This window comes from Thunnus maccoyii, chromosome 5, assembly GCF_910596095.1.
Source record: "Thunnus maccoyii chromosome 5, fThuMac1.1, whole genome shotgun sequence".
In the NCBI taxonomy this organism is placed as follows: domain Eukaryota; kingdom Metazoa; phylum Chordata; class Actinopteri; order Scombriformes; family Scombridae; genus Thunnus; species Thunnus maccoyii.
Genome location: NC_056537.1, coordinates 25,674,230 through 26,250,945, shown reverse-complemented (window position 1 = coordinate 26,250,945; position 576,716 = coordinate 25,674,230). Strand labels below are relative to the sequence as shown.

General features: G+C 40.0%; 25 protein-coding genes and 2 long non-coding RNA genes across 51 annotated transcripts; 16 read left to right on the top strand and 11 right to left on the bottom strand.

Annotated features, from left to right (window-relative positions):
- Window positions 1-7,957: 7,957 nt before the first annotated feature.
- Window positions 7,958-19,487, bottom strand: mlycd (malonyl-CoA decarboxylase). The gene is made up of 5 exons (XM_042412666.1): window positions 18,831-19,487; window positions 13,958-14,070; window positions 13,678-13,834; window positions 13,156-13,308; window positions 7,958-8,938 (listed from the first exon to the last, which is right to left on the bottom strand). Exons 1-5 carry the CDS (start codon window positions 19,374-19,376, stop codon window positions 8,393-8,395), a joined length of 1,515 nt encoding a protein of 504 aa, XP_042268600.1. The 5' UTR covers window positions 19,377-19,487; the 3' UTR covers window positions 7,958-8,392.
- Window positions 19,488-23,093: 3,606 nt separating this feature from the next.
- Window positions 23,094-50,195, top strand: zgc:173742 (DNA topoisomerase I, mitochondrial). 2 transcript variants are annotated; one of them, XM_042412823.1, is made up of 20 exons: window positions 23,094-23,228; window positions 23,507-23,640; window positions 24,884-24,938; window positions 27,154-27,200; window positions 30,296-30,400; window positions 30,514-30,601; window positions 30,748-30,875; window positions 31,061-31,176; window positions 32,218-32,339; window positions 35,748-35,870; window positions 36,023-36,210; window positions 36,910-37,054; window positions 38,390-38,533; window positions 39,077-39,262; window positions 42,556-42,624; window positions 47,103-47,217; window positions 47,924-48,051; window positions 48,160-48,260; window positions 48,752-48,901; window positions 49,830-50,195. In XM_042412823.1, the coding sequence occupies exons 2-20, from the start codon at window positions 23,525-23,527 to the stop codon at window positions 49,930-49,932; spliced, it is 2,229 nt and encodes a 742-aa protein (XP_042268757.1). In that variant the 5' UTR covers window positions 23,094-23,228; window positions 23,507-23,524; the 3' UTR covers window positions 49,933-50,195. The 2 variants fall into 2 exon arrangements, with proteins under 2 accessions (XP_042268757.1, XP_042268756.1); XM_042412822.1 differs by having other exon boundaries at window positions 23,484-23,640.
- Window positions 50,196-50,507: 312 nt separating this feature from the next.
- On the bottom strand, window positions 50,508-53,300 carry hsbp1b (heat shock factor binding protein 1b). The gene is made up of 4 exons (XM_042412828.1): window positions 53,101-53,300; window positions 51,778-51,844; window positions 51,416-51,542; window positions 50,508-51,090 (listed from the first exon to the last, which is right to left on the bottom strand). The coding sequence occupies exons 1-3, from the start codon at window positions 53,143-53,145 to the stop codon at window positions 51,418-51,420; spliced, it is 237 nt and encodes a 78-aa protein (XP_042268762.1). The 5' UTR covers window positions 53,146-53,300; the 3' UTR covers window positions 50,508-51,090; window positions 51,416-51,417.
- Window positions 53,301-53,547: 247 nt separating this feature from the next.
- On the top strand, window positions 53,548-109,343 carry si:dkey-246g23.2 (solute carrier family 66 member 2). 3 transcript variants are annotated; one of them, XM_042412824.1, is made up of 5 exons: window positions 53,548-53,725; window positions 58,181-58,436; window positions 59,041-59,174; window positions 85,067-85,283; window positions 105,376-109,343. In XM_042412824.1, exons 2-5 carry the CDS (start codon window positions 58,228-58,230, stop codon window positions 105,548-105,550), a joined length of 735 nt encoding a protein of 244 aa, XP_042268758.1. In that variant the 5' UTR covers window positions 53,548-53,725; window positions 58,181-58,227; the 3' UTR covers window positions 105,551-109,343. The 3 variants fall into 3 exon arrangements, with proteins under 3 accessions (XP_042268758.1, XP_042268761.1, XP_042268759.1); XM_042412827.1 differs by lacking the exon at window positions 105,376-109,343 and adding an exon at window positions 104,226-104,492; XM_042412825.1 differs by lacking the exon at window positions 105,376-109,343 and adding an exon at window positions 92,935-93,111.
- Window positions 109,344-111,609: 2,266 nt separating this feature from the next.
- On the top strand, window positions 111,610-114,468 carry LOC121897739. Its single transcript, XR_006096279.1, has 3 exons — window positions 111,610-111,898; window positions 112,007-112,624; window positions 114,384-114,468. It is a non-coding gene; the product is annotated as an uncharacterized LOC121897739 (long non-coding RNA).
- Window positions 114,469-141,110: 26,642 nt separating this feature from the next.
- Window positions 141,111-167,380, top strand: kcng4a (potassium voltage-gated channel, subfamily G, member 4a). 2 transcript variants are annotated; one of them, XM_042411288.1, is made up of 4 exons: window positions 141,111-141,445; window positions 145,146-145,866; window positions 146,018-146,659; window positions 165,579-167,380. In XM_042411288.1, the coding sequence occupies exons 2-4, from the start codon at window positions 145,759-145,761 to the stop codon at window positions 166,470-166,472; spliced, it is 1,644 nt and encodes a 547-aa protein (XP_042267222.1). In that variant the 5' UTR covers window positions 141,111-141,445; window positions 145,146-145,758; the 3' UTR covers window positions 166,473-167,380. The 2 variants fall into 2 exon arrangements, with proteins under 2 accessions (XP_042267222.1, XP_042267223.1); XM_042411289.1 differs by lacking the exon at window positions 141,111-141,445 and adding an exon at window positions 143,673-143,767.
- A 10,311-nt stretch (window positions 167,381-177,691) lies between these two features.
- si:dkey-246g23.4 (uncharacterized protein LOC559426 homolog) lies at window positions 177,692-198,202 on the top strand. 4 transcript variants are annotated; one of them, XM_042411295.1, is made up of 7 exons: window positions 177,706-177,767; window positions 186,070-186,256; window positions 187,667-187,936; window positions 188,624-188,767; window positions 188,858-189,594; window positions 190,381-190,621; window positions 193,059-198,202. In XM_042411295.1, exons 3-7 carry the CDS (start codon window positions 187,702-187,704, stop codon window positions 193,229-193,231), a joined length of 1,530 nt encoding a protein of 509 aa, XP_042267229.1. In that variant the 5' UTR covers window positions 177,706-177,767; window positions 186,070-186,256; window positions 187,667-187,701; the 3' UTR covers window positions 193,232-198,202. The 4 variants fall into 4 exon arrangements, with proteins under 4 accessions (XP_042267227.1, XP_042267229.1, XP_042267226.1 ...); XM_042411293.1 differs by having other exon boundaries at window positions 177,692-177,767; window positions 186,108-186,256; window positions 188,624-189,594; XM_042411292.1 differs by having other exon boundaries at window positions 188,624-189,594.
- Window positions 198,203-202,883: 4,681 nt separating this feature from the next.
- wfdc1 (WAP four-disulfide core domain 1) lies at window positions 202,884-218,439 on the top strand. Its single transcript, XM_042411296.1, has 7 exons — window positions 202,884-203,397; window positions 215,188-215,383; window positions 215,482-215,565; window positions 216,110-216,250; window positions 216,680-216,730; window positions 216,819-216,878; window positions 216,963-218,439. Exons 1-6 carry the CDS (start codon window positions 203,305-203,307, stop codon window positions 216,875-216,877), a joined length of 624 nt encoding a protein of 207 aa, XP_042267230.1. The 5' UTR covers window positions 202,884-203,304; the 3' UTR covers window position 216,878; window positions 216,963-218,439.
- Window positions 218,440-221,662: 3,223 nt separating this feature from the next.
- On the top strand, window positions 221,663-246,752 carry dyrk4 (dual-specificity tyrosine-(Y)-phosphorylation regulated kinase 4). 2 transcript variants are annotated; one of them, XM_042412024.1, is made up of 15 exons: window positions 221,663-221,904; window positions 222,458-222,527; window positions 237,064-237,147; window positions 238,886-239,038; window positions 239,325-239,475; window positions 239,725-239,888; window positions 241,189-241,325; window positions 242,120-242,260; window positions 243,558-243,696; window positions 243,944-244,025; window positions 244,149-244,321; window positions 244,503-244,563; window positions 244,803-244,932; window positions 245,138-245,319; window positions 245,567-246,752. In XM_042412024.1, exons 1-15 carry the CDS (start codon window positions 221,873-221,875, stop codon window positions 245,842-245,844), a joined length of 1,977 nt encoding a protein of 658 aa, XP_042267958.1. In that variant the 5' UTR covers window positions 221,663-221,872; the 3' UTR covers window positions 245,845-246,752. The 2 variants fall into 2 exon arrangements, with proteins under 2 accessions (XP_042267958.1, XP_042267959.1); XM_042412025.1 differs by lacking the exons at window positions 221,663-221,904; window positions 222,458-222,527 and adding an exon at window positions 233,877-234,385.
- A 2,392-nt stretch (window positions 246,753-249,144) lies between these two features.
- Window positions 249,145-256,453, top strand: ndufa9a (NADH:ubiquinone oxidoreductase subunit A9a). 2 transcript variants are annotated; one of them, XM_042410586.1, is made up of 11 exons: window positions 249,145-249,251; window positions 251,460-251,636; window positions 252,525-252,622; window positions 252,725-252,816; window positions 253,234-253,375; window positions 253,557-253,659; window positions 254,199-254,269; window positions 254,895-254,971; window positions 255,308-255,403; window positions 255,983-256,049; window positions 256,193-256,453. In XM_042410586.1, exons 1-11 carry the CDS (start codon window positions 249,197-249,199, stop codon window positions 256,361-256,363), a joined length of 1,149 nt encoding a protein of 382 aa, XP_042266520.1. In that variant the 5' UTR covers window positions 249,145-249,196; the 3' UTR covers window positions 256,364-256,453. The 2 variants fall into 2 exon arrangements, with proteins under 2 accessions (XP_042266520.1, XP_042266521.1); XM_042410587.1 differs by having other exon boundaries at window positions 249,154-249,251; window positions 251,463-251,636.
- A 1,889-nt stretch (window positions 256,454-258,342) lies between these two features.
- On the top strand, window positions 258,343-259,259 carry LOC121898073. Its single transcript, XR_006096344.1, has 2 exons — window positions 258,343-258,686; window positions 259,063-259,259. It is a non-coding gene; the product is annotated as an uncharacterized LOC121898073 (long non-coding RNA).
- A 6,823-nt stretch (window positions 259,260-266,082) lies between these two features.
- Window positions 266,083-275,634, top strand: LOC121898072 (probable polypeptide N-acetylgalactosaminyltransferase 8). The gene is made up of 11 exons (XM_042412973.1): window positions 266,083-266,442; window positions 268,668-268,989; window positions 269,121-269,287; window positions 270,352-270,538; window positions 270,999-271,196; window positions 271,324-271,438; window positions 272,681-272,866; window positions 273,067-273,204; window positions 273,364-273,456; window positions 273,562-273,732; window positions 273,961-275,634. The coding sequence occupies exons 1-11, from the start codon at window positions 266,265-266,267 to the stop codon at window positions 274,078-274,080; spliced, it is 1,875 nt and encodes a 624-aa protein (XP_042268907.1). The 5' UTR covers window positions 266,083-266,264; the 3' UTR covers window positions 274,081-275,634.
- Window positions 275,635-276,802: 1,168 nt separating this feature from the next.
- On the top strand, window positions 276,803-278,994 carry ribc2 (RIB43A domain with coiled-coils 2). The gene is made up of 7 exons (XM_042412729.1): window positions 276,803-277,027; window positions 277,148-277,229; window positions 277,505-277,825; window positions 277,918-278,036; window positions 278,280-278,498; window positions 278,593-278,759; window positions 278,857-278,994. The coding sequence occupies exons 1-7, from the start codon at window positions 276,911-276,913 to the stop codon at window positions 278,924-278,926; spliced, it is 1,095 nt and encodes a 364-aa protein (XP_042268663.1). The 5' UTR covers window positions 276,803-276,910; the 3' UTR covers window positions 278,927-278,994.
- ada2a (adenosine deaminase 2a) lies at window positions 278,991-285,591 on the bottom strand. Its single transcript, XM_042412728.1, has 10 exons — window positions 284,660-285,591; window positions 283,328-283,651; window positions 282,889-283,108; window positions 281,631-281,844; window positions 281,414-281,541; window positions 281,225-281,315; window positions 280,919-281,027; window positions 280,189-280,346; window positions 279,824-280,026; window positions 278,991-279,718 (listed from the first exon to the last, which is right to left on the bottom strand). The coding sequence occupies exons 2-10, from the start codon at window positions 283,629-283,631 to the stop codon at window positions 279,628-279,630; spliced, it is 1,518 nt and encodes a 505-aa protein (XP_042268662.1). The 5' UTR covers window positions 283,632-283,651; window positions 284,660-285,591; the 3' UTR covers window positions 278,991-279,627.
- Window positions 285,592-286,478: 887 nt separating this feature from the next.
- Window positions 286,479-327,179, bottom strand: LOC121897564 (cat eye syndrome critical region protein 2). Its single transcript, XM_042412129.1, has 19 exons — window positions 326,905-327,179; window positions 307,203-307,297; window positions 304,198-304,381; window positions 303,135-303,262; window positions 302,798-302,881; window positions 302,272-302,330; window positions 301,941-302,101; window positions 298,142-298,234; window positions 297,729-297,879; window positions 296,649-296,778; window positions 296,522-296,559; window positions 296,322-296,413; window positions 296,023-296,149; window positions 294,850-295,226; window positions 294,526-294,666; window positions 293,397-294,201; window positions 290,706-292,797; window positions 289,802-289,869; window positions 286,479-289,610 (listed from the first exon to the last, which is right to left on the bottom strand). The coding sequence occupies exons 1-18, from the start codon at window positions 327,022-327,024 to the stop codon at window positions 289,818-289,820; spliced, it is 4,929 nt and encodes a 1,642-aa protein (XP_042268063.1). The 5' UTR covers window positions 327,025-327,179; the 3' UTR covers window positions 286,479-289,610; window positions 289,802-289,817.
- An 897-nt stretch (window positions 327,180-328,076) lies between these two features.
- slc25a18 (solute carrier family 25 member 18) lies at window positions 328,077-341,922 on the top strand. The gene is made up of 10 exons (XM_042411104.1): window positions 328,077-330,634; window positions 331,774-332,143; window positions 332,379-332,501; window positions 336,783-336,838; window positions 337,084-337,174; window positions 337,692-337,807; window positions 338,232-338,418; window positions 339,066-339,229; window positions 340,158-340,233; window positions 340,341-341,922. The coding sequence occupies exons 2-10, from the start codon at window positions 332,124-332,126 to the stop codon at window positions 340,480-340,482; spliced, it is 975 nt and encodes a 324-aa protein (XP_042267038.1). The 5' UTR covers window positions 328,077-330,634; window positions 331,774-332,123; the 3' UTR covers window positions 340,483-341,922.
- On the bottom strand, window positions 341,815-345,414 carry atp6v1e1a (ATPase H+ transporting V1 subunit E1a). Its single transcript, XM_042411105.1, has 9 exons — window positions 345,208-345,414; window positions 344,895-344,960; window positions 344,689-344,798; window positions 343,876-343,942; window positions 343,619-343,708; window positions 343,473-343,541; window positions 343,240-343,334; window positions 342,981-343,068; window positions 341,815-342,310 (listed from the first exon to the last, which is right to left on the bottom strand). Exons 1-9 carry the CDS (start codon window positions 345,238-345,240, stop codon window positions 342,248-342,250), a joined length of 681 nt encoding a protein of 226 aa, XP_042267039.1. The 5' UTR covers window positions 345,241-345,414; the 3' UTR covers window positions 341,815-342,247.
- Window positions 345,415-345,886: 472 nt separating this feature from the next.
- Window positions 345,887-362,832, top strand: bcl2l13 (BCL2 like 13). Of its 4 annotated transcripts, none has more exons than XM_042411094.1 (7): window positions 345,887-346,216; window positions 347,298-347,502; window positions 351,077-351,166; window positions 352,070-352,226; window positions 353,672-353,744; window positions 353,961-354,089; window positions 361,013-362,832. In XM_042411094.1, exons 2-7 carry the CDS (start codon window positions 347,361-347,363, stop codon window positions 362,063-362,065), a joined length of 1,644 nt encoding a protein of 547 aa, XP_042267028.1. In that variant the 5' UTR covers window positions 345,887-346,216; window positions 347,298-347,360; the 3' UTR covers window positions 362,066-362,832. The 4 variants fall into 4 exon arrangements, with proteins under 4 accessions (XP_042267028.1, XP_042267029.1, XP_042267030.1 ...); XM_042411095.1 differs by lacking the exon at window positions 345,887-346,216 and adding an exon at window positions 346,656-346,753; XM_042411096.1 differs by lacking the exon at window positions 345,887-346,216 and adding an exon at window positions 346,665-346,720.
- A 4,715-nt stretch (window positions 362,833-367,547) lies between these two features.
- On the bottom strand, window positions 367,548-372,431 carry wee2 (WEE2 oocyte meiosis inhibiting kinase). 3 transcript variants are annotated; one of them, XM_042411099.1, is made up of 12 exons: window positions 372,345-372,431; window positions 371,592-371,855; window positions 371,273-371,466; window positions 370,899-370,956; window positions 370,359-370,528; window positions 370,102-370,223; window positions 369,862-370,008; window positions 369,659-369,763; window positions 369,496-369,581; window positions 369,215-369,385; window positions 368,945-369,093; window positions 367,548-368,003 (listed from the first exon to the last, which is right to left on the bottom strand). In XM_042411099.1, exons 2-12 carry the CDS (start codon window positions 371,844-371,846, stop codon window positions 367,838-367,840), a joined length of 1,623 nt encoding a protein of 540 aa, XP_042267033.1. In that variant the 5' UTR covers window positions 371,847-371,855; window positions 372,345-372,431; the 3' UTR covers window positions 367,548-367,837. The 3 variants fall into 3 exon arrangements, with proteins under 3 accessions (XP_042267033.1, XP_042267034.1, XP_042267035.1); XM_042411100.1 differs by having other exon boundaries at window positions 371,592-371,926; window positions 372,345-372,425; XM_042411101.1 differs by having other exon boundaries at window positions 371,592-371,907; window positions 372,345-372,399.
- A 107-nt stretch (window positions 372,432-372,538) lies between these two features.
- dennd11 (DENN domain containing 11) lies at window positions 372,539-380,120 on the top strand. The gene is made up of 9 exons (XM_042411102.1): window positions 372,539-373,409; window positions 374,101-374,200; window positions 374,333-374,491; window positions 375,722-375,875; window positions 375,975-376,113; window positions 376,353-376,484; window positions 376,580-376,730; window positions 377,113-377,181; window positions 377,286-380,120. The coding sequence occupies exons 1-9, from the start codon at window positions 372,974-372,976 to the stop codon at window positions 377,479-377,481; spliced, it is 1,536 nt and encodes a 511-aa protein (XP_042267036.1). The 5' UTR covers window positions 372,539-372,973; the 3' UTR covers window positions 377,482-380,120.
- A 1,323-nt stretch (window positions 380,121-381,443) lies between these two features.
- On the bottom strand, window positions 381,444-385,962 carry agk (acylglycerol kinase). Its single transcript, XM_042411103.1, has 14 exons — window positions 385,689-385,962; window positions 385,558-385,597; window positions 385,357-385,436; window positions 385,196-385,271; window positions 384,964-385,089; window positions 384,719-384,813; window positions 384,159-384,228; window positions 383,882-383,961; window positions 383,737-383,794; window positions 383,059-383,206; window positions 382,865-382,962; window positions 382,696-382,766; window positions 382,488-382,572; window positions 381,444-381,947 (listed from the first exon to the last, which is right to left on the bottom strand). Exons 1-14 carry the CDS (start codon window positions 385,796-385,798, stop codon window positions 381,813-381,815), a joined length of 1,272 nt encoding a protein of 423 aa, XP_042267037.1. The 5' UTR covers window positions 385,799-385,962; the 3' UTR covers window positions 381,444-381,812.
- Window positions 385,963-386,212: 250 nt separating this feature from the next.
- nup205 (nucleoporin 205) lies at window positions 386,213-404,680 on the top strand. The gene is made up of 42 exons (XM_042411093.1): window positions 386,213-386,417; window positions 387,636-387,778; window positions 387,926-388,097; window positions 388,321-388,465; window positions 388,614-388,773; window positions 389,329-389,557; window positions 389,650-389,814; window positions 389,942-390,117; window positions 390,274-390,390; window positions 390,687-390,824; window positions 390,950-391,100; window positions 391,466-391,671; window positions 391,824-392,006; window positions 392,255-392,305; window positions 392,762-392,971; window positions 393,097-393,334; window positions 393,436-393,625; window positions 393,847-393,967; window positions 394,188-394,269; window positions 394,360-394,524; window positions 394,666-394,790; window positions 394,948-395,062; window positions 395,424-395,573; window positions 395,925-395,999; window positions 396,135-396,292; window positions 396,420-396,500; window positions 396,666-396,857; window positions 397,118-397,319; window positions 397,698-397,796; window positions 398,019-398,167; window positions 398,396-398,587; window positions 398,728-398,849; window positions 399,092-399,224; window positions 401,621-401,747; window positions 401,882-401,955; window positions 402,111-402,239; window positions 402,508-402,634; window positions 402,893-403,065; window positions 403,301-403,430; window positions 403,612-403,740; window positions 403,916-403,992; window positions 404,129-404,680. The coding sequence occupies exons 1-42, from the start codon at window positions 386,390-386,392 to the stop codon at window positions 404,279-404,281; spliced, it is 5,982 nt and encodes a 1,993-aa protein (XP_042267027.1). The 5' UTR covers window positions 386,213-386,389; the 3' UTR covers window positions 404,282-404,680.
- A 169-nt stretch (window positions 404,681-404,849) lies between these two features.
- On the bottom strand, window positions 404,850-458,121 carry fgd4a (FYVE, RhoGEF and PH domain containing 4a). Its single transcript, XM_042412838.1, has 19 exons — window positions 457,725-458,121; window positions 429,169-429,252; window positions 418,068-418,220; window positions 417,288-417,389; window positions 417,158-417,245; window positions 414,108-414,537; window positions 411,160-411,249; window positions 410,779-410,924; window positions 410,509-410,665; window positions 410,277-410,415; window positions 410,109-410,167; window positions 409,856-410,002; window positions 409,356-409,528; window positions 408,953-408,983; window positions 408,756-408,836; window positions 408,501-408,626; window positions 407,826-407,966; window positions 407,579-407,719; window positions 404,850-407,480 (listed from the first exon to the last, which is right to left on the bottom strand). Exons 1-19 carry the CDS (start codon window positions 457,825-457,827, stop codon window positions 407,217-407,219), a joined length of 2,655 nt encoding a protein of 884 aa, XP_042268772.1. The 5' UTR covers window positions 457,828-458,121; the 3' UTR covers window positions 404,850-407,216.
- Window positions 458,122-459,346: 1,225 nt separating this feature from the next.
- Window positions 459,347-496,864, bottom strand: bicd1a (bicaudal D homolog 1a). 9 transcript variants are annotated; one of them, XM_042412871.1, is made up of 11 exons: window positions 496,043-496,864; window positions 475,301-475,513; window positions 471,148-471,300; window positions 469,859-470,356; window positions 467,527-467,913; window positions 466,598-467,359; window positions 466,353-466,504; window positions 466,011-466,221; window positions 463,932-464,011; window positions 462,844-462,870; window positions 461,553-461,620 (listed from the first exon to the last, which is right to left on the bottom strand). In XM_042412871.1, the coding sequence occupies exons 1-10, from the start codon at window positions 496,256-496,258 to the stop codon at window positions 462,858-462,860; spliced, it is 2,685 nt and encodes an 894-aa protein (XP_042268805.1). In that variant the 5' UTR covers window positions 496,259-496,864; the 3' UTR covers window positions 461,553-461,620; window positions 462,844-462,857. The 9 variants fall into 9 exon arrangements, 8 of the variants coding, with proteins under 8 accessions (XP_042268803.1, XP_042268804.1, XP_042268806.1 ...); XR_006096333.1 differs by having other exon boundaries at window positions 461,583-461,620; window positions 463,932-464,001; XM_042412869.1 differs by lacking the exon at window positions 462,844-462,870 and having other exon boundaries at window positions 459,347-461,620.
- A 2,411-nt stretch (window positions 496,865-499,275) lies between these two features.
- On the bottom strand, window positions 499,276-502,501 carry LOC121898077 (homeobox protein aristaless-like 4). The gene is made up of 5 exons (XM_042412980.1): window positions 501,838-502,501; window positions 500,932-500,988; window positions 500,637-500,785; window positions 499,879-499,992; window positions 499,276-499,635 (listed from the first exon to the last, which is right to left on the bottom strand). The coding sequence occupies exons 1-5, from the start codon at window positions 502,070-502,072 to the stop codon at window positions 499,588-499,590; spliced, it is 603 nt and encodes a 200-aa protein (XP_042268914.1). The 5' UTR covers window positions 502,073-502,501; the 3' UTR covers window positions 499,276-499,587.
- Window positions 502,502-504,712: 2,211 nt separating this feature from the next.
- On the top strand, window positions 504,713-516,562 carry zgc:110789 (Xan_ur_permease domain-containing protein). 3 transcript variants are annotated; one of them, XM_042412977.1, is made up of 13 exons: window positions 504,713-504,801; window positions 506,362-506,441; window positions 507,422-507,562; window positions 508,156-508,313; window positions 509,907-510,066; window positions 513,013-513,194; window positions 513,624-513,744; window positions 513,856-514,012; window positions 514,112-514,365; window positions 514,515-514,679; window positions 514,773-514,881; window positions 515,001-515,096; window positions 515,919-516,562. In XM_042412977.1, the coding sequence occupies exons 2-13, from the start codon at window positions 506,394-506,396 to the stop codon at window positions 516,185-516,187; spliced, it is 1,860 nt and encodes a 619-aa protein (XP_042268911.1). In that variant the 5' UTR covers window positions 504,713-504,801; window positions 506,362-506,393; the 3' UTR covers window positions 516,188-516,562. The 3 variants fall into 3 exon arrangements, with proteins under 3 accessions (XP_042268911.1, XP_042268910.1, XP_042268913.1); XM_042412976.1 differs by lacking the exon at window positions 504,713-504,801 and having other exon boundaries at window positions 505,501-506,441; XM_042412979.1 differs by lacking the exons at window positions 504,713-504,801; window positions 506,362-506,441; window positions 507,422-507,562; window positions 508,156-508,313 and adding an exon at window positions 509,125-509,205.
- A 235-nt stretch (window positions 516,563-516,797) lies between these two features.
- Window positions 516,798-520,628, bottom strand: LOC121898040 (protein FAM180A-like). Its single transcript, XM_042412923.1, has 3 exons — window positions 520,550-520,628; window positions 517,487-517,584; window positions 516,798-517,357 (listed from the first exon to the last, which is right to left on the bottom strand). The coding sequence occupies exons 1-3, from the start codon at window positions 520,626-520,628 to the stop codon at window positions 517,028-517,030; spliced, it is 507 nt and encodes a 168-aa protein (XP_042268857.1). The 3' UTR covers window positions 516,798-517,027.
- Between the last annotated feature and the right edge of the window lie 56,088 nt (window positions 520,629-576,716).

The window sequence follows — 576,716 nt, the reverse complement described above, 5'->3', positions numbered from 1 at the left end:
GGGGGGCGGAAAATGCCATCAGCAAGCCAAATGAGTTTTAATTACAGCCTATAACCAGATATAGCAGATCTGTCAATCTCCAACTCTCTCCGCAACTGGGACAGAGAGGGTGGGTGGGGTGGGCTGAGAAGAATAACAGCACAGACCCCGAAGGGAGAGGAAAGAGACAAAGGGAGGTGTGCAAGGAGGGGACGTGAGGAAGAAGAGACAGAGAGATTACGGTGAATTAGAAAAGCGAGAGAAAGATTGTGTTTGGCCAGCCAACACATCAGTGAAGCATTGTTCAAACTCCAAGCACTGTGTGTGACAATTTACTGAATGAAACACTGCTGCCCTCTAAAGGTTAAAACGCAAATAATTTGGGTGCAGTCGAATGGAAGTGTGTAAGCCTGTGAGCGTGTGTGGCTATGCACGTATGAAACGTGTGTGTATGTGTGTGTCATGATTGCTCCTAAACCGTGAAGCCCTTTGAAGACAGACCAAGGGATTGGATGGGCTGTGGGTGCAGGGTAGGGGGTGGAGAAGGAGGAGAATGGTGATGATGTGAGGTGAGAAGCATGAAGGAGGGCCAGCTACAGCAACCAGGAAGAATGGATTAGCACACTTGGATGAATCCTCCGCTCACACACACACACACACACACACACATACACACACACATACACACACGAAACTCAGTGGCCTGCAGGTACAAGCCAGTGTTTGGGCAGACTTTTTTTCTCTCTCTCTCAGTATCAACTGAAAATCCCACTTTCCTCACATCATCACTTACCTGCAAATACTGCTATGAATAGCCACAGTGACATTTAGAACATGTGTGCAAAAGTCCTCATCATAAAAAACGACTCAAGCCCCAAAAAGCGAGTACATTGATTTCCTCAAATGTCAGGAGTAAGTGTTATAATAAAATGCCACACCCTATAAAATTCCAGTGGACACAATTCAAACTGAGCAGATGCCCTAAAAACACATCAGAAACTTAACTGACTTTTTTTTTTTAAAAGCAAGCATGCACTTCACTGACAAGATTAGAAGGTACAGTAGCATAAAGGCCCTAAAAGTGTCTTACCAAGAGCAAAAAGTTTCCTGCCAATGGTGAAACAGTTTTGATAATTTTACAGAAGAGTAATCTGCCTGTGCTGCTTTATCTTTGCTCTTCTTACCGGTTTGAAGTGGTTTTGTATTAGTTTTAAAATAGGAGTGGTGACACCTATTTTACCTCTTGTGCAGCAAGATCAATCAGAATTTGGCGATAATTGACCAAAAAAAAAGGGGGAAAAAACTTACTTATTTAACTTACTTAAAAACTTAAAAAATAAAATCTAAAGTTTTTTCCCCCAAACTTTAACTTTGATTGTTGCTTCAGTCATGAATATTTGATGTTACAGCCAAATACATAAGAGTTAAAACCAAGTTTTCAGGGGCTTTAAGCTTGGCTGAGGTTTAGCTGATTTTGTGGTGCAAAAAGTGACAATTAAGATTTTTCTGTACTGTATTGTAAGAGTTGTCCCATCAATTTTACATTTCTTCCCCATAAAGTAATTTTTTTCTGGTGTGTTTCCCTTTGAGGATGCCACTGGTGGATTGAATCTGACTCGGCTGGTTTGTTACTCTACATGTTTTCAACAGTAGTGTAGTGTTTAGAGGAAATATTGGACTGAGCTGAGTTCAAATGTTTGTTTGTGTCCTGTGCCAATGTTTGTACCCCATACCATTTAATGTGATCGAGAACTTCAGTAAAATGAAAGGAAATTGAAGCCTTTCGTTTTGGAAAAACACAACGAAGTGTTCAGATAATTTTTTTGGAGCTCTTTGATCAATAACCAAATGTGATATTATGAATGTATTGAAACCATTTCCAATCAAAAATCATGCTAGTATACAGCATTCCCATTCTCAAGTAGTTATGGAATGTCCCCATGTGCATTGGTATCATTTTAATATATACTACGGTCCGGCACTTATTTCCATTGTTGTCCCTTTAAACTCTCTGTACAAAAGGCTTTTACATCTCAGACCTTATCAGAATGAATTAGAACATGAAAATGCCATGGCCACCACTCCACCATCACTCCCTGACTTTTCTGGTCACTGGGATCTGTAAAAAATGGATTAGCTTAATTTGTAAAGCAATTCCCTCAGAACAAGGGACAAGAAATGAAATAAACCCCCTCCACCTCCCACCCCCGCTGCACACACACCACCACCATACTTGAAAATAAAAATTAAAAAGATTGTCTGAATTACTGAATTATTTTTAGATGAGGCATGAATTTCCACAGCAGACAGTTTCTAATCAATTGTAATTAGGTCTTGTGCTGCTTTTTTTGGAAAGTATTGGCACTAAGATGTGTCAGACAACGGAGCAGTACAATATTGAGCTTGGCTGTGAATCCATTATCAACGTGCTGGGCTGGAAATGTGACAAAACGGCAATCTGATTTGATACAAATGAAGACTGGTCTAAGTACACACTGCGCCACGGTGTAGATTGTCAGTGATCAGAATACTTGCTGCTAAATTTGCACTATGACAGCCAATGTCTACAAAAGGTTCTAATATAGCAATCCAATTCTACTGCCATTTGATCAAGGATGTTTAATATTATCAAACACTTCCTTTGTTAAATTGATATTCTAAGTAATTATCAATCAATCAAGGTTATTTGTCACATATAATCATATAAGGTACAATCACAGTGAAATGTAATCCCGCCAGCTCCTTCAATTTGTGCATTAAAAAGAGTTTAATTAGAATAGGAACAGTATATATATATATATATATATATATATGTATGCTTGGAGGGGAGGACAGTCTTTGGCAGTGACTCACTGAGGATAGAGGCTCTTGCTGATGTATCCAATACCTTCTCACAGCAGGGAGAAGACGCCATTATCCAGTTGGTTGGGATGTTTAATGATTCTCGTGGCTTTATTCTTGCTGTGCCTGGTGTAAATATCCTTTAGGCAGGGTAGAGTACCGCCTATTGTATGTTCAGCCAAACAAACCATTCTTTGTAGGGCCTTGTTGTCCTGGTCAGTGCTGTTTCTGTACCAGGCCGTAATGTTCCCTGTCAGGATGCTCTCGATGGTGCAGGAGTAGAAATTTGTCAGTATTTGAGGGGATACCCCTAATTTCTTCAAGCGTCTGAGGTAAAACAGTCTCTGTCTTGACTTTCTCACCATTGAGTCAGTAAGCAACGCTGAAGTCAGGCCCTCAGTGATGTGGACACCAAGGTACTTGAAGCTGTACCTCCTCTCCACTGAGGAGTTGATATTAAGGAGGGCGTAATTCCTTCCCTCCTTCTTTCCAAAGTCCACTATCAACTCCTTAGTATTTCTGATGTTCAGGAGTAGGTTGTTGTCCTGACACCAGCCTCTACTTTCAGGTCCTCTACTTCCTTCAGGTAGGCCTTTTCATTGTTATCTGTGATCAGGCCCACCACAGCTGTGTCGTCAGCAAACTTGATGATGGTGTTGAAGTTGCAAGTGGCTTGACAGTGTATAAAGCAGGGTGTTCAAAATGCAGCCCTCGGGTGCTCCAGTGTTAAGGATGAGGGTAGAAGTGGTGTGTCCACCTACGCTCACCACCTGGTGTCTGTCCATCAGGAAGTCAAGGATTCATATTATTGAGAAATGCTGATCAATGGTCAACTCATCAGTGAAGAAAGTGTCCAGGAGCCTTTGATTTCTTAGGCTGAGAATATTTATTGAACACTTGGCCAAGCGGAGAAAAGAAACTTTATCAATCACAATTGAATGTGCATGATGCCGTCTTTAGGTCTTTTGGTCTTTAAACCCCTACAGATCATGCCACAAATACTATATGCCCAGAAATGGTCAAACCGAATGCATCTTCAATATGAAAAATGAATCTATTGGTTCATTAGTTTCTAAACACCAAGATATTTTTACCTGTGTTAGTGCAGTCATGTTGCATGGAGTTTGGAGCCGCTGTTGTCTGCTTATGCCAATGGAATCTGTGCAATCACCTATCAGTGGTGTCTGGGGAGTCTCAGGGCCATCTCCCTGACCTTGGTTACCGTGACAACACCGGTTCACTCTTTATCAGAAAGGCTTCCGCTTCCCAGACATCACAGACAGCTGCTCTGAGTCTCAAGGAGAGGAGACAGTGCCTCCTTCAGCTTAAGATTTAGTGTTGCTTACTCTGTGACCCAAGGTCCATGCTTGATCCAGTATAACCCAATTTGTAGCCCCTTAAGTTAGAATTTTCCATAACAATCCACATGCACACTGAGGTGTTTAAACCCAGATCCTTGAGCTTTGTGATGAGCCTGGAGGGAATTATGTTGTTAAACGCTGAACTGTAGTCAATAAATGGTAATCTTACATAGCTCCGTTTCTTGTCCAGGAGAGATAGGGTGGTGTGGAGGAGGATGTGTGCTATGGCGTCTTCCATTGATTGGTTGGTTACATGTTCAGATTCAATTCATTTGAACAGCCATTTTCAAACTAACTCCATTCAACACATTAAAAGTGGACTTGATTAGCACTGTACTGTCAGTAATTTCAAAGCTTTCCCATCAGATAGGTGCAGCATGAATTGACTCGTCCTCTGAAAAGCCTCCACTGAGGAGGTTTGTATCAATTTATTTTGAGTGACCCAATGTGTCCATAAATCAGATTTCAGAGCTGTAACTGCTCACCATGTGAGCATTTTGTCCTCTTAGTCCTATGGTAAATACCTGACTGACTACTTTTAAAAAGTCATTACTTTCACTGTATGGCGTAATATGCTTTTTAGTTAAGAGTTAATAAAAACTGCTGGACTTTTAACCCAAACTGCTCTGTGGTCGTTGACATTGGACCTACACGGGAAAAGGTGACTCAAAACCCATAGACTGTAAAAAATAATGGACATAGCCACTGTGACGTCACCCACTGGTTTGTGGACTCCTGTTTTGAAGCCTCAAGTTTGCATTTTGACCATCGCCATCTTGGATTTTTGGAGCCAGAAGTGACCATAGCTGCGTCTCAATTCAGGGGCCGCATCCTTCAAAGGACGCAATCTACAAAGGCTAGTCCGTCGCTGACCGCAAAGGCCGGAACTGAGCGTTGTTAAATGAGACGGTCTGGTCTGCGTAAGATTTCCAGCTGTGTCGCTAGTTGTACCTGCCCTTATCCTTGTGTCACGAAGTGCCGCTCCTGTCACCTAGCAACCTTGACAGCTGCAGTTGACAATCGGGACACAGCTAGTAGAAATGGAGCCATCACTTTTAATTTTATTATTGTGGCACCCCATCCAGGTCCAGCAACACACCCCAGGAACTCCCTGCTCAGCTGACCCAAGTATACATAAACACATTTTCTGAGGTCTGATATTTCTAAAATTGAACTTTTAAGGACCCACATATACCTTGTTATTCCACTTCTTATGTATTTTATTTATGTAAATAGTATAGTAAATAGTTTTATTTTTCAATCAATCTCTCGAGTAGAGAGAAGAGCCTGTCCATTCTCTGTCTGCAGCAGCGTATTTGCTGACAGCAGCAGCTCAGCTTCAACACACCTACCTGACTGGACTGTGACAAAATGTTAATTATGTTATTCAGTCTGTAATGTAGCTATAATAAAAATTATAAAAAAGCTATAAAAAAATAAAATGAATTTAATATAGACTGATCTGTTCATTTGAATCATTTATATTTATTGAAATGTGGTGATATCTGTACATATAGAGCCCCAGAGGTGATGCTGTTATTCTGTCCAATAAAAACATGAAGCTTCACTTTACATTCAGACAAACTAACGTAGCAGCTACAATTGTTAGATTTCATCTGTGAGACCACTTGTCTTCCTAAAGGAATTATATCATATATCAAAGCGCTGCAGAGACATTAGAGCCAGCGGTAAATTAACCAAAGAGCTGCACAGATCAGTTCACTGGATCATGTTCTCACCGGGATGAGAACATGTTGACCAGCCAATCATCTCAGGAGTCGGGCTGCTAACAGCTGAGCGGCTGGTTTCACCCGGTCAGCGGCTCCTCACATCTCCAAAAAGGCACAAGCAGATTTACAAACAAGCGTTATTTGGATAAACTGAACACATATTGGGAATTGAAATGCTTACTTTCTTGCCTGAAGAAATATTAAAACTTAATAAAGTGACATTTTAACAGTCCTACAGCTCAGTCTGGCTCAAAATCTCACGGACTTCCGGATGGTGCGAAATGCATTCTGAGATAGGTTGGGCCGTGAAGGATCCTTCTGTTGGATCCTCCAAATTTGGGAAAAGAAGGCTGCATTTCTCAGCTGCATTTGAAGGAGCCTTCGAAATGAGACAGCCTTGGTCAAACTGCTGTGACACATTCAGTCTTCAAACGCAGCCTTCAAAAGATGCAGCTCGTGAATTGAGACACAGTTCATATTTGGATGAGAGGGTGGAGTTGACCCTAATGCTAGCTTCTAGCTGGGTTAGCATGGTGCATTTACAGTCTGTGGTTAACTGTGATAATGCTAATTCTAATTTTCGCTAGCAAAAAATACACTTAAAACCATTAAAATAAAATGTACTTAATGGAAAAAAACAGAACATCCGACTCCTTAGAGGGTCTTTTAGTACAACCAAACGCTGAACAAGACTTTTTTAGGTGACCAAAATGTTACAGTTAACTTTAATGATCTGAAAACACACAAATAGCAATGGCTATGGCTATACTCTGTGAATCTGGGTTTACGTCATGGTTATGTCACCTAACCAACATTGTCACCATGGTAGCGACTTGTCTGTGATGGCACCCACCTGTCAGTCAATACGGCCATGCCCTTAATTATGCATAACTTTAAACCTTAATAAAATTTAAATTGGTGAATTATATAAAAATTTACAGTTGTCATGAATGGGGAAATTACCTATAAAGACCAAAACCTTTTTTGTACCAGGCTGTAAACATTTTTCTTTCTGCTGTAAAGTTGGGCATTTTAACATGGGGGTCTATAGGAATTGACTCGCTTTTGGAGCCAGCCTCAAGTGGCCATTCGAGGAACTACAGGTATTGGCACTTTCACATTGGCTTCTTCTTTCAGCCCTGTAGGTTGCCGCTTGCTCAAAACAAGCCGTATCTGCCAGCAGCAGGTGAGGAATATGTCATTGTTGTTTCCATGGCAACCCATACCACAGTGTGCATCTTTCTCCATCGTGTGACTGCATGACGGTATTGCTCTTTTTCCATGTCCCCACGCACATCTGTGCACGGAGACGTATGGGTCTCTTATTTTTGCCAATATCTCCGGAGACACTCAGACCGTCTCTCAAGGGCATCCTTTAAACAACTGTCCTTTTTATGCTTCTTTATTCTCCTCCCCCCTTCTTCACAACTGAACACCATCAATCTAGCCATTTACCTTAACTTTATTTCTCACTCCATTAGTTTCTAGGACACAGAGCGGCACAGGGAGAGAAAAGGGAGAGGGACAGACAGAGAGAGAGACAGGGAGTGTGACAAAAATGAAAAGAAAGTTTGGCTCCTTGGAGAGATAAAATGTAATTTCACAGTCAACTTGCTGTGATATATTATTTCACAACAATGGGGTGTGGGCTGATATGAGCCCTGCTTGGCACCTGTACAGAGCAGTTAGAACATCAGCGATGGCTCTCTGGAGAGGTTGGTGGTGTGTGTGCATGTCTGTGTGTGTGTGCAGGCAAAATTATTTGAAAATCACCTGAATGGAGGTACCAGAAGGGTCCGGCCCACTGGGTGTGAATGAGCACAGTCGACTGTAAAATGTAGTCATGATACATGGCAAAAAAATGTTTAGTTTAGAGTTATTTAATATGAAATAATATTTCCAGTCTGTGATTTCATGCCTTTGTGTATTGAGCTTTAGTGGGAATAGGCGTTGTAACAGCAGGTGTGTATAAACCTGACCCAAGAAAAAAAAAAGACAAAATCCAATACTCTCCCAACATCTTTGCAGTGAGACAATTCAGCCAAATGAAAGAATCTAAACACCATTTATTCCAGTAGCTGCACTCACTCATAGCTCCTGCTTCACCATTACACACACTGTTATCCAGGAACATGGTAAGGCATTGATAGATGCCTCGTGCTTCATTAGCTACAGTCTCTCCACCTGTGAAGCCATAACACAATATGAAACAGCTTCAGCCAGAAACCCAATGCGGCAAAAAAACCCTAAGCTATGCATTAAATACAGCAGACGGGATGAATTCAAAAACAAGATCAACTGACGTCCATTCAGTGGTGCTTACGAAGCCGTCACTTTTTTTTTTATATTAGATGAATTGTCAAATATTTAAGACAAATCAAAAAAACAAAAGTTTGCCAGTCATTAGTATCATTGAAGTGCATTCAAACTTTCAGACCAATAGATCAAAGGTGTATATATGGGTGTATCCTCATCTGTATCTCACAATTTGCTGTTCTTTTGAAACTGGGACACCAGCCCCAGCACTTGCTCTGATGCCGTGATGACCTTATTCTGCAGGTAAAGTGCGCTGTTTGTAGACGTCTCATTCAGGAAGTAACGATAGTTCACCATGATGCCGCAGGAGTTCGCAACGCCCCTGGGACTGGTGTCAGCGTGCCAGTTGAGCCGCCACATGATGGCGCCGTTCTGCAGATGGAAGTTGGCCACCGGGTTGAGAGCGTAGCCTCGCCTCTTTTCCCCGTAGAGGTACCAGGCACAGAGCCGCATCAAGACGGGCTCCAGAACGCGGGTCAGACGCTCGGAGCGCATCCACTCACTGGTGCTGATCAGCTTGCGGAGGGCATCTATGGCCGGGGTCCCCGGGGCTGAGTCAGTGGCCTGCTCCACCTCCCCCCACTCCTGCTCAGAGAGGAGGTCGGAGCCGCGGCCTTCCTTCCTGTACTGGCTGAGGAGGCCTTGGAGCCAAGAGGAGAAGCCTGGGATGGGTGACAGGCTGGAGAACTGGGCCATGTGAGGGAACTCGCTCTGGAGGGATGAAAAATAAAGAAAAAAGTTTTTATATTTAAATCCACTTTAGAGAAACACTATAAAAAAGATGCAGAGTCATTTGCATACATAGAGAGACAGTTCAGCACAGAATTGCCTGCCTTAACCAGCTTTAAGAGAAGAAAAGGAAAAACAAAAGAAAGAAAACTAGGAAAGGGATAGGGATGAGAAAACAAGGTAAGAGTATAAGGAAAACAGATGAGAGGAAGCAGAGATTTGATCCCCACTAGAATGCAAAGAGCTCCATTGTTGCAACAGTGGAAGTAAGGGAGATGAACACTCATCCTCAGTATCAAAACACAAAACAGAATTTTCTTGTGTGTGCTCAGGCCATTAGCTCCTCAGACAGGGACGGCATTACAAATCAACTCCATTGCTTTACGATCCTGCCCTGCTGATGGAGATGGATGATCCCCTCTCTCTCTCCTTCCCTCCCTCCCTCTTTATTCTATCCTCCTCCTCATCACTCCCTTGCACCCCACCTTTAATACCCGTCCTCTTCTCTCACTCTTCTCTCCTCCGAGTCTCTGTCTTGTCTAGACCACCCACACGCACACACACCCCCTACCCACCCACCCAGCCACCGACCCATCTTATAAGTTTACTTCCAACCCACTACACCCTGTCCTTTCGCCCAAAATACTCCCCCTTCTTCTCCGCCCATCTTCACGCTCCAGCATCTGGGTTGATAAGTGAAGGAGCGATGTGCTAGGCAGAGGAGTGAAAGGCTGCAGATGAAAGTAGAAGTGTCAGACAACCCCTGGAGGGACACACTGCTGTCTGTCTGCCTCTCTCGGCAACATTGTTTTCCTTTCTTCCTCCCTGCCCTTGTGTTTGTTCTCACTCTACTGTATCACCATCTCACCTTCTTCACTCCAACCTCTTCTTTTAACTACTGGGTGCCCCCATGTCGAGAATGGGCAGGGATGACAAAGAAAGAGAGTGGTGGAAATATGGATAAGGCCGGTAGGGAAGGTGAAAAAGGAACAGGAAGGAAAGGATATGGAGGAAGTGCCAGAGCTGTGCCCCAGGGTCCAATCGACAAAGACAAGCAAGACCTCCTCCCTTCATCTTAAATCATGACTGTGACCTGTTCTTTTCCACTCTATCATCTATCCATCATCATTGTGCTTCCTCTGTAGCTATGCTGCTCCTCTCTTCACCTTTACCTAAGGTAAAGCTCTATCAAAAAGCCAGGGCCTCTTCAGAATACAAGCGTGTGTTATGGTTTTGTGTAGCCCCGAGGGTAGAGCCTGGCACTTACACTGTCAGGGTCAGAGGTTCGATTCCCACTAGGGGCATAATAAATGGATACACTTGTGGAGTGTCCAGAAAAGGAATAAATGTCACATAAAAGTCACTTTACACTGCCCTACAAAGCCAAAATGCAGTGTATGTGCATTGATCAAAGCTGAATTAAGAATCTGAATTTTTGGCATCTGTTCTACCATACTAAAATCATTATGGATACAACATGTAAAATTTGGTTTTGGCTTGGTAATCTGCTCTAGAGGCCACAGTTGCACTTAACTGCACTGTATACCACAAGGAGTCAACCAACTATACATCTAAAGCAAGAGAGCTATATCAATTGAAAGCTAGCTGGTGAGGAAGACACAGGCTAGCCTTTGTTAAAGCTAAAACTAAATTTACTTGATTTTTTCCATAGCTGTTAACTGTAATTATAATAAAATATAATAATATATAATTTTTGATCACCCAACATTTGGTTATTCATTTTGTTATTCAAAATAACTATATGAGGCAGTAGCTGAACTCAAAAAGACAGCTAAACACCTGCTACAGCTAACTAGCTTAGCAGAGTATCAGAAAGTGCATTTCCATCATTGGTTTTTATTTTCAATGTGGGCATAAAAAAGGTTTTTATGTTTGGTTAAATGTGGACAAGTTAAGAAAATGAAAAAAAGTACAACAGCAACAAAGAATCGTGATGTACGTACAGGAAGCATGTGACTTAAATATCACTCAAGCTTCTGCTCTACTGAAGATTCGGAAAATGGTGGGAGATAAAAACACAGATAAATACAATTTTAATTTTTTTGCACATTTTCCATGTGGTTTTCCATCGTTTGAGGTTTGACTAGTTCTTAATTACCACATTAATGCCTTAATAAAAGGCATTGCAACCTTTCTATCCGTTTCTATCTTTCTATCTCAGCTTCACTGCTTTATAGTTACTGCTCTCCACTTTTGTAGGGCAGTGTAGGGAAGCTAAAAAGTAGTACACCTCTTTTTTTAGATGACTATTTTTTTCTTTAGAAAGACAACAAACATGAGAGGAGAAGATGTTGACATGCAAAGCTAGTAGACCTCTTGGTGAAAACAACAATCACCGTCTGTAACCGTCTTTACAACACAGTATGATATAACCTACTTTCCAACCTCCGACATAAGCAGCCCTAATGCCAAAGCAAAAACAAAAAACAATATCTGCTGAGCTCACTGAACCCTATGTTGCCATTAAGTAAAAAGCTTGCAGCAATCCTGTTGTATGAATAACTAAAGTGGAAGCAGCTTAAAGCTCTGAAACCTGATTTTATGAGGATATACTATAAAGAGCTATTTCCCAGCTGTTGGGTAGAGTGGTTTTTGATGTTCCATTCAATGTTCCAATCATTTAACAAGTGCTAGCTGGAGTGGCTCGACATGAAGGGCTCTTCTGCGCTTATTGAGCGGGATGGATGAGATTTCATTACTGCCTGTTTAGTGACAGAGCAGATTTCATTACTGCTCTGTTTATGTGTGTACATTAATGTGTGTATAAGCAACTGCTAAAACAAGTGGGCAATTAATGCTTTAGCGCTGAGACTGAAAGAAAAACTTAAACTTTTGAAAAGCAATCAAATCAATCAAAAATCTTGCCTGTCACAAATGTATTTCTTGCCAGAACACCGCCCTGCCAGCTGGGATGCACCTGAAGGCTACCATAGCTTTTTGATTGAACTTAGTATGCAAGTCATACAGAATGAAATATGTTGTTCCCAGGGTAGAGACAAAATGCTTTTTGATACTACCCCATAGAGGAGGAGCTGAGGAGCTCTGCTGAAGTTAACAGCTGTGTCTCTGCATGTGTCGCGTGTGCTGTCGAGATAAAGTGTTATTATCCAGCTATTATGGAGAAAGACAATTTAAATGCTTAGATAACTGATGTTCACATAACCTTGCCTCTTCTCAACTCAAAATGCTGAACTCCTCATTTTGGCATTAAAATCTCACATAATATAGCAAATATAGTTTAGTATCACAGAAAACTTTATCAGAGCATCATATCATTGTATATTATTATCATTGAATTTAAATTGTTGTTGTTCATATAAAATTTTGATTTCCTAAATTTTGTGTAATTAGCAAAACAATGTGAAATGTATGCAGAGGTCAGTATTTGAAATGATGTAGTGCAAGAATGACTTCAGTTTTATTTATTGAATATGCTGTATTACTGTAAATAAGTAGATAATGAAGTTTAGAGTTTGACTTTGACATACAGTAAATCCTACATTCATACAAGGCAAAATTATGTTTCCGATTTTACTTTACTGCTTCAGTTTACTTTTTCTTTTCTGTAGCAACCACAAAGTTTAGATATTTCTGTAAATTACATAAAAATATAACATTAAACCACAACTTACATAACTGTAACACTAAATACATTGCAAATGTAATCAAAAGGAAACAAATTACATTTCCTTTTCCAAATTAATTAGCAATTATGTTGCAATGCTGCTCACCAAAGTAATGATGCTAAAATAAGGAGAAATGCTTGCAAACATTCATTCAGTGGTCTGTATGGTCAGTTATAAACATTAAAACTTGTGCTAATTTGAAGTGGCTGTAGTCTGAGCATTTGATTTCGTGTTTTGCAATTTGTACAGAAGCACAGGATTTTGTGTTTCAGGAGAAGATTTTAGTAGTCAGTCAGTGTTTTGTACCTTAGACTTCTGTTGTGAAAACTGAGCAGAAGTGCTGTAATTGTAATTCTTTAGAATGTGTGTATCTGATGATCTCTCCAGCTCCTGCAATGAATATTAAAAAAGTAAACTAAAGGCAAACTGTCTTCAACTGTGATTAGCTTGTTTCTGGGATGCCACATCTATTTCTAGTTCCACAGTCAACCATAGACCACATTCTTGCTGACAAACATCCTAAACTATATCGTGCATCCCTCCTGCACCCACCTGCAGTTCCCGCACCACCCTCTTGATAAGGTAGTTGCCCAGCTCCACCCCTTGTAGACCAGCCTGGGTGGAGGAGATGGAGTAGAAGATGGCTGCATTGATCTTATTCACATCCTCCTCAACATCGAGGGTTCCAAACTCACGGACGATACTCTAAGAGAAAAACACATTTTTGTTGAGTCATCATCCAGACACAAACTTGCTGTTACTAGCTGAATAGCTCCAGTCAAGGCAGCAGTCTCAATACAATAAGCATTCAAACTATCTGAGAAATATATAATATATTTGAAATATCACAACCACCTTTTACTCAATGTAAAGAAAAGGAAGTCTGCACTGTGGAGGTCGCTCCCAGAGGAAGATGCACTTTAAAAGGTCTCATGCATTGTTTTTTACAGAGCAATAACTCATTTGTCAGCTGAGAGGAGGAACAAAATAGTAAATCCCAGATGTTTAACTACCCTCGAAGGTGCGTTAAAGTCAGACAAACCATTACAGCAGCCTGTGGCTATAGCTTCTAACCTGAATGTTATCAGAGATGTCTTCAGTGAGGGCCACGTGCAGCACTACCAGGGGCTCTCCTGGCATGGCAGCATGGGTGAAGGCATAGCAACGACGGTATGGCCCCACTCTGCGCTTCAGGTCAGTCCAGTTCCTCACAGGGTGGACAGCTTCATACCTGGCAGAAGGTTTTTAGTTAGTGTTTCAGTGTTCATACTGTACTGTTTAATTGACATGTAAGAAAAGAGATTATGATGCAACAAAAGAGGAGGATATCATAAGGGAGCGTGGATGCCCTTACTGGCTGATCTTCTGCAGGATCTCACAGGGGGACTGCCAGGTGATTCGCTCCAGACGGAGAAGACCTACAGAGAACCACTCAGACAGCAAGCTCTTCAGTGTGCCATTCAGGTCCTTGGAGAGAAAAAAGGTGAGAATTTAGAATCAACGTCCATACTAACTTAATAACCTAAAAATCACCACATTCTTTCACTTGTTGAGAACCACTCAACGGCCAATCTGTTGGAAAAATGGAAGCAGAATCTTGACTTTGTATTTGATAAAACACTGGTGTGCAGGTAAACCTCAGAAGTACATGATCAATGAGAGAAAGAATGTCATTGTATCCACTATACCATTGAGCAATCTAAGTTCACTGTATCTATGGAGGAATTTATCTTATAAAGAAGAAACACTATAAAAGTATTCTGATGAAATTGCTGCTTTTATATGACCATTAAAATAACTAGAAAAACACACATTCTTTACAACCTCATGACCTCTTTTATTGAAAGAACTCACAAACTCTGTCCTATTGACTGACAGCAGAGTAGCTAAAGTTTGTCTGTAGGCTATGAACAATTCCATACCCTATATCTTACACACTGTGCGGGGTGTACGGTCCCCTGGCTGTCTGTATGCCGTTTGAATGTTTTCACATTATGAGTAATGATTTGTTTGAGCTTGCAATGGGTGTAGAGGAGGCACTTCAATAAACAACTTGCCATTTCAAAGCAGGCCTGTCCTCCTGCAAAGGTCAGACTTCATTTAAAGCAAATCTCTTGCAAACACACAAACAAAGTGCACACGGTACATGCACGCAGACACACATAAATACAGCCTTATATTGGCTGTTCCATAGGATGACTTCACTGTGGGCCTATTTTAATGCCGTCTTGTCAGTCATAATAATAGCTAATACAAACAAGCTCAAGTACTGTCATGGTATAAAGGCCACTGGCTGAAATTCTGTATGAGCAACTATCAGAACCAAAACATACAAAATTTAAAATTCTTCCCCACATATACAGCAGACCCTGCATTATTCAACTCTATGGTTCAGAGGTTTCACGCTGGAAAAATCAGTTGAGTGAGGAGCAAATCAAAAGTAACCTTCAAAAAAAAAAAAAAAAAAAAGAAAAAAGTTCAGCACAACTTCCATCATTACTTCCCAATTTCTGCGATGTGTGTTTGTGTTGATGTGCATTTGTGCTCTTCAAACTTCACAAACTGCCTGGAGCAAAATAATCTATGATGGCCGATAATCCTGGCCCAGCATTTCTGTGGAAAATGCAGCACATCAACAACCCGTGAAAGCGCAGGCACTGCCTTAGGTAGCCAATTCTCACCCACACAATAGGAAGGCCAAACTGTAATGTGTACTCCATTGACCTAGCAGAAGATGAAGTCTTTTGAAATGGAAGGGTTATAGCACTCGAAGCCTCGGGTTAGGAGAAAGACGGCGGAAAAATAGGGAAGGGGGGAGAAGAAAATCCTGCACTCCATTAGAAAGAAAATGAAGCAACGCTTTTTGACACTGGAGCTGTATCAAAGCATTGAGGTGCTGATGCTTTGAGCTGATACAGCCTCTGCTACAAGGACCCTCTCTACCCTGAGCTGCAGTTATATTGTGATTATACAGAGCGATGAGGACTGCAGTGCCTGGAAGGAGCAGTCCGTCTATCCGAGGCCAAATGACCACTGTGTGCCAGTACCTTTACTCCAGTAGGCTGTATGCCACATGTCGCCTGACTCTCTGTCTATGGGGGTCAAAAATAGTCTCACTGATACTTTATGTAATCCTCTAGGAGGAAAACGACGTCTCAAACTTGTCTTTATGTCTTTCATCAGAGCAGGTGGAGAAGAATAAAAAGGCCTGGAGGTGGAAGGAGTGAGGAGGAACATGAAAAATCAATTACTGCACAAAGAGAGATTAATCTAGCGTCAAATTGAAAGAGCCACTCTTGCAAGAAACACAGTAGCAGCAACCTTGCAAATTCCAAACTTTCATAACATTTGCAATTTTAGAAATTTTATTATTTTTTCCTTCTATGATTCATCTTTTCTTTTGATTGCCACTTTTCTCTCCCCCTGGTATACACTATCAATACAGCGACTAAAAGCTTCATATTTACCATGACCTTTTCTCGTTTCAGCTCAATCAATTCTGGCAATAACAACACGCAGAGATTGCTGTGCACCACCAAGACCAAGGTGGTCAGCACCGAGTACAAGTGTGGACCCTGTAGGTAGCTTAGACCTTTTTAAACTACAAAAGGGTCCCAGTGGGTCTGGGTTATTGAGATTAAATGCATCTGTACCACCTCTCAGCAGGAATAAAATAGATATTGAGCAGGACAGGAGAGGCTACAAGTACATAAACTGATCATAAAGGTAACAGAAAACCTCTTTCACTGTATCATCAATCGGTGTCCAAAGAAAGCACATACTGTACCATTAAAAGGAAGTTTTCTTTAAATGGGTCCTTATGTTCTCAAGCGGGGCAGTTTTAGCTTTTGATGGCACACACATCCACATTTTGATTAATGCATCTCTCAGAGACAAGTTTACAAATCTGCAGTTTGCGTTTCATCTAGTTTGTTTGAGAAAAGTGGACACAACTTGGCAACTATGGTATTTGGTTTAGATTAGGCCATCATATCACAAAACACTGTGTAAAGCATATTTCCTGATGTTATGTTATGAAGCTTGTATTTGGTTTGGATTACCTCAACATCTACACACTATGGGGGTTTTCTGCTTATAGTTTCAATAAAACAACTGCTGGTGACCTCTGACACATAAACAGCAATTCTCCAGCACACAAGCTTATACAAAGCCGCAACAAAGCAACAGTATCATGCCAACTCAGTATGAATCTCGCTTAGAGATTCAGCCAACGTAGAGAATATGAACCAGATCGATGGTAAACCTGCATTTATGCCTTTATTCTGCCTAGCTAGTCAGGGGTCAAATGGCCAAGGACTGTATACACATTGTTATTGACAGTGAAATTAGCATTATATTTAGAGCTGCAACAATTAGCCAGTTAATTGATTGACAGAAAATTAATCACCAACTATTTTGATAATCGATTAATCATCTTGAGTCATTTTTAAGAATAAAATGCCAAAATTCTCTGGTTCCAGCTTCTTAAGCTTGAATATCTTCTTGTTTATTTAGTCCTCTATGATAGTAAACTGAATCTTTGGGTTGTGGACTGTTGGTCGGGACAAAACAAGACATTTGACATTTTATATCTAATCAATTAATTGAGAAAATATTTGATTAATTGATGATTAAAATAGTCGTTAGTTGCAGCCCTAGTAATATTGTGCATCAGATAACTTCACTTATTAAATCTACCCACATGCATCTACTACTCCATTATGTTTTAAAGAAATTATTTGCAAATACATTGTCTTGTGTTTATGAGAGGTGCAGATAATACACAAGCATCAATAGTTCTGTAATCTTGTAACTGTCATGATAAATACTTGATATATATATATACATACACACACATATGGTATATACTGTATATGGACAACTAAGTACTGCAGTTTCTATCTTGCTTGCCCTCACTGACAAGCATCTGGTGGTAAGCTCTAATTCCACTGCATAACAAGCGAAGTGAAGTGTCTGAATCACACGTATAAGTTGCTCTTCTGTAGCTTGTAAGTGTTGCAAACAGTAATAAGTGCACCGCTTTAGCTATGGTTAAAAAAGGGACTAGTAGAACATTCATCTTCACATTGCTTTAGTTTAGGTGCCAAGAAAGTACTTGAATGTGCAACCTTTGATGCCCTCTAATTATAAGCCCCTCTCTTTGGCATGTTATTAAAAGAGTTATCCTGTCAAATTACTCGATCTTTGCACTGAATAAGTGAGTATGTATTAATATCAAAACATCTATGGTACATTTTTATACTTTTTATATGTTTGAAAAAAGTCACCAGGCCATAGAAACTTGGTTGAGAAAGGTGCAGTGAGGGTCTAAATTAAATGCGCAGCCCACAGTGTTCATTTGTATTCCTGAACAAACTAGGTGCATGGATTAACATGACATCAAGCTTGCCATCTGAAAAATATTCCACTCTTATCCCACAGTGTGCATGAAAACTGCTGCACTCCAGTGCTGAACTGAATTGAAAATTGTAAATACAGTTGACTGGATATGAATGACTGAACAGTGAAGTGGAAAGGGTGGCATTTCTGAAAAATAATTTTGCCCAAAATGTGCCATTAAGGGGACAAAGAGCAAGGGAGCTCTGTGTGATGGAAAATGTGTATTTTTTCCACTGCCTTTTTCTTTCAATTGTGTTTTTTTTTTCATTCAAAATATTCATTGCATGCTTGATTTATATTCTGCTCTCTCACTTTGTTGCTGCTTGCCTCTTCATATATAGAATGGATCATAGAACAACAAGAGATTTCCAACACTATTGTTGTACTTTAAGTTGATCTGCCTGAGCAAGGCAAAAGGGAAATGTGAAGGATGCAGCTCTGAAATTAAGCTTAATAATGTCTTGTGCCAAACAAGCTCTGACTAACTTATTGGAAAAAATATCATAAACAATGAGGAAATTAAAATAGATATACAAGTTATTTCTTCAGTAGGGGTGAGGGAGGATAACTGGGGTAAAGTTCATTACCACTCAAGCTGTGATGAAATGTGAGCCATGTGATGACGGCAAAGCTGCGGGTGTATTTAGTTCCTCTGTGGGGGGGTTAGTTGTTGAAGCAGCTACACTCTTTATATTTTTATACTTATATAATATTGTATACACTGTCTCCGAATTACAATACTCAGGCAACTGTGCTAAACGTCTAAACGCGAACGGCACTACTTGACACATCAGAGCACCCGTAGAAAATGTAAACATACGCATTACCCTGATGTGTGGGCTCTCGATAGCTTTAGATGAGATAATTTCGAGCACATCGGCTCTGAGATCCACCAGAAACTTCACTCCCCCCTCGACCCTGCTTATATGGTTGAGCAACTGTCTGTAACGGGGGGTCAAGTTGTAGCGCAGTCTGTCTTCAACTTGCAAAATGGTCGCCAAGTCCCTTAGCTGGGTGTCCAGTAGCTTTCCGGCGAGCTCCGTCACACTTTTGTGATCCACCCCGAAATCTTGCGACAGCTTCGCCAGGAAACCGAGTTTGTCTTCCTTCTCTAGACCTCTGTAGAAGTGCATGAACTCCACGCTGCTGGATTCAGGAGGAGGGGGGGATTTGTCTCTCGTCTCGTATGTGGGTAAAGGTGCAACGACCCTCGCTAGTATCTCCTCCATGCCCGTCACACCGCCACGAACTGGGGTAGAGTAGCAGCGCCGGACGCTGAAGTCCGAGGCCTTCAGAGCGGCTTTAAGGACAGCCCGGTGTCGCCAGCACCTCACACTGTTACGAAGAACATAGATTACAGGGTGGGATATCATCGCCGGGAGGGAGGTCAGCTGTCTGTTTGAACCGCGACCAGTAAGCACATAGCAGGGAACCGTTTCCGGGTATCTTAAAGAGACAGTACAGCTGTCATGGCAACAAGGTCAGGGGTTCATGACAGTATTTAAAGGCCCCTCCACTCAAAAATATGTTTTTCTTCTTGTTCCTATAGTTGAATATTTGAGCTTCACTGTGCAGAATAATATGTGTGCAGAGTTTGACGCTAGAAGGTTGTTTTCACATTCATCTGCTGTAAGTAGAGTTTCACTGGGAAACCTTGAAATGTTTTCCAGTGACACACTCATCAACATCATAAAAACTACCTTGCAGTGACTCATCGAATGGACAAATCAGCAGATTTGACCTTTGTGACCAAAGGTGTAACAATATGATGATAAGAAATACCATGACAGTGTATAATAGCCAACACACAGCGCTATCTACTGGCAGCAGTCAACAGAATTTCATTTGTTAGATTTTAAAAACATGTTGCAAAAGCCCTCTCTCATTCTTTATAGCCAACAAAGTAAAAGAGGTTCACTTAAAATATTGCATAACTTTGATCCATGTAATAAATCCATGAGTAAATATACAGATATTTCTCCTCTATGCTAATTTTGTACATTTGAAATAGAATCAATGTTACACCTGTATTTAGCATGCTACACCAAAAATTTGGTCAGATGTGTTAATAATCAGTTGCTTTAGTTTATATTTTCTGAACACATGATTTCATGTTATCTGGTGATACTCAGAACTGTAAAACACATCTTTGTCTGCAAGGGAAATATCATATTCATAAATTAAGATCAACAAACAATGTACCACATTTCAGACGTTTTCAACTGATGTGGAAAAATATTATGCATCCCTAAACAATCTCTGTAACAGAAAAATACAAAAACTCTTCTGGAAAACATTGTGAGGCACATTTGATGTTTTGTCAATTATTTAATCAATTTTCTTTTTTACACTGTCCCTGTCTCATGTTGTAGTTCTACAGCTGCAATGTATATGCAGACTTATGACTGACATTTTCATGTTCTGCATATTTCATTTCAGCAAAAAAGTCTATTCTTAACAGAACTGAACTTTATATCATTTTCTTATTTTATTGCACTCATGTATTCATTCTTGTGTTTTATTACTTGATCGGTAATCTCAAAACAGTTTAGTCATTGTGCTCTTATTTGAGGCATTTCTGGAAACCTTAGTCTAGGAAGTCTGTAGTCAGCATATGTGTAAATAAAAATGTTTCCAGTGACTGTTTAATTGATTATTTAAAGTATGTACAAGAAGACAATCAATAGAGGGTTGTTTGTTTGTTTTAAAAATGTGAATCAGCTTTAAAGAAAGGAGATTATATAAAACTGACCTTATTGAACAAATTTTATGAATACATAATGTCATGTAAGAACAATAAATGCTCACTTTTGTTTTTTACTTATTTCTGCTATAAAGTTGACAAATTAGAGGGCTAGATCTTATGACCGCATATTCCATAGTTTATCGGTTAGACATATCAAAAAAGTGACGTCCACAACAATATGCATGTCTGTGTATATTCTTCTCATTAACTGTCTCCACCCTTTTCTCTGCAATAGAAGCCAAGCCTTCAACCTACAATCTATCGCATGTTACCGGCTATTAAACATGTTGGTTTATCTGTAATTGTAGCATTTTGTGGGAGCTATCAGGTCATGTCAAAGCTGCCCAGCATGAAAGAAGAAAAAGGTCAAGCAGCACAGTATAAGGGTCATTTTACAGAATCAGAGGCATTCTGCAGTGCAAACACTATTCCCACTTACAGATTTCTATCTTCATCCCTGAAAGAACTGTATGATCCTAGAAAGGATTGCCCTAGTCCTTGCTATTCATTCTCTATTTTTTAACTGCCATATTTTATGTATTCCTTTTGTTGGTATATACTTATAGATTTGGCCACCCAGCAGTTCCCAGATGCTAACAATTTGACATTAATATTGTTTTTTTGATTTCACAGATAGGCAGCATGTTCCTATCAACATTCTGAGACGATCACTCATCCATTTCTATGGCAGCTGTCAGAACAGAGAGGCAGTATACAAATGGCAGTACTTGTATTGCGATATGTTTCATAGAACATTAGTTTAAGTATTAACCGACAAAGGTGATTTGTCTGTCAGGCCTCTCAACATTGCTGTCAGTGGTGAGCACTTTCCTTCACTTCTGGAGTGGCATGAAATATATTACACATTCTAGAAAGATACATCATCAATATAGCCCATTTATTGTGTACGTGAGTTGAACCTGTACTTTAAATGGGACTCATTAGTATGCGTATCCTAATGAATAATAATGCAAAGACAGGTAATGATGTATGTCCACATCCAGTCACCACCATCGCCATCATTATATTTTTATGTCATCACTGTATAACATGAATTCGTTTGGCCTGTATCTGATTGTGAAGAGCTGTAGGGGGGCAGACTTACAGTACAGTTACACACACCACAGAGAATCATATCACAATCATAATAAACTGACTGGGCATAGATGATCCCAGTCTATAATTATGTGTTTTTTTAGTTTGTTTTTTTACATTTTTGTTTATTCATCATCAGACACCCTGCTGGCAGCTATAGTTTATTTTGGCCGAAGGTTTTGGAGTACACATTTGTTTACCCTCATGATCTATAGCCGCCATCTAATTCTTTCTGGAGCCTGTTTAATCATTTTCATTGGCTCTTTGATGGGTTAATTTCTGCCTGTGAGAGTACAGTATAAGCTCTATTGAGAAACCTGCACTGACAACCCTCTGAAGTCCACCGTATTAGGCACATATCATGCTCCTTATTGCTCCTGTCCACAGTACTTTTCCATTAAATCAAAGCCTCCTCTTCTATTGAAATTCGTCATCCAAGGTAAATACATCAAGCATGACCATCGGCCCTTCTCAAGGACAAACACATTGGTAATGGAAGTGTGGATGGTGGTGTGTAACAATATGAGCTGTCTCCCTTGAGTTAGACTGATAAATCGATTTGCAGGCACACTGGAAGTATATCAACTATCAGAGACATCCACTGCAAATGATGGTGGTGACTGGTGCTACACAACAGTCTGTAAAAGGTGCAATGGCTTTTTACATTATTTTTATATCACAGTTTTTGTCAACTGAACTATTTGTTATAGTTTCCCCATAGATAAGGTCGTAAGCCTATCCCCAGTCCCTCCACTTTGATAACAATACAAATATGACTCAAATATTTAAATGTAGTTATTCTCTCTTAACATTTGACCCCCCCAGACTTACATTTTCTTACTTAACCTACATCTACTCTATTTCATATGAGTGCATCATGCTTCCATTGCAAAACAATGAGATAGTAAGTAAGTCCTAATTACGAGATAAGGCCTCAATTATTTTCTTAATACATCGTGCTTCCGTACCACGATGTAGGTTGTGCTAGTCAATATCATGGATGTATAATAAGAGTAAGTTCTTATAATACATCCATGGTCAATATCAAGATGCCTCAAAGTTATCTTAAAACTGATGACAGAAGTTTTGTCAAAATGATTGATATCAACTCTTTGGGATACCCCAACCAGCCATCTCTGCAACGTCAACAGCACAGGCCTGTCCTGCCATGACAGGTCACACAATTGCACGGGTCACAGATTATTTCGTGACACCACCCAACTTCAACCAATCAGAATCCACATGGGATTTACGACCGATTTGCGCTGCTGTCGTTACGCTAGCAAGAAGTTTAGAGAGAGAATATCGCGCTGACCATCAAGGGAATTAAACCACCTGAAAAGTTTGAATTTCATAGTAAAAAAAAAAACAGTATTTGCAAGTGGTGAGTAAGTCTAGCTTTTCACTTACTATAGTCGTGTAATTTGATTATTTTGCGCTTAATATACCAACGCGGAATACAATTGAACAGTTATTTGCAGTTAGCTAGCTAACTAGCGTTTAAAGTGTTTTTTTGTGCCAACTGGTGTCAAAGTTAGCTAGCATGCGTTAATTGGATAAAGCCATCCAGGGCGGTAATTATTTGAATATTATGAACACTGACGTTTGTCAACCTGTTCATTTATTTGCTGTTAACCAGTCAAAGTTGCCTGCCCTACAAAGGTAATTTATAAGTGAGAGATGGGAAGAGAGAAGGACGCCAAAGGAGAAGAAAAGGCCAAGGCCAAAGCAACGAAACTGAAGAGGCTGAGTGATAATGAAAGCGCAGGTGCCGGGGGGGATACGATCATGAACAGGTGAGTAGAGTGTGTGTGAGAAAAAAGAAAAGAGAGAAAAAAAACTGCTGACAGTCACAGTGTAGCTAACATTTAACCATTCTTCCATCAAGAAGTCAATTGCCATTATCAGATAAGTCGCCTGTGTTACTCCTGTCATATTTCATATTTAAGTTAGAGCAGCTTACTAATAATATATGCAAGTGACCTAAACTGCAGCACGTCCAACATCTGTTCAGCATCAACACAAGCCACACATCAAAGCTTCACATAGAGCCAGCAAGTAGCATTGCCTTTCATGTTATTGAAATGTGGGGATAAATTAATTTGGATTTTTTTAAAAAACAAAAAAAACTGAATTCTAGCTATGATGATAAACCAGAGGAGAGTGAGAGCCATATGGTGGCACCTGTGTGCTACTAAAGGACAGGCTCCAAAAAGTGCTACTGAGAGAAAGCTACGCTGGCTGAGCTGTTGAGCGGGCTGGTGGCACTGATTGTATGCATTCATTTCACTGAGTACAGTGGGTACTCCATCTTCATACGAATAAATTAATTTACCTTGATATCTGATGCATTTATTACCATGCATATGTGAGCAGACAAATGAATGCAGAGTGATCTGTCATTGGCCTGTGTAATTGATGGGAGCAGGGAGATGAATAGACACCTGTAAGCGCTACTGGCAGTAGAGCAGGCAGCTTTCTGTGACAGCTAGCCTCATGTTATTTCATGGCACACTGACTGAATTACTGATTAAGGATCAACTTATATTCCTCAGCTACAAGACTCATGGAACTAATTTTCCTGAGCATGAAAGTGCCTACTGCTTTAGTCGTCTGACATTCAAAATTGGGATGTTCGTGGAAAGATTTCTTAATAAAATAAAAAGTAAAAAAAGACGCATAATTGCAGCTCAAAGTCATGATACATTCAGCCCTGAAGGGTGGAAAGGTCATACTGAAAAGAAACATGTTGGAGTGGTAAGCGGTTCCTCTGGGACAATGCTTGTCTGACTAGAACAAAGACATGAATCTAACATCAGCCTTGTGTGCTTTCATTTTAATTCTACACCTGATTAAAAGTTCAACTGTCTCTAAGGGGGCCATTCAGTCATGTCACACAGAAAGTTAAAGCAGATTTTCCCCTACAGTTCTACTGTTTTTCCCCTAACTGCTCATGTCCTACAAATACTGCATCATTAACAAGGCTTTTCCCTCCATCTCATTTTCACCCCTGTCCCATCTCGACTTTCTGAGGTGCAGTGCAAAGTCAACTAAATCTGCAGTGAAAACTGATAATGGAAAGGCCCAAAAGAAGGTAAATCGCTCATTTTCCTCTCTTCTGTGTATATTGTGCAGGGCTAGATGTGGCTGAATAGTAAAGTAGAAAATAGAAAGTAGAAAATCAGTCCTAACTAGCAAAAGCTTTTTCAGAGTGACACAGTTTTGCTCCTACTTTTAGCACGAGCTCCAGAGGTGTCCCAACCTGTTAGGAGTTGCAGGAGACGGCGTTCGGGCAGAGATTAAGCACACATTCTGTGGGAGGATCACTGTGAGCTTATTGCATGATACAGTTTCTGTAAAAATTAAAACAGTTTTGACCTCGGGCCTCGGACAGGATGCAAAAGAGAGCACATGCTCTTGTCATAAGCTCACAGTGACGGGGAAAACGCAGCGTTGAAACTGTAATGATTTGGCTGCAACCGATAATTTCTGCAGTAATAAATCAAACTTTTGCGTCATCATTCATTCAGTCATTTGTATAACATTTCTGATAGCTGACCTATATTTAATAAATATGATAATAATTTTATGTGTATATATATATATATATATATATATATATATATATATATATATATATATATATATATATATATATATATATATATGAAAGTGACCAGTGACATCACAATAATCTAATCACATTCATGTGTCAAGACATCATAAGATAAATAAAATCATGAGTCACAAAAATACAATGAAGTAGAATAGATATATCAACATCAAATGAATTTCATATAAGTAATAGTAGAAGGACGAGTGTCGCAAATAAAGTGAAGGGAGCTCTGATTCAGTGTGTGGGTGAGATGCGCCCACAGCCCTGATATGCAGTAACACACTATGCAACATAATGTCTAGGTTAAGTCACGCAACTGAATCAAATCATCTACTATTTGAAATGATATACATTTATTGTTTAAGCCATGCAAGTATCTTGCCAGTGTTAACAGCCTATTGTGAATGGCTTATTGGTAAATATTATAATGACATTCAAGCTATTTATTAATTTTGGTGTCATAAAAGAGTGTTGGTAGATAGTGTAGTCACCTAATAATATTTACACAATTTGCCTACACATAAAATATACTATTTTCTGTATTCCAATTTTTTCATTGTTTAATATTTCAAACCGCAACTGTCAGAAAACTACATCATGTCATTATAATCTCTACTTTGTGGCTGGAAGTGCTGTAAAACAGGGCCACCACACTCTCATTAGAGAAGTCCTTCTCCTTACTGAAAGTAAATGTAGGCAGCTTCATAAATCACTCTGAAGTCCGGCTCTGCGTCAGGTGCATTTTGTAGTCCTGGGTTCACTTTCAGTGTGATTCCTAAGAGTGAATCTGAGAAGCTTGATTAAAAATACAGGCCCAGATGTCCCATTTAGGATGACCCCAATTTCAATGGAAATTCTGTGTCATCACTACCAGGGTAGAGATTGTGATGGTCATGTGAGCCCACCCATAATTCTTGCCCTGTCTGGAATTACCATGTCAAATACCAGGTTAGCCGCTGACCCCAGCTCAGGCTGTCATTGCTGTAGTATGTGTAACAGCTTGTCCTAATAGGTAACCTCCATGCTATTCGATCCCCAAAACATTGGCAGAGTATATTTACATGCATACCAACATCCTGACTACTGGAAGTAGGACAGTATTCTGATTACAATGTTTAAATGACACAAGTTAATTTAATAATCATTGTGCCGACTGCCACTCCACAGTACTGTGTAATGTTAGTTAGGGCCATAACTAATTATTATTTTTAAGATTGATTAGTTTATTAGTTTTCTAATAATAATTCATTAATTGAAAAATGCCCACAGTGATATCTTTAGGTTGCTTCTTTTGTCTGACCAACAGTTCAGAACCCAAAGATATTTGATTTACAGTGATATAAAACCTCATATCAGAGAAGCTGGAAACTGTGAATGTTTGGCATTTTTACTTGAAATATTTGATCATGTAAATTTTTGTTTGATTTAATTTTCTGTTGATCAACTAATGGCTATATGTCACTGGTGCTCTCACCTTTTAATCAAGAGCCTCACAAGAAGGACTTCTGCAGGACATGTTTACATGTTTCAGAGTAAAATCACGCAAGAAATGTGCATAAATGTACGTACAAGGAGTTTTAGATATGTCACAACCTCCTCACGTGTTTTAAGACTTGCATAGTATCAACAATGTGTGTATGTCTATAAAGAGGAGTTTGTCTATGCTGAGCTTTAATATATGTCTTCCTCTCAGGTCAAGACACCCAAGACAGAGCCAGTGGAGTCAGCCAACAGTGCCAGGTAGGGAGGAAGTCTTAACGCCAGTCAACTGTGTCTTCTTAAAGGCAGAGATAATAAGCTGACAAGCTACTATGGAATGATTGTGCCAGAAATCTTATTTTTATCTCTCTCCTCTTCTTCCCTCTTCCCTCCCGAGGTGATGGAAATTAATTATTGTGTTTTGATGTCAGGGGACCTGTCCTGGACAGAAGCCATTCCCGTTTTATACAACGTGTTAACCTGTCTCACAGAAAATTAATTTTACTCGGCACTGAAGACAAATATCTGTGGCTTGTCAGGAAAGTAATAAATGAGAATGCATAGTTTGAGTAGATGGATGCTCAGCAAGGTGTTGCTGGGATGGCAGACTTTGGCCGAAGGCCTGCTGCGTCAAATCTGTCTCACAGCAGTGTTTCTATAGAGTTATAAATGGGTTGTTTCCCCAGATGTGGACTTAGCCCAGTCCAATGTGGGGAGTGACATTTCAAAGGAGATGTCAGTTGGAAAAACTATTTTGCTAATTTGTGGCTTTTAATATTTCCCTTCAGGGTTTTTTCCTCCAGAAAGGCTCAGTTGGTAGCTGTTCAAGTTGAGTGGGTTTCACGCAGGGAGGAAAGTTAAGGCTAGGGAAGGAACATAAGGGTTTTAGAACCACCGACCGTAAATGTCAGTGGGCGCAATGACCCACCCTCCTTTTGTATAGCTTTTTATGGATTTTTCCCAGTGGTGCAGTTTGCCACAAAACATTACCATCTCTACTCAATGAGTAGTTGAAATTGAATAGCTTAGCCACAGCACAAGCCCAGTTTTGCGAAGTAAACTAAAAGAGAACAGGGAGGAAGTTTGACAAAGGTTACTCCTATATGTGTAATTTGTAGTGAATATAAAAAGAGCCTTGGCTCACAATTATTTTTCCTACTGTAGAGGTTATGAACATTGATGTGTCAGTAATTTTCTTTGCAAAGGATGTGACACATTGTGACACCTGCAGACGAGCAGTAGGAGCCGCATTTACTTGTCACATTAAAAATCCCTTTTCTCCCTGATGGGAGCTGACGCGCCAAGCCTTATGCAAAGGGAACCTGTTGGAACTAATTTAGTCAATGTGGCTTTGTTTGGCCCTTATTCGCCTGCGCATAGTCTAGTTGGAAAAGAAAAACAATGATATAGATGAGTAGTTTTATAGGCAAAACTGGTCTCTGGTTTTGTAAAATGAGAGAGAGGAAAACTGCACCACTTGTGAGCAGTGCAGTTTCTCCTGAAAGCAGAAAAGTAAACATAGCAAAAGCGGTTAGGGGTACATATGTATGTTCTGCTAACCTATGTACAAATGAAGGATTACACTGCAAAGCATGACTGTGTCCTTATGCTGAAAATGGTGCAGGGCAGCAGGTTCTACATTATATCAAAATGCTGACAATGTGCCTCGTTCACAGCAGATATTTTGACTTGTCATCATAGGAAAAGCAGAGGTGTTAGTAATAACACTAACAACAATGGCCTTTTTATTTGAGTGTCTGAATTCTGAGTGTGAACATTTATCCACTAGTATATTTTGTCCTCAAAAATTCCACAGTGGAACAAAAAAGGGTCCATAGCATGGACAATGCAATACACCACATTTTATAGATGCACATCATTGGACAACTCAGCTGTCAGTGATTATGCAAAATTATGATGATTAGTAAGTCTCCAAAATCTTTTACTCTTTCACTATTGTCTATTTTATAAGAAGTATTGAATGAGTGAGTGAGGGAGTTACTTTGGACCCTGAAACTGAAGCTGCTAAATGAAATTCCTTGTCATTATGTCATGGTAAAAAGAAAAAAAAAAAAAAAAAAAACTTTACTCTGAAACAGTTTTTAATTTGTCTCTGTAGCTTGTTTTACAGGAAGTTTGTTTCTTCTTTTTTAAAATATTGGAATCCAAAACATGATTTCTTGAGAGGTAGCCTAAAACAAATGTCCTATACTCAATCATCTTTGTTTTATATGTGAACTTGAACATGTGCAGAAAACATCAGATGAAGTCAGACCAGAGAACCTGAGAAAAGGCTCATTGCCCTCAATCAGAAGCTATTAGGAGCCTTACTGTAGAAGTGCAGGAAGAGTGCTTTAGGCTCATACACTGTGTACCAGGTCTTAGTGGCTAGTAACTGGGATTTAGTAAGCCAGTCTGACAATTATGTGCTACAGTGCAGTAAACTGTTTCACATTTTCCCCACTCCCCCCCAACTAAACGTTATGTGAAGGTAACAAGAACACTATTATTTATTAGCAGCAGTTACTGTAATTTGTGGATTTCTTAATTTGGGCTATTTCCCTATACACCAATTCTACACTCTGCGGGGACATCCAAGCTTGCATTTGTGTAATTATTTTTATTCGTAATTGCCATAATTATGTCATTACCATTCATTCATGTTTCCATAATGTTGCTTAATTACTGTAATTAGGTTTGATTTCTTGTGGTCGGTCAGTCATCATTGTAGAGTCCGACCAATACTGGATTTCTGGGGCATATACTGATATTATTACATGTACATGAATTAAGAAAACAGATCAAATAGACATAAAATACTGCCTATATAACTTGCCTATATTAAAAAAAAATCATAAATCAGCGTATATTGGACAACATACACACCGATACCAATATATACCAAAATATCTGGGATAGGCTGATATTGGCCGACCGATATATCAGTCATCACATCATTATGTGCTCAAGATTTTTTTTTTCTATTCTGCACAGAAGGGTTATTTAGTCCTAACTCTGTAGCCAGCAGTGAAAAAGAGCCATTAAACTTTTACTCTGCCTTTTTATTAGCTTGTTAAGTAGGAAGTAATTCAAAATCAACAGCTCAAGTCAGATTTTCTAAGACAAAATGCAAAAACCGAACAATTAATAAAGTTTTAAAACTTAAATTGAAATATTGCTTAAATTTTATAAACAGGAGAGCAGGGTTGGTTATTTTTCTCTCAACTAATGAGAACTGCACAAGTCTACAAAGCAGACAGACTTCTGATTGATGGGGGGACAAAAACAGCCAGCATGAATATGAAAAGTACACTGGACATTACTTAACGGATGATTGTCCTCGTTTTGTGGTTTAGGGAGTCAGAGGAAGATGACTTTACTACAAAGAAGAAAGGTTTGAAAAGGAAACGAATTAAGGATGAACCCATGGAAGGCCCTTCACACTCCAGTGCTACACAAACGTAAGCCAGTGTCGGGTTTCTGGATGACAGTTTGTGTGTTTTCCCAACCGTAATTTAGTTTTTCATACATTGTGTAAGCTATTAGTATTTGTTACGTCTCTGGATACCCGCAGCTTAAAGAAAAAGAATAAGCAACACGGGCAGGAAGAAGAAAGTGACGGAGAAGCTCAGAAAAAGAAGGCGAAGAAGAGATCGGAACAGGTAAAAATCTGTGTACTCCCGAGATAATCTGTCTCCATCAGTAACACTGCTGCTGTATGAAGTTTGTAAGAAATGCGGTTCAAAGTGGGAGTGTTTGAATTCACATCTTAGCTGTTTTTTTTTTTTTTTTTTTTCTCTCGGCACAGATGGTAAAGAAAGAGGAAGGAGAGTATCCGGTCTCCAAAAAACCTAAGAGGACAAAGGAGGAGATTGAAGAGGCAAGACAGCTGAAGATCAAAAAGAAGGAGGAGGAGGAGCAGAATCGCTGGCGATGGTTGGGAAATGCTGCTCCTTTCATCCTGCATTGACCTGGCCCCACCTCTCCACTACACACACACACACACACACACACACACACACACACACACACACAGTCCAACACAAACACAAACACTGCATGGGGAAACCGGAGAGGAGCATTTTCACTTTTTCAGATACATCCTCTTTGCTTTCTGTCAGGTGGGAGGAAGAGAAGTATGAAGATGGGGTAAAATGGAAGTCCCTGGAACATAAAGGACCCTACTTCCCTCCTGAGTACCAACCTCTACCAGACGACGTTCACTTCTACTATAATGGTCAGTGCAACACGGATGGTGAATGTGTTAGAAAGTGTGATTGAAACCGGATTGACACAAGTTGTTTTTGACACACTCCACATGTATTCTGTCATGACAGCAATGGAAAAATAATCTCACTTTCTCACAGGTACTGTTGAGACCACTCCAAGTAAATTCAACTGTTCTGCACACTGCACTTGTCAACTTTTTGATATTTTTTCCAGGATTCTCAGTGTTTTTACTTCAAAGTTTTCAAATGCTTTATGAAATTAGCAGAAAAGTTGCAATAAGGAAAATGGTAGGAAAACAGATGCAGAAATAGTGATACCAAAAATAAAATAATTTTAAAAAGCCAAATAACAGACAACAGTAGCTTGTGTCAGTATAATACATGTTTTTACATACATGTCAATTCATAAAACATAAGTAAAAGCGAGTAAACAAGTAAGACAAAGTGCTACACATAATAATATATAATTATACAAAAGCATTTTGATTTAAAGAGACTTTAAAAGTGAATTAAAAGAATAAACTGATTTCTTTATGTTGGAGTTCTTGGAAGTTGGTCTCTAGATGTCAGTGTAAAGGTGGTCCCGTTTGATTGCTCACACACACACACACACACACACACACACACACACACACACAAGACACGCACAATCGGATACTTAGGACACCAAAGGTGTATTGGGTCAAACACTGATTGATGACTGTAATTGTTTTTGCTTTGTTAAGCAGTCGGCCCACAGCGGTGTCCTACAGGGAGCCGGTTTGATCCGTTCATTCCTGTGCGTGCATGTTCTTGTTTGTAGCTCAGTCTCAGCAGTGGGGTTGAATGTAGATCTTTGTCCTTGCCTCAGAGCCCTCTATAAATTCATGCATTAGCCTGACAGGACTCTAGAGAAGCCGAGGTGGGTGTTACTGTATAGCATATTTGACTTTGATCAGACTCTGAGCTTCTAAAGCTATCAAGCCATAAAGCATTTGCAAACCCAAAGTTGTTTTGTGCTGTTTAAAAAAAAAAATATCACAGTGTAGTGGTGTTTTGTATGTGTACAGGTAAGGAGGTGAAGCTGAGCCTGGCGGCTGAGGAGGTGGCGTTGTTCTTTGCTCAGATGCTGGACCATGAATACACAACCAAAAAGGTGTTCCGGGAGAACTTCTTTAAAGATTGGAGGAAGGTAACAAAAAAAAACCCCACTCCTAACAGCCCTTTGAGCCAGTACCTGCAGGGTGTACAACACAGGCCTCAGAGGGCCCTAAAACTTCTAATAAAACATATTGCCATGCTTTACAACAGTTCAGATTCTATTAAGTTATTGTTAAGGTTATTGAATGTGAACCATTGTGATTTTCCTCCAGCAACATTTCCTTGTTGCTGCTATGATGATGACAGCTGGCAGCTTTGTCATCTGTGGATAATATTCTGCGTAGATGAAACGTCGTCTTAGTCAAAACTTCAACTGTTACCTCTGCTGAATAATGCTTACGTTAGTAGAAAAAGTCAAACAGCGTCCACATTTCAAAATGTCAGCTACAAAAACTTTCAATAATATTAATAGCAAAAATATCATATCATGATTTTTTTTTTCAGGTAGGATCATGAATCTGAACAGGATTCAAGATTCAAAAAATGTATTTGTCTGTCACATAATGATAGAACTTTGTCTTGGTTTATGGGCTCACAAATAACAAAAAAAACATACACCCATGGAAGACTCACATAAAATGACTTTAAAACACAAACAATTCCATAAATAAATAAGAGCAGGTGTGCAAAGCTGCATTAAGAAGTAGTTACAGTCTATTTGGCACCAACACAGTACACCAGAGCTGACATCACGCTAGCTTGCGGCATAACAGAAGTTAGTGCTACCAGTTAGGAGGTGAGCTAACTGCTAATTGGTGGCTTTTACCTGCAGCCCAGCTGTCAGTTTAACATGATGTGCAACAGGTGACCTTCCTAGCAGGACATTAAAACCGCTGTAAACATGCTACCAAGTATCAAATCTGTGAGCTAACTGGTGAGCCGGCTACGTGACGATGCTCAGACAGGTGGCAGGCTAATGGTGAGGCCCGACACAAGCGCCGCTGCTTGCTGTTTTTATAGCATTTACCATTAAAAACAAACACTTTGGGCTGCTGATGTAAACAGTGCAGATAGTTTGCTCTGCTGTGAGCGCTCTGTCATGAAGCTGAACTGATACAATGTGCACTGTAGCACGATACTAACGATCTCTCTGTAAAGGCAGACTGTGGAGACGTTTTAATCGTTCACAATCTAATATCGTCATATAGCACACCCCTAAATTCAAGTATAGTATCTGTCTGTTTTCTGGCTTTGTGTTAGAATATGTGCATGTCGTAAATAGTAGAATTATATGTGTGTAAAGTATGGTTTGTGTGTGTAACAGTGACTGGTACATGCATGCTGGTGTCTGTCAGGGTGTCCTCTGTACAGGGAAAACACCATGCCAAGCCCCAAGGCATATCATGCAGATTTAATTTTGCGCTGCTTAGTGCTCAATGCACTTGAAAATACGATTTGTGTGAAGGCATTGATATGCTAATCCATACAAGTAGCTCCCCTGCATATGAACAAATCCAATTAAACTGTTTTATTATAGCCGGAAAAAACTCTCCTCGCTCCACTGCCCTCAGTGCCCGCCCACTGTCGGGTGTCAGTCATGCTTAGACACGCAGACTGACTGTGTGTCCATACTGTCAGTGTTTCTAGAGAGAGAGAGGTGTGTGCTGATCTAGAGGTCTGTTTTTGCATCTCAACTCTTATATCCTTAGACGACAATACTGGACACTTTTCTTCAGCCTTAATGGATATGTTCAGTTTTCCTGTCATTTTGTTTGTCAAGTACTTTTAAGTATATTTAAGTCTTTATGTTTTTATATGATAACCATTAGGGTTACTGCCCCATTTGTGATGAGCACTGCTGTAATGATGAGTGATGACAATGAGATCCAACTCATTAAAAACCCTGTTCAGTGTTACAGTTGTACTGTTATGTTTTGCTGCTCAGTGCCAATATAACCTTAAAAATAGAAATCCAAAAATTGATTTTTGCTCTATGTGGGCAGAAAGTCCCTGAAATGTTGGCCTGTGGTTCTTACAGCAATCGCTTTCTTGCCTGACAGCAGGAGGCCATATTAAAAGCCACTCGTGTTGTTGTGGCATTTTAGCAAAGAAACTTCTGAGATGAACCATAAAGCCTCCACTGAGTTGATCTGTATTGCTGTTCTGTTAGTGACCTCTTTGATGGGGTAACCCCTTGTGCAATAACTTTAGAAAGTTGACAATTATAGTTGAAACTGAGCTACTCTGCTGCCGCTGCCTTCAGCGTACTGTTGTGTCAAGTCTGTGTAACTTGCTAGGCAGTGGCCTTCTCAGGAGGAAATGGTCTATACCGTGGCCTTTCATAACGACTCTTTTTTTTTCTTTCTCTGTCCTCTCCGCCTCCATAAAGATGAGTAATTAAATGAAAGGTCACTGATCTGTTTTGATTATGCTCGTCTCATTTGGCTTTTATGATGCATCATTGTTTGCTGTGTTATTTGAAGTAGGGATGCAACGATTATAGATTTTGATGGTATGATTATAGGAAAAATCACAGTTTCATGATTATTATGCATTCATTCATTTCACAATACAATGGATGGATAAAATCACATGAGCATGTTTTGTTTTTTGGTTGTTGTTTTTTTTTTTTTTTGAAGAGGGAGTAAAAGACACTCACTAAGAATACTGCAACAGAGGGTTGAACTGCAGAGTTATTATTATTATCATTATAAGATTAAGATGAACTTAATTGATAGGGGAAAGTGTTTTTATCATCAACTGTCATCCATGCCTATTTTTTAAATTCATTTTCAATCATCTATTTTGATTAATCTAATTTTAAATGTGGCCTGAGAAAATGCAGGTGTTACTAATCACTGAAAGGCAATTAATTAGATCCCATGGTATAGAGCTGGAAGTCTACAACATCCTAATGTTAAGTTAGTTCTTTTACAGCTGGCATATTTACCAACCATACCAGCATTTACTCAACACAGATAGGAGGAAGCAACAGGATGTAAATAGTCACACTGAAGCTCTTGAGGGGTTTACAAGCTGTTTGGTGAGCGTTAATTCATAAATTGTGCGATGCTCCTTTTCCTGCTTTGTGCTGTAGGTTTATGATGCACTGAAAGCCCAACTCTTAACTCACTGCTACTTCATGTTCTGCTTCATGTTTGGTCCCTCAGCCATTGCCACAACACTTCTCGTCTCCTTTAGCTAATATAGTCCCCCTCAAACATAAATAAGGGGAGTCACTCTCGTGACAGCATGTGTAACTTTGCGTATCTGAACTTGTTGCAGCACGGCATTTTAAAGGACCAGTGTGTAGGATTTAGTGGCATCTAGTGGTGAGGTTGCAGATTGCAACCAACTGATTGCACTGATTGCCTTCTAAAGTGCGGTCAACAGTGAAATCGGTTAATCGCTGCAAATTTTATGTTAATTAAACTTCAAAAAGAATTCCAGACTCAAGATGAAGTCAAACTTAAGTGTAACACGCTTTGTACCTGTTTAGGAAATGACCCATGAGGAGAGGTCATTGATTCAAAATCTTGACAAATGTGACTTTGGAGAGATTCATGCCATGCACAAAGCCAAGGTGGAGGCCAGGAAAAACATGAGCAAGGAGGAGAAACTGGTAATGTTCATGCTTTTTTTTTTCCTTCTGTGCATGTTTATGCTGCTGTTTTCATATGTTATAGTACTCTTCTTCCTGTTGGTGTCTTAAGGAGGTCAATGTAGATAATTTATGATCTGGAAAACTGATGATTTATTTTATTTCTGTTGTAGGCTGTGAAAGAGGCCAATCAGAAGATAGTGGATGAGTATGGTTTCTGTCTGCTGGACCACCACAAAGAACGTATCGGCAACTTTAAGATTGAGCCTCCAGGACTGTTCAGGGGTAGAGGCGAGCATCCCAAACAGGGCATGCTGAAGAAAAGGATCCAACCAGAGGATGTCATCATCAACTGCAGCAAGTGAGAGCGAGGCAAAGTGCATACAGAGATGTGTGACATTGTTGTGATGCATAAGTAAAAGGCTGGCTTGACAAAAAAAGCATGATTTACTCAAACTCTGTCATCCTAGCTGCTAAAAACTGAAAAGTTGCTAAAAAGTTGTCACACCTCCTGCTGTTACCTTCTGGCTGAGTACACAGCAAAGAATTACTAATTTCCAGAAAATAAAGCAAAACCTTATTGCAAGTGTTTTAAAACTTGGAAACTTGGTGTAATAACTCACTCTTTCCAAAAAGGACCTTCACCAAGTATGCAACAAAGCGTGTCCATATTGACAGCTTCACAGGCATCAGTAATACAGTGCTGCAGATGGTACAGTGTTTGGATTAACAGAAGGAAGAATACACGTTTTCTTAAGGTAATCTCAGAAATATGGCACGTTAAAGCAGCACATCACCAAAGGCTTATAGTTACACATTGTTTATTATTTACTCTCAGTAGCCTGACAGAAAAGTTTCCTCTTGTATTTTTCCACTCAAACATAATTTAAACTACATTTGTTGTAGCCCCTTCTGGTATGCTGAAGTTGAAAAGGTACAGTATGTCATACATTTATGTTTAGGAGGTTTGAGCCTCTGTAGTATGCTGTAAAATGCTCTAAATGCTGATTACACACATGAAGATGCTTTTTTTTTTCCTTGCTCTGTCTTTCTCCAACAGAGACTTACCTTTCCCTGTGCCACCAGCTGGTCACCACTGGAAGGAGATTCGACATGACAACACTGTGACATGGTTGGCCAGTTGGACTGAGAACATCCAGGGCTCCATTAAATACATCATGCTCAACGCCAACTCCAAACTCAAGGTTACCTATCAATCCCAAAAAAAATGCTCTACAGACACATACGTCATAACCAGTTTAGATTCAGCGCTGTAGGTTTTCAGAATAGGTTTTCAGGTTATAAATACATTTATCCAATCTTCCAAGAAGCACCTCAATGCACCACTAAGCAAGTGTTCAAGTTTTATTGTCTTACGCATTAGAAGCAGTGCTTTCCAGTGCAATGAAAACTTGTGCTCTGCCTGCCTCCCTACTATGCACAAAACGTGCATTTAAAAATCTATGTAGGAACATATAAACACATATATGCATACAGAGCAACATTAGCATTAATTCAGTCATATTTCTGGTCACCTGAGTCTTTAGCTCGCTCAATGTTTGACATTCTTAAGCAGCTATTAGCTAACTCTGTGTGTCTGCTCATTGGCACAGGACATGAAGTGTACAGTGGGTTTATTGGAGTTTGACAATTTCCTCAAGTAAACTTAAATTAACACCTAAAACATGTATTTCAAATCAGACCATTGCTTGCTTGTCACAGCTAATTTGTCGGGTTTTACTCGCTTATGAAGTCAGAAAGTGTCACGTTGAAAGCTTGTAGTGTATAGTTGATTGCTGACACTAGTGTGTTTAGACTAGAGCTATGGGTCTGATGTTATACTTGCCTCCTTGTCATAGTCAGTAACTCCATAACTCTAATACAGTTTGTGTAGGAGATGAGCATTTAAGTATTCTAATGTTTCTGTTTCTAAAGAACAACAGAAAAAAATTCCACGACGGTTTTGTTCAAAAAGAGCGTAAATGACGTCCGTGAGTTATGTGCACAATGTGTTATTTTTTTCCCCCCCTCTCTCATATCTCTTCTGTTCTCCAGTTGCTTACTCTCTCTGTTTTGCTTCCTTTTCCGTCCTTCCATCTCACATGTAAAGGTTAAGTTATTCCACCGTTAGTCTTCATAATAATATGTGTGTGTGAGTTTGTTTGTTCACCGATGGACACACACACATAACCAGCAGCAAACAGCAGGCGAAGAGCATTTTGTAATTATAGTTGTGTAGCCAGGTTCTTTTGTGTGATATAACTGCCTGTATTTGTGTCGTGATTACCATAATGACAAATGTTTAGATCCGAGGCTTTTGAAGGAAAATTGTTTGAATTTGTCATTTTAGTTCTTTTGTTCATTTTTTGCTTTTCTCTTCATCTCTCTCTCATTCTTCTCTCTGCTGTTCTGTCCTATCTGCATCTCTCCTTCTCACTGTCTCCCTTTCATTCACTTTTTTCGCTCTTTTGCTCACTTTTACTCTCTTTATCTACACTCTCCTTCATCCCTTTTTCCTTCTTTTCATCCTGTGAGTGCAGGGGGAGAAGGACTGGGAGAAATACGAGGTTGCTCGGAAACTGAAGTCATGTGTGGACGACATCCGTACCCAGTACCTCCAGGATCTCAAATCAAAGCAGATGGGCACTCGCCAGAGAGCCGTAGCCCTCTACTTCATAGACAAGGTCTGAGATGTCCGTCGTCACAGTCAATTATACGTGTTTACACACCAGCGCTAGAAATAAACTGCCTTCAGTTTTCACAGATTCTCCTTCAGTTTTCATACCAAGACGCATGTGAACATATTGGAAATCAATGCAATGTGTCTTGATTCCCTTTTCTGTTTTTTCACATAGCTAGATGGAAGATCTTTTACAAGCAGAAAAATGGATTATATGTAGCCATGTTCTTTCAGTAAACCCGAGCTAATTATCTCAGTCTGCATTGAGTAAAATGATAGATTGAGCCTGTGAATGCCTTTTGGCTCACGCTTAAGACTATTTCATTTCTGATTTGGCTTTGTCGTGTTTACTATGCAGTTCTTCAGCTCTTTATTTCCAGTTAATGTTGTGTGTCTGTGTGTGTATATATGCATTTAATATTCATTTGACTGACACATGCTCGCTCTGGATGGGAGGGTTGATGATGACAGTGACTGGTCTGTATGTGTGGATCTGTTGTGTATTTATCTCTATCTTCTGATCCAAAAAAAAAAAAAAAAAAAAAAGCTGGCGCTGAGAGCTGGTAATGAGAAGGAGGAGGGAGAGACGGCAGACACAGTGGGCTGCTGCTCGCTTCGTGTCGAGCACATTACACTCCACGAGCTGCTGGATGGTAACGAGTATGTGGTGGAATTCGATTTCCTGGGTAAAGACTCCATTCGCTACTACAACAAGGTTCCTGTCATCAAGAAGGTAAAAGAACAAAGTGTGTGCAAACTGATTCACACTTCCACACGTAATAATTTTTTCAATATTTTTCAATTCTCGTCACTTCACATGGTTAATACAAGGCAAATCTGTCCATTAGTAGTAGGAGAAGACATTAACAAAGAAAGTAACATATATTGTATCACTGTTCATGGTGATACAAAACCAATATATTTCATTATAGTAATCTAGGTTTTGGCCTTTGCGTTTTGGCAGAAGTCCCCCTGCAGAGAAGGTCACTTGCATGTGTATCGATATGCACAGAGTCCAAAGCAGAGACAGAAGTGAGAAGTGCCCTCGGGGCACAGTTTTAGATTGGATTCCTGAAGCTGTGGTCTTTTAATTTGTCAGTCTGTTGGAGCTGTTGAACTGTCCGTCTGTCTCAGTCCACCCCTCTTGGATTATGTTTTCATGAAGCAGAATTCTCAACCCATTTACTGAGGTGCCCTGGAGTTGGTCAGTCCAGCAAAGTAATGCGGTTGGAATAACTTGGTCAAGTTTCTACTTCATGAGCAGTACATAGTAATGCAATAGAAATCATTATTTAATGTAAGTCAATGGTCAGTATGATACAGATTTACTGGAGACAGTTTGTCAAATCTTAAGACAATAAAATCCTTTACTTGTATCATATATCCTTGATGTGTAGTTTTGCTCAGTTTTGGGGGTTTTTTGGTCAGACAAAGTCAGCAATGTTAAGTGGAGCTGCAACAATTAGTTCATTAATCAGTTGACAGAAAATAAATCGCCAAACCATTTGGATAATTGATCATTTTGAGTCATTTTTAAAGTAATTCTTTTCTAAATTCTTTGGTTCTCAAACTTTCTCATATTTTCTGGTTTCTGATATGTAGTAGAGATTGTCGTATGTAGTCTAATAGTAAACTGAATATCTTTGGGTTGTGGACTGTTGGTTTGAACAAAAGACATTTGAGGATCTTAGTCTTTCTGGAACAGTAATCAACATTTTTCACTTCATTTTTTGACATTTAATAGACGAAGCGACTAATGGATTAATCACAAAAATAAGTGACAAATTAATTGTGTATATAATTAAAAATAATTGTTGGTTGCAGCCATAATTTTCAATCTGTTAAGAAGTCAAACCCAAGCTGATAGCCCTGTAGACATCGTATGACATCATCAGGTTTAGTACTCTTCATGACAACTAAACTCCACGCACATGAAGTTTAGTTTTCTCCTTCTTGAAGGGAAGTGTTGTCACCATTCAAGAGGCTGTTTTCACAGTGTAAAAACTGTGATAACAGGAATTTTCAGGGTTTTTTCAGCTGCAGTACAGCTTGAGCTTGTTGCTGAGGTTCATGGTTTTAAACTCTCTATGTTTATATTTAGCCTCTCAGGTCTCAGCAGTGTGTACTGGCAAATAAAGAATAGTTGCATGTGAGAAACTGTAGAAAGTGTACCGCAGCAAAATCACTATAGTTAAATAAATAAAATGCTGCATAATTTGTGTTGTCATATTTACAAGCTTGTTACCCACTAAACCGACATGTGTAGGCAGCAAATTCTCTTCAAATGTCTACATATTCATTGATCAATCAGCTTAAGTCAGTTTAAGTAGGGCGCTCAATCGGTGTTGCTGTACAATTGTCTACAGATTACAGTAACACCAATGGGACAGACTGCCATCAGGGTGTTCTAAAAGAACAGAGGGATTAAGCAATGCAACAGCTCTTGTGAGTTGTTAGGGTATTTGATACAGTAAATGTTGCATAAAGTAATGAGCGAGTTGGCCAACGCCACAATACAAGAAACAATAAAAATGTGGCAGGGACCTTTTTTTAAGATCTTGTTGAGTTGTCTGCAATTTGTTTGCAATCTGTCAAACAGCTGTCACATTTGTGTGCGTATTTGCGCATGCATGTGTAAATTTCTACACCCACGTCTGGTGGCAGCCCATGCTATCTTCTGTTCCAGAGATAGAAAAAGAAATGTTAGCACCTGACAACCAAAGTGTTTTGTTTCTTCGGGAGAACATATAATTATTCAAATGAGTGCATTCAAAAGCAACACATTAGCTAGAATTAATTATTCCCTTGCATATTTTAGCATCATCAATTCCCCGGAAAATCTGTGAGATTACTGCTAAATGTCACTTGGATTAAAATGGAACAAGGATGGAAGTGAGGAATTTCCATTTTTAACCTCTGGGGGGGATTATATATTTTTCTTATTTATATTTATATATATATATATATATAGTCTATGGAATTTCTGCTGTTTGTGCAAAATGTTAGCATGCAGAGAACATACAGTTGGATGATATAGGGAATTGATACACAAATGGCAATGCCTCCTCCAGCCATGAATGCTTAACAAATGGCTGGTCCTCACCCAAGTGTATCTGTATGTTTAAAAACAGTTACCCATTATCCATTTGAACACCAGTTAGCACGCTGAATGGCTTCATCAAATAACCCCAGAGTGTGTAGATGCATAAACGTATTGTGTTGGGTAAGCTCAGCCTGCTGAGCATTTATTTATTTATTAATTGTCTCCATCCTCAACACACACACACACACACACACACCCCCACACCCAAACACATCACTAAACCAATTAGGCAAACTCACTTTGGTGTCTCTGCTTCTCTGAGACTTTTGGACAGATACTGATTTACATTTCCATCCCAAAAGCACTTTCACTTTATTTTTATTAGTTTATTCGCAGAAGTGTAAATTTTGCAACACAAATCAGCAAGTAAATATGTCACTGTGTTTTTATAAAGCAACACATCTGTTGCTATTAATTGGTGTCTTGCATATTTGGCTAGTTTATTTGGGGAACGGTGCATCTGTGGAACCCACAGAGTTGCTGGAAATGTCAGACGTACAGGTAATTGTGCCAATTCTTCTCCTCTGGCTCTGCTCTGATATGGACAAAAAAAAGTCAGGCTCTAGGCACACTTGCTAAAACATTAAGGTGTTTTATAATGTCTATGTATGTGTGTTTTAATATATATGTAAAATGTTTTAGATCTGCCCTGCAAGCCAGCCTTCAAGGAATTGGTGTCACTTACTGCCTTTCATGTTAAATTTATTAATATATTGAATGCAATTTCACCTTTGATGTTTTGCACCCAAAATAATGAATTTTCCACAACCAGGCCTGACCCCGATTTCAATCCTGGTTAGTGATTAAAGAAGGTAACCACAGGTTGAGTTGAGATATACTAACAACAAGCTTTCAACAAAAAACATTTCTTTTTTTAATTTCTACCTGTGAAAGTACAAGTTGCTGTCTGTATATCTTCTCAGGTTTTTAGGAATGTGAAACTATTCTTGGACAACAAGGAACCTGGAGACGAACTCTTTGACCGCCTTAATGTGAGTGTCTCACTGTCTGCCTCCACATTTCATTTCCTTGAGTATTTTTTTTACACATTTACAATGATTCTAGTCACCAGATGTTTAGTTTAGAAGAACCTTGTGTAAAACACTACCAGCTGCTGCACTACGTGTTTGAAGCAGAGAATTGGTAAAAGATGGCTGAAAACTGCTCACAAGTGCCTTGATTAATTGCAAAGTCTGTGTGAAATAATTTTTCGTGAGCGTTATGTAAAAAGTATGAGAAACACCCCCGAGGTGTGTAATATTTGAAGAAAGGGCAGAAAAAGATTGTGAGAGCAAAATAGAATTTTCTTTTTTTTTAATGTTTTCCGGGGACAGAAGACTGCAGTAAAGGAAAAGCAGGGACTAAATTGTAAGGTGTAAGAGATGAGATTGAATGAGGGTGAGCCATTGGTGTGAAGAGATGAAAGGGCTAAAGTGAGGAAACGGGGAGGTGAGGAGTAGGGAAGAATATTGGAAGCGGGGAGACTGAAAGCAGAGAGGACTTTCAAAAGAGAGAAGGGATGGACTCTGGCAGATAAAAATGAAACTGCGTGAGTGGAAATGGAGAGTGAACATGCTGGGCGGATGAATTTCCACACATAAAAAAAATCTGGCTGTCCTCTCAGCCTCTTCCTCTATCTTCAGGTGTCAAGGCCACACAGAATGCAACAGTTGTACACATGGTTAGTCCGCTGCAGGGATACTTTGGGTTTCTCAGACCAGGGAAACACTGCTTACCTGTACCCGAGCAGCGCGTGCGTTGCTGAACCGCTGCGGCTCACCAGCGTGCAGCGTCCACACAGACGGTGTCGCTGCTGCGGCGCTGCTACTAACAGCCACCAGTAATAGAAACTTTCATATCATTTCATTAGAAATTTCATTTATGTTTAGTCTAGACAGAGAAAAGGTTAAGAAGTGTGAGCTCAATTGTGAAAAATGAATAATACGTGAGGTGAAAGCTGCTTTTTTTTCTGTCAGGCATGGTGCGGTCTGGTTGAGCCACATATACTCCTCACACCGGATGGGTTTTTTTTTTTTTATTGATTATATTGATTGTTCTGCCAGTTAAGCTCCCACTGTCACCGCTCCAAGTGAAGAAAATCCCTCCACGAAGTTCCCCCAAACGAGCCAAACACACTCCAACAAACAAACCACCAACCTTAACTGTTAGGAGAGAAACTGATGACAAAAAAGGAAAATAACTACACCAAATCTCCGTCTGGAAGCAAGTTAAATAACAGACAAGAGTCCCGGTTTGAACTAATATCACAGAAAGCGAGCAGGAGTTGAGAAAAGCTCAGGATGTCACCGAATCTCTGCACTGGAGTTCCCCGCCAGAGGGGCTGCCTGCCCTGGCTGACCTGCAGTGGTGACACCTTATATTTTTTTCACGTCTGTGACATATGCTACAGATACAGATACAGAAATTGATAGTGAAGGTGTAATGTTGCTGGTATGATGTTAATATGACTATCAACAGTATTATTTGTGTATTTGAAACCGTAACACAGGCTAACAGATCCTTATCAAGGACGCATTCAGAGTCATTCAGTATACAGGTTTCTAGTCGTGGAAACCAGGGTACTGCTTGTTCTGTCTGCTCACAACCTGCTGACCTTGGGTTAAGTGCTGTCATTGCAGAGAAGTACCTTACCATACACCCAAGAGAGACAGGGTTGTAGGTGGGAACGTAACGCAACAGATGAATGGTCACGTTGGAGGAGAAGGCTTTAATCAAACATCGAGGGAGAAAGAAATGCAGATATGAAAGCACTAAGAAGGTCTGAGAGTCAGCTACCTGCTGGCGTATAAAGATTGACAAGTAGGAAGAGAAAGATGCAAGACAGGACAGGAGTGAAGGGGTGAAATGCAAAGATGGAGCGATTGAAAGAGGGAGTGCGCTGCCTCTGCTCTCTGCCCTCCAGTGTGTCAGGAAATGTCAGGGTGTGTTGGAGGTGGAATGGTAATGGCTGCTGTGGGCAGGCCTGATTGACACCTGGAAAGGCCAGGCCACCGAGAGAGCAAAGGGAGGGGTGGTGGTGGGGGGGGGGGGGGGGGGGGTTCGTGGAGGAGTAGACTGAGTGGCAGGAAAGAAGTGACAGCTGGTCCAGGTGAGAGGAGGTTAGGAAGGAGAAGGCGGACGATGGCTGGAAAAATGTAGGAGGTGGAACAGAGGGAGGAAAGATGGAGGGTTGGAGAAGGCTAGGGGCATAAGTGACAGCCAGGCAGCTGCGGTGAGGCCAAGATGAGGAGGAGGAGGAGGTGGAAGAAAGCTAGAAGATGTAAAGAGTGCTGCTATCCTCAGCTGGGCATACGGAGAGAGAACACATTGTTGAAGGGTGAAAGTGGAAAACTGGGAAAACAAAATGTGAAAGAGTTAAGTGACTCCTAGCCATATCCCATTAACAGCCTCAGTGACGTTTTGCGCCAAAATAGTTTGCCTGTTGGGGTTGGTGTTAATTGTTTCAGTGCTATTCACGTGTGAACATGCGGTAACAGGATATGAATTTGTGTGTATGTTAACAGGTCTCCTGAACAAAATGCTATAATTAGAAAACCACTGCATTGTTCAATATTGTCAAAAGAAGTTCCTGCAGGCTCAGAAGTCTCATGAAGTATAGCACTCATGTGTAACAGAGGGTTCAAATCCAGCACAAGAACTTTGAGGCGTTTCATTCCTTTCTGTCCCGGTCTTACAATCTCTGCTTACCTGCACAAAAATGCCAAACTGAAACGCAGTTATATTGATTTTGCAGAAATAACGTACGTCACAGTGCACAAAACATTTTTGAATGTTGTGGCCCGAGCTTTCAATATCTGTAAGCGTTCAGTGTTGCAAACATTTCATTGTACTGAATGACATTTCAGACGGAGGGAGAGATGGTGCTCCTCAATATTTAATTGCACAAGCCACAGCCAGACAGGTCATGTTTTTGTTTTTTTTTTCTCCGAGTATGCACACACACATCATATGAAGGTCTGAGTGTCTGATGTGAGCTGAAAACGCAGGCTTTGTCAGGTTTATCTGGAAGGCTCCTCTCCAGAGTCCACATCATTATAGCTACAGTATACACTCTGTCTGCAGTTTCAGGTTAACTGTAACCTCAGTGGGATTTCCTGAACTACATCTAAGTCAAATTACTACTAAATTAAATTACTACCTGCGGTGCAGTGTTGTCCCTATGAGCTGCTTTATTTTGACACATTTCATTATTTTTTCCCTATTGTATCCCTTCTGCCATCTACTAGTAGGCAGGTTTTATCAGGGAGCCGATGCAGAGAAAACACACAAATTGGACCCAGTGAAAAGTGAAAAACAGATCATCATAGCTCGTTTAGAATGGCAACAGTCAATATTTCTCCCTGGCATTAGTCACCAACACCACAAATTGGCTTTGCAGTATGTTAATGAGAAAGTCCAGTACATAAACCCCTGTGTTATAAATAGGAAATTAGAACTGCAGTAATGACAACTTGTGGTAATGCCTTACATGACATAGATGACATGCACAAACACAGACACGTTTGTGCACACAACACATCACAGCAAGGGAGTTTGGGGGGGTATGAGAGCGCTGTCAATACTCGCCCCTCAGACTTGCAGACACCTTCATTAGCATTGCATGGGCAGAGCTAGGTAGCTCATTAACAAGGCAGGCACGACACCAACTGTGTGTGTGTGTGCATAGATGTGTGTACCTGTGTGCTCATGCATGCATGTATACTTATATATATATATGTAAACCCTCCCTCATCCCGTTTTGTAATTGGCTCCCGCAGTGAGACACACACACTCATACGAGTCAGTGGCCCCAGACAGCCAGGTCCTGACCCTGCTCTGATTAAACCAACCGCATCATTATTGTAATCTTCATCACAATCATTTCATCTTTTGCCAGAGTGGTAAGCTCCCCCGGCTCTTCTTTCCCACATCTGTGTGTTTTCATCTATGCTTAGAAACACATGCGATACCTGTCTCTCAAGTCTACGTGTTCGCACCTCATATCAGTGCCGCATGTGTTTGTTTTGCTTTCACACCAGTTTGTGTGCCCTTACACTGTTAACTCTGTTTCATCTCTCTGCTGTTCTGTTGAAGCTGCAGCCATCCGACAGGAGCGAATGGCTGTCTAACCACCGGCTATGACGGCTCTCGATTGTTATAATACCTGCAGAAATGTCAGAGGGGGAATAGTTGTGTGCTCTCTTTTTTTTTAATCTCCCCACTCTTAATGGATGATGATGATAATGAAGGCAGAGATGGTGTTTTATGTGTTTTATTTGTTATGGTATATCACAGATGCTTTGAACACTGCTGTCATACAATGCCATAGTGCCACCTAGTGGTTAGAGAGCATGCTTTCATTCAGCTGGCTGAATGGTTTAGTGCAGACGCTGTATTTGTCCTAGACCACATTCATGTGTATATATGTTGCTCTTTGTCCTCCTCTTTTCTATTTTCCCACCTGTGTCAGACGACCATGATGAACAAACATCTGAGTTCCCTAATGCCGGGTCTGACTGCGAAGGTCTTCAGGACATACAACGCCTCCATCACCCTACAGCAGCAGCTCAAAGAACTCACAAACAGTAATCACATACACACACTCACTATACTGTAAAACAGCTTAATCTTACAGACATTGCTGTATACCATACTCAGGCTTTTTAAGGCTCTGGCTCATATTCTGGATGGGTACCTGCAGTTTTAATACTGCAGCCTTTTATCACTCTGGCTCTTATCGTCGTCTCATTACCTGGCTGCTTGTGTCATGGAGTCCCATCAAAAAAAATGCCACACTTTTGATATTTTGACATTTTTTATTTTTAGTTTGCTTGATTCAAGATACCCTGGCGTCAGTCAGCTTTTCCATCCATGGCAGCAGTACATTATCACTGTACCCAGTGCTGTGCGTCTCTGCCTCCCTCTTATCAGGGTCCCATTGGCTGCCTCTGCCACAGTTTCTCATTCAGAGATAGAAGTGTCACACTCTCTTCTCATTTCTGGATAGCCACTGAGAGCCAGTCTGTGGGCTGACACATGGTTGTGGTGGGTGTCGTGTGGACCCCAGAAAGAATAGATAAAGCTAATGGGGATCAGAATAATGAAATGAAATTGTAGCAACCTGTAATTGTGTGTGATTTGTGGTGCAGATGGTGGGTTGGCAATAATAACACAAGGGACACCAGCATGATTTTATCTTTTTAAATTTCTGTGCAGGATTCTGGTTAGATATGTGTTCTCAGTGGAATTTTCCTATTTAAATACAAATTACTATTCTGTCACCCTCCAAAGACTCTGACAATGTGGCAGAGAAGCTGCTCTCCTACAACAGAGCTAACAGAGCAGTTGCAATTCTCTGTAACCACCAGCGGGCGCCGCCAAAGACCTTTGAGCAGTCCATGGCTAACCTACAGGCCAAGGTAAGAACAGCCATATTGGTGAATAATCTTGACTTAGGTTATTAGACACTGTTTTCCAGCGCATTCAATGAAATCTTGAATGTCTATGTCCTAATGTGCTCCACCAAGATTGATGCCAGAAAGGAGCAGCTGGCTCTTGCCAAGACAGAGCTGAAACAGGCCAAGAAGGACGCCAAGACCAAAGGCAGCTCAGACCCCAAACTGCAGACGTAAGTGTCACAACGGTGCAGAAAAAAAGAGCAACCTACAGATATTAAAACAATGAGAAATGATTAACATGCTTAAAATGCAAGCATCTCTTCAGTGCAGACTTAATCACAAGCAACACGCACAAGTACCCATCGAAAAGTACCCTACAGGTTTAAATGCCTCCAATCAACGGACATAACTGCTTCAGTGTGAATAATGAGCTGTGTGGAAAAGTAAAAGCTTGAAGTTGCAATTATGTACAGTACCAGTCAAAAGCATGGACACACTTTCTCGTTCCAGGGATGTGGAAGGTACTAGTGTCGCTTCCCTGTTGTTCATTTTGACTTCATGAACTTTAAAAGCCATGGTGGCCTTGATAAGACCATTCATGAAAACAGTGGGTACAGCTCTTGCGCTGAGTAAGTCAGCCCTACACCTGATAACAGAGAGGAATGCTATCACTAAAGGCATTTTGAGTGCTGCACTTGCTTTTGTGTATATTTTCTGTCAGGCTGGTGGAGCGGAAGAAGGCAGCTGTGAAACGCTGTGAGGAGCAGCTGCTGAAGATGGAAGTCCAGGCAACTGACAGAGAGGAAAACAAACAGATTGCTCTGGGTACCTCAAAGCTCAACTACTTGGATCCACGCATTAGTGTGGCTTGGTGGGTGAATACAAAAAAAACTTGATACCTAGCTGAAAACACACTTATGCACATAACTGCCCAAACTGATGCACCTGTAGGCCGACATAAAAGCACACAGTCAGCCAGCTAATTTTAGTGTTAACTTGCATTATCATGATATAAGGTATTACCATGGTAACCTGCACTGCATGACTAACCTGTTGAGACAGGTTCATGTCAGTGGACTGGATCAAAATGTGTAAACAATCCAACCACTGACTCACCACTAAGTAAAAAACTGAGTCACTGTTTCTACAAGAAGCTGCAATGGACAGAAGTACTGCATTTGCAAAATAATGAGACAATGCAATGTGTTTACAGATCATTGACTGACATCGCATTTTATGATGATTTTATTAGAGATATAAGAAATGTTTGTAGTACAACCATTTGTCCTGTCAGGCTTTAAAACAGATTTTTACAGCAGCAAGCTAGGTGACAATAGTTGTCGGTAATGTAGAACACAAAGAAAATCTTATCTGTAGATTCAGTGACATAATGATGATTGCATATAAAACCTCTGTTGCACCATGTTATTGGAGAAATATCTCCTTACTGAAACTATAGTTTAGTTTCAACTGAACTATAATATATAGAATTTGAAAATTCTTCAAACCTTCAAGTTTCTGCAATTAAACTATCTGTAGTTTTACTGTTGCTTCAGTAGCAAAAACCCTGTTACTATTAACTTTGATGTTCTGTATTGTTCATAATTCAATACAACAGTATATCTGTTATCAGTAAGAGCCAAAATGTTAGTAATAGTGTTACATAATTTTCACACTTACTTACAGCCAGCTAAGCCAGAAGTAACTGGATATTAAGATTTTGATACTAGAAGATTTAATGTTGGGTTAAACTGAATATTTATTTTGCAGAGTATGTTTAAGTCTCTTTTTTCTTCTAGGTGTAAGAACGTGGAGGTACCTGTAGAAAAAATCTACAATAAGAGCCAAAGGGACAAGTTTGCCTGGGCCATCGACATGACAGAGGCAGACTTTGAGTTCTAGTCTGAAACATCCAAAACTCTTCAGTCTTTATATTACATACAGTACTGTAATGTTGCATCTGTAAAATGTTCATAGGCTACTGATGTTGTACGTAATGAGATTATGTGATATGATCAAGCTCCGCCCCTGTGACACGTTGTTTTGTTTACTGCTGTTCATTTCTGTTTGATGCTTTTGGCACTTTAAAGGACTGTTGGTTTGTATTTTGTTTGTAAATTTTATGTTTCCATTAATTTGAATAAAAGTTCCTACTATGCAGTGAAGTGACAAGAGTGGTTACAATTTGTCTAAATACTACTTTTAAGTAGACATTGATGCAAATGCCTCCAATTCCATATATATACAGGATTTCAATTTAACATCTAATTGACCATAATGACAGATGCCTAATTTCTCAGCTTTAGTTGACCTGAATATGTGATACAAAATTGTCGCTCAAATGCATTTAACAATGTAAACCAAAAAAATAAAATCCATGCAACACTGAGATGTTCCAGGTAATTTGCATTAGAAAATACTACTCTGGTTTGGAAAAAATAAATACAGAAGAACACTATGAGCACCTCAGTTAATGATATTTTTAAAAATTCACTCAGCACCTGGCCAAATATTTATTATGCAATACATGACAAACCGCATTGTATTAAATAGCTTTAATAGAAGAAAATCTGTTAGAATTGGAATGCATCCCACACCTCTAATATCCGCTTTTTGTAAAACACTGCAGGCTTCAGATGTTCACTGTGCCCATTTCCCATGTTGGTAGGGATGGAGATTTTACTGGCCCTTTTGCCTGCAAGGTGTACTCAGCACAGGCTAGCGCAAAAAAATGTCTCCATCAGCCATCCCCTCATGGGACTGAATTAATTATGACATACGATGGAAGCAAAATAACCTCCAGGTCGGTGCACAAAATCCATAAATTGCATTCCTGCACAAGAGCATTTAAAGCTCTGAAGGGCATAACGCACTATTCTAGCTTACAAATAACGTTCCAATTTTCAAGTCATTACATAACTGTAACCGTTTATCACAATATTCAATATATAAAAAAGCATATCACACAACGACACACCAAATCAATATAAGTCATTTTCAGAATTTAAGTCTGCTGCTCCTGAACATAGGACCCGACTTCACGCCTTGCTTCTTAGGAACCTGTGAGACAAACAGAAAAAAAGGTTCACGTTCAGTAAGCCGGTAAAGAGACTTGATGTGAATGCATTTATACATGTGATCATGCGTTTTGCTACTTAAACACCTGTTAAGCAGATGATATAAAACTGAATGATGGTGGAATTATTTCATAGATGTTTAACATTTAGATAAATGCTGTAAGTGTCAAAAGACAGTCAATCTTCTGATATCTATATATTCGCAAGATTAGGAATACAGACACAACTCTAGACCTCAGTGCAAAATGCAGAGTGTGAAGAGAAACTCTTAAGATACAGAGATGATGGATTTGCTGCTTCAGTCTCACCTTCATGATGAGCCTTGACCCTCTTTAGCCTTTTCCGGTGTTGCCTCGATCTCTTCAACACCAGCCTGGGTCATCAGGTCAGCAATATTCTTCTCCAAGTCATCAATACGCGTGCTCATCTCATCGAGTGGAGAAGCAGTTAAGGCACATACTTAAAATGAGGAATCTCACAAATGAGGTAAACTATGTCTGGGTCAGTCAGTCACTACTGGAGGGAAAATGCTGAGTGAATGCAAGAAATCCCTACTGAAACATCAATCTATTATTGCAAGAGATTTAAACTATTACAATTCTTCCAGATCTTAATGCATTTAAATCAATGAACAATTGATTGCTGTCATTTTAAATGATTGTTTGGATATTCCTCCCGATGATCTGGTCTGACATGGTCTGGAACTTGTCCTGCATCTGTTGCAGCAGTGTCTGGACCTGTGAAATAAACAACAGAGGCACTGTAAGTGAAAAAGAGAATTTAAGTGATACCACTATAATATTGTGGCTTGTCCACTATTAACAATACCTGTGCCACTGAAAAAAACCGCACTGTGACCCTAATGCACCGTGCCTGTGGTCTATGGATGATTTTTAAAAAGGCAGAAGGACGATGGTAACAGAAATATCGGTTTCCTTGACAACAATGTAAAAGCTCAGTAACCACGGGAGACGATTCTTTAATTCACTGTGACCAGAATATCCTGCAGAACAATAAAAGCACCATAAATACACATTGCTATGTATTTGAGCATTCTCTGTCTGCCATCACAAAACGTGGCTTCACAGTCTAACAGTTGGGTCCAAAGTGGTTCCCATGTAACCATGTTAATGGTTTATCATTTCCCCTTAAAACACACACTGATTTAACTGTTTTATGACTCTACGAAAGGGGAAAAACCTGAACTGACTACAACTGGTTTATGCTGCTAAGGAGTCTCAAAGTAGTAGTATTATAATGTCAAGAGACTATTTACACTTACTACTACAAAAATACATCATTAAAATACATATTTGTGCGTCCCACGCTTGAAAAGGTTTTCTAAACTTAATTCGACAATTTCTATAAATGCACAGTGTATAGAAAAATATCAGGATGTATGTATAAGAATAGAAAGTCCATGAAAATCATTTAGACAACAAAATAAACTATCACAGGTAAATTGTTAAAAGTCTGGAAGCTTAACGCTTCATCAAATGCTCATCTCCATGGCAACTGTCAGAAACATTACCTCACCTACCTGCCGTAACGTTACAATAGAATAAATAGAAAGCCATGTAAGCTTTTATCAGTGAACCTGTACACCATTATTCAATATTATGGAGAGAATTAATTAGCAATAGAAAACGTAGTGTTAGTGCAAGCGTCTCTGCTCAAACATCACTGCCCTGCAATAAGTTGTTTATGTAATGCTATGCGGTCCCATCGGTTGTGATTTTGTGATGTCATTTGGTAACAAGAGCAACTGACCATTGCATGAGGTTACGCAGCTATACTACTTACTCATACTTATATATATACTTACTCATTTTATTGTATACCCAAATAAGTATTAAACGTTACAGAAGCACTATACTCGAGGAAACATTAACGTTAGCTTGCTAGATAGCTTGCCTTCGTTAGCACTCTTATTGCACACTGCTAGCTAAGCTAATGTAGCTAACGCTAGCTTGCCGTCGCGATCACGACTCACCACATTTGTAAGGTCCTGCACCGACTTGGGATCCGTCTCAGCCATGGTGTGAATGATTATCAGTGCCTAAGCAGTATTAAAGTTAAGCTCGCAGTCTACCGATTATTACACTATCTGCTTTGTAACTGTTAGAAATAGATAGCAGTCTCTCGGCTCGCACCACCCACCACACAGTCAGCTGTTCCTCTAGTCTCGCGAGAGTTGTATCAAGGTGCAAAGAAATGTGGGACATTGAGTTTTCAACGGGGGGTCGGCTTGTACAGTAGTTTGTAGTTTAGTTTACCCCTCATGGCCTCAGGAAGACCCTACACGGTATTCATTCATAGCATTTATTCCCCAGAGTTAGGCTACATCCTTGCACGCCTCAACGACCTACATGTTTAATTTACGACTGTGCAACAAAAAGTACTGAACAAGGGTGTGCGTGTGTGTGTGTGTGTGTGTGTGTGTGTGTGCGTGCGTGCGTGCGTGCCTGCGCGTGCATGTGCCTCCTCCTCTCTTGTGAACGAGTTGGGATTTGAAAAGTTGGAGCTGCCAGGGAGCTCTGTTTGTGTTTCTGACGCTGCAACAAGTCGTGTGAATGTACGGGTCTGTGTTTTGATAAGGTGAAGGAACGTGAATGAAGGTAAGGAAAGCTGGAAGTTGTCTATGGTTTTTACCTGTAAGATATAAAGTTACTAACACAGAATCAGACTGTTGGGGTTTGTGCGTGCTTTAAACGCGGTTTTTGAAAGTCTTTTAGAACAAGACGCAAACTTTGTCAGAGGATATTTGCTTTTGGTTTTTATTTACCTCAGAGTTGTGGATGCGACATTACCCACGTTACCAACGTTAAACCTAGTATGATATTAATTTATAACAACGTATGTCCTCTGTAATAGCTGTTTCTTCGTGTGCTGTGCTGCTATAGCCCAAAATTGATGTCTGTAAGTTCGGGCATTTTGGCCCAACCCCATTAAGCTATGCTTTGCTTACATAACACAGTGTACTAGAGGTGTCCTAAAGCTTGTAGGCTAGTGGTGTGATGGTTTACTCTTCACAGCAGGCAGTAAGAAGTGGCTGCAGGAGACGTCTTGGACTGTTAAATTCTGAATAATGTTTAACTTTAGGAAACTTGTAAAACACAAAAGGACCCTACTCTGCAGGCATTCACTTTGTATTGTTAATGATCTCTATAGAATTGACAGAGAGACATATCAGAATCAGATTTATTTGCAATTATTAGCAAGTACAAGGAATTCAGTGTGGTCCAGTTGTCAACAGAAAAAGCAATAAACATTAAACAATAAACATAAACACAAACATAACAGTGTAAGAAAGAGAGGGGTGGTAACAAAGATTCTGTGTAGTGGGGGTGGACTATGTGCTTGCATCTGTGTGTGCAAAAAAGCAGAGTATAAATAGAAGTATAAATACCATTGTTGATATAAATGTAATTTGAGTCTATATAAACTATGTGTGTGTATTAATAGGATATATGTATATGTACAGTTAACCATTGACAAAATCTATTTACATCCACACAGTATGTTTACACTTTGAGTGTTGCTACAGAGGAATGAATAACTTTAGAGTCAGCTTTCCGTCCACCAGTTCCATCTGCACTGCTCTGTCCTCCCCAGCAGTGAGGTCTTGGCTTTAGTATTGTCGTGTGTCCTTACACCCTTACAGCTGACTTATGTGAAATAACAGATGTCTAATGGATAATTAGACCCTATTCCCGTTCCGGATGACTCTCCCACTGTGACTACCACTGACGTTTCAGCTCAGTGCATCAAGTGCAGCTGCATTTACTGCAGCGTTGAAATATTATCAGCAGTCACACCATGAGAGTGATAAATCGTCAGCCCCTGAGAACCTGTTGCTGAGGTCTATGATGCTGTCATTGCTGTGGTACTTTTTAGTGTTCAACCAGTGTTGACTCTAAGCTATAATGTATGACTTGTCAGCTGACACTGGCTGCCAAATAGGTATGGGAACAAAGGCGTTTAGAAGATATACAGAGGCCGTGTGGTTGACACTATGATTATTACACAGCTACAAGATGAATTGTACAGTCACACGAGAATCACGCCTCACCACTTTATTTAATCTGTAGATTGCTCGATAGAAGGAGGGAAATATTAAGCTTGTCCCTGTGGTAACTGATGTTATTATTTCCTAAGAATGCTTGTAACACTAGGCATTAAAACACCCCGATTTTAGGGATTAGGGAGTGCTTAAATACCCGAGCTAGTTGTTAAGCAGACAGGACAGCCTGGTAATAATATGTGTTTACTGTGTGAACTCTCAGAGTGAAGAAGCTGCACTGAAATCATTGTCAAGAGAAAAGTCAGTTAGTAGGAGGAGACACTGACTCGAATGTTGACTTGTTATCTCTGCACTGTGGCAGCTAATACTGACACCTCCCACCCAGGTCACTCCTGCAGTGCTCCCAGTACCTGCCTACCACCCTCCCTCTGTAGGATATTTCTGTTTCTTTGTCACCTGTCATCTCAGTCCTTCTATGTGGCTGTTAATACATACACTTATTTGAAATGTGAAAGCTTATATTATTGCTTGTGTCTCTACAATTGTAAGTATATACTTATTAGAATATTATTAATCAATCCATATATGTTAAAAATAACTAGAGAGGATCTTTTTGTTTGTTTACAGCACTGCAATTTGTTTGGCTCTAATAAAGATGTCAACATCAGTAGGGCTGCAACCAGCATTTAATTTCATTATCATTTAATCTGCTGAATATTTTTTTTGATTAATCAATTTGTTGTTTTGTTTATAAAATGTCAAAAAATTATGAAAATGTTTTTACCATCACAGAAGACAAAGAAAACCATAAAATCGTCACATTTGAGAAGTTGGACCCAGCAAATGTTTGGAATTTTTACTTAAAAAATGACTGAAGTAGTTAATTGATTATCAAAGTAGTTGCCGATTACTTTTGCATTGATTGACTAATCGATCATTCGACTAATTCTAGCAGCTCTAAACATCAGAGAGGTGTGCTCTACCTGTGTGATCCACTGATGGTGGCAGACAGGAAGGCAGAGTGCAGTATTTGTGTATAATATTAGTGGTCGTGGTCAATAATTCAGTGGTAATACAACCACTATTCAGGTGTCAGCACATCTGCCAGCAGCACACCATAGAATAGAGATACAGACAAAATGACAACACATATTGAAAGATGAAGTATATGAGAATAATTTCCACTATAATTTTGATTTTGTTCGTAAATACTTTTTTGGCTTCATTCCAAAGAAGACATGTTGTAAGTTTAGCTTTTTCTGCGTTGACAACACAGCTAAATGGCTGGTCACGCCTATTTCAAATGCCATTTACAGGCTTAAGATTCTTCTTCTTAAGATTTTTTAATATATATATTTATTTATCAAAAAATCATGAAGTGGGCTTATTTGAAACACCCATGGGCATAAAGGGTATGTTAGGTACCCATTAAGCCCATGCCAGACTCTTGACATATTTTGACAAATTAAACAAAAAAAACATTAGAAGTTGGTATAAATGAATTATTGACACTTCAAATGAGAGATTGGACTTTCATTTTAATGAAAATGTTCTCACTTCAATTGGAGCATTATATATTAAAAATGTCTGAGAAGCGGATTTGGTGAGCTTAATAGGGACGTTTACCCTATAACACGTCTGAGTGTTTGTGCATATGCAGCACTTGTGTGCATTTGGGTTACAACTAGGAATTGTTTTCACTTTTTTATTATAATTACTTCATTTTTATTGTATGTGCTTGTTAAAAAAAGGCTTTCAGAATCAGAAACAGGTTTATTGCCAAGTAGGTTTGCACTAGAGCCCAACTGATACTGGATTTTTGGGGCCGATGCCAATATTGATATTAGGGAGTAAAAAAAATTCCAACATCAATCTATCGGCCAATAATCCTATATATACAGAATATATACATAAATGCACATTTTTTTGCAATGATCCCTTAAATGTGGTTATCAAACACAAAACTATGTAATGGATGATATTTTACAGTTTAACATTAACCTTTATCGTATAAAATGGCATCAGTGCACTGAAACAGTAAACTTCACTGGGAATTGTTATAATAACTATAAATTACTATGAGTATAAAAACAAATAAAAAAAACATACGTATGTATATATTAAACTTGAATTAAGAAAAAGGATCAAATATGCATAAAATGCTGCCTATATAACTTTAAAAAAAATAAAAACAAATATCGGTGCATTTTACACAACATATACGCCGATACCGATATATCTGTGATAGGCCAATATCAGCTGACTGATATATCGGTCGGGCTCTAGTTTGCACATTCAAGGAGTTTGCCTCGGTGTTATGGTGCATAACAATCAAAATATACACAAAAATCAAGTAGTTTGAAGCTTTGATTGCTAAATGTTTGGCATTTTACTAAACAATAATGATTAAAATGTTTATGTCTGTCTTGACATATTTATCAATCAGTAGGCCTGTTTCTGTCTTCTGATTTATTTCCAAGGGGTGGTATCTTAAACAAAAAGTTAAAGGGAAAAACATTAACACATGTTGACTACTATGTAAATCTGCACTTACATATTAGTTAAACATTGTTTATATGCACAGCAGGCAGAGTAACACATGGTACATGACTGAAATGTGTATGTTGGTCATGCCGCTGTGCATATTATAGACTATTGTGTAGTGTGGACCTTCTTAACATCAAAAATGAACCCAAGAGTCATTTCTGCTACCTTTAAGAGACTAGTATAATATTTGATATAGGGTACATTTTATTTTCCTCAAAATGTATAAAAGTCTGCATAAGTTTGGCTTCTCCAGCCATTGTGCTTTAATTAGATTTTGTTGTGGTGAGAGAGAGCATTGTTTAGTCAGGAGGACCAGTGATTTAAAACAGCAGGAAACAAACTGGCCCATACATAACCGAGTTAAATACTTATTTACATGTAATCACCTTAGTATGTGGTACTTGGGGAATGTTAATTTCAGACCCTGGTAGTGACGTCTGGTTACCTCAGAGCAGCCATCAGAGACACTTCAGATAAATCCCATCATCTTTCTGCTTCTCAGGTGCAACCCCTACATCACCTGGACACCCCTGATCTTCGCTTGGTGTGATGGATGCAGAGGTGGTTCTGCAGGAGGAGGACATGGGGGGCTCGTGGACGCTGCTGTCCTGGCTGGCGTCCTGCCTCATGGTGTTCGGGGGAGCCCTGCCCTACGTGCCCCAGTACCAGGAGATCCAGAGGAGCAGCAACACTGAAGGCTTCTCCACCAGAGTCTGTCTGGTGCTGCTCATAGCCAACATCCTTCGCATCTTCTTCTGGTAAGGATGCAGGAGAGAGGAAAGTGTTAAAAATACAAGGGTGTTCTTGTGGCATTGTGGCCTGTGTTGTCATATTACTTGCGTTATTGCCTGTCTTTCTTATCTATTTTTCTGTCTACGTTCTTGCTTTTTTTTCTTTTTGCCTTTTGGAAGTCACAGGCAATTTATAAAGTCATCCCTCAGATCAGTCTTTGTGTCAGAGGTTAATGGAAGAGGAATAAAATCACAGACTAAAATGAGATTGATGATATAATCAGAGCCATATGCTGTTCAGTTTGAAGCTTCTTTTAAAATGGTTTTACACATCAGGGAGCACAGGTCATTGTTCTGGTCGGAAGGACGGGAGAGGAAGTGTAATAATTTCTTTATAGCGTCTGGTTAGAACATTGTATTATTTATAAGGTCTTTCTGCCCTGTATGACATGTCCTGTAATGAAACTCGTGTAATGGATTAGAATCTTGTGTGCTAACTGTGGTGTTTACATGCCTTGTTTATTTGTTCTTGATTTCATTGCTGATGCAATATTCATTTGTCATTTATACTGTATTTATCTGTTATGTACACTCTGCAATGTAATTGGTATTTTTGGCTGTGTCTTTGCAGGATAGGGAAGCAGTTTGAGCTCACCTTGCTGCTCCAGAGTGTGGTGATGATCCTCACCATGTTCGCAATGCTCCACCTCTGCTGCACAGTCCAAAACACCAACCGAGTGAGCACCAAGCAACACCGACTTTCAGGTAACCAGCTCTGTACCACAATCATCTGGACTGACGACAGTCATAACTAATCACACAACGATACCTGACAACAGCAACACTATTGCTGTGTATTTACGGTAATTACAAATCCTGTCAGGGTATCAAATGACATATCCAGCATACACCTTCTGTGTGTCAGCAGTTTACATGCTGAGTGCTTCAGCTCCCGCTTCTTGCCAAAAGAGGGGGCCATTGGAAAAGTTTAAATGGCAAGGCTGCTGTTTTCAATATGCCTTACCTCTTACCTCACTTATTCTCCTCTTATCAGATTTTCGTTTCAGTAATTCTAGATTGAATAGTACATTTTGGCTGCATGTCTAGACATTAAAATGGATGCTGCTGCACGCTAGTAATGGTAAAGCCGGAGGGGAAATGAAAATAATGGTTTCTTAGATATTAAGATATGTAAGAAAGTGCAAGGCAAAGCAGAAATGTCCTATGGATATATGAGTCGCAGTACGGTCACACATGAGATTAGTCTATTCTAAGCACGACTGTGTGTCTGTGTGTGTGTGTGGTATAAAGGGAGGAAATGGATGAGGCATTGGTGCAGAGTAAGGGAGGATTGGAGAGGGGATGAAGAGGGCTAAGATTAAGAAGACCAATATCAGCATCCACTGTGCATTGTGGGACTCATGTCAACAAGTGCACAGTAAGCGAGCCTGTCCAAGATTATTTTCAGGGTCACTCTATAGGGTGCTGACTTTTATTGGTAATTGTGTTTTTTTTTACAGACACTCGAGTTGATTGCTTTTGCAAATGGGCTGACGGAAATTCAATCTAAGTACAGTTTTTATTAGATAACAGCCAACGGAGTGAAATTGATTGATGGATCGCAGAGTAGAATGCATTATTAAAGACGTAAATTATGATAACTGTTTACATAAACTGATTTGTGGGGAGAGAAATGTTTCTTTACAATGAAAAACAGAATATGTGTGTGTTTTGCTGTCAGTGGCAATTCCTTTAAAGTAAGGTTTGATTTTGTTGACATGAGACTGATGATCATCTTTATATTAGGCATCTGTGCTTCTATTGTCTCAGAAAAGAGATGGTGTATTACTCATCATCAGCCCTCTTTTTTTTTTTATCATGAATGCCCACGCTTAAACTTTTTCATGGCAAATGAAATAATTCATGACAACTTGTGGTGGTGGATTGTCTGTTTTCTCCGAGGGCAGATGATATTCATAAGCTCTATATCTATCTGTGCTCACTATTTGTACACATGTTGCAAATACAGCGGACAGAAAGTCTGCCTGCAGGCCATGTGTTCTCTATGTTAAACAGAAAACAGAGCCCAGAAGCCCAGGGGTCAAATCTACATATACGAGTTTGTCCGCTATGACTCAGGTTACTAAAACACAGCGTGACCACCCTCTCACAGTAAGCCCCCCACACAGAAGGGTGGGCCTGAGGTCCGGTTTCACAGAGTGCAAGTACGATGGGGGATGGTGGGGTCAGGACGAGAATAGATCAAAACAGCCTTTGGTCCCAACTGTCCACTCCTCCCTCCATCCCTCCCTCCATCCATCCATCGCTAAGTCTTTCCAGCAGATCAGGGTCGTCTCTATGCAAAGCAGTTAGTTTCCTCTCCCCAAGACACGTGTCGCCATGATTTCCAAATATGTAACTATTCCTGAGCGTATTTCACGTTGCGCTGTTTCCTGTCATGTCTCGGCTACCCGCCTAGCATGCCTCCCCGTTCTTTATTTTTCTTTTCCCCTCTCGTTTCCCACTTTCCTCCACTGCTCCTCCTCTCTCTCTCTTCCTGTCCTTCTGTTCTTGTTTCATCTGCTTCCCCTCCTCTTCCTTCCCCGTCTCCGTCTCCTTTCAGAAGGAACATCTGAGGTTGCCAAAGTACATGTGTGGCGTAACAGGGTCATCTACAATCCTGCTGCTCGCCTGCCAACACCTGTCTCCTACTTACTGACCTCTTTTTCCACTTCCTAAAGACAAGAAACACAAACTGAAAGTAAAGGTGTAACTGTTGTCTGTGCGACTACTAGTTACGCTGCTGACTGAATACCTGTTAGTCTGTGGTTTCTGGCCTGTTCTGGTTTTCTTTTTTTTCATTATATGCATTTCATGTATCATTGATATACAGTATGTTTACTGGGTCCAGTTCTGTTCAACCACTCAGTGATTTCTATGTGCTCAGATTCTGGCATGCTGCTTTGATTTATTTGCTGTTCACTCTCAAGCACAGAGCTTTTTCTGCCAAATACAACTGAATATGCATCGTTGCAGCCATTCTGAATGCTTTGACGGTTAATATATTTAAAAGAATCATATTTAGGCCTTTTTTCACACTGGGCCTGTTGGTTTGCATCCAAACCTGACGTGGATCGTCCCCTTTCCTTCAACCCAGTTGGTCTGCTTACATACTCGTTAACTGCTGTTTCCTTCCTCGTTTTATTTGTGTACCGATCTCCTCAACAAAATGTAGGTGTTTACAGTCGTTGCTAGGAAACAATGCCTTTCTGATGCATGTTGGGAAAATGAAGAACAATGTGAAGGCAGAACCATATTAGCATGTATGAAAGAAGTGAACTATTCCACTGCCTTCTTAGGACAAAAATGTTTCGTGTAGCTTGACTTAAATGTTATTACACGCTCATGTATCAGTGAGGTATTTTATCTGTCCTGTCTTGTTAACAATGCAAGAATTCAAGTAATGATGTTATCATGACCTGTGCACGTCCCACTTGTAAGAGTGTGTTTTGCATTCTGGCTTATACATGAACTGTACCTCAGCGTGACTTGAACCCTGTTGACTTTTGGCTGTTTTGGCTGAGAGAGAATCAACATGATTAGAATGGAATTGAGTTTTCTAGCCAGGTCACCTTCATTATCTTTAATGAGTTTGTATGCACTTGGTGAATTAAGTGTTTTTTCTTTATGAGTTAGTGTATGTGTGTGCATTTGCGTGCTCTACACGAGCTCTACTTTATCCTGCCTTAATACAGAAATGGTGCTATAATTACACGATGAAAAGTCAGCAAAAACAGAGGCTGTTTTTTTTTTATTTTATCTGTGTCAGTTTCCGTGCAGCATTGTTAAACAGCCAATTTGAATTTTATTCCTCAGCTACTACTTAAAAACTCCTGGCTTTGTGGTCTTTTGGATCATGGCCAAAGGGTTAGGGTTAGGTAATACAATTGGAGCACGTGTGCCACTGCCACAAAGTCTTTGTTATGGTTTCTACACTGAGCTGACTCAGAGTTATGACTTTGCAGTGACTTCCAGTGGCTGCCACAGGGTGCCATATTAACAGTCCTGACCTCACGATACAGGGATTTGGAGGCTGATAAGGGAGAGAGAAGAGAGAATATGTTCAAAGGCAAATGTGACCTCAAGCTAAGTGTCAGGCATGGTGCAATGAAAGTGGGGGGACTTTGGACAAGTGAAAAGGTGTTTATGTTTTTTTTTACCTCTAGAATGATGTTAATAGGAATTAAGTAAGTTTGAGCATAATATGATGAACTGCATTATATCCAGTAAACAGTGGAACAACATCCTCCTCTACTGGTTGGAACTGGTATAGCTAAACCTGACCGTTAAAACACATTTTATCTCAACTGCTAAGATATTTTTTATTCGTAACCTGTGCATACAGTTTATATGCTTTACATTGTTGTTGTTGTTTTTTTTTCACATTTAACCAGCCAACACTCTCAGCTCTCGCCTACAACACCACTTCATGAGTCACCGAGTGAAGAGCCACAATTGCTATTTAACATCCTGTCCGTGGGAGCCAGCGAGAGCTTACCAGACCATAACCAGAGGAAGAGATGGGACTCTTGATAGCTGGTGTTGACCCTGCGGTCATCCTTAAAACCAATAGCACTCAAGTGGTGAAAGCCATTTCAATTTGTTCTAGATAACCTCTTCAGGAGAGGTTGCACAGAGCAGACACTGGAAGCGTGACAGGAATTGTTTAAAGATTGTGTGCTCAGTTAGTGCCTAATTCATTGTCTGTAATGTTGCAAAATGAACTTTTATTCTGCTTTTATTTATCCAGGCAAGAATAACAACGTAGCCGTCCTTTACAGCCACAGTTCTCTGCTGTTCAACACCGAGCAGCGGTAACTAACTTGAATTGTTCAGGCTGTCTGACAGCTGAAAATTAATTCTAAGTATCCTTTAAATAAATTCGCAATTGATCAGTCAACACATTACTTCTGCTTGGGGCTTAGTGATTTTTTCCTCAAGGATAACAACTTGACAGTAGTTCTTGAAGGAAAGCAGAATATTTTACTTTTCTGCTTCCACTTGACATATTGGACCACATTTACATCTATTCCCATCCATTCCTGAGGCTGCTTCTTGGGCTAAGTACGCTACTGCCCACATTACATCATTGGATCAATATCAGTTGTGTTGTGACCCTGAGTCATTGTATCATTTTGAAAGATATTCGCACTTCCCTAGGTTTATGTGTTTTAATAACATTTGAAGACAACAATTTTTTTTGTTTAGTTTTACTTTTCTCTGTGTATGAGTTTCCTCTCCTAGGCCAGAATGGTGAGAGTACTTATAAGTATGTATATATATATATGTGCATATGTGTGTTGCATTTGTTTCTGACTTTGACCCAATATAGTGTCACAGTAACGAAATCACTGAGTGGTGCAGTGCAGTATATGATGACTCTGCCACTCACTCTTATCTGCAACACTCAGGCAGCACTGCAAATCAGAATGAATCACAAGCAACAAACACAAGCACACACACACACACACACACACACACACACACACACACACACACACACACATACACGTGGACACAAAGACAGACACTATGCAACCCAACCAAATTGCATTTACATGTCCTACAACACAAAGAAAAGTGTTCTGCTTACTTTCAACTTGAAGTGTGTTTAATTAAACCCCTGATAACAGAAGAGTTTAATTAACAAGTCAAATGAAGTCAGGTAGGTGAAAGGTGGTTTATTAACAGTTGAGCTTATTGGATTACTTGAGCAGAATATTTAAAGAATGGAAGTATATAACATGCCTTTGCTTTGAGGGAGTATTTGTGGAGATAATTTTTTTCTTGTAAGTTGTTTTTTTTTCTAGCAAAATGTGAAAGCATTTTCTTCAACAAAAGATAAGTTTTGTAATTACCTTCAGAAGTATAGCTCCTTTTACACAGCCTGTTCAAGGCGGGAATGTTGCACTGTTATTCCGCTTCACCATTCTGTATAAAATGTATGAACACGGAATTGGGGGCCATTGTTGTTACACCATTAAGCTGGCAGTGGAGGTAGTCGCATTGCCGGATTGACGTCTGTGTAAAAGGGACAGCCAGCATGGCAGGACCAGTCACACTAGATGCCCACGCTGTCGTGTTACACGTCACACCTCTGATTCCGCAATTCTGGCATGCTATCTAAAATCACATGCGGGGGCGGCATTATGCTGGCTTTGTTTGCTTCATTGTAAAAAAGCAAAGCCAGTCTAAGGACGGGTCGTCTTCTTGGCAGTATTGCAGGATCTCTGTATAAAAGGGGGTATTGTTTTTTCTGGTTTGTCTCTGAAATGTAAGAGTTGTTAGGAGTGGTGGCATGTTGGTTAAAAGAAGAAGATGGAGGAGTGACTCCCTTTTTCTGATGGCTAAAGCAACATGTCGCTCTCATGTCCTGACATGAATTATTCATACATGAGTAAAGCAGATATTCTCCAGACTAGGTGTTCATTGCCCAAATATACTTTTCTTGTTTTAGGACACAATTTAATGAAGAAACCTCTTGTGAAACATTTCACAATCAAGTGTGAATCTGAATGTTCGCTTAATTGACCCACCTGGTCCAGAAAAGGTCACATCAGAATGGAACAGAATGGAAACTCGGTTCTCTGATGGAAAACTTAATATTGAGCAAATTTCTCAGTCCCTCTCTGAGGGTCTGCCCCGATACCTTGTAGTTATTTATGGATATGGGTTAGTAATTCATGAACTTGTCTTTGACCCCGCTGAACTGGTTGTGTCAGTGAGGACAGTGTGTCGCCTCATTAGACCAACACTTGAGAGAAGACCTGACAAACAGACATCATCTATCACCATCCATCTCCGCCAGATAACCTGACAGGTGTGTGTGAATGTGTGTGTGTTTGAAGAGACAGGGTGTCAGGATATGTGTACCCATCTGTTATGTGTGTGTACTATAACTGAGTATGTGTGAGTGTGTGTGAGAGTCTCAGGACATGTTGCACATCTGTTTTAGTGGTTAAGTAGATTGTGTGTGTGTGTGTGTGTGTGTGTGTGTGTGTGTGTGTGTGTGTGTGTGTGTGTGTGTGTGTGTGTGTGTGTGCGTGTGTGTGTGTGTGTGTGTGTGTGTGTGTCTAACATGTCGATAAAGACTATCAGGCCAGCCAAATGCCTGCTAACTGAACATGAAGTCAATACCTTCAGAGCACCCATTAAGTCGACGAAAGACCAGGCTCATCTTGTGGTAAATATTTGGTTATATCAATATCAACCCACAGTATACTGTTCAACCTATATGGTTGATGTTGATATATATCACTACATGTTTAAATAATGCAGCTATAGCATTTTAAAAGTACCCTGAATATGACTAAAGCCTCAAAAACTAGAAGGCTCAGTATCATTTCAACATGGAAGCATGTAATCGGGAATCAATATCAAATATCAGGGAGGTAGCACGTGCTGGGATGCACCACATTATGTCATTATGGGCAGCCGAGTGGGAAAAACTGTTCACATCAGCCTCTGAGTTGTTATTCCAAGATATCAGGGATTTCTGACAGCTATATCTCCCATCTGGCAGGAAGAACTACAGATATTTCAGTAAACCTCTGGAAACATGGCTGCAAAGCTAACATCATGAGCAGTTACAACTAAATAAATTCCAGTGTTGACACTAATAGAATCAATTCAGCGAATTAAAACAGGAGCCATATCCGCTGTCACTTGTTAACTAACAGCTACAAATACCTCACACAGCAAACATAGCTAATTTAGACTATTTATCCGGAGTGACTACAAGGCTAGCAGTTGGGGGTAAAGGGTGAACAAAGTCAGAATAACAGCAGATTTCTCAGTTTTTCCCATTGAGTGCACAATTATTCCAGATTCCTTTAAAACATTTCATCAAAGCAGACACTTTGACTTGTCATACAGAGCCAGTCAAAAGTTTCGACACACTTTTTCATTCAAGGGAAGGTGTGTCCAATCTTTTGATTGGTACTGTAGTAGGAAAAGCACATGTGTTATTAATAATGTTAACGATGGCTCTGTTCTAGTCAAGTGTCATGGTAAGCTGTGACGGTGAGACATCATACACAATACCAGGCCACTGAAACAGAAGCAGCTAAATGGAATTCAGCCATTGTTATTTTGATCATTTTAATCTGTGCTTTTTTTACCGTTACTTGCCAGCTGCTTTCCTTGGCTCCTGGACCCTGCGCTGTCTAGGACTTTCGGAGCTTCTTCTTCAAAGAATAAACAGATTTTCTGCTCCAACTGGAATCATAAGCTGCAAGTCTTGGCTTTAAACCGTTTCCAATGTAAACCAATGTTTGACATCACATCTCACTACATTTATTTTTATATATGGTTTTTGGTTACATGTCATAATGTCTTCTGTAAAAAAAAAGAGTATTGTTTCTCATAAGGGGTAACAGATCACACATATGAGGTGATGATTGATTGTTTTGGTTGAGCTCCAGTATAACTATTGTCAAAGTAATATTAATTAATTCATTAAAGCACATCGGACTTTGTTTGTCTAAATGACACACACATAATGACACATATGAGCCTGTACTTTTATATGCTCTATGTGTTCGCTGGGATGGCACCTTTGTAAGCGATGGAAGAAATTAGTTTCCTGCCCTGGTTTACCCTGCCTGAAAGCATAATTAGCAGCACATATTTTTCTAAGCCTTTGTACTTTTGCATAACCACACCACCTCCATATCATTAACATTGTTTGACCTTCTTTGTCAGCACTTTTCACACAAGTAGGGAGGGTAAATTGAATTCCCTGTAGCTTCGTTGTCTTTGTATCTTCTAAGTCAGTGGCTGTTTTGTTTTTGCAAGCTGCTGGTACACTGTGCAACTGCAGCCTGCATGACTGGTTTGATTATTATAACCACACACCAAAAATTGTATTAAATACAAATTGTATAAAATACAAATTCACTGTGTTACCCCTATGGAGAAAATTAAGATTGTATTGTTTTTTCCATGTCAGGGCAGTGGTAGTGGCTTGTGGCAGCCTGCAGAAGGTCAACAATGATCTTTTCTGCCACCATATGAATAGTGGCAGAAAAGATCATGGACGCACACAAGGGTCTTATTCTCATTGAGTGCCTTTAGATATACATGTTAGACAGCGCTCTCTACTGCCATCATCAAAACACCAAATGAGGGAATTTCCTTTTTTAAGAATGGCGTTCATCCCTCCAGTAGAATTCACAGACTTGTAGAATCAGTGCCAGGGTACACTGTTCTGGTGGCCCAACACCTTACTAAGACACTTTATGTTGGTTCTTCCTTTAATTTGTCACCCATCTGCATAAATGAAATGTCTTTTTCTCTTCCTCTCATTACCCCATTTTACCTCCAGTGAGGAAAGTAACCAGACATCTGTTAGTTTTAGAGGTTTGCAGCTTTTCTGTCAGGCCAGCTGTTCAAACTGAAGAGAATCATACCACAAAGACAAATGATGATTCCAATGCATTAAGTACTGTAGTTTACAACAAAAGTGCTGAGTATGGACAAGCTGTACCTCTTCTAGATTGTAGACATTCTCCTTTTTAGATGTTTGCAAAGCTTCAGTGTAAGTTGCAACATACTGTATGCTATCACAGATGAATTACTGTAAAATTCTCCTACATTGCTACAGAGATGCATAAAGGGTGAGCTGAATAGTCCAGTGCCTCATATGATCCTTGGTGGGCTAATGCACATTAGTCCTTGACTCCACAATGTCAAGGAGGCGGCGTGATAAACACTGATCCCTGTGAGGTTTAAGCTAATTATTCCCCCATTGAGTTGAACTGAAATGAGCTCGGCCTCAGCCATTTCCCCTTCACTCTCTCACAGCTTTGTTGCTCAGCGTGTTGTGCTCTGATCACACCCCATTAGAGGGAATGTAGAGTCAAACTTTAAAACCCTCTGGCTCACTCATTAAAAGAGAACTCTTTATGTCTCACACTCTGTCTCTTCCACACAGACATAAGGACACACATACCCTCCCTCAAAGGAAATAGCCACACTGAAGTGATTTATCACTTTTTTTAATGTTATTTTTTTATTTCAGTAAATAACTGGCTACATATACATGCCGTTACATAAGGCACTTCTTTATCTAGACCTGAATCCACAGTTTATTTCTCATAGTTCCTCCCTATGTCATGTCTTGTAAATTTATTCCACCATCCAGCCTGTCAGGGATTATAGTAGCATGATGAAGTCTACTTGTGTCAGGCAAGCCTCCTGGCAAGTTAATGACCCACCCACAAGTTTGAGAGACAACTCAAACTAGCTGCGAAATAAAAACATTTTGTCACACAGAAAGTTTTTTAACCATAAACTAAAAAATCTGGGATGATTAATTTTGTAGGAGTGCAGGAACTGAACTTGCAGCTGTGTGTACAGTAGAGTATGTAGCAGGATGCCTGCTTTTCCAGTGTCCTAATTGGAGAGGTGATGCTATGCCCCGGGCACTGCATCATCCATGAGACACTAAACTTGTGCAGACTCCTCTGACTTGTCTCCAACATGTCACACTGTGCTTGCTGAGAACAGCAGTGCCTGCAGGACTGCCCTCAAACCCAAACACACACACACACACACACACACACACACACACAAACCACACATCTCTATAGTCAAACAATCGCAAAGTTTTAAAACTGGCTACATAACTGATTGACCAGAATATCAGAAAAGAGTAAGAGTGTACTAGAGTGTGTCTCTCTTGCAGGCGGTCTAGAGTTAGTCATGTTGTAACTTTCCCTCTGGTGCTCCCACTGTTTCTGTAGATCAAATAGATCCACCAAAGCAAGGCATCCAACAAGCAGCTCGGTTAATTATCAGAATAACAATTAGGGCAAGAGATGTAAACAACATTTGCTGCATGATAACACATAATCAATACATCCAATGTTGTATCGCCACAACAAAGTTTGCAGCAACTAGAAGTTGTGTAAGTAGCATATGTAGGCTGTGACCAACAGGGTCAAACTGAAGTGGACTATGAGCAAGTTTTAATCATCACTGCTGTTAGATTGATTCTGACTGAGTCAATTTCACATGAGTCATTTAAGACAGGGTGCCATATTTTTCTGGACACCCCACAGTGCTTCCATCATTATTTGTTCATATTGGAAGCAAAAGAAATGAAAGTTTGCAAACCCTGCTGTTATTCTACAGGGTTAAATCACAGAGAAATAATTCAGTTGGACGTAATGATTTTATTTAAGTTTAGAGTAATGTATTGAGCCCTTAAACAAACTGCAAACTAATAGTCCACTCTGAAAGCCAAGGTTTACCACTGCTTTCTACTAGGTCAGATCTAGTGATATTTCCGTAACAATTCCAACACAGCACACGTCTGAATTGAATACCATCAGATTAACAAAGGCTGCAGCAGCACAAGGTGTACAGAAAGTCAATTAAATGCACATCCTGTTCCCCTCAATAAGATTAATGTAAAAACATTCTGATGTAAGTATCATCTATGTGGAGTTCAACTTGAATCAGTCTCATCAACTCTTACAGGAAACATTTCTCTGCCTCTTACTGTAAGATATTCCTCAGAGAAGCAGTTATCACAGCATCCGACCCTTTCTCCTTCTACTCCTCCCTCCCTTATTCTGTTTGTCATTCTTAAACTTGATTCATCTTCTCCTGCTACTCTGTCTCTTCTTCTTTTACACAGTTAAACCCCTCCACCTCCTCCCCCAACTCTATAAATCTTTCTCTATATCTCATTTCTTCTCTCTATACTGTAACAAGAAATGGACACTGATGCAACCACACAGCAACAACATAGCACACTCACTGATACTCAGATCCTATTCCCATCTCAATCATCATGGTATAAAGACGAGGACTGAAAGCCAGAGCTTCGTCAAGTTGAAAAAGGAACAGGTACATCATTTGTGAGAAGATGTGTCCAGACAGGTCTGGGACAAGTGGTGAGGTCCTGATGATCCATCAGATTCTGAAGTGACTCATAAAGGTGTTTATGAATAGGCTCTGTGCCTGTTATCTGTTTGTGTGTGTAAGAGACAGATTTTATTATGGGGTGTATCTTTATTGTCATATCTTGGGCTAAAATAATATTGTTTAGATTTTCAACTAATTTATAAAATTATACATAAAGCTGGGTCCTTCTGTGGTTCTCTGTCAGAGCTAGATTAAAGTCTATGTTGCTCCTCAGTAGATAAAAGTACCAAACAGTGTACACATATACCTTTATTCCAACTTTTGGATGATGTAGAGCATTATTATCGTTGTTGTTTTGGTTTTTAAGTTGGAAAAATGGACACTTATTTTCTTTTCATAGTCGGGCAACAAACAAAAAAATGAATAATTGCCTTGGACTAAACTTCTAACACTGAAAATCAGAGAAACAAATTGTACTTTAATCTTTGATTTACTGTGTGTTGTTTGAACTTAAAAGAGGCAGAATGTGGGATCTACATGAAAGTCTATAGCCAGAACAAGCAAATAAAGCAGCAGCAGAATATACAGTACGCGTTCAACAGATTGACAGGCAGTTGCTTCTACTTACTGCTGGTCAAAGTTAACAACACACAAATTTGCCTTCATTTCACAGATTCAAATTGACAGCTAAATGTATTGAAAATAAACCCAGTCTGATCTAATCAGCATTTTGATTTGGCAGCCATTATGTTTGGCAGTCATTGTTTCTATTTCTCTCTACTGTTTAGACATGGTAAAATAAAAATAAAAAATGTAACATTGCAATGCTGAATGACACAAAGAAACACTGGTGGTACCCACTCAGTGACTCATATTTCTCAAAACCAACACATGCCATAGGGAACAAATAGCAATATTTTCATTTTTCTAGTTAGATTTTTTATTTATTTTTATTTATTTCTGTTACTCATTCTTTGTAGTTTGCCACAAATGGTAAAATACTGTATTTATACATGTTAGCCCCTGTCTAGCATGTCTACTACCCTGTATTATAGTTGAATAAAAAGCTACAGGTGGAGGCAGTCCCAATAAACTGCAATGGACATTATCTTTGGGTGGTAAACACTCACACGTACGTACATCCTGGGAGAAGGGAACAAAGGAAAGTAGCCAATTACATGCTGAGGAAGGTCAATGGGCATTCCATCTAAATAATGACTTTTAATGAGGCACTGCCTTGCTAATTACTGTGGCCTCGGACTGGGTGATGAGATAATTGTACCCTGAGGAAGAAGAGTAGAAGTGTTTGTGGCTGTATATGCCACTTGTGTTTGTGTGTGTGAAATCTGTCTTGCATAAAAATAATAAATTCTTAAGATTCTTGTGATCACATTTTCAGTTATTGCATCACCTTCTGTATTTTCTATGCATTTCTCAAGCAGAAAACTAAGCTGATGTTGCTTTGTGCATGTAAAGTGGCAGTGATGTGTAAGTTATGAAAATATTGGTGGTTTTGTACTGTGTACAGTTTCCCAGTCCCAGTGAAATGGAAATTAGAGTGTCCTTAGCTTCTGTACTGTGACATATTTCCAAGTGAAACAGAATATTTGAGCAGTATGCAGTTACAAGGGGAATTTAAATCAAATCCTTTGCATTTGATTGGACTACTAAAAAGTGGGCAGGGCTTAGTTAAGTGCCGTACAGAGCTACATATGACTGTTGGCTCCACACACCTCCCTCACCTGCTGTTAGATCAGGGGGAGGACGAGGGAGAGATGAATGAATCAGACCTCAGCCACATTGTTCTGGAAATGAAAATAAAGTTTTTGCCAACTGATATCCGAACACGCATCTCTTCCTATCTCTCTCCATATCGCTCTGTTAGATACGGATATCTGGCATAAGATCACACTATAATTAAAAGCTGCTTCTGACTATTCCCTTATATCCCACAACATGCTGTGAGGGAAATAGCAGCTCTAATCTTGCGTGTAAGAATTTATCGCATGTTTTTACCAGTTATATATTCTGTCTAAGAGCTCAGTTGGAGCACTATGACTAAGCAGGAGATGCAGAGGATTGTACAAAGATTTACAACATATACTGCACTTAACCAAGTTCTTAAATTTGCAAGCAAGTGGGTTCCCTTAAGTTTATACATATGTAATTTATACAAATTCAAATGTGACCAAACGAAACGTTGTCCTTGTTGTTTTTCTGCTGTCATCTGCAGCTGTTTAATCTCATATTGTCTCATGTATTTCACTCTACTTTCCATGAAAGTGTGGTGCTTTCTCATCTCAACTGTCAGAATATATCTATGAACACACTAGCATAGAGCATAGAGCCTGCATGGTACATGTTAGGGGGATGAGTGGGGAGCATCTGAGGGATGTGATTGAAGGGAGCAATATGGTTTATGAACACTGCCCATTATGTACGCTAGCATGTGTTCCTTTCTATCCATAACATTAGTAAATGTCAACATGTGCCCTAATGTGCCCATTAATTACATAATGTTATTTACACAAGCTCGGGGCTATCATTACTTTATACTGTGTCTAATAAACTGCAATCATTCATTGAATTTCATGTATTCAGGCTATACTCAGTTGTATGGCTGGGTTGAAAGTTCAATAGAATTGTTAGTGTACAAACCCCACACAACAGATTTATGTTAAATGTGAACCCCTCTTTCAGCAAAAGCCTAGACTTCACACACAGACATGCCAAATCACAAACAATCATCTCTGCCATGAAAGTCATGTTGTTTGATCGGGAAGGCTTTATCGGCACACACTGTTGTTGTGCAGCTAATAATAGTCCTGCATCTAACACTGCTCCCCCCTGATTTTGTTTTCCAGTCACATTATCTTTGATTTACACCTGCTTATCTCTATAGGAAGAAAGCCTCTCATTGATAATGTGTCTGCCCCACTAGACCCTAATAAATAGTTTGGACCCGTCTAGTCCACCGAGCTGTTGGATGCTTATCTGGACCTCCTGACTCTTCCATCTGGTCAACAGCTGATTATTATCAGACCATCACCTTCACACAGCCAGGATTAACTTTGACTGTGAGTGTGTGGGTTTGTCTAAAACATAAAGGAAGCAGGGAGAAAAAGAGAAGAGTCCATCTACACACCCTTGTGTATATGTACATCATTATATACATCATATATAATGAAGCATAAACCAAACAGCATCCAGTTAATCCATGGAATCTGCAGTACCAAAAATCATCCTTTATTCATCCTTTACTCGCCTTAATTTATACCCACATCACTGACATGTGAGAGAGAGAGAGAATATATGAGAGAGATAGAACAGGTCAAGACAGAATGAGAGAGAGACTAAGGGTAGTTAATTTGATCTCCTTGTCTTCTGTCTCCGTCATGCTCTCCCAGCGTGTGTTAAGAAGGGTGGAGCGCTCCAGTGACGCTTCAGCTCTTCAGTTCCACCCTCTCCTTTCATCAACTCCTTCATCCTCAGGACCAAGGTCACTGCAGCACAGCGCTTTTGGCTTCACCAGTTATCACACTTAAGACACACAGCTCCATGGTCCACTACACCAGCACTTTCCGACAATTCAGCCCTTCAGAACCCTTTAATGTCTGCTATAATCAGAGCGGCAAAAAACGTGTTTTTACTTTATGAGAATGACAGTTGGCAGCCAGGCTGTGTTTAACAAGCTCATAACTGACTAGCATCACTCCTCTGTGTATACATGGATGTACATGTACATGATGGCTCATTTAATGCAAAATGCTGCCACACATGAGCAGTGCTTGAACATTTGGAATATGAGACAAAGCAGGTGTGGCTGAACATTTAGATCTATACATATGTATGTTGTAAGTACCAGGACATGACAGCTGAGCACTTCATTGTCTTGCTGCATTGTCCTAAAAATGGGGGATTATCTATAAAAATGTTAAACCAGTATGCACATGAACACTCTTAAAACTGGATGCCAGATCTTCAATCTCATAGTTCTTGTTTTATCTGTAATCCAACGTGCTGGAGTAGAGTGAGAACAATACATAATGTGTTATTGTTCATATAGGGCTGCATTGTGCTTAGTTACAAATATGGGCGTAAGCGCAGCCTGAAAAGACGGACTTTCCTTCTCACTGTCAGCTCAGTGTCAGTGCAGCGGCTGTAATGTTCTGCTATCAAGCAGGCATTCACAACCCGAGCTCAGTGTAGTCTGACAGCATGAGCTGCCAAAGCTGGTTGAAAGTGCTTGTTCACAAAGAGAGAGAGAAAATAAAAGTGAGGCCAGGGATGTTTTGCCTCATCTGAATCTCCTGCCGGTACTGCAGCCATTACCCCACTGCTGCTGAAAATGAGTCATGACGGGGGTGAGGCTACTAACAACTGACAGTCAAATCAGCTCTCAGACTCTTTACATTTTCTCACATCAAAATGTATGAAGAAAAATTGGTTAAAACTTTTTTTTGTGATCTACTATGATTATGTGTCTGTTATGCCATTGATGCAGGAAATAGAAATAGACCAGTGTTTGGGATTTGTAGATAACAGCACCCATAATAAGAACACATATCTGCTTACGCATCACGCCAGATAACCTTTGAAAATCACATGAAACAGAAGAACAGCTCTTTCTTCTTCAAACTTTTATTTTGCTGTCGACAGCAAATCCTAAACAAGCAACAAACCTCAAAGAGAATGCTGAAGTTTTTTAAGGCCAAAACCACCTGCAGACACACCCGATCCTGTGTGATCTCAGAAAGATTTAGGACATTTACGGATTTAGTTGGCATGCAAGGCAAGATATACAGACTTATACAGCTGCTATCAGGACAAGTGAAGGACGATGCCAGTGAAGGGCTTTTTTTAAATCTCTGATTCTCTCTGCTAAATGGAAGTTGCAGTGCTGGATAGATGCAGGAGAAGACAAGCACAGGGAGAGGGGGGAGGTGCTGTGACTGAGAGGTAGAGCGGAAAGAGAGTTGTAAGGAGGTTAGAAAGAGGGAATGCAGTGAAAAAAGCGGGAGAGAGTCGAGGTCCTCACAGAGCCCCTCGATTTTTAGTAACTGGGACCAGGCCCCGAGTTGGGTCCAAATTATATTCATTCCAATCGGGTTTAGGAGGGTCCTGTTGTATTGCTGCAAGTCCTGGGTCTTGTGTATATGTCTGATACCTAAGCTTATCCAAACCTATGCAGAGCAGCACCTTGAGCTACATGCTAACATCAACATGCTAACATGCTCAGTGTGACAATGCTAACATGTTGATATTTAGCAGATTTAATTTTTACCATGTTCACCATTATAGTTTAACATGTTAGCATTGTAACGTTTGCTAATTACCACTAAACTAAACTACAGTGATGCTGATGGGAATGTCCTTAGTTTTGCAAGTATTCATTTATAAACCAAAGTATCAGACAAATAGAAGTTTTTACCTGATCATCAAAGTGATAATCAATCCTCATTGGGGCATGAATGTGTGTCCAAAATTTCAAGGCAACCCACCCAATAGTTGTTTAGACACTTCACTCAAAACTACAAATGCGAACCTCACGTTGGTGCTAGAGGAAAAGTTAGTGGATCAGTAAAAGTCGGAGTAAGATTTATCTTCTGGGAACCATGAATATCTACCAAATTTTGTGCCGATCCATACAGTAGATGTTGAGATATTTCACAGGATGAGAGAAAACTTTGGCTTGCTGCTGGTGGTAGAGGAAAAGCAAGGGGATAAGTAAAGTCAGTAGGATTCATCCTCTGGGGACATTTCATGGCAATCCGTCCAATAGCTGTGTCTTTACCATTGTTTTGGACTGACCAACAGTTTGACAGACCACCACTGTCATTCATAGATGGCAAAAAATCTATTGTGATGACATTTAAGTAAGCCTAAAAATGGGTAATATGGTTGAAATCACCATGATATTAATGTAAGAATGTTTTTTTTCTAATAGCATTATACTGTATATATCATGCTTTAGCAAATGTTTGCACACATAAAATTATATATATATGTATATAAAATAATAACATCTAAGACAATGAGCTGTCATCCCCTGTTATTAATCACATCAGACAGAACTTTTCACACACAGCCAAAACCCTTAACAACTTATTTAGTGATTTTTTAAATTATAATTAGCAGAATAACAAGAGAATAACATGAAATGATCCAATAATCACAATGTGATTCTACTGAGTTTATAACCCACCCTTACATGAGCCCATGAAACGACACCCACTCAAATTTCAACACAAACGCAAACACTTATGTACATACATACAGCCTGGTCATGACAGAAAGCTGGTCAGTGTACCTGGCTGAATGGGAGTCTTTTTTGGGGCTGTGGAGTACATGAGGCAGACTAACTCACTCTCATTTATCTCAGAGCTGCAGGCGGCAGCCAATGACTTTTAGGGACAGAAGCACTAGAGCGGGAATGAATGTTAAAAGGTAGATTGGGTAGTGGTGGTGGTGGTGGGGGTGGATGTGGGGGTTAGACAGTATGTCTGTCAATGGATGTGAAGCTGGAAAAATGTTGTTAGGTGCAGAGATGTCATGTGCTGACTATACTGACTGACATATGGTATTCTGTTAGTATATACACAAAACCAGCACAGGAGTAGGCCATCAATCTTCGTCTCCACCATCAAACGTTTGTACCTCGCTCTCTCTCCTCTCTTTTTCTCTGTCTGTCTCTATCTATCCATTAACAAAAGTACAGCACAGAAGTGTCTCCTTTCACATTATATAATGTGTAGGTTGTTCAGTCCCTGTCAGTGAAGGAGTGTATACTCTGACTTTGATATTGAGCGCTTTAGTGTCCTGGGGTTATTCCTTTATGAAACGGGTATGGAATCCATTAGTACATAACAGAGGTCAAGCGGTCACCGAATTGTTGTTTCGGGTTGTTAATGCCAAAAGAGCTCATTAGTTAAGCCTTGTCAGGGTCAAGAGGCTCAAGAGAACACACACATACACTCAGTGAGGAAGCAATCAGTGGTGAAAAAACACAGTCATGGTTCACTAGCAAGGTCAAAGCAGCCTGCTTTCAGAAGTGCTATTGCAGCAGAAACTAGGAGGAAAAAGTGATGAAAGATTATTTGCTGCGAGCCAATCACACCATTGATAAAATATTTTTTTTATGATTTCATCTTTCTCTCTTCCTTCATTGTTTTTCTAATTAGCTGTCAAAACATGCAGTAAACAAGAGGTAAAGGAATTATCAAGTAATCATATGAGTAAATTATCATATGAGTGAAAAACAATATACTGTGTACATTAAATACCAGCACTTAGTTCATACATGGTAATTACTTTATTGGTAATGACTTTAAGACGGACTCTTGGGAGATTAGCCTTGAGCTAAAAGAGATACAAATAAACAAATAAACAAAAATATATATACATGAAGCAATAAATTGTGAAATTATTGAAGAACTTGTTAAATGTTATCAATAAATCTACATATATATCATATATTAAAAATATGATGAAATGTGATTGTAATGATCCTTATTTTCACAGCAGCAGTAGTAATTCAAACCTACTATACCCCCAGTCTCTTAGGTCTTTTAATAAACTCCAAACTGAATGGAATAATTGGTGCACAAGCAAGTGCAAGTGCAAGTTCAGCAAGTGAAAAATCTAAGCTCACCATGGCCCATGCACCCATGGCCAAGATGTTGCAAACAGTTTGTATATAATAATGCTATATAATTAGGCTTGTGGAAAAAATGGGGTTAGAGCACTGTAAGAGGTGGATCACCCTGTTTTTGTGAGGAACTTCTGTTTTTTTGTTGTTGTTTTATTGGGACATCACATCATATTAGCATCTGAAAGGACCAACAGGTCCAGATTTATATGTGTTCAAGCAGAGACACAGACATACATACAGTTGAACAAAGGAAACAGGAATATAATAAAAATAAAAACCACCCACCCTCACACCCCCCAGTTGGTACGCTTTTAACAGATGAATTTGTGTTTTGTAGCACATGTAGCTAGCAAACATAATTAAACATGTTCAGCATCTGAAAGAATTCAAGTACATGACGCCACTACAGAAACACAGCTGGGTACAAAGTGATGAGAAAGTGCATTTCTAAGCAATGGCAACTGTAGATACTTTATCAAAATATGAGAGGGTAGGTTGCCATGTAATGTAAAATTTCTTAGTCAATCCTCTAAGAGAGAGTTTGATTTTTTTTCCAGTTTAAGGAAGGACATTATATCACACATTCCCCACTCAGGAACTGCGCAGCGAGGAATTGTGGCGACTACTTACTTAGCCAATGTGACATGAATAGCCTATTAGCTGCTAATGCGGAGTGTGGGAGATCTGTTTGTGATGTGGAGGGCGAGGAAGAGCGGGGTCTCACTCGCTGCCTTCCTCTTTTATTAATTTTAACAGCAGGAGTGAAAACTGGATTTATCAAAATGCTGAAACCTTCTGGAAACAACCTGCTGAAACAGGTAGCCACATCATTTGCCTCCAATAGATAGACCACACATAATTTATAATAAGGTTATGCTGTTTATTCTGGCATAATACTGGCTAAAATGTTGGTGACGTTCTTTGTAGACAAACACATAGGTAAACACAATGGGCAATATCGAGGTCAGCAAAAATGATCAAGGTCATGTCCATATATCGTACGATAAGTCGATATATGGACATGATAATGTTGATAATCATGTTATCATGTAAGTTGATACATAATTATTGTGACATGCCTACTCTTAACCCTGTGTAAATTGAATAATTGTGCTAAGGCAAACGTGCTAATGTCACTATTTATTGTACCTTCTAGCTCATAGCACATTCTTGATAGTGCGTGTGAGGAAACCTCTATTTAAAGGACAACAACACCTCACCATTAGACATTCAAACAAGCAACTGTAAACTATTGACTTGTGAATGTATTACTTGGATGTTTCCGCATGAATGACTTTTGTAATACCCAAACTATTATGCAAATGAATAGATATGCATTAAAGATGCAGGCAGACTTTTTTTGTGTTTGTTTTTGTGGATGTGACCAAACAGAGCTTAAGAGAGACCACTGCAGCGCTGTCAGAAACTATAGAACAATGTGGCCCTCTGTTACAGCTTCATTTATATTGTTAAGTCACTGCACATAAAAATAAAGAAAGTACTTGTGACAAATTGGGCAGTGAAGCAACAAATCCAAAACGGGATTAAATATGTAAACTAAAAAGATAATGCAATAGAAACAAATCAAAACTCAGATACATAAGGCAGTGTGCAGCCCATTACAATATGCCCCATTCCCCCGTGGTGCAAGACACACGCAGAGCTACTGGAAATGAAAAGATAATTGAAGTGGACATTGTGATTCCCATGTGTGCACATTTGTGAGTGAGTGTATATGAAGGCATTTTTGTCCAATAGTGTGTGTACGCTGGCAAGATGAGATGAAAAATTTAATTTGTCAGGAAACTGCACAAAAAGGATCACCCTGAACAAATGTAAAGTGACTGACCTGCTTTCCTCAGTGAAAATGACTAAACTAAACTGCATTGTAACAACTCGCACATTTCCGGTGATTTTATTGTTAGCTTTTGGGGCAAATTAAGCCATTAATTAGCTTGTTAAGGCTTTTCTTTGTTAGTTTGACTCCGCTAAATTATGTTTACTTGGAGCTTTTTTTTTTGGTAGCTGAAGAGGCCAAGTAAGTCTTGAGATGTTCGCTTTTTCGTGTGATTGAAGACATACAGCAGCCGTGGACTGAGCTCAGCCAGTGAACATGACTCAAAAGCATACAGCCAAGCAGGTGGGAATTCAGGTAGAAATAACAGTCCTTGTTAACACAAATAACCCCTGTAACGCATGGCTGGACCTGAGCCGAACTGTTCTCCACACAGTGCCGTTGTTGGTTCGGTCTGACTTCGTGCAACATCCACCTCTAAACATTCCGCTCCACCTGGAAGCAGCTAAACAGTATTAGCAGGAGGGAGGCAGAGTGAAATGGAGCAGATGATGTAGAGGGGTAGGGGGATATAAAAAATTCTGTGGCATGTATGAAATCATGAGGAGATTGTTGGTCTTGTCATCACTTTCTTTTTTCAGGTTTGTCTTGACTTGTCAATGTGTGGATTGTTCAGTTTTCTGCTCATAGCTAAGTTTCATAAATTACTAAAATAGAGTATTCTGTAGATTTTGTGATTAGTAGTCTTTGCAAAGTTTGTGAAAAATTGTGGGAAAGTTTTGGAAATTCTCAGTCAGTATTGCTCATATCTGCCTTAATAAATTAACTGAATGTTTTACCAGGGAAGGCAGTTTTGTAATTAAGTTCCTCCACTCCCAAGATAAATATGAAGTGGTATAACGGAGTAAATCCACTGGGAAGGCAAGTCAATTGTGTGTGTTACTGTGTGTGTTACACAAACTTAATGAATGGACATTATTTTAGAAGCTTTTGTATTATCGAGCGAGCTGACAGAGAATGAAGGAAACACAGAGTGCAGCGGACCCTTTCTCGTCTGTCTTTACCTGTTCTGCCGGTGAACCAAGTTAAGTTTCTACTGCCTCCCACAGCACAGAAAGAAGCCCCCTGTCAGAGAGAGAGAGTTCAGAACGGTTCAGTGACTTCCTGTCTGTCCAAATTATTTCATAGCGCCTGTGGTGTCCCTATTAAAACTTGACAAGAGGGTATTAGAGAGTTTTTCTGGTGTGTCTGTCCTGTCGATCCTCTATGGAGCTGTGTTCATGAACTGAAAAAGCTGAAAATGCTCAGCTGGTAGATTCTGCAGGAGGGCTCTTGACCAGAGCTTCTGGATCAGATTAAGATATGGATGAAGTTAGTCCTTTACGTTGTCAGCCACATTCATGGACAAAATGGGCTTTTGCCTGTTTGACATAGCCATAGCAACATGATCTGACAAGTTTGTGTCATATAAGAAGCCGCACGTATCGGCACGTTAGACCAGTCAGTGAGCGGAGCACTGGATAGACAGCCTGTAAGAGATGTCAAACAGCAACTTTCACACATCTTAAAATACACTGAGCAGGCTGAGAGCCAGGACTGACAGTGCTGAGTCAACATATCTCGGAGCTCTCTAGCTGTCAGGTCCTATCCTTGTCTCTGTCTCGGAGTCTCTACTCTCAGCCCCGTACTGCGGTCTCTGCTCGGCCTGATGGGAAATGCCTTGAGTTTAGCCTCCATATATCTACTCGACTGACTCAAGGCTACTCTCCTTCTTCTTCTGACTCACTCACGTGCTCCCTCCATCCTTCCCTCCACCTCTAATCCTCCACTCCCTCCTCTTAGTGGCATGTATGGAACTGTTGTTCAAGTCTAACAGCACTGAAACAGAGAATGCTGCACCTGGTACAAGACCTACTGAGACTCCCACCTGAGCAGATACACACATACACAAATCGATTGACTTACCTTCGCAGAGCAACTTCATACACATATATTGACATCCTCGGGGCCGCTTCCTCAGCCGTTTTAGTAATTGAATTGTTTGATCTTGAATGGGCTTTGTGTAAACAAAGAGTCTGTGTGAAGAAAGAGCGCCTTGCCTCCTCCTGGCACTCCGGAGTCTGCGGGATCTTTGAAGTGTGGCTCTGACCTTGATACACACCAGACAGGGTGCTGTTTGGAAAGGGTTGGCCACCTGGCTGAGGTGACAGGATAGCAGCCACAAAGCAGGTGTGTGTGTGTATGTGTGTGTGTGTGTGTGGTGGGTCAAGGAAAGGAAGCTGGGGATGATGCATTATATGAGAGGAAGACAAAAGAAAAGAGATGACTCCATAAATGATGCATAGCTTTCTCCAACCATGATACTCTTCCGGGCAATTTGATTATGCAGGTAAACATACCAGGCAGTATATGTGAGAGATGAATGAGCAGGGAGAAGAGGAGGGGAAGTAAGTGTGTTGCTGTATATATATGAAAATGGACTGGATTGCTTGGTAAGAGGCCAAGAGAAGAATGTTTTTGGTGTCTGAGAGAGAGGAGAGGGAGAGGTGAGCTGAGTTATGAATCGAGAGATGAAGATGTGAGTAGCTCAGCTGGAGGCTTCATTCACTGAAAAGTTTACAGTAGTCTGAAATAGCATTACTCTCATTCAAAAGGAAATGAAAGAGCTTTTATGTTGCTGATAAAAGGCAGCCTCTAAGCCACTCCCGGCTCTCCAGTTTTCCTCTGCCAGCCGCTAGTAGCTGCAATGACTCAGGTTTGAAGTTGTGTTGGAGCTAAAGTATGCCAGGCTCTCCGTCTGCAGCTCTTCGCCCTCTGTCAGTGTCACAGTTTGTGAGGACAGACATAAGTGACGCCCCGAGAGTCAGTATTTGTCAAGTAGTATGTGTGTGAGAGGGCTGAGAAGCATGCGTGTGGGTTCTGTTATATCTCTCCTCTCCCACCTCGCATGTCTGTTATCAGCTGTGGGCGATGTGTCTTTTGTGGCTCTCGGTAATAAAGCCATTAATCATGTTCGCTGTTTGCCACAAACATGCCATACTGCACCCGCTGCAAGATGTCTCACTCAGTCTGTCCCAGGATGCAACAGCAGATGCAGCTCACTGGAGTGTAATGAGAAACTCCACAGCTTGGTTGTGTGTGTGTTTGAATTTGAAAAGATGCTTATTTAATATTTTGTGTGCCCATGTGTGTACAGTATGTGAGATGATTTAAATAGATAAATCTCCTTTTAGATAGAGAAGCACTTAAAACACTCCTCTTTCAGTGCTGAGAGGAGTTGTGACTGACCACAATGAAAAAGTGGGCTTGAATACTGCTGGTTTAAGTGAGCCTGGTCAGGTTAGACTAACCGATTGTTGCTAACTTCGGGGCTAACCCCCTTCACATTTGCAGCGGTTGTGGAAACAACAGACAAGACTTTTCTTGGTCTTGAGAAGCTACAACATTAATTAACTGACACACTGTAGCCTGTACTGTACATCATCCACTGTCACTTTTCTGCTGCTTGCTCTTCTTGCTCAACCACACATATTACGCACTGCGCTAGAGTTACACTACTCTTATAACAGTACCTTTCACATAGATGTCCTTTGAAGAATGAGGGGAGGGAGGATTCTAGGATTCTGCACTAGTTGATGACTCAAACTCACAATTCCACAATTACGTAGGGTTTTATCATGTGTGAGTGAACATCATTAGTAGCCCATTGATATTAATGATCGTGTGAAATTTTAGCAGCAGCGCTCATAATTCTGCAGCGGTGCACCATTGATATGGAGGAAACCATGACGTACCTGAGCATGAAAGTTAATTCTTGACATTGGCGACATCAAAATCTTAACTGAAGGTCTACACAACAACTTACTGAGATATTTGGACTTTTTGTTGGTAATTTTGCCCCAGAGACCATTACCATATGGGATGCAGCATTTTGTGACATTTTATTGATGAAACTGGTAATCTGACTAAATAATTGACAGGTTAATCAATGAAAAAAATTGCTGCAGCCTTAAAACTGCCACATTCAAGATGATTTTCTTATCATCATTTTTCTTATCTCAATGTGCTGTCTCATTTGCCTCCTATCTATATAGAAATTCAAGGACATCCCCAGACATGCAAATGTACATATTTTTGCACAGCCTGTATAGTCTGAAGTGTGAAAGGTAACAGCAGCACATAGAGAAGCCAGGAGCTTCGCTGTATGCAGTGTCACACTTGAGTCCCCACGCTAACTAATGTGCTCTTATTTAGCCATCAATCCCCCTTAGCTGATGTCAGCTGGTTTTCCACAACTCCATGGTCATACATAAGCAATGAGAGATCGTTGATCATCTCACATTATGGTCCATTGAGTAGATGGTTGATGGTGACAGGAATGTAGATGTAGTAGGTTTAATGTTTCCTTTCATAAGCTTTTCTTGGCAGCTCCTGAACCAGCGTCCCAAGCTGTGAACTCCCTTTATAGCCAATGGAAGAAGCTTTATATCTTTTTTGTAGCTACACTGCTGTGATTATTTAAAGGTTGAAAATTTCAAAAAATTCAAAATCACACTCTGACTGTTTTTCTCAGTCACTGGTGCTGGCCAACTCCTCCATTCAAGATGAGTAGATGTTTTCGAGAATAAACAACAGCTTTGGACAGTGGTGATCTTTGCATTAATCAGTGAGTTTTGGAAGCCACACATGATAAATAGGGTTTTGCTAGTGGAAAGATAGCTTTAAGCCAAAGGTAATAAACTGTCTAAATGTATAGTCTGGCCTCACCAAAGGCCAGGTTATTCCAAAGTAATAGAAATGTAAAAGCTTTCGAGTATCTCATTTATCTTTGTTCCATTCACTTATGCATGTGCACAGTATTGATTTAGGAGTGCTGTCTTTGCAGAATTTCTATGCATCCTTTAATGAAACACTCTCATTCCTGCTCTGTCTTCCTCCCTCCTTTCCCGCAATATCGCTCTTGCCGCTTTCAATCTCTGCCTGTCACTATTGCTCCTCTGTTGCCATCTGCACATACTGTAACCACGTTCTCACACCTCACACACTACACACACACACACTTCCTCATTCTTATTCTGCTCCTTTGTTTGATCATCTCCTCAGGCTCTTATGTCAGTTTTCTTTCCTTTTAATCCTCCCACACTTCTTCCCAAACTTCACGTTCCTTCCTCTCTCCTCATATAACTTAGTCTGACTAAAAACAATACCGATGACAAGTTAGAGTACAAGTTAAATTGTTTCTCTGTTTGTGCTTTATTCTTCTCTCCCCTCGACTAGACTTGGACTTTCGCTACTTCTGGAAGTGGAGTGCATTCGAGGACTACCTGCTCTTCTGTTTTGGCTTCACTGTGCTGTGTGCGGTAGTTACCCTGCTGCTGCTGGACTCTGCTGTCTTTGTGGAGACGCTGGGCTCCCTGGCCGTGATGTTTGAGGCCATGCTGGGCCTCCCGCAGCTACTGCAAAACTTCCACAACCGCTCCACCAAAGGCATGAGGTACAGCACATTCTGAGGTCAAACAAAGTTTTGCAGAAAACTCACCACTTGCACTGTCATCCAGAAACACACTCCCTCAAGATTTAAATATTGCTCACCATCCCACGGTGTGCTCTCATTAACCTTAGTGTCCAGGGAGTGCAAGTAATTTATATTCCCAAGAAATAAATATGCTAATAAGGTAATTTATAATCATTAGAGGCTACACAAAAAATCAGTGAATCAACATTTGGATAAACCAAGAAACCGAGGGCCAGATTTACTAAGACAATGACGTTGTGCAAATTTGCACTGTGGTTTTTATCTACGTCTGTTCAGCACCTGAAGACAGCGTGCACACACAGTCCCACAGTCACACAGTCAGCTTTCAGTCAGCAATCACTAAGCTCTTAAAATAAATTAAAATGTACCGATCTTGATTATAAAACCTTTACTTTGGATGCAGTTCAACACCACCTAAGAAAAACTGTCAGGCCATTACTGAAAATATTACTCATAAAATGATGAGTTTATAATCTTCAGCATGTACGTACATATGAATACATTTCGTGGCAATAAACACTTTCATGTGAAACAAGAAGGATAGGAAGTGATAAAAGACACACATAATATACACAAAACAACACAACAGGTGGAGAGAGAGAGAGAGAAGTTTAGTTGCATCTGTCTGTAGCAATACAGTTTGATGCACACAAACCAATCCATTAATAATTTGTGTTACAGTAATCAGACTGTGTTCATTATTAATAGCCTTTTTTCTTCAATTTTCTTTCTAATGATCAGTTTTTAGTTATATATAAGCCTATATTTAATTTATGTTTCTTTTCCCCACTCCAACCTTCCCTGTGGCTTTTCTAAATCTCATCTGCGCTGTGTTTACACTTGGTCTCCAGAGGTGGGGAATTTTCCCTGCAAAACTAAATTTCCTCAAATTCAGTAGAACATGTGATCAAATTCTGTCAACATAACTCCCTCTATTCTTTGAGTGGTCCTCCATTAAATGCATATGCAGTGAGGAGAGAGGCACACCTTGCAAACACTTGAACAAATGACGTGCAAATTGCGATTCCAGCCTGGTGCAACTGTTTCATAAATGCAGTATGTGTTTGGTGCAGAATGTGTCAGATCTACGTCTGGCAAAAGCCTGATGCTGGGATCAGACTACACAAATTCAGCCCGATGTTGTCTTCGCTGACAAATTTCAAAAATGTTAAAATGAATGTTGGAAAACGACCAAAAGGCCTTGTAGTGTGACAGAATTGAAGAACAGTCGTGTGGCATCAGGGACGTCCCATGACCCCCCGACAAAAAGTCTAGCATGTCAGAATTTTCTCTGGCACACATATGTAAACACCATCACAGAAAGTCAAAGCTGTCCAGCTGCTGTCCGGCCAAGCTGAGCCGCATTTATTGTCACAGACAGTGGAGAGAGCAGCGGCTCATCTCTGTGTCCAAAACCCAATGATTTTTCCCTCCATGAGACCTCCTGTTTACATACAGCAAACCTGGTAGCTAGCGACATTTATGTAATGTTCTTGACATGTTAACACATTGTTACCTCAAGTTGCCTTTGAGGGATGGACAGCCCTTACTGTCCTTTTCGTGACACCCAAGAGTGGGTCCACAATTGTTTTTTCTTTCTTTTCTTTTTCTTTTCGGAACACAAGACTGCCAGTGTCACACATAGCACTTCTGTAGCCATGATTGACAACCTATGATCCCCTGCAAGGTCATGAATGATGATTGGTCGGGATCATACTTGTAGTGTTGCCAGTCTCCTGACCAAGACACGGCAAGGATTTATGGCACTGTGATTGCCTAATCTGACATGGTGATCATTGTAAAAGACAAAAATATTGTGTAGTCTGATCCCGGCATTAGTGAATCAGGCCCTGAGTCTGAACCCAGAGCCCTGAACAGTCATCTAATAGTTATCTATCTGTACACTCACAAGTCAGTCTCTAAACACTTAGCTCATAGAGACTGAGGACAGTCTCCCAGGTTTCATTGTTAAAACTGAGTGGAAACAATTAGAGAGTTTAAAAAAACCTGCATTGCAGAACCAATTCAAAGTCTTTAGGGTGGCCCTTCATATTGGGTCGGTGAATGCGTAGGGGGCATAGGTTTGTTAGCGGCCGTTCTCACCGCTGTTCAAGCAACTACCATACAACTACGGTTATAAATCCCCAGACTTCAGTGGGTGGAGATCTCCACCCACTGAATTGCAATGAATAATGATGAACAGTGTCACATTGAATTAGCTTTCATGTTTAGACTGAACCTATAGCAGAGAACTTGGGCCATAAAAAGTAGAAAAAGATGCAGATAATACAATAAAATAACCCATCTGCCCTCTTCTTTCAAATAATAATAATCTAAAATCAGCTGAAGGAATCAACAGATCCCTTCCAGGAAACATTCTTAATAGTAGTTTTACATGCCAAATTTGAATGTTTAGGCAGTATTCACATTAAATTCAAGGTCACCTTGAATGGAGAGAGTTGGAAAAGGGTGAAGAGGGGGTGGGGCAGACAAAAGCCTTTGCTCGCATTCTGAATGTTTTTTCTGTTAAGAGTATGTCAGAGTGTGCAAAGGTCAATGTGTATACTGATTAGCCTCTCAGATAGAGGACTTAAAGATCAATTACGCCCCTAATGGCACAGAACCTCATACTAATTATGATCATTATTTCCTCATTATGTCTCTTGTCTGTCATCAGTGCAAAAACCATGCATACAGTGTGTGTGTGTGTGTGTGTGTGTGTGTGTGTGTGTGTGTGTGTGTGTGTGCGTGCGTAGTTACATGCTCTGCTGATCACCCATCTCTGAAAAAAGCCTGTAGAGACAAAACAAAATATTTACTTTTTCTCTCTAGGACACAACCACCATCATTGGTGATCATTAGATATTCAGGTATAAGTAAGTAAGTATAGAAGTCTGATGCAAGTTAACGTGCATATCAGGGGAATATGATGAGATGGAAGTCTAAAACAAGAATCTTGTATACTTTTCCTTGAGTTGGCAGTGGTTTTGTTAATCATATTTTGAGTAGTCTCGAAATGTCTTCTTACACAAATACACAATGACAGATGTATATATTATTTGTGCTGTAACCAAGCCATGAGGAATGGCACCAGGCTGTGAAGCCAATTTGACATAATGGCCAAAAAGTGTAATTACAACTTCTGGGTCCATCACGTGATGCACACTGGCCCAAAAAGCATTTTTCCCATACATAATAATTGGAAAAAGAGCGGCTGTAAAACAATCAATACATTGTCACAACCCCTGCAAAATGACTCATTTTATTATCAGAATTTCATCCATTCGGCCCAGTAACATTTGGAAAGTCTAAAAGAGCAGCATTGTCAAATTATTTCATTCCCATTCAAGTTAACAAGGAGCCAACTGGAAGTCAGCCTGTTCAGCCAGCGGAAGTCTCGGATGTGCCGGAGAAGGATTCTAGTGCGCATGCTCTATGGGCCCAAAAACACGGAAGCATGGCGAAAGCACGGCTGACTTTTATGGCTTCATGCAGCACTGAGCAACTTTCATAGGAATGAATGTGCACCATCTTTGAACTTGGTATCTAGTTCTCCTCAATACATCCATGGCTGCAACTAAATATTAATTTTATTATTGATTAATATGTTGATTATTTTCTTAGTTAATGAGGAAATAGTAGAAAATGTCCATCACAATGTCCTAAAGCTCAAGGAGATGTCATTAAATTGCTGATTTTGTCCGACTAACAGTCAAAAATCTAAAAATATTAAGTTTACTTTCACACATGACAAGTTTCTACTTTAACAAAAATAAGAGTAAACAGCCATGTTAGCAGATTTGTGAGGTTCTACTTTGGCAGTGCTCAGCGGTGCTTTGAGTTAAATGCTGATGTCAACATCCCAACATGCTCACAGTGACAATGCTAATGTTTAGCAGGTATAATGTTTACCAAGTACAGCTGAGGGAATGTCATTTGTTTTGCAAGTATGTGGTCATAAACCAAAGTTTTGGCCATAAAAAAGGTTTTGAGCTGATGATGGCACTAGATGAAAAGTCATTATAATTCAACTTGAGAGGGATTAATCAATTATTAAAATACAGGTTATTTTTCTGCCAATGAACTAATAGATTAATGTACTAATCATATCAACTCCAATGTTTTTACCTTTGAAATGAGAAGTCATCCATGCTGTAATAGACACTCTGGCTGTGTTGCATAGACTGAGACTTTTCTGTCAGTGATTTTCTGCCCCTGTTCACTGCATATTTGTTTTTTGCCAATTCCCCAAAGCAAACGCATACCATAGAAATAGCGTACACTTGATGACATAAATAAAAAGAGAAGGTGCAAAGGGCCTTGATTCATGATGCAGGCTTTTCCCTTGAGAGACAGTCTTTTTCACTGCAGACAAGTGACAGAGATGTCATCTACTGTATATATTCTCCACGTACTGTCTGCAGTTCTGCTTCAAGTTCCCTTCCGTCTCTCTACCCCTCCATTTTTCTTTGGATTAACCGTAACAGTATATTTTACACTGAAACACACACAGAGGGAAAAAAATCATGTCAAGTCTGCACATACTTTACCTCATTTCAAACATTTATCCATAATTACATGTTTACCTTTAGTTTTGAAGTTTTCATGTAAAGCAGTTGTGTAATGAAAGATGCTGCACTGTAGGTGATTTGCTGTTTGAATGGCAAAAGCTTCTATCTGGAGAGTACGCCCCATTTCACATGAAGTGTCCTCAGGGTGTACATCTGGGCTTGCACTTCCTGTAAGCACCCTTCCAGCTCAGAGTGAATATCACGCCAGAGATTAAATACGCAATAATGCTACATTAAGTCCCAGAGATGACTGATGAATAAGTTAGGAGTATCAATTTGCACAACTCAGATCTATGGAAAAGTCCTTGCAGACTCAATAATATGATATCAGCTCCCAAAAACTTTGAAAGCCTCTTACTCATTAATTATCTGGGGAAAATATTAACAGATGACTGAAAACATAGTGTTTGGTTAGTGAGATAACTAATAACTAATAACTAAATGTTTTCTTATAACAAAAAATAATTGTTCCCTCCTAAGCATTTTGTTTATCTTGGCCTTGCATTAGAGTGATAGACGCATTATAATCATAAGATCAAAAGTCAAAACAGATCTATTTCAACTCTTCTTTATGATTTCTGTGAATACAACAAAACAAAGTTATTATAGAATACTTTACAATGCTAAATGACTTGTTCCAGAAAATACTGTAATTTCAACTTGAAAATATTACATTGTTACTATCAATCTGAACGGTCTAATTTCACAAATGACCCTGCTAGCTTGAAACAGCCCACTCAGCAGTTCTGTCCTTTCGTGTATAATAGGTTCTACATCCTTTGACCCTCATCATGTGTACTTAAAGATTCTCCCATTTGCTCAGTTAAGCTTGAGCAAACTGTTCTCCAGATATGATGATGCAGCACATGGTCTGCACTTCCTCTCATGTTATCCCATGTGAAACAGTTACTTGTTGTTGTGCAGTCAGATTCCCATGAGTCCTATTACTGAGGCATGATGGTGACTGTATGGATGTGTTACACTAAGGATGGCTCACCTTTTCCAGGTCACCCAAATGATGCATGTTGTGGAAAAGCAAAGAGTTACAGAGGGAGTCTCACATACATGCACACACGCACACAGGCCCGTTCAGTCGCTTATTATGCTGCCTGGTCACTATCGACGCTTTGTATTCGTGCATGTGTGCGCACACTTTCACACACATACCACTGCTCCTGGGAAATCGAGGAAAGCACAGAGTGGTAATGGAAAGATACAATTGTAGAAACAGAGAGAGGGAGACAGGAAAGGAAAGACAAGGCAAAACTGGATGAGGCGTAGAAATAAACGTGTGTATGAGGGAATGTACAGTAGATTTGAGAGATGAGAGGATATATATCAAAGAGGGAGAACCCTTTATTTTCAATCCCTTTTCATTACTGGTGCTCTCTGGTGTTGTCACACCTAAGCTGTTTGGTGCAGTCTAGCTGGTTTGCCCATTTGGTTTGGTTCCTTTAGGCTGGTGTAAAAGCTATCATTTAGGGCATAGTTTGTTTGCTGTGGTCTGAATTAGTGAATGAGTTGGTGCACTTCATGTTGTTTCGATTTCTTTTCACACAGAAAAAATTCATCGGAACCAAAATGCATCACTAAATGCCTCGTGAGAACTTTACTCGACTCATTGGTTAATTGCGTCTAGGGTGGGAGAAGGAGCGTAAACAGGAAGAATTCCTGAAGAAGGTCCTCTGGCCAAATGCAGCGTACTTTGTTGTGCTAGTCCAGGTCGATTCACTCCCTGGTTAGCTGCTAGCAACTGTTGTTTCGCTCATCTGCATGCAAAGTGCACTTGTCTACAGGAGCTATTTAGCTCAAACATGCAGAGTACGTCTAGGGACCAGACCCAGACCACTTCCTCAGAGGGACTCAGTGTGTTTTGGTCTACACCTGAGTATGATTACTGTGTTCAGATCTGCCCAAACAAATTACACCAAGGGGGAAAACAAACTAGAGTCCAATTCAACCAGACTAAACAAGGAAAGTTTGAAAAGGCCCTTAAACTCTTTTAAACTACCTTACTTTAAAATGTACTCAATCCATGTTCTGATCATGGAAACTGTCAAGGAAATAATCCCCTAAACAATGTAGTATGCAAAATAGTTATGCAAATATTTATGTGATTGTGCAAAATAATTTGATAACTATGATGACACATATGCACATTGATATATCCATTGAAAACAGAGGTGTGCTGAACTTGTGTCCTCCATGTATTTTGGCAGTTCCCCGATGAAAAGCAAGCAGCTATCCCCCTGATATTACTATACAAGTACACCTCTTTTTTTCTTTTTTCTACCTCCCCAGTATTATTTATTGCATATGAAGCCCTGTTGCAGTCTCAACTATGAGACTGCAACTGTAACTCTTAACTATGCTCATTGCAAGTTAATCAATTTACCAATCATCTGTTATTTCTAAGTGAACTCTTTGTGACACCAGAACAAGCTTGGATTTTTTTTTTCCTGTAGGATCCATGTTGCACTGATGATGCAGGATGGCAGTCACCAGAGCTGTCCAAAGAATGAGTTCAGTCCATGTGACTTCATGTTTACACCTCTTTGTTTGTTCAAAGTCAGTGTGAACACAAAACCTACCAGAGCTTCTTTTGTGTGAACCAAACTGCAAGTGTGAAAACTTAATTACTGCGTGAATTTACTATTTTGCACATTCAGCCCTCCAGGTTATTTTCATGACCTCATATAACTTTATTAACTATGAAAATGAGTATTGCTGCCGGTTCAATCAGAGCGTTAAGCTGTTAAGTCATTCATTAAACACTGGCTTTATGGAGATGCCAGGTTTTGATTTGACAGTGTTTGGTCGCTGAGTGATGCTGTCATCTGCTTGGCATTTAAAAACACTCATTACTCAGGTGGAAGCTATAATTGACTGGTAAAGTTGTGATTTGTTTATATAAACAACAATGTGTTGGTGTGTGTGTGTGAGTGATTGCTCTGCACTCTCTGCTCGGCTGCCTGTGGAGGCCGCCTGTTTTTCTCTTCCCTCTCATTAAACTTTATCTATTTTGCCTCCTCTCCCAGCCCTGCACCAAAGCTGCCAACCTTCACAATGTCACTCAGTGACACTGGAGGGGACATGGACGGGGGCAGTTTTTCTGTCACACTGACATAGAAGTATGCAGACATATACAGTAGTGCTTCCCTTCTCAAGAGACACTTACCTCTTTCCTCTAGTTCTCTTTCTTAACAAAATTCCTCTGCTTTTAATTTTCTCTGCTTCTCTCAATTCACTTTACTGCTCTTTATTGTCAAGAATGTAACAAGAGCAGCCAAACTACCTACATACAACTGAGTCCCGCAAAAAGAATAAAATACATATATAAATCACCTGCCCCATATTTGTGTGTGTGTATTCAGCTACCTCTCTTTATCACTCTCTTTCTCGCACACCTTCACAGCTAGCATCTTGTTTCTCGCTCACAGTTCTGGGTAACACCCTCCAAATGTTAATAGTGGTCCGATTACGATGTCCCTTCAATGCCATCCTAATGGTGCTTTCACGTTTCGCTTGAGGCGCCCATTAGCTTGAGGCCATTTCAGACAAAGGGTCAGTACCTTTACAGTCTGGCCCTGGAGGATGTGATGCAGACATTGTGCTGACCTCTAAGCACTTTGTGACCTATGATCCAGAGTTGTGTCCCAAAAGGGCCCACATGTGGATGGTGAGTGTGAGGACAGTGGCTATGTCAAAGTACCTTTGAAAAGTTATGTGCTCTCCTACCTTCAACAAACTGAGCATTCACAGTTTGAAAACACCCATAAAAGTTGATGGTTTGAACCATCATCGGAGGAGTCCCAGATTCAAACCTCAGGTTTTCAGGTTGAATCATTGGTCTTTTTTATTTATGTTTTGGTAAAACAACCAGTGAACCAAAAGCTGGCTTACTTCCTCTTGGCTGACAGTGCTGTTAAGGGCAATATAGGAAAGATGCTCTGTGGTGCAACAGAACTACTTCTGAGCTAAAAAATGTGTTGTTGCTATTTTTTCACATTTTATAGATTTAATAGAAAAATATAAATCAAATTAATAGATTTGTATTAGTTTTAGCTGTACTTTCAACATATAAACCGTGATATTTATATGTGGCAGCTCATGAACGTAAACCTTGAATATGCTGAGTGTTTTTGACATATTCCTGTGCAAGTAAATGCAGTCAAGTCTTCACAGCAGCTGAGAAGTGTGATATACAGATTTACAGGTTTAGTCATTTTAATACAGTCTGGTAATATCACTGGATTTTCTCTATAAACCTGTTTATTTATTTCTCACATTCATTTTCTTCTCCTAGGCTCACAGCCTGAAGCAGCCAGTGAACATTCAGGCATTAGTCCTTTATGTGTAATATGTGTACACGTATGCATGCATGATAGTGTGCAATAATTTCATGCTTAGATAGTATGGTGTGTAAGCAAAGCACGTATAATAATATATATATATATAAACTATAGGGTATAGTGAACGCAATCAAAGCCATTCAGTTCTGACTGTCCCAGGGGCAAAACAAGACTGGAGATTTTCTTGTGAGACCGTCCATTTTCTTTTATTTATACATGGCAGGGATTTGGAGAAGTGCCATTTTGGGTGTTTTTGCCGTGTGAATTTATTATTCCTATTTCCCAAGTGAACATAAAAAGTATGAAATAGCATCATGAAACTTATTCATGCATTTGGAACCATGTTTGTACAAATAATCCAGTCTGTGCTCTGCTGTTTAATTCTGACAAGTTTTCTTTAATGTAAATGAGATTGAATAAGTTAAAACTCACTTGAGATTTGTGCAGATTTGACTTAGTTTTAGGAACAGATCTCCAAATGAAAGAGTGAAGAAGCCACTGATCATCCACAGTAGAAAGATATATGCTACATACTACATAAAAGACACAATATAATGACATTAGTTTTACCTCAAGCTGGTTGTCCTAAAAAATTTCACAGTGGTGTCTAACAAGTCTTAAAACTGCCTCAATTGGCAACAAATTAAAGGTGCTCTGTGGAGTTTTCTGTTTACACTCGCCATGTTTCTCGCCAGAATCTGTTGTGTGTATCCCTGACGTCTAACAAACATGTTTAGTGAACTTCCTTCCTCATATAACATTTGCAAAGCCAGCCAATATTTTAAATCCCACATTGTTTACACCCATGTTACATATTGGCAGTCTTCTTTTTGGCTGCCTTTGTTGGCGTTTTGCTACATTTCTTAGCCCACTTAAAAAAACATGGCTCCATAGCTTTTCTAGTGGCCAACACTCCTCAGGGTACCTTTTAAGTAATGCATGCACTCCACTGTAACTAGCTAGAAAGTTTTATTTCAAATATACTCATGCTTTCATTGTAGAATCCTCACCAGCATACATTTATTGTTGACTTTGTTTGCATTATATTCAGTTAAATTTCAAGGCCATGTTGTACTTAGAGCTTGGGACAGAGTTACATAAAGCCTAGATCCCACTGGGAGCATAAGACGCATGCCAAGTAGCCACCCTCATTATCTTCTTTGTAAACTACCACAATGATGGAACAGCGAAAAGCAAGATTTTTCCAGACTCGTCCTGGCTCCTTTGCTGTGACCTCTTCCCTTGAGGTGATAGCGTGTCCACTTTTGTGGTCTTGTACAATGGGGAAGAAAAAACAAATTGCGTACCTCTGCAACCCACAGTCCAGGCATTTTAGAGATAATATCAAAAAATACATATCCCAGTGAACTATAGCTGGAGAGACTAGCTCTTCAGGAGATGAATCAAGTGAAAGAACACATCAAAACACACCAGCACTGCAGATTCACTGAATATTATTCTTGTGTTGTGGCAGGTTTAGCTTTGGCCTTAAGGCTGCAGAAAAACAAGAGAGAGAAAAATATAAGAGTACTAACTTTTTTCAGAGTGTTGATATATTTGTTTAGGAAAGAATCAGATGATGCATTTGCTCCTGCAGACTGAGGATGTTTTTTAATGGATTTTCCAACATTGCATACACATCCACATTTCTAAACGTTTTATATTATGTGAAGTAATAGCGTTGTAAAAAGTGCATGTTCAACCCGAGGTAGTCTTCAACTGTTAAATGCACAGACACTAAATCTGTACAACATGAACCTTTGACTGAGCCCTTCCTCAGCATGCACAGATATCTGCACCAGTGTGTAGACGTCAGCATATTATCGCTTGTAATTGGATCAATATAATTATTAAACACCTATAAATTAAGAGAGAGCATGATGTTAAAGTTACTATAAGGAACTTTTAACTTGTTTTGAAACAGTCTCATGATGCCTCTTTATGACCCACATAAGCAAATGAGACCATCAGTGAGAAGATTGGCTATTTCTAAAGTTATTCGAAATGCTTGCCACCAGGTCGGATTCCCCGCAAAATCAGACAAAACGATTCACAGCATGCAGACCGGAAGAGCCTATGTTTACATTACATGTAGCGTTGTAGCATGAGGGAGTACAAAGACATTACTAGGACGAGGGGAGGACATTTCTCTTTGTTTGATAAAGTTAAAAGTAAAGTGCGACTTGTTGTCAGCTTCCTGACTCATTTTAAAAACGATGAGAGAAAAAGAGAGAGAGCGAGCTGAGAGCATGAACGAGAGCAAGAGAGAGAGCAGCTGTGGTCGAGGGAGCTAGAGAGTGAATGAAGAGAGCGAGCAAATCTGAGAAATAAAACGTTATTTTCTGATTGTTTCACAGCGGTTATGTTCTAAAGCATAAATAAACACACCCACATCTCTGCACAACCCTGCGGGAAGATGCTGCATTGCCAGATTTGGTGTGAATGCAGCCTTACACGTAAGCTAGATGTATGAACAGTACTGAAATAAAGTTTAACTTGTTTCATCATCATCATAATAAAATTTTTAATCTTACATAACCACAAACAGATACATTAACTCATCGCTATGCATCCTACAAACGGATAAAAGAAAAGTAGTATTAAAAATAAATTGCATGTTTCTTTAAATCGCTTCCAAAACAAATGCACGCGCTAGCCAAGATTTTACAACACAAGGTGGTGGTGCTCCTGGGAAATGCAATCTTCTGGGAAAACACTACACTGATCACAGGGTCGCTTAAATCAACACAAAATGAAAGTTCCTTGTAGTAACTTTGAAGTCCTCTTAGTCACCATTTAACATGTAATTATGAGATGTTACACTTTTATTTTCTAACTTGCTTTTATTTAGTCTGAAAGAAAAGAGGGATTCCTTGTGTGGTCACATATTTTATGGGGGATTTTTCTCTCGTTTTTGATTCCTTATGTTCGCTGTCACATTTAGTGAGACTCAATGTGTCTGTGTTATATGTCTGTTACATACAATGGGAATGTTTTGTCATTCTGTTGATCCAAATCACCTATACAGTATAGTTTCAGAGATCACCAGGCTGAAGACAGACTCTTCAGCTTAAATCACTGAGTAACTCTGCACACTGAGGAAGGGCTCTGCTTAAAATGTTCCTGTCATAATTTAGTATTAAGTATTAAAAGTGAGTGGAATACATTTCCTATTGGCTCCTCTTATTAGAAACACTTGGAGAGGGTTGTGCAGCCTTGTGCTTTTATAAACATTCACAACTGTCTTTTTTTTTTAAGTAACAAAGCAATGACAAATAGAGCATTTTTTTCAATTACATAATATTACTGATGTAATAAATATTCTGAAATAGCCATCACCAATAAGCCATCTCATCTATTCTGGCTTGTTTATATTTTCCAAAAAAGTATCTAAAATATCCTTGGGCAGACTTTGTATGATACTCCTTCTTCTGCTCACCTTCCCTCCGCTTCATTTTGTGAAGTAGAATCCATCTTTTTCTGGCAGGTTGGGAACTTTTCGGGTGTTTGCCTGTGTGCGATCGATCATCATGCATAATTCATAGTTAGTGGGTTAAGAGCAGCTCGGCTTCTCTAGTGCTGGGCTCTTTGATTTTCATCTCTCTATCTGGCCCCCTCAGGGAGAGCTATAGCCCTGCTGTTAAATCACCTCACACGCACCCTCATGTGTAGGCGCACACATATGCTCACACAGACAGATGCACAAAGAGACATTGCGTGGACACACACATCATGCCAATGCACACATGCATGGTTGTTTCTAAAAAGACTAGACTGAAGCTCTTTGAAACTTTAAACATCAGCCCCTGCTGCTTGAGTGTGCCTCTCTCCATGAGCTTTGTATTAGTATTATCAAGCAATTACGAGGACTGTCTAACCCCCCTCTGGAGACTCTTTAAGTCTCACACACAAAGTGTGATTCTCCACTTAAAGCTCAAAGCCTCCACTGGGTTTAACTTGCGATCAGCTGCCTGGTTACCACCACAACACAGCTGGACAGTGGACAACTTTTTGGTCACAGTAAGGTTTTCGGCCATGGGAAAACACCAGATGATGATAAATATACCTTACCCAAAAGCCAGTAATTACAGACTCAGTGGTCATGTTCAGGCAACAAACCAGTGTGGCAAGTGTGTCTCAAATTGACTTGTGGTTCATTTCTGTGATTTTAGTGTTGTAAAACTGTAAAACCCACATTATTTGGTCTGGTGGTCCCCCCCCCCCCTCCAAAAAAAAGTTAAAACAAATTTTCTGCAATCCTACACCACTCTACCACTTGGATTAAGTCAAGAAACAGCCACCTTCACTTGTCTAGATTAGTTAGATTGAGGGTGCTATGAAAACAAAGAATGCATCAAGAACGTTGGGTGGATCAGGACAGGAAATGATTATTAGAAGAATAACTATTTCCTATTTGAAATTATATTTATGGAAGAGGAGAGGAAGAGATGCTGCGCTGCTGCCAGAAGAGCCACTGACTGAGATTACTCTGAGCAGCATGCATAGGAATACATTACAATATAATAGATTTATGTATATTTCTCACTTTCTCCCTGATAGTCTGAATAACTTGCTGCTGCATGATGCTGCTGTTGTACTGTGATTCTCTGTTTTGTCTGTCTGTGCGCTGTCAGTGTCCTCTTTTTGTTCCACCACATTATCAGCTATGAATTTGTTTTTCACTGTGCAAGAAATTGGACATGTGGCATGAGAGCATGTGAAGTGTCAATTACATGAGAGTTGACAGCCCTGATACAAACTGTAGGATCTTGAATAGATTACAGAAGGAAGCTCTTATCAACAAAAATTACACTCAGATTTTTGTTTGACCCACTAATAACGGAAGTCTCGAAATTGCAATACAATTAAGTGAACAAAATATATCTAATTTGTAGCCAGTTAGTGTGGTATTTTTGATATGATAAATTATTTGACTGGGTAATTGATTATCAAAATTGTCTGTCTGATTAGTAGTTCTTTAATCGATATTGCTGATTTACCAATCCAGCTGACACAGAGCAACACTTCATGTTCAATCTTAGTCCAATATTTACTCTCCTTGTAGCTCTGGTTTGGTCTTCACCATGTCCTGAGGGAGTTAGCTCTTCAGCTGCTAACCGCTCCACTATGTTCACCGCTTAGTTTGCTAACTTGGTCTGTCTACCATTTGGTGCGAGACAGGTATCGTACAGTGAGTTCATCAAAGCTTTTTAGATAAAAACAGCTGATGAGGGCGGTAAGAGTGAACCAAAACTGTAAAGTTGCAGGACATAAAACCAAAACAATGAGCTGAAAGATGCTAAAACACTGTACAGTCAGGTGATAATTCTCTGTGAGATCATCACCATCAGCAACCCATTTTACATTACAGTCATTTTTTGCATTGTCAATATTGAAATATTGATTACAGCAGCTACACAGCCACAATCTCTTCCTAACATTCACTAAATATCTTAACCATACTGTAGCTGTCATGTCGATATTAGAAGAATATATCATTAAAAAAAATATTGATCAATCAAACACATCTTCATTGAATGTAATCTGGGATTTTGATAAGATAATATAACGGATGATTGGGGAATCGTCCAATAACAACATTCTGTCTGTTGAAAGCTTTGGGCCTTAACAAGTCGATTGCTGCTTCACAAAGTGACATTTAAAGATGCACCAGGCAACTTCGCAACATTTGGAACGTGAAATCAGTAAATTGTATACACCACACTTACGTCCATTTAATTCTCTCTCTCTCTCCCTGTGTCTCTGTGTCTCTTTCTAAATGTCACTCAGCCCTCTTTCCTGTAGTAGTGTTCCACTTGTCCACTCCAGCCGCTTAGAGGAGCTAATAGCTGGCCTGACAGCACTCGCTCAATACACAGCACAATTACTGCCTGGCCCACATACGGCACAGGCATCACACCGTGCAATCAGACCCCCTTCTCATTCTCTCCATTGCTCTCTCCTGTCCTGTCACTCTCTGACTATCAGGGTGGCTTCATTTCTCACCCTTCTCTTGATTTATTTTCCCCTGCCCGGCTACATTGTCATCCATCTCTCGTCATTTTCCCCTTTACCTCCATTCTACCTCATCCATCTCCCAGCTCCCGTCTTTTACTTTCCATCCCTGAAGAGCACAGTTCACCATTTCACCCTATCCTCTCTCATCTCTTGCCACTTAGCTCAGATGAAGGTATCAGGTCAGTAGTAATCAATGAGCGACTTGTCCATGCTGAACTGAACTGAGTCAGCGTGAGTGCATGTGTGTGCGTCAGTGTGTTTGTTTGTGTGTGTGTGTGTGTGTGTGTGTGTGTGTGTGTGTGTGTGTGTGTGTGTGTGTTCTTTGGTTAGAGTGCACCACCAATATGCAATTTCATGGTTTACCTTCTTCATCTATCTGCATCACTGTTTTTGTGCAAATTAAAGCAAACCAGTACACATGCTGGTTAGTATGTGCTTGCATGTTGCGTGTGAGACAGTGGTAGTCAGTCAGTCAGTATTCTCAATCAATACCATAATCACTCCTTGTCCCTGTGGACGCACAAATCCTCACTCAGGACCAAGTCTAATTGTTTGTTCTGTGTGTCTTTCATCACCTGTCAACTGAGCCACAAGTCCCGCGATTAATGGTATCTCTGCCAATCCAGTTGGAGCTACATGAGACTAGCATGACAAACAGTAAAATGTGGAAAATACTGTATGTGTGTGTGTGTGTCTACGTGTGTGCCTGCCAGAGACGAACGACCTCAAACTGGTGTTCTGTCTCCATTCCGCTGCACTGCTATAGAGACTGCTTTTGTACAGATGACCCGCCCTCCTTAATTACATTGTTAATGACTCATCCTCGTTAATGATGTTTGCCATCTCTTGAGCAAAGAAATTAGCCAAAGGGGGGAGAGGAGAATTTGGGAGGGTGAAGGAAGGAGAGGGAGTGTTAGGCAGAGGCAGAGAGGATTATAAAGAATAAATGAAGGTTGGAGGGCTGCAGAGAAGGACAGAGGAGACATTGTTTAAAGATAAATCAAGTAAAGCATGAATTTAAAGGTGCAGTGGGTGAGGATTTATATGGTAGAAAAAAGGAGAAATTGTCTGCTCTGAATTTATAATCTACCTTAATACTTGTAGCTGCAACATTTTGACCAGCAAAATCTCTTGTGGGTCTAGACTTTTTTTTTATCTTCTTTGTTTTCTTCTTCACCATTATTCACTGATCAGTCCTGCACTTATACCCAATTTTGGATGCAGGCACACACTAATCTACTCTTTTACTACAGAGATTTATATGTTTACATAGCAGAAATTGACCATTAATATGAAAATATGATCAAATTTAGTTTACAGACGCAGCTTCTCAACTATCATTTATCAAACACATTTACACTACAGGGGGTGAAACTTAGTTTATGAATATAGAGCAAACAGACATCAGAGAGGAAAAACAGGCTGCTCATACAGATGGGAAGATGGGAAAGTATCTGGTATATGTCAGTCAGGAGGGCTGCATCATGCCAGAAGAGCAGATATCAGATGTGAGGGAGCTGAAACGCTGTGACAATGTGCATTTCCATCTACTGTACCTGTTTCTTATTTGCATTTTCAATTTGTGCATAAAAAAACCTGAGTGGAAATGTAGAAGATTTAAAAAAAAATCTTGAAATATCACCAAAAAGTTTTTATGCTTGGCTGAGGTAGAAAAGTTTGCATTTCAATAAAACCAAAAATGTGACAAAGTGCAATGGAAAGAGATCAAGCATTATGATGTTGATGATGTTTTGATGTTTTGAATTTTACATTACATATTGTTCCTGTAAAGTGTCTGCTGTGAATAGAGGTGAATGATGCACACTGACAGTGAGAAACCAGTGAATATAGACATTTTGGTGAAACTGGCATCTGTTTTGAGTTTTGATGGATACCACCATCCATCCTTGACTTCACTAGTAGATTACTGTTTGTATGTCTAAAGTAAGAAAACAAATATAGAGACTGAATGTTAGTGGACAGCATTGACACAAACAGTGATAAGGGACATGTCAACATAAAATTATGTGATGTGGTTTGGTATTTGAAGTGAAACAGATCATTACAGATCAAATATTTAATTTGCTCCCATGTTTGAATGGTAGCTCAAATTTCAAATTAAAAAGTGACAGCCCTAACCGAAATTATTTTTATTCAGTTATTTTAAATGTATAATTACTTCCTCACTGGATCTCAGTTCCAACTAGCTGTAGATCACCGTGCTGTAAAATGCAACTTTATTATTTTACTTTATCATGGTTCACAGTAGAGGCTGATAAAAGTCACTAACTCCATTCCCTTTTATAGAGAAGAGGGGAGCAGATTAAAGGCAATGACAGAGGTAATAAAGATGACAGTTGAGCGGGACATTGGAAAAAAGAAATAAGTGGCGCAGTGAAAGGAAAAGATGAGAGATGAAACAAGAAATCTGACGTTCAACAAAGGTACTCTCCGAGGAGAAAAAAAACTAAAGTGGAACAAAAAGCAAGTATTTCCCCTGAGGAAAACTGGCAGCTTAGAGAGAGAGGAGTAAAAGCCTGACGATTTTAAATTCTTTAGCACACTTATTTTTGGATCAGTTCAATCAAACCCTGGAGTGTTTACCCCGAAAGTCTAAATTGTTAGGGGAGCATCAGTGAGACTCAGATGTGCTCTAAACAAGCGCTCCTTGGTCAGCCCTGGGAGAGGTGGAAACAGCCTCATTCTTACTAAAGCCTGAGGTGGTTAAATTGGAAGTGTGCTCACACATTCAGGTTAGACTTGTTCTAGCTTTTGACTGAAATACTATACTAAATCAGTTCAAAGCAAGACTAACTTTTGGTGAACAAAGGCCACTGTAGCCACAAGTCACAATTAGGGCTGTCAAAATTGGCCAAAAATGATGTTCGATTATTCCTTCTAAAATAAACACATGGTTCAAACCATTCGAATATCTATTTTTGCATGTTACAATTTATTATTGACCCGCATTTCATTTCATCAGTGAAAATGACGTTATGTGACTCCTGTCTGTCATGCAGTGCATTCAGTGCAGCAGCCCATGCCCACGCGAGAACTCACAAGGCAGACAGCTGCGGTACTGCGGCTTTTTTTTTCCAGCAAACTTTCACAATCTCACAATTTCACAAACAAAGCTTACAGTGGCAGACATTAGCAACCAACAGCTAACATTTGCTGCCATAAGCTACCAGTCATGTCAGACCAGGTTGGGTGTAGCAGTAAAACCTTAATGTGTACTGAGCAAGGGTGCTTTTTATTATTTATGAATTCAACTTTTCATTTGTCACAAAAATTACACAGTGTTGCTTTAAAGTCGAACTGAAATCTGAATTATCATCACTTGTTGTGTAAGGAAATATAAACTATAATGTTATTGTAGCTATTGGACACAATTTTGTCATAAAAGGATAAAATTGTAGTATAAACAACATCTACGCTTCAAGCCACTGGATGAGAGTCATTCCATGGCGGCAGTAGACTGACACCAGACAGCACTCAACTCAGAAAGTGCAGGTACTTAGCCTAGCTTAATCAAATTAGGAAAATAAATCAAACTTCAATTTCTTCTTTTTGATGATTTCAGCTTTGACCAAATTAAGTGAGTAAAAAACAACAGAATGTACTGATTTCTTAACAAAAATGTATTTAAATTTCAGTCTGACTTTCAGAAACTGACAGTCAGTTCATCAGAGAGTTAATGACTCAATTTATGAGTGCGTCAGCGCTGATATGATTGAGTATGAAAGTGTCCAGATGTGTAGCCCATCTGAACAGCTGTGAGTTCAGTTTCAATCATTACGCATCCTGTAGCTCTCAAGCACAGCTGCTGTTTGCAGCCTGCATCAGTCTGGTGTTGTTAATCACATTTTCATACCACTTCCAGTGTCTAGATTTGGTACATTCCTAGATATGTTGAATAACAATGTCCTCATTTCTTTGTCATTTCGATGCCACGGCAGGAATGTTTGCTTGTTTGCTGCCAATGTTTCGGTTCCTCATCGGGGCCTGAAGGGAGCCCAGGGGAGAGCTGGGAATTTGAGGTGACTCTGCAAGGAGAGCTCAAGGATAGCACAGGACAGCTGTCCCTATAGTCATTAAGCTGCCTCCACCCCCATACACACTCATCATCCATATCTATCTCACAGAGGTCCTCCTCTTTCTCTCTGGTGGTTTAGCCCTGTCTCTCTTTCTGCATGCTAGATAAATGCTGTCCTCTGTAGGCTCTCTCTCTGTCTCTCTCTCCCCTTTCCTATCTCCCTCACCCCTACCCCACCCTTACAGTATGTCTCACTGATGACTGATGGTCCTGCTCCGTCCCCAGGCCCAGTCAGCTCTAATAAAAAGTATAAACTCATATAACATTCATACCTATGGGATTTCTCTGTTCAGAGTGCATAACAGAGAACAGAGGAGGGAGCAGAGAGTAGGTGGAGTAGGAGTGAGGTAAGAGCGTAGACTGTGAAAGGTAAGAGTTAAAGAAAACTGACAGTAAATGAGTCGGGACAGCAACAGAAAGGAGGAAAGAAGGAGTAGCACAAAATAGGAGAAAAGGTAAATTGAAGAATGATTATGACAAGATAGAAAGTGACAAGTGGAGAAGCATGAGAAGCAGTGATACAAGCTGAAGTGTCTCCTTTCTACTCTGTCTGATGCCGTTTATAAGTTTCAGCTTCCCTCAGGGTATTGTTGGCATCAGTCCGCCGGCATGGTAGATGACTGCTGTCTTCTGCAAGGTTTTTCTTCTCAGTCTCTGTTTCCCTTAGACAAGCAATCTATGCGTCTTCGTCTTTCCTTTACTTTTTCTAACTTGGTGTGATCAATCAGCAGTTTAGGGCTAACTTCACCCTGTTTATCAAATTTTCACTGCCTGCCTGCTGTTTCTTGTATAGCAGGAACTAAATCAAGACCAAAAAAACTTTCTAAAAATCAATAAAATGTTTGCAGATGAATGTGGAAAAGGAGCAGCTACTTATTTTGGCTGCTGTTATTTTGACCTTTGCTGCACTTTTTGTACTTTAGGATTTCCCTGGAGAACGTCATCAACAGGAAAATTGTACTCCTTAATCCTCTCTTTCCTTACACCTTCCTCTTGTGTCTCCTTAACTCCAGTGTGAAGATGGTGCTGCTGTGGACGGCCGGTGACGTCTTCAAGACCACCTACTTTCTGATGAACGAAAGCCCGACTCAGTTCTGGGTGTGCGGTTTAGTCCAGATCCTGATTGACGTGGCCATCCTGCTCCAGGTCCTGTTCTATAGCCAGGACGCACACACCAAGCTAGGCTGAACTTGGCTGTTGCCATGGGCAACATAAAAATACAGGGCTCGTGTGAAAATTTCAACAAGTCTGATAACACGAAGCTTTATAATCAATCAGGAATCAGGAATTATCATGGATCAAGACGTGTAGTACCAGAAAATTGAGAAAACCAAAGTCAATAGAGATTTTTTGTCATTTTTTTACTGTTATGCCTCAATTTGAAGAAATTGTCATATCGGTGTCATATACACCCAAACAATTGACCTTCTGGTGCCCTTAAGTCACAGATTGAACAAACCAAATAGCATCTTCAATCAAGCTTTAAAAACAAAACACCTTTGCCTTAAGTTTTATAAGATAAGACAATATGTAGTTGTGTTTTTAGTATTTTATACTATTTATTTGGTCTTTATGGAACATTACTTGGATGCTGAAGCGTATTGGATATGGAAACATGGAAAGAGGGACACATTATTCACGTTGGCAGCTCACTAACAGCAGATCTGCGCTGCTGTAATGGCAGCTGTAACAACCAGACCTGCATCGGTAGCCCTGCACTGGACTCTACTGCCTGACTGATGAGTCTCCCACTTTCACGCTCTACACCTCAGTGGACTGTTCCCATGAAGCATAATATGTGTGTGTGTATGTGTGTGTGTGTGGTGTTTGTACAGTATGTGTGTGCTTGTGAGAGTGAGTGTGTTGGCATGTTTGTTGGTCTGCGCAGCCAAAATCGATTTTTGCCCTTGGCATCCAGTGCCAAGCCAAGGCCTCAGAGCGTGCAGAAAGTAATGGTAATTACACAGGCCATCAATCTGTGTGTTACGACTCTGCTTTGTGCTTTGATTGACAAGCAGTGCAGCTCGTACACACAGTATGCAAAGAACAATGACAAAAATATTGCTTTGCACTGTACCTCAGTCACAGTATCCTTTGTGGACACCAAAAAACACGTCAGACTTCAGGTCAAAATAACTTCTTAATGAAACGGTATTCACTTTACTGTTGCATCATCATTTCTATCACATTTGTTGTTCCATTACTTTAAAGTATCCAATCATCTGCTGATACTGTGGTCTCTTGCTCACACAAGCTGTGTGAGACAATAACAGACCAGCAGAAACTTCCTGGATAAGTGATGTTTTAATCAGCGCTCTCAGCAGGAATATTATTTCACTTTGATCTTTTATTGAACACATGGAGTGTTAACACCCATCACTCAAGTGTTGGATTAGTGCCAAACAAAATTTACTTTGAGATTAGAACATTTAGTTTCTTTTCACAGCATTAAGCAGTAAGTAATCCCTAGAGGGGGATTCTAGTAGGGGGAAAGTAGTAATCAAACTTTGAAATGCCTTCATCCAGCCAGAAAGGCGTCATTAATGAAAGGACAGTTTATGTAATGTATGGACACTATGCTAATGTTTTATGCTTGGTTCCCTCATGCTTCTATGTGTAAAAGCTTTGGTGAGCTGCTTTAGAGGCAGTAGCAGCTTAGTTGTGGAGAGAACAAGGTTATAAACTGTGGTGATGACTCGAGCAAGGTCATTTGCTCAGATCATCTTATTAGCCTACCTCTCACTTCATTTTGTTATCTGCCATGAGTTGCACGTAGTTCACTTTTACTCATCCTCATGCAGATGGACACTCTCTCCGTGTAATAGGCTCGGGAGAAACATTAGAGCCGTTACAGAAACACTAAAACCTTATTCATCCATTCCACCTTCCCAAAATGCACAAATATTTAATTCAGAAGCTCAGTTTAGAGTCGAAACAGTAATTTAACAACATAGCCTCGAGGAGAGTTGTGGTTCTCTCATCTGTTTCTGAATAGTCTCCTTTTACAGAAACACTGCAGGATAAAATAAAACAGCACCAGCAGCTGATCAGTACTCAGCACAGGTTTCATTTTACTCTCCCCTCAGCATGATTTAATTAAACAATAAAGCGACCTTCTTATTAAGTCGTTCAGTCACCGTTTTACGTCAGCAGCCAGTTTGTGTCCATCTGTTAATCTATAGCTGTCTGTTTTCAGCTTCAGTACACATCATGTCTAAATTACAAACTGCAGTGGTTGTGGCTTGCATCATGCTGAACAAATTGCCTGCAGATATCAGTACGCCTCAGCCATTGATAACTTTACATCTTGATGTATTTCAATACCATTCTCAGGTTCAGCATGCAATATATACTGTATATGAAAACAATCTGAATTGAGTTCTGATAATCTGGAAAATTTTGTAGAATTTAAAGAGTGTACAATACAGAAGATCCTGCTAAATGTAACATTGACTATTTTGTCCTGTTTTGCATTTGCTATGATACTGCATCAAGTTTTGAGGTTACTGGTCCTGCAAGAAATAGTCTGACACATGACACCTCATGAAATCACAACATGTCATTGTTACACTTTTCCTTTTTCACACATTAAACAAATGACATGGCAGATTTTGTTACCATTGAACAGAGCCAGGGTTGATGTTTGCCCTTGTTTCCAGCCTTTATGCTAACCTAAGCTATTCATTTCCTGGTTTTAGCTTCATATTTACCACATATACATGAGTGTGTTATAGACTTTCTTATATAACTCTCAGCAATAAGGCTAATAAGTCAAATTGTTGAACTTTTCCTTTAAGGTCAATGATTTTGTTTAATTTTTTATGACTGTTAGGTCACCAGCATAATGAGAATGTAAGCACTCCGTTCTATTTTTAAATGTTAATGTATGTCATCTATTTGAACACAGCAAACCTTACTGACAGGGGATGTATGAATGTCATGGTATCATATGTTTGATGGATTTGAACCTCACTGTGCCACATTATATGTGAGTCAATATATCAATACAGTAAATGCTTCTCTGCTAGTGCTGTACATGTCAAACAATCATGTTTATAGAGGTGTCAAGGTTGCTGATAGACGTTTCTGATGGTCGGGTAATACTGCAAGCTGTCAGCTTTGTTGTTCCATTGTGTGAGACACTTTATGGGAGTGTGAGTGTGTATGTGCTAAGGCTCTGTGTATGCATGCAGTCCTCATCTATCTTGTATTACATCTGGTAGCCGTATTGTACAGTAAGCTCTATGTGTCTTATCTCCTCTGCCCGGCATACCACAGCTATATTGCAATTTCTTTATTTCTGTATTCTATACGCTCTTATCACCAGATGTGTATCTTTATATTGTTTTTCCATCAGCAGAGACTCAGGATAGCACCCTCATTGGATTTAGTTTAACATTTAGGATCTCTGTGGCCTTTTCTTCTCAAGGGCAGTAGGATAGATTAGCACATACACCGCCTGGTGATAAACCCTCAACCAAGTTCACATTGTGGTGAACATACTTGTTGCCTTATCACACAAATAAGAAATAGGTGCCTTGTTATTTCTAAGAATGGAGATGGTCGGACTGTTACTTCTACCAGATGCAACTCTTTCATGTGTATTTATTTATTATTAGTTATTACCAGAAAGCAGCAACAAGAGTAAAATCACTGGGTTTTTTATGTTCAATCATGTGTCTTCAGTTAATGTATTTAAAATGATCTGTGAAACCAAAAGTAACTGATGCTTTCAGGGTGTTTTAAAGTTTACCAAAACATTGAAAAGCTGTTCATTTAAAAGTTACTTAACACTATGATGCTCATCATAACATGTAAAGATATGTGACAGTAAACACTAATGATATCTCATATGCCAAAATTACTCCAAAAAGTTACAAATTGTTTATTTTTTTAATTGCCTTTACTATCTCATGGAGATTGTATGTATGTGAAATATATATCATGTTATTTTCCTCAAATATAAAGTATTTATATTCCAGCATGTGGCCTTGTGTTGTTATTGGCAGTGTGATTTGAAATGTCTTGGAGCGTGTTAAGAAGAAAAAGTTTGATATTGACTTTGAAAAGGAAAAACAAAAAAATCTAAGAGTGATCTGATCTGAGCTCGGCAGGCTGCCACTGTCACTTAAAGCTGAAGTAAAGAAGGATTTCTACACAAAATCCGTTCTGAAACCTCATGTGAACCCTTCGAGGTTGACTTGGTCACAAGAGTATAAAAATGAGCTTTTTTTTACACCTGTATAGAAATTCTTTTTATACAGCAATTCCCACTGCTGCTGTCATACAGAACAGTGATATAGCATGTGTGTGTTTGTGTGTGTTTGCGAGACTGTTGTCGGTGTCCTAGGAATACCTTGAATTCCTCTATTTGAAAGGATTTAGAGAGTCGTGCACCAACTAATGAAAAAAGCTGAGGCTGAGCTCGGAGTGGACATGAGAGGAAATTGATGAGTGGGGGTTAATTAAGACGTGTATGCCTTCAAGGTTTTAATCCCCTCTAGCTAATGCATCATCATACACACACGACTGCACACACCATCACTGGACAGTCAGCGCTGCAGAGAGGTGCACTGCGGTGTGGATAGTGAAATATTAAACTGGATACAGTAGATAATGGGAGGCACTTTATGGTTTATAGATGAGTGGGACAAGGACAGACTGTGTGCTGCACCTGTTGGCTTTACCGTACTCATCTTGACCTGGCCGGTACATCCATTAATAATAAGTTGACTGCAAGTCAGGCTGCAGCCTCTCTGTGTGCCTGATGGTCATATGTTGTACCTGTATCATACAATCTTCCTGATTGTTATCACTCATCTGTGCATTCAATTAAGATACATCATTTAGACTATGATATATTTAAGGTATTTCATTGTAAATCTTTTTCATAATGGTCCCTTATAGCTGCCTTCCTGTCTTTCTGTCCAGCCATCCATCAGTTGATCATCCAACATGTCTGTCCATACAGCAGCTTGTTTTAATGATAGATGAGGTGGGCTAAAATAGTTCACCTGCACTCCACGCCTGTTATGGGCTGCACTGCCCTGCTCCATTCATTAATGATAGTGTGTGGTAATGCTGTGAAAGACAGGGATGTGCACTTATCGCGGCCATTGAGCGTGCCAAACATTCACACTCCAGGAATATTCTGTACAGATCAGAAACACGTGTCTTAAAAAAAAGTTATCTTCAAACTCCCTATTGTAAGTCTGTTCTGAGGAAATACCCTAAAGTGCAATTCTACCGACGGCCACTAGATGCTGGCTCCAAAAAATCTCCAACTCTCCAACTCCAAGGCTCCAACTCCCATTCAAAAAGCAGCAACTTCTCTCAAGAAGTACGAAGTCAAACATTTTTTTCAACGAGTCATTGAGTCCTCTAATAAGTGTGCTGGTGGTCATTTTGGAAATTATTGCTCTGTTAATAAGATTTGAAGACTTATAATAGCTTTGATGATGCTGTGTGGGCGTCGATTGTTAGCTGTGATTGGATTGATTGTTGGCTCACCTGCTGCTCTCCCTGCCTCTGGGACTTGCACTGAGTCGGGCAGCTGTCACAATATTTCAGTAAGTTTAATGTTACTTGATAACGATACCTTCCCTGTTGGCACAATTTAGCTATACGTAGCTATACATGATGTAGCTAACATATGTGCGCTGGTCGGTGTTTCCGGTAAGTTAGCGTTTGCTCTGGTCTGAAGTAGCGAGGCGTGTTCACAGAGTGAAAGGCAACACCCCGCACTCCTTATTTGCAACTGTGGCCTTCAAACCAGCTCCAATGCAAACCAATGGGTGACATCACACCTCTCTACATCCATCTTTATATATACAGCAAAAACAAAGTGGTGAGTCCCACACTTTCATAAATATTTAATGTTATAGAAATACTTCAGAGGTTTTCAGGGGCTTCAAGTTCTACATAAAAAACTCAAAACTCTGCTTCTACTGTATGTTTTTAGCTCATATTAAAATATTAAGAATCTACAGTTTCTACAGTCTGCCCAAGACTAATTTTGGATTTCCAAATCATAACTCATTTGTGTGATAGCTTGTAAAACTTGATCTATAAATATAGTCAATAACTTGATGTAATATAAATAGGAATGGCTTCCAAACTGCCATAAACAGCTCTAGTTAATGAATTCTTTCCAAAGCAAATCAATCCCTTGTTTATGTAACGTATAATCAACAAGCAACCACTTGTATGTTTTGTAATCTGTCTTTTATCAATGCGACCTTGTAAGGGCAACTGGGAAAATGGACATCATCCATTTCTCACTGCATGCAGTCTAGGTTTTGCCAATAGCCACAGTTACTTCTTAGGAACTGCTGTCTTCCTACTTCTTGTTTTGCCAGCACATCAGTTATCAGAGTAGACATACGGCTGTCCATTTTTCTCCTTTAATGAAGGCAGAATTGTCACTAATAAAAGGTGAACTGAGAAGGGGAGAGAGACGGAAAGAGACATCAAACTCTTTATTTTTAGGGAATCCAGTTTCAAAGCAAGCAGATGATCTTACATTCCTGGGCACAGGTAAGCAGCAGAGTCGGTCTAAAAGCTCTTCAGCTGGAGAATGTGAGAAAAATTGGTCTCTTATCCTGTCATCAAGACTGATAAAAACATTTTACTGCTCATTCCTAGAAGGTACCGCTTCTCAAATTGACCCTCTCTGGTCAAAAAGTGGATAATGGAGGAAGGAGAGTAGACATCAGAAAGAGGTGGGCAGACCTCATCCAGTCAGGTTCCGATGACAGATGGGAGTACAAACAGAGAGGAAGAAAATATCTTTCTAAGTTTCATAAGCCGCAAATGCATTAGACAGAGCACTAAACTGGAGAGAGCAGGGAACAGGGGAGGAGACAGGGAGGCACTAATGTGGAAAACAAGGTACAGAAGTATACAGTTTACATTGTTACAGTACAAGAGAGGAGATGAGAGGGTTAACACTGAAAGCGCAAGACAAAAAGTACAGAATGTAAGGCACCATTGGGAAAGACAAAGTGCAACTCAAACTGTATGCTTTTGGGAAATGTAGCGTAGCCAGATGGCTCTGGGCTCAGAGCAGTCTCACGGTCCCACAGTCCAGGGACAGTAAGCCCCCCCAGGCATGCAATGACAGGCCGGGCACAGAGGGGACAGGATCAAACTCTCAAGATGAATGAGTTTTTTTCCTAGGTCACACACAGCGGAGAACAGAAAGGCACAGACACGAAGAAAAGGACAAACTACCCAAAGGGAGAAAGTGTAAAACAGACTCAGGTAACTTTAAAAATGTAGGAATTTTGGGGCCTTAAATTTTTAAAAGCTTGTTAGTTAAATCAGAAGTGTACATTATATCACTTTAGTGATGTTTATGTTCCTGAAGCTGTCCTTGATGTAAAAACCTTGTGCAGCCATCATGTGTAGGGACTGTATAGAGACTTTCTTGCTATATGGAACAAGAGCATTAGCTTTTGAAAATAATACAGAGAATCCATCAAAGAGAGATTTATTCTGCACACCTCTGCAGGATAATCTTATTTTCTATACCATACACCTTATTGTTAAAGGTTCATAACTTTCCCTGAGCCTCACAAAGCCGAGGCAGTGATGTGTGTGATGTGTGAACATCAGTGTTGTTTCTAGTTTCAGTTTATTTCAATTCCACTTTGTAATTCAGATTGTAGTTTTCAGCAAGTTCTAGTATCTTTAAGATTTGTAGCTTTGGTTTAAGTTTTAGGATTTAACATATCATACAGTAGATTAAAACAAAAACTAGGGTTATAAAGTACTTCACAGTTATAATAACATAGTAATAAAACAATAAAAATAAATTAAAATTAGAATCAAACACAAACAAGAATGGTTGAAGAATGAGAAAAAAATCAGCCAAGGAAGTGTCGGTAAGCTGTCTTTGAGAATGAATAGGTCTTGAAATAAGGTTTAAACATTTAACAGAGTTGGTATTCTGACCCTCGGTGGGAGACTGTTCAATAATCTAAGAGCCAGGGGCCTGTTTCAAGTAAGGGATTTGTAAGCACTGCTTATTATAAGTGGTGCCAGCGCCCCTTTTCACAAATGATTGTCACTCGCAAATTACAGACACATATCCAAGTCCTACATTCCCCTTACATACTCATTCATGGGTTGTAAGTATGTTGTTGCAGTTTGCATGTTGCAAATTTGGTGAAATGGACCCCAGGAGAGAAAAAACTTGGTCAGAACACTGAGTGAGGCACAACCAGGAGCCCTAAGAGGCCTTGTGGACCTGTATGGAATCAGCAATTCACTGATATATGGTGGAGCCAAATTCAACCAAAAGTAATTCCATTTTGAACTCAGTCTTAAATGTGACAGGAAGCCAGTGTAGCGAAGCAGCAGGGTGATATGGGAACACAATGGAGTCTTAGTGATCAAGCTGCTTCTTGGTTTAAATAAGAATATGCATTATGATAGTCGAGACTAGAGGAGATAAAACAACATATAAGTTGCTCTAGCTGTTGGAAAGATTACAGGAGGCGTAGCTCGGCAATGTTGAACATAACAAGGCTTGATAACAGACTTAATATGTTTCTCAAAGTCCAGTTGGAAATCTAAAATGACCCCCAGGTGTCTAGAAACGAACTTAGCTAGGGAACATAAGTGACGGTGTTGAATTGAAAACTTTGATTTGGGTCAAAAACAACGACTTCAGTTTTGTTGTGATGTAACTACAGAAATCTATGAGTCATCTAGGGGAAGTGATGGCCTGTGCAGAACAGTACATTATTTATTATTATTTTAATTACATCTAGTAGCTAGTAGTGGTCAATCTGTTAGAAAGTTTATCACCTCCTAAAGCCCAATTATATTTCAATAACAGTCTTTAGTGCTGTGCAGGTTGCATTAAGTTGAATTTTTGAAATTTATTTATGAAAACAGAATTTATAGTTTTACTTTATTTTCAGTTTTTGTCTTTTTATTAGTTAAATATTCAACAAAAAAACACACAGACATCTCTGATTTCCTTTTTCTTTATCCGTTTATTTATTTTCACCAGAGGGGAAAGCAAAATGTTCCTCTTTAAGCAGTGCTCGGTCACTGTGGAGGGAGGAAACCAAGCCTGCAGCAGGCAGATGGTGAAGAGGCCCAGTGCAGCTTAACATGGCATGAAGAGGAGGGAATGACCCAGCAGGATGAGGATCAAACCCCTCTGATGGATGATCTCATCTGTGACTCCAACCGGGGAGTCAGAACCGCAACGGAGATCAGAGCAGAGCATCACAGGTCATACTGTATATCGCACCACAGAGAAAATGTACAGGACGCGCCTAACAGCTGAGACAATCTATGAATGAAGCAATATGCACTGACCTCTGTGAGTTATTCTACAGATGGGACACTGCTGCATGTTTCATAATAGAAAGGGTTTGTTTGAGGCCCCCGTAGTCCCCGTAACTGAAGTGACAGCAACATTTTCAAAGTCTCCTTGAGGATAAACAAGCTTATCACCAACTGCTCCCCTGTGGAGTGCATGTTTTCCTTTGCTTTCACTAACATTTCTCCATCTGAAGATCCACAGATGGCAAAATATCTCTTTTTTTTCATCAACTTGTTCTTGCTCAGATTAAGTTTGTATTCATCTGTCCAATGAAGGGGACAGGTTCTTCTATCTGTGAAGTTTTGACAGTTTCTCTTCCTCATAGGGTGTTCGGAGCTTGTGTGACTGCGAGCCAGGCTCTGTGTGTGCTTATGTCAGTGGTTGCACATGCCGACTGACAGAGAACGCTGCATAATGTTCAAAGTGTCATGTTACGTGGAATAAGGACATTAGTTGCTGTTGTTACAGAGGAGCCAGACGACATGAAAGCCGACCGGTAAACAAATAAGCAATGACAAAGACTCAACTCCAGGAAAAGGACGATGATAAAAGTAGTGTTCAGTTTTCTCAAAATATCAGCTGGGTAGAGTTTACTGCATGAGGACAATGTGGATAATGTCAAGAAGAAAGGTGTGCTGTCACAGGAAAAAGTCAACAACATTGACTTTAAAATACTTTCCTCTGAGTGTTGTTTCATTTAATGGCTCTGGAAATCTCACATCCCACAAAACAGCGATTCAGGCACCTAAACAGAGCTGCAATAACATACAAATCTGGGAGTCAAATAAAGGGAAGGGAAAACATTTTCAGGTGAAAGTGATCCAGATGTTTACTGTTGCTTTTTCAAACTCTTATTGACACTGAGTGCTTTACTATTTTGTACGATCCAGAGCTCATTGTCTGACATAAGATAGTAAAGATAATAAATAACTGTTAAATAACTTAGCTGTAGTTACAAACAACTTGATTCATCAGGCATCTAAAAGTCAGTCAAAGAGTGGCACAAGGGTTTCCTTCGTTATCATGGCTACTATAATTACCACTTGGTTAAAGGAAGGGAACGATCGTGGTCATGGTTATAGGAAATCAACCTACTGTCAGTAGTGAGCGGGAAGTGAACAGCAGTCTGCTAGGTCAAAGTCTGGTTTGTTGACCCATCCATTCACCCTGACCTCCTCGACTGATGCTGTGTGAAAACACAAAGTCATTAAACATAATCCAGGGTTTTACAGAATCGTCTAATAATCAGATTCTTTTCTGGTGATTGAAAATTCAGACTGTGTCAAGAATAATGCTGAAACAGTCAACAACAACAGTCAATGAATATCAATTAACTGCCCACAATTTTGATAATCAGTGATTTGAATCAGTCGTTTATCAAGCAAAAATACTGAACATTTGCTGCTTTCTTCTGTTTCATATCAGTGTAAAGTCAATATCTTTGCAATTTGGACTGTTGGTCTGACAAAAGCATTTTGAAGGTATTGTCTGTGATGGGCACTTTTCACTTTTTATTTCATGCCATTTTATAGAGCAAGTGATTTGTCACTTGATTATAATAATTTAAATATTAATCAATAATGAAAATAATTGTTAGCTGTAGCTTTAGTTGCAAATGGCGAATGATTCATCAGGCATCTAAGTCAAAGAGCAGCACTTCAGACACTCACTGTGACAGCTTTTCACTTTCTCTTGCTCTTTTACCCTCCCTCTCTTTCTCTCCGGCCTCTTCAGCGACGTAATATGACTCCATAAGTTAGTTTAATAGGGGGGAGTGCAGACTGAGAGTGAAATACCCACCTTGTTTTGGTGCCACAGCTGGCCCCCAATTTGAAACTGAATAGCCAGCATTTTGTGTTGTTTGCCCATATGTTCTGTGGCTCAGAGAGGTGGACGAGGTGTGTGTGTGTGTGTGTGTGTGTGTGTGTGTGTGTGATTGTGTTTGCAGTTCGTGGCCCCTTTTGCCTCATGATTGCTTCAGCAGCACTCTGTCACTTTCTCTCCTCTATTCACTAGTTGGCATGTAAGGTCATGCATGCAGCACACTCATATAAACACATCCACTCATCCACCCACACACACACACACACACACACGCGCGCGCGCACACACACACTCGCACACACACGTCAGCTGTTTTCTTTGCAATAAGACAAACTGCCGCAGCAAAAGCAGAAGAGAAGCTTCACTGAAAACCTCAGCAGCATATTTAACATAAACTCCTCTGCCCTTGTACACCCATTCGCTGGTTAGGGTTAGATTAAGATTAAGACTGCCAGGCTTTTTCTCAATCCTTTCACACAATTCCTCCATTCCCCAAGCAATTAGCTCAGGATTAAACTGAGGTCAATACCCTCAACTCAATTGCTTTCCCGTTTTGTGCAACATTTTAATCAATTCCAATTCCTTTCCCTCCAAAATAAGTTTCCTTTTCACCTTCCTGCCTCTTTTTTTTAAGCTTCAATTTAGATTCAAATTAAAGCACTTCTAATCTGGCAGTTAAACTGAACACTGGGACTCTATTGTAGCTTCTCGGGCTATTAATCTTCTACTGGAAGCTATTTTCTGCTCTCAGGTGAGGTAATTATAATGTCATTTTATATGGAAAGGAGTTTATGACACAAAGGGGCTGCATGTACCATTGAACACCATCACCAGCCTGCAGACTATCTATCGGACAGGTGACGTAAGGAGGAGGGGCTGATAATGATGATGAGGAGGCATGACAGTGATGAAGATGATGATATGGGTCATAACCCTCATTAGCGCCAAACTGATTTCCTCCCACAATTATCTGGGGAGTAGGAGGCAAAGAGTCCATCCACAATGTTTCACAGTCCATAGGGTTTACGCACCATTACTGACTGCCATTGACGGGTATTGAACCCCAGCTCATTTGCATGTTATGGTACTGCATTAGATTGATGAACTCAAGCTTTACAGCACATCTCAGAGCATGTGGCTGACGGGGATTTAACCAGAGGTCATCAGTGTGATTTGTATGCCAAGATAACATCAACTTCTACAGCTCTCTCCGTCATTAAGTCTCTGATCAGCGTTATTCACAAGCTGGACATGAAAGTATTTGTACAACAAGCTCTTTACACTGATCTTGGAATTATAAGTTTTTCTCTGGATAATGAGGGTAGCTGCAGCTGGAAAATGTTACTGCAAAGCTCATAAAGTGTTGAAAGCAATATATCAAATCCCTGGACAAGTTAGTCTGAGAAGAGGCAACAAAGAGCCTTTTAATCCTGTCAAGTCAATCTGATTTGGTTCTATAATGTTCTAGTTTTGCTGGTGGCAGCCATTTGAAAGGGTAATTAAAGTAACTAATTCAGTGTAAGCTGCTCATGTTGTTTGGTACTAATCATTGTTTTTGGTGACATATTTATTCATTATATGATGGGCTAACTCAGTGCATCACAACAGCTTTAGTAAATATTCTAAGAAGTTAGCTAAAATTACATCCACACAATAACATAATATTGTGAAATAACCAGTTTTCAGGTTTGGCTAGCTTACTATTACTTATTGCAAGGCAATATTAGCAAAGAAGCATTGCCTGTTACCTTACCTAGCTGCCAGGGTCCTATTAAGTTGTATTGTTCAATATGCAAGTACTGTAACTCTATACTAGTTGAGTTTAACATGCTAGCTCATCAAAGTGGCTGAATTTATTCGACCTTCAAATGAGTTGCTGAATGTTATTGCAGTACTTTCCATAGTTAACTTTTATGTATCATAAAACTGCAACAGCATCATAAAACAACAGTTTACATAGTTAGATAATGTAGGATATTTGATCAGACTATAGCCAAATGTGGAAAGGAGGAAATCCAGGAAATTAGACCTAAAGTGAGCTAAGGAAAAGTTGACTGATGGTTGCTAAAATGACACTATTACAACAGCTTCAATGATATTCGTTCTAAATGTGTTGTATGTCTTCCCTTTCTTGAGTATCTGGTTAACAGTAGAAATCACAAAATTAAAAATTGGGATTATGATTAACCCATAACTTTTTCGAAACCATTTGCAATGTGAGAGATTTAGCCAAGGTCAGTGCAATTAGCAAGCATATACTGCGTAGCTTAACACTAAAAAAAAAACATCAATGTTTTATATGTGGCTACATAAATAAGTTAGACAAAACTACAACAGACATCACTGAGACAAGGTAAGGCAGTAAAAACTAGTAACACACTAGTAGCCTTCCTATCAATTTTGTGTTTCTTACCTTAACCTTAGCACTAACGGCTAACCACAAGATAATGTTAACCTAAATTAAGCTTTAACCCCAAACATGAAGGGCAACATTACATTAAACACTATTTGAGGGAGAAACAGACCTCAACCCAAAACTAACTAAATATAATGTTTCCTTGCAATTCTCAAGAACGCAACATAACTGAACGTTGACGGTAAAATACAACCCCTTCCCTTTTATATAAAAATGTTAGAATGAGTAAAAAATCCATAACTGGACTTGTTAATGGTGAATTGCTGAAATAAGTGAATCTTCATTGGTAATGTTTTGCAGTGCAGTGGATTTGCTATGTGTGGGTCACCTTCCTCAGTGGGAAAGTAAAAATCTGGGCACAGATGTTGGCAGTGCTCTTGAACTCCAAGGGAAGCAGTGTCCTCCCCTGCCTCACTCTGAAGGATATAACTGATGGCTGGAGGGTAAGAGGACATAGGAAGGGATGAGAAGGGAGGATGAGGATGAGTCAAGCGAGAGATGAGGAGGAGAGGATGGGTGAATACCACTGTGAGGAAGAAGGAAAGACTTTCAAGGAGAGGCTACATGACAGGGATGGGAGGACTATAAGATGGAAAAGATGATGAAAAGGAAGGGAGTTTAAGGCTATGAACAGGAGTGTAAGGATATTTAGTATGCATGCTTCAGCTCTCTCCTCCACGTACATTTCTATCTCCTCATTATTCACCAGAGTGTGCTGAGATGTAAAAAAAAGGTGATTAAAGTCTGTTAGTGATAAAAGCCTTTCCATCACAGTAAATGGGAAATCAAATCCCTTTCCTGAAAACAGGTAAGTGATCAAATTATTCTTTTTCAGTAAATTCCTAGTAGGAAAACTTTTCAAAATACCTTGCCATATAACAATATATATATATATATATATATATATATATATATATATATATATATATATATATATATATATAATATACACATTTGTAACCTTACATATAAACAGATCACAATCCACCTAAATGACACCCAGTGTATAAATACAGGAAGTGGTTGGGTGCCTCCTTATGTCTCTGGAAAGCATGGTGGGTGTGGTAAGTTACAAAAATGGAAATGATTAACTTATAGAATGCAGACCTGAATCATTCAACTATTAAACTTAATACTTGTCTGTTTTTTTAACCTTAACCAGAAATGTTGATGGTATGTGAACTGTAACAAACATTATGCAAAACATAAACAAGCCCAGGATAGTGTGTGTCTGCAAGTTACAGATAAATGATGGAATTATAGCTAAAACAAACAATTAACAGGGTGTAAATAGGGACAAATGACATGTTCTCACCCACTTTGTCCCAATGACATTTGTTTTAAAACATGCAATAATTGATTTTTTTGGCCACTTGGGGGCAGCGGAAACAAATTTGTTTGCAAATTGTTGCTTGTTTACACACCCAGCAGTTATGGAGCAATATTATCATTCATTTGGTCATGTGATGAATGTAAGGCTAATATTCTCACTCTTTTAGCTCTGCTTTTGGTCTCGACAAACTTCTGAGGGAAATATCTCTGTAGCTGCTAAATCTTCACCAGCTAGTTGCTAACTGTGTCTGTCGTTTGGCGCTGAGCATGTAATGTACAGTGAATTTTTTCGGTTGTGCTGTACAATCTCAGAAGCAAGTGACGGTCGCAAAATCTGTTTTTCTTAGTGTATGGAATTAAGCTGCCAGTATACTGCATTAAACTGCTTGTCGTATGGCCTCATCCTTTGTCAGAATTGGTGGACTGTGTTTGAGGTGAGACAGGAGCTACAGTAGGGTATGATCTTTGAACTTTTTTTTTTGTATAACCTAACCTTTAGTTCTGCTTCAAAGAGATGAATATTAACCTTTTAGGCTAACACTGGCTCATTAACTAACTCATAAATAAGTCGAGACAATTTGTCAGGTTATATCAAGAAGTTGTATTACAAGTTTTAGAATTACAAATGCACAACACACATGCATTATGCATCTTTGTGTCAGCAGGATGCCTCTTACTACCTCACTGTTATTTGAGTGGGGCTGCCTAAATGGATTTAATCTTCACAAAATCTAATAGTACTTTTCCGCCCCATTAGATACCTTCTCTGAGACATGACAATGAATGGAAAGGTAAGCTGAGAACGCTTCTATTACAAGAGAGCTCTCTATAACATGAGAGCTGGAACAGAGACAAAGAAGCTGAAGGAAAAGTAAGGGAGAGAAGATAATATATTGAAGGAATACAATAAAGGAAAATGGGCAGTTAAGGCCAGGGATAGAAAGAAAGAGGGACTAGGAAGAAAAAGATATGGAAGACAAAGATAAACAATACTAGGGGGAGGTTCTAATTGTTTTAAAAGTAACAGCATTTACTTACAACAGTTTTTAGTGCATGAGGCAACAGGAGAGGATGAAAAAAAAACATTTTTCTTTAGCTTTTTGGCTGAAAACCTATGAATGCCCTGCAGTTAATCACTGGACTTGTTTGAAACCATACAACACCTACTATTAAGAAAAACAAGATGAGGCAGTATTTGAGACCCAAGGTAGAATGGCCAGAGAGGGTAGCATTTATGTCAAACATGCAAGATATTTACCAAAGAGGTAAACAAAACTAAATGGAAGAGAAAGATGTGAAATTGGAAATAATGGGGCATTTATTAAAGAGTTTGACTCACTGCAACATACAGTCTCAATGAGAGCAGCAACTGGCGGCATGAAGCTAAAATATGACTAAATTGAAAAGCTATCAGCAGGGTGTTGTTCTTCATTGACTATACCATTACCTTGATATACTTGGTGAGCACAAAGTGGCCTGTCGCTGATGCTAATCAAGATGCTCTCAGTGAGTTAGAACAGTAGGAGTCAAAGAAGAATCTCTTCAGGGAGAAAGTATGTCATTATTGTCAGTGGCTTTGCAGAGAAAGTGTATAGTCATGAGTATGGTATGGTATATAAATAGCAGTAATATAAACAGCCACACTGAATTACAGCTGTTTCAATATATGGATCATTATAAACACAGCTAATAGGCATGTATATGTACAATTGTTTATGTTTGTGTACTTTAAGACTTTTGTAGTTTTTAAACCAATTTTCACTGAAAAATATTTTTTTATATGGATCACATTAATTGGAAAAAAAAACATACTTTCACTTGTAAGATAAGATTTAATTTTTTCAATAAGACTTATCCTCGAGGGGAAATTTGTCTCGGGTTCAAGTGTTGCATACAGCTGCTTTCAGAGGAATACAAGGTACAATATAGGTACATAATCTCCATATGTTCATAACACTGAACAGACACATAGACAAACTATTGTTCCCCCTAGAGTATACACTATTCCTAAAATGATAAAACACAATGACCACAATGTCTATTTATGTATTATGTTTCCACCCTCTGTTGAATAAATGCAATGACTACCATCATTTATAGTATATAGGGTCTGGTAATAGAAAGTGAATGAGACAAAATGAGAGAAAATGCACATGAGCTCCTGATTATGCACCTGAGTCTCTATAAGTAAATAGAAACAAGAAATAATTCAATGTAATGTTTCAGATTAAAATGGATTTTTACCTGGATTTTTTGTTACATAGTATTTTATATTCTAATATTAAAAATGTACAGTTTTTCACTGATACATACATTGTTTTTTTTAATCAAAAACTTACTCATGATCCCTAATCATACAGTTTGTATAATTGTTCATTCAGGTGTTGGAATCAAGCACACCTTGAGTTGATGTAAAAAAAAAAAAAATACAGAGAATACAAAGTACAAAATACAAACATATACACACGCATAGACACATACATACAGTATATGAACTTATATTCATACTATAGTTATATATGAGGACAACAATATGATACAAGTATATAAGCACACTTAGTCACCAAGTACAACACACACACACACACACACACACACACACACACACACACAGGCAGACACACCATCACACAGGGGAAGCCCACTGCGACTTATCTCTGCTGGTAAACAACCACTCAACCTTTTTCCACTCTCACATCCTCTGTGTGACTTTATCTGCCCACATGGAGAGCTTACATGGTTGTATCAGGTGTGTGCACACATATACACACAAACACACTCTGTACTCTTTCTTCTCCCTCACTCACAGTCTCTGTTGCTTTCAGATACATGGCACAGAGAAAGAGAAGGTGAGTGAGCTAGAGAGAGTAGACTTTTCTCTTTTCCTCCCCCACACACCTAGCTTTCTAAAACCGGCTCTTCTTCTCTCCTCTCCTCTTCTCTGCTGTATCATTGCAAGCCTTTATGGACCTCTTGTTCCCAGTGTGAATTATTAACCATCACTCTACAAGCCTAGACAGGCGAGTGAAGAGGAGAGCATCTCTCATTCAGCTTAAAAAAAGAGAACTTCACTTTTGTTTTTAGGTCTCACTTTCCAGCTAGCCACACAAACACTTGAGGAAAGTCTGTTGGGTGTGTCAGTGAGGTGAGGGAGTCCTTCTGCTCCAGTACTGCCTGCTCATAAACTACAGATGGGCTGTGGACTGATTTACAGTGTGATGTGACACATTTGTGTGTTGACGTTAATTCCATTTTTGCTACTTTTTTCTGGCTTCAACTCAAATTTCTCCAAATAAATTGTCACATTAGTCAAAGCATTTACAGTGGAAACTCAAGGAGACCTCAAGTGAATCTTTAAGGGAAAAAATTTACATGTGCAGGATAATTCCTTGTGCATTTTTCTCTGCTTTTGATGTCAATAATGAATGTTATGCAAGGAGAAAGCTAATTCCAGCTGATAGAGGAGACTGAAATCTATGAGAATTATACCAGGTGTGTGTGTGTTCTCTTGCATGTGTGCGTTTGTGTGTGTGTGTGTGTGTGCGTGTGTGAGTGCAGTTGTGGGGATCATCCTGTTACTGTTACACTGCTTTAAAGCATCAGTCTCTGATTTCATTAAGCTTCTCCAGCCACAGAGCCTCAGCATGCAGGGGGAATAGGTTGAATGGGTTTGTGATCTCCTTCTACCGCTCTGTGTCATGCTCTCTGTCATGCTGTCTTAGCTCAGACCACCCGGTGCTCGATAGCAGAAACCCAGCTCAGTGCCGACTGTGACCAGCAAATGGTGTGTACCCCAAAGTGTCTTCAACGTCACCGACAGGCCAGTTTGAGGCAAAGGGAAAACATGTCACTTACTGGGTAAAACTAACAGAAACACTGATGAGGTTATTCTCGTCTTATACATACATGTTACATATAACATCACATAAGCTATTGTAGTTTAAATGAATTCCTTTAATGCATCACTGAGTCTATCAAGGGAGCTGCGGAGCCATAGCACGCAAAGAAGTGACTGTATGAAGAGATGAGCTTTAACACACACGCATCCCAAGTCACCACCGAGGCTACAAAGTGCAAACGTTGCATTTACTGTATGTTACGGCGAGCCTCTGATTCAGAGAGCGGAAATCATTTGATCATCTGATTATTATGGATCCCCAGTTCCTTTCAACGGATCATTTCAAGCGTGTGATATGTGACTCTTCGACTGTTCACTGATAGCCTGGAATAACCGTAGAGGGTGGCTGGATAAAAACATTACTCACAGACAGGAATGGGTAAGCTGGCTGACATATCACTCAAATGCAATGGAGGTGAAATAAATACGAACAAGAATGAGCACTCATTCACAAATCACACAACATCAACAGGTGCCTGAACCACTCAATTAAAAACTGGATACATTTCAAATGAATCAGACTCTTTTCATGCAAGTCCAGACAGCTCACTGTAACTCAACAGCTTCAGTGTACAGACAAACTACCTACAGCACATTATATGATCTGTACTGCATTCATGTTGAGGAGATAAATTCACACATCAGCCACAACATCCCGCTGCATTTGTGGCTGTTGGTCATCTTGTTTGTTTGTTAACAGAACTTTGTTGCTGCTGGTTAACCAGTTTGGTATAATTAGCAGCAATGACAAACAAGCTAACTCTCCCGGTTGTTTCATTTAAATTATGTTAACTTTTTATTGTTGATGAGAGGAGTTCACTTCGGAGAAGCAGCATGTCGGGCCATCACACACCATCGTAGTTTCACTGTGGGTCCAGCATGGACAGCTGACATCCATTCTTGCCGTTAGCTTAACAACAGTCCTTAACAGTCCCTCAGAGCTTCTACAACAAGTTAACACAAGTAGCTATCTGCTGCTCAGTAAAAAAAAGGAAAAACTTATGAAAAGGAAATTAGGAAATTTTGACTCTGTTGAAAAGGCCTAAATAAAATATAACTTTTTTAGTGACGTGTTTAACAGTAGTTCACAATTTTCACATTATAATTTCTTTTCTAATATGCTACTGTATGAATCTATCTATTGCTTTATTGCATACAGTGGTAGAGAACTGTGTTGTATTCTGGTTGTTGATTGGTTAGGGAGGACGTCCTCCCTTGCAGCATCATTTTACGTGTTTTGGCCAATCATAGATTAACATGAATAAAAAAGTACTCTCACCGCGTCACACATACTGTACTTTCCCCTCTTGCCTGCCCTGCAGGTGTCGCTGTTGAAGCATTTTAATCAGAATTTCAATGATGGATTTGAATCCAATAATGGATATAAATGATACTGAGATTTGATAATGGTTTATTTCAACCAATTACTCTTTTTTATATTTTGATCTCCCTCTTGCCTCTCAAAAATAGAAGAGGAGCAACCTCCTCTGCCTCTATGGACGAGCCTCCCCTGGTGACAACACCTGTTTAAAAATTTAGCCAACACATAGCTTTGCTTTCTATTATTATTATTTTTTACACGTTTGTTTCCCAGTGTTTGTGGTTTATTTCCTCTGTTGTTCCAGTAGGATGCTGGTTGCCTCTGCCTCAGGCTAGACGCTTACATCAAGGTAGACAGCTCATCATGATGAGTGACAAACGCTGGGGCGGAAAACTTGACCATCTGAGGGGGAGGAGGGCAGGTCTAAATATATATCCTTCCTCAAAGTGAAAAGTTGCGAATTGCACATTGGAGGGAACTCCACTGGAGCTCAAACATGGCCCGTAGCCAGCTTGTTTATCATCTGTATAATATCCTTAAAAATAACAACTGACAAAAATGAAAAGAGATTTAACTAGAGCAACACTACACATGAATTTGCATTTGTTTTTTAAGTCCGGCTCTACTGTATACTACTATATTCCAGAGGGTTGCAAGATGTAAACCAGAAAGTTCCAAATGAGCCACTTACTGTGGTCTGCAAGTTTTACCCTCAGATATTGTTTATTTCATGTGTTTTGAAGACTAAAAATAGCTAATTTGTTGTTTAACTCTGTTTTGTGAATAAGAATAAAAAGACTAGAAATTATGGAAAGTGGATGAAAAATAGGCTGGTGAGAGATGACTCATTAAAACTTCCTTTTTCTCTCCTTTCTTTCTTTCTTTCTTTCTTTCTTTCTTTATTGTGTTACAGTATGTCCTCCACTTCTCTCGTGAACCATCTAGCTCGCCTGCAGCATTGTGTTCCTTTGTTTAGAGTCTTGCGTGACAATTAGAGAGAACAGTTGGCCTTTTCTGCCTCCCAGAACAGCTCTGACCATCCATATGTTGATGCTCCGCACAGCATCTCTGTACCATGCAACGGTGAACCCTTTTGCGGCATATGCACACTATAATTTGAGTAAATGAGAATAAGACAGGGGTGAGCAGAGGTGGTGAGAAGAGGAGAGCATGAGGCTAAGAGGGGAGGAAAACCTAGAAAGCAAGAGTGAAAAGAAGTGTGCGATAGTACTGAAAGAGTGATGAAAGGATTGGACAAGTGGTCTCTCACTCTATATATTTTTCTGTAGGCTTTCCTCTGGCCGCCTGAGGACTTCAAGTGAATTCTAGTTGTGTTTCATCATTCCCTCTCTCTCTCTCTCTCTCTCTCTCTCTCTCTCTCTCTCTCACATACACGCACATGAATACACTCACTTTTTTTCTGTCAAACAGCTCTGACTAGCTTTGAACATTGTTTCCTCTACGGCTTCCAGTGCCTGGGGTCAAAAGAGCACACTTCAAACGGAAAAAATTATCTTCCCCTCTCCGCTTACACAAGCCACAGTGATGCATATAAACACACGAGCACAGGGATACACAATGTCAAAATCCCTTAAAGGTAGGTGTTTCAGATGAGCTTTGCATTCACTTCACTCTCCCGCAGAATGAACGCACACATCGTCATTACAAATCACCGCAGAGCTTTTTAATCTCCATCCAAATTGATGTTTCTGCGTAATAGGCGAGAGAGGATTGCGTGTTGTGGCTTTGCATTTTGATCAGACAAATCTAAATCCAAACTTCTGAACGTGAAACCCAGACAGGATTTTACAGCTTCACACAGAAACATACAAGTAGGGAGCAGTGAAGCATACATGTGCGGTACAGTAGCTGAAGAACATATACGAAGAATAACCTGCTTGCTCAGGCAGATTCTGTATATAGGCATCAGTGGGATCAAATGTTTCCGCTCTCCAGTTTCTTCCCAGGGTTTTTTGATTGCTCCATTAATCCGAATCAATTGAGGACAGGGCTATATATGCAAGGTATGATATATTATTGATGGCCAGTTCAAGAGGGACCTCATCATGTACAGTTCACCATAACAGGAGCATCTCTGTGCTGGATGAGCAGAATCAATTCGCTGTGAATGGTTAACTGTCATCCACGGTGACGTCGTTGCTGCAGCTTATCAAATTGATGACAAAGTTTATGAAAGGGCCACGAAGAAAGCGCAAAAAGTGACGTAGGGAAAGCCAGCCGCATGTTTTTTTTTTTTCTCCCCACTTTTTTTTTCTGCTCCTTTCTTCTCCCTTCTCTCATTATTCTGCTTGCGGCTGACACAGCTCCCCTCGCTCACTCCACTCCACTCCTTATGTCATGTTCTGGGTTGGGAATTAATTAGTGCTGCGGTTTGAGCTTGGGCTGGGAGCGAGGATGGAGAGGGAGCTGGGGACATAGAGAGGGATTTGATGAGAATGTATGGATGTGGGTGCATGTGTGTACGTGTGTACCAAAGTAGACTGGAGGCGTGTGCGTGACATAAAATCTGAGCTCTACTCTGGGTCAAACACTCACTGACATGATGGCATACACCTTTTAATAAATTCAAAATAGTGTCTCTTTTAATCTTCTCTCTTCCTTCTTCAACTTTCCTTTAATATGAAGCCCAGCTCCAAATATTCATTCATTCAGTGTGGCAGCAAAGGCAGCAGCCAGACATAAGTTGTCACAGTTTTATGACATTTTCCCCACTCACTGAGTTCTCTGAAGGTATTTTGTATTCACTGCTTCACTGCTTTCTGCCACTTTGTATACACTTTAGCCGGCTGGCTTGCCGGACCACGTCCTTTGAGGGCAGCTACAGTCTGATAATTACACTGTGCACTAAACCACTGTGACACTCCGTGAGGTTCAATCTACACACTTTGTGCAGTTGAGTTGTTGAGTTTTTACTGTATATCTGTGGTTCAGAGGAAGTTGTACGTTGAGAGTTTCTTTGCCTTTCATTTTTTTCACCAACCCCCCTTCCCTTTGACTTTTTGTCACCCTGCTGAGGCTCCAGTTGTTTCTGTTGTCACCCAAGCACCTGTGCCTCAGACTAACAAGCAGCAAGCAATCCCAGTTGAGTCCAAATGATGAATGAGCATACACTGCCAAGACTGCAAAATATGGGGGGAATAGGTTCCAAATTGCTTCTGTGGAAATATTTCTCTCCCCTATTTCGTTTTAAAGTAATTTCACACTACACTTCTAAAATTCACAGGAAAGGTAAGTATGACAGTAGTGACTGTAATTGAGCACCATTACCTTCCTCGTGATGATGCTGATGGCGTTGGTGTTTCCAATGACTCACTCATTTATTTTAACTTTGTTGCGTCCTCAGATGATGTAGGTGTTTAACATTATTAAATCAAAATACGCAAGAAGTGTTAGAGACAGGTTGTTTGTTAACACACAAAAAAAGGTTTCATTTTAATGTGTTTGTGTTTGAGCAAATGAAAGAGAAATTGGCAGCAATAGAGGGACAGGCAGATAAAGCTAACAGAAATAATTATAGACATTGTTGTCACAGACAGCCAGACTGCATGCCAGCTAATCCATTTCAGTCATGACTGAAGCATCAAATGAGAGAGAACTAATAGGCAAGGCGTGTGTGATCAGTCTCATACTAACCAGCCGCGGGCATATGCTCTGCTGCAGGCCACTGTGTAGTAATGGAGGGATTCAATAAGCCCAAACTGTCTCTGTCCACACCTCCTGTTAGCACATTCTCCCCTCACTCCTTCTTCTCTGTTTTTCCCTCTTCCATAGAGACTGATTGGCTGTGTGCCTCTGGCAGTGAGAGCATGTCTACATTCCCTCACCCCCCCAAAAAACCCAGGGGCAGTTAGGGTAAAAAATGACCACTCAACCCGCGTTATAACATGCTGACATGTTTAGAGGGGACGCTCTGATTAACAATGAGGGCAGCTGGCTCTCACACACCAAGCAGCCCAGATTAAACAGAGAAAAGTGCAAACACACCACTGGAAAGATGCAGCGGCACACACTGCAGCCACTGGCCAACATGCTCATGTTAGCATAATACGACGTGCAGACAGAGGGATGTTTATGCATAAAGAGTAAAAAAACTTAAAACTAATTAGTAATAAAGACTAGGGGTGTAAAGATGAACCGATATGTATTTGAAAACCAATAAAAGAGTCAGGGATTTGGCTATGTCAATACACAACCACCGATCCGACCCAAAGTCTGCATAAAATTCATAAAAATTGATAAGCTGTCAAGAATTGACAGTCTTCTTGTCACTCCTGTGACTGTGTGTGTGTGTGTGTGTGTGTGTACTAGTCAGTCCCTCCAGGATTTTGCTGAGTTTTTTTTTGTGAGTATTGCGATCAAAAATGCTTGATTTTGCAGTGGCTTTTCTCAAAAATTGTGATGCAATTTGTAAAGTTTTATGTGATTTCTTTTGTGGTAAAATAGTGGAAATTGGCAAAAAATTGCAAGTTGAGGAAAAAAATTGTGATTTTTGATGACGTGTCACATTGGTTGTTTTCATTAGACTGGTGTAGAGAAGTGCGACGATCGGTACCCTAATTCTCATGATAAGACCACATTTCCCATAAACTCCAATACTTCCTGTTTTGCTGTTTTTTCTGGTCAACCGGCATGGGGTTTGTTTTGATGATGAGAGGAGAGGTTGAATAGCCTTGCTAACTGTAAATGAGTTATTTGCGTTGATAAAGCAAGTTTTGTTTGGAAAGGCTTACTTTGTCCCTGCAAATATTGCGTACATTGGTTGAATATGCATTAATTGTTGTGATCACAAGATCGTGATTTCCTGGAGGGACTGACTAGTTACATTCTCCAATCACATACTCGCTTCTAGTAGTAAAACCTGTTATCGAGCAGCTGGTTGTCTTAATCAAAGTAGTCTCACAGATGTGTAATGTCTGCCTGCAAAGGTAAAATGTTTGCCCGGGTCAAATAGACCACGCTGGTCCCCAGTGGACTACATTCTAGATTCTGTGGCAATAATGAATTTAAAAGCTGGTTTCACCCGGGGCAAACCAGCTGCTGGAAAACAGGTTTTCCATTTTTATTTTTCCCCAAAGGTTTAGGTAGGGAACATAACATGAATTGCTGGGGTCACAAATGTAACTAACTTGCTTCCATTCACTGAAAGAAGTATCGGGACTACTGTGTACAATACTATCTTCAAGACATAATAAAATATGCCAGTGGCACCACGAACCTCGCTGTTCATGTGCGCTGACATTAAAGTTACCAAGAGGAACAATCACAAGACATGTAATGTTAGCATTAGCAGTGAATGCTACTTTCAACTGGCCCCAAATCTTCCTGAGGCCATGGCTGTTTATTTGTAAGGTCATACACTCATACAACGTTATTGAAAATACTAAATTCAGAGGGATGACACTGATCTGGGAACTGATGTAAACTGTAACTAGATATCCACTGTATCACTGCTCACTACTCATGTTTACTGTTGTTTGTGTGGCAGAAGATGTCATTTTCTGGGGGTTTTCAGAGTGAGTATTTGAAATGAAAATCAAGGAAATTATATTGTAATCAAATTGTAATCAAAATGCGACAAATCAACGTGGAATCATAGGGTATTGTATTGTTACAAGTTCATTGGTATCATCTAGATAAGTATCGAATCATTTGAGAGGGAGAGATACACACTTTTAATAAATTCTAATAAAAACATTACACACATATACCTAAACACACACTCTGTGCAGGTCCCTCCCTGAAGAGAATCAATACCAATTCAATTAACGTAATGCTGTTGAATAGGTGGCCACAGTTGATCACCTGGCTAGATTAGGTTCTTCTTCTTCTCGCCAGCGATATTATCACTCTATCAAGAGTTCTATTTTGATCCCATGGTGTGTATTCTGTTACCTGTAATGAGATGGAGAAGGAGAGGAGCATAGCTGAGTGAGAACTTGAGAGTGTAATGAGAGTGTGCGAGGATCATATTTCCGACTGTCCGGCTACTATTTCCTTTGTCTCCTTATAGAGAAGAAACTTTGAGGATCAAATCAGGGCAGTGGGGAGGAAAAACACTGCTGGTAACCTTTGACCAAACCTCTGATGAAGTACACTTCATATTTGGGGGCTTCAACAGACAGTCCCATCCAAAGGTGCCTGCACTGTTGGTGGTAAGACTTCATTACTACTCTTAAACCCTTCAGTTTTCTTAGATATTTTGGGTTTGGGTGCTGCTGTGCAAGACTCTTTCATGATGAAAATAAAAAGGCCTTTTCACCTCCTTTCATCTAATTTGTTATGATCTAAGCAGCCTGGAATTTAACAGTAATACTGATCCAAAATTTGATGAACAGGTCAAGAGTATTTTGTCAGCTTTGCCTTCTTTAGCTGAAAAGTCTCTCCAGAATGAGATCATGTATCTCACTTGGCGAAGTACAGCAACTTCTCTGCATTTTCAAATCTCCTCTTTAAGGGTGATGACAGCTCCGTTTATTCCTGCCTCAGCAAAGAGCTCCTCACATTTTTGGGCTCGTACAAAATGCAGCAGCAAAGCTTTCAGCCAAAAGCTAAGACACAAATTGAGTCTTGAGTGTTTTTCCAGTGGTTGCCTGATTGTTTTGGAACAGTATTCTCAAAGATACCTGGCGTGGCCTCTGAGAGGGAAAGAGAGAGGAGTAGAGGCTTTTTATGGGTTGCTTATTTTTTATCCATTTATGTCTATAAGTGGATTGAAATAGGCCAGTCAGTGCTACTGTGCAGTTGAGTTTCAGCTGAAGTTTGAATCTGACATCTTTCAGAAAGCAAATGATTTTAATTTATTCAAGTAAATAAGTGCATGACATGAGCCATATCCAGAGGAAGTCGGACATAAGGATGTAAAACTTGAATTTGAAATGGATGGCATCAGACTAGCATGAAGACAAGAAATTAAAATAAATGAGAGATGGATACATTGAGAGGCTGAGACAGCAGCTGGTGATGCCCACCTGGTAGCCTGCTGTATAGGAATCCCTTTTATGCTGAAAGGGATTTTGAAGTCAGTAGGGAGCCTTGTTGATAAGCTGCAAACCTGCTTTGAATGTTAATTATTTCACCCCGAGCACTATGAAGCTGGCTCATTTGGACTGATTTAGCCCATTGAAGGGTGTGCAGTTCTGAATATTTTTACATTAACTGTACCCATTTGGATTCTGTAAATCAGCCATCACTCATCATTAGACTGGGGTAATCATTATTTATGTGAATGCTGCCATTGTGGCTCCAATACCTAGTCCAGTTTTATCCAGTCTAAACCAACCTTCAAACATCAATATTGGGTGATACCAATATTCTTCTAACCCAGGATTTACTCAATTGACAGCATTTTTTAAAGTTGTTATTCCAGTACTACCCATGTACGACGCTGTCAGGAACAAGTGAAAGCACAGCTCGGTAGAGAGGTTATATTCTAGCCAGGTGACAAAATAAGAACAATATTGAAACAATATTTGACAAAATTTTGTTTATAGCTCCAAACTCAACTGTTGTACCTAACTTCTAATGTTAGCATGTGTCGGCTAATTCTTTATGGATAAATTAAGAGCTGGCTGGTGAAATACAACATTATTCAACACTAAACAGTACAAAGTCAATAATTAATTAGACAAGCATGAAAGTATTAACAGAAATATTGAGATGTAATTATTGGTGTTGACAAAATGTCTAATGCCAGCAGATGTGTGTACGTTGGTAACATTGGTGACGTCACCAATGTTACCAACACGGTTTGGATCATATCACAGATTCAGATCAACAACAAAAAAAAGAAAAAAGAAAAGAAAAAGGGAGACAAATATGACTTTGCTTTCCATTTATTCTGTAAACCACTTAAAGCAAGGAACTTTTGCCCATGGTCTTAAATTAAGACAACATTCAAGATGTCCAATGTTTAAACAAAATCTCAAAATACATAAAACATTCAATACTCAATTGTTAAATTAAAGTGCAGTATGAGGCATGATACCTTCTTCCTTTAAACACAGTAGTAAATGAAACAATAACCTGTGTCCACATCATTGAAACTTGATGACAACTTACAAACATGAACACACATCTTGTCCTGCAACTTAGCTTGTTGAATGAGCCACCATACAACAAAAAACAACTAACAACAACAAAAACAAAAGTGCACCGCTGACGTCAGTTAGCAGCTAGATAGTGAATTAGCTGCTCAGCTGCAGCACATTAAACAGCATGTCAACATACCTGAAAATATCACTTTGGACCCGTTGGTTGTTGCTCTTCAAAATTCCTGTTAGTGACACACTGTTTGACCATAACTTGTACTAACAGCAGTTTGTTTACTTTGTCACCAATGAGGCATTAAATTTTGCAGTTAATCTGTGGTTCACATGCATGCCGAACTGTGGGGACCGATCCGTATGGATCACATATCAACTACGTTCTGTCACACCACTAGATTTTATTGTGAACGTTTGATATAATTGTTTGATTAGGTGCAGTAGTGCAGTAACTGCTGGCCAACAAAGCCATTACAAAAATTTCCAACATGAACTTTTAAAACCTTGAAAAAGTGTGGTGTGAGTGCGAGTGGTCCACTGCTTGAGTCAGCAGGTTTCCTCAATCAAATCTGGGTTAAGCTTGTGTTGTATTCCAGTTCAGCTTTGAAGGGAATTTGTCAGTTGTTGTATTATGACATTTATACGTGGAGGAAAACATTGACATTTTGACCCAGGTTTATGATTGGATTTTGGAAGGTTGTTAGAAAAGTAGTTAGTGCAATATGATATACAAAGTTTAATAAAATACAGTTGAATAAAAGTTTAGTTAATTCTGTGACAGTATTTTTGTCAGTGCTTTCTCCTTCCAGAGGTAAGCGAGGCTAAACTGGATTTATCTGCAGGACACACAGAAATGTAACTGATGTCTATCTCAACACCTGTGGAATGTCACTTCTTTATTACAATTAAGATAGCAGTAATAGAGTAGTAGTAACACTACTGTCTGTAAGAAATTACAACTTTTGATCCCTGATGTTTCAAAACCCTTACTGTGTAAGGAAATTAGTACTTATAGGCATTTGAATTAGATATGACAGTATAAACTCCAAAGAGTATAAGAACCACAAAAGACACAAGACCTATCAGACAGCAAGACAAAATTATACATCTTCTTCTCCATATCTTCATCATTATCACTTGGTTTTCTAAGACCTTCACCTTCTCTTCCAGATAAACAATTCTAGCAGCCATGGTGTGGTTCTTCCACAGCCTGATGCCCAAAAGGATGCAGAGGTACCCTAGACACACTACTGTCTCAACACTGTGGCCATTCATGATTAGTCCAAAACAGGCAAAAGCCACTCCCACTTTCAGCAGCCAGCCGAGCCACCTCAGAAAGAGGGTGACTAATCGAAAGACAACATAGATCACCCCGTAGCCAATGAGCAGGAGAAGAACCCACTGGGCAACAAAGATGACCCCTTCTGGTGTCACGGTGTAAACAGGAAGACCAACTGTGGAGACATGGAAGAGAGAATATTATGCAGAATGTTATGAAGGAGAAAAATCTAAAGAAGGTATATAATAAGATTAATGGGGCCAAATAGCTAGAATGTAAAAGGGGTTAACCCACTGTGCCCTGTTGGCAATCCAGCCTTGCTCTTGGGACCAAATGTACCTTTTGATAGATCATACTGATATAAAGTAGCCCCTGATAGCTTAGTGTGCAAATGTAGTCCAATTTAGCCTGAACATAAGGTGAATTTAAAGTTATTCAAGTCAGTTAAGTCAATGAAGCACACTGTATGAGGTGTATATGTGTATAAGTGTACAGTATATAAGTATTAGTATATACAGATGGTTGGCAAATTAAAGGAAAAATCGATACAGGTCTGAATGCTTGACCTTTACAGTGAGGGGATCTGGTGGCTCTGTTATGGTTTGGGGGGCATTTTGCTGGCATGATTTGGGTCCACTTGTCCAATTAGATTGTCCCCTCACTGTAGGGATCAAGCATTCAGACCTGTACCAGTTTTTTCCTTAATTTGTCACCCATCTGTATATATTCCATAATTATAATGTATATTAATAATACATATTATATTTTCAATATTTGTGTTACAGGCACATTTTTATGGAGTTACTTTTGTGTATTTATTATGCAATCAGGCACAATAGGTTTGCAATCAAAAAATAGATTTGAGAATAAAACTATGGACACTGCAATCAAAAAATGTTTTATTGCAAGTAAAATAAATTTGTGATTAAAATGCAAATCAAAAACTTTTGTTTGCGAGTCCAATAGTTTTGTTTGCAAATCCAAAAGTTTTGCTTGCTGTTGAGCTGAATTTCATGGGCGAGACCGATGCTGAAAGATAAGACACACTTCTATTGGCCAGTCTCAAACAGAGTGACAGCTTGGCAACATCCATGTTAGTAAATGAGAGAGTTTTGAAGTCCATGGAGAAGACAGAGCAGGAGCAGAGACAGAAAATCAATGCACAGGGATATGTTTTCATATAACTTCTGTCTTAGGTTCAAACATAACATTCTTGCTATTACTAACATGAAGTTATGTGTAAACATACCTGCACATTAAATATCTGTCTTCTCCGCTCCCACTCTGTCTTCTCCATGGACTTCAAAACTCCCTCTCTCATTTACTAAATGTGGATGTTGTCAAGCTGTCACTCCACTTGAGACTGGCCGATAGAGATGTGTCTTACATCTTTCAGCGTAGGTCCCGCCCATGAAATTCAGCTCAGCAGCAAACAAAACTTTTGGATCTGCAAGCAAAAGCTTTTGATTCGCATTTTAATCACAAATTTATTTTACTTGCAATAAAACATTCTTTGATTGCAGTGTCCATAGTTTTGTTCTCACAAAACCATTCTGCCTGCACCATAAAGACACAAAAGTAACTCCATACATTTTGGTCACTTGGACTTATTGTCATTTTGGTACAAAAAGTACAAACTCTTACTTTATGACAGAAAATGTCACACTGACTTTTTATTAGACTAATTTCTAATGAATGACATAAAAAATAATCTTTACCTTGGATTCCAGCAGCCTGCAGGAAGTGTGTGACATACTGTGAGGGCACATTCAGACCTCTGGCCAAACTTCCTGCTACAACATCCAGACACTGAAAGAAAGCCTGTAGGAGGGTGTGAGGGGGGTGCACAGATGTGAAAACCTGATTTAGGGAAGTTAGGACATTGATACAAGGCTGGGATCACCTTGCTCTACCTTTAGGATTATTAGATTATCATGAACCTGAAATATGTTGAACCAGGATGTAAGTCATTATCCCTCACCTTTCACTTTCGATTTAAACATCGACATAACGACAAAGGCTTTCTCCAGACACATGTATATAAAGTATGTATGTATGTAGCCACATAGGGACACAGACTGACACATATTTCAATATTCTACATACCAAATCAGTACAATACTGTATCAATATTGTATATATTTATCTTTTTTTATGGTTTGCATATATTTTGATCCGACATTGAACTGTTAGAATATCCATAAACAACAAGTCATATTTTGTGTATTTCCATCTCTCACCTGTTGCATGGAGAGCACCATCTCCTTCCTTCTCTCCTCTGCAGCAGTCTTGTCCACAAACATTTCAAGCAGTGAAGAAATCATTAAGAGACCCATCCAGAGCATATCAAAGTCTGGTTGTCTAGTACGTACGACCGAGTTAGAAGCCATTCTAATAATATTTTTTGATATATTTGATAAGTACGAAGTTAAATGAGCCCACAGGCTGAATGAAAAAAATGTTGGTGTGTCAATAAAAGTGTGCACCACCTGTCTTACTTCACATGACTCAATGAATCATGATGAGATTAGGGCCCGACCGATATATCTGCAGGCCAATATTATCAGCCCATATTGGCTTATCATAGATATATCAGTGTATATGTTAGCAGATATATTAATAGATCCAGTATTTTTATGCATTTTTGTTTAAATTAATTTTCAGTTTCAATCATTTCATTTCTACTGAACTTTACTATTAAAACACTGTTATGTTACATTTATTGTTACTGTTTGAGAATACAGGTTATAAACAAAATATAATGCCTCATTACATAACTTTGTCACACTGTCTCTTTCTTAATCAAAGTTAATAGATAACTGCAACAAGGAAAGCTTTATCAGATATTTTTAACTGTCAAATATCGGTATCACCTCCAGTGTCATATGGGTTGGGCTCTAAATTAAGAGTGGTTGAAGTGGGCAGGTTCATACTTGCATACCTCTCTGTGTACATGAACTTTGCCTTCGGATTTGTCACACTACAGGCACCTCAGACCATAGAGGGCTATAAAACATCTATCAAACGTCAATTAAGGAAATACAGAAATAACTAAGACCAAAAAATCAGTGCAGTAATGTGTTGAGCATCGGAGGAAAACTGTTAGCTGACACAACAAAGTGAAACAAAAAGTGGTTCTGTATATCACTACACTGGGCTAAACGTCAGATAGGTTAAACATACTGCATGAGCAAAGAAACTAGTAAATGACAATATCATCTTTTATTTTTGTTAGCTGTGCTAGCAGCATGGCTCTAGAGATGGCGAGTAGGATAGTAGAGTAGGTCAGTGAGTCAGTCCACCAATATGCAACTATTTGATAAATTGACATGAAATTTTGGTCATGGTTCCCAGAGGATGAATTCTACTGACTTTGGTGATCCTCGACTTTTCCTCTTGCACCACAAACAAGTCAAAGGTTTCACTTATCCACTGACATATCCTCATATTGGGACAGAATTTGGTGGAGATATCCATGTTGCCCAGAGGATGTATCCTACAAACTTTGAAGATCCCCTGACTTTCCTTCTACCACCACAAAGAGTGTAATATTTTACTAAAAGATCTTAACAAAGATGGGATTGGTTGCTGTGAAATTTGGTACACACATTTATATACACTAGAGGATGAATTGTAATTGCTTTTAACCCCAGACCTTTCATCTACATAGCACCAGCATGCTGATATTAGCTTTTAGCTCAAGTACACATAGCCGCTACCATTGCTGTAGATTCTATGTGTTGTTTTTTTAGCAATCCTGCTCCATCCATCTTCAGTGAGATGATTTTAAGAGTGGCAATCAGCAAATCACCTTGGTAATCTGTCTGTTAGACCAGCCATTTATACTGTGTGAACTATTTCTCAAGGTCATCAGGGTGAAACTGGGTTAAAAGGTGCATGTGTCTGTTGCTGTGAGTCCTCATCTGTCCAGCCACAAATATGTGTGTATGTGTTTGATTTGTGATTTTGCCTGCCAGTGTACAAGGTGAATCTTGTGTAAACATAAAGAATTTGTTGTTGTCTTCAAGTTTTGGTCTAAAGTGACAGTTTCAGACAAAACACGACAGACTAGACAACATTTAGATATGAAAAGTAATGAACAACATTATGTGAGGATCATATGAACCTTGTAGTCAGAGACAGTAATTGAAGCAGACCTGATGTAGACGCTGTCTTCCTCCATCAGCCCAGTGTTTCATCAACCTGTCCTCTCCTTTTAATTCCACCCCTTTGTTCCCACTTGTCTCTTCACCATCTCTTTTCCTGCCATCTAAAAGATGTTTTCCTCTTGTCAACCTTTTCCCTCTCTCTTCCCCTTCAAATGTCCTCCCTCATCTCCTTTACCTTCTCCTTTCCATTTTCCTCAATCTGTCCCTTTTCCGCTCTCACTAGCTCTCCCTTTTCTCTCCCTTTTCTCTCCACCCTACACTCGCTCTTCATTCTATCCTGGGTGCTGAGTGTTAATCTGTCTATTCACACCGTCTGCTGCAATTAACCTGATCAAAACTTGCTAGCGCTGAGATCAAACAAATTCCAGCAGGGGAGCATGGTAAGAGAATCTCAGAGAGAAGAGAAACAGGGAAATCAGAGGAGAGGCAGAGAAGATTTTCTAGCTAAAAGAAGGAAAAGTTGGAAAGGAGTATCAAGGCAGGACCTTCAGGTGGCCATCAGCATGAAAGTGTGCTCAAATGGTTTTTAAATATGAGTGACTCATTGCTCCTCTCCTGCACACATCTCACACCACTGCTCATCAGACCCCAGCATGCTGGCTGCTGCAATCTCTCATCTCAGTCTCTCTTGCCTGTGAGGGATTAAACTCTTAATCCGCCAGACTGAGGCTTGCTATTAGTAATGACAGGGCTGCGGCTATCTTTGTGTTTTTCTGCTGTGTTGTATTGTGGTGTGTGTGTGAGATAGATGTTGGGCAGTTGCAGGTATACAGTATGGCTGTGTGTGAGATTAATAAAAAACAATGAGGCAGGCAAACAGAGAGGGTACTCCGGGTGGTGCACACATAAACAAGTTACCATGGTTTAATGTTGCAGGACTCGGGTACCACCTGTGCCAAATCCACACTATTTGTGGGTGTATGAGTGTTTCGTTCTGTTTGTATGTGTGTGATAAAGCCTTTAAAATGAGATAGAATTAAAAAGGTATATTGCATTACTGTCACAGTGAGGCAGATTGCAGGGCACCTAATCCATTCAGCTGTCACTGAAACATCATCCCCTTTGTGAAAAAAAAAAAAACTGACTGAGAATTAATAGCCCAGCGTGTGTGATCAGTCTCATGTTGCATACACTAACCAGCCCTGGGCATATGCTGCACTGTAGGTTAATGAATAGTGATGGAGGGATTCAATAAGGTGAATGTCTCTGTTCTCCACACACACACACACATACACACACACCCATCTCCCCACCTCTTCGGTTTCCATCTCTACTTGCACTAATGTGTTGTCTGCTCCGTTAGTAGCCATAAGGACCTGGACAAGTGTTTGCTTGTTTTAGCTGTTCCCTCAGGCTCATGCAACCTAATGAGCTGCCTCTCAAGGACAAAGTGGGTATGTGTGAGGGTAACGACATAGACAAATCTGCAAGCATAATGATTTTTTCCCCCCTGAACTTTCACCCTGTGCAAACCGGTTCCAGTGTTGCAGAGGTTGGCATGAAACTGTGTGTGTTGGTCTACAAGAGTCAGGCTTTTCAAAGTCAGTCCTGAAGTCTATTTATTTATTACACAGACACAAGTGTGGTTAGCTGTTCAGTGGAGAATTGACATGTCACTGCTCTCTCTACTTCTGTGGGATAAAGACCTTCTAACATGTCGGTGGTATTCAATAATGAGTTACATGATTTTATCCAACTTTAATCTTTTTCTGTTTTTCCTCTTTTGGTAATGTTGGTCATCTCAACATTGGTTTCAGTGTGAAATGAAAACATGACATTGCTATAATTTCTGTCCAATTATATGACTCCAAATGGTGATCCACTGCAGATTTAGAATCAATCTTTATTGAAGGTAATTTGAGAGGGAACCGCGCCCCCTGTTGCGCGTAAAGCGAGCAGTGTGGGAAACATGGATGAGAGCATCTCCTCCGTGTCCTTGAATTGCATAGTATCTAAAGAGGAAAGGGAGAGATGTCGAGTGGAGACACACTACTCCTACAGTTCTGTAAAACCCCTCCTTTCTGTTGCGGGGAGCTCACATACTCCTGGTCACTATTGCGCCTTTTGTCACCTTTACGCAAACTTGAACTTGGGTACCCGGAGTCTGCTCTGTTGCGCACCATTGCCCTGACTCCCCCCTCCCCTCCTCCTCCTCCTGCAGCACCACTCACTGAGCTGTAACGGGACACTTCCAGCTCAGACGGCGCACCAAACCTTTACCCGCGTCCATCTGTGGTATGTCCAGACTGTTAGTGCGCCTTCCACCGGTGTGAACGATGCGGATGCCGGACAGGTATGCCTGTTATTTTAACATGTGACGGTGAAGAAGGGTCATTGACACCCTGATTTGGTTTTGAATGATCGGAGGGACTGCGAGGCGACAGAAATTTCACACCGAGCTGGTTTGGCCGTCTGGAGATGAGTGCGGGGCAAAGGATGGTAAGCTGCTCTTCATAAGTTATACTGATGTCTGCAGGGTTTGTGCTCGTAGCCTCATATTTGTCTGAAGTTGTAATGTGTGTTGACACAGTACATAAAATGAGGAATGCTGGTGTCTTTTCACCTCATCAACATTGCAACATGACAAATTGTTACACTGAGCATTTTATTTTAAATAGGTCTATTAGATATTTAAAGGCAAAATAAATGCCTGTTTTAAATCAATTGCAACATAAGAAAGAGGTGTAAAATGCCCTCAAAACAACAATTGAATTTGACTTTTTGTTTTCCTTCCCGCAAATTATTAATTTTGTAAACACGATTTGGTTATGAGATCTTAATTAATCATATAATTTAACAAAGCTCAATCAAAGGTCTAGGCTTGATGAGGGCGCACAATTGCTCCGTGGTACCCGGTGTGTGTGTGTGTATGTGTGTGTGTGTGTGTGTGTATGCTTTTGTAAGTTGGAGGAAGAGAGAGAGAGAGAGAGAGAGAGAGAGAGAGGAGTTTTCCTATACATTAAAGCAACCCGATCCATATGAGATGCCCATGAATATAATATAAGCTCACTGACTGAATGCTAAATACAATATGACCTCAAGTCATAGAGAAAACAACCGACAACATGAACAAAAATAAATGAGTATATGATGTATTGATCTGTCCACATTTTCATATAGCCCAACTTTAATATTAGTTTGTTTTAGTTTGACAGTACTTTTTTTTTATTAAATTAAGATGAATTAGTAACAATTTAAACCATTAAATGTAATTAAACAAGTTGATCCCACCCCTCCCCCCTTCTCCTTCCTCTACTGTCTGTCATATGTATCCAGCAAGAGCCAGAAGGTCAAGCAAAGCTGATAATACCAGTGTGCTGCTAAAAACACCTCCTTCAATTAACTTCCCGTAGGAAAAACCAGCCACATCTACAGGGAATACAAATCGATTAATAAATACTTTATCATGCTCTCCTCCTTCTGTGAGGTGGAAATGAAACACCACTATCGTGACAGAAGTGATTTATTGGTTCCTCCAATTCAGGATGGTGCGGTCCGATGCTTCAAACTGTCTGCTCTGTCCACTCACGCATTCAATAAGCCTGTGGTTACTGTAGTTGGCTACTGAGCAGAAGAATCTGCTGATAATATTCTTATTTTAGTGAGCAGTATACTGTATTTGGTGTTAGTGTAACTTTGACAAACCCAGAAGTCTGTAAGACTGAAGGTCTATATTCGTCTTTCAGGACACCACGCTGTGCTCACCGTCAGGATTGTGAGTCAGGGCTAGTCACGGTGACAAGATGAATGTTGTTCACTGTGTGTGCAGAGAAGCTTGTATCTACGTGTGTGCATAGAAATGTGTAGAAAAGTATGGAATTGCCCCTAGAGATTCTGCTTTGGTAAATTGCTTGGCATGTGTGCAGAATCTATTATAGCTTTACAGTTAATTCTCAACAATTCTCAAAAGCTGGCAGCGGAAAAGTGCAAGGCAGCTGCCCAAATATACACTCAGCAGCCACTTTATTAGGCCTGTGCATTCTAATGCAATCCAATACAATACAGCTCTGCCATAAATTCCACTTTTATGAAGCCTATACATTTTCAGTTTTTCTTGACATTGTCAGAAAGGTGATAGTTCTACTTAATGCTTCTTATTGAGGTGATAGTGCGTGGTGGTGGTGGTGTATTAAAGTGCATTATATTGAAAAGTGTTCCTAATATTTTGTCTACTCCATTACCATACATGAGGGGGGCAAAATATTAGGAACACCGTTGCACGGGTGTACCTAATGACGTGACCGGTGAGTGTAAGTCAGCTGTGTTGTTTGCAAGTGGATACAACAAGCTACAGAACAATGAGTCTTGATAGATATTTCCAGCTATTTCAACTTGGACTGTATTCTTTCGTCATTCCCCACCTTACCTTGCAGATTGGCTTTCATCTCTGAAGGTTGTGGAGCTGGTGGAATGTATTCCTATTGGTGTCTGGTAAATCATTTAAAATATATATCAAAACCCACCTTCAAAAATGTAAAATTGTGTTACAGTATTATTAATAAGATATGTAGTATAGGTAAATAGTTGTATTAGAACTTTTCACTGCAGACACTTAGCAGGAAAAGAACAGATGTACTTAATTGCCTTAACGATGACTAACTGGAATGCAGCCTTTATTAAGTTTATTAGTAACACCTGTGCATTTCCTGCAATGACAGGTCAAAATATCAGCTGTGTTTTCTTCTTCTGCTTCCAGTCTTTTCAATGTCCACCTTGACTTTTTGTTAGCTGCCAGTCTTAATGTGTAAAACACTGACATAGGTGAGTGACTCTGTAGTGGGAAAATAGACACAATTTTAGTCAGTAGCAATACTGTAAAATAGGGCCCAGTTTGAAATCGACCAAAACTGTTTAAAGCTTTGTTACACAGTGAAACATTCTGGGCAACTGTAATGACTAACGGTGCCAATAAGTTTCAGGGCGACCATGTTGCCAAGAACAACATTTTGGACCCCATGTTTCAGTGTCTGTTGCTAGGATTGCTGCCCATCTACAGGAGCCAATATTCACTCGGAGTGTGAATAACATCACAGAACCTGAATGTTCTTTTCTAATGTTTTTAACACCCGTAGTAAGTAAACCAGCTAGCCCTTAATGGATTTTGATTTGAGTGTAAATTCTTTTGCTATTTCTTAAAGTCGAATTTCACTGCTGTAAAAATGATTATTTCTTAAAACTTGGTGAATTATGTGGTAGAAATGTTGAATAATTTTCAAAATGGGTGCCCTATGACTAGAAAAAACTGTGAAAAAGGCTGTAGATTGCCTTATCACTCTAAAAGGGTAAATCTTACAACAACCAGAATGCATTGTGCGCGGTTCTGTCTCCTTTCTTTCTCACGATCGTCTTCCACACTCTGTTGTGTCTGTTTCCACAGCACAATGTTTGGTAACGATGGCGCCACTAGTTTTTTTTCCAAATGCATTTTAGATTCAGCTTTTCTGTCCACCCGAGGCTCAAGATTCAAAGTTTATCCAAAAGAAACTCAGCAGCAGCCTCCATACTCTGTTGTCTCTGATTCCACAGCACAATATTTGGCCTTGTAACAGCAGCGCCACATCTCTGATCCCAACATTATATCATGAAACTAGTTTTCTTCCAAATATAGTGATATTTTAGTGTCTGCTCTTCCCTATCGCTAGCGAGAAAACAACATGGCCCAAGGGAATGTTTTGGAAGACCCCCCCTTGACAGTTCTTGAAGGCATGACCACAAAATATGAGGAAAAGCAGTTTGTAGTCCAGGCAGATCTCCAAAGATTTGCAGCTGGAAGTAGAGGGATATTTTATATGTTTATATATGTCATTCATAGATACTTCCCATATTAGAACCATAGGAATCAACTTGAAAATTGGTGAAGTTGCCCTTTAAAGTCCTGTGCTGACCACAGTGTTTGGCCATTAAAGGCAGCAGAGCTGATGTGTCTGTCTGTATTGTTTCTCACTAAAAGCAAGTGAAAGAGGGGGGAGGAGCATAAAGCACTGCAGTCTCGTCTCATTGAGGTGCGCTCTCCCACACCATCTGTCTTTGCAATTCTTTGCCTATTCTTGCTCTATATTGTGACACCCCCCTAATCTCAGTCCATCCATGCTCCATTCTGACATTTATCTCTCTTTCTCTTTGTCTCTCTCTCTGTCAGCGCCTGCATGATGCCACCGTGTGTCTAGGCCCTCCCTAATCCTGCTGCAGTGACACAGAGGATCCCCCTCAGTCCCTGGACACCTCAGTGCTACACATTTGGCTCCTTGACTCATCCAGCTCATCCCCTGCAGCTATCAGCCACTGATCAATCCTACCCCACTCCTCTCTATTCAGGCTTTCCTTTTTCAGACTATTGCTTCAGACTGGGATTACACACTGATCTGCTGCTGAATCCTGATATGTCAGCTGAGTCTGTTGTGGACCTCTGACGGCAACGCCAAAACTTTTTTTTTTTTTTTTTTTTTTTTGCTCTTTTGATTGGAAGCCGAAGCCATAGCTTGTCTGTCAGTGATGAAAGACTCTTTGTTATGAGACCAAAAAGACTGAAAGTCATTTCTATTCCCAGCTTGTCTTCAGTAGACCCTGGTTGTGGCAAAAAAGCTTTTCTCAAGAGCAAGTTTTAACGTAAGCCATTGGAAGCTGCAATACGAAAAGGATTGCTGTGTCCTGAGACTGAAAAGTTAAGCCAGGCATAGTCTTTAAACATTTTCTATCTTCATTACCTGATCTGAGCTGCCTAGTCCAGAGCAGCGTTTTTTCCAGATGCTGCCATGCCCATCATCAGCAACGCCAACCATGACTTCAGCAATCTGTCCGTCAGTGATGACAGCAGTTTTGACCGCATCTTCACTGAGATCCCTGAGACTGAGACCATCAAGGTATGAATAAAATTGTCTCTAATGATAAAAAAAAAACACTAAAGTAAAAAAAAAGGAAAGGAAAAAAGAAATAAATCAGCAGCAAAGTTTTTGAAAAGTAATTGTGGTACAGCTGCTCATGCATTGAAGCTTTTCATTTTTCTCTCTACAGGGTGTGTATTACAAGAGGGCCCAGTTCATCCGTCGGCCGGAAGACCTTGTGTCCATCGATCACGGCTCGCTGGCAGTGATCAACGTTGGGGGAAACCGTTACACCTTCCCCTGGAGCACCCTGGAGCAATTCCCCCTTACCCGACTTGGCCGCCTTTGTGGTTGCCGGTCACCTGAGGACATCGCCAGCGTCTGCGACGACTATGACGAAGCTCGAAAGGAGTTCTTCTTCGATCGCTCGCCCTCGGCCTTCAGGGTCATCCTCAACTTCTTGGCTGCTGGGAAACTCCGGCTGCTGCGGGAGATGTGTGTCCTCTCCCTGCATGACGAGCTTACCTACTGGGGCGTGGAGATGGCCTACATGGAGCGCTGCTGTAAAAGGAAGATGTACACGCGCATCGAGGAGGTACATGAGCAGGAGCGGCGAGAGGAGGAGTGCAGGCAGAGAAACGCCATGCAGCGTGTGACGGTGGAGGAGACCAGGTACCGAAAAGTCATGAACTGGCTGAGAGATATGGTGGAGAATCCACAGTCTGGCTTACCAGGGAAGATCTTCGCCTGCATGTCAGTGATCATGGTGGCGGTGACTGTGGTCAGCTTGTGTATCAGCACCATGCCAGACCTCAGAGAGGAAGAGAACAGGGTGAGTGTGCCATAGTGTGTTGTCCAAGTCTGCCTAATACTAAATAATCAATTATAATTCTTAAACTTGAACATGGGCCATAAATTCAAGATTTGTGACACCTACAGCGACCCTGTCTGTCGGTGAGATTTATCACGAGTGGTGTGAGTGATTACAGTTGTCTCTTCCTGCAGTTCTTTCCCGCTCAAAGACACGGTGATCATGACATTTCATGATCAGAGGAATAGAGCTTCTCATAACTTAACATGACAAACTAGGGCCTGTTTTAATTTTTTCCAGATTCCGTTTTATTTTTTGCTGAATTTCTGAATACAATTTCAACAATTCAATAAGGAAGTCTTCAGAATGTAATCATACATTGAATGAAATGAATGTATATCAATGAGATTGTAATGATGCAACACAACATTTCACTATTTTTTAATCAAAGACAGTGTTTCAATACACTGTACACTCAGACATTAGCATGAGGAAGTGAAACAGATACAGTATGTAAGCGCTATGGCCTGAAGTACTCCTTCACATTATATACATTAAATATATAAAATAATCACAAAAAAACATTGGTAAAATGAGGCTAATAGTGTAGTAAAGTATATAGTATAGTATATTCTTAATTCTTTTTCATTACTGAAGAATTGATAATAATTTTGAATTATTATTTTAAAAAAAGAACAAAAATAAATTCAGAGCAGGATTAGAATTGATTTGTATTTTAAATATAACTAAATATTGTTTCTTGAGCAGCAACAGTAAAGTTTACAACAGCAAAGTCACTATATACACTCAATAATAGCTCACTGGAAACAAATCTAAAATGTCAACAAAATAAATAATATTCCTGACATCAAAATACTGAGTCAAGTCTGGAAAGAATGAACCCCGCCCTCAGTGAAACTCCAACACAGACAGCAGAGGACAGAAGCAACACACCTGTAAATGACACCAAAACACAACAGAGACTCTCAGCATAGATTTTTTCTGTTCATTTAGCTTAGGCAAAAAATGCTAAGGCACTGTGCCTAAGTCTTATAATGGTTGGGAAAACCCTGATTTTTATAAATTGCATCCACATTTTGGCAAATTGCACAATATTCCACATTATACAATTGATTCCATTTTTATTATCAAATTCCACTATTCAGTCCGTGTTTCCCACAGAAATCGTAGTGCCCTACAAACTGGATGCTCATTTAGGCGTTATCTCCAACACTATGAATGCTGAAAAGTTTCTACTGTGCATCAGTGTATATGACAGAAGAATCAAGTGTTGTTTTATTCATTTCAGGTCTGGGCAGACATTTTAAATAGTTGGGCTTCAAAATTCAGTAAAATAATAACTCTTTGTCGTCACACCCTCTTAAAAATCCCTGCGGGGCAGCGCTGAGTGTGTGTGTGTTGGCCGTGCATGTCCTGTGATCTGTGTCTCCCCATAGCAGCGTGGGATAATGAAGCCCGAGCTGCTCACTGAGGCCTGTCCAGTATCTGTCAGTAAACACTGGGGACTAATGAAATGGGCATACTCTCACGAAAGACACACGCACGCATACAAAATGAGCGCATGAGTAGACACACAACCGGTCACACAAATTTACACAAAGTAAAAACACACAGCCACATGCACATACAAAAGTAATGAACTCATCCACTGTAACCGATACGGCTGTCTCTGAATTTTGTACACATTTGCTCTCGAGTCTTCTGTTCCCTTCAAACTAAAATGTGACCGCAGCGTTTCCGCTTGCAGGTTTTTATTGGTTTCCTGCTACTTAATTGACATTATATATACATTTTCACCTGCAGGCTGAAGATTTTCCATGTTTTCATTCAGTTGCCCCCATCTACAGAGACACATCTTTGATCAGAAAAAGGTTGCCCATACAGTACTTTAAATAAGAAACAGTATGGATAGTATATATAGGTCCTACTGTATGCGTGTGCTGAGAATGATTGCCTGCAGGAAAACTCTGTGCACCTGTTCAACGGCAGCTCTGAGAAGTCAGTGCCCCCATATTGATTTTGAAATGAGCAGTCAAAGGATCGAGTGCATGAGGGTGTGATATGGGAGAATTTAGGAAGGCGGAGGAGAGTGCCGGCCGCAGAGGGCTTGATTAGTTGTAAAGGCTGAAGAGAGGATTTTGAGCACCCTGCCAGGAGGAGTCCAGTCATTGGTAACAGTCACAGGACACAGATGGAAGAGCTTGCGTACAGGATTAGACAGAATCCATGTATGTGATTCAGTGGATGCTGTAAACCTGTAGGACTGGGTGATGCCTTTGATATGGACCTTTTACAGCATATGATAGGACAAATCTGTATGAATTAGCCTTGAGGAGAAAAGCCTTGCAGAGTCAGATGCTCTGGTAGATTTATTATCTGTACAATGACAGGAGCCTCAGCAAAAGATGCAGGTGTACAGCAGAATTCACAGGCAAGCAGACTTTCAGGCAGCAGGTACAAACACAGTACTATTGTTGCTGAATGCAAAGAGATTGTATATCCCAGTGTATATAATCAAGATTGCATTTCGGATGTAAACAGGAAATTGGGTTTTACTGTTTGTGATTCTCTCGGGTAAACACAGTAGCAGTGACGGAGACAGTGGAGCTCCATGGGAGGAATCAAACTGCCCTTAGGGGCCAGCACACTCTTGCCTTGTGAGGACATTGTGGGTTTTAGGGACATATTTGGCGTGTGAGGCCGTTCAAGCATCTCTTTGCATATCTATACTCATTCTTGGAAAGATGATGGCACCTCCCTCCAAAAGTAAACAAATCCATCTGCTGCTTTCGTGTTTTTTCTCTCTTCACACTCCTGAGTTTCAAACTATTCTCCTGCATTCAGCTACCAAACACAGTCCGAAGTGTCCGGCTAGCCTGCCCAGGCAGGAGCAGTAAGATTCCTGTCATCTTTAATTCACATAGCTCTGCTGTTTGTCTCTGCTCTGCATTGTGCTGGAGCGGGCCAAAATTCCCTCATCCACTCATCATTCATCCTGCTTCTCTGCCTGCCTCTGTTTGGGTAAGGAGTGTGAAAGGAGAGATAAAGTAAGTGGAAGATGGAGGAGGAAGAGAAGAAATAGAGGATATGTCCGAAAGAGGGAGAGAATGAGACACGGAGAGATAGAATATGCTTCGGAGAGAGAATTAAAAAGGGAGAACGGATGAGAGTGAGATTCTGGTGGAATGAAAGCAAGAGATAAACACTGTTTCATTTTTCCTCTCTTTCCCTCCTCTGCCTTTCTCCATGTAATGTGTTTCTGCATGTCCTCAGCTGATCCCTTCTATCAAACAGCATATCACTATGAGCTAAATGCTTTGGGAGGGGCCTTTATCTTACGGCTCAGTTTCAAGCCCACTGATAATAACCACTCTGTCATTCCTTCATCTCCTGCTGTGGGTGTGTATCTCTCCACTGTATAAGCACTCTGCTCTTTATGTAAAAACTCTACATCATTCAGGAGCCACTATTATTCCTCCAGACTCTGTACAGTTATGACATTTTGACTAGAAGCCCAGTCCTTTCTTGATGTGTTTTGTAAATGCAAACAGATGTATGAAATATTGATATGAAAGTCAGAAGGTTAAAACGGTGTTTGATTTGTGGACCAAACAGATAGGGAGGTTAAACTGCAAGTGGAGTTTGGAGGTCTGTAACGTCTGAAGTTAAAATGCAGTCTTGGACATCATTGACTTAACATTTTGGACTTAAAAGGATCTGACAGCATGGGTAACTCAAAGTAAGAAACAGGACTAGACTAAGACTTGAGTGTCTGGGAATGTACAAAATGTTCTAATTTGTTACAAAAATATACTAAAATGTCAGCGGTCATAGCAATGACTTTTCTCTCTAAATTGCAGATAATATAATCTAGATAAAATAACATTGGCTTGAATTATCAAACATTGCATTCCCCCAACACAGATCAAAATACTACAGTATCTCAATGTTCACTTGTTTGTAATTGGCTAAAGGCTACATTTATAAAGTTTAGAAGTTTGGCTAAAGTAGCATTAATTGATTTTTTTCACTTGGGGGCACCAGTACAAGCTGTAAACACAACATTGACGTATTATCACCTTAAAAAGTTATTAATGCAGATTTGTTAGCCAACACTATTCACACATCCAACAAATACAGGGCAACATTATTAGCATTTATTTGGAGTTGTGTTTCAAGCACACTTTTAGCTCTGTTCTTGTGTCCTCTAACTCCTGAGAGAAATATCTGGCTCTTTAGCTGCTTAATGCATTATGTTCATGAGTTAGCCGCTAACTTTGTCTGTCGTCTGTTTGGTGCTGGTAGCCGACAGTGACTTTAAGCTTTTAGCTTAAAACAGCTGCTAACAATAAACTGAAAGATGCTTAAGGGGAACTGCAGTCTGGTGATAATTTTCTGTGGGTTTGTCACTAAGAGCGACCATTCTAACATTACACATAGTCATTTGATCCATTTTTACCATAAAAAGACTTTATATAGCAGCTTTAAGGTTAGGCTAAGCTTTTGGTCATTATTTAAAAGAAAAAAACTCTGTAGAAAATGTAGCATGCATCGGTAACCAAGGTGACTAAAGATATGTGCTCCTGCCATGACCACAATTACCTTGCTTTCACTATTTTAACAAAATTGGCTAAATTATTCTTTTTCATCTCATAGTTCCTAATGTAAGGATTATTAGGAGAACCTCACTCTAGAGCCTGCTGTTCATTAGATACATTTCTACTGTGATTTCTGTCCTAACCCAGCACTGACCCCACTAATCTCCCTGAGTCAAATCTCTGGCAGGACAGAAACAGTGTTTAGATTGGAAAGAACAGAGCGTATGCAGTTTTACTCTCCCTGGAAAGCAGCGGGTCTCAGCAAACATTGATAACCTGCTTGAGTTTACGTCTTGCTGCTGTTCAAATGTCAAACATCCACCGAAGACACAGACTTCCTTTTGCATGTGTTTCTGATTCCAACTTTTCAGCAAAGCAGCAACTTTCCCTGCATTCATTTTACCACATATTCATCAAAGTGTTTCACTCTCATCAAGTGTCACTCCGATTCATGTCTTTAATATTCTCACCGGGTAATGGAGTATTTTCAGACAGCCTCATCAAATTTGCTCTCTTTTTCCTAATTCAGTCATAGTCTGGCCTGGGGAGTAATTGAAGTGGCCGTTTTATGTCTTAATGCCATAAATTGGAGTGGGATTTGCTGTTCAATAATTACGTCCCATGGCATCAATCACCAGTATCTGGAGAGAGAGGGACAGAGACAGTGATGGAGAGAAAGAGAGCAGCAGAGTAGCTGACTGCATGACTTAAGTTTCACACTGTGAGATTTGTCACATTTTCTGATTGACTATCCACTTGTTCTCAAGCAGAGACTTGTCAATAATCTATTTGAACCATAGATCCTGTCTGGGCAAGTGATTATAGAGAGAGCAGACAGTTATGTGATTTCTTATTCTATTCAGAGACAAAAAAATGAGAGACATAGCGAGACAGAGATAATGTGTCTTGTGACGTCTGAAGGGAAGATAAGGTCTTTAGGTATTGAATGGGAGGGAGGAAATAGAGGAGTCTGAGGAGGAGGAGTGAAAGATAAAAGGAGAAGAGAGAAAGAGGGAAGGATGTAAACACTACACCAGGCATGAAGCCTCCGTTTTCCCCTTCCTCTCCTTCGTCTTTCCTCCTAGAGGAGATGTTCAAAGTTTAAAGAGTGTCTCAGACACAGACTATATTACCTGGGCACATAAGGAAGAGCATACACACACACTCCTGAGACATGCTCGCATGCTCTCACCATACAAGTACAAATGATAAATTAATGATTGTGGAATTATGGCTCTTAAAGGAATAGTTTGACATTATAGTTATAGTTTGATGCTTGTGAAGACTGATACCACTATCCTGTTAATAACAATTACAATAAATTAATTTTCGCAATGTTACAGAAGGCCAGAGAGAGATTTTATTTTTTAGTTCTTCACTCACAATAACAAGCAAAATATTTTCTGATCTCCTGATGAACTCATTTTCTTGCTCCCTCTTGATCATGAGAACATAAGTTAGTCTTATTCCATGATCTTGACAAGCTGCAAAAACTGTAACAACAACTTTTGTTGTGATCGCAACATCATCTTTTCATGATCACTGAAAGATAGGGTTTGATATGTCAGGATCAGACAAAGCAAGAGAGATCATTACATGCATGTCCTCTGCAGCTGACTCAACTACATGAACATTAGAAGAGTTAAAAGTGATTTGTGACAGAGATTGTACATTTGCTGCAGAGGCTAGAGATGATCTTTAGAGATGAACTGCTGATAGCATAGCATACTACATTTGAAACAACACATGTTAATGTCATTAAGGTAAAAGTGTACATAGTGTCAGTTTATGTAATAGCGTGTTACCACATTAAGTCTGTTTTAACAGAGCTACAGTGATGAAATATGAATGTTGTAGCCTGGAGTGATAACCTAGAAACATCCATTGTCAAGAATCCTTTTCTGAGTGTAATTAAAATTACTACTACTAAAATAAATTATTAATATGATCACCTGCTTTCCTTTTCAAATTTTCAATTACCAGTGTGACTGGTAAGGAAAATATGTGTCAGCTTGTAGCCATAACAAGTACCATGGTGATCTATCCCTGTGAACCCAGTACTAGCTCACTTGCACTCTCATATCTTTATTAGACAGGCTGTTTAACAGTTAGGCTAATTTACATGACATCCCTGACCACAGAGCTGCTTCTCAGATATTCATGGTAAGGCCTGTAATACAAGTATACTGATTAAGTACAATACAAATGAAATGGTGAACAAACCCTTGCCATGATAGGGTTCCTTGTCATATCTCCTACAGCCTGAAACTGAGAGTAAAGTTTGCTCTCTTATCTGTCCTTCTACACCAATGTCCACATCCATTGAGAATCATTTGGAATAGATCAAAGTGATGAAATCTCAGAAGATTTTCTGGCTAACTGTGCAGAATTGTATTATGTGAATCCACAAAGCCATGTTTCCAAAACTATTTTCTCTGAGGGGGAGTTGTGATTTGGGATCCAACATTTTTGACTGTCTGGACTTGAAAGCATGAATGAATTTCCCCTGCAGCCCCAAGCAAGACAGTCAACAATAATCTTCACAAAAAACAGAAACTATTATGAGTTTTGTTGTAGCGTAATACAATCCAAGTCCTTCCCAGCATATAATCATATTGAAGGTAATTCAGTTCCACACCTGAGATGTGAAACACATACTGGAACAGCAGATGCAAAGTACTAACAGAAGGGCTTTAAATGTCTCAGTTTGTGTGTGTGTGTTCATGTGTGTGTGTACTCTGTCTTTCCGCATTGCATAGACAGCTTGCTACATCTGCTGAGCTGTGAAGACAAAGCACCGCCGTCGTCATGAGCCTCGTTTGTGTGTTTAACAACAGGGGTGCAAAATTAGGAATGCATTCTTCATGTGCTGCATTTTTTTATCATCCCCTCCTCATAATTTAAGCCTCCATTAAATGAACTTGAGCATAAATAGATGTCTGTGTCTGTAAACTCTGTTGGCTCAGTAGGGCTAGACTCAGGCTGGCAGTCAGAGTGACTATAAGTCAAGGAAAGTAAATAAGACTTCAGGAAGGCTGATAGCTGGAGAGGATGGAGGGAGGAGATGCGGAGAAGAAGAGAGGGGTGGTAACTAGATGTCACTAACAACACACACACACTTACAGACACATTGTAAGGTCAGAGGGACCTGACCTTACAGTAGCTGCAGATTATAGCGGTTATTATAAGAACTGAGATAATGTGAAATAGATGATTCAAGGTGATTTAGAACAAGGAAAAAAGTGTGTGTGTGTGTGTGTGTGACCCAATTCTTGCTATAACAGGTTTGCAGTCATGGCTGTATAGCCAAGTAAACATCTTTTTCAATCTTACACACCCTCAAACCGCATAAGGATTTGTAAATATTTGTATAATTGCACTGTATCTTAATTACCAGACTCCATTAGAGCATTTATATTACATGTGTGTGAATACACACGCACAAATAATTAGCATGCATTTTCTATGTGTTTATGTCTGCGGGCATGTATTCTGTTTGACTGTATCAGTGTAGAGCAGATTCCATGCCTGTTACAGCCTATCTGGTTATGGGCTGTGCTCCTTCTGTCTCATGTGCAGCATGGCTGCCAAGTGGGATTATGGGAGAGAACAGCAAAGTATGAGGTGTTTATCCTGTCCATGCCAGGATGGGATTGTACAGTATAACAGACGAGTGAAACACAATGCAGTGGAGCTTCTTAGATCTGAATATGTTTGTTATGGTGGCTGTTGAGGACAGTTCACGTTCCTGAATCTACAATTAAGGACTATTGTTAGACTTCTGGTTGTTTCTTTTTAAATTTTTGATATATTATGATCTTCACGATATTAGGTTGTGACTTTTTAATCATAATTGTCATATTCTGACATTCATAAGTAGCGCCTCCTTCCCAAATAAGAATCACCAGACCCTAACTAATGATGTGTTTGTCAAGAAAAGTCATACATTTCAAGGTTCACCTCTATGATTTTGCTATCAAACAGCCAACAAAGTGGTAAAAACTAGTGGGAAATTTGGTGGGAAAGTTAGATAATACCATGTTATTAACCTGGTTTCCTGATTTACCAGATGATAACAAACACCTGAATACACCATGAAACAGATGACTGATGTGCAATGAACTGTGGGAAATTTGTGCTAAAGAAGGCTACATTTCTTGGCCTCATTTGGAGGACCCTCTGGATCGAAAAATGTCTCAATGACCTATCATAATATATTTCAGGTACCACTGCCAAATACAACACCCTTCATAAGGGGTCTCTAAGTGTCACTGCACACTTACTACTGGTTAAATGTTTTGTTGTTAGGTCTGGGGAGTTTAATTACAAATGAGCCTTATGGCTGTACCAGCTGCCAACAGGCCACAATATACACAAAATGTCTTCAGTTGCCAACCAACAAGAAAAGGATGCAGAGCTTACCTGAAACCCCAGTGAACTCGACTAGATTTCTGCCCTAGCTCCACTCATTTCCCGTCGCTCATTCAACTGTACAGTGGACCAGCCAGCTCCAGTCCTCTTCTCATCTCAACAGTCGATTGAGCTTGGCATTAGTGTCAGTACATTTCAGTTAAAAAATAGACACAGACAGAAACTAATCCAAAACACTTCAAGGATGACGGTTATCATTCATTGTCCATCACGGTCTCAATGAAAAGTTGCTCTTGCATTCATCTGCAGCACACCACTCTCCATCCATATAGCCACTCTCCTTCACACTCGCCTTCTTGAACCTTAGCAACCAATCAAAAATGACAAATGACAACCGATGACTGTGACAGTAAGCTGTAATTAAAGGCTTTATTGATTGGTAAGAAGTCATTTACTAATGCTTTATAGATCAGTTATAAGCCTTTAAGGCAGACATGTCTGGGAGTGGGCTCAACTGGGGATATCTCGAAAGAACCACCAACAACCAAATGAGGTGAAGGACACTGGTCAGGGGCCTACAATCTCTAGAGGAGCAAAGGGCTTACGTCAAGTAAGTCATTAGCCTTTCAGTAGAACGTAGAACAACTTGTGGGTTGTAGGAAATCCTCCTCTAGCATGACACTTCCTTTGTCTCTTAATTCATCAGGCAGTTTTCTCAAATTGATGTTTGTGGTTGATGTTAAGTAATAAATAAGTTGTTAATTGCACGATTAAATGATTTATCTCCATTCAGGTTAGCAGAGAGCTAACTGGAAGTTAGCTGGCTCAGAAAACAAGGAGTTAATTTATGTTAGTTAATTTATTATATAAATTTATAAAATTAGTCCACCTTCATAATGTTCTTTAGTTTTTTTTGATATTTCAAATTGTAGTTGATTTAATAAAACCTAAAAAATAATATATATATATATAGCAGCTCTATTCCCTGAAGTTATATACTTAGCAGCTGGTGTCCACCCCTGCAGTGTTATGGTCACTGCAGCACATCAGAATCACATTCTGCCTGCGGCTACCACAAAATCAAACACCCTCTTCACACTGCTGCTCCACCCTGTCATAACTGAAGTCAACACACTCTTTCCACTGTGCCTTTGCATTCCTCCACACAGCATACAGAGCCAGTAGCAAACCTGCATGGAGCGGATGTGTATGCCATTTTCTTTTCAATCTTATTTTCTGATATGTTTACTGATGCAACAAATTGATGAGACATTTCCAACATGTTGTAATAGATGTATATATTTAGCTTATTGCTTGCACAGCGTTGTGACAATAAAAGTGGGTCCTTTGCTGTGTGTGTTTGAGTACATTGCTCATGCTCCTATAACATCTTGAATTTGATGAAACATTAACCATTTTACTGTACTGGAGACAAACTGCTGGCTTCATTTGAATTTTAATGTGTGTGTGTGTGTGTGTGTGTGTAGTTTGTGTGAGCGTACGTGACCGTATTTAATCTATTTTTCAATACTACTTTTTCAACAATGCACAACCATTTTCGTCCTACAATATGTTCAATGAAACAATCCTGGAAGACCTTAACAAACAAACTGGAAATTGAAAAATCTATTTGCTTCAGTCTTCTCTGTCTTTCTGTGTGTGTGTGTGTGTGTGTGTGTGTGTGTGTGTGTGTGTGTGTGTGTGTGTGTGTGTGTATGCACGCGTGTTCAGTATATGACAGGTGGAGAACAGAGACTTATGGGGTGTGAAGGGAACCCTATGCTTCAGATGTCACCTCATCTTTTCCTCATCAACTGATCTTGTAATCCTCCTCTCCTCTATCCCTCTACACTGCTTAGCCACCTCCTCTCATCTTTTCTCTTCTTTCCTCTGCTCCATCTATCTATTCGCCTCACATTTCACTCTTTCATTTTTCTCCATTAGGGTGTTTGTGCGCAAACAAGCTGTTGCTCTTTGTCAGTGATGGGACAGTCTGCAGCCTCTATTGCCACCTCATATGGAGATAAAACTGTTCAATTCTGCTTTCACACTCATGTCAGTGTTCTGGCGCTCAGTGTATGGAGGCAAGTGTCATTATAGTCGGCGGACAGTGTGTCTTAGGGGGCTGAGTGGCTGCTTGTAGCTCCTCTATCATAATACGTATCAAGGATTCTTGCAAATTAATGAGTGCAAGCAGCACAACTGCATGCCTTACCCGGTATGCGTACATGCAGCTATCAGATTGCAGGGGGAACAGCCTGATGATGGATGGAAGTGTCACACGATACAAGCCCTTTAATAACCCATGACTAGTGAACACAGTGCTTGATGTGCTGTATTTTAGGTGAAGGCCAGTGGTGTGGTGTTCAACCACACCCCCTATTCCTCCTTCATGTCATTCTGTCTCTCTTGTCGCCATCTGTTCTTTCTCTCCTCCTTTCTCTTCTTCTTCGTCTTCAGAGAAGCTTTAAAAATAAGCACAAGGTCAGTATAGCGGCATAGAGAAGCAGTGTTCAGTAGTGCGAAGTACTGTATGTTCAAGGTCTGCTGCAAGGTAAAGCTGATTGATGGGCTGAATCTTGTCTTTTCTTTTGTTCCCCTTTCTACCCAAACTTTTTTGGTCCAGTTGGATTACTCGATCGTCATGGGGGGGCTTTTCGTCTGATTGGAAGACGGAGCCCAACAGAGAGAGAGAGATAAAAGAGAGCCATGAACGTAAGGGACATACTGTGAAAGAGGTAGAGAATTAAATTTAAAGTTAGAGCAAAACACCAGGGAGTACTTCTTAGAGTGATAACCAAATTTTAAACACAGTGCACTTCAGTTTATGTCTCTATATCATTAATGGGATAGTACAGCAGTTGCATCTAGTAAGAGTCATCCTATTTGCCAACTGAAGACAATGAAATGTGGAGCTTCATCTGATTCACAAGTTGAAAAAAACACATTAATAATTCAGAACAATAGAAGCTTTCTCTTGTCCAACAAGAAAAAGACGCATTTACACTTCAAACCCATGGACCCTGCCATCAAGGCATCCAGCGGCTGTCTCACTGCGCAGTGATGGGTCACTAGCAGAGAGTAAAATGGGAGGCTGTCAACAAGAATGTAAAACTCAGTCGATACTGGGAAAACAAGAAGATGCGGCAAGCAGTAGTCATCATATGCTTGAATAGTAATGATTTTTACACAAACTGTAGGCTTACCTTCACCCCAAATTAGAGAATTGGGGTTTTTCTACCTTCATTAAGAGGAAGGAGTGTGTGCGTGTGTAGGTGCAGACTCACTAGCTGAAAGTGAAAACCTGCACCACACATTGTACTTGAGATCAATCCTTTTTGCTATTGAATCTCTTCCTGTATCACAATTAATTGTGTGTGTGTGTGTGTGTGTGTGTGAGAGAGAGAGAGAGAGAGAGAGAGAGAGAGAAAGAGAGAGAGAGAGGAATATACTATGATTCATCAATTCTAGCTCTCTGACTGTCTGCCCAGCCATTACTGCAAACGCTGACATCAAAGTAACGCACTGAAAATGATCATAATTATGCAATAAATGCCAGATGTTTAATCAGGGAGATGACTGAAAACCATCCAATTACACTGCAAAGTCACAGACAAACATTGGCTTTTCAATATAAAAATCATTCAGTATAGACTGCAATATGGCAAGCTGTATTTATATTCTTAGATATCGGATACAGCATTTTGCTCCAAAACAAGAGACAATATTTTCTCTCCCTCACATTGCACAGCATCTCATCTCTTTTTTTCTCCTCCCAAGAATACAAATTACAAGGAACATAAGGATCTGGAATGAATTTAACAATATTTTGGATGTTAGCCATTCTCATTTTCAGCTCACATTGCCTCAAACCCACTATTTCCCTGAAATATGGTGGATTTTTAGTGAAGTTCAATTTAGACGTCAAAAACCTACATCGAGAATGTTTTTACCTGATTTCAGTAAATCATATAAAAGAGACCTCACCATTTCAGATGATTTTATTCACAATTTTCAGATGTATTTTGTGAATAAATGAGACAGAATCTCACAAATAGTCATGTTATCCATCTCTCACCTATTGCAAGGACATTTTAAATCAGTCAAACCCGCATACTGCACAATGTAATAGGCTGGTTTCTGTAGACTTTTTAACTTTATTTTCTATTTCATTTTTGACATTTGATCATAATGGAGTGCAAATCTCCCACATAAAAACCTCCCATGTTAATGGATAAAGGAGATTTTCCTTATGAAGTTTAAGAAAAGAAGATGCACAATGAAAATGAGTTTGTATAAATGTAGTAGGATATACATAAAAAACACTCCTCTTCATGCAGGTATTCAAGGCTATTGGCCAACCATTCTCAAAAGGAGACAAAGGTAGGAGTGAGGTCAAATGTTATTTCTTTTGTGTGTCTGTTATCTCCAGTTTTAGACTGACCACCTTCCTGTCTGTGTGATTCTGTAGCGTTAACATTTGGAAACATTTGGAAACATTTGGGGAAAAAAGGCTGTAATAACGATACAGCAGTTTCCCATGTGGTTACTACAAATGTCCCTGCCCCTAAAATGCCTTCTACAATGATTTGTACCCTTGCTGCGGTCTTTGTCTTAATTTGACATTGAGATGTGTTAATACGGATAGTGTGAAATCCTGTGTGAGGCAGCTGGTAGCATGAACAGTGTCTGTGCTGAAATGAGCTGTCAGTGACATTAGTTCCAAAGAGTCATACAGACAAGATAAGGTCAGGGAGATAGTGGGTATTGTGAGAAGAAAGAAAGAGAGACAGAAGTAAAAAGCTTCTAGCTGTAACAAATGGCCTTTCATGCAGAAGGTGAGAACAGCACTACGAAGCCCTGATGGCCCTAATGTCAGCACGAGAAAGTGAAAGAGCAGAGAGGAGGGGAATAAATGAGAGGTAGAGAGTGCACACGAGAGACATAACATGTAAGCCGAAGGGGAGAAAGTGTCTGAAAGATTGATACAGGACAGGCAGCTGGAAATCCCAGAGTGCAGCAGGAGAATAAACGTGAGGAATGCAGGCAAGATCAAGGAAGAGGACAGGTGTAAAGGTTAATATTTAGTAAAAGATTTATTGAAGTGGTAATTCTCAACATGGGAATGTGTCTTTTCCTTTTGTAAATGTCCTCTGTTTGAGGGACAAATATCCCCCAGCCAGCCCTTCGGACCTCTGAGGAAATCATGGCCTGTTCAGATGGAGGCATTGTGGTTCCACTTTTCACTGTGTGTGCTGCTGCAGTGACAACTGCTACACGGCTTCTCTGGACCAGTTTAATATCCCTTAACAAACAAGGAGTGAATGATGAATTTAACAAAATGGATATTTATCATTTTATTTATATGCAGAAATGAATGGGTCATATTAAGAAACTTATTTGTTTCTTAATATATTTTTTTAAGCTTCATCAATCAATATTTGTTACATTAACAATGGATCAAATGACTGTGTTATATTATTACACAGTCATATTACTTGACTCCGCAGTTTCCCCTAGCTCTACGGAGCCTTTTGGCCTTTTTTGCTCATTGTTTTGGTTTTTGGGTCAGCAAACTTCACTTGTACCAACCTCACTTTCAGCAAAAAAACAGTGTGACTAGCAATTAGTGACTAGCTGGTGAACATAGTGAAGCATTTAACAGCTAAAGAGCTTGATATTCACCTCAGGAGTCGGTGGAGACCAAAACAGAGCTAAAAAGGAGAATGAATACTGAACTTACATTTGTTAGGTGACCAGAAATGCTGCTTCAATTCAATAAGGAGAAATCACTTTAGGTGTATAAGAATATTTATTTAGCAAATGAGAAAGATTTTGGTGATTAGACTCCAATGTGAAGCATTTTCATCAAGTGTAGGCCCAAACTTTGAGTTCTACAGAGCATTTTAGCCTCTTTTAGCTCATTGTTTTGGTTTTACAGCCTGCAGCTGTTTTCAGCAACACATTCTGAGGAACCCATTTTATGCTACATGCTGCATAAAATAAACAGCTGTTTGCTAACAAGTTATCAATATGAGCTTTATAAGGTGATAGTACTGTGTGTCAATTGTGTTTGCAACTTGTTTTTCCTGCCCCCAAGAGTGGCCAAAAAAATCTATGGATACAGTTTTAAGGGGAAACTGTTAATGGGCTAAAATGATACTAAAGCGACCATTGCAGTTCAAATAAAGGATAGATGCAGAATATACAATAACAGATACAGTATGTGATAAAAGATTTCTACTATTATTACTACGACCAGCATCATGAATGGATGAAGGGGACACGTTCCAAAGTCAAACTGTCATTTCCAATTCAACAGTATCACTGCCTGTCAAAGGGAGCAAACAACACTACAAATTATCCAGATACACGTAACTCTGCGGGAATGAAGTAAAAGGCTAAGAGTCACAGTGGGATGAGAATCAGCGAGAGAGACAGAGAGGTGTGATAAATGAGATCGAGAAGAATGGGACACGCACGTGAAGGTACATCATGCATAGAGAAACAGTGGAGGGAGTTGTGTTACACTTAGAGGAACACTGAACAAATGAAGGATTTAAAGGAGAAAGAGAGCTGTGTGAGGGGACAAACAGAGAATGAAGGATGAGAGGGAGGGAGTCTGGAGAGGGTGATGGAGGAGGAAACAGAATGAGTAATGAGAAGGTGGAGACAGAGGCAGGAGGAGAAGAAGAGGGTGGCAGGGAGAGAAAAGAAGAATGAGAGGGAAGGGAAATAGATGAGACACACAGTATGAGCTGAAGAGATGAATGTAGAGAGTGAACAATGAGAAAAGTGGAGAAAATGGTGAGAAGCTAATGAAAGAAGAGGCTGAGAGGACACACAAATAATGTCCCCCATTATAATAATGGTCTTATACTCTGATAAAATGTTATTTTGCTCATAAAAAGTAAGGAATTCTGGCAGAAAATTGAATATCACCCACAAAAAATACTTGAGAAACATGTATACTATCTAAAAAAAATATGGATGAAGTATCTGTTTCACGCCAATCAATTGCAGAAGGGACGTTTTGAAGTTTCGAAGGAATCTGTTTACAACTCACCACTTTCTTTATCAGTTACTGCATCCAAAAGATCCAAAGATCGACAACAGGGTGTAGCGCGATTGTCTCTGAGATGAGACAAAGAAGTAGCCACCATCATTGCTAAGTGTGATAGGCTAAAGAGATAAAGAGATAAGCTTATCTGTCACTTTTTGTGTGTACAAATGTGTGCAACACCATGAATGCCTTTGTGGAGAGACAGTCCAAAAGTGTTCACCGTTATCCCCATAGATAGAATTTCTCGCATCTCGACCCCCTCTCCACACCGGCAAGCTTTTTGACCCGCCTTCAAGTGTGGTAATTTGGAATACCCAAACTCTGCACTTTTTTCCTTTCTTTTTTTTTCCTTTTCAGTGCAAATTGCCCTGCATATAAACAGTACAAGTGACCCGCCCTCCAAGTTTGTTTTGGTGCAAGAATTGTGTAATTGTTCTCGCGGGATTTTTGGGGTAGTCAGCTGCCAAAACTCCAGCCATCACTGAGTAAACGTTCAGTGTGTTATCTCTGTGATTACTCAGTCACGGGGTTTAGGTTCCATCCTGACTACCAGTTGGTGGAAACAATCTTTATATGTGGTCTATCCAGTCTTTGTAGGTTTCAGCTCGTCTCGTCAGGTTTGTCTCCAACTTTAGGCAAAAAATCCCTTAAATATGTTTCCACTTCTTTTAACCCTAAGTATTCCTTTAATGGAACAATAACTTTCAATATGCTAAGGAGACACACATTAGAAGCATTAAAATTAACTATTGAGACTCTAAACTCATTGTTGAAAGTAACTTATAGGTGCAGAGGATGGGTATTTCCCCTCTGAATTCAACACACTGCATTTTTTTAAGCCAGCAACAACTATGAGAGGACATGTACACTTTGTATTGGCTTCTGTGGTGCTTGCTGCTTAATTAGAAACAAACTTTTTTCCCATGTATGAAAAAAGATGACATTAAGTGATCGTGAATATTTTCTGCAGTGGGGTTTGGAAGTGTGAGGAGGCAGAATAAAGATTAATTTGAAGAAAAAGGGAAAGTGACATTATGGGTGTAGATTTGTGTATGGATAGGAGGGATATGTCCCTACCAATATCAAGATGTTGCTGGATTGTCCCTATCAATATTTTTACAGATTTTACAGATCTCAAACAATCTAGCCGCTTTAACTCCACATAATGTGAATGGTAGGATCTTTGCAGAGTTGCCAGGTTTGTGTGATTTCTGCAAAAAAGTGTGCTATTATAATAAAGAGTGAAAGAGTAGGATATGGAGATACTCGACCTGATTATCTGGCAACCCTTAACTTCAGGCTGAACGCATTATTGACTAGCAGCAGCCCGGCAGCAGCAGCAGTAGTGGAGTCGGTGAGGTGGAGAATCTGAAGCGATTAGTATTTATAGTGTAAATGTTCCAGACATCACAGAATTGAAAACGACTTCACTGGACAAAACTAAGATCATTCGATATTTAATTTCAGGCGTTAGGTGTTGTTTGCTAATTTGTGATTGTTGCTCAGACATGCTGTCTAATGAAACAACTTTATTACTGTTGGTGAAAATTTCTCCCAAAAGCAAATGAAGACATCTGGTCCTTTTTAAAGAACCAAAGTGTCAGTAGCAGTTGAGGTTAGTTAATAAGAATGATCTGTTATCAATATAAACATTTATCTTTGAAATTAGTGGGAGAAATATTTACTAAATATTTAATGCCATCTCTCCCCTTTTCCATGAGTGGATCAAGAGCAGTTATTATTACATATTAAGACATGAACGTTATTTATTAGCTAAATTAGCCACAGCTTGTCCAACTGATTTGTTTGTGACTGTCAGGCATCATTTCATTATGTAAATCCCGTCAGCAGCAGCCTGAGCAGCACAGAGACACACAGACAGGTGAGCTACAGCCTCTCAGGTGAACTCTGATGTCATAGTGAAAGGTTTTGCCATAGGTCTAGGAGTTGAATGAAAAATAATACAAATAGAAGTTATCGAGATGATTTAAAGATAGGTTTGAGCATCACTGTGGTGTTGTCATGAATCTCTTCAGCTGTGTCGCCCAAATCCACAAACTGGAAGGACAGAATCTCAGGTGAGGTTTGAAAACCCTCCAGCAGCGAGTTACAAAGCAGCACATTACCTACAGGTTTCTGTATATTTACTTTATTGTAACATTTATTATGACAATCTATGATATATTATTTTTAAATATGAATTTTGGTCTCAGGTTTATAGTTGTCTATCAAAAAAATAAAATGTAAAAAATCAGTGAAAAAATATATTCAGTAAAGTAAACATTTTGCAGAGTCAGGCTCTTTATGTGTGCATGTGTGTGCGCACATGTGCCTATGAACGAGACAAAGAGTGATAGAGAGCAGGTACACATGCACAATTATTTTGGCTGTCCAACAAAAAAATGTCCCTACCAAAGTTAAAGCCAAACCTACGCCCCTGAGTGACAGAGATAGCTGTGTGATGTGACAAAGCTTTGAAGAAGAGGGTCAGTTAACAGCAGGTTCTGTGTGCCAAAATCTCTGTTTTTTTATTGCATTGCTCTTCCTTGGCACTGTAGTTGGACAGCGTACAGGCCTGATTGCTTTCTGTCACCACTTCCACTGTTATATTAATCTTTGAAACCTGCCCTAATTAAATAATTGATTGATTGTGTCACTGTATTATCTATCAGTGCGGCTGCAGTAGCTTTAGCATACTGAGTGACTGCAGCTCATGATTTATTAATGATTACCAACGGTGATTATCTGACCTCAGGATTTTTGCCTTCTCTCTATCTCCCCATGCCATCATCCCCATCTATCTTGCTCTATGTCAAACCCCCGCTCCTCTTCCTCTCAATCTCTCTGTCTCTCACTCCCATTCTCCCCAAACCTCTCTCTACCTCAGGGTGAGTGTTCCTCCAAGTGTTACAACATGTTCATCATAGAGACAGTCTGTGTGGCCTGGTTCTCCCTGGAGTTCATCCTGCGGTTCATTCAGGCACGCAGCAAGCTGGACTTCCTCCGCGGGCCACTCAACATCATAGACGCCATGGCCATCCTGCCCTACTATGTGTCCCTGGTGGTGATAGAGGAGGACCCGGCCATGGAGCACGAGAGGCCAGGAGGAGGTAAGGGCTACTTGGACAAGCTGGGTCTGGTGCTGAGGATCCTGCGGGCGCTAAGGATTCTCTATGTGATGCGGCTTGCTCGCCACTCCCTTGGCCTGCAGACGCTCGGGCTGACTGTCAGGCGCAGCACCCGTGAGTTTGGCCTCCTCTTGCTTTTCCTCTGCGTGGCCGTCACCCTCTTCTCCCCACTGGTCCATTTGGCTGAAAGCGAGCTCACGGGCACTCATGACTTCAGCAGCATCCCCGCCTCCTACTGGTGGGCAATTATCTCCATGACGACTGTAGGCTACGGCGACATGGTGCCAAGGTCCATCCCAGGACAGGTTGTAGCGCTGAGCAGCATCCTCAGTGGGATCCTCATCATGGCCTTCCCCGCTACCTCCATTTTTCACATGTTCTCCCGCTCCTACCAAGAGCTAAAGATGGAGCATGACCGATTGTTCAAAGAGGAGTGCGCAGCCGCGGCGGCTGCTGCTGCTGCCAGTGGGGAGCTGCCAGAAGCGGGAGTTGATGGAGGAGGTGAAGGAGGGCTTGAGGACTCAGCTCCGCCTGGACTGGGATTACGTCTGGAAAAGGATAGTATGCACTCACTAGAGTCTCTGGCTCTGTTAGGGAAAGGCGGTGATCCTGCAGGAAATAATAACCATGGCCTGCCAGCAGCAGCTTTCTGAATGAGCACCACAGTACTCGCACTGGCTGACTCAATCCAACAAGAAGATACTGTACGAGTCCCCTTAACTCTGTGTTGCATACAGTAAAAGTACTCCAAAGTGACCATCTCCTCAAAGGCATCACTTCCCATGTGGTTGTGAACATGTCTATATTGCATTGGCTAAAAGGAGATTAAATAAACAACATTTCTTTTGCTCTTTGGTCTACTGATATGGAGCACAAGTGTGCATCTGATCTAAGTGCACACTGTAGACTGCACAGAAACTGAAAGACTTCCTGAAGCCCTTTAAATTGGATGGTCCAGTTTGTCTGAACAGAAAGCCTCTGCACCGCAGCAATATTAGTAACTGTCTGCTTCCATAAACATGCAATATTCAATCCAAAGTTGCTTTTCCTTCCACTGTGAAAGTACTTCTAAGCCCAATCGCAACTTTTAGTTATATTCTTATTACTTTTTAATATGTTGCCTGCAGTATGAACTGAAAATGCGTCTCATACTGTATACTTTTCTGCCATGAAATCAGATAAGTGCTCCTCTTACTGTAGTTTATTTTTGAGAAGCTTGAAGCCATGATCTGAGAAAAAATATAAACAAACTGATTTTTTGAGTTTTGGCCTATATAAGATGTAAATCTGTCTCTCATGTATGTTTGTATGCTTGGACTCAAAATGATGATGGTTTCTCCTTTCTCTATTATGGACTCCAAGTAAACTGTGTGAAGGAATTGCAGAAGTTATGATCCAAATTGTTTTTTAATCAGAAAGGACATGAAAGGATGGGGAGAAAGAAAGTATTTGCATTAGAAAGAGAAGGTGAGTGAGCGAGAGAGAATGAGCGCTAACAACCATGAAATGTACTTTGCAATGCTCCAAATAAAAGCTCTCCTAGTAATCTGAGAGAAATCCATTTTCTGGGCTGTAGTTTTTTGGTGTGTTCTGGGTATGAAGGTCTAATCTCCTTGGATAACCCGGGATGCTCAATCAGAGTTGAACATTTCTGAGAGAAGAAGAAACAGAAACAGCTGTCCCAGCGAGACACACAGATAAGTATTCTGTGAACAACAATTCTGTGACAATCCCCTTCTTACATCACCTCCTTGTTTTCATGTGTACAATTACACCACTCGTGGAAGGGTGCCATGTCTTATTACAAATCTGCAGTTTGTAGATGAGGGGATCTCTGTAATGCAGCACAACTAATGAAGCTCTGCTTAACCTCACATCTTCAGGTCTGAGATAAACCAATCCTCTCATCCTCTGTCAAATCCTGAGGTGGCCTCCAAAACGGGTGGGGTCATGCTCCTTATTCTGAGAAGAGTGGTCAGCCACACTATGGGGTCCAAGAGGGATGTGGAGGCACGCAGAAACATGCCAGATGTGGATGTAATCTAGATTAATGTTGGGATTAAAAGCCCCACAGGCAAACGAGCCTGAAACTCAACCTCATCCAGTTGCTTTAAATTTGATTTTGCTTTTTCTTGTCCCCAGAATCCCAGTGAATCCAGTGCAATCACTTTTGGTGTATTTTGGTGTCTTTTGGCCATATGGCATCTCATTTCACCAGCTATAGCACTAGTGAGATTTATAGAAACAATTGAATTTGTAATTGGAGCTCCTGCTGTAACATATGGCCCAAAGTATATCAATCTAAATGAGGCAATCCAACTTTACATGATGAGATATAATGGATTACACAGACTAAGGCTATTATCCATCTGCATACGCAAGAAACACATAAGTGTATGCATACACTGAAATTGCAAAGAATAACATCTTACATGTTACTGTTATAACTCCTTCAGGGACATTTGCTTTCAAATGGCAAAATTTAGAATTCCTAAAGGAACAATTTTACATTAAAGGAAATGCGATACTTCTCTTTATATCTAAAGAGGTTGAGTGCAAACATGAATACCACTCTTGTGTTTGTTTATTAAAGGTTCAGTGTGTAGAATTTAGTGGCATCTAGCAGAACAGACTTGGCATACAATATTCATAGATATGTTTTAATTAGTGTATAATCCCATGAAAATAGGAACTATGTTTTTGTTACCTTAGAATGAGCCCTTTATATATACATAGGGAGCGGGTCCTCTTCCACAGAGGCCGCCATGTTGCACCGCCATGTTACTACAGCAGCCCAGAATGGACAATCCAAACACTGGCCCTTTCACAGAGGAGGGGGAGGGGGAGGGGTATTCCATTGGTTGCAGATGCTGCTAGATGCCACTAAATCCTACACACTTCACCTTAATTATGAAGCCAGATCCTGTAAGCAACTATATTACCTTAATTTAGCATGAAGCCCTGAAAGCAAGAACACACCTGGCTCTGTTAAAAAAAAAATCTGCCTGCCTGCATGTCGAAAGCGTACTAATTAACATGTTTCCCCCCTTTTTTTTTACACAAAGACAAATGTGAAAATGAGAAGCTGTTACAAAGAGTTATAGCAAACAGCAGCAGGGCACAAGTGTTTCTTCCTGCTTCCAGTCTTTATACTAAGCTAAGCACCTCTTGGCTCTATCTCCTAATACATAACAGACAGACATGAGAGTTGTATCAACCTTCTCATCTAATTCTCTGTGAGAACATGAATAAGCACATAACCGCAGGAAGTTAGGTGCAGCACCCCTACCTCCAGGAGGAGGCCCATGGTGTTGCAATAATTTATTTTTTTCTGTCATGTGTGAGCCAGTCCGGCAAAAATAGACTCTGCACATAAAGATAGTGGAGTGGGGAAAAGAACCGGGCACGCTCAACAGAGCCGGAACGCAACACAGCTGCTTACTGTGGACATTATACTCCACCTCTGCCAGTCCCTGTAGGCTATATTGCTTTTTAAATTATGTCGAGCAGCATGAGACTTCCAGGTGATTTCTTTATTCTGTGTTGCATTGATGTATGAGTTTTTTTCTTAAACTTTAAAGATTAGAGAGACTGCTTTCAGTAATTGTAAACGTTTCCATGCACGCAGTAATGTGTCACTGCAGCAAATATCGTGGTATATTTAAGCAGCAAAACTAAAGACTGTAGTTATAAACTTGACAGAACAGAGGAAACTCTGCAGGGAAGGATTTATCAGGAGGACGGCGGCTGCTTTACTCCAAATAGTTTCACTGTATGAACCTGGACTGTGTGTGTTTAACAGCTGACCTTTTGGATGTGTAGAAGAACACACAACACTCTCAACTGCAATCATGTTCCTGTGACTATGAATAAGCATACTTCCTGAAATCTTAAACTATTGCTTTAAGAGTGATATTGAAACATATCATGCTTTTTGGGATTTTCTGTTATTTCCACACTGTTACAATGTCAGTTGTCTATGTTAAACATGGTCAAAGGTCCAGGACAGACAGATTCCGAGCTGAGGGACCAGTATACGATAAAGTTTTTTGAACTGTAAATCCTACAAAGATATTTCAGTAGAGCCCCAGAATATAAATATAGACCTGAAAATGTGCATGATATCTCCCCTTTAATGATTTTTCAAGCTAATGCTGGTGATAAACTATATCATAAAGTTAGAAGTCAAAATAGCCAGAAATGCAGGGCTCATTTTCTGAGAGCTTTTGGGGTATCAGTTATGTTTGCTCCATTCTCCTCTCTTAACATTATTATTCTGCTGAAATGGTCATAAGAACCTGCATGCTTCCTTTAGGAAAAAATACAGAATACATCAATACAACTTTCTATACTCAAGTAGACAATAAATACAGTAAAGGCAGCAGAAAAAAACACTGAGGTTTTAGTACTACAGAGCGCCATGATGAGTCATATTGGTGATAATGCCGTGAAACAGCCTCCCATTCTTTTACCCAGCATCATGCTTCAAAAGTTGTCAGTGGCTTTTCAGTCACAGACCTCTTTCCTAATTTAAAAGACAATTTACTCATCACAATGTAAGTCACAGGGTGGATGATAACTGTAATGATTTAATTATTTCTACACAAATCTCTCATTATGTTTACGCTTGATAAATGACTCACATCACTTCTGTTTAATTGACTATCCTCGACCTGAAGCCACTGGAAATAAACTGAGATGAGTGTTTGGAAGGCACTTGTTCAGTCTGAGAGCTCTCTGAGAATGAATGGGGGTGATATATCGTGAGGTTATTAAGCCACACGCTGGATTTAATTGGCAAAAAGATTACAAGTACAAAATTACAAAAGCACTTAAAGACAACCAAAAAGTGCTGGTAAATGTTTTGCACTTTCCAATGAAACAAAAAGAATTCATGTTTTAAGTGAAAATGTATGACCATATATAAACAATAGATTAAGCTTTTACACACATATACCGTCTCATTATTTTTCTATGGTACATTTTTGTGCAAACGAACAAACACACACACACACACACACACACACAAAGGCATGAAAAGCAGAGGTTGTTTCTTGGGATCTCATTGGGATGGATCTGCTGTCTACTCCCTCTTTCAGCCCTCTCTTAGGATCTTGTCTGCAGGCTCATCACATACATTGTTGCTGCAAAAGACAACTACACTCCCCTGCTGAACACAAATTGCACAGCTCTCACAGTTTCACTCTATAGCCAGAATATCCTTATGGTATCAGCACAGTTTCTCTTATTTTACTTTCTTTCTGTCTTTTTATCATTGTCAGATTTTTTTTCCTTCCCTGCTTCTCTTTGTGTCTTCTCTCTCAAATCAACTCCTTAACTTGCATGACTGTATATCTGAAACAGTATTACCAAAGTATTATTCTGAAAGTCATACACCACCACACAAAAGCACGACACATAATCGATGAGCTTAAATGTATTCCAAAAGTTAAAACATGTAAACAAATCCATCAAAAGTTTGTAATGGCATGTCTGGCATCTCTCCCCCTCACACATATACACAGATAAATGCTCTCTCACAAACACCTACTCACATTTGAGACTGAGGTTTTAGTGGGAGTTTTTCTTGCTCATTGAGAGTCTAAAGGTTGAAAGGGTTACCGCATGCATTCATTGTTCCCATAATGTGGGCATTGAAAAGCCCTTTGAGACAAGTAACTGTGATTAACAAGGCTGTATAAATAAACTTAACTTACAAATGAGCGTCTGTTGCTGCTTTCTGCTGCTGCTGGTAAAGTAAGGATGGAGGTTCAGTGGGTTCAGAGTGGTAGAGTGCGAGGCGTTGTGATGGAGTAAGGTGATGATGGAGACAGAGCAGACACACCAGATGGATCGTCTGTCATGTGTGTCATCTGCTTCCCTCTTAGCACTGTGAAGTAAAAAAAATATATATTGGCAAATGTTTATTACAGTTTATTAAAAAAGAAATAAAAAAAAAACAGGAAAGAAACTTTCAAGTTTGATGATATTGTCAAAATTTTCATTCTCTCTTGTGCTGCCACGACGTTCTGAATCCACTCTTCAACTGTACAGTAAATTATCCAGCTTGGGGGAAAGTTTTTAAGAGTGACTCAGAGACTAATTTAGAGGTGTCATTTTTTTAAAAATAATTTCATCATTAGTGACAAAGCCAACTTTTAGTATTCCAGGGGTGACAGAAAGAGCAAGAAATACTGTGAAACTAAGACATTCTATACAAAGTCAATGTAAAGCTGTGATATTTTTCAAGCCTATTTAAAATTCATCGCCAGCTTTACTTTCATCCTATATTTATATACTGATGACGGATCAGCAGCTACAGTTAAGTGCCGCGGGGTCGTCTGAGCTGAGTGTTTTGCAAGAAGTGCTGTAATTTTCGAAGTGAAGCCAGCACTTGACTTTCAGCGTTATTCCAACACGAACTGATGAAGGTTTAATGAAGGAGAAAAACAGTATATGCGTGTGTGTGTGTGTGTGTGTGTGTGTGTGTGTGTGTGTGTTATGGAGAATGGAAGAGGGACTCTTGTATTTGACCTTAGAAATGTCAGTTATTTTTGAAAAATCTACAGTAGCAGTGACGTTCATCTCTGTTGCTTCCACACTCGAAACTCTTAGTTAGTCTTGTCACCTTATTCTAGTCTAACTGTAAGGACAGCTGCTGGAGAAAAAAAAGTCTTCCCCCACCATCCTTGATAAAAAAATAAGTTGTTCATGGTCTCTAAAATGTTGCCTTTGTGTAGCTCAGTTCCGCAGTGTTGCTTTGTTTGCTTGTGTTTTCTGCTTTTGCAGCGTATCTCTAAATGCAACTTGTGTTTTGTCAAATTTATGAATACTGTAGCATCCCTCGGTAAGAAGACAACGAGACATTACCTGTTTTCAGTGGCGATTTATGAGCCACAACAGTGCACACGTTACTGTGGGCAGTAGCCAGCTGTGCTGTTAGTTCTGAACTAGCCTCTTAGATCTCTAAAGAAAGACTAACTCCCACTCTCAAAACTAGCAGGAAAAAACATCAGATATCCCCTCTAACTCTCCACCAATCAGGTACACTATCTCACACAAATCATTGTCATACAGTATGTAGCTCAAATGAGTGACAGGCTTTACAGCATCTAAACTGACAACATGTTCACTGGCATCCTGGAAATTGCAGTCCAGTTTTTTTATTATCTTTAGCTCTCTAGGTGAGCTGACATCTCAACACAGAGACGCATAACTAATTCTAAAAGGATAGATTTGCAATTTTTCAAGTATGGCTTAAAACAATAGTCAGGTGCCCAAAAAGAGGTTTATCTGGTGCTTATATGAGGCTTCAATAGTCTGCGTTAGTCATATCAAGTGGATATCTGCCACATTTGCAGTCTTTTTAGCATCAAATTCCCTCTCTGTGTTTCCTCAGCTGTGGTGGAAGTATAGTAACAAGAAGAGGGACTTTGGCACTAAAAAAACTGTAACGTTGAAAAATATCTACTTGCTTTGACTAATCTAGGCGGCTAAAGCTTCATATTAGCTTCTGATAAATTTTTAAATATATTTGCACAGAAGGAGGACTGCGGATTTTGGCCCCATCACTTACACTGTAAGTCCATTATGAAGGGATCTTCCAATCACTGGCGGCCCCAGAAATTTTTGGCGAGATGGAGCCACTGAAAAAACCAAAAGCCATAACTGAATTTCAGGAATTGTATTATGCTCTTATAGTATATAAACTAGTTGAAAACTATGTGAGAATTAAGGAATCACATACTGATATATTTTGGTTTCTTTGTTTTACAGTTAATGTGCTAATTATCTGATGTGCATAGACTAATACTGGTACAGTTAAAATTTTGAGTTGCACTGCAATCCTGTTTTAATGTTTTATGTGTCTCTACATACATGTGTTAGGCAATTCATTGTTCTTCAGATAGGCTAGTTGTCCTTTTCCTTAAAAAGACAAACATGAAGCTTTAATTTGAAGAAGTACATTGATTGTAAGGAACAAAATATTTATTGAGAACAAGCTTACTCAACTTTAAAAACACTAGCTTCTGATGACACCCCCAGAGACACAAGACTGAGCTCAGCTGCTGCTGTCCATGAGGCAGACTGTCATCTGGCAGTGCATTGTGCAGCAGCAGGCCGGGGGAGGGGTCGCAGTGTGATGCAGTGACGGATGGGCTAGCTATGGATTTGTCATTTTCTTTCACATGAATTATTATGAAAAATATGTACGACTGATTCAAATGAATAGTACATAATGTAAAAAATCAGATAGAAGTGTATTATGTGTATGCGACTCACAAGGGGGGGCCAGCAATTGTATCAGGGTGGCCGTGGCCCCCCCTGGACCTCTTGACCACCCCTTGGAGGTGACATTGTTTCTAATGGCCCGTATGAGCAGGAGGAATTATTACGGCAAGAAAACCCTATTTCAGTGTTATTTGGGCACCTGACTATTGTTTTAAGACAGACTTCAAAAATTGTGAGCCTGTCCTTTAACATCTCACCGAATCCATCGCAGTATGTTTTGACCAATGTTTGTGTGTTGGTCTCTCTCATCTCCTGTTTGTGCAATTTAGTGACACTATCACTAAGCTATTAGGCTTAACAGAAGCTACATGGTCTTGTATGTGCTGCATAAATCATCTGGACATAGTATTCACGTCACATTCAAAATGATACAGATTTTGTCAGGAGACAACAGTGTACTGATTCTGTTTGTTATAATGCATAACGCGTTAATCTGTTGAAATATAACAGATTAGTGAAATAAATGTGGGTTTAAAAAAGAAATGACAGATTACAGACAGTATGTGCACACACATATGTGGCTGAAAGGTTTACATAACCAATCACATAACATAAAAATTATACCAAAAAACAACATCGAGCTCTTATATTTCAAAGACCTGTATAGCTGAATCTTCTTACTTTCTGGTCCAAGATCATGTATTTTTTGGAGATATTTGTCACCATTAAAATAAAAGCTCCATTATAATTTAAAAAAAACAAACCTCTCTCCAAAATACACAAATATGCCTACAATTGATGAAAAGTTGTCATAGCACAGAGCAAGCGATAGCTGAGGATAAACAAGTCCATATTCAACTTTGCACTGACTAACATGTGAAGCATCATTTCAAGAACAGAGAGGCAACATTGGAGTAACATCTGTTTACTGCCATTGTAAAACAGAGTGTTTCTTATGTTGTAATGGCATTATCATCACAAGCAAGACGAAGTTGCAGTGGATGTCATGCAATGGATTTCACCCGGACATGAGATTATACTCTTTCTATCTCGTCATATTGTCTTGTGTGGAAGGACGTACTGGCAAATGCATCACAGAGCAATTTTTCTCCTCAGTTGTAGCTCTTATGTTTTTTTTTTTAATTCCTTCTTTGTCATGAGATATGATGAGTCTGTGTTTGTGCTCTGCTGTTTGCATCATGGTGGATGCACACCACAAGATTTCTGATAAGACATAGATCCAATTAAATCACCCATACATAGAATATCAGGATGAAAACCCCTATAGAGGCCATATCCCACCATCTAAATGGAGCGAGCCCGGCTTAGACTGCAAATGTAGAATTTAATCAACTGAACGGGTCTTCAAGGAGTCCTGGGGTGTCTTCTCCCTCTAATTTAATGGAATGAAATGGAAAAGTGTAGAAACTCTGTACTAGAATATGCCAGCACTGCCTCACTGTAGGACCACACTAGAACCAATTTATTCAACAACATAAAGCATGTATTTCAATGAAAAAGGAACAAGAAGTTGTTTTGCAGGATTTCTTCCCTGCTTTTCAAAGTGAAAATGTTAAAGTTGGTTTAGCAGGGGGGAAATCGGGAGAGGTGTGGAGGTTTGATACAAATTTAAAACTACTGCAAAACAGACCACTTTTTTGGGTGACAGAAATGAGGAGAGACAGAGAGACAGTAAGGGGTATTATCAAAGAGAGAAAGGGGGAGGAAAGAGAGAAGGAGTCTGCTTTATCTGCCATCTTATCTGAAGCCAATTACATTATTTAGCTTCGTAATGAGCTGAACTATGTGCTTGGACTCAGAATAAGCCCTTTATGCGGTGTTACCTCTGATGATCCACCTCTCTTTGAAAAAACCTTTAAAAACTAAAACACACACTTGCACAAAGATAGTAAACACCATACGAAATGGACTCACACAAAGAGAAAGTACCTGGGAAAGCTCAGCAGGACAGCTATGAAGCCTGTAATGAAAACAAAGGGCTGTCCTACAGGAGGCTCTTCATATTGAACCTATTCCAGAGCTCCACAACATTCACTTCAGTTATGAATGAGTGTCTCAGTAGGACAAACAACACAGTCAGAAACAAACTAGATGCATATGACAGTTCACTGAGTCAAAGACAGTGGCAAGATGAAGGTAGATTACAAGCCCTCGTTTGTGCCTTTGTAATCACCACTTCTGTATTTGACAATGGGGATGTGCACACATAGTGGCCACAGTGGCTCAAATGTTGAAATGTTGAAAACTCACGGCAATAATTCACATTAAAATAGCATATTTTTGCATATAGTTGCATTGCTGGCAGATATACATTATTGTCTTGTATAAAAATTACACATAGCCTCATGTTTATCACGAAATCATCAATTATATGGGACAACACAGTGAGCGTTGGGGGTACCCTGCCCCTCGGAATATAATGCATGTCCATATTTGAGAATTTCCCTTATTACTTCCCAATGACAGAAAAAAAGACACTTTTTCCTTTCGACCCAAACAAAGACGGCAGCTAAATCATCAAGCAGCTACTGTATTTGGAGATGGACATGAGGTTTTGGTGTTGGTCCAGGAGAATATAGTATTATGGTCTTCTCTATGGACTCATGACTTTGCAATGACATTGCACAACTCTGAAGAAGATGCAGTGATACCAATTTCTACACAGATTGTAGAGTCTCAAAAATTGCTCTCTCACAGTAACTGTCTTTGTTCTCACTTTCGCTTGTCTCTCACCTTTATGAGTGCAAAAATGATGCCTTTTGGGGAGTTGTTGAAAGGTGCTGTGAGATAGTAGTTCAGTTAGTAGAAGTAAAGTGCAGCACTTGAATAAGAAATCCAGAAATGCTCTGAACCTCACAATTGAACAATGGGCTGATTTTTTTTTCATCTTTGACCATAAGAGAAAAACTACAAGGCTTTATCATCTGAAGACAAATTATATTCAGTATTCAGTAATCAGGACTTTATATGTTAAAATGCTTTTGTTATCTGCTTTAAAAGCAGACATCAATTACAATTAGTACTTGTAAAGAATAAATGAATGAGCATGTATGTTTTCCAATTTATCTGATGGTTCAAGCAACAAAAAAGATGAAATTATAGTTTCACATGTTATTTGATTAAATGTACTTTAGTTAATACACAAAAAATCTGAAAACGCCCAAACACCTTAAAAGTCTAAATTTGCCATGTAAATACCTTTTCTAAACATCGTCAATGACAACAGTTATGGTTTCTGTATCTTGTAGATTTTCCTCCCTCTCTTATTGTCGTTCCTTCCTGTCTGTCCTTTTCCCTGTCTCTCATGTTTTTCCATCCCTGATTGAAAAACCCTTAACAGTCGAATACATCACTACAATACAGACCACATGGCATACTTGAGGTAAAACCCATCAAATGCAGCACACCCTGCTGTTGATAAAATTAAAAGCTTCATCATCAATTTACTCCAGATAATCTTTCCATGGTTCTTTGTTTAACTGTTCAGGAAGAGGGGATGCTAACAAACTCAGGGGAGCTATTCCCCTGTGACATATTTATTTTCAAAGAACACTCCAAGAAACAGCTGATCTCACTCATTAAGGCCCAGCTCCTCCTCCCGCTTGTATCCACCTGTAAACACCTTTGCACTTCCTGGAAACAACCTCCTGACTCAATGCACCTTTCACCTGGAGACTGGAGCTCGACATGAACAGGTAAGATAAACCATTAACATAAATGCAGTTTGAACTGTTTTTTCTCTGCACAGGGAAATGTCCAAGACTGTGTGGTCTTAGGCGAGAGAGGCTGGGATAGTTTTATTAGTGCTGCTCTTCTTTACTGTGGTGTAATGGAGACTGAAAGACCAAACTGGAGTGTCTCTCAGTTTTGGCAGCCATTGAACTGGAACCAATATTGTGTCTGTCTATGTGTAACAAGACCATCAGACATCCAGCAATATCAGCAACTGTAAATTCTGTAGATGATTGAGAGAAAGAGATCTCTAGTGGTTAGACAAAAATAGTAAATGAATAGTTCAACAGTTTAGTAGTTTTGCCTTCATAATGAGGATGCCAGGAAACTACCACAGACTCCAGAAGGTCACTCCAACCAGCCAAGAAATAGTTCAGCATATAACTCCTTCAAACTGTTGTTTCTGCACTTTGTTTTTTGTGCCAGTTTTTTTAAAGATATGTTAATTAGTGAGATTTAGATTTTTTTTTTATCTCTGTATAATCCTGTTTCCAGTCTTTATGCTAAGCTAAGCTAACCATTTACTGGCTCTAGCTTCATATTTAGTGTATACTAATGACCAGTGTACACAAAGAGAAATTACTGCTTGTGGTTTTACAGGGAGTTGCTTTTCTAAGGGCAGCTGAGAGCAGCTTTCCATCTGCTTCCAGTCTTTGTGCTAAGCTAAGCTAATTACCACCTGACTCTAGCTTCATATCTACCGTACAGAGTGTTATCAACTTTCTCATCTAACTCTCAGCAAGAAAGTGGAAGGTTTCTTTGCAAAATTGTCTAACTCTGTCTCTGTTCTTTTAAATACTTAAATGCACACATAAGACTAATTATTTGGCAATTATTTTGTTCATACAATGATTATTCTCAGATACACTGTGGTTTCTCACCTACACCAGGGAACATTTGTTTACCGGCCCCCATGTTTGTAAGATGCTACTGATTAAAGTTCTAGCTAGCGTTAGAAAAGGTTTTCCATGGCCGGTGGATGACCCATGTGCAATCAGCTAGTTGGCTGCCTCCACTCAGCATTAATTGCTCCACCATCTGGGTAGGCCCACACACACCTGTGCTTTCTGGGAGTGTGCCACAGAGGCAAGCAAAGGCTGAAACACTGAAGCTGAGGTGGAGGGCGGGAACCTGGGCGCAAGGCTGGTAGGAAAAGGTCATGCAAGGAGAGCCTGATGTGCTTCAGTTTATCTTGTTTAAAAGCAAAAAATCACTAAATCAACCAGCAGCTCGGAAACCATTTAAGAGGTGAATCAGAGAGATAAAAATACTCACTAAAAATAGTGATTAAATTGCAGAGAAATACTGTAAAATATGTGAATAAATATTAAATTACTATTTTTATAAGTGAGTTAGTATTAGAAATGACACGCTGCAGCTCTCCAACATGGACCTGACCTTGGGACCCCTCTACACAGGACCCATGTTATCCCCAAGTACTTCCTCCACACTTGGACTGAACATTTAATTCCAGTGGATGAGCAGATTAAACACAAGAAAGAGAATGTTTATTACAAGAGACACTGACATGTTTTCTTCGTATCATTCTTACAAAAGTAGCTTAGGGAAAAGAGGAAGAGGGGTCAGCAACGCACCTGTTCCTGCATCTCTTGGGAACCGTACAACCTGATCCATGGATTAATGGTTATCCACATCAAAAGGTCAAATCTATTTCCCCCCTGGCTTGGCTGAGTTTGTGTTTATCTGCAGAATTTCTGACAGGGCTGTCAGCCGCCTTCCGCAGGAACCCTGATCCACTCCCCTCTGTTCCACTCTCCTCTTCATTCACCAGAATAATTCACACTCAGCTGAAAACAAAACCAACCGCCAAAAATTCTTGGGGGCTGAGAAATGTGTGTGGAGATGGATGAAAGGAAATCTGCAAGCTACAGGGGTGTGCTGATGTGGAATGTGTGTGCTGCAGCACAGGAGCAGCAGTGTGTGTGAGTGAGTGTGTGTACATGATTTGAGTTTTAAGCAGGGTTGAATCCTAAATGATCATTGACTAAGCCGTTTTTGGAGAAGACAGAGTGAAGGTGCCGAGGGCCAGTTTTACATAACCTGACTGGCCTAAGAATTAGCTCTCAAAAACATCTTAAAAACTTTCCTCAACCCAGAAACCAAGGGTACAGAATTTACAACCTCACAGCTTTAACCTAATTAAATCATCAGAGACCAATCAAGCTCTGTCAGGATGCATAAATGAATACATATTTAGGCTTCAGAAACACATTTCTCGCTGTTTCTGGCTAGCTACAAGGACTTGGTCATTGTAAATACATTTGCATCTACTTAACCTGATGAGAAGAACAAAAGCACCAAAATCACTGATTCTCACATTCTTGATGAGGTTTGCATGTATGTGTGCGTGTGTGGCAAGCTTCCAGCAGGATCTGAAATAAGACTTGATTTTTATCATGGACATGGGTTGTGATAAACAGTGATTTGACTTTTGGCTCCACCACACATCAGAGGGAAGGAGCGGAGTGCAGAGTGTGAGCCGACCAGTCGATGCCAGCGGACTCTCTCCTCCTTGTATGATTACCACCTCATTGTTCTTTTGCAATGACCTTTGCTCACAACACAATCAAGTGTCTGATTGCATCACATATACACTCGACTGGCTTGTTAGCTTTTATGGCAATTATTCTAGTGCATGTGTGAGTGGCAGCTGGACACATCTGGGTGCATCAGTATTCAGAGAAGTTCCAGCTCTGTCTGCTGCTGCTTTGTTCTCAGTACATCCACAAATCTGTCCTGCTGCAAATACAAATCGCAACACCCCACTTGCTCATGTCAAGTGGCCAGTATTTCTTCAACTGGGCAGTTATATGTTGGGAATGAAGCCATGTCGCAATTTAATTTACTTTCAGTAGACATTAGGGCTGTATCCCCCATTTTGAAGAAGAGTGACGCACTTGCAGCATAATCAGCAACTGATAAACAAGACTCTATAGCCATGCTAGCAGCACTGTGAGGCTGAACTTAGAGAGTGTGTTGCTTTGAGCTAAACGTCAACGTCAACCTGCTAAAATGCTAACAATGGTAACACTAACTAATGAGCTAAGATTTAGCAGGTATAACTTAAGCATGTCACATACTATAGTTTAGCATGTTAGCACATTAACATTTACTAATTAGCAATAACTCAAAGTACAGCTAAAGGTTAAAGGATAGGTTCACATTTTTTCAAGTCTATCTTAAAATAATACTAGCATGTCCATATGTACATTGAAACAGTATTTGGTAATCATTCCTTACTGGCTCCAAAAAGACCCATTCCCAAAACAATTTAGGGATGGGGGGCAAAATCCACAGCCCTGTTTTTGTGTAAAAAATGAATTCCAAATTTAGCTTAAGTTAAGATTAGACACATCAAGTGGCATCATTGTGTTTCATGCATGAATGTCTGTACTAAATTTCATGACAATCCATTGAATTGCTATCAAGACATCTCATTGAAAACCACAAGTGTCAACCTCATGGTGACGCAAGAGCAAAAGTCAAGAGGTCACCTACATCACTAGGATTCATTATCTTGAAACCATGAATGTCTACACTTTGTGCCAATCAATCAATTAGGTGTTCAAATATTTCACTGGATGTGTGAAAACTTAGAGACTTAGAAAAGTCAGGGGATTGTCAAAGTTATCCCATGAATGTCTGTACAAACTTCAACACTAATCCATCCAATAACTGTTGAGATTTCAGTCTGGACCAAAGTGGTGAGCTGACCGACTGACATTGGCACCCTTAAAAAACAAGCAGATAACACAGAAGCAACTAAAAGACTGGTTCCTTCTTTCCCTCCAAACACAGAAAGGAAGCTAGGTGTCAACCAATTCATTTTCCTTCAAAGACAACAAGTAAAAACTACATTTCACCGTTATTGCATCAACAACTCATTGAAGTTTTTGAAATTCAAAAAATCTGAAATAAACAACAACAAAGGTTTAGTTAGCAGTTTTTGCCAAAATCAGTATGCTGAAATTCTCAAAAGTTATTCAGATTTAATTGTATAAATCTTTGAAAAAATACTCTAAAAATACATTAAATGAAAGCTACGCTGCCTATTTGAGTGAACTCTGATGAAAATTTAATGTTCATGGATGAGACTAGAAGTATGTTGCTTTTTCACATGCTGCGGGGCTAGTACAGTATGGATAGCTGTGTGTAAAAGACGGATAGTGTAACATTATTATTTCCTCAGGACTTGTTTGGTGATATTTAGGGGCAGCATGTGCAGACAAACAAGTCCCTGCTTCAGCAATAACTCAGACATGATGCCAGATACAGTGAAATCTGAGGAGCTGTCAGCGAATAAGACAAACAAAAAGACATCAGAGAAGTCTACCCTCCTCTGGAAACCCAGCTAATGACACTTCCCTCTGTGCCCACTGTGTCAGGCCTCACCAGCACATATTCATTATTCAGAAGGTGTTCCTCTCCATCTTTGCCACTGCAGTCATCCCCACCATAGATTTATAATTTATCACTCAGGCCTATAAATCTTTAATTGTTTTTAGAACACCCGTTGGGGATGTATAATTCAATGTTCTGCACCAAAAGCAAGCTTTTTCCATGAAAGTAAAATTACAAAAGACGTTCTGAAAAAGGGCGGGCGCTGCACTTTAGATACAAGTCTCCTTATATATATTATGTATATTATTATTATATTATTATTAGGATAGTACGTAACAGAAACTATCCTGGAGATTGATCCCCATCTAAATTATTATCTGGGTGTTGGCAGATGCAGAGAAAGAAGACTGATTCTTTTATTTCACGCCCCTCTGTCTGTCTGCCTTTCTGTCTAAGTTCTAATACCGGAGCAGAGCTGCAACACAGTGACCTTCACCAGAAGACAGAGCCAAACTAAAGTTTGAAATCAAACAAAAAATGTGAGTGATCCTACAATAACATTTGCAAGTAGAAGATATAGAAATGCAAATGCACCAAATAAAGCACGATGTTGGATGACTGTAAAAGCAGGCCAATGAGTCATCCCGACTGTCATTTAAGTGGTTTAGTGTTGTGCTGACGGTACCAAACGATCTAATGGGATCAATATACCATAAATGATAATGTGTTGTCCTATTAAGGCAACACTATAAATATTCTTTGTGACTGTCTGCTGACTCAGGAGTCTGCAGAAACTTGGACCAAACAAAGTACACATTTGTAAAGCTGCTCGTCCCCAGTGACAATCTGGCACATTACAAACTTTGATAAGGTGCCTCTTTAGTGAACTGTAAAACTCATAAAAGAGGGAGATCACAAGCTGAATTAATAATTTGCAAAAGTTTATTGGCAGGCAGAACCACTGAGATGCAGTTAAAGGTAATTTATGAGGCATTTGTCCGAGCTGTTTGTGGGATATAAAGCCATCCAACTGTAAGAAGTCTTGTCATGTTTCAGATAACAATCATCTTTTTCTGTTTGTTAATGAGAAAGTCAATGTGACCCAGTGATAAAGCAGACAAGCATGACATTTCACAGCCATTCCTGATTAACAGCTTGTCCTTATTTAATTATTATTTTGTAAACTGGGAATTATAAGGATCTATCCATCCTTCAGATTAAAGAGAGAGATATTTACATATTCACAATCTTTCACAATTGTTGTGTCAATATTGTTTTTAAACCTTTTGTGATTGAAAATATTTTAAAGCCACATTTTTGATGCTCAATATCCCAAAACAAGAATTTCACAATTTCTTACATGCAATCTTGACAATTGTCTCTTGATTAAAAAAGTTTGTGTAGTTTTTGAAGGATTTTTTTTTATGACCATTGGACAGCATCATGTCTAAGCTTCATCCATTGTAAACAAATTTTCCTAAGAGGAAGTGTAAAATCTGAACACCTTGTTGGTTTTGCTTTGGTTTGTGACACATTCTGACACATTGATCATCAGAGGATTCATGTTAGCTGTCAGTGAGGCAGCAGGAGAGATGTCAGCATGGGGACACTTATCACTTATGAAAGGACTCTCTGAGCTCCCCACTGTGTTGACTTGTCCCATGCAGAACATTGTCTCGGTTGTCTGAGCCTTCAGCTTGATCTCCCCATGTGGGTGTTTATTATGCGCCAATTAATATCATCTGACTTTACTTTTTATTTTTATAAAAATATGGCAGCAGTTTATGGTAGGACATTGAAGATGTAATAATAGCAGCAATTCCCATTTTTAGATCCACATATGCCACAATGCTGCACTGCTGCATAAGGAATTATTTGGAAAACCCTACATTTCTGGAATACAGAAGAGACTCATTGTGTGAACTGAGAATAGCATAAGTGGCATTCATGGGGTTGTTGTAAGAGAGCTACTGTAAGGAATTTGGATGGTTCTGTCTTTTCTTAAAACCTTTTTTTAGCCGTTAGCAAAAGTGTAAGGAAAGAATTAAATACTGTTAATCTGCTCTAAAGTAAACTGCAAATGTTTGCATGTGCCGCTAACTGGAGCCATAAAGTACCTTTAAGGGTGACAGGGTTGTCATTTCAAACAAGACAAATTGTTACATTTTCATCTTACATACATTTTCAACCAACTCATGAAGCTAAAGTTAGCTTAATTTGGTAGCTATCTACAGTACAGCTGATAAAATCGACATTTCAGCCATCAAACATTACGCTAAAAATGAGAAGCCAGGTTTTCGTCTACCTCTGTCTGAAATCGAGAACCCAATTGTTCCAAAAATTACTAAGAATTTCGTGTATTAAATCAGCCACCATTTTAATTGTAAACTACAAATGACTTGTGCAAAAGAGAAAAGTTTAACAGGTTTTGAAACTAAGGGAGACAATAACCAGAAATTCTCTTTTTCAGAATGATGGTTTCATACCTAAACACAACATTGTCTTGAATTTCATATATTTGATTTCACATGAAAGATTCCTGGGTTTGTATTTTTGTCCTTGTTCCTGTCACTGGTTCCAAGTGGGCATGATACACAGCATTTGACATGTATTTGTTATATTTAAATGTCAGTATTTCTGGACCCAAGAGTAGAGCTCAGACACGGAGACATTGTAAAAGTTCAGAAAAAGGTAGTTTATTGTAAAGTTGTAGATGTAGCAGAATCTGATGTGCGAAACGGGGCAAGCGGTGGCAAGAGTTGCTAAGCCAGGGCAGGTTGTGGAATACTGTAGGCAGTGAACAGAGTCTTTGGCAGACACAGGAGACAAACAAGGCATGGGTAAAAAGAGGATTAGCCAGGGTAGCACTACACAAGAGAATAACCTCTTGACTGGGAAAGTTGGCCGATGCATCTATGCTACATAGTACACCGAACTATCTGGCAAAGAGTGGAGCTCAGGACCGGGGTTTAAATACTGCAGGCTCCTGATTAGTGAATGAGCAGCAGGTGTGTAGTTGAGTTGGATCGCCACACCCCAGACTGAGACACACACCAACAGAAACAGAGACCAACAGGGGACAAACAAGAAACACAAGGGAGGGGAAAACTGTAGAAGACAATAGGAATGAGGGACAGACCCTGCGTAACCATGACAGTATTTCCATGCACCAATGAATTTAGCAGCATTAGAATCAAATTGTGAGTTTTTGAGTCTTAGACTTTTAATAAATATAAACTGAGAATGATTTTTTCTCCCCCATACTTTGATTATTGTCTATTTAGTCATAATATTCATTTTTATTTATTATGTTAAAAAGAAATACTTACTTTGAAAATAATTTTTAGGGCTTTAAATTATTGATTTTTTTTTTTTTAATCAAATGCCTAATACTGTTGTTGTTCATCTTGCCATCTTTCATTATTTGTTTACCCTTTAATTGGTATTATCCTTGGTAGATATTCATTTCTTCACTGTCATTATCAGTTTCTAAATATACAGAGGAAGGAAACTGATGATGTCAAAGATAAGATTAAATTTCCATTCAAAGCTGCTTTTTATCTCCTGCTCTTGACTCTGAATCACCTGTACACACACGCTTACAAAACACTTGATGAAACTTTGCCCTGCATGTGTCTTTAGTTACAGCATGCTGAGGAATTCAGAGTATACGCGTTACAAAGGTCTCTCCTGGTTAACTGCTCATGTGCACGTGTCACATGTAAATTCACCCTGGGATTAGACATGAGGCACATCACCATAAACCTTTAACTCAACATGCTTTTTAACCATGTGTCTCATCTCTTTACGTTCTGACACTTTGTCTAGCTCATGCTTTCCCTGTCACTTATTGTCTATGTTTGACCCTTGTACCCTTTAACCTGGAATGTGCTTTCTCTGAAGAGTGCCTGTCTAACATGTTGTACCTTTTGCTGCGTAAGTAACACCACCACCACCACCACTACCACCACCATCACCACCACCGCTGCATGTGACATGAAAGAGTGCCAAAGCCATTGCTATCAGGCTATAAAACCAACTTGGAAAGCTCACCAGGAAGAGCATGATGGCTTCAGTTTGACCACGAGAGGTATAGTAGAAATGATTTTAAATATAATATCATGTGTGTAAAATTTGTGAATCATATTAAAATTTTGTTGTGGCTCACCTCGACTTGTATTCAGAGCTTTTGAGGTCATTGTCCAGATTTGGGTCGAGACCTCTTTCAGTCCAATCACACATGAGGTGGGTAATCCTTTGTAAATGGGTTCTTATGCAGGCTATGGAGCTCCATTATTATAATGTGTATTATGTATTTTTCATCAACTGAAAAAGGAATTGAGCTAAATCCCATCATGCATGGTAAATCTAATCTGCTTGTGCTGACTGTTGTACAAAGATGACAAATAGATTGCCATGGCAAATTTTTAGTTTTTATTTCCTTCTCTAGATTGGCGTAAACACTGTCATATCATCCAAGATTGGCTTTCTGTCATAAATGATCTATTCTGCTTAAATAGAGTGCTTGTTAAATCCAAATAAATCAAATCCAATGGTGAAAAATGTCATGTAGGCCAATACCTAAAACATTTGAATATCTGGATACTCAAAAAATCTTAGAAGATAGATGTTTTATGGTAGATGTAAACATGAGTAGCCTGCTTCAGGAGTCAGGGAGAGTAATATAAAAGCTCAATGAATGATGAATGCTTTGTCATTATTCTTATGAATGAAGTTACATCACCAGCAGCATATTTCTGTTCACGAAACAAAAACAAGCCGTGGTTCTACTACTAGCAGTGTAATGATTATGTATGGTTTGTCACAGTAATTCCAGTTATGGATGAATTGTGAACCTGGAAATTCATGTTATGGTTGACTTAAGATAAGCTCTTATAGTGTTAGGAGAAAAAACAAGACAGGAGTTGTAATAGATAATGATATGAGATGATAAAGGTGATGATTCTTACTCTAAATGGTCAAAAGAATATTGACATGTAAACATACCTTATGTAATTGTTGAATATCTCATTCCTAGGCTAATATTTTTATAACAGGCTCCACTCTTCAGGGAAGGTTTTCCACCAGATTCACCAGGTCAGGCAATAAGGCCTGTCTCACAGTTTGCACTCCAGTTCATCCTGAGGGTGTTGGATGGGGTTGAGGTCAGGGCTCTGTGCAGGCCAGTTCTTCCATACTAAACTGGGAAAACCATTTCTATATGGACCTTGCTTTATGCACAGGGGTACTGTCATGTTGAAACAGTAAAGGGACTTTCCAACAAATACAGGAGGCACACTGTAAATAAAATATTATATGGTGTAGTATTAAGATCTTCTTTAACTCAAACTAAGGGTCCGATCCTAAACCACAATAAGCAGGACCAAAAGCACAGACAAGAATGTGGACAAGTTTGTCCACATACATTTGGCCAGTCATTAGAAATTCATGTTCTTTGTTGGTTTTGTTAAAAAAATAACTTCCTTGTGTCCCTCCCTAGACATCTGAGTACTGCAAAAACCAGTGCAGATCAACATGGACTCTCCAGTGAAGGCTCAGAGGGCGAGGGTAGCCGTGACACCGGCAGCAGCTCCTGAAGGTTGCTACGCCTGGTTCATCCTGCTCTCCTGCTTCATGGTCTTTGGTTTAACCTTTGGGGTCATCAAGGCCTTTGGTGTATTCTATGTTGAGATACACCAATACTTTGAAACCACAGCAACAGGGACATCCTGGATCACCTCTATTGCTGTGGCTATCATTCATGTTGTGGGTGATTATCACTTTTTTTTTCTTTTACAAGGATGTAAGTCTTTTAAACCTCTTTGTTAATATACCAAGTGATTTCAAAAACAGGAAATATAAACTGGTAGGAAGACATCAGTACATATTTGATAGCCATCAATTAGTACAATGTTCCTACACTTCATATTCATATCTTTCAAAATCCCCTCACCCATTTTGACCTTCATGTCAAACCTTCCAGTCTTCTTGCGGTTATGGCCACCAGGTGGCTCTCTCTCTCACATCTTAAAAACTGCTAAATGCTAGATGACAGATGAAATTTCCTCTGTTGAATGAATTGTAACAACTTAATCTTACACAAAGCTATTAGGAGAAGTACAATAAGATTGTTTTTTGATCTCCAGCATTCTAAGCCCATGTGTAAATTAAATTATTATGTACTGCAAATACTCTAGACACTAAGAGGCACTGGGATTAATTTAAAAACTCTTAAACCCCTGAAGTCTCATGTGGTTTAACTTAATGTCTTTATTTACTGAGAACATTAATCAAACTGTTTTATTTTTCAGTATTTTCGCATTTCACTAATAAATGGAACCTCTTCCCTGCTGCAAAGTACATAGATGGTCACTATACTGCAATTTTGTTTCCCTGAATAGAATTACTGTATGTGTACTTAGGATTATATGTGCATGTCCTGTATGTCCCTCTGCAGCTCCGGTAGCATCTGCTCTGAGTGCGCGCTACAGCCATCGCTCTGTAGTGATAACGGGTGGACTGCTTTGCAGCTTAGGAGTGGTGATTGGGGCTTTTGCTCGTAACCTGATTGAACTCTACTTAACAGTGGGATTCCTAAATGGTGAGCAGTTTGATGCAAACACACAAATAAAACACAAACACAAAAACACACACACACAAATATATCATTCACTGGTCTCCTTCGCTGCAGGTGTTGGCTATGCACTGACGTGGACCCCCACAGTGACCATGGTTGGCTTGTATTTTGAGAGGAGGCGTCCGGTGGCAAACGCCTTGGCCAGTGCAGGAGAGTGCATCTTTACCTTTATCCTCACGCCCCTGTTCCAACTGTTGATTGACTGCTACTCCTGGAGGGGTGCTATGATGATCCTGGGGGGTCTGCAGCTTAACCTGTGTGTGTGCGGAATGCTGCTGAGACCCCTAAAAGCCACCAGAGACCATTTAAGTGAGGTCAAAGCAGAGGATGAAGGCTTGTCCCTGGAATTGCTCGCAAAAGAGGACTTGGGTCAGGACAAACCAAGCTATCTTGGGTCAGAGGAGCTAAGAAAATCTGAAGGGGCTGATCACAAGACAATAAGTGCATGTTGTGAAGGTGGTGAAATTGATCAGGCCCCTGAAGTGATACCTAATTTGACTATGGCGGTACAAGACTCAAACAGCAGAGCTAAGAGGGCTAAACTCAGAACCAAAATCCGTCATTATGTAGATTACACCCTCATCACCAATGCACGATTCATGGTCTACTCAATGTTTGGGGTGTTTGCTGCGCTCGGTTTCTTTGCCCCAGCTCTATTCCTGGTGCCATATGCTCGCAGTAAGGGGATTGAGGAGTACCAGGCAGCTGCACTCATGTCCATCTCTGCAGTGCTGGACCTGTTTGGGAGGGTGTTCTTTGGCTGGGTGGCAAACTTGAGACTGGTGGAGATGGTATGTTCAGTTGAATAGTTAACTAGGGCAATGTTTTTTTGAAAATAACATATCTGAAGCCAAATGCCCTGTATGACAGAGTTTCAGTGTCTGCACCGTGTAGTACAGTATATGTGATTAAGAAGTTTTCAGCATTTTTCAATTTCTTGCCAAAGGTTAAATGAGAAGATTGATACCACTTTTACATTAGTAGCTATTGTAAATATTAAGCTACCGTCAGCAGCCGGCTAGCTTAGCTTAGCATAAAGACTGGAGGCAGGAGGAGACAGCTAACCTAGCTCTGTCCAGAGGTAAGAAGAAAAAAGCCAACCAGCTGCTTTATTAACACATTATTTTCTTGTTTGTTAAATTGTACAAAAGATTTTGAAATTACAATTTATAGTTTTACATTAGGTCATGTGCTGGATTTTTCTTTTCTTGGCCGGGCACAATGACTCTGTGGAGTTTCCTCTTGTCGCTTGGCAACCTCATGGTGACAACACCAGGATTTTTTTTTATATGAATGAGCCAGGCTAGGTGTTTCTCCCTGCTTCCAATTTTTATGCTAAGCTAAGCTAATTGGCTGCTGGCTATAAATGTCTGCATTTAGCATACAGACATGAGAGTGGTATCGATTGTCTCATTAAACTCTCGGCAAGAAAACAAACAAGCGTATTTCTCAAAATGTCAAACTTGCTACATTACTTTAAACAAGCGATGTAATGCCTATTTACATGAAAGGTGTGTCTGGGTGTGGAGGCTGCTGTAGGTGAAACAATCTGTTTCCTTCATCTCTACTCCCACCAGGTGCAGCAGCTGACAGCTACAGTGATTCTGTTGGGTATTGTATTACTCCTTTGCCCACTGGCCTCCACGTTCTTGGAGCTGGCTGCTTTCAGTGCAGCTTACGGCTTGGTGTACGGTGCCACGGTCGCCATCCATATCACTGTGCTGGTTGAGGTTGTGGGTGTCCACAGGCTCGGAAGCGCACTTGGGTTTTTCATGCTCATACGCAGCAGTGGAGGCCTGCTTGGACCGCCCATTGCTGGTGAGTGAGAAAGATGCTTTGATAATCAACTGCAAGTACACAGTGTACCTACTGTGCATATCAAAAAGAAATGGATTTCAGCTTTGAATTGTTGCTGTAAAATTCCCTCTGATCCTTCCCACCATGCCAACTGGCTGCAAGCAAGAAAATTTACTGGATATTAACATTTTATTAACAGAGCTTTAGGAAAAACCCCAAATCATTCACTCAAGGTTACAATGTGTGTCATTCTCCTGTTTCTATTCTTCCAACACATTAACTCTCACACAATAGATGTGCTTATACACCGTTCTGCATTATAACAGTCCGGTGAGCTTATTCAACCACAATGACATTTTCATACCTCCCTGACATGCAGCATCACCTTTCAGTTAATCATGGATTTCGATGCTTTATGGTTGTGTTAATTTCATGGACTATCGCTTTCCATAGATTTTTTTTTTCCTGTTAAATTGAGTTTCTTCCCCACTGACCCTCCATTCTGTTACTTGAGACATTTTTCTAAATTTATATAATGTGTCTTACAAAACATGAGAAAAACTGTGGTAACATAATGGCGTAACAGTTATATTAAAAAAAAAGCCAAAACATCTTGTAATTGCCAAATAGGACTTGTTTAAACCTACAATAACTGTTGGGCAGCAGAAACAAGCTGTAAAAAGCTGTGTTTGTGTCTGATAAATGTAAGTCATATTTTCTTTTCACTCTGTTTTGGTCTCTTTGTCGCTTTGAAATACTTAACTAAAACAGTAAAGCTGTGGCCAGAAAACCAAAACAATGTGCTTAAAGACACTAAAACCCTACATAGAGCTTAAGGAATCTGCAAAGTCGGGTGATAATCTTCTGTGAGTTTGTCACTATACAAGGGACCAATTTCACATTATACATGGTAATTTGATTATTTAATATAAGAATATTGATTATAGCACTTTTATTTATGTGAAGATACATAAAAATTCCAGCAAACATACAAAATATAGAATTCCTAATATGGTGTTTTGCATAATCCACATCTTACCTCTTTCAGTATAAAAATCCAACTTGTCAATTTTTTGAATTCCCCTCCCCTCCAGAATGTATTTAAACAAAGTGTTCACAAGAGCTGGAAAGCGTGTCAAATTTGTCAGCTACTTTGGCAATCTGTTGTGCAAGTAACTTCATCAATTCATTATACTGTAAAACATACTTAAGCAGCTATGAGTTTAAAATGTCAGTTCCTGGCACTCACAGCCAGCAGAATAAAATGTTTTCCTGTCCTCTCCTGCACAAACCAATACGCACTGCAGCCCCACCACCCACGGCGCTGTCCTACAAACCAGCGAGCATTTGAACTTGATTACTGAGGTTATGACCCATTTTCACACACAACTCTAAACAATAGCCGTAAATATAGCCTGAAAAACACCCCAGCTTGACTTTGGCACTCAGGCACAGTAACCCCTGCCAGAAAGTGTCCTGCCTGTGAGCACAGCCGGCAGTAAATCAGCTGGGGAAAACTCTCCAACAGAGTGGGGAAAAAAAACACATTCACCTAATTGTACTTCGGGTTGTTCATTTGATGGTTTTTATGGATTTCCAAGAAGGCTGTTAGTGTAGCAAAAAAACAGGGCATGAGAGCAATTTGAGTTATTGAAGTGTGACTGCTGTTCTCCTTCTCTTCAGAATGTACTGTATGTGTCGAAAAACTATCCCATTGGCAAAGTATGTATTTTTTATATTATAAATTAAGTTGACTCCATTGTGAGTGATCTGATGTATGAGGAAAAGCCTGAGAAACATAAACAAATACTTTTTCATTTCCCTCCTCAGTCTTTTGAAGCTCGATTCTTCTGTTTCCTTTTAATATCTCCCTTCGCCTCCTCCTAAAAACCTCTTAATTTGGATTCAAGCAATACCACTGCATGCAAATGTTAAATTTGAGATCATGCTAAAGGCTGAAACTGACCTCAAACAAAGTGAAGTGCTAATGAAAGAGAAGCAGATACAAATATAGCCGGTGGTGTCCTATTTATAACTCAACACGGTCCCTCTGACACACAGGCTATTTCTAACTTATTTACTGTACTGTTTGGTACTTTGAGCACTTCTGCTACTTTGAAGACCAGAGAGATGATGGATGTTGAGTATGCTTCAAAGCGTTCTAATTATGTTTCCGTCACGGGAGGAAGGCACTTGCATTACCGCCTCAGGATAAAATTAATCTTCGTGCAATCCTCTCGTCCTTATCTCCGCCTCAGTCTTTTGCCTCGTTCATATCTATCTGTCATTAAATGAAGCCAACATTCTAACATAATTGCGATATTGCTGTGGCTATCATGGGCACATTCCAGTCAGCAATGAAGTTCTTCTCTAAATGTTGTCATTAGACTAAAATATTACAAATGTGGCTGTGGCAAAGCTGCAAGTCACTCACACATGTGCTTTTCCTTCCTTTTAGGATTCTTCATTGACAAGATGAGTGATTACGGGACGGGTTTCCTCATGGCGGGCGTAGCTCTCATCGTCTCCGCTCTGTTCCTGCTGCTCCTCCATCAGATGAACCGCAGGGGTCAGGAATCAACCACCAAGAGCAGTAATATGTATACAGACAAAATGGAACAAAGCAGCTGAGGAAAGAGCTAAAGCAAAATAGCAAGAAATGACACAAATGAAGGAAAAACTCTTTCTGTGGCTTATAGATCAAATGGTCAAAATGAGATCTTGATCTCAAGTACACAGTCATAAAGGGAAGATGATGGTAAAGAATCTTCCACCGGAGGAGCCTTTTGGAGTCGACTGTTTTCTGTCTGCAGGTGAAACATGTGGATGGTTTTGAGTCCTCTCTGTCTGTCACATAAACCAGAGTAATGATCTGGCAGGAAATGATAAAATGTATTAATCATTGAAAGCCAGTGACTTATTAGCCTTATTCTATGCAGCTGATTTGTACCGTAAAGAGGAAAAACATGTTGTTTAACAAAGGCAGAACCAAGTGAAGTCATTCTTCAACTGTTCAAAGAATTGAACAACTGAACTCAATTTCTGGAATCATCGAAACTTCACTCAGATGAATGCTCACTAATCTTTCTACAAAATACACACTGAAAGCACAAAACCTCATGATTCTATCTAAGTCAGCCTTTTTAAATTCCTAATATCACTGCAGCAAGAGTTGCTGAACAGGAGTGTATACAAGTCAGAACAGTAATGTACAAAAAAAATGTTATATTTTTACTGTTTGTGCCTCTACAGTATCACTTAGACTAAGTTTTTGACAGTAAACTTGTTATTCAATTATTAACTTATTAAGAATTATTGTTCAAAGAGATCAGGATCATGATTGTTATATCTAATCATTTTATTTTGTTGAAAAGTTGTGCAATACTGTAATACACCTAAGAAGAAAACTGCAGACACTGTTTATTTATGTCACCAATAACTTAATTCAATCACAGGCAACAGGCAGGTTAACTTAAAAAGTAAAACATGTTTTTCAAATGTTGTCTTAAAGTCATTCATTTTATCCTCTATTGCAGTTGTGTCATGCATGGATGATGCTGGGTTGCAAAGTGAAAATATGGCTATGGCTCCCTCCAGTGAGAAGCTACTGATATTGCATTTGGAACCTGCACAGCTGCAGCACTGAGCTGAAAAGTGCAGATATAAGCAAAGATAATACCACACAGAGCATTATGAATATAAACCAAATAACCAAATTGCAGCGAGATGCATCAGTTTTTTTTCCGGTTTGGTTTAGTACTCAAATTGCGATATCCTTTGCTGCTGTAAGTTTTAAAACTTCAGCGAACCTAAACTTCAGCAGATTTGAAAAACAATCTGAAGTGTTGAATCACATTGCAGAAATAACAAAATAAGTCCTATGGTTCAGCGAATTTCCCTCCAAGTTCTGTCCCTATGCAGCCTGAAACCCAATGACAAAAGCCTTTCTTCATTTTTTTCCCCCTCTGCTGCAGAATGTTTGGTATGTGCAACCATCAAGAAAACTAGCTTTCATAACCCTGAATCAACAAGAGGCACCAGATAAACATCTTCAGCCTGGTATAATGCAAATATAACAATGTAAATAAACATGGCACTCTCCATAAATCTGCAATAACAAACTTCAGACTGAGGTTTACAAACAGTGGAATCCCCCCCCCCCTTGCGCTAACATACAAGCTACATGCACACACACACACACGGAGAACTTGCCACAACAAGAGAGCTGGTCACAAAATACCACATGCCTTTGATCTGACAGACAGGAACAAAGACATAATCCATGTTTCATAGAAACTCTACATGAAAACCAAACACACTCACACTCACACACAGTATGCAACGCTTGACTGCCAACAGAGAGAAGAGGCCACCTATTATCAGAGATAGGAAGACTGCCGGTTCAAAACTATCAGAGCATTTCCAATCCAGTGAACCTAAAATCTACTGTTACTCAATACATGAGGAAATCTGATCTTTCAATTGCAGCCTGCCTGAAATCTCTAAAGCCGTTTACTGTCTGAACTGCACAATAAAAGAATATGTCTTACTAAGCAATAAACAAACAGTGCTTTTTCTTCAAGATAAAACCTCTTTTATTTATTGAGGAGATTCATGAAAAATATAAATACTGACAACAATTTGGTCAGTGAAGCTTTACTTTTTTTAGGAGATCTCTGTGTGACAAGATAATCTAACTCAAAGGTTCACTTACTAGCTTTTTGAATGAGATGGGGACCATGAAATGCAGTTAAAAGTTCCTAAAAAGGTAGTTAGCGGACCTTTGAGTTGAGAGGTAGGAATAGAGAACTGGTGAGAAGAGCCCATGTGCTTTAACTTAACTTCTAGCAATTAAGTGGGACAAATTCAGTTTTCACCTGGCCAGCAACCCACTGCGCCTGCGTGTGTGTGTGTGTGTGTGTGTGTGTGATTGTGTGTAAAGAGAGAGAGAGAGAGGAGCAGCAGGAATATGGAGCTGTCTACGTTTGACCCTTTCAACATCAACTCCAATAAAGCAGAGAACACAGGAAGAGCTTTGAAGTCCGGCAAGACTTATTGAAGCACCTCCCGGTAACTTTGACCCCACAGTGGAACCCCTGGGCTCTCAGGGTCGCTATAGAAACAGCTGAAATACTTTTCGAAAGTTTTTTTCTTTTCATTTTTTTTTTTCTAGCCGACCTTGCTCCCGGGGGTCATGTTGTGGAATGCTGCACAGCTACCTGAGTTCAAAGTGTTCAGTAGCAGGAAGAGAGAGAGGAGGATTGAGAAGAAGAGGAGGAGGAGGAGGAGGAGGAGGGAGAGAAGAAGGAAGAAGTAGATATGGGGGAGAGGAGAGGGGAGAAAAAAGGGATGATAGCTGCATGTGAAAGAGGCAAAACCAGCAGGGAGAGAAGTTGAGAGAAAAAAAGAGAAACTAAAAACTGAGGAGGAGCACAAGAGGGGACTGGAACAGTAGGCGAGCTTCGAGAAAAAAATGGCAAGGGAAAATGAAAAGAGCCAAGGAATGTGAAGAAAGAGAAGGAGAATGACAGAAAAGAAGCAATTATATTGGGGGAACCCTCAGAGCTAGAGCTGAGTACAATCATGCTCAGACTTTGTACTGGTTAGGGCCATTAGAGGATAAAAGATAATGATACAGGAATGAAAAAGTCATGAAGGGGAAGCAGTTGAGTTCGGACATGGCTCTAACGTCCTCACTGATTAGAGGAGAATAGACAGACATGGTGGTAATGAGAAATGATTAGTCCAGCTACAGGGGGTTTAGCTTAATGAGTGTAAGTAGTGACCAGACCCACACACCACCTCCGCCGCAGGCAGAAATGCACCCTGAAATACACATTGACAGTTTTCATACCACAAAGGGACTATACATTCTGAAAAATGTTTGTGTGATTATGAGTGAGTCTCCGACTTCAGTTTCCCAAAAGACTGTCAATGGAGGACATCCAGGAGGTGAATCTTGTGCTCAGTGTGTCCATATTCAACTAATTATTTCAGTTTGCATGATTTTGGCAACATATGCATTAGTTCCGTGATTAAACATACTGTTTTTTATCTAAAAATGTGAAAGAGAGAAAGAGATTAAGGAGATACGGGAGTCAGACAGATGTTTGGTCTTCGTGAACTCCTCTTTGTCTGTTGTCATTCCTCACAGCCTTCTTTCTGTCTTTATCAACACATCAGCGTATCTTCTGTCCTCCAGCATCTTGTTTTGTTCTTTTTTCTCCTCCTTGATCTTCCTCAGTATCTATTTTTCCATCAGCCAGTGCCAGCCAGCAACTTTAAACATCTGTCCTTGGAACTCATCAAGGCCATTGTGATGCTATAATTCTCACGTGCACATAAAATAGCATGCATTCAAAAGGCACACAAAAGCAACAATACATCATATTTCAGACATCAGTAATATGTCTGTATAGACAGTATAGACATAGAGGTACATTATTAAATTGTATTAGCAGTGTAGAAAGTTTTCCATTCCTGTGTTGATGTATTATGTTGATAGTCTGTTAAAAGTTAAATGGCGCCAGTCCTACTCTCCTTGTGTCTTTATAGTCAAATAAATCGTATAAAAGCCAAAACACAATCTTGTTTATTACATGCTTGCACATTTGTGTGTGTGTGCGTTTTCTGTTTCATCACATCGTTCAAACTCAAATTGTACAAACAGGACAAACACATTTTCTAACACTGACTCAAAACAGCCATAAAGTCAGAGATTTATCTGCCCTCTTCAGCTGCTCATGGTTTATATTCTATCGGACACACATTAAAACCAAATGCTGAGGCGTAGCTAATGCTCACTGAACTTTTTAACTATGAGACAATAAAATCGACCAAAGCAGACTTTTATTGCTGTTGATGTACAGCACATCAATGAACAAAAATTAGTTTTAAATGAACTGCGTGAGCCAAAGTGTATACTTGTCCTTGGCTGAAGCAAAACAATGACGATGTTTCTCGTTCACCACTTGGCACAAACAGCACAGGATGAACTCATGCTGAATGTAAAGTAATAAAGTAGTTCAAATGTATCATAAACTGCATTCTGTGTGCTGTATTATTATTCTGTGTACATGCTGAAAGGTGACAGCCTATAAGTGCAACTTTCACTCCCATCCAAATCCAGCAGCCTTGTTCATGCCAACCAATCACACCTGACCTCTGACCTTTCAGGCTGACCTCTGACACCAGCTGACAGCACTGATTTGGAATGAATGGCTTTGACAAGCTTCTGCTTTCCAGCACACTGACACAAGAGCAGCCCACCAGAACAGTGTGCTAATAAACATTGAAATGACAACAAAATGATAAATGACCAAATCACCTGGTCTGCTTTGTAGCACTGACTTTTTTTTAAAATTTGGAAATATCGCAACAATTATAACATTATTAGTTTTGAATTCTTATATTTAAAAAACGTCAAGTTTAGTTCCTAGAAAACAGTAAATTTTTGAGTTGCTACCTTCTGAATAAAAATCCTGTTTCCTTTGGTTAAATAATTGTATCTACTTTCCCAGTGGATAAAAATGATTCATTTGGAAAATCCCAACAGCTCAAGATTTTTCACAAAGCATTCTTGACCGCCTCCTCCCTGATTATGTCCTGCATAAATTTCCCACGTCATTCTCCAAGTCTCCCTCCACTTATTTCCGGTCATTTCTCTACTGTCATTGTCCAATAAAGGTATACAATGCCCAAAATGATTCAAAAATAAATCAATAAAGGAATATGGTGGATTACAGCAGCAACCATCATCAATCACAGATGTCACTCAAACATAAATTCCATCTGTACGCATTCATGTCCCGTTAATGAATGTTACTAACTTGGCTTCTTCCCCAGAGTTTTTGTGCTTTCTCGTGTCACAGGTTTCTATGGATCGTAGTCACGGACCACCTGGTTGTGGATTGCAGGCTTCCATGGATCATGGTTGCAGACCGCCTGTTTCTGTGGTCCTGCTTGAGGTGAGGTGAGGTGAGCCCAAATGGCAGAGGACTACTGTAAAACAGTAGTCCTCACCTAAGGGCAAGGACCCTATTGTTTTTCATGTGTTTCTTTCTTTCTTTGTTATTATGGGACATCACACCTAAATTTGACCCCCTAAACATGCTCAAAAACTCACCAAATTTGGCACACACATCAGGTCTGGTGAAAAATTTGATAAAATGTAAAAATTAACCCCTAAAGTGCCAAAATGTGCTCTCTAGCCCCACCTATGTAACTAAAACGGCCGCCACGGCCCATAGGAATGTCGTAGAGAGATCAAACCAAAACTCAATTATTCGTCTCATCAAGACCCACAAATCATACGCTGACACCCCTGACCTAATTCAACAGGAAGTCTGCAATTAGCCTTTCAAAATAAGACTTCGCCCCAATTTTGGCCCCCGAACAAACGCTATCTCCTCCGAGGGCGTTAATGGTATCGGCTTCAAACTTTAATAGGTGTAAAGTTCAAATGAAGTTTGTATCTAAAACTATGTGGAAGCAGTAAATGTTCAAAAAGGTGTGGGTTCGCTCACACTCTCTATTCAAATCAAACTTTGACCAGGTCATGTGGGTTAAAAGTCTTTCCTTTTCTAAAAATAGACTTGATGAAAATTAGGAAAATAATTTGTTTTACACACAAACTCATCAAGAGTTTCCAATTTACTAATTGAAATTCAAGTGAATGGGCCCAAAACTTGCATAATTTTGATGACACAGGTGTGAGCAAGACAGACATGTCTCACCCTGCAGAAAATTCTCATCCTGTCAATCAAACTTTCAAAATAAAAGCACACCACACTTTTAAGAAATATCCCTCATTTTTAAAAAGCAAAATGATCTGATCCCGACGGACCAGAGTGCGAGGTCCCGACCAACGCTGCTTGCAGCTTTAATTATTGTTATTATTGTTGTTGCTGTGCATCTCTCTGTCTCTCTCGTCTCTCTTTCTCCCTCTTTCCTTCTTTCTCTCTCAACCCAAACGGTCAAGGCAGATGGCCGCCCACCTAGAGACCAGTTCTGTTTGAGGTGTCTTCCCGTTAAAAGGGAGTTTTTCCTTGCAGCTGTTGCCAAGTGTTTGCTCATGGGAGAATGTTGGGTCTCTGTAAATTAAAGAGTGTGATCTTGACCTGTTCTATATGGAAAGTGTCATGAGATAACTTTTGTTGTGATTTGGCCCTATATAAATAAAATTAACTTGACATAAATGTTTTAGGTACACACATACAGCACCAGTCAAAAGTTCAGACACACCCTCCCATTCCCTGAGAAAGTCTGTCCAAACTTTTGACTGGTACTGTAGATACCATACACCGCCGACATAAACAAATAGCTGTGCATAAACCTCTGTTTCTCCTCAAAGCGCACATATTCTGTCCAGATGCACAGGCTGCACTTCATTATGAAATATATGACACACATATTCCCATTTGGCTCGTATAAAAATCATATAATCACATGGGGATGCCCTAACTGCTGAGCCAGATCCATCTCTGGACAGTTACCAACTATTACACCATGAATCCGACTGGAATTCATCTTGACCATCAGAGAGTAGAAGCATGTGATATGAAACCCCCTGAGACTCGCAGACACTCCACCCTGCAGAAACAGCTACAATGCATGTCCGCCTCCAGTGAACGCCTCTCATATGAAAAAAGAATTTGTCTCTAAACAGCCTGATAATCCATCATCAGACTTTATCTCTCTTCTCTTATCTTATATCTTATATACTTAATATACTTATATAGCTTTCAGGATATGTCCTGTCAAGTTATGTGTATGGAGTTACAGTATATGTATGTGTGCATGCACTTAATGTTCTTGTATCTGTGGACTAGAATTAATGTTTCACACTGTATCCTGTTCATGAATACAGTTGTTTACTTTATTTAATATTCATGTATACATTCCAGATTTAGAAAGGAGGCAGGATATGGGTGATGTATGTGAGAACACTTCTGAGAATATTATAACACTGTCTACTGCAGGAAACTGGGCAGCTGCAGTTTTCCCCATTAATTGTGGAAGAACTGAAGATAGCGCAGGGTGTGGTACAGTTTTTTTTAAAAATCATTACAAGATAAAACACCCAGAACTAAATATTATTCTAGTTAATAACATCCCATTTCACCATACTTTTTTGCATCTGTAGCAAATGTTCATAGTCCTCCAAAAGGTTTAAATTGATAAGAAATTCTATGTTTGTTCTCTACAGTCGCATCATATCTTCTGTAGAATCAGGTCATTTCTAGATATCAAAAGTATGTTGATCATCAAAGACCTTCCTGGCTTGGTGTTTTAAATAATAAGATAAAAAAAATATTCTGCTGCAAGACTGCTGAGAGATTTCTATGCAGTGGCAATATAGTATCTAAGTATATAGTATGATAGCATTGAGCAGCCTACAGTTTGTTATATTTACAGCAATAAGAAATTCAAATGAGACTTTTGCCAAATAGGAGCAATGTGAGGTACATCACAATTTTCGCACAGCTTTAAAGGACCAGTATGCAGAATTTAGTGGCATCTAGCGGAACAGACTTGGCAGAAATAGAATATAATATTCATAAGTATGTTTTAATTAGTGTATAATCACTGAAAATAAGAATCGTTGTTTTGTTATCTTAGAATGAGTCCTTTATCTACATAGGGAGCAGATCGTCTTCCACGGAACCGCCATGTTTCTACAGTAGCCCAGAACGGACAAACCAAACACTGGCTCTAGAGAGGACCTTTCGCGTTTTTCATGAGTTTTGCAGCCACTGTAGGTTCTCTGAAAGAGGAGGGGGAGGGCTATTCAATTGGTTGGAATCTGCAACCTCACCGCTAGATGCCTGCACACTGCACCTTTAAATGAATAGTTAAACATTTTGGGAAATGCAATCACTTTCTTTATGAGAGTTAGATGAGAAAATTGGTAGCATTTTCACATTTTTACAGTAAATATGAAGCTTCAGTCAAGACGCCAGTTAGCTTAGCTTAGCATAATGACTGGAAGCAGGGGGAAGCAACTAGCCTGACTCAGTCCAAAAGTAACACAATCCACTTACTGCCTCTAAAATTTAGCTTACTAATAAACACTAATAAACTCTTGCTTGTTCTATCAAAATTGTTAGCTTGAGACAGAGCCGGGCTAGCTCTTTCCCCCATTTTGCTAAGCTAAGCTAACTGTCTACTGGCTGTAGCTTAGCATACAGACATGAGAGTAGTATCGATATTCTCATCTAAAAGAAGAAACCATTTTCCCAAATGTCAAATTATTCCTTTAGGGTAGATATATTTTAACTTTCTGCCACATAACCCTCAATTCCAAAATACTGTATCATAAATGCACCATAATAATGTTGTTAGCAAACAGGCTCATCTCTCAGTCTTTCTCACACTTTCATTTATATAGTCTCTCCTACACTAGCTCGAAATCTCCCCCTTTCTGCTTTTCTCTCACTCTTTCTCTTTACTCTGTCTTTTGTGTAAGTGAAGCCTGGGCCTCTCCGTGACATGAGCTCCGCTCCTGTAAAACTAATAATGACTGAGATTTGTGCGGGCTTAGCATTCTTTCTCCCTTTCAGCACAAGTCACTGAGAATGGAGTGAGGGGAGGGGACGGGAAAGGGGAGAAAGGTCCAAGTGGTAAAGGTGGTGGTGGTGGTGGGGGGTGATATGAAGAGAAGCAGAAAGTGAGACCAGTGAAGCACATAAGATGGAGAGGGAGACAGAGAGGCCCCTTTCCCTGCAACACACCACATGCTTCATTCTTTATGGGTCAATGCTACAGAAACCGCACTGCATCTTCTTCAAGCATATAGCCTACAGACACAGGAGTGCACATGGACAGACGAACATTCATCAACATTCATCAACATTCAGGTGCATGCAAGTGCTCCCAGCAGCATTGTCATATAAATCAACCATATCCATCCTTAAGATAAATCAGGAATGTAAACACAGATGTTAGACATGTTAATAGTTATACCATATTGAACTCTAGGCTAGAAATCAGCAAGTATTTACAAACCCTATACTTAGCAAAGCCATTTATTTTCCCTCCTACAATACCACACACAAGCAAAATGTGAAGAAAGCCACAGAACATGAAATATGGCCCAACCGCAGAGTGACACAACTCTGTCAAATTCACATAAAGATCCCAAGATGTGCTGCGAGATGCAACAAGAGGGCAAGGGGGAGGTCTCACACACACTACTGCCCTCTCTAACGCCCTCCCCTCCCTCCTATCACCCCCTCCCCTCCTCTTCCCTCCTCTCTCCCAGAGACATGTGCGCACACTGTGCCAGCAGACAGTTTCAACTCTCAGCAACTGATGCAGAGACAGCTGCTGTTTCTCCCTTCCCCTCCTTTTGCTCCCCTAACTATTCTCTTTCGTTTCACCCCTACACTGCCTCCATTCATCCCCTCTCTACTTTCCCCTTCCTTCCCTCTACTCTGTCATTCTGCCCTGCACTTTTCCTCGGGCGGATATAAAGGCAGGTCCTGTTGGAGGGAGAGGGCTTGTGTAATCTCTGGCTGCACATGAGCACCAGAGAGTCATTGCTTCAGCTGGAAAGTCAACGCAATAGAGGACCTACAAACGCCTAGAGGACAAACTTTTGGAATAAGGAGAGGAAGAAGGAATACCTCTCAGACAGGAAGGGAGGAGAAGGAGGGAGACGCAGAAAGAGATTGGAGTTGGGGTGCAGGAGCTCTACACAGACCATGCCGGGCTCTCTGGTGCTGCTGCTCTCCCTGTTGGTGCTGTCCACAGGAAGTGATGCCAGAAGGATCAGGAAAAGAGGACTCAACCATAAGGTGGGGCTGCTAACCTCACCTTAAACTTTTGTATATGTGCACATATGAAGGTGTGAATTCCTTCTTACTGTATGTCTGTTTTCAGATAATCCTTTAAAGTGAAAGTAGGTGAAAGCTCACATCGATACAGTACAATACCAGCTCTGTTACAGAGAGCTGGTTTCACACTGTGAGAGCAGATTTGAGGCTGAGGTGAGAGGTGGTCAAGTTGACCTGGAGACCTGGAGCTGACTTAAATCCGTAATGAAAAAAAAATACAGCAGTTTAAATTAACTAAGCACATTTACTCAAGTAATGCACTTAAAGGAATTGTTTGACTTTTTAAAAAATATATGCTTATTTGCTTTCTTGCAGAGAGTAATGCCTACCATACACTAGAAGACGTTGAAAATATTTTAGAAAACTTAAGTCTGATACTCTCTCACATCTAAAGACAATGTGTCATAAGTTTTTACTTACAGACTATAAAATTTTGCAAAGACTGAGGATCTTGCAGGGTCACTATCTGCAATACTACAACTAGATTCTACAACAAGATATTTCGTATCCTCCAAACAATGGAGCAGAAACAGAGGCAGCTTTTGGCTACATCTGCCCTTGTGTGTGCAGTGGTTTGTTCTGAAAAACCAGCCAAAAAGAAAGAGAGCTGCAGCAATTTCGGTCCACTTATTTTTCCCTCTTCACTCTATCGTGGTACAAATGGGAGGACAAAGAGGCACTCTTGTTTACCCCACAACTCTACCAGTGTCTCCTCCTTTTCCACAGTCCAAGAGAACAAGAGACTTGTTCACGTTCTTGCGTCTCCCCGGAGTCCCCACCATGTTTACTATCTACCCGGTTTGCTGCTTCCTGTTTGGTGCAGAAGAGAGCGCACCTATTGGTTGTTGACAATGTTCACATCATTGACCTTCACTATTTCCATGAGCCGAGACTAAAAACATCCGATAATATTAAACATGTTTGATTTTTTCGGGACGTCAAGATGTGAAAAAGATGGACCTAAGACAGTTCGGACTGACTTTTATGACAACCTTACACCAAACGATCGAGATGAGGGGAGCGCGCCACAACTCTAGCAAAACTCTCATGATTTTATTCCGACACTGGAAATTTGTCTGCGACAGTGAAATCGCTTGAAAAGTTGTTTGGTGTCAGGCCAGCATTAGATGAGGAAATCGATCCCACGGTACCGTTTCATCAACTCTCGGCAAGAAAGTGAATTGACAAGATAATTCAAACAAAACCTTTTTAAATGGTTCGTTTAAAATATGATGCATTGTTGTAGACCAGACCACACAATAAGTATCAAAAAAAGTATCTCACTAATAATAATACAAGACATAATACTGATTCTGAGTACTTTTTATACTTTTGTTCCTTTTTTGCTGATAATACACCTGTTCTTTTACACATGTAGAATTTTCATACTGTACATGACTTCCATATCTAATGTAGTAGAGTATTTTTATAAGGTAGTACTGCTATTTTTGCCTAAGTATAGGATCTTAAAACGTCTCCCACCACTGGACAAGAAACAGTTCAGACCCGGTAGCAGCCTGAGTGAAAGTTTAATGATAACACTTTGATTTTAAAGCATGAAAAATCTACATGGACAGGAAAGTCTTTCAGTTTTGTTGGGGAGCAGAGAGTGGAGTGTGCAACAGGTTGGAATAAGTCGCTGATTTTCAAGTTTCCATATGAGTAATTGAAGAGCACACTGGATGTACAACCTTTGTCCGTGTGTGTGTGCAGTGGATTATTAGGGCAGGAACTGAACTTGCAGACTGGGCCCCTGCTTGTTAACTCAGCTCAGTGTAACTGATTGATCATCTTTAACAAGGGCTCACTGTAGCGTGCTGCCTTCTCTTTTATTTTCTCCCTCTTGCTCTCTTTCCTCCACTCTGCAACCTCTCGTGCTTCAATGTTCTCACTTTCTGACTGGTTTATACCCTCATTGGCCCTTTTCGTTCTCCCCCTCTCTCATATGAAGTAGTTACCCTTTCACCCTCTTTCTGCCCTGCTTTCTGTTTCCCCTCGCCCGTTTACTTCTCTCAGTATACCACCCCCTGTTTTGCCTCTTTCGAATCTCTTTCTCTCTTCTCCTCCTGCTCTCAGGATGGGCCAAAAGCACTGACTTACTGGACTCTGCTTCAAAGCCGCTGTAATTGGAACATGCTGAGACGGCTGTGCAGATAGAGTTTGTCTCTTTCCCTCTGAACCTTTTCATCTCTGCATCTTTCAATCTTTCATTTTTTTTTTAACCACCTCCCCCACATGCACATATACACACACACCCTCAGCCTCATTCATAACACTGGGGCAGTGCAGTGCAGAAAGACAAATTATAGTCACTGAGTGTTTCACGTAGGCATCAGTCTATGAAATAGTGTGTCTTGAAAGGAAAAAATTGTAACAAACCCAAGGCCACCGGCATGCTCAGTACCTGTATGACAGTCCATCTTGTTCTTTGTTTGAGTATAGGTTTCACCAGATTCCTTTATCTAAATACACACTGAATTCAAATTACTGTATTCAAAACCTCTAGATGAAGCCAATAAGACGGATAGTCTCTACATAATAAAGAAAATGAGGACTGTCCTAATTTTTTAATTAGCAACTGAGTGGATCTGTTACCTTAACTAAAACCCAAAAAGCTCAACTTAATTACACAGTACAATAGACATGAAAGTGACTGTGTTTATGCTATTTTCCTTTTCTTGATATTTGCTTTGTATGCTAGAGAATGAAAACAGAAAAAACAACAATCTCTAGCTGAAGCTAGCTGAGCATGTAATTCTCAAAGCCAAAATATGGTTTGAAAGACGAAGAAATGAAGAATAAAAACACTGAAACTGACGGAAACTGAAATAAATGTCAGCTCATGAGGCCCTTTTCATTCCTTCTTAATCTAATGTGCTTTACATTAATTCACTTTACCCACTTGGAATACATATACCTTACAATGCATGTAAAGACTGGATCTGCATGGAAGTCATGTCCCTGTTTCAGAAATGAATATAACCTGACAGCTTACAAAATACATAGGTTTTAAACAGTTTAAAATATAAAAGCAGGGGCAGGCTTGGCCTTAACTCCCTTTATCTGACCTGTATGTAAAGCTCTTACCAGAAAGGTGTCTGTCTGACCTCTGGTTCAGATGTTCTGACTCACTGGAGTCATGTCCATCCTCTCTTATCTAGACCTCCTTCTGCCACATGGTTCAAAGGTCAACAGTAGCACTTTCTTAATTTCCTCTCTGTGTTTGACAGGAAGAAATGCCTGTGTAAAACAGGCATTAGAGGAGAGCTTACAATCAAGGGAAACATGTTTCCTAGATAGGTGGAAAGAGAAAAGGTACAGGACAGAAATGGTAATAATAGAGGTCTTAAGTTGAGTTTTTTTGGCAGCTTGTTGATTATAATACAAACAATTAAAGATCGATTAACTCAACCCACAATATTCAGGAAGAGCAAAGGCAATCTCCAAAATACTAATTAGGCTACATTTTACAGGAACTATCTTGATTATAATGCATTTTTGACATAACCATGTGATTTATGGAAATGTTTCATACTTTAAAGGTATACTATGCAGAATTTGTCAGTTGGTGTTTGTAAACATAGTATCCAAAGTTAGCCCCTCCTCCTGAGCAAAGTGAGAGAGAGAGCGGTGGTCGAGTGGGCAAGACAGTGAATGAATGCTGGCAAGAACATTTTTCTGATTGTTTCACGGTTACGTTCCAAAGTACAAAAAAACACACCCACACCTCCGAACAACCCTGCAGGAAGGTGCCGCATTGCCAGGTTTTGTGTGAATGCAGAGCTTCATCCAGTCCGCTGTGGCCTCTCTGCTCTGTGTGTGTGTATCTCAGCCTCGCCCTCGGCCAAGCAGACGCACAGACCTGCAGCTCTTTGAACATCCATGACACAGAGACAGAGAGCAGAGCGGAGCAGAGGAGAGAGACAGAGACAGTGATGTAACCTGGTCGCTACGCTACAAGTCTCGACCTCACACCTCACACACCCTCTGCCCAAAGGCTGGGGCCCAGAAGCGTCCCAAACACAGCAAAATAATAAGAAAATACAGGCAGAGAGCAGAGTCTCTGCAGATAAATACACCACTACGCACTTCTAGTGGGTCATAAGTGATGATTGAGAGGGATTATTTTTGTATGAGTCTATACAATGTTTTTTAGGAAAATCCTGCATAGTATGCCTTTGCGTTTCAGTCTGTGTTTGAAAGTCAAAAGAACATATTAAAAACACAGGGTTTCACCCAACAACAGCAACACATAAGATTTATGTGTTGCTGTTGTTGGGTGCTGTTGTTGGGTGAAACCCTGTGTTTTGTGTCTTGTGCCTCAAGCACCTCACACACACACATAGATTATTTAGTCCCGTCCAGCCACAACAACCAGGCTCAGGTGCCTGCCTGAGCATGTCGATGTGCATGAAGAGAGAGAGAGACTACTATCATAAATCTTTACAGTTTCATTTATTTGATGTGGTATGGATAGCATCCTGCCAGCACCTGGTATTAAGACAGGGGCCTTGCAGATGCTCAGAAACACGTGTACTTCCCGTTCTTGGTCTGGCCAGCTGTTTGACTTGGCCTGGGGCCGCTACGTACAACGAAACAGATCGACTGAGGGAAATTCATAGCTTTTAAGGAAGTGATACTTATTAAAGATAAGATACGATTACTATGTACTGCAATGGCCACTAATACTTTTTGGTAAGTTCAAATCATGAATTGAATACAGCAATTAGAGTGCAATGATTGACAATCAGCCTGTATTCAATTTAATTACAAATTTTCACACAAATTCAGATTTTTACTTTTTACAGTACTAAAGTCTGTTTGAGATGATGTGTCTGGACAACAGAATCAGAATGTGTATAATGTGCCTATATGTGACCGCTGAACACCAGACATGCGTTTCAGTTTATGACCTTTATCAGTAAAAGTTGACAAATCCTGAGAATGCACAGCAATGCAAATGGTAAGAACTGGCTGTATATGACTGCAAGTAATTAACTACAGATAAAATGAACGCAACACATAAACTAAGTAGTAATACAATATAAATACTGCATATCACACACAAATGTTTGCAATTACTCATGCAGACTCATGCAGACACAAATTATCTTAATGTGGAATAATTATTCCACATTAAGATGTCTAAAAACAACTACACCTATGATATATATATTGTTGAGTTGTGTACTTATATTATCCCAAATGTTTCCAACAATTTTCAAACCCAGAGAAATCTGTAATTTTAATCAAAGTAATGGACCGTTTCATATGGTTGCATGTTTATGGCCTCATACCTCCTCTACCAAAGAGTATAGTGCACCAGATGCATACAGCGGTGCTGTGTTTGTGCCTACCAAAGAGTTACACACATACAAGATAATACATTGGCGTTGTGGTTGTTTGACAGAAACTGTTCTAAATTGACTTTCACTCGGTTTTAAGCCACATTTTCGTTATAAATTTTGGTCGTTTTTAACTATATCTTTTAGCCGGATGAAGGATTTTAGTCATTGGACGTCTGGATCTTAAGTTATCAGAGAAATAAACTGGGCAAACGTTTCCTCGGCAGCACCTCGGCTAACAGCTCCCCACAGGAAGTTCGGTGCTCGCCGAATGTCGTCGAAGAAACATTGATTTTTTTTACGTTAAACAACTTTATTCAGTATTTTCAATGATTTTAATCTGCATGTACGTTTGTTTTGTAGCGGAGGAGACCTCTGCGGATAATGCGGCTCTCGGTAGAAACCTGTCGAACGTCTGGAACTTAAATTATAAGAGAAATAAACCGAACAAGTGTTAGCAGCAGCTTAGCTAATAGCCCGTACCGGACGTCCGGTGTTCGCTGAACATTGTCGGAGAAACATTGATTTTTTCTAGGTGAAACTGCTATATTCAGTGTTTTTACCTGTAATCACCTGGTCCGTTTGTTTTGGAGAGGAGGAGACCTCTGCAGGTAATTTTGCTCCGGGTAAAAACATCCTGAACGATGAACACTGGAGTAATCCTATCCCGGTGAAGCGGGTTGTTAACAATGAAGACAACAACTCCCATGATCCCTTGCTACTTCACACCGTCATCACACTCCGTCTTTTGTTATTGTTTTGATTGAGAGACCCCTAGCGGCTGAAATTACATATTGTGCGTTTAAATACCAAATTAAATATCAATTTTTATTTTATTTATATAGCGCCATATCACAACAAAAGTCATCTCAAGGCATATATGATTTAAGTCAATATAATGGATTTAAGTCAAATAAGCATGTGTATGGCAATCTGTCATCTATTATTCTCATTGGCAGGTTGCACTGTTTCATACTAACAGGAGAAGACAATGAGAGTGCTGCATGTTTTTCCATAGTAATTCATATTTTAGTTTAGGGAATCCACAAATTTGCACGTTATAAATTTCCAGTAAATAATCTCTGCTTTTCATGTATCTTAACTCATAGATGGAAAATACATCTCTGGTTTCCTAAATACATTTCAAATAAATGTCGCTTCATTTTAATTACCACATGACCAGAGTCATTGGAATTTGTTTTCAGTACAGCATGGTACCAAGACTCAGGTCGCAGTTCAGCAACGTTATAGAGACAGACATCAATTTACAGTATACAGTACCAGTCAAAAGTTTGGACTTTCCCATTTCCTTGAATGAGAACATGTGTCAAAACTTTTGAATGGTACTGTATATATCACATGAATAATAATACAGTGGTATTAGACAAATGCAGAGGAATGTCAGCCATTATTTTGTATTAGTTTTTGTATCTTTTGAAATATATGTATATACACACACACACACACATATATATATATATATATATATATATATATATTAGAACTATTTTAACTATATTTTTTTGGCAGAATAGCTTCCTGTTAAGATTTTTGCAATCAGTAGTTTTGCTTTGTGAGCTGGTGTACGTGAATCTAAGCAGGGCTAATCCCAATCAGATGATGTGAGCCTGCTGGTCAGAGGCACATTACCAGATTTACACCGGAGCAGATAGCTTCTTAGTTTAGCCTTCACGTACCATGCAGATACACACACGCACACATTAACCTCAAAGAAAAAGTCACCTCAACATCAACTGCTGCTTTTTCACTTTTTCACCTGATGCCTGTGGTGTTCTAGACATTCCTTTTTTGGCAGTAGAGAGGCTCTCCATGTTACACCATCTTCAACAACAGGAAGGATTGCAAATTTAGTCTGTGTTGCCACAGACATGTCTGCATATCACATGACAATTTGTGGTTGCTACACTTCAAACAGAAAATAGATGTATAACAAAAAAATGAGTTGAGGGGGACCTCTATCATGGCCATAACTGCTACCTCAGGCTATTCAAACTGTTTTTCCAATACTCATTAGCTGCATTTACAGTTGGTCAACCTCTGCCCTGTTATGTAAACCATACCTCATATGGGTTCAGTCTGTTCGTCTGCATCTCAAGGTTAGAACAACACCACTCTGCCACTGTGTCATTTCAAGGACTGCCATTCCCCAGCTGTGCACCTACCTGTTTGTCTGTCAGCACGTCTTACGATCTTTCGTTCAAACTCTCATCTCTGACTGATTTACAGGCTGTTTGCCTTACAGTTTGTCTCTTTCCATGTGTCTGACTATCTGTCTGTCAAACTGACTGCTGGTACAGAGACAGGAAATGAGTCCTGACAACCCAAAAGCCAACCAGATGTGTGCTGTGGGCTTCTTCATTTAATAGACATGGGAGATCTAGTGGATTTGAGTTGACACTCCTGTGAAAGAAAACATTTTTTTCTTGTTTTATGCTTTACATACGTACAACCTTGATCCTGACTCTGCTATACTATGTGTGTATACATCTGAGATTGGGTGTGTTTTGGGGCCTGTGTGTGTGTGTGTCTGTGTGTCTGTGTGTCTGTGTGTATGTATCTTTGCAAAAAGGAAACAGAAAATCGCAGTATCTGTCTGAATGGCCTGATCTCAGTTTAGTTATGGAGCCAGACGGGGTCTCTGGTGGCTTCTCCCCACAAACTCCCCATGAACCAAAAGGGAAAAAGGGACCGAAAGAGAAAAAGAGCAGTTGAGCAGTCAGCTATCATGCCATTGCTTTTCAACACCAAAAAGAGAGGAAAAAAGGGAGGGGGAGAGAGCAGAAAAACTCAAGGAGATGGCAAAGAACAGGGAGGAAGAGAGATAGTGAGTGTTACAGACAGAAAAAGACAGACAGGCAGACAGAGAGAGGGAAAACATGCCCACAGATAGACATGAACATCACACGCGGGCCCGCTGGCATTGTCTCTACGGGAGAGCAGCAAGGCAGACACGAGTGTAAATAAACAATGTGGAACATTAGAGAGATGTGTGCAGGATTGTGTGATAGAGCTCAGGATGTAGAGCATGGCGGCCCTTCTGGCACACAGAGACGTGAAGGCAGAGGAGTAAATACAAGGGGAGGCCTGAGAGCAAAGCAGTTAGCAGCTGAATGAGGAAAATTATAGTTTGTGTAGATCAGTATAAAAGAAAATCAAATTCATGTTAGAAAGAGCATCTGCCAGTCTCAAGGATCGACACATTCACCTGTAGCGCGCACACACACTTACACGCAGTCACATAAACAGGAAGGAAACACTTGACCTTTTGTAGGAGACGTTTGGAGGAGGAGACAGATCGGATATGAGATAAGGAGAAATGGCAACAGTCATTATGTCATTATCCAATCACATCAGACTTTGTAGTGCCCATTCATAGATCTAATTGTACCAGACTGGTACGTTGTGAACGTACTGTGGCTCCACCCTGTCCTCGTACCTCGAGAGCATCTAGCTGGAGTAACTGCAAAAATGACTTTTTCAACAAAACCCTTTTGTTAAATTTTACAAAATAACCCCAAACTTCTCAAATGCATCAGTGTTTTATTCTGTCGTAACGTAGCTCAGCTGTACAATATATTTGCCTAAATGAAATTAGAATTAGCACAATTGTTATATAAAGGTGCAATATTTTATATTAACAATGGTTAAAATTACTACATGTAATATTAAAGGTGTCACCCATGGTGATGAGCCCACAGAGAATTATCACCAATGCAATACAGTTCCCCTCAGCTTCACTGATGGTTTTAGACTCTTTCAGTTCATTATTTTGGTTTTATTGATTTGGTTGAGTCGGACTGCACTCATTAACCTCATTTCTATGTGCAGCATGTACTTGTCTTCAGTGAAAAGGCTCTGATAAATCCCCTGCCCAGAACCAAACAGCAGACAAAGTTAGCGACTTGCTGGTGAACATAATGTAGCATTTAGCCGCTAAAGAGCCAGATATTTCCCTCAGGAGTTGGGGGAGACCAGACCAAAGTTATAAAGAGTCAATTTAACAGAAAAATAACTCCAAGTGAATACTAGTGTTAGTCTTTGTCTACTGGATTTTTAAAAAAGTAGCTGTATGTTAACATGTCCATCATGGCAACATCATGTCAGTGTTTTAATTACAGCTTGTTCCGCTGCTCCCAAGTGTCAAAAAATAAATAATTGCTGCTTTAAATCAGTAGTCAGCAACATATTTTGGTCGATACCCAAAAAGTATTGACATTTTTCCCCAGCCTTACGAGTGTAAAAATGTGAAATGATAATAATCTGTTCTCTTAACACAAATCCAGACCCTAAACTCTCATTTCAAAGCTTAACTTTGACTATTACAGTAATTTGCAGGATCTCAAAGTAACTTTTACAAGCTCTGACTGCAGAGCCACACATTGTTCCCTCCAACCCTCCATGGTGTGAATGCAACCCCCGCGCACCCACCCCCCAAATAACCATCCACCCACTAATCTCACTGCTGCCAGAACGAATTAATGTGTGTTTAAAGTGAACACACATACAGAGTGTGTGATACCACCGTCAGCGCCAAACATTTGCTTTCGTTTTTCCGGTTGGTTTGTAAGAGTGTTCAGTCAGCCTGCCAAATAAACAGCACAGTTTTAATGATTGTGTGCAACCCACAAGCTGATTATCTAATTACTAATCTAGTCTAGGAAAAAAAGCCCCCATTTCTTTCTCTATATCTCCATCTCTCTCACTGGAGACTGGAAAGTCAGAGAAATCCATCCACACAACTGACAAATTTAACAGATGTGCAGTTGTGCTCAGTGACACAGCATGTGTTCTCAGCCTTGTGACAAACAACTTTGTATAAATAAAATCGGAGCCACAACCATTATGACTGTATAACAAAGGATTTATGATCATGAAAGCAGGCCAGAAAATGATGACAAGCATTCTCTCTTCCACAGGAGGGAAAAGACATTGAACTTCACTAAAGTAAATGTTGTTACCAGTTAAGAAATGAACCTTGAGGCACACCTGGATTAGATAACTAACCAGCTAAATCTCTTCTTTGGAGTAGAAGTTCAAACAGTTCATAGTAAATCACCTACATAGCATCCCAGCAAGGTCTTACAATTAAAATATCCTTAAGTTGTTCCTCTTGTTATGTTATTGTGGCTGTAGATGTGCTGTCAGACCAGTAAGTAAACAGCACAGTTTTGCTCATTTGTAGCAGTAAAAAGAAAGAAGTGGAATGAAGTGGAAACTTGAGCACACTGTAGCTTGTTATACAAAAGCAAATACTGTGTATGAGAAAATATGAGAGTTAATGTTTAGTCAAGAGCAGCTGTGCTTCTTGGGATTTTGTTCCCATGTGTACATAACCCTGAACAATGAATAGCTGCTTATACTGTGGCATAACATTTGTGATACTTGATATCAGCGGTGTAAAAGAGAATAAAAAGTCCCCTCACACACTCCTGTCCAAAACAATGACAAGGAATCGATACAGAGCTGCAGCTTGTTAAAACTATATAATCACAGAGACAATAGCTGTGATAAAGATTCCTTTATGTTGGCTTCTGCCAAGCATGCGAGAGCATATCTTCTCAGCACCAGTGGAAAAGTTTGTGCATTGCTGATTGCATGTGTGCATGTACTGTAGGCCTTCACTTTATGTTGCCAAAGCTGCCAAAGTGTGTAAAGTGTGTTGTTGCTTGGCTCAGGATCCTGTGGCCTACTTTCTCCCTCTCAGACTCACCAGGGAAGTGTTTGTTCCCACAGTGAATCACCTTCCCAATCCAGGTCAAGACGTTTGCAGGCAGGCATGCATACTAAAGCCAAATCTTCAGTGTCTCTGCCACAGCTCCGCTATGCTGACAAGTGATCTCTCAGATCCTTTGCTGCCCTCTAGTGGTTAGTACAATCTCAAATTGGAAGTTGAATTTCCCATCCAATATCTTTCATGAACATCTTTCATCATGTGTGAGAAAGTAGAGGCATGTTTGTTTGTTTTTTACATAAAAATCTGCCCTGTGTCTAATATACATCATGCATCTATGACATCATCAACTCAGAAAAATAGTATTAACTGCCCAGAATCAGATTTTAGAGAGGAACATATAAGAAAAAGATTTGTTTCAATGACTCAGGGGAAGCATTAAGCTATATGAGACAAGAAATTCAACTATTTGACTTTTTCTTGACTTCGCCTTAGCTTTACAACTCTACATAATCATTCACTTTATTTAGAGTTGTTTATTCATTTTCTTACCCACTTATTCCATTTCACCATGGCTGGAGCTTGTGGGAGCTTTTAAGAAACCACAGAACCACTGGTGGAGTATTTAACAGTCACCCAGGACAGAAACAAACCATATCCACATCGTTGATCTCATTCATACCTTGGACATTTGTCTCTCTTTCTGTTTCTCAGGACTATGAGTATCTCAACCACCCCCAGTCCACACAGCACCAGAAGAATGACCGGTGTCCACCGCCACCCCAGATGCTGCCAGAGAGAGCATGCGAGGTGCCGGGCTGCCGCTCAGACTCAGAGTGTGAGCGTCATAAACGCTGCTGTTACAACGGCTGCATCTATGCCTGCCTGGAGTCTGTTCAGCCACCACCAGGTCAGCAGAACCAGCAAGCCTCACGGAGCAGTGTTTGCTCGCTAAAATTGACAAGATGCATTAACAGTTTGGTGTGTGTGTGTGTGTGTTCTGAGCAGTGCTGGACTGGCTGGTGCAGCCCAAGCCCCGGTGGTTGGGGGGTAACGGCTGGCTGTTAGACGGCCCTGAAGAGGTTCTGCAGGGTGAGTACACACAACTGACCTGTCGCCAAGGTCAGGGTAACCACTAGTAACTCCAGATAGTCAGTTTACAAGACTTTCAAAATCCTAAATTGCTGAAATTCACAGTCTGAAATCATCTAAAATTATGAGGAAATCATGTCACGGCATTTTAGTCTCAAATGAGCCTTTACAACTACACACTTTAATGTGACCAGAACAGTTTTCATTCAGCACATTTATGAATAATTTAATTGTGCTTACTGTGTGCTTTTCTGGGTCTGTTAATGGTGTTCTTGAACTCTTTGTTTATTCCATAAAATGTTAGAAACCGTGAAAAAATGTTGATCACTGTTGCCCAAAGCCCAAGGTGACGTACTCAGATGTCTTCTTTTGTCCTGACCAACAGTCCATAACAAAAAGATATTCAGTTTTCTATCACAGCAAACTAATAAACTACAATATATTCACATTTGGGAATTTGGACACTTTTTTCTCGTTTTGCTCGTTAATGTGTATTTCATGTATGTTTGCGCCTCTTATACACAGTATGTATTCTGCCCACTAGCTGAGGCCTGCAGTACAACTGAGGACGGAGACGAGCCACTCCACTGTCCTACAGGCTACGAGTGCCACATCATCAACCCCGGAAATCCTGCCGCTGGCATCCCTAACCGGGGACAGTGTATCAAGCAGCGTGGCAACTCTGGTACGGCTAGCTGAGCCATTAGCCATGTGATTGTGATGTGGCTTTGAAACACATATCTCCTGCCTTACTTTAAATTTTTTACCACTAATCTCTTGCTTATCTGATGTAATGGAACTGCATGTGGGCTGTGCCAGTAGCCAGTCTTGAGTCTGGCCTGGTATCTCTTGGCAGATTACATGCAGCCAAGTGCCAAGTTCTCCTATTAAATAGATCTAAAAATATACAAATTGGGCTGACCTGGCAACAGTAGACTGCCACAAGATGTGTTTGAGATCTGTGGAGAAAGCTGTTGGCATAAATATCAAACTAATGATTTAATCAAAAGAACATAAGGTTTTAAGTTTCTGCGGCTCTTCATTGTTATTTAAGCAAGGATTCAAAATGTCATTAGTTCATTTTGTTTTTCCACTGTGGTCATTTATTTTACAGATGGACGTGGGCTGAGGCACAAATACTTTAAGGACTACAAGGACTACTTAGGTAAGTGAGGTAATTTGGACTTGAAAACCTGCACTATTACTGAACCAGAAACAATCTGTTTGACCTGATGATGGCCTTTTCCTGACAGGTACCAGCACGAACAATGCCGTAGGCTATGAAAAACATCATCACAAGCACCTGGGATGAAGTACGTTTTCAGCCACATTGAACTTCTTCATATGTATCTCCCTTCAGACAAAGCCTTATATTTTTTTGTTATATGTACTCTCAGATGAACCTGACCTCAGCCTCAGCTACGACCATAACACAACCTCAGACATCAGCCCAGTCCTGTTCGATCTGCGCTCATCACACCTGAACCAGAGTCAGATCTGACCTTTTTACTAGACCTACAGCTTCTACCTCCTCTTTGCAAAGCTCCTGTCTTCTTCTGGCCTCTCCTCAGTCGCAAAGTCCTTTTGGGAGACAAGTCTACAGTACACAGCCAAAGAAAAAAGTGTTGTTTTTTTTGTCTCTTTGTCTGATATCTGTGAAAGGATGGAGCAGTGGGGGTTTATAGTGAAGCAGAGGAAGAGAGAGCAGGGCGCACACCAAAGCTTTTTTTTTTATCAGATGTGTCTTTACAACCCTCTCCCTCCCCGCCAGTCTTTCTTATTCTCACACACAAATCACAAAAGGCTGGTCAGCAGAGAAAACCAAAACCATGTGGCCTTGTATCCTTCTCTCTCTTGTTCTCAGAAAGACACAGCTCACATTTCCTGTTCTGAAATCTGGAAAGTTTTATAGACAAATAGGAAAAAGTGCAGCTGTGGTGGTTGCATCTTTGAATCAAATCCAAATGTGAGTTAATATTCTGACTAATAACTCTAATTATAATAATAAATGCCATATGAGTGTGTGGATTGTGTCAGTTTTGGAAAATTTGGAACAGATGCGGGTTAGTTTCAGCCAAGAGATGCTGATATATAACATCACTGCTATAAGAAGTAAGTAAAATAAGATAACATAGTTGATTTGGTGAGAAATAGGAATAGTCCACCTGTGAAGGAGGAAACTTTTAACAACTTTCAACACCTTTAAATAAGCCTACAAAGGGACGAGTGTTTGATACTGAAAAGATAAAGATAGATTTCGGGAGGAGTCTCAATTTAAACATAAAGTCTGTATCAGCAGATGATATATTTGGTTTCATTAAAAACTGACTGAAATAAACCTACTGCGATGATGATTTTTAATGAAAGAAGTCATATAACAAATATCTACCCATGCAGTATGATTATTCAAGTGTTTCAAAATTTTAAATTTGCTTTTCAAATTGGATTTTGAAGGTGTGTATAAATTGTATGTGATAAATTTGGCTTATCTGATGAAAATATAATCCAGTTTGTCAATTAAACTATCACACTGTCATCACACAACGCGGTACAGACATGATAATAGAAAGGGCTTTTGGACAGAGCAGATGTTTAAAACTGGTCTGAAGATCTTCTGTGTTATTCTGAAACTTAACTTGCTTCAGTCGACTATCCAACTTTGGTGAACTGGCCAAAATACTTGCATGTGTCAGCGTCTCTCATATCAATTCAAATGGTGCTCAGTTTCATTGCTGCCTATAATAACAGAAGAATAAGCTGGTCTGCAATACAAAGACACACAATAAGCTGAAGGTGTGAATCAAAAAGTTGTAACCATTATCTGTGTGCAGAACTAAAGTGATGTCTGAATGTTGCTCTGACTGGTGCTGTAATGCTGCCTTGTTTATTCTTAATAAACTATACATTGTTGAAATCTTTCTTGAGTTGTCAAAATTAGTTAAGATTCAGGACAAAGTTGATGTGTTACAAGTGATTATAAAATAAGAGGCAAGCTGCTTTGTCATAGTTCTTAAGCAGAAGATTTAATCATAACAAACATTATCTGAATACAGTACTTGGTTTCTCATATCAGTAGCTCCTAAAGGTCGGCAGACATCAAGGGGCATTTTTGGCAGTTTCAAGATACCCCCAGCAAATGAGGAATTACTTAATTTCACTATTATTTTACTGCCTATAGAAATCATTTACATTCCTTGAGACAAAACATATGCAGGTCCATTAGTGATGTGAAGTGACTGTGCAGTGTCTTCTTCCAGGACAGAGATGCTACTAAATAAATAAATGAGCTCCTGTGGGAAGGAAAACTCCACATGCAGTTCCACAGGAAAATAAACAAATATTGTTTTTTGTTTTCTAACACCAAGTTCAACACATGTAGACAAACCCCCTACTTACTATACAAAAGAACAGAGAGAGAGCCAGCTCATGTTTACACAATTCATTGCATACAACAGGACAATCCATCATATGAGGCCTTATCACATACAGTCTCAAGATTTATTGGTAACATAAGAACATATACAATATAACTCAAGTTCACATGAACATCATTTTCTCAATCCACCTGACTCAGTCAAATAAGTACAAAAATCACAAAATTTCAGCATCAGGAGCATCACACCTGCACTTCACAGAGTACAGACAGGAGGCCTGTTAGATGAGTTATTTTCAGTCCCACCTGCAGGAAGAGAGAATGGGTGATACATAGTTCACATTAGGGGCAAAATTAAGTGGCAGACCTGATGCTAATGAGCCAATCATTAAAAAAACTGGTGTCTGCACTTATAAAGTTTTTGACAAGGGGAGTTGGGGAGTCGTTCATTTCTATGGAATATTCCTATATTTAAATTTATGATACAAAAGTCGAATATGTTTTGGAATATCTGTCCACAGCACACACTCCCTATACTGGACAAGGACCAACTATTCTGGTTGAGATGATACTGAAATGAAATTTGGAAAAATTATCAGAGATTATTATAGAACAAGATAAACAAAAGGTTTAGGCTACATGTTAGTGAATACTGTTCTTTATTTGTTTATTTCAAGATTGTGAGGCCTACACCAATTTTATAACGTAATACTATGAACTGAATAATATCAGAAGAATATTTCAGTCAATATTCAGAATGTTTCATTCACAGTGATGTTTTATTTGGTTTCTACTGTACAGGGTGAAAGCTTGCAGTAGACTGTATTCATTTGATGGAGACTGAATCTGTGTCTATGCTAGGAAACAGGTGTTTGTTTTTAGTACAGTAATATCCTTTGAGTAATTAGGAGAGCTTTGTTCAGACTTTTGGGGATAAAGCTGAATTTTATTTCACAATGCAGAGACAAATCCTTCATAAAATATTCATGTTGTATCCATTACATGTGTTAACTGAGTGCTTTCCTGTCTCGTCTGCAGCTCTTTAGCCACAAATCACAAACAGACTGAAACAGCTGAAACAAATCTTTTTTGTTTTAATCTTTTTTTATAGGGGCATACCACTGATTATATACAGGAAGTTCAGTTTACACATCATGAGGAGTATTTTTCAGTCTGCAAAACATTTCTGTTGCTCTGGACACTTGCCAAAGTTTATAAAAACATAACTCTAACCCTCTGCTTGAGCTTGAGACTTACCTTTAACAGCCTATGACCAATAAGTCCAGATATTTCAGTATCTGCTGTTTCAAATTTAACCAATGTTTATTAATCTGTTTCTTTTTAGTCTCCCTACTTTATTATCTATTTTACTTTAGGTGCACCTGTAACTTCTTCAGTAGGCCCATTTGGCCTATAAACCATCTTCTCTCACATATTTTCAATTGGCAATGTAACATTTTACAAAATTATTTGTATTTGTATTCGAATAAAATTGGAGAGGCTTTAAAATCCTGTTTGTGTTTTTGTTTTTAATACACTTTTAATTTTAGAAAATTAAAGTGTTACAATAAGTGTTCATGAATAAACTACCTTACAAAGGAGGTCCCCACACTGGGTCTCAAACTGGAGTGTCCCAGGTCATAGACGACTGTGCTGACAACTGAGCTAAATTTTCACTCATCACCTCATTGCAGACAGACCTCTACCTATTTATACACCCATAACACAGAGACAGCACATCGTGTAACGTGTGGGGAAGAACTTCAAAGGCGATTCTTGCTTTGCACTTTTTATTTATTGCCTATCTTTTACAACCTAACTTTGTGGAAAGGACAAGGAGAACAACAGGTTATGGAGAGTCCCTTGAGAGCACTTTGCGTGTGTCAGTAGCTCAGCTTCATCTCTGGGGAACACCAACAACTCCGGGAATGATGTCCAAATAAGGAAACGTGCGTCATGTAGCAGGTGGATGTGACTCCCTTTGTTGAGACCTGCTGATAGACTAACACTGGAGCAGAGGACAGAGACTGAGATAGTGATGTAACCGACCTGCGTGCTCGTATTTCCCCAAGACAAATCATTTTTAAAATATTTATAGGAAACAAATTTAAAAGCAGTCTTAAAACATTGCTTTTCTCTCAGGCTTTTGGTAGTTAGTGTGTGTGTATGTGTGAGTGTGCGTGCATGTTTGTTTGTGTGTGTCTGCTGTAGTCCATGAGTGCTGTTGTAGGAATAGGACAGGGGTTATAAAAAGCTGTATTGTATGTATGTGTGTGTGCATTGTATGAGTGGCTGAAAGGTTATTTTACTTATGTCAAGTATGTATTTTCTATCTCATCTGTTTATTATGTGTTTTTTGTCTTTTACTGTGAAGCACAGTGAGTTTACCTGTGTATGAAACAGGTATACAACAGCTATACAAATAAAACTGACTCTACTTTGTCTTTTATGAGAGCATCTTGTACTCTACATCCCTTTAAGTCCCTTAAAAAGTATAAACAAAGTTTTCATTCTTCAGGGAAAAATAACCTTTGTACAGAAATGGGAGATGGGATGGATTCTTAATCCTCTGTCCACTGTTACTTTAGCCGCTATCATTACGGTGAACTACAGTATGTGGAAAATGTATAGCCCAGTGGGTGTCTTTCTCTCCCTTTGTCTCGCGCTCACTCCCTCCCCATCTCTCACACGCACGCACGCACACACGCACGTGAGCACCTGCCTAAAAAGCTGCGTCAGAGAAAAAAAAGTAGAACCAAATAGTCCGAACGAGTACTTAGTGTGGCGAGTATAACAGCACTTTGTGTTTTGGATAAGCTGGTGGTATTTCCGCAACGCAGCACAGAGGCTGTCAGCCAGGTCGGAGTCCACAAACTAACTGGGCATGTCGCGCGTGACTGCTTCATCAATACCACCTTGTTGATTTATTACACCATGAGCGCGAAGAACAAATCATCAGAGAAAAGGTTAGTGCGGTATTCTTCTGAAACTTTGTGCACAATAAAAACTTTTTTTGTTAATTAATACCTCAACAAAATATTTCTACCCATTTTCTTCTAAAAGTCAGTGTAATATTGACCATATTCATTTAATATGCGCAACAGCTGTTTAGTTTAGGCTTCATATTTACTGAATAAGACACTTGACCCCACTGGCAGCTCTGCACCGGAAACTGACTGACTAGACACCTTTATGTGTTTGATATAAGACAAACCAAACATGTGCCCAGAAGGTGTCAGTGTAGTTTTGTGCAAAAGGTTGCTCCAGTGGACAAGGCTCTTAATCTTACAGCTGTGGCTGTCTATGAGAGAAACCAGCTCACAAATTCATGTCATCTGAACGTTGTGTTTTTTAATATGTGTCTCATCTCTGTCAGGGGCAACAAGGGCAACATTAGTTGTTTGTCTTGTACAGGAGTTTTATTTTTGAACCCTGAAGCAATACATACTGGAAGTTCCCTTGCATGTGCAATATGTCTTTGACACAGTTATGTTAAACTCTTATAATTTCTTTGAACAGAATCGGCTCCAAGAATAAGCTGGATAAGCTATTAAAGGAGAGAAAAGGAACCTTTCCACTTCTGATTAAGGTAGGAGGCCATTTATTTCTGAGAAATGTATAATTTTTCATTATTAAACGTTGTGTACTGCAGCTTTTTTTTTCTTGCCAGCCTGATAGCTTCAGTTTATTACTTTAAGTTATGGTGGTGACCACGTTTTTGTGAGGTGGTGGTGGACCACTAAGCAACCCTACCCCCTGTGTTGGTCTGCAGGCCATTAAATAAATGTTATTTGGGTGATTGTGTTCACTCAGCAGAAGTGATTTATTAGGGAACATACTCTGCCCTGAGATGTTCTTGGACAGCACCACTGAACCATCTGAGAGAGGTGCCTTTTTCCTCTTTGCAAATGTTGGGAGAGCAAAACTAACCAACCCGGAGCTGTTACGAGGCTATATGCTGAGGTCTTCTGATCTGACATCTCCTGGGTTAACCCCATCATCTCTTCTTCCTGGAAAGTTCCATAACATTCAGCTCTGCCCTACTAAGGACGCATTCACGCAGCTTTGGACTGATTGAACCCCTCCCTTCCTGTGTGGAGGGATTAGAGTGTTTCAAAGCCCCTCAGACCTCCCTCAGTGTGCTATAGGACACTCTTCCACTTACTGTTGATTAAACTTTTAATACAGTTTGGACCTCTTTGTCATCAGGGCAGATGAACCAGTGGAGCAGAAATGACTAAATCCCTTTGATGTGAAACATTTTACAGGACACTGCTGGTCCTCTCACTCTGAAGCTACCTGGGCTCAGGGTTTATTCAGGCTCTATTTATAACTCCACAGCAGAGATGGTTTGATGAGGAAAATAGATGAATATGGGAATGAGGGACATCAGATTTAGATAATAGAAATGAAAAAGAAAGATAAATGGCTGTGGTGTGTGTGTGTGCGTGGCCGTCATCAGTTAAAATACAGAAGCTAAACCAACCCTTGCTGACATTATTGTACTGTCTTTCATGTACAGTACTGCATGCTGCAGGGTGTGTTGGCTAAACTCTTTAATGTGTAATCCCATCATGGCCTTTTTATTTGCTTTCATCTCAGCACTTAAAAAAGGTCCTTCACATAGATAATCTCATTAATTAGCAATGGCCCTGCCAGTAGTTTGTCAAGCCGAAAGACACTTAAAAAAATCTCAAGATAAGAACACCAAGAACCTTTGAACATCAGTGAGAAATTGGACAGAGCAGTATGAGGCATCATTTAAAGCTGTTAGGGTTTGTACTGTGAGTGGACTCCATTCTCTGGGTTTCAGATAAGAAGATTTTTCTCTTTTTCTAAGTTAGGGTATCAATAGAGAGCATTTGCGTCATTGCAAAATACAGACGCAAGCAGCTTTTCTCAGCAGATGCACCACTCCCCTCCAAGATGTGAAATGCCCCGAGTCTGTAGCAGGCAGCATGTCTTCGTGTTTGTAGTCTTTACATGATATGACTCACAACTGAAGTTCACCTTCGGCAGCTAAGCTTTAGTCTTCTTTTTATGTCAGAAAGTGCTGTCAGACTTATTTGTGGGTATTTATTCACACTCTGAAGACTATTCTTGAAGCATTGCACCAAAATATTAATAGTGCAGCACGGATGTATTGGAGTCACAGTATGTATGCAGGATTTCATGTCTTTGTCCCCTGATTTCCCTGATCAGACTGTCAGGAAACAGGTTTACTACACTTTATAAACACAATGTCACTGCATGCTGTTAGATCATGACCTTGATTTTTTTTTTTTTTGCACTTTGAGACCAGCACTAATGTATTGTTTATCAGGGCAGACACATTCACCTGGCCCAGCCTTTACCCCCATATGGAGTGTGCGTCCCCATTATTCTGATGAACCTGCCCCTGATAGGGTTTCTCATCACAGCTTTGTCCCTCGTTGACACCGGACCCCCTGAATTAAAGCCGGTCGTTTAGAGAGAGAGAGAGCTCCTCACTTCTGCTGAATTACAGGCTGATATCAGTGTCACTGAGCACAGGGTTCACGCTGCCACTTTACTGTGCATCTGTTGTTGTGTATAAATTATGATAGAACTAATGAAAGTCTCCATTCAGTCATTGCATATTCACTCCTCCGCTTATTTCTACTTCTGCATGTGTATGTGTGCATGAAATTGTGCTGCCATGTGTGCAGTTTAAGTTGTGTCCATGCTTGCAAGCATTCATGTGTGCCAACAGAAAGGCCTGTGGCTTGTTGTCAGGACAGTCACATGGCGCAGACCTCCCAACATGTGAATCTCCACGTTCTGTCAGGATAGCAGCATCCTCTCTGCTGTGGATAACTGTTATCCTTCACACAGGTCCACACAGGACCAGTGTGAAAGCCTGGGTAGCGTTTGGCCCTACTGGCTCAGCCCACTTGTGCTGCTGTGTCACAGCTGCAGGTTTCCATGGTGAGGAGGCATTGTGGTGCTGCTCCAGATAGGACTGAGACACTCCTCAAGTCTGATAAACATTAATTGGATTTAAAAAGAATGCTGGATATACGGCCACCCAGGGAGTTTTGTTAATGAATGCCTGGCTTGGTTGCGTGAAGTGTCTGTTTTCCTTTAACAGTGAGTCATGCATTACAGAGCTGCTAAACAGGGTATGCCAACATCCTCCCCCATTGCACCTTCTCCTTCTCCATAGGCTCAGGAGCATTGTTGTGTAATAATGTGTGAGGTCTTATCTAAAATATTATTATATAAGAGGATCTGGTTGTTATGTCATGTTAGGCTCACTGATTCCTTCAAGATATATACAGTAGCATAACACAATATTTTATGGCTTTATATTAATCTTGGAAACAATTTGACAATATTACTGCTATTGTTTCTGGAACAGCAAGTGCTGCAATGAAAACGTCCAGTAATACCAACAACAATGTCAGAATAAAGAAAATTAGCCCTTTGACATAACTACAGTTTTGTTATATGATATTAATATGATTTAGAAAAAAGCAGATCGATCAATTTGTCAGCTGTCAGTCAATGGAAGATGAGTCAGATTTAGAAGCAGTTGATTAAAATATCTTATATAATCATATTTTGCTGTTTTCCTATTTATCACAGGTAATGATATATTGTACAAGAAATGTTGAAATATTGAATTTTATATCCACTGAGCTGAAAATGAGTAAAAAAATGTAACGTAAAATGCTCAAAATCTGCAAAATTTTAGTTTTTCTCTGATTTGCATCTGTTTTTACTGCAAAGCTCAATTTATAAAAGAGCAAGATAAATAAAGTTTTTAATTACAATTATATAAATTCCTTTTCTCCTCTGATCATTAAAAAAATATAATTGTGTTATATAATTGTGATCACATTAATCAGGATTAACCTTTTAGCCACGTCTGTGTTGGTGTCCCAGGCCAGAGCGTGTCACTATATACCTGTGGCCTCTGTTGAAAGAGAAAGGCCTGAATGCCAGTTCAGTAGTTTACACCTGAGCCTTGGATAATAAAGCCATTAGAATCTAAGACGGTTCTTCTTTACAGACTCTTATCTGTCCACTGTGTTTTGATGACACAGTGTGGAACTGTATAGCCTCTTGTATTTGGCACCCAAAGACAACAAGCATTTCAGTCCCCATTGTCCACATCTGCCACACGTGTCATCAGATTAAATCCTGCAATTTGTGCTAATTGTTACAATTTGAGGGTAGTGTATTGTCTCTGTCAGTCTAGCTCAGACGTAGGGGCTTTTGTATCCAGTTGGTGACAAAAGCGGATCACCTTGCAAAGTTTGTTGTGAAAGGTGACAGGAGGGTTAGTAGGGTCAAAAGAAGGGCTAACAATGCTCATCTTACCTGGGTGACAAGGCTCACATTTGCCCATCACCCCTGTAGGACCAAGGAGACGGGCAAAAGGTTTCAACAGGCAAGGGCATGCTGTTGGCGGCATATAGACAGTGATGGAATCAGTCAGTAGACCACTGTTTCTTGGCTTGTTTGAGCAACAGCAGGAAGACTGGAAGAAAATAAAGAGAGAGGGGAGGAATACTAGGAAAGTTAAAGATGGAGAATGAAATGTGACTTGCATTACGTTGCCTAGAGGTTTTGGTTCATTGGGGGCAACATCAGAGCCATTTGAGGACAAGGTGTGTGGCCCCAGAGATGCCAGATCATCCTCACTCACGCCAAGAGTGTCTCTCCTCCATCTTCAGGTTCTCAGACCTGGCAGGGCAAAGTCTGGGGCATTCAGGTCAACACTCGCACTGCACATGATACGGGCTAGAACTTGCAGTGTTGTAAGCATATTTAGCTAAACCTAAGACACACACATTTCGATTATGGAGATAACATACAGGCATGAGCAATCACATACACACACATGAACATATGCACCTCTACAAACTTTACACCACACCTGCCTCATGTCACAGTTGGCCAATGTCTTCATCTGATCAGCTTTATCGAAATAACAGTGAAGGTCTGTGAGGCGAGCAGTGCCAGACATGGGGCCCTGGGTCAGGTCTCAGCACATCTTAGATGAAAGAATAATTAATGAGGTAAGACTTCCAAGGCTTTGGCAGTTTGGAGAGAAAGACAGCTGATTGTTCAGCAAAGAATAGATTAAGGCGTCTTAAAAAGAGGTTGCACTGGGAGCCATTGTACTGTAGAAACTTCCTATATGTAAACCTGTTAAATATATTTCGAATGCAATCGAAATCATTGTCATTTTCCCAGCTCATGTATTGATGGCTGCATCTCTATATGCCTGCAATGCAAAGGAATGGTGGATGGATGAGGAGATGGTGAACTAAGGAATAGGAAACCCTATTCCTTAGTTCACCATCTCAAATCAAGTACTGACTTGATTTGAGAACAGGGCTTTAATTATGAAGGGGTCTGTTATTAGTGAAAGCACATTAGATGGCAATAAAATGTGACCATCAGACATTCAGTGGTGAGGATTCCCTCTGCAACTCAGCTGTTGGTTATCTGACATTGAGTGTGTAAATTAGTACAGCACAGGGACACAGGATTATTTAAAAGGGAGACATACATAGTGTCTGTATTTTAGATTAGCCTAAAATGTGAGACAATTCATTTTTCAGATTTAGGGTTGGGGAAATGAGAAATGTCTGTGTTTATAATACCATTATGGTCCAGTCTGCTAGACAAGGCCAGGGAACATGACCTGTGTCCCAATTCTGGCAGTTTTTGTGACAGTCTGGGTCTCTGTCTGATAACAAAGACAGACAGGAAGCTCTTGTTTTTCTGTTTGTATTTATTACAGTACATGAAATGTTGAGTAATGTATTATAGAGCATGAAAGGATTATGTGTACTCTGCATGTAGGTGGTCTCGACGAGCCAGCACAGTTGACACAAATATGAAGTAGTAGGTCAACTTCTACCCCAAGCACTCACCCAACACAAACACAGACACACACAAATACACAAAAGTGCTTATAAATTAGGGAAAAAAACATGCGATCTATGTGAATGTGAGTCCTCAGAAATAAGCACAAACATAAAAAATGTTGAAATAAAATCAAAACAAGCAATAATTCAATAGCATTTATTTTAGAAAAATAGTATTTTAATGATGTGATTATATAATGTTGTTTTACAAATTCCTGTTGTCCAAATTAATGATTCAAAGCAAGCAGTAAAACTAACACAATTAGGTATCTTCCATGTAGTACATAACCATAACACAGTTTATTGCTTTGAACAATCACTTGCTAAGATTTTGAATCTTACAACAAGGTCCATTTAATAGCCATCCTGGAGCTTTTGATCATATCAGATTATTGTCATCAGCAGGAGTTTGCCCATTTGTCATGAAATTGTAGCTGTTACAATTTACATTTAGATACCAGTTCAATTATTTTGTAAGTAAGTTTGCATACATTTGGCATATTGAGATATATACATCAATATGTGGAAATATCTTTATTATTATCACAATAATTATTTCAACCAAATCTCCTACTTGATCATTAGTGGTAATGGTTCAAAAAAATGTGTTGCAATCATTTTAGAATGACAGATCTATTTTGATGCCACATTTTGATTGTTGGTAAACCACATTGCCGATGATTTGTACTTCTTTTTTTATCACAGTTATTTATAAAGTCATGGAGTGAGCAGTATGTATCATCACAGCACAACAACATAGATGTTTCCATTGCCCTCTGGTCTAACGCTGTCACTGAAGAGCGAATCCCCACCCTCTGTACAGTATATAGATTACAGTACAGAATGTTCTTGACTGAAGGTACACAGCAAACGTACACTCGCCGACCACTTCATTAGGAACACATGTACAATCTAATGTAATCCAATACAACAGCTCTGCCGTAAATTCTACTTTAATGAAGCTTATACATTTTCGGTTTTTGTTGACACTGTCAGAAAAGTGATAATTCTACTTTATGTTTATTATTGAGGTTGTAGTGGGTGGTGGTTTGTCCACTCCATTAACTTACATGAGGAGGGCAAAATATTAGGAACACTTATATATGATGCAGTACGAATACAACTGATGCATTAATTCATTTAGACCTTGACAATGCTTTACTACATTCAATCATCGGCTTGTGTTACTATTGTTGGACACAAGATGAATTTAAGCGTTTGGGTTTTTCTGACTGGCCCTCTCCACCGCAGTGTAGAGAGCCTCTCCACATGGCTAATGAGATTTGGCTTGGCCTGAGCCCTGCTTAATTTTCAGCTGTGTCCACATCTATAATCACACACACACCGATTTACACAAGCAAAGAAACGCACACTCACACACGGTCACTCAGTCCTTTTGATAGAGAATGAGAATAATCAGGCTAACATTAACAATTTGACTTGACTGTAATGACTTTACAATAATAACAGCTTACTGGATGTGCTTTTAATACACTGACTGTATGCTGCTTGTTCATCAGCCACCATTGTTACAGTAGTTGAGTCAGTCACGCCTGTGCAACAACCCCTATGGGATGAAAAAACTCCCCAGAATTCACATTTCTTCAAATAGAGAGCCTATTTATAGCAATAGTTAGTTTTTTATTTCTGAAGAATATCCATTCCCAGAACTAGCTGAACAGACAGAGAACTGACCCCAACCATGACCTTACTGCATGGCATATGTGGTTAAAGGGAAGTACTCCTTTAAGCCTTGGCACCCTGAATTTCCATTCAATAGTTGGATTAAAGACTGAGAGAACAGCACCACACTTCTGTGCTGTGTTTTCTGTGCACCCATGGATGACCAGTTTCTATTGCCAGGTTCCATTAACATGTCGTATGTAAGTCACAATGAAGCTTATTAACGCCCATGTGTCTGTGTGCTTGTGTCAACTTGTGAACTTGACCGATATCTCACACGGTGTCATGCTGTCACTGAGAAGCCTGCTGTGCAGCTAAAACTGCAGATGCTGCAGTACCACCTGCCAGCCCGGTCAAACTACCCACACTTCGCTCTGCCAAATGGCAGGAGACACTGATACTGTCTGTTTTGGCTGGCAGCTTACCTCGTTTCAGTTCGCCTCGTCCGGCAGCTGGCAGCGATTAGCCAAGGGCCCAACAGAATGTAAGGCACCAGGTTATAGTCCTCTAAGACGAGGTAAATTGGCCCTGCTTTGACTGAGTCTCATCTGGCCTGGTGTAGCCTGTCCAACACCTGCTGTTCACTCTATCCAGATCTGGACTAATCCATCAAAAACTTAGAGAAGGTGTGGCCCTGTGAAGCCAAATGCCTGTCAAAAACCTAAAGAAAAAAGATACTGAAGCTTCCACTCTGTGTCATATAAGCATCAAGACTGGCTGACAGGGCAGTAATGAAATACAGTAGCCTGCTGCTTCATGGTACAGAAATAGCAACATTTTTCCTGTCACCAAAACAAGGTGATTTACAGATTTTATTTTTGGTTGAGGGGCCGAACTTCTGTGAGCAAAGATACTTGTAGTTATTAAGAGGACATGTCTTTGGTATGAAAACAACATTTAAAATGAAATGTTGCACTGTAACCTACCTAACAACCTGAGGTTAAACAGACAGTTGGTGCTTTATCATCAGTTCATCAGATCCAGTAACTCATCTCATCTAATCCTTAACAAAAAAGAAAGAGATACTGAAAGGTAATTACAACACTTTGTTCCCCCATGGCTCCCTGCAATATAAAGCTCATATTCAGCCTCTGTGTCCTGTCCTGCTGTGGTCTCTGCAGTTCCCTGCTGCTGTGTGCAGCAGGCAGGAGGCCACGGGCAGCCAGGGTGTGGTGGGATAAGCTTTCACCTACACACTATTTGTCAGCAAGACTGTAGCATCCCACAGGGGTTTGTGGCAGCAGCAAAGCAGGCGGAGAATGATAGAGGAGATAAGGGGAACTGGGGGAGAGAATATGACAGCCCCACTGGCTTTGTCTCCAGGATACAGTGGCAAGTGAGGAGGCAGAGGAAAGTTGCAGGCATCTGTTGAACCACATGGGAGGCCCATTAGCACTGCACCTCCTCCCTGTCTGACTTCCTCAGCCCCATGAAGAGCTCACCTGGGAGGATGATGGGATCTGTATCTACAGTACCTCTCTCTCCTCCTGTACACCCCCCCCCCCCCCCCCCCCCAACCAACGCTCCCACAGGCCTCTTTTGCAGGAAGCTAAGTGCCAGGCCCCTGCTGCTGTGTCTCCGGCTCAGGATGGGTCCCTTGTTGAGTCCCATCCATACGTCACCAGGAGCGGCAAAAACAGAGCACTGCCTCAGAACAGCACAAAGCAACAGAATCCTCTCTGTGTCTGTCGGCAGCCTGCCTCTCTAGTCTGTCTTTAAACCGGAGCAGAGAAAAATAGTTTGAAAGAAAACAAAGGAGGACCAAGGTCTAAAACAACCGGAATATAACCATATATGTCTAAATGATGCAGCAAAGGCGAGTCAGAGTGGAGAGTTGTGAATAACCACAGGGAGTTCTGCAGTAAGAAGTCATTCATACTTTCAGGATTTGTGCATGTCTAAAGAAGATGATGGAAACTCAGCGATAATAATAACTGAACTTCATAAGAGCAAGGAGCAACAGCCTGACTTACAGTTTCTAAACTACAAACAGTAGGAAATGTAGGCCTGGAATCATCTTCATCATCCTCCCTCCTCAGCCCAGAGGGTGTCTTGTCTTATCTCTGACCTGCTGAGTAACAGACTGCCCTCTGGCTGATGATGGTGTCTAGAGGCTGAGGTGGGCTTCATGGTGTGGTTTTGGCAGCATGGAGGTGATGTGCTATGTGGGAAGACGGGACCTCACCTGCCTGCTGTGGTTTTAGCCTCCTCCAGGGCTGCTGCTGGGGCAGGAACAGGAGGGTCCAACCTGAGGTGAGTTTGGAGGCGATCATCAGACAACTATTTGTTTTCATTTTCCCATCCACCTACAACCAAGTCCTATCTACATGCACACTTTCTTTCTTTCTTTCTCCCTTTTTTGTCTTTTATTTCTTCTTCCCTGCATTTCAGTGTCACAGGTAGCACAGTCCTCTTTGTTTTGGCTTATGTAAGGCATACATAAACTGTGAGGCTTTGTTTTATTCATTTCTGGTTGTCGTGGTGAGATGTACTGTATCTGCATAGTTTTGCTCCAGCTGCCTCTCATTGCCAATGCTTTGTCACCTGGGTGACAAAATCCACACAGCACAATGGCTCTCCCAGGTGAACTGGCAAGGTTTATTGTAACTGACTACTACTTGCAGTTTGACTATTATTTGATCTCTGCAACATACTGAAGATACTGTATATATTTCCAGGCTTCTTTATTAAACTAAATGCGATTTTAATCACTTTTCTCAAAACATGGATAGCGTGTGATTAGATGCAAAGTGATGCAATGGAACCAAAGTTAATCTTCCCTAAATTAACAAAGGTTAAAAATGTATGTCTTCATGTAATTGTGTTTAATGTTTTGTCACATCAGCATTGTACAAACAAATGTACTGTGCATCTCCCAGTCCCAGTCTGTTCTACTCCAGCTGTAATCTAGGTTGTATAAAATTAATGCCTCCTACTGCAGCCCTTGTCGTTATTACTGTAATCAGGCCAGATTTAAAGGAGCCTCTTACTTCTGCCAGGACCTACAAGGACTGAGTGTTCCCTGTCTCCCTCTTGTCCCTCATGTTGTCCCTCTCTGTTGTCTTGATGGGCCTCTTTACCAGCAGGGGCCAATCACAATCCCAGCACAAATCCTGAAATCATGTGTAAGTTCTTGCATGCTTGTTAGCAGCACTTTGCACATGTCTGATTTTGTTCCACGGATGTTACTTTACGATTATTCCGTGTTTATATTGGATGGTTAACTCATGAAATACAACAATAGATTAGGCTATAAGGGAATAGATTAGTGGAGTGTAATAAGGAGGGCTGAAGCAGCTTCCTGGATAGTTGCTCATCCTGTCCCAAGGCTGAGGCTGATTACTGAAGTAACCATCGCTGCATAACAGCTGTCGTCTAATCATATTCATCTCCTGCACTTCTCCTCCTCACATGGAGAAACTGCGTTGTTTTCCCCTGCAGTGAGGATTAGTCATAGGAAAACAAATGTCCTCTTCTTGCATTTGCATCGTGACAGCAACATGGTGTTAATGCTGTAATGTCTGGGCTCTTGTTACAGTGCAGGATAAGATGTTACTTCACATACCACTTAGGTCAGGGAATAACCTATTTTTCATTATTAAACTAAAGTTTTAGGATATTTGCTGCATGATGTCTCTTGGTTTTATGAAAAAAATCTGATGGATAACATAAAAATAGTGTAGTGGTAAATCAAAAAATAAAGCTGTCATTTCTTTGTTTTCAATATGTTAGAGATGACCGAACAGTGATGACATCACATGATGCCTAATAATCTTTTAAGTCTTTCTCCTTTCCAATTTTCTCACTTTTCTTCCTTTAGTGGATATTGGCTCTGTGTTTCTTCTCTGAAGATAGTTGTACTGTCATTTTGGCCAGGAGTCTCTCTGAAAAGAGAAATAGATCTCAAAAGACCATCCTGGTTAAACAAGGTGGGTTGGAGCCTGTATGCTTTTGACAAGGGAATGCTGCCTTGTTTCTGCACATTTTCTTCTTTAATACATATTTGGAGATTTTGTGGGGCAAATAAGTATTTAATTTAATCGCTATAGTTCTTCTTCAGCCATCTATTCCAGTCCTTGACATTGCAAAGCTTGGAAGCTTAGATTTTTCTTGGGTGATCTTTCTCATAGACTATTTAGTTTTCCTTTGATACTCAGTATGTCAGATCGTTTGAAGGTTGCATTAAATAACGCTTCGCTGGGGACAAGATATTTTCACTTCGTTGAGGGAAAATGAGATTTCCAGGATAACACTGAGGCTGCATGGCAGCCTGCAGGCTTGTGGCAGGGTTGCGTGTCTGTAGACCAGAGTTTGGGAGCGAGCAGCCTACTTAACATTTACTGTACCTCAAGTGCGCTCGAGCGGTGTGGCCACGACGTACGTGCGTTGGTGTAAACCCTCTCATTGCACCGTCGGTGTTGGAGAGCCCATCAGTCACACAGCACGGTGTAGGTGGACGACAGCAAACGGATAAAAACAAATCTATATCGGGAAAGCCCCAGCTGTCAGCAGCAGAAACCTGAACAGGTGGCTCCTTCAGTGTCTTAGCAGACCCTCAACAGCTTGTCTCGCTCGCTAATCTGCCCTCTGACGACAGCGCATTTACGCGTAAAACCAGGTGTACGGCAGGTTCGGGTAGGTGGATCTGATCAGTCATCAGGATTTACTCGTCAGTGTTGATACGGTGTTCATCACGAAGCGGGACTTGTGGAAGTGCGTCTTGGTTTTGAGGCTGAACTGACAGAGTTGGATACAATGAGTCTCTCTTGGATTTTATAATCTCTCTCGTGTGTTTGGACAGTCAAGCAGCTGTAAAGACTGAAATTGATAACGCATCATGTTGCCAGAAATAAATAACAAGGTGAGGCACTTTGGTTTGTTAGCCTGTTGGTTAATTGATTGGTTTTCAGTCACTTCTTAAATTAATAAAATGTCAATTTCCTTTGATAAATTGTAACGTGTCTGTGGAAATTTATGATCAATCACAGTGTCATTATGATTTTCTTGTGTCTGCAGAGTTAGTCCGGCTGTCTTATCAACGAGTCAGTTTATATTGTTATATCATACTTTATCTCCCATGCTATCACTTTAATATATCTGTATAGTGTTGGATCACAGATTTCCTACTGTATAGATTATCCCTGAAATTAGAGAATCTTTTGCCCAGATACAGGGCTTCAATCCAGGTTAATTCCTTTTTGGGAGAAACCCTCCACAGGTATCCTTTTACAATGATAACCTTCAGTACAAATCTGCCATTCACATTTCTTTGTTTATTTTTAATAGCCCATGTCAAGAATGTGAAGTCATTCTCACTTTGAAACTACTTCTATTTCTCCTCCACAAGTAATCCCACTTGAATGCCTATTTTGTAGTCCGCCCCCTTTCTCTTGACCACATGCCAAGTTATGATGAAAAATCTGATCCATTTCTATTTCAGTCGTTGTTTAGCTTACTTATTTCAGTGTTTGTTGCACTGACAGATTCTGTAAGTCTATATGTGTTCTGCTGTATTTTTCACACCTTACATGGAAACATATAAATTTAACCCTTGCTGTTTTTGGATTTTTCATCAAGAATTTCATCTTTTATTGTTTTTAGTGACTGAAGTGAGAAATACAGAAATGTTCAAAAAGTTAACCATAATTTTAATCATATGGATTGAACTGTGATTGTTTCTTTATATGCATCATTTCCTGCATATGGCCATATTAGATGACATCAGGTTGAGGCTTGTTGTGTGCAATAAAAATGACAGGGCAACATGATTATGCACTAAAAATGTACATCTGACAGCTGATGGTGTGAGTGTGTACAGTTTTACAATTTGTTGATGTGTACCCTCAGTTACTCTAAGTTTTATTGCTTTGCTGACCCTCTGACCAACTAACCCTGGAGGACCGTAATGAGCCAAAGCTGCTCTCACACACCTGCTGGGACGATCTTACCACCAGTAAAGACCCCCAGTCACACAGAGACAGAGTCAATATTACATTAATGTATTCATTTGACTTAAATAAAAACTGTTGGCACATTTCATGTGTAGAGTGTACACAGGGAAGACAAGTATCAGACAATGAAATGATCAGATGAGCCACAGATACTGACACTAATATCATTTTAACCCCTGTTGTTTTGGGGTCATATAAGAGAATCTCTAATAAGGAGGTGAGAAATGTAAGCTTTCACTAAGTGGTTATTACCTTAACAGCTAACACTCATTTTGATCACATGGATTGAACTGTGATTGTGGTTACTTTATATAGTTCAGATACTGACATCCATTCATCATAGGCGAATAAAAAGGTCACAGTCATAATTTTTCTTTGGCACATGATATGATGTCAGTTGGTTTCCACTGGCTCCGTGCTCATTAGTCAGGCTTACTGCAGGCCTTCACAGGTGATGTTTTAGAAGCCAATCTGCCACAGTGACCTACATGACTCATGCTGTCACTCACAATGTTCCTAAGATTGCAACATGACCACATTATTGTATCATACCCTTCTTTGTCCACATGTGGTTTCATTGTCTTACTGAAGGATTATATCAACTTTCATGTGAAGACCAAAGCCGGTGACTGTTTGCAGGATGTGTTTACTTACATCCAATGATCAGAAAGACTCAGAGGTTTGCAAAGAAGAGTTAAGAAGTCACTTCAGCATCTGATCTTCCTCTGCTGAGCCGGTCAAGCCGCGTAAGATCAGCTCCTTCTCCCCCTGGACGCTGATCTGATGCAGCTTTTGCTTCTCAATCAGAGGAAAAGCTTGAGATTATGATAGAGAAGCTGTTTCCTATCCAGCACCTGTGGACAACACCCCACTCCTCCTCCCTCCCTACCAGGCTGGCAGAATGAGTTTAGCACGTATCCCCATATGGGGCTAAGCTTTATTTCACCCATATGGTTTCGCCCACTCACCCACCGATTAATAAGGCACGTGTAAGCTGGCTGTCGGAGAGAAGCATGCAGATTCATCCCAAAAGCGTGTGGTACTTTTATTTTTTCAGAATGTCTGGAACTCTGTTACTTTTTATAACATCCATTGCTTCCCTATGACACAGCCAGACAGGCTCAGAGGCACGTGTACATCCACTGCCAGACACATGGATGTGCACATGTGCACACACCTGCACAAACCAGCAGGTACAGAGAGAATACTGGATAGTGTGAGAATCGTTGTTGCTGGGTTTTTGCAGAAGTGATCTATTTTAGGATCATAGTGCATTTCTTTTGGCTGGCTGCAACCTTGCTTAGCTTCCCACAGGCTGTGCATTTCTGAAGAGACTGGAGAATGAACACAAGAGGCAATTTCAATATAATTTAAGATGACTGCTTTCATCTTTTTTGGTGTTAGAGGAATCCCAAATCTGATATTGGAGGTGACTGTAAAAAAAATCATTGCAGAAGAGAAATATTTTTACTGATAGCTTTCCTTTCCAGTATGTTGGAAAGTGAGAAAATACTGTATGAATAATAGACCACAGCTATTTTTGCCATCTTGTAGCATATTTTATGAATTGCTCTCTTTCCTCCCACAGACATCACGACCTGAGGCCTTCCCTCACCCTCACAGACTCCCAGCAGAAGGCAATCGTCTTGGAACAAACCGACCCTGCTCACAGGTGAGTTCTTCCCCACTGAAAGATGCTGTAGCAGCTAATCCACTAAGGTCTTTTCCCGGAGTGTGTGAATTACATGAGGTGTGTGTGAATTATTTTGTCAACACCTTAAAACGTGGAGACAATCCAGAACCATTAAATTACATTACCTCCTTCTAGAAATCTGGAAAAAGCTTTTCAGTCTTTGGATTGTCAGTAATGTTCTGACATGCAGCATTGAAAATTGTTAGATTATTTAACTTTTGTCCTAATGATACATTTTACGTCAAAAAATAGAAGTGCCTTATTTAGAAATGCCAAGGGTGATCTCCACAATTCTGGCATTCATCTATTGTCACATTTACTTCTGAGAACGCAGTACAACATGATACACATCTGTCTGCACATATGTGGTGATGTGGTGTAACGCATCACAGATTTCCATTGATACAAGAGCATCTTACTTAAGCATCATGCCCCCCCCACCCCCCACCCTCTAGTTATGTACAGGCACGTCACTGTGTTTACTTCCTTTGCCTGTTGTGGCAGGTGCTTGTGACTATATTTAGCCTTATCTCTATGCGTCATAACCAAGTTGGCAGATCCTGCAGCAGCTCTTAACATGTGAGATGAAATATCTGAACTATCTACTGTATAGATGGGAAAGCTTTTTTTCCAGTAATGCTGTTAATAATTAATATGAAAGAATCCATTATATTGTTAATACAGTACATTGCTAAAGGCAATGTCATGCAGGATGTAGGGACGGTGCTATTTTAATTTTTTTTTACCAGCAATTTATGTGGAACTGCAGCTCATGAAGGGAAGACATGTTGTAAATATACTCTATAATGCCCTTCTTTACAGAAATACACTTCTTTAGGATATCTAATTTTTCCCAGAAAACTTGGCATAGGACACATGTCTAATTTTGCCCATCATTGCCAGTGCTGAGCTTTGCAAGGCTGTGACACATGTAATCATGCTCCTAGAGCAAGCAGGATGGCAGCCAGAGAAAAGCAGGTTGCTGCTCCTCATGTCCCCCACAGAGCCACCAGAGACAGAGTCTGTCAGGACCCAGCCTCATGGGCTTTGTCCCCATTACACTCTCAGCCTGATCAGTAATTCCAGCCGCTACCTGCTGGGGGTCCTGGTCACCTGAGCCCCCACAGACAAAATAGATGTGAAAGGGATGTAGATCACAAGCTAGGAACACAAACCAAAACTGACAAAAAAACATACTCATGAAAAAATGAAAGGGGCTGAGACAAGCTTGTAGCTACAGTGTAAAAAGAATATGGTGCATTTAGACTTCACACTTGCTGACCCGCTCCCTTCTTCTTCTTTTATTGTCTGTTTATAATTGCATGTGCTGTTCAGTATTTGTTACTCTGTTGTACTGAAATGCAGAGAGGTTTATTCCCTGCAGAAAATAGATCCTATAAGCCTCTGGCTGTGGAATTTCGCCAATTTCAATTGCTTAAATATTCTCCATGGTTTTGTGTATTAGACTACAGCCTGTTCTCATCAAATTCTTTAAACACACAGCTGTGGGTTTTTAAGCTTTTGGAGATCAACAAACATGACTGACAGACCCACTCCCCTCCATTATCTGACCCTCAATCAATATCCTCTTTCTGCCTTTCTCTTTTATTTTTGTCTCTATTCTGTTTTTCATTTTTCATTCTTATGTAGGAAAGTGTCTAGTGTTAATGTCTGCATTAAAGGCAATAAAAAGTAAAACCATTCCTCTGACTTGCAGAAGTTTGGCTCTGGTGTAGGGACCTTGCCTCAGCTAGAGCCACCAGTGGTCCAGGTGGTGGTCAGCAATGCCAAAAACCAACACCAGCAAACAGACAACATCCTGCCCCAAATTGCCAACAAAGGGGGCCAAAACAACTATCAGACACACCCGGTGAGTCACTCATACATTTACATGTACATCACTAACAGCCTGTTGGATCCTATAGCAGCAGCCAGTTTTGTATTATAAAAGTGCCTAATATAAGTCACAACTGGCAAACAGTATAGAGGTTTCAGGGACGAGTGCTGTGTAGGCTCCCTGTGAAAACATCCTGAAGGTCACAGTGTAGTTACAGACACGCAGCACTTGTAGCTGTAGCTGCTTTTAATACCTCATCATGGATGAGTAAGATTACACAGAGGTGAAATGTGAATTTCCATGTGTGTTTGTTGGACAGGATGAGAGGCCGAAGCCCACCCAGCAGTTCACCATGCGGTTTGGTGCAGCAATGGATAAAGTGTCAGTCTCCCGCAACAGCAAGAATTTCAGCAACAAGGTGGAGAAAGAGAAGGCGTATGAGGGACAAAGACTACCCATGTCTCCCATCGGTATGTCATTATGGTTTAGAAAAAACACAACACAATTAGAGAGGCACAGAGACAGGAGTTCACATTTTGTATCTTCTATGAGTGTTCCAACACAAACATGTAACTAAGTAATAAAGTTTATCCAACTGACAGAATAAAAATAGCATGTTGGCATCACAGTCGATTGTTCGCAATCCTCTGCTCTTGGCAGAGGTGTGCTCAATATGATAGTGACTCATCTAGTCTTCCTCCTCTTCCACGCTGTTGCAGAGGCACTGAAGAACTTCCAGGACCGTCTGACTGAGTTTGAGCAGGAGGAAATCATGGACTATTCAGAGATCTGGTTCCTGGGTCTGGGCTCTCAGAAGATTGAGGGTTCCCAAGGCTCACCACAGAACTCCGGATATGATGACGAGCATGGAAGTTACATCAGGGTAATGTGTTAGATGGAGCATACAAGTGGTTTTTTGCCCATTCAATTTTATTTGAGCCATTTTACCCTCCTCCTAATGTATGAAATCAACTTGTAGAGACTAGAAACATGTTTGAGTTGGGTAGTCCTTCATCATCAACACGTCAAAAAATACAAGATTAAACAAATACAAATGTTGTGAAAAACATATATTTCTAGAAGCACTTGAATGCACTTACAAAGAGTTGAACAGTTACTGAAGTCAGCAAGAGGAGTAAAAATCAAATCAAAACTTATGGTATGGTATATAAAATGGTTATAGGTCATGTGTATTATATACACTTACATATTAGTTAATTAATCGCCACATGCAAAAACACTAGTGAGACAAAAAAATGTGTTCACAAACAGGGCAGCTGTGACTCAGGAGGTAGAGCTGGTCAACCACTAATCACAGGATTGGTGGGTCGGTCTCCATCTCCTGCTGTCCACATGTCAGAGTGTCCCTGGGCAAGACACTGAACCCCAAATAGCTCCTGATGATTAGGCCAGCACTTTGCATGATATATGAGTGTGCTTGAATGGGTGAATGAGAGGCACATCAAAGTACTGAATAAATGCAGTCCATTTACATTTCATTTACGAAATATTTCAAGGATCATAAACTGGAAATGTGAAATTAGTTACAATTTGAAACTCACACACGCTGAGACACACACAGCTTTTCAAGAAGCCTAAACTGAACTGTACATGACCAGATGCCTTCATATGACCTTAATCCAGCAACTGCGGACATTAACTCGCCATTCTATTAGACTGACTTCATTGTTGATTGCTTTATGCGATAAAGTGCACTGAGGTTACCAAAGCCTGTAACAACAGACTTTACTGTCTTGTAAAGATTGGCCAGTGCAGGCTACTGACAGACAACATGTAATGAATGAGCTGTTTAAGGCTGAGTGACCGACCATTGTTTAGACCCTTATATCTCTATCAAGGCTCATATCACTGTTACAGGCTTGGACTTACAGTTACAGCAAAACCATAGTACAGTTAATACTGTAGCTGCTATGTGCAAACCAGTGCAGTGTGAGTAAGCATATTCATATTCATATGCACATCCTAACTGTTTAGTTATTCAGTAAATAAAATGTGTAATCATTAACGGTAGCTATGGTAGATTAAAATTCTGTTAATTACATTGTTTTGAATTGTTCGCATAAGTTAATAAAGCTGTTAATGATCAGGTCAGTACAAGTATACAGTACATAAAAGTGAGGTCTGCTGAAATATTCACTGTGCTCTCCCTCTTGTTCCTCCAGGTGCTGCATGACCATATTGCCTATAGGTTTGAAGTACTTGAAGTGATTGGGAAAGGCTCCTTTGGGCAGGTCCTGAAATGTTTGGACCACAAGAACAACGAACTTGTAGCCATTAAGATGATACGCAATAAGAAAAGGTAAGAGTCAACGCAAATATTTGATTCTGAAATATTTCATTCTTCAAATCATCTTTGATCAGACGTTTCCTGGGAATGATGTTAAAATTATGAATCGAGAATACTTTAAAACAATATGTTCTGTAGTTCTCTTGTGTTTAAATTACTCTCTACTTCACCAAATACTCTATAGAAAGAGACATTTGTCACATTCAAGAAGTCACCTTTTGGCATTCATTTGAGATATGTTACCCTGTTGTGAGGTTTTCCCAGATGCCTGGACCGTGATCATTTTACATTTTAGAAGTCTGCCAAATTGTTGAGATCCTGATTTAGAATGATAGAAGTCGGCGCCTTACGGTGTTATCTTACCTGTCCTGTGGATCACAGTGGCAGTGACTGCTCCTGCTGTTTGGGTTCAGGAGCCATCAGGTCTTACCACCACTTCAATAATGCAGAAAACAAAATGGGGCCAAACTGGCACAGCACTGCCTCAGGAGAGCTCTCCACTGTGTTAGCTGATCTTATCTTTCCTGGTAGAGGACTGTGAATGGTTGACATAAAGAAATATCCTGGGATTTTAGGGATGGATGTGCTGGGACAAACCTCTTTATCAGAGAAATCAGAAATGACATACACAGAATTATATCAAGAGTCCAAACTTTAGATCTTAGCATTTATCATCATTTTGGCATTGACATCCGAATTGACAGTCAACACTTTGCCAGGATATTTAGAAACAACAATGATCAAATTACATGTAATTTTTTTTTTGAATTTCAGTGTCTAACTCTACGTATAATTTTGGACTACAGGTTTCATCACCAAGCTCTAGTCGAGCTGAAGATCCTGGATGTAATCAAGAGGAAAGACAAAGACAACCTCCACAACGTCATCCACATGAAGGAGTACTTTTACTTCCGAAATCACCTTTGCATCTCGTTTGAGCTGCTCGGGTTAGTATGTGCACTTGTGTTCTGCAAGTTAGCAGGCCTCTGTGTTCAGAAAAGTCTTCCAAGAGACTATAAAGACATAACTGAATAATTAATCTGTTAATATAAAGTATTCAAGTTTAGACACCTTTCACAGGTACAACAGCAGGGTTGGATCACTGCACTGCCTTATGAAAGGCACGTCTCACTTGTCAGTAGTCATTACTTATACTGTTATGTGACTGTCATCATTCAGGAGTTAAGTGATTACCTGTATACCTTAAGTCATCTGTGTTTTAGCGTGGATTGTTACTGTTATCTATTTGAAGGTAGATAGCTTTGTGTATCACTCTGGCTGAATGACCTTTACAGGACGTCTTGGACTGCCACCTTGTCTAACATTACTGTCACCAAATCCTTTAGTTAAGGTCTTGATTAGGGCCCTATCTCTTACTCCTTCTTGCATCATGGTGTGAAGGCTCCTGTTACACAGTCTAAAGAAGTTTATGCTCATCACAAGTAGCAAGAAATAGCAGGAGGACACACTCTGTGTCCCTCTAAATGCAACCACAATCATAGATTATTTCCAAGGATGCGCTCAGCAGTCAGTGGATGTTTTATTAGGGAGGACATCAAGTGTAGAGTGACATCAATCTTAGCTGCCTTCTTTTTTCAGAGCGTTTATTTGAGGACCATGAAGAGGTACTTCATCTCTTGCATCATTTTATTAAGGGACTCCTTACTGAGCTCACTCTGTATTCCCTAGACTTGTATGAATTAACAAATTATATTCAAAATATACTTCAAATTTATTCAAAATAAACTTTTAAGTATAAGTAATTAAACAAGGAAAACTTAAAAGTTTTAATTGAATTCAAGGTTTTTTTTAGTCACATACACAAGTAATGTGTGTAGTGAAATGCAGTGTTGCATACTTAAGCCTGTAATGAAGGAGTAGTGTGAAAAAAGAAATATAAAGGATACAAATTTAAAGGTAAAAAAATTATAAATAATAGTAAAAATAAATGTATGCAAAGCATACAAAAGAATTGTGCACACTCTCAAGTGCAAATATGCAATGTGTATGGACCATGTGCAAGTCAAGGCCGAGGTTAGAAGTCAGAGTACAGCAACATGATGGCCTGATGAAAAAAACGAATTTTTAGTCTCTGTGTTGTACTTGTGTATACAGAGACATTTGCCTGAGAGTAGAAGTGTAGAAGTGAGATGAAGATTTTAAGTGAAAATATTTGGAAATAAATCCAATTTATCTTTTTATTCACAAAGTGACCTTAAATTATATTCTGTTTTCTGTCGACAGGGTGAACTTATACGAACTCATCAAGAAAAACAACTTCCAGGGCTTCAGTCTCGCTCTCATCCGTCGGTTCGCCCATGCTCTGCTCAGGTGTCTGCAGATGCTGCACAGGGAGAAGATAATCCACTGTGACCTCAAACCGGTACTGACTTCCATAACATCCGAAACACCTGAACTTATTTTTGGACTTTGGTGTATGGCACACGATTTACAATATAGTGAAGTCACCAAAAATGGACCACATCCTTTCAATTAATCACTATGGAGTCTACTACTGTTGTTAATTGTACTGCACAAGCTTCAATCATGTGAATTTTGCTCCATCTTGTGGAGCATTATAATATTACAGCAGCACTATATAAAAGCAATTGTTTTTTACTTCTGAGCAGGAGAACATCCTTTTGTCTCAGAGAGGGCCAGGAAACATCAAGGTGGTTGACTTTGGATCAAGCTGTTATGAACAACAAAGGGGTAAGAGCATAAAAATTCAACTGCAACTGTTTATCAGTATTTTTAAAATTCAAAGAAAGGGCAAGTCTAGTCCAACAAACCCTCACTAGCTCCTCTTTTTTCCTCTACATCAACCTCTTTTAGTGTACACCTACATCCAGAGCCGCTTCTACCGCTCTCCAGAGGTCATCCTGGGTCACCCCTACAGCATGGCCATTGACATGTGGAGTCTAGGCTGCATCCTAGCTGAGCTCTACACAGGCTATCCTCTCTTTCCAGGAGAGAGCGAAGTGGAACAGATAGCTTGCATATTAGAGGTATCTAAATAATCAAAAGCTTTTTTTTACTTCTGCCTGTTAGCTATTTTTCTAGTCTGATGTGTCTTTTATTCAGTTTATTATGTAAGCTTGAAAAATACATATTCAAAACAATGTCTCAATATGGTTGGTGAGTTAATTAACTCAGTGCATTAAAGTGTCCTGATATTTTAACTTACAGGTTCTTGGAATGCCTCCAAATGATTTTGTTCAGTCGGCATCAAGGAAGAGGTTGTTCTTTGGTGAGAATTTATGTTTACCTAGTTTCAGATTGTTTTATGCTCTCTTTTTTTCTTTGAATATTAATATCTTATGCAGCATGCTATGTAGGTTTCACAGCAGGCTGCAGTGTAGGATTACTAGATGTTATCAGAAGATGAATGAATAGCTAGGCCAGGGCTTTGCAGAAGTTGTATGATCAATCTGTGGGAGACATTTTCAGAGATGATAAATCTGTATTGTGTTTGATAATTGTGTGCAGACTCAAAAGGAAACCCCAGGAACGTCACTAATAGCAAGGGGAAGAAACGGAGACCCAACTCCAAGGAGCTGTCAGCTGCATTGAAAACGAATGATGTTTTGTTCTTAGACTTCATCAAACGTTGCCTCACGTATGTTCACTCTATAATTCTGCTTGACTGTTTACAAGAATATGCCTCTCTTTTATTTATCTTGAATTCTGAATTGACTGCATAAAACACACAATATGCTTTCTTGTAACTAGCATTCTTAAATGGTATTTTGCTTAAAGGGTGTTTTTAGAGATAAAATGATAACCTCTACTTGCAGAATTAAATTATTTTTCTGTGTTTTCAGTTGGGATCCAACTAAACGTATGACTCCTGATGAGGGGCTACAGCATGACTGGATCCTGGAGGGAAACTTCAACAAGGTACGGCCCAGAACCAGGCCAACAGTGAAGAAGTCTACAGACAGTTCGACCAGCACTGAGAACAGCAGTGACCACAGTTACCGCAAACAAGCCAACAGCAGGCCTGGTAAGCTGAAGTCCATTAGTACAGTCCATACAATCCATACTGTATAATTATGCATAAACCAAACAAATAAAATAAATAAAGCAAAGACTTGCTTTACGTCTCTAAAATTTGCAGTTCAGATATAATATGTGCATTTTGGTCATTTCTGCCACACAAATTCCTTTTATTTTTCCATGTCAGCTGCATAAAGAGTACTTTAATATTCACCTCAAGCTTACATGTCATGTGCTTTGTTTCCATGGTACAGCAGAGAGGGTTAGCTCAGAGAGCAACACTAACGACAGGCTGAAGAGAGACGGTTCCGCAACAGGGTCAAAGATGGCTCCTGCCGAGCGTCTGCGGCCCATTGGGGCTTCAGCGGAGGAGGAAATGTGTGAGGGTGAGGGCAAGCTCTCTGCGGATACCAAGCAGAGAGAAGGAGGTGGAGAGAGGCCTGTTCACATCATCATCAAGCCTCAAGAGGAAATTGGCACAGAGAGAAAAGATAGCCAGGAACCATCTCACTGTTTGCCTCCTATCATCTAACAGTCAGAAGGAATCATGCTGCATTCATGGCAAGTGGGAACTGGGAATGTTAAGACTCACTGTCCCACTTACCACCTAAGAGTGATTGAGGTGTTGAAGAGGATTTAAATGGAAACTTGAAAGAAAGTTGCATCTGTTTGGCTGCTTTCAAAGCAAATATCACATTCATCAATTCAACAATTCCAGGACTATTAGTTAATATTAAAGTCCCTTCATGCTGTTAGTTATCAGTTGCTACAAACACTGATGTGTTGCTTTTTTGTGTCGACATGACAACACAGAGCAACATGTTTGAGAAGTCAGAGGCACAGAAAAGTCTGAGTTCATGAGTAGGAATTTCAGGTTGGAGGACAGCTCAGTTCCCACATGCCGTGAACAAAATATAATCTTAGATAATGGGGATGATGTGTGTATCATCAGCAAAGAGGAGCATCTTCTATTTATTGTTTTAAGTATAAAATCAAAGTGTATTGTTTTTTTTTCTGTGAGACTTCGAGTTTGTATGGCAGTGACGTATATCAGTCTGTTGTACTTTTTTTATAAAGGAGTTGAGATGTGGTGCAGGCAGGCATTTTGTGTTACAGCTGAGACACCGAACTGTCTGCCACATGACAATCCTCAGAACAAATGGTTAAAAACCTCATTCATGGTACAGCATTAACTTTTTTGCTCTCATTGTCATCTGTATTATTTATTGGACCCAGTCTTTGCTGTGCATTGAAATTTCTGATAAACAGGTTAGACTTTAAACACCACCTTTACTTTTCTCAGTTTCCATGTTTTAAAAAAAAACAGAACAAAGAAACTAAGTAGCTACATTTAAATGTGCATGAGTAGAAAATTGATCAAATCTTTCTTTTTGTTTGTTTTTATTCTCTTTTCTTTTAGACATTTTAGCCTCATTTTAATGTCAGGATTTTTAAAATGTGTGCAATGAAGGCTGAGCCAAATAAATGTTGTTGTTGTTGTTTTTTTTTTAAATTATGCTAAGAAATAAATAATTGTCATGTACCTTTTAATTGTAGAATGCAGTTCACATACTGATTATTAATTATTTTATGTATTTATTATGGAAAATGTTTTGTCATATGTTTCATATTTGTTTAACAATTTATGTTCAGTTCAACAATCATAACATATGTATTTGTAATAAAAATTATTGTAAATATTTCTGCTGTAATTTCCTATGTATGTGTAATACAGAACATATTTTAAGAAAATATTTCAGATATTTGTTGAAGGGTTTAGACAAGGTTTTACTTGTTGTGTTGTTACTCTATGAAAACATTTTGTATGTCTGTGTTATTCATTATTTTTATATTAGAAACAAAAAGACAATCCTATTATCAATAGTTTGTGCCTTGCAGTATTAGAAATCTTGCACTTTACTATTGTGTGTGTACACCTGGAGTAGAAACCGTTGGATTCTTACCTGTCAAGCAGACAAGAGTTGTGCAATATATTGAACTACCCTTTTTTTTTTCTTTTTTTTGTTGACAAAATTATGTCTGATCTAATGTTACAGAATATAATGAAACAATTAACCATCTTTTTACAATTAATTTGTGTCTTTAATCGCCAATAGAGCTCCAACTTAAATTGAAGATAGGCCCATGTCTTCACTATCAGCTAAGCAACCAGGGATCCTGACAGGATGGATTGTAGCTGAAATAAGAGAAGTCAAGTAATTTTTTATGTCTTTTATGATGAAATAAAAAGTTGTTTCAATGAGCCTGTGTCTTAATACTTTATGATTTGTATCCATAAAGTTGTCTTTGGGTTTCAGCAATAACAACTCAACAAAGATTGACTTGATATGTTTATGCCATGAAAAAAATACTCTGTTAGGGACAGTGTGAATATTATAAGGGGGCTGAATCCTATATAACATTTTATAAAAAAGCAAGATCCTCCCCAGCTATAATAAAATTTTCATCAGGCCCTCCCCTTGATTTAGAAGTTTTGTACTGCTCTAACAGACCTTGCAGTCAAGTTTTCATTCAGGGATTAGGATTTGAAGATATAGTGATTTTGGTTTTTTGCTGTTATCCTGTCCTGTATTTTAATATGGCCAAAATGAATTGGCTGCCTCTCGGCTTTTGTATGAGATCAGCCTGTCTGTCATAACCATTAGTTAATTGCCTTCTGTAAAAGTCCACTATGTGCAGGAGAGAGGGGGGCACACCCTCTCCACTAGGTTTTGCACACAGCTGATTTGGTTTTATTTGGATTTGACCTTAAGACACAAAGTGAAGTGTATAATCAAAGCTTGAAAAGTTGGTAAAAGTGTGGATGAGCAGATAATGAAGTGTGTGTGTTCAGATCACTTGTTGACTTGGAAAACATGCCTGCATTAATGAACTCATCACATGTTCCAATAATATTTGTACCGTGCCGTATGATAAACAATAGGCCTATCAGACCTTCCATATTCTGAATGTTGCTCAGACTTGTTGTCTATTCAACATTTTTGAGTCATTTTGAGTGTTAAATTGTATTTAAATGACAATGACAATTTTTGTATGTTTGGAAAAATGTATTTGAACTCTATAAATCTTATTTTAAAGGACAGGTTCACAACTTTTCAAGTCTGTCTTACAGTCTAACAGTCGGGTTCTCAAATGCACACTGAAATAGGTTTTTCTTGCTGCAATCATTCCTCATGTTCATACTGGCCATTAGAAGATCCTTTCATAATGCACTTACAATGTGAAGCTACAGATATACTCCCTAGCGGACACGTACATGGACAGCTGCCAAAATCCACAGGCCTTCCTCTGTGCAGAAATGTATTTAAAAGTTTATCTGAAGCTAATATGAAGCTTCAGCTGTCCAAATTAGCCAAATCAAGTAGATATCTTTCAACATTACAGTCTTTTTAGTCCCATGGTCCCTCTTTTTGTAACTATACTTCCATTGCAGCTCAACAGGGAAACACTGTCTGAGGAAACACAGAGGGAATTTGATGCTAAAAAGACTGTAAACGTGGCAGATGTCCACTTGATATGACTAACTCAGACTGCTGAAACTTCATATAACCTTCAGATAAACTTTTAAATGCATCTTTGAACAAAATGACTGTGTGGACACACTGAATTTTGGCCTCCATCACTTACATTGAAAACACATTTGAAGGAGATCTTTTAATAGCCAGTATGAACAGGAGGAATGATTACAGTGAGGAAAACCTCTTTCACTGTTCATATAGACATCTGACTGTTGTTTAAAGACACACTTGAAAAGATGTGAAACTATCCCTTTATTTGTGCTACGCTACACTGCACGTCCGGTCCAGAGTAGCGCTATCGACAATTCGTCATTTTGGCCCACACGGCTTGCCGTAGACAGAAAGATGGCGACCGTCGCGCTGGTTAGCCGTCCTGCGAGTGTCCTTCTAAAGATTTCCAGTGAGTAACGTTAAGATAGTAGTCAGTAGATATACACATGTATTTCTTAGATTGTTATATTGTGAATGCAGTTCTTTACACCCACGCCATACTAACACAGTTTAGACCACACACTCGGGTTGAATGACCTTGCTAACAGCTAACGTTAGCTACTAGCAGGGACTATAGCGTTAGCTAGCCATTAGCTCACATTTGAAGCTTTGAATAATTCTAGTGTCAGATTTCTAACTATTGTAGTTGATGACTAAATACCTACATCATATTGTGGATCAATAAATTAAGGATATTACGTCATGGTCATCAGAGTCATTGTGTTTTCAAGTGCGTGACGTGACGTCTGTTATTGAGACACAGTACAGTCACTGTTTTTATAAACAGTCTCGCAGACATTAACATTAACGACACGACAGGTTTTAACTCTGGAAATGTAACAACAGTTTTAGGTGTCTGGTATAAATATGAGTCTGACAGCAGCAATGTAGTTAGTTCCTGCTTGCAGTAAGGTGTAAAGGAAACGTTACAGGCAACCATCTAGCCTTTTGAAACACTCTCTTGATGCACAAAAGTGGAAATACAGTAAATCACAATTTAAGCAAAGCAATGATTATATAGAAGTAGTGGCATAAAATACTACAGTGTAATACTCAATGTCACGTTGTTAACATTATTTATTGATCTACAGTTTTGTTAGAAATTTTATTAGGCCTATATCAGGATAAACCCCTTGAGATGTATCATCTCGTTTTCAAGGAATCCCAAACTAACACAAAACAAATGGAAAATAAGACAGTACAAGATACAGTAATACATAACACAACAATGACAAAAGAAACAAGAAACTAAAAAACAAAAACAGAAGAGTTAGGCTACAACCTTAGTCTAGACACAATCAAAAAGAAAAAATCAATCTACAAAGGAACAGTGACAACATTACTGAAAATATAGGCAATTTGTTTTATGATAAGGAAACAAAACATTTTTAAATAAGCCAAATGATGACAGAGAATATTTGCAGGTAACCTATTCCAATCAGAAGGGGCCTGAAACATAACAGCTTTTCTACCAACTTCCTTAGATACAGAGGAGACCATAAAGAGGATCTGATCAGAGTGTCTTAGCCAGTATGAACAGGAGGAATGATTACAGCAAGGAAAATTTCTTTCATTGTTCATTTGGGCACCTGACTGTTGTTTTAAGACAGATATGAAAAATTGTGAATCTCTCCCCTGAGGTCATTGTGAAAGCTGCAGTTTGGGGTATTGTTGCAGGATATCTTGAAAAGTCTCTAATTTTTTAAATTCAATTCCCTCAAAAGAGGCCTTTGAGGGTATCAAAAGTCTTTAATTCCATTTACAAAGGTTTTGAATATTGTTTCTTGCCTGCTGTGGTTGCAGGCTGTCTGGAGACCTTAAACATCCATAAGCTTCAAGTGAGACTGGTGCAACAGTGGATTGTTCATGCAGGAAGCTGTTTAATTCCTTTTTGATGTGTTTCAGTCAGCATCATCAGACCTGTATCAAATACTGTCGCTACTGTAGCTACAGTCGCTAGGAAGCTTGTCCACTCACAACAGATATGTGCTAATTTTAGCAAGTCATGTTAATTAAATATTACTATAAATAATTCTTATATAGTTGGGAAGTACTGACAAAAATGTGATATAAATGTCACATACACATATATAAACATGTATAAATGAACACAAGGAATAATTATATGTCCTGACTGGTTGTCTGTCACTGGTTTTCTGTCTTTGACCAATATAATTGTGAAATAGGTATTTAAGTGCATTCTTTATGGTATTAAATAGGTCTTAAAAGTCTTAAATTTAATTTGATGAACAGTGTAGAACCTGTGTGCTGAATTATATTGCATTATACTGAGAGGTGTTAACAATAAGGGTCACTACATTAGGGCTGCAACTAACAATTACTTTCAGTATCAATCAATCTGATGATTATTTCCCCAATTAATTGTTTGCAGTTTCCTAGAGCCCAAAGTGATGTCATCAGATATCTTGTTTTGTCCAATCAACAATTTAAAACTTAAAATATTCAGTTTACTACAACATTATGACATGGAAAAGCAGCAAATTTTCACATTTGAGAACCTTAAACAAAAGATTGTTCTAATACCTAATAAACTGGCAACTGAGTCTATCGCACTGTTAATGCTGACTAACCACTACCTGTGTTCCTCTCTTCTCAGAAGGCAGCTGCTCCCCTGCTGTATTGTCAGCTGCCTCAGTCGCCACAGGCCAGCAGAGGAAGCTGCACCATGCTGTCATCCCCAGAGGAAAGGGAGGACGCTCCTCTTCCAGTGGAATAGCAGCCACTGTGTTTGGTGCCACCGGTTTCCTGGGGCGATATGTGGTCAATAGGCTGGGTGAGTTGAAAAATAAAGCATATGTACTGATGTTACACGCACACTAATACTTCCTGTATGTGCAGCATGCTTGTGTATTTTTTTGATGAGCTGGTGCATGTAAACATCACATCTTGAGGGGAGTTCCATCAACGCAGCTAATTCAAGCCAGGCTTTTTCAAGTAAGCGCGGTTTGAATTAAGGTCGACCTTCACTTAAGGCTCAAGCTGTTCTACTAACATAGTTCAGCCTTGTCTAGTCAACGTTAACTCTAACCGGGCTTGAATAAGATTGCATTGTGCGCATGCACAGAGTACAAAAGCAGCCCAGAACAGTCCATTGTCAACAAGACAGAAGGGAAAACTAGAGCAGTGTTCTTCTCAGCAGCAGAACAAACCCGGCTGATGAAACTATAGGAAGAAGAAAGGAGTTATCACCAAAAAGGGCGATACTGCTGCAATTAACAAGGCGAGGGAGATAGCTTTGCAAAAAAATTGCTGACAGGTTAAATGCGCAAGTTATACAACCCTACTTGTGTGGGCAGTGATGGCCTAAAGGTTAGACAAGCGAGCTTGTGATCGGAAGGTTGTCGGTCAAATCCCCTGGACCAGCAGGGTGAATGTGGGTGGCGAAAGTGAAAAGATAAATTGGGTTCAATTACTTCAGTTTATTTATACATTTATTTATGTTGGGATTATGTTGTTTGAAGTGGTCGGGACAATTGGATCAATTACTGCAATGTCAACTTGTTCAGATGTATTCTTGGTAAAAGTTAACATTTTAATGAATTACTGCTATCAATTTTTAAGTTATAAAACAATTCCCCCAAAACTTGACTCGTGATTGCTCCTTTGTAAGATAATGACACAAAGATATGATTGCATGTGTTTTTTCCCTGATGGTTTGCAGGTCGGATTGGATCTCAGATTGTAATCCCTCACCGCTGTGATCAGTATGACATCATGTACTTCAGGCCCATGGGTGATCTTGGACAAATCATTTTTATGGTAAGATGCAGAAATGTTGCAACACTCATGGATGGTGGAATGTTTAATCTGCTTCCCCTTAAAGCCTTAAATGAACTGTAAATGTGTTTGATCTTGTTGCAGGAGTGGGACCCCAGGAACAAAGACTCCATCAAACAGGCTTTGGAGCACTCCAACGTCGTCATCAACCTGGTGGGCAGAGAGTGGGAGACGAGGTATACATGTAGACTGGAAAATATTTTTTAAAGCATCTGAATTAATTGTTGTTTAGATGAAATGAAATTGTAATCCTCTTCCACTATGTCACATAATATGTACAAGAATCATTATGTTGTCATGGTCACATGCGACTTTGAGTAGTGAGGTGTATTCACAATAAAAAATCATACACTGGTGCCCTTTACAAGAGAATAATTGACATTGGAACACCTTAGTGTTTTAATTTTTACACTTATGAATGAGGAAACTATTGCTGACAATTGGAAAAGAAACATATTAGTTTGCTTTATTAGCAGATTTGCGTCACTGGTTTTATCATGTTTATGTAGGTGCGTGCGGGAGGAATGTTGGATCAGCCTTTAAATTGTAAGCAAGCATTCACATGTAAGCATTCTTCCTCTTATTGTGTACAGGAACTATCGCTTTGAGGATGTCTTCGTCACCATCCCTCAGCAGATTGCCAAGGCAGCCAGAGAGGCCGGCATCACAAAGTTCGTCCACATGTCTCACCTCAACGCTGACATACGCAGCCCGTCCAAATACCTGAGGAACAAGGTAGTGTGCTGTTATTCTACATACTGCACAATCAAAATCACAGTCAAAATAGTGTATTGCGTCAATATGTCTATCAGCTCTGTAGTGTATGTACTTTGTAAAGCCTGTGTTAGCTATTAATTAAAGGGTAAAGAAGGCGTACGTGTTGTTAATCATTGTGCGCATTGTGTCTCGGCCACAGGCTGTAGGAGAGACAGCAGTGAGAGATGAGTTTCCTGACGCCATCATCATGAAGCCCTCTGAGATATTTGGGAGAGAGGACCGATTCTTCAACTATTACGCAAGTAAGACAGTTGTTTGTTTGTGTGTGTGACGGAGATTGTAAAAGCAGACAGTGATTGATGAGTATTTCTGCACATCAGTCTCCGCCTGATGGTAATGTGACGCCTGTTGGATGCCGTGTATGTTAATGTTCTTGTTTATGTCTGTGGTTTGGTTCCTGTACATTCAGTGCTCTGCCTTGGATGCTCCGACTTCAACTGTGCCGCATATTAACTGCGTTGACATCTCCTTATTAATTAAGCCTGAGCAGAGCAGTTTTTTTTTTTTTCTTGTGACAACTAAATGCTCAACCATTTTAAAAACAGTCCTTTTTTAGTTCTAACTCTAATAATAACTCTGAATATGTAGCATGTTTGCAGAGTTTTATCCCTGTTTTTTTCAATACTGTAGCTCTTTTTCAGCGGTAGCCATAAAGTATCAAATTTGAACACATTTAGTGGAATCGATGTTGTGTGACTAGTTTTGGTGTACAGAAGCGCTGCAGAGGAGGCTGCCATCCCATATTGTGTTGCAATGAAAATTACTTTTACACATTTTTCAGACATGCGCTGGTTCGGCAATGCCATTCCACTTATTGGCCTGGGGAAGAAGACGGTGAAGCAGCCTGTTCATGTAAGTTTGTTGAAATTATAAGTTAACATTTCTCTTGGCAATGAACTCAAAATGACAGAAATCATTGCTCAAATTATGACAGGAATGCAACCGGCAGTACTAACATTCTGTTACTTTGTGAGGTTTTTCACATTTATAATTGTATATAATGCAACCACCCTTGCTGGTACAACTAAAACTGATCACTAAGCAGCTCAACAGGTTTATTTCAGTGTTGGACACCTAACTTAAGCTCACCTTGGCATTTGATAAAGAGGATAGGAATGTTGCAGGAACTCAAATAACAAGTACGGTGCCATAGTTTTTTGGCCCGTCTGCAAAAAAAAACAGTTGTTACCAGTCCTAAAACTTGTTTGATTACTTGAGATTCATAGTTCAGTTTTGTGACAGCATTCAAGTCATGAGGACTCTTTCAACCAATACTGCACGATTACAATCTATTTTGTAATAAACTGATCATATAACTAATATATAATATATATATTATATATATAATATATAATATTCTAAAACCGTGTCCTGTCTTGTCAAAGTCTAAAAGAAACAAAACAAGTCCCACAAAATCATTGAATATCAAACAATCCCACCTTAATTGTGTATTTTTTTGTTTTGTTTTTTCCCTTAGGTGGTGGATGTGGCCAAGGCCATCATCAACGCTGTCAGAGACCCTGATGCTAATGGAAAGACATACGCACTAGTTGGGTAGGTAACCAGTAAACCTATCCCTGGACATTCAGCAAATAGTCACAAAGAAAGTTACAGACATTGACAGCTGTCTGGACACTTAAAGTACAAATAATTAAACAAGAATTACATGTGTAGAAAAAGGTTGTGTCATAAGATTTTCCTCTCCCTGCTCCTTTTCAGTCATAGAATGTGTACAAGGAAATTGAATAGTATTTTGTTCATGAATCACATCTTTTTCTGGAACTGACGTTGACATGAGCTGAACAATAAATGAAATTTAATTTCTGTACCGATTGACAATAGGACTTTCCTTAATAGATTGTTTTTGTCCTGTTTTCTGCTGTTGTCTAGTCCCAACCGTTACCTCCTTCACGACCTGGTGGAGTACGTCTACGGAGTGGCACACAGACCATTTGTGCCCTACCCCCTGCCCCGCCCACTGTACCAGTAAGTGCCTCATGAATGTTGAACATTTGCCAGGAACCAGTCACCTCAAGAAAGACTCAAGAATTCAATGACATTAAAGGCATGTTGTAAAACAGCAAAGGAGGCGGTTGACAGATTGTGAGGTGTTATTATGGAATACAAAAGTACAAGACATAAAGTACAAGACAGAATACAAACCCGTATGACCTCAAGTTATTTTTTAAAATTAATGGATCAACATCAGGACCTGCTGTTTCAGTCCAACCTGTGTGGCAAGGAAAGTACTGTAGTAGGTGCAGCAGTTCCGTAGTATTGTCTCTTCATTCAATTCTTCGTAGAGGTGAAATATGCCTCATAGCTACAAGTCTTTTTGTATATGATGCTACAATATAAGCACACACACTTGAAATATTCCCCTACAGAGCCACTAGAGAGTACCTTTTAAGTTAAACACAAGAAATAACCATATACCCTTGACGACTGTATTAGTGGGAATACATTGAGTCCCCACTTTGCTCTAATCATGGCAATGTATGGTCTCTTAGGCGCAATGCTGATGTACCACTGAACAGTCATGTGACATTTCTGTTTTCTTTTCAGCCTTGCTGCTCAGTTTTTTGCAATGAACCCATTTGAGCCCTGGACATCCCCAGACAAAATTGACAGGGTAAGAAAACCAAGATTTTACTATAACTTTAAACTTGTTTTGAGAATTGTACCACCAATAGTGGAGCCTCCACAGCCAACACTTTTTTCTTTTAGATAATTAATAAGAAACTTCTAATTCTGTTCTACACTTCTATTTTCCAGTTTCACACAACAGACATGAAGTACCCAGGGCTTCCTGGTCTGGAGGATCTTGGTATCACTCCTTCCACTGTAGAACAAAAGGCAATTGAGATTCTGCGTCGCCACCGCCGGTTCCGTTACCTGGAAACTGAGTTGGATGAGACAAAGCCAGCCAAGACTGTCAACTACTAAACTACCTTATGAGAAATGTCCCAACATCACTTCTAAATGCTTTGTCTTTAACTGTATTCTGTACATAAATAAAGAGTTATCCTCTAAGGATTTTCTTGTATTCAGTGGTTTTCTTACATTAGATGTGACCTTATCATTACAGTGCCTATAAGTGTATCCACCTCATTTTCCATGTTCACCTGGTTGGACACTCTATTCCCACTACTGCAGTCTGCAGGAGAACTGCCATTTGGTAGAAGATATATTTTCCATCAAGACAACAGCAAACTTTACAACAATGTTAATGTCCTGGAGCAGTCACGTTATTGTGAAGTTCCATAAAGACAGAGGAAAAAATAGTTGATAATTAAGTGTTCAGATGTGTGGGGCTAATAGTGTAGTTTATTAATCTAAAAAGGAAACTGCAGTGTTACAGTGACTTAGTCTCACAAATAACTAAATTAAATTAGGTAGGTAAGAACAATACAATTAAACAGCCAAATTAAATACAATAGACTAAATAGAAAAAAACAAGACTAGACTACAAATAGATGGTTATACAATGATTGTGCCAGTAACATACTGAACTTCAGTAGTGCTATTAATAAAAACTTTCATAAAAAAAACTGCACTAAGTACTGGAGTGTACTTTGTACCTTCTATTATATTACCTTGATAGAGTCAAATGAGTCCACCCTTCCACCCTCAAGTCAGTAAGGTAGTACTACCTGTTGTTTCCTTTAAAAGCAGTGTGCTGACTGCTCCTGCGTCTGCCTTATTAAATCATGCTATTTATTAGATTTTTAACAGACTTAAACAACTGTCAATAGAAAGACTAAATTAATCTAAGTAAGATAAGATTGCTTTATTGTACAGCTGTAGAGTCTGTGGAGAGAAGAGTTGCCGGCTCACAGGACAGAATGACATTGATTTGATCCTTCGTGAGAAAACCACAATGAGGACATACTACATGCGAAGAGCTGGAATAATTGGAGCGCTTTTAATCTTAACATACATCATCACCTACATGATTGCGATTCTGAAAACAGACAGTTTTTTTTCACAAGGACCCACAGGTGAAGATGTTGTGAGAAGGAAACTGGACAAGATTGAACAGATCCTATACAAGCTGGGTAAGTACCAGTTCAGAAGAAAACTTCAAAAGTTCTGGCTTACAGTGGATTTGAAATGAAGTAAACCTAATTATATTAACTTGAGTAGATAATTGTACAGTACAACACTTTCATTTCAATGCCTGCACAGGTGCTTTAGCTACAATTACAGTTGCTGAGCTTAAATGAATGAGAGCCACATTGTTAATCCAGTGCAAATGACATTAAAATGTAAATAAATTGAACATCTTTGCCAACTAGGTTTTACAACAGCCGCTGTATTGATCATTGTGGGTGGAATTTATAGTTCACCGCATAGCTTTGATTTACAGTTTGATGAGTAATCACAGACCGGGTGACCTCATTCACCTTTTTGATGTATGAGACAAGAGATTACTGAGTTTCCCAGACTGACTAGTTCAGCTCTCTAGAAATGCTTTATTTCCTCAGCACATTGTGTAATACTGGGGATCGGTTTTTCAATTCCTGATTAAATTTATCCTCTTTAACTACATGCTAAATCAGAACAAGACATATTGTATCACTTATCAGTTTCTTGCACTTTTGATTCTTCTCATTATCATTAATAGTCCATATATTTTAGATACAAATGGACATCTTTTGTCAAACTTTTCTCCCTTCACTAAAACAACTACAACATGCAGTGAGATTCCTCAGAAAAAGAAGCAATACCACAAAGTAGTATCAAAAGCAAATGGACTTTTCATTCAGAATGGCTCTTTAACCCAAAGTTTTGCAAGCTGTTGCAAAAAGTCTTCCAGATAATTTTAAACTTACAGAATTTTGCAAATTTCAAGCAGACTTGATTTTTTTTAAATCGGATATACAAACTAAATGTGTACATCACAAATTCAAAGCTCCATCACTGTCTTTATGAACAGTTTAATGTTTATTAATTTAGAAGGGTAAAAAAACACATGCGTCAGAGGTGCCTGGTTATACTGTCCATTACAGACATTAATGGACACCTGCCAGCCATCAGAACTGAGAATTCTCTGTGTGTATGGGATAAACTCCACCGGTGTTCAGTCTTAACGCAAAAGTTAAAAGACATGAATATAAGCGATATCACACTGGGCGGATCGAGGTGAAATTGTTTTTACGAGTGTTTCAATTTGAGTGAAACGTGCGCATATCCTGAGGCTTTTCGACTCTGCTTAACAAGAAAAGAAGAGAAATCGAGGAAAAACAGAAAAAAACTGGAGTTTCTGGTAAGTTTTAAAATCTGTCAGAGACACGGTCATGTGTATTGCTAGTTAGCCACCATCAATGTCTATATAATTAGTACATTTTGTTTCATAATGAAAGATTGTAAAATAACACATGGCCAACATGTGCTTCATGTTCAAACACACTTTGAGAATGTAAGTCTGTAATGGACAAGGAGATAAGACTAAGTGGCAAGATGTTGTATGCTACATTTGATTTTACTGAGAAAACAAGTGCTAGAAGAGTAAGTGACATTGATTAGCTTTTGATAGTTGCCAAACAGATTTATACTTCTACCAGGAAATTCTCTGAATAACATGTTTAATCATTTCCTTTTCCAACCTCACTCTGTCATTTTATGAACACAATCCACCAAAGCAATGTTGATAGACCAAAAGACTTCCACCAATGAAGAAAAGATTGTAGCGCCAAAGTTGTATCCAGACTCCTTCCTGTTTGCCATGTGGGGTGATGACTTGTCAGAAGAGGAGCAGAAGGAGGCTGAAGCTTCAAACTGAATTTCATATACTTTTTTACTAATTGATACAAACTTGAAATAAAATTAAAAAAAGCCATGCCTTGAGTGCTGTTTGAGTTTGTCGATTGCAGTTATTGCTCTGACTGCCTTTGAAAATATTTTATTCCAACAGTGCTCAGTTTAACTGATTGGGCAACACAACACATATTTCTACACACTGTGTCACAGATGAACTGTCTGTACAGTTCAACGACAGATCTGGTGAGAGGTTCAAATCCTTTTTATAGTAAATAATAATGATAATGATAATAGGCAAGCGGCTGGCAGATTTGCTTCACTCACCAGCTGAAAAAACAATGGTATCTATTGAGTGACTGGAAAAATGTGTCACCAGCCATTTGGCCGGTGGACATAAAAGATAAATTTGCAGCCTTACTACAAGTTCAAATAACAATTTTGTTGATTTCTATGATTCACTATGACTACACACGCCTTTTCGGTGTGTGAGTTGGGATCCTGCACAAGATAAGGTGGTAACCATAATGGATAGATATTTGTGATCCAATGTGCAAAATGCAAATACAAGTCTGACCACACTGATACAGTGCCAGTCAAAATTTTGGACACACCTTGCCATTCTCTTGAATGAGTAAGTGTGTCCAAACATTTGACTGGTACTGTATGTGCACAGGGCTCAGAAACACCTCTGTAGACATCTTTGGACTAATGGACATCTTTCTCTTCAGCTTCTGTAAGTTTAGTAATAAATTCTTGAATCCTTAGGTAACAGTGGGCCTCATGCAAGAAGCACTCGTACGAACAGATTAGTTCTCAAAACGCACGTAGGAGTGATTTAAGAACATTCGTGGCATTCATCACTTTTCTCATACATAGAATTTTCTCTTAGGTATAGACGATATTTGCGAGTGATCCAGACCTGTCATACATGTCATGAATAGATCATCTCTGCCTTTCTTGACTGAGGACAAACACTTGTTTGACTTGCAATTATAATGCCCTAATCTGAATGAATTTGGAATTTAACTATGATACCAAAATTAACAAAAATTTAATAATACTGTAAGTAAAACAAAATAAATGCAAAATGTATATTCTATTTACCATATTTTCACCATCATGGCTGCCAATTTGTTTAAAAGGTTTGTAGATTTTATGATTTTTATGGCCATAAATTAGCACAGCAACTTCTACATTTGCAACTCCAGTATCATCTTGTGTTTCAGCTGACAGTGTAACATTACTTCCTCTAATATCTCTGTGACTGCCACATGACCGCCTCCCATCATGGACCACTTTGCTTTAGAAAGATGTTTTTTTAGCATCTAACTCATTCTCTCTTTATTTCTGTCACAGTGCAAAGCTGTTCTGATGGCATGTTAGCTGGATTCATATTCTCTAATTGTTTCAGGTCTCCTTCTGTCACTCCTAGTTCAGGCAGTAAAGAGAGTTTGTTGAATCCCACGTAGGATTTTCTTATTTTTGTCTTATTGCTTTGTGCAAGAACAAATATAAGAGAAAAATAAGAAAACATGCATACATGAGGCCCAATCAGTGCACTTTGGAAAGAACCCACACCCATTTCCAACGAATGTGTCTAGTCAAGTCCTATTTCTATTACCTTTATTTCATCAGATTAACAATATGTTGTGCTGTTCTTTGTGACATCATGTTGTGCAACATAGCCTATGTAAGTCACAGGTGACACATCAATGAACAATGTGTCATACTGAAGTAACTATCCAGACTTCCAAAGAACAGACACCTATGTGGGTGCAACTTTGAGCAGAGTCTCTTTCTGTCTTTTGTACTTAACTGGTAATGGATTGTGAGCTTATAAATACTTGATAGGAACTGAAAAAGACTGAAACTAAAAATCAAATAACAAATAGTCTTGACGTCATATGAACAAAATTATGTAAAAAGGTGTAAATGCTTTTATGATCAGATTCATTCACTTCCTACCTGTGCCTCAGCAGGAAATAGTCTGCATCTAACCTGTAACATACAGGAAAGAAATAACATATAATCTATGTGGCATTTTTGTTAATACAACACAGTAACTCACTGTAAATATGTATTAGTCATAATTATTATTCATTACCTTTTTTGTGGAGTTGATGCAAGTAGCCACTTGCCAACCAGTTTACTCAATGCATGTGCAGAAACAATTACTATAATAGAATACATTAATCTCAGCATTCATTTTCAATACCTACTTACAGTATCTTGTTCAGGGTTACTGGCGGACTGGATCTTATCTGATCTGATGTATGCTGGATACATCAGATCACAGCAGAGAAAACAGATCACCTGACCAGAGTCAGGCAAACACATTCACACTTAGAATTGAAGACAATTTAAGTCTACAATTTGAACTGCTTGTCATCATAATAGGATAAGATAATAGTTCCCTACTTAAGTAAAACTTTGAAAGCAAGACTTAAACATTGGGGCATTTTTCCATTGTGGTATTGATCATACTGCAGTTTTTCTCAATTGTTTAGTTGGATTGTCAGAAACAATGGTGCCAGTTGACACCAGGGAACACAAACACCAAAATGTTTTTCAGTTTACAAAGCGGCAAAAGCAAAATTGTGCTATGTTTTCAAAACCTTTTCAATCAATGGTGGTATATCCATGTCCTCAGTGAGTGTGACCTGAACTGAAAGTTTCCATTGCCACATTTTTTTTAGCTATGCTACCAGCAGTATTAAATGTATTGGCATAAAATTCTGTAGATATTCGTGGTCCCCAGAGGATGAAACAGCAGGCTGATGTATACACCACCCTGACATCTGCTATACCCCCTACACATGCCAGTACGACCCTTATCCTTAGTCCTGCATTTTGCAGGTGCCAATGCAACAACCATGGGTTGTTGTCTGGGTGTCTCACTAACATTCCTTATCTCCTGCTTGTTGGTTAATTAATCTGTGTTTGATCAGTGAAGTTATCTGAAGTGTGACTTAGTTTGCTCTAAGCCTATCAGATTTGCAAGAGTATTGAGATTTGTTTTTGACAAATCTGTAAATGTGTACACTGATCTGTAAATGCGCACATAAATCTGTAAATGTGCAGACCGATGTGTAAAAAAGGACAAGAGAAGCACACACTCATAACTCAGATTCAATGTTTTAATTTTTACACTCTGTAGATCAATGTTTCAACACATCTTAGCTTCTTCAGGGTTTTTGAGTCATGAAAATAACCAAGCTAACAACAGCAGATGTCAAATTGTGTAAACCAACCATGTGTTTTTGGCAGGAACTGGCTAGTTAATCATTGAAAATATTTTTTATGGAATTACCGTTCATGCAAGAGATCTCAACCAATGATAAAGTACCATAAAATGTGTGATAGAGTATGTGTAGAGAGTGTTGTATGTGCTTGTATTTTGGACACACCTTGCCATTCTCTGTATGTATTTTTTTACAAGATGGCTGATGTCAGACAAACAATAATCATAGCTGGCTGGAAATGTGCTATGCAGCCTACAGAAAGTGTCATAGTGGAACACAATGTTCAATATGTGATTGTCACAGCAAAACCATTTTTAGTGAACTTTTGTAAGCAAACATTATACATTCCTGCCTATTTACCAAAATGCTTAATGTATGAAAGTCCACTTTCTCTCTCTGTGACTCAGTTGTTATTTCTGTATTGATGAATTAAACACCTTCATGTTGTACCTTAAAACCATTCAACGCACACCCACTCTTTGATTATCCCTTATTTAACACACTGTAAATGTCCAATAGATGACATTTCTTTGAACTTGGTGTGCATTTATCATCACAGGTCTTTTTATGTTGTAACGAAACACTATAACAGGCTAAATGCTGCTTCACAGTTTTCTCAGTGGTCCCTTTCAGGGGTCTATTCCAGATGGTTTAACAAACTCTGAGCCTCACTCTGAACTATGAGTTGATGAACCTGAGATGGCAAGATTGATGAGATTTTTGGTTCCAGAACAACTGATCAGAGTTCAATCAACTCAGAGTATGTTCACTCTGAGCTAAGCTTGTGTGTGGTAAAAGAAAAAACCCACTATCAATGGAGCTCTGAAACTACGATTCACCATGGCAACAGGTTAATAAAAGGCAGAGCCTCCATACTAATCCATAACCTGAGTCAGAGCGGGGAAAAGGGTCAATAATGAAACACAACGAACTTAGTGAAGAACAGCTGATCAGTGTTTGTTCAATCAACTCTGAGCATGTTGACTCTGAGTTCAGTGTGTGTGTGTGTGTGGTGAATGAAAAAAGCCATCAGCAATGGAGCTCCGATATTACAATTCACCATAGCAACAAGTAAATAAAAGCCAGAGTCTCCAATTTAATCCAGTGACGGTAGGAACATGAATGAGTGTGGGCGGAGTGTGAACATTGATCTTAGGTAGCAGTGACAGAACGTGAGTCAATAAGTTAACACAATAAAGTTTTATTGAGTGTTGTCCATTAATTCATAATTTACCAGACTTGAATAGTGGATCATAAAGTGGTGGAAGCTTACTGTGTATAATATTTTTATGTACAAATACAAAAATAAGGTGGGGACATATATGTACATTTTAGCATATATGGATTCAGCTATAATCTGACAGGGACACAACACAGGGCAGCGACTGAGGATGAAAAATATAGTTGAAGATTAAAAAGATATAGAGAGATAAATCAGATAATAGATATGTTACAAAGAGACATGATTGTAAGCTCACAGTCTGTACCAGCAATAATGAGTTTGGGGATTTGCAGTTGAAAAGGCATCGAGGTTCAAACTAAGAGTAAATGTTTAGACGTCTATTTGGATCTTGGCTCAACAGCATTCAGTGACTTTATTTCAACAACTGAGAGTAAATGTACTAAATTTAAAAGTCCAATAGATGACATTCCAAGGTTCTCTGTTCTGTGTTTTGGTAGCTGTTCTAGCTGTGCGTGCATGTTAGTGTATGTGAGTCCTTCCTGTCTGTTTCCAACATTATGGCCGGGTAACAAACTTTCTTAATTACTGGTGGTAGTGTGACATCTAATGGGCCTGAATGTCATATATTGCATCTTTAAACATCTTCACTGAATTTTAACACTAATTTTCAAACTACATTTAGTTTGCAGTCTGCAGGTGAACCACTACAGAAATATTAATAACCTCCAGATAGGAATGTTCCATGAGTGTGACCAATCACATCATGAGACATATGAGGTGATTATATGTCTTAATCTTTTTTTTATTTAAGATGACCATATTACAAACATGTCCCCTCCAAGACCAACAAGCTGCTGTAACAACCTGCAGAGGTTTGATTCTGAGCTGAGAGTGAATTCACACTGTGTAATATTTGAATGTCAGTACCCAAATCAATGTTCAAAGAAATGATTGATGTGCATAAAAGGAGTAACGTTGTTAATGATAATCCTTGAGTAACAAACAAATATCCAGAGTTTTCACCAAATCCGCTTTCTGCAATACACCCCAGGTTTAGGACTCAGTGTGAGTAAATATTCTGCAGGTTTTTCTTCTTGTTCCTACAGTTGAATGTTTGAGTTTCACTGTGCAGAATGATGTATGTGCAGAGTTTGACACTAGAAGTTTCTCTGTGCTCATTGAAAATCATATTTTAAGGGGTAGCCTATGAGCAGGATTTGTGACAACACAAATAAATTGGAGCCAGTTCTGGTCCAATATTCAACTTAAACAAGTGTGATGTGGAAACTTGAAGCCTCCAGTGCACAAACGCTGAGAATGGACTTTACAGTGAAGTAGGAAACATCTTGGGTCCAGCAGTTAAACTTATGACATGAAATATATTTACATATATAAACACTGGGATTTTTAATGAAGAGAAGGAGTACATGCTATTTAAAGGATTTTAACAAGATATTTGAACTGCTTTTATGGAAAAAACCATATCACACTATTAATCAAAGTATTTTACGTCTGATGGGAATCTTTAACACGTAGACAAACATTCTTCAGTTTTCTTATCAATAGACTGAGGTCATCACTTCTGCAAAACTTAACTAGCTTTTCTGTATTCTTGCCTATTGGTTAGATGCTGGGAGCTGTAGTGGTAGCAGATAAAATAATAATAATACTCTGAATACAACACAGAAAAAACTTTAGTGATCAGTTCTCTGAAAGATTCTGGACCTAAACGTATACAACAACTATAGCAAAAGTAAGTGGTGTGAGTTTTACCTATCACCCTCAAAATATAAATTTACTCTACTCGCTGACATACTACCTGGTATCATTCACCTGATGTGTTGGCTGACTGTGACAGGCAGAGCATGCAGTCTGGGGCAGGTTGCCAACTGAAAATACAGTTTAACATGCAGGCTGCCGTGTTGTTTTGGTCACTTAGCTGCCATGTTTCTTTATGCCAGAACTATGCAGAACACCATATACCTTCTACATCTTGTCAACCTGTATAAAATTCCAGACCTCTAGGACTAAACTTATGGGAGCTAGGGAGTTTTTAGTTTGTGGTGTCACTGGTGTCCCCGAACCTCTCCAATCATCTCCAACTGGCCAAATTGTGCCAATTGCTTTTACTCATTAATGTGTGATAAATTTCTGTGGAATTTTGAGCATTTACTGTGCATGTTAAACAAATGTGACCTATTACATTGTTTAAGCATGCATCTAAGCACCTGGAAGACACTCAATGGTGTTTCCCGAACGATATTGTTCAGGAAAAAAATGGTCCTCTGACTGGCTTTCAATTGGGAGGAAAACAACACATGAAAATAAAGTACCTGACTGTTCATTTAACGCATGATCTGTGTCACATACTTTCTGCTTGAGATTTGTCCTCCTGTGCCCTTATGCGGTGGGGCATGGTATGTAGGTGTCATCCTGATGTCAGCCCATTAATTAGAAACACCTGCGCCTCACATGGACCTGCAGCAGGGGAAGGGCTGGTCTCACACACCTTGCGGAGTTCTAACCTTTTATCACAAAATACCGTCATGTTTTTTTTCTCCAACTGTGTGTTTGAACCCGTCAGTCTAGTAATCTCAGTTTGCCTCGCTGCGTGCGTGTGTGTCATCTGAGATTTGACTGTCTCGCTGGAGGGGTCAGGATGAGGGCAGTGTGGGTAAAGCGGCCGGTCCTCATCTTGGGAGTTATTGGGGTCTTCCTCTACATGGGCATGTTTCTGAAGAGTGGATATGAGCGCACAATGGACACTGACACAGAGTCGGACACACGGCGCATAAGCAGGAGTTTATCTGACCTGAAGGCGAGCATCAGTGATCTCCGTGAGTCCAGGCGATGATTAATCTGCTACTGTGTTTTTTCTTTTACTGCAAAACACAATGAGGAAGTGGGAAGAAAATTAGGCTCAATTTGGCTTAACTTCACAGTGGAATAATTGTTAGTTCACTACACCTCAAACACCTGAAAGGTATTTTAAGCTTAAATCGTTTGTATGATTGAAAATGACGACTAATGAAGAGAATATTAGGTTTGTAATTTATTCATTCAGAGACGGAATATGCTTGGAGTGTTGTGGTTTTATAAATGTTTTTTAATGGGAGGTTATCTCTTTTGAGGAAAGGATTCAAACAGTTATTATACGAAACAAGCCCTCTTTATAAGGTTTTTATATATTTACTTCACTATTTTATATTGTTTATTGTGTTCATGGTTAAATTCTCCTAATTCTAGAGACGCTGACCTTGTAGCGTTTTCTTCCTTTGAGTATAATGCAGTAACCTTGAACTATCAGCCACCATTGTTCACTGTAACAATCTACAGATTGCAAAAACTGTCTCTCTACTTTTTTATGTTGAGTTGTCTGAATTTTTCACATGCATTGACACAAAATATGATAGTTCCATTTTAATTGGTGATTTTAATATAGATGTTGATAATAAGACAGATAACAAAGTGAAGGATTTATTATATATACTGTATTAGAGTGGGTTTTAAACAGCATTAATGAGCCAACTCATAACCAAGGTCACACTTTGGCCCCTGTAATTTCATAGGGGTTGAACATGAATGGTTCTTCTGTTGTTGACTTGGCTCTCTGAAACCACCACTTTTTTTTTTCTTTTAATAACTTTTATTGTACACTGCCAACTTCTATAGAGCAAGTGGTAAAAAAACAAGGTATCTTACTCCTGAAGTGAATTTTTGAGTCAATTTACTTAACACTCCTTAACTCCTTAAAATTGAGATCACATACCCAGTCATATCTATATCTATTTAATAATATATGCCCAAAAAATGAAAGAAAAAAAATCACTTTCTTTGCATTCCAATAAATTCCAATAATTACAATAAAATTCAATCATGTTTTTCTCCTGTAAAACAAATGACATGTGCTTACACAGGCTTGAACCAACCAATTTCAACCAATAATATCATGACATCTACCCATTAATCAAACTTCAACTTTTAGCAGCACAGAGCTAAGATTAATTATGACAAGCCCACTTTTCAACATTTACATCAAACCTGTCTGTCCTGTTTCTCTTGGAAATGCATCATGATACGGAAGTTATATCTCAAAATGCAGTTTCATCTGGATTTAATGCATTCAACAATAAGTTGGCTACAGCCCTACTTAAAATGAGAAAAATGGATGTAAGAGCAGCTGGAAGTGTTGAAATCTTTAAACTTAAAACCGACTTCTTCACCTGGCTTTTGATTAAGAATGATTTATAGACATTATTTACTTTATTGACTTATTTTATTGTATTTATGTTGTAAAATTTTATTCTATATTATTATATATAATATAGAATAAAATAAATTCTATATTATATTCTATATAATAATATTAATAAAAATTAATATTATTATATATTTTTATCCCTCATCAATTTCATTTGTCTTTGTTTGTCTTTTTAATCTATTTTATCTAGTTTTTTAATCTATTTCTTATTTCACTTTATTTTACTTCTATTACTGTTGTTATAACTTTTAATTACATTTTCATCATTTTTATTTTCTTGCTTGCATTGGTCCGAAATTATTTTTTGTTTTCGTCTTTTTTGTTGTTTTTACAGTCTACACTTCTGTCGTATCAGCTTATCAGCCATCTGTGAAACACTTTGAACACTAACCTGTATGAAAGGTGCTATACAAATAAAGTTTGATTGATTGATTAATGTTTTTTTTTTCATTTGCTCTTTTTTAACACATTTTCTTTATCTAGTCTGTCACTTGAGCTGCTATATCACCTAATTTATAATAATCAAAAAAATCCATCAATCAAGAGAAAAAGAATATTAAATTTGAGGAAAATGCTTTCTTTGATTAAGAAAACTGGTAAATAACATTACATGTAGCCAGAAATGCATTCAACTACAAGTTAATACTTTTCATGAATAAATCTAGTTTAAATTAAAACACTTTTTCAAGTCTTTGATTATTATTCTCTATATCTAATCCAGTTTTTTTCTGCAAAAAGTGATCATGCTCCTGTCTCTCTTTTCTCTCTTCGTGTCACCCTTAATCTTTCAAATTTGTCAAGATGATGCACTCCGAGCTTTTGAGAAAAAGCAGGATGCCATGCAGAAAATGCTCGAAGAGGGCAAAGTCGAACTACCACCAGTCAAAAAGCAGCCAGAGCAGGAAGAGCAACCCAGAGAACAGATCCAGGACAAGGAGACCCCTACTCAGAAAAAGTCCCATAAATTGTTCCCTGACTCTGCCCTGTTCAGGGAGTGGGGGGAAAATCTGTCTGAAGATGACCAAAGAGAGGCACAGGCCTTGTTTGAGAATTATGGATACAACGTTTTTCTCAGCGACCGCCTTCCTCTAGATCGAACTCTTCCAGATACCAGGGATCCAAGGTACATCTTTCTGTCTGTTCATCATTTGTTAGTCCTTTCATTCCACTTTCACTCTTCACTCTTTCAAGATCTAAAGCATTTGCACAACATCCTGATGCAAAAGACAACTGAGATATTCTGTTTCTGAACAGGTGTTTGACAAAGAATTATCCAAAGGACCTACCGAGTCTTGGAGTAGTGCTGATCTACCTGAATGAGGCCTTGTCTGTCATCAAAAGAGCCATGCGCAGCATCATCGACCGCACCCCACAAAACCTGCTGAAGGAGATAATATTGGTGGATGACAATAGCTCTAATGGTTGGTTGGTTACAAAGAGACAAGATTTTGATGATAAACACTCCTATATAATCTCCAGGTGCTCCAGATGATTAATGATGATTAATTATTAATGATTAGTTGCTTAATTAATGATGATTAATTTTGTCAGCTTAATTTGCAGCTTGAAAGCAATTGTTCGACATTTTGCAAAATATGTTTATTCACATTCTTGCCGAGATTTGCATGAGAGAATCGATACTGTTGTAAGGCTACAGCCAGTAACTGATTAGCTTAGCTTAGATTAAGACTGGAAACAGCTAGCCCAGCTCTGTCCAAAGGTGAAAAAGTTTGTCTGCCAGCACTTCTAAAGTTCACTAATTAACACGCTATATTTGGTTTGTTTAATCCACATAAAAAATGTAGTGTAAAAACGTCAATTTGTGGTTTTACAGAAGTTTATATGCTGGACTATTTCTTGGATGGCACAGTGACTTCCTGAAGTCTCCACTCATTGCCTGGCAACCTACAGTGACAACAAGAATTCAGAAAGTCATTGCTCACAGCCAAGAAATCTTCTGCACATAATCCTTAGTATCACCTTAAATTGACATTTTTACATTACAGGGTTTTGTACTCATTTAGCAAATGAGATATGTGTTTATTGGTGATTTAGAGGTGCTGGTAGGTGGGTTTTGTTACCTTTAGACAGAGCCAGGCTAACTCCAGTTTTTATGCTAAGCGAAGCTAACTGGTTGCTGGTGGTAGCTTTATATTTACAATACAAATGTGAGAGTGGTATCGATCTACTCATCTAACTCTCAGCAAGAAAGTGAATAAGCGTATTTCACAAAATGTCAAACTGTTGATCTAAAGGCACATAAAACCCTGTACAATGTACTACAATGGCACTGCATTAGTATTCTCAAAGCTTTAAATAGTGATGGTGTGGCGCTGGATTGGTTTTGCATTCCGGTTACCAGAAAAGAAAAAAAAACATCACTGGTATCATCTCCTCTAAAGGCACCATAATATACGCTGTAACTGTTGAGCCTGTTTGGCCCCAATCTCAAAATATGTGCTTCCATTTTTTTCTGTCAAATCAGAGAACCTGAAGGGAGACCTTGACCTGTACGTGAAGTCGCTTGAGCAGGAGAACCCAAGTCTTCGTATCACAAGAGTGAAGCATACCGAGCAGCTAGGGCTTGCTTATGCCAGGGCTTCTGGGATGAGGGCTGCCACTGCCGACGTTGTGGCCATCCTGGACGCACACATCGAAGTCCATGATATGTGGTAAGAATATGGAAAAAATAAATGTTTTCTGTCTGCTACATCATAGTTTCTCACCCACCCAACAAATTATTTGCCAGCTCCGTATCTGTATAGAACATTTCTTATTCTCAAGCTTCCTCCACCTTTCAAATTCTGCACCAGTGTTCACTTAGGTTGTATAAAAATGAAACTGAGATTATGAGACATTAAAGCATACCAAACAAAAATTGGCTCGGTCCGCTCTACCTGTTTAAGAAGCCTAATCTCAGTAGTTATTGATCCAACCATGGCGTGACAGGCACTTATGCACAACAAATTCCAGCTGACATTCATAACTTATGGACAGAGGAATATGAAAACCAGCAGCAACCAGAAAAGGAAAATAACATGTGAATGCCACATAACAAAAATCCTTTTGTGTGAAGCTTTAAATGAAGAAAATGAATGTGAAAACAGCCTCTCCTTCCTTCCCTTCATGCAGGGCTGAACCCCTTCTGACACAGATCAAAGCTGACCGAACGGTGGTGGTGTCTCCTGTGTTTGACAGAGTCAACTTCGATGACCTCAAGGTTATTCAGTACCAACCCGCAGCACATGCCTTCGACTGGGCTTTGTGGTGCATGTATGAAGGTTTTACACCTGAGTATTACGAGCTCAATGACGCCTCACTGCCTGGGAAGTAAGTGAGATTGATCAGTCTTGTTTTCTAGTATATCACATCTTATCAATCGTATCTTGGATAATCGGGCAATGGTGATGTAATATATATAAGTGGTACAGTAGTAACTATTCATCTTTCACTACAGGAGTCCATCCGTCATGGGGATCCTTGTTGCTGACAGGAAGTTTCTTGAAGAAATTGGAGGCCTTGATGTTGGAATGAAAGTCTACGGTGGAGAAAATGTTGAGCTGGGAATTCGTGTGAGTAAACCATACCAGTTTAATACCAAATCCTACACCTGATTCACACAGGCCCAGGTCAAGTTGCAGCAAGACGGAGTACAGATCCTGGTTTCAGTACAATTACCCCTGCCACTTTGTAAAATGAACAGGGTAATTATACCGTTTACTTACAGTCATTGAGACACAGGATAAAATTATTTCTGCTGTAATAACTTTCCAGAGTTGTAAAATCCTGCCTCGTAGTGTTATTAGGAGCTCTGCAGCGAATGGGATCTTATAAGTGAGTTCTTTAATTAGTAACTCTACTTACAAGCAAGTTAGTTCTTTCTGGCAGCTAAATCCAAAACAAGCACACAATTGACCAGTTTTAACTTATCATTCTGCCTCTTTCTCTCACTTTAATGTATATGTTAAATGTTCAATTTGTGAGTGCCATTCATAATATGCTGTAGCATATCACTTGGATATTTACATTATGAGACAAAGAGGGAGTAGCTGACCTTCTGGGGTATGATATTTATTGTACACATAGTCTTATTCATAGTGTAAACATAGTCTTAGTGCTTTGATAAAGGATAAACAAGGGTTCATATACAGAGAGCTCGCTAGTCTGTCCTCTGTTAACCCTAACCCTAACCCTGAGCTGCAAGAGCGGTTTGAAAGCCATACTACCAAAAAAACATGTAAGGGATGTTTTGCCTCACTTACACTATATCATGTCTTATCCATTACTCTGCAGTTGGTGCGATGACGTAAAGAGGTGGGGTGGGGGGTTGCATCAATAAATGTGACGCTACAGCCGGCAGCAGGTTAGCTTAGCTTAGCATACAGACTAGAAACCAAGAGAAACCGCTAGCCTGGCTCAGTCCAAAGGTAATAAAATCTGTCTGCAAGCACCTCTAATGCTCACTAACACTTTAAATCCATTTTCTTCTATCCTTAGAAATGTTAAGTGTAAAAACAACACATTTCAGTTTCCAAATCCACTGCCTGGCCACTTTAATATCATTATCATTAAACTTTTTTAAAAGATAAAGTAATAGCTGGGGCAGCAGTAGGGGCCCTCTAGGGAGAGATACCAACATTGTGTTATATGTGTATATGGAGTAGCGGCACAGCCCAGATTGTAAACATCTATGTAGCTCTTCTTTACTTTTTGTTTTTACTCATGCTATATTTACAGTTATCAATGCTGATTGGTCAATTTTTTGTTTTTGAGCAGTATTTATGCTAAAAGTGTGGTTGTTTTTGCTCATATAGGTGTGGACATGTGGAGGGAGTGTTGAAGTAGTTCCATGCTCCAAGATTGCCCACATCGAGAGGTCCCACAAGCCCTACCTGCCTGACCTGAGCCCTGCTATGAAGAGAAATGCCCTGAGGGTAGCAGAAGTCTGGATGGATGAATACAAACACAACATCAACTTGGCTTGGAACTTGCCATTTGAGGTACTTTAAAATGTGGTTAAGAAGTGCAAATGCCACCCTCTTTATGGCATACTGCATACCTCTATACACAGGATGCAAGAGGAACAGTCCAAGTGTTTAAACCACCTCATCACAATTAAAAGCTTTAAAAAAATATTTTCCATTTAAATGAAGGTTAAGTATTTTGAAATCTGCCAATAATAATACACAATTCTCTGCAGGATCACGGAATTGACATTGGAAATATCACTGAGAGGAAAAATCTCAGAGAAAGGTTGAACTGTAAACCTTTCAAATGGTACCTGGAAAATGTGTATCCCAAGTTGGATCCCTGGGACAACCTTCTTGCCTATGGAGGAGTGAGTTCAGTTGTATCTATTGCTTAGTATGTGTGGTGGAGGCAGTATTCCAGGGTGTGGGCCACATGTGGTGTCACAATCATTTGTGCATTTTCATGAATCACCCCTGTCACAGTGTTACATTTTTACTGATAAAATGATCACCTCCCCCACTTACAGATGAAGAATCTTGATGCTGACATGTGTTTGGACCAAGGCCCGGTGCCGGGTCACACACCTATCGCCTACAATTGCTACTACTATGGACCTCAAGTAAGTGAAGCAGCTAAATGTAGCTGTCAAGATACACCATTAAATGTTACCAGTGGTACAAGTGATAATCAGAAAACTTATACTCCTTGCTTTTTCTCTTTTTAGTTCACATATTACCGTGAAAACGGTGAGTTCTACATCGGCGGCATTAAGTCCCACAAGTACAATGACAACCGGTGTTTAACTGACACGGGCAGCAAAGAAACTGAGCCTGGTCTTTTCAACTGCAAAGAGGCTATGCAGAAAGGAATGGGCATTTACTGGGACTTCACTCAGGTACTACATGAAAACTGTTATTAAAACAAGCATATGAAAGTTGGGAGAGTGATGTGGCAAATTTCAGTAAGATGGATAGTGAAGTCAGTGTGTCTCTGAAATTAGAGGGTGGAGGAGTTTATGGTGACTAGTAATTTAAAGCAGAAAATATGGACTGTGGTTGTCTTAATATTGTGCTGCCATACTGTACATCAGCATTCCTGACACTTATTCTTTCTTTTTTTCTAGGGCAAAGAACTGAAGAACAGACAAACAAAAAGATGTCTGGAAATTATAAAAGGAGAACTTTTAATACAGGAATGCTCCGGCCAAAGATGGGAAATCCAAAACATAATCAAAGCCTTTTAAAGTGTGTGCTTGGCCAATGAGAAGCACACATCTCCGCTCATAGGTCAGTGGGTATTAACGCCTGAAAGAAAGTCAGTGAAATTTGACTCCTATAATTCTTTAAATGTACTCCATTTGGGATGGAAAAAGTGAATTATTGATGTGGTAAATCTTTGGGAAAACATAGGAACATTTACTCAAAAACAGGATTTTGGAAGAAGTTTGAAATGACTGCTTAGTTTAAGTCACTTAGAAGAAATGATGAATGCTATCCAAGAATTACTTAGAAGCCCAAACTGGACCTGTCAACAATTCCAAAAGACAAGATCATACAAAACTGAGAGAATTGAGAAAATCTCACATTTTTGGTCAAAGGCTTTAATGTTTCAAGATCCAAATTTACGACTGATTAAATTTGTGTTTTCTGTGCTGATCAGTTTAAATGTATAAAAGGGCAACATTCACGGTTTGATTGTCATACAACATGAGAGTAACAATTATAATTTTAATATAAACTTCCCCAAAGACTAGAAGACTGCTACTCTTAATCCAGGCCAGTAATACTTTAATGAGTTATCTCACAAATTTACATCCAGCAAACTTGGTTGAACTTGTCAGACTTGGTTACCTTGGATACAAAGACTCCAGTTTTGAAGCAGAGGAAACGTGAGTGGAGTTGATGCTGAGATGAGCAGTCATAGCTCTGGTTGGTGATATGCAAGCCGATGCCTATACTGCAAGTTAAAGGTAGGAAAAAAAAGAGCATAACTGGGACCATATTTGCATACCGGACAGGCTGCCCACCACAGCACAACTTACAAATGCAAGTTAATACATTTTAAAATCATTTTTATGCAATACTTTTGGTGCTGTTGGGTGAATATTGGGTTTGAAAATATAAATATTTTTAGTAATCTATTCCTAAATTATTTTACTGTGCATTATCATTGGTTATAGAAGTTGCTTCGGTGCAGAGAAAGGCATGCACAAATCATAAGGTGAAGGAGTAAATTAAATCAGGGCCAATGAAGGTTAAAAAAAGTGGATTTAGAAAAAAATGAAAGAGTTCATATATGAGTTGAAACAGCAGCACATATGCTTGAACTGCCTGAAAAGAATTTACTGGATTATGAGCTGTGCAGAACTAGAATAACCAAGCTGCCGTCTTGTGGATGAGGGGCAAGTTTAAATCTACTCTACTACAGAATGTGATTATTAAAGATTTCTGAATTTGATTCTTCACATTAGATGATATTTTTTTTAAACACCACTGTTTTAACAGGCGTACTATGGTAATCCTGAGGACTGTAGTGTCACCTTGTTCAAATTTATATGAACTTAATTGTCAATTTAGCACTGTCATATAGGTTTGAAGATATTTGTGTTGTCATTATTTTTGTTATGACAAGATATCCAGTGACTGACAGATCATTGTTGTTCAGTTGAATAACGTTTTGTTGTTAAAAAAAAAACCCAAAAACAAAACAAAAAAACTGAATTGTACTAAGTATTTAACTTGGTGGTTATATAACATGCATTGAGGAATGTTATGTTTTGTCTTTTTTGTTGTCTTTTGTGTTGAATATTGAGTTTGAGAATCTACACCATTTTGAAATAATCATTTCTCTTGAAAATGTCTCAATAGAAAAAAAAAAGTGTGTAGTGAGTATTTAGTTATTTTCAGTGTGAAAGGATCTTGGTGTCTGAAGACTAAAATAACCTCATAGCCTTTACCTCTCATGCAGAGTGTTGACACCTCTAGTGTCAAGAAAGGGAATAGACATGAGAGGATTGGTTCATGGATTTACAGATCATGAGGGTTTGCACTGTATTTATATTTTCAGCACTGCTTTGTGGAGGCCAAAACAATTTTGTGTTGGTGTAGTGAAACAAAGGCCTGTTTTAAATATTTTTCAAATGTTGAACATTGTTTTTTTTTTAAATGTATTTGGAAATAAAAATGAATTTATAAAACTGGCTGATGTGTGATTTTTTTCTATACTTGAGTGAAGTTCTAGCCTAGTATAAACCTGCTGAAATAAGATGTTTAACTTATGAGGTCCTCCATTATGTTACAGATGAAACATGTTTCTCTCAGCACCTGCAAAACGGGTGTTTCAAGAAGAGTAGACAGTGTGTATTGACCTTTTTCGCCAGTATCTAGCTGGTGTGTCTTTTTTGCACACCAGAGGATGAAACCCCAAAAAAAGTGAGGCATTATAAGCCATCTGCTCTCATAGTTGTTGAGTTCTGGCTTGTGGTGCACCCCAACAGAAGAGGGTCATATTGGCATTGACATCTCTCAAGGTGCTCAACAAACTCAACATCCCTTCGACGCATACAAAGTGTTAAGAGAAGTTTGTAATTGGCATTTTGGGGGGTGGTTTTTTACAAGTCTATGGGTATAGTGAACGCTGCCAGATCAGGGCATTGACAATTGTTCAAACCATATGAAGGTAATTCCTCAAGAGCTCAGTTGCAAATCTTTTTTCTGTTGCCTGTGTACCATGTGTTGAACTTCTTCACTCTTTTTCTTTTCGTTTGTTTCTTGTAAAGAGAGTGGATCAAAAGACTGGATTCACTCTCAGGTTGGGATAATTCAGATCCTGTAAGTGTGCAGATCTTGTTCAACTTTTTTTTTCTTTTTTTTTTTGAGTACCAAGTCGCTTTCATAGATGGTCACTTCTTAGCTTGTTTCCATATACCTGGTTGCTTACTCTCGCGAGATCTGGCAACACGGAGCTCAGGTTTCTTAGCAACCAGTGTGTTTGAAATTTGAGTTTCTAGCGTTTGTCAAGCAGGTTCTTAATTTTAACACCGCAAACGTTAAATACAGTTTAATTGAGTCAAAATGCTTAACGTCGAAACACTCGCAGACCGCGTCGCTAGGGCAAATTTACAGAGGCGTCGCAACAAAGAGACTGAAAGACGAGAGAGGGTTTTTAATAATAAAGTGAGGACCATTGGGGTAAGTTCTTGTGCTCAACAAAGTTAACATTACTGCTTGTGACTGTAGCTAGCAGTGGTTGCTAACCACCTGCTAAATTGGGACTGAAATGTGCTGATAAGACCGTGTTTTGTTTCACAGGTTGATAAGGAAGCCCTTGACATGCAGGTGAAAGAAAAGAAGAAACAAGAAGAGACAGCGAAAGAAAAACAGAAAGCTTATGGTAAGTTATCTAAACGTTTCTTAATGTTACCTGACGTCAATGATTTTGTGAATTAGTATTATGTGTTATCAGATAGCCTAACTGTTAACAACAGAAGTAACTTGAATTATGTCATATCACTCACTGATAATAGAGTGTTTATCACTAAAGGATGAGGCCTTCGGACATCCATATAGACACTGCCACTATGTTGCATATTATGATACTTTGTGACATTCATAAGTTCTAATGAAGTGCATTATGATGTCTGTGTGTGGGATGTGTTCCCCATATAGATGCTGACATGCTACACAACAGCAAAGTAGCTTGCCTTCTCCATAGCCGACAAGTGAAGGAGAAACGTGCGATGGAAAAGGATATAGTCAACTACCACCATCAGTACCAGCAAACTTGGTGCGAGGGGGAGTATGACCTGAATGACCCAGGCCGCTGCAGGAAAACAGACCAAGATGAAGCCCAGATGATGCTCCCTGGCCTGGTGGGTGAGGACCCGGACAGTAGTGGCAGACTGCAGAGACAGAGGCAGCAGCTCAGGGGGTGGCTCATCCAGCAGCAGACAGAGCGAGCAGCAGAAACACATCAACAGAGGCTGGAAAGTAGGTTTGTCTGATTTTCATACACATGCTCAGTTCACACACACACACGAAACTCAATTCATCTCATTTCATATTCTCTTCCTGGTCTTCAGGGCAGCGCTACGACCAAAGCAGAATAGACATGGACAACAAAGCTCTGCAGCTTCAGAGCATGGAGATGGAGAGGAGAAAAGCAGCAGCAGTTGCTACTAAAGAGTGCAATCTGACCATGGTAAGTTATTCTGGTAATCGCTCAGACTCTGTCAGATGAAGGTAGTTAAACTTGCGTGTTCTATTAATGAATATTTTTATGTTTATATGTCTAGTATTAGTAGTAAAGTTGTAGTGGAATTGATTTATTTTAGACATTAAAATGGTACTAAACTTACTGTTCACACTGGAGTTGATTCTGATGACATGGATTTGACAATACTTTTTATAACCCTCAACTTATTTCTGTGTCTGGATGGTGAAGACTGAGGAGAGGCGTCGCCAGGAACGGGAATGTAAAGACGAGGATAATCGAGCAGACACGATGAACCACCTGCAAGGACAGCTGACGTGTGTAGATGCCGAACCCTCCCTGGGTGTGGTGGGAGTGCCCGGTCTTTGTCCCAGCAGTGACAAGAGAGCACCTCCCGAGAGCCTGCAGCAAATCATCCAGTTCCAGAAATATCAAATAGAGGAGAAAAGGGTAAAATAGGAGCAAATGACAATAACACCACATCACATGTTTGTTGCTGTGTGAAGCTGTTCTCTCAGGGTGTGTGTTGTCTGTACATGTGTAGAGGATAGAATTAGAGAAGAAGAAAGAAGAAGAGCAGTATGATCGTGTCCGCTTGGACTCGGCGCGTACGGCTCTGCTAATGGAGAGGCAGCAGGCAAGACTGAACAAGCAGCTGAGACGACACCTGGACGGCACCAACATCAAACTGGCTGAATCACAGAGACAACAGTCAGTAAAATTTAGACAACGCAGACATTCACTCAGTTGTACACACATAGTTCAATTATTGTCTCACTAATTCTTTTTGAACTGATGTCATTTTAAGGAAACCGGACATTGAAAGGGGATACATCGATGACAGCTTCTTCGCCAAATTCAACACCAGCAGCAGATGATGGTGGATAAGTACTGATAACGGAGCTACATAAGAAGAACATCGAATAAATTGAACCAAGCAAGTTAATTATCAGTTCCTTTTAATCATCAAGTCAAATTTAGTTTGGACAGTTCACAGCTTTTAAATGTCTGGATGATCCTGACGATTGTTCATATGAATCTTCATAAAATGTGATATAAGATCAACTTAATCCATAACAGCTAAAAATCTAAAAAAAAAAAATGACATTCAAGTAAAAAAAACATGCATTTTAACAATCTACCTATTATCATATTACAAAGCACAACCACACGACTGTACAAAGAGAAATCATACAGCATTCAGCACATCAACAGTTAACACAGCTGTCTGGCACTGTTATTGTACATAGGCAAACCTGAATCTTAAAGTGCAAATACATTCAAATAGATTTTTAAAAATCCTAAATGAAACTAGACATAAGATTCCTTTTGATTGAGGATACATCATCTGTGTAGTTCAAGTAATGTCCCTTGTTTTGCAGGACTTATCTCACACTCGCACACAGCAGCTCCACATTGTTATCTCAAAGTAGCTTTGCTGACCCATATTTGTGCCGACCACAAACCTGCTTGTGCACTGTTTACATATCCTATTGCCATCTATAATTCATGTGTCAAGACTTTCCATTCTGAAAGGAAGATTAAGGCCGGATAGCATTTCAAAATGTTAGATTTCTTTCTAAAAAGAATTTTCAGAGACAAACTTATCCCATCTTCTCTGCCACAGAACCAGGGCCTTTTCCTGTTCCTTTGGGTTCAAAGAACTATACCTGAAAGATAAACAGGGAAATGTCAGTGAGCAATCTGCTCAAGCATGTGAGCACTCTTACACATTTCAATTGAAATTTGTAAATCAAATCTCAGCTGAATCTCACCTAACAGAGTTCATAGCCAGCTCTTTGAGGGAGCCTATATGGGATCTAATCCCACCAAAGCCCACAAAAGCCTCATAGTAGTCATAAGAGAGGCCAGAGGCACCGAACATGGCAGGGTCATCAGAACTGATGACCACTGGGTGGTTCTCTGACATCAGCGCAGCTGCTGGATGATTTCGAATGTCGTTTACCAGCTTCAACACCTGAGTGAGGATAAGACAGGAGAAATTTGATTACAAGGTTTAACATATTCAAATACAGCCTAATTTTTCATAAGATTTCAAGGAATGCACACTAGTAAATGCATCCTAGTAGTTGGAAAACATAATTTGCTGTACAATATGGTTCACAAGAAGACCGTGTACCTGGTTGGAGATGGGGCACACTTCCACAGCCACCCCTCTCTTCCTGGATATTTCTCTGGCCACTGGGTGGCGAGGCAGAGCAAATCCATGGCCAATGCGTGAAGTGTTCAACAAAAGAGCATCCAACAAGTTCTGGTCCACCTCTGTGCCTTGAAGATCTACATGTGGTAGAGACAAACTAGATGCATATTATTTTGCAAGGTGATAATAACATAAATGGTTCTTAATTTTATACTCATATTTCCTCTCCCTGGATTTCAATTATTTGGTTTTGTAGCAATTTGAACGGCAGAATAATATGTTTATGATATGGTTTGCATTGTACCTTGTTCTTGTTTTAGGGCAATAACACTGTAACATGCACTGCTCTGTGACAGAATCACATTTGTTTTCTACCTTCTAGCATTTAATCTGTTTATTTAACTCTAAAACTGACCATGGTGATCCCACGTTTCTTCTTTGAGTGTGCAATAAATAAAACACCAAAACAGAGTTTGTCAACCAACATTTGGACTGTAAACAAACATTGATCTTTGATGATATATGTTAAATAGTTCCCCCTTGTGGCAGCTCAAGCAGTTACTCCAGACAGCTCCTGGAAAAAGTTGATTATCCCTAAACCTTGTCTGTTTTACAGCATGTATGGATTAATTTCTGAGCCACATCTACAATCATATAGGTGTAAAAACTAAATGTTAAAACATTATACAGCGCACACTGATGAACTCACCAGTCTCTCCAGCATGGAAAAAGAAAGGAAGCGTGACCCCTCTCTCTACAGGCAGTGACAGGGCATCTCTGAAATACCACAGTGGTCTGCCTGAGTCCTCACGGCCTACCTGCACATACAGACAGAAGATAAACACTATTATTCAACAAAAAGACAACATCGTGCGATTGTAGCAGTCGTGTTTATGTAACGTTTCAGCAAGTTTTGTTTTCACTGACTTTTTTAGTGTCTGCATTGTGAGTCAAATTTACAATCAGTCAGTACAAACTCTATTTTTAAGCTGCTTAACAATAATCACACACTTACCAGGTCAAAACCAGCCATGATATCTGGGAAGTCTCTCTGCAGCTTCATAGCCTCCTCCACAACGCTAGTCATTACAGTTTCATTTACTCCCCTGAAACATACAGTGTTGAAAACAATAATTATATCAACAAGCTGTGTGCAATTGAGACTACTAAGTAAAATCCATTTTAAGGGCATCAGAGCAGGAACCTGTGGACTGTGAAGATGATTCTTGCTCCAAAGAAGTCTGGGTGGTCTGCTGTGAACTGTCTGGTGACATCCTGATAAGTCTTCAGAGTCCAGGCTCTGTCGTGAGTGCTGCCGTCCAACTCGTATATCTGAGTGCAAAGAAAGACACACGGCGTTATGATTATAAGTAAGTGAACACGCTAAGCACGAGAGGGACATTGTGAAAACATTAGTTTACCTCGGGGAGCAGAGCCCGTAGCTCCAGATACATGACGTTATCCGTGTAGAATTCGGTGAGGCCTTGGTAGTAATAATCTCTGAACACAGGAGCATATGTGACCAGACCCCAGAGTGCAAGGAAGGCCTGTTCAAACCTGCCCCATACCACATCCTGGCTGGGGTACACTGCCTCTGGATCCTGATCAGTGAACAGCGTCAGGTTGCCCATGATGCTGAAAGTAAATATGAAGACATAGTTTCATTTAGAGTCAATTTAACACAGTTGACACTATCTTCTACATTTCACTGAGGTTGCAATAATCACCATATTGTATGTATTGTATCATTTATTTCTGTGTAGAGGATCTTGCACTTTTCTTGAAACCCACTGCTTCCTCTAAAACAGTGTGTCTTCAGTTTTAAGCTCATGCTGCACTATTGAACTGCCCTTCTCTTAATAATTAATAGCTGATCTGTTTACACTTCAAATTATCAATACAAATTACCTGTTAAATAGCTGCAAATTACTCTGAAATTGTCCAGGATATTAGTATAAAATTAAAGGACATGTAAAATAAAGCGTTACCTGAAGACCCCTCTTTGATATCCTGACCCAACATCTTGTTTCAAAAAGGAAAAACATCACATCAAGGAAACAATGATGTAATTTTATGAGACCTTTGCTTAAAGTTTATCTGCCATCCTGGCAAACAAAGATGTTAAATAAATAGAGATAAATATAACAAGTCATGTGTTTAAGGGATTATTTTCTGATAGATACTTCCTCCTTTCCCTTTGGGTTTCTGTCAGGTGTTCTGTTTCTTAGTGTAATGAATACGCTGATTTAAGGCTTCTCAGTTCTGCAATTCTGGCAACAGGATACAGCAGCAGCAAATTATTTCTTCAGAATGGAAGAAAACAAGCCCTGATACCTTTGTACTAGTTACTTTGTGTGAGCAGTGAGAAATTAGAGGTCTAACTGAGGTCACTGGCACAAACTTACACTTTTTTACACTAGTCAATTGCATACTGCTACGTTTTATACTATACAATAACACGTTACAATAAATGATACAATATACAATAAATGAGCCTGTTCTGTTACAAATGGACAAAACACACATACAGCAACATGCACAAATGCACACATAAAATAAATAAAATCTACAGTTTCCAACAAGACACTTAACTAAGACCTCGATCATTAGTAGACGTATTACATAAAATAACAATATCATGATGGTCTGTGGTTCTCAAACTTCATCATGAAAACTTACTTATTGTCCAGATCTGTGGAGTTGATCATCTTGGCCCTGAGGTTTTCCAGCAGGGTCCAGACAGAGCAATGTGGTAGAGATTTGGGCAATTGAGACGAGAAGATGAACCTGATGGACTGGTTGTCAGTGAAGCATATGTAGCAGTGCGGCCGATATGTCACATTCTTCACTAGCCACTCTACGTCGACCATGGAGAAGTCGTGTACATGGAGAGCTCCCCCTAAAACAAAACCAGTCTGAATTACAAACATTCCTACACACAGCCAGGGGGAAAAATGGATGAATGACGGCAGGTCAGTGGCAAATTCAAGTACAATCCTGATCTACTGTGGATCCTACAAGAACAGTTTCTTAAAGACCAAAGGTTTTTATGAGCAAGTTATTCATTATATGCACACTTTGAGGTTTACCACACATATAAGAACAAACCTGAACAGACCTTTAGGCATTTTCTGCAGCAGGCTGAAGATGGGACTGGTCCTGATGAGGTGCCTGGCCTTGAAGAAATGCATGGTGGGAGGAAAGTCTGCTCTCATTATCTCCTCCTGCTTCATTTTAAACAGACGAACGTCCAGCCGCTTTTCAGCATCATTCAACACTATTTGCCCGCCTGTCTGCATGGAGGACTCCAGCTGTATGAGAGCCTCTCTCTGCCTGGGGTCTGGGATGGACAGGCCAGACGACAAGTAGTACAGCAGCAGACAGGCCACAGCCGCTTGGGGGCGCTGCAGCTGAACTGCCATGGTCCAGACAGTGTGTTAATCTGCCAAACGAGAGGAAACCTTCAACTGGGAAGTCAGACAAGTTTTGCTTTGAGAGCCCAAAATAGTTGCTGTACATCAGCCAGTGGTGGAAGAAGTATTCAGATCCTTTATTTAAGAAAAAGTACCAATACAGCATTGTAAATGGAGCACTTCTCCATTACAAGTAAAAGTCCTGCATGAAAAATCCTACTTAAGTAAAAGTACATAAATATTAGCAGTAAAAGTAGTGGTTTGGTCCCTCTGACTGACATCATTAGATTATTAATACTGAAGCATCAGTGTTAGAGCAGCATGTTACTGTTGTAGGTGGTGGAAGTGGAGATAGTTTCAACTACTTTATATACAGTTAGCTATTTTAGTCCAGTGGTTCCAAACCTAAGGGTCGGGCCCCTCGAAAGGGTCCCCAGATAAATCAGGGGTCGCAAGATGATTAATGGGAGAGGAAAGAAGAAAAAACAAAGTTCTGATACACAAATCTGTTTTCAGTTTTTGGACTTTTCCTCCAATCTTTGATTTATGAATGTATTGATCATTTGAACATTTAGTGAAATTAAACCATGTGAGAAGTTTAGAGGGGAAAATCACTATTTGATAGACATCTGAAATGTGACCCTGACTGCACACTGCTTTTTCTTAGACGTTAAAAGCCAAAAAGGTTGGAAACCACTGGTTTCATCTTACAGTATTTGAGTAAATGTGCTTATAGTTACCTATTTTCAACCGCTCACAGCAGCTTAATTAAAAAATAAGCCTTCAGCCTCTAACAGTGGATAAAATTTAACGTAATCTGACCAGTTACACGTCCAGATGTGTTCACTACTGACTGGAGAGAAGAGCACCGTATTCATGAAGTAACTTAACGTCAGTCTGTTCATTTTATACACGACTAACGTTAGCTAGTGTACAGAACTAGGGGAAAAACTGAAGAGTCGTTATCTAGGTTAACTCGTATTTCATTGTGTTTTGAACAAACTTTGATACAAGAAAACAGAGAAATGTTTCGTTACCTTGCTTAAATTTTTGCTGTGTAAGCTACCGTCTATTGAATGTGAAGGGTAGCTGGTGCCTCGACAGTTGTTGACGACGATTTGTAAACAGTCCAGTTCAGCGTCGCTTTAAAAACAGCGGACACTATACAGCTTACTGGACGGTGTCGGTTGGAGATAAAGCTGAAGTTACTTTTCTGCTTTTGACAGGTGGCTGCTGTATAGCGGCAGCGTTGTAGAAATAAACAAGCTGACAAATAAGAATGATGAATACGGAACGGATACTGTGGATTTAGCTGGGTTTTCTTCCCTGTGCTTTGCCTGTCAGGCAAAACTTTCTCTCAGGGTGCATCTTAGTTCCGCCCCCTTCGCCATGATTGGCTGAAACCTAACTGATAACCATTTAATTGGTGGAGTCAGGCGTCATAAACAATAGCCGGCAAGACAAACATTAGGGAATAAATGTCCCAGGACGAAGTGCATTCTGTCTGGAAGCACGTTGTAAGATTTATTGTTTGTTTTTGTTTTATGGCAGACTACATTACAATTAAACGTGTGATAAATAACACAAACCGTAGAAAATACTGAGCTATGGCTGTAATTTTCATGGTTTCATATAATGTGACTTCTCTCCATACGCATATGCGACATAAACACTGAGTAAGATGTGTCAACAAATTCATGACAATTAAGCATGTAACAGAAAACTAATACCTATCTGAGCTCAGTCACAATAATGAGACCCGTCTATTACCTTTTACAAATTACAACGGCTCTCCTTGGTATTGCAGTCATGGAGGGCCAGTTATTAACCCTGAATGGATGAAAACACATTTCTACCAACAGTTATTAAATATTTCAGCTAGAATAATAAACCGGAATTCTGTGTTTTTTCTTTGTTTTTTCAAATAAGATTGAAATTCATATGATGGAAGAAATGACCAATAGGAATGCTGAGTGCATGATATTGACAAAGGTTCAATTGTAGCCATATGTCACAAAACAAGTACTTCTAAAGTTGTAAGGAGTAAAATTGTAAATTGCACCTCCTGGTAAATGTTCCCTTTACAGAGAAACTAAAAAGTTTATTTTTTGGTTTACTGAAAACATTCTAATACATTTATAAATTACTACAAATATATTAGCCTTTGTCAGGCAGTAATGATATAAGTTGTGGACTTATTTCCATCATTGTCCCTGATGTTTACACAGAGATGTAGAGATTCTTTCTGTAAAAGATGAGATAAATGCATCAAAAATCGGAGTAATGTTAATTTTTCCTATTAAGGTGTTTGTTTACTATTATGATGTATCTTATTTTCCACCCCTTCTAGAATTTAGCTATACAACTTGGTTAATTAGGCTCAATTAAAGTACCTTAAATACATACCTCGTCTATATTTTTTCCACTGCCTATTAGGCCAACCACTGAGGAAACCACGATGCTTCCTTTCACACTGACGTCACATCACTGACTCTTGCAGACAAAAGAAGGGTCCGACGAGCAACAGACAATCTGTGGAGTGTTCATCAAGAGGATAAGCACTAATTGAAGGTGATAGTGTGAAGCGCTCCAATAGATTAATGCACTGTCTTGCAGTGGCCCTCTTGTTTTGTCTGTTTGCATTTCATTACTTTTGGCCTTTCAGTTTTTTCAACGGATTATAGATACATGTCCCATTACTATGGAACAGCATGGCCTCATTTCATGTCTGTTCACTCACAGCAGTGTTAATTAAAGGAAGAGTGATGCAAGTTTCAGGTCAAATTGAGGGAGAGAGACAATAATCAGCTGTTTTGGTGATGTGACTAGTAAGGAAAAAACTGACAATAATAAAACTCTTATTTGAGAAAAGTTATTTATTTCTAAGAAATGTACAGTATAGAAAATACTCCAGTCCATTTCCAAAATAATCTATGTCAGTCAGGTAAGAACTTGCAAACGTCACTTAAAATGAAACGTTACAGGTCTTTTTTTTTCAATGCCACCATGCTACTGAGGTAAAAGACAACTGCGTAAAAGAACAAAAAAAACAACATCAAGGAAAAGGAAACAAGACACCACACATTTATATTAAAACAAGTCCAAAAATGTACAAAAATTCGTAAAAGAGCAAATAAATATGGTTCACATTTAATTACGTCTAAATGGTTTTCACTAGTGCAGAGAGATGACAGCAGAGTAAAAGTGAGAGTCGAATGCACACTTCCAGTCATCTGGTGCCGATTCTGCACACCAGAAACGCACACACACACCGACACACACACACACACACACATACACACACATCTGTACACCATAAGACAATATCACAACCTCACAGACCTTTAAAAACAACACTGTCCTTCATACATTAGACAGCACAAGTGAAGACACTACCTCAAAAGCGGCCCTATTAGGCCCACTAAATATTGAGACAATTCCCCCTATTTTAACAAAATAGCAATTTATCCATGACAAGTCTTGTGTGAAACACTTATAAAATTGTCTCACAGCTTCTAGCATTTTCCTATTCCGTCATCCTTCCTCAAATATTTCCTTACAATGCCTTAGGTACCTATTGCTAAGGACATTATAATGCTGCCAAACTCTATGCGGCCTATAACAGACCCTAGACTGGAACACTGCCTACTTTGTCTAGTCTCAACAACTTGTAGGCAAGAAGGCATGCAATCTGTACAACTAAAGAGACCAACTTACAGAGCCCCATTTCACACACGATGCAATAGTCATTTATCACACTAACGATGACATTAAAAACAGAATGAAAAGACTCTCCCTTTAAAAAGATACCTGCAAGAAGAGAACACCTGCAGTCAGTGTCGAACTGACAGCTGAATAATCCCATCTTGTTGAGGTTAGTCAGCACCATAATTTGGCACAGCAACATGACACATAAGATTTTCTCCCGAGATGGTAAGGCCATTTTATGATCAGTTCTGTGAGCCTAAAAACTAAAAGTGGTGCTAAAATCATCAACTGGTCATAAAATTTTGACCTACAGGAGTCTGGCAGAGCAAGAGAAGACGTGGAGGGACTCTGTAGATGCCACTGGCTGGCTAGATGAGGTAGATTCATTTGCTGCCATCACTAAACTGCACAAGTGGGGCTCACAGGTGCAACGTTGATATGATAGGATGTGGGACAAAACCTCCAAAATCCACAGCAGTTGTGAGAGAATGCATTTGGTTGCCCTAAACGACAAGTGTCAGAAGAAAGCCCAAATGAATAGTGATGACAAACGGTATGTATCAAATTAACAGGAATGTAGAATAACTCAAATTAGATTCATCTCGCTACCAATCAACTTTGATGAAAATGAGAGGGGGGGGGGTGGGGACAACAACAACAACAACAACAAAAACAGGTTTAATAGTTGGCAGTGTGCTGAGCCAAATATTGTTAATGACAATGAATACAGAACCTTAAAAGTTCTTCACATGAAACTGAGGTGGATTATTTTGCCACAAATGCAGTCCCATTTTTCTTTATGCTGCTCCTCCTTCAAATAGTTCAGAAAAATACCCGTATATAGAAACTGTACACCCTGAGGATACGCTAACATTGGGGAAGAGGAAGCGGCTCAAAGAAGAAACCATGCAAAGGGCAGGGCTGTGACTGAACAAAGCGCTAAAGCTACAAAATTGTAGGTGGAATGCAAAAATGTCACATTTAAAAAAACAAAACAAAAAAAAACTAACAGCAGGGTTTGATGTGTGTGTCTGTTTGTTCTGTGTATGTGCATAAACCAGCTAGCAGGACATGTCACCATCTGAGAATTTCAGAATTCCCTTACCTGGGACAAGAGGTAAGTCTCTACAGTTAAGGGTTGTAATTACTAATATCAATATTTATAGATATAGATATATATATATTCATACATATATGATAACAAGCATAGCCTACAAATAAGACTATCCAAGGCCACTCAATTCCAGGACGTCTAGACTAAGAAAACCATAGTGCATAACAGAGAGTCAGGTATAGTCAGATAGCGCCATCCTTGCCAGTCCTCCTCTGCTAGTCAAAGACATTCTTAACAATGAAGGCAGCTTTGAAAGATGCATATACTGTGTGTTTACTCCAGGGTTAGAGAAACACATAGAGTTGGGGTGGAAATGGACAGCAACAGGGCCTTTTTCAGGACGGTTTATGTTCTTGTCCTTTCACATGCAGCTACTATGCTGCGTTTAACTTATCGTCTAAACATTCACTCATACATTCACAAAGGAAACCAAGGCAATTGCAGGGGGCCTGTGAGTTGACTTGGTTAGGGTGACAGTCTCATAGTACCTCCTTTTTCTACACCTGAGTTTAAAGATATGGTTGAACAGAAAATAGTAGTAAAAACAACAGTCTTCCTCAGTTCTGTCAGTAGATTTTCAGTTCCAATAAGCACTACAGTCAGTGAACAAGACAGGCAGCCTGTGTTCATCCATCCATGTTTCGATTGTTCAAGGAGGAAAGGGCTGTCCAGTGTTCTTGAAGGCAGTGTCCCCTGTGTTTGACAGGTTGGCCTAGTGGTTAAAAAGACTGCCATTCTGCCGGAGGATCCAAGTTCAAACACTCATGTTGGGAAGCAACCGTTCGGGTGAAGTGTCCTTGAGCAAGTCATTGAATCCTTACCAGTTCCATAGAGCTACTCTGCATCTGGCCCCATGCTCTGAGCTTTATGTGGAGAAGGGCAAGCAAAAAAAAAAAGAAAAAAAAGAAAAAAAGTTGTTCTCCAGGGCTCAATAACATTTAACATTATTATTATCTTAATTCTACCAGCTGCCTAGTCGGATCTTGGAGTCCAGTGGTGGGCAAAATTGAGGCAAAAGTTTTGTCCAGTGTAAGAAAATCAGTATGAGTTGTATGTGGAGCCAAGAGTCCCCTTTATAGTCTCTGTCAGCCCAGTCAGCATGTCAACATCTTCTTCCTTTTGGCTCACTGATTTGCCCAGCTGTTGCCCAGATGATAATAACATGCCTGAAAGGAGAAGAACAACAATAAGTAACACATATGAGCCCATGTAGGATGAAGATGTATGAATGCATTGTCATATTCTGTGGAATAGATACATAAGGCACAAATTAATTAAGGAAGGGTAATGAAAAGGAAATTGCTAGAACCTGTGAGACAGAGGTTTTAAGTATGTATCAAAAGATATTTTCACTCACTCTAATAACATGGTGGTCACACTCCCTGTTTGCTGCTCGGCCCACCTGGCGCAGCCATCATCTGTTGCCTGAAAAAAACAAAAAAACAATGAATGTTATTAGCATTGTTGTTAACTGGGCAGCTTGTCACTGGGCCATATGAAACGAAAATTTCATTAAGGATGTGCTACTGTTGTCAAGTTCAACAAAAAAATGTCAGTATAGTCAGTCACAAACCAAAAAAATAATTATTCTCATTATTAAATAATCTGTAGCTTATTTTTATTGATTAATCCATAAAACAAGAGGAAAATCACAATAAAGAAAAATCTAAATTTACAAGTTAACAAGCTGACATCTTCATATTGTTTTGTCCAACCAACAGTCTAAAACCAAAAGATTCAATCTGATACAGAACTGAGAAAAGCAGCAAATGCTGACATCAGTGAACCTGGCAGTTTTACTTGAGAAATGATTAATGTGCTATTTAAAGGATTGGTTAACTGAATAATTGTTTTGACACTACATGGTGTGAAGATGATGAGATAAGCAAGAACACAACCCAAACTTAACACTCTACAACCGCAGGTTACAATGTATTGGTGGTGAAAAAAAAAAAGAGAAAAATTTTGCGTTGTGTTATTAACAGGTGTGAACAGCCTGCATATACAGTTATAACTGAAGCCAAATGTGTTGCTCACTTTTGGTTGCAAATCCATCTTTTGCATTTGACTCCCAACCTAACTCTCACTACTATGTCCGGAGTTCCTTCACCTTTATAAACACAAATGCTAGTTGTAAACTATTATGCATTGGATCAACAAGCATTTTGACTATGAAAAAGACAAAACAAGGAAAGGTATATAGAAGATCAAATGTTTGCACACACATACATCTACAGAGCCATAAGTCTTAATCATTTTACCCTGGATGTAGGAAGTGTTCTGGTGCCAGGCCTCTCTGCTGAATCATCATGCCCTGGAAGTGGCCACCAGGCCGGGGGTGTCTGTACATGGCCATGCGTGTCTGACCCGGGGAGTAGGGCAGCTGCTGCGGCCGCTGCAGAGCCTCCATTAGGTGTGGGTGAGGTCTTTGGGCAGCATAACGTCCTGGATCTGGATATGGCTGGCCAGGGTAAAGGGTTCCATTACCAACTCCACGGGCTTGAGACATCATGTGGGGTGGAGGAATGCCACCTTGTTGCATCCCAGGGTGGACAGTGCGAGGGTCATACATGAAGCCAGGTGGCATGTGTGCAGCAGAGGCAGGTGGGTTTTGAGGTAGCTGCGTGCTACGACGGCGGGCGGCAGCATTATGGCTGTCGAGGTCCAGGATTTCTTTAGGACTGTCAGGTCGCTCTGAGCTCCCGTCAGTATGAGCTTTCTTTGCTGGGCTGCCACCACTAGCCTGCTCCTTGCTTTCACACTTCCCTTCCACCGGGCCTCCAGGGTGTTGCCCTGCTTCAGACACAGGGGCAGGGGACACCAAACTAGCACCACTAGAGCCTTCAGAGCCCAGCGGTGACACACTGCTCTCTTTTGAATGAGTGTTGCCTCTGGCACTGGCCACAGGTAGGTAGGCATTGGGTGGCATCGGCTGGCGAGGCTGATAATGAGACCGATGCCAGTCCTCTGGAGGATAACCTCCTCTGCTGTTGGCCTGGTTATGGGTCTGAGCTTGGGGATGGGGTTGGGGGTAATAGTGTTGCTGCTGGTACTGAGAAGGTGGATACATGTTGTGGGCCTGAGGGTGCTGTTGGCCAGGCATGTGGTAGGGATAGGCAGGGCCTCCTTGCTGGTGGTAGGTGGGGTGGTGAGCAGAATTGTGGAGGGGGTTGGTGGCCTGGTTGTGATAAGGGTGGTGAGCAGATTGAGGCATGGGTCTGGTCATGTTTGTCTGGCTGTAGTGTGGATGCGGAGGGTTAGCCATGCTGAATGGGCCTATGGCTCCATTTACCTGGCCTTGGGAGTGAGGAGTCATGGCTGGATTGTGATCAGGTGCTGGCCCTCTCTGAGCTTGCATACCCGGGTTACTGCTCACCAGTTGGGTTTGATTGTGATTGGGGCTAAAAGCCTGGTGTTTATAAATACCATTTGGAGGCCCATATTTCATCATGTTGTGCTGAGGAGGAACGGCAGTGCCTTCTGTGTCTGGCCTACTTGTAGGCTCACTAGGTCTTTGATCTCCATGGTCTGCTGGGCTAGGCTGGGAGGGTAATAGTGGCGTAGGGTGGCTGGGGGGCAGAGAGGTGAGAGGGGCTGGTTGGGGGTGTCCAGGCTGGGCTCCCTGTGTGGCACTCTGTGGCATCCCATGCATAGGGCTGTTCTGTGTAGGACGTTGTGGAGAGTTGTTTTGAGGGGCGTGATGAGGAGGTGGCAGACTTTGAGAATTGTGTTGCTGCGTGTTCTGGGTCATCTGCTGGGAGGAGCTCTGAAGGTGACACTGAGGGGTATTCAGAGTTGCCTGAGGTTGCTGTTGCTGCTGCTGATTTTCAATGTTCTGCTGCTGTTCACTTTGCTGATGTGCATTCTGCATGTATGGTAAGTTGTTCTCCGACGTTTGCTGAGTGAAATTCTGAGCTGCTGCCACATGCGATGGTGGTACATTCTGGGGAAGAAGTGCAGGGCTCGGAACCTTTTGCTGAGGACTGTTCTGTGCATGCTGAGGGGGTTTGGGTGGAGTGGGATCAGTGGAGCCGTTACTTGTGTTGAGTCGGGATGAAACAGTAGTGGCACTATTGTGTTGAGGGGGACAGAGGCTGGCAGATTGTCCCTGGCCATCTACCTCCTGCTTGTGGCACTCTGTTGAACTCTGTGGGAGCCCTGGTCCAGACAGATTCTCTTGTGATCTCCCCAAGTTAGGGGCTGAGGGGCTACGCATTCCCTCGGCTGACCCACTGTGGTGTCCTGTGGGGCTAGGGATGGACGGGTGCTCTTGGTTAATTGAAACAGTGTTTTTGTGTGATGAAGCTTCATCGGAAATGTTTTTGGCAGCCATTTTGTTCTCTGATGTTGTGCCTGTCAACATACAGAATAATGAAAAGGAAGTTAGCATAAAAGAATACTTGAAGGGAGGTTACCATTGAAGATTGATTAACTATTGTTACAAGAACAAGCTCTAAGTCAATACTATTGCATGAAGCTAAGTACTTTGTTAAAGAATATAAAAAGCAATCAAAAGGACAAGGAAACAACCAAAATTTCTACATTGCTTATTAAAACCTGTTAAATAAACAACATAAAAATAATAAATTTAATAATAAATTTTGTCCTGTTTCATTCCCTTAAAGTGAGGATGCACACACATTTGTAGGCTTGCTAGTGAAGCTTAACTGATGACATGCCATCTCTTTTGTACCCTGAAAGCAACCAGCAAGAAATTTCACTAAACTAATGAATATTCAATTTGCCACTTACTGTGAAAAATAATTAAAATCAAATTGCAAAATGCAGATGACACAGGAAGGGCAAAAATGGGGGGGTTGAACTGATTAACAATTTGAGACACTACAGTCTAGAAAGAAATGTTCTGTAGGAGGAAGGTTAGACTATGCTTGGGTTCCTTCATGCAGAATACCCACGGCTGGTGAAATACTGAGAGAGAAGGTCAGGTCTACCTTTGGGCTGCATGTCTGTCTGTTGGGAAGGCTGGCTGTCTGGCCCATTGTCTCTAGCAGGACGCAGCAGCTGAACCTCAGGGGCAGGGGGAGGCTGCTGAGAAGGGTGAGCTGGGATGCTGCCAATTCCTGATGGGGGCCCAGGCTGCTGAAAGTTGCCCATGTGCTGATGAGGGGCACCAGCAGGGGGCCCAGAAGAGGCTGACAGCTGCTGCAGGGCCAGCATCTCGGGGCTTTCCAGCATGGAAGCCAAGCGTGTCCTGCCAGAGGGGTCTGGGTGGGGTACAGGGGGACGTGAGGATATGGGCCCAGGGGGACTGACCGCTGCAGACATTTGGTACTGGGCATTGGGAGGAGGATGGGGATATCCAGCAGCTTCTGGCCATGGTTTATGTCCCACTGGAGGTGGGACTCCACCATAACTACAGTTGCGCTGGTTCACCATGTTAGGATCCTGCATGCGCATTCCACTGGGTCTCTCCTGGCCCTGGTGATTCATACCAGTCCACATGTTGGGAAGGCCCATACCAGGGGGCCTTAAGCCTGTGTAGTTGTGCTGATGTGGTCCTTCCGGGCCTGAGAATCTGTTGCCCATGGGGTGCATGGTGTGGCTCTCTGGACGGTGGTGGGATGGGTACATACTGGCTTCAGGAGGAGGTCCAGGCTGGAGGGCCACTGGACGAGGGCCCAAAGATGGGCCATGAGTGGGACCCATGTAGGGGTGCTGGTGTGGAGGCTGCAGCTGGTTAGGATCAGGACCCATTGGATACCTAGGACCCATGTGAGGTCCTTCAACCATGCGATGCTGAGGAAAAATGGAGAAACAAAATCAGGTTTGGGTTAGTTAGCAGAAGTGGTTAGCTCAACACCTGCATGTGTTTGTTTTTTTATCTTCTCTTTGCAGTCTGATTGTTTTATTGCCATTGTTCTCAATGCGTTACCTCTACCCATTTTAAGTTATGTTTCTTAATAATCTATAAATGGTCTACTGTCAGGTTGGTGTGTGGTCTAACTTGACAATAGAACATACACACAATGAGGTGGTCCTTCAGTAAAAACTTCTGTTATAATTACGTTTGGAAAAGTGATTTTGTGTAAGAATACAGTGAAAGTGTAATATATAATATACCTGCATGCTAAAGTTGTGGGGCAAGCGGTTCAAGTTGGGGTCTCCATGCCGTGGAATGTGAGGTGGGTAGGTGAAGCGGGGATCCATGGCCATTCTATGAGCATACATGTGTGGACCATGAGGACCAGGGGGACGATGGAGCTGGTAAAATAAAATTAAAAATATAAAATTACTAATGCAGTTTTTCTCCTACATTTCAGACAGAATTCAAAGAGAAAAAACACAAATAAAAAGGTGTTCACATGACTATAACAAGATGGACAAGTGGCAAGATTTTAGAAAATATAGAACTTCAAAAAGCAAGCCAAGTTATCCTGTGTATACCTGTTGCCCTGGGTGGTACATGCCCCTCATGTCTCCATGGATGTGCTGCTGGTTTGGTGGCAGACTGTGGGGGTGAGGGGGGCCGTTGGCCCAGTGAGGGGGAGGAGGTGGTCGTGCTGGCTTGCTGTCCTCTTCCTCTGAGTGTGTGCTGCCCTTACCCCCCCGGAAGTTATGCTTACGTTGAACTTGCTCAGTGGCCTTGATCAAACTTTCAGGTCCCAAATGTTTACTACCACGATTGCGCTTTTTGTCCTTGCGCTCCTTGTCTTCTCTGCTGATGTGGAATTCCTCATCTGTGTCGCCGTCCTCTGACGGGAAGTGTTTTAATAGGGCCCGGCTAAAACATCGTTCTAGAGACTCAGCCATGATAGTGTACTCTGGGGATAGACAGACATCAACATCAGCTATGATGATAAAACACATAACACAGTTCTTACACACAACAACATCTTCTGCACCCCTATAAACACAGCAACAGCGACATATAAATCACATACCTGTAGCACATCCACTCATGTACACTCAAATGATAGCTTTTCATCTGCATGCTGCAGTCACTCCCTCTGTCTCACACACACACCACCTCACTCCATCTCTCAGTCATTCCATTACAATCAAACACTGCAGACCAATATGCACGCCATGTTTCTAGAGACACACACTTGCTCTTCTGTTCTCAGCCCAGCGCTGGCTGACTGACCAGGTCAGAGGGCGTAGGTTGACCCCTGCTCCTTCAAACCCTTCCTCCTCCTCCACCCTGGGCCCCCTTACCACTCTCCTCCCCCTGTCCCTGGGGAGAGTATTCAGTTGGATGGATGGCTCCAGACAGGGGGCTTAGGGGCTGGAATGTTTCTCTGGCACTGCAGGGCTCAGATCCCCCTGAGCACTGGAGCACAGCTCAATCACTCCCCATTAATCACTGTCAAGGCTGCCCTGGCCCCGGCCCCAACACAGCACTAAGTCCAGCCCCCTTTCTTTTGCTCTCTCTCCTACTCTCACCCCCTGCCTCTCACCCCAAAAAATGCATATACTGTATGTACTTCTTTGTCACAACATACACCAAAATAAATGGATTTTGATGTCTTGGTCTTGCACTGAAGCCATATTCTAAATGGTGGAAGCAGGACTTTTGAGGTGGAGCTGGTTTGTGTTCGTGCAACTGTGTTCATTTACCACTGTCTTCTCCATTGTACTCAATGCAGTTTTCAAACATGAGCTTCACGTCGGCAATAAACTCCTCCTTAGCAACGTACTCCCCATCACTGAGCTTCCTCTCAATGGTGGACAGGTCCATGGGACTCTGAGGGGATTGGAAGAATAATAAAACAATTAAATGGCTCAAGCAATATAATATTTGAGGTTGAATACATTAGTTAGGATGTGAACCACACACATACAAATATAAACACAATATTACGCAAATGACCTTAACCACTATTACGTGCAGGCTATTATTGTCTCATATTTTGTACCTGGATGATCTCATGGTAATTAGGGGCATAGGAGTCATCCACAGGTTCCAGGAAAGGCCAGGCATCTTTATGGGCTTTCAAGGCCTCAAGCACTGTAGAGGAGAGATTAAATCAAATCAGACATTACAACAAACATTAATGCAGATTAGAACAAGCATCAATGCGGACTGAAATAAAACAACAGATTTCAGTAAGCTTACCTTTGTATAGAGCAGTGTAATCGTCATCAATTTCATAGCTGAAATGCCAGACACAGGACAAATAATCAACACTGAGTCATTCCAATAGGAAGCAAAAGTAACAGTTACATTTTGTAAAGCCTCTTACAATTCTTTATTCTTGCGTGTTCTCTGGACAGGAGAAGAGGGCTCCAGATTCAGGAGTTCAGGTGGCAGGTCTTTTCCTTGAGACAGCAACCAGGCCCTTTCCTCTCGCATCTTCCGCCTCTTTGCTCGCTCTAAGAGTGAGGGAGGAACACAAATAATAAAAGACAAACCAGTCTCATGAGGCTGGAGGCAAACAATTTTTTAATTGGTTTTTAGGATCTTGAGTTACAGTTTTAAATTGCACTTGTTGCCCATTGAGGCTGTCAGGAGAGTCAATGAAAACCAGGCCTTGGCCATCAGAGACAGCAGCAGCTTAGATAAGTAGAAAGGGAACGATTCATCAGCCATCTTTTCTTAGGCCCAGTTGATCAAAAGAGTAGAACAGAGCAGAGAGACTGCATATGTATCGCTGCTTTATCTTTTCACATGAAAGGCAAAGAGGCCTGCCAGCCCCCCTGCTGTGTGGATTAAAGATGTTTGAGGGAGGATTCCACATATGCAATCCACACAGAGCAAGCCAGGTCCTGCTGTTCATCTATAATATATTAATAAGGCTCCTCCACTGAAGCACAATCAGCAGTTCATTAACCCTTGACAGATGACATCAGAGGGAGGGAGAAAAAGAAGTGATCCTGTGATTAAAGGCCTTGAACATTCCCCCTCACAGTCTCTATGTACTATACATAAATCACTTGGCTTCAAGTGCTGCTATGCTACTGAAGATTTTTCAGCCTGTAAGAACCGAACTACAGCAATGGAGATGTGAAAGTCTGAGCGTGGGGTGCCCTTCACAATCCATTCTGCCCTTGATCCAAGAGTTGGATGAAAAGTATGAAAGGCCCCCTACCTGCTGCTGACAGGGTGCTGATGAAAGAGTGTGAAATTATTGCTACTCCTTGATATTTGACTTTTGGCACCAAGTTTCATTTTTATTTTGTAACCTTTCTGCAGATTTTATTATATTTATTATAGATTTTTAAGTATGTGAGTGTGATCAGCACTATTATTTAGATCTGAAAATAAAGGTACTTCAACATAAGTTGTACAGCTTTCCATCTATGTATGTATCAATCCATCTTACCCTCCACAGCTTTGATCTTCTCCATCTTCTCTCTCTGTCGTTCTTCCTGCTGAAGTCTCTCCTCTTCTCGTCGCTGCTCGGCTAGCAGGACCTGCCTGTCCAGCTCTTCATCTTTTTTCTTCTCCACTTCTGCTATGGCCTTCAGATTGTCCTGAATACAGATACAAAAGGCCCATAGGGTTAATGGGACTCATGGGGAGGACAGCTTGTCTTCTGTCTTATCAATCTTGTGCATACAACATAAGGAATAATCAACCTAGTCAACTGGTACACTCAAATCCAAAGATAGTGCTACAAAAAAACCCAACTAATTGAAACATAATGTATTGCACTGGCTAGAAGCAAGAAGTGCACAATATTTTATAGAAAACGGTATTGTTAAAACAATCACTTAATAAAAAACACACACACACCTCATCCTCCTCTTGGTTCATGTGTTTTTCAGAGAACCGTTGTGATATGCGAACTGGGGTTGGGTCCATCAGCTTCTGTTTCTGCTCTCTCTCCTGAAAAGATAAAAAAGATGAAGTTCAGCTCTGCTCCTTATACCTGTTAAAGGCACAATCTGTGAGCCAAATGAAAACAAAAGGGTAACCCCATTATTATTTAAAAATACTAGGTAGGAACTTCTTATAGCTTCCAAATTTATTGTTTTTTTTAAAGACAGTTGACAACAACTAAAGTTGGTTATGTTTTTTCTGATAATGTAAAGAAGTAAATCAGTCATATAGTTTCAATTATTCTTATTTTTCATCAACAATTCAAACTTTAAAAAAAAAAAAAATAATGAATTACATATGCCAGTAATTTATATGGTCAACAAATAACTGATTGAGCCTTCAAGATAGATAGAGAGATAGACAGACAACCACACACAAGCCAACACACTGGGAGGCCCTGGGGAGTTGTGGAAGAGCAGTGTGTATTGAGAGGTCACTGGCTCTGCTCTCCCCTCCCCCAAGTCACCCTCTCTCTTCTGCTGCCTATATTGGCCCACCTCTCCCTGAGGGTGACAGCCAAGCTTCACCAATCAAAACAAAACAAAAAAAAATTAAACCCTGTGTGTCCCTGATGACCCTTCTAATCATATGTAATGATTAGCTCCACAAAAGAAGGACGTTGTGTAAAGGCATGCTGTTCCAGTTTGACAGTTGCACTACACAACGATATGACAACAGATTCCCAATCCTGAAACTTGTTAACAGGTTTTATTTTAATCTTTTAACATTTGTCATGAAAATATAGTCTACAATCCACATTTGAATCCACATAAATGACATATCAGTGATCCAGATATAGCACACAGTAACAGAGGGAAACACCAGCCACAGGAGAGCTCTAAGCAGATCACTTGAAAGCCAATCTATATCAGGGACTGGCCTGTGCAGCTCATGTCAGAGTTCATCAGGGAAGCAGGAATGTGAATAACTGTCAACCCAGCGCAGCAAACAGCGCTCAGAGGTGTCACAATCAGGCTTCTGGCCATCTTTAAAACAACTATGGGAGCCCTGAAAGTGCATTAGCAGCTGTTTAAAAAAAACCCACGTCTGTGTGCAGGTGAGGAGGAAAAAGAGGAAGGAGGATGTGGGCAGGGAGAGAGAGGCACAGAAATAAAAAAGGAAGAGAGAACGAAAATTAAGACAAATGCTCATGATCTGATCTATAGTGCCCTCCACGACTCCTCTGTCAGCACTCCATCTCTGCCTTGTCTTAGTGTGAAGCACTGGCGTATCCTGGGGCTCCACAATTCTTCCCTACATTACCAGCAGCGCTAACCCCCTCCCACCCCCCCCCCCTCCCATCATCCAACACACACAAGATAGAGTGCCTCTGGTGTCACCACTTAGAGAGGTCGAGAGAATCCTGCAGCACAGCAGAGCTGTCATTCAAGAGGCTCCATCCTGCCTCAAGGTGAGCTCCCGCCTGCTGTCAGTGCCCCATGAAATGGCTGGTGACAGCAGCCTGAGACACATAGAGGGAAGGTTTTGAGCGGCTGCACACACTGTATTTGACACGCTTGTATGCACACACCCACGTAAAGACAAGATATATATATTCATGTCAAATATATACACTCGCTATGCACAAACACAAGATATAAGACAACTCTTTTATGACATCATGACTCATTAGGTTGTTAAGTCATGCAAAACATTGTATAATTGAATAATGTTGGCTTTAAGACCATCGGGCAAACAAAACAAGCAATTTGAAGATGTTACTTTGAGCTCTGGGAAATTTGTCATCACTATATAGCAGTTGTTCATGTAAACTTGTGGATTTCGAGAGGTTTAAAATTCGTTTAAACGTTCCTGGTAGATAAATTTGGTCTTAAATGGTCCTAAATCCAGGAAAGACTACAGTGAAATGTAGTGATGTGCAGATAATTAATAAGCAGAGTGTTTAATGTGATCTCCTGCTGTGTGACATCAGTGGAGTTTATATGAATATAAGAAGAACATCAGGGATATGCACTTTCCTTTGATTAATTTGACATTGCTCAAAGAACAGACTTGATTAGAGATTTTTTTCCCCCACATCTGTGATCATGTTTGATAGAGGCCATGTAAAGTGGAGTGTTGGCTTGCTCTGAAATTAGACTCTTGAAGTCTAAAGCACTGTAGTGGAAAGTCAGGCTTTCAAAAATGAATGCAGATTAAAAACAAGAGCAAACATAAAAAAGTCTTTAAGATGCTCCTTCATTGAGCAGCCCTAAAGAAAAACAACATCCAGCTCTACTTGGTCTGTTGCTCGCATAACAGAGAACCACCAGAATGCTTTGCTAATATTCTGTACTGAGAGAAGCTATAAACAGAAGGTCTTTTGAGCACCATATATAATGTGAGTATGAGTGGTACAGCTGAGTGTACGCCGCTGAAGGACATGACCACATTCATCCACTGACCATTAGTGATAAGTGAGTAACCTCTCTGCCAACATCAAACTGCCAGCAGGATTCTTTACCTCACAGCTGATGATGATGGAGAAAGGCTGAGAGGGTTTCTATAGCAACAGTCAGTGCAGGTTATATATCATAGGAGTGGATAGATCCTTCCATCTTTATACAAACGGGTGAAAAAAAACAAAACTCTAGTTTTGACTAGATGTAGCATTCAATGTATTCCATTGTAAACTATAGAATGACATTGGAAGGAAAATTGAGTGGGAGGTTATGGCTTTGACTCATGCTTCCTATGAACAGGTTAAAAAATATGTTTAAAATCTCTCCCTTAGGTACTAAACACTAAGTTTCAAGGAAGATAATGACAAATGAGCATGACCCAAGGCATGGCCAAGCTCAAAGAAGCTTACCACAGAACCTAAGCACATTCTATTAAGCTAACATTAGAGCATAGTTCTCTACAGTCAAGTTCACTTTAAAGGCCTGGGGCCAACTTCATTACCAAGCTGGTGTGCAGAATTAAGGGCAAGCACAGACCAGCTTCCCTTCATTCCACCTGTTCTGCAGCTGGCCCATGTTAAGTGTCCGGAATCTCAAAAACAACTCCTGGAGGAGGACAGTGATCTGTGCCAGAACATGAAAGCAGCTGAATAGGGATTGACCTGAATCTTTAAAGCTCCATTATTCAATTATTTCTTATATCAGCACTGAATAAAATGAAAATCTGTAAGGTGAACAGGGTTGCTAACAGTGCCAAACTCACAGAGTACCATCCAACATGCTAACCTGTTAGCTCTTACCTGTCCCTTTTCTTGATATTACCACCAAGGATCACATAGGAACTTTAAAATTAAGTAATAAAGGGGGTTAGCGGTATTCATTGTTGTCTGCTGCAATGTTTTTTTTCACTACCACTTGGTAGTGAGACTTCCAAGTCTAAGATTATATTAAGATAGTTGACGGATGCAGCTGTACAGTCAGTATATTGGCTGTTTGTGTTGAATAAACACATACTGTATAAACACTCCAGTCGTCAAATCTGCAAGAACACAAAAATTCACTTTGCGTTTTCAGATGTCAACACAGGCACATCTACCATGTTGAACTTGCTGGTATGAGCTGGTGTGTAGTCACATTGCTCTGGGTAGCGTCTCTACCTTAGTGACTGACAAAAACTGTTCAAACAAGAGCAGTCTCACACAAATTGATATCAACTTCATTTTGTGTAAAATTACTTTCATATTGCAAAATCTACTGCATACCAAAAGAGAGAAATGGGAGCTAATGGTATTATCTCTTTGGTATCTGACCTTGTGCTCAATCATGCTGCTGATCTCGGGCAGAAAATTCTGGCTGATGACACGGTACAGGTGGCGGTCCTGTTGGGAGGTTTTGTCCTTGATGCTTTCTGCCAGACTGACCCACTGTTCTTCTGTATCACACACAAGGGACCAAGCGCCCCGCTTACAGCCTGGTAGAAGCAAAGAGGACAGACACTGGCTTATTGAATTGAAGGAAAATGAGTAGAGACAAATTGATCAGTAAAACTAGTGATTAAAACTTAAATTAAACACAAACAAACAGATTTCTAATTGTAGTCAACATAAAAATGAATGGATTTTATTAATGAGATCCTATCACCTTTGCTGGGAGGTAGATCATCCAGGCTACTATCCGTTTTCACTTCACTTTCCACCTCACTGAAAGACAAAAACATACTATTCACATAAAAAGATCTATAACATTCCCACAAAGAACAGCAGTTAATTATGTTTCCATGATTATAAAGATTTTTGGACACTAAATTAGACTCATGTGTGTATGTATGATTGGACACATGGATCGCTGTTAAACAGGGAGTTATATTCTACAACAGTGTGTAGTTCATTAACTTTCTGCACATCTTTGAGACACACAAGTCTTATGTAAAAGTTAACCAGGCCTGAGGAACAGTCGTTACCATGTTTTGTTTGTTTATACATGAGTGTACAGACATTCACTAATACCTATACACTCACAGAGCAAACAGTCATGGCAACTGCTGTGACAGTTAAATGCATGTTTTCTTTTGACATAACCAGTACATCTGTGCAACACATGCAAAACTACACACATCACTGCATGTAGGCAATGGGCTGTTGGCACTGACAACAAAGATGTTTATCACCTTAGCTGAGGGTCTTCCAATTTTCTCTTCTTTGGTGGTCTTCCCCTTTTCTTTTTCTCTGGTAAAGTTAGCTCAGGAGTTTCACTGTAAGAAAGACAACATGAAACAGAAAAGAACTCTTTAAAATTATAGCCTTATAATGAGGGTAATTAGCAATGGAGGACCTCTGTAATTAACCTTTAACAGGGCCATAAACAAGTGTCAAACCACTACTGCAATAACACACTTAGCACACACATCAATTAAGCACAGAAAAACATACATGACCAATAACACAACATTCATTCTTGGTGTACTGGACTGACAAAGAAGATATATAGTGGTCATTGGTATTTACCTGATCTTCTCCGCTTTCCTCTTGACTGGCTCTTCTTTGTACATACGAGTGCCATAAAAATACCAGTAGAGGGCTCCATTTCCATCCTGCCCCAGCGGTTCCACCCTCAGGCTGTCTGCATCCAGTCCCTGATGGGGGGTGGGGGTGGGGGTGGGGGTGGGAACATTACATTTCTTAAATCATGTGTAGGACTGTCTTTTTTAAATCATCAGTCATTAGTGGATGATGTCATTCAGTCCTTTGAGCCTACATAGCAGTGAATCATATAGAGACATGAAGCACTTTCAGTATCTTACTGAGTGCTTTCATAAATTGAGTAAGATACAGTATTTTAAAAAATCTTATCTCACAGGAAAACAGTAAAGTGTATTCCATGAAATTATAAACAGACTTACGACATGGGGGTAGAACTGTTGAGTTATTAATCATCACACCTTAGTGTATTCCAGTACTTGTGTTTGCTAATACTGAGATAACACTAAGAGGTGCAAAGGATAAGCTACATTACTTGTAAATTCAGTTAAGCCTCTTTCACACATGGTTCCTGGTAAATTACTGGGATAACCTCTCAGGCACCGCTAGTGATTTTCACTGTTCACACATGCAGCTACATTCAGGGACAATTCCGTCTTGCGCCTTTTCACACATGCCATGGCAATGCCAGAATAGATGGGGCAAGGGACAGTCCAGCAGATGGTAGTCATAGTCAACACTTATGGATGCCAACTGCCATAAAACTCAACAAAAGAAAAAGAAGATGGGGCAAGGCCAGATGTACATCTCTTATTATTTTCAGGAACATGGTGGGCGAGGAGCTGCTTTGGTCTGGTGCCGGTGTTGTAATGCATTTAATATTCAACAAGTTTGCAAGACAAATCACCCATGAAAGCACTGGAAAGGCAACTGTAAACAAGCCACAAATTCAAATATGTCATCAGTGGAGTCTTGTGATTGGTTTACTCGCTCCACCTGAAAGCGTCTTTTGTCAGACGGACATAACCCTTTACATGCTTTACATATATGCTTCCTGATTCTTTTGAACCGATCCCCATGAGTGGTGTACCTTGAGCAGGTCAAAGACATCAGCAGCATCCAAACGGTAGTCGCAGAGCCGGTGCAGCAGCTCCACCTGAGTGCGAGGGGGGAGATTCTCGAAGGGGCCCTCTCGAAGTGGGTTGGGCTTCCCCTCTTCCAGTTCCCACCTGTAGCTGATGATGTCATCCAGGTAACTGCTGAATGCCTGGGGGCTAAAGCGCCGAGCATAAGAGCGGGAAACAGAGAGTAAAAGATACAAGTACTATATGTTGTTCACAACCATATAAAAAAGAAAAAAATTCAATACTATGAAAACATCTTTTACACCAGATAAAATCTTTTAAAATAATATCGACAGGTTATTTGGTATATGACAGCTTAGCTGAGAAATCTTCAAATTTAAACTTAAAAGCTGTGTGTAATTCGCCCCAATTAAGATCTTGTTCCATTTTTTTCTTAGTGTGGATTTTCTGTGAGGATCACAGGTTGGTGTTGTTGAATAGGTAAGGATAGACTATGTGGATAAGGTCATGTCATTCCTACATGTGACTTTTGGTTTATCATGTGGTTTTATGGCATTGTTATTACCTCAGTTAGATCTCGGTAGGCCAACTCACTGTAATGTAATTTAAAACATGCTCTTGATAAGCTATATAAATAAAAGTGATGTAAAATTTGATTACAAAAGGACTTTAGTTTCCAAGAACGTTTAGTGACTAGTTCAAGTCAATTACATTTTGATTCTTCTACCTTATAATCATTAATTTGACTGTTTTAGATATATATTTTTACCTGATCAAGAAGTCTTAAGAAACATAAATTCTGTAGTCATGCTTAAGAACTCCAATAAGATTTTTATTTTACAAACAATAACCCACAAAAACCCCAATATAGACACAAGTTTTCTAGTTGATTGAGATCTGTCAGTATAGATAAATGCAACCAATTCAAGTGCAAATGCTGTTCTTAAAAGTGCAATTTGTAAAACCAATGCAACATGTATCAATATCGACTAGCACACCATTGTAATACATAGCTTTGGTAACAAACAGTTCAAACTACCATAGTGGCTGAAGAGACGGAGGAGGTGGGGCTGAAAAAAAAAAAAAAGACTAGTTTTTTTTCAATGAGAGTGGGGTTGTATCTCTGCAATGAGTGGGCGCTGGTAAATAAATGTTGGTTCCGGTTCAGGTCTAGCCGATTAATCTGTACCTTTCAGTTCCAACTCAGATGAACAGAACAAGAGGCTTGGGGCAGGGGTGAGCATCTATGCAACAGCGCAGAGAAAGAGGGACAGAAAAAAATGGCTTATCTTGAAAGAGCAGTGTGCACTTTTCACACAGCTGCAGGCTCCCCCCTCCTCACCACCCCATCTCTCTCCTCTTTTCTGTCCCTCGTTCTCTCCAACATCCTCCCTCCCTCCTTTCCCCCGCTCCGGCAGAGCGTTTAACGCGTGCGGATGAAAAGGGCAGCTCTGTGAAAGGCCAGTGCTGAGCAGCCGCCCCCAGGATGCCAGCGCCTGTCCAGTCCAATAAAGCAGGTTGTCCTCCTGTTACCGGCTGCCTGGGTGGAAAAACTGGATCATTCCTGCCTCTCTGCTTGTCAGTTCACTGGTACCACTATTCTACTTGCTGATGATGGGCTAGAGTAAGAGGTGTACAGAGGGGGAAACCCCACGACACATTAAACACATCTGTGGATATGAATGACAACCTCTGCTTCATACTCACTTTCTCCTATTATTTGAGTATGAAGGAGAGAAAAGTTTCAGTGGCTATGCTGTTTTTATATATACAAATAGTGGTAAAACATGATTTCACCACACACTTTGAGTCAAACCTTGGTGAGTAAATTCTGACTGCTCAGCAAGTCATTTTTTGCTCTGGTGACTCATTTCCTACGAAGCCTCCGGGGTGGTATGACTAAGTTGAAGTAGATGGAAATACTGGTTTTATCTTAGCATCTACAGATCAAACTGAAAAAATGTCGATTGATTCTTTTCCATGGTGCCAGAGAGGCTTCCACTCACTGTTTCATTTTTGGCAGATCTAAGTCTCTAAAACTTAGTTTTCCCACACCAGTTAGTTATGTTCTGTATTTAAGCCCAAGAAGCAGTATAATGCAGATAATATTTGCTTATTTGCTTAACCCAAAATAATCCAGGCCAAATTCATTCTTTTTCAATGTAGCACTAACACTGTTATAGCGGTAAGTATGCAGTATCTAAGGCATGAAGGGCAAGAAACTTTGCAACAGTAAAGAAACTTTGGGACACAATACTGGGGCAGTATACAAAAAACAAAATAGATTTTGGTATGTTTGAGAATAAGACTGGATATTCAATCTAAATACTCTTTTTGCCAACCAAAATGTATACCAAAACTCTCTGGTAACCATGTCTGGGCAGTTTTGTAATCTTGTTCATTTATTCTTGATCAGATAGTTCATGATATATATATTTTTTAATTCTGATTTAGGCAAAGTTCTTATAGAGCTGCTTATGTTTGGACAACATGTAGAACCTTAGCTTATTTTCTTAAATGAAAAAGATATTTTGTAGAAAAAATTTCATATTTCTCACAGAAAGGTATCGAGACTGAGTCATTCTAGTATCAGTACTAAAACATAGGTATCATATCAGTGCTGCATTGGTATCATATCAATGCTGCATTGGTATCTTGGGTCATGCTTCCTGTGTGAACAGTTTTATGAAGGTGGAGAAGAATGTTTTGTTGTAGTGGTTGACACTTCTTTCAAATGAAATTGCCTTTCCTGTACTGAAACCTTGAAACTCAATTATATTTAGACTGAATTGTGAGATACTACATTTTGGTGTCTTTTGGAATTAGTCATCTGCCATAGTTGCATTTTTATGTGCCCCTGTCTTTCCAGTTCAGTACAACTTCTCCTTCAACCACAACTCAAAACCTTTATATCTGTTGTGGATGCCATCACAATAAAACAGACAGTATGTTGCATTTATTTAAACAGACTTTGTCAATATCATAGAATGTCTTTGGATTTAAAACTTACGTGATGTCAGTGCGCTGGTAACATCCCTGCAACAGACACGCGATGAGGTCTCCGAGGAAGTCCAAGTCCTGTTCTGACAGGGCTTTCTCCAACTCCTAGACACACACAACAAAGAAGAGAGTAGGGTGTAAACATTACACAATGTACAAGTGAGGAACTCTGCAAATACTTTTACTTAACAGACTTAAGATATAGGTGTATCAAAATAATAAGATATTATAGCAATGATTTCTCATTAGAGCACAACTTGATAGTGTTGGTATCAGGTGATGTAAAGCTGGCAGAGGTAGACAGCGGGAGGGATGACTGGAATTTGCAAGTTGTCCGATTCGGGCTTCGTGCTTTGCCAGTGGTTGTTTGGCTGGAGCTGAGGTTCAAGTTCAGCCATGACCCCTCTCCTGCCTGGCATTGTGTTTCAGCCATTGAGGTTTTATGAAGCGGCAGTAACCGGCAGAGCAAACTCTAAAAGACCTGAAAGCACCAAGGAGAGATGGCAGGCAGCAGGGGCCTGGAGCTGCAACACAGCCATGCCCCCTCCTCTCCTCTGCTCTGCTGACCAACTAAGGCACAGCACCCCACACGGCTTCCCAGCATGCACCTCTCTACCCAAAGATACCCAAAGGCTCTGGAGTAGAACAGGAGCGGAAAGAAAGAGGGAACAGGAGGCTGAGAGGGCAGAAATGCAAATGCAAAGTGCTCCATCAGCCAAGTGTCCATTTCACTTAAAGCCCCCTTTCGCAGAATGCAAAGCAGCTCCTTCAAGGCTGAAACCCAACCAGTTGCTCTTCAGAAAAAGAACATGACTGCCTGCAGCTGACCACTCCTTGTCCCTCCTAGTCTGTGCTCTCTCACTAACAACAGATCCAATCCTTTCTTTGTATTGCTCTTGCTACTGCTCTAGTCTGTATATCCTCTCCTCACAGATATATCTCAAGGTAGAGAAGGCACGTTTAATTATTGTGCACTCACTCGTCTCTCCTCAGTCTGCCTCTCTCTAAAAAGGAACCTGGTTGAGTTCAGAGGTCACAAAAGGTCAGCGTACACACCTCCTAGCCACGGACAGCGACGGAAACCAGGAGCCAACAAGTCAGCGCGATGAAAAACAGAAGGGGAGGAGGGGAGGGACAGAAAGGAGGTTGAGAAAGAAGTTGAAAAACAGGATAAGATGAGTACTTCTGCTTGAGGTTGGAAAAGGAAAGAGTGTATGAGGGGAAAGTCAAGACAGACTGCTCCTGCTTCTGACTCACTACTATAGAACAGTACTATAGGAAAGCAGGTTTGGTGATAGGAGATAAAAACCAAGTCCCATGATTCAAGGAAACACAGTTCATTAAGTTTTATGAACACATTTTAATGACCAATTTAGAAGCCTACAGATCACCATGCTCACACTGTCAAAATGAGACAGATTCTAATGGATTTTAAGAATAATTCAACAACAAGACTGAAACGGGAAGACATGAGATTAGGGGATTTTATGTGTGCATTGGAGTAAGGCCAGGAGCACATCAGATGACATTTTAAGTCTTAAGGTCGCAAGACATCTCACATTTATTAATGACGATTTGCTGAATTGTCAAGGTAACAAAGCAAACACGAGCAGACTTTCACAAAATACTGTTAAAATGACGAGGGATCAGAAGATATTCCAGGCTAGTAGGTAGTGAAAGCGCCTCTTACATTGGCTGGTAACTTGCATCACAAGAAATTGAAGAAAGATCAATTTCCTGTTGTGTCCTGTCAAACAACAGTTGAAGAGCAACCGGGTTTTACCGTTTGTGACTTTACATTTTCAGAGGAGAAAACAATTTCCGCATGCTGATGACTGGGTGGTCAATACAGACAGTTAGATAGTAAGATACCGCAGATATAGATTCAGATTAGATACAGCTGCTGTATTGCTTGTTCACACTCTCAGTCAAAGTGATCATGGCTTAGACTACTGATATCTCACTGGCAAGTGTGATCACCTGGTTATACTTTTCACTGAAGAAGAGCAAGAGTGGGCATATCAAAGTCTGGGATACCTACATTAACTATCTACCTAAACTGCGATACTGTATATTGTACATACAGTCAAAGCAAAGGGCTTCAAAGCTTTAACAACAAACAGTCTTCCCGAAGGACTGAACAGTTGTTCAAGCTAGCACATGTGTCATGGCTTGTTCACATGTACGCATGTCATCCAGCTGGAGAGCTCTGTCGTAGCCATGAGCTCTGATCATTAAGAGGATAGTAGGATTGTGTGTGTGTGTATGTGTGTATCTCTGTGTCTACAAGCGCATGTGCACAGGATCCTGAGAGATCCTGTGTCACGCTCCCTTCCACTTCCTGGTCCCCTGTCAGGCAGCCTCTGGGCCAGAGTGAGCCCATCCATCAGAGACAAACTGCACTTTGATCACACTTCGAAAAAGCTGGGGGCCGTGGCCAGGGGAAGAGTGCAGAGTTGAGAGCGGCACAGCAGAGTGGAGGGCTTGCTACAGCCAAGCTGAGCAGAACAGCCCCGGGATTAGCACCACACTGCTCCACCTTTGAAGTGCCACACGGCATCTCAGATGGCAGAGGGAAGGGGAATTAATGTGGTGTGCGTGCCCTTTCTTCAGCCATCTATCCAGCCAGCCAATCCTTTTGTGGCCCGGTGCTAACAAACACTCCAATGATGAAGGTCTGTGAGGGACACTTGCTGCAGCTGGATGTGTCCTGTGGGAACCTTTCCCCTTTATAAGCGCACACAAAAAAGGAGCCAACAAGCGTGTACACTACAAGGACACAAGCCACAACCTTTGGCAAACATCTTCAACAACAGATGAAAACACACACACTTTTACTGACATCATTCCCACACGTGTCTCAACAGAATACACAAGGTGCAGTACTTTGGCTGCTTCACATTAATGATCAATGGGATTCAAAGATAAGAGAGCTGGATAAGTGATAAGCTATAAAGAGTGTAAATCATAGAGCTTAACTGTCAGATTTATCACTAAACTACTGCAGTGAACAAAACAGGCTATTCGTATTCACACACCGGGACAAAGATTGGAGGTTGAGTCAAGGCTTTAGTCAAAAGGTGTGTCATCACCACAGTCCATCTGTAGGCTGGCTTGCAATCAGCAATTCACCCTGAAGGTATTTGCCACTTCTTCTCTCACCCGTCTCCCCTGCTGTTTCTCTCTCTGCCTTTCTCACTGGCTTAACCTCGTATTCCTTCCTTCCACACCATTTTCCTCCCCCTGCCCTGCTGCCCAGTGTCTATGAGGGCCTCTGAGGCATTCTATTATTCCCCCGACAACACCCTTGCTCCACTCACTATCCCACTCTGTTCCCCTCTCCGTCTTCCTGGTCTCTCCTCTCCTCCACATATGTTTCCCTCTCCTGCCAGTTGTTGGCTCCAGCTGAGGACTCTTTACAGTAACGGAGAATGTGATTTGCAGAGTCTCCCAAAATTTCTTATTGGCATGGTGGGAAAAGCAAAGTAACATTAGACTAGACATATTTAAAAATCTCCACTGAAAACAACACAACTTGAATTGTTCGAGGCGCTGTCTCATCTATTCAATAGAAACGGAAAACAGTGCGAGAAGTAACACCTGTGGTGATGACACAGCTTGACGCTTGTCCTTTTCTCTCTCTCCTAAGGCCCTGTCACACCTAATTTAACTTCACTAACATTAACAGAATAAAATGCCTGAATTTTCCCAGTAAAGATACTGTCATTCATATATGCAATGCCTTAATATTCTTTTAACCTTATGTCACTTGTCACACACACACACACACCACTGATAGAACTGAAGTCCTGCTCTTTGTATCCATACTACTTTAATGTTAAGTAATGTCAAAATTGCGGCAAAGTTTGCATGTATTGAAAGGACATGTTTACTCTTACCAGACAGCCGTAATGTAATATGCTAAAGGTGAGGTCTATTATAGATGTAAACATCCAACCTCATGCAAATAAACTTATAACAGATACAGTATGTTCTTGTTCCTTTAGGCATTTTAGCTACACTTAAATAGGTCTCCAAATGGCAGTCTAGAATTGTCGTGGATGTGGAAACAGTGCTTTCTGAAAAAGCACAAAAGCTAAAAGCTTTATTACCATGTGACTTCAGATGTTTTAAGGTCAAAGGACAGGCAATTCATCTTTAGAAACTCCTAGATTTAGCTTAGGCTGAACCAATGGTCAATGTTACAAAAATGAAAGTTAAAGAATAACCTAAGTTGCAAAATTAAGTTATTTCTTAATCGTTCTGGTGCCTCCCACATAATATCAACGTGGGCAGGCCTACATGACTTATTTTATTTTTACTATTAAATTTTCACTCATCAGTAACTTTTAGGGGAATTTCCTTGAGCATACTTCCATATTTCTTAGGTTGCGTTATCTATCAAGCAATATACAGCAAGAATTTTTATAGAAACAAAATATATGTATCAGTTTAATATGACAAGTGTGACTGATTTAATGCAGTGGGCTTATGTTTCAGAAAGGGTTAGAAATGGCTGGCAACAAACTGGTATATACATCAGGAAAGTTGTAATTTTGAAATTTGTCAGTTTTATAAGAATATATAGAATGGTTTCATTGGAAAAAACTGCTAGTGTAGTGGTTTTACACTGTGTACTGTATGCATGAAACAATGAATATTTCTTGTGCTGACCCCAAGTCTTGCCTTTAGACAATGTAGACAATGAGAAGGTGGGGTTGTGTAAAGTACCCTATGATCCAGTCCACAAAGCACACCTGTGCACGTTGTCAAAGTCAAGTAGGCTTGGATGCTGTCAAAAAAGATAAAGTAGTGGTCTGCTTCTTATTTCCTCAAACTTAAAGATCCACTCCAGACATGTTTTAAGAAGTATATAAAATACTCTACTTTGACTAATAATTTGTGTCTGATATGGTTTTTCCACAAAAATAAAATTCTTAAAATGACATCTACTCTTTCCAGAATCTATAAATATGCTTGTTGATTTCTTAAGTTTTCCTAGTAGTAAAGTAGGACACAAGATGTTTCCTACTTCATTGTAAAGTCCATTCTCAGTTTTTGTGTCCTGGAGGCTTCAAGTTTCCACATCACACTTGTATATATTAAATATTGGACGAGGATTGGCGCCAAACTATTTGTGATGTAACAAATCCTGCTCGTAGGCTGCCCCTTTATCTTAGATTTTCAATGAGCACAGTGAAACTTTCCATTTTCAGCAGATGAATGTGAAAACAGCCTTCTAGTGTCAAACTCTGCACATACGTCATTCTGCACAGTCAAGCCCAAACATCCAACTGTAGGAACAAGAAGAAAAACATATTTTTGAGTGGAGGTGGACTTTAATATAAAATAATTGAATGAATCATGTAATAATTCAGATGAACCCGATAGCAACCACCTGGTTGTAGAGTCTGAACTACCTAGTTAAAGCTAGAAGGCTTTCGATAACCAGTCTCTCTTCTGTGACATGGTACAATGTACTTGAAACATCAAAGGGGCATCTTTTCCCCTCAAGAGTTCACCTTTTCTCTATAGATAAAGCTCAAATACTGGCCCAAATAAATTATGAAAATGCTTGTCTCAGCCATTGCTCTCATACATTTCTGACCCTGCAGGTAACTCCCCATTTCAGGCCGACACTGACGCAGGTCAAACCCGCAGCAGTGGTCTATCAGAGGAGTTCATCATGTCTCAATCCAACTGCCATCACGCCCTTCCTCCCGTCTTGGATTGAACACACTTTGGATGCTGCCTTGCTTTAAACCTCATTTAACAAACTTTCCGAAAAGAGAGAAAAGAAAAGAAAGAGAGAAATAGAAAACGCAATGTTATTTTGTGTTATTCTATGGCTTTGCAATTAAGTGTATGAAATTAAACTGCAGACTGGAGTCTCTGCTCAAAGCAACAACCAGAGAATAACCTGTGTCTGCTGTCTCATAAGAATGGGCCCACGATGGGTCAAATGTGTATTCAGTAGACACACGTCTGCTGTGTGAAAGGGGTACAATGACGCAAAGCTGAAGATGGGTTTCCCCTGGGGGGGACAATGCTACGTCTTTGTTTGATGTGAGAACCAGGATTGGAAATGTTATGAGACATGAGAAATGAATCAACTGACAGGAGGAGAGGGTTTGAGATCAAGATATCAAGGCTAAACTAATGTTAAAAGAACCCAAACACCCAACAGACTTCAAGGCAGAGCAGACCATCTGCATTTGCAGATAAAAGTGAAATGTGTTTTTCTCAGTGGACACTAATGGTCCCATCATGAGTCTCAATCCATATCTGCAGAGAGAGAGAAAATGGAGATAAATGGTGAGTATGTGTGTGTGTGTGTGTGGCCAACACTGTGTGTGTGTGTGTGAGAGAGAGAGGGAGGGGGGGGTTGTCATATGCAGTGCAGCAGCGTTTGTATCAGCAGCTCCAAGGTTGTGGCAGATCCACAGAGCCTGTAGTATCAGGGGGTTGGCCTCCTGGCTACCCTCAGAGCAGACACTTTCCATGCCACTGCCGTTAACAGCTCCACTGGGGTCTGTATCACCAACAGTTGGAGGACGTGTGCAGGGTTAGCTGGAGGGGGAAGGGAGGCCTGTTTGTAGTGTAAAGGCTCCTCTCTTCCTCTCCTTTGCTTCTTTCTTTATTTCTTCCTCCCCCACTCCCCTCCCACTTTCAGCTCACACATGGTTCCTCCAGGAGCCATCATCTGACAACACCCTCCTCCCCCACACGTAACCACCTCCTGCCACATGACAAACATGCACACAGAGCCATAATACCACAGGAAAACGCCCTCGCATCCTCAGGATGTACCGTTCATCTGATCATCAGAGGAAAGCATCAAGATATTTGAGTTGCAGCCAAACGCATCTGACTGACGCATCAAAACAAGAACTTGTTGGCTTTTTTGCCTGATTAGTCCATCCTAATTTACAACATGTCTGTTCGAGTCAGAGTGCAAAGTTGTGTCCTCCACACCTGCCTTAACTAGCATTTTGACACATTCAAACAGTTAGAGCCTCCAGGTGCGGACACCATTTGCTCATGAAAACATGCGAACAGGAAGAATGACTACAGGTTGCTCTAAATGAGCTGCACGACCATGAAGGAAAGGAAGAACAGTGACACACACTAAAAATAGCTCACTTCACAACTGGAAGGCTAGTTTCAACTTTCAGCTGAGTTTTATTATAGTGTCAATGTCAGGGCCAGGTGGGACAGGTGGCTGGGCTTGTGGAAAGGCGTATTGGAGAAGAGAAGGGGGGAAGTGAGGAATGGACTGTGGACAGATCTTTCCTGAACCAAGCTCTGTCCAGACAGACAGAGACCTTTTGCCTTGGCCTAGCGGGCTGGCTATGTGGGTGATGATCATTAAGCACAGGAGATGGGAGGCCACCCAGTGCATAAGTGCCTCTCATACCTCCACTGCTAGCCCTGAGGAAACCACATCATCAACTTCCTCATATAAAGTGGAGCTTCCTGCTTCAGCTGACATCCCAGCGGTCCCATTCTCTTCCTAAATAAACATGCACCACCATATACATGCACATAGACAGACAGAAACAGAAGTTAAAATTCAACCTGGTAGCTCTGAAAAGAAAAGAAAAATAGTCTCTGACCAGTGTGGTCGCTGATGGCGGAGAGAGGAGTCTTAAAATGGAGAAAACATGAAGCAGATGGTGTGCAGCATTGGAGGTAAAACACACAGACAGATATGAGGGGGAACTGCTACTGAAGAGGAACTGCTACTTTCCAAAATGTAAGTGAAACTCTGAAGACGCTCCCCTTAAATGCTGTGATATACTGGGCTAACAGGTGGTTCATGGGCACCAATACCTCTGGCTTGGTAGTGTGTTCCAACAAACATAACTGGCTGTGTTGAAAGGTGGGAAAGCTGCACTACTGATTAATACATATGTTTTTCGGCAATGGCATCAAAAAAAGGTGGAGCGAGTAAGCTCTTTGACAAACTGTTCAGTCTACTGAATCAGTGATTTCAAAGCAAAGACCGAAGTTAAGCTAAACTGAACAGTGCGCATTTCATTTCTTAATAAATCAGACATATTCTCAGATTGTAATCTAAGTATGTCATCAGTCTGCTGGCCATCGGCTGTAGTCTGCACTGTGCTTAAATGCAACATTTAACAGGAGACAGGAGGTGACAAAGTGTTTGGTTTTGTCAGCTCTGGTTCTTTGAAGTCAGCCTGTTGTGTCAAGGTCCTGACATTCCCAAACAACGGTTCCATAGCTCCAAAGGTACTCAGCAGGTATTCAGACCTGAAAACAGGCCTGCTGCCATTGTTAAAACAATACAGGGGACTGTGTAGGTGGTGCGTAGGTGGGGGGCATGGTGGTTCATGTACCGTCAGACATGAGACACCCAGGAAATCTGGTTTAAGCAACAGATCTGTGAATTTATCAGATGCCAAAATACTACACGGTAATTTAAAAGTGTACTAACTAGAAGTTTTTTTCAGCCTGTGGCCTCCTGCAATCCATGTAGTCAGCCAAATGTGTGCAGGTCTGCACCACCCCACCCCCAAAAGTCTTGCAGATCCCCACCCCTCATCTGCATCCCTCAGACAACTGTAATCAGCATTACTCTGAAAACTTCAAATCATGTTTGTCGTAACATTGCTGAAAGTCCCTCCCTCTCTGCTATCTGTTTGTACAGGGACAAAATCAGCATGTTCCAGAATAAATCTCCCTTTTTATAACCTCCTCTCACTGTGATGTTGCATCACACACAAACACACCCCAACATAACAGAAAACACAGCTTATAGGCAGGCTTAACACATATTAACCAGTAACTCCAGTAAGTTTTCCAGGGCTCCCACATGATGAGCCCTGGTTTGGTGAACTCCATATCACTTGGTTTCTATCACTCTTCTCATCTCTGCTTCACAACCAACCGCAAAGACAGAGTGAGATAGCGACAGTGGAGGGATGCCGCCCCAGACTGGAGACAGAGAGAGGGAACCATGGGGAGCTGCAACAATGGAGCTGGCTGAAACAAACCCCAGTGTATGTGCCCCTCTACCTCCCCCTCTGTGCATACACTCCCCATGTGAAACCATCTGATGCATGTACTGCTGCTCTCACTTGTCAATCACAACTGGGGGAGGGGCAGCTGCCTCTTACAAAGCCCCCCTCACAGTGCATGCAAGGGAGGGTATAAAAAAAAAAAAGACACGCAAAAAGGTTCTTGATCTTCGAGGGGTACTCCCAGAGTGTGAAAACATTTTTCAAGGCTTTATGTGTAGCCTGATCTGGAAAGGAAAGTGTCAGAGGTTGGTGTCTGTGAGGCTGTAAGAAGGGCTGAGCTGGGGATGTGTCAGTGGGTGGGATAGAGGGAAAGAAAGGAAAAGGGATGCAAGGGATGAGTGAACAGTGCAGATCTGGGATGAGAATAGATCATTGTTGTTGTGTGGAGGGCTCCAAACACCTCCCTCCAAGTGACAAAAGAGGTTAAGTAGCCCAAGGTTGAAGGTAAATGTGATTTAGGTCACCAACCACTGATCTTGATGATGATTGTGAAGGTCATAGCAAACACTCCTGCTCCTAAAAATCACTAAATTCCAGCCTCTGCTTGCTATCGTCATAGCAAGCAGAGGCTTGCTATCGTGATATCCTGCCACACATCTTCACCACAGCCATCCTTGGCTCTCACATCAAAGTCTCCTATTTGAGGCCAGACAGGCAACACACATTAGATGACTGCTATCTGCAGTTATAATCCACAGAAACTGGGATACAGCGAGAGTGTGTCTGTCCTAAGACGGGCCATGATGGAGCAACACTTAAGCCTTGATCCTATTCTCCATGTTAATCAATTTGCTTTCTAGACAACAGAAACAAGGACATGCTCACAGGCAGCTTGCTCTCACTTATTTACCAGATCTAATAGGGCTAAACCTTCTTTTACAATCACATTCGGGGCTTTATGAAAAATAGGAGCCCCCTCCCCAGAAGGGCAGCAGCTAGCACCCAGTCAGAGTGAAGAGCCTCCACCCTCCAGGGGGAAGGGAAAGAAAGAACCACCATCTGGGGTTTAGTCATGGTGATGCCAGGGGCTGGGGCTCAGGGACAGGGAGACTGCTGGGGCTCGAGAAGGGGATGGGGTAGAGGGCCTGCTAAAGGGTATGGGGTAGTGGGACAAGAGATGGCAATGAGGTTGGGACTTGGGGAGAGGCCTTGTTCACACCATGCGTCTAGAGTGACCACTTGTGATCAGATCTCACTTCCCCACTCTATATGCAAATAAACACCTACATCATTTCCGTTTGCAAAGACCAAATTCATTGTTGTTTTTAACCAGTGGGAGGACCACGGGTTCCACTCCGTCCAAAGCTGTGTTAAACTTGTTTAATAACAAGATAAACAAATATACGATACATTGTGTGCCCCTTCATGAAAATCAAACGTTTAGCTTCTGAAATATTTTTTCAGACAGACAAACGAAAAACACATTATTTTCTGGTTTTGGTTTAATTTCTATTCCAACTGCTGATTTGAAAATGAAAACAGGTTAGGGGAAGAGGGAAAATGTGAAAAAATGGGAAGTGGATTTAGTTTTTTTTAATTCACATGAAAAACAGAAAAACAAAATAATACATCAATGTCAGTTGAGTTGGCGGTCCTTCAAAGTGGCCCAGGACACGTTGCGTCACACTGCCAAATGAATGTGGCCACATGTGGCCCAGATCACCTCTGAATGTGATCTGAGTTATTGAATTTCAATGTGTCCTGGGTGCGTTCACACCCATACTTAGAGCTGTCCACTTGTGATTGGATCACCTGAGACACATTTTAATGCCAGGTGTAAACACGCCAGAGAGGCTAGTCTATAGACATGCAAAACAACACTGGAGGAGAGATGGAGTGATGTAGATGGGTTGCAGGAGTTCAGCAGGTGGTGACGATCAAGAGGACATTTCAGAATCAATCAAGAAGAAAATCTTACTGGGATTTTCAAGGCCCTGCACACCCACACAGGTGTTTTTAATTACTCTAATTAAACTAATATACAATTGCCCTTACAGGGATAAATAATGTTGTATTGAAGTGACTTAATTGACTTCTAGTCAGGTTGAAATTGGACAGAGCTATGTTAGCGATCATGTGATACCACCAAACTGTATGAACTGATAATGATAAGGGTGTAAATTGTCAATCAAGCACAGTCTGTGCACCCACACACAATCTGGAGAAGCGGTCCAATCAGGCAACATAAGTGAAAACATCTGTGTGGGTAGGGATTTAAAAGTTCAGGATGTAGGAAGGAGGAACTATGTTTGTCCACAACTTTAAACAGGCTGCAGAAAAAAATCCAAGTATAGTCATGGTTAGGTTGTATTCAAACCAGATCAGGCAGTGCAGCGAAAACGCCAGTTCTCTCATTCATTTGAAAGGGGGAAGTGCGTTTTGGCTGCAGCAGCACCACACCGGACTGTGGCTGGAGAATTGAGCCAGACTCAACTTTTGGAGAAACACAACCCAACGTCACTGTGGCTGAAGGCTGCGGTGGGCATTCACAGCCGGAGATGATGATAACGTTAAAAGTAAAGTTAGGCTTTGCTGTCTGCAGAGAGAGAGAGAGAGCTGGAGAATAAATGAAGAGAGGGAGCACTGGTAGTGAGAAAGTCAGTAAATCAGATCAATAAAATGTTATTTTCTGATTGTTTCACAGCGGTTAAGTTCTAGAGCACAAATAAACATGCCCACACCTCCGACACACCTCTGCTTGACTCTGCGGCGGCCTGATTTGGTCTTAAAATGATACGGCCTTAAAATGATCATGGCAACAGAAGTACCACTTCACACCGTGATTGGCCAGGTTCGCAGAGGTGAGAAAGCAAGCAGGGTTTGGGTTTGAACTTCTCTGCGAAGATCTTTTTTCCTTCTATACACAACCATTTGTCACCTTTCGTGTGTACAACGAAGTACACAACACTATGATTTCCTTCCAAGAGATGCTGTCTGAAAAGGTCCACAGTTATGCCCGTATTTAAACACTTATCACTTCTCGCCACTCATTATGACATCCAGCATTTCACACCACATTTAAGTGTGACCAGCTATAAACACCTTTGCCATCCGACATGGTCAGACGACACATCGCACAAACTAGTCTTTTCTACCATAACATAGCTGTTAGGTTTCAAAGTCCTGGTATTGTGCATCTTGGTTCACTGTCACACTGTCTTGGCATACTGGGACAATTGGTGAAAGCTATCATTAATGGTAATATTATTACCTGTGCTTTTCCTACTATGACAAGTCAAAAGCCCCTCCCAGAGATGATGTTTGAATAAGCACCTGAGTAACTTTTACTTATGAGTCATCCTACAATCTCACTAGGTGTTCAACAGCGCACATATCTGAATTGGACAAGGTTAAACACGTACAGGAGATTAAATATGCGTCATGTTCCGCCTTCTAATATCACTGTAATAAATGCAGGCTATTATCTCAATCAGCATCAGCTTTTATGAACACAATCAGTTTAATAGAGCAGGAACCGCTGACACTCGTCTTTCTGTGTACTTCCTGTCAAGTATGAATGAAGCCACTAGGAAAACATTAATGTAAAAGATACGTCTTTACACATCCTGATGAAGTCAGCAATGTTACGTATTGCGGATCTTAACAGGGCTAATATCTGCTGTGAAAAAGCACCATCACAACCTCAATAAGGTCACCAATGATGGCAACCAATGGGAGATAAAGATATAAATAATCCAAATTAACCAATCACAAAATCATACTTTCAACATACTGTCAATTTTAAAAATCAAAACTGAAATGTTATTTGGTCCATATGTAATCTTTGTTACTTACTACACAAAAAATGTTATAAGTAACCATAATACTGTCAGGATCTTTCAGGTAACAGTACTGGTGACAGACACTGCTAAAATATCAATGACCAAAGTGACATGACCAGCAAGATGTCTTGTAAATATCAAGCATGTCTGATAAGAAAGGGATTCAGAGAAGTCACAATTGGGCTACTTGGGAACAGCAGGTGACTTCTTTCTCGCACCAGGGTGGGACCAAACCCAGCCAAATGTGTATTGTAATAATATGACTTTAGACCTTCTGGGACGTGACTTTTAACCAGACCTGCTGTAAATGAGCAGGTGCTATAACCCAAATGGCCCATGACAACTCTAACCTTACAGCTTACCCTTTAAGATCTTCACTTTGAAACCTTTGAATTCATCATCATATTTGTCACAGAAAAAAATAACTGTTTTCTAAAATAAAAGAGAAACATAGATTGTTAATCTTCAAAAAAAGATGTACCCTTTTTTATGCCAACCTGCTAAAAGATGTTTTTCCTGCTAACAAGATAAGTCCCTCCTGTGTGCAACCTGTTTCATTAGAAGTCTCCTCATTTTTTGACCCAAACAAGGAAGCCAACAGCATTCATTAGCAGATATCATTTCTACTATCTTGGTGCAAAACAAGGAACATTATATCTCAAAAGATCTCAACACAGCCTGGCTGGCTCTGTCAGCTCACTACTGTGTGAATTCTGTTTTTCCTGTTGTCATTCTTGCCAAATTAAGAGCATAAACTAAACTTACTAAACTGTATTTGCCACAAACAAAAGCTTCTATTAAGGGAGCGCTCATATCTACAACTGCATTTGCAAAATGCAAAAAGCTGTGTTGGTAATTAGACCTGAAATGATATACAAACCAACAAGTCCAGATTGAAGGCTTATAAATTGTCAACATCTCTTAGCCTATAAATGATTTTATAAGGAACATCTCAGAGAAAGAGGCCAACAACAAAGACGACATCAGGCAGTTGATGAAGATACATGGAATAAATGCGTGATGATGTGTCAAACAGGCTGCCAGCAGAGCTTGGAGTGGGAATATGGCAGGGACAGAGGTCCTTACCACGAAGGGCTGTGTCTGGCAATGAAGGACACATCATTGAGGATCCAGCAACAGAGGCCTGCAGCATCTGTTGGCTGTGGGATTTCAGGCATCATTTCACAGATACATAGCCAAGAAATCAAGCATACACTACAGACACAAAAAGCCAGGCAAGGGGGACAGCCATGTTGACCCCGGGCCTCCTTCCTGCAGATCACCCTCTCACTCTTTCATACTAATGTGCTTTCGCTTCCTCGCTCTCCATCTCTAGGACACTTCTCTCCACTTCCCCTCTTTCCCCTTCTTTCTCACTCATTCTTTCTTCTCTCCATCTCACCCACTCAACCCTCTACTCCCCCCCCCCCCCCACACACACACACACTCCTTTCCCAGCTCGCTGGCTGCCGCCTGAGGAAAGTGGAAACCAGCAACAGTGAAGTGTATCAGCCTAGGAACAATGTGCAAGGGGCTGTTTTGTAAGGCTTGCCAAGGAGATTGGGGGGAGACTCCATTATCACTGACCAGCACCGTAGAAAGAAAGAACTGCCCCAACAGTACCACAGCAGCACTGTTGGACTGGATCACTGAGTTTGTCAATATCCAGCCTGGTAGCAGTTTCACAGGGTACAAAACACTGTGGTCTCAAATGTGGCATTCATTACAAAAATCTCCATTGAGAAAAAGAAACAGGTGTTTCTCTCAGTGACACTGCTACAGTAGTCATTTAGTCAGTTATCTCAACCATGCTGACTTATTCATGCTTACTCAGTTTCATATCCTACAAATGGGACATACCTCAGTTTGCACAGAAAAACAAAAGACTTGAAAAGCTTATTCCACTTCACTAGCTTTTCATGTTTTTTCATGTAATGAAATTAGCAACTGAGATTGACAAATGAGCAACTGTTTTGACAAATGCAATGAATGTTGCGTAGGTATGCATGGCCACACCCTTCTTACTCATCTCCCAAAGCTGACACCAGAGGGCAAAAGCCAGAATAGACATCTAACAAGGAAATACTGCCACATGCACAGTTGGCTGAGGCACTCAGTAGCCACAGTGTTGACCCTTGCTGTCTTTAATACAGGGACAGGGTGATAGAAACTGACAAAGGACAACAGCAGCCAATATAAAACGCTATGTCCACAAGGAAAGACTGAGGGAATGTCAGAGAATGTTGACACTAAAGTCCAGGCCTGAGTGAAATCACTCGACGCCCCCCACTCTGTCATGACCAATGACAGCCATTTCCTGCCCCCTTTTCCACCCCTGATTTTTGGGTAATTCAACCTATACACCCAGAGATAGGATTGCAACTGGAGCTGACTGATGATCACCCAACCATTATAACACAAGCACAGCTAAAAGCCACTCTTAGAGGAAGGCAAGAAAATTAACTTCAAATTCAAATGACTTGTCATCTGTCAAATATATATTATGTTAATTTATCATTACATACAACTGACTCATCAATTTTCATGAACCTTGACTATACAGGTCAAGGCAGAAGTAAAGGAATGTCAGCCCAAACTGCTACACTTGTGACAGTGCCCAGGCCAGTTTTTCTTCTTGCTGGTATGTGGCATTAAGTAAAACAAACATATCTGTCCAACAGTTTTCTCTTATTTCTAAAGCACCAAGTCATATGAACATGTTGGAACTAAATGTCCAGACTATGGACATGCAGGCTACTGTTGTACATTATTGGGGTGCCAGAAGTCAGCGTGAATATTTGAACTTGGAGGCCACAGAGCAGCAGGACATCAACCAGACTAATGTGACAATACTATATCAGCTGATTCCTTCTGTCCTCTGTGTGTCTGTGTGTCACTGAGGGAAACTCCTCCACACACACACACACACTCATGTCGAAGAGACCCTCTGAGATGGCCAAGTCATCCAAAATGCTGAGGAATTCGTCACTGACAGCTAAACATGCAAATGGATTTCATAGGTCCCTGGGTGGTCTGCATTGCCAATTTTTTTTTAACTTCCTGACAATGGCATTCGTCCAAAAACCTGATTTATGCACCAAATGGCCAGGTGCACACAGGTGTAAAAGCACAGCTCCAAGCATTCTGTACACTCTTCATGATGAGAGGTGCGTGACCAAAATCATACTCTATGCCATGTTTCTTTATCAGTGCAACACAAAGGATTGTATTGGACATACCATTTTTGTGTACTTGAAAAAAGTAAACATCACCTCACTCATGTGGGCAAACGTGCAGGTGTATAGATATTTCAAAAACTCAAAAAGCAAGCAGAAAGAGCATTCACATGACAAATTCATTCTGATCCAGGTGGCTCTTAACTCTGATTGGGCTCTTATTGAGATTATTAGTGGAACAAAAGTCTCCGTATAAAAAGAGCTACCTTAGTAGATTTAGTCATCCACTAACCCAGAACACAAGGCATGGCGGTATAAAGCCTTTGGATTTGTGCACAAGAAACTAAGAATATCTGCTTTACTGAACACAGAAATACTCCACAAGAAATAAAAACAGAGGAGACAAAGCAAGAAAAATAAAATCTCCTGAAGAGCCATTCATCACACTTACCTAAACAGTTTATAAAGCTGAAAACACATGCTTTAAGTTTTCATCTTTTCATTTTAGTTCAAATACTGTATGTTAATGAAAGACACACAATACTAGTTTGCTTAAATTAGATTTCTGCTTTTAAACATCAATTAGCCTACTTTGTGAAGAGCTGCAAATGGGTAGCTTAAGTGATGCCAAACCCCAAATCTATGTTTTGAGTATCAAACACCCTGTGCAGGCTTAAATTACATTTTTTTTTTTTTTTTTAAATAAGGTGCAGTGTAAACCAATCACACTGTTTACAAGCTTTGTATTTTGTATGGTGTGTTCTGTGTGGGTTTTTTTTTTTTGGTTTGTACTGTTTGTTGTTGTGCTGTCGTATGTTTTGATTGTGGGGGATTATAGATGCAAATCAGCTTTGAGCTAATTCTGGTGCAGTGCATCTTTAATGTTTAAAACTGCACATTGTCCCAATCAATAAATCAAATCAAACCAAAACAATAACTTCCGGGAAGAAAGTCCCTGCATCATGTACATACAATTTAATGGTGCAGAGCAAAAACAAAATGCCAGTCTAAGCAAGTAAAGAAGTAAACAAAGAATGTAAGTATGTATGTAAATAAGTATAAGTAAGTAGCAAAAGTAATTAAAAGTAAGCATAAGTAAGTATAAATGAGTAAAGCAGCAAAGTCAGCCATCAGTCAGTTACGCTAGCAAAGCAACACAGTACATAAAATAAGCAGAGCAGAAACGTCAGATAGGTCAGACCACTGTGTTTAACTATATATCTTTAAACATAACAGTTACGGCTGAAAACGAAAAGAGAAATCAACAAGTTTGCCGATTTCACGTATCGCCGCAATTCAAATCAACTGCAGTTGTCTACCTGGAAATGACTGTTGTTCTTATTAGGGAGATGTCACACTGCCATGTTTCTGCAGTAGCCTAGAACAGACAAACCAAACACTGGCTCTACAGAGGGCCTTTCGTGGTTTTTCGCGAGTTTCGTGGCCACTGTAGGTTCTCCTACATACTTGGGGGTGGGGGGGTTCTGTAATCTACAACTTCACCGCTGGATGCCACTAAATCCTACACACTGGTCCTTTAAGTTGGTAGTGTGCTCTTTGATGCAGAACTGTGGCTATAGTTCTGCCTGGATTCACATCAGTTATAATGAATTCCAACTGTGTTTTCACTCCATAAAAACGTTTTCCATCCAAATGCTAAGTAGGTTTCAAACACTCATATGTTCACCAATATGGGGCCACTTTTCAAGCATATGGGGAGTGGGGTGGAGTAACAAAACGGAATCCAAGAATGTCATGCAGCCATTTTGATATAGTTCAGAATCATCCCATGTCTCAGTCGACGAAATGACAAGGCTGTCAAATTTCAGTGATTTGAACTGGTTTCTGACATAGTCATTGGCCTGGCCGTCTTAACCACAGATATGAAACACAGTACCATGATGTTTACTACTACTTTTCCCACGAATGTAAAGTGGAAGTTTCACCACTGTACTTCAGCAGTTTCCTTAAAAGAAATGCTCTTTCCACTGCCTTTCAATCAAAGACTGGACCACAGTAAGCTTCTATTATTCGCTATCATCATTATCATAACTGCAGCTGCAGGTAATTACAACGAGAACCAAAGGAGTTGTGACCTTGAACACTTGTGCATCGGATGAAGATGTCAAAGTATAAGACCACTACATCAATCTCATTTTTTCCTCGAAATCCAGCTGAGGGGGGGTGTATCCACACATGTAATCTGCGTAGTGATTCGGTTAAAGACGAATACATCATTTGCACTGGGTCGCAACAGAACGACCAAAATGTGAAACTGAGCGGTTCAAACCGCGCTTATGTTAAAAACGCTTTAAAGTTTAAATCAACAAGCGCAACCTATCAGTTATTTACAACTGAATAACTAATTATTAGCACAATCGTATTTCGCGTAAATCCGACTCATCTTAAGGAGAAATGCAACAGCACAAGACCCTCAACTTTCATGCAAACTAGGCGCAATGCGATCCCCCCATCTGGCTTGCACCTCGTTTAATAACAAAGCGATGCCTACGTTTGTTTCTCTCCCGAAGGGGGTGGGGATGAATGAGTGATGGAGACTGCTGATGCGTGATGTTGACCTTACCAATTTCTTTAAAGTGCAATCATTCCTCGATGGATTTAACAATCTCCATTAACTATGATGTAATACTTGAATAGATGCATGTCGGAATTAGCTGTGAACTCTGAATACATTTCAAGGAACAAGAGAGGGAGGGGGCGGGGGTCGAGTGATAAAGTTGAATTATGTAATCGTAGTGTTATAAATTTCGTTTATTCTGATACAGAACAGAAAGCGAGCGAACTATACTACCTCTATACCTTGTTGAACCCACTCCATATCGGAAACAAGCGTTTGAACCACCGCTTCTTGCTATAAAACGGGACTTGGGCGAGCAAACAATGCCTGAGCAGCATCTGCGTCCCTATGGCTACCCAAGCCAGATGGCTTGCAACTGCAAGACAATAAACCCGAACCTCACGCCATGAACTTAACTTTACGTGACAGAAAAAGAAACAAAAATACAGCAGTGTAGTCCATTCAGTAAGCAGAACTACAAGCGGCTGCCAATGCGAGTCGGTGCGCGACTTTTCGCTCTATAAATACATTTATACAGTCGCATCAATAAAGTCTAAACAAGGTTATCACTTTAATGTTCACAAGTTTCATATCATTATGTCACTTTTTCCCAAGCATACTATCACCATATTCTCTCATTTACGTATTGTTTGAATGGCCTGAACTCAGGTCGCTCTTGAGTTCAGCCAAATGAAAACAAACGAGTGGCACATGGTGCTGAACACCTCTCTAAAGTTACTCAGGAACACCGAGCATCCTCGGACATAACGAGCAACACGTAACTTAACGTTACTATGGACATTGGACAAGCACGATAAAACTGTATAGTGCGTGCCACATTCACTTTATGTCTTACTCGACGTTATTCGACGTTAAGGACCATCAATTAGCAGTTAAAGCTAGCGTTTGGTTGTGCTAACGAGTGAGCTAGCTCGTTAGTTACTTAACAGGATTGCCTTAGTAACGTTAACGTATGAGAAGTTCAGAGAATAGCTAAGCTGGTCAACCACATAGCTAGTTATACAGAATACACTCGACGGGCCATGGAGACAAAAAAGCTGACACAAACAACTTTTCATTTCCGTAATAAAGGTCATTCATGTCACTGCATGCAAGCACAATTCACATTTACCTCTATTTCAAAGTCTGGAAGGTTGAACGCTGTCCTGAACAGCGAGCAGAAGTGGGCTATGGCGGGGACTTCCCACCAGGACTGGATCTCTTCCACAGAAACTGTACATCCCTGTGACATTTTCGGACTGGAGAAATTGTGTAACGTTTGTTTCTCACATTAGAAAGTAGTTTCTTCGGCGACTTATAACATCCCCGTAACATTAAACACCCTTTTACAAACACGACAAAAGTTGCTGTTGCCGTTCCGTGCGGACTGTTGCCATTGCGACCCGCGGAGCGCTACAATCTGTTTCAATCAGAGTCTCACCGGAGCTGAACAGATGGGAGGGCGATACCACTGCACGACGAAGGGGGGGCGGCGTTTATTTAAATATTATGTTAAAATATAAGTAAGCACGAGTAGTCAGTATAGTGTCGGATATGGTAATCGCTTTAGAAAATTAACTTTTATTGATAAAAATGTTTGCAATTACATTCGTCATTGTTATAAATGCAAAAGTCTATAGTCAGCACCTCCCCACCGGGTTGATAGTGCGGCCTCCGTTTAAAGGGAATGCTGGTAAATGGTGAATGAATAAATCTAAAAAAGTTAAGCCAGGTATGCCAGGGAACTCTCTTTAAGTTACATCAGTGTGTTTTTTGTGTTTATAGAGATAAAGTTTCAGTCATTCAGTCATTATTTGGCATGTGTTGCTATATTTTTGTTCATTCCCTAGTTCCTGTGCCAATGTTTTTATATACCACCCTCTTTATTTACTCACAACAAAAATAGTTTTCAAACAGTCCTAAATCCTAAAGGCTCAGCTGATCACAGTCGCGGACAGTAACTTGCCAGGTACATTTTCAGACTTGGTAAACAACATCCCTGTAGAGGTTTCAGCGATACGCTACACAGGGGCTCCCTCCATCGCAATATGTGAAAAGTGCATGTTGGTATGAGAGAAGGATGGACAGTGTCAAGTGGCCATTCTGCCCTGCAGGGCTGGTTACACAGATTTCTCCTGTTATATAATATTTTCTTGATTTGTGTTAAGAGCATATCATAAACTTTCAAAATATCGCTAGTTGAAGGTTTACCATGGGGGGAAAAACAAAAACAAAAACATATATGTAGCATACACATCAGGCAAACAACCACCAGAATCAGAAAAAAGGCACTTGCATGTCATGATAAAATTTATTTTCTTTTTTGAAAAAACGCTTTCTCCATAAAGCTTGCATTAATTCAACTACAAAGAATAACACACAGATTTAAATTACCATATCAGTAAAAAACAAATACAAAAAAAAACAATAACAAAAAACCAAAAATAAATAAATAAACAGTTGACAAACTTTCTCATTCAAATACCAAGACTTAAGGTCCAAAACCATTCAAGGGCCCTCTAGAAGCTGCAGCTTTATCACACTTCATAATATTCAAGTCTTAGCCAATAGTTGTGCAAACATTGTAATGTTTGCCCTGAGGGTGGCACTAGAGGAAAGGCCATGTGTTCTTAAAAATTTAGTTTTGTTATCTTGGAGGCATGAGTGTGAAGCCATGATTAGAGAAATTAACTTTGAAAAATGAAGTTTTCTGGCAAATTCATTTTAATCTGTGAAACTGATTTGGCATGGCTTCAAGGAGAATAAATTCTTATGGGAGTGGTACTTATTATTATTATTATGTGTTTTGTTTGTTTAAAGGGTCCAAGACCCAGCTAGAGTCATTTTTACATACCTTAACTCATGTTCTGAATTCATGTCATTTACTATGGATTATGACTACAAACACATCAGTTTTTTAGATTTCTGATTTATCAGAGAGAATAACTGAGAAGGTATCACTCCGCCCAAGAGGAAGTAACTTAAATGTTTTACTTTCTAGGAGGGAACACTATTGGATCCACCGTCACCTCATGGATTAAATACAGATTATGACTTGAAATGTTTTCTGTAATGTACCTCTATTTGTTGGATATTTAGATTAAGTTGTTTATGATGTTCATCTAGAGCTGAGGTTGAACTTTTTCTGTATATCTATTACAAATCTATTCAAATAAATGTATTTTTTAACATTTTTGAATATACCCAAACATAAAATTGTCAAATTTAAATCCCTATATGTGGTATGAGACATAATAACACTTGTCACGTTGTTTGAAGTGATTTGATTGGCTGTGTTCCTGTCACTGTTAAAGAGTTTTGATTTGCTGAGGGCCTCTTTATTGTTTTTTTTCCCCTCATCCTAATAGTGGAACATGATTGTCTAATCACCATCAGATCTGTTACTGGGGTGTAGACTACATAACATATCAGTGCTTGTATCCTACTGTTACAGCTGATCTTGAAGAAGACCTGAGGGCTGAAATATCGTCAAAATAAAAGAGAAATGCATATGGAGCCAGAGTGTGTGACACTTTTTTCCTACTCTCAAGTTTACTTCCAGTGATCAGTACCTCATTACAACCCTTGGTGTGCGTTACTTTTCCACTATAGATTGGAAACGGATAATATTGGATGGATATGGATTATATTACCTTTGGGGCCACATTTTACCTAAAAAGAAAATATTTTTGCTTGGTATATTACAATGTGTTACTGTATGAGAGGAGATAACTGGTATCTCTGAGCCATATATTCATGTGTAGTGTAGAAAAATGATTGCATATGTTTCATACATTTAACATACATTTTTATAGTGTCAAAGTCTACTCCTTTATATTTCTTCAATCTATAACTCTGAACATTTTTGTAGTTTAATACGCTAATAAAGAAGTATATTTCTTTGTCCTCAGTGCAAATCTTATGAAAAGTCCTCTGTTGCAAAAGAAGCATGGACAATCTGTGCTGGCTGCTGACCCGCTTGGTTGGATACGCAGACAGGCATCCTCTTACCCAAGTAAATGCTACACATTGATACATTGGCCACATGCAGTTCTGTATTCTCACCAAAATTTATCTTCTTTTTAAATAGTATGGAGAAACCACAAATTTTAAATATGCAAGCCAAATTAGAAAACAATCTTTAACGAAAGATTTTCCCCACTGATGAGAGGAGTGAACACTGATGATTGTTTTTCCATTACCGGGAATCAATATATGAATCAATGCTCATGAAAAAATAGTTTAAGGGCAATGAGTGGTGGCCGTGGTAGTCACATGCTCTTTTTGTTGATGTCCTTATGTAACTTTTTTGTCCTTTAATTACCTTCTTTTACATATTTCCAGATAATAAAATGCCCCAGTGGCTCAGTGCTAATAATATTGGTATATCATCGTTATCTTGGTAGTAACTAAGTCTGAACATTTGTGGCATTCAGTGTGGTACCCTGAGGTGTTATGTAATACTGCAACTCTGGAATAGAGGGCTCATCATAGATGGGAAGCCCTTTTGGTGCTGCTCATTTCGTATATATACACTCTTTAAAACAATACACATTGAGTTAGGGTTTTGGGTATTTGTCTCTGCCGTGTCTGTTGCAGGAGTTGTGGCAGCAGCTACACAGGCATGAGTTTATGTCGAGTTGTGTTAGTGCAGAGCTCTACTGCTGAGGCTGTGTGACACAGGGAGTCACCACGAGAGGGAGGGACTTAGGCAGCAGGACAATGCTGGTGTTTGTGCAACGGCCCCTGAGTGGCGGCTGGCTCTCTCAGATTGCTCTCGCTTGACTACCATTGCTGCACGCATTGTTGAAGTGAAAGGAAAGTGGACAGCTTGATCCTGCCTGTGGGATGCACCGACAGAGGTAAGACCCCAATTCCCCACTGCTATCTCTCTGTGGTTGAAGAAAATTAAGTTTTTTGAAAGCTGTCTCATGGGGCTGTGCTGTGTGAACTGTGTGAGTGGGGTGTTCCTCTGCAGTTTGGGGGAAACAGTGGTCCGGGAGCTGGAGGTTGGCTTGGGTGAGGCACCCTTGTCTGTGTTTTGGCAGGGTCACTACTGTGTGTGAATGGAGCTGAGCTGAAAGAAAGTTTCACAGAAAGAGGCTCAGTGAAAGGCATGTGTAGAATGTGACTAGGATCCAGCAAGGGAAAAGACAAGAGTTTAGAAATAGAGAACAAAAACATATTTGAAGATGAAACTGTGGAAGCGATGGAAAATGACACGAAAAGATAGTCCAAATCAAGATCGGTATATAAAAAAAGCTAAACTGATGTTGCTTCCTCTCCTCTTAAAGGAGAAGACGAGGCGAGGATATAGTGAAGGTTTACAGCGGTAAAAATAGAGGCAGAATGGAGGTGGAGAGATTAAGAGAGAGATTAATTAGAGAGCTGAGGGAAGGGGGACGTCAGGAGGGGAAAAGGCAGAAAAAGAAGGGAAGAATCGCTGGACATAGTAAATAGAGGAGAAGAGCTGTGAACGTCAGATAAGGTTTCAACAGCATTTGTATTATCTGGAATCACACTTCTTGGGCTAGACTACAAACTTTTGTTCCAGATCATAAAGAAAGAAAAAAAAACTTCCAACCTCTCTTCAAATCTCCTTTTTGGTCCTTTGTAAATGTGGTAAATGAATACCGTTAAGCCCCTCATTTTCAGTTCTGCCCTCCTTGCTAGATCAAATACCCTTATCCCTTTTAGCTGGCAGATTAGAGAGACTCAAGATGTTCTGTCTCAGTGTGGTAGTCCTGGGATATGCCGCTATTCACATTTATGAATGAGCAAGTCTGGATTTTACAGACCCTGATACTGAACCTGAGGTGTGTCAATCCTCCGTCACAACCAAAAGCCCTCCTACTATTTTATAAAGCCATTGCAAATGTCTATTCAGCGGGGCTTTGAGGAAGAAAATATATCTATCATGCAGAATAGAGAAACTTTGGTCTCATTTGCACTCTTTAGAAGTATTTAATCCACAATAACTGCATGTGTTTTGTTGTTCCAGGCAGCAGGAGAGAGATTGGGTTGTGGTGTGAGGTACAACAAAGCAGAAGGGCTGGCCAGAAGACACAGGTCCAACATTGCTGATTTTTGGCCACAACAGAAAAAAAGGCGTCCACTCCTACTGGAGAAAGGAGAAGAAGGCAGTCCTGTGCTGCCACATTAAAAGAAGCAGTGAGCAGCATTTGTTGCGTGTTGACCTGCAGTGACAACTTTGGGCTGCGTGTTGAAGTGTGGGAAGGAAGAGGAAGGGGAAGAAGGAGAGGAGGGGGAGGAGGAGGAGGAGGAGGAGGAGGAGAAGTAGGTGGAGGAGGAAGAGAGGAGTAGTGGGCCTAGAGCCCAAACACAGGCAGGATGGCAGAGAAAAAAGTTAGGTAAGTATCTTTACCTTGTTTGTTTAGCTTAATTGAGAATGTATTCATTAAATTGAAGCAACAGCTATGTTAATGTTGGTCCCTTACATTCTCTTTGTGTGTGTGTGTGTGTGTGTGTGTGTGTGCATCCTTGTCATGAAATGGATGTGTCATTTGCCTGGCTTGTGTTGTTGACTGCATGTAAATGGGTCTGTGCATGCATGTATGCCGTGTGTCTATGTTGATCCCTTTGCAGCCTCCCTGCTAAGCTGATTAATGGGGGCGTGGCAGGGCTGGTTGGTGTGACATGTGTATTTCCTATTGACCTGGCCAAGACCCGCCTACAGAACCAGCAGGGCGTCCAAGTCTACAAAGGAATGTGAGTAGGGCTCCCCTGGCCCGAGTTAGCCCGCCACTGTCATTGATCTGCCACATATAAAGATAAAGGCTTTAGCATTACTGCAATTTTGTTTTTGTCTTAGCATCACCCAGCGAGACTTTTAAAATTATTTCTGTTGAGAAAAAGTTCCAAAATGCATCTTTCCCTTTAAGGTTTAAGACAAAGGATAAAGGCTTTTGACCAATCCTCTTTGTGCACTGACAAAACTTTGTGTATGCAAATGTATACAAAACAGATATGACCGTTTCAAAACTGTAAAACCTTTTCAAATATCTGCATCCTCCATGTTATTAATGGTGTTAAATGTGCTCTCTGGTTAACAGCAGTCTCTAATTTGAGCTACAAACAAATCAAAAATATTTAGATTACCATGTCTCATACTTTTCCACTGAATCTCAGAGGGTGGAGTATCATTGTTTAACATTCTCTACCCATATTTGGTGCAGTTTGGTAAGTTTGTAGAAAACACACTCATGGGATCATATTAAGGGAATGGTTGCATAGAGTGTTTTTTTAATGAACTGCCATGGTATTTTTTTTTAGTTTTGATGTATATGGATTGTAAGTATGTAAATGTTATTTATATAGCACCTTTCTCGTGCTTCACAGTCAAATAAATAGAACAAAGATAAACAATAGATAAAATACACAGGGGGAAAAACAGACATAAAACACAAGTTAAAACATAAAATACCACATGCTACCTAAATGCCTGTCTGAACAGATGGGCTTTAACTGCTTTTTAGGAGTCCACACAGTCTAGAGACCTCAGACTTATTAGGTGCTGCTGACTGGAATGCATGATCTCCCCAAGTCTTAAAATGTGTCAGAGGGACACTTTGAAGACCCTGGTTAGAGGACCTAAAAGCTCGGCTCATGGTGTGTGGGCGCAGAAGGTCCAAGGTATAACATGGAGCCTGGCCATGCAGGGCTCTATAAGTGAGCACCAAGATTTTAAAATGAATTCTAAAATGAAGAGAAAGCCAGTGCAGAGAGGTCAAAAGAGGGGTAATCTGTGACCATCTGTTGGATCATGTTAAAAGCCTAACAGCAGCATTTTGGATGGTTTGTAAATGTTCCAAGGAAGATTTATTAAGGCAGGTAAAAAGAGAGTTACAGCCGTCTAAATGTGATGAGATAAAAGCATGTCTTAGCATCTCCATTTCAGCTCTTGACACAACAAGACCGTAGTTTGGCTATGTTTCTTAAGTGAAATAAACATGATTAAGTCAGTGTCCTAATGTTAACATCAAAATTCATGGATTGGTCAGAAATCACACCAAGATTACGCAGACCAGACCGAGAAGGTGAGGACTTCAGTTTTATCTGCATTTAACTGCAGGAAAGTATTTGCCATCCAGTTCCTAATTGCATCTCAATGGTTGTTGAATACGGACAGTCTATTAAGCTCATCAGGTTATAAGGAAAAGTACAACTGGATGTCATTAGCTTACAAATGATAGGAGATGTTGCTGGAACTACTGATAATCTGTCCTAATGGAAGCATGTATAAGGAGAATAAAATAGGCCCCAGGACAGACCCCTGGGGGACGCCACATAACAAAGCAGCAGTGTCTGGCACACGTTCACCTACAGAGACTGAGAAAGTTCTATCAGTGAGATAGGAGGAGAACCACTCTAATGCAGTCCTACAAATGCCCATCAGGTGTTTTAGCCTGTGGATTAATATGTGGTGGTCAACAGTATCCAATGCTGCGCTAAGGTCCAATAAAACCAAAACAGAACACTCTCCAGCCAGTAGGATGTCATTTGAAACCCTAAGGAGAGCTGATTCAGTGGAGTGTAGTTTATGAAAACAAGATTGAAATTTGTCAAACACGCTAGGCAAATCCAGTGTTTGAACAAGTTGCTTTTCAACAACCTTTTCTAAAATTTTAGAAAAGAAAGAGAGTTTAGAAATAGGCCTATAGTTCTCTGGCAGGGAGGGGTCCAGGTTAGGTTTCTTCAACAAAGGCTGAACAATATCCTGCTTAAAATAGCTGAGGACACACCCTGATAAAAGAGAGTGGCTTATAATACTAACTAAATAAGGAAGAACAGGACATCTAGTGGGCTTAAAGAGGATTTCATTTTCCTAACAAGGCTGCAATATCGTCTATAGAGACTGGACAAAAGGAATCCAAGGAACATTTACAACCTTATCTATAAAATAATTAAGAAAGTTATTGCAGTCACTGGTAGAGAAAATTGGCACATTTGGAGTGCCCGGAGGGACAATATTGTTCATTGTATCACACAGGACTGTAGGATTTATCTTGCTGGAAGATATTAGATTACAGAAATATGCAGATCTCTCAGCCTCCGCATTGTCATTGTGGATAGCCATGAGCTCTTTGAGATGCAACCAGTGTACTTCAAGCTTCGTGGCTTTCCACAAGCGCTCGGTCATCCGACATTTGCGCCCAAAACTCTGCAGTTTCATTTATCCATGGAGATGAATTTATGGATGGGATTTTTCTAAGCTTTATCCAGCACCAAGGAGCAGTGATTGCCATCCTTTAAAACAATGTTGCTGTCAAAAATCATAGAGAAATTAACTGCTGCAGCCTCATTTATGAAACAGGTGCGTCTCATATGCAAAGGAGGCTGAGATTCCAATTTAAAACAAATATCAAATAAAATACATTTGTAGGCACTGACAATAAGGATATGGATTGTCTTACTACTGTATGTAAAACCTGACAGTAGTTTTAAGGAAGGCACCAAAACTACAATTTCATACTCTTTTACCTCAGTTTGTATTCGTACAAATCAAGAGATGCAGAGAAAAAGACAGATTCAGTGTCCTTAAAAGACAAACTGACCCTGAATTTCTTACTACGCACATCTGGTCAGCATCTATTTTGCTGGTTGATTAGGCGTGGCCATCCTGTGTTTAGCAGCGCAGGCATGTTTATACTGTGAGTCAGACATGGAAAAATAGCAGGGATCACTCATTCCCTTTTATTTTTGTGTTCTTTGCAAAGAAAAACATTGGTAACACTTTCTATGAAGCCCAAGTCTATAATGCATTATAAATGTACTTATAATACTTTATAATCTGCTTATAGCACTGTGTTATTATAGTTATAAGCACTTATAAATATTCATAATGCTTTATAACAATAATCTCAACACATTATAAAGCATTTTATAATGACTTATAAGGTCAAGTATCATAATACTTCATAATTGCTGGTCACTCACTGACATTTTTTTTGCAAGGATCATAGTGTGTTATAATGCTTATAGTTGTAATACGTCATAATCATTTTATAATGCATTATAATCATTTGCCAAGTTCTTTTTAAGGAGTCACTTTCGTTGATCAAATGTTTACATAAAAGTAAAATATACAGCTACAGGTAAAGTAAAAGTAGTTTCAGGTACTATCTATAATTTGAGTCAATTGAGTTTTTTGGGGAAACATTACATTAGTGAAATGTAAATATCCATCATTCCATTGTTGATCATCAAAAAGTTGTCAAATTAGAGCACTCAATTCATTGTCTATTATGACCCATTAAACAAATAAGTGTTACGTTTTGGGTTGTTCTTGCATAGATTTAATGATATTTTTTTTCCCATTTTACTTAAAGCAAACAATGACCACTAATAATGACTTATGAGCAACTTATAATGTATTATATATACCTATATATAATATATATACCTATATACCTCAGGAATTTCATTACTTCACTTAAAGCACCCAATGACCACTTACAGTAACTTATAATCACATTATAATGTATTATAACAGTGATTATAATGGTTATAAAATTATTATAATGTATTACTAATATGAGAATTATAATGCACTATGATCCTTGCAAAAAAATTATTGTTATAAAGCATGGATATTTATGAGTGCTTATAACTATAATAACACAGTGCTATAAGCAGATTATAACGCATAATAAGTATGTTTATACTGCATTATAGACATGGACGTCATAGAAAGTGTTACAAAAACATTTTTACATAACTGCTCATGTGGTTCATTGACACCACAGGTCTCTGTCCAGTTTGTTGTTGGAACAGGGCATAAGTCATTATGCTAATTATGTAAAGGTCTGGCTGGTGATGATGCTTATAAATGAAGCGTAATACTACAGTTTTGATCTGATTGGAACACATGTCTGTAAGTAGAGTTAATAGTGAAAGACATGAACATTGTTAAGTTGTATTTTAGGACCAAACTCTTTCAGATATTGTTATTTGAAAAACTGACGAATGTTTTCTGTTTTGTCTTTAAAGGTTAGACTGTCTGGCAAAGACGGTACGCTCGGAAGGCTATTTTGGATGCTACAGAGGTATTCTATGCGTTTCTAATCCGTGTGACAAACAACTCTACAACTGTGCTTTACTATAAACATAATCTGACTGCCTACGCTGTTGTTTCTCCTGTGAGCCCTCAATCTTTTTATCATAATAACCAAAGTCTTCTGACCTCAGCCCACAGTGGCAACCTATAAGCTGCTGTGTAGGTTGATTCTATTTGTGTGGCTTAGCGGAAACGGTTGTGTGTCACTGTCATCAGCCTGTTTGTCTTTCACAGGTGCAGCAGTGAACCTCACTCTTGTCACACCGGAGAAAGCCATCAAACTGGCCGCCAATGACGTCTTCAGACAGAAGCTCTCCAAGGATGGGTGAACTTGACTTTTGTCTTTCAATGATACATCATATGATGAAGGCACATTAAAATAACCAACCTAAATGCTAATATCTTTATTTATACCAAACAGAGATTAGATATACTGTAGATTTTAATGTTATATTAAATAATTCATATCATGTGGGATTATTTTTTGCTAATCAATATGATTTAAGATCGCTGTTGTCTCTTCGTTTCATTGCAGCCTGAAACCGGAGAGCCAATCTATAAGTTAGTTTAAAATAACTGAAATATTGTGATCTATTGCCTGTATTACATCATATCAGTATCCTGATAAGTATACCTGGAGCAATACTAATTCTGAACTTGTATTCATTATACTTTCAGAAATATCACTATTAGTCTAGTCATATTTATTTAAAAAATGTCCTTAAGCATTAACTTAAGTTCCCCATTCCCACTGTCATGAAATCTCACAAGGAAACATGGCCTGTTATGGCTGAAACCTACTGTTGTTAATGCTTTATATCTGGTACTTTTTGTGTCATCAGTCATTTGCCTCTATGGGGGGAGGTTCTGGCAGGGTGTGGAGCTGGGACCTGTCAGGTGGTAGTCACCACTCCCATGGAGATGCTCAAGATCCAGCTACAGGACGCAGGAAGGCTGGGTGAGTTGGTCACTGAATGCATTTAATGTTCAATGCTTCAAAATAGTTGTTGTGCACCATTATCAGGATGTATTGTGTCAATGTTTATGGAAGTGTTAATAGATGCAATGCACTGAAATTCAGGAGGTGAATCAAAAACCCTGAAAATGTGACTTTTTAACTTACTATTACTACGATACTATGATTGATTTGGTAACGGTTTAGTCATATACTATTTCTCTCAATAAATAAGGCCCAATGTGAGTGTTCACATATTGTTGATAAAACGTAAACGATGAAGATGTGGCATCCGTCTTTTCACCCATTTACTTTCTCCTCAAATATTGGAAAACCAAAGGTTGGTGGCCCGTCCTTTGTTCAGTAACACAAACACTCACAGTGATGGCTGCAGGGTTACATTAGTCTACATGTGTTTTTCCATCAGCTGCCCAAAGGTCTGTCCCAACTCCAGCTCAGGCTGCTGCTCCTGGTCCAGCTCCATCGTTGGTGGCCCCCCCACCAGCTCGGCCGACGCCTCCACAACGGCCCTCGGCCACCAGCATCACCGTAGAGCTGCTGAAGACTCGTGGCCTGGCTGGCCTCTACAGGGGGGCAGGAGCCACCTTAATGAGGTGAAACACACATAAAGACATAAACACACACACACACACACTCATCCCCTTACTTAAAGTATGTGCCAATTGTCCTGCGTTTTTCTCTTTTTTACTTCTAAAGCACATGTATGTACACTTTCACTATACATTCACATTTCATATATCACCACAGAAAGTAAAATAAGCCAGCATGACAAAAGCACACTGTTGCTCATATTTGATTCTCAGTCTATGACATTATACATTTCAGACTTTGCTCTTGCGTTGGAAACCTTGAAAAGATTTCATGTACATGACCGTGCACAATAGCTTGTGTTCTGCAGCTCTATCTTCTATTCAACTCTGCCATTGTTCCTGTGATGAGTTGATTTTCAGATTGCATAACCCACACTGTGCTGGTTGCATTTCCTGACAACTCTGTTAATCAACACCGATCAATAGATTCCTGCAGCTATGTCTGGCTGCTATGCTGCAGTTGAATGGGGCCATGTCTCATTCTCTGTCCCTGCCTCACCCCTCTGACGTCACTCTCTCTCACTCATCTTTTGTCCCACTCATTTTCAGTCTATCCCATTTCTTCCTCCTTGACACAACCTACAATACAGTCTTTTACATTTTCTTTCTATCTCATTAAATCAAACATTTAAAAAAATCCTATTTTTCAGGGATGTCCCCTTCTCAATGATCTACTTCCCGCTGTTTGCCAACCTGAACGCGCTGGGTCGGGAAACAGCTGGTGGTGCGCAGGCCCGGGCGCCATTCTGGCAGTCCTTCATGGCCGGCTGTACCGCAGGCTCAGTGGCAGCTGTGGCTGTTACACCACTGGATGGTGAGTGGGAGGAGAGAGAGAGAGACATAGTAGGATAGGAGCTGGGGTGTGAAAGGGGGCTTAAACCTCTTCTACTCACAAAGACTGCAGGTGTATATATACCTACCCAGCATTGCAAAGCCTCATTCTAAATTGGTATAAACACATCACATCATATTTTAAAGCAAGACTATGTAACTTTCGAAAGAAGAGGTAACATAAACTTCCTCTTACAAATTAAAAGTTAAATCCATAAGCAATAAAATACACTGTTGCTGAATTCAATGCACTTATGGATTTTGTCGCTACAGCTTCACTTGATTTGGCATGACCGGTAGCTTTTAGTCGACAAGTTTAGGTAATGTTTGCAAAACTTCAGATAGATATTGTTGTGTGTAACATTACTGAGTCTATTCGCTTCTTAACTCTCCTCTACTTGTGCTACAGTCACACTATAGTCTCAAATCCACATCTACACACCAAATCTAAACAGGTTTTGAGTACATGGTGTGTTCAAACTGGAAAAGTGACGACATTAAGTAATTAAGTCAACAGTTGATATGCATACTAAAAACTGTTCATGGACACTGTTCCCCCATAGTGTCAAGGAAATTGAGGAGCTACTCACAGCTTGGAAAAAAGTAATTGTGGATGGTGGTGAAACATCCACAATGAATCCAGGAGCACCACAGAAAAAAATCATTTGAATTTTTGTTAAGTTTACCTGCAGGTGGCCTTCTGAAGTTTCTTGTATAATAAAACACAAAAAATGGCATACTATGAAGATTACTATACACTGTATACATTTAGTATGTAGTATGGAATTGAGATGCTGTACGTTCACCATTATCTTGTAATTGTTGCAACAGTGGCTGCTGTTTGCTTTAATTGACTGTCATTTTTGAGTTTATGTAATGATGGTGCATCCTTGTTTTAAATACTCATACAGTAATAAAGACTCGTCTGCAAACCTTGCAAAAAGGTGAGGGAGAGGACACGTACAAAGGAATTGTTGACTGCACAGGGTAAGACTACAGTATATGATTAAACATTTAGTACATTTCAGTAAATATAAAAGGGCGTAGTAACATATGCTTTTATTAACTTCCTTCCTCTCTGTGTACTTCTGCAGGCGCATCTTGAGGCGGGAGGGCCCATCAGCATTCCTCAAGGGTGCAACGTGTCGCGCTTTAGTCATCGCTCCTCTTTTTGGCATTGCGCAAGGTGTCTACTTTCTCGGGGTAGGGGAGACGGTGCTAGGGTTGCTGGGATAGCAGTGCTTGGCATGGTGGCGGCAGTCGCGTTGTCTCTGTACAGATAATTTGCTGTGTTAATCTGCGGTGCATGCACAACCGAGTGAATACAGAGAGGGTAAAGACGGCCACTATCTGCTAACCAAAGGATGAGGGAACAGTCCGAGATATGGGGAAGCTCTTTTTACTAATATGTGGATCAAGCGGTTCACACTAATCATGTTTCTTTAGGTTTCCAACATGCTGTCAACAGGGTTCTGTAGGTTAAACAGGGTCTCTGTGTATGTGTGTGACTAATCTGAGGGTATGTGTCCCAAGTTGTCTGGGTTATCCCAGCGTGCTTGCTGCAATTTGTCTGGAGCTCCTTTCACCTGGGAGAAATAATTATGTCTGGTTGTTAAGAGAGTTTCTGCACGTTGTTCGGGGCTGCTAGCAAACAAGCCTACCAATCTGACCATTTGTTTGGTTGTGACGAAAAACCGTGCATCATCCAATGTAAGTGACAAATCCCCCTTTCAATCTTGATCAAAAGCTAATATTGCATAATGTTTGATGTCAGAGTCTGAACTGGGTATTTGGCTTGACTTCAAATGCCAATCATTTAGATTTCAATGTTTGATGTCTTTCTCTGGAAAAGGAGCTTGATCTCCTTCTGCCTACGCTGTTACGTATTCCTCCCACTCCATCCGTGAGGTCTGAGTTGTAATCTTGGATTCCTTCACTGGATTGGAAGGTGCTGCCTGTCAGTGTCTCTAAGGTAATTTGTTAATCTGATGGTAATGCTTTAATCCCTGTATTAGCGTACAATATACCCTAACACACAGCTCACTCCCTGCCTAAAGGCCACAGACTGCTGGGCCTTTAGGCTTGTCTTGTAGCCTTGACTTCCTCTTCTTCACAGCTTGGAAGGGTTTAAATAAAACCTGTGAGAAGCCAAGGGCTGCTACTGCTTAGATATACATGTTGCTTCAAATGTTGTGCGCACAATAACTAAAAAAAATGCAATTAAAGCCTTATCACTGCTGTTAGTTTTTAAAGCATCAAAACTGTAAGTCTTAAATGAATTCAGTGGAATCGGTTGTGTTTAAATATTGTTTTGGTACTTGAGTCCAATTTAGCACAGACAATTATAATTGTTAGACCCATGGAGGGAGTATGGCACCTTGTCTTGCCAACTGTTTGCCATTACTTAAGTCCACTGGGTGGCACTAAAAGCTTTTTTTACATTTTTAATGGAAGACACATTTTGATGTGGCTAGTGTACCTAGGCTACTACATTTTCCTCATTGTAGAGTGAACATAGCCTGAGTAATTGTTTGTTTACAAGCTGTAAATAAAGATATCTCATACATGCTGATTTCTCTGTGTCACACACATTTATTACTTTGGTTTTTGTTCCTGAACAACCTTTCTGTCTACACACCCACACACACATAAAAACTGTTAATTTCTCTTACAAAATAAAAAGCTATATATTTGGCAAATGTTGCATTTGCATTGCAGTTTAAAGCAGTCCTTGGGTAACCCCTGGAAAGGTAAAGAAGGTGGCACTTGAACATATGTAAAAGTGCACTTGTTGTTGGATTAATTCTCAGTCCATTAGTACACAAATCCAAATACTGTAAATCAGCATATCCGTAGCATCCCATTAAGTGAGTCAGGGTTTTCTTTGACCCTGATGACTGGCGGGTGATTGTACAGACTCTTGCTTACTGTAGCCATCAAACAGTCTGTGGTCACCTTATATATCCCCCCTGTGTCCGCACTGCTCTCTTCAAATCCATCGTTAATCCGTGAACTTGCGGTTGGGGTTGACACCAAACAAGGCCACTCTGATTTCAGGCATCATCTGTCAGGGGTGAAGTCAGGATATAAAATAAAACAAATAAAACTTGATAAGTGACCTGAATAAATGAGTAGAAAAAAAAATAGGAATGGAGATGCTGCCATATTTTCCCCTTGTTTCTTTAATGGACATAAACAGAAGTTATCTAATAAACTATGACCTACAGTACTGGATTTTCTAAAAATTATGGAAGCTTCTTGCTTGCAAAAACACTTTTTTTACAGATAAGCTATGTGGGTGCATCAGCAGCGCTGTGTAGGAAGCAGTGAACATTTGGGAAGCAAACTAAATGCCCCTGAACATAAAGTTTCTTTGTGAAACATGTAACAACAGGTACTGTAAACACAAAGTATGAATAAAGTGTAATTACTTGATAAAGCTATATATATGAAATTGAAATGAGCACACCTTCCCTAAATCCACACAGTAAAACTGAGAATTTGTGTTTCCCTACAAATAAAAGATTGCTAAATTAAGTAACACCCAATTTAACTGTGGTAAATTTGTGTCAGTCTTGCATAAATTATCCATATAAATTTTCACTTTGACCCTCATACCTGTAGGTTATAAGGCTCGCTGGAATAGCTACTGGGCTGTGCTGCCCCCCACAGACAAACAGCAGGAACTACTTTTAATGTGTTGTAATAGTAATACATTATGATAGTTACTCTACCTGTTGTCCCATAAGCTCTAGCCTGCTCTCCAGAGTGTTGGAAACTTTGATCTTCCCGTTATCATTATACATCTCAACTCCTCCGCAGCTGTTAAAACAAACACAGGTATTGTAAATATGACAGAACCAATGTCACCTCAAATATTCATTTTCTTTGCCTTTTTCAAACATGATCACAAAAATAATCTGACAATTCATTTAAGGAGTGACAGTTGATGTTAAAATGTAACATGCTGAAAAGTACATGAAATGATCTCACATGTCTGATGGAAGGAAACGCTCCGTGTCGATTTTGACGAGTATGTTGCTTTTCACTGCCTCTTTGTAAATAGGGATGTTCTTATTAACCGCAGCCTGTGAGGAAATAATATATAAAAAGACTTAAAACCAAACACCACCATCTATCATAAATGCAACAAGACTCTTGTGATGATCTGTGATTTCCTAATTTTTTACAATAATCACATCACCCGTTAGTCAGCTCAACCTCACCTGGACCATTTCTACATCCTGTTGCCGACAGCGGATGGTAACTTTTGGTTCCAGGAGTCGGTAGAAGCCCTGAAGAGTGGAAAAGCTCAAACTCAGTTAAACTCAGTTGGTTTACCTGTATACCCTTTTGACTGAATTTACTGTACCTGAAGCAACAGGCCCTCCAACAGTGTTGAGTACCTAGCAGGGTCCAGGGCAATCTCTGCAAGTCTTTGACGGGCCTCATTCAACAAATCCTGAGACAAGAACATAGGTAGAAAACAGAAAAATGCTTTTATTTTACATGTTTCTTATGAACACTCTCATTCCTATAATGTAGAATCAGTCATATTTATGAAACTGTATTGTCAGTGATAACAGTTGTGTAAGATGAACTGAACGAGAATATGTGACCATCTCTAACCGTGATCATGTCGTCACGGGCTTTCAACACCTTCAGCCTCGCTTGGTTCATCAGGTTGGACATCTGTCTGTGGGGAGTGGGAGGACGAGTCAATGAGTAATTAGCCGCACACATTAACATGTAATACAGCAACCCTGTAACATATTTCTCTTACATGATACCCAGTTCTTACAACACATCGAATTCATGGATTTTGAGAAGCAGACATGAAGACATTAGTGCTAAAAGTCTTCATGTTAAGAGTTCAGCACCCAGGTAGGGGATGTAATTACATTACATCTAGCCTAAATATATTTGTATTGCTCTTTTATCAACACTCAATGCCAGTGAGGGCATGTTGAGATTAAAAAGGCAACCATACCTCAGAGAACCAGGTGATAGCAAAGTAAAAAAACAAGGTACAGGCCAGAAAAGGAGAGTGGAGATTTCTATAAGAACCTTTATTTTAATGTGCTGTGTGATCCTTGTCTATCACTTCAAGTCCACGTACCTGCACATGAGATGCAGGAAGGCTAAGAATATTGTCATTATTTATTAAAGCCAAAGCTGTACAAGCATGGATCAAAACAACAAATGTAAATGTAAACTAGCTTGGTCAGAATCTGGACTTCAATCAATCCAATTTTGAATTTGTACCAGGACTTGCTGTTCACTCAACTCAATGGACTTTATTGGCATTAAAGCATGAAAGCCAGAACAGATTTGCAAAGAGTCCAAATGGGTGAACACCATTTGTAGGGCATTGCTCACATTTCAGGAGTGTGTGTAAAAAGGCTCAAACTACTATCCCCCATGGCGAATGACATAACTCACATTTTCTTATGCTGTTCAATCTGCTTTTCCTTCTTCTCGTAGTATTCCATGATTTTCACCCTCTGAGTCTGCACTAGACGACCTTTCTCAATGTTGAACTCTTCCTCTGCCTGTAAACAGATGGGTATGACAAGGCCCTTTACTGGTGACTGCAGCAAAAAAAAAAAAAAAATCACAAGACTGACAGACAAACAGACTTCAATTACCTTCGCATCAATTTCCTCAACTTTCTCATTGGCCTCTTGCTCAATGAAGGCCATCATGTGCTTGATCTGCCACAAGGGACAAACAGAAAAAAGTTTGTTCAAATTCAAATGTCTGACCAAGTTCAACCTTTATGTATCAATTTTCAAAAATGTAAGTACAAACCAAGAAACAACCTCGAAAAAAAGATTAAACAGCTACACGTAACGGTGGTCCTGTATTTTGGCTAACGTTACTTTTGTTTACCTAGATAACAAAGTTGTTGTCACCTCGGTAAAGTCAATTTAGTTACTTGCCCAATATTGCTTACTTTACCTGTTTCTGTACATCAGCATCGGTGAGCGCCATATTTGTTCTTTAATATGTTTTGTTGATTTAAAGTCTGTAAAAATAAGTCCTGTCGTTACTTGTACGGTCCAGTCCACCAGCAACAGCTTGGGGTACAGACTTCTTCTCCCCTGCTTGTTTCACGTCGAAGCGCCTCAGTTTTTTTTCCCCACCCGCATTCCGCGAAGACCCGCCCTCCCCTGCTTTTTATTGGCTAGTGCTCGATGATTTCGTTGGTTAGATTGGTTAGATTTAGGCATGAGGAATTAGATGGTTGGCTTAGGGTAAAAATATCAGGATCAGAGCCAATCAGAGGCAGAATAAGGCGGGTCTTCACAGAATGCGGGTGGGAAAAAGTAACGCCGTCGAAGCGTCGGAGCAGCTAAAACAAGGGAAACAGAACTTCCGGTCCTAACTTTCAAAATAATATGCGTATTTAATAGTCAAATAAATCCTTGGAACGGGGAAAAAAGTGTGAGCGACACTTTTTTCTGTCGAAAATACGTTATTTCTGTCGAGCAACATTTATCAAAAGTGTCGAGCTACCTACCATAAGTCAGCCTTTTTACGTAAAATTATATTTTACACGCACGCTGACGTCTCCCCGCGCTCATTCTGTCGCTAACGTTATTAAACTCTCAGCTCACCTGACGTGCACGGGCGGTTGCTAGGATACACTTTGAAAGCCTACTGAATGTTCAATCCAAACAACAATAATAATAGACTTAATCTTTGAAGTGAGTTATCCTCACGATATCAGTTTAAATAGTCTAAAACCGTCCACTGAAGGTGTTATTTTGAAGGTTGTGACAGGAAGGTTGGTGTTATATTGTCGCTAGCCTTGCGTAGCCGTAAGAGCACACTGTGTACTAGTGCGAACTTACTGCTGCCTACCAGTGGTGGTCTGTCCTCTCCAGCTCCTGCTGCAGAGGACTGTGTCGCATATATCCCCTCAACCTGTCGTTTGTCAGCACCTGGTTGCCTTTGCACAAGGGCGGTAAGTTTGGCACCCACTGGCCTCAATTTATATTAAAATGAAGTTTTTGGTTTCCGAAATAGCACATAAAATATGAAACGTTAAGCTAGCTAACCCTATAGCTTTTGCATGTGTGCTGAAGTGTTCAGCAAAGACGCATGACCAAAAACGGACTTTTCCAGTGTAACAGACAAACATGTAATTTGACCTGTAATTAGCTAACGAACTGTGTGTCTGATTATTATTGAGTATGAGCGTATAACGTTATATTGTTGTCATTTATAGCCATGCTGTCATTTTGGAGAAATTAATAATAATTCGAATTTTCTGATTTTCCAATGTTATACTCTTTAAAGTACTTTCATTTGAACATTGAAACTGGTATTACTCACTTTGGCATATCAGTCAAAGTCAGCAAGTGTTTTTATTTTGACAGTTGAAGCCGGAAGGTTTTCTTTATTTGACAAACTTGACTCATGTCTAAGTTTTGATCCGCATGGTGTCAGCTCATCTCTGGAGGACGGTGTGAGTTGATAAAGTCGGAGTTATTGTTTGCATGTGAGTGAGTTTGTAAACTGCTGTTTATCGTCCAGTAAACTTACAGGATACCAAATATTACAGCACAAAAATATTAAAATATACACTAAACAGTTATTCATCAAAGGCTCTCATTGAAGGACCTTTCACGCCCCTTAGGCCGCCACGTGTGTTACGTAAGTTGAATTGTTTCATGATGTAAGTACAAGACAAAGAGACATGTCTTGTGTGTCTTCACTTAGCAGCCATGTAGTCCCAGAGGCATTAAAAATTACATTTAGTGATTCGTTTTTAACCTCATCACCCCTTGGCCACATGGGCAAGTGAACCTGGCACAATGGGTGTTGGACATTGTGCTGTCATGCCTATGATGACACTGAGTGGGACATCTGTTTTATGTCATACATGTAACAGCTGTTAAACAACACATGTCATCATGACTTTTTTTTCCAGAGTCTGATGCAGATTCCCTCATGTTTTGTTAATGAGTGCCTCAGCCAGAATCAATCTATTTACTGCCGCACTAACAATTTATTCTTCCCCCACTGGCTGTGATTTTCCTCAGGTGTAACGTCCAGCTTTGACTGTAAGAACGTATGTGCCTGAGAGTCTGACACACGTCTGTTTAATGGCTACCTCGGGCTCCACCTCTTCTGCCTCCATCACCGCCACTGTGCCTGAGGGTTTCCATTATGAAACCAAGTACGTTGTCCTCAACTATCTGGGAATGCTGCCTGTTAGTGGATCACAAGCACTACCTGCAGCTCAAGGTGAGAGGAAAGACTTTAGATTTATGGCTCAATTTTCTTTTTGTTCATCTGACTTAAGGTATTGCTTCAACCTGAAATTAAAGTGCGGAAAGGAAGGGACACATTGCTCGTTACTGCAGTGCAACCACAGACACGCTGTTTAAGTCTTTTTTACAGCTCTCTTCATGTTGTGCAGTGTGACATGTATGTAAGGGCAAACCTCACACTTGTGCATTCACACAGCACACATAGTAGTAGCAAACATATTCAGGGTGTGCAGACAGTTTCCCACCTGTTTACCAGCTCAATTTAGCCTTCTCTGACATTGGCATAGAAACACAGCCAGAGACTGGTGTGCTCATTGAAGTGTGACAGTTATGAAGTAGCCAGGGCCTGTAAACAAATAGATGTCATTTGAGGCTCCCTGTAAGCCCAGCAACAATCCTTCCAATCTGGTGTCCAGAGTAGCTGAAGACTGGCCTGTCTTTACAGAGGCTTTTATAGCAACCTTGTGTCATTACCTCAGGTATGCAGCCTGCTGCTTTTTCATCTGTTTTCCTGTATGCCTGGCATATAAAAAGTTCACAACTGAGAGCTTTTTTTTTTCTTTTTTTTTTAAACAATTGGAGCTATGTTGTCACTTAGTTATATGTATGTCACATGTTTCAAGCTTTTATAAATTCTGCTTCTTACTTTAACCCTTTCCATAGTCTTCCAGGTGTTTAAGTAAGCTATGTGCTGTTAGAGAAATGAAGAGTGAAAGTGAATCCCACACTTACCACCAGCAGCATGTCATGGTTCTTAATTTGTGCAATGGAGCAATGGCCACAATGTGTTTACTTTAAAAGAAATCTTATTGATTACAAAAGAAGAGAAACATCCCAGTCTTGGAAAGTAAGACGGTTTTGCAAGAGTACCATTTTAAGTCATGCATGTCACTCCCTCTGTCCCAGCATATGAAGAGAGCTATCTGGAAAAAGCTAGAAAAAAAAAGAGGGATAGTAAAAAGGGAGAGGGGGAATTCTCCATATTTCCTGTCCCTTTTATTGTTTGGTGCATGCTTGAAATGGGTGGAGAAGGGCAGATGAGTGGCTGATCCCTGCTTTCCGCTCGACCCAGTCCAATTTCTGACAGCCTGTCATGTGTAATCACCGTAGGATTACTCACACGCCGATGGACCAAAGCAAAATAGTTGGCCGACTAGCTGTCTGGCTGAATGCTGAAACAGCACCAAGCCCAGGAAAAACCAACACTGATCCTCAGGGCGTTCATGTATGAGCTGCAGGGACAGAGACAGAGTGAGAGAGGGGCCGACTGAGTGTCCTCTTCCTTCCTGTCGAAAACACAGTATTTGATTTTCCTCATGAAAACATTGATTGGAAAAAGCATATCAATCAGCTGTTAAATCAATGAAGAATGATACTTAAAGGTCATTTGTGTTTCATGTATCTTTTTTTTGGCTGCTAGTTTACAGGTTAGCTGCACCGTTTCAAACCTACAGAACTAATAGTTCACACATTCCATCGTAATAGAAATAACAAATGTCTTTCGGTTTGTGAACAGGCAGTGTCATTCTTCTTATCAATGACTGCGGGGCCTGTCCAGGCTGAATGGCTACATTCAGAAAGTGTTTCGTGTGAATGTGAAAGCTCATGGTCATACACCCAAGAAGGCTTTGTCTCAGTTATGCCCTTTGCATGGTTCATCATGGCCCCAGCAGTGTAGCCTGGATCTTGTAAATAATTTACTTCAGCATGAGCTGTGAATTGTGTGCACGCAATGAAAGAGCACCATTATCAACTTTTGTCTTTTTTAAGTTCAGTAACATCATGCTGAGAAGGGACAGTAGAATGACTTGAATGTAAAGTTTGTTAGTATCAGCTGCACCTAAACCTGCAAACATGTTTCTGCCCTCCAGGAATGTTAGTGTTTATACATGCACTACTGGTTTGTTTGGCAAACTGTGTGTATTTCATGTCTTGCTAAGTGTGCAGACATCATTGAGTCCTTATTATGCTGGAGTCAAAGGATGACCAGACTTCCTTATGATCCTGATCCAAGACCTTTAATATTGAGTATCTGCCTATACTAAGTCTGATCCCATAATTATTCTCAGTTTATTTTATTCTAAATTATACAGCTGCACAGTGCACATCTATCTTACAGTCTTTAGAAATTCAGTTACAGCTCACACAATGGGCCTCATTCACAAACAGTGCGTTCGCACAAATCTGTGCTTAAACTGTGCATACGAATGATTTAAGCACATTGCGCTTGCATTGGGGGATTGATAGCAGAAAGTAGTGCACATGCCATTTTTGTTCCATCGTGGAAGTTTTGAGGGCACTATATAGTGGATAAATGTATACACTCATAACTCATAAAATGTTGGAAAGTAAATGTAGTGCACAAAATAGTAAATAGAAGGTGATGTCAATTTTATCCTAAATGTATCCGCTGTATTGTGCCCTCAAATATTCCACAATGGAAAGAAAAAAGTAGTGTCTATGGACTACTTTCTGCTAACAGTCCCACAATGCATGTCATGTCACAATGCACTCTATGCATGTCAGTAATGATGCAAAATAATGATGATTAGTAAGTGTCCAAAATCTCAGTTTACTGCTCACTATATCAGTAAACTATTCAGGAGGGAGTGAATGAGGGAGTGATTCCATATTTTGTTTAATGTGTTAGCATGCTAACATTTGCTAATTAGCACTAAACGCAAACTATAGTTGAGGCTGATGGGAATGTCATTATTATTCTTGCAGGTATTTGGTAATAAACTAAAGCATTGAACATATTTTGACCCAATAATGTTGCTTTCATGAAAAGTCATGGGATCTCCAAAGTCATTGGAATATATTCTATGGGAACCATGAATGTTTGCTCAAAATTGTGTGCCAATCCATCTAGTTGATGTTGAGATATTTCAGTCTGGAGCAAAGTGATGGACCGACCGACCGACGTTGCTAATCAGACCTAAAATCTTAATCAGTACCATTAGTCCTTGAAGACCATTTCAGTTAGAGGCTGGCAGCACCTTTTCTGCACATTCCTGAAGCAGCAGTAGCAGTATGTTATGCATGTATATTATGACATGGTGCTAATTCTAATTTTGAATTGGCAAGCATTAAGACAGAGGGGAAAATGAAATTATTAACGCCATCATAAATCTTAAAGAGTATAAACTGCTGTGCAGTGTCTTGGTCTTTGATAAGCCTTCTTGATAAAATTGATTTCCTGGTTCATATTTCATCTTTTCACTAATACCCTGAACCAACACACATAGTTGTCATTGTCTGTCTTAACATGGCTTCATTCAGAATCAAACGCAGCCACTTCAGTTGCTGCATCCCAGTCTAAAAGGGCTTTTGAACAATCGACTGGACAAGGGGCTTAGAGGGTAGCTAATTTTGAAACATGCAAGACCTGTGTGTGTGTGTGTGTGTGTGTGTGTGTGTGTGTGTGTGTGTGTGTGTGTGTGTGTGTGTGTGTGTGTGTGTGTGTGTGTGTGTGTGTGTGTGTGTGAGAAAGAGAGAGAGAGATAGAGAGAGAGTTAATTCATGTGTCATGTGTTTATCTTTTTCAGGAGATTCCCAGAATGAGAGAGAGAGGACCAGAATGATAAAAGGGCAGATAGAGGAAGAACTGAGACAACTGGAAGATGAAATCGCTGCATGTAAGTGGACACACACACACTAACCTCAACCACTGACCCAAAATCAGCTTTTTCCCACAAGCTAACACACCAGCACAGTACTTTATAATGAAATGTAAAAAAAAAAACACACCATCAAAAAGTGCACTTTTTTTGGGTCAGTTGTTAAATCTATTGCTTTTATTCTTATTGTCATATATGTTATTCTTTGTTCATGCAGACAGTTGATCTTGTTGTGCAAAGGGATACAATATTGTTGTTGTTGTTGCTGTTGTTGTTCTGTTTCTCTGTGTCCCCACCCTCCAAATCTCTTCTCTCTATCTCAACCCAACCGGTCAAAGCAGATGGCCGCCCACCTAGAGCCAGATTCTGCTTGAGGTTTCTTCCCGTTAAAGGGGAGCTTTTCCTTACCGCTGTCGCCAAGTGCTTGCTCATGGGGGAATTGTCGTGTCTCTCTCTCTGTAAATTAAAGAGTACGGTCTAGACCTGCTGAGATGACTTTTTGTTGTGATTTGGCGCTATATAAATAAAACAGAATTGAATTGAAATTGAATTGAAATAGGGAGTCAGTAGTTGTCAATATAAAACACGCAATGTATGCCGTGAAACAGAACTTCGGTGTATTTCCATAACCACAGTTCAGAGTCTATCCAAATTAATAGTCTTATGGAGTCATTTAAACTCTTAAGGTGCTGTCTGAACAATAGAATTGTCCGTATTTTATGAGTCATCAACAGCATGTCTGTATATGAGATTTCATGAAGTTTTTAACAAAACCCGAGGTGCTACCTTGATAAAATGATTTTTCCCAGTCTTCTGTGTTACCACCCCACATTCCCTTTTCTGGCTTGTGATTAATTCCTGAAAATGAATTGCACTGCCTGCCTGAGATATCATTCTGTCCTGTGGTCTGTGTGTTTGCAGCCTTTTCAAGCACAGGCTTCGACCGCCACACATCGCTGGTGTTCTGTCCGGCCAACCCAGAGACCTCAATTGAAGACTGCCTTGCTGCACTGGGAGACCGGATGGCTAGAGAACTTGACACGCACCTGGCAGCAGCCGTACACACACTCCTCACAGGGTCAGTTCACAACTCTGTGACTATGTTAAATGAAAACACTCATATTGTAATTCTCAGGGCAGAGCTAATGTAGATCAACATGCTTGCATGATCACAAAAGTGCTGAAAAAACATAACACTGCTTTGAGATGATTGCTGATTTTTTTTTGACTGCTTACAATGCTTAAATTCCAAAACATTTAGACTTTACATGGAAGCAGAATTGTGGGAGTCAGTGCAGCAACTACACTATATAATACTATTTTCACTCTATATTCATGCAGTATGATGAAACTGTGTGTGTCCACAAGTTTCAGTCTCAAAGCACTGACAAAGTCAATGTTGATATACTGCTGGTATTGTTCGTTTTCTTCTCAATGAACTCTTGAACTTCAGCAGTTCTGCAGTCAGATCAGAAAAAAAGCTGTATTGCATGAAAAGATTTTGCATTTAAATGTTGAATGTGTCAATTTTATGACAAATCTGCATAGAAAATATCAAAATGAACTAAAATACTGTATTATGTCTGTCAAGACACATGAAGAGATGACCCAGTACCATGCATACTTGCAACCTGAGGTGTATACACGCACATTAATTTTAGTTTTAGATTTTCTTTTTTTTCTTTTTTCTTGTTGAATTCAGTTATGTAGAGCACATTCTTGCTCACACACACACACACACCCACTGATACACACATACAGTGAGTGTACCCTCCTCATCCAGACATTCAACTTGGAAGTCTTTGCAAAAGAAATGATGAAAAACCGTTCACAATCTCAACCCAAATATGTTGGTTATTTGCCCTGAGCTGGAATTACAGTATGTTCTAGAGACAGTCTGCTTTATTTCCCCCCCATTTGAGACTGCACACAGATAATGATAAATGAAACTGAATTATTGTGTATCTGTGGTTGTACTGGGCAGCTTCCAACTGTGGATGTGTGTAACTGAGTGGGACATTGCTATAAAAAAAACATTCATGCTCAGTAAACTAGGAGTACAAGTGGGCTTTTTGGATGTTATCTTTGGATTTATAATCATCTGCAAAACAGGAAGAAAACCAAGGCACACACATGCACCTTTTATTAAGCCTTTATTTTAAGCATGGCTGACATCTACATGTTATAAGACAAACACATTTACAGTATACAGCACATAACATAATACACATACACCACATAATTCTATCCCAACATATTTTAAATACAAAAGCTTAACAATTTCAATCAGATAGGTACGTTTAAGGGGTATCTCTTTGCAGGTGAATCCTAAGTCCTTCTATTTGTTGTTAACAAGTCACCATCTAATTAATCACTGGTTGTCAAGTAAACAACTTATAAAATAAATTGTAGTTTGTTGTGCAGTCTAATAATTTAATGGCATGTTGTCACACATATGGGTTTAAAGGTTGGTACATTTTAATACTTCTGCAGCAGTTCCATGTAAAACTGTGTATGTTTCAGGCCTCTGGACTACCAGAGATTCAGAGACACAGCGCTGGATCTGTCAACACACACACAGGGAGGCTGGAGTAAGGTGAGTCAACCATTAGTTTTTCATATCATCTACATAACAATACCTGTTTAAAAAGATCAGATGAGTGATGCAAATGCCGCAACATTCAATCTGTTCCCCTTTGTCATTCCTAATGTCTTTTACCTTTACGTTACCACTGCTTTTGCTTTCTTTTCTTTTTTGCCAGCCCCCCCTCTAACTACTACTTCTACTCCTCTCTCTTCCCCTGTCTTCCAGGTGCTAGTGCCTTTGGTGCTGCTTCAGGCTTTACAAAGTGAGGGCCAGTCTGTGACAACTTTGCTGCATCTGGGAGTGCGCTTCTTAGAGGAGGCTGAGGCTGACTACATCATCCAGCAAGGGGGATGGGTGAGTTATTAAGCGTGAAATGGGGGAGACCGGTATACCTTTACATTTTATGCTTAGTCACCTGGAAATGAAAAATAACTTACTGTTTTATTATTCAGATGGGTATGAATCTACAGAATATAGAAAAATATAAACATTCTTACATACTTAAACAAAACTTAGTTGTATTAAGGACTAAATATAATGCAAAATTATGCGGAGGCAGCATGGATATAGTATAGTGAGCAGAGAAATGCTTGCACCATCCTCAAAATATACGCACAGAACTATAAACGGCCAGATGAGGGCATCAGTGAGCCAATTGTACAGATGTTTCATACAGAGTCACAGTTCCTCCATGATCTACAAGAACCACATAAACACATGAGATCAAAATGTACATCGTAATAAGAATGTATGGCAATAAATCCTATATGTTCTGCATAATTCACTTGACAATATTTCAGTCATATATGTGACTTTAAAATGAACAAGCAACCATCTCAGTCAAGAGTCTAATGCTTTAACTTTCATGTAATCTACTTAACATTAACATTAATTTGTTGGCAACATTCAGTCATAGTTTGAACCAAAAATTTGATTCCTCAGCATTAACTATGGTCATGTGAACTGTGCAGCTGGAGCTGAACAGTATTCTTGGCAGTTTACAGTTGAGCTGTGCATATTGCGACTGATGTCCTCAGGTGAGAAAACCCTGATTATAAGATAAATGTTTACTCAAGCAAATGAAGGAATAGCATTATTAGAGCAGCAATTTCCTCAAGAGTTATTTTTGCTCTGTGGTGCTAACTTAATGTTTTGCATGCACCTCTTCAGGGTTCAAGCCTAGACAGAACATAAAGATAAAATAACAAAAATACACAGATTTGTTTCTTGGCGTTTCTCTCAAGCCAGTAAATTGAAACGTCAACAGATTTCAGTTCCATAATCTCGCAGCATGACAGACAGTTTACCGTGTTAATCCTGAATCAAACTCAACACGCTACACAGGAAAAGCAGGAATATTTCTTGTCATCTTAGTTGGGAAGTTGGTGCACAAATTCCATATTGATAGTTTCAATTTTTTATTTTTTAAGATTTACATTTTTTTTTTCCAGTGATGATATTGGCAAGGCTTTAGCTTTCCAGTGTTGCAATAAGTAGAACACTGCGTCACAGATGTCTCCCTATGAACAAGGTCATGCTGACGAAGGGTCACGTGATTTGACATGTTCACCGCCGCGTTGGGCCGCCATTACCTCATTGCCACGATGCTCTGCCGGGTTTTGTGCAATGTAACGTGAACACAGCGCGCTGGCTCCAGACAAAGCTACATTCTTGCCCTACGTTATGTCACAAGGGATGAACGGATGATAGGCTGGGGCAGGATCAGCAATGGAGGGATGAAGAGAAAGGAGGAGGGAGGGTGTGCATGAAGAGACAGGCTGATAGAAAGGGAGGGAGTATGAAGGAGGGAGGGGTGAGAGATGAGGGAGGAAAGGGGTGGGCATGGTGAGCCAGCAAGTGAAATCTCCATTAGTTTGACAGCTGCCTGCATGAACACTTCTCTCCACCTGGCTTTCTACCATCGCTCTATATTTACAATTCTCCTGAGCTTTTGTGTGTCTATTTGAGTGTAAACCAGGGAGTTTTGAGACTTCGCATTAAGGTAGGATGTTTCTTTTACTGGTGATGTTGAAACAACTACTGAATGAGCTCATTGGTCTTCGTGTGTGTGTGTGTGTGTGTGTGTGTGTTTGTGACAGAGTTTTTACTCTGACAGTTAAGCAGTGAAGAAAACTCTCGACAGCCTGATAGGTCTTTCTTCTTTGGCAATGTTTGCAGCTCTTGTCATTGTTTAGTGGTTGCATGTAAACATACAGTATGCATTGTGTTTTTCAATAGTGCAATGATCTCAGTCAATGAAATGTGAGCTGCTAATTGCTAATAAATGCACAGTTTCTGTTTACGAGGAAAGAGAAGGTAATATGTAGGGTTCTGTTTATCATATTTATCTGTGTTATTTATCTATCCCTCATCACATTTTTACATTTTGTCATTCGGCAGATGCTTTTATCCAAAGCAACTTACAAGCAAAGCAAGACAATCAAGATATTTTTAAATATCAAAGTAGTATTTCATCGTTAATGCATGAATTATTCATTCATCATTTTCTGTGTTGAATCGATGAAGAGTAGGTATTCTATCCTCTCCCAGGACATTGTATCTTGTTGTGACTGTAGTGCGAGTAACACCATGTTGGCTTTGGATGCCTCTCATAATTCCTTTTGTTAGTCACATCGGAATACAATAAGGATTATTATGACCCTAATGTGGTGTACACTTCACTTGGCAGGAACAAAACCAGTAGCCCTTAAACAGCGCACAGCCAGGGGCGAGTAAGAGGAGGGCATGACTGGCGAGGGACGAGGGGGGGGAGATGAGCAAGCAAATGTCCTGCACGGAGAAAGCGATTTCTAAAATGAAGGATATATACTACAAAGCCAAAACTGTAGAGTAGAATTTATGCTGACCAGAGGTGGTTGTAGTTCAGTGCGTGCAAACCCAGCCACCCCTCTTCATCATCTGCACTGTTTTGTCTGCAGCCTGTCTCCTGTGTGTCTGTCTGTAGCTTGCGTGCTGCTGTTGGCCTTTCCTCATGAGGAATCAGACAGCTGTCCTTGAGAGTGCGACTGCACATCCTGAATTTGCACATCAGCCATGTCATATTACAGTCCTTGTGAGTGTGATGTAATGTGACTCCTGAGGTTTGGACGTAGCACACCAATAATTGCACCTGACTTCTTGGAAAAGAGATAATGAAGACATACATCATTTTACTGCAGTATATGTGATAGTCAAAGCAGCATATTTCAAAACGCAATAAAGCATCTTCTGTATGCCCTCAGTTTCCTATTAGAAACAACCTCTGCTGCGTAGAAACAGTGATACTGTGGTGATGATATTTTAAGGACAAGGTGCTGTAAGGGTTCCAGTCTGGGCCATGTCAGGGCACATCACATTGTACCCTGTACACTGTAACAGTGCTTCCCCATGTTATGTAAGCGTCATCTCGCCAGCTCCAGGGTGAAATATGTGCACTGCTGTGCCAATAAATTGACAAGAGACTGGACTAGAGTAGAGTAGACTGATGTGCAGGCTGAGGAAGCCCCAAAAATAACTCCCATAATCCTCTAAAAACATCATCACCAGGGGCTCGTCTGGCCCCCTTTTAGCTTTGCTAAAAACTTGCTACAGCAGCAAGACTTTGGCTGACTGCCAACCTTTAAACAGGGCATCCATCCATTAATCTGTCCTTCCATCTATCTATCAGTCTCTCTGCTATCACAACACTGTTAATGATGACTGGCCAAAAACCAATTGACTGGTGCAAATTGTGTAGCCACACATAACAAGAGACTTGAACATCAGTTTAAGAAGGAGTTTGCCCAAGACCCTCCCAAATTTATCAGGATCCATAAACAGAGTCAGTTCTAAGCTAACAAAATACCCTGTCTTGTGCTGGGCAGTTTCATACTGCAGGCAGTTGTATCTGTGATGGTTTTAAGGGCATCTGCACGAAACTTAAAGTATTTGCTCTTCCATCATTAATTCAAAGGATACTGCTGGGGAAGAGATTTTACTGTTGTACTATTGTATAGCTTTTATCTGTCGGTGAAACAGTGAGATTCTTTGATAGTGTTGTCCTATAACAAGGTTTTATTGCTTTTTGTAGGTTGATGAAGACAAATAGGCACTCACAGGGGCAGGAGTATATATTCTAACAAAGTAATTAAAAGAGGGAGAAATTAAATTTCCTCCAATGGTGAGGTAATCTTGTCTTGCATGTATTTCAGCTGTAACTTACTTGTACAATAAGTTAATGATACAGTACAGTAGTTCCCTATCAGCATTGCTCTCCACTGGGTTTTACTCAACTCAACCAGCTGCTGTGTGACCTCTTGTGGTGCTTCACCATTAGGAACAGTGATGATATAATCCTCATAAATGTCAAGAGTGCATATGTGCCAGTGAACATTACATTGATCAAAATAACCACAAAACTGAATGTCACTGGTTTTGCGTTTATCATTTGAAAATATGTGAAAACAGTTTCCGGTTTTGTAGTGTTGTGCGTTTAACATTTTGTCGATGTGTAAAGTGAGCCTTTGTAACATCTAATGTCTGGATTTGCAAGTGGATGCAGCATGTTGACAGTATGCAGCAGTCAAGCGCCAATGTAGCAAGTACTTGTAACAGTCACATAGACTCGGCAGCTGTTTTCTTAGTGAGTTTAGAGATATTTCTTCTTTTTTAAGGTATACAGGCCAGTGGCTATGTTACCCAGCCTTTCAAAGTTAGGGATGGTTCCTAGATAATGCACTAGCTCACCTAGTGAGGGGGGAGTAAGGAAACCAATGACAGGTAGACTGCGCACCCTTGGCTTACAACAGGAATGTGGTTTTTTTTAATATAGTGAGTGTTTGTCTTGGGGCGAGGGCGGAGAACTGTGGAACACACCCCACAGCCGAACACTTGAAATGTTAGTGTGTGTCTCAGCTTCAGCAGTGCTGGAGGAACCTTAAAGAACGGAGCAAATTCAGTGTGGATTGTCTTCTCAGGTGTGTTTTTTTCATTGTTTCATGATAAATTATTGCCACAGGTTTTAAAGTTGTTTGCAAGGATTCTTGTTTGTTATCACAAAATACCTCTGTGTTAAGTTTTTTGTGATAGTGCCCATAAATTTGATTTGGTTCGATGGTGAATTTGTTCTGTTTAATTCCAACACTTTGACCTGTTTTTTATGATGACTATTACGAAATTGCATTAAAACGTCATGTAATAAGTGGTTTATAGTTGGCGCGTGTGCTCTGCAGTGTGACTAAGGCAGGGAACACCCAGTTGGTATTCTTTATTGACACAGTAAATTTTACTGTCACTCAGTCTAACCTTTTAAGGTTAAATGTTGATTTAGATTTTACATCAGCGAGGACTAGAAATAGAAATTTGAAAGTATAAACGCAGGAGGATAGAGTGTTGTTGTTCCTGAATACCATCAGCAACCTTTTCCTGTGGCTTTTATACCACATGGCAGCTCTGTCCTGCTCTGTCCAGCTGATGTGGGAGCCTGTATCCTGAGGGTTTTTTAAAGCACTCTTTCTCTCCCACATGCAAATCAGCTTATGCAGAAAGCAAATGTTGGATAATGATGGAGGCTGTTAGATTTAATCTCTGTCCTGCCTCCCAGGATGCAGCTGCCACGCACAACGCTGCGAGTGTCCTTGTAAGGAAAATAACCTTCACAGCTTGACGGTGTCATTTAAAAATCGGGTTCATATAGGTTAATAATACCAGATTATATTTGCTACTCCAGGAAATGGTGTGTGGATCAGATGCAAATTGGCAGGCAAGGCCACTCTGTGAAGAACATAATGACATATTATCATGTTTTTAAAGGAGACAGTGTTGCCCCCCGGAGCTGGTCTCTGCTGTCACATCCTTTCTGTCTGCTTAACACACAAACACTCGCCCTTCCTTTCAGAGAAACACCTCTGTGTCTACTGTCTGTTTGAATCTCATCTGTTCAGGTCACACCTATGTGACATGCACAGCGGCACAGAGATGCCTTCTCATGACACTTTCAAATATAACTTCAACCTAGCTAAGCTCAGTTTATTATCTGTAAACCCGGGTCAGTTGTTTCTCAGCAGTTTTTGTCAGTGTCATCTGCTAGATACACCTGCTCAGACAGATGTGAGTTAATGGTGATGTTGGTCTCTCGGTCTGTTTGTCCACCACTTTGTTCCGGGCTAAAATATCTCAGCAACTATAGGATGGATTGCTATGAAATTTTGCACAGACATCCATTGTAACCACAGGAGCCTACTTTGGAGATCCCCTGACATTTGGTCCGGCGGTACCGTTCACAATTGTGGTTTTGAGTGAAACATATTCATATCACTGTCAGGCTCAACTGTAATAACTTTGGTGATTACTTTCCATCTAGTGCTGTCAAGTGCAGCAAACAACCGCCCACAACATCTTATTAACCTCCTTCTTTTCATCCAGTGTTTTTAACACAGAACACAGAAGCTTTGTGCCCTCAGGATCGTGAGCATGTCAGTGTGTATCTCGTTCTTTTGTGCTCATTGTGCACACTCAGTGGCCTATTTTTCTAGCACATACTTAAGATCTTGCATCACATTGTGTACTTAGCAAGGTATAGCTGGTATAATCACTCATACTGCTTTGTTGTTTCTGTTCTTTTCAGTTATGTCAAACGTTGACATGAGAAAAATGGCTTTGGGAGAGAGTTTGACCTTTTTTAATATTTTGAAGTCGAATGTGTGTTCAGTTCAGCAGACTCTACTGTTTGATTTAATTTGCTTAAATGTGCTTTGCTTTAGCAATGTGACCTCTGTTTCAGTTAGTTGTACCCACATGATATGCTTGTTATATAATAGAAGAACATTACAGATGGCTCCTCATCTATCATCGGTCAGTAGGTTCTTACCACTAGGTGGCATACAAGGCTAACCTAATGTAAAGCATGCAGTGCATAAAGTGGATGGCTGCACTTTGGAATCCAAAGTGTCGATTCAAAAGCTGTTTAATTTTCACTCTGTTGTGAAGCATTATCCAAATCAAAATTTAGAACCCAATCTAAATTTTAACTCTAAAATGTATGATCCTGTGTACTAAAAATGTACCAACTATTAGCTTCAATGTATATACTTTGCATGACATATGGAGTTTTGTCTGTTGATTTTCTTTGTGGGTGAAATAATCCTCCATCATATTGTGCCCAAAGAGCAAACTCAGAATACAAAATCAATTTAACTTTTATATCTACTACTCAAAAATCTTCAGTATAAACTCAGTCTTCCTCACTCACCTAGTTTACAACATACATATACATCTCTCTTCCTGTCTGTCTACCACAGGGTGAAATATTTGGCCTTGAGTCAGAGGAGGAGCGAGGTGTTACCATTGCTGAAGACAGCAACGACATTTACATCCTCTCAGGGGAGCAGCATCCCGACCAGCTCAGCCCCCCCTCGTCGCTGCTCTGCACTGGAGACAACAGCAGCGGGCAGAGCTCCTGGCAGACAGAAAGCTTACCTGTGTCACTGGCTGGCCACGAGTCTTGGGCACAGGTTGGTATGATGGACCCTGAAGACGTCAAGAGCCTGGACAGCAATGAGGGCGTGGCTCTGGCTGAGGAGCGCAGCGAGAACAACTCCTCAAACTCGGACATTGTCCACGTAGAGCGCGAGGAGGCTGAGCTACTGGATGAAGGCGGTGAGGGCGGAGCGATAGAGGAAAGCATGATGAGTGTTTTAGGCACAGAGAGCGAGCTGGCCGAGCTCAGGGAAGAATTTAGGGACCAGACTCCACCTGTTCCAGTGTCATTGGAGGCAGACACCACAGCCCCGGCCTCCCTGATTTCATTAGAGGAGCCAGTTGTAATAGAGACGCCCGCGAGCTTGTCAGCAGAGCCTTCCCTCATCTCAGAACCAGAGCTGCCTCCCCCAGTCCCAGAAGCTGCCGCTCTCCCTCCCTCTGAGCCAGAACCTGCAGCACCTTTACCTGTTCCTGCAGTAGAACCAGAGCCTGAGCCAGAACCAGCTGCTGCCACTGCCCCAGTGCCTGCTGAGGCGGCGCCCTCATCTCTAGCCAAGGAGGCCCCGACCGTCAGTTCCACAGCACCAGCAGAGCCTGAAGCCACCTCTGAACCAGAACAGACGCCCGTCTTAGTGCCTCCCCAGCCAGAGGAGCCCCAGCCCGAACCAGAGACTGTGGCAGAGCCAGAGGCCCCGCTGTCTGCACATCTGGTCCCAGAGTCTGCAGAGGCCCCTGTACAGGCCCCAGCTGAGGAGGCCCCGGCGCTGCCAGAGCCAGAATCAGAGCTCCCAGTGCTGCTTTATGGAGGCGCTGCACTAGTGGTCCTCGCTGCTGTGATGGCATACGGTGTCATAAGCTACAGGAGGAAGTAGAATAAAAAGTATCTTTCTCAGGGGATTAGAATGCAAATTAAAAGATGTTAAGGTAGATAATTTATTAGTACACACTCTCCTTACAAATTGCGTTGGATTTATCATTTGAGGCTGCATTTAAAAAAAAAAATTAAAAAAAAAAAAAACACAATGCTTTTGAAGGTTTAAAATCTGTGAAAATTCCTCCCAGCAATCCTGGATCTCACCACATTCACAACCTTACTGCTGGAATTCTTGGCTGTTTTCACTCCACCAGGTGCAAACACAGAAAGGGGAAAATAATGCACTCCACTGTACTTCTTATTTTTGATGTTTTTCTTCTCCCTCAATCCTTTTGGGTTCACCGTGTCAGTCATAAATTCTTTTGGAATCCAGCCCTTTAGATTTGAAAGTGTGTGGACTTTGATCTCTCTTCTGCCTGTTTCTGTTGTCTGTTGTTAGGATTGTTTTGTTTGAGTCAGTGTACCTACATGGAAAACTCAAGTTTCTCTTTCTATGCAGCAAAGTGGCATCTATTCATCCTCTCCCCTCTAACTGTGATGTGTTATTCTGGTACTTTCTCTGATACACAAACCAAATATAGAAATTAAACCAATAATGTGATATTATGCGTCAGTTTAAAGGTACTTCTGACAAAACAGACATATTGGTTTAAATGTATGTTCCATCTTTCCACACTGCACATGGGATTTCTATCAATGTACAAATGTGCTCCATGTTTTAGTTCACCTTTATGTGTAAAGACATTAAAGATTTTCCCCAAAGTATTTCAGTGTGTCCTAAGGGACAGTACTACTGCTGTATTTTGTAGAAATGTTACATTGAACATGTTGATATACTTCTAAATCATTAATTTTGACATCAGTATATTCTTATGTTTGAATATTATGTGAATGTCCAAACAACAGCAAGTCACAGCATTATTCATTGTTGCTATGGGGTTTTCCCAGAGGTGAATGCCAGTGTTTTGTCGTGTCATACTTACAATGTAAGTTGTCAGACTTTTAAAGATACCTGTTGGCTGAATCAAAGTCCTTATGTAAGCTGCATTACTTTATTTGCATGACCTCAACAGGAAAATGTGAACATGTTCACCAGATATGGAAAGCAGGAAGTGAATGGAATGTGAATGCAGCACATGAATTCAGTCTTCTCTTCAATGTGAAAGGATTTATCAGTTGAATTTATTGGGCGGGCACCTCAAATGAATCACCATATGCTGTTTTTTGCAGTTTCTTTCCTGTCCTTTACCTTTTTCAGCCTAGTGTCTTTAGCCCCTTTCTATCACTGCCTTACTGCTCCACCGCTTCTAATGTACCAGATATGTGCCACAACTTGCCAAGTAACAAGTGCACCTGTCCCAGTAACTGCTTCACCAGTGAGGATATAAAGTCCATACGCTCCCTGAGTAGAATATGAGGTAGTAGGCCACTGTAAGGTAAAAAATAGTTCTTTACCAACAATCTAAACGTGATAGATCTAAACAGTCAATTTATTTGTGTGCTTTTACATAGGCAAAAGATTCTGTAACAAAAACTGTGAAAGTGTGAAACAAAACACCTGGCCTGAAATAACATTTTTCGCAGGAATGTAACACCAAATCAACCGAATCTCCTCATTAATAATCCAGTGTCACACAGGAGTTGTATACAGGAAATGCAGACTGTTATTGTGGAAAGCCCCCCCCCAGGGCCCCAACGCATTCAAATTAGACGCTAAAAGAGTTATCCTGCCCTTTTGCTTCATGGAATTATTCATGTCGCTATCACATGATGATAAAAAGGTGACCTTGAGTTGCCCTCACTGCTTCTGCCCCACCACTTAAATATTTTCTCTTTGACGATTTGGGCATTTTGTGGTTGTATCACCATGAAAATTGATGAACGGCTGTTTTGGAAAGATGCCATCTTCCTAAATACAGAAAGGATGTTTCCATGTATGTCTGTCAGTGTTACTCAAATTACGCCTGCTTTCAAAGGTTAACTGTTAAAGTATGGAGTAGGTGGATGTTAAAAGGTCCCAACATGACACTTTGTACCTTGAGTTTCCTACAATACACTGTTTGAGATGAGAATAATAAAAGATAAGACTATTTAATCAAGTGTGCTTTATTCAATTAATTCCAGGATGTACATTACATTGCCATGTAATAACACATTTAATGTTTCAAGTATATAAAATATAATCTCATTAAAGTGTTTATTTGAATAAGCATTACAATTCAACTTACATCACTGGAATGATTAGGTATTCAAGCAATACAGTGTTAAGATACAACGAAACCAAGATAACTGAATACACACAATAAAAAAAAAAGTATTTTATTAACTGGAAAGATGCACTGTTATGCAAGAGTAAACTGAAGAAACGGAATTTCATTATAAAAAAGATTCAAAGCACATAAAGAAATGAAAAAATTCAAGTTTCACAATGTAAAGCTTCCTCTTTTTATGAGACTAATTACTCATTATCACTTTCCTTTCGTTTGAAGTGTTTTTACTAGTCAACAAAGCTCTCTTCACAGTTGACTAGTCAGGAGAAGCAGATGTCCGTCTCAGATTCGGCTGTATTTTCCACCACAGATTTCTCAGTTATTTCCTCTTAACTTGCGGCTCAAAAGTCACCTGGCACTTGCAGGGCTGATGTACTGCAGCGCAACGTCGAACAGGTCTTTCAGCAGTCGTGGGACCTGCTGGCACACTCCCTTCACCAGCGTGAGACTGAGGGCCATGATGATTCGCTCCTGGGGTAGATGCTCGAGACCCACTCCCCGTCTCATCGCCTTATCCACCTCCTGGCTGAGATATTTTTTCCAATCCTGCAAACGAAACAAAGGGATCAATCATGAAGACAGTACTCTGCTTATTGCAACTGTAAAAGACCATTAACTGTTAAGTGCTTTAGTCAAAACCAGAGTAAGAACACATCTTGTATATACAATCAACAATTCAAAAATTCTTGAGCAGACTTACTTTACAGTGGGATGATAATATGTTCTTGCTCAGGTTCTGGGTAGCCTGAGCCACCACATTGTATTCAAGCTGGGCTGCAATTTCTCTCAGCCCTGCTGCAACCTCCTGAAGGACTGCTGCCTCTGCGTGGTCCGCTATAATGGAACAAGATTGACAAAAACATTGGTACACATTAGTCAACATAATGTTAAATGTTTCTGGATTTAGCAGCAAGAATAGTGGAGGAAAAATATTTCACCATAAATAATTATTATACAGCAATGATCCTTCTCTAAATTGTTTTAATTATTAGAATCTTAGACTTCTGTATTAACACATTTTCCTATGTACTGAACAGAATTTATTAATATAGATTTACAATTCATGATGTAATCAAGGGATCAAGATGTAGGAATGTGAATGTTTGCATCAAGTGAGACACTAGATGCAAACTTGCTAGCTTGTCACTTCCTGCTTTCACTTTAAGAGACAAGTTGTTTTGTTACTGGAAATTAAATCTGCATAGCGGCCTGAGTGTGAACGCTCTGACTTTGGTCTGTTACAGTGAGATTTCCTCTGCATTATTTGAGTAAACAAGTGTGTGGCTCGACTGTACATTAGAGTATGTCTGTCTACTCTGACACTGCTGGAAACAAAAGGCTTCATTTATTTTGGATGCATACAACAAAAGACTAAAAACTTGTTTTGAGAAAAAAAATCATCCACAGATATGAAACCTCAGTGATGAATGTGGTGAAACTGGTCTGCTATCAAGGTTTATGAAGTGAAACTAACTCTGTAATGTTACCTGTTGAGTTGAGATAATCTTAGTAGTGCAGTTGACAGTTACTATTATTCAGTTACTAGCTCACCAGGCCGGTGCAGTTGCACTGAAGGCTGAAAATCATCCAGAGACATAGAGATGCTGCTGGGCAGGTGACCATCGGTTTCAAGTCCTCCATCGTCTTCACTGTCTATCCAGGAGCCGTTACAGTTGATGTCCCGTTTGAGCTTTTCGCCCAAAGAGAAAAGCTCCTCGTCGTAATCCGGGAGTGTATAGTCCACTTGAAGGAAGGAGAAAATGACCAGAGAGGCGTTTTGCCTACTGGTCAATTTCCTCAGATCATCCATTAATAATCACTACTCGGGACTTTCTAGTTTGGACAAGAACAGTGAGGGTAATGTTAGAAATGTTCGCTCAAGTCAATAAACAGGACAGTCGCCGAAGTGCAGAAAAAAAAAAACACCTGACCAGCCCACTCAAGAAGTTCTGATAACGTTGCATAAAATAGGAAAGTGACTAAATTGCAATTTATAACACATAGTTTAGCTTTACATATCATGTGAGCCAGGACAAATAGACTTAACGCTATTCTGACGGGTAAGCTAGCCAGACCGATTAGCTTAATATTTCCTTAATGCTAACTTGGTTAGTTGTCGAAGTCGAACATAAAAGTTAACTTTAACAAAAAACGTGGTGACTGTAGCTGGTTAACCTAACTCCAATCTCCTTCGAAACAGTGACTGAGTTTACTCACATTCGTCTTTAATGCCAGTCGCGTTTCACCGTTAGACAGATAGCAGCAAGCTGATGTTCCTAAGATGTTCATGCGCCATTTAATACTCTTCAAACACAGCTGAGGTAATACCCAGATCGCTGTGTGGGCAGCAGGAAAACAGCAACATGTCTTGTGACGTTGGAGGTGGAGCAAAATCGTGTCTACACGGTAACCCTAGATTTGCGAAAATCCACCCGAGATTTCAAAGTATTGACTTTAACCCACACCACGTTTTAAGCGGTTTCAAGTGATCGTTTAAAACCAAACTATGATCTTTCCCTAACACTACCAAGTGGTTTTTGTGCCTAAACCTAACCGTTGTCACATCATAAAACAGCGAGACAGGAATATTTTGAAGTGCCTCGCGAGACTTTCGCAAACCTAGGATTACCATTTAAACAGGTCCGTGAGGCAGTGCCCATGATGCCTGCATGCACTGTCAGAAGTTGGTCAACAACGCATACACACACAAACACACACACACCCATTTCAACGTGATTTATGGGAAATTGGCTTCGAGTAAACAAAACAAAACAGAAAGAACTGTTGGAGCCGGAGTTCAATGTTGTCTCGCAGGAGGAGGAGAGAGAAGTTTGTCCAATTTATCTTCAATTTTTCTACGATTTCAACAATTTACTTTAAATACAACCCCACCAGCTAAATAATGTAAAACCTGTGACGGACAGTAACGTTGTCACATTAAACTGCTTTAATTTTTAAACCGATTTAATTGTTAAACCTGAATACTAAAAACAATACTACTATTATTGCTCATGCTTCCTAAATTTCTAAACTTTCACATGCACACAGTCAGCCATACAGTTGAAGTGCAGTTATAGATAACATGAACAACAATCTACTGGAAAGTCCCTGCTTTGTCTGAATGTGCTTTTTTGGATTATATTTTATACTGTTGAGAAAAACCGATGAGTGGCAGAGAAAAATCAGGTTATGAAGAGGAAACCAATCTGATAAAATGCTTAAAACGTTTATTTACAGTAAAAAATAAAATAAAACAACTGGTCAAATACCAATTGGTCTGCAGTAGTTACATGATGTTGAAATTATCACTGAAGAAAAGTGAGTCAAATCAGTCCTTTAAGACCAGTGCTGTCCAATATCATCAGTCATTTCTAGAACAACAAACCTTGTGTGGTATACGGAAAGTTCAAGATTTGTACAATTTTACCACGTCCTGGTTGCAGAAGGAGTTACATTACATCAAAACAAAAGGACAGGCACATGGTCCTCACACTGCCCCATCAGACTCCATATCCAGGGCATCCGAAGCTCCTGGATCGTGCCGTCTTTCTACCGACAAGCCTCCTCCCTGCTCTGGGTAGAGACCCAATCTTAGCAGGGGGTTTCACCCCAGGAGGGAGGCTCTGCTTGGGTGACAGAGCTGCCTGACGAGCCTCCTGGAGCTCTCTGTGGAGAAGGGAGAAGAAACGAGTGAATGATTTTAACTGGCATCAGCATTAAGATGCCAGGAGCAATTCATAAAATTCACAGGACAAAGTTAAATTAGAGAGTGAGTAGGTTGTTTTCTGTGAAACATGAAACTGCAACGCCTGTTGGTCATGTTTATATAATTCAGTCTAAAAACAACCACAAAAATAGGAAGTTCCCCTCACATTTTCCCTTTTAAATAAAGCTTTTGTTTCCATAGTTCACTAGCCATGCATTAGAGATTTTTCAGTACTTTTAGGTATTTCATAAGTACTGCAACACTCCATGTGAGAGTAGGGTCTCTATTTTTTGGTAGATATCACTTAAAAGCTGTCTCTGGGGGTCGAGTCCTAACACATATACAGCTCCTGATGCCAAAGAACATTAAAGTCCCCCTCCACTCAAAAATGTGTTTTGCTTATTGTTCCTTTATTTGGAAATTTGATCTTCAATGTGCAGAGTTTGACACTAGGAGGCTGTTTTCACATTCACATGCTGAAGGGAGAAAGTTTCTCTGTGCTTATCTTAAATCTGAGTTTAAGATGCCTACCAACAAGCACAATTTGTGACATCACAACTAGTTTGGAGCCAATCATGGTCCAGTGTGCAACTGTGCACATTCACAGAGAATGGATTTTCAGTGAAGTAGGAGACATCTAGTGTCCATCAGTTAAACTTCTGAAATTAACAATATTTAAATATTTATAGATTCTGATTTTTTTCCAGTGAGTGAGAGGGAGTAGATGTCATTTTAAGAATTTCTAATTAAACTAGTTATTTTTTGTGGAAAAGCCATATTAGACATAAATTATTATTCAAAGCAGAGTATTTTTATGTCTGGAGGGGATATTTAAATTCAAGTTGCCCGAAACCCAGAAATCAGGATAGAGCTTCAATTATCCTTCATTATCCCTTCTTACTTTTCAAGCATGGCTGTCCTGAACTTCTCTACATTGAGCTCTCTGCGTAGCTGAGCAGCCAGCCTCCCAGTCCTCCCCTCCCTTAAGACCGTGTGCTTGCAAAGCTCCCTGGCAGACGGCCGCTTCGTCGGGTCTGGATCTAGCAACAACTGACACAAAGAAAAAGGAATTTTCAACAAGCTATGCGGGTGACAGGAGTGAATTCGAGTGCTGTTCTTCCTACAGGTGGAAGCTTTAAATCAAATCTCTTTTTGTTAGAAATCGGGTTACTTGTAGCAAGCCTCTGAAGGGAGGCGAGAGCTCCTGTGGCAGCTTGGGGAGCTGCCCCTCTCTAAGGCTGTGCCACTCATCTCCATTTTGAGGCAGAGGAGGAGCTCCAGCTGCCAGCAGCACTGTGAGACCCAGAGCGAAGAGATCTGCCTTGGGGAGGTGGCTGTAATCCTGGGGAGCAGAGAGACATTTTTTTTCTTTTTCCCCCATAAGCCTACAGTGAGGTGCAACCAATTCAGACCTCAAGATGACTTTTCCTTTTACCGCTATACATTTTTTACCTCATGCAGAACCTCACTGGCCAGAAAGCGGCTGTCCCCTTCCTCAACTTGAGGACTGTTGATTGATGTCACATGGCCCAGATCCCCTGCAGAAACGCAACAAGAATGAGAATTGACAGCAAACAAACATTTAGTGCAGTAATTCATCAAATATCAGCAATACCAATTTTGTATACGACTCCTGCTGCAATGCTTCTGTCATCATCCTCCTCGCTTTCCCCCTCACCCGCTGCACTTGTGCTGGAACGCTGGCAAATGAATATATTACCTATAGACAGATGAAGCAACGCACATTTTAGGCACAAGGGACTTCTTTAGATTCAGTATGGACAGTGTGAGAAACATAAACTGCTCAATGAGACATACTTGGTTTGATGTCCAGGTGTACGAGGCCTAAGCTGTGGATGTATTTTAGACCCATAGACACTTGCAATAGCAGATCTTTCAACTCGGCCTCTGAAAACAGCTCACCTTGCACCTCCTTCTTCATGATGGCATCGTTGACACTTCCACCTGACACACACACACACAATGACAGTATCAAAACCACATCATTTAATCTCTCACCTAATGTGCTGTGCTTTTCACGCTAATGAGAAAACGTACCATCACAGTATTCATTCTGAATAATCATGTGATTGTCTTCTGCCCACGCCGAATAATAGCGAACGACATGTGGATGGTGCCCAAGAACAGCATGCGCATACACCTCCTTTAGAGCCAGCTGCCTGTGAGGACATGAAGTATTGTTAGTGATAAATCTGATTCACTTCAGCAGCTAAATCAAAGGAGTGGACTGATCTGTTTAAGTTAAAAAGGCGGCTGCCTATGACTTGGCAGACAGCGCCATGCTGCTGACTCACTCGTTGGCAGAGCCCGCGAGGGGTCGGCGAGAGCGCTTTATGGCATACAAGCAACCGTCGAGCCTCTTCACACACTTGTAAACTGCCCCAAACTCGCCCACGCCAACGCACTCCAGCTCCAGGAACTCGCTCTCATACCGTGACAGCATGAAGGCTTGGACAGCTCGCCTCTGCCAGATAAACAGACGGAGGGCCTTGTGGTGAAACCAAAGAATTTCTAAAGAAGGAACACACGTCAGAGATGGAGCTTTGTTTACAGCCAGGAGAAACATTTTTTGTCTTTCACCAAATATGGTAGTACTTCCACGAGGAAAGTGTTATGTTATGAAGATTCTGACAGCTCTTCTTTTGTTGCCGGAGATTCCATTGCGAAATCCCGGATGTAGGACTGGCAGGGTGTAATTTTGGACAAAAAAATAAATAAATAAAAAAGGAGCTGAGGAGGCAGCTAGAGATGACAAAGCCTCATGATGAAATCATATCAAACGCATCTGAGAGGGAGGATTATTCACTACAAAGCACTGATAAAAATAGTTGTACCTTTGGTGGGAGAAAGGCTTCATCATCCTCCTCTGATGACGTTAAACTGTGTTTCAACCTGAAAGATGAAAAGGGCCTTCAGACCTTTCTATTTTGTGAACAGAACTGCATTAGTAAGGGATAAAACAGTCAGGCCTCTGTGTAGGAGCAGTAAAAACAGAAAGATGGAGCATTTGAAATATTTCAATGTCCCACCACATGTCATAAAGGCAATTTCAGCCTCAGTGCAGTGTGTGGGGGAAAATGTTTATCGTTTAAAAAATATAGCTCAAATTCGGTATAAACCATCATAATACAGGTAAGTTAAGATGCTTAGGAATCACAGGTGTTTCTGCAGTACGGGTCTACAGTACCACATCAAAGCAGTAGTTTACCTGCGCTGATAATCATCATCTTCATCACTCCTGAGCTGCTCACTGTTCCTGCGCACCGTGTCAGGGGTGAAAGGATTTACGTTGACCGAGGGTGCATGGATGAGGTTTGCAGCAGCTGAGGCGAAACGAAGGGTCCTCTGATGCCGACTTATCTTAGTGCTGGAGGAAGGCTGGGACGCCTTAGATAGCAGACTCTAGAGGGGGGGAGGAAGAGAAATTAAATTCATTCCTCTGAAGTTAAACTAGTTTGACAATTGAGGCTCACTTTAAGAAATCTCCCAAGACCACAGGGGGCATACCAGTCTGAATTATTCCCCACCTTGGGCGTGCTGGGAGAGTCGCAGAGCCTCAGTTTACTCCAGGAAGCATAAGGTATGGGGCTGGTGCACTGTAAAGGGTAAGACAAGGTATTGCTTCTGCTGCGGTGGCGTTGCACCCTGGGCGTCCTGCACGCTGAGCTGGGACTTCGGATCCTGGAGGCGTAGTCATCGGAGCTGTTGTCACTGCTGCTTCCTTCATCTCCGCAGCTAGAGAAGTCCAGCTGCTGGTTGATCTCGTCAAACAACATCGCCATGCTTGGGGCCTGAGTTTTGACAAAGGTTTCCTTTAAGATGCTTATTTGTGGATTTGACGGCCTTAAGAGACAAGAAAAAACTGACAGAGTGACAGATTTAAAAATTGGAATGACACTAGAGTTGATTTTTAGGTCTGGGAAGATTATGGGGCAAACAGGAAATAAAATTGTTATTGAGATAAGATATGCTCTCTCTCAATCTCTATACAAGTACGTCTAAATAGAGTATGACCAGTATGATACAAGGTCACTCTAAACTCACCATTGGCTCACATATTATAAATATATTGTTAATAAGTAAATATTACTGACTGACTTATTTGTTAATTTATCTTTTAGGGACATTTTACCAATCAAGAGCACTTGAAAAGCAGCACCCCAGTCAAGCTTCAGACTTATTTGCAAGCTCAAAAGATGCCTCATATAGTGGTCATAAATGTATACATCGGTGTGTGATTTAACCCTGAGTAATAATGTATGTTCATCTTATATACTCACGAGCAAGTCGCTTTCCCTACAACCACCACCACGTTTGAATTTCGCGCAACATATGTAAATGACTTCCTGTTTAAATATATGATGCTACCGGGTTAACACATCTAGCTCTGTGATTGGCTGAGTCGTTCATAAACCACACACCTGACTTTAAAGTGGTTGTTAATTGTGTGAACAACAGTTTGACAGTTTGACAATTTATTTATGCAGTGTGTATGGATGTTATGGGATTATCACAAAAACTACAAAATCACATTTAAATAAAAAATGAAATAAAGCACCATAAAGGATCATGTACGAGACTGAACAGTCACTGTAGCCGAATCTGAATGTTATAAGAATATATACTATTATGGGCAAACTAAATAGTCCATAACAAAAATTAGGTCATTGCATGAAATAGTAATGTAGACACGTGGGCGGAAGTCAGCGACGTCATCAAAACAGTGAGGCAGGAGAGAAGCAGTCCGTCAGTGGATGTGACACGCTTACAAATAGATAGAAAACAACCCAGCGAGCGGCAGGAAATCATGATCCGAACACAGGAGCGTGTTTAGCCTGCTCGATTCATCTGGACATCCGACTGTTGTGTTATTTTTCTCCCTTCCTGAGTCCTCGGAGACAGCAGCACCATGGTGAAAAAGTCGGACCGAGCCCCGCTGCTGGACTGGGAGGAGATCCCACCGCCCGATCCGAGCCAGGCGCCGCCGCCGCCGCCGCCGCGGGAGGAGGTCGCACCGGCGGAGAAAAGTTCGCAACCAGTCGGGCGGACACCGACAGGCACTGCGGCTGGTACTGGGTGGAGCAGCAGCAGCTGCAGCAGCAACAACGGCAACACCGCCGCCACCATCACCTGCAGTCCCACTGGGAGCCTAACAGCTGTTGTTGCCAGCGGGGACGGATACCCGGGCCGCCCGCGAACAGAGCACTGTGGGCACGGGTGGCATCGCCCGGATCCTCTCGGTACAGATCGGAATGTGCTCTTCCCCGGCCTCTCGTTGAGAGATCAATGGGAGGAAAAAGACCAGATCGTCGCTGTGTTTGTGGTTACCTTTGATACAAGATCAGGTAAGCAAGCTGCACATAGCAAGAGCTTCTGATCATTTATCTTTCATTTTGAAAATTGTGGATTGACTGGATAACTATAATTCCTGAAATGATTAGTGATATCTTTTTATCTTGTCTGTGTACCTGCTATAGTACACACCAACTGAGTCATAATGCTGGAGGATGTTGCTGTCAGCCCAGTCAAACACTTCAAATGTTGAGACAATACTAAGATAGGAATAAAATGATCACTTTGTTGGGAGGATCCCTCCAGATCCATTGAAATAAACTCTCTGGCCTGGCTTTCCAGTTCTTGCAAGCCACCCATAAATCTATCAAATGTCAAACATATTGTAGGCTTGAAGCCCAAGCTGCTGTAACGGGGAACATGTTGTAGAAATGCATCGTTGGCATCACTGTTGTTAAAAACAGACAATATCTACAATTAATGGTCCATAAACACAAAAGAACTTTATATGTGGAGTATGCCAGTTTCAGTAAGTTACAGTAGCTGAGTCAGTGCTTTCCCACTGTCCCTGACCTCTTGCTATTTGAGGACTGACATACAGAATTAGAGGAAGTGGCCAGGATGAAAGTGATGACAGTGACAGTAGGCACAACAATACGGGAAGAAGGTTCATGGTTTACTTTGTGTTTTTGTGTGTGTGTGTGTGTGTGTGTGTGTGTGTGATTTTGTGCATGTGAACGGCAGGGAACATGGTAGAGTGGTGCTTGCCTCATGACATCAATCTCGATGGAGTTGAATTCAAGTCAATGGCCAGCGGCTCCCATCGGATCACTAACGACTTCATGTATGTACCTCACTCACTCGCCCCCACCCTTCACAAAATCAATTCTTTAGAGGAGTACAGATCTGTTCAAAGCCCTGTTAGAAATCTGTCACTCTGTGTTTACTCCTGTTCTTTGTTTTGGCTTCGGGGTAGATATTTTCGTAAAGGCTGTTACTTTGGGCTGGCCTGTTTCGCTAACATGCCTGTGGAGAGTGAGCTGGAGCGAGGAGCGAGGATGAAGTCTGTAGGAATTCTGTCTCCCTCCTACACTCTGCTTTACCGCTACATGCACTTCCTGGAGAACCAAGTCAGGTAAGGCATGCTGTGTGTTAGGGCTGGGTGATATGGACAAAATCAAATATTGAGATGTTATTGTAGGGATGACTGTTGGGTAAAGGTAAATAATAGAACAGCTAGAACAGTCTGGTAAGTTCAGAAAATTGCATCACTTGACTGTAATGCAGCCTTTAAAACCAGGAAAAGACAACATTTATGCCATCTGACAATATTATGATATCCAAAATCTAAGACGATATCTAGTCATATATCACTCGATATAATATTGACATATTGCCCAGCCCTACTGTGTGTTGTGCATTAAATACCAGTATGTGTATGTGTGAGTCTTTTGTTTATTCTCAGTTTGTCACCTTGGCGCCACCCTATTTGTAGTCTGTTTACCTTATTTACTTCTCACCCAACCGCGTTCACAGGTTGTTGTTTTTTTTCTGCCTCTCTCCTATCCTCGCGTCTTGAAAATGTTCTCATCTATTAAACATGAACCCAGAGTCCCAGTCACAGCTACAGTCACAGGAGCCCATTTACATGCAGTTTTTGTATGATGTCAAGGCTCGGATGTGGAGGCGACCTTGACAGCCTTCTCTTCTCATCTGCTCTTCTGCTTCAGTCCTCTCACGAAAGCTTATCTCCTCATTGACTATGTATAAATATATTACACAGCCACTGTTGCAGGTTATAAATACAGGCGGCTCAGGTTTACTGACGAATACAAGTAGATCTGCATTCATCTGAAAGGAGTGCGGTACTCTAGATGTTTCTGTGTGGTTGCTGTGGCTTTACAGTCGCTCTGCAGCAGCAAGCAGATGTGTCAAACTGTAATTTTTGAAGAATGAGTAGTATGATTGAAATTAAGTGATGTGGTTAAACAAGCAGTGGTTACTAACCAAACATACTGACATCATGCAATATGGAGGATCTAAATAGTGTCTATTGTTTTGGGTTTTTTTTTTAAATTTACACAGATTTCCCTATACAGTGTGTAAGAAATAGTGAAAGTGTGAGTAATTTGTGTATCCACGCTACATCGATTGTTAAAACTCTCGGAGAATGCAGTGCTTTCATGGTAGCACAGTACTGACAGACCATGAATGTACATAAAGCTCAAAAGTGAATAAAAAAATGTGATTTGATCAAATACACTTAAGAAAGCTCCATCTGCTTAATTATAGAAATCTGCAAAGACTTGGATTACTCACACTAGATAAAAATTTCTCTCATTTTCTTCCTGTCATTGCTTTATAGACACCAGTTGCAGTGCCCAGGCCAGTATTCTCCACTGGAGGCTTTCTATGAAGATAAGAAGGCAGTCCTTCCCCCTACAGGAAACGGCCTGGTCACCGCTTGCCCGACGTGGAGTGTTACCACAATCAACCGCTGTATGCACCCAGAAATGAAGGTCTGAACGCAGCAAAGCACACTTATATTTTTGGTGATGGCAGGTTTTCTCACAAGGTTTCTTGTGCCATAAAAAATAAACATTATTCCCTCCCTGCAGATCACCCACCCCGCCGGCTGCATGTCCCAGTTCATCCAGTTTTTCGGGGAGCAGATAATGGTGCTGTGGAAGTTTGCGATGCTTAGGAAACGTATCCTCATCTTCTCCCCTCCGCCTGTAGGTGTGGTCTGCTACAGGGGTAAGAAAGCTTAAACCTACATGCTCAAACATACTCCCAACTTCCTCATTTCCACTTCTGTAGTTAGCTAATGTATTGCATTGCACCTGTAATCTGGTGGTTGTAACACACACTCTGTCCTCATTTCTCTTTTAAATAAGGGAAATGATCTGGATGTAACAAATGTAGTAATGTTGCAACCAAAGCGTGATTTATTTTCAAGGAGGTTTTTAATTCAATATGTTCTCGCACTCCTTCAGTGTACTGCTGTTGCTGCCTGGCCAATGTCTCCTTACCTGGAATTGGAGTTACTGTGCCTGAATTACGGCCTTTCTTCTACATCAACATAGCTGACATCACAGCCCTGGAAACGGAGCTGTCATATGTGGCCTGTGAGTGCAGCTTTATCGTTAATGGTTCACCCACCACCGTTTGTTATCTGTGGAAATGATTTCTTATGTATCAACATGTTTGCATGTGTTTTAAGGCACCACAGAGAAGATTTTCGAGGAGAAGAAGGAACTGTACGACGTCTACGTTGACAACCAGAATGTGAAAACTCACAGGAGCCATTTGCAGCCACTGCTGCGACTGAATGCTGCAGATAAGGAGAAGTACAGGAAACTGAGTGAACAGAGGTATCCTGCACACTGTCATATATTGATAAAATAGCATGTTTATTGTAAAATAGATCAATTACAATTTGTAAATGTCATCAGATTTTCTCACTTTAGTTGTTGCATTTACTGAAAACAAAAAAAAAATCAGAAATTACCACCTGTTCATGCTAGCCTGGAAATATTATAGAACAGGATACATGTGCCAAAATCTTTTGAAAATGAATTTGTCCTACTATTAAAGAAACTATGCTGCAAAATTAACACGGCTGATAATACTGATACTGGCTAGTGATTTTGTTGTATTTCAAGGAAAATCATCATGCTTTGCCACCAAAATCAGAAGTCTGAGCATCCTGTTTTTGCAGATTTCATACTGATACATGATGACTTTTTTTTCCAGGCAAATGTTGCTGTACTCACAGGAGGTGGATGGAGACTGCACGTCAAACGAAGAGGATCTTTTCATTTTGTGAGTCCTCAACCAGTGTATTCGTAGCCACTCATGCACTTGAGTCATAAGCCGGTGTTATTTGAATGCATATGTTGATGCAGTTGTTTTCATTCGTCTTCAAGGTTCTTCATGGAGCTGAATAACCGCATCTTCCAGACCCTGTCAGAAGTAGCAGGGAGCCAGGATCCCACCCTCACCGCTGAGCACGTGAGGGCCATGGGGCTGGATCCCCAGGGCGATCACTCCTTCCTGGTCGACCTGCTGGAGGTGTACGGTATTGACGTCACGCTGGTCATAGACAACCTCTGCTGCTCCTGAGCCCCCCTCCGCCAGGGAAAACTTGGGAATGCCACTGGATATCTGTGCCTTCGAGGCCCCCCACACACACACACCAAGACACTATAGACACTGCCTTCACCCTGGGACGTCATCTATCACCCGCTGTCCCCTCCTGGGTGTCTGTTTTTCTTAAGTGTGTGTCTCATCTGACCTATAGAGACTGTTTCCAACCAGTGTGGGTGATAAGGACTGGGCCACAGTGGCTGATAAACACCTGCCTGGCAGACTGTGCCACTTGGCAGCTCCGTGCTCTTATAGCCATTCACATCTTATGTCACTCAGTGCTGTTTTTATTTGTCAGAAATATTGTTTTCTTGTGTGTGCTTGTCTCACTTTGTTTCCGGCTCAAGTGGCCAGGCTGTAAGCACTGGATGAAAATATAGAAGTCTTCATCAGGTCAGGTCTGGTTCTCCACTGCACTCATCACAATATCTGAATAGTTTCATCTTATTTTGGGAAATTACTGCTGGAAATGAATTTAGGCCCTTCAAATACTTTCATAGAAAACTCTAGCCTTCATACTGTGCAGCAAATTGAGCAGACTAACCTCTGCTATGATGATACCATACTTGGATATTTCTTTTTCTGGTAAAAACCACTTTTGGAATTAGTAAAATGAAATGCTTTTTAACCACTATGTTTGTATTTCAAAAAGGAAGCAATAGGAGTCTGTGTGTTAGTTGAATTGGTCAGCCTTTTTCATGTACTTTTGACCTCACAGTCAAATGCATTTTTTTGGGGGGGGGGGTTTTGGACTATTTCTTTTGCAAACTGAAAGTGAGAGATGAGGTCAAAGTGAAACATGTTTGTTAATGAGTGCGAGAGCCTCTTTTTATAATGGGATTTGTTAATGATTGTGAAGCTGAATAAGCTGTAAATACTTTGTTCACCTTTATGCACCTTCAACACGAGGTAGAGCGCTGTTTGATAAGGTGTCTGTGTATAACCACGGTCATAGTGTAAGGGATGGGGGGGATGTTCTGGAAACTTTTTGTTGTGTTATATATATTTTATCTTCATTTGTCATAATTGGCGGAGAAATTGTCAATGAATGTGATTCTTTAACACTAACTTACCATGAATGCTGCACCATGTCCACCACTGGACTATTTCCTGATGCACACAGTGATCATGCTTAACTGTAATGTTTTTTTTTTATGCTATGTTTAACTCTGAGCCAGCAGCTGATTTTGAAGCAGAGGAGCTTTATGTGTGTGTGTTGTTGTGATACTGTGGACAGGCTTTCATTGTTTTTATTGCGACTCAAACCAGAGGCTGGTTCATCAGTGGAAGCTAATATATCTCCTGTGATCCTATTGAATGAAGAGTCCTCGATGGAGCCGTTTGTAGTTTACTTGTTGATCAGCTTCAAAGAGATACTCTCCGCTTGTCTGCGTCCATCACAAAGATCCCTTTGTGTTTTTTTTGGAGATCTGGTGATGTCACTGAGAGAGCTGAGCAGAAGCTTTAACTCCACCTTAATTGGCAGATTCGCAGAAAGGCCCCCGTCTGTTCCGGCTGAGGGTTTCTCTCAGTCCTTTTCATCACAGTCCCATTCAGTGAATCCAGCTCTAGAGATGGGCCAACTGTGTCTTTTGAATACTGCTGGCAGACGGGTTTGGTTAATCCATCACGTTGCCAATTTGAGTGATCATTTGTTCCATGTTGGAACACCTGAGACCGAGGCTTGCCTCGTATAAATTTGGAGTAGTTCTCAACCTTCTCATAACCCCCCTGGTGCGATCTTATAATGTACAGGACAGTGAATCTAAAAAAGAAGTCATTTTTTTAATTAAAACTTATTTAAAAGCCTATTTAAGTAACTGGCCTTCAAATATTCATATTTGTCACATTCCAAAAATGATCTTTTGGGGCCTGATCTCCAGGTTGAGAACTGCTGATTTACAGCGTGGTCTTATAGCCTGTACTGTATCTTGATTTGACACCCCCCAAGATGTTTTCTGGGTGGGTTAAAAAAAGAAGAAAAAAAAACTGTATTGTATTTGAAAGAGAAGGACGGTTAAGCTTTATTGTTTAAAAGGGGCCTTAAGGAAACGTGACTTTCTCAAACTTACTACAGCAAACTCATTTCCGTATGTATGTCAACAGTGTTTGCTGAAAGATTAAGTTCATTGTCCTTAACTTAATGACCTTAATGTCTCCAGTGAAAGCTGTTGACTCTGACTGGTCTCTTTACTTGTCAGCAAACACGTTCTCTTGCCTCTGATATTGTTTGCTTTACAGGTGTACGTTAAATGTAAAAGGGAATGTACACAACACACACACACACCACTGTATAAAATGCCTTCTTTGTGGAGTCGTTCACAGATGTGTACCAGCATTAGCTAAATGAATCATTTGTACAGCGTGTCACTCTACTGAATGTCAATGACAGCAAAAGTATTGCACACAATGCAGCATCACATCCAAGTAGTATAACTGTTTTCTTCTTGATTGTAATGTAAGTCAAAGGTATTCACACAATAACCAATAAGTCTTCACCTTTACTAATGTGAAACACTGTAAGAGATGTCAGTAACGTACACATAAACTCAATAGCATGAGCAACTGTTAATTCCACTGTACTGCCATTGTGAAACAATAAAACATTGATTCAGTTTCAGTGTTATCTACTTCTGTTTCTTACCCTGCTTAACTGTTTCTCACTATTTGCTTTATATTTGCTATTTGCTTTTATAGTCCTGCTCTACTTACACCGCTCCCTTCCCTTAAAGGATTCTGTTACCCACTTTAACAATAAGGTTGATGACTTTTTAATAGACCTCATCCTGCTACCCTCACCATGTCCTGTGTTACTCCTTCCTGCCCTGCTGACTCAGAATCACATTACCTCTCTTCTCTCCTCCTACTAGTAAAGACCTGAAACTTAGACTTTGGTCCCCTTTTTATGTCCCAACCACTGATCCATGTCTGTCTGGTTGCTCTATTTTTCAACAAACTCTCATATAATGAACTACATACTAGTATCACTACTTTCATTGCTTTCCAAGATACATCTCAAAGTAACACAAAACAACTAACCCAATAATCTGGACAAGGCAGAGCTAGTTATTCAGATGCCAGTACATCAATGTATTGGTATCAGTTGATACCAGCTTATGGCAGATATATCAGTATTGCTGTAAATGTAGGCCAACAAGAATCTGCAGTACACAAATGCCAAACTAGGTTTCAGGTAATCCAGAAACAGTGTCACGTTTACATAGTTCATCCACCAGAGAGCACTGACAAATGACTTTTACACTATAAAAAGGTCCCACTTAGTATCTTAGTCATAATTTTAAAAAATAAATAAAAATCTGATACCATATCAAGTTTATTTATGTTATGTGTTTACATAAAAAATACTATAAGCCAATATATCATCAGATAAACCTCCCCTAAAAGAAGTATTGGTATCGGCCTCAATAATCCAGTATCAATTGGGCTATAAAATATATACAGTCACATATTTCAGACCTGTGGTTCCCGACCTCTTTGGACCCTCTAGCTCACAAGATAAACTTGGGTTTATCTTGAGATGATTACTGATGAAGGAAAGAAGAAATATAATCTTAACCCAAAAGTAACTAGTTACTAAAGCTGTCAAATAAATGTAGTAAAGTAAAATGTACAAGTATCTCTCAAAAACGTACACAAATGTCATTTGTAACATTCCACCACTTGCCTTATGCTATACCTCAGACTGCACCTTGTGTTTGGCGGCCAATGGCTGTCAGTCCCTCCCTTCTCCATGACAACATGTCCATCGTTCTGCCCGCTCCTTTCTCCCTGTAGATCATCTCAGACAGAACTACAGTCTCTTCTCATTTTCTAACACAGGCTTGACAGAGGCTTCAATGTCTACTTCACCCCCTCACATCCATGCCTGTACCCCTGTTCTGTACAAAGTGTCACACTGGTATGAAAACACTGTGTGATGAATTGGACATACATCTTTTTATTGACCAAGTTGAAATGTGACGGCAATAGAAAGCCATTCAGTAAACATAAAGTCCTTTTGTAAGACAGTAGAAAAACAAAGCCTTGGTCCTTTTATATTCAACAGCATGTAATGTAATATTTTTCATAATTGTTAAAAATAAATAACTGAATGTTTAATCAGTGTTTACATGTAGTAAAACAGACATCAGCATTTCATGATTGTTTAAAACTGCTGGAAAATGGACACATCTGTTTTCAAAATGAGATCAGAGTATCTTGGCATCTGGTCCGTTGCTTTTGTGTTTCTATCAAGTCAGTTTTTGTCCTACTGTTTTTGTCTCCTTTCCGGTGTTATGTTTTTCTCCTCACTGCGTCTGTGAGAGGAGCTGCTCTCTGCGCTCTGTATTGATGAAGAAGCGTAGTTTCCGTGGCAACAGCCGTACCTCTACAGGCATGGCCTCGTATTCTTCGTTGTCGATGTTGTAGAAGCCACCGGTACCCTGAAGGGATGAGAGGGACACAAAGTTGAATGTCAAGACAAAATACACCAAGCTTCAGCATGTACTGACTAACATGAGCACAATCCAGAAATAGGTTTGATTTGCTTTGACGAGACAGTCAATTAGGACCAAGTCACTTAAAGGTGTAGTGTGTAGAATTTAGTGGCATCTAGCAGAATGGACTTGACAGATTTGGAATATAATATTCATAAGTATGTTTTCATTAGTGTATAATCACCTGAAAATAAGAATTGTTGTGTTTTTGTTACCTTAGAATGAGCCCTTTATATCTACACAGGGAGCGGGTCCTCTTCCACAGAGGCCACCATGTTGCACCGCCATGTTTGTACAGTAGCCCAACCGACAAACCAAACACTGGCTCTAGAGAGGGCCTTTTGCATTTTTCGTGGCCACTGTAGGTTCTCCTACATGCTTGGAAGGGGAGGGGGAGGAAAGGGGTATTCAATTGGTTGCAATCTGCAACCTCACCACTAGATGCCACTAAATCCTACACACTGGTCCTTTAAAAGAACTTCTGACCTCTGGCAGATGCAGCTGGCAAGCACTGACTTCCAGTTTTGTGGAGTTTTTAGTGAATAAACTTGGGTCCTCTTCTTTTTTCTTTCTGTAATGAAAAACATTGACTTTGTTTTACTTTTGCATGAACACTTCGTATGAACTTCCATGTCATATGTATCACCTCAATAGAATTGATTGCAGTGCAGTAGACTAATGACAAACTACTGACCCAACAGTGATGAACTCGCCCACAGTGAAGTCGTCTGGCTCTGCACAGATCATCAGGGAGTCATTTATGCGCTGTAAGTTCAAATAAATAGGAAAAAAATTACATAAATTAGATTTTGAAGGAACAGTTAGGTATTTGGTGTCTTATTAAAATGCACTTTTAGACTGACCATCTCAACAGGGTTTTTGTTTTGCGTTTGAATAAACAGCTCTAATGTAGACAGCTGCTGCTCTTCCCACTTCTCTGGCTCTTCCACTTTTGGAGGCTCTGAATAAACAAACACACACAATAAAAACATGACTGTGGAACTCATAATCTTTAATTGTTAAGATTTGAGAATCGACACAATCATGTACACTATACCTTCAACAGGTGGGTACCAGTAGTTCTTCAGTCTGCGGCCAATGCGGTAGAGCAGGTTGGGCCTTAGGGGCTTCTGAGGGGGCAGGTCAAGGGGCCGAAGGCTGGGAGGCAGGTAGGTCACTGAGACTTCCCGGACCAAGGGCCACTCCTGAGAGATTTTACAACGGTACATCATTGTTGGTCATATGTTGAAGGTGCAATATTCTCCTACAATGTGCAATACTGGTGCAATATTATTTTCCTGGTTTTACAAGCTGTATCGGTTTTTATTGATGTCATTGGTCTTATTGTATTTGTTTGTTTGTTTTTGTTGGTATGTATGTATGTACTGCATGTGAGTAAATATGCTTGGGAGATAAATGTTTTGTGATGCAGTAAAGCTGCATTACAGCCTGAGAAAAATTCCCCTGAGGGGACAATAAAGTGTATCTCATCTGATCTTATCTGTCAACACAGAATTATTACAGCCACAAGTGACAAGTAAACAGGAAGAATAATCTGATGACATCTACAATATTTTGTAGACTGCTGATTCAATGAGATAACAACATATTTTGCTAAAGCTGATGATAGCATACAGTTTGTGTTGATCTTTATAAACTTGACCCCAAATTACACCCATATACATCAGATATTCAGTGACCCAAATAAGTTTAGATAAAAAAATATAACTCTTACCCGTAGAGTGCTAAACCAATGAGCTGCACTTGTTTTCAGTGGTCCAAGGTACCAATATCTATGTGGAAATATCAATGGAAATTTTATTTTGTATGGGGGATCATGTCATGGTTTATAATTTGAGGGACTAATTGTGTGATCTTACTTGCTGATTGTTGCAGCCACATCTCTAAAAGCACCCCAACGCAGTCCCGTCAGAGCAAAGACTGGCTGCTCTTTCTCCCCCTAGAAACACACATATAAACAAAATACGATTCTTTCATGATAATTTCACTGACATTTCAAATTACACATAGTGAATTCATTTCAAAGCAAATTTCTTTAATTATTTCTTAATTTATCCTGAAAACAAATACTGACATAAACAAACATCTGCATTCAAGACAAACACTAAGATAAGACAAACAGAACCAGTTTCTCACTTTGATTTGTAGCACATCCAGCGGCACCGTTTCTCCCTTCAGGATGGACAGTGTTGCTGATGTAATGTCTCTGGAAATTTTATGAAGTGGAAAGACAAGTCGAAGTTACTTATGAAGAAACCCCATATTGTATATTTACTCAGGGAGCAACATCCTATATTGGGCTACAGCTATTAAATTCACTGTTTTATCTTACAAATATTTCCTTGAGTCATCTATACATTGTTTAGCTTATTAAAAGTCATAAAACTGTGAAAAATTCCCATCGTAGTTTTCCAGAGCTCAAGGTGACGTTTTTAAATGTTTGGATTTTTCTGACCAAGTCAAAAATCCAAAGATATTCGATTTACAATGATATAAATCAGCCAATTTTTCTGCTTGAAAAATGATTGGAAAACAATTATATGATTATCAAAATAGTTGGTGATTAATTTTCTAATGAACAGTTAAAAGAGTAAATTTCAGCTCTATTCAAATACAAAGTTTATCATCACATGTATAGGATTGCGTGATCAGAACAATCAGAATTTTTTTCAGAGTGATTTCGACAAGATACTCACTTGACCTTGTTGTCACTGAGGAGATGAAGACCTGGACTCAGGGAATTGTTAGATCCCAGTGGAATGAATCCAATTGGTATATTACTGAATGTGTCCTGTAGTCATAAAACGTCCATCAGTGAAATTGATCAATCTCTCCTCGTCTCATTTAGCAGCCAGTTAACCAAAAACTAAACTGTATAAAGGCAATAAATAGACGACGAGATCATGATAACGGATCAACACATATACTGTATAACACTTACTTCATCTGGCCTTCGCAGTAAACCGGTGATGACTTCCTGCAAGGTGCCATCCCCTCCGGCCACGATCAGCATGTCTGTCTGTTCCATAACATCCATCAGTTTTTTTGCCTGACCTTCATAATCAGTCTGTAGAGGAAAAAACAATATAAACATTATGTCACATTGGGTGATCTCTACTGGAGCCACTAACAGCACTGATGTAATTAGTCTACGATTAAACAACAAATGATACCTTGACTATCGTAATCTCCACACCAGCCAGGTGTAAAATGGGAGCAGCATTCTTTTCAAACAGCTGGTTAGCTTTCCTGTGGGAGATTGAGACAGGGAGTTATTCTGAGGGGAACAAAACCCAAACTAAAGTGTCAGTTAAACGGTTTTAAGTCTTCTTACCCACTGCAAGCAGCAGGGTTCAAGATCACAGTGGCTTTCCTCAGCCGCTCCTGTGGCGCTATCTGTTGACGCCCATACTCCTAACAGAGATGATGATGATGATGATGATGAGGTTTATAAACACTTGAGAAAGACTTTGGTTTATGTGATGCTGCTGGATGACAGATTATAGTTAATCATCAGTAATACGTGATGTCTTACCCTGGCCTCTAGACAAGCCTCTCTCCGCAGAACATTGTCACTAAAAACACACAAAATATAAGACACATGAACAGACCTGTGTGCACTATCCAGACCGTGAAAACACTATAACTTAGATATAACTTACTCACCAGTGTTTACCGTACAGCCAATACCCGCCGTAAGACAGGACGCACGCAGCAAACGTGGACTTCTTCCAGTGATTCCGCAGAGTCCGAAACACTTTGACAACCCGCGCCATTATTGAAGATCAAATGCCCCCTAACCCACTTTAATGCGACACAACATTTACGCCAGCGGTGCTTTTTTTATGTCATGTACAATAGATTTTATTCTCAGCGGTCACCGCTCCGCAGCTGTCAAATTAACACGGTGTGGACATGTTGGTGTTACGTCAAAATAGTACGGGTCAAAATCAGGGCGGAACAAATATTTGTTCCGCATGTGGTTCATTAATGTGTCACAGCGAAACACAAGAATTACTTTATCGAAGCTTCATAGAAAATAATATTTTAAAGAGAAGGGAATTTGTACGATAGCAAATAAAAATTAAATATACAAGAAGTCCACATAAATGACTTTTAGACTACTCTACTGGAGGACTACAATTCCCATCCGAGGGGTCCGAGGACCTTGCCTGAAGAGATTATACAGAATTGCAGCAGTGTTTAAAAAGATGTAGTTTACTTGTTTACTCAGTATACACATCAAATTAGAAGTGGAGATTTTTTGTTCAGCAAATGTGACCAAGCTATGCTTATGAAAACGTGATAGTTTTAAATTTCAGACCGGCACAACACCAGACGCTTCTGTCCGATTTTCAGAGTGTATCATGGCGGCGCAGATGGCGGTAAATTCGGGTATGAACTATATTTCTTTCATTAAGTAACTTAATTGCGTTCATTTCCAGCCACAGCTATTGAGTGCTGTTTTACATACATACATAATATACATGTTCGTTTTTAAGTGTCACTTTAGTCGTGTGTCCAATGTTTAGACCACATGGTGAGAGATCACTCAAGGCTGCTAGGCTAACGTAGCCTAGCCTGCAGTTTAACGCCAGGTTAGGTTAGTTGGTTTAAACTTAAGTTAGTAGACAAACACGTTTACACCTAACTTGTTTTCACGTTAAAATCATGCTATACGGGGAAACGTGACTTTTCTGAAACTCTCCAACATTCGTTAAATGGGTCGGCAGACGAGTTTACTTTATTTGGAAACAAAACTGAAACGAACTGACTTGTTAGAAGAAATATTTTGCATGTGTGGCATGTTTGTTTTGTTGTGTCACGCCCAACTGCCCAACTTGAACTGACAGGTTCTTGTAAAAATTATTAAAGTCAGTGTTAAATTAGCCACCAGCTGAGCCTGCTGAACACCTGTCAGTGTCAGTTGTTTACTTGCTGCACAGATTTATTTGTACAGACCTTATTGTTGCTGCTTAATGGTAACGTTGGCTAGACAGTAATTATTAAGTGTAACTGAATAACAAACCTAAAACTATAATAACAAACATAAAAGGTAAAGAAATACTTACAATTATGTAATTTATTATTAAGACAAGTTAATTGGTACTTGTCCATTGCTGACAATCTCATGGCCACATGATTTATACATGAGGACCACATATGTACTGGTAATGAAATAGGTTCACAATGTCAACGATATGAAAAAGTAATTTCCCAAAATCAGTCCTGTCAGAGACAACTACTTTGGATTATAGAACAGGATTATTGACCAGAATCATCTTTATTGGCCAAGTATGTTTACACATACCAGGAATTTGGTGGCTCTCAATGTAATTACACACAACACAACTATCTTCACAATGATTGATCAATGATTATTAGCTTACATTTATTGCCAGAATTGAGTCCACTTATGAGGGCAGGATTCAGCAAATAGAACTTTACAGCTATGTTATGCACCATACTGTATATGGGATACACATGATGCACAAGGTAAGAGATGACAATGCCAAGTATGGTTTTAAGAAAGTAGCACAAGAGGAGTGCTAGAGATCAGTCGTGTGCATGTGTGATGAGATGAGACCTTTGAGAGCTTATGTATTCATGTAGGAGCCAGTCTGTGGGGGCCGCTGAAGGAGCTGTGGGAGACAGTGGACGGGGCTGTGTTGAGGAGGCAACCAGAGAGCGTCCACCTCCTCGACCTGCAGCTGAAGAAACACAAACCGCACTTTCTGTCACTCTTTAAGAACCCGGTGAGATGTTGCACATATTTGAAAGTTAAATTCCCATTCTTCCTGTGTAGCCTGCAACAACCTTGGAGCAGATGGGACTAATGTTTTGGCATACACTGTGTCTGAGAGTTTAAAGTCAAGAACATCTGATCTTATCATAATTTTTAGCCTAAGAGTGCAGAGCAGAGAGAGAAGGTGCGTAAAGCCAGCACAGAAGGCATCGCCATCCAAGGTCAGCAGGGATCACGTCTCCTCCCAGAGCAGCTTCTCTCAGAGGCCTTCATCCTCAGTGATCTGTTTGATATTGGAGAGCTGGCAGCTTTGGAGCTTCTGTTGGCAGGTAAAGTGGACATAAGAAAAAGACATAACATACAAGTCTGGTAGTGAAAGAAAATATTGCAGAAAATGTGGTGATGTATTTTGTTTAATAGATACAGCACTCATTTGTATATAATTGCTATTTTGTTTTTGATTAGGAGGCGAAGCCTTGCATGACTTTGAGAAGTACAGATGGCTGATAATTTCTCACAACTGACTCTCTGAATATCCTCGTCTTTCTCCAGGTGAACACCAGCAGCCCCATTTTCCAGGTCTGACACGAGGACTAGTGGCTGTGCTCCTCTACTGGGATGGGAGGCTTTGTGTGGCCAACTCTCTGCGTACGCTAATCCAGTCACGCCATGGCAAGACCTTCACCCTGGATCTGAGGTAACAATGCTGTCTCCTCGTGCTGCTTTTAGTATTTACAAAGACGGAAAGCTTAAAAGCTCTACACCAAAAGTATGTTATTTTCCTTTTTTATTTTACTCACATATAATTTCTGCTTACCTGTACTGTTATTTGTTTTCTCACTTAGTGGAGAGCTGGTGGCTTTGACAACACGTTTTACAGATGAACTGATGAGCCAGGGTCTGACCAAACGCATCCTAACCTTGGTGTCAGAGATTAATGTGACTCGTGAGTTTGAACGGCTGCAGAAGGAGCGGGGCCTGGGCAATGAAAAGCACAGGAAGGAGGTGCGAGCCAATTTTTTGCATTAGTTTAACACAAACATAATCATCTTCCCATTATATTCATTATCAATCATACTGGACTACTGCAAAGCCAGTAGCTTTGTGGTTGTAACTGAATTAGAAACATCATGAGGTGGAGGAACATAAAGAGAGGAATATTGACAACATTTAACTAGGGCTGCAACTAATGATTATTTTCATTATTGATTAATCTGTCGATTTTTTTCTTGATTTTAAATCGATTGTTTGGTGTATAAAATGTCAGAAAATAGTGAAAAATCTCGATCACCGTTACCCAAAGCAGAAAGGGGCTTCCTCAAATGTCTTCTTTTGTCTCATCTAACAGTCCACAACCCAAAGATATTCAGTTTACTATCATGGAAAACTAAATAAACTAGAAAATATTCACATTTTGCGAAGCTGGAATCAGAGAATTTAGACATTGTTTTCTTAAAAAATGACACCAAATCGATTATCAAATGAGTTTGCGATTAATTCAATAGTTGGCAACTAATCGATTAACTGACTAATCTATATTTAACTTCCATTCTTCCTCAGGTTTCTGACCTCATCAAAGAATGCCGACAGGCCCTGGCAGACAGCCTGTTTTCATGGACCTGCCAATCACCTTTGACTGAAGATGACACTCTCGCTCTCATTGACCACCTGGAGACGGTGACAGCTCAAGCCGATGGCTCATTGGACAGTGTGAACATGGCTCTGGTCATGGCACTGCTCTACTGCTTGGATGTCAGCTTCATAGAGCAGGGGACTGAAGATAGAGAAGGTGAAAACACCTGTTATGTCTTCAAGTTGAACTTTTATTGAAGTCACTTAAATCCACTAAAAACTAAGAACTTGTGTGTTGTATTTCTCTAGATCTGCTGCAGGCGCTGCCCCTGCTGACAGAGAAGCAGTATGTGTCTGCAGTGCACAGTCGTCTGATGGATGGCAAACAGTGGAAGCTTCCGGGTCTGCAGGCTGTGTGTCGACTGGCCTGGGCTCTGTCACTCAGGGTCCTTTCCCAACTACCACAGGGCTCAGGTAAGGCTCCTATTTCTTGGATGTGCGTTGAATATGTCATCTAACCATTTGAAGAAAACCTTTTTTGAAGAAATGTGAAAATATTAGCCATTTAAATATAGCATGTTTGCATGTGTGTGCTGTGCAGCCCTGCATGATTTCACTGAGGGCGACGAGAATCTGGCTGACCAGGCTCTACTGGGAGACGTATTCTTATTTATGAAGGAAGGCATTCTGGGATGTGAGAGTTTTGCCCAGGAAGAGTTTTTCATCCGCCGCCTTCATTCACTCATCACCGACTTCCTTGCATTAATGCCAATGAAGGTGAGTGATGGCCTTTACAATGTTTTTACCAAAGTAAAGGATGTATTTGTATGGCTATAATGTTGTAACGCCCCCTTGTCAGAATTTGCTTCCTACTTAAATATTTAATTTACATGTATGTGCTTTTTTTTTTTTTTTTTTTTTTTTTTTATATAGGTGAAGCATCTACGTAACCGTGCGGATGAGGACGCCCGTCTGGTGCACATGTCCGTACAGATGGACAGTGAGATTCAAACGCCATTGCGCAAGGATTTAGAGCACCTCATGACCCTTGTCAGTCTTCTTTACACACACATATCTAACATCACCTTTTTGCATACATAATTAGTGAACTGAGGATGTTACCTTCAAAGTGATATAGAGATTGGATGTACTAAGTGCAGGAATAGAATAAGCTGCTATTTCTTACTCTCACTACTTCTCTGAAAAAGGCATGTGGGGATGTGCAAGTGCAGTTAGTAGACATTTAAGAACAGAAAAAAAAATATTTCTCAAAAATTTTGAGGAGTAAAAACTTAAGTTTAAGTTGTTAGTCACAATGTTGGTACCTTTTTGGTTTTTTTTTTCAGATCGGAGAGTTTTACAGTAAGGACCCATTTGGGTTGGAGCTGGGTCTGGAGTTCTGGTGTCCCACAGAGTCACTCCAACATACCTCCCTGCAGGGATCCTATCTGGGAATGGCACTGCAAAGGCCTCCACATAAACAGGTAGGAGCAGTGTTCTCCTTGTCCCAGCAAAAGTCTGACTGTGCTGACACAGAAATTAGTTGTAAAAGGTATCAAAATGTTACTTAATGTTGATTTTTTTTTTCTTTCCTGTGCTTTGGTTGCAGGTGGTTTTGTCCAAATTTGTGCGTCAGATGGGAGACCTTCTGCCCTCCACCCTCTATATCTCCTATCTCCGTATGCTAAAAGGTCTCGCCAATGGTCCTCAGTGTGCCCACTACTGCTTCAGCCTGCTTAAAACCAACGGAGCCACACACAGTAAGATCAGAGCGTTGCCATAACTTTTTCTGGAATTGAAGAAAAATGTACATTTTTGCAGACTGATATCTGAAACCAATGAACGTTTGAATGTGCAGCTGGGAGTAATTGATTAGATTTGTGATAATCTTGGATGAGCATTTCTTCTATTATAGTTTCTACTATTTTTGTGGTTTTATTCAATAGTTACTATGAAAGGACTGATGCACAGACTGCATATCAAATCCTAAGACTGTAGTTTCATGGTCAATGTGTCAATTTAATTTCAAATTTAGGTGATATGAACATCAGATTGAAAAAGCCTATTGCTTTAGTTAAATGTTTATCCAAATAAATACCAACTAACTTGGTGCACATTTATGCAGGTGACAACATCCAGGGAGTATCAGGCAGCCCAGTGTCCTGGGAACACTTTTTTCACTCCCTTATGCTCTACCATGAGAACTTGCGAAGAGACCTTCCAAATCCAGATGCAGCACAATACCGCCACCCACCACTTAGAGGCATCACCCAACGAGAGCTGGAAGGACTCACATCATTTTTGCAGTTACTCACTGCCATCATTACATGGGTATGTCACAAAGATATGTGTTTTTGTGTTCATATTACTTTGATGTTGATGTTTTCCACACTTCTAGGAAAAGTTATTTATATTCAGGTGGCTGAGACTGTTTTAGGAAATTCTTAATCTAACTGTTGATGTGCTGTGTGTGTGTTTTCCAGAGTGAAAATGCTCGACTGGCATTGTGCGAGCATCCCCAGTGGACCCCAGTTGTAGTGATGTTGGGGTTGCTACAGTGCAGCGTTCCGCCCGTCCTGAAGGCTGAGCTTCTGCTCTGCCTGGCGGCCTTTGGGAAGTCACCAGAGATCGCTGCGTCTCTCTGGCAGTCACTGGAGTACACACAGGTTGGCCTTTATAAATACATACAACTGCATTTTAGCATTTGTCATATGAATAACGGACTTCTCTAAAATGCTGAGGATCTAGTCTGAAGTTGTATACTCCTGTCAATAAAGGGCTCAAGTATTCTACTATCATCCTTGTCTAAAACATTTGATTCTCACTGTTGTGAGAGTTTTGCATCGTGTGCTGTTAGACATATTTTTGCGGCAGATTTTCTAAAGTTTTGTAACTCCATGTTCTTTTATCACAGATCCTTCAGACGGTGCGAGCCCCAGGACAGAGGCAGGCAGCTGGAATTGAGGTGAGTATTTTTTTTGTCTTTGGTGAATATGATGCTGGATTCTCACCACTCAACTCAGTCTGAAAGGCAGTTTTGCACTCTCAACGTAAAGAAAGGCAAAAAAGAAGGTTCATTAGTTGGAACAGCAAAAAATTAGACCACGTGGGGCTTCCAAGATCATTTTTAATTTGTTTTGCAAAAAGACAACATTTGACTGATGTCCTAAATTAAAATACATATAAGAAAAAATCAAGATTCAAATGTGTTGTAATAGAAAATAATGCAGACAAGAAGTGTGTGAGTTGATGTCTTTTTAAATGTTATGTTGTGGTAAAATTAGCACTTTGTAATTGGGTCTCTGATGCTGAGCCACATCATAGATGATTTATTTTGTTTTATGTGATGGTTCTCATCATCAATAATAATCCACTGAAACCTCGGCTGGCAAACGTTCTGACTTGTTTTCTGGGCTCTCAGGTGGAGCTGAATGAGATCGAGTCGAGCTGTGAGGAGTACCCTCTGACACGAGGCTTCTGTCATCTGATCAGCACGTTGGTGGAGAGCAGTCTGCCTGTTAATTTGGGTGCAGGGCTACGTGTGCCAGGCTTTCAACCCTACCTGAACTTCCTGCGTGACTCTGTGTTCCTCGCCTTCCCCACGAGAGCGTATCGTCGCCCAGCTGAGAAGGTAAAGTGCAGTGTAGCGCTCTCCCGGTGCCTTCACGAGGTGACGACATGTAACTGAACTGCAATATGCATGCATGCTCTTTTGACCTTCACATATATCTGTTCTTTTCTTTTCCTTTCTCTCAGTGGGAGGTAGCTGACTCCGCCCTGGAAGTGTTCCACAAGCTACTTCGAGACTATGAGCCGCAGCCGTCAGACTTTGTCCAGGAGATGGTGGAGCTGCAGGGAGAGCAGGTCCAGGCCCACAAGCCCCCCGGGCACAGCATCATGTTCCATCTGCTCAATGACTCGCCCATGCTGGCGCTCTGCCTCAGCCTGCTGGAGGAGGGTGTGCGCCAGCTGGACACTTATGCGCCCTTCCCTGGTGAGAGAACATACGCAGCTGCTGTCAGAGAAAGAGGGCTAGATTGCTTGTGGGTGTAGTTGTTTATTCTGACGATATGCTACATTACTTCTCCCCTACAGGTAAGAAGCACTTGGAGTCGGCGGTGATGCACTGCCTGTGCCTACTGGACTTGGCTCTGCAGAAGGAGGTGGTGTTCATGGATCTCCTCAGAGAGAGCCAGGCCTCCCTGCTGGTTTCACCACTAGAACAGCTCCTACAGGGGGTCAGTCCTCAAACCCGCAGGGCTGATCACATCGTCAATATTGCCAGGTAAGAGCATCCAGGTGGTGCTACAAGCTGTGATATTGACCCTGTGGTTGTGATTTTTGCTGAATCTGATCTTGTTTGCATTTCCCGTCTCCATTTTTTTTACTAGTTAGTAAAGTTTTATATGTCAGATCTCACCAGGAGGCATTGCACGTCATGTATCAAGTAATTATACTCCTTAAAAGGCAGAATGAGTGTAACTAAGTTATGTTTTCCCTTGGCAGGTATCTGTATCACAGCAGCTCCAACCCAGAGGCTGCCTTCCAGAGTGCCAAGATCCTGCGTCGTATCGCCAACTACCCCAACATTCAGATTAGACTGGTGGGAGATTTCACACACGACCAGGTACAAGCAAGTCTGAAGCCTGCAGGATATTTTACAAAATGATAACCAGTTAAAAAAAAAATACATATATTGTACAGTAGTTTTATTTATTATTATTTGCATATTTTACTTATCATTCCACTTTTGATATAGACCTTTCAATGCGGATAAAATTAGAATTAAACTTATTTTTACTTTTGATGTTTTTGAAGTTAAGAGCTTTTTTGTCTCCGTCCCTCAGACTGTAAGTGACAAGCTGATGGCAGGCTTTGTGGAGTGTCTGGACAACGAAGAGGCAGAGGAAGGAACAGAGAAAGGAGATGGTGAGAGACACGTTCCTCATCAAGACTTATTGATGTCTTATTGTTATTAAAACTATCACACTAGAATCCACCTTCTTCTTAAATTTCCAGACTCAGACCCACAAAAGAAGGTGGCAAGAATACGACACGAAACCCAGATCCATATCTTAAACCTTCTCATCACCTCTTTGGAGCTGAAGACGCCCAATCTGGCTCTGTATCTCCTGGGCTACGAAGTCAAGAAGCCCGTGTCCTCAACCAACCTCCAGGACCCAGGTCAGACCACAACCACAGCCTCTCACATGCTGATTCTGATAGCTGTTGTGATTTTAGCATCATTTTGGGGGGGTTTCAGGTAGCAGAGAGACCATAGGGTTATCACTTAGTTGACTTCATGATGTTTGTTGTGTGTTACAGGTGTGTTGGGATGTCCAAGGAGCTGCCTGCACGCCATCCTGAGTCTGCTGCAGAGAGGCACTGAGAAGCGATCAGGACCTGTACTCACACAGCAGGCCCCACATCTCGCTGAGCTCTGCTACCAGGTCTGCTTCATTCTCTACTCTGAATGCCCAGATATGAAACACTTTGACATGTAGATCAGTCTCAGTAGCATCTTTACTTTTGCATTTTAGGCCTTGTTGTATGAATATGTATTTGGAACTAGTGTGTGCTCCATATGATGATTCATCTCGCTCTCAGGTGATCTACCAGCTGTGTGCCTGCTCAGACACATCTGGACCCACCATGCGCTATTTGAGGACCAGCCAGGACTTCCTGTTCTCTCACCTGCAGCACTTACCCTTCATCCTGCCCAGTGAGTACAGGGTCACTCTTGATCCCTTTGGTCCTAAAATATGGAATAACAAGAGCAGAAATAACTGGTTTCCTGGCTTAAGGAAATAATGAATGGAAAATGTGTGTCCTTGAAATCTAAATATAAAACACAAAGCCAGGAAATGGCATAAATAATGATTTAATTTTACAAAGCTACAGTACCATTTAAAAATTTGGACACTTTCTCATGCAAGGGAATGAAAAAGCGTGTACAAACTTTTGACCTTGTTGACTGGATGTATGTCGCTGTTGAAATGTGAATGTATAAATTGTTGAAAATGCAATAACAGTAAATGATCTTTTCCTCTCATGTCCTTGATTCTACTTTCTGCTCCCCTCAGGTAACCAGATTGCTGCCCTCTCACAGATGTCTTGGCTCATGAAAACGGCTGCAATCGAGCTGAGGGTGACCTCGCTGAACCGCCAGCGTTCACATACACAACGCCTCGTCAGCCTTCTGCTGGATGACCAGCCACACACTCAGCATACAGGTATGGGATGTGTTACCACGGGTGTTTGTCCTCTAAGGGAAGAGGAGTTTGATTCTCCAGATAGAAGGCATTAATAGTTACTCTTTTCAGTGGATGAGTATGTCATATTTCCTTTGTTGAAATTATTTGATGTTTTTTTAATGACAGTTGGCATTTTATTTTTCACGTGTATTGGTTTTACAGAAATTTGTATGAGATGTTACTCTTAATAGTAGTTTAAAAGAACTTTAAAAGTCATTTGTCAAAGTCTGCCAACATCCTCACATGCACACTCAAACTCACAATCACCACGATTGCACAACAAAGCTACTCAATGCATTAACCTAACAATCTCGTAATTTTTCTTCTTAGCTGATGGGGAATCAGGAATGGAGGAAGAGACCAGATCAGTCAGTGGTTTCCTCCACTTTGACACAGTTTCTAAAGGTTTGTTAATCCTTTTGTACACATTTTAGTTGAATATTACAAGCTAAATACAGCCTGGTCATGAAGGAGCTTGTTTCTTTAGATTTATACCACATTTGTTTTGACTCTCATCAAGTCCTTGTTTAATGCCATCAGTGCGCAGGAAGTTGCTGAGTGTGCTGGATGCCATCGAGTTCAGTCAGGATATGCCTGAGCTGCTGCAGCTCGACTTCTTCGAGCGCACTCAGATAGAGCAGGTGATCTCCAACTGCGAACATGTCAACGAGCAAGGACACACTGTGTGCAATGTTAAGGTGAGTTTGTAGGTTGAACATGTGATCTCCTCATTCTCTATTTGTATTGTTTCATGTTTTTTTTTAGTGTTTGATCTGCCACTGATCCGTAGTCTGATGTCATATTACGTTTTAATTTTCCTCACAGTTGCTTCATAGAGTGCTGGTTGCTGAGGTGAATGCGCTGCAAGGAATGGCAGCCATTGGACAGAGACCCCTGTTAATGGAGGTGAGTGAAATCAAAATAACGGGACTTTTTTTGTGTGTTGTAACTTGAGCAACACGTTTTTTTTTTTTATGTGTGGGCCAGAAATAACCAAAGAGGAGCCAACATGCATTGGACTATTTTTTTTTTTAATTGTAGTCTCTTTTCATGCTGGGTGTATTCTCCTAGGAGGTGAATTCGATCCTGCAGCAGGTGGTGGAACGTAACCGCGTCCGTCGGAGTCTGAGTGCAAAGCGACATGCGCTGCAGTCCTGGAGGAGCCTGGTGGAGACGCTTCTGACCGCCTGCCCTGCCGATCTCATACCTGCTGATGACAGACAGCTCATCATCAGAGACCTGCTGCTAGACCTGCACGATAAGGTCAGTGTGGATGTTTGTCACATGGAGGGTGGAATTATTGCATTTTCACTGTTTTTTTTGGATGAAGTTGTTTATGAAAAACTACCCCATACTCATAGTAGGAAACATCATTAAGGATGTAATGGCTTTTATTCAGCATTCATTACATTACAAAACATGACAAATCGCTGGTGAGTTTCTGCAAGAGTTGACATTGCTAATACCTAAAATCTATCGGTTGCTTTAACAACTAAATGTAAATGTAACCATGTGTTGTCTAGGTATTATCTGAGGATGCAGCAGGAGAACTGATGCCCATTGTTGCTGGAGCAGTCTTCACTCTGACCGCCCACCTCAGCCAATCAGTGCTGTCTGAGCAGCAGCAAGGGGTGGGATTAGAAGCATCCTCCGGCTTTGCCTCAATCGCCAATTCCGCCCTACACCTGATCCTCCGCAAGCTGCTGGACTTCATCCTTTGTACTGGTTAGTGATAACTTCAAACCCATTTCACTCAGAAAGTCATATTTTCACACGAACACACGTTTTATCCATGTCTGACCATTCAGGCCACGCTGGTCACAGAGTCATCGCCATTCATACAAGACCTGTTTGCAATTGAAGGTCTTAACATATTACTGTTGAACAGGGTTGACGTGTTTTGATTAAAAGTGGTTGCTAGAAATTTTGTGTTTATGTGGGAGATTCTGATCTTGTGTAATTTCATGAATTACTCTGCTCTGAAGTTAGAGCTTCTAAACATCAACCTGCTGGGAGATTTTGTAATTTTGGGGGTTCTATTGTGTTCATATTAGTTAGGATAAATATTGGTGTGATTTATAATATTGTCCTTTGCACCTAAAGGAGGTGGATACCAGCGTCTGCGTGCTCACCTGTATGGCTCCCTGCTGTACTACCTTCAAATCGCCCAGAAACCTGACGAACCAGACACTCTACAGACAGGTACCACACAGAAACATTAATAGACAAAGTATGGGAAATACGCAGAGTTTATTTAGATTTCAACTGTGTTGTAATTTATATTTGGTGGTATTTTCTCTCATAAGTTGTCAGACTGCTGTAGGACATATTTTACATGAGTCTCCTCGTGTTATTTCAAAGGGACACCGTCCAGATTTTGTATTCTGAGAAAATCTCTCTCTCTCTCTTTCTCCGTCCCTCCAGCTGGGAAGGCAATGTGGGAGCGTCTCACAGCTCCTGAAGATGGCTTCTCCAAGCTGCAGAGAGAGAACCTCGCCATCATCGAGAGCTACGGCAAGGCTCTCATGGAGGTGGTGTGCAGGGATGCCTGCGACGGCCATGAAATTAGCAGGGTAAGAGCCAAACCACACAGTCCTTAGCACAGTCTCCCACTAACATGAAGTTAACATGTTGTCACTGGAAAATACATACAAAGGTCTGTTGAGAGGCTTAATACATATGAGAGAATTCAGTCTAAATAGCTGAGACAAACACTGCTCTATTTTATTGATCACCTCGCAAGAGTCTTTCTACACCCTTTGCCTACTTTGACATCATTTTCTCATCTCCCTGTCCGTCAGATGCTAGCCCTGGCAGTGCTGGACCGAATCCTGTCCATAGACCGTCAGAATCAGTGGCTGGTGTACGTCTGCAACAGTGGCTACCTGCGGTCATTAGTGGAGAGCCTGAGACAGGATGACACCGCCCTGCAGAGCCTGCTCACACCTCAGCCGCCCCTCCTCAAACCACTCTACATCTATGAGAGCAAGATGGTGAGAAGACGTGAACTGCTGCTCACTTTAAGGACTCTTTAAAATACTAACTCCAAAATCCCCATAAGACCAGTAGTCTCTATCTAAAGCCTCTGTGAGTACAGGATTATGAAGGAACAAGCTCTGCTGTGTGTTTTCAGGCTCTGCTGACTCGTGTGGCTAAGACGGGCCAGGGAGCCGTGGAGCTGCTGCGCTGTGGCCTGGTGGCACAGCTGATAGAGTGTCAGGTGTTCGACATGGTGCCTGACAGCGATGCACACAGGTATGGGTGTGGAAAGGGAAGGAGAAAGCATCTGTACATTTCTTACACTCAGACCTGACTTCTCAATTGATTGGTGTAAAGAATGAACTATATGTTGTGATGATAAATCCTCACTAAAGCAACACAATTAGAAGCAGATAGAAAAGTATGGACATTTTGAACAAGTTGATCAGCATCTTGTCCCTCAAGGAGAATTTCAAATACCCATTTTCACTTCATTCCTGTACCCTTGTGGTCTACAGGGTGATGAGGGACCCATCTGGCTTCATCCCCAGCCCTCTGGACCGCTACAGGCAGATTCTTTTACCAACCCTGAGGCTCTTTCAGGTGATCCTGACCTCTACCACTATGAATCACCAGCAGGGGGCAGCACAGGTAAGCACAGATACTGTATCACAGTTCTTCTCTGGATATTTTTTTGTTAATTCTGCTGTGAAAATCATAAAAGTCAGTATGTTATTAATGAGTCCATTACACCATTAAGTGCAGTTTTGGCTTCTTCTGGCTTTGTTTACACTTGCTGAGGTTGATGATGCAGGTGAAGCAGGACTTGGTCTTATGCTATCCTTACACCAAGTGACGTCTTAAATGATTTCACTGTTGCAGACAAATTTCCATTGTTGGAATAAAATCATGAGAGTCTTGCTAGAGTTGTGGTGAGCTTCCGTCATCTCGATTGTTTGGTGTAGGGTGGCCATAAAACTCATTCGCAGCTGTCTTAAGTCAGTCTTTTTCTCATCTTGACGTTCCGATAAAATCAAACATTTTTAATATTATCTTAAGTCTTTAGTCTTGGCTGATGCAAATAGTGAAGTTCGATGATGTGAACAGTGTCAACAACCAGGTGCGCTCTCTCCAGCACCAAACAGGAAGCAGTAAACCAAGTAGTTACTGTGGCAGCCTAAAAAACACATGATAGACAGTGATTTAACAGTGGCATGAGACCGTGTTTACTTCAGCGTTAATTCACCAAGCGGCACTTATTTTAGTGAAAAATCTTTAATTTTTGAAACAGTTCATTTCTCATTCCCACTGTCTTCTCCCACTTAAATAGTGCACCTAACCAATAGAGGCAAGTTGAGGCGACAAAATCCAAAATGTAAAGTTTGTATGCAAATACAGTTTATTTTTAAGGATTATATTGATGCTGAATTGACGACTGTCGTCATATGACGCCTTTTATCTTGTGTTTTTAGAGTTATTGTTTTTGAGGACACGTTATTGTTAATATGTCATATTTCTTGAAGGGAGTTTGGCGTAATATTTTCCAAACTGCAAATATGTATATTTGTTAACATTTTGTCACCAGGTAACTGCTTAAGTATGATAAGGTTCTCTGACATTGACTGCTGTTAGTTATTGGTTTGATTAATGTTTTACAGCCTAATGATATGTGTTTATATTGATTACTGATGGTGGCTGATCAGGCTAATTATCAGTTAATTGTACTCAGTTTCTAACAGCAGTATGCAGTAAATGGTTGCCCTTTGTGTGTGTGTTTTTAAACTACTTTCCTAATTAAACATGATGTGCTTGACGGTGTTATTAATGACTCCTAATGAAACTTGAAAGCTCAGCATTCTCGTCCTTTAGCTTCCCTTTTTTATAAGTCACATTTACATTTATGCATCCAGAAAAGGTAATATTTCTCCGTATAATATGACCTCCTCTTCCTGTCAGTTGATGTGTCTGCAGTGTATTTACAGGCCAGTTGGAGAAGTTAAAAACGTGACTTTCTGCCTTTGTATTATTACTCAGGCTGCTGCTGCTTCTACTGTATTTCATGCAATTTACAGGGTTTCCAAACAGAAATGCTCAAACATCTTGCAGCTGAAAGTGCTCCAGATAGTTAATGGTTGAAGATGGTTTCTGTGGGCAGCTGCGTATTAACTGCGTAGCTTTTTTAATGTTGTAAAAATACAATCATAGGATGACTTTTCAAAATTTAAATTTGTTTTTAAATGAAAATGAGTTGATAACAGGAACATTCAGCGTGTAGTGTCTGTTGTTTCTCTTCACAGTTGTTCAGTTACAACCGAATGCATTAACTAATGTACATTATCTTTTTGGCTGTTTTTTCGGAACAAACCACTGCACACACAAGGGCACCAAAAGCTGCTTTAGTTTCTGCTCCATTGTTCAACAGTTTTTCTTCTTGTTGTCCTCGGGTCAAATTTGACCCGTTTTCAAATGTTTTTATATCAGAAAGATGGATTTCTTTCATCTAATTGCCTAAATGGATGGTTCCATACCACACACACTTTGCAAGTAAAAGTAATGATCACAACTTTCATTGAACTTGGGGTGTTTTATTAAAATTTACAGCATCTGTGGACGTTTGTCCTCCCGAGTCAAAATTGACCCGGGAGGACAAAAGTTGCATGGTCGACGGGAAGACAACAGGAGGGTTTATTTCCACCAGGAGCAGGATGGGAAATAATCTCAAAAGGAATCTAGTTGTAGTCTTGCAAATAGTGACCCTGCAAGATCCTCAGTCTTTGCAAAAGCTTATAGTCTGTGACTGAAAACTCAGTGACTTATGACACATTGTCTTTCGATGTGAGAGTGTGTCAAACTTTATTCTTTTAAAAGTATTTTCAAAGTCTTGTAGTGTATAGTAGGCATTAGCATATCTTGGACAACTTGAATTTGCATTGCATTTTCTATGTATGTTTTTTTAACTGTAAACTTACATTCTAACTATCGTATAACCCTGTCTCTGTGTGTGTGTGTGTGTGTGTGTGTGTGTGTGTGTGTGTGTGTGTGTGTAGGTCCTTCAGTGGCTGATAGTCCATGCAGACACCATTCAGTCCCTGTTGCGCTGTCAGGAGCTCAGTAAGGGAGCTCTGCAGGAGCTCTCTTTGCTTACTGGCATCATTAGTAAGACAGCTCTGCCAGGTATAAAAATAACCAATCACATCAACCGGAAAGTGACTCTTTTTATTCACTTTGCTATCTACCCTCTGCAAACCACATATTCACATGTCTGAAATGAGTCAGCGGTGTTGATTATGTGCCGCTTTGTTTCTTAGGTGCCCTTGAGATGGGCGGGGAGGTGAACAGTGCTGCTCTTATGGAGTTCCAGGGTCACATCAACAGATTCCAGGTTAGATTGCTGGTGTTGTTTTCATCACATATAATATATACATATAGTTTTTTTTGTCTTTTGGATGATCTTGCTCACAACTTTTTTTTTTATCCATTCTCCTGCCAGCTTTCCTATCCCTGCTAATATGTGTTCTTTTGTTTTGTTTTTTTTAGCGTCTATGTCTGTCCCTGCTAGGTCGTCTGGCAGGGAGTGAGCGGGAGAGGTTGCTAAAGCAGGCTGAGATTGCTGCACCCGGAGACTCAGCAGAGCAACGAGAGGAGATGGAGGTGGCCATGCAACAGGTTTGAGGAAACGTGTTCTTTTAAATGGAGTAATAAGAGATACATGGGTGAGGGGGGTGATGACGGCTTGGTTTCCTTGAAGTTTATTCTCAGTAACTTCCCTTTAAGCATTAAGAAATCATCAAGTATACCTTTCAGGTATTCCAGCAGTACAAACAACAGTAGGAAGATGGCATTGAAACGTGTGTGGAGTCTTATCTCCATATTCATGATTATTCATCAGTTCTCCAAAGTCGGTGACCTGAGCAGTGTTGTCCTCTGTCCCCAGGTGTGTGCTAACATCATGGAGTACTGCCAAACGTTGCTGCTGCAGAGCTCAACCCAGGCCCAGTTCAGCATCTGCCTCTTCAGCCCGTCTGGCAGTGAGCCAGCTGGCAGGGATGGAGGCCGCGCAGGTCAGTGATATTCTGCCTGTAGCCAAGAAGAGGGAAAGGGAATCAAACTTGTCAATGTACATAAACTAACTAAATTGTCTACTTTTTTATGGTAATAGTTCCCCCCATTTGTAAATTCAATCCTTTTCAGTGTCTGAAATCTGATATGTCAATTTAGAAAACCAGAATCTCATGAGGCCCTTTAGCTTTACGAGCAGCACTTATTCACTTTCCACATGTATGAGACTGAACCCTGTGGCTCTTTTTTTTTTTTTTTAGATCTCTTATCCACCCTGCCGTCGATGGCTTACTCCCGGGCCCCCAGTCTGGGCCTGGTCCTATACCTGCTGAAGAACAGCGCTGCTGATTTCTTCCGGTTCCACCAGAGTCACAGACAGAGCCTGGGCAAACTGCAGAGCCTGGATCAGCTGCCTCCTGAGGAGCTCAAGGAGGTAATGATCGACCATCACACTAATTCACTTAGTCTCACACTCACCACACTGCTGTACACACTGAACAAACTCAATTGGAGATATTTGTTACCTTAGATACGCTTTCTGTTTCTATTTATTTGCAGATTTTACAAGTTAAATGACGAAGAAAAAAAAATCTATGCTTTATTTTAAGCACCTTATTGGCTCCAATATGCTTTGTCCTCAGTTCTAACCACAGACATCTTCTCTGTAGTTGTGCCAAGGCCTGGTGTCAGGCCCAGGAGGGGTGGAGAAAATCTCATCAGTCCAGAGGAGCTTGCTGGCCAAGAGACGACTGGTCCAGCTGATCAACAACAGAGCCAAGCTGCTGGCCCTGTGCTCCTGTATCCTTCAGCACAGTTGTAGTCAAACGACAAACAGTGTTAGACTAAATGATATTAATTTTAACCCGTTTTCAGCATAACAGAATTAAAACTCAACTCGCACCTTGTCCCTCACAAGTTTGTCTTATGGAGTTCTCTGAAATGAGCTGCTGTGAAACACCTTGACCTGCCTCTTCCTCAGATGTTATCGAGACCTGTTTATTTGTGTTGTGGCGCCACCTGGAGTACTACCTGTTGCACTGTACCCCCACTGACCCCAAGGACTCCCTGTTGCCTGGAGCCAGTTTATATAGATCACGCCTCACAGACGGTGAGACATGATGTTGGAGATAAATGTACATTTGAGTGAAAAGAAATGAATGAGACCTGACAAAGCTAGCAGTTAACCTGCACAACTATTGTATCTGTTCCCTGGCTGTGGATTTGAGTGAATTCAGCTTGATTGTAATCATGTTTATTTATATTTATATATTTATTTTCTTCAGACTCGTTTGGTGGTTTGCAGTCGAGTGCAAGTCGTGGACTCGGTCTGTCCCGAGTCAGTCAGCAAGACCTAGACCTGGTAAGAAATGGCTGTAAACCGGCAACTAGCTGCATGAGCATATTGCACACTTTATTGCTTTGACAATAAATATGATTCATGTAAACAGTATTCCTGATCCTTCTTTTTTTTGTCTCCTCTTCGTGTGTGCGTGCAGCTGAAGAGCGACATGGCCGCAGGTTTCGGGGAGGCTCTGCAGAGGAAGCTGTTGGAGGTGGAAGGCTTGTACAGCCAAGTCCGCTCCAGGTACACCTTCATCCAGGCTCTGGTCCGCAGGATCCGTGGTCTGCTGCGACAACCCAAAAGTTGAGACAGACACATGCAAAGACTGGCTAACACCCCAATTCCCTCTTTCTTATAAAATCAAAACCTCTGCCACGCGTAAAGACGAGCAACACCTCGAAACTTTCTAAGGACTCCCGACTTTTTGTCAGTTTGCTTTTTCTGACATCACTCCTTTTTACTCTTCCACTTGTTCTCTTGAGTATTACGTTAACGCCATCACAACATGTGGTGCATTCTTTATGACCAATCCAAATTATGCTGACTAACGCCGTACAAGGAGCGTTCCTCACAGAAATGAGGAAATGTAACTTGCAGAACACTTATGGATTTTTTGTAGTGAAGAGGAATTTGATATTCTTGTTTGGTCTGATTTCTTTCTTTTTTTTTTTTCTTTCGTGAAAATAAATGTTTTCTAAATCTGTTACATACTTGTCTCATTCATACATAACACACTCAATAAGTATCAGAAAATATAACAATTTTAATTTGTTGGTGATGACAAACTGGAGTCACAGCATGCTGACCTTTAGTTGGGTGAGTGAACACGGTGTGTATGAATAGAAAAATCCTTCCTGTTTACAATTATTCTTTGTTCCATTACGACATTACTCTTTGATGGTATTTTTGTTTTTCAGACTAGCTATAGGCATCATATTTAAGGGTGTCATGTATCACCTAGGTCTCCAGAGTTTCAACCACTTCTGACAAATGGCAACTACTAACTTCGCCTATTTTTACATGCATGTCTGGGGTGACTCATAGTGAAAATGGTTGTATCAGGAGAAGCAAAACAAGGAACCAAAAAAAAAGACTTTGTGAAAGTAGCGTCAACAAAGTGACGAGAAGTGTTTTAACTTGCTTTGATGGAAACTGTTAAAATAACATTACGAAACAAGCTAGATCCACATAAATAATGTTTAATCTTGTTTTACACTTTATAAGACTGTAAAGTGCGTAGATTCTCAAAACTTTGGGGAGGGGATGAAAAGACACAAAAATCTGGGTATACATTCAGATCTTACAGACAGGAACGTTTTGTGCTTTTGTTTCTTTTTTTTATTTTAATACTTAGTTATGAGGGTTGAGACTCGGGTGAGCACCAGCATCGATCACAGGGGGAACGCTGTGAATGAACACACTCACTGCAGAAAATATAGGCACATTTCCCACCCACCCCCCCCAACAGTCCGTCCAGCACTATGACTGGTCGCTGTCACACTGGAGAACCAGAGGTGACAAGTTAAACAAGTTAGTGGAAAAACCTCTCCGAAAAACCTTCCGCACTTCATAGCTGACAGTGAGGGAACAAATTTTGTGCTACTTTTGAACAGATCATGCTTGTCATACTCTATAAATTACTTTAAATAATAAAATTACTTACAGCATTTACAATTCTTGCACCAGCTTGCTATATTTTCTGTGATTGTGCTGCATTTGCATCTAAATAGAAAACCTTGCCACACAAAGACACTGATGATCCCTGCACATCTCTCCAAATGAATTGTGGTCCATGCCTTGTCTGACCTTTAGTCAGGCAAGGCATTTACCATCATCCATCAGTTATTATATCACATAAGAATACACAGGATTGCAATCTGCCATTTTAATACAAACAGCACTGTGCGGGCCAAAGGATTTATTACCTGGTAAAGATTTGACTAATGTTTTTACCAATGTAGCTATACCACCAATTTTACACATAAAGGTCAAGGACAGTACTGTTCAACCAGTGAAAACATTGTATAATGTCTTCTGCATCTCTGCTGGGAACCTTAAGACTTGAGAACATCCCGGTGATGTCACAGTGATGTCATCCAGGTTATCTTGAGTTAGGATGAGACTTCAAATATTTGATACAAAACCTGTGTTATAAAGTGGGGGTGTGAGGTTTGATACAGGATTTTACAAGCAGGAAAGGTCTTATGAAAGAAGCTATTGAGTTGCATTATGGGATTTGTAGGACCCAATGGACCAAATGGATCCTCAATTGTATTTCCAGGGAATTTACTGCATCAGGATATATATTGGTATTGTGATATAAAATAACATATATACCGCCAGAGGGGATTTATCCCTACAGGCCATTATGAAGCTGGTAATTTAGGCTCAACCTACTCTACTGTCAGCTGGCTGTGTGAAGATAAAACTAGTTGATTTGCAAATTAGTTCCTTTAGCGTAACAGAAAACGCGCTCTCTAGTACAGCTACTACCACTTGCAAGCAGGCAGACAGATCAGCCAACGTACATCCACGTTGAGGGACAAGAGGATGTACATTCAACCACATGCTCTTTTTGGCAGTTCGGGAGCCCTCTTCTCAAGCAAAGAAATGAGGAAATACTGTAAATACTTTATATCATACTTAGCAGGGTTTGAATCTGATTTTTTGTGCATAAAAACACAATTCTTCCTTTTTGTAAAGAAAAAAAAACATTTATACTGTACAGTTACACAGAGCTGAGTTACAGCACCAGCAGACTTATTTTAGTCCCTCCTTTTGCTTTGATTCACATCCTGCTTTAGGGCACTCTGTAAGTCTGTGGTAGTGCACTGGCTCAAGTGGAGTTGACACAGAAAGAGTTCATGAAGACGGTTTTGAGCTGTCCTTAAAAATGCCTGTCTGAGGGACATGGAAACAATCCTGAGGCCCCTATGCTCTAGTGTTGATTGTACCAGACATGTCCTTTAGTAATCCAGCACAGCTGCTGATGAGTTTATGAGAAAATCCAAGAATATAGTGGGAAATAGGATAGTGGCAAGAAAAAGCAGCTTATCCAGCACTGATTTTTCCATTTAGTCTTTCAGTTTCAAGGACAGCATAGAGAGTGTGCATTTGTATTGTGTTTGTGCAGTACACATCTGCACATCCTGTCTTTCTTGAGCAATCCAATAGCAGTTTGCTTGTAAAAAAAAAAAAAAAAAAAGAAGTCAGAGAGCTGGTTGCTTGTAGAAAACGCACCCTTATGTGCTATCAGTACCCGCGTCTTGTGTGTTGTTGTTGTCCATCATGTTGCTGCCGTTGGGCTGAGGGCATTCTGGCACTTCCCCGGTCACTGCCACTCGAATCACTTTCAGCCAGCGCTGCTTAAGCTCCTCGGTTTCAGCAGCAAAGTTGTGGACAGACTTGGACTGGGTGAGGCGGAAGCTGGCTGGAGGGTCCGTGGGCCGGGCAGTGTCATCCACAGAATAACCCAGGAGAGGGACGGTACTCTGGGCCTTCACGTCCTAGGGAGAGTAGTTGGGGATAAAGAAAATATCTGTGAGGACGCCTGTGGAGTCAACATACGTGATCACATTTTTACATCATATTCTTGGTGGTTTACCTGCGGAGCGCCGTAGAGGTATAGCACCAGACACTCCTTCTCAGGGATGACGCACCACACCTTCTGCCAGGGTTTGTTCTTCTCACAGTACTGCAGGAAGCCACACATGATGCTGCTGCCTGTGAACTGTGCTGCCTCGATCTGCACAGGGAAGACAGCCACAAATTAATTAATTAAAAAAAGATGAAGTTGCTGCCATGGCTCCTGTATTTCTACATAATAATAATAATAAAAAATCCTAATTTACCTCCAGGATGCCTTTCTTCTTGCCCTCCTCAGTCACCACTTTTCCTGCCAGGATGGAGTAGCAGTCCTTGCAGACCTTGTTCGGCTTGTTGCCGTCATATTCGAGCGGTGCCTTATTGTCTGAGCATTTCCAGCACACCACCTGCAGTAAAGAGGAGATCTCAGTCACTCTCACAGTTACATCTCTTGTGTGTGATGAAGACAGCAAGATTGAAGCCATGCGGAAGAAACTTAAAGCATCATTGATGTAACTATGAACATTTAGGCACTTTTTTGTATTATTTCAGTCATTTCTGTATTTATTTTAAATGTAATTCAAGTCATTTATATAGGGACACTTCTGGTGAGGGAAATCCTGAATTGAAATTTATAATCCAAATCCAAACATTTCTGTTAAAACCAGCAAGTGTTTCCATTTAAAGACAGTACTACTCATCAACATTAAACCTTGTTTTACATGATTTCTTGGTGTTTAGGCCCAGCATTTTTTAAATATTTTATTTATATTTTATTTATTTTATATTTTATAATTCAAATAATGCAAAAACTATGAATGCCTAAAATTCCCTGTTGTTGTTTTAAATTATCCTCATGGGGTCTTCCCCCACTGCAGCACTCCTTGATCATGCTACTGTACATGCATTATGCATGTCACAACGACAATAAGATTACTTACATAGCCACAGGCTCTGCAGTGGTGCCTCCGCCGTGTCAGAGCATTGAAAGACTCTTTACATTTCATACACATTGTCACTTCATTGTCGCGGATCCAACGCGGGGCACGCTTCCCCAGCTCTGCATTCTGTATTAAAAAAGAAAAACAGAAACAGTGCAGAGAGGCGTCAGCTCATGAAAAGGGAGTAATCACCCGGCGGGGAAGCAAGTTTGTTTGAAACAGTGTAACTCTTGAGTGACATTGTGTGATACTGACCGATACTTCCTCCACATCTTTAGACGCACTCTTGAATGACTCATTTTTTTGCTGGAAGATCTCGATGGTCTCCTGGAAAGCCTGAAGGATAAAAACATCAAATTATGTCTGACTCACTTTAAATTAGTTTCAAAGAAACATCATTCAACAAAACAAGCAATCGGAGGTTTACTGTGATTGTACAGTACTGTGTGTACCTTTATCCAGTCTGCCTTGTCCTGTTCTGAGCTGAAAGGGAAAAATAAAGCCAGAAGAATTAAAAACAGTGAGAATCTCAAGTCACACCAACATAGCAGTTAGCTGTGGTTGCAGACTTTATTTAGAGATGTACAGGATTGAAATATGAACCTTGGGTGTGCTCATTTAGGTGGTCTCCCATATATAAGTGAAATTATAATGTATGGGGTAGAAATTACATACAATTATGGGAGTGTCTGAGATTTATTTGCACCTTTTTACAGGGTTTGCAATAAAACTTCAACAGTTGGGACTGTTGAAAGGATGATTTTTATTCAGCAATTTGTGTATTCTTTTAATTACATTTTTGTAATGACTATCAAACTTAGTGTATTGTGTGTGAAATTTCTGTGTAAAATGTACCTGGCTTGTAGCTCCAGCATCCTCTCCTTCCCTGACACCTGGAAGGTATGAGGGTAGTCCTCATTGGTTGTTTCCACGACCTTCATGCCGTCGATGCCGATCCGTGTCCTCACTGTGTACTTGGGCCCTCCCAGGCTGAATTTGGGCACGCAGTACAACAGCATGTTGTTGAACTGGCGGAAAAAGAAACAAGTCAAGGGCGGCAGTCTGCAGATATGCAGATTTGCAGATATCCTGCAAATGGGAGACATCCAGTCTGAAACTAATCAGAAACAGCCAGAGCATAATTACATCATCTGGCAATATCGGTAATTGAGAGATTTGTACATGTGCCCCCGATGTATCCTTACACAGAGGTGTTCCTGGCATGAAATGATTTACTTGTTTCAATTTGACTTGTGCAGGCGAAGTCTTGCTTCAGCATATTTGTCTGCGGTGTCCTTCACCACATTCACTACATAAGAATGTGTTTTTGTGTTGTGAGAGACAGTTTCTCTTACCAGAAAGAGATATCGCTCCATAGCGGAGGTGTTCCTGGCTGCCAGCTTCAGGATGTGGCCCTCTTTGATGAACTCATTAGAGGGGTTAACGATGTCCTCCTCCTCACCCACCATCTCGTATATCTCCAAGAGTTTCTTTAGATTCTCCTAAATGAGGACGGGACATTTATTTTAGTCAGACATTAATTTGATGGAGAGATTCTATATTATAAATCTATAAATAAAAAATGGTTTAATCAGCGTCTATACTTACAGATTTTCGTATGGCGCTGTTGGAGTGAGTGGCTGCTGTGGCAATAATTTCTAACGATTCTGGAAAAAGAAAATTAATTTAACTTAACCAGGAGTGACATCTTGAAGTATATCTTGTCTGAAATAGAGATGACACCTTGCAGTAAAAAGTTTAGGTAGTTCTACTCACTTTCTGCATCTCGTCGGTCAGGGTCGTCCTGAGGCAGCTTCTTCAAATAGTCTTTAAGCAGCATCTCATAGCGAGGAACTCTCTGCACCGGCTCCAACATGTGATGCTGAAGCGTCAGGCAGCCGCAAGCCTCTTGACTCTGCCCGGAAATAGCCAAAAAGCTTGAATTCCACTTTACTTTTAATGTTTTGGAGCACATTTGCATATTGCACATGCATCTTGCTCAGCGTACCTGTATCTCCTGAATGATGGCCTTGAATTGAGGCGAGCGGTCGGTCCACTGTTTCAGCACCTCCATGGCCTTGTCAAAATTCTTCACGTACTCTGCGTACATCTTGAGGAAGGGTGTGAGTTTCTGCAGGATGTCTCCGATCCGGGGTGTGGACTCCCTACAGAGAAGGAGAGAGGGTGATGAATCCCTAATCGGTGTATTGTGTCAGTTTGTTAACGGTAATGTGGAGAGCATGCTAGCATATTAGTTAATTTTGGGGTTAAAACTCACCATTCTCCCATACGTTTCTCCAAATCTGGAAGCAGGAACTGGCTGTGAAAGGCGTTGATGGAGGAGATGTTGGAGAAGATGTTCTTCACCACATCCACTGGGAATGTTCCTTTGTTTGCCTCCTCCATTAGCTTAGCACAGAATTCCTGGAGAGTCGTAAACAATATAGGATTGATAAGGGACAAATGATAGAAAATTCACAGTAAATGTAATCTTACATAAAGCTGTTCTGCTCTAAAATGTTTTACTATGCTTCTTACTTCACATTTCTGCATCAAAGACTCTCTACTGTTACATAATAAATGTAATGTCCGCAAACTCTTGATATGATACTGTGATCTGGTCAAAATAGAGAAGTGAAGCTATCACTGAGTTCCTCACCTGGTCAAGCAGGTTCAGACGCGCTACATAGGCCTTCTCTGTCTGCAAGAGCTCGCTGGCGATCTTAAACAGCTTCTGTTCATTTGTCTCCTGGGAAAACATAGAGGGTATGTTAGTGGGACTTTTTAAATGCGTGCCAAGTGACATCTTGAGTAACTTCTCATCATTAATGAACTAGTGAGGTGTAAAAGTGATCTTCTGTTGAGCTAGAAAGTCAGCAGCATGGTCATACGGTTCATAGTCGGCATAATGACCGTTTCAGTCTACTACCTGTCTAATGATGAGTAATTGGTATTGTCCGATGTCTAAGGCTGGAAGGAAAAAGGGGCCTCATGATCTTTTCAACACCGAGAACGGAGTCAAAATAATGCAGAAGTGTAGGACAAAATGTCTGAAGCTCACATATTTGGTTTGACCCACATTGTTGACACTTGCAACTGTAGTTTCCCATCCCTCTGCAAGTTCCTGTTTGCTTCAGTTCACTGAGCTCATTTGAAGACGGATTTCACAGCTCTTTTTAAAAGAGCTACTAAAGAGTGAATGGTTGTTTTAAGATGAGCAACATGTTGCATTTCCTGTGTTTCAGTGAGAAAATGTTCATAGCAACTCGTGTATTTATTGTACTTAACGCCTCAGTGGCTCATCTGCCGTTTGAGTGCAGCCTTGTGTTAAGTGCTGTTTCATTGTTGCCGCGTACAGCCGCATGTAGCACTGGTGTGTGTTTTAACACTGAGCTGATAGTAGGCTGGACTGTGGTGTAGCAGGGGCTTTGAGAACAGGAAATGAAAATGTGGGAGAGGGAAATGACACCAAATCCAAAGAGTAACCGAGCATTGTGTGACAGACAATCATGAGTATGGCAGACAACAACTGAAGCCTCAAAATGTACACAGCAAAACACTCCACATGCATAGTGATGTGATGAAATGTTTTTGTTGCATGCCAGGACAGCTGGCAGGACACCGGCACAGACATAATGACCATGGCAGCAGAATATTTCACATTAATGCATAACCACAGAGAAGCTGTATCTTCCTCTCACATGTGGGTGGCTGAGCGGCTCGAGAACAATCAGACTCACATTTCCACATTACTCATTTGTCAATACGTCCAAAGTGTTGCCAATTCTCTGGTGAGATTTTGTAAAATGATTGTTCTCAAGGTGAAGGTTCAACGTTCTGTCCCGTATTTGAATTTATTTTCCGAGATTACTATGTTTCAGAATATGTTGAAAGCAATTGAAGGGTAGAATTTCACATGAACAGTACATGACTTTTAAATGGTGGAAAGTAATTAAGTACATTTACTCATATACTGTACTAAAGAACACCTCTGAGGTACTTAACTTGAGTAATGCCATTTTAATCTACTTTACACTTCTACTCCTCCACAATTCAGAGGGAAATATTGTACTTTTTACACATCAACTAGTTACTTTTCATTTAACATTATACATTAAAAAAAAGCATAAGATAAGTTTTTAGAATACTATACATAGCTAAAGATTAAACCAGTGGACCCCAACATGTTTGTCTTGTGACTCCTTACAGAAAAGCAGTGTCAGGTTGAGGCCCCTTGTCACATTTCACATGTCTGAGGTTTCATTTAAATAACTTCTCAAGGCTCAAAGAGGTCAAATGTTACAGTATTTAAAAAAAAAAATCAAAGATTAGGGAAAAAAAGCCAAAATAATTAATATAAATTTGTGTACCAGAACTTTGGTTTTCCTTCTTTCCTCCTCCATTAATCATCTCAGGACCTCTCTTATATGTTACTTCATAAGATATATCTTGTTAGGTAGTAAAAACTAGCTCTACCATGACCAGCTACAGCAGCACTTACAGTATAGTACACTTTGATGCAACACTACAATCTGATAATAATGTAGTAAAGGAAACATTTGTCTGCTGAATGCACACTTTCACTTTTGACACTGTAAGTACATTTTGCTCAGAATACCGTACTTTTAAGTAGGATTTTAAATGCAGGACTTTTACTTGTAATGGAGTATTTTTACACTAGTGGTTGTGATCTGAGTACTTCTATCACCACTCAAAAAGGCAAACATAAAGGCACATTCCCACTAATCTGTTTGAATGGAAGAGTTTATGAAGCTGTAGTACCAACCAGCACAAAGACGTTCAACAGTGCACACAAATGATCTGATTAGAAATCCAATAACTGAAATAAAGCCACTCAAAGATTGAATTGATTGAATGCCTTGTTTGGCTACTAGAATAGACTGGTTGGAACATGCAGTGGCTTAACATCCAAAAAATGAAGAACTAAGTCAATCACCAAAGTTTCAACTTGACAAAGCACCTTATCAGGTCATCATCACCAATAAAACAATGTGTTACTATGACTGAAAGGTTAAGAACATTTAACCACAGAGTGTCTAGTGAGATCGGAAGTGCAGATTATTTTGGCATAGCTCATTGCTCTTCCTCTTCCATACCATGCCAACTGCATGGTTGTTTTCAACACTGAGAAGACAGAGAGTGATCTGAACTTGAGATAGTTATAATCGGTACACAACAACAGGCACCATAGACTCCCACGGGGGGAGGTTGCAAAGGCACAATCTCAGCTGCTCAAGTATTCAACATCTGTTTGGCCTTTGCAGAAAATAACCCCTCACACACACACACTCACTTACGAGTAATGAATGAGAGATACACACACACATACACAAACACTTCTCCCCTTGTAACTCTATCCTTACGATGTTAGAGTGACCCGGAGCTGAATTAGTTCAGAGAATTTAATTGTGCTGAAAGCCCAGAGCTTAAATAAATGCTGACAGTTTATCTATCAGAGACTGCAGACTCAGAGCAACAAGACAGCAGGTAGCTCAGCTCTGTCAGCTCATAAATATATGACACAGGGGATTTAACACACACAGCAAAGTCAACATGTGGAAAATCTACCAGCAGACTTGCACGTACCTTTTGGTCTGTGCTCCCTTCTTCATTTCTGTGTTCACTCTCTGTTTTAGTTCCACTGTCCTCATTCTCCATGTGGCTTTCTGTACCAGTCCTGCCTGTGTGTGGAGGTGAATGATCATCACTCTGTTCTGTGCTCCCGTCCCCCATATCTCCATTCACCAGCCCAGCAGTCTCTATCCTCACACTTTCATCGTTCCCCTCCTTTTTATCCTCCTTCTCCTTGTCCTGCTCCATCTGTGCTAGCACCCCGTTAGCTGCCGGCTTGCGAGCATCCTGTGGCTCGGCCGGTGCTGAGCCCAAATCTGCGGCCGACCGGTTCTCCTGAATCCTGCCAGTGTCTGTCTGCTTCTGGTAGGCGTGGTGAGCTGGGCTGCAGTTGGACGACTTGCTGATCTTTAGCGGTGAAACGTCTCTCTTGTTCTCTGTGTTGCTGGAGGAACAGAGGAAAAAGGAAAGGAGGAAGTTGATCAGCACAACGAGAGACACAGAGAGAGTTCACTAACAGCCTTCCAAAAAATAAAAAAGTAGAGGAAAAGGGAGGGAAAAAGACCAGAGTCTGTTCAGTAGCTGCTCAAGCTGACACAGTGATCAGTGGGGCAGCAGTGTGGGGCACAACGGTAAGAGGAGAGCTTTTGCACGTGAGTGTGAGGGTTAAAAATAAAACTGTGGAGATGTACAAACTTCCCTCTGTCTTATGAGCCTGGTGCAGTGCAGAGGATGTTTGTATGTGTGTGTGTGTGTGTGTGTGTGTGCGTGTGTGTGTGTGTGTGTGTGTAAAGCAGAGAAGGAATGGAGGTACAGTAATGAGGAGGACAGGAGGAGCAAAGGAGGAGGACGAGAGCTACAACACTACTCCCCAGAGATAGATGCTGTCCTACTTCCTTCCAGACACACACACACACACACACACACACACACACACATACACACACACACACACACGTGGAAAAGCTGTGTTATATCTTGAAAATTTGGAAATCTGTGTCTTTTTCATCCGCTGCTTGAACATGAATGAAACGGAAAAACAGATTGCACAAGACAATTTGAAATACAGCGCAGGGCTGGAAGCTAGATTAACACAAATACACACTCATCTCATACACACTCACACATGCACGTACAATGTAACCATTCAGCTGCTCTACATCCTGTACCCGGCAGCCAGTCCAGCTGTTTCCCTGTGTTGGATCCTCCGAGCCTCCGTTCTTACGGTACGCTGCAACCTACAGTAGCTATAGTATCTCTGTTCAGTTCTGCCGAAGCCTCGTTTCTTTTTGTAAAGCTGACCACAAATCAGATCTATGAAAAACTTCTAGCGCTTGGAACATCACTATTTCTGGCAGAAAAGAAATAAGAGATACCATATCTGTAATCTAACCTTTACTGATCCATAAAACATCAGCCAAGCAGGTGATACTTATACTCAGTCACGTTCACTGTTGCACGCCATCTCGATGTCCGGTAGAAACAGGAAATGTGTAAAAATAGAGGAACAACAACAGGCTGGTGAAACACTACAGATGAATCACTTCTGGGCCTTGGGCCACCTGAGATGTTTGAACATGAAACAATATCACCCTTACCTCTCAGAGGAAGACTGAATAATAATACCATAAGTAGAGGTGAGAGATATTTAATACTGTTTTCAGAAACACACACACAACTTCACTTTGTAGTGTGTAGGTGTATGCAGCAGTTCCTCTTTGCATATAAATAGCGCAGTAAGTGTTCCAGCACATGACAGTGTTTTAAAACAGCCTCTGCAGGCTGAGTTAGACAAGAATTAAGAACGGCTTCACTTGCCATGTGGCAGTCTAGGTGCCTTTCAGGCAGCCAAGTGCCATGTGAACCAGATTAGTATATTAGCAGGCTAATTCAGTTCTCGGAAGCTGCAGGCCTTTCTCTTCAGTTCCAGGGCCACTAGAGGGCTAATCCCCACAGCCCAGCAGAGTCTGAATGAAAAAGATACACCCGATTCCTCTGATTAACCTCATTTCACATTACAAAATATGATGACAACACCTGGGATTCAGGTTGCATACAGAAATTCTGTTTTCAGAAACCCACGTCAGAGAAAGTAAGTAGAAATAAGTAAGTAGAAATTGAATGTGAGGCTACAGGCTGAAGCTCTAGACTGAGTGAGATTTTAGTGGCCTACTGCTGCAGACTGAATATTTTTGGGATCTACTGTATGAGCAGTCAGGACAAGGGCACCATTGTCTCACCACCATCAGTGAGCCTCTCTCACATAAGCAAGGCTGCAGCTACAATCAAAACTTAGTTTACTTGTGATAAAAAAAGATGTAAAGCCTAAAAAAAGGTTTGTTTAGAGTTTGTGTAAAAGCACAGCCAACAGCGATAAGATCGAAGTGCGGAAAACGAAGATGAGAATGGAAGAGTTGGTCAAAGAGCTCCTACCTCATTCTCCTGGGTTTCATCTCACCACGCTGAGTCCTGTCCCACAACTGAATGAGGAGCTGTGTTTCCCCTCGCCTGTATAAATCTCCTTTCATCCCCTTGCTAACGCTTGGCTTGTGAAGCACGGGCTAATCTCCACTTGTGCCGTCTAAAGCTCTCGCCTGAACTACTATCAATGAGTCAGGCCTAAAGACTTTAATCGAAGCACTTCTGCTTTTACTCCTTGAAATAACTGATGTAGGAAACGTTAGGAAAGAAAGCTTTTCCATTTCTGCCTTCTTGTGGCGTCACTGCGATTACAACAGCCTGAATTAGGTCGCTTTTTTACAAAAGCCATTAAGTGGCGTGGATGGAGTTATTCAAGCAGAACCAATCTATCATGGCAAAAATTGCTAAGCTGGTCGATAATGTTTTGAATCAGCTAAATTTTCTCGAGCGAGAGCAATATTCAAGAGCCACTTTTACAGAATAATATCACAAAACAGATTGGGATCAAATGAAATGAGCAGCTTCTTACACAAATCTAATCCTTCAACTCTTCTTTACAGCATATATTTTCACATGATTTTCTCCATAATTGTGAACCTTAAAGAAGGAAAACCACACACCAGAAAAGAGTAAAAAGCCCCTACCTGTTCTCCTCAAAGCGGCTGATGAGGTCTGAGACTTTGGAGTGTTTCTCTCTGGCTCTCTCCCGGTTCACAGCCCCTCTTCCTCCCCCTCCTCCTCCTCCTCCTCCTCCTCCTCCTCCTCCTCCTCCACCTCCCTCCTCCATGCCCGATCTAAGCAGTGGTTTCTGGATGTGGCTCAGCGGGGACGAGAGCTCTGTCACCGGGCTCTGGAGGTGTGCTGGCTTTGGAGGCACTGGAGAGAAGACAAAAGAAAAAAAATACGAACATGAGTGACTCTCTTGGACGCTTGTAGATGTAGATGATCACCTTGATTTTTGTCTTTACTGTCACTAGTCACTGCAATGTCAGTTTGGAGCTGAAGAGGGCAGTATGAGCTATTCCAATTGACACCACATGCAGGACACTGACCTGTATTAAACACCCTAAATGTAAGAAACATGTTACCCAGCTCTGCATAGAGGAGTAGTTTCACTTTTCTCACAAATCATGCATTTGGGAATTAAATTTCCTGCATGATTTACAGCAGCAGAGAGAAGGAACCTCTGTTTCTTGTTTTATCTGTGTGGAATGATTTACTCAGCTCAAATAAAAGAGGAACGAGGTACAGGGTTCACTGATCCCAGGCCAACTTACGTAAGGTTATTCCTGTTTTCACTGTTTCCCTGTGGTGGCCTGATCATGTGGACAGTCATACAGCATGCTGTAGTGTTTCTTGAGAATTACATAGTGAGCACAATGGAATGTTTTTAACATAAAGGTCATACTAAGACTGAACAATGAGTCTCAGCATTTTCTCACTAAGTTTACATATGAATCATAGATTGATATGCTGTAACAATTGTGTCATCTGGCCCTCCCACCATGCGGTGTTTGGCTGAATGTGTTGTGAGCTGTCATTATGTCGGCCTACCTTGTGGTTTAGTCGGCAGCTGAGGTCTGCTGCTGGGGCCTCTTCCATTGACCCCTCTCCTGCTCTTCTCACTCTTCCCACCACCCGCCCGACTCAGACACTCCTGCACACTGGGCGGGTTACTGTGTTCACGCGACAGACCACTACCTAGAGCTGAAGGACACAAGGACAAAGAGAGAAAGCACAACCATTAAAGCGAGAACAATTCAACATGTCTTCTTTTCACAGACAATGAAATCATGTGATGATACAGATTACAGCAGAGTGTTGATAACATAAAACATTATGTAGTGATTCATGTAAACGTGACAACATTTGTTTTTCCCCTTCATTAGACAGAGGACAGTATAGAGGTGACAGGAAATGAAGAGAGAGAGATGACACACAGCAAAGGTCCCCAGCTGCACTCGAACCAGTCAGCATCTTTAAACCCCTAGACCACCATTCGTTGACTCTTTCACGACTCAGACACTCTAATTTGCTTTGTCTGGACCTCTGTCTTTCTGTCTGCATTGATTTAACAGATTTAACTCCTTGAACTCAATGCTTAAATAAATATTTTGCATTTTCTTGTATGTTCTAGCTGCAGCAAGCCCACTTATTTTGGGTAATATATTTAAATACATGACAGCATTTCCTTCTTTCTGCACTATGGCTGCATCAAATGAAAAAAATTGCATGACATGTATTTTTAGAAACAGTGAGCTTCTGAGATTACTAACAGTGCACTATTGTGAGGCACTATTGTAAGGCAGTCATCTACAGCATGATGCATAATCTGTGTAAGGAGCAAAATGTTAAAAAAAAAAAAGATATCATTCAAATAGTCATGAACTAGCAAAAGGCCAAATGGCTAGAAAGTAGAAGTAGTTTCTGAGTTTAAATGTCTGTCTGCAGTATTGGTGCCTGTGTCTTTATTCTGAGCCACAATCTTCATAAAAAAATTGAAAATTTCATTTTCAAAAACTTTCACAGCTGTGCTTATTCAAATTTACAACAAAAGATTTTCAAGGCCTGAAGGATCACTGTTCGTAGACATACTTGTCATCACACTTTATAAGCCTCAGTGTATCTCATACAGGGAGAGATAATTCCTCTCATAACTCATCGATTGACTGACCTGTAGGGATCCCTGCAGATCATCATACGGTATTTATACACAGTGTGTACTGTATATTCACTGGTGCAAGTACATTTATGTTATGCTACCAGAAGAGCTGAAGACTAAATATTTGAGAGTTTCAGACAGTTCAATTGATTATCCAGCTAATGATCCAGTCGATGATCAGCAGCAGCGAGACTTTATCCAACCAGCTGGCCACAGATGGTACAGCATCAGTGTTTAGAAAGAGCAGACAGACTGATTTAATGGAGCGACAGTCACACGCATTCACACACACAGACTGGCAGTGTTTACAGCAGCCTAAATCTACCTCTCTCTGACCTCACAGTCACACACACACACATACAACATGAAACGTGGACACTCCGACATGCAGCATAGTAAGGCCATAAGTCCATATATGGAACTACATTGCTAGAAGCCAGTGTCATTAGTTTACAAGCTATTAGTCCATTAGTTTCCATTTAAGGTGATCACTTAAATGGGCGTGTGTGATTTAACAAGAAGCATTGATGTATAGGTTGAGTGCAGAAATCGATGTGGCTTTGCACCTGGATAACTTGTATGGATAAACTGTTTGTAGTGGTCTATTCCTGAAGCTGTAGAGTGAAACTTAAAGCATAGAAACTATAGAACTTTGGACTTCTAACTTGTGTTTGTTCTGTTTTCACTCATGAAAGGTCCACAGTACGATATCACAGAAAGATACAGTACCAGTCAAACATTTACAAACTTTTGACTGGTACTGTAAGTCTCGTCCTTCTCTGTTTGGGGTTCATTGGTAAAATGGAAAGAGAAATTTTCCATCCATGTGATATAAATAATTGAGAAGAGGTCTTAATTTCTTGATGGACTCTGTCTCTTCTTGTCCAAAAATAGACCAAGCTGAAACCATCTGCACTTCCAGGAAAGAATATCAAGTTAGCTAACTCTATCTTGGAGAATGATCATTATCCTTACTGGACAAATACATAAAAACAAGCATTAGTTTACATTTTTGGCCATGAGAGCCACGCAACAAGCTGTAACCACAACAAGCTGTAAACAGCTTTATCTTCTAAAATTGATATGGTGAACATGTTAGTGAACAATTGTATATCCAACAGACACAGAACAAATAAGCATCATTTGGAGTTGTGTTTCTGGCCACAAACATAAGTCTAATATTCACCCTCCTTTTAGCTCTCTTTTGCTACTAATTCCTGAGGGAAACATCTGGCTCTATAGCCGCTAAATGCTCCACTATGGTCACCAGCTAGTTACAAACTTTGCCTGTCTCCCTTTGGATACCTGGCAGGTAACGTACACTGGCTTTATCAGATCTTTTTTGGCTGCAGCTGAACCAAAACATTAAAGCTGTAAAACCAAAACAATGAGCTGAAAGAAGCTAAAATGCTTCCTAGAGCTAAGGAGAGCAGTACTTATGGTACCTTTCACATTAGAAATAATCATTTGATCCATTGTAAACATAAAAATATTGAGTACAGCTTTAACTATAATACCCTATGTATATACTTTATATGTGGTGTATACTTCCAGATGCAGCTTGTTTACAAAAATTTTGTTACTACATGCCCAAATGGTTCTTGGAGCCCCATATTTATATATTCCACAGTAATCTTTATCTTAGCAATCCTGAAACAGAAAGAGTAAAAAAAAAACCACAGAATCATATAGTCATGGTTTCTATTTTTACAGCCTGACCGTAATTAAAGGCAGCAACTCTTGCAACTGTCTGACTGGAAACGGTCCCACGCTGTGTTTGGGATAGCAGACTTTCTAAACAGGGCCCCAAAATTACCAATCAATTCTAAAGGCGGCCTCAGGAATTCCTCTTGATTAAGTGCTTGGCTTCCCCCTTGGCCACATTAAGAGAAACATAAGAAAACATCCAGCAACATGTTATGCACCATTTTATACATATATGGCCCAAAATGAAGTCTACGCCTACAGATTATGCTCCACATACGGTATTTATCCTGGAAGATTGCAGGAGGTCTGCTCTCCAGAGCCTGACTCTGTCTGCCAGGGTTGTTATTAAATGTGTCAAACACCAGTCCCTCAGTTGTAAATCACCTCTGTGCTGTACTGTACTGTGCTGCACTTGAACCAGAGCAAGTTGTGCAGGTATTTTAAGTGTCACTTTTCAAGATAAGATGTTTGAATTAGAACAAGAGAGATTTAACAGCGATGTAAGTAGATATATCTGGAAAAACAAATATATCTGAACCGCATAAAAATCACTGTTAATTGTGTAGAACAAGATTTTGAATTACGATCAGATTATCTGTCTGAAAGCTCCTATCAGAACTATTAGGTCAATGACACACAGCCAGTCCTGTTACAGTAAGAAACAGGATGATCTTTACTTCCTTTCTCAGAACCAGAGTACTTTGAAGGAACTTCTGTTCCTGGTAACACACTTATTCTGGCATCTTCTCATTAAAACTGGCTTGGCACAAGTGACAGACCACCGTGCGCAGTAAATTAGTAGCAGCCAGCCACCACCCCACGGAAACACTTTAATTCTCCTTTCTCATCTGTGTGACAGGGAAGGAGCCCTGTTGTCTGGATCTGAGACTTGTTGATGTGAATGATAAACAAAAGACTACTTTCAGCTGAACAAGGAGCATGATCTATATCAAACCCCAGTTTTAAAGCTACAAATATATTTTATATGTGATGCCAGTGAATATATATTTATATCCTCACTGGTGCTTTTACTGTACATAGGCAATCTGCTTTTCATAGAAACCAAAACTTTGTTGCAGCACTGCTGCAATCCAGGAAGTGAGGTGTTTATAAAGAAGTCAAACCGATACTCGACCTTTGCCTTTGTCCTTGTTGGAGGATGGGAAGACTTGCTGCCATGGCAACAAGCACGTTACCCTCTGAAGATGCAAAATTTATTTCACTACTGAGCAGACTGAGCCTGGAGGCATCAGCTTCTATCTCAATAAATCCAAAACTACACATAGAGCGTTAAGAAATGAGAAAGTCTCTCATAAAGGTCAGGTGTCATTGTGAGTAAAGACGTGTGCAAAATATTGGCTTGAAAAGCACCTAGCCTCAACATTCAACTAAAAACAGCTTCTTCCCTTACTGTGTGAGTGTGAGACAGAACAATGTCGTAATCTCTTCAAAGCAAAGGTGTTTGAAACCAAACGCTGCCCAGTCCATCTTCATTTTCAAAAAGATTGAGTAGGGAGGATCTACTTTCTTTCTTCACCTGAGCTCAGTGTGATCTCTGCTACATCACAGCAACAGAAGCAATAGAGTTTACTGAAAGCTGGAGAAGGAGGCTGAAGGAATGTATCCCTCCGACACAAATATCTCTCTCTGCTACAAAAAAACAAACAGTGTCCAAAAATAGTGAATCATCCCAACTAGTGCTTAAGATAGTTGGGCTACAGGGATGGCAAAGCTTGTTGATCTGTTGGTGAAATGTTTTGGTCCTGAGTGGAATATCTGGACAAAGTACTGAATATACTGAGTTGAAATTTTGTACACACAATCATGCCCTGACAATTATGAAACCTCACTGCTTATGCCTACATAACTCTTTTGGCCTATTTGAAGGAATGAACAGTTCATAATTCAAGGACACAAATCTCAAATTTTAGGGAATTAATTACTAATACTTACTGAATTACTGTACTAAATTTCATGGTAATCCATCCAATAGTTGTTGAAGTCATTTTACTCAAAACCACAGATATGTACTTCATGGTGGCACTCAAGAAAATGTCAGTCAGATCACCAAGGTCATTAGGATACATCCTCTGGGGACGATAATGTCTATACCACTATTCATGGGAATCCATCCAGTGGTTTTTGAGATAACTCAAAAACCACTATTGACTGTCCTATGAGGGTGAAAATGCCAAAAAAAATAATATAAAAAACAAAATAAACAAATAACAAAGCAAAACAATACAGGACAATGGGTCCTATGTCTGCAGCAAAGTTTGAGGTACTTCCTTATCCTTTAAGAACACAAACAAAATGTCCTCATGGATGTGCAGGTGGCCAGGTGTGCCAGCTGCCTAATCTCCACTCAGCCTCTCAATCAAACACTATTAAGTGAACGTTCAGGATATTTCTGTCATCAGCTCATGACATCACCATCTCACCTGACAGCAGGCCTGTCTGGCCAGTCTTTTAAGTGTCACTTGTTTTGCCCTTTTTGTCCCTCCTCCTAACTCTCCCTCTGGCAAACTGTGCTGATACTCCAGTGTTAGAGCTCTAGTTGAGAAACAAAGGCACACCTGTCTGTTTGGTGCAGTGTGAATGTGTCCCCACCCTGCCAGCTGCACATGAAGCCGGGCTGAGGAGGGTATGACATGGCTCAAAACCGAGGCTTTGTCTTAGGCCCCATGGGTGCGACATTCAGATCACAGGGAATGTCTGAGAGGACTTTTTACAAATTCTGCTTCTTCTTAATAAATGGGCTGGCATATTAAAGAGCGTCTGGGTGGCTTCAAGTCAGCTTCTGCACAGATAGAGTGATGACAACTCTCAGTGAACATGAGAGACGAAGATGGATAGAAGAAATCAGAGTCGAAGTTGAAGTAAACAGCCATATTCTGAATATCTTATCAAAAAATCCTTCACACATCAGTTTACCATAAATCAGCTTTGAACTGTTACAGCATGGTTGAAGTGGGGTCAGAAATGATGGAGTGCAGTAATCATCCTGTTCACACATAATGCATAGGCAATGTATTATATCAAAGGCTCCGCCAGTTTTAGAGTGCAAACATTGCAACATTTTTACATTCTCACAAATCAACAAATCAAAAAGCAGGTCAATATGAGTGCATGCAAGCTGATTCTAGTCGTCCTCAAAGCGTGGTCTGGTGCAAATCCGCCAAAATCAAAGGCTGTAACAAGTACATCTAATAAGAATTGAGAGAAGACAACACGTGCGAAAGAGAATCTAAGGAGAAGGATTAAACAAGGACAGTAGAAGTAAAATACTTTGTTGAGTTTAAAATCCCAGTGAATGAACTCACCCTATGCTTGAGACAGCCGGGAAAACAGTTGTGGAGTGTATTCTCAGCGAGGGACCACGCTGTATGTGTGTGAGAGTGTGTGTGTGTCCCAGAAGAGCACTAAGTTTAGGCTCCTTGCGATCTTCCCAGGCAGTCCCGCTGCTAAGTGACTCAGCTCAGCAAGAAGTCTCACAGAACAGTACATGACTCCTCCCTCACTCTCGCTCACACACCCCCTATTTAAGTGGCTTTTGAAAAAGTACAAACCGCATAAACTAAGACACACACACAAGTGTACACACACACACATCCAGGAGCAGTTTACCATCCTAACAAACTGCAAATCTACAAATGAGAGACTGGGGCAAGCTACACACTCCTGCATGGACAGTGCTTCTCTATTGATCGTTGACATGTAGAAATGAACAGCAGTAAATCAACAAGGGGATATGAAATTTGGATTCATGCCATATTAAATTCAGCAGTTGCACAGCCCTACCAGGAAAAACCTGATTAAATTGTTCTCCAGCTTCCTCTCGCTTATTGATATCATCAGTTTTACTCTCATAATCATAAATTAATCAAACAAATGAAGCCTGTTGCAGAGTGTTGGTGTGAAACAAGATCACTGGTAGAGGACACACTCGCCTACATAACAGTCACTGCTTCTTTCTTTCTGTCCACCGCTGGCATCAGTTAGTCTGATCAATGATTAACAAACACCACAGTAAAGCAGCCTAGAGCGCCACGCACCAGTTCTCTCATCTCCATGCTAAATTCTAAATGAAGCCCAAAGCCTCGAATTTATTATTTTAAACTACCATCCCATCAACTTCTCCCCCTCAGGCTCATTTCTTGTGCAAATATTTAAAGCTGTAAAAACAGGACAAACGAGAAAAAACAGTCGACAAAACTGAGTGAGTCAACACAAACGAGTCGAAAGTAATGATCTCAGGGGAAACGTGTCTGGTAGAATCCATGAACACCAGACAGGTTTAAATCTAAAGTAACTTTTATGAAAATGAAACATAGACCCCAGAAACAGACTATTTATAACTGTGAACGAGATGTACCTTTTGCAGAAGTCGGCACAGGGAACCAAGGCTCACGCTTCTCCATGTTCTGCATCTACGTTGTGTGCAGAGCAGTTACTTGCTGTCTGTTACAGTCACGCTCAAAGGTTTTATGTTATATATCAACTCTGAGGCATCACATGATTACAAAAATAACCCTAAAGCAACACAGGAAGTCTTTATTTAAGCTAAGGGCTTAATACATACGATATAAATTACGACACATGCGGCAACAACTCTCTGCATGCTCACTGATGGGCGTTATGTGTCAACAGAGTAGTATTAGAAGAAATGACAGGTATTATTTTTCCACTGCCAGTAAACCAGTCTGACCAACAGAAATTCCACACACTATATTCCCTTTATTTAAAAGCACATGACTGCTGTAGCACAGTTGAGGTTAGTGTAAGGTTCCCATCGTTTCAAAAAAGTGAAGCAAACATCTATGTATTAAGTGCAAACCCTGAATGATTGTGCAATGATGACCAAAACTGCTCTCTCATGCTCATATCTCATATGTTGGCACCAATAAAGACTAGATTCAGACTTCTGCGGATGCCTGCAGCCTTGTTGTTCACTGGTGTCTCATAGATACAGGACTGACTGGTGTCTTCAAAGAGGCTGACAGTGACATTCAACCTCTGACCTAAGCAAAGGCTGCACAGAAGTTAGTTAGTTGAGTTAGTTTTTTTTTGTGATATGAGACACTGAATCTTGAGTTTGTTTTTTTTGTCAGAGCATTTGGACTGATGGCTTAGTGAAAGGTCAAAGTAATGAATTTCACCATTAACCCACAGTTAATAATTTCTTGTCTTAATTTAGATTTTTAGCTTCATTTAAGTCTGAGTTCGAACTTTTACTATTTTAGATGTAAGAAGGCATCTTTACAAGTAATAACTTTTCTTTTCTTCTCTCTGCTTTGCTGGGAAAGTAGTTATTTTCTTGTCTGATGTATATCATGCACATGTATACATATAAAAACAAATATCTGACCAGAAAGTCAGAGTTGCCCAGCAGTTGGGCTAACCCTAACCCCAACCCTAACCCCAACCCTAACCCCAACCGTAACCCCAACCGTAACCCCAACCCTGCCCAGCAGAAATCTAGCCATGTTAACCTGGTTCTTGCACCTAAATGAAGGAGACTTGGTTTGGATTTGTGTGGATTTGTCCCAAGATATTTGCTTTTTCTGCATATCAGCTGTCAAATACAGAATGAAAGAAATGATGGTGTCTTTAGGATCTTGACATGCTTGAGATGCTTTCTTAACATTGTGGACAAAATACTTCAAGAGGCAGATGCAAGATACTGAAAGACACACACAACTTTTTCTTGTCACTGTTATAAGGTCACGCATGCTATAAATAACAAACTGACACCCACACAAAACCTTGTGGTGTCCTACATCGCTCAGTGAGATTAGGGGTGTGCACAGTTTCACATCTGGCTTTACCCTGGTACATGAAGCATTCATTGTGTCCATCATGCTGGTACAGACAGTGTCAGTGTGTGAGTGTGTGAGTGTGTGTGTGTGTGTGTGAGTGTGTGTGTGTGTGTGAGCCAGTGTAACAGACAGGGTAACAGATAATCATGACCACCCGGCATGGAGGATTAGCCGTTTCTGTTCAACTACCCAGACTTTCTTCAGATTAACCCTGCCTCATCCTCTAATCCAAGGGCCAGTGTGAGATTAGAACCCCAGTCTGCTCTGTCCAGGAGGTACAGGGACACAAAAATGTCAGGGATGTGGGGTGTGTTGAAAAAGAGGATGAAATGTGGTGAGGTGAATGAGTGTAAAGAGAGATGGGTAAAGGGAAAGCAGAGAAATGGGCACAGTGGTACAATTTCTCAGGGTACAGATGAGGCAAAAGGTGAGGAAAAAAGCTGAGAGCTCTGAAGAAAAAGAGGATGAAACAGACAGGAGGAAAGAGCAAGAAGGGCGTGATGAAAATAGACAAGTGCAGACCAATGAAAAGCCAGATGGAAAAGGGGTGAAAGGATAGAGGGAAGAGAATATGGAAGAGAGAAAATGAGAAAAAGTGAAAAATAGGAAGACAGTGGAGGCAGGAGGAAAGCACTCATTCATCACACGGATGCAGACTGCAAGACACACACACACAGTTTGATATAAAAATAGAGCAGAGACCAGCAGCTTTCGTCACGCCCCTGCATAGCTGCAAGCTGCAGGAGTGTTCATACTGCCCTTCACAGCATCATCCTGCATGCACCATCTCCTCTTTTTGCATATGAACCTCTTCTTAAAGTTCAGCTCACTGAAGGGGAATTTACTTAACCTCTTCCACTCCCCAAGCATGTCGGCGTTTCAGCTGACATTAATGTCTTTCAGAGGCTGTAGTGGGCGGGCAGTTTTAAAGCTACGGTATGACACTAGACGACCTAAGGAATCGGTTGGTACCAACCATGCCATGCTAGCTTGTTGGGAAATAATGCGCCAAAGTTAGGCTAAATTTTAGCGAGGGAAAAACTGGCATGGGCATTTTCAAAGGTGTGCCTTGACCTCTCATCTCAAGATATCCAAATGAAAATGTGTTCTATGGGTACACACAAGTCTCTCCTTTACAGACTTGCCCACTTTATGCTAATCCCATGCAGTTTTGGGCAAAAAACATTTTTTTTAATGCAGTATAAATGTGTTATTTTTGTCTGTTCTAAAAATGATATGTTTGAATATTTCTGCATACTGGGGTCCCAAAACAGTATTGGAATTGCATAAATTGGGTATGACTGGAAAGCTGAGACTCTTGTGGATTCAATGAGCCCAACTGTAATCATTTGTGATGATGTTAGTCCCCACAATAGCTATTTCATTGTAGTGAGACCATTTTTTGAAACTTGACTTCACTGTATAAAATGACCTATTGTGACCTTGAGGATAATCACAGCGTCATGAAACTTGATATCCACAAACTAGAGACCTCAGGCATCAAGAGGATGTATGGCTTTCCTAGGTATTCTGACAATAAGGGGTTTCTTAGTAATTTCCAGAACATTAGTGCTTGCCATCCAATCTCTGAAAAATGCAATTCTTACAGAAATCTCCAAATGTCAAAAGTTTTTGATACCAAATCAAAGCATGAATTTTTCTGTGGTGTTCCTCAAGGTCTTGGTGTCTTAATGTGGTATTTTGGATGGATTTTTGACCATTTTTATCAATTCTTGAGTGGTCAAAAATGGTTAACTTTTGCACCAATACTGTGTAACAAAAGGTATCAACCCAAAAATTGCTGAAACAATTGCTGAGAAATAATTGAGCATGTGAATGGCCATTATATACTTCCATCATAATGTTCTAAGCCCTTATAAACTTTCAAAATTTGAATAGGCACCTAACAAAAACACAATGTTTATTACAGACTTATTACTAGAAAAACTTGACACGCTGTGCTGAGCTGCACCTCAAATTATTCTTCAGGTTAACAGCTTTCAGATTATGTATACCACTTCTATGTGGCATATGCTGTTGACCTGCTGAGGTAGAAGAGCCTGCTAGATCTGGCCAAGTTTAGAAAGAACTGAAAGGCCACATATGCTTGAAACGCCTGTTGCGATATTGATTTCAAAGGCAAATACACGCAGGCCTCCTGCTGCGAATCTGAGTTGGTGACTGACAAGTTACAAAGCTTTGCATCTTAATAGAGCTACCTCCCACACATCACAGGATGAGGACCAAGAAGAAGTAAAGAAAAAAAAATGGCTGCGATAGGTAACCACAGGAAATAACCTATATAAACACACAAGTGAGTTTCAAATAGCCACACACCTTTTTTATTGAACACACAGATGAGCTTTTTTGCAAGGTGAGTTTTGCAAAAAAGATGCATGTAAGAGAAAGAGAGAACAGAAGGAGGGGGTAAGATGGCTTTAAGGTGTGTGAAGGTGATGCTGCCTACCTCTGGAGTGTTCGATTTTCACCGCTACGCACGCATCCTCGTCAGCGTTCTTGGACTGGAAACAGCCAGTTTCACCTTTCTTCTCTGCAATGACAAAACAAAGGATTCACTGTAAAAAGAAGCTGACACCCTTGTTGTAGAGTATGATATTTAAATACATGAACGCCATCTGAGGCAGGAGCTTCAAGCAGTTCCAATGTTTTATTTAAGAGTGGCACCAACTCAGTTGTACAGAGAGAGGAGATGAAAATGAACATGGAGGAATAAGAGGAAGGAGAAAACATGGCATAACATTTCTTATTTTCCAACTCTGCAGTGGAGACAACATGCTGGACATGCATGAAGATGGAGATACTCAAAGCTGCAGGAGATTTGGAGCACTAGTAGCTGCATTTATCATGATCAGGACTTGTGTTTGTTTTGAGAATGAAAAGGAATATGCCACCCCTTGGAGACAGAAACCCTAATTAGTCTGTCTGTGATATGTAGGGCATCGTCTGTGGGGAGAGCTAACACTCTTTCAACACAGCCGTTTAATATGCACATAAAAGATTAAAGAGAAAATAGCAACGGTAGTAAAAACAATGATGGGCTCACATGAGTATTACTCATATACACACACACACACACACACACACATACCCCAATGCTCTAACAGTCTGATCAAATATGGAGTATCAAAGCTGTACTATGATTAACATAGATGTTCCCATGCAGCAACATGTGCGGGTGACGCACAGCACATTATACAAGTCGTACAACAGTACAAATTAACCTTGAGTTGACTTCATTCAACTTTTCTCTCTCCAGCAATGCACTGGCGTTGACATCGCAGTGATGATGAAAATGGCACCAACCAATCAAAATGGTGAGTAAGTTGTTTCATTATCTTTCATCTTTTTTCATGAAACTGATTTCTAGACTGATTTCTGCAAGAAAAGTGATATCAATCCATGTTTTCTAACACCTGACCAGCAGTGCGATATGACTGGCTAATATCAGGTTATCACAGATACTGCATATCAGTGACAACTGTATGTTGGCACATATGCAAAAAGAAGCAGCAATAAATGCATTACCTGTTCTCAATAAAGATAAATACAGTTTTGTTTTATGTATTTTACTTTATAGTAATTTAAAATGATTTAAATTTCAATTATGTTTACAGTTTAAAATATACTGTTATCTCACATTTTCGGTCACTGTTCTCGTTGATAATTAAAGGCACTCTGCTGAGATTTCTTGTAAATAAACAAAATTTATGTTAACATTCAGCATTTCTCACCAAAATGCATTGTTTGTATCGTTGAGGTCTGACAAATGAGTTGAATGTATTAGATGATTATTTGAATATTTTAAATTGTGCATTGTTTACAATGACATTTGCTAGCTTGCAATATTCTTCACTGCACATGTTGGCACATTATTACATTTCTTGGTGCGTTACCTTTGCCAACTGTCAATCAGCAGAATAATGAGGAACTGATGGCAGGAAAATGTACTGGTGGACCTGCTCTTGAAAACATTGCTTCATGGCGCTATTAGTGGTCAAAAACTCCACAGGGTACCTTTAAGTTTATTATTCAACTGCAAAAATATCTTTACTCATGACAACTCTTTATCACCAAATGTGTGTTTGTTATATGTTTCTACACAAAAAATCGTCTCAGTCGTGCTGTAATGTTTTCACAATGTAGGAGAATAATCACCTCATAATAATACAAGATGCTTCCAAAATCTCAAAAGGGAGAAGGTATAAGTCCATTTATATTTTGTCATTGAATCAATCTTTTAGTAGACTGTCCATGTGAACCATTGTTTCCCTCAACTATATTTAGTATTTAGCACAGTATCAGTTGGGATGTAACAACACAGTGCTGAACAGAGAACGACATAATGGAGTGTAGATAATGCCACATAAAAGAAAAGTGGACAAACTCAGTGTGGTGCCGTGCTAACAGTCAAGGGGAGGTACAAATGACTGAGTGTGTGTGTGTGTGTGTGTGTGTGTCCGTGTAAAGGGGGGGGTATAATATCCTGGCTCAGGGATTAAAGGAGGGCTTTCTCCACCCACCATCTGGACTCCTCATGACAGGCCTCCTCCTGCTGTCCACACACACACACACACACACACACAAAAAACTTATTTTACAATACATAAGTTGAACCCCAATCTGTTATATAAGTTCCCTATTCAGAGTATAACACATGTAAGCAGCTTATCAAAAGCATTACACACATATCAGACATTTCCCCATAGAGACAACCCACTAACTGAACTGTGACCCTCCCAGCAGACTCACGGCCATGTGACCAGTATCATCATGATGCCTATTGTTTCCTCAAGTGGGGGAGGTGTCACTGAAAATCCACGCATAATGAAAAAAGAAAATGACACACACCCTACCAGAATGTAAGTGACAACAACCCTTAATATGAAACTATTTTCATGAGGGATTAAAAGCTTAAATGAGTGCATTTCTAAAATGTGGGTGTGGAGGAACCAGGCTTCTACAATGATGTATGACTGAGGAGAGGTTACTGGTCCAGCTACTTGCCCGACCCCAAACATCCTCTTCCTTTCTGTCAACTTCCTGTTTTTCATGTTCAATAATCTTCAAATCTTCACAGAGTGACCACAGCAGATAGACAAACTGCTTGAGATCATATGTACATATTCAGCCACTATGTGAACGCTGCAGACCGGTGAGGCAGGATTTAGGAAGTTATGTAAGGCACAGGTCTGAATACTGAGAGTAAAACTCAGAGTCACATCTGTACCTGCCTTTTGGTTTCATCTCGGTCTAGTATTGATAATAACAAGCTGGTGAGAGTGCCACAAAACATAGTGTTGAAAAAATGTCTCAAAATTTGTGGCCCAATAACTGTGAGAGAAACTGAGGAATTAGGAAAGCGGTGTCAGTTTTTTTCACTTATGATGTTTCTTGCTTACTTACTGTCAATTACAGTAAGCACAAATTACAGAAGTGAAGGTGGATACACAGTAAGGTTATTGACGCATATATGACCACAAAATTGCATCTCCTGGATGTCTTTGGGATTCAGTTTCCTCTACTTAGCATCATGAATTAAACACGCATCACAGATGGCAAACTGTAGCAAATCCTCCAATGATGGTAGTCAAAGAACATAAAAACCACAGTTAGCAGTTAGATTCACAGTAGTCCAATCTGCTCTCCACTTAATGAAAAGCAATTTTAACTCTTAAGATCCTGAAACAACTGAACATGACATGAGAAAATAGAGGCCATAATTTTATTACGACTACAATTTGGTGGTTTGTGTTTTATTTACATAAAAATGTAAATATCAAAAGCACAGTGGTGTCCTCTCTTTGACACATACACCATGTGCTTATATAGTATAGATAATGAAATGTGACATTTATCACAGCTTCAGAATTGTGTGTGTTTGTATATGCAGCAGTATCTCCCCATCAGAATGTGGTGTAAACAAACATCTGTCTCTGTTTACATTGACTTCCTCTATAGCAACAAGAGGACTCCGACAGACGGCTGTAGCGTGGAACAGCAAAAGGGTTATAACCCGTGTCTGATGTTCAGTCAACACACCAAATGGCGTACTAGTGTCTCTACTGGCACTACTCGCATATTTTCTACGCTTTTCGTCAAGCTGCTTCGTAATTCACTTCAACAAGCGTAGAGTCCAACTACTGAAAGTGCTCATGGATGCTCTGTGTATAGTAGAACCAGATGCCAACTATTCAGAAGTAAACTTAAACATATATTAAGCAAAACAAAAGAAAATGTCAACGATGAAAATAAAAAGAAACAAATCAAAACTAAAATCACGAACTAAAATGTAGAAAAATTAAAGATCAAATCATCCTTGTTAACTTATAGGTAACATTAATTATTGAACTTGACTCAAAATCAAATAAGGTTCTACTTTCATTTTTTCACACAAAATACATACACATATTGTATCATACTTGAACATATAAAAATCACATCAGCTGCAGCCTGTAACAGCTAACTTGATTGTGTCCCCTTTCCCTTTGGCTTTACTCGGCGTCATTCATGGCTCACCGTGCATGTCATGCATAATTATCTCCTCAATATTCTCCCCACGGCAGACACGTTGCATGTTTAGAATGTTTTTAAGATGACTGTACCTTAACTGACGGATGCATCTGTGTGTGCAGGGGTTTTGTGCTAAAAAACAGTGCTTCCTCCAGTTTATTTTTTCTCAATGGTTCAAAGACAGAGTCCACTTCTAATCTCTTTACTGAAACCAAAACAAACTGTATTTTTTTGACCTCACTGAGCTGCCTGGCTGTTTAACCAAAGAAAGCATTTCTACAATACCTGAGATCTCCTCTCTCCAGTGCGGCTGGGATTTCCCCGTCTTGATAACCACACGGTGTTTGTCCATATCAGAATCTCTCTTCAACTCAGTTTTATCTATATCTATAAATTACAGTCCTCTTTTCAGACACAAGTTTCCTCAAGTCCTCGTCAGCTGGTTGCTTCATATCTGTGTTTACCCATCAAACCTTCAGAATACCTGCCGTGTCACTGTACAAACCGGTTCCCTGGAAACTAGAGTCACCAGGTGTGAAAGAGAATGGGAGGAGGAGGGAGTAGGGTGAAGTCGTCCTTCAAGACGCTGATTCACGGACGCTTATAGTGTTTTGAGGGTTAGCCAGCACCCAAGGACAACCCCATGGGTTGGGAGGAGGAACCAAGGGAGGGGGGGGTAAATCACTCCTGAGGAGAAAGGGCAGCAGAGAGAGGGGTGAGTGAATGGAGAAGTGCCAAAGATGAAAATTAACCAGCTGTAGCAGTTAATATTTAACTATCTGCAGCTCTGCAAAATAAGCAAATAACCCATTATCAAACACATTTCCTACCAGGATAAACTACATTATCTTTTTAGCTAATTTTTTGCTCCTGTGCCAGTGCATCCAATAACTGTATTTTCACACATGCTAATTGTGTTACACAAAACCCCCGACGCCTAATTTGAGCCTAATCTGACTCCTGAAATACTGCAGCAGAAATTCATGTTACACACAGAAAAAAAAAAAAACTAAATCACCAAGCAGAATCTGCACTTATCGTCCTATAATGATGAGAAATAGATACCATTAAATATAAAAGAAGACCATTTCTGCCCATAAGGACACAAGAATGCAAAGTAACCTTGGCTTCATTTGCATAGATGCCCTAGATTGAGATAACTACCATTCAAATGTAACTCATAAATAATGGAAAAGGGGAGAACATATTAACATGCCAAGTCACACCCCTTTAATCATACTGAGGTTCATGCTGATGATAATGATGTGTGTCCGTGTGTGTGTGTGTGTGTGTGTGTGTGAGAGAGCAAATGTCTGAGGTTTTCATGCTTGACACAGAAGAGATTGGCTATTGAAAGAGGCCAGATGCGGCTGTCTCCCTGCTCTCCTGTCCTTCCATAATGGACAATTACCAAAGAGTTATGGTTTTCTCCCACAAACATAATAGAGTGAAAATTAAAAGGCCTTGTAAAGCCTTTATGTGTTCAAAGCAACCAGATGAGACCCTGTCTCCAGCTCATGGAGCAAACATGGTCATATGATGTAGTTTACTCTCCATCCAGCAATTCAATTCTGTAATTATTATACAGATAATAAGCCAATCAGAAAATTCTTTATTTACAATGATCTAAAGAAGTGGTTCCCAACCTGGGGTTCAGGACACTGTGGGGGGTCCCAAGATATACATGAGGGGTACCAAAATAATTGAAGGTATGAGAAAGAATATGAGAAGGAATATGTATATATTGTTATCTTTTACAAAAAATATTTTTTCAGACTTTTGTTTCATGCGGTATTAGTTGATTTTTTGGCCACTTGGGGGGCAACACAACAAGCTATAAATAGAGCAATGACATATTATCACACATAAGTTATCATTTTAACAAACAGTTGCCTATTTACACATCCAGGAGATATAGCGCAATATTAACATTGTAAGTAATATCCAATATTCGCTCTCTTTCTAGCTCTGTTTTGGTCTGTTTTATCCTGCTCTTTAGTGCTCCGCTATGCTAACTTTGTCTGCATGGACAGGTAGGCCTAACGTACAGTGAGTTTACCAGGTGTTATTCTCTGAAAACAGCTGCCTTCTGAGGATGGGGACAAATTGAATGAGAGCGGTGAGAGTGAACCAAGACAGTAAAGTTACAAGCCTTAAAACCAAAACAGTGAGTTAAAGATACTGAAAAGTTCTGAAGAACTGATGGGTGATAATTCTCTGTGGGATCATCACAAAGCTTGACCCCTTTCGCATTACATGAAGTTATTTGATCCGTTGTATATACTAAAATATTGATTTGGGGCAGCTTTAACTTTTAGCATTTTTCTTGTGAAATATTGGATACTTTTACCCTTTCATACCTCTAAAAACCCTTTGAAAAATCTATCTTTGGTCAAACTGCTTACAGCTCAAGTCAACACTAAGGCTATAACTTGTAATAAGGGGTCAAAAGCCAAGAATGTTGAGAACCCATTTAGCTAGTCTTAGTGAATTTGAGCAGAAGATTGTGGTACTTCTATGCAACAAAGCTTCTTCCAGAAAGCCTTCCTTTTCAGCTACATAATGGCCTGTATGCTTTTTTCCCTTTTGGACTTCCTCACATTCCACTAACTTTCTTGCGCCTCATGAAATTCGTACATCATGTGCAGACGCTGTCCATCTCCTCTCTGGCTCTCAGCATGCTCCCTACACAGCCTCAGTATGTGTAGATAAGCTTTTAGCATGATCTGAACATGCTCTCTGGCCCATGTCTAATGAGGGCAGGCCAAGTGGGTGACTGTGGTGTACTGTGATCCTGAACCTGAACGGCGCCCCCTCCCCCTTGTTAAACACTTCCTCTCCATACTTTTGAAGTCACTTACAGAAAGCGAAGAGGAAGCAGACAGATGTTTCTTGATTGTCACTGCAAGTATAATTATCATCCTGAGAAGGACACTCCGGATATCAGATGGCAAACACATTTAGTTCCATAACTGAATGAAACACGTGTGAAACTGTGACTGGTTTTGTTTAAAAAACAGATTTAGTGGTGGAGAAAGAATCTGAGTCATGAGAGTGCCATAATTGAGATCCAAACAGCAGTGTAGAGATAGTGGACTCTGTGATCACTGGCCACTGAGAAAGGGATCGATTGTTGGAATGAGAGTATGCGATAACATCAACAGGCAGCAGTCATTCTCTCTTTCTTGCTCTCTCTTACGACCTTCTTTTCACTGTGCCTCTTTTCTTTTCTCTACCAACCTGCCTTCTCTTTCTCCATCACCTTCTCTCTCCTTCTTCTCCCTTTGTCCCTCTGTGACCTGCCTATCTACCTTGGAAAACAGATCACAGCTGCATGGCAGGAGCTCCCAAATGTGTCAATCAATAGCCTGTCCGCCCAATCACCACGTCTGACTGGGCCCCAGCAGACCGGTCTATTTGTAAATGAACAACAGTGCTTATTCACAGTGTGCTCTTTTATGGTAAGACTGAATCAAATGGACTTGACAAGTCTCACAGATTAAGCACAGATATGAGGAACTGACCCATATCTAGCATAACAGACTGTTACTCTGTTCGTGTGTTAAAAGAAAGGCAATCAGAATGAGTCTATTAAAAGAGATAAACTACAGTAAACCCAAGTACAACAGCTGCACTCTCATATTTGTGCTAATTCTGTGAAGTTGAATCCTGCAGAGACACAAGCCCCAAGGGTATTTCTCTTATTTTCAAGCTATGTTTCCATTCAATGACCACGCAACCCATCTTTAAGCAAACTTTTAAAATGTTTACAAAAATAACCATTTAAATTTCCATCAGCTTGGCAAGAGTAAATGACTTCCTGAGCTTAAAATATAACTCCATCTCCAGGAATAACCACATGGGAAATTCTCACAAGCTGAATGCCTATGAGTAAATTGTTGTTACTCATCTGATGTTGGCTACAATTCTTGCTGTCTGGTGATGAAAACAAAAAAATGGGCTTGGTAATTATTGCGCATGAGTAAAAGGCATGAAGTCACAACAGAGGCCCTGAAAAAAAAAGGAGAGAGAGCACATGGCATTTGTGAAAGGTCGTGGCGGACAGATATTTTGCCCACCACACTTCAGGAGCTGATTTCTTAACAATGCAACACGTCTGAATCGTTTCAGTGATGATCATATCAAGCCTGTTTTCCCCTGCAAGTACTGTGCGTCTCAATTTCTAGGGCATTTCCTTAACTGACAAAGATTTTATGGCATCAAGGGGCCTAAAAACAGAACAAGTTCTTGTTTCAGTACTAACAATTTTTGGGCACTTGAAGGCAGTTGAAACAAGCTCTGATGACAACACTGACATATTGCAACTTTTCTGTTGAAATGGCGAATTTGTTAGCATCAGTAGATTCAGCAGATATAAACCAACATTAGCTTTCATTTGGAGTCATGACACATGGCACCACATAAAGATGTCCTTTACTCTCTCTTAAGCTTTGTTTATGCTCTCCACCAACTCCTAAATACTCTACTTTGTTCGGCCAGGCTAGCCACTAACTTTGTCTGCCATTTGGCACTGGGCAGCTAGCTTACAGTGGCTTTTTCTCTGACAGAAACACTCTGAGAGTGAACCAAGACAGTATCATTTTACAGGCCAGAAAACCAAAACAATGAGCCGAAAGACACTAAAATGCCCCCTTAGAACTGAGCTGCAGACTGCGGTGATCATTCTCTGTGGGTTCATCATGAGTGAGGCCTTTCACATAAAAGTAGTTATGTGTTGATTAAAGCTGCTTTAATCTAACTAATTCAACACATCATATTTCACATTAAATTACTCCTGATGAATTCTTTCTTTTAATCTGTCTGAATGTCTCTCTGTTTATCTCCTTCTATTGATCCTGGTGCACTGAGGAAACAGTAAGCAACAGAGATTCATTAATGTGAAACAGATTTGACTTAATGCATTATGGATGAAGTAAATAGATGCTGAATATAATGCCAATCAAACAGCATGGATAAGAACTTGTGTCTCAAACAGGGCCATTGTGCTCGGCATGAATGAGCCCCTCTGACTGGAGGCACTGGAGCCCATATTCTCAGCGCAGGGCTGGAATGCACAGAAAACCCTGCAGTCCTGCAAGCAAGCCTGCAGGCGAGCCCAAAGCCAAGGCTGGAGCACTAATGAGGCAGAAAGAGAAAGAGAGAAAGCTAACATTTAACATGACACAAACTTCCTCTTAAACCGATCATGTTTGAACTGAAATTATTTTCTCGCTTCCTCATTTCTGGCACTGCATTAATCATTCTCTTAAACCAGCACTCTTCACACACACACACTCAGTCCCCTGCTTTCCATACATCTGCGTTCACACGCGTGCTTGATGCACAAACACACACACACACACACACACACACACACACACACACATAGCACTTAATCTGACACGTCCTGATGGAATAAAGTGTCAAACAGAATCAGCATTTGTGGTCGGTGTCATGGGAAGCTCAGCAGAAAGACAAACCACTGTACAAAAGGAGGACAAAACGACAAGATGATGAGCTGCCAAAAAGCAGTGACGCCTCTGCAGGGCAATGACACAGCATTTTAAATTTAGCATTTGGAGAAACAGATGAATGAGAAATAAACACAATAATCCGAGATATAAAAGGGAGAGAAAGGAAGCAGGGAAGGTGAGGAGGATGGAGCTGAAGCTGCTGACAGAGCACAGCACAGAGTCAGATCCACTGAGCAGAGGGGATTTATACACACACATATTCTGCATACAGATACACACAGAATCCTGCTAAAAATAAATAAATAAATAAATAAAAATATATAATATAAATAAATAGTGAATAAGTGAGGCTTGCCAGCTTGGAGGCTGAGTGTTTGTCTCCCTCTAAAAACTCCTTACTGATTCATATCTGAGCCAAAGATGCCTCTCCCACCCTCCATGTTTCCACCTGAGCACTGGGATATGTTGCAGGAACTTCCTCGCGCCAAGAGGAAACCCCACCCTCAGTGGGATCACACACAAACCCGGCGAGGAGCCTTGTTAGTGAATGTCTGCTCCTATCGTAGCACAAACAGCAGCATCTGATAACACCCCTGCCCCTGCCTGTCTGTATGGGAAGCCAGGCTTAGAGAGTGGCGGAAGCACTCCAGAAAATATATTGCTGCAGATAAAGTTAATGGTTTCAACTGAAGAGATAGCTAGCCAAATGAGTTACAGAGCACACAGCAGGGAGATGTGTGGGGAGATTAAGCCAAAAGAGAAAAAAATGCATGGGGTGTATTTTCCCTTTTGTGTGTCTAGTAATAGAAAAGTCATTATTGCAACAATTTAGTGTTTTATAAATAATATTCACTGCGCCATTTTTCTTTCTTGATGTTAGGAATCGGGATAGAGCACAGCAACTACAAGCAGTTAGGGTTACATCTATCATCAAGGGATTGTATTACAGCTGTAATGACAAGGTGACTTAAAATCATGGTTTTGTTTGCACTTGGTTCAGCAACAGTAGGCCACAGTACACACAACCACACACACACACACACACACACACACACACACACACACACAGACTTGCATATTTTCCCACAGCTCACTGTGGACAGCTGAGGCCGATTACACCAACCATGGCAAACAGAGTTAACTGAAATCAACAGCAGCAGCCTCAACGTGCACAAGCATGTGTGTGTGTGTGTGTATGTGTTTAGTTGCAGATTTGTAGTGCATATCTTGAGACAGCCTGCAGCCCAGAGGCTCAGTCAACAACGCCTTAAAGAAAATTAATAGTCCCCTCCAGCCAGTACAACTCCCATTGCTTAGAGACCCACACAGCTCTCTTTCTCACATACACACACACACACTCTCTCTCACACACACACAACCACGGCTGCCACGCTTAGCTACAGTACCCGCCAGAGCAATATCCTGTGGTAAGATCTAGGGTTTGTCTTTTGTGATGTGTGCTCCTCCCTTTGTTAACCATCAGCCTCAGCAGGCGACGTGTTTCAAGATGTGTATGTTTAGAATAGCAAACAGCGTTTCAGTGTTTCAGTGTCTCTGTGGTCATATTTTGTCTATCAGCTGTGATAACCTGACGCCCCATGACTGCATTGTGCACTCGATGGATGCAGTGTGCCGGTGCTGATTGGCAAATGAGTTGAAAAAAAGGCTGAGAAGCACTAACCTGTGTGGAGGATGTGTCCAGTGAGACAAGCGAGTTTGAGTCCACTGAAGAAATTAAAATCCACTGCTTTACTGTGAAGTGAAAAGACCTCTCCCTCTCCTCTCCTCTCTCTCTTGTGCGCTCTGTCGCTTGCACACACTGGCAGGTTCAGGCTCGTGTTAAACTGCTGCCTCGCTGCATTGGTTGCATCGTCCCTTCCTTCCCCCTCTCTCTCTCTCTCCCTCTCTCTCTCTCTCGCTCTCTCACTCACACACACACACCGCACACTCAGTGACACACCGACTCGCTCAACCTCTTGTCCTCTCTGATGCTTGTTCTTCCTCTTCTTTTACCGTGTCCTCATTGCTCTATCTTCCTCTCCACAGCGAGTGAAGATAATCACATTCCAGCGGAGATGGGGCATATGGCGGGGGAGCGCCACTCAGCCCCGGAGTAAAGCCCACTCTGTGTGTGAGTGTGTGTGTGTGTGTGTGTGTATGCCTGTGTGTGTCGCATGGACAATCAGTCCCATTGTGTTGAATGAGGGGAGGGCCAGTGAGAGGGGAAGAAGCCAATGGCTGCGCTCATCTGCTGTCCCTGCTGCTGCTGGTGGCTATAGCAGATATTACTGTAGGTGCTGAGCGTGACACAAAATAACCCCCTCCAGGAAGAGAGAGGTGGGGGTGACACAAGAAAAAGTGAGGCATCTGTAGTGAAAGATGATGACGAATTGATCTGCCTGTTGGAGAGTAGAAGCCTGAAGTAGAGGTTTATGGAATCTCATTTATCATTTTTCATCTTCAGTGGTTTGTGTGATGTGCTTCGAAGTCTAGTCTTTCAGGGTTCACAGAGGAGCACAATGTAGGCTGGAAGTGGGAGAAGTAGAGATAAAAGCCACCCACTCTTTTCCCATGACAACCAAATCGGCGGCTACCCACACCCAATAGGAGGTAAATGGAGAAATATTTTTAAAATGGAAAAAAGCATAGATTTTGGTGAATATCAGTAAATGGGAAAACTAAGATGTGAATGCCTCTGATATTCTTGGAACAGATACATACAAAAACAAAAAACTGTGAATGCAAGTGACCTTTAAAAGTATTTTGGGGGCAAGTCCAAGTCAGGTCTCAAGTCAATCGAGAGAATCTGAGTCAAGTCTCAAGTCTTGCAATAGCGAGAGTTAGTCTCAAGTTAAACCTGCAGTGCTGAACTTTCACATATAAATGAACGTCTGTTACATTCAAGCCCTTGCCGTATGAGTTCACACAATGCTGATTAAGCTTATCACGGTCAGATAAATCTCTCTGTATTTCAGAGTTTTTAAATAACATGTTGGGAGGGACTTTCCCATGCTGGCTGTTTGAATGCGCACCCAGAGACTTCCTATGGCTGAGCCGGCTAACTTCCAGTTAGCTCTCTGCTAACTTGAACGGGGATAAAATAATTGAATCATGCGGCTCTACTATATATTCCAAATGTTATTGGACCAAATGGATCAAATTCTGATGGTGAAATGAATCATTTCATGGGGGTTGTGTGGCGCTCAAAACAATGTATCCACCGTTTTTTTGTTGGTATTTGTTTGTTTTTAAAGCTTGATTAATATTGTTCATACAAAGCTGAGACCAAATCCTTTCAAAGCATAAGCCTAATAATCAAATAACCAAGGTCTGTGCAAACCCTGCGTCATGCTGCCTTATTCATTTTTTAATGTTCCTGGACTTTATCGAGTAAAAACTTAACACTTGAATGTTTTCGCTTTAAAGTCTCAACTCAAGTCTGTCAGCAGTCATATCTCAAGTTCTCATTTTTCTGTCTTAAAGTGATTCTATGTCACTTCCCCTGAATAGTGACCACAAGTGACAATTACAAGATAATACTACATGCTAAAACGTAGTGTGACAGTGACACAAGCAAAGAGTCAGCTAATAGTTACCCAGAAATATCTATCTAAAGTTAGCTAACCTTAGCTACTGTAACATTAGCCACCAAAAGCTACTGGTCATACCAGACCAAGTAAATAAGTACTGACTTGAGCAATGGTGCATTTTATATCTTATGAATAGAGCTGCAACAATTAACTGATTAGTCGATCGACAGAAAGTTAATCGCCAACTATTTTGATAATCAATTCATATTTTTGAGTCATTTTTTAAGAAAACTGCTAAAATTCAATGCTAGCAATTTTCTTAAATGCTTCTTAAAGATGAATATTTTCTAGTTTCTTTAGGCCTTTGTTTAGTCCTTTATGACAGTAAACTGCATGTCTTTGGGTTGTAGACTGTTGGTCAGGACAACAAGACATTTCTGGTTGCATTTTGTGCTTTGGGAAATGGTGATTGACATTTTTCACCATTTTCACCCAGCGACTTATCAGTTCATCAAGAAACAGATTAATCGATAAAGAAAATTATTGTTAGGTGCAGCCCTACTTATAAATTCAACTTTTCATTTTTAAGACTAAAATTGTGTTTTTTCTCATTTCAAAAGGTTCAATTGCCTCTCTTCAAGTCTGACACAGGTTCAAGTTTCCAATTTACAGTTCTGTTGAAAGCCTATACAATGTTTCCATTTCAGGAACTAACAAGTTTTTTTGTTTTTTTTTAGCTTGATGACACTGCATGGTTTGTTTTCATGCTTTGTCATGTCACGTTTTGAGTTTTAACCTGATTTCACAAGCCAAAGTACTCAGATAATGTCACCAACTCATTAGAGTAACTAGCCTCCAACTAGAGTGAAGAAATAAAAAAAATCACATGATACATTTTTGGAAGTGCAAGAGAGTCTTTTCAAATGAAACTTCAGCCTTATGCAATATGTACAAACAGACAATAGATGTTTTGTGATTAGCGTCTCTTATCATTCACAGCAGTGGTCATCAGCAGAGTACAGACCAGAGAGATCTCTGCTGCGGTTGACTAGAGTGGATGAAGTGATGACATAGTGAGAGAGTGTTCAGTTCTCAAATTGTCAAACCTTCCTGTGAAAATGACCTACAGAAACCGTTAAGTGTTACAGTGACAAATACTCACATAGAGTGGGGTGTTACTTTCACAAGCTGTGTGAAACAATTGCAACAATGCTCTAGAACCTCAGGCACTCTGTTGCAAAGAAACTGTGCGTTTATGTCACTCCGTCCATCTCTTTCCTAATTCAGACTGGCAGCCCTCACAGTGCTGACCTCCTTTCTGTTCCCCGGTCTGTCATTGTGTATCCACCTTAATATAACCTTTTCTGTCCCCTTTCAACCTTACCTTTTACTTTAATCTTCACTCACTCAACCACTTTTTCCTCTATGACCGTCTCTATTTCATCCTTTCACCATTTCCTTTCCTGTTTCTTCTCCTCCATCCTGAACCCCTCCTTCTTTTTTACCTTCTTCATCTCACTTCCCTTCATTTCTAATGTTTTACCTCAGCTTGGGGCAACAAATCGATAGTTTATTAAGTGCCAGACATGGATGCCCATTAAAATGAACTTGTTTTGAGTCCGACATGCAATGTCCTGTTCACAGTCCCCTGTACATACACTCTAACAGTCTCACACACACCTTGACACAAATTTGAGTCTGTGCAGGCCTCATTACACAACACAGTAATTAGTGACCGGAAGGCCAAGACAGCAATAACTATATCCAGACCTCACCATCACCAGTATGTGTGCTGTGTTGCTTCGTGTCTCTGTGAACTGTATGTAGGTGTGTGTGTGTGTGTGTGCGCAACGTAAATTCAGAGTCATTACTGCCAACAGGTCAGTGCTGCTGCCGTAAGGGCACACATCCTGCGCGCGCGCGCGCACACACACACACCAAAATTCATGTAGACACGTAAAGGCCAACAGGTTCATACTTCTAGCTCAACTAATAGGACCCATAAAACAGAAGCTGTTGAAAATCTGCCATTTCAAAGCATCAGGGGAGTAAAGACATTCAAACATAAGACTGAGACATATCAGAAGACAAAGTGCAACCACTAATTTGCCTCATGATAAGCACAGATACAACATGCAGCACTTACAGTGTGTTTTGAGTAGAGCTGTAATGGTACACAGATTGATCATGCACAGACGACAGAGCTCTACGGAGCTTTATAGTGATTTTCAGATCAATGTTTTGGTTTTCCAGCCTGAAACTGTTCACTCTCACCACTCTCAAAGTGTAATTTTGGCAGCAGCAGGCAGGCCTCTAAGTAAATTACAGCAGCATCTAATAAGTAAGTAGTGAATCAGATGAAAACTGTTTTACGTTCAACACAAGCATCTTTGAAAATAGCAACATCACACACACGTGCTATTTCCACATCACTCGAGTCTATTAGAGAGGCAGGCCACAACACCCAAAGGTGCAAATTCTTTATGTGGCCTGCTCTGTGTACTGCTGCAGATAAAAAAAACATACTCAGTCATAGAGAACAAAAAGCACTTGAGCCCTGCTATAATGTTCCTTTGCGTGCGCATTTAGCAATAAAGTTTTTTTTTAAAGCAATACTGATATTGCCTTCTTTTATAATTAATAATTTAAAGAGAAATTATTGCCATTTCCTAGACCTAGTGTCAATGCTTTTCAAAATGAATGAACACTTTTATCTTTTGTTTTCTCCAGTGTACTGCAAACATGGGAAATCAATGAATCTCATATGGTGATTTTTATGGGCATCTAACTCATAGCAATTCGGGACCTAATTAAGCACTGCAGTTACTGTCCTAACCAAAAGTGACAAGTGAGGTTATTTATAGAAAGACTCCAACAAACGCAGTGTTATTTATCCTATGCACTGTCCCTGTCAGCTTTTACCCTAAATGGTGCTTATTCTGTTAAAAACTTGTAGATTATTTATCAAATTAATGGGACTGTTTGCACAGCAGGAGCTGAGAGCAATGTTCAGCCTCATTTTGGTTATTTAGAAAATATATGCTACTATTACAGAATCACATTCGGCTTTTGTTTCAGTGGTTGTCAGTGGTGATCTGAGCACTGCTTTAACACAATGACTTTCAGAAGAATTTCAAACATCTGGGGTGAACATTTGAATATTATGATAGCAAATCAAACCTCTTCGTATGGGCCAAACACATTCATTGATTATTATCATGAGGATGGCCTATTGTTTCCATGGTGACACTTAACAGAAGTACTGGTTTTCAGACGGTGAGTAATGGACCTGCTTAGGTATTCATTGCACAATATGCTTTCTGACATGCACAGGCATATAGTGCATACAGGCATTACTGTCATGCAAGTACACAGTCATGCATAGAGGACAGCCCACAAATCCATGGATTTTATTGCAGAGCGTGCACACAACACACACACAAGGAGGCAAACAAATAAATGCAGAAACAGCCACGCACAAAAATATACAACGCTCGGTATGAGAAATGCAATCAAACACTTAATGCACATGCTTCTAGGTGGTAGATAAGCTCTTCCTCGCCGCTATGCAAACGCAGATCAATCTGTTGTCACACACCGTGAGTGTCTGCTTTAAGAATCCTCACTGTACCTCTCCAGTCTCCGCACACATGCACAAACATGCCTAATTTAAACTGCCTCTGTTTTGTCTCCAGTTAAAATTCAAAAGTAATGAAACACATCATTAAGAACACCGTTCTGGACATTTTTTGTACCTTATTACATGCCAGAATCAAAATCGCCTCTTCACAGTTGGGTGACCCTGAAGCTCTTACATGCCCCAACCTGCAGACATCCTCATAACTCTGCCAGTGTGTACGCGCTGGTAGCAGAGACAAAACTTTTTTAATCTCTAACCCACCAGCAGTTTGAACTCACATGCATAAAAATATGAATCGAGCCACTGTGGCCACGAGGGATGGAACTCACAAAATTTGTTGCATAATTGAATTAATAAATTTGCTCTATAATTGAAATTGATGTGTATAAATTGCAATTAAAAGAAATGATTTTATCACCTCTTCATCGTTATTTAATCATATTTCAATTTTGCTTATTCTGATGCTTAGGCAACCTTCTACAAAGATGTGAGGATTTGGCAATCTGCATATAACCTACTATCTTAACACAAATTACTGCCATTAAATATAATTTTTTTGGGGCAGTGGGCATTTCCCAGACAGGGTTTATTCCTATTTTTATAGTGATTAGATGGTTCTTAGATTAAGATAGAGGCCCTTCAGCAAATTAACAAAAGCACATTATATGAAAAACAGTCTAATAAACTGTGATCGGTCTCTCTCTCATTGTGGGATCATTTCCAGTTGAGTTTCTGCAAACTTTTATGGTGTTAACACTGCAATACTGCATTACAGATTATTTTATGTATCCTCAAATCTCATATTGGGCCCACACAATTGCATTTAATAATTTGATTATTGCTAAAAGTATTACAGGTCTGAACTTGTAAAAAGCAACAGAGCTGATTCATTCAACAATAATAAAAACATGCAAAACCTTACGTGAAAGCACAAGTTCAAAGAGTTACTTTTATTTTCAAGTAAAAATGTGAAACCTAAAAATGACCGCAGCTCAGTGTGTCTATGTGAGATTTACAGGAATTTCTTCCTACACTAGTCCTTTTCTTCTGTTTGGCTCTGCAGAATGGAAAGCTCATCAACAATTCAACTTTTCAATTCAACCTACATTCAAACTGTCAAAACCACTCAACTTTTTCAGTATGTTTTGGTAGTATTACAATGAAAGAAACACCTACAACTCACATTGATTTTAAAGGATTCAAACTGGACTGATACGGCTGGCTTCTAAACTTGAATTGGTGTATCTCCATTGGATTTTTTCATTTTTTTAGTCCAACCTTGAACCATGTAACAGCACAATTATGTGCATATATTTTCTTCTGTCCTCTCCTTCTTTATGCCTCACTACCTTACTCCCACTCACCACAGATGCACACACACTCTGCCCACCTCACACTTTTTCTGACACCTTACCACTGCAGCTGACGTTTCCCCTTCCATTCAGCACCTCCTCTGTCTATCACAACCACCAAGCACTCCGTTCATTTCTCCCTCCACCATCTATCTCTTTCTTCTCTCTTTGGCCTGAGAAGAGAGGAGAGGGGAGGAGAGCAGCATGGCTCCAGGCCATTACCCACCACATCTCTATAAGCGTAGAACCATTGGCCTCCCACACACACATCATTAATTAAACCCACATCACATAATTTGCATGTGCACATGTTCACAAGCAGACACACACACACACACTCATATATGCCATGCACACACAGCATTTGAGCCCTTGCTGTTTTCATTGACTCTCTCCTCCTCCCGGTGCACCATGCACATTATGAAGGTCAATGATGAATGATGGGTATTGTCTGCAGACACATGAGTGTTTATAGACACACACACACGAGAACAAAAGCAACAAAGACACACAGCAAACAAGGTACAGAGGCTGAATCTCCATCTCTACAGCAGCAGGGCACATCTGTCATGAGGGCACGGCAGGCAACGGGTTGGCATCTGCCCCCGCATCACAGGAACAACCCACCCTGGATTAGTTCCCATAGTCAGCGTGGCACACACTCACACACACACACACATGCCTTCCCTGCTGTCAATCTGAGCCTGAAAAAACGACATCCTGCTAAAATCAGCACTGACTGAGCAGAGCGGGTTGTGAGCGGCGCTACGAGATGGATAATAACACAGCCAGACAACCAGACAGCATTTATCTAGACACCAAATTGATTAAACAATTAGTTTACCGAGAGCATTTGAAACCAACTCAACATAGAAGATGCTTGAATGATTTCATTATCCACCTTATCTTTCTCATCTTTCCTCGCAGTAAACACACAGAATAAATCCCACTATAATCCACTCTGATTTAACAATAAGAATTGAGAGTGATCACTGAGAAAGTACTTCATTATTCTCATGTTTGTGAGTGTGTCAGTGATAATGTTTTGTGTGTAAGCATGTGCGCGCAGCACACACACACGAAGGATTTTTATATGTTCTGTTTAGCTTGATGAAATACTTGTTTTAATCCTGTTTTGTTGACCTTATTAGAAGACAGTTTATCAAGTAAAGCGCCATTTTAATCCTGTGTAATTCAATGGTCAAACGTAATGGTCTAAAAACTGTAATTGCACAGGTGAAATACTGCAAGTCCTGTGTAAAAGTACTAAATGTGCTCAGGCCTCTGCCTGTTTGAATTACTATTCTGTGCAGGCTTTACAAATCATGTCCAGGCTAACATGATTGACTACGTTCCCCTTTACATCATTTAACACTCTTAACAGGGCAATGAAATTTCAGTCGACCTGCTGATCGGGTGCTCTGACAGCCCATGTGAGAGGCTTAAATTTCATCTATGTACTGACTAAAGCCACGACATTATGAACCAGCAACTCATACATTTGTACTGCAGCTTTCATAATGTTAAAGAGTCACAGTTAGCTGGTGAGTGCTGATTAGGCAGCTCCACTCACAACAGAATCACACTCAATACCAGTTAATTACAGCGGCAAGAAGTTCAGTCAATGGTGCCTGATCAGCTGATAAGCTTGTTGACAATAAGAAACTGCAGGTCACATGATGCTCTCTGTCCCACAAAATCGTTTTCTTCCATACAACATTCCAGTAAATCATCCAGCCATAAAGCAGCCATACCGTTATGTTCCCTGTTTCTGCTGAATGACTGAAGCTAAACAGGTGTGAGCTTGGCTAGGACTTGGATTGGGGACCCTCTGGGAAAAACTAAGTTGCTGCTGGAAGTGGTGTTGGTGGGCCTGTAGGGAGCAGTCTTCCCTCTGGTCCTAATAAAATCCTAATGCCCCAGTGTAGTAATGGGGACACTGTGCTGTAGGAGATGCCGTCCTTCGGCTGAGATGTTAAACCGAGGTCTTGACTCACTTTGGTCATTAAAGTTCCTATATACATATCGCAAAAAGTAGAGGGTTACCCGAGGTCCTGGCAAAATTCATAACCTGGCTCTCTCCCCCAGTGTAATTGGCTTAATGATTCAATCCATCTCCACCTCAAGCTGATGTGTGGTGAATGTTCTGGTGCAAAAATGGCTGCCATGCATCACCCAGGTGGGTGCTACACACTGGTGGTGGTTTCACCACTTCACTGTGAAGCGCTTTGGGTATCAAGATAAAGCGCTATATAAATGTAATCTATTATTATTATTATTATCATTATTATTATTATCATTATTATTTATCCAATAGTACATTTTCCTCAGGGGGGTGACTGTTTCTGGCAAATCCAGTGAACTAAGCACCTGACAAATCAAGGTATGTCATCACATGCAAATATATCCAATATTGCCATGAAGAAATGTCATCTGTGACTGTTGACTGTTGTTTAAAAGGAATTTTAATGCATTATGAAGCAGGAATGTCTTTTTTTGGTGCATGCGCTGGGTGAGTGAGTTTCATTGGAATGAATTAGGTGCCATCTTGGGTCAATATCCAGCTCACATGATACATCCATAGTTGACTGTCCACACATCAGGCAGATTTCTCTCAATTACTTGGCTCTGTAGGAAATGATTGAGTTCTGGTGACTTGTGTTTGCTAAAAGTAATGTTCACCATGTTGATGCAAAGCACTCGCCCTCTCACTGCTGGTGTTAGAAGCATCAAAGGACCATATGCTATTCATTTGAGTGTTTATCTGGACTATAAATAGAGTTTGTGAGATCTGTTTCAGTGACAAATTTAGGCTATTTCTCAAGGTGTGTATTAGTGTGTGTGAGCACACATTTCTTGTCACTCGTCAGGAAAACAATGTGGGCATAATGTCAGGACTCAGGCATGCCAGGAGGAATGCTGATCAATGTAGGCAGAGAGAGAGAAAGAGAGAGAGAGAGAGAGAGAGAGAGAGAGAGAGAGAGGGAGATGCTTGAAAGAAAGAAAGAATAAATAACATATATTAACAACATAGAAAACCATGACGGTAGACAGAGATAAAGATAAAGATAAAGACTGTCCTCCACGAAGTAACTAGAAGACCCTGACAACCACAGAGAGATGCACCGAGTGTAAACAAACAAACTACAAAATTTTTGCTCATCATAATCATTTTCAGCTGACCACATCACCTGACTTTTTAGTTTTTCCTCCAGACTCAGGCATCCAGACACTAGTCCTATCCAGTCAGATCATTTTGTCATATATAGTCATATTGTGCTGTTGAACTGCTTTGATTCTGAGTTCATTTTAGCACATACAAGGAAATAACAAAGGGAGTTAATCAGTAACTATTTTAAGAACAAGTCAAGCCTCTAAAGTCATGACACACTACAATAGAAAAATGTCTCACATGCAGTGAGCAAGTTGGCAAACTGCACCAAAAAACAAAAAAACACCAGATATAAAATACACACATGAGTGTGATGCAAGAGGATAACTCACAGAATACCATAAATATAAAATTATTTCATGTCAATTTTCTTATAAATTTCTTTTGTATGCAGTAGTGGAAATTTTGGCCAGATGGTGGTGCTACAGGAGTATCAAAAAAAATGTTGGAATTAATCCTCTGACATCTGTTTTCATCATTTTTCATTATATTTTGTCATGGATTAAACTGTCGATAATGGGGGAATTTTCACCTGAGAACAGCTGAAAGGTCAGGAGGTCACCAGGCATCATCCTCTGGAGATCATAAATGTTTGCATTTTAATTTTAATTGCAAAACTGACAACAGTGAGGAATATTTGGACTACAGATAGACAGCTGCTGTTTTGCAGTTTTGTAGTTAATAGACCATCTGATGATGATGAAACTTTTGCTAATTTGAACAATAATATGGTCTGACCTATAATTTCATTCACTGTAAACATGCAGTGCCTTCGGGACACTTTTCTTTCTCAGCTGTTGGTTTTCTTTTATCACGCCAGACAGCTGACACCGATCACTGCTGGACAGTCATGAACACATGGCCTTCGGTAGAACAAAAACAACACATAGGGTGAAATGAAAAGCCCGGGGGGCAAATACTGAGACTTCACATCTATCATCTCCTCCATGAATTAAAGTATGTTAATGTAATAGACTGTAATCCACATGTATCAGAGTTTAGTTTTTGAAGAGCAGCCAGTTCATTGAAATATGGTTAATAAAACCACACTGCTGATATTAACCATATTTAAAGGGTTCTTAAAGGAATAGTTCACCACAAAATGAAAATTAAATCAATTATTTGTAAAGCCAAACACACTCTGAGTTCGCCTCATTATTCAATCTCAGCCTTTACCCAAACTGTTAAAATTCTGTTAGTGCTTGTGACACCCCCTCCCACATCGAAACAATAAGCGTGGTGAAAGGAGTCGGGCCTGCTGGTGTTCCCAGCCTTTTCCTTCCTGCCAGTGAGAATGAAAGCAGAATGCCTCACAGTGTTTCCTCTCCACTGCTGTTATTTAAGGGTGACTCACCCCAGCTCACCAACAATACACACCACCCTAAGAAAGGTGCACAGTTGAAGGGTTGCAATGTTACAACACACACACACACGCACATTCCCAATGCTCTAATACACTGCATATAAACACACATACACACACACACAACATAAATGCAGTTGGGTAATGGGCCATCAGGGACGTTGCCAAAAGGCCAGAGTGGTCGAAAAAAGGGTCTTAAGAGGGGGAAACGGTTCCCAGGCCTCCGAGAACAAAACTGTCTTTTTTTTCCCCAATATGGTGGATTTAAATGCTCCCTCAGACTCAGCTCTATCGCTCAGCAGCAGCAAGCTGGTCCACATGGAGACCAATGCTGCGGCTCAGTGAATCCACACGTTCACTGTATCTGACAAGTAACACCACAATAAATGCATCTACCAAACCTTCATGTTGGTAAACCACTGACTGCTGCATTTCATCAGCACAGCAGAGACAACAAAACCCTCATCGAAATAATAACTACAGATGTATGCTGTAGAGACCTTTTAAGATAATTTGCTCTTATTTTGTGCGGCTCTAGTCTTTCCACAAACCACATGGTCAGAGGCAGCACATCAACAGAGTGGAAAATGAAAGCGGGAGAGCAGCCAGATGATAACATTAGAAAATGGATCCAACTCACTGGTTGAAAATAGAGATTATCTAAATGCCAGTCAAGTAAGGATAATAAAGCTGCAGGGATGAATGTTGTATGGTAATGAGGGATGAGTCAGGGATAATGTTTGTGAAAGGATGGGCTGAGAAAAAAAAGAACTTTTCTTCACTTGTTAACAATAATTTTCATCATTTAACATCAACTCATCCCCATAAAATTAGATTTGTCAATGCACAGCAAAATCTTACCATAACAGCAGAGCAGACACATCATTGCGTTTTTACCTTTCCTCCTCCAAAACCAGTACTTGCGCCGACGTTTCATTGTCAGTCCAGTGTTAATTTTTGATAAAAGAAAAAAAAAAAAGATGAAATACCAACCCAAGATCTCCTAACACATATATTCAACTAGCTACAGTGCTCATCCTTACTGTGTTGTCCAGCCTGTGCTCCCTGTTTGTTAAGGATCACCTACCCGAGGCAACATATCTCAGACAGAACCTCCGGGAGCTGGTGGCAAGGGCAAGGTAGTCCATGCTGTGTCCCAGCCGGTGGGAAGAACGCAGTTGAAACAGTGGAGAAAGAGAGGTGTACAGTAAAATACTAATAACTATTGCTCAAGTTTCATTTCCTATGTAGTAACGGCGACCTAAAATACACCTCTGTTTGGCCACTTTCTCTCCTTCCTTCCTCTACCTCAGCCAGTGAACAAAGAGGCACAGGAGACCCTGACTAGATGCTATGCTGATTCCAACTATACTCTCCTACTCAAACGTAGACAGACAGCACTGCAGACACAGATGAGTCATCCACCAACACCTTACATCTTTCTGTCCTCTTTTAGAGGGGATGTACTTAATTTCGCAAAAGGTGAGCGGAAAAAAACAAGGGCAACTGCTTCACATCGTCCTCTCTGTAAACTTCCTCAAAGTGGCTTCCAGAGTCCAGCGGGCCAGTGCGACAGGTCTGTGTTCTCCTTTGCTGAGCTCAGACTGAGCTTGTAAGGTAAAAGAGAGTACAGTAGCTTTCTGGGAAGAACCTCACAGGCTAACAATGTCAGTCAGGAGGAGAGGAAACAACACACACTGCAGTCAGGAAACACTGGCTGGCACATGGAAAGAAAAACAGTATGTCCTGGCTGAAACACAGCGGATATTAAGGCTCACGTTGACCTGAGATACAGGGATTCACACTAGTAAGCTCTGACAGTGTTTCATATTTGCCACAACTCAGTGTATCAAACACAAAATAGATACAGTTTGGAGGTGAAATAAATATTTACAGTGATGACAGTAAATTAGAAACTCAATTAGAGAACAAGCCGGCCTTTAATGCTGTGTGAAATAAAAAGGTGCACGTGCAAAAACATGTGGTTACTAATTAAGTCTTTATTGTTACCCAACCCTCTATTCTGGAAAAGTTGTACACATTGCTATAGAAACAGTCCAAAAGTAGCTCATTGTTAGTTTCCTCTATCCACTTCATTGTTTTCCCTGCTGGTATTTGTGAGACATGTCCTGTCTTACCAGAATGAGAGAAACAGTGCATGCACGTGTGTGTGTTAGGGATAGACTGACACTCTTCCCTGTTTTAATATTAGTGAGTCAAAACGAAATTGCTAAAGAGCAAAAAAGTATGATTTTGAGGAACTCAGGATATGGTGTACATGCACGGCTGCTTTGGGGTGAAGGAGTACATATGACTCCACCTGTCTTCCTCAAATACTGAGCATGTAGGTCCATCTGGTGGTCAATGGGTGAATTTTTTTTTTTTTTTTAGCATTTACCTCTATCTACTGGAACATTTGCTTAACTAGAGCATTTCAGACTTTATGGGAAATACTGGTGTGTAAGTGCGTTTGTGAGAGCATGCACACACAACAGCTGAGGAATATTACACACAGGTGTATTACTCATTTTCTGCTGAGTGGAGCTCGAACCCACTGAGATTATCATCTGAGCAAACCTATAACCACCTCCACACACAATTACGTCTGGTCTGAGACATCTCTGCTAGACACGGAGCAAACTAAGGGAAGAGATTCAAGTAAGGAAATTCTGCATTCCTTCATTTTATCAAGAGATTTACAGCCACTTGGCGAGGTATGGACATTTTTTTATGGCCTTTGTGTTTGTGCAACCTGAGATTAAAAAAATCTTTGAGAACTAGTCGAGACATCATAGTCACACCATGCACTAGTTACATATGCAGCATATTGATCTGGCAACATGGTAAAGTCATTCATATTTCTTCACCTGAGGCTTACTGACTGGCTTACTGGCTCTATCAGGATGAGATTTCCTCCTCAGTCACATGACCTGATCAGTGTGCAAAGAACAGGATATTGTGGGAAAACACAGTTAAAAACAGGATTTATGGGAACAAACTAATGACAACAAAGCTTTGAAAAAAAAATCAGAAAAACTGTATTCCTTAGGTACAGTTTGAGACAATTACAATGACATAAACTTGAATATATTACTGAATTGAAGCCTTAAAGGATACAACTGGTGATTTCCTATATTTTTTTTTATTGTCGACAAATCTTATGTGCAGAGCCAAATCAACAATGAACTGATCCTACACACGATATTTGTAAGTATATATTCATTGTGGGTTTGGCTCTGCGAATGAGACTTGTTGACGATAAGAAAAATATAGAAAATCAGCAGCCTTATCCTTTAAATGTAAATGCAAAGGAAGCTTTCTTAATTACTGTAAGCTTTCTGAGACACATCTAAAAACTTAGTGAAAACAAAGGAGCAAGATTTTTGTCTTGTCCTTCTCTTGTACTTTCACAAACAAGTAAAGACTTCATCTCAGAGCCTATGAAATTCTCACAATGGGTCATGATAATAAGTTGTATTACTACTCTGTCTGATATTAGATTGAATATTTGCTTGTTTGCATATCCTAGTTACCAAAAGTGTCTCTGAAAGAGTAAAAATGCCAAATTTTGAATGCTAAGTGAATTTGATATTCAACTTGAGTCTCATTGAGGAGATGAGACTCTGTTTTGTTCATGGGTTATTTAGGACTTTAACTTTGGTATGACCACAAAAGACATTTTAGAATTTGATTCATGCCAAGTTCATCAAGCATTAAGCAATGAGTCTACATGTCAGGAGGTGTGATTTAGGGGTAATATCTATTGACGTTGTACAGCAAGTACTCATGAAGAGTAATCATTTTCAAACCATCATAAACCAAGCTGCACAAGAAAGCACTGTAGCCTGAAGTGAGTTAAAGCCAATAGAAGACAGTAAGAGGGTTCAGTTCAGGATGAATGGGCATCAGTGCACCAAAACAATAACAGCAGCAGTAGGCTAGCAGGCCACACAGCATCTGATTCATACAGTCCCACTGCCTCTATCTTAGCACACAGAAAACAAACAGCTCCATTGTTGGAGGCTGATAAAGCCGTCCTCACAGTAGCACCATCTCAAACCTAAATGCCCCAAGCTATTTCTGCTTTAAACACAAGATATATTTCACTATGCTAATAGGAGGAACTGAAAAATACAGTTTATATAAACTCATCTACACACAGGAGAGATGCACAAAAACAAATACACTTCTTTGAAATGTGTGATGGAATTTAAAGAGAATATGATGGTGATATATGTGACAACCATACTCTATTACGCAAGAGCTTACACTGAAAATTTCTGAAAATACAGACAGGCAGCGTGCACACCCAAAAATGGCTATAAAATGGAGTTATGGCAGGATAACAATGTCCTGTAATTTACCTTCAGCAATGACCCACTCAGAAAGGACAACAAAGTTAATGACTTGTTATTTCCTAACCATGTGTGCAGGAAGAAGGGATCAGAACAGACATAATTTAGCATCTCCTTCAGCATAAATAACCTAAAAACCCATTTTATGCCACTCCAGAGAATCTTATAAAAGAGGATGGAGTCATAATGACAAATCATTAAAAGTGTAGGGCTGCTTCTCTGCTGAAAGGCATGCATGCAGCCAGGCATGATAAAAATGCTGGATCAGTAAGAGTCGTCTTGGACCAAGTCAAATGGAAGGAATTACTATTCAGCTGTGACAGGGGAAATAAGTTATTTTTGTTTTAATCATTGCTTTCACTTTATAAAATCAAGCACAGTTCACATTGTCAAGGTTAGTTTTACTTCTGCGAAAACTGATGAAATGATGTGATGACCAGACGAAATGTATTTTTGAACTGTGATATGACTCTATACGTGACTCTCTATGACTCCAGTGCATTTGACTCCAGTATTACCAACACACACATCCTCTGATTCACAGACAAATAATATCACAGGGTATTCTAGTTATTACCTCACTCCCTGACTACCTGGGAGGTGTGACTGGGTCCAACAAACTGCACCTTACGAGCTCAGCACAACTTGCCAGATCTTAACGGTGGCACAATCAACCACAGTGGCCAAAGTTCACATATAACTGCGAGTACAGTACAGTATCCTAATCTACAGGTTTGCTCAGGTACTCCGCAGAGTTGCAAGATAAGACGAAGCTATGCAAACATCTCCTGTTTCAGTTGGTCATGTCCAGACAATACATCGACTGCAGGAGTGCTGATATGAATTTGGATCCCTGCTTTCTGAGAAATATACCTGGAGAATCACCAAGGACTAAAACCTTAATGACAAGCTTTCAGTCAAAGCTGTCAGGCTTCAGCTCTGCATGGATCCATCTAGAAGCCTGCGTGGAGACAAATCCTAAAACTGTCTTTAAAAGTGATCAAGGATGTGATACAGTACATTACAGTAATGCAAGAGTGCCAATCAGAGTACTACTCTTGACATGTTCCTCAGACAAATATCCTGCACAGAGTCACAATTGCAAGACTTCCCATGAAGTGAAGGAAAATGTACCCTTCAGCATGTAGGCGGTTACACAACAGGCCGGGACTTGCCTCTGAAACATTCATACCTGGTATGCAAACAAGGGCTATAATGTAGGTGTGTTACAGTCTGGCCATTCCATGCTTTCCCAACCAGACTGACAAAAACACACAATGGCTAATACAACACATGTAACAGGGAGCAAGTCATAACAATGAGTCACCATGAATTCAGTCATAGTCTGAAGCACCTGTGATAATTCCTCACATTTTACTCATGCTCTTACATAGAACAGTACAAGAGAGTGCGCAAAGTCCTCATGTATGTAATAAATCAGATAAACCAGTCCAGATAAAACGTAAACCAAAGTATAATTTTGAAAATCTGAAAAAATATCTCTTATGTCCAAGAATATCACTTTGAATCCCTTGAACTAGTTTTGAGATGGTGTAGATATGGTTTCGTTATGAAAATAGTTTGGCAGCATTCCCTAAAATCTCACCTTCTTCTTCTAGCTCCGCAGTTTCCAGACCTCGTGGTTTTTTGCGAAAAGCAACTCTTCTAAAGCCGTCCATTCTTCTGTGTGGCACTGGCCGCTCCAGCATTGAGATATGTAGGTAATGCGCATTCAAAATAACCCCAAGAGTAACTATGAAAAGTTTAAGAAGGGCGATCCCCTCCTTGCAAGAAACTTAGCAACGCGTCCAGCTGCGCAGCGGCAGCCCATACGCGCCTGTAAAGGAAAATATCTGCACAGTCTCTCCGAGTCAATAAATGACATCATAAAAGTGATCACACACCAGAGTCCAGTACACAGCTGTAAGCATGCGACAGGTGGCTTCGTCCACTAATCCACCTACAATGTCACCTTGATGGGGGTGTTTCCCAAGCCCCACCCTTCTCTCTCCTCAGTGAGTACTACTGGCGCGCAGACCTCCCTGTTATTGTACTACTATGTCCAGATTATTGGCACATATACGCACAGACACATACAAAGATTTATGAGACACCATATCAATATGATAGGTCACTTTCGAAATATAGTCTTCATTTTGGCATATTTGGATTTATGAGATAATAAATCATAATTATAATAAATTAACTGGATATTATAAGATGCAAAATTACTCATGAGATAATAAACCATGATTGTGATTTATTAAGTCACCAGTACTCACAATTTCAGTAACTTATTGTGATTGGTCATAATCAAAATGATGGTAGTATGTAGCCTAATTATGTAAATTAAGTAAGTCAGTAAGTAAAAATGACAAGCCATTATTCTGACTGTATTAAACAAATTAAGTCATAATTAAGAATGAGAATTCTCTCAATGATCATTTTAAATATTTCCTTATTTTGTTATTTTCCTGGCAGGAATTGACTTCTGAATCCATGTGACTGTCTACTAATTGATTACAGCTCAGATGAATCAACATTTTTCCACACAAATTGGATTCATCTGTGGTTTTTGCACAACAGTTCACACAGGGTGTTTGTATACTACTGTATGGTGTCTGGTTTGCAGTCATGCAGTCTAATAATGGTGAGCAAGCTACTTAAAAAATGAAACTTGCTTCATCACAGTAATAAAAGCATTTTCTTCTCTCTGAGCTAAATCTTTTCATCAGTCAACAGATGGACTCAGGATTTGTTTGGGAACTACATTTGGAAGAAGTTTACATACCAATATCAACTGAAAATACTATTATCAAAGTATTCAGGAAACCAAGACACAACTGGAGCAGGAAATTGAAGAGGGAGCCAGCTTGATCAGGACTTGCCAAGAGTAACATACCATTAGAACCAAAACACAGTGATGATCTTCTTATAATCAGATGAGCTGAGTATCTTTGCTGATGTGTCGTCTGTTGTCATTCCTCTAATTACCTCGTCATCTGTCTGCAACAGATTGCTTTATTTCTCTGTACTGATTCAAATCACAGTCCTTGTGCATCCTTTGTGCTTTAAAAGAAGTCATCCTGTTCTGTTAAAGTCTGCTTAAGTTGATACAGATAAACAAACACAAGTATCTCTTCTTTTTTCTTCTTTTTTAACTTTTTAATCTTTCTTGAGTGCAGGGATACATGAAGAAATAGACACAAAAACAAAGTCACATACAAATCCAAGGACAAATCTTTTATTTATTTGTGAAACCAATGAAACACTGTTTTAAATGGAGGAGAAACTGTAAAATCCACTGTAGTACAGCATACAGCTATCATTCTTTTCAAAACATGTTTTTTTCTCTTTCATTGGATTAGTCTCTCTCCATCCACTGCTATATTGTGCAAACAAACCAAGAGAGTTAGGTCACCAATGAGCCTGCATGGGTTCAGATGATACTTTTGGACCACAAATATTTTCATCACTCTGTAGTTGCAAAAGTAATCTATAATGCAATCTACACTGTTAACAAAGACAAATCCAACAAATGTACATACACACAGAGAGAGAGAACAGAAAGAGTCCACTCATTCATCGTTGTTATAACAGAAATGCTTTTATCTTACAACACTTTACTGGCTATGTAGTTGTAGTTTATCCATTTCTTATCCATCTGGCAAAAGTATTTGTTCAGTGCAGTGTAGAGAAAAGACACTGATGTTAAAAACAGTATGAGGGTAGAAAGACAAAGGCAAATCAATTATGCAACAAACGTCACAAATTCCTTCTATGTCAGGCAGACTTTGCTCTGTTCCTCTCTGACCAAAACTGAAAGAAATAACACCTTCATTTTGTCAACTGTTGAGTTGCCAAAGGAGTCTGACAGTAGTGCTGGGACTGTGAGAAGAAAGTTGGGGACACTTCTGCTGTCTTACCTTTCTTGTCAACCTGCTGGTTAATTCATGGTGACGGAAATGGTTAAAAGATCAGTTAAATCTTATCCAGATCAGTCTACGACCGCTGCTACTGTATTGCTATAATGCATAGTACATAATTGTGCTTGGACAGTATTGCATACTGTTTGGAGGACGCATGTGGAGACAGCTAAATGTAGAGCTGTTACAATGATAGACAAGTGTAGCTTGGGATAGTAAACTGTCATTTCAGTAACACTTTTTTATCACTGTCATGGTGTAGTAGGGGTAAGATAACAGTTTTCTGGGCAAACCAGTGAAAGCTAACGGAGAAGACAGAGAATACTTTATGGTAAGAATACAACATAAACGTGATGGTGACGGTAACTCAAGAAGAGGCACACCTTTGGAGAATCCTCTGTTCACAACTAATGTTAAAAAAAAGGAGGTCAAGTCACTCTATGGTCACTTAAACCTGTGCAACTCAAAAGGCAAAAACCCAGGCCAACAGCCCTAGTCCTGATCTCAAACACTCTCAGCCTCTCATCTATCTCAGTCTCTAAAGAGATCTGAGCTATGTCACAGACACAATCACATCACCAGAGTCTGCTGTAAAAACAAATAAAAATAAAAGGAGGTATAAAATAGTCTTTTATGCACATGATTTGCAAAAAATCTTTGTATAAAAAAACCACAAGCATCCCAAGAAAGACTAGTGACGTTAGAAAGGTATTTGAAATCCACCCATCACCACCACAAGAAACTATTTTCTTGTAATTAAATTTTTTACTTATTTTTTGATTATTACACTGACAAAATCTAACTTTTTCAATGCTGTATTGTATGACATGATGTTTAGTGTGTTAGGCAAGTTTTAGACCTTTTTACTAGACCAGTAAAAACTTTTGCAATAAGGACGTTTTGCTTTTGGGTTCATTGGTTTTCCTTTCTTGAAGAGAACAGAATTGGCCGTGAACAGTTGTGAATGTGCCAAGTTGTCTGTGATCACTGAAGTCTTCACCACAGAAGTAAAACACGTCTCGATTTCCATCCTGAAGAATGACTGACAAACAGAAAAAAAACATTCCAGTAATAAATATCTCAGAAACTTGTCACAAATCAATATGTAAATAAATAATCAATTGAGTTAATAAATTATGAATAAATACTAATACAAATGAGGGAAAAGATTCCCATGATTTGTCACTCTGGCTTTTGCATCTCAGTTCAGTTCCCAATTTTCTGTTTCCAGGACAGGATGTCACTTCCAGAGAAGAAGAAAGCGTCCTGCTCCTCTTCTGCGACCCAGGTAACTAGGAGGCCTGTCGGTGCCGGGCCGTGTAGTGCTTGGGGGGGTCACAGAGTCCAGTAAGCACCTGGTTGGACTACAAGGTTGGGGAGGGGGTTAAACTGAGGGAACCCCTATCCAGAATGTCTTTGTCTCTGCATGACTCCTACCAGACCGAGGCCAGGGCCTGGGCTGGAGCAGTGAAGTTAGGTGCCGGGGGGCTGAGGTTGCTGGGCCAGGCAGTTACGAGGGTCGCAGGGGGAGAGAAGGACTGCTTGGTGTTCCTGGAGGTCTGCCGCAAATTTAGGACTGAAAGGATGCAGAGACACAGGAGAAAAGAATAAATAATAGTGAATGATAAACACAGGTAATTTAAAGGCTATGAAGGAAAGAAAAACTGTTGTTGGAAGAATAAGGTTGCACCAAAAAAAAAAAAAAAAGAAGATGTCAGGTCCAAAAGACTGATGTGGTTTTCTGAGGGAATAGTTCTACATTTTGGGATAGGCGCTTATTCACTTTCTTTCCTTAAATGAGAGGATTGATCTCATGTCTGTGCAGTAAATATGAAGCTAGTGTAGCCCGTTAGCTTAGCTTAGTACAAAGACTGGAAACAGGGAGAAACAGCTAGCCTGCCTCAGTCCAAAGGTCTAACACCCCCCCACCCCCATTAAAAGAAAAACTGTAATTTTTACACTTCAGTTTTTGTAAGGATTAAACAAGCGAGATACAACATGTAGCTTCATATTACCATCATCAAACTCTTGTAAAGAAAGCAAATGTCAAACTATTCCTTTAAAACCACCCAGACACAAGGAAAGGCTACTTCAAGACAAAGTATTTGGTGAGAACATCTACAGAGTAAAACCAGAGAATAAAAGTATAGGCTAACCAGTAGGGATGTGCAGAGAGCCGAGTATTTGTATTTGTATCTATATTTGTTGAGGTAGCAAAATTATTTATATTTGTATTTGTATTCGAATAAAACTGGAAATAGGTGTAAAAATCCAGTTTTTGTTTTAATTACGCTTTTAATTTTAGAATATTCAAGTGTTAAAATAAGTGTTTATGAATAAACTATTGATTATGATGGAGGTCCCCACACTGTGTCTTGAACTCAAGTCTCCCAGATCATAGATGACTCCGCTGACTACTGAGCTAAACTGAGTGCATTGCCAATGCGCAGACAGACCTCTACTTATTTATACACTCATAACACAGAGACAGCACAGCGTGTAACATTTAGGGAAGAACTTCAAAGGTGATTCTTGCTTTGCACTTTTTATTTATTGCCTATTTTTTACAACCTAACTTTGTGGAAAGGAGAAGGAACAACAGGTTGTGGAGAGTCCCTTGGGAGCGCTTGTGTCAGTAGCTCAGCTTTATCTCTGGGGAACGCCCCCAACTCCAGGAGTGATGTCAAAATAAGGAAATGTGCATCATGTAGCAGGTGGATGTGACTCCTCTCGTTAAGGCCTGCTGATAGACGTACCAGCGGAGTAGAGGAGAGAGACTGAGAAAGCGATGTAACTGACCTGCACGCTGGTGTTTATTTTTTCTTCCTGAAAACAAATAATTTTAAAAATATTTGTATAAAATAAATACTCGTAAAAAAACAACAATTTGTGCTTTGCTGAATGACATATTTGTATCGGGCACACCCCTACTAACCAGCACAACGCTACAACCAAACATTGCCTCAGATCTGTCAGCAGATTCCTAAATGCTTTGCATGAATGTCTCTATCTAGTGACCAATATAAAGATGGATGAATTGTTGTCCAGTCAGTTGGTAAACAAACAATAATTCTGGCCACATGATAGTGACTGAATGCAGTGCTTATGCTAATATTTCTCATAGACTTGTCAAACACATGTGTCACTAGTGAACGTTAATTAAAGCTGGATTCCAGTTAGGTGCCCCAGTCCCTGCCTTTGTGCATACTAGCTCACTGGCATGGCTTCCATCATTACTGTTATTAGCTACACCTGTGCTTTTTCTGCTACAGTATGACAAGTCAAAATGTCTGCTGTGAAGGTCTATAAGAGAGAAACTAAAGCCACATTCAAAGTTGAGCTTTCACTTTGGAACAAAGTCATAATTTAAAATCATGTTTTCAAATTGCAAGTAAAAAAAGGGAGAGTTGATATTAGATACACAGTACCAGTCAAAAGTTTGGACACACTTTCTCATTCAAGAGAATGGGAAGGTGTGTCCAAACTTTTGACCGGTAATGTATACAGTGATAGCATGTATATAAAACCGTCATGCAAAAACACTGTGAATGCAAAGTGAAAAAGAATCCCTTCACTTCCCTTTCCCAATGAAAAGTGTTTATCATTTATGCAGAACAAGGTTTTTAAAGGTTTCATAATTGGTGCATAACTAGTTTATGTAAAGTGAACTGAGAGCATGCAGGATTATCTATCTTCCAGATGCAGGTATGCAACAAGATTAGAAAAAGTCCGTGTACATTAAATAGGATGTAATTGGCTGCAGTTAGGAGCTGTGTACTTTTTGCATAGATAGATAGATAGATAGATAGATAGATAGATAGATAGATAGATAGATAGATAGATAGATGTCAATGAACCTACTACTAGCTGGTTCTACAGCGTGTTACCTGCGGGCTAGGGAGGCTCTCCCTCGCCTTAGTTGTGGGGAGAGTGACGATGCAGCAGGCTGCTGACAATCTACAAGAAACTGATAAATTAGACAGATATACACAGTGGTGACACTCAGGGTTAGACAATAGGACAGAGAAAACAGGGAAGACAAGACAGGAGCAGGCCTTGTCAGAGACAATGACACTGACTGCTACTGTAGTCTGACTGCTCTGACTTATGTTATCCATATGCATTTATAATTCTGCATAATATCTGTACTTTATATCCTCTATTTTTACTTTGTTTGGTTTATCTTGGAGAGGAAATGTGAATTCTCCTTTTGTTATGCAAATACATGTTTCACAGTGCAGATTAATGGAGCTGTCAAAGAGAAAAGAGAACAAGAATAGCAATAGAAAAAGATGAGTAGAAACAGAGTAAAGTACTTGAAGTCAGGCTGAGTACATCCTAACGGACATATTCCCCTGCATGCCAGTTACAGTATACACTTGCACATATGTGAATGCAGCTAACATTGTAAACCAGTCTCATCTGACCACACTGACAGGACCAATCTCTGGACTGGAAGTGGAAAACACAAAGACAGACAGAGACATGGAGATATTTACACACACAGACATGAAAATCCAATATTGTATTGATTTGTATATCACAAAAACAGAGGACAGACACAGCGGGGCTCATGCTGAAAAACCCAGAGCAGCTCTACTCCAGAGCACCTGCTGCTTTGCCATTATATTCTCAAACTCCCTTGTAAATCCACACCAGTCATACCCAATGAACACTTGTCTGATATACAATATGATAAGGGAGAGAGAGAGAGAGAAAAGTTCAAACAGCATTTGACAGGAAAGATAATGGAAATGTGATCAGACACTGCCATCTTGTGGTAAGAACCGGCATTTCTGTGAGAGAGGCTTGTCGAGGCATTGGTAATCAGTGTAGGAATATATGGATTTAGTTTGTCCCCTTTTGCTTTTCTTTTTGATACTACACATGAGCGATGGGGAGGAATAAAGAGAAGAACAATCCAAGAGGAGGTTGAGGCACAGAGAGGAGGTCTGACTGGTTTTTCCCATAGACTGTAAGGTTTTTGCTTACTACAGATCAACAGTGTAACACACTTTAATCCTGTCGAATGCTCTTTGACAGAACTTGATATATTATAAAATTAAGCATGCATTAATGAACCGGAAGGAATATACTTTTGCGACATAGATATAAAATAAATATTTTCTTAGGCGTATAAGCATAGATTAGTTAAATTACATGTTAACAAAATGTGGAAAAAAAGATGTAATTCACTGAGTCTGCCACAGGGAGGTACTGCAAGTCACTGAATGCTGAAGCAGATCCTGCAGCCATTTCTTGCTTGGTTTTCACTTTGAAACGTTTCCCTGTATTGAAGGAGAGCTGTACATGATCTGTCACCTATTATGTTAGCAGCTATTCAGATGCATAGAAAGATTCCTGATATTTAATTTGAAAGTTGTTTATTAAAATTCTAAGCAGTCCATCTTTCATTTAACCATAACAACAGCAGCCAAAGGCTCCTTCTTCCTTCTGTATGTCCAAACCGCAGACACATGAAACCAGTTATTCCTCCTCTCTGTATCCCACCTAATCCTGAGGTTTCTGGGAACTGTGTTCACATTGTATATAAGTGCTGGGTGTGGCGACGCCCCAGAGAGATACTCTTTTAGAATGAATCATCGCTTTCGGCGAAGGTAAGGAGACGCTGAGGCAGAGCTATAGGATGGGGACAGTTGACCTACGTCTTGTCTTGAATAAATGAATCGGCTTAACTCTAAGGTTAGCCAATCAGAGTCTATCATGATGGGCTGGTGGCCCAGACACAAACTGGGGTAAGCCAAGTTAAGCAGAGCTGGAGCTGAGGTCTGGATTCTTTCAGAAAGAGGGTCTGAAGTACCATACATGGACGGACAGGTGGTTAAGTCTACAGAGGGAGGACTACTGAGGGTCAGGGAGGTGCTCAGGGTGTGGGTGGTGATCATGGAGGGGCCATGGAACCTGGTAGGGCTGGAGGGAGCCGTAAGGGAGGCTCTGCCACTTACTTTGGGCGGGCTGCTTTTTATCTTGGGCACTTTAGCGCTGCGGCCACGGTGGGTCTGCTCGTGGTCAAACTCCAGATCCTCCAGGCGTTGGGTCAAGGCCAGTTTCTGCTGGATGGCCATACGGAGGAGGGAGTTCAATGTCTTTTTCTCATCCTCTGCTGCTGCCAGCTGCCTCTGCATTTCATCCAGCTGGGTAACATACTCGTCACATCTAAAGAGATGGAAATCATTATTTACGTCAATATGTGCAAATTCCCTGTGCATTTTTTTACACTCTAAAGGTAATGTTTACATTTTTATTTTCGCATTTTAGCCATTTCATTTTTCCAGAACCTCTCTCACCTTGTGGCAAACATGGCCCTGAGAGACGAGAAGGTGGCGGCGTCTTCTTTTAGAGCCTTCAGCTCGTTTCTCAGCTTCATCATGGTCTCTGTCACCATCGTCTTTTCATTCTCATACTTGCTCTTCAAATTAGCCAGTGCAACCTCTGCTGTCTGCAATGTGGATAATCAGATTTAACATTTTATTACATGTAGGCTTAATACCCTGTTTACCCAAGATATTGCATAATTTCCTTAATTTTTCACCTGTTTATTGGCCTTCAAAACCAGCCTGAGTGTGGCGATCTGCTCTCTCTTGGTACTGAGCAGGGACTTGAGCTTCAGTATCTCCTCCATGCAGGACTCTTTGTCTTTGTCAAGCATGGGTGCCAACTCCCTGGCTGCAGCCCTCTGCCTGGACAGCTGCAGTGAGCGGTCAACAGCCCTCTGGAGGTGTTTGATCTGGTCTCTGATGATGGCGTTCAGGTTGTAGATATTCATGGGCTCCTTACGCAGGTCCCCACCTGCCTCCGAGGGCACTGGAGATGGGCAAGGAGAAATGTTGATGACTGGGGAGCCCATAGAGTTGCGGGTGGGGCTGCCCTGGTAAGCTGGGGACTCCACCGTCATGGTTGGTGTATCACTGTGATTGCTGTCTTTGGATGGGGAATCCATGGGACTGCGAGGGGACTCAGAGGAGCAGGCTGCAGAGGCTGCAGCAAGGCGTCGTGCCAGGCGAGGTGAAAGCAATGCCCGGGGGTCATCTGAGCCTTTCAGGCTGCCACTGCGTGTGACGCGGCTCTGACGGTAGTAGTCGAGCATGACGCGATTGGGTGTCTCATTGTTGCACAGGCAGACATGGTGGTAGAGCTGTGCCAGTTCCTCACTGAAGGTTACCAGCTCATCCTGTGCTGCGTTCAGCATGCCCTGACTCTCTGTGGCTGTGCTCGTGGCTGCTCGGAGCTCTGCCTCCAGGCTCGCCACCCTCTCTCGGCCCTCACGACAATTCCGCTCCAAATGGGTTACCTGCTTAAAAAAAATCAGTCAGACATTCACAATGTCATAAATTGCAAAACAGAGCTAAGTGAGATAATAGCATCCAATAACAAAAGAGTAAGGATATTCTTGGCTGCAGAGGGGAATGTTGCAATCAATGCAGCAATAAAAACAAATATATGAATGTACTAATGACAAACCTGTTCACTCAGTGCCTGAACCCTGTCGTCACTGTGGCTGTCTCCCTGCCCCTCCACAGCCTGGTTGTACTTCTCCTTCAGGGCCTTGAGCTCTGCTTTCAGGTCGATCACCTCTGTCACCGCCACCTTGTACTTACACTCCAGGATCTCAAACCCATGTATATCAGGATCATGGTGACCATTGGCTGGTGGTGAACCACCATCAGGCTTCTCACTCTCCTGTGAGTCATCAAGCTCTTTGTCTCCATTGAGACGTTTCATGGTATTGACGCGCTCTGTGAGGCGATGGACCCGCTCATTCTGCTCGGTCAGGGCACCCTGCGTGTGCTGCAGCTGGGTCTGTGACTCCTGCAGGTTCATGAGCAGCGCCGTCTTCTCACACTCCACCTGCAGGATGGGAGGTTAGAGAAATGCCATGAGAGGCAGTCAAGACATTGAGGGAAGAAGTAAAATGCTGCACAGATGTGTCATGATATACATACTGTACATATACAGCACCAGTCAAAAGTTTGGACACACTTTCTTATTCAACGGAATGGGAAGATGTGTCCAAACTTTTAACTGGTTCTATATATACATGCACAGAACACAGGACAGTGTTTTAACTCCAAGGCCTTTATCTTGATCATTTATATATTCATATATCATTATTTAATTTATATTCTTATTATATATATTTATAATGCTCAATAAATTTCACTTCACATTAACAAATGAATACTACTGGCAAACACCAAACCAATCAATGTACATGCTTTTACCTACAATAAAATGAACATAAAATACCGGCAATATTTAGACGCAGCTGATAAAAGTTATGGAAGGACTTAGGCTTAGTTACGCAAAGAAGCATAATCAGTATGACCTACTTAAACTCCATTACATTAAGGGGCTAATAAAGATAAAGACAGTGTACTATGCAACTATCATTATTACTAAGGCACTAAGTGAACAAACACATGCAAATCACAGACTAACAATGTATCATATCAGTTGACCTGACTGTACAAAGGTGTTCAAAGGAGTGTCCAAAATTAAATCTGATGGTTTAGACTATTGTAACTGAGGTCAAGAGCTGTTTAAATGTTTGATCAGTTATCCGATCAGGGGAATGAATTGCCTGCAACACTGAAAGCGTAAAACTTAATTGATCCTGCTCTTGACAATCACTGAAGAATTAAATAAGTAATTAAAATTGGAATAATAATTTATGCTTAGAGTTAAAAAACTAAAATGAAATCATGGACATTCTTTAACGGTGTCCATACTGCGAAAGACAAAAATGACTTTCTAAAATTCAACCAGCAATTAGAAGGCTAGAGTAATCAACTCTAAAGAGAAAATTGACCAGTGAGTAATTGTGTTGCATGCTGCTAAGATAGCAGCCTTAAATCCAATTTTCAATTTCCCACTTGAGCTCCACTAGAACAAAAATGTACTTAATTCGATTTCTGCATGAATCTAATCCACCTAGATTTGTATGTCGTTCAACATATTGTATGTATTCCTCCTGTATGGTGTGAATGGTCATGAGTGTTTGCTGCGCTCATGTGAGAAAGGCAGAAAAAAGTGTCCAGTCCCTATACTATATAATATAAGCTTCTCATTTACACTCTCTGTGTTTATGAACATATCAGCTGATCACAATGTCAGGTTGGGACTAATTATGGCATAAATGTCAGAGTAGAGTGCCTGTGGAGAAAACAATTATGTAAAACTTTACATCTTTAACATCTTCCCTCCCTGTTAGGATATTTCAGTCTTCTTCTCTCTAACCTAAAAGCATAAAAAGTCAGTTACTGTCTTACCTCTGCATCTGCTCCCCCTGCCTATCAGATGCTAATGATCCTGACAGGGCTCTCTATAACAGACAAAACATCAACATAACAAATAGCTAAATATCCAGTAAAGCCTTTGGTGCTCGGTGGTATTTTTTATCCCACTTCTCTTGTTCCCAAAATGTCATCACCTTGTCATTTCCTTTATGTTACCACTGGCAAACTATGGACAGGAATGGAGGCGCAATAAACACACACATAGAAATTGTCCAATGTGTTGTGTGTTGCTGGGTTCTTCCCTCCACAGTATATCCCTCAATATCCCTCTTTAAAGCAACTGAAATCTTCCCAGACAGCAACTCAACAAACAGCCTGTGACATTCATGTGGCGCCACTACTGTCCATGAGAACATCCAATGAAGGGCTGAACAAGAAAAAGTACTCTCTAGTGGCTGCAAGTCAACACTGGAGATTTTATTTGGGTTTTTATGGGTAATTTGATTTACTGGGGGGTTTACTGACCCTTCTGTGTGACCTTTTGTACCATAAATCACCTGTAGCAGCTGCTGCTTGAGCTTCTGTATCTCTGACAGGTTGAGTTCACTGAACAGGTCCGGCACAGGGTGCAGACCTTCTCCCTTCCGCCCTGGGCGATAGTCCCCATTCATCTTAGCCAACGCCGTGCCTGTGTGGAGGTGTCCGTTGCGGCGGTTGCTGTCCTCATTGTTGCCATTAGCAGTGGGGATGGTGCTGCCATTGGTGCCATTGGTTCCGTTGGTCTCCTCAGGGAACTTGAGGCCCTCAACGCCAGTGACAGTGAGCGCCAGATGGGCCCCGGCTCCGTACACGCTATCACTCAGGCTGATGTGGTGGGCAAGTTCCTTCCTCAGATTGTTCTTGTGCTCACGCTCACTCTTGAGGGCATCCAGGGCCTCTTCCAGTTGACCGTCAGAGATTTCCTTCAGACGTAAGGCGTCTTCAAGCTGACTGTTGAGAAGAACGGTCTCCTCTTCCAGCACCTTAATTTCATGTTTTAGTCCCTCATACTCCACCTGGAGAGAAGCAGAGAGGACAGGAGGGAGCAAGAAAATAGAGTGAAGGAGTAGAAAACAGTTGAATTTTATTTCATTGATGAGTTAATTATGCACTGGATGGCCCAAACCGAGGTCAAAATAGAAAGGCCGAGAGAGAGGCATGAATAAAATTATTCAGGGATTTTTTGATATTTACTGTGTATATATATGTTTTTGTTTAGAATTATGCATTCATATATTATTTTGTACATGAATCACATCAATGGTTAAAAAAATCATTAGTCAACAAGTAGGGATTTAAATTTGATTTCAAATTCATCTTAGTGATGTGATGCATCCTTTAAGACCAGCAAATATGGTATCTAGTCTTACATTTTAATATTTATATTATATTGATATACAGTGTGTATTATTCAAAACTGGAATGAAAAGGATATTATATTGCTCTGTGTGATTGGATGGGGAGTGAGACAACCTCTCACAAGAAATAAAGGTGTAAAGGGTGATGAGCACACAGCACTATGTGATCATACACATCCTGGAACTGTTAACCTACTCAGAAACATAAAGGAGAGCACATTTGAGGGTGGTATTGGAAGTGATTATGAGAAACTGAGTGTGAGTCATTCTTCTCAAATGAGAAGGGGGGTTGGTGTGTCACCATTAAAAGTGATGACAAAGCTATGTGGGACAGAATTAGTATATACTGTAAGTGTGGTGTAATTTAGCTCTCACTTCACTTGAGAAGTGGGCAAAGTTTCACTGTATGACGTACAAGGTAATACAGTGCTGATATTTTTCATACTGACCTGGCTCTGCTTGAGTGTGGAGACCAGTTTCTGCAGGGTGATGTTTTCCTCTTCTAGCTCTGTGTAATCCTGAAGCAGCCTGGTCTCTCTGAACTTGTACTCCTTGATCTCCTCCCTCATCCTGCTCCTCTGTAGCTCTAGCATCTCGTTACTCTGGAGAGGAGAATAGAGGGGTGGAAAGAGGGAGGGGGATGGGTACAATGAGGCAAGAGGAGGAAGAAGAGAGCAAAAAGGCGAAGAAGAGTGTAATTAAATGCTTCTTGATGGCCAAAGTTCATATGTCAGACAATATTCAATCATTTTAAAATGGGGTGATATGCACAGTAATGCCACAACCTTGTACTAGGGGAATACAAATACTTATAGTCTGAGGATATGAAAGTTTATGAAACGCAGTCATCTTCGATGCAATGAGTCAGCACCTGCAGACTCCCAGGAACATCATTCTTTTGGGTCACTCGCTGTGCATGAGCATATGCTGGACCAGACAAAGTATAGATGAGAGAAATGCACCAACCAAATAAATCATAAATCTACAGTACGTACAGTACTCGGGAAGCACCGTTTAGACACCTCAGAAAAATCATATGTGCTCACACAACTGTTGATGGTAAGTTTTACTCCAAGAAGTAGGGATATGGTGAATATCTTCTCTGTTTTGCTCAGTCTAGGTCACTTAAAATGCATCAGATAAACACCTCAGAAATAATATAATAATATAAATGTGAATGATGATGGTTAGTTCATGGGTTAAAGATCTCACTGCCGGATTTTTTCATTAATCAGTAGTAGATAGGTGACAACTGTTCTTATGTAGATGCAAAAGATTAGCTATACAGTATCTTCAAACCAGGAAAAAGGAATGATGTTTCTATTTTAAACACATACATAACTAAATATGTATAGTACATTGCAGCTATTGAGTAGAGACCTTACATTAAGTGTGGAACACAAAATAATGAATTTATTGTATGTGTGTCTCACTGCAGAGCTGCCTGCAGCTCTCTGTACATATGGCAGAAGTGCTGACCCAGACACAGTGTCAGGAGTGGGCGTGGAAACACACAGGAGGGAGAGAGCTGAGACACATATGGCCTCTTATGGGTTTTCAGCCTCTCTTTATATGTGTGTGTGTGTGTGTGTGTACGGGGGGGGGGGGGGGGGGGGGGGGGGGGCTTTTGGAACTGGCAACTGGACTGAAACTAAAGCCCGTTATGATACACTGAATCTTTTGATTTGTACAGTGGCTGACAGCAGCTCCTATATTCTTGAAGCTAATGGAGCCTAAATTGCAGAGTCCATAGAAGTACAGTAGTGCTGTCTCTGCAGCTGCACTGAAAATACTTTTGTACTAATCTAGCAAAAGAGCACACCAAAACATGACATCTTAAGAACATAATTGCCAGAGAAAACGATACAATAACACAATTTAGGAGCGGTATTATTAATGACAATTACCCTCCATTGCTACATGTTGTCCAATTACATATTCATGACAATGTGGGGAATTAAGTCTTGAGCTGGGTATGAAGTGCACAGGATTAGAGGCCAATTATCAGTCAGTGAGGCTCTACAGAAGCGTAGCTGATCGGGGGCTACAGCAGCCGGGGTCAGGGACAGTGTGGCACACAACACTGGCTCTAAGCCCGCCACGGGGCAGAGCTGGGAAACCCACCCCTGACCTGGCGCTCACAGCACAGATTGTGACTGTGACAACTTTAATAGATTCATGATACAATGGCAAGCATGGCAGAAGTCCAGCCATCTTGTATTCATTCATCATTCCCATCACTGTTGCTGTGGCAATGAAGAATAAATACAAAATGGTGCCACAGGATAGAGAATAAATGTAAAGTAAGGTGGACTCACAACTATAGGATTAATTTTCTTTGTAAGTTTAGGCATTTTTATTAGTTTAGGTACAGCACCAGTCAAAAGTTTGGACACACCTTCTCATTTAAGTGAATGGGAAGGTGTGTCCAAACTTTTGACTGGTACTGTGCATATTTTCCCTTGTAGATTCCAAGATATACTGTAGGTGATTGTCTTTTCTTGTATATTAAATATACAGACGTCTATATCTTGACATTATCATCATCATTATCAATGGTTACCTCATGCATATGGGGGGAATTGGGGTTTTATAAATTCATGAAAACATAATTGAATCACAAAAACTCATGATAATATGAACTGTATTATGCCAAATGTATTTGTTAGTCCAAAAATCCATTTCAATTCTGACTTACTGACTAAAAACAGCAGCAGCAAACTTTCTCTGGCTAAAGTAAACTTTCCCCAGAAGCTCTTTCTTGATATGTTAATAATGTTTATGAAAGGCTGCTTAGAACCAGCAAACCTTTTAATTAGACGCAGGTTGTGACAAACGAAGCCCCCAGTGTGACTGCAACACCTGCTTCCTGCGGTGAAAAGGCAACTCCTAATGAGGATTTCAAAGAGAAGCAAAAGGCATTTGATGAACACATCATCAAAGAGCCATGATCATGATGCAAACAGGTGACAGGTGTGCATTGGAAGAATAACAACTCATCATGAATATGTTCTGTCAACTGGGTTTATCAAGTAATTAGCTTCTAAACTCTAGATTATCTTGACCAATGAACCTGTTGCAAATACATTACTTCTGCTTACATTCATTGTTACATTTGACATTTTATGGGTTAAAACAGCATGCGTATAGTAACGATTCAACCTCACAACATTCCCTAATGAATAAAGTGAATGAGAGTGTGTGTCCTGTGAGTGTAGTGCTGGTTGTGTGATGCGAGCAGCCTGGCTCACTCTGTCCCAACACATGTGCCGAGCTCAGGGCATTTCACTTATTCCACAGCTTAGCACCGGATTTGCCCCCCACAATGGGGTCGTGGCCGCGATGTCTGACCCCAACTCGAACCCCTCTGCTGCCCGCCACAGAGGCTGCAGACACGCATGCACGTACGCACATGCATATTGTTTTCTCTGTGCGAGGTTTGACCCTTTTCTGCCTGTCACTGTGACCTTTGCCTTTATCAAACACACTGATGTAAACTAATGTAAATGAATGTACCGTAAATAAGGCTGGACAGAATGTGGAAAACAGACATTAAATTCAATAAACTGCAATAATGACTGAGTATGCTTAAATACTAGATTTAATAGTTTGCTATACATTTTTCACAAACCTGCCATAACTTTTTTTTAAAAAGTTAGCACAAAAACTTGCATTTTCTGTTACTTGGATGCATCTTTCAAAATTAATGATTTTTTTTTTTTTAACTCAGCCTCAACAACCAGCAAACCTCTATGGAACTACAGCCTATTTTGCACGTCTGCATACTCTTCATGATTGATAGAAAATTAAACATTTACAACAATTTCTAAAACTAACACATCACAATCAGACAGCAGTTGCTGCATTTCTACAGTACAGCACTGAAACCGAATAGGAACAGTGGCTCAGGAGGTAGAGCGGGTCGTCCACTAATCACAGGTTGGTGGCCAGCACCTTGTATAGTAGCTTGTTGTGTGCGTGAATGGGGGAATGAGAAGCAAATTGTGAAGCGCTACATAAATGTATTTAACATATTCAAAATAAATATTCAGTAATAAAATGTATAAATAATAAATGCTACCAAGTATAGCTCAATCACATTTTAATTGAAGATCTTTCCAGATTTACTGAGACAGATTAAAAAACAAGATATTGGTCAAGATATCCTGACTTTGAGTCTCTAGTATGGGTCATGTTCCAAAAATGGTAAATCCTACATTTCCCATAAGGCAGCTCAATAGTGTTGTTTGCTATGCCCACTTCTCTCATGACATCATTAGGGTTTGTTTTTTTTTAACTTTGGAAAGCTCCCTCCAAAGCCACAAAATAAATCATACAACTGTTTCCACAGGCTGAGTTATGCTCCTCATGACAAATAAACTGAACATTATCTATAAAATCAGAGGAAGGCTGCTTTACCTAATACAAGGAAAAAACTAAAAACAGAATATTATTATTAAAATCAGTGTTCGCCCAGTCGTATAAGTTGTACTGTCAGCTAATGCAGTGCTGTTTTGACATATATTACATGCCTGATTTCATGTGTTTTGCTGGTGTAGCACCAAGTAATAAATCACCCGTCTGCGGAGTTTACAAGCTCACCTCTCGTAGCTCCTGCACCAGTATATTGAGCCTCTCATTCTCTGACTGGGCGTTGGACGCCACAGAACGGCTAAGAGTCAGGTCAGTCTGCAGTTCCAACAGACGGCCCATGTAGTATGCCTCCTTGGAGGCTGACTCCTGCAGTAACGTCTCCTCATTCGTCTCCCCATCCTCTGCCACCTTACGCTGGTTGGTGTAAGCCTGGCCGAATGCCTGGGGAGGTGGAAAAGGAGGGACGGTTAGATAGTGAAAGCGATGCAAAAGTGACAAAAAAGAATAAAACAAACAACCTTCAATCTTTTGTAAAGTCAAAATTAAAGTGACACTGATCCAAATCCTGTCACATAACATCAACATCCTAATCCACGAGGGGGATTTGTACCCACTGGCATGTAAATCTAGCACATCTTTCACAGTCATGGCCACTAGGCGTACTCCTGCTGCACTTTTGACCACCGACAGCACACTTACAGTGGCTGTCCCGCGAGGATACCTGCTCTCTGTCTATGTGGGATGATGTTTCACTGTGATCAATAGACACACTGTTCCCATTTTCCTGACACAGGTTTTCACAGCACTGAGAGCTGACTTGTCATGATAAAGGAGCCGGGGCTTGATTGAGAAAATCAAAGCAGGAACCGACAGCACAACAGGCCTACCATACTGCAACAAGCACGCTAGTCAAGTGTGGCAACCCTTTTTGCTAAAGTAATACATATACAGTCACTTCATGCAATGTTAAGGGAATAATGTCATGTATAGTGTATGAACAGCCCTGCACTATTTTCCTACTAGCCCTCCTCAACATCTATGCAGCTGCTGCTTCAGTGGTTCAATAAACACTATGAGCCATCCTTCACTTTCTCGGCAGATCAGCAGGAAAAATGAGTACGGTGTCCGCAGTGGCCTCTGCAAAGACAGAGGATCAATACTGCTTCCTCAGAAAAATATTTTATGGTTTACAATTGCTACATGACACCATAAACATTACAGCATGCATGGATATGATCTCCGTGGTGCAGTTCCTGGACTTGACCAAATTGACCGTACAGCCTAAATCATAAGGGACTCATATATTTTAGACTAGAGTATTAATAATTCACAAAGAGTCTTCTCGTCATAATAACAACATTTTCTCTGTTTGAGATGAATCATTTATAAGGAACAAGCATCCATTATTTGGCTAAGACATGAGCTCCAGTGTGCAGCTGTCTTTTCCTCCCACCGCACTAATCGTTTTTCATTTTTCTATTTACTTCTGATTCATGACCTAACAGGTTAAGCAGGCAGTGTGCTGTAAGCTGAGGTCCTATTGTTAGACAGGACTGATTTATTACAGCCAGAAATCTACTTTAGTACAGATCTTGGAGTATATAAAGCACCGGCACAGAGTGGAAAAGTTATGAGTTCATACTGCTGTTTGGGGGGCTAAATAAATTGGTGTGTGATTATGTGTGAGTTAATGATATGAGCCAATTTTCCAGCAGGGAGATTTAAACGCCACCATTTTTGTCCCAATTATCTTTATTGACTATCTCCCTCTGTCACATGTGACCTGCTGTTCTAGATCATCATCATTGGGCATCATTGTCATGGTCAAACAGCTGAAATCTATGAAAATGATGCACACACTTTACCATTATGTCAATATAAAGTCACTATTTATTTATAGGATGTAAATCAGGTAAATAAAGCATTAATTTACATTGTTACTGATTCCCCGGTGAAAATATTCATTCTAATTCAATAGATCCTTTTGTTTTCCTGTTGAATTACAAATGTAACAGTTAGCATATGAATAGGAGCAAGCAAAACGTCCAATGAAACGGCTGTAAATACACAGAACATCTAGCCATTCAACCACAAAACCACCTGTCCTCAAGGACTTGTTTTGTAATGATTTGAAAACACTCATGCAAAAAGTACCGTATTATTATTATTATTGTTCTATCTCAATTTTCTCTCTCTGCATCTCTTTTATTTCTCGCTCTCCTTCACACTCTCTCCTTTACTCACCTTTGTGCCCTCTCTCCCTCTCTTGGGAGGCACGGTGCGATTCTAGTGAATGATTAAGAGGGAGGGCCTCTGGAACAAAACAGCTGATTAATTCTGAGCACAGTGTGACTGAATGAGCTCACATTCTCGCTTCAGATGAGAGGCTGTCAATTTCCAAGTGGGCCACAGAGCCACAGCTGAGCCCTACAGGAGGAAAAGGGAAAATCTGGCCCCACGGGGTCCTGCTGTTGGACTTCTAGTATCATTTATAGCACATGGTGAACCCAAAAGTCTGCCTAGAGAGATACTCAGAGTAAAATTCAACAGGAGAGATGTTACATTTCAAACTTACTGCATGTCTTGGGAATGAGCTCCTGCTATAAACATACTGAAGGCCCATTCTAAGGCAAAAAAGATAACTGAAAAGAGATCATTTTAATTGTATCAGTACTATTTCTGATACAATACCTGAGCATTGACACAGTCACCAAAATGATACTTTTTGCTTTTTAGGAATATATAGCCTAGTACATATATTTTTCAACAAAACCATTTTTTCATTTTAGCAAAAATTGCCAACCTTCTAAAATGTTAAATTGTCTCAACACAAACCAATAGACAAGAACTTTCCCCTGAATAAAACAGTGTAAAATGGGCAAAACTGTGATTCAAATCAGGAACAGCAGTATGAAGACACACTATAAATCTGAGCAGACATTTCAGTACTTGACAGTTTTCAATACTCTGTGCTATGGACACATTTTGATCGATTGATATCAGAAAAGGTTTGATACCCAGCCCTTCTGATAAACAAGCCAAAAAAACAGAGAGCAGAACCACAGAATAACAATCACACAGTCAGACTCTGTCCTAGTTGCAGCCAGTGATTCAGCAACAACTCATCCACGGAGAATCGGTGTGTCTTGGATGCGTAACGAGAGGCAGATGGTTTCGTAACAAGCCTCCTTCTGAGACATGCTCCTAAAAGTCCACTCGCTCCATCTGCCCACTGCTCCTCCTAAAAGAAATCACAGCGAGTGACACTGATGGCCGCTCACAGAACGCTCAGGCCATCATGTTGCACCATAGCTTCTGTGCTAAAAATAACAGTGACAGCTCTGTATTTTTCAGGCTAATTACATGAACAGCACTGGCAATACATGCATGCTGGATCATTACAGTGATGGATATGCAGTGTCCCTGTATCTGTGTCCTAATTGGCAAACATCACATGGTTATTCAACCCAGATAACATGCGAAGAACAGTGTGGAAGATTAAAGTTTAATACCATTTCCTAAGGATGATATTAATGTGGAGTTACTGATTGGCAGCTTGTTTGGTTCTGTGTACTGAAAATCCCATAATGCATTCATCCTTGAGGCTCCTAGGCCTTCTGTGCCTCTGTGGATAAAGTCCAGACAATAGAGTCCCCTCTATAGATATTCATCCCTGGGGCCATGGAAAGAGGAGCAGACAGAGGGAACAAACCAACCGCTGCACCAGTGTGAGGGGAGGAGTGTGCGCAACCCTGAAATCCTGCCCTTTCTGTTGCAGTCCCTAATGAGGAGTCAGGGGAGGGCCTGTAGCTGTGTCATCTTGTGTGTGTGTATGTGTGTGTGTGTGTGTGTGTTTGTGTTCCTCCTTCCTGTGTACATCAGGAATCTATTTTTACATCCAGGAGGGAGAGGAGAACTATTTCTACAACAGCAATTAATCTCCATCAAACTTCCGTGTTTAAGGGGATGATTAAAGGGATGCATCAGGTCTACTCAGCAGCATACAATAAAAAAACAAGTTTATTTATAGATAGTAATGCAAAGCTAATTAAGGATCTAGACTTGACTAAACTTCTCAGAGTCAGAGAGCAAGATGTAGAGCTACATGTAAGTTAAAACCTTGCTGAAATATGAAAATAGGCACCAGTATTTTTTTTAAATAAATTTTAATTATTTATTTATGCATGTTCAAATTCTAATTAATGTGGACTTTGATTAGATTTTCTGGATTACCTAATATATAATATATATATATATTAATAATGATGGTGACACTCAGAATACCCTTAATTAATTGTTTATCACTGTACATTCAGAAACTAATTGATGGATAATGTGACAAGGAGAAACTAATATAAGACTGAGGATTTAAATTGAGCATAACAGACGTGGAGGACAGATTAAACTCACTGTACTAACCCAATTACATCTTATTTAAGTACAAGATGAGAAATGCACTAATGTTTATTACTCAGTTTGACACTGAAGTGATTTAAATACCAAGCAAAAGACAGCTTTCCGAGGACTAATCCCTGCTACAGCAATGTTCTGATAAGTTATGGGAAAGAAGAAGTCATGGTATTACTGAACTCATAAGACTCAGAATTCTTATGATTGACAGATGCACACACACACACACACACACACACACACACACACACACACACACACACACACACGTACACACACACACGCATGCACTGTGCATGCATGTGTCCTGTCCAGATGGTTGGGCCCAGCCAACCACATCAGGGATTTCAGTACCATGGAGAGAGACATGCAGGACTGCTGCTGAGAAGCCACACAGCTGTCAGCGTCATGAGGGGAGCTGTATGTGTGTTTGTTTGTGTGTGTGTGTGTGTATGAGAGAGACAGAAAGTCAGATCAGACAGAGTGAGATAGATAGAGAGAGAGAGAAAAAAAGAAGAAAAGACAGGCAGATGGTTTTCTTGCTGCAGAATGTGTACTATACATGATTTGAAATCAAAATCCATTCAAGGTTCATGTGTTTATTTATAGATCATCCACTTTGTCATTCACTTGCTTGAAAAAACACACACACACACAAACACACATCAGTCTTACGTCAGATAAGATTTATTCCTGACTCACTCACTCACTCCCTTTGACAAACAGATGTTTGACTGCAGTACATACAGTACGTCTGGGGAGGCAAATAGCACGGCAGCAGCAGAAGAAGAAAAGTTGGGTTTCCACTCAACTTCACAAATAGTGAGTTTTTCTATGGTCTGTCAAGTTTAATTGCTGATGAGATGGACGAGATAAGATTACAGGTCCCCAGTTTGATCAATGGATAATGATTTACATGATTTTACAAACCCTGAATGCAGATTTTGCCAAGTCTATGCAAACAGAAGTAGTCACTCCTTTTTTTAAAGATAATTTTTATGGCATTTTTGTCTTTAATTCACAGTTCATAGTGAAGAGGCAAATTGGAAAGAAGGGGAGAGATAAAGAGGTACAGTATGACATGCAAACAAAGGTCCCCAGCTGGAATTGAACCAAATCATACTTATACAATGTATGTCTTAAATGGTAGTAACCTGTATTAAACATTGTACAAAGGGGGCTACTCTGACACCCAATCCAAGTGAGGTTAAAGGACATTGTTGAATGTGTATATACAATTCCATTTCACTTTAGTTCAGTATCTAACATAAATTCTGATGTACTTAAATCTTATATCTGCCATGAGCCGCTGAAGTAGGTTTATGGGAGACAATGCCCCAGCATATCTCGTCCTTTGGCAAGGGCACAGAAATGTCCCCATGTGCTTCTCAGCCACAGGGAAAAGTGCCAAGTCAAGAGATCTGTCATCTATAAAAAACACACAAGCACATTTCCACAAGCGAGGTGAAGCTGGGTAATCACAGCCCAGTAAGAGTGGAGGTCAGTAAAATTAACAAATAACAGATTAAAAGTAATAATATTATGGAAAATACATTTTAAATAATTCAGCACATACTTAAAAGCTAAACTTTGCAAGCATAGTTTGTTGTGAAGCTGAAATTGCATACTGAAATCGTCACTAGATAATGTGAGCAAATACAATAAATAGCCTATAGCTTCACAGATACCTATTTATTATACTGCTTTAAATGTTTAAAGGTTGTATGTAAACAACTAATTATTCTTTACTGACAATGATTCTCTTTATTGCATTTCTTTCTCTGGAGACGATAGTTTATGCATTGCTTAGTTTGTGTGTGTGCTCGTGTGCTTTAAGCCACCAGAAGTCCTCTACTGAATCAACAAGGTTGTTTATGGTTTATTATTATAATGCTGAGTGCCCAGGCATGCTCTGCTGCACCACTTAAATCCTCTATCTTAATTTCCCCAGTTGGTAGAAAGCTCCTCTATTCATGAATTACTGTCTGCATAAACATTGAGCTAGTATGATATGAATGTTTTATAGATAGTGCGGAGGGTGAATGTGTCTGTTCCTCCTTACTGAAATGCTATTTAGCGCAGTGAAACCTATTATTCCTCTGATATTATGCTATTATGCCGACACTCGATGAAAAAAAGAATCCTATAATGTAGGATAACAGCTGAAAAACGCCTTCATGTGCTTTATAGTAGAAAATCCATGCAAGTTACAACAAATCCACAACAGAGTCACATCTGGTGCTCTCTCACCAAAACAATGTACATGCTGGGTTCAATTGTAAGGTCTGCCAGGGGACAGGCTGTGTTTAGTTAAAAAGATGTGTCTTGTTAAAGTGATTCAATTTGGCTCAAGTCTGCTCATGATAAGAAAGATGCTTGGATTCTTTCCCAGAATGCCTATCAGTCTGTGCCTGGCTGAATGGACACTGAATTGCTAGACAGAGAAGCAGCTGTGCGTAAGATTTGTTCACCGGATCCCAAATGACTCTTTTCTTTTTCCCCTCCTCTTTTTTCTCCTCAGTTCTGATCCATCCTTACATTCTCCTCCTTCTGCAACCAATTCCTCATTGGCTTATCATCTATGAACACAATTCAATGAAATTAAGCAGTGGATCATTAACTGTTGCCACGGATGCCTCAAGCCATTATATCATCTGCAATGTATTTTCTGAATCTGCAAGAGATTTCCACGATGAGAGTCACAATATACAGGCGGGCAGATAGAAAGACAACCCATTAGAGCACTAACAAACTGGTCAGACTATACCAGCCGTTAACTGTGTCATTTTTCTCTATTTGCTAATGTGCCTTCCAGGACATCATGAGCAAGTCAACCACAAAAACACATGGCCTACCCTTCAGGCCATTCAGGCACACAAATACGTATTCAAAAATACACATGGCTACAGGCACACTCATACATGCACTTCACTGGTATTCATTGCGGACTCCTGCCATTCATTTGGAGAGAGTATAAGGGCCGTCAGGCTGGAATGGAAAATAATATGGCAGTGAGGGAGACAGAGGAGAAAGACTTTAATGCGAAATGTATCTCAAGAGAAAGCAAGCAAGAAAGAATGAAATCTATTGATATTTTTTGTGTTTAAAACAATAGCTTTACTGTATTTAAAATATAGCTGCAAAAACAGGGCTGAAATAAATGTTTGGTACTCTTTCTTGATAGATAAAAAACAGCTGATTGTAATTTTTCTGTCAATTGAATAAGCAAGTGATTGACTTAATATATACAAGCATGAAGGCTCTAAAAGGTCTCATGTGACATTGATTGCTCTTTACTGGCTCCCCATCAAATTCAGAATCCAATCAAAGTTCATGTGATTACCTATAGAGCTCTGCATGGTCAGGCACCTGCCGCTTTAGAGAGCTACTGCAGCCCTACTGTATGTCACCAGCAGGTCTCTGATCAGGGTTTGCTGGTTGTTCTTGATCTAGGCTTAAAACTAAAGGAGACTTTTGTGAGTGCTTTTGGGGTTGTGGCTCCTAAACTTTGGAATTCTCTCCCTTTGGACTTAAGATGTGTGGACACTGTGGACACCTTTAAAAAGCAGTTCAAGATCCATTTGTTCAGATTTGCCTCTGTGTAATTTTTCTATTTATTTCTGTTCTTTACTGTGTTTTATGTCTGTATGTATCTTTATGCTTGAATTCTTCTGTGAAGCACTTTGTGACACCTCTTGAAAGGTGCCATATGAATAAAATTACTTCCTTCCTTACTTAATGTGTCCTTACTTTAGCATACACTATAAGGGATTAAGGCTGCAACTAACAATTATTCTCATTTACGATTAATCTGCTGATTATTTTTTTCTATAACCTGATTAATTGCTTAGTCTACAAAATGTCCAAAAATAGTGTAAAAAGGCCTATCAAAGCTTCCTTAAGCCTATCTGACATATTTAAATGTCTTGTTTTCTTCAACCAACAGGAGACAAAGAGAACCAGCAAATATTCACATTTGAGGAGCTGAAACCACTACATTTTTGGCATTTTTGCAACAAAAATGACTTAACTGCAAGAAATACAACATTAGATGTGCATCAGCTTCTACTTTACACTGTCAGCCACATATTTTTTTAACTTTTCTTTTTGTCTGTGTCATTGGGAACTGCTCTGTGCATTTTATTTATTTATTTTTCTTCTATGTAAAGCACTTGTTCAACTGCTGGCTGTTTTTAAACTCTGCTATATAAATAAACGGACTTGACTTGACTTGACATTCTTTAACATTTAATGTCCTCAGTGTTACAGCCTTTCCAGCTAAGTCATGGCAGGTGTGCTGCAGCCAAATAACATTTTAGAGACGCCGCAGCCCAGATTGGGTAAAGCTATGTCCCAGACTTATCCTCTCCCTCAGGGTACACCCTGATAAACACAGTGATTCACCGAGGCTGAGTGGTTCATGAACACCAAAGCAACAGAACAAACAGGGCTAAGTGAAAGATTTCATAGAGATTTATTTTCTATTTCTTTTCTATTTATTAATTTCTGCTCCTAATCTCTCAAAGGACAAATATTATCAGTCAAATATTTTCATCCAACTTTCTCCAGACAGCTTTCCTCCCTCCATCATAACCCTCTTAAACAGCCATGTTCCATTAAGTACTCCTTCGTCGTTGGAGTGCTCAGGAACTTGCCTGGGGTGATGAAGAATTAGAGCGCTAATGGGGAGAGTGTGGAGATTGACCTACTCAGTCTCCTCTTTCCCACACACCACCTCCTCCCTCCCTCCTTCCATCCTTCATACATTTGTTGGACTAAGTGGTAGAAATATTCCATGGGACAAGGAGCCCAAGATTAATGTTAAAAAAAAAGTCATGAAGAGGGAAAATGAATTCAGAGGAGTGCACTGAGAGTAATGAAGGTGGCTTTGAGAAATGAAAGATTGAGATGTTTGGTAGCTCACAGGCTGATTGGTATTTTGTGTTGGTGCAGAGAGGGGGGGGGAGAAAGGGAGAGGGAGGGAGAGAGAGAGAGAGAGAGAGAGAGAGAGAGAGGGAAAGAGAGAGAGAGAAAGAGAGAGAGAGAGAGAGAGAAAGAGAGAGAGAGAGAGAGAGAGAGAGAGAGAAAGAGAGAGAGAGATAGGAGTGATAGGAGACAGATTAAACCGATAACATTGTCTCCTCTCTCTGCAGTGGGTCTCTGCAGATAAAGAGGACCCAGCCAAGCCAGACAAACACAGACTAACAATGGAAAGGCTAGCCTGCACACAGTGACCCTCTTGGTATTGACACATGGGGCCTCTGAGTGACTCAGTGCTTTTGTGCAGCCACAGGAGAGCCTCCATGCCACGCCCGCAGACCTGTAGGAATCTTTGTACAGTCACACTGCTGTTGAAACAGGCTATTAACTAGGTGATGCCAGCGGTGGCATTTCATTAAACACTACGCTCTCTCCTCTCTTTTGCATCTTATCTGTGTCCAAAATGTTCCTTCTTATGCTTTTTCTCTTGCTAGAAGTCAACATCTGTCTAGTCAAAAGACAGTTCCTATGGAGAAGACTGTCTTCACAGATCATAACATGGATTTGAGCACTGACTTCACACTAGTAAGAACTAAAAGTTTGCTTGATAATTGATTTCTTGCTTAAGTAACTGAGGCTGATGTTATGTTACGAGTTTTGAATTTAGGCTATACCTTCATAAAAGACAAATTTAATTTTTGCACTCCAGGAAAAGTCAGTGACCAAAGGATCACCAAAGTCAATAGGATTCATCCTCTGGGGACAATGAACGGAAACTTCATGGCAGTTAATAGCTGTTGAGATATTTCAGTCTCAGCCGAAGTGGTGGACCAACCAAGCAACATTGCCACCCATAGACCATGGTACTAGTGTGGCTAAAAGGAGCTAAAAATCTATTCCAGTTCATCAGATATGAGGATTTGCTGTATTTGTGTTTTTATATTACTCAAAACTGAATATATGTGAGTCATCCTGGTTTCTGGGAAATTGCAATGGACATTTTTTCTCTATGTTCTTACATTCTGTACACCAAAAGATAAATTGATGAATCGAAAAAATATAGACAAATTAATTAACATACATACATATATATAGTTCCTTCCTCTCAGCTCTTTCAGTGTCATGATCTAACTTGACTTAAGCACTCTTATGATGGAGGATAGGGTTATTTAAATGGGTTAACTAGGGGGTGATTTAATACCTGTCTAACTATATACATCCTCTAACAGGGTAGGAGTGACAAAGACAGATCCCCTGACCCTATTCTGTGTCACAAGCCCATTATAAGGGCATGTTTGCGTCTGCATGTGCTCATGCATGCCAGTGTGTGTGTGTGTGTGCTCTAATGGTGATGAGGGGGAGGGATAGACAAGACTTACAGAAGATTGTGCTCGTTCATAAGAATGGGCGTCTAAATTGTTGCTGGATATAATCATATCATATCTAGATGGGAGGATTCTCTTTTCTCAGCATACAGAGATGATAAGCATGAAAGAAGACTGTAGCTTTAAATAAACTGCGCTGTCTAGACACAACCAATGCAGAATACCTGAAATCAGTGATTATTTAAAGTTCTGATTTGTGAAAACAAAATAAAATATTTTTGTATTGGATTTATGTGCACAGTAGTTGTTGGCAATGAATATAAACAGCAGATGGCAGAAGCATAGTTCTTAAATTTACACAAAGGAGTACCTTTGGGTTGCAAATACAAAAGTTTTCCTTGTGAGAGAGCAGGCTGTTTTTTTTGCTACGCTTTCAGAGTTTGCAGCACACACAGCTAAAGTAGATGACTAATCAATACAGCAGCCTGCAGGCAGGGGAGTCCTGTTCCCTCTTCCCTCTTACCAACTACTGTATTTCACTGCAGCAAAAAGGAGCTTTCTAAAAAACATTATCTATGCAGGGATGGGCAGGCCTGAAGCGCCTCTGCAGAGAGAACAAATTCATTAAGTCCTTTTCTCTTTCATGTGAGGATCATGAGATTTAAAAAAAATTGGGCCAAAACAAAAGAATAAGGGTTGGTGTGAAACAAATGGCCAAAGTCTTTTCTAGTTATGTTGACCAAGCATTAACATAGCTCTTAGATGCACTGGTAGCACAAGGGCAAAACACTCAGCCACCAAAAGCATGAACTTCTGTATGGATTACATCCTCCTGGTCGAGCTCTTCATTGTCAGGTGAAAAGAAGCAGTTGATGACAGCAGAATTGACAAGAACTGCTATATGAGAGAACTGACAATACCAAATATAAAGTAAAAAAGGGTGGAAAAACAAAACAAAACAGCGTTTTCTCTTCTATTCCAGCCCCTCCCTGCCTCTCATTCTATATACAATACAACAACTCATCCCCAGTCTCTCTCTTCCCTCCCTCTTCTCCATTAAGTCAACAGTCAACACAACCATAAAAACCTGAAACAACAAAGAGACTCGAGTGGCGGGCTGGAGTCACTCACCACCACTACTACCACTCTATCCTGCTGCCCCTCCCTCTCTGGTCTCAAACACAACATCCGCACCCAAACCCCCCACCTCTCCCGCACACTACATTTACAGACACTGGAGAGAAAAAAAAAAACAAAAACAAAAGGAAAAGCCATACACACATGCAGAAATGTGCTCCTGATGTGTGACTCAACTACAAAGACAAATAACCTTCCCTTCAGGTTTTGGCAGAACACACCCACACACTCACCAACCTCCCCGATGTAAAACACCTGAGGCCGAACACAAGGGCAGAAAGGTCCTTATCTATATGCTCAACTGCATCCCTGAGCCTGTTGCTGGGGTCACAGGTCAACACCACCAAACCTGCAGTGTATAATATATTGTGATAATCAGCACAGCATCTCTTCCTCCAAACACCATTGTCATTTTGAATGAATGAGCAATACAACATTGTGTTTTTTGCCAACAGAAAACCACAATGATGTTAAAAGACAGCATTGTTAATGAGAATATTTGTCAGGATAAAACTTGTGGCTGACAAGTGCATTTTTCTACAGTATCACTGAGTGAGCCATTTATTTGTTAAGTGGCTTAAGTTTTGTTGAACATAATTTGCGTCTATTTCTACAGCTGACTACAAGGTGCCAAAACTAATTTGATTTCTTATAAAAGCTGACAAGTGATTCTGTTTTGGATGATCGAGAAATTTCATGGACTCAGTCATGTACAATATGTTTCACCAACATGCACTGATTTCCTACACCACACAATAGTGCGCAGCTTAGCTCAGGCATGATACATTTTCACCACTCAGGGTAGAAATCGATGCATAATCCCCACTTCACTCAGAGGGGGGACCGCAGGGGATGGCGGGGGAGGCCAGGGGGGCTGCGCCACAAGAGATGAAGAGGGGGGATGGTGGGCTGATGGTTGTGGAGCGCAACCAAAAGAAGGGAACAACACCATCTCGTAAGGTATTGATCCATCTTCTTCATTCCTGTTCACTACCCTCTGATGAACCCCTGCTGATGTAAAAGAGGAGCAAAAAGACGAAGGAGGAGGAGAGGGGAGAGAAACTTGTAATGCATCCTTCCTCCCCAGTCAGGGCAGATAGATTTACAACCACAGCTGCTCTCTTGTTTGACTGTTGTTCCTAAATTGGAGGACCAGTCAAACACAGCAGGGTGTATTGAGCATTTCCCAAAAAGTTAATCAGTGTTCAAGTTTTGCTAATCCTTTCACTCACTATTCTTTTCAATACAGAATCACTCAGAGTAAGTCCAAATGTCCTGATTAACATCTAATGTTGCTAAATCTGCTACTTCATAGTTTTGTCAGCTACATTCCTTAACTGCTGTAAGTACAACAGTTAACAGTTGGTGAGGGACAGATGTTAAACACCTCTGGAAATGTTACTCCTAATACATTCAAGTTGTACAGCTTCTTGCTGCACGGGACACAGAGGTTTGACAACCAGTGTTTGTGCTGGTCCTTCACTGGACTTCAGAATTCATTCTGAAGGAGGTCAAGCAACAACTTCACATCCTCATCAATAGTCCCTGATGACTGATATTAACTTCTTATGCAGATAGTAACTGTGGGGCAAATCCAAGGGGGTATGGACTGACAGCTAATCATCTAAGTATGTCTGTGTGTGTTACTGCTATTTGTAAATTTGACAGGTAACCCTGGAGAATAAAATGTAACATACAATATTATTACATTATAACATACTTTGCCATATTTTCTAGTAGTTTCTGAGTAAGTAATCGTGGCAGTAATAAATAAGAATAAGAGACAGATATTCCCAAGCAAAAAGCAAATAAAAGTAGACTGAAAAGAAAAAACAAACAAACAGTAAAACAAAACCATGTATCATATACAACCATCCATTTCTACTGACTTCTAAAGCTGGCCCGCTCCAGGTCTGTTATTACTGGCTATGGAGGAGCGTGGGAGGGGGGTAGTCCCTTATGGAAACAGCTACTCCTGACCATGCCGGCGCAGTGACAGACTTGGCTCTATTGAGTCGCACCATTGTACCCTCAAGAGATGCTATACTCTGGTAGGACGCCATCCAGTATTGAATCAAAGGGAGATTGGAATTAAACCACAGTGTCAGTATGGTCATTTTTCGCTGCTGTAAGGCCTGACAGCAATAGCCTAGGCTGATTGAGATTGAAAGATAAAGACAGGTCGTCATTGAGCAGACAAAGACAGGGATTAGTTGATATAGATCATAGATCCTTATAACTCTAACAGCGTTAACATAACATGAGTCTAAAAATCTGATCAGTGATTCCTAGAATGTATATACTGTTGTGTCCACCATCTGAGCCTGGCAGTGAGTACAGTCAAGCAGAGAGTTATACTCACACCTAACCGTCCCTCGAGAACCCCGCCCAGGACTAATCCACATCCTCATACGGTGCTCTGGCAAGGGTCTGTCCCAGGGCACCCCATTGAAAACTGAAAATCTCAGCCTCAAGTAAAGAAAGTAAGAGGTGCCCAATAAATCATATTCCTCCTTAAAATCTTGGAATGAACAGAGTCCAGCGTTGTTAAAAATATCACTGAGAATGGAAACACATTTATTTATTTAGCCATGGTGGAAATGTAAAAGGCTGCCCACCTGATTGGTGATAATTATGAGTTGATAATTATTCCATACAGCTATAGAATTGGTTACAGTTATCCCATATTGTAGATAAATGTTTCTGTGCTCCTTGCATGTATATAGTAAGTCTTCTAGTTGGTGTGTGACGTGTGCTGCCTCTATAGCCTGCCAAGGGATCTCATAATCATGATTTCTCCAAACATGCAATGGTCTAATTTGAAAAGCATAATAGTAAAAACTAAATACGGGACAGCTAAGCCTCTAGTGAGTTTGCTTCTGTGTTAGTTTGCTTCTGTGTTAGGTTGTATGTTTAATTTGTGCACGCTTTCCTCCCCCGATGAACTGCGATATGAGGGAATATATTTATATGATAAATTTAGGTGGTGATGCTAGGGGGATCATAACGAACAAAGGATTAATCTGTTCATTTAGACAGTTGTAACTCTGCCTTGTAAAGACACATAAAGAGAATCTCTTCAGGTCATCCACAATTTTCCTTTTTATTCCCTGAACTATTTGGTTAAGACTGGGGCAAATCTTTGTGCCAAGGTACGTAAAGGATGTACAGATAGGGATGTCAGCAGTTAAATTGGTATTTTTTGCAGCTGTATCTAATGGGAGAAGGGCAGATTTAGTCCAGTTGATTATCCTGCCATCTCTCTAAATAAATCAAAGAGTTTTAGGACCTGTGGTAGTGATGTCCAAATACTGGATATAAAAAGAAGTCAATCATCTGCATATAATGAAAGATAGTATCTAGATTGTTATGGGAGATATTGTGTCACTTTCTCTAATGGACTGAGCTAGGGGCTCTGGGGATAGGGCTAAGAGAAGAGGGGAAATGGGACAACCCTCTCTGGTTCCATGATGTAAACGAAAGGCTTGTGATTGACATGTTCCTGTAAGAACTGTTGCATGACTGTATAATGTTTGTATGTCTGAGTGGTCAAAAATAGGCAAAGCTAACTTTTGAAGAAACAAGGTGCGCTTCTCCATGTCTACACGACAGTCTGATGTCCAGAGACCGCTGTAAGAATTTTAGAAAACATCATTGATTGCACTGGGATCTGTAACAATATCGCCCTTTGTCGTACAAATAGCATTAATCACTGGTTTAGATTCATTTTGTTTTAAATTAAGGGCTAATAGTCTTCTTGGGTGGTCACCATCATAATAATATCTTTGTTTGGTTCTGTGTAAAATAAAATCGGCCTCGCTTATAGATAAACTTCTATATTCTCGCCTTAACACATTGAGGATATTGGTGTTGACTATCTCCTTCTCATTTTCAGAAAACCATTTGTTGTGCTCAGCTTTTAGCCTGGAGGCAAAGCCAATGCATGTGCCTCTTATGAAGCTCTTTGCTGCTTCCCATAATGTCTGGGGATTATCACATGGCCCAACATTGTGTTCAATAAATTCACAGAGTTCTGTTTTCATTTGTGACAGGAAACCAGCATTGCTAAGTAAAGAGTCATTGGGTAGTCAATGAACAGTGTTAAAGTGCATGACACAGAGGCATGATCGGATTAAAATAGGGAGCATATTAATATGAGGTATATTATTTATAAGAGAAGGGCTGTAGTAGTCAAATGTCCATTTACTGTTTAACATTTAAAAATAGTTTGAAAATTATTTTTAAAACAAAAGTTTGTTCAAACAATGATACAATTGATAAAACAATTAAATTGTGCAGCTTTTCTACACTTTCAAAATGTAATTGGACTGAATGGATCATAGTCTGTTAGTGAAACAAGTCATTTTGCAGAACTTGTGGAACTCTGCAACATGTGACATTGCAATTACACATTTTGGCCGCTATGTCAAATTTGCTTAAAGCCTGGTGCTGTTCCTGTATCCAGTTCTCTTTATACATCCATGGCTAGGACCAGCAGGGGTTAGCTTAGCCTAGCAAACAGATTGAAAGCAGAGGGAAACAGCTAGCCTGGCTCTGTCCAGAAGTACCTGTCTACAAGCACCTCTAAAGCTATTTTAACACATTATATCTGGTCTGTTGCGTAAATGACTCTACGATGTCACTGCTCCCAGCAAAGAAATGGTTTATAATAGGTTGTGCTAAACTAAGCTTACAGGGTGCCAGCCCCAGCTACATATTTAGGGTGCAGACACGACAGTGATATCTGCTCATCTACTCTTGGCAAGAAAGCAAATAAGCTTATAAAAATACAATATAAAGACACTGAAAATGAAGGCAATAATGTCTATAAAACTCTATTTGAGGGATTATTTTCTGTTTCTTTAGGATGCCATAAGCAGAGCACAACGAGGAGTACACATTGATATTAAAGCACTCAACTGGAGGACAATAAAATGATAATAAAAGAAAAAATCTCTGACAAAATCAAAATATGTTATATGTTTACTGCAATGACTACCTACTTAGGAAATTTTAAAGTTAAATGCCAGGAAGTGATAAATGTTGAATGTGTGCAGACAAGACACAAGAATAGTGTAAAGGAAAGGGATGACTACACAGCTGCAGGGGAAGCCTTACAGTGCAGTGAGCCTTACAGTGGAGAAATGATGCAGTGCACAGCCTTTTAAGATTATGTTCCTTACAAGAAGGCAGATTTCCTGCTGACCAGATGAATCATAGCTGAATCTTTCTTTTTAGGTATTTCAAGTTACCATGTGAAGAATTTGACGCAGATCTCAGTTGGCACCTTTCTTGGCCTAAAGCCTCGAGAACAGAGCTGACCTGTGAAATGCCTGTTCCCAACCTATCACAAGTGTCAGTTCTTCTGCGCTCTTGTAATTCAACAGAACTTGTCAACAACATCTAAAATAAATCTGAAAAGATGAGTTATGACAGTAGCTGAAACAACTAACTTATTTTTCACGCTCTTCTTCAGATAAATTATAACTGAATGAAAGAAATAAAGCTAGTAGAAAAATATTTTCATGATTGCATGACTGCTTTGCAAGTGCCCCCAATCTACAGAAGCCGTGTTGACAGTGTGATGAAAACAGCATGTTGCCATACTGTATTACACACAGCTCACACTGGAGAGCTCATCCCACTCTGCAGTGGTGGCATCCTCCTCCTTCCGCCTCTTATACTCTGTCCTATCTGAGGTTGATCTGCCCGGAGACAGCACTAACAAGCCACTGGGTAATGGTGTGTCCATCACTGCTTAGGCAGCTATCCAGAAACATACAGCACATACACACTGGGATACAAGGAATAAGAGAGTGACTGGGCCGGGAGGCAGTGAGAAGGACGGGTAGGGAAACTGAGTGAAAGAGCTGCGTGAAGGGAAAATATATAGCAGAGGAGAGAACACTGCAAAGCAAGAAAACACTTTTTGCTTTCAGCACTAAAACACTCTTAGCGTCTTTTTTCTGCTGTGGCCCATGCAGCTTTTTCTAAAGAAAATATACTACAAAATAAGAGAAATATTACTGCGATGACTTTTTACTTTTTAGAATTGATTTTACATGCAAAAAACAACAAGATCATGATGCATTTTTAGACACATTTGTGACTTTAATAAAGATTAGTAATGCTGTATTTCCATTGGAAGATATTTGTCTATTTTTGTCTTCAATGGATTGAATGAATTTAAACCAGATACAAATCACAGCCAGATATAGATACAAATATGCCAATTTTCATAGAGCAAGACCAAATTAATCAGTATTAGAGCAGCTGAGGCACTAGTGTCCTGCATGGATTTTCATATGCAATTAGTATGTAAGTTGTGCATATATGTGTGCATGTTTGAGTGTAGTACACGCAGCAGTAGAGCTCTAGTCAGTTGTTTTTCACCAGTTGTTCTCCACCAGCTGGGACCTGGACTGAGGGCAGAAGACCAGAGCATGTGGGACATATGTGTCACCACAGAACATATGCAAACACAGTAGGAAGATGCATGCAAATCTGTCCAGCCTGCACATACAATGGCATATACTCAATGGATAACAAATCATTAATAAATACATGCTTCAGACATGAGCTGATTATTTTAAATGTATAATAAGGCAGTCTGTTGTCTGTTTTGTTTTTTCTGGTCTTTAAGAATAACCAACAGTTAAAAGAAACTTAGGCCACTCAGTCCCAGAAGCAATTCCAATTTCAATCTGCAGTTTCCCTGCCCTTTTATAATGCACCTCTCCTGAGAACAGACAGAGTCGATGTGATGTTATTGTAGTGGCAGGCTTGCACTCTGTCATTCGCTCTTACATTTATAAAAGTGTCCGACCGACAGATTGGAACCAGGAGGTGTTTTTTTCTGTGGAAGTAATATCACCTCCGGAAAATATTCCCTTCGTCAGGCAAGAGCACAGACAGACAGACAAACAGAAAGACAGAAAGACAGGCAGGTGGGGAAGGATGCAGATGACGGAGGAAAACAAAGAACACTGTTGCTGTACTTTTTTTTTTTTACTGATTAAAACATTTCTGAGCTATGATAATCAAAGTTTTACTGCAAAGGTTACAGCCGCTGTATGATCAAAATGATGCAAGTAAGTGGACTGTAAACAACGGGCGCTGCATGTTAAGTGAAAGATGACACAAACCTTGCATACTGAAAAAGATCTTTAAGGTTAGTTAGTTATGATCATGGTTACACCTATAGTTAATATCTTTAAAAACAGCTCTGACCACAGAGAGAGGTGCCTCGAGTCTCCACTGAGTCACTGTAAGAAATATGAGGCTATAAAATGCTCCTTATTACCACACTTTCTCCTGTCTTCTCCTCTAAGGGCGATTTAATTGGTTGTCATTAACATATTTCATCTTTTCCCTCTTCATCTATCCTTTTTCAGCTGCTTCCCTCTCACATTCCAACAACATCTCTCTGCCTCTCTCTCCTGTCTTCTTGTCTGATCATATTCTCCCTCATCATCCACCACATCACCCATCATCCCATAATCCATAAGTGTGAGATATCAGCTGGACAGTGTTCTGCTGTCGGCTGTATCAGGCTGTCTCTTTATTTCGACTCCCTGCTATGAGCTGCACAAAGATCGTTGGAGTTCTACAAGCGAGTCACAATATAATGTTCAACTAGTCAAGCGGTGGAATAAAAGGGCATGAGGAAGCAAGCGGGGGATGTAAATATATAACAACGCAAATGTCCACTGATGGAGACCAATGTTGTAGGCCTATCTCTGACATGATTTTCTTTGGAAAGGAATTTGAAAAATCAGCTGTAACATAATTTGCAAATGATGTATGGAGATAATACAGATTCATATACAATACATTCATATTCATATATGATACAATCTATTAGGTATCTCATAAGAGAGCACTCCTGAATTCAATAAAGAATAACTCCAACACATACCCTGATAGTAAACAAATAATAACTATACTCTTAATTTAGTTAGACAGAGTTAGACATCTGGCTTCATGAACATGGAATTCAAACATTTTAAAACCCTCACTTAGAGCAACAAACGCCATCAATGCTTTACTTTCCTAAACACTTTCTGTTGACTGAGTCACTTTTATCTCAGACCAAGCTGACTGGTGTACACATGATGAGAAATGACACTGTTTAAATAATGATGAGCTGGCAGCAACAAGCAAATATCCCCTTCTGTCTCACACACACACACACACACATCCACACACACACACACACACACACACACACTCACACACACCCACACACACACAAATTTTAGCCTTCAGCTCCTCCCTCTCTTGGCCTTTTTTTCCATAAGCGACCTTGAGCTGTGAAGCCCTGTCAGCATCTGCCTCTTGTTGCTATATGCATGTTTGCATTAATGACTGAATGTAAAACAGCAATCATTCATTATTCAGGCAGCACTTTTCTCTCCTTTAAATCGTACGAATTTGTACTTTTTTCTGATTTAAATGCTGTGAACAATAACAACACAGTCCATCTTGCATCTATACAGCAAGGCTTGATATCCTTATATCTTTGCACATTCTTTATAGAAATCATCATCTTGACATTTAGATCAATGAGCAACTGAGCCACCACACGAACTATAGTGGACAACACTTAAGATCCAATTACTGGGGGATTTATAAGAAATATCTTGGCAAAACATGGGGAGTGGGAGGTGGAGTGGGAGGTGGCGTGTGGGTGTTATTGTGCGCTTGCTGAATCCTGAGCTTGCAATAGAGACACTGTGATGTCCAGTGCTCACTGCACAAAACTACATGAATTATTCACTTTCTCAAGATTATGACTTATTAATTCAAGTAAGAAATGTATGGTATTATTAGAATAGATATTAATATACATCCCCTATATTAAATGTAAGTGATATTAAACTATTCCTCATTTTATTGGGGACCCTGGAGGCCACATGATGCTGGTCCCAGCTCCCCAGCCGCTCTGGGTGGCACACATGTCCACAGATACCCGCTGAGTGCTAATATTAACACAACAAACAAGACGTCACTCATATTTGGGTGGACACCCGATGGGGCGATGCAGCTGATCACACCTGACTGCAGTGCGTTTGCCTCGCTACACTCTCAGACAGACAGCAGAACCGGCTCCCCTTACCTCTTGCAATTGCTCCAACTCCTTCCTGAGAGTGTCTTGCTCGGTCTCCAGGTCTGCATACTTCTGCTTCAGCGCCTGGTTCTCCTCCAGGACAACCAGACCGCACTCTGCAGCCCGGATCTTCTCCCGGTTCGCCTCGGCCAGTTCCTGGGTGAGCCGCTCCACCTCGGCCCGGTACTGATCCACCGACTCCCCGCATCCTACACCGGCGGCCATCGCCCCTATCTCTCTCTCTCTCTCTCTCTCTCTGAGTGTGTGTGTCAGTCCCCCTGTCGGTCTGCGGTTCCCCCTGTCTCTCTCCACCGCTCTGGACAGAGAGCCACAGAAGCGGGCGGAGGCTGAGAGATGCTGAATATCCGCCCCCCTCTCCTGAGAGCCAGCGCAGGCAGGCAGAAATATTAAATTTAAAAGGATATTTGCCTCATTAATGTTGTCAACAGCACTGACTGTAATAGCAGAGAAATAAAATTAAAACGACCATAACTGCTGATAGATGAAGCCTGGCGATTTAAAACCAGGTCAGTGTAGTCTGCTGTGACACTCAGCAAAACAGAGCATCATTTCTGCTTATTCATGGATGCAAGGGCGCCACCTGTCCGCTGTTTTAGGACATAGCGTTGAATCTCTCTATGCAAAATGTTCATCTGAATCTTAGTTGCAGCCTGTTATATCCTATTTAATGTACACACGTTTTTACAGTTGTAGACCTACATGTGCAGCCAGTTCTTCACAGTTTTATATACACACTGTTACTGTATTTAATGGCCGCTGTACTTTCCAACTAACTCCAAACCAAAGTATTTACTTTCAAAGTTCATAGTTCATAGTTTTCTCTCTTATATAGCTTATAACTTTTTCACAGCAGACATTTTGACTTGTCATACTGTAGCAACTAACTAACAATGGAAGTGTCACAGTAAGCCATGTCAGTGCGCTAGCGTGTACAATAGCAGAGCTCTGGTCCAGAATGAAATGCAGCTATAATTAATATTATAAGTTACACCTGTGATTAACAAGTCGAGATGTTCACTGCATATTCCAAATTTCTGCTAGGAACCAAAAAAATAAAAATAAAAATAAAACAAAAAACAGAAAGCAAACCTAAAACTCTGATAATAATGTTGATTGTGAATAATGGTGGTGATTTCAGTCCATGTAGAAACATGTATGTGTTCCCTGTATAAATAAAAACTATATTTCTGTTGTATAGAAAGAGACCTTTTTCACAGCGGGAATTTTGACTTGTCAAAGCAGGACAAGCACAGGTGGAGGTAATAGTACCTGGACCCTGCAACTGACACAAATGAAAAGCAGCCATCTTGAAGGTTAATAGTTCCTCCTGTGTTTTTCCTACTGTGACACGTTGTATGTGAACGAGGGTATTTTATAATGTCATATTTTGACCTATTGGGTGAAAATTGTGTTTCTTCCAAACTAAAAGTGTTTCAGTTAAATCTATATTTCATGGTTATTAAATATATGCATATCCAGGGAGGCAAGTGGGGCTTAGTAAGCAATTAAAGTAACGTCCAGCTTAGTTCAGTCATTTTTTTGGTTTGTACTGGACTCTTTTTAATTTAGGCAAATGTGTATGTTCAAAAGATAAAAATTAAATTGTTTATCAGATGGTTAAAATATGATTCAAAATAAAAAAGTATATGAAACACTGAAACAATCAATACTTATGAGGCTCAATAATTTTCAGACATAATCCAGTAAGTGCACCAATTTATGTACACACAGTATTTCCACAACATACAGTTACATTTCAAAATTTGTTATTGAACATTACAAATACAGACATCCAAACAGCAAATACTCTAGAACACTTAATAATCACTGTTAAGGTAGCATTGTGTGAAGTCTGTACTTATTTCTTTGAAATGATCCTCAACCTGAGCTCATATCAGCAGAGCTCAGTGAGGTTTTCATTGTGTCTGTGTCGTGGCATCAACATGCTTTTCATATCAGAGAGCAATCCTGTTAAAGTGAGTTCCTCCTATGATGTCAAAGCCGGTCCTGTGCTTAACAGCAGGATAGATAACTGAACAAACAAAACGAAGTCAACCATTGACTGGTCCTTTCAATGACCACATCCAGAGAGATTTATGGCACTTTATATCACTAATGCTACTGAAATATGTAGAAAATACGTCACTTCTTGACAAAACAATTATCACACATCTGGTTCCAAAACATTAACAACATCTACATTCCAATGAGATCACCTATATTTTGTCTTTTTGCCTGAACAAGTACCATTCAGGACAAAGACAATGAATTTTTTTTGGTGCACTCCACCAACTATTTTTGTCTGTAACCCCTCCCACGCAGCAAAGCGTAGGCTACAGTTTATCTTACAGCAAACATATGCAATAAAAGAAGATAGGACTGGGGTGAAAAGTTTAGCCGCTGTCAGAACTTTGTTATATGCAATCAGTTATGGTACTGTCAAGTCGGTTATGGTATTGATAGTGAAGGCGGTGCTGTGTTATCTTTCTTATAATTGGTAATAATGAAAAATAGCCTATGTAACACTTCTCGGAAAAGAAAGAGATATAAGGCTGTTTGAACCATTGTGCGAGTGTTCTCAGAAGAATATTGCTGTCATGAGAAATATGTTTCCAGGTGAATGGAAACAGTTACAGTAAAGAACAAATAGTTGAATTATTACAAAGAAGGTTGTGAAATACATCTACAGTGGCCTAATGTGTAATACTGGTTGGACAAATTAATACAGATGAATAAAGACAGTAATTTACAAATTTGTTTGTACTTTTCATTCAAGTCACAATTAATTACGTCAACAGCTACAATATACAGTAATTGTATATATTTTATATATTCCATTGGTACTCCTTTGATCACATTGGACAAAGCTGACCTGCCAGTAACTCAGCCCCAAATTAAGATAAGTACAGGTTGTAGGAAAGTCAAACAGGTGAACTGTTTATGGCCGCACTATATCTTATCTCTGACAAGGAAATGTAGTGTCATGAAAAAAGTCTAAACGCTCTCCTGCGAAATAACAGAGCACAAACACTCTCTACCAAGAAGCAGCCTGTGGCCTCAAGTGCCCTCAAACCTTTATCTTGTCAAATGGATCAGCACTGACTTATTGCAAGACCCTGTATTATAAAGAAAACCAAGCTGATTTCAGTAGCCAGCTCACAAAGATGTCATTTCTTTTTAATGCAAGTCAGCTTTATGGGTAAATGAATGAAAAACATACAGTTGTTTACATGCAAACTTTATTTCGGTAAATACAGCATATCTGACAATTACAGTAAAATCATCAATAAAATTGGTTTTTACAGTGTAATTCAATAGTTTTCTGTATCACCAGAAAAAACATTATGATCTTTGTACCAGATAATCTAAAAAAACCCCAGAACATAATTGTACCATCATGTGTAAGAATACAGTAGGTGCTATCTATCTGTTCCCAGCGGGTCAAAATACAGAGTCCTGAGATGTGGGGAATGTGTATTGGTCAGCACGGTGGGTGTTGATGTCACTCTGACAAACAATTGTGATTGAAGGGGTTAAGGTAAGCAGCATGGCAGCCAGCACACTGTCTGCAGCTGGGGCATCTGTAAGAGCAGAAGAATAAGTTATCTCAAAGGAACAACAAAGGAATCATTGCTTCACCCTATGATAGACAGATAAACTCTTTATTGATTAGATACCTGCTTTAGTCAATTTTCCAGAGCTATTGTTGCAACATAAAATGTTCACTTTTTAAAAGGAAGAGATTAAGTGATTATAATGAATGTTATGTTCTGGGCTATATATTTTCTAACTATTAACAATATGATCAGTTTGTCTTGTGTTACCTTATAATAAAGCAGGGGATTACTGGGTGAGTGTATGTGCTGTCTGGCCATCAGCTCTATATCTTTCAGTGTTTCAGCTTTCCTCCACTTGGCTCTGCGGTTCTGGAACCAAATCTGAAGCACAAATGAAACACAAAATGAGAATCAATTTACCTAAAATGAAATTTACTTACAATTTAGGCATAAAGCAGTCTTAGTAAAGATCCAGTGTCTTATTACTTTCTTCTTAGAACAAATCATCCTGGATTAATTTATTATCAGTTTTTACTACATAATTTTATCTTGTAATGTGTCACTAATCATTCGAAGGTTATTATCTTATATAAGAAGTTGTCCAAAGACCATTATTATTGTTTCACTGATGGCTATTTGGTGTCATCACTTTTGTGTTTGAAGACACATGCTGAATTGTCACTAACCCCAGTTACAGACTTATTGACTTCTGTTTAACTTAAGCTATAAATCTTTAGCAAAATAAGCACCATGTGAACCGTCAGATCTTGTTAATGGTTAAAGTTAAGTTTAATGTTAATGTTTATCTGAATGTTGCCATAGCATTGAATATTGCTACATTTGAATATACACAATATGGCAACAATTACATTTACACATTATAAAGATATTGAAAATTGCCATAATGGTCCTTGAGAAACCAGATACATGAAAAATTCCCTCAATTTTACTCACTCATTTTAAATGAGTGAGTTAAATTGGCAGGCTTAACATCATAAACAGTCAGCTGCATGCATCCTATCTACCTGTATTCGGCCCTCAGTGAGGTGCAGAGAAGAGGCTAACTGGTCTCTGGTGTTGACATCTGGATAGTGAGTCTGCTGGAAAACCCTCTCCAGCTCGTGCACCTGGAACGGTGTGAAAGTGACCCTCGTTTGCCTCTTTTTTCTCTGACCTGTAAGCAAATGTTCATCATTGTCATCCTCATCAACATCATTATTTAAATATGCATCTAAACATGCAGCTGTCACATTAAATGTTTCTTCAAGTCCTCTTCACTCTTATTTTATACAGTATGTAGTATTACTTTATAATACTCACTTATGCAGTCTGTGGTGGCTTTTGGAGACTCTTCAAGTAGTCTCATTTGTGGAATTTCTATGGACAGAGAAAAACGGTCCATCATTTACATACATTTAGTAATCATATTTTTGTAAAAATTAAATCTCTTTGGAAAGTTAAAAAATGAGAGTAAATTAAAGCTGCAAGCAGTGATGAATAGGCCCTCGCACCACGTGTGTTGGAGGAAGCGGCAGCCTGACTTGCATTTGCATTTTCATGAATATCAGATGTTGCAGTAAGGATTAAAATATTAATTCCTGTGTCGACTTTGTGGCACTAGAAAACACGCACTAATTATATGTCATGCTGCTGTATATCTTGTGTAGACCATACCATAGAAATGTCATGTAAATCAAGTGGTGTTTGTCACATCAGGCTGACTTACTGTTGTCAGTAGGTGGCGCTATGACTATGACCTAATATTGACATGTAGATGTGTTCAGGCCTGGAAAGCATGAGAAATTTGGGGCAGATTGGACAATGTAAAGTGGAGTTACAACAACTTCCTGTTTCTTCGACAAAATTTTTACCTCAAAATCTTAACAATTTATCATCTCAAAGGTCTTTAGATGACACCGACCAAATGTGAGGTTGCTGAGGTTAAATCTGTAGGAGGAATTTGTTAAAATACAACGCCTGTAAATTGCTTTGCTTTGCGAAAAAAATACACAGTAGATTCTATAGATGTTACATCTGTCTACCAAATTTCATACATATACGTCAAATTCAAAGGTGGGGGCTTTGACTTTAAAATTTTCTAGGGGCCCCCTCAACCCATTTTGCCACACCGATGCCCAAGACCCATATCAGATGTCAAGTTTTGCGTTGGAGGGCGTTGGACCCTGGCGCTTTTATGCTCGGACCCTAATAGAAAACAAAACATACCTGCACATATATGCTGATTAGATATTCTGGTGTTCTCCTTGATAACAGACCAGTTACGATGAACTCTTTTGTCTCTTCTGACACACATGGGCTTCCCCAGAATCTCCTCAATTGAATGGGATAACTTTTTGCGTGGGAGAGATTCCCTTTCTCGATCCATGCAGGAGTCTTTCTCTGTGTCTCCTCTATTCCACATATCCAGTAGTTTATCCCCCGCCATCATCACCTTCGTCATCAGCTGTCCTTTTATAGTATAGTATAGACTTCAATCACAAATATTCACGAGCACAAATTATCCCAAAGTGTGTCTTTTTTCGTCAAATCTCCTTCTCAGAATAAGAAAACTCGTCCTCTCTGGCTTCTCCCTCTTCTCGCTGGTCTATATGTTGAACTCTACTCTCTGTAAGGTGAGGACAGTCAGGTTTATCCTCCCTCTCCTGTCAGCCTGTGTTTGACCTGCATCACATGGTCATCATGGGGGAGGAGCGACTGCAGTATGTAACTGCATTCTTCTAGGAAACTTATCAGCATCCATTGATGTCAACGCTTTTTTTCAGTGTCCCTAAAGAACTGTTGATTTAAGGTGTACTCATTGTAAATAATAAGAATACCTCCAATATTATTATCTGACCATATCACTCTTTCATACACACAATTTAATAAAACCCTGCCTTTACATTTTCTCTTAGGTTTTATTGCCCTCAATATAAACATAAGGCTCAGAGAAATATCTCTGTGTTTCTGTTGCTTGATTAAAACCAAGATATTTTTTCCAACTGTAAAACATATCTAAATTGCTGCTTCTCTTTCTTATCACTAGGTTTATTGGGAGGATAATCTTTATCACCTTGGCCTCTGCATGCCCTCTCACACTTCAGTTCACCTCTCAGAAACACTGGGAACACACCTGTTACTGACTCCTTGTGGCTTGTGGTAGAAAAGGTCTTTGGTCTTTGTTAGATATGTCTCCATCTAGTGGTGTTGGCTCTTAAGGGAATTATTTTTTTGCTTCTTTTATCTTATGAAAGGCTGGCAAATTTGACAAGCCATCTAAATTTTTAGTTTATTAGCAAATATACACTTTAATTTTGTCACACAAAATGCACACACAAAGGGCAAATGACATTTTATTTTGATTAAATGATTATTATTATTATTTTTATACTTTCATACAACTGGGGTGAACTTCAGATTCAGTGCTTTGATAATTCATTATATAAAACAACAAATTTTTACTCACAGATCCGGTGTATTTTGGAGCATGAATTAAAAAACCGTAGGGACTGTTTTCTACCTCACATGTCACTTATGAGTCACAGAATGTGACCCAAATATGTGTCTCATGTGATGTTTAGATGCAGAGAGTGAAGTAGACTGAAAAATATATTTAAAACAAATACACATGAGAGTATGCCAATAAAAATACATTTCATGAGTGAAACCTTAAACTTTGTCAGATATGAGTGTGGAAACAATCTTACTGTAAGCGAATATTTAAATACACCCAAAGCTGCACTTTTTTTTGTAGAATTAGTGGAGTCACAGGACACAATGAGACACTGTATCAGGAGAAACCACATTTTGAGAGCCAAAACATCTTGACTCAGGCTATTTATTATAAATCATATTACGGTCTTCCAGGATGCCTCTCCTCAGGACTTCCCAGCATGCTACAGTAAGGATAATGAGTTCATTGTTTTTGACTGTTATTCAAAAATTGTGTCACATTTTGCTTTTTCATTGATACAATATTGTTTATTTTTAAGTTTCTGCTTCCCTGGTCCCTGTGCTTGGAAATAGCAAAATCTTTCCATGTCTCATCTAAAACAGCCAATTTATCTTGGCACAAAAGTTTCCTACTGTAACAAAATAAGATGCCCTGTTGTGACAACAAGTATTTTTGTTAAAATAATAATTTGCTATGTTGTATTAATGTAACATGAGTTATAGTACAAAATAGGACCTGAAAGTATCTTATTGTAATGAAAAAACACAATTTCAGAAACAGTTTTTCACTAAAAAAGCTGTTTTCCATTATTACCAACTGGTCTATATGTTGTAATATTCCACATGTGATACTGTGACCAAACCTCACTGAAGACAAGATTTTTATCCACAGTCGCATACTGGGGCTCAAAACTAAGGACAAAATATATTTTGATTTTTGATTCACACTGAATATTACATTTTCACCTTTCAGTGAAATCAATATTCATTTTCTCCTCTTAATTTCAACACATGCGAGACATTATCCAGTAAAAGATTCCCTGTCCACTCAGTGACTGATTGCACACTGACCTTCACCCAATTTGATTATGGAATGGCCTCTCAGACACACATTTCAAAAGTAAATTGTCTCTGTGGCTTCATGTGATCATGTGCCTCTGAGTTACAGCTTGACGCAAAACTCAGATATGAATGACATGACAATAATGAGTTGTAGTTCAATGCCGGCAACAGTAAACATAAACAGTGAGAAAGACTGTGCTTCTTTCTTCACAAAATTAGCTATGCTTTGGTGATTGGACACACATTCATAAAGATGATTATGTGATGGTTTCCAGGACTTTGATTAGCAAGCTTTGATGAGCAGCTGACAACAATGAACTAGCTGCTTGTTTCTGTAGCCAGGTCAGGTTCGGGGTCCACATGAGAGTGTGCTGCATGCCTGTGTCAGACAATCACAGCCGAGCGCCCCCCTTTACTCTCACTGCCAAAAGAGGGAGACAAAAGTCCTGCACTCCAGCTTTAATACCATGGCTCACATCTCACATGTGTAATATTAACAAGATTATTTTTACCTTCTACAGCCTTCATAGAGTCATTTTAAAGAATACTGGCGCCAATCCATCCCTTCACTACCTGACATGTGATGGATCATTACTGCACACAGTCACATGCACACAGAGCAGAAGACCTCATGATGTCCCAGCGCTGCTTCTCTCTCTGCTTGGCAAGTTTCACGTGAGCTAAATTTCCTACGAATATTCTATTTGGTGGATAATTCAAAGCTCTTGCTGCTATCTTATCAGTTCACGACAGTAAAGTCAAATGCTTTCTGACAGTATTATGTTTCTTTAACTGCTTTATGATTACTGCTCATCAAAACTAAATTGGTCATATTTCCTGGAGATTCCATTTCAGTCCATTCATTTCCTATGACGGTCATATATGCACATTGTTTAGATATGCTTACAATATCTGCTTATTTAATCAGTTTACAAGGTAGAAAAAAATATGTCGCTTAAATCTGCATACAATTTATTCCACTTTTGTTGATTGTTGTACAATATACACATTTTTAAAGAATGTTAAAGTTTCTTGATAAACATGATATATTGTACTAGCAGCAGTCATGTTTACTTAGTATTTCCCAAAATGGATAGAGATGATACATGCAGCAGATTAATAACAATAATGTGTATCATACAATACTGATGTTTCTCCAGAGGAAGCGTAGTGTACAGTAATATGCACTTTTAATGTATGAATGTTGCAAAACAGTGAAAATGCATTTAATAAACTGCCTGGTTGCTGGTTTCCAGATATTACGGGCCGCTTTCAATTTGTTTTGTTCTTCAATGATGCTTGCATTTCCTTCCCCCGGGTGTCATGCAGCTTACAGTCTGTGATCTCGATCTTGACTTTGGAACAACAAGAGAGGCAGATTAACAACCCCATGACAGAAAATGTGAAAATACAGATGCCATCAGTGTGAGAGTCTGATCTTCCTCTGCTGCCATATGAACACCCTCTTTTGGACCTTCTTAATGAAGCAGATGTGGGCTGCTATCAAACTCTTACTTTAGACTAATAATCTAATTTAATATCATTTTAGGGGAAATAGAGCTGTACTGCAAATTAGGAAATGAAGTTAACATTTACAGAACATTTAACCATTATCAATAACTGCTTTGTGCCATGGCAACATGTGATAGTCATGGAGGTTTTCCCACACAAAACAAATATTTGGCGTTAAAATTAGAAGAGAACTAGGCTAGAGGGGACAAGACATAACCCATTTTAACTGTTCAGTATCTCCAGCTACAGAAACGTGACTTATGACTGTGGCTGAAACAACACTTCAGAGAGAACAGTCAGCATTGCCTTGAAAGATCTGCTCCCTCCCTCCAACCACAGAGACCACATTGTTGTTTTTTCACATTTTATGCCTCCTTAAAAAGCTCTCACCACAAGATTAAACAACAGTAAAAGAGAATGTGTTTGAGGGACATAGAGAAAGTAAGAAACAAATGTAAAGGGTATATCCTGCCTGTGAGATGCTGGTCGGTCAGCTGCTGTTACTGATGCAATTGGGTTCACATGAGCTGCTGGTGGGACTCATTTCAATCAACAACCGCAGTAGTCTCGAGTCTGAACTCTGCTCCTTCCTACCACGCTGCCCACCACACCCCACCCATACTCCCACCTCCCTTCTCTGCCCGATACTCCAGTCCTCTCTCCCTGTGTTCCCTCCCCTCTGACCGATGTTTTTTCAGTTTTCAATTTTGTTTTCTGGGTCAGAAGACCACCTGAGCCTATAGGCGGTAGCTGACATGGCTCCCGAAAAGGAAAGTAATGGCCTTGACAACTATGCATTTGCAGTGAGTAAAATTTCTTTCTTTCTTTCGTTCTTTCTTTCTTTCTTTCTTTCTAATTTATTTCTTTTTGGATATATCTCCACTTGGTTGGGAATCATGTTCCAATGTTTTTAAATGTAAATACTATGTGGAATATGAAAATCCATTACAGCATGTGAGTGCATGTAAACACATCTGGATGGTATGTATAAGTATCACTTGTTGATTTATCTCTCCTGCTATCACTGAACTGGAGGTTTTTTAGTACCACAGTAGAAACTTGATGTTAATAATTGACCTCAGATAGAATAACAAGCAAAGTAGCGTCATGGATACATATGAATGCTTACATTCCTGCTGCTCCATGCTTAAAGTCACATTATTGAAAAGATAAGCAGCACGCTGTTTAGTCACAGAAACAGAAGCAGAAACTGTTAGTGGATTAAGTCCAAATCTTAAATATATGCAACAACAACAATACATTTTCTGGACTGTACTGTAGAGCAAATAAATAATTAAATCAGGATCATCATTTCCAATAATGTTAATCTATAACTGATTGAGGAAAGAATTCTTGCTTTGCTTTGATAAGAAACATTGTAGATCCACTCCTGAAAATTAATCAGGTTTTATCTGACTGTGGCTTTTTGCTCTTACTCTACCTTATAACCTCTCGAGAAGAAGGAAAATGTATATCTGGTGCACATTCCATTTATGTTTACGACGACTAAAAGGTCAAGAGCAAACAAGTGTTTAACCACATTCCCTTACAAGGAATTGTCAAGATAAGAACATTTATGGGCTTTCTAATGTTGTTGTGTTGGTTGAATGCATATTTTAAAATGTTTAATATTGCATTTTGTTGTAGTATTTTTGTTATTGTTGTTTTGAGATGTGACTCACAAAAATACAGATTGCCACAATGCAAAACAGAGATCTAAAGGATCCATAATGTCATACCTGTAATTGACCCTGCTCTGCATTTCTGTTTGACTGTATCGAAGCTTGAAGGTCGCTTTTGTGATCTACCTGACACAAAACATGGAGAAGAACTGGACACGTCCCTGGATGAAGACACCAACAAGCTAGCCTATTGTGTGACAGATGTGCCTCCTTGGTACCTGTGTATCATTCTTGGCATCCAGGTACGTCAACAAAGGTGCTTTCAGGCTATGTTTGACAAGAAGTCTTCACTCATTTCCTGATTAAAAGCCTATGTAGCATAGTATCTGAGGTTATGTAACAATGCAAACATGACCACAGTGTCACATGAGAGCTTCCCTTTGACTTTTCCTTCACAGCTGGTTAGATTTGGTTTTATTTATGTAGGCGTGATTGTGAAATTTGCTTCAGATACAGTTGAGATGGCAGAGTCAGTGAGGGTTTGTTTTATGTATTTAGCAGCTGGGATCACTCAGACTTTCCTCAGAAGTACAAACTTAGTTATATTTGCTCAAATAAAAGACTTCCTTTTCTCTTTTACACTATCTTTTCATTTTTGCAGTATGTATCATTCCAAGTGTAGATATTCCACAGGTTTTATACATACATACTGCTCTTACACTATAAAATAATCAGTTTATATTTAGATGAGGCAGATTAGGCGCTTTAGGTTCTTGCCCTAAAGCATAACCTACCCCTAAATAACCTCAACATTCCCTTATGTTCAGTATATGAAGTCATGACAGAAGGCCTGAAACTAAATGTAACTAATTTTCTCCCGTCTTTGCTCTTTCAGCACTGTTTGACTGCATTTGGAGGTATCATTGCTATCCCGTTAATCCTGTCTCAGGGGTTGTGTTTGCAGCATGACGGCCTCACGCAGAGCCACCTCATCAGCACCATTTTCTTTGTTTCTGGCATTTGCACTCTGTTGCAAGTTACCTTCGGCATTCGGTAAGAAAGTAAGGAGGAAAGAGGAGTACTTAATGAGCATGAGATGCTGGAGGGTGCGTGATAAATGTTTAGTGTAATTAGAGATGCAGTCAATAGATTTCTCTCTCTAATCTCAGGATATTGTACATTATTTCACTGGATAAAACAGATCTGTTTAGTGCCTGTTTCATGTTGTGTTAGTTTCCACAGAAATCCAGCAGTGCAGCAGGGTGCATTAAAGTGGAATTAACAATACTGCTCCTTTTGATTAAATAAGCAAAACAGAACAACCTCTCAGCTGGACGTATTAACCTCTTTTGAACTGTGAGTCCTGCCAAAGCTGGTGTTAGTCATGAACAATAGAATATTTCACTCTGTTAGTAGGCACAGCTTCTATTTAAGGGATTATCAGAGGTTAAGTATCAAATGGCTGAACTTTTGCATTAAGACACTTTCAAATGTGTAGGTATTTTTAACTGTGATGAAAGGATTTCAAAAGAGTAAAGATAGTTTTGTATTTGAATTAATAAATCAGATGTTACCTAAATATTATGATAATTATAGTATTTTGCAGCACTTGGGTACCAAATACATGTACAGTATGATATGATACAGTAAGATGTGGAACAGTGCAACTTCCTCTACCTGCAGATGTAAAAACTCAGAGGCCAAAACATCTTTACAGGCTGATTTTGTTTTGGAGGACTACAAATTTAAACCATGTTTTGCCGCTCTGAACTTACATGCTTGTGCAGACTCAGCCTGGCTGAATATTGGTGTCACAGTAGGATTAGGGAAGGAATTTCCATCTTATTATGTTTGGAATCTAGTTCTTGCTAAATCCACATTCCCCTGGCTTAGCGCCACTGATGCTTTCTTGTCTCTCTCCAAATATTGAGAGGTCAGCTGTAAGGTATGTTTAACTGCACACTGTTCCAGAGAAGCCAAAAAGAAGACAGAACTAATTATTTTGTGTCCCTTAAGATAAAAACATGAACTCTCCTAAAAAGATATCTGCTAGCTTAACATCTTCACTTTTCCGCTGTATTTTCCACAACAATAGTTATCCTCTGACTCCTATGACTGACTGCTGTGTATGTTGCGCTGAAAGGTTTCGGCTCTGATACAGTTGGATGTGAACTGTTGACAGTGAACAGCATAATGAGGATTATTACATGGCAGATGACTTTAACTCAGTTACCCTCTGGTCTAGCAGTTAGCCTAATGAGAGAGTCACTGTCTCCACTTTCACATGATTTAAATCAACATTTTTTGTCATATGTGACTGGAAGCAGCAGGGACTGTAGATACACAGAGACTCTTGACATGGTCTTGAGAGGAGCTGCACTTTTGCTGAGCACATGCAACCTTTTTATTGCTTTTGTTAAGTACTAAGGTGGGTGATCCACTAAAGGCCCTGCTTTTACATAAAGATAACTGACTGTAGTCAGTCATTCAGTCTAGTTGTACCTGTCACTCCAAAACATCTTGCACAATATCTGATATCTGATGATGTATGACCTATGTAGGCACCTGTCCTGACGTGATATGCTTTTTATCTATCTGGCTCCCTTTCATTCCCTGTCTCCTGATCTTTGTCATCTTTATGTCCAGACTCCCAATTCTCCAAGGTGGGACATTCACATTACTGGCGCCTTCCATGGCAATGCTGTCCATGCCAGAGTGGACATGTCCTGCTTGGACCCAAAATGCAAGCCTTGTCAACACCTCGTCTACAGAATTCATGGAGGTGTGGCAGAGTCGAATGAGAGCAGTAAGTAAACTGTGGCCAGTGAATCTTTCCAATCACAATTTACAGCATAACTCACTGAACTTTGGTTGACAGCTGGAACAAGAACATTCTCTGTAAAGGGTGTGTTATCCACATTTAAAGGACTGCTCCCCAGTTTTGAGCCTAAAAATTATATTATTCATGTGTAAATGCCATAAGGAGACCTCAACAACTTTTGTAGATCTCTCTAAAATCAGATATCAGACATCTTTTAAACACTAGTAGTGGAAAGAAATCTAGCTCATAGGCAGTTGCTGATTCTGACATAAGAGCATATAAACCCTAAAGCTAAATCAGACAAAACAACTTCCATTATACAAATTAAAGCTGCACTAATTAATATTTTTATATAAACAATGGCTACAATGACTATGTGTGATGTGAAAGGCGTCGCTTATTGTGACAAACACATAGAGAATTATCATCCACAGTTCAACATCTTTCAGCTCATTGTTTTGTTTTTATGGTCCAAAGTTTTGTTGTTTTGGTTCAGTGTCTTATCAACCTTGTTTCCAGCTGCAGAAGGCAAATATGCGATAAACTCACAGCACATGTCCAGCTACTAGCTGGTGAACATCATGGAGCATATAGCAAGCTTAAAACCCAGTTATATTTCTCAGGAACAGGAACAGAGCTAAAAGAAGAGGGCATATAGAACTTCCATTGCTGCTGGATGTGTAAATAGTGTTAGCCGTATCAACTTTATAAGGACATAATATGTCAAATATGTATGATATTTAGCTTGTTGTTGAGTTCTGCCCTCAATTGGATAAAACAACTGATACATGGCTGCCATTGGTAGCTATGTTACTTGATCAGTCATATAAACACATAAATATTCATAACATACTACATTGCTAAGCATTAATATACTTTAAGATTTGGGAACTTACTCAGTAGTTTTCCTGTTGTGAGTAGATGCTTGCAAGTTGAAGACCTGAAACACTTGACAGTGGTGTCATGCTAACAGTAGTTAATGTCAATGTAGAGATAGCATAGTCTCTATGCAGGAGCTGTTTGTTTATGACCAGTAATATAATGTCTTTTTCTATGATTATGTGTTTGATGCAAGTAGCTAGCGTAACATAAGCAGCTGATACGTTGGTCCTCCTTGACTGACTTGGCTGCCAATTTGAAATTAGCAGCATCTTATAGTATTGTAGGCTTTGGTAGGGCATATGTATGCAGAGTGGGGAATTTTGTGAGGAGAGTACATCAACTTTTTTTGCGTGACAGTGTTGACTTGAAAATGAAACGGTGATGAAAAGAACTTAAAAAACATCAATTTAGGACTGTCCCATGAAAATCAAATGATGAGCATATCAAATTAGCATTTGTATCAGTCCTAACGTCTGTCCCAGGATAAATGCTCTATGTCTTAACTGACCCTTTTGGCAGCACAAAAGTAGTCATTGTTTGATTGCTGTGTAATTGTCATTTATGTGTGCACATTTCATGCCTGCATGCAACCTTGCAACAGCGTGTTCAAACATTCACCATGCAGAGCCACAGTTATTGTTGTAGCTGAGGTTTTGGAGTTAAGTGGTTTGATTGTGTGGGAGTCCATATGGATCTTAAACTGCAGCATTTTATGATGATATTGTTTACTATGATATATTGTGGCTAACAGCTGAAAAACAGACTTGCCAGAAGTGTATTTTTTTCAGTTAAAAGTGGGTGTAGCTCACAGGTACACAGAACATCCACAATAAGAACTATGAAATTTCTCATTAACTTTATATGCCATGTTAATTTTATGACATCGGTTTGCCTTTTCAGTGAAAATGAATGAGACTACAATGCACTATTGATGCTACACTACTATGGTGAAAACCTGTTGGATTGTTTTACAGCACACCATAAAAATTATTTTTGGTAGGAAAATAGAGAGGCCACTATTCCTCCAGTGCAAAAAGAATATGATAAGAATATGAGTGATTTGATTGATTTAAAAAAAGGAATAAATATGCCCTCCTCAGCAGATCTGCAAACACAGGTAGCAACATATTTACAATGAGAGGCATTGGGATTTATGGTAATTGTGGTCTTCATTTTGATCAACATAGCAGCCCTAAAAGTATCATTGGCATGAACAGCTGTTTCAGCCAACGTCTAATTTGCACATGGTAAGAAAAATGTGACAATGATATGTTCTTGTTAGAAAATAACCAAATGTGCTGTCATGAGTGTAGCAGGAGATGGACCCAAATGCAGGACAAAGCAGGCAGTATGAACTGAAGAATATCTCTTTTATCAGGATACAGACATGCATGCACAGCAAAGCCAAAAAAGACAGACCAAAGGATCCAACAAAAATGAACTGAAAACCAGGACTTAAATACAAACTAAACTGACGAGGTTATGAGGTGCAGGAGGAACAGGAGAACAGGAAAAGAGCTGATTGGCCGGGGAAGGCACAGGGAGCAGGACAGGGCTAATGAGGCTGATACAGAGCAGATGTGTAGATAAGCAGGCTAGGGAGGAGGACAGGAACACAGGAGGAAAAACAGAGCAAACAGAAAACGTAAACCCAGAATTCACACGAATATAACTTAAATACACAAGTAACACTACAACCTCTCTTATCCGTAATAAACAGAAAAACCCTCTTAATAACTGAGATGAGTATAAGCTGTGGGAGAACAGACCGGAATAAAAACAAAGACAGACTAACTAATAAAGGAAACTTAAATAATATCATGCCAGATAGTCTTTTAAAGATACAACTCAAATCAGCCTTCTTCAACACAGTCCAGTCATCACATGACAGGGAGAAAAGCCTGAGGGCATCTGGTGGACTGGTGGAAAATGACAACTGAGGGACATAGAGCCAGACTGTGACAGGAGCATGATGCAAATTTCTGGTAAATGCCTTTGTGGTAAGAGTGATGTCATTTTCTGACTGTCATCTTACTTGTGTCTCTTCAGCTCCAGGGGTCCATTATGGTGGGCTCACTCTTCCAGGTGTTTGTTGGTTTCTCTGGTCTCATCGGCCTCTTCATGCGATTCATTGGACCTCTCACCATTGCTCCCACCATCTCTCTCATTGGACTGTCACTGTTTGACTCAGCTGGTGCCAGCGCTGGCAATCACTGGGGCATCTCTGCCATGTGGGTAAAATTCCCAGTCTATTTAGGGACTGGGATGATTCATTCAGTCTACTTCAAGCCTGCCATTATATAACTTTTTAAAATAGAAAACAATTTAATTTTTTCCCTCTTAATATAAAATTCTTTTTATGTTACACGTAATGCAACTGTCTTGTAGGCGGTTTAATGCATTTTTATCAAACAAACTTGTCTTATAGATTATGTTAAATCTGCTTCCTCCCATGCATACTTTTTAAAAAATAGTTTAGACTTGAAATATGTGTAAAGTTTTAATCTCTGGGCAGGGCAGGAAAGCCTAATAAAAATTCATTTTCCAAGAACCTGCTTAATTGCTCTACTTGGCTTTTTTGTTGGTTAGCCCTATACTCAGCTACATATTGGTACAGTCCTTCTTACACTGTGAATTCTGTATTGTTGTCTCTCAAACAGGACCACAGCACTGATCATCCTGTTCTCACAGTACCTCCGTCACATACCTGTGCCCTTTCCTACATACAGCAAGGATAAAAAACTGCACACCTCTCGTGTCTACGTCTTTCAGATTCTCCCTGTATGTATGAAACAATTTGTGTTGTCTTTCTTTTTTGCCAATAAACAACACATTTATTCTTAGGATGTCTTGAAAAGGCAACAAAGGTGTTTTGTTTCTATGTATCCTCAGGTTTTGCTGGGAATCACTTTGTCTTGGCTCATCTGCTACATTCTGACGACTTACAGTGTACTTCCCTCTGACCCAGATCAGTATGGTTATCTGGCTCGCACTGATCTAAAGGGGGATGTTATGGGCCAAGCTCCCTGGTTTAGTTTCCCATATCCAGGTAAGAAGCTGCGATGCTATCAACCAAACTGACATCTTAGTAATAAGGCTGCACATACCTTGTCATTCACTGTTCCATCATGTTTGAATCCAATCTTAGGTCAGTGGGGGGTGCCAACTGTGAGCCTGGCAGGGGTGGTCGGCATCTTGGCTGGGGTGATTTCCTCCATGATAGAGTCTGTTGGGGACTACCACGCTTGTGCCAGGCTATCTGGGGCTCCACCTCCCCCTAAACATGCTATCAACAGGGGTATTGGTATTGAGGGACTGGGCTGTCTGCTGGCTGGAGCCTGGGGAACAGGAAATGGTACCACCTCATACAGTGAGAATGTGGGAGCCCTCGGTATTACAAAGGTAAGGCAATCCTCAATGGTTCAATCAATTTGGTAGTTAAAAGATTAACTTTTTCAGTATTCAGAGGAAAACTGCCAAATGTAATGTTTATATGATTGCCTTTAAAAGCAGATCTGTTCAAAAGAAGCCTTTTCTTGACTTTTTTGCAGGTTGGCAGTCGCATGGTGATTGTAGCCAGTGGAGTCTTGATGGTTGTCATGGGTGTTTTTGGTAAAGTGGGAGCTATATTCACCACTATCCCATCACCCGTGATAGGAGGAATGTTCATGGTTATGTTCGGGGTCATTTCTGCAGCAGGAGTTTCTAATTTGCAGGTGCACCTTCCAAAACCATACATTAACTGAACTATTACATGAAAATAACACTTTTCGTGTGTGTACTCATGTATACTCTTTCTTACATTTTAGTATGCAGATATGAATTCATCTAGGAACATCTTCATTTTTGGCTTCTCCATGTTCTCTGGTCTTGTCATACCTAACTGGATATTAAAGAACATGAAAGCAATTGCTACAGGTGCATGGATAAAATTTCACAATAATATCGGTATTTTTCATAACAGGCATCATACATTTATACCATTTACTTGGTTATCTTGAACAGAGGTTTAACTGTTTTCATTGTTTTGTATCCAGGTGTGGTAGAACTTGACCAGGTGCTGCAGGTACTTCTGACAACCAGTATGTTTGTAGGAGGTTTCTTTGGCTTCATACTAGACAACACAATTCCAGGTATTCTTTTATTTCATTGAATTACTTGAACGATATGAATTTCAATGGCATTGTTGTGTTTAAAGGATTTAAGTAATCCACAGTATGCTCTTAATCAATTCAAAATAACGTTGACATTTCTCTGACACAATTTTCACTACGCTTCTTGTTCTTGTCTAAGGTTTCTTGTAGATTGCTCAAAATTGCGTTGTGACAATAGAGACAAGTAAGCCAACACAGTATTTCATGGGTCACACCTAATTTATTCCAATGCTGATCATCTTCTATCAAGTGACTGTAAGTTACTGACAGTGTCAGGTGATGATCACAATAGCGTAAGGTGCAGCCCATAGATATTCAGTGTCTTGGCCTTTGTTAGTCATTTGCGGTGAGCATGGCTAAAAAAACTGCCTGCAGGAAGAAGTTGGCCATTAAAAATTGCGTCAATGGTTACAATACAGCAACTAGGCATGTGTCAGTATTAAAATTGGACTATACCAAAAAGGTGTCACCAAATGTAAATGTTTTTTTCGATGTTCTTCTATTCCTCTGCCTTGGGAGCGATGTGTTTTACTTCTTGCAGCTGTTAATAGTATAAAATTCAAATAAACAGATATGAAATAGAATTTCCTTTGGGTGGTCAGCTTTAGATCCAAAAACAGTTTTGAAATGACACTCTTTTTTAGAATATTGCAAAGTGTATTAGAGGAGCACTATCTAAAGACAAGCTTTATGAAAAACAAACAAGCAAGCAGAAAATAACATCAAGGCAGAGTCAGTAATCTCATTCCTTCAGTGGGCCGTAAAAAATATGGTTTAACACATTTAACACGTGTCCAACAGGGTCAAAGCATGAACGAGGCATTCTCGCCTGGAACAAGGTTCACGAGGATGACTCCAGCAACACACTGGAGAGCGGAGAAGTCTACAACCTTCCTTTTGGCATCAGCTCTTATTTGTCTTCTTCATCCTGGCTCCGGTACATACCGTTTTGCCCTCCCGATGTGCCCCGCTCCCTGGAAGGATGCAGAGCAGATACTAATGCCCTGGAGCCTAAACAGCCACTGGGACACCCAGAGCCTTCACAGATCATCATTGGAGTTGCTATGTGAGCTGTGTACTCACTCCAGCATACCATTATGGGGATTTCGAAAAACCATACCATCAGAGGCAGCTCAGTTTGGACCTTTAGTCCTTTTTTAAAGACACTGTACTGTAACAACATGGTGCAAAGTATTTCTCATGACCCTTTGGATTGAGATATGCAAATTACATCTTGCACAGGACTGGTTGATATATGGACTTCTGTTAGGGAGGTGCTTACTGTAGGTACCTATTAATAGAGTTTTTGTAAATGTTGATAATAGAAAGTTGACATATATATATATATATATATATATAATCTTTAAGACATTTGTTCTGTACGGTAATTTGTATTCCCAGTGCATAACACTGTTGAGTATAAACAATGATTTCTTTGGTTTAAACTTTTATGTTTTGTTTTCTCGGATCTTATCAGTCTTAGAATGCGATCATGCCCAGGTGCTAGTGAACAAACACTGAAAAGACATGTGAATGTAAATACTGTACGATCTATGATATTTAATGCTGAATTCAGCATATAGATCCAATGACGAGTTTCATATATATATATAAATATATATATATATATATATATATATATATATATATATATATATATATATATATATATACACATATATATAGAGTACCTCAAGTTTGAATTAACTTTTGCTGTGACAGTCAATATTTTAATAATTGTTTCAATGCACTTTACCTATTTTTGGCAACAGTTTCTCACAGGACTTTTCTTTCAGACTTCTCATGGCCTAATCAATGCATAAACTGGATATTTTTCAAAAAAGAGGGTTTTTCTTATGTGCATATTAAACTCCAACACAGAGCCATTGTGTAGCAACACCTGTATCCATTCAGTTTGTTCCTGTCAGATCATGTTTGATAGCTTTGTACAAGCTAACGAAAGACTCTGCCCAAACATCTCTTTGGTGTTCAGTAGTGGAATTGACCACCTGCTCGGCGGTGTATACCAAGGTCAACACGGTACGCTCAAAATCGTCCTGATGCAGTTCACCATTATAATCCGAAAGGTCAGAGATGAGCCTAAATACATCTGTTAACTTCCTAGGAATGACGTCCTCACAGATGACCTCCAGGTCTCGTGTCTTTCGGAGAGAAGCCAGCTCGGCGTCTCTCACTGAAAACTCTCCACTGGCCTCAAAATTTATGCCAGTCAGTAGGATCTACAGGTATTTGGTGAAAAGAAAAGAAAAAATTGTTCCAGTAGTCATTCTAAAGGTTTATGTTTACTTGTTTTCCACTTAAAAACACTTGGAAAAAAAGGTCTGCATATTTGGATATGTTTATCTCACCTCAAATAATAGATGAACATCGTCAAATGAATTGTGGAAGGTGGGGTTCACCAAAGTTGCAACACCTCTTTGTATTCTGCTTGCAGCTGGGAACAGGACTAGTAGGTAAAGAGAGACAGTGAATGAGTGGTGTTAGCAGAGCAAGGACAGTCACATTAACAAACCTTTTCTTTCAGGTTAATCACGTTTTTGTTGTGATTTACTGCTGCGAACTGAAAAGCTTTCATGAACCTATAAAGTTGGATACCCTGTGACAAGTGAATAACATCCTCCAAACTGTCAGGTACCATGAAAAACAGGTTTTAGCTGGGTTTCTGGCACATGTGAGACCCAGATTCATCGGGCCCTGACCACAACTTTGAGTAGTTAATCAATGATACGCAGGGTGTGCATTTCAAACTCTGCATTCTCTGACCTTACAGATGACTTTTGCCTGCAGGCGATGAGACGCGACCTCAAACTTCAAAGGCAGCAGCGGAATCAAAGGCGGAGTAACACATGGTTGATACAACAGAGTCCAGATGATTTTGACATGCAGTGAATGGGCTTAGCATTTCAGCCTCAACTGTTCACAACATTCCTTAACCTCTCGAATTCGCACAAGGGTGTTAACCACAACAAATAGAGCAGTAGAAGAAAGCTCTCAGGCGAAAACCTTTCCCCTTGCTTGTTTACGACTGGAGCATGAGGAAGGATAACCACTATGCATTTGCAGAGACATTCCTTAAATGCAATGCATTCACATTACTTAGATTACTAAATGTACAGAAACAGAGCTGTTGCTTTGCCTGAGCCTGGCAAAATATGTCAAGAAATCATAGACAAAATTAATAGCAGTGCAAAAGATAAAGAAAGATTGGAAAGATTAGATTAGAAAGAAATTCAGACCAGAGAGAGATTTAGATCACAGTTTTACTGTCCAGTGCCTCCACCATTCTTTTCTGGCTGGTTTTAATAATGTACGTAAAATGTGGAACTTATTTATTACATGGTATAAAGGAAAAGCTCCAGGCAATAATGTTGGGTACAGTAGTTTAAAAGAAGAACAGATGGAAGGGAAAAATGGAGGAAAGAGGACAGATGCAGATAGATGGAAAGCACCTTGTTGTGCAGAAATTGAAATGATGGGAAATGAGTGACTGACACAAATACTGAATGAACTGCACTTGAGTGTTTTTGGTCAGTTACTTAATCTGCAGCAGTGCCTTTAAAAACATTAAAACTGAACAATCTTGTCTAGAGTACATACACTATTCATTGCGTCATTCATGCAGAAGCATGAGCAATCAGCAATTAACTATCACAAACAATCTAATGGAAACACACTTAAGAAATCCACTGAATGTCTGGAACCAAAGAACTAAGCCATAGTCAATTACTCAGCTGCCAAGTCAGTCTCTCCTTGCCATCCACTTGTTTATGACAGGCTTAACAAGTGCAACAAGATGATGATATTTTAATAGACTTTTGCAGGATCAAACCATCCACACAAGTCAGTCATAATGGTGAGATAATGATCTCCATTAATCTAAGCTCAATAAGGGTGCAACAAATGGCAAGATAGCTTTTTCCTTTCGGTGAGTCCTTCAAATATCCATGATTAAGTAAATCTATATTGCTGCAAAACATATTGATGAAAGACTTGTTTAATCAATGCCTGTGAAAAACATTTTCAGCATTTTACCCTCCAAGAGAGTTGTGTCTGTGGAGATGCAGTGCAGTCTGTCTATATTTTGGAGCAAATGGAATGAGCCAGGCTTAAATCACACACTACATAATTCATTGATTTACAGTATGCTGCTGATGTAAGCAGTAATTCCTAAAGGTAAAGATTAATGAAGGTCATGAGATCTTAGATCACATGGTGCGCTGAAATTTGTACCGGGCAACTTCACATGCCTGGCAGCTTGGATTGTTTGGAAAATATGGACATACCCAGAAATCATGCAGCATCTCATCAGTAAACTGCACGCAGAACTCATATGTTTACCAGCTGAACGTTGAATCAAAGGAATGACAGAGGCCAATGACCAAATGGCAATGGTTCCAGCTTTGCATGATGAAGTGCTACATGTTGATGCTTGGATTTCATTCTTGAATTTCGTTACTTCCTGGCCATGGAGAAGTGTATAGGGTCAAAACCAGGCATTTTAACAAAGAACTTAACACAAAATTCAAAAGATCTCACTTAATCAGACAAGAGAATTTCCCTCCTCAAGCTGGTTTAAATATCTCAGCTGTATGCTTTTCATTCACTTGAAGAATATGAGTTTCCTGTTTCAGATCATTTTTGGACCCCAGCCATTGTTTTCCTATTGGAAACAGGTGCAGATGACATCTGAACTTAGTAGTCGGATGAGAATCAAAGTGAAATGTGCCGTGACTTGAAAGATATTAAACCAATACATTTGCATAGTAATTATTTTGTATTGTGTTTCTTGTATTGTGCTGTATTGTACTCAGTTCTGTTAAATCTAAAGATGTCACCTTTAATATTGTTTTGAAGGAGAAGAAATAACTCTTCCAGCATTACTAGTTACCCACCAGTAGGATGTTTGAGACAGTTCCACTAAGTTTGAACAATATTTTGTTCATTTCCTTTCAGTAAATGAAATAAGGATAGCTCATATTCCAGTTTAATAATAAAGCACAACTGAACCAATAAACAAGGAACAATCAGTGTACAACCAAGACTCACTTAATCAGTGTTTAATGAAAAATGAAGCTTTAGAATTCAGATTATAATTGTGATTTTTTTCAAATGGAAGATCTACTAATGCAGAATAAATAATTGACATATCTTTATGTTTTCATCAATTGTTTTGTGGCTCAGACTCTCAAGTAAAAAACATGATCATGACAGCTATTGTTACCATTTTTGGGATTAATCCACCATCATTTTCCATAACAAGAATACCATTGCTACTCAATATTATCTTTGCTCTGTGAAGAAAACCTGGATGTGGATACAAGAAAATCTTACAATGACAACTTTCCTCTCTTACAGGCACAAAAACGGAACTGTTTGTCACTGAAAATATTATGTTTCATTTCAGTTCTTACCTTTACTTCGATACCGTGTGGCACCTGTTTTGATGCAGCAGTAGAAAAGACCAATTAGGAGCATTCTCCAGGACAGCATGGTGACTGTGAAAGCTGCAAACAGGCTGGACAGGTCTGCTCAAGTTTTTCCTGACAGTGTGTCTCTCTCTACCAGATAGCCTCTCTGTCGAGTCTCTCTCCTTCTATTTACTTTGAATCAGCTTAACATTGTACCATGCATCACCACCATTTGTGTTCTCTCACTCTGTCTGTCCTCGCGACTGTATTCTCTCTCCCCCTCCCATCTCTGTTTGATCTCTCTCCCTCTTTGTCCCTCTCTGCCCCTCATAAGCTGATTCTTACAGTTTTAATGCTTTCAGCTGGTTGTCATCAGGCTCAGAGACTCACTCTCATTTTTAAATCTTTCTGCACTCACCATTTACAGGTACATGTTAATGTCACTTTATTGTTCTTGTTCTATTATCAGCCTCATTTTTCATCACTAGCAGCAGTGATTCTCTCTCTGGTTTAGATTTCTCTTTATTGTCTACTGAAAAATCACTTTCATCTGCTTATTTTGCACAGAACTAATATTATGTGCCTATAGTCAAAACTTTGAAGTCCTTGCTGTTTTTTGCTTTCTTTTAAAAATCTTAGAGGACAAAGGGTGATTTATCTTGGCTTCTATTTGTGGATTGAGGACCTGAACGGGTAAGAAAGCATGTTTATTGTCCTCTGGGAGCTGTGTTCATGTACCTTTAAGGTCAAAGTCAGTTCTGTTTTTACCAACAGCAGTGTCCCTCAGCGGGTTGGAGTGTGCGTGATGGTGCCAGAATGACCACTGGGAACCAGCACATTTTGCCCTCCTCACGAGGACACGTGGAAAGTTCACACTTCAAACATGAAACCCAGCTAAGCTAATTATTTCTAATTAAACAATGCACGCACTGCTCTGGACAGAAAACATATGCAGAAACCACAAAAAGACTTTGTTCACTGCTTGGCACTCTTCACCTCCTTCTCAAGCTTAAGGAACAGTTACCAGAAGTGCAACCATATAAATAACTTTTATTTGTTTTAACACTATTTTAGCATTAATTTATTCCATTAGGGCATACTTACTGATGCCAACATGTGAGCACAGCATGGTTGTATTTTTTTCTAGATGTTATTTCCATGCTTTTTGCCCTTTTTGCCTTCAGGATATGTTTCCGTGACTCAGAATTGGAGAGCCCAGTGTCTCAGACAAGATGTGGCAGTCATGCTGCTGTAGAGGAATGCAGACACAGACTGTGCTGAAGCTGGCAAAAGAACTGTGGCCTCTGTGGAACCTCCAAGAGCTACAGCTCAAGAACTTGAGCAAACATATTATTCTTTTAATTGGCAAATTAAACGAAAATGTTATTCTAGGCTGTTCCCCAAATAATTTCCTTTCTTAAATTGGTGTACTTACCGAGTGCGTCAGAGCTCTATATGTTATAGGATCGAGTGTCATATAATGAAAGGAACAACTGATGGTCACCTGGTTACTGATACTGGGTCAATTTTTATAATCATTAAATCTTGATGAGTATAATGTCACACAGAAAATACTCTGGCAGTACTGAAGATGATGCATGTTTAAGGCTGGAAGAGAAGACATGCCTGTGGACTGACAGCTGCTGTTACACAACAGAAGAAGGAAGTGTCCAACAGTTCTGACTGTCATATCCTGCTGAATGCGTGCACTTAGTGACATTGCTTGTCATGATATATTGAGTTAAAAAAAACTCATTGGAATTACATGCGTATAGATACCGCTTGTAAACATTCTTGGAGTAACTCTCACATCTTCCTGTAGATGACATTTCATGCAAAAGAGTAAAGTCAGTAATGATTTGAAAAAGGAAAGCAAACAAATAAGGAAGACAGGGCTGTAATATATAAATCTTTAAATCCAGTCTTGATGGATGATGGATATGAAGATTGTGCACTATGTGTATTTTTGCCATTTTATTTGATTCTCTCTTTTTAAAAATTTAAAAATTTGTTTATAGTGCAATACAAGTGACCAACATGGAGACACGTATGACACAGTACAAGACAGAGAGAGAACTAGACTCAAACAAACTGAAACAAAAGAGAAAAAGAAAAGCAAACCCCCACCCCCAAAACAGTAGCAATAATAACAACAATGTAACAGGCAAGCAAAAAGAAATAAAGCATATTTAGCTTATGTTTTCTTATTATAGTAAGCATGCATGTCAGTGTGTGTGATATAGAAGATACAGAGGGAAGATAGAGGGGAGAGAGAGCAGGGGGTGGGGGTGAGAGAGAAAGAGAAAAAGAAAGAGAACAAAATAACAGATAAAATGCTCTGGGAGGGCGTCTCTGGTTTGGCTCCAAGGACAAAGAGACGCCAGGGTGGAACCGAGGCAGGTCAGGTCAGGACAGCTTGGTCAGGGCCGAATTTTGGCTCCATTTTTGAAGATTAAATACTCAATAATATGTCAAATAGTTAAAGATCAGCCACACCTTGGCCAATTGAAACAATACAGTGCTATTTATATGTTAATGCCTCTGTTATAATAATCCAGGACAGGCCTTTTTACACACAGCACATTTATGTTACAGTAGGAAAAGCACAGGTGTAAATAACAGAATTAATGACGCTGAATACCATTTAGCTGCTTCAGTTTCAAGGTCCCAGTATTGTGCATGCTGGCTCACTGTCACACTGTCATGGCTTACCAGGACACTTACTATAGAACAGAGCCATCGTTAACGATATTTATAACAGCTGTGCTTTTCCTGCTATGACAAGTCAAAGGGCCCTTTTCTCTGCATAACAAGTTGTTATACTTTTGAAATACATTTAGCTACAATACTGTCACACTTTTATTCAAGTAAAACTTTAAATAAAGGACTTTCACTTGTAATGGAGTATTTTTATATTGTATTGCTACATTTACTTGAGTAAAAGATCTGACTCCTTTTTTCACCACTGATAGTTAATGGCTGAATGAAGACATAGCCCTAACCTTTCCCATGGCTCGCTCTTTAATTTATCACACACAGGTGTAACTAATAACATCAATTATGGCTGCATTCCATTTAGGTGTGCCAGTTTCAGGCCGCTACAGTATATTGTGCGTTCTGGCTCACTTACATGGCTTAGTACACTTAAGTGGAACAGAGCCATGATTAATGTTATTAGGGTCACCTGTGCCTTACCTGCTATGGCAAGTTAAAATGTATGTTATGAGAAAGAGGAAAACAATTAAAACATGAGTCATAACTAATATATTTTCAGTTAATTTTGAATAACTAAAAAACAGCAGTTAGGTACAACAAAACTTATTGTACAAACTACAGAATAGAAAGTGACATTTTACAAACTTAAGTTGACCATTCACAACATAGAATAGCATATAGTATGTGGCATACTTAAAAAATATACATATAGACAGTGTATATACATATATATACACTATATATTGTACAGAATATACATACAGTACCAGTCATATATAAAGAAATAAAACAATGATAGAGAATATCTTTACCTTGATCTTAATTAAGCAGAAATTATGAGGTTATATTATGTGATATGATGTGTCATAAGAACATTATTTGTTTAAACACAGAGAAGCACAATGCTGATGCTACTCCACATGAATATCTCACTTTATAAGGGAACATTAATCAAAGCTCAGAGTTCTTTAACTTCATGTAAAGAATAACAAAATGTTCTTGATGATGAATTTGAACTAGAAACTATTAATGCAACATTCAGAATAGATCCTAAAATCTGTATTGATATTTGTAATAGCTCTAAATATCCACTAGATGGCAACATTTATCAATGTTAATTTTCATGTAGAACATACTGCGGCCTGCTTTACAGTGATGGATAACCCAAATCAAAGTTTTTACTTGTGTTTCTTCCACTGTTTAGTCAACAATATGATACCCCTGGAAATGTGTTACAGATGTAAACAAACGTCATCATTTTGTAACTTGTATTTGATTTTGGGTGTATTGGGTTTCTTTAATAAAATTCCACTTAACTCAGGAAAGCTGTAAACTTTGAATGCACACAATCTTGGCAAACTGTTAACACTGTATAAATTTCACATGAACACATTAGCATTTTCTTTGCTACAGTTAGAGATATGCAGCATCCACACACCCTGGGCAGTTGCCACTTCACAGCCTGGTACTGCAGACATCCCAGCTTTTTCACAGACCATCTGTCATCACTATGCAGTTGTATTGTATGCTGCTGTCTTCAGGCCAAACCCAGTTTATGATCCGTTCAGCCACCCTCCTGTTTTTAAAGTGATACTAACTCCTCATAATTTCTGGCTTCTAGGACACATTCCCTGACCAGATCACCAAGTCTGACTGTCTGACTGTCAAAGCCACTGTCCATCTGTTCTTCATAGACACAGAGCATAAGAGCATGACTATAATTAGCTGCGTGGAGAGGTTTGAAATCTCCACAGGCTGCAGTCGAAACGTGACTTTCTGGGACAGTCTGCATCCAAATCGCAACCCAAAATAGCATTGTGGGAACAGAACAGGGTTTGGATTTTGGACTGAACACAATTACCGCACTTTGACAAATGACCTCTGTTTCTGCATTTGTTGCTACAAATACCCAGTACTATCGGGACATCAAAACAGCAGTGCTTTGTTTCAGAATTGTGAGAATAAATCAAAGTGTTCTGATGGTATTTTCTCTTGGGTTATACGGAAACATGAAGACAGAACAGGGAAGACAAAAATAGGTTAAACATCTCTTTGTGTATAAAATTACAGATGGTGGAAGTCTGTGGAGTATTAATATAAAAAGTATCCTCCAAACAAAAAGTAAGAGCTGATTTTGTTGCATTCTATGGACATCTAGGACTGACAAAACTGTGCTTTATTAAAATAATTTGATTTAATTGAAATTTAATGGTAGCACTGTATATGTGTACAAGGTATATGACATAATTCAAATAATTTGATTTGATTTTCATGTTTAAAAAGGAATCATGACTGCCAAATTTAAAATGAAATTACAGTATCAGTGTACTCCAGAGCATAACCCTGACATACATTTAAAATGAATTTATATAGAACTGACTTTTGCTTTATGGTTTTCAAACAACGAACAAAAGGTAAACATAAAAATGCAACATATTTCCAAATTTGTTTTGTGAAATCTAAAATTAGTTTGCATTTAATTTAACAAAACACATTAATCTATCAATTTTGATATAAAATGCAAAGTTCATTTCACAGTCAAGTTTGTTATAATTATGGAGGATTATGTTGTGTAAAATTATGTAAAACATTAAAATGCAAACTGGATTTTTAATTTTATTTTAATGTTGTCCTATAGGGGAGAACGGTACCCATGGAACTTAAAATGGAAATTAAAACAAGTTATCTAATTATTATGGTTTTAGAACAATGACCCCTATGGCACAATTTAAAATGAACATGGGGATGGGGTAAATTGAGTGCTCTACAGGTAAATAGTGCTTCTGTACTCATACTGGTATAAAAATGACACAAAAGCAAACAATTTTGAGATAATTTTGAACTTCATTAATGCCATCATTTAAACAAAGGCAAAAAACTCCTACTTTTAAGTAAAAACATATGTTTGTGTCCTGTTGTTCAACATGTTACTTAAACATTTTCAGTAAAGATTAAACTGTGATCTTCGTGTTTTAGCTACAGAAAGAATGTGTGTGTAAATGTGCTTTTGTGTTTACAGACAGGTGACAAATTAAAGGAAAAACTGGTCCAGGTCTGAATGCTTGACCCCTGCAGTGAGGGGATCTGGTGGCTCTGTTATGCTTTGGGGGGCCTTTTGCTGGCATGGTTTGGGTCCACTTGTCCCCTTAGCAGGAGTGATTACTGCAAATCAATACAAAGTTGTTCTGAGTGATCACCTTTTTAATATGATGAATCATTTCTATCCTGATCGGAGTGGTCTCTTCCAGGATGACAATGTCCCCATCCATAGGGCACGAGGGGTCACTGAATGGTTTGATGAGGATGAAAATTATGTGAATCATATGCTATGACCTTCACAGTCACCAGATCTCAACCCAACTGAACACCTATGGGAGATTTTTGACCGATGTGTTAGCAAGCGCTTACCACCACCATCATCAAAACACCACATGAGGGAATATCTTTTTGAAGAATGATGTTCATCCCTCCAGTAGAGTTCAGAGACTGTAGAATCAATGCAAAGGTGTATTGAAGCTGTTCTGGGGGCATGTGTTAGCCCGACACCTTACTAAGACACTTTATGTTGGTTTTTCCTTTAATTTGTCACCTGTCACATCATTTGTCACTGCTGAATGTACAGCTTTGTGCGTGGCTTAAACTTAAGTTTAGTTAACAATTTGGTATTTATTCATCAACATTGTAACACTGGTAACAGTGATCAAACATTAACATGAACAATGCCTCTAGTCTCAAGAATATCAGAAAATAATACTTAAATACACAGGTTACTCTGTACATATACTGTATAGCCTGTTTAAACCTTTGGGGGTAAATTGAGCCATTGACTCAACTTGCCCCAACATCACTGGCACGTTTTACCTCACAACCTCCATTTTGACAAAACTGTTTCACACAGTGGCTCAGATCCACAATTATGCTAGGTTTATGACCTTGTTTTGTAGCTTACACTGACTTAATTAACATGTAATAATGTCCAAAACTTGTTTTGATTAAGATTAAAGACTGATAACTTTAACATTATGAATTCACTTGGCATGACAAAATTCATTTTTTCAAATCATTTTTTTTGCTCTGTTTTGCTGACCACTCTCTCCATATGCTTGAGTCCAAGATGGATTGAGTAATGTGAACTATACTCCCTTAATTTGTGGTCACATGATTACTTTTGTTTATGGTTACCTTGATACAGCGGGTGGCTCATTTTACCCACTGGCTTGACTTACCCCGTTTTCCCCTACTGTATCATGCACACACATGTCGAAAGAAATTTCAATTCACTGAATGATTTCCATCTAATAATGTCAGTCCTGGACTTCCACACATCTTAGAGTTTAGGGAAAATAACTGCAAGCAAGTCTTTGAAAAGATAGTTTTGCGTTGTTGCTTCTCATTTCATTCAGCAAAGTTATTCAAAGATTTCAATCTTGAATGCTCAGCCTGCAGACAGACACAGTCTGCTTCACATTCTGGACCCTTCCGGCCTGAATCCTCCTCTTATCTCTGAGGACGACAGATGAGCTGTCTGCAGTGGCAAGGCCTTGAACGTGCCCATCATCACTCACATTCGATTCTTGAAGTCTTAGTTTGAGTATGTGTGTATGTGCATGTGTGTATGTGGACACTTTTATTAGAATATACTATATGTCTGCAAATCCTCAGCCAGATCCGCAGTAGTCACTTATGTAAATCCAAGGTCTTTTGCTCCTTTCCTCAAATATCCCTCTCCCTCAACATCCTCTTTAGCTCTTTGTGCTTTTGCTGCTTCCGCTCATCTGCCTTGACCTTGACATTGGTCATCTACTGTCAGCTTTCTTTCTAAGAGATCAGAAGGAAAATATAGAAATGCAGAGCACCAACAATCATGCACAATCACACACATGAAAAACATAACTTTTATTTCAACACTGTGAAATACTTCATACTCTGGGGATAATTTAGTTTACAACCATCTCACTTCCATCCCTTTGAAGTGAGTTTGGTTCCACTTCCTTCCCCTAGTTAAGCTGTAGTAATGGCTCTAATCTGGGCAAGTGACCGTGGGGCTCTTTTTCAGGCTGCAAAGACTCTTGCACTTCATGGCCATTACCTCAGTTATAACTGCAGGTCCTGCTGGGAGCTGAGAACTGGGACTGCGTCTCACCCTACTGGCCAAATAGGAAGTCAGTCAATCTTTTAATCTTTTAGTGCCCATAAAAACAAATATTACACAGAAGAAGGGAAATAGCAAAACCGTGAGTAAACACTGACATTTTTTTATTCATATACACACATTTTGCTAGTGCAAGCATGTGCACACACACACACACACATTGGCTCAATAAAATGTGAACTCATTAGACCATATGAGGCTGATGTTTATGTTACTTCAGTTTATTTGGCATGGTGGTCAATATCCATGGACCAAGATTTCATTGAAATTACTGACACTTATACGAGCTCTTTCACAGGCTGGTGGAGATAATATTATTCCCCTTTAGCTTTTATCGTCTCCCTCATTCCATCTTCTCCCTTTAATCCACTTGTCCTGAGTTCTCCCTTCCTTTTCTTTTACCATTTTCCTCCTCCCTCTTCCTTCAAGTCTTCCTTCACTGTATGTGAGCCAATCGAACATCTCTGTCTCTGTGCGACAGGTATAGTCTGACCTTGGACTGACAAAAGAGAAGCCTATCTTCTCAGTCTAAAGCTTTCTCTCTCAGCCCTCCACCACATTCAATGTAAGAATGCGTCTAACTCACATGTTCTTCTGCATCTGCATAAACAGGTACATGCACAGAGCCCAAACACAAAATTATCGCAAGGCAGTAGAATTGGGAAATAAATTGTGAAATGATTGTTTTCACAGCTGTGCACTTGGCGCAGATGCTTTAGGCTGGAGTGAGTGGTATGTATCAGGCAAGCATAGCTCAAAAAGGTTGAAAAAGGAACTTAAGAGTGTGCTGTTACAGTGAACAGGACAGGTTGAGCTGAGGCGTACAGGGGAGATGAGATGAAGGTTAGTTGTAGGTGATTGATGGTGTTGCCTGCAGCGCTGTCATTGAGTAATTGACCTGAAGTCATCTGAGTTGTTAGTATTGAATCAAGAGTCTGTAATGAAATCATAGACTCAGGCAGTGCTAAACGCAGGGATCCTGCTTGAATGCAGGAAGAATAATGAGGTTACTGCTGCACTCATGTTTCATGTTCCTGTGTGTGGGTATTCTGTTTGGACATCAGTGTGGGAGACACAGAGATTTCTGTAATAATTCATACATTGTAAATATGATATGCTGATTTACTGTATACTTTTAATTGATTTTGTTTTTTAAAGATTGATTTATTTGATTTGATTTGATTGATTTATCAAAACTCATTGTAAACTGTAGACACTGAGACAGTAGATCATACAGAGAAGAAGCATGACAGTTTTATGGCATACAATTATACAGTATATGTAGTTTACAATAAATAAAAGTATTGTCTGACAGTAATATTGATGTCTTACTGAGCTGAATTTTCAGTGTATCAACCACAAATGAAAGTTACAAACATAAACAAACATGAGACAGCTGTGCACATTTGTCTCCACACTGTATACAATATATTATCAAAATCAGAGCTTTTCAAGGTGGATGACTAACGGTGCACATGCTGCACTTGGATGACTAAACTGGCGTCATGGCAGGACTCATTGTTTTACGGGAATGAGATTTGTGCAGTCTAAGGGATAATTTCTCTATCACATGCAATACAGCTTCAACCAAAACAACTCTTCTGTCTACGGGAATGTCGGGTGGGTGGCTCACTCCTCCTGGTTCTGACTGAAAACTGTGTCACGCACTAAAAAAAGGATTCGGTTGTGCTTGTAAGCAGGTATTTAATTCTTTAGTGTGCTTACCGAAAATGACCGTCTTGAGTAACCCGCTAAGTTTTATGGCCTCAGGGAGCAAATCACTGCTTATTCACTCTTCACTCATTTAGTTTGCATCATGTTCCTCAACATCCTCAGTCCACTTTGTTTTTCTTCAAGAATATTTGAAAGACTCTACGCAAGCAATGCAATACACAAATCACAAAGTGCATATTGATTTCGAAAGGCAGCAACACTGTATCATAAAAAAATAACAGATTGACACCATGGACAATACTGTACATTCTTGCAGTGGGTGCAAAAGACTAATGGTCAACATGTGTGACTGATGGTTTGTCAAAGATAGAAACAAGGATATGAGCAATACACTGATCGTAAAAACAGGATGAAACGTCTCTGTTTTCTTGGAGTGCTGGGAAGAAGCAGATCAATGCTGACTCATTGGAAAAGACATCCACAACAATTTGTGCTTTACAAATATTTCCATGAGGCATCAACTTGGATCGAAATAAAGAGAATTGATTTGAGTACAAACATACAGTACAGGGAGGTTGCAAGAACCTTACACATACAGAAGAGCTGAACTTTTACCTACTTACTTTTAACACTCTTATTAGCAAGTTATACTTTCTAATATGAATAATGTGTAGGTTGTAGGTGTGTGCAAATTTTTAGAAAAAGGGTCGCATGCCTATGTTGCTATCTCATACAAATGCAGTCACACCACATAACTGAAACTTAACTTTCTACCAAAAACAAAAAACAAAACAAAACAAAAAAAGCTATAATTTCTTTGTGTAATGGCTTCATCTGCTGACAATCTCATTTATCAGTACATTTGGACAGGCTGTTCCTTACCACTTAAAGTGGGTGGAATTTTAAGTGGGTGGAATACTTGGGATAATGATTTCAAAATATAATATAATATAAAATGAAGGCCAGATTGTCTGGGGTGCAGTAATCAAGTAGATTACATGCTATTAGAATACACTGTGTATGCATGTGCTTGGTGGATCAGAATGAACAAATGAAGTCAATTATTCTGTCTTTGTGTTCCAGAACAACCTAGAAAATTGATGACTATATACGATGCAATGACTTTTTATTTCATTTATCTTTAATTTAATTATTCCAAATATCTCAATTTGGCACTGTAACATATGAGGGGGGTGAGTAGTGACTTGCCACACAGTATCATTAAAGGATTCCTGTGTGTTGTTCTGGCTCAAAGGGTATTTGTTTGGTTGGCCCAATTAACATTCTGTGGGGAACCGTGACATTTCCTCTCCGACTGTATCTACATGGACGTTAGCGGGCCCAGAGAGCTACTCTTTTGGTGTGGTAGTGAAAGGTGATATGTGAGAGCAGCTGTTTGGTCTCCACAGCTCGCTTGGACTGCCTCCCGGCAGCTGAGTGTGTGTTTGTGTGTGTGTGTGTGTGTATGTATATACACTCACATGTGGATTTATGTTACTAAGGACAGTTATCACATAAATCAGCCACTCTGCTGAGGTTCACCCTGCATCACCTTCTTGTCAAGTGTGAACCTTATTACCTTTATTACTTGTTCAGGAGCCTGTGAGATGCTTCTTATAGTAGTTTGTTTGATTCAAGAGGATACATGAGGATCCATGTGGGAGTGTTTCTCTGAGCATGTCTAAAACAGAGAAGATTTAATGATAAGGTAGATTTAACAACCGACAGTGTCAGTGTGTGTCTCCTGTTTGAAGTGCTGTATATCCTTTTTACTAAATTTCTGCAGAATCAGTCTCTGAAGAAGTATAGAGGAAATCGTTATGCAAGTTTCATCGTCTGTTTAGACACAGACACCAATAAAACCCAGACCTCATACTGCTTGAATCAAATTTTACCACAACCTGACTTCCCAGCATGCACTTGGTGGGAAGTCCAGACCCCCGTGACCATGAAATGGAATACGTGGGTAAGAAAATGAATAAATAAAGGGATTATAGTTTACCACATTTGTAAACCAACATGGCTTTTTCTTTTGTCTGTGTGCTAAAACCTCAACACACTGGAGACAGTGTGCTTACTGTAGGAACAGTCCGAGGAGAAACACGAGAAATCTGTGTAAATTACTTTCGGACAGTATCTCTGCAGTTTAACAGCATTTCACTCACCATGGATGAACATCATTTACTTTCAACTCAAAGCTGGACTTTTGTAATCAGACATTTATTGTATTTGTTTGTGTCTCCATCCAAAGTATGGGAACATGAGTCCATGCTAGTGGCTCTAAAGAGGAAGGAGATGTCATTAGTTTTGTTGGTATTTGGTCATAAACTAAAGTATTTGACAAATTAAAACCTTAGTTAAGGGATCACCAAAGTTATTACAGCTCATCCTGAGGGGAACATGAATGTGTGTGCTAAATTTCATGGAGATCCAATCAATAGTTATCAAGACATTTCAATCAAAACCATGACTGTAAACTGCATGATGGCTCTAGAAGAAAAGTCAATGCATCACTGAAGTCACTGACCTGGAACCATGAATAACTGAACAAAATTTCTGGCACCTCATCAATAGTTTCAGTCTGGACAAAAGCAGTGAGAGCCTCACCACTAGCATTCCTAAAAAAACAAACACACTAGCATTTCAAGAGCCTTACAGTCTTGTACTAAAGTAAGATGGTTACTGTAGATTTGAATTGCAGTATAACACAATAGATATAATTGAGTCAGTTAAATCAAAAGGGATAAAACGGGCAACTTAAAACAAGAAATTAATTGCAATTGCTGATATTGCTCATTGTTTCCAGCTTTCTGAATTTCACTTCGACCAAAAACTCAGGAGTCCTATAGGACAGACACGCCCCTTATTCATAAAAGTTTCTCCTTAGAAGTTAAGGTCTGTTTATTCCCAGATGTTAGGTACTTTTTAGCCAAAACGATGTTTTGTGAATAGGTCCCCAGGTTTGTTGTGTATTTCCACAGCTGTTGATCACTATGAGGATCTTCCTGTTGGAAAGTCTCTTTGTAACTGATTTTCATAGTGATTATGACTGGTTTTTGTTGGCTTCACTTAGAGCCAGATGTTGATCATAAGATGTTGTGCATATCCATTACAATTTGAAGTCATTATATCATTATATCAATTGCCACATATTTATTAACAACACAGTCTCACTCTCTCACCTTGACCCTGTCTATGAAGTTGGGGAATTTAAAAGCTGCAAACAAAGCTATGGCTGATATAGAACATAATATTTCTTTGTCATCAAATACAGATCTAATGACTCAAGTTTAGTGTTGATTTTGTTATTAGCAACCAAATGCAACTTACAACTTCATCCAAAATACATTTATTAAGGAAAATCTATTTCTGCTCTTAAGACAAGAATATTAATTGGCCTCCAAAACAGCTTCTGACCTTCCCCAGCAGCTGTATTGTCTGCTGGAGGTGGCAAAACATGATCAGCACTGCAGGTATCACACATTTTATTTCATCAAGCCATGCTTCATCTGTTTTGAAACTCTACTGTAACACTCTCCTGCTGTGCCGAATTCTCCACACCAGTCCTCTCTAAACATGATGAGTCTTACCCTACGCGCATTAGTCTTAATTAAACGAATTAAATTAAAGAGTGTTTTCTCTCTCCAGACTGCAGATTCCCTCCTTCCCCTCCTTTTCTCCTTCACTCCTACAACCCCCCTCCTCCGTCCCTTCCTCATTTTCCCCCTTCCTTACTCCAGCAAAGCTTTATCACATTTAATGACTTGGTTGTCTGGTCTCGTGGGAGGTGCAACCAGTTTGCATTCATTTATTCACAACTGTAGGCAATAAAAAACAGGCTTTCAGTTCACAAACCAATGGGATGTTTCCAAGGCATTTGCAATGACTCTCCACTGTAAATCACTGGCTCCATTTTCAGTGTGTGTTAAGTCTGGTGCTGCTCTCCAGGCTCTTTGTATAGTATCACTACTGAGCACAGCAAACATTTAGTGTTGTTATGCACTGATTCCTGTCCCAAAATTCTATTCATTACAAATATTTGACTTTACACTGGTTTTACCTAACCCTCAATCATGAGGTTGATATGTATGTATAGCATAATGCCTTTTAAACTACGCAATAAGCAGATATATGTACATAGTAGGAATTACAGCATTCCCATGTTCAGTTGATCTATCTTTTTATATTTTAACCCAAGCATTACACTGAGGTCAAATACTGCTTACATAGTTAATAATATTACCCACCCAACCCCCCAACAACTCCCCAAGGGGACCTCCCCACAGTTGAGAAGCCGCTGTAACACTTTTTATATTCATAATTAAAGTGCTTATATTGTTTAAAACAACAAACAAAAGACACTGACATTTCCAAATTTAATTTTCTGGCCACAAAAATTTTGATTTATTTGTTTTCAGGAAGCATTAGGATACCTGACACAAAAGTCAGCTTTTTATTATAATTGTATCATAAAATGTAACCATGTAGTCTAGCATGAATCTTGCAGTGCTATTTAATACAGATTCATGCTAATTTTAGATATTCCCACATCATAAACCCTGGTGGGAGAGTGACCTCTTTCATATACAGTATACCACATTATACATCTTGAAGAATTCTTTTGCACAGATTCTCAAAACAGATAAAAATCTGAATATAAACAGTGAGTTGTGATAATAAAGTATGAGGAGATGTTCAGAGATAATTCTATCCTTTACATTCCCATAGAAAACAATAAATCTCACTATCTGTGGCTAGTTTGAAAACAAAAAAATACCTCCGTTCCAGTTTGGCCCTGTGTCTGCCGGCTTCCTTCCTGTCCCTGACCTCAGAGGTCAAGGCAGCATAATGAGCCCACTCTCGAGTTTCTCCCTCTCCTCTGCACTGTCCTGTCACTGTGCCTCTTGCAACATATCACCATCTCAAAGCTGTTCCGCTTAAGCTGTTTCAATGTGACCCAATGAATGTGAGATTTTCCACATGTGTATATTCAGGGACAAACAGCCAACACGTACGACAATGAACTATGGCGAAGGGGAAACAGGACTTGCTGCAGAGATATCACTGATTATGATCAACATGAACACACACCTCAGCATTGAGTGGTCATATATCAATGTCTCACAGGCTAATGTACACTATGATGATACCATCAACCCCACTCTCCCATTACACTCCTCATAAACACATAAAGCTGTATTTCAGCTGTACAGGGGACCACAATACCTTTGGGGAGTTTGGTAAACCTCATTAATGTTGCCCGGAGAGAAAAGCCCCTTTTTAAACCTCAAAGTGGACTGTGAAAGGGAATGGGTCAATAAAGTCTTTATTTGTCTATACACAGTCTGTCACCAGGTTCTCTATGTTGTTTTCCTGAGAGTCACTTTTTATTTAGCATATAATCCATTTTAGTACAGAGCGGCGAATGCAGTGCACTGAAGCACAAGTTCTAACATGAAAGAAAACCATTTGCTGAGGAAATGCATGGAGTGACTCCATTTAAGAAGTCAGTGCACACAGTCTGTGTGTAAGATTAGATTTGACAGCACTTACTTTTACCTGCTACTGTTAATATCTTTAATATGCAGTCAAACAAGTGTGGTAAAAGTCATTTAAACTGCTTTGCAAATAATAATTTAATGTGAGTTTGTACAGCCACTGCTCATGTTGAGAAAGATGAAACAGATGAGAGAGGGGTGGGAGAGATGGGAGATGGACAGTTTCCGTAGCGATGCAAGTGTGTGTCTGGAATGTCTCTGTGTGTGCACAGAGCTCTCTCCGTCCCACTGTGCAGCACATCCCCACGGCAGAGAAACCACTCAGTCTCTCAGCTGCCCCGCAGACTTGCTTTTTCCTATAGCACAATTTTATTCTCTGCTCAACTCTTTTTTTTGGCAGAATATAAAAGTGTTGGCTGCGGCTGCACAATTCATCACAGGCTACCAACAAAGGTTGTGGCCTGGTGGAGGGGGGCAGTGGCCTGCTGGTGGATGCACAGTATAGCTGTAGTGTACACTGTAAATTAAACATCAAGATAACCCTCTGTCTCCCTTCAAGGCTGTGGGAGTGTGGGAGAGGAGGTACAGAAGTCTTTGTGGGTCTCTGTGAATAGTAAGGCAGCTGAAGTCAATGAGGTGCAACACACGCTGAGATGTGAAGAGGAGAATTAAGCACTGGAGATTATTCTGGAGGAGGTTTAGGAAAAAAAGGGAGGTGGGCAGATGAATAAATAACTTGTTTGTATATTTTTTTTGAATAAATAAACAAATAAATAAATAAATAAAGACTAGAGTTCTTCTTTAAGCCCCTCTTGGTGGAAGAACCATAGAAAGCTTAATCAAAAGCAGACCTCAGCACAAGAGCTGGCATTTTCCCCTCATCTTAAACTGATCAGCTGCCACTTTCAGTTGTTTTGTCTGCATTTTGTATCTCATCTCTCACCTCAGCTGGATCAAGCTAGAGGTCTGGCACCAGGCATCTTGATAATGAGGAGAAAATGAGAGGATCGGAAGCCGTGAAAGGAAATATCCCTTGAAATGTGCCCCCTTCTTCTTTCCTCTGCCTCCGCTCCCTCCTCTCTGTCCCCACTCCAACCTCTCAACCTCTATTCCCAGGCTGCACACCAAGTCGGGCCCTCCATGGAGAGCAGGAAGCTGGACTGGGAAATGGGAGCCTGTTTTCAAGCCAAGGCAGCGGGTATGAGATGTCTGCCTAGGAGAAGGTGGCCACTTTCCCAACTATGAGCCGGAGTTGAAAACTGACAGCCATGTTCAAGAGACCCGGGGGAAATTACAGAGTTTGAAAAACCTGAGTGCACGAGGGCACAACGTGAAAACCAGGATGAGCATAATAACACACATTGTCCTCACTGGTCCCTTCATATGGGAAATAATTAAGCAAATCTCTATCTGGCGCACAGAGAGCCTGGGAAAGATTTGTTGGCTTTATGTGTCTTTTGGGAGGCTTGGTAAACCGCAATCCTGAGAACTTTAAGAATCCAAGTTTTGTCACCAAGCAAAAACCACCGAGCTTCATCCCCATGATTATGGATGTACATTACCATTTGTTGTGCCTCCCACGTATTTTATGGGTGATTATGAAACATGTAGTTCATAAAATCTGTGTGAGAGTAATTCATGCTTTGGTGTCAATAAAGGATGTCAAATACTTCTGAAACATCTTTCTATAAACCAAGAAGCTGTCTTACTGACATTATTCACTGCTTTTCAACCACAGTATGGAATAATACTGGAGTGCAGATTACATAATTGTTAGTGTGGCGTTTTCTTTTGTTGGATCCCACAAAAATGTACATTTTGCTTGAGGGAGGGAGCCTATTTTTGAATAAAGATCCGGTAAGCCATAGCCAGTTTGATCTGAAAATTAGAAACTTGTGACAAGTCTCTCCGGCTGTCTGATCAGCAGTGGGTGAACAAAGACATGTTTTATTTTCTAAATTGTGATTCATTGAAAAGGAGCATTATCTAGACTCCAAGACAGGCAGCTAAATGAAGCAACCTATGGTCGAGATGGTTTCATATAATTGAAAACACACTGTTCACTAGAATTTTTGTGGCCAGGGAAGAGACTTGTTTTCAAGAGGTTAACCTCTCTTTTTGTCCTGTTTGTGTGTGTGTGTCAAAGTTGAGTTATAGTGGAGAAGATTTTCACCATGTGAGCTCCTTTAGGATGTTTTTTTTAACCACATCACCATTGCGGAATGTTTCAAACATTAGTTAGATGCTAAGAAATTGTTTTTTAAGTACTGCAGAGAGCTGGTTTTTGTGTCTGGTCCAAGGGGCTTCTATAAAACATGTTTTGAATTTGAGTTATAACTGTAAATGCAAACCCGGTGGGACTATTGGGTTGATTTAGAAATAGCCATCAGATGCTTATTTATGACATGTGCTAAGATAAAAACAAAACATTTAAAATAAAACAAGATACTAAGACATTTACTAGATCTGAACTACAATGTTCCCAACCATCCCCTTAAAGGGCCAATTTACCCAAATTTGTTCATTTCTTTTCTCTTGCCTTTTGGGTCTCAGAGATTTTTGCCTCCACCCCAGTGTGGAGGTGAATGGAACTGCATTGCAAAATCGCATTCATCAGCAAAATCTAAGAATAAGTGTCACTGTTCCTCTGGATAATCCACAGACCTTGCTGGAAGCAGTTTGATAGGAACTAGTACAGTGAAAACTAGCTCCAATGAAAACTGTTGACTGTTCTGCGGATTATCCAGAATAACATGGAGACTTCCTGAAATGACACATTGCAGCTGACTCTGTTAGATGGAAATTTTCATTGCTTTCAGGACCACTAACAAAATTCCATTCACCCAGACTATATCGGGGTGGAGGCAGAGATCTCCAGGAGCTCAAAAACTTAGCAAATAAAATCAAAACTATATGCATGACTGCGTCTTAGGTGAACCAGCCCTTTACGTAGGTTTAAAATTAGGTGCAATATTTCTACAACAGCATCACATTTATATTTAGTATCAGTATCCTGTGGTCTGCTGAAGCTTTATCATGCTTAGAGTCAAATATCGTATTCAAAGACAGTGTTTTTTATAGTTACACCATCACATCAGATGGAAGTTCTACAGTAGATATCCTGTGCATAATTTTCTACACAGTCCCCTGTAATTCAGCATGATATTTTTGGTATCATTAGAAACCCTGTGAACCTTTTCAGAGATGAAAATAAAGTTCTGTGGGTTTGAACGATGCTAGTGTGCATGCCATGAGTATGTAATAATGGGCCTGTTAAGAGTTTATATGGTTGAATATTGTCTAATACTAATTATTTACTGTTTAATACTGTTTATAATACCCAGTGTTAAAAACTAAATGTCTGTGTTACACCCTCATAACAAATGATTGATTGTTCCAATGCCACGTGAGGACTGACAGCTGGTCCCTTACTCCCTCAGTGGCCTTGCTAACCAGAGAGATGCAATCATTTTTGACTGGACAATATCTCTGAGAAGTGCAGGCTGAGGGCAAGGTGTCCTGGTTGTGTTGTGACAAAGATATTAAAGGAATCTGTCTTCATCTTTAGGGAGTTTTCTTTTTAATCCACTTGAAGAAGAATGACTGGCCTTGTGTGCTCTTCTTCTTATAGAATATTGCAGAGCTGGAGCCTTGACAAACACTCATGAAGCCGAGAGATGAAAAAAATCGGAAATATGATGAAATATTACAGTATTTCCAGAGCGTATCTGAGGGTCATGCTGCATGTTGACTTCCACACAGCTGAAGCTACAAACTTTTCCCCTCAATACTTGGTGTGTTTTTTTTATTTATCAAAAGCAATTTCAACATGGAGTCTTAAACTTTGAAATAAACAAGTATCTGAATAAGTCTGAGATAAAAACAACAGCATCATGACATCAGAAAGATACACTGAGGTTTCTGTCTCTCCATTCGTGGAATATTTTAACAACTACAATGATGAACTACAGTTTTGCTCAATATAAAAACTTGAGTGGTTCCGCTACACACAGCGGCATAATTCAAGACAGGATGACTAGATCCATAATTTAGAGTGTTCTGCTCTCATCTGCCAGGGACAGCAGCAGCACAATAATTCTATCATATACTGTATGCACGGATACATAATTCAACAGTTAATGATTCATATATCTTTAAAAAAGCAGGGAAAGAGTTCCAACATTGAAAAGCCAAAGGTAAAAAGGTAGCACACACACAAATCTTCAGGACAGAGTTGACTAATCTCCATTTCACCAATTTATTCTGGCCATGTCAACAAACATGCTAACATTTTGGCCTAGAGGCCTTCATCAGAGCATGGAGGAAAATGGAAGTCATGTCATTTGTATACAGAAGTTGGCAGGTGATTGGCTTAAAGGATCACATGGAAGTTAACTCGCTAAGGTCCCATACACATCTTTTCGTGATATTATGACAATGACTAAAAACACGTGACATGGCAAATACCACACAATCAGACAGTTTGAACTGACGTTACAGCTCACAGGTTCTGTGATATACATTTTGTTTCCATGGAATATGTGAACATGGAATATGCCATAGCCAAGCACTATTACTTTCAAATGCTTCCCCCGAACAAGTTCCATAATATGGAAACAAAGAATGTATATCACAGAACCTGTAACCTCAGTTAGAGCGAGCCTGTCCTCCCAAGAAAAACTACCCTATAGGTCGTAAATTCAGTTACCAAAAATGACCTATTAGTTTTTATTATTATTATTAGACCTAGTTACGTTTGAGTGACAGACGCCATCTAGTGGCTGTAGTAATTATGACCCAGAGAAGTGATGTAGTTCAGATATAAGGTCTATGTACGGTGACTTCCTTATTAGGAGGAGGTGGGTTGGGTAGATGGCTGGATAGTTAGTTAGATGGCAAAAAATGGACTTAGCTGTAGGCGACCACTGTTCACTTTCCGTTTCCAACCGCGAGTCAGGACATTTATTTAAAAACTGTAATGTGGTGTTTACTGTTGCCATGATGACGAAGGTTGCCTAAACTAAGGAAGTATTAACCACATTTCAAGTGAACATTTTAATGCAAACCATGATCTTTTCCTAACCCTAACCAAGTGTTTTTGTGCCTAAACCTAACCAGACATTAATCACAGCATTGTCACATCATAAATCATGATAATTTTCTGTTCTTATGTAACAGAGTTTTGGAAAGCAGCATATTACACTCCAATGGGTCATTCTTTAATTTGGAGGACTTGTTGGTTAGAACTATTAAATTGTATATTTTCCATTTCACTTGTTTTTAGTCATTGTCATATTATCAAGAAAAGATGTATATGGGACCTTAGGGAGTGTAGGGATGTGTATGTGACCCTCGAAACCAATCACCTGCATTCTCCTGTATACAGATGACATGACTTCCATTTTCCTCCATGATGATGAGGGCCACTAGGCCGAAACATTAACATGTTTGTTGACATGGCCAGAATAAACTGGTGAAATTGAGATTAGGAAATTTTGTCCTGAAGATCTTTGTGTGTTCTACCTTTTTAACTTTGGATATTCAGTGTTGGAACTACATGACTTTGGTTTAGCAACACAAATACTGGGAAGTTGCATCCTCTCAAACATCTAATTAGCAGGGAAACAGTCTTATCCAACCTTTGTACGGTAGGTGCATGAAAAACCGGTGTGTGTGTAACTGGTATGTGTTTGAGAAAACGAAATAGTGAAGGGTAAGAAGAACCAGATTATGGCATTAATAATCATTACAGATTGATGGATCGGTGCATGTGGAAACTGGGATTAAGCCTTTCGACACGGCCTGTCATGCTGGAGTCTTCAGCTACTGTGACTGTGGGACAATCTGACTGTTCCTAATATTTCAAAGCTGCTTAATCATTGAGCATGACGTCCAGGGACGAGCACAGGCATCACGAAGACTTCAGACAAGCTTACCACATTAAACAACCAGTATTACGGATTTTGCTTGATCTGCGGGGGCACTAAAACTGAAAGTTATATTGCCACTCAGAGTTTTGTTTGATTATAAGGAATCAAAATTAGTCTGTACTTTTAATCATTAAGCGCAAGAGTTGAGGTCTGGAAAAGCAACGGGTTCCATGACATTTTCCTGAATATTATGACTGTCCTTTAGTTTCACTGCCAAACAGATGGTTTGGTTGCTCTCTATCTCCAAGCTTTATGGTCATATAACCACCGTGTGTGTAAATACACGCTGACAGAGCTTCTCGCTCACAGACTCAGAGCAGTGTTTAAGCAAGAAGCTATAAAGTTTTGTAAGAGTGCTGCTGTTATCACAGGGGGAGGCCCCCGAATAACCTTCAGGATAAAATAGGGTGTGTTTTTGCATTTATTTGACTTTTACAGGGTCATGAAAGTAGGACAGAATTTATAATTATGTAATGTATTAACTTTTCAGGGGAATTCTCTCAGGCAATGTACTCACTGTTTTTCTTTTTGAAATGAATGCTTGTTTTCTGTGTTATCCGCTGTAGAGGGTTGGATTCATGAATGAGTTATTTATCTCTAAATGAGATTTACACTGATCCAAGAATGTGGTCTGTTATTAATGCTCATTTTAAAGTCTTAAATGGGACATAACATGCTTTTTTGTGATTTTTTGTTATTCATATATTGTTATAATGTTGAATGCCTATCTTGAACATGGTCAAAGTGTGTATAAAAATGCTGCCTGAATGCGAAAAGCCAGGGCTTCAGCCTGCTATGAACGCTCCGTTACCTCTACTTTCCCATCGAACTGACTTCAGATAGTTTGTGCATACCCACAAACCAAAGCCTTTGCTGCTAAGGTTGTTCCATGGGTTGACCACTCACATATTTCGGATTTGATTTTGGCTCGAATATGTACGGATGTATCTGAGAAGCTTCCGGAAGCTAACAAATCAGTGTGATCAGAGTGGGCTCATCGGGAGGGGGGCCTCAAAGAGACAGGAGCTAAAACGTCCTGTTTGTTTGAAATGTGCATGATATGTTCCCTTAAAAATGTATTATTTTGGTTTTATTACATTATTTTTATAGTTTAAAAACAGTAAAAGGTTCATAATATATTTGTGGTACTGATAAATGTTGCTGTTAATATCCTCACATTGCCCAAACGCAGCTGAAAAGCATTACACCATACACATCAACTATTACTTGACCCTCAGCCCTGAATAGTGGATGTAACTTCAATATACTGTATGAGGCACTTTCCTAACCTCCCACACATATTTCACAGGGATAATGAAGGTGGTGCCAAAAGGTGCAGTTTTCTGTATGGATTGCAGCTGAACCCCTCCAAAACTGGAAAATTCAGCAGACCAACAGAAAATGAGGGTTTGATGAGGGATATAAAAATCCAATATAACTCAAAGACCATTACTAGTAAAGACGGGCATTTAATTAATTTAATGCCTTGAAGTCTCAGTGGCTTATCCTTTTGCCTCTGGTTTAAGAAAACCTGCACAAATGTCATCAAAGTGGGTCTGTGTTACAAATCATACATACTGTACTGTACTGTACACACACACACACACTCACAGACTATGCCAGCAGAGGGATACATACACGTTGCCTATTAACATTTTCAAAAATATTAAACTTAAGACAAAAAAGGCTTTAATCTCTAAATAGTTCACTGTGGGGGAAGGGTTACGTTTTTACATTTGGTTTCTGCTTTAGATGTGCAACATCAGGAGTAAATGAGGGTGACTTAACAGAGTCTGGGAGGTTCGGCTTTGAGTAATTTATGATCGGTGCAGCCAGATGAGATGAAGGTTGTGGTGGTGGGTGTGTAGTTTGGGTTTCTCATGGGCAATAAATGTAAAGAAGGACTTCCTGTGGGCCTGTTCCTTTCTTTTCTAAACTGACAAAGCTGGTTTAAATCACTTATTACAAAAGCAGGTATATACTGTATCATCACATGTAACTCAAAGACAGTGATTTTTGGTTGTCTTTTCTATCTATGATATTTTTTATCTTTCTTTATCCAAATAAAGTTACAGAAAAGAAGAAGTTTATACAGGTTGCTACATTCCCTGTTGCATGTGTTCCCAATTTATTGTTTATTTTTTTTGTTCTATTTAAGAAGAGGACATTCTTCCATCACTGTTTATTATTGATCATTATCATACACCCTCTCTGAATTGGCTTTAATTAAATCAAATAAAATGTAGAGATAAGAGAAGAAAATGAGCTCTGCTGGAACTCTCTGGCTTATTTCCACAGACTTTCTACTTAAATGAGTAGTAGGACATGCAGCCTTGTCCTGTCACTAGCAAGGATACGACATTCTCAGAGAGAGAGAGAGAGAGAGAGAGAACATAATTTAATATTTATGCAGTATGTGAAGACAAGAAGTACCTTTTAAGACATTATGTAAAGATAATGCAAGCTATGTGTGCTTCCTGCAATGACATGCTTCAGAAGATCCGGTAGATTCTCTGGGGTGCCCCTGTCTGTCTCTGCGCTCACAGGCTGGCCTTCCTCTTCTGTTCCTCTTACGTAAACATGGCCATAAGCTACATGTGAATTTGCAGAATAGGAGCTTGGAGCTGGAGAGAAAAGTTGCCACTGAGGTGCAATTACACACTGGAGAACTTCAGAGCTTCAGAGCCTTGTCTTCTATCAGGCCTTGAGATGTTTGATGAGACATCAAACAGGTTCCAACAAAAACTTGCGAATGTGAAGATTCTCTGACTTCTTGCTTCTCTTCTTTTGCCATGAAACAGATGACGGAAATAATGAGGTAGACATGACTACACAGGTGGTTTGCTTCATTTGTTTCAATCGAGCCGTCTTGTTCTGCATTCATTACATCCGTCTTTGCTGAAAACTGAAATCACCAGTCAGTCCTCTCCTTTCTAACTTTCAACGTAAGCTGACTTTGCTTATAGTGCCAGTCATCTAAGAATAGTGCCCCGCTCTTCGCTTAGTGTCACAGCTGTTGCTGATTTCCTCTTTTTTTTAAGACTCTGCCAGCTGCACCAAACCCCTGCTGGATCCTGGGTCCTTGATCCTCAGTTGGCATTGACTCACTGTGGGGGAGATCCCTGAATTTACTTTGAAAATGGTTTTGGTGAACATTGTCAAACTTGAGAGATGAAGGATACACCTCTGTTTCAACATAGTCTTGTATATTCAGCTTTCCCGGTTGGGCCCAGATGTCTTGAGGTTGGAATAATGGGAACAATAAATGAATTAAAGGCAAATTCACAGATATTGAAACAAGCCCACACAGTCAGCTGGGGGCTTATATAAAAATACTTAAGCAGCAAGACTCTCATGGCAACATTTCTGCTGTATTTGAGATTCTAATATTACACCCGTGCATGTTCTGTAATAGCACCCGGAGGCTCAGACATGTTGAAAAGCTCATTAATCACCAACCTGCAGTCATTGCGTTTTGTGTGATAGATTGCAGTGTGAAGACAGCGTACAAATGACAAGGAGGAGCCTCAGTCTCTGTGTTTGCTTATGTGTCTGTCCTCACGCATATGTGTGTCTATGTTCACATTTAACTCTTTCCTTCATCATGAATGACTCGACAGCTGATGGCGCAGTGTGACTGTGCACAAACATGGCGTGACTTACCAGCAGGGGCACACTGTGGCGGTCTCCACGAGGCAGATGGCTGTGATCCTGTTAACATCTGTGTCAGGCTGCCCCTGCTGTAAAATAAATTTCCCTTCTAGACCTGAGACATGACTTTGTCTTCGGGAGCTTTAACATGCCATGTAATCACTCTGGGTCTGTGAATGCCATCAGCCTCCCTTTGAAATATGTACTGTAAGGGAATAAGAGGAAGGAGACTTCGCTTTTTAAAAACAGGTGTGTACACATTTGCTCCATCTTATGAAAATCCTCCTTCTGGTTTTTAAAATAGAGGCTGCAGTGTGCCCTTGTTTTCATAATCCATAGAAAAATTAATCAAAATCAATCAATCAATCTGGGATCAGTGCAATGTTTTCCCATTCATGGATTCTGTGCTGAGGTCTTAATCAAAGAACATATTTACAGTGGCCACTCACGCAGCCTTACACCTTACAGTATATGAAACAAACTGTGATTGTACACTAATGAGCCTTGAAAGTGACCATAATCCACAAAGGTTTGCCCTTAATTTGTCAAGTTAATGCTGCATTCAGCAGAACAGGCCACACAAGCACTGACCTGGCAACCTATAGTCCTTTCCTTTCCTTTCCTTTCCTTTCCTTTCCTTTCCTTTCCTTTCCTTTCCTTTCCTTTCCTTTTCTTTCTTCTCTTCTCCTCTCCCTCTTTTTTTTCTTTCCTGCTTGACTACTTATGTATTCCACAAACGAGGCAAACTTTCCCTCTCATACTGGCGCAGGCCTCTCTTTTCCCCAGAAATTTATGATGCTGAGGTGCAGTGGGGTGTTTGCCCTGAGTACTAAAGGGATAACAGTGGAAAGAGCATTTTTGCGAGCTGTCCTCTGACACGCCACCCACACAGTCCTAAGCGGGGTGTTATCCTCTGCCATAAATCACTTGGGTCATTAAATCACACCCCAGACACTCTTCTGCCCTTTCTCATCACAGTGGTTTCTCTTCATCTTTATTCAATTAGGGAGATTAATGGCCCAGGATACAGCACCCAGGTTGACATTCTGTTATGGGGGACATGACTGAAATGTCACAGTGAGAGGAGGACAGGATGTAAAAAGATGGACAGGGGACACTCATTTACTCTGGACACATGGTGATAAGCCACAGTAAGGGAGCTCTTTATCCCTGTTTATGGATCCACCTGTTGCCATTGGCTTCAAGAGGGAAGAGAGATATTCATGCTCTGTTCTTGATCAAAATTCACACAAAACAAACTAACATTTCATTGCTTCACACAGTTATAAAACCATTCTTATACCACCTTTTGCCCTCTAAACCCAGGTTTACAGTTAGGAAGATCTGGTAGATGTTTTCTGTAGTATTTTTTCTGACAGCAGTCATGCTTTCACTGTGACTCACACTAAATATGAGCGGTACATTGTGAAGCTATAACAGACCTGGATACATGGAGCTCACTCAGCAACTCAGCAACTGCCAGAAACCACAGTATTTCCCTACAATAGAAATGGGAAATGAACTGGGATTGACCAGTGTTTCATCTGTCAAACACTGAACCACATCTGAATAGAAGCCCTGGGCAAAGGCTTTGAAGGCTCCTTGTTAGTCTTTCCATGAGAACTGCCACTGAAATGTAAATTTGGTGGGTAAAAACCCTATTTAGGGTAGAGATATGAAAATGTGAAAAAGAAAGACACTAAGTGAAAAGGGTATTCATTTCATAATTTATTGTTCTGTTGCTAAGGAGAGCAAAGCTCCTGGGCGATATTCCATCATGTTATTATCTAAATATAGATATACAATACATATTTCATACATTAGTAAGCATTACAGTAATGGTGGGTACTGGATGACAAGGTACTGAGTTGAAGGGCTGTAATGGTAGAATGGCTGTGATGGGAGATGTCCCATCATGTGAAATTTTTTTCCAGCTGTCTCATTGGTGCACTATCTAGCATATGCATGATGAAATGAAGGGCACATTAAGGAGGAGAAAATAGAATTTCTGTGGATGAATGAATAAGTAAGTGCTTTCATGAGAGTAGTCACTATTTACTGTATTTTTTATTGGAAATAAATGTGTTTTCACCTTTAGTTTGACCAACTCAAATGTAAAATCTGTATTCATATGTTATTATTTAAATATGTCTGTCTTATATTTGCCTGCAGGGAGGCAAATACATTAATCTACATACCTCCTCTCTAGATCTCAATGCTATATATAATATATACTGTATTTATGGTTTAAAGGAATAGTTAGACATTTTCAGAAATACACTAATTTGCTTTTTTGCTGAGAGTTGAGATATGAGAAGATTGATACCACTTGTATGTTTCTACAGTAAATATGAAGCTAGAGCCGGCAGTTAGCTTAGCTTAGCATAAAGACTGTAAACAGGGGTAAACAGTTACCCTGGCTCAGTGTAAAGGTAAAACCGGTAAACAAATTAGATACAATATGTTAATTAGTGAGCTTTAGAGGTGTTGGTAGGCTGATTTTGTTACCTCTGGATAGAGACAGGCTAGCTAATTCACCCTGCTTCCAGTCTTTATGCCAAGTTAAGCTAAAAGCTGTATGGTTAGCTCAACAAGTCCTTCAAATTAAACGACCACATAGGTTGTTTGTACCATGCACTCCAGCACAACCCATAGGAGCATAGTATGCCACTTTCCAAAACTGTGACAAATCACTATTAAAAAACAATGATGTTTTATGGTGTGACAATGCTGTGGTTAAGATCTAATTAGGTTTAGGCACAAAAACTACTTAGTTAGGGTTAGGGAAAGATCATGGTTTGGGTTAAAATGATCACTTAAAATGTGGTTTGTACTTCCCTAAAGTTTGGCAACCTTTGTCGTCGTGGCAACAGTAAACACCATGACTATCGTTGTTATGGTTTTTAAAAAAATGTCCTGACTTGCGGTTGGAAACATTACACTTGGAGTTGGAAATTGGAAGTGAACAGGGGTATCCTGCAACTAAGTCCACCTTTGGCATCAATCTAGCCATCTCCTCAATTCACCTTATATTGACATCAACTGAACTGTGTCACTTCCCCGAGTCATAATTACTACAGCTGCTAGATGGTGTCTGTCACTCAAAGGTAACTATAGGTTAATTTTTGGCAAATGAATTTACGACCTATGGTGTTGTTTTTCTTGGGAGGATGGGTTCGCTTGGCTGTAGCTTCATATTTATGATACAGACATGAGTGGTATCAATCTTTTCATCTAACTCTTGGCAATAAACCAACAAGCCCTCCAAATTTAATGATAAAATATTTTGTTGGTTCAGCAGAAAGACATAATTTGTTTTAACTTTCCAAAACCATACAAATCACTGTTGAAAAATAAATATGTTTTATGGTGTGACAACACCATGGTAATGGTCTAGTTAGGTTTAGGCACAAAAAACACATGGTTAGGTTCAGGAAAAGATCATGATTTGGGTTAAAATAAGTAGCACTTTGGTTAGAGAAGCATTGTGGTTTGGGATGAAATTACTACTTCCTTAAGGTTAGGAGATGTTAGTCATACTAACCATGTAGTTAAGGGGGGTGGTTATCCTTTAAAAAAACAATTTAGACTTTCCTGTGGTTTGAAATGGGAAAGGAACAGCAGTAAAAGTCCAACATTTGTCGACTAAAGGGCTTTTTCTTGGGAGAAGAGTCTTGAATAAGCATATTTTCCTGAAATGTCAACTATTCCTTTAAAGGGGACCTATTATGCTTTTTCCTATTTTCAGTCATATATATATATATATATATATATATATATATATATATATGTATATATATGTATATGTATGTATATATATAATGTTACAATGTCAGATGTCACTGTGGCTGTTTCTGCTTGTACTATTCCTCCCTGCATGACATCTAAGTGATCCACCATATGTTATGTGTTATTGTGTTAGCGCCGCTAACAAAGCTCTGCTAATTTGGTGAGGAACATATTTAATTTCCTGTAAATTTTTCACAATATAAATTTCCTGTTATTCAGTCACTTAAAAGCCTTTAATATGAGATGGTGGGTTTTCATCAACAGTAACTTAACATGACACATCAGGAGGGGGGCCTTAAAGAGACAGGAGCTAAGACTGCTTGTTAACAGACAGGAAGCTGCATAGAGGGCCAGTATAAGATAAACATTTGAACTGTTAATCATGCAAAACTACTCGAGTGGAGTCCCAGAATAAAAATATAGAGGTGGAAATGAGCATAATAAGTCCCCTTTAACACCACTTTACAATACAGTAGGCTAGTTAAAGGAAAGTAAAAATTATTGATGAGATTTAAAGTTTGTCATTTCCATTAGATTCTCTTATGTTGTTAAAGCTGTATTCTGTTTGTAATGTTACAAAAATGTGTAATCATTAATAGAACAATAATGATCCAGTCTTACATGACAACCTGTATCCCTGTAAACTCTTTCCATCTGTGGAGGCTTACACACATATTCTACATGTCAGTTGCAACATTAATTGTCTGTGCAAGTGTTGTGTTATGCTTTCCACATCGAGTATATCACACATATGAAATGTCATTCTGTGAAGAAACAGGGAGAGTCTGTGCGGTCTGAATGTCACGAACACATTCTAAAATGTGCTCCATGCTGTTGTAGTCTGCTTATGAAAACATCATAGTCATTATGATTTCAGCGTGCTTGTTTTCATTTCATTAACTATGCTTTCAATATGAAAAAAAACAAAGTGTAGCATGATTAATAATAGAAAGTGAACAAGATAAAACATGCAGACATTTGAAATATGCATATAATGATTATCAAATGCTAAAGTGTTCAAGATGGAAGTGTCTTGTTAGATCTGCATAGTATTGCGAAAACATCTCCTCCACCCAAATAACATGAATGTTACAAGATGGGAGGAGGGAATCAGCTCAGTTGCTGTGTTACTGGTCTCTCATCATCGTCTGGAGTTGAGTCAAACTGCTGTTGGCTGCTTCCACTCTGTCGTCATCTGGCAGGTGACTGACAAGAACAAACACTCAGGCAGCCATGGTATTGTTCATGCAAGGGAAATCTCCTGGGAACCCTTGGCAGACCCCCCCACCCACCCCCATAACACACATACACACACACATTTAGAAGCCCCTGCAAACACAGATAGGCTTGTCTACTATTAGTTAGTATTCATTTCTTCCTCTGTCTGATTGTCAGGCTCTGTAGCCATTGTTCAGGTTGCATAGTGTTGTTTTAGATGTTGTATAATGTGACAGTTATTGTAAGCCAAGCTGACTGGAACCTGGCAACAACCTTGTTAAAGGCAGCCGAGGAAATGAAATAACAATTTTTTATCAAACTATAAAAAAATGATAAGGTGCTGTAATAATTTAGGTAAAAAATGCAAATACTACAAGGCATTACACAGTGCCTTTTAATTCAACATTTTATCTGCAGCTGACACACAGTAGTCCTTTGTGCATTGCTTATATAATTAACCTTTATTCACCCGTGTGAGCCAAAGCACAGTGGAGCAAAACAAACGTCTTCATGCCCACAAATACAGTTTGTCTTTGATGAAATGAGGAGGAGTAGAAAGATCTTGTCATGGCAAGTAATATGATTATGCAGGGACTCGCAGGTGCAACATTTCCAATTACTGCTGTTCTCAGTTTAATCAAACATAACCACCCCAGAGCATCACCATCTACATGTTTATGGATTATAGTTTAGAGGGCTGGCTGCACTGTGTGTTGTTGTTTTTGGTCTGCGTGGTACACTGTCAAAGATGCTTAAATAATCTTTTCCTCTCAGTGTTGTATTAGGATTTAAATCAGCATCACTCTATGTTGTATCCAATCTGGAACAAAAAAAGGATTTAGGTGTTTCACGAATTGGTTGATTTTATTTGCATGATTAGAAGGAGTGATTACCAGCTTGGCACTAGTTGAACGGATCTAAGCTGTGAGTGTTTTGGCATTCAAACCATCGGATGAATCCAAAGTCAAAACAGCAAACAATGGCAACTGACTACAGCTTATGGTAATGAAGCTGAACACTTGCAAGGAAAAACTGACAAAACAACTGCGGCCACATTTTAACTTTCAGAACAGAGCAATATTCATGATGTGCTATATTCATAATGTGCTATATTTAATAAAAGTGTTCGATAATGAAGCAAAATAATATATAATAATAACCACAGCTTATGCAGTCTCAGCACAAACTACTGTAAAATGAGTTTTATTGGTCTTCATCCAAAGCAGGTGCTGACAGAAAATTGAGGAACATTGCGGACAATGCACGATTTTCCAATGCTTTCTGCAAAATATCTGCAAAATATTTGCAATATGACGACTAGAGTGCAGTTACTCTATGAATACTGGACTTATGCCCACCCTACCTTTGGCACATTTCACTATTAACTGATAACTGGCAGACTCATTGCCAGTGTCTGCAGCCCATGTGCTTAGTGGACGATGCTAAGATTTTTTCAGGTTTAATTTCATTGATTTTTCAATGCTTTTAAATGCAGTTTCAGTTAAAACAGGAGTGCGAGATGACATCTTGAGTTAGTATAATCTGGTGTTGCTGCTGGTTCTGGTGCTATTGTGAATGTTAACTAAATGCTGAATGAAATTAAGCATTGGTTTTGGCTGGAATCATAAGAAATACATTGAGCTTTATTACATGATATTAGGATTGCCAGTGTTAACATGGGTTATTCCTATGGTTTTCCAACATAGCCACTGTTATGGCAACTACAAGCACATTTAAGCTACCGCTCTCCCTTCATTAAACGGTAATTTGTCAGTACAGAGAAAAAAATCCTTCATACTGCATATGTCTTTTCAGAAGCTTTTTCAACTATCTTTATGACTGGTGGATGTCAAGGTGCAACTCTGTGGTCTGCTAAGAAACACAGGGGCCTTTAATTGAGTGTGTCAATGAATGACAAGAAAATGGACTCAATCAGACTGTCCAGACTAGGCAAATACTGCTTAGAGATGAATGGAAAAGGTTGGATTTAGTTTGACAGAAGGAAAATGCACCTTCATGCCAGAATAGCTCATACTATGGTCTGTGGCTGTGGCAACATAAATGATGTCATACTGTCAATATTAAATTAATCACTATTGGCTAAGACTTGGATCTCAAGAAAATACACACTAGAGTTGCCAATGCTACACTTCACATTAGCACGAACATTTGAGTGACAATAAACAAGAGTTCTGTTTCTTCTAAGCCAATTGTTGTCATCAACTTTGCATTGCCTCTAATTTCTCAGGGAACCTCAGATTCATGGGCAAACATACGCTCTGAATCTGAGCAGTGATGCTTTCACTTTCCCATTCTTCAACAGGATTGATACTTAGTAGGAGGGTAGGCAAACGAGCAGCTTGGCAACCCCATTAGCATAATTGCATCATTAATTGTGAATCCCTTTCACTCTGAGAAATAGTAGCTGGTACTGGGTGCAGCTTCTAGTCAAGAGAAAGGCTCCACACACAGAGGTTTGTAATGAGCCAGAGAAATGCCTGCTGCCTCATTAGTGCTAGATCCCTGCAGGCCTCTCTTCTCTGAATACAGGGGGGTTTGACGCCTGTGAATGACAAACCCATGGTGTTTGGTAGAGTGGAGGCATTCAGGTGAAAGTTATTACACTTTTCTTCCCACACTCAGCCGCATAACTCAGCTTTAGTGTTCCCCCCACAGGGACACTCCAAGGTCGATTGTATCCCTGCAAGTAAAAGCAGCTACCAAACTTGTGTTTGAAGAACCATTCTCAAACTGCTGTCTCTTCTATAATGAGGACGCTCTCCCAGCATTCCTGCCTGCTGGTGCTGTGAAACAGAATGGAAAGACAGACTGTGTGAAGAGGATGAATGAGTGAGTAATTAGGAGTGTAAGGTTGATCTTGAATTTGCAAAGGAATGACAAGTGTGAAAGGCGGCTCTTTATTTTAACACAGAGAGAAACCTAGTGAGTGTGGGCAGAACATGATTCACAACGGGCAGTGACAACTGCATTCAAGAAACAAAGGAGACTGTGTAAAATACATACTAATAAAGCTTTTTTTTAATATTACTGTGCTCCCTCTGAGTTGGTTCTGCTGGAAATTCAGTGCACTGAAAGAATAGTTGGAAATTGAATATACTAAATACACTTAGTCTAGTGCTTGCCTAGTCTAGTCTTACGTTTGTGTGGTAATTATGAAGCTGAAGTCAGCAGCTGGTTAGCTTAGCTTAGCATAAAGATTGGAAACAGGGCTAAGAACTAGTCCTACACATAACCTCCTGTAAAACAACAAATGATCAGTTTTACACTTCAGTTTTTGTACTGATTAAGTACAAAATTTGATGTGTTAACAAGTGAACTTCAGAAGTGATGGAGAGTCTGACTAACCATTTCCAGCCTTTCTGCAAAGTTATGCAAACTGCTTGCTGGCTCCAGCTACATAATTACCGTAATAATATTAGAGGGATATTAATCTTGTAACTCTCAGCAAGAAAGCTACTAAGCATGTTGAACTGTTCCTTCAAGATGATGTTTATTTTCAGACACCATCATCATGGGACAATGTTGAAGAGGAAAAAAACCCTAGTAAAACATTTCCAAAAGCATTGTATTTTTTGGGCTGTTTTCACTCTCCCACTTCCTCTCTTGGCTAAATGAACAGAGGAATGAAATAAGGGAAACATAGTAGCTACTGTAATTATCATGGCCAAGCTGCTCAACACTCCACAGCCTAAAATGTCTGGTGACTCCCAGATGAAAAAAAGCCAACAGTATTAATGTAACTTGGTTGATGGAGGCGTAAATGGTCTCTTTCAAAAGCAATTACTGCGTACATTTCCTCAGCCTGCTTGGTTGAATAATTATTCAGCAGCAGCGTCAGAAAAATGGTAAAGTTGGATGCAATATGATTCACTTGAACCAGAATAGTTTACAAGATGTAAATATTTAAATCATTTTCAGCTTTCAATTAGGGCATCTTAGTCTTTATTTTCCTGCACTCTGTGGTTTTGAAAGCAGCAAAGAGAATTTAATAATCGCCTAGCTACCCTAAAGTGAACTGTACACATTTTTTTTATCTGATATCTCACAGGGATGTTCAGAGTTGTTGTGATGCTTTGTTCATTATTCATGAATGATAAATAATGCAACAAGTGTCACAATGGGCCAGATGTAGACTAGCTTTTGTGTTTTTAGAGAAAGATGGAGGATTTCATACCATATGCATTTTTAATGTAATGTAGCTTTTCAGTTCTCACTCTGCAAAGAAAGTGATTCTCTGACCTTTCATGCTGATGTAGAAGTTAAAAAGCCTTCTGCCAAGTATCAAACACGAGAGAGGAAAGACTCCTGGTTGTATTTCAAATGCACAAATGTATTCATAATGAACAATGCCCACATGGGAATGTGGTCTCAAATTCAGGGAAAACCAAACACACTAAAAGCTTTGTACGTGCTTGTGTTGGATGGTGAAGTCTGTGATGAATGACAAGAGAATTACTGTATGATTTTCACCAGTTTGTAACCACCCAGGTGTGGGCGAGAAAAAAACACTTTGACACACTATGAAGGTTTTCAACAATAATTCATTCTCTGCTTATTTTTAGATTTTTCCTCACATTTGTTTTTAAAAGAAAAGGATAATCTTATTGCAGTATTCTGTTTGGTAACATTCACAAAGTCTGCAGATGAATAAAATACTTAAAGTTCTTAAAGTTCTCTGTCTCAATGGATGTGTTATTATTTACTTTTTCGTTTGTGTATTCAGCGTTCCTTCAAAAGCCTTCTTAAAATAAAATTCATACAACTTTAATTTTTGGTGCATCAGACACCTCAGCACAGCAAACTTTTGTTAAAAGATATAAATGTTTACATTGGAGAAAATGTTGGTGATTCTGTACTTGCTTTGATAATATTTAATAACCACATTATTCAGCTTTACACTAATCCTACTTTACGTCAAGCATGTACTCTGTGATTTAAATTGGCACTTCACCATTCTTCACATTATAGTAATAATTTAATTTTGAAAAGGTCCTTATGAATGAAACAGATGTAACTGTCAACACAACTGGATTTATATGCAAATAATATTGCTCTCCCTCATCAGGTCAATTCAGTATATTAGAGGCAAAACTGTGTTGTTTCTGTTGACCATGAAAGTGCTGAATGCAGCATACAGTACTTTCATGTTAAGCAATGTACACATTTGTGTTATTAGGTGTTTCAGGGTTCTGTGGAGAAAATTCCAGCAGATCAGATCAGATCAGATCCTTCATTTCCCATAATGCATGACAACATGACATTATCAGGATTACATTTTCAAGCTTTGGGACATTATTCAACTGTTTGTAGCCCCTTTCATACATGCAGTCTATCCCTGAAATGTTCAGGAACATTTCCTGCATGGGGTCATGTGTGAATGGGAGCAGGGACCGATATTCAGGGAAATCTATATCGCCAATTTCCCACCTCTAGACCTGGCAATATTTCAGGGAAAACACTGGCAAGGCTGTGTTGTGAATGGAAGCAGTAACATTGCAGGGAAAAGCACATAAAGGGTTACATCCATCTGATGAAAGACACTTTCACATGGGGCGAGTGAACCAATCACATAATGTGTGGGTGACGTACTACGAGGTGAGTGGTGCTTGGTTTTGGCTTGCCTGTTTTCAGATGTATCCAGCTGGTACAAAGATTAAACAGGCGACCTCCCACTCACTAGCCTGCTACTTTAACCTTTAGGCCACCACTGCCCCATAGCTAACTTTTAAAGCTTCTGTCAGCTTTGGGCCAGTTTACGTTATCCGTTCAATCTGCTACACGACCACACACAAGCTCAGTGTTCAGTTTACATTTCAACTATTTCGTATGTTGTTATTTGGAATTTTCCCTATTTGGCTTTTGTTTTGTTTGATACAAGAGTTATGAGACTACTAAAGCACATTTTTCCGTAGAGGAACATAAATACAAGATGTCTTTAAATGTAGCTGATCTTTTCACTAATATACTCACCACCCATCAAAGTCTGAACCCTGGCAAATATCACACTGCTGAAAGAGGAAGATCTATCACATCAGCATATACGGTCAGTGTCTCCACTGTCATCCCAGGGCAAGTTGGACAAGAGCTTTTTGGCTAAGAAAATCTGTTCCACTTTTTCATGTTCATAACAAATGGCGCATCCTTCCCACCGGGAGCCTTTTAAGTGATAAGCTGCATTTATTTCCCAAATGCTATTCTGTCTTGGTACAAAGCCGTAGACATCTGTTAAAGCTGATTACCAAACCAGATCCTTTTTCATGCGTTCCTGTCCCCCCCCCCCCCAATACCGACCTTTGGGATTGTTTATCGAAAAAATTATGAGCAGTGAAAGGAGCTATTCAGGGCGAGGATGCTCATGATAAAACACAGATGGTGGAGCGTCAGATTCTTGATGATGTCAGGTAGTATAGTGCAGACAAGTGTGTTCTGGTAAGTGAGGAGAACTCTGGCAGAGAACTAATATATTTGATTAATGTAAAGGGAGACTGTGTTCTGGGTGAGAGCATAAGTCATGCTTGATAATTCACATCTGAGGGTTGGGCCATATTTATTCTAAAATCATTTGGTCATAAAGTCACGCTTTCTGTCTGAAAGTTTGTGAGAATGTCCCCCTGGTGATGCTTATGGAACATGCAAGATAGTAAAAAGTAGTAGTATTTAAGTATAAAGTATATATATTGAAGTATAATGCTGCTGGGAGTTTGACCCAATAATATTATGCTCTGGTTTGGTTGATATGCACAAAAATGGACTGTTTTTACCATCTTCCTCCTTGTTTACTTCCAAATATTCTGAAGATGATCATTTCCCTTATTTATCTTTGACCCTAATGACTGAAAATAAGGTGGTTTCTGTTTTTGCCTTGCTCCTTCTTAGAAACAACAGTCCTAAAACCGCAACCACCCTCTAAGCAATATTTACCTTCTGCCCTTAGCTCAAACCACTCTCACATCTGGCAAAATGTTAAGATGCCTCTGCGATACATAAACAAAACCCAGGCTCGCATTTCTTGCGTATAAACAAGCTCTCAAGAATTCAACATTTGACCAGAAGGTTAATGTAATTGCCTTTAAGTATGATGCCTAAAGTAGAGAGGCCTATCTTGTGATTAGAAGAGATGATTACATGGTGAAAATCTATAATCATCTTGGATGAGGTCGGTACACCGGCAGCGATCTGCTTTGGCTCAGTGCTGAACTCGTGTTTCTTTAGTCGAGCAAAACAAAGCTCTTCAGATCACTACCTTGGAGGTTTTCCAAGGCTCGCTTTGCTCACTTGTTGGATAATCTTGGTTTGATTGGTTAATTTGTCCTCTGATAGCCTCCAGCAGATTCAAAGACCCAGCAGAGGAGGTTGACAAGGAAAGATGGATGTCATAGAGAAAACTTTGAAAACAACATTCAAAAAAAGTATTTTTCATCTTGATGAATTGTAAAAAGCATCACATTTTGGCTTGATGAACCTCCTTCCCTCTTACACTTCCCTTACTTGCTTTCCTCATTCCTCTTCTCATCTGCTACTCAACTCATCCACCCCTGAGGAAACCATTTGCTGACATGTGCCAAACACGGAGGCGGCAGGCACTGCTGAATGTTTGTGTTTACCTTACAGATTTACACTATAATCTTTTCAGAATTTGAACCATTTGAGTTGGATCGTGAACAGAAGATGGTTTGGATCATGTTTTACTGATTGCAGTGTTTAGTTTCCATAAAGGCAAACAATATGGACACATACCTTTCACATGCAGTGCTGTTTATGAAATGAGGCCTGCAAGCTAGTGCACGCTCAACTTGAGTTTTTTCCCATGCTCCTATGACATAATCTTCTCAGTGCCTTGATGGTAGTGTATTTATGCCATTAGTGCTCTTCTCTGCTCTGCTTCATATTGCACCCATAGGTTATATAAAAAGATGGACGTAGTGAGGTTTGACGTTTGCACTGGAGTCAGTTTGAAGCCCAGAGTTGCTGCTTTTGGTCGGCACCATCTTTTCTGTTTGGAGCCAGGACCTTCAGATTAAGGAGTGTGGGGTGTTGCCGTTCATGCTCTGAAAATACGCCCTACATACCTTGGACTGAAGTGAATGCTAGTGAACCATCAATCACAGTTGTCAATCAATAACCACACAGCAGACATCAAATCCTACTATATGTCTTCAAATCTTATCAAAGGAGAATTAATTTCAAAAATGACCACCAGCATACTTATTAAAGGGCCTAACTTTAGTGATTGACACTACAATGTTTCCTTGAAAAAAAATGACTGACTCAGTATTTCAAGAGAGAAGTTGACACTTGTTTAAATGGGAGTCAATAGGCGCAGGGATTTTTTGAAGTCAGCATCTAGCGGCTGTTGGTGGCATTGCACTTTAAGGTACTTCCACACTGGCCTCAGCCTCAAGCCGTGGTAGTTTCTTCTAAATCCCCACCTCCACCCTGGCATCCACCTGTTGGCTCTGTGTCTATGTTCTTTGAGGGCGGAAGTTATTATAACAACTCTCCAATCCCTGCTGTGCAGAGCGACAGGGTCAGAGCCTAGATGCCAAATATCAACTCTGAACATAATTCATACACATTCCAAGTGAGTTGGCTGACTGAACTGTTGTGGTGGCAGTAGCTATGAGGTTATAGAGGTTGGGGTGCGAACAAAAGGTCACCACATAAATTTTCTCAACCGACAAAACAAAAGTTGTGCTTTACTCTCTTTCAGCAACTATTATTATGGCACCCTTGAGCAATGCAGGAAAGCCTGCTAACCTTGTGGCACAATCTTGTATTGTTTTTGAATCTTAACTGTAACATTTCTTTTAGTCAGTTGTGAATCACCAGCACCTTTCACATGTGGTCCCCTGCACTTTGAGCTAATAGGGGAGTCTGCCCAATATGGCCCACAGATGTTCATTTGAGGGGTCATTTGCTGTTGATGTTGTATTAACACAAGTGTTTTAGTTGACTGGCCCAACAGTGATTTATGATCTCCTGGGAATTCCAGGAAATTTGTGGTGAAGATTTAATTGCAGGGGAACATTTTTAGCTACTCGCAGTTCACTGGACATCGTTGTCCGGTCAGAGGTCTGGCAACCAGAGTGGCACTTACGTCAAAAAGGATTGTTTGATGCCATAGTTTTGATTTCTCGTTGATTTAATCTTAATTAGTTGGAGTAACCAATGCCATTTCATATAATTAATGTTTACATACTGTCCAGTAACTCATTCAGTACAAGCACAGCTATGAAGCACACAGTAAATCATACAGAAAAGACGGAGAAGTCGAGTCTTTGAACCACAGACCAATCCCGCCATTGCACCACCTCCAGCCTCCTTCAACATTTCCTCCAGGTGTCTATTACACAAAGAGCTGCTCTGTGAGTCAAATCATATACCTGGGGTCATTACAAAGGAGCACTCACACACTGAAACCCTTTGTTCAGGTGCTACATGTTTTGGTGCATTCAAAAAAAAAAGTTCAAATGAAAGGATCACTCTAAAATTCACTGCTTGTAAAATCAGCAGGCAGTCTCAGTTTCCTGTGGAGAAAAAAAACACCATTAAGAATACATCCACTATGAATCACAGTGGCAGCAGTTTTCTGCCCCTTTTGATTAAATGGGGATTTAAACAGATTTTGTTTGTTGTGATTTGCACTGTTGATTCTGCCAACACTTTGTGCCCCATCCCCTGATCAACTGACAGCTCAATGTGGTATTTCAGTGTAAACGTATCACAATATCTAGGAAAGGTTATACCACAACCAATGCCGAATACACTGCATCTCGATATCAAAGATGTTGTGTTATGTGTGGCACTGTATGATGACAGAGAGCCTAAAAAGAACCATCTTTGATACAGATTGCTATTATTAAAACATCATGCCTTTTTCCTTAAACTGGGTCCAATGCAGTGGACAAGTTGAATGGATCCCATTGAGATGCAAACAAGAGTTATGTATGCTTTCAACTAACAGAGCACTTTGAGTTGAGTGGAATAAATGTGTGTGCTAAATCCATTTCTAACGTACAAAAACCACATTTTGAATCATAAGACATCACAAATCTAAAATCTTCTATTTAGGCCCAGCTGTCAGGATGTCTGAAACTAATCTGCTTCTGCAAGACTGCAAGAAAATTACATTAAAGCAGGATTCAATCTTATTTTAAGATGCTGTTGAGTGGCTGAAAACAGAAATAAGAGCTTATTAGTGTACAAACTGTACAGATAAAAACAGACATCTGTTTCATCTTTGAACTTGACATTCCATATTTATTTGGACATTTTTATCACCTCCTTATTAGCATTAGTTGCCAAAACAGAAGGAAGTTTAACACAAGCCATATCTGACCTCTTCTGTGACCTACCAAGAAACAGGCAATTTCTCTGTTTTGCTTGCAAATCGAGATTATCGAGAGAAATCCACTTCCATGTGTGTAACCAGTAATGACTTGGCTTTAAATGCCCTTGGGAAGGTTGAATTAATCTAAATCCCTCTAATTAATTTCCTGAACATTTCTAATGCAAACACACATCTGCATGGACAAATAGCCATTCAGTAGAGACTTCAGCACAATATGTAACATTATTTTAATGAGTGATAAATGTTAATCTGATTTCATTTGTTTCTTTTACTCCACACATTCCAAATCAAACTGTTGTGGTTCACTATAAACATGTGTAAATCATTTCCAAAGCTAATGAAGAATGTGAACAAATAAACATCATATTTTTTCCTCAGAAAAAAAAAAATAGTTTGTCACTGTTAAAACGTGTGCTGTTGTTGAAAAGATGAGTCACATCAGCTGTGACTGAAACATTCCCATATCCTGGTGCCTAATGTTGACAGATAAGAAATAACAAAAAACACTCTGCTTTGTCAGAAGTGTCAGAGTACATTATCATTATTTCCTGTAATGCATGTTGTAGCTCAAATGTGAAAATAACAAAAGTAATTTGGGTACAAAGACCGTAGATTATGATAGCTTGTGGAGTAGGCATACATTTACAAAAATCATTAACACAATGTGCATTAAACCACAACATTTCCTATAATGGTGGGTATTAATATAGAGAATAGTGCAGCATCCAGTCTGCTGAAAAGGCAAATAGTGCATATAATGGTGCATTTCATGTAAAACAAAGTACAAGAAGAAGAATAAAAGAGGGAAAAAGTCAGTTTAGGATATTTTACCTCACATACAGTATGTACAGCACTTTTCAAGGTTGATGCTGACAAAACTACAGCAAGCTTACCATGATATTTACTTTCAACTCAATGAACTCCATCTGCTCATGTCACAGCTGGAAAGAAGACAGAGGAAGAGACTGCTTTTGATGACGATGTTATTTTATGGCTAATTACTGTACACCACTAAGCCTCAGTACGTGTGTTGGACACAAAAACAGAACTCCAGATAACTGTAATCAGGCTAAATACAACTTTTTTCATTAGAGAACAAAGGATTCACAAATATGAAAAACTAAAATAATGCTTACATTTCCAAGACAACTGTTAAAAACAAACACTGGGAGAAGCTGGGCATGTTGCTGTACCCTTTCACCAAGACTTAGATGCTCATCATTGAAATCCCTCAAAGCCCAGTAAAGCAGTGTGATTCCAGCAAATGAAAAAATATGAATGGTTTGAAACTGACAGCATAATGGCTGTGATAGTAAGCATTTAACCACCAGTTGAAGTCCAGTTCCTCACTTCCATTTAATACTCAGCATTAAGTGAATATCATTTTGCCAAGTATATAAACATCTTCTGATTGCTTCCAGGACTACTTTTTGCTCTTCTCACTGGAATAGAATAACATACTAAATACACTTATTTGACGAATGAAATGATGAATGAAAAACACTCACTGTTTGGTACCTCTGGGTTGATGAGAGACATGACAAAAAGTTACTCCATAGGAAGAAAAAAAAGTCTATTCACCTGGTGTCATCAACTTGTCTGAATAAAAAACAGTTTACACACTTCTACTGTAATACATACATTTATTGCGAAAATCATCAGTTTTACTTCACGTTTTGCTGTTGGTATCAATAGAGACTTTGTTTGTCTGTCCACTGTCTAATTTGACACACAACAGAAGTTGTAGTGCGTGCTGTTTTTGAAATTTCTCCTCATATGGTGAAAGTCTGCACCCTCCAGCTACTTGCATGGTTGGGGTTAGCAAATCTTGACACAATCAAAGGCATTAATTACAATCAGGCATGTAATGGGGCTATCAGCATTGTTTGAAAAAAAAGAGCTGATTTGCGAAAAAGTCCTTTGGCTTTGGGGAATAAAAAGGGATTTTTGACAGAAGACACATTTGCGTGTAAGACTCCACACATGTGTGAGGCTGCATTTGGGACGCTTAAACAGATGAAAAATACAGACACGTCTTGGCAAACAATGAATCGAAATGTGGTTGTGTCTGTTAATTGTTTTAACAGCGCTGGAACTATTTCAGCCAAATAAACATTTCATCATTGTAACAAACTAAAGCTTCGGCAAATATTTTACTTCATCGGCTAAACTTTTGGGTGTTAAATGCTTTGTGCATGCTAATACCCCTGAAGGGCCAGACACAAAGGCCTTATCAAGAGTCTCGTCTACGATGAGAGAAAAAAAGTTAAAGTAAAAGACGGTAAAAACGAGTGTGCAAAAGAGACTTCAACTTTTAAAAAGTATCCAATGAATAAAAAATCTGCATAGCATATCCTTAGATGCCTTGATAACCACTTGATATCGAAGAATGGATTAGTGTTCTCCATCCACATTTTTGTGGTAAATATAGTCATAATTATCAGCATGAGTGACTTTCACATTAGAAAAAGTATCAAGGGAAACATACTGTTTGTATCAGAATAAACTCCCTCTGGATTCTCCTGGAGCTCAGTCAGACCCACTGGTAGCTGTCCAAACCACAGCTTTGAGAGATTTTCCATTGGAATTCATATCAGACCTGTCAGGGGGCCTCTAGGCTGGAACCCTGGTGCTTAGCGTCCTGAAGCCTATTTGCAAATTACCTCCTTCACCAGAGTCGAGGGTAGAATAACACAGAGCAACCCGTCGTCTGTCCAAGACTCGGCTACCTGGGTCAGCTACCGCAGGGAGAAGAGATATGGGGCAGGACCACGGGGGTGTCAAACCTGGCTAACCAAACCCTACTGATGCGAGACCTGTAGCTCCTTCCACGCTCACCCACCGGTGTCCCATTTCTGTTATTATGGGAGTTTTTCAAGGAAGTGTCCAGAGTTGTTAGCAGCAGACTTTTTACTGGTTTTTGACATCAGGGTATAATAAAGCAGACTGTGGCAGACTTCAGCGTGGTGTCCGTGTTCTAGATTTGCATGATGGATGGTGGCAGTGGCTGTGTGGGACAGGTTGCCTTCTCTAATGGGTCTCTGAGGAACTTAATCAACCATTCCCACTGCACTAAGGATAAATAACAAGCTGGACAACTCTGCTCTAAGGGGGTCCAGCCAAGAAAGAGCTGACTGGTGGCACTCTTGCAGAAAATAGCAAGAGCTCCCTTTAGCAAGATAATGAGTTTAATCAAGAGTGAGGGCTCAGAAACTCCTAAAATACATCTTTGTTTCCAAACTCTCGGGCCAGATGTCAATCTGTGTGCATTCACTAGGCATCTAAATCTGTGGTGAAGGGTAGCGTAAGGTGTGCCGGTTATTCTGTTCTCATCTAACGTTCCAGTATCAGACTAGACAGATAGCCAACAGAGTCCAATAAAAACCAAAAGCTGGAATGGTTTCTCAGGCTTTACTGAATGTCCTCCAGTCTTATGGAACAAACTGTAAAACTGAAACAGAATCACAGAATAGACATAAATGTTGCCATCTGCACAATACTCTATACAATCTTTCAAATAAAGCAAAATAGACTAAAGCAAATATGTAAAAAATTGTAGCCTACATGTGATGCGAGCTATTTAGCCTGTTAGCTCTTGATTAGCTCAATTGAAGCATCCAACAATTCCCCATAAAAACAACTAATAACAGAATAAATATGATGTTAACAACTCAACACTTGTGTTACAAACAAAACATAACTATTCTGCAGCACTTACAGGCATATGTGATCCATATTCCACCAAGGAAAGGAAAGCAATGAACTGCATGCTGGTTAAAACCACCAGTTAACTAAAATTAATGCTTTTGGAAGGAAGCCCTTAACCACCCTAAAAGAGAACAGCACACTCCCTGCCTGGTATAATGACTGTTATACCACTCTTTTACTTTGACGTAAACTGAAATTCAATTCAAACTTTATTCAGAACTCACAAGTGGGTCCGTAGCATATAAAAAGATTTAAAAAACAAAAACAAAAAATGAAAAACAAAAAAAACCCCAAAACAAGACATACAAGATAAAACCACAACAATTCATCATTCAGTTTAAAAAAAACAGTACATATGTAGGCTATCTTGCCGGTGTTTTCTGAGACTAGATGAGTACCAAGAGCAGCTCTTCCCAAGGCTGGTTAAAGCCTCTATGATGCTGTTCTCTGACTCATCCAAGCAACACATAAAATTGTACATCAGTGCCTCTCATAGGAACACCAGAGAACACAAACAGTTGATTGGCATTATGCCATCAGGCAACCTGAAGCAGCAACCTCATAGCATCATTGTAAGCTACTATGAGCCTCTGCATATTACTATTTCTGTAGCAACACCAAAGATGAGCTGTATACAGAGGTGTACAGAAAACTCTAAATAATAAACATTTTACATTGACAGAACACATACTAAACTTGCAAAGCAACATATTGGCCTGACCATGTTTTTTACAACACTGTCTGTAAATATCTCAAATACATCACCCAAATCATCAGTTAGAAAATGGTTGAGGTATTTTATTTTCTTGCATGTCATGAGAGGAATATCACACAAGTGAAACACAGGAAAAAACTAATTTCCTATCCTCTCTACTTCGGACTACCATGACATTACTCTTTTTATCATTGAATTTAATATCACAATCCTTGCCATATGGTGAGCACATCCTCTGTAATTGCTGCAGCCGAAGACTATATGCACTAAATATTACCAGGTCATCAGCATATATAAGATGCTTGATAATAGTTTCCAACAAGACAGTCTGTGTTACACCCATTCAATTTTTTTGATAGGTCATCCATATACACATGGAACAAAATAGGAGACAAAATTCCACTTTGGCAAACACCATTTACATGAAACAGGGTAGATACAGCATTGCCCCATTTAACCTGCATTGTCTGATGAGCATAACAGAAGACTAGTATTCTAAGTACCGTATATTTTGGAACACCTCTAGCAAGCAATTTCAGAAATAATTTTTCATTATTAATTCTGTCAAAGGCCTTGGTTGCATCAATAAAACACATAAATACAGCAGAATTTTGGATTCCATATTTAACAACTACTTCCACATATCAGTGCCATGTTTTCTTTTAAAGCTTCTGGAAATTTGGCTTGAAATAGTAAAAATGCATATTTGATATCAAAGTTGAATGTCTCAATAAGCATCCACAAAAATCTGAGTGAAAATAAACATTCATAACTATTAGAAAACCTAGTTCAAAAAGCTGCTCATTTTGCTGTTTAGACCATTTCTCAAGACTGTGTAAGCATGGATCATGTTTTGACTGACACCTGCACTGGCTACTGGGGGCTGCCTTACTATGGTAGCTAATGACTTTGTTTCCATGGTGTGAAGTCGCACTTCTAACTCACTAAGCCTTGCCTCCAACACAGTACAGATACTACATTTATTACATGTACCATTATCACTAAAGGAGGCAGGGGAATAGCTAAACATAAGACACACTGAGCAAGAGGGAGCAGGAGAGTGAGAGGGAAAGATGGAAGCGTGTAAGAGTGTAAACAATCATGTGACTTGTGGGAAATGACTAAAAGGACGGGAGAGCTAAGAGTGCTTGAGCAGAACAAGTATATGTTTAAATGTACAGTGGGTAATTAGCTACAGTAATGTAGAATATATCAAAATTAACTGAATTGAAATGCAGAAATGCTACCGATGACACAGACACTCTGTCAACTGGAAATGAGACAATAAGCTTACCGCAGCATGTCACATTGTTTACGATTGGTTTGTGTAATTTATTGCGTAATTTTCACAATAAATGTCCAATTCAAATCCAATATCAGGAAAGATTACAAAAACTTAAATGACAATATTTCGTATTTAGACTGAAACTAGTTTCCAAATACTATTTAGATGCTTACTATTATCTACATAGTACCCTAAATTACACAGTTAAAAGGCTTTGTGGATTTGGTCTCCAGTGGCTTTAAAGCCAAACTGATTGTCAGTGGTGAGAACAAACATTTCCAACATAGCAGGATTCTTTCCAGCACTCTGGAGAGAATACTGGCAAGGGCAATAGGTCTATAATTATCCATGATATTTAATTTGCCAGCCTTGTCCTTAATGACAGGCACTAAGAATACAGAGGTGATAGAATCTGGAAGGACACCCTGAACCATGAGACCAGTACAACACATGGCAAGCAGAGGACAGAGCCTATGATTGGCATTCTTTAGGTGTTCTGCGGTAATATGATCCATACCACAAGCCTTGTTATTATCTAGCATCATAATGGTATAATAAACATCATCTGACCTGACTACCATGTTTTCAGAAATATCAACACTTTCAACTACAACTACATTACTTTTACCACAGTTGAATAAATTACAATAATGGTCACACTTCAGCTATTTTGTCTGGGACACATGCACCCTCAATGTTGGATTGTAGGGTAGTTTCACTATTATTCATAACTTTGACCTCTTTCCAGAAGTCATTATAATTCTGCAGCTTCCTTGCAAGTGAATCAGCTCTCATTGTGTTCTCGTTTCTTTTAATCAAACAAAGAGCATATTTAAATCTTGCGTTGGTAAGTTTTTTATGTTCAAGCAATGACTCCTGTCTAGGTTTTTCTGAGTGTGACCTGAGTTTAAGGAGCTTCTCTCCCTGCAGCATGTTGCTCAGCCACAAAATCACTCCATCCAGGTTTAATGTTATGCACCTTGTTCATATGTTAACAAAAGGGCTTACTAGAGGCACTAGGAGCTGTCACAATATTGTCATACATGGCACATAGTTCAATACCATGATGTGGGTTTTTACAAGTCATATTAAAACACATCAAAGCATCTCTAAGCAGTTCAGTATTATTTAACAAGTTGTCAGTTACGGTGAAATATCTGTTAATATCCTCCTTAGTTAGATTTGTCCAGTCCAGCTTTCCCTGTAACACCATTACCAGTAATGGCCAGCATAGGTGTATTCTCAACATTTAAAGAAATAACAATTGGTGTTTGATCGGAGGTGGCTATCCCATAGTATATCTCTATATTACCCAGAAAGGCATGGGCTTCTGCTGTATGATGATCAAGCCAAGAGGTTGTGTGCAAAGCTTCAGTAATATAAGTAAAACCCTTATCAGGGAAGAACATCTTGCTGGATAAAATAAGATTGCTGACATTACAGAACTGCAACAAGTGTTTTGCAAATATAAAATTGCTATCTGAAAAGTCAGCATTAAAATCCCCAATGACAAAAACAACAGCTGAAACATTGTCCTCAATGAAAGAATGAAGAAATGCAAATCTGTTCAGAAATTCATCCTCAGACTGGTAAGACACATAAGGTGTATAAATATTTATGACTGTAAACTTATTTTTATTATAATTAATCTCTAACCCAATAGCCAAATCAACATTCACTTTTACCATCTTCACCAGTGGCTCACTTTTACTAAGTATTGCCACTCCACCAAGTATCCTACCATGGACAACTTTTGTGCTGAGATCAGTGGTGGACTCCCCAGCACCATGAAAATCTTTATGTAGTGTGTTCAGTTTATCCAGGTCTTGTTTAGCAAGCCAATGCTCTTGACAGCACAGGATGTCGAACTCTTCAAAAAGTGTTTCAACCACCAAATGTCTTGTTTTATCTGCAGCATTGTGCCCTACATGAAGGTCACGCGTATTGTATGATACAACCCAGATCTTACTTTTCCTCCTCGATCACTAGAGGGGATCTACTGCCTACTGATCCCTGCCCCAAAGGCACACCAAAGCATCATCACTAGGCAGTAGCACAGAGCTCTGAGAGCTGGGGTTTCCCTCTGGTTCAAGCTTGATACCAAATGTAGCACGTTTAGGCTGGGGTGTCTCATAGTAGCACTGGACAAAAGACCTGACTGGCCACAGCTGAGGATCATACATTTCTTCCACTTTGTTTCATTCAGCGATGACATGAAATGCATCAGTATCTGCATCATCCAGCTCAAAGTTTTTTTCCTTTTCAGACACAGACTCATTTTTCCTAACTTGTTTGAGGAATTAAGGGCCATCGAACCAGTTAGTTTGCCCTAATAGCCTTGCTGAAATTGGTCTGGTGGCATGGTCCACTGGATTCTGGTCTGTAGTGATGTGTAGTGATGATGATGCCACTGATCAGTGTGTTGATCATCGTATTCTGTTGACACAATTTGCAATATAGACATAAAACCTACGAGAGGTGTTTTGGATATAACCTAGAACTATCTTGCTGTCTGTGTAAAATTTTACAGCATATCATCAAATCACTTCAGCCATGTCCACTGCAAGAATGGCAGAGGTCAGCTCTCGAATCAGTTCCCTGCACAGTAATGGGGGCCGAATCCCAAGGGATCGTAAAGACTGTTCACAGTCGACTGTACACCCCTCTTAGTAAAAGACTTCTCTCTTGACACCTGGAAGATGAAATGGTCAGAATCCAGATCCCAGCTTAATCCAGGACTTCTCTGCAGTGGTAAAGGATCTGACCCTTGATCTAAATCTTTTAGGTCCTTTTCTGTGATTTTCTGTGTCCATTGGCAAGGAATGACTCCATGGCAATGGAGACAATCTTATGTATGTTGTATGTTGAACTCTGCCAACATGTCCCTTGTCCTCTTCAACAGGTCAACATCTTCCTTTTCCATCAGAAGAGAGGCCAGCCCATCATCAACATAGAAATTTCTGACAACAAACTGCTTTGCATCTGAGCCATACTTCTTTGCACTAGCCTGAGCAGCACTTCTCAATCCATATATTGCAACTGCTGGGGAGGGACTGTTCACATTGACATTCATTCTTAGATGTCCTTCTGAAGGTCATTATCATGGTACCTGAGAAACCTGAGGTAAGCACTGTGGTCTTCCCTCATAATGAAGCAGTAAAACATCTGCTGTATGTCTGCAGTCACAACTACAGGCTCTTTACGAAAGCGCATGAGCACTCCCAAAAGTGTGTTGTTGAAGTCTGGTCTGCTTAGCAAGACATCATTTAAAGACATACCTTCATACTTAGTGCTTGGGTCAAACATAACTCGGATTCGTCCTTCCTTATGGGGGTGGTAGACTCTGGATATTAGTAAATACCAACATTCCACATTACGCTGCAAGGGCGGAGCTGGTTCTGCCAGCTTGTTTTCATCTTTGAAATAAAACTCAGGAAATGTTCTGTCATGTCTTCCTTTTTGTCTAGGGTGTGTCAGAGAGCAAGAAGTTGCGTAAGGGTCTGCTCTCTGTTTGGGAGCTGTTGATGTGTGAGTTCAAAGCAACCTAGTTGTTAAGATCATCCCTGAAAACCTCTCTCACCATATCCTCAAGAAATGTTTTGTCATCTGTAGAGAGAGTGTTGGTCATCATCTTGTGTCCCAATGAAGACTGCTGAACCAAGATGGTCTGTAGACTTGTTTAAAGCTACAGTCTTGTTTCTATTTTGAAGATAACAGTTGGACTGTTGTATATTGCCAGGCAAAGTCTCCTTGACATAAAACAGTTTAAGCAGGGACTGAGGATACTGTAGATGGCCTTCCATTAAACAGTATATTTGCCTTGAAAAAAGACACACAAGTTGGCTTATGGACTTGTCCAAGACATACATCTCCTATGACAACCCACCCTAGATGCAGACGCTGTGCATATGAAGCATTATGTGGTCCATTTCACTGCTCTCCAACTTTGTGGAGTCTCAAAACATCTCTCCCCAAAAGCATAAGGATCTGTGCAGCAGGATCTTAAGGTGGAACCTCAGGTGCAGATGATTGTGGACCACTTCTGGAGAGGGAATCTCCAACCTGTCATCAGGAATAGCAACACACTCTAGCAGAGTGGGAAGAGGTACTCTGATACGGCCATCAAGTGATTCCACCACAAAATTATGTCCCGTTCTTCCTGACATTTTCAATATTCCAGAACATGTCTTGAAAGTATAAGTCACAGTGTCTCCTCTTTAGACAAAGACATTAAAGAAATGTCTTGACATTCTGATTACTCTCTCCAGATGTTCTGCTGGATATATCTTAGCAAGACATATCTTTGAACAGGATCTTGGAGTGTTTATCTCCTTGCATACCTCAGTGCATTTTGAAGTCACAGCAGTGAGTCCTCTGTATCCTGCTTCTCGCCATGCTGCTTCACTGTTGCTGCGGGCTCAGTGTTACCAGGTGAAGGGTCTGGGTGCAATGCTGTGATGTGCCTGTTGCTTTCACACTCTGCACACTTAGGTTTGACCTTGCAGTTTTTTGCCATATGCTTTGAGGAGACACTGAAACAGTTATTATCCATCAGATGAGCGAAATACTCATTTAAAGGTTTATTCCTGAAGCTACGACACTTGCTGAGGAGGTGTGGCCTCTTGTGGATGGAACAATGTCTCTCCATGTCATCAAACCTTTTTTTCAATGTGTCATCTTGGCTGGCAGCTGATTTACTCTCTGCCCCTGTTTTTCTGACAGAGACTTGAGTTCTATTGCTTTGTTTCTCAAATCTCTCCTTGAAAGAGCTTGAGCTCGACAACAGAGATGCAAAACTTGGTTCATTTCTTGTCCTGGCATGGTTATGGACAAATTTGGAAAAATACCTGAAAGTTGGAAAAGCATAACTGTGATCCTCTTTGTACTGTGATCCATGTGCTTCTGTTGGGTTGTGAACATGTACAGAGCCTGTTCAGATGACTTAGGTCCTAGCCACTTAACTAGAAGATCTAGCTCTTCTCTTGCTGGTAGGGCCAAACCTTGGGTGATGCTGGTAAAAGATGATTTCCATCCCCAGTAGTTCTGTGGGCAATCATCAAACCTTTGTAGTCCTGACATCACAATTTCGTGTTTGGCCAGATACTTGAGTGTATTTGACATGACTGGCATCTCATAGAAGGAAGTGTTCAAAACTGGTGTACTCTGTGGTTCACAGTACTGTTTGGCATGGGACCTGGTTGCTTAGGCACAAACTTTAAGTTGGAGGAGAGAGGGATGTATTCTTGGATAGGCTGCTTCTCAGAGGTTGGAAGATGGGCTTTGAGTGCATTAAGTCAGTAGCAAATGGTCCACCTCAAGCAGTAAGATTAATTTTTGACTCTCTTGTATCTTGAAATTAATCAAAATGTCCTGTATATTGTGTGGCTTGACTACTTTGTTCATGAGCAAGGCTTTGTACATACTCACTGGTATGCTGTGTTGGACTGTAGCAGGGAACTGGAATATTCTCTTCTTTGCAAGATGGTTTTTCACCTTCCCCTATAGCAGCCTCCAAAACATCAGCTTTGACCAAAGCAGCTGCTGCCTTTCTCTTCAATTTTAAAACATGCAACTCCTCCTGTAGCTCTGCATCTTTACAAGCTGAATCTGGTGTAAGGCGCACCTTTTCTTTTAGCACACTAGCTTCTTTTGTGGTATAGGACACTTCAGCTTGTGCAGCCCATGCTTTAATTGCTGAGGCACTGACAGAAGACCTACTAGTAAGTCTTGAAGATTTGGAGCTTGAGCAACGGGATCTTTTTGCCACTGATTTTTGGTCTTCTGTGTCTTCTTGTCATTGCATCTCATGCCCATGGCCAGTGTGTGGGTGTGTACATGAAGCTTGCAGTTTTAGATGCTTTTGTGTTGGTTTGAGTTGCTCCTAATATTGTCACACCCTGTCTGGACTTTGTGTGTCTTTTGGTCTTTTTATGTTCTTGTGTTCTTTGGGGTCTCCTGGTTTGCACTTCTGTTTAGTCCTTTGGGTCATATGGGTTTTCTTGGGTGGTGGGTTTGGACTGCCTTTTGTTGTTTAGCCTGGTGTGTTGTGTACGTTAGTTTGGGTTCATGATGGTTCTTGGACAGGTTGGTGTGGGTTGTATTTAGAGTATTGTGTTTTTTGGGTTTTGGTTTTGTTACTGTGTTTCCCTTGTGTATTCATGTACTCCTCCTCACCTGCCCTGCTTCACCCTCGTTAGCCCAGCTCTGCTCTGTGTCTTCCCCACACCTGCCCTGTATCAGTCTCGTCAGCCCTGCCCTGCTTCCTGTGTTTCCCTCAGCCAATCACTCCCAGCCTGCCCTTGTGTCTCGTTACCTGTAACCCATTCCCTGATTAGTTTAGTCTGTATTTAAGGTCTGGTTTTGAGTTGAGTCTTTGTTGGATCATTTATTATACTTGTGTTGTCTTGTCTGCTAGTTCTGTTCAGCTCTGTTTGCCTGTACTTGACCATCCATGATTAAAGGAGATTTTCATCATATCTGTATTCCGGCCTCTGCATTTGGGTCCACCCCTGCTTCCCCACCTGACAAATATGCCTTTTTACTATTCTGTCCTCATCTAACATTTCAGTATCAGACTAGACAAATAGCTAACAGAGTCCAATAAAGACCAAAGGCTAGAATAGTTTCTCAGACTTTACTGAATGTCCTCCAGTCTTATGACACGAACTGTAAAACTAAAACAGAATCACAGAATAGACATATTACATAAACACATTAAATGTTGCCATCTGTAGCCTACAATACTCTATACAATATTTCAAATAAACAAAAATAGACCAAAGCAAATATGTAAAACACTGTAGCCTACATTCTATTCTAGCCATTTAGCCTGTTAGCTCTTAATTAGCTTGATTGAAGCATCCAACAATTCCTCATAAAAAAACAACTAAGAACAGAATAAATTTGATGGTAACAGCACTTGTGTTACAAACAAAACACAACTGTTCTGCAGCACTTACAGGCATATGTGATCCATTGTAGCTTGTTAAAACCACCAGTCAACTAAAATAAATGCTTTTTCAACATATGTCCACAAGGGTGACCCCTAAATGAGACCAGCACATGGATTCTTGGTCAAACCACATATTGTAGTTCTAGACAGTTTGTTCGGCAAAGTAATTTTTGAAGATCTTCACTGCTACAAGTATATTTATGTTCAGTGGAACATGGCCTGGGTCTACTTAACACAGTGACGTGTAGCATTTTGAAAAGCTGGACATACTGATATCCAGTTGACAATTTCTTAGATACTTGCTCTTATGGAGTGAAGTGAGTACATTAACATGATTAATAGTATAGCCATGGCTACTTGAAATAAATGGCTGCAGCTGTCAAGAATATTTTGATGGAATGCTTAGAAATTGATTCAGTAACAGATGGTGGGAAACTGCAAAGGAAAGAACCGATGTAGTCCGCCTCCATGGGCCAGCATGGCTATGAGCTGCATTAATGAACTCATAGGAGTCAGTAATATCTGCAATATGAACTGAGAAAATGTTGTTAATCAATGAATGTGCTAGCAAGTAGCCTATTCATTTTCATTTTGTGGTGTACAAGGAAGCTAATTTTACCTGTAATTTTACTGTAACTGTACTTTTTATGTTAGTTCGTAGAGGATGCTGCATTACATGGCCTTTTCCAGTACTTGATGTAAAATATGTATGTAAAACAGTTCTTGATATGTACCCCTATTACATGTACCAGAAATAATGTTGTAAAAATGTAAATGTAAAGCGGTAAGAAATTACAGAAGCTCTTGGAACTGTAAATTGCAATCACATTGTAAACAGCAATTATTGTAAGTACAAACACTTCGTGGGATGTCAATTTTCTGTTTAATTTGCTGTTTGGGGTTGAGAGCAACAGTTTTCTGCCCCTGTAGTGATACATGCGACAGACTGTAGGAGATACTGTGTGTAAAAGGATTTAAAGACAAATCAGCAGTATAAAAAGTTTAATTAATACAGTATCATCTCTTACCATTTTTATACTCATTTCCTGCTTCTTCTGTTTGTATCCAACCAGTTCTGTCAGAAACACTTACATCACATGTCAAATGGAAGTGACAAGACTATTTAACCTGGCGGTAGTTCTTCTCTTGGGAGGATTCCATGCTGCAGCAACACAGCATAACAATTTAAAAATACAACATCTGATGAATAACATGCAAATAATCCCCAAGTGGATATTAGGCAGAGGTAAAAACTGTCCAGAGGTAAACACTGTCCAGGTGTACATGCAAACATCTGCATTTAGAGTGAATGTGAGTGTCAAGACTTTAAATAGGCTTTCACATCGCTGTAGTGAGATGTGATGGTTATGGTGGAATAGCTGACAGTTAACACAGCACATCTTGATGCGTGACTCCAAGAACAAATTCATTAAGGCTGTTCAATTAAATTGGCTGTTGCTTACCACAATAGTGAAGCTACAAGTACACAACCTGACCTCCTGCTTCAAATTCAACAAGACTAGCTGAAGTATTTTGCTCACAAACAGTAGTGTAGTTGTTGAACTATATGTATATAAAGTAACGTCTTTTTTTACCATTTGATTTTATCCCAGCACTCTGCACTTTTCGCTTCTCTGCACTGTTTGTATCCTGTTTACAGTTCACAGAAACTGTTTCACCTGTATATAATCATTTCTTGTGTATATTTCTGAAGATTGTTGTGTTGTTGTTGTTCTGTTTAAGTACATTGAGAGCCACTAAACTGGAGTCAAAGTCCTTGTATGTGTAAACATACTTGCCCAATAAAGATGATTCTGAATACACTTTAGTGTGGTGGCTAAAAGAGCTCAACACACTGCAACTGAAGACAAGACAAGCAAACAGGCAAAACACAAGCAACTGAAGAAACACATTCACCAATCTGACCACATAAAAAAGCACAACATAAAAAAACACATGGTGAAAAACAGGTGAACCTGCTGGTAATTGGTAAATGGCTAATATTATTGAAATCTTGCAAAACACTGTTAGCTCATTTCCCACTATCATCAATTTCAGCAAATCGTGCATGCAGGCATTATTGTTTTGTTACCAAGAATCTTTGTTGTAACTTAAAGTACAACTCTTGGATTCTGTACAACTTGCAGGGTTTCTGTATTTGCTTGTGTTTTCTATCTATGAAATTCCTTGTCCAAACAGCATGAAAATTAACCACATAAAGTCAACTGATAAAAACATCAAGGTAAAGACTCAGCAAAGGCAATCTGCTCAGCCACACTGTTGCTGGAACAGCTGAGGACCTCCACTATGGTTGTCCAACACATCCTCATAGTTAAATGACAGTATAGGTCTAAAATTCAGGCTGGCAAAAACAACCTATAGTTATGTTTACGCCATCTAGTGATCATAGTAATGCACTCCAGAATGACCCATAGGTCCGTAATATGCTGCTTTCCAAAACTGTTAAAAATCATTGTTAAAAAATAATTATGTTTTACGGTGCAAAAACCACTTGGTTAGGGTTATGGAAAGATCATGGTTTGGGTTATAATGATCACTTGAAACGTGGTTTAAGCTTCCTTAAAGTTACCAACCTTCATTGTCATGGCAACAGTAAACACCACAACGTTACAGTTTTTAAAAAGAATGTCCTGACTTGTGGTTGCAAAGCAAAGCAAACAGTGGTCTCCTGCAGCAAAGTTCACCATCTAACTATCTAGCCATCTTGTCAAGTCACCTCATACTCACGTCATCTGAACTGCGTTGTAATTGCTACAGCTGCTAAATGGCATAAACGTAACTATAGGTTATTGTTGCTGGCCTGAATTTTAGACCTATACTGTCATTTTTCTTGTGAGGATGGGCTGGGTTGTCAGTGTGTGTTAAATCACTTGGAATCACCCCTCCACAGGTCAGATGAGTAATTCTTCTTTATCATTCTATTGCACGACATTGATCTTGCGGCAGCAAATACTTCCCAGAGGAGTTCTGAGCCCACACTGGTTCACACACAACCCACCTATAAATATTGTCCCATAGAATGATTTCCCCCTTAGCATGCATGCAGTCCCCATAATGGTCTGAATGGAAATCCAGCTGTCTGGAGAAGAGCCTGTTGTTTTGACAGAATACTGCTGGATCTTCACATCCTGTCTCTGTCTCTGGAACTAATCAATCCTGATGTCTCGATACGCACAGGCCTCACCTGCTTCCTCTCTGACAACCACACGTGCACACGCGCACGTGTATGACATGCACGCCTTTGCATACACATAATTCTACACACACATTGCGCTGTTCCAGCTCAGAGGACAATGCAGTTCTACTTCTCCACATCAGTGAGGGCAGAAGGAAGACAAAGTACATTCTGTCAGTGTAGATGTAAAAAAAAAAAAAAAAAAAAAAGGTGCCATATCCTGAGATGTGTAGGTCTCAGCTGCCAAAAAGCACACAAAATGGTGTGTTCAGAAGGCCTCAAGGGTTTGGCTGGTAATAGCACTCTGTAAATCCT

What these genes read in the sequence shown, in the direction of transcription:
- ndufa9a (XM_042410586.1), top strand. Translation starts at nt 249,197, where the DNA reads ATGGCGACCGTCGCGCTGGTTAGCCGTCCTGCGAGTGTCCTTCTAAAG. An exon ending in GGCAGAGAGTGGGAGACGAG is followed by an intron (nt 252,817 to 253,233) that starts GTATACATGTAG and finishes TATTGTGTACAG; the next exon opens with GAACTATCGCTTTGAGGATG. An exon ending in CGGTGAAGCAGCCTGTTCAT is followed by an intron (nt 254,270 to 254,894) that starts GTAAGTTTGTTG and finishes TTTTTCCCTTAG; the next exon opens with GTGGTGGATGTGGCCAAGGC.
- dennd11 (XM_042411102.1), top strand. Translation starts at nt 372,974, where the DNA reads ATGGTGAAAAAGTCGGACCGAGCCCCGCTGCTGGACTGGGAGGAGATC. An exon ending in TACCTTTGATACAAGATCAG is followed by an intron (nt 373,410 to 374,100) that starts GTAAGCAAGCTG and finishes TGTGAACGGCAG; the next exon opens with GGAACATGGTAGAGTGGTGC. An exon ending in GAAGAGGATCTTTTCATTTT is followed by an intron (nt 377,182 to 377,285) that starts GTGAGTCCTCAA and finishes TTCGTCTTCAAG; the next exon opens with GTTCTTCATGGAGCTGAATA.
- si:dkey-246g23.4 (XM_042411293.1), top strand. Translation starts at nt 187,702, where the DNA reads ATGGACTCTCCAGTGAAGGCTCAGAGGGCGAGGGTAGCCGTGACACCG. An exon ending in GGCTATCATTCATGTTGTGG is followed by an intron (nt 187,937 to 188,623) that starts GTGATTATCACT and finishes GTCCCTCTGCAG; the next exon opens with CTCCGGTAGCATCTGCTCTG. An exon ending in ACTTGAGACTGGTGGAGATG is followed by an intron (nt 189,595 to 190,380) that starts GTATGTTCAGTT and finishes TACTCCCACCAG; the next exon opens with GTGCAGCAGCTGACAGCTAC.
- mlycd (XM_042412666.1), bottom strand. Translation starts at nt 19,376, where the DNA reads ATGATATCCCACCCTGTAATCTATGTTCTTCGTAACAGTGTGAGGTGC. An exon ending in ACATCTCTGATAACATTCAG is followed by an intron (nt 13,309 to 13,677) that starts GTTAGAAGCTAT and finishes TTTTTCTCTTAG; the next exon opens with AGTATCGTCCGTGAGTTTGG. An exon ending in GGGTGGTGCGGGAACTGCAG is followed by an intron (nt 8,939 to 13,155) that starts GTGGGTGCAGGA and finishes TCATCCCTCCAG; the next exon opens with AGCGAGTTCCCTCACATGGC.
- si:dkey-246g23.2 (XM_042412824.1), top strand. Translation starts at nt 58,228, where the DNA reads ATGGATGCAGAGGTGGTTCTGCAGGAGGAGGACATGGGGGGCTCGTGG. An exon ending in CAAGCAACACCGACTTTCAG is followed by an intron (nt 59,175 to 85,066) that starts GTAACCAGCTCT and finishes CCCCTCGACTAG; the next exon opens with ACTTGGACTTTCGCTACTTC. An exon ending in CGCTCCACCAAAGGCATGAG is followed by an intron (nt 85,284 to 105,375) that starts GTACAGCACATT and finishes CCTTAACTCCAG; the next exon opens with TGTGAAGATGGTGCTGCTGT.
- LOC121898077 (XM_042412980.1), bottom strand. Translation starts at nt 502,072, where the DNA reads ATGACGAAGGTGATGATGGCGGGGGATAAACTACTGGATATGTGGAAT. An exon ending in TAATCAGCATATATGTGCAG is followed by an intron (nt 500,989 to 501,837) that starts GTATGTTTTGTT and finishes CTCTGTCCATAG; the next exon opens with AAATTCCACAAATGAGACTA. An exon ending in TCACTGAGGGCCGAATACAG is followed by an intron (nt 499,993 to 500,636) that starts GTAGATAGGATG and finishes TTTGTGCTTCAG; the next exon opens with ATTTGGTTCCAGAACCGCAG.
- kcng4a (XM_042411288.1), top strand. Translation starts at nt 145,759, where the DNA reads ATGCCCATCATCAGCAACGCCAACCATGACTTCAGCAATCTGTCCGTC. An exon ending in CTGAGACTGAGACCATCAAG is followed by an intron (nt 145,867 to 146,017) that starts GTATGAATAAAA and finishes TTCTCTCTACAG; the next exon opens with GGTGTGTATTACAAGAGGGC. An exon ending in TCAGAGAGGAAGAGAACAGG is followed by an intron (nt 146,660 to 165,578) that starts GTGAGTGTGCCA and finishes TCTCTACCTCAG; the next exon opens with GGTGAGTGTTCCTCCAAGTG.
- ribc2 (XM_042412729.1), top strand. Translation starts at nt 276,911, where the DNA reads ATGCTTAACGTCGAAACACTCGCAGACCGCGTCGCTAGGGCAAATTTA. An exon ending in ATAAAGTGAGGACCATTGGG is followed by an intron (nt 277,028 to 277,147) that starts GTAAGTTCTTGT and finishes TTTGTTTCACAG; the next exon opens with GTTGATAAGGAAGCCCTTGA. An exon ending in AGAAAAACAGAAAGCTTATG is followed by an intron (nt 277,230 to 277,504) that starts GTAAGTTATCTA and finishes TTCCCCATATAG; the next exon opens with ATGCTGACATGCTACACAAC.
- LOC121897564 (XM_042412129.1), bottom strand. Translation starts at nt 327,024, where the DNA reads ATGTCACAGGGATGTACAGTTTCTGTGGAAGAGATCCAGTCCTGGTGG. An exon ending in ATTACCATGAGATCATCCAG is followed by an intron (nt 296,150 to 296,321) that starts GTACAAAATATG and finishes CAATCCCCTCAG; the next exon opens with AGTCCCATGGACCTGTCCAC. An exon ending in GTACAATGGAGAAGACAGTG is followed by an intron (nt 295,227 to 296,022) that starts GTAAATGAACAC and finishes GTCTATCCCCAG; the next exon opens with AGTACACTATCATGGCTGAG.
- dyrk4 (XM_042412024.1), top strand. Translation starts at nt 221,873, where the DNA reads ATGAGCGCGAAGAACAAATCATCAGAGAAAAG. An exon ending in AGATAGCTTGCATATTAGAG is followed by an intron (nt 244,322 to 244,502) that starts GTATCTAAATAA and finishes TTTAACTTACAG; the next exon opens with GTTCTTGGAATGCCTCCAAA. An exon ending in ACAAGCCAACAGCAGGCCTG is followed by an intron (nt 245,320 to 245,566) that starts GTAAGCTGAAGT and finishes TCCATGGTACAG; the next exon opens with CAGAGAGGGTTAGCTCAGAG.
- wee2 (XM_042411099.1), bottom strand. Translation starts at nt 371,846, where the DNA reads ATGGCGATGTTGTTTGACGAGATCAACCAGCAGCTGGACTTCTCTAGC. An exon ending in AAGCCTTTCTCCCACCAAAG is followed by an intron (nt 370,529 to 370,898) that starts GTACAACTATTT and finishes TTTATCTGGCAG; the next exon opens with AGGCGAGCTGTCCAAGCCTT. An exon ending in ACACCTGGACATCAAACCAA is followed by an intron (nt 369,764 to 369,861) that starts GTATGTCTCATT and finishes ATCTGTCTATAG; the next exon opens with GTAATATATTCATTTGCCAG.
- nup205 (XM_042411093.1), top strand. Translation starts at nt 386,390, where the DNA reads ATGGCGGCGCAGATGGCGGTAAATTCGG. An exon ending in TAGAGCACCTCATGACCCTT is followed by an intron (nt 390,391 to 390,686) that starts GTCAGTCTTCTT and finishes TTTTTTTTTCAG; the next exon opens with ATCGGAGAGTTTTACAGTAA. An exon ending in TAGATCACGCCTCACAGACG is followed by an intron (nt 403,741 to 403,915) that starts GTGAGACATGAT and finishes TATTTTCTTCAG; the next exon opens with ACTCGTTTGGTGGTTTGCAG.
- LOC121898040 (XM_042412923.1), bottom strand. Translation starts at nt 520,628, where the DNA reads ATGCTGTCCTGGAGAATGCTCCTAATTGGTCTTTTCTACTGCTGCATC. An exon ending in CACACGGTATCGAAGTAAAG is followed by an intron (nt 517,585 to 520,549) that starts GTAAGAACTGAA and finishes TTTACCTACTAG; the next exon opens with TCCTGTTCCCAGCTGCAAGC. An exon ending in ATGTTCATCTATTATTTGAG is followed by an intron (nt 517,358 to 517,486) that starts GTGAGATAAACA and finishes AAATACCTGTAG; the next exon opens with ATCCTACTGACTGGCATAAA.
- hsbp1b (XM_042412828.1), bottom strand. Translation starts at nt 53,145, where the DNA reads ATGGCTGAGACGGATCCCAAGTCGGTGCAGGACCTTACAAATGTG. An exon ending in TGCAGGACCTTACAAATGTG is followed by an intron (nt 51,845 to 53,100) that starts GTGAGTCGTGAT and finishes TTTATTTCACAG; the next exon opens with GTCCAGACACTGCTGCAACA. An exon ending in AGACCAGATCATCGGGAGGA is followed by an intron (nt 51,543 to 51,777) that starts ATATCCAAACAA and finishes CTGCTTCTCCAC; the next exon opens with TCGATGAGATGAGCACGCGT.
- bcl2l13 (XM_042411094.1), top strand. Translation starts at nt 347,361, where the DNA reads ATGGCTACCTCGGGCTCCACCTCTTCTGCCTCCATCACCGCCACTGTG. An exon ending in GGAAGATGAAATCGCTGCAT is followed by an intron (nt 351,167 to 352,069) that starts GTAAGTGGACAC and finishes GTGTGTTTGCAG; the next exon opens with CCTTTTCAAGCACAGGCTTC. An exon ending in TCATCCAGCAAGGGGGATGG is followed by an intron (nt 354,090 to 361,012) that starts GTGAGTTATTAA and finishes TGTCTACCACAG; the next exon opens with GGTGAAATATTTGGCCTTGA.
- wfdc1 (XM_042411296.1), top strand. Translation starts at nt 203,305, where the DNA reads ATGCCGGGCTCTCTGGTGCTGCTGCTCTCCCTGTTGGTGCTGTCCACA. An exon ending in CCCTGAAGAGGTTCTGCAGG is followed by an intron (nt 215,566 to 216,109) that starts GTGAGTACACAC and finishes TCTGCCCACTAG; the next exon opens with CTGAGGCCTGCAGTACAACT. An exon ending in CAAGCAGCGTGGCAACTCTG is followed by an intron (nt 216,251 to 216,679) that starts GTACGGCTAGCT and finishes TTTATTTTACAG; the next exon opens with ATGGACGTGGGCTGAGGCAC.
- zgc:173742 (XM_042412823.1), top strand. Translation starts at nt 23,525, where the DNA reads ATGGGAAGAGAGAAGGACGCCAAAGGAGAAGAAAAGGCCAAGGCCAAA. An exon ending in GAGCAGAATCGCTGGCGATG is followed by an intron (nt 30,876 to 31,060) that starts GTTGGGAAATGC and finishes GCTTTCTGTCAG; the next exon opens with GTGGGAGGAAGAGAAGTATG. An exon ending in AGGTTCCTGTCATCAAGAAG is followed by an intron (nt 39,263 to 42,555) that starts GTAAAAGAACAA and finishes ATATCTTCTCAG; the next exon opens with GTTTTTAGGAATGTGAAACT.
- bicd1a (XM_042412866.1), bottom strand. Translation starts at nt 496,258, where the DNA reads ATGGCCGCCGGTGTAGGATGCGGGGAGTCGGTGGATCAGTACCGGGCC. An exon ending in AGTTGGAGCAATTGCAAGAG is followed by an intron (nt 475,514 to 496,042) that starts GTAAGGGGAGCC and finishes CCACCTCCCCAG; the next exon opens with GCATTCGGCCAGGCTTACAC. An exon ending in TTCAGGCACTGAGTGAACAG is followed by an intron (nt 467,360 to 467,526) that starts GTTTGTCATTAG and finishes ATTTTTTTTAAG; the next exon opens with CAGGTAACCCATTTGGAGCG.
- agk (XM_042411103.1), bottom strand. Translation starts at nt 385,798, where the DNA reads ATGGCGCGGGTTGTCAAAGTGTTTCGGACTCTGCGGAATCACTGGAAG. An exon ending in AACCCTGCTGCTTGCAGTGG is followed by an intron (nt 385,272 to 385,356) that starts GTAAGAAGACTT and finishes AATCTCCCACAG; the next exon opens with GAAAGCTAACCAGCTGTTTG. An exon ending in GTGGCTGCAACAATCAGCAA is followed by an intron (nt 383,795 to 383,881) that starts GTAAGATCACAC and finishes ATTTCCACATAG; the next exon opens with ATATTGGTACCTTGGACCAC.
- slc25a18 (XM_042411104.1), top strand. Translation starts at nt 332,124, where the DNA reads ATGGCAGAGAAAAAAGTTAG. An exon ending in GTCCAAGTCTACAAAGGAAT is followed by an intron (nt 332,502 to 336,782) that starts GTGAGTAGGGCT and finishes TTGTCTTTAAAG; the next exon opens with GTTAGACTGTCTGGCAAAGA. An exon ending in GCAGGAGCCACCTTAATGAG is followed by an intron (nt 338,419 to 339,065) that starts GTGAAACACACA and finishes CCTATTTTTCAG; the next exon opens with GGATGTCCCCTTCTCAATGA.
- ada2a (XM_042412728.1), bottom strand. Translation starts at nt 283,631, where the DNA reads ATGGCAGTTCAGCTGCAGCGCCCCCAAGCGGCTGTGGCCTGTCTGCTG. An exon ending in TCCACAGATCTGGACAATAA is followed by an intron (nt 281,845 to 282,888) that starts GTAAGTTTTCAT and finishes ATTTACTTTCAG; the next exon opens with CATCATGGGCAACCTGACGC. An exon ending in ATCATCTTCACAGTCCACAG is followed by an intron (nt 281,316 to 281,413) that starts GTTCCTGCTCTG and finishes TGTATGTTTCAG; the next exon opens with GGGAGTAAATGAAACTGTAA.
- zgc:110789 (XM_042412977.1), top strand. Translation starts at nt 506,394, where the DNA reads ATGGCTCCCGAAAAGGAAAGTAATGGCCTTGACAACTATGCATTTGCA. An exon ending in GGCAGAGTCGAATGAGAGCA is followed by an intron (nt 510,067 to 513,012) that starts GTAAGTAAACTG and finishes GTGTCTCTTCAG; the next exon opens with CTCCAGGGGTCCATTATGGT. An exon ending in CAGGAGTTTCTAATTTGCAG is followed by an intron (nt 514,680 to 514,772) that starts GTGCACCTTCCA and finishes CTTACATTTTAG; the next exon opens with TATGCAGATATGAATTCATC.
- fgd4a (XM_042412838.1), bottom strand. Translation starts at nt 457,827, where the DNA reads ATGCTGGAGCGGCCAGTGCCACACAGAAGAATGGACGGCTTTAGAAGA. An exon ending in GAGAAACGTATGGGAGAATG is followed by an intron (nt 410,666 to 410,778) that starts GTGAGTTTTAAC and finishes CCTTCTCTGTAG; the next exon opens with GGAGTCCACACCCCGGATCG. An exon ending in CCATCATTCAGGAGATACAG is followed by an intron (nt 410,416 to 410,508) that starts GTACGCTGAGCA and finishes ATTTCCGGGCAG; the next exon opens with AGTCAAGAGGCTTGCGGCTG.
- LOC121898072 (XM_042412973.1), top strand. Translation starts at nt 266,265, where the DNA reads ATGAGGGCAGTGTGGGTAAAGCGGCCGGTCCTCATCTTGGGAGTTATT. An exon ending in GGATGACAATAGCTCTAATG is followed by an intron (nt 269,288 to 270,351) that starts GTTGGTTGGTTA and finishes CTGTCAAATCAG; the next exon opens with AGAACCTGAAGGGAGACCTT. An exon ending in ATCGAAGTCCATGATATGTG is followed by an intron (nt 270,539 to 270,998) that starts GTAAGAATATGG and finishes CCCTTCATGCAG; the next exon opens with GGCTGAACCCCTTCTGACAC.
- atp6v1e1a (XM_042411105.1), bottom strand. Translation starts at nt 345,240, where the DNA reads ATGGCGCTCACCGATGCTGATGTACAGAAACAG. An exon ending in TTGAGGAAATTGATGCGAAG is followed by an intron (nt 344,799 to 344,894) that starts GTAATTGAAGTC and finishes ATCTGTTTACAG; the next exon opens with GCAGAGGAAGAGTTCAACAT. An exon ending in CGTTTCCTTCCATCAGACAT is followed by an intron (nt 343,069 to 343,239) that starts GTGAGATCATTT and finishes TTGTTTTAACAG; the next exon opens with CTGCGGAGGAGTTGAGATGT.